The sequence below is a fragment of the Hippocampus zosterae genome, chromosome 5, assembly GCF_025434085.1.
Source record: "Hippocampus zosterae strain Florida chromosome 5, ASM2543408v3, whole genome shotgun sequence".
NCBI lineage: Eukaryota > Metazoa > Chordata > Actinopteri > Syngnathiformes > Syngnathidae > Hippocampus > Hippocampus zosterae.
Genome location: NC_067455.1, coordinates 11,332,553 through 11,799,399, shown reverse-complemented (window position 1 = coordinate 11,799,399; position 466,847 = coordinate 11,332,553). Strand labels below are relative to the sequence as shown.

At 41.9% G+C, this 466,847-nt stretch overlaps 33 protein-coding genes, 2 long non-coding RNA genes and 1 other non-coding gene across 83 annotated transcripts; 16 read left to right on the top strand and 20 right to left on the bottom strand.

Moving 5' to 3' along the window:
- Window positions 1-9,227: 9,227 nt before the first annotated feature.
- On the bottom strand, window positions 9,228-14,270 carry oprd1b (opioid receptor, delta 1b). The gene is made up of 3 exons (XM_052064902.1): window positions 13,601-14,270; window positions 11,784-12,139; window positions 9,228-10,769 (listed from the first exon to the last, which is right to left on the bottom strand). The coding sequence occupies exons 1-3, from the start codon at window positions 13,864-13,866 to the stop codon at window positions 10,240-10,242; spliced, it is 1,152 nt and encodes a 383-aa protein (XP_051920862.1). The 5' UTR covers window positions 13,867-14,270; the 3' UTR covers window positions 9,228-10,239.
- A 7,346-nt stretch (window positions 14,271-21,616) lies between these two features.
- LOC127600711 (uncharacterized) lies at window positions 21,617-32,960 on the bottom strand. The gene is made up of 3 exons (XR_007962415.1): window positions 32,283-32,960; window positions 21,844-21,914; window positions 21,617-21,757 (listed from the first exon to the last, which is right to left on the bottom strand). It is a non-coding gene; the product is annotated as an uncharacterized LOC127600711 (long non-coding RNA).
- Window positions 32,961-36,693: 3,733 nt separating this feature from the next.
- Window positions 36,694-72,867, bottom strand: tcea3 (transcription elongation factor A (SII), 3). Of its 4 annotated transcripts, none has more exons than XM_052064513.1 (19): window positions 72,739-72,867; window positions 48,144-48,206; window positions 47,591-47,696; window positions 47,431-47,521; window positions 45,039-45,437; window positions 42,216-42,329; window positions 41,956-42,048; window positions 41,795-41,863; window positions 41,618-41,719; window positions 41,478-41,540; window positions 41,195-41,254; window positions 40,506-40,574; window positions 40,373-40,435; window positions 40,202-40,276; window positions 39,382-39,542; window positions 38,952-39,289; window positions 38,156-38,302; window positions 36,909-36,980; window positions 36,694-36,820 (listed from the first exon to the last, which is right to left on the bottom strand). In XM_052064513.1, exons 2-16 carry the CDS (start codon window positions 48,195-48,197, stop codon window positions 39,201-39,203), a joined length of 1,608 nt encoding a protein of 535 aa, XP_051920473.1. In that variant the 5' UTR covers window positions 48,198-48,206; window positions 72,739-72,867; the 3' UTR covers window positions 36,694-36,820; window positions 36,909-36,980; window positions 38,156-38,302; window positions 38,952-39,200. The 4 variants fall into 4 exon arrangements, with proteins under 4 accessions (XP_051920473.1, XP_051920471.1, XP_051920472.1 ...); XM_052064511.1 differs by lacking the exon at window positions 72,739-72,867 and adding an exon at window positions 49,763-49,975; XM_052064512.1 differs by lacking the exons at window positions 41,478-41,540; window positions 72,739-72,867 and adding an exon at window positions 49,763-49,975 and having other exon boundaries at window positions 41,582-41,719.
- Window positions 72,868-76,512: 3,645 nt separating this feature from the next.
- On the bottom strand, window positions 76,513-80,217 carry tent5ba (terminal nucleotidyltransferase 5ba). Its single transcript, XM_052066851.1, has 2 exons — window positions 79,882-80,217; window positions 76,513-78,074 (listed from the first exon to the last, which is right to left on the bottom strand). The coding sequence occupies exons 1-2, from the start codon at window positions 80,035-80,037 to the stop codon at window positions 77,046-77,048; spliced, it is 1,185 nt and encodes a 394-aa protein (XP_051922811.1). The 5' UTR covers window positions 80,038-80,217; the 3' UTR covers window positions 76,513-77,045.
- Window positions 80,218-109,558: 29,341 nt separating this feature from the next.
- On the bottom strand, window positions 109,559-116,422 carry zdhhc18a (zinc finger DHHC-type palmitoyltransferase 18a). The gene is made up of 9 exons (XM_052066852.1): window positions 115,797-116,422; window positions 115,496-115,656; window positions 115,155-115,304; window positions 114,265-114,402; window positions 114,135-114,186; window positions 113,339-113,441; window positions 113,128-113,240; window positions 112,443-112,548; window positions 109,559-110,745 (listed from the first exon to the last, which is right to left on the bottom strand). The coding sequence occupies exons 1-9, from the start codon at window positions 116,027-116,029 to the stop codon at window positions 110,425-110,427; spliced, it is 1,377 nt and encodes a 458-aa protein (XP_051922812.1). The 5' UTR covers window positions 116,030-116,422; the 3' UTR covers window positions 109,559-110,424.
- Window positions 116,423-117,956: 1,534 nt separating this feature from the next.
- On the bottom strand, window positions 117,957-122,328 carry pigv (phosphatidylinositol glycan anchor biosynthesis, class V). Its single transcript, XM_052064522.1, has 3 exons — window positions 122,123-122,328; window positions 120,523-121,689; window positions 117,957-119,279 (listed from the first exon to the last, which is right to left on the bottom strand). The coding sequence occupies exons 1-3, from the start codon at window positions 122,186-122,188 to the stop codon at window positions 118,992-118,994; spliced, it is 1,521 nt and encodes a 506-aa protein (XP_051920482.1). The 5' UTR covers window positions 122,189-122,328; the 3' UTR covers window positions 117,957-118,991.
- A 1,341-nt stretch (window positions 122,329-123,669) lies between these two features.
- arid1aa (AT rich interactive domain 1Aa (SWI-like)) lies at window positions 123,670-144,614 on the bottom strand. Of its 4 annotated transcripts, none has more exons than XM_052066732.1 (20): window positions 143,355-144,614; window positions 139,928-140,143; window positions 139,289-139,855; window positions 139,097-139,201; window positions 134,707-134,947; window positions 133,833-133,922; window positions 133,581-133,751; window positions 132,817-133,117; window positions 132,596-132,741; window positions 132,416-132,501; window positions 132,123-132,332; window positions 131,831-132,035; window positions 131,565-131,700; window positions 131,290-131,459; window positions 131,015-131,195; window positions 130,272-130,397; window positions 128,273-128,369; window positions 127,236-128,076; window positions 126,842-126,972; window positions 123,670-126,766 (listed from the first exon to the last, which is right to left on the bottom strand). In XM_052066732.1, the coding sequence occupies exons 1-20, from the start codon at window positions 144,261-144,263 to the stop codon at window positions 124,922-124,924; spliced, it is 6,774 nt and encodes a 2,257-aa protein (XP_051922692.1). In that variant the 5' UTR covers window positions 144,264-144,614; the 3' UTR covers window positions 123,670-124,921. The 4 variants fall into 4 exon arrangements, with proteins under 4 accessions (XP_051922692.1, XP_051922690.1, XP_051922691.1 ...); XM_052066730.1 differs by having other exon boundaries at window positions 131,565-131,718; window positions 143,355-144,613; XM_052066731.1 differs by having other exon boundaries at window positions 131,565-131,718; window positions 139,106-139,201; window positions 143,355-144,613.
- A 1,160-nt stretch (window positions 144,615-145,774) lies between these two features.
- Window positions 145,775-150,107, bottom strand: gpn2 (GPN-loop GTPase 2). Its single transcript, XM_052066739.1, has 5 exons — window positions 149,333-150,107; window positions 148,842-148,998; window positions 147,135-147,295; window positions 146,380-146,510; window positions 145,775-146,194 (listed from the first exon to the last, which is right to left on the bottom strand). The coding sequence occupies exons 1-5, from the start codon at window positions 149,768-149,770 to the stop codon at window positions 146,122-146,124; spliced, it is 960 nt and encodes a 319-aa protein (XP_051922699.1). The 5' UTR covers window positions 149,771-150,107; the 3' UTR covers window positions 145,775-146,121.
- Window positions 150,108-150,491: 384 nt separating this feature from the next.
- gpatch3 (G patch domain containing 3) lies at window positions 150,492-155,332 on the bottom strand. The gene is made up of 7 exons (XM_052066734.1): window positions 154,889-155,332; window positions 153,871-154,325; window positions 152,785-152,959; window positions 151,431-151,490; window positions 151,195-151,316; window positions 150,988-151,115; window positions 150,492-150,912 (listed from the first exon to the last, which is right to left on the bottom strand). Exons 1-7 carry the CDS (start codon window positions 155,295-155,297, stop codon window positions 150,729-150,731), a joined length of 1,533 nt encoding a protein of 510 aa, XP_051922694.1. The 5' UTR covers window positions 155,298-155,332; the 3' UTR covers window positions 150,492-150,728.
- Window positions 155,333-156,093: 761 nt separating this feature from the next.
- On the bottom strand, window positions 156,094-171,320 carry kdf1a (keratinocyte differentiation factor 1a). Of its 4 annotated transcripts, XR_007962562.1 has the most exons (5): window positions 171,007-171,319; window positions 169,096-170,150; window positions 167,822-167,896; window positions 165,948-166,378; window positions 156,094-156,104 (listed from the first exon to the last, which is right to left on the bottom strand). XR_007962562.1 is itself a non-coding variant. In XM_052066736.1 (4 exons), the coding sequence occupies exons 2-4, from the start codon at window positions 170,126-170,128 to the stop codon at window positions 164,902-164,904; spliced, it is 1,197 nt and encodes a 398-aa protein (XP_051922696.1). In that variant the 5' UTR covers window positions 170,129-170,147; window positions 171,007-171,320; the 3' UTR covers window positions 164,052-164,901. The 4 variants fall into 4 exon arrangements, 3 of the variants coding, with proteins under 3 accessions (XP_051922696.1, XP_051922695.1, XP_051922697.1); XM_052066736.1 differs by lacking the exons at window positions 156,094-156,104; window positions 165,948-166,378 and adding an exon at window positions 164,052-164,990 and having other exon boundaries at window positions 169,096-170,147; window positions 171,007-171,320; XM_052066735.1 differs by lacking the exons at window positions 156,094-156,104; window positions 165,948-166,378 and adding an exon at window positions 164,052-164,990.
- nr0b2a (nuclear receptor subfamily 0, group B, member 2a) lies at window positions 160,054-160,901 on the top strand. Its single transcript, XM_052066740.1, has 2 exons — window positions 160,054-160,579; window positions 160,660-160,901. Exons 1-2 carry the CDS (start codon window positions 160,054-160,056, stop codon window positions 160,899-160,901), a joined length of 768 nt encoding a protein of 255 aa, XP_051922700.1.
- A 975-nt stretch (window positions 171,321-172,295) lies between the features above and the next one.
- On the bottom strand, window positions 172,296-174,221 carry LOC127601450 (trophoblast glycoprotein-like). Its single transcript, XM_052066709.1, has 2 exons — window positions 173,944-174,221; window positions 172,296-173,807 (listed from the first exon to the last, which is right to left on the bottom strand). Exons 1-2 carry the CDS (start codon window positions 174,201-174,203, stop codon window positions 172,832-172,834), a joined length of 1,236 nt encoding a protein of 411 aa, XP_051922669.1. The 5' UTR covers window positions 174,204-174,221; the 3' UTR covers window positions 172,296-172,831.
- A 32-nt stretch (window positions 174,222-174,253) lies between these two features.
- On the bottom strand, window positions 174,254-177,998 carry LOC127601451 (transmembrane protein 222-like). The gene is made up of 6 exons (XM_052066710.1): window positions 177,810-177,998; window positions 177,527-177,611; window positions 177,372-177,403; window positions 177,179-177,275; window positions 176,965-177,095; window positions 174,254-176,311 (listed from the first exon to the last, which is right to left on the bottom strand). Exons 1-6 carry the CDS (start codon window positions 177,923-177,925, stop codon window positions 176,224-176,226), a joined length of 549 nt encoding a protein of 182 aa, XP_051922670.1. The 5' UTR covers window positions 177,926-177,998; the 3' UTR covers window positions 174,254-176,223.
- A 1,034-nt stretch (window positions 177,999-179,032) lies between these two features.
- wdtc1 (WD and tetratricopeptide repeats 1) lies at window positions 179,033-190,365 on the bottom strand. 7 transcript variants are annotated; one of them, XM_052066694.1, is made up of 17 exons: window positions 190,211-190,365; window positions 189,665-189,765; window positions 189,467-189,550; window positions 187,865-187,911; window positions 187,670-187,781; window positions 186,467-186,654; window positions 186,169-186,351; window positions 185,951-186,045; window positions 185,731-185,846; window positions 185,570-185,645; window positions 184,565-184,619; window positions 184,201-184,380; window positions 183,847-184,076; window positions 183,168-183,333; window positions 182,784-182,976; window positions 181,930-182,261; window positions 179,033-179,803 (listed from the first exon to the last, which is right to left on the bottom strand). In XM_052066694.1, the coding sequence occupies exons 2-16, from the start codon at window positions 189,710-189,712 to the stop codon at window positions 182,064-182,066; spliced, it is 1,971 nt and encodes a 656-aa protein (XP_051922654.1). In that variant the 5' UTR covers window positions 189,713-189,765; window positions 190,211-190,365; the 3' UTR covers window positions 179,033-179,803; window positions 181,930-182,063. The 7 variants fall into 7 exon arrangements, with proteins under 7 accessions (XP_051922654.1, XP_051922657.1, XP_051922653.1 ...); XM_052066693.1 differs by lacking the exon at window positions 179,033-179,803 and adding an exon at window positions 180,097-180,428 and having other exon boundaries at window positions 181,872-182,261; XM_052066696.1 differs by lacking the exon at window positions 179,033-179,803 and adding an exon at window positions 180,097-180,428 and having other exon boundaries at window positions 181,872-182,261; window positions 183,168-183,330.
- LOC127601452 (uncharacterized) lies at window positions 179,697-181,641 on the top strand. Its single transcript, XR_007962560.1, has 2 exons — window positions 179,697-179,803; window positions 181,219-181,641. It is a non-coding gene; the product is annotated as an uncharacterized LOC127601452 (long non-coding RNA).
- An 863-nt stretch (window positions 190,366-191,228) lies between the features above and the next one.
- cep85 (centrosomal protein 85) lies at window positions 191,229-203,597 on the top strand. 5 transcript variants are annotated; one of them, XM_052066688.1, is made up of 14 exons: window positions 191,229-191,389; window positions 192,149-192,205; window positions 193,568-193,699; window positions 197,006-197,784; window positions 198,413-198,540; window positions 198,762-198,879; window positions 198,984-199,169; window positions 199,509-199,661; window positions 199,744-199,898; window positions 201,055-201,172; window positions 201,302-201,352; window positions 201,437-201,544; window positions 201,641-201,884; window positions 201,955-203,597. In XM_052066688.1, exons 2-14 carry the CDS (start codon window positions 192,166-192,168, stop codon window positions 202,116-202,118), a joined length of 2,376 nt encoding a protein of 791 aa, XP_051922648.1. In that variant the 5' UTR covers window positions 191,229-191,389; window positions 192,149-192,165; the 3' UTR covers window positions 202,119-203,597. The 5 variants fall into 5 exon arrangements, with proteins under 5 accessions (XP_051922648.1, XP_051922649.1, XP_051922652.1 ...); XM_052066689.1 differs by having other exon boundaries at window positions 198,413-198,546; window positions 198,768-198,879; XM_052066692.1 differs by lacking the exon at window positions 191,229-191,389 and having other exon boundaries at window positions 192,086-192,205; window positions 198,413-198,546; window positions 198,768-198,879.
- Window positions 203,598-203,706: 109 nt separating this feature from the next.
- Window positions 203,707-208,270, top strand: ubxn11 (UBX domain protein 11). Of its 4 annotated transcripts, XM_052066705.1 has the most exons (14): window positions 204,024-204,108; window positions 204,362-204,387; window positions 204,491-204,583; window positions 205,292-205,392; window positions 205,463-205,514; window positions 205,585-205,661; window positions 205,724-205,808; window positions 205,878-206,089; window positions 206,583-206,660; window positions 206,735-206,858; window positions 206,937-207,040; window positions 207,146-207,219; window positions 207,627-207,776; window positions 207,853-208,270. In XM_052066705.1, exons 1-14 carry the CDS (start codon window positions 204,038-204,040, stop codon window positions 208,001-208,003), a joined length of 1,398 nt encoding a protein of 465 aa, XP_051922665.1. In that variant the 5' UTR covers window positions 204,024-204,037; the 3' UTR covers window positions 208,004-208,270. The 4 variants fall into 4 exon arrangements, with proteins under 4 accessions (XP_051922661.1, XP_051922663.1, XP_051922664.1 ...); XM_052066703.1 differs by having other exon boundaries at window positions 203,710-204,108; window positions 204,362-204,583; XM_052066704.1 differs by having other exon boundaries at window positions 203,936-204,108; window positions 205,724-206,089.
- Window positions 208,271-209,147: 877 nt separating this feature from the next.
- Window positions 209,148-220,753, top strand: hacl1 (2-hydroxyacyl-CoA lyase 1). The gene is made up of 17 exons (XM_052066700.1): window positions 209,148-209,413; window positions 210,440-210,544; window positions 210,617-210,657; window positions 210,734-210,814; window positions 210,982-211,054; window positions 211,134-211,211; window positions 211,761-211,855; window positions 211,929-212,041; window positions 212,121-212,256; window positions 213,161-213,266; window positions 213,517-213,600; window positions 213,697-213,798; window positions 214,052-214,206; window positions 218,016-218,174; window positions 218,251-218,358; window positions 218,473-218,659; window positions 219,892-220,753. Exons 1-17 carry the CDS (start codon window positions 209,363-209,365, stop codon window positions 219,922-219,924), a joined length of 1,707 nt encoding a protein of 568 aa, XP_051922660.1. The 5' UTR covers window positions 209,148-209,362; the 3' UTR covers window positions 219,925-220,753.
- A 234-nt stretch (window positions 220,754-220,987) lies between these two features.
- On the top strand, window positions 220,988-232,314 carry colq (collagen-like tail subunit (single strand of homotrimer) of asymmetric acetylcholinesterase). Of its 2 annotated transcripts, none has more exons than XM_052066708.1 (17): window positions 220,988-221,411; window positions 222,210-222,319; window positions 222,568-222,654; window positions 225,406-225,450; window positions 225,629-225,655; window positions 226,383-226,454; window positions 227,140-227,202; window positions 227,277-227,303; window positions 227,384-227,428; window positions 227,506-227,541; window positions 227,625-227,705; window positions 228,411-228,507; window positions 228,855-228,991; window positions 229,839-229,958; window positions 230,083-230,209; window positions 230,812-230,914; window positions 231,010-232,314. In XM_052066708.1, exons 1-17 carry the CDS (start codon window positions 221,303-221,305, stop codon window positions 231,077-231,079), a joined length of 1,356 nt encoding a protein of 451 aa, XP_051922668.1. In that variant the 5' UTR covers window positions 220,988-221,302; the 3' UTR covers window positions 231,080-232,314. The 2 variants fall into 2 exon arrangements, with proteins under 2 accessions (XP_051922668.1, XP_051922666.1); XM_052066706.1 differs by having other exon boundaries at window positions 220,991-221,411; window positions 230,068-230,209.
- Window positions 232,315-237,466: 5,152 nt separating this feature from the next.
- plekha8 (pleckstrin homology domain containing, family A (phosphoinositide binding specific) member 8) lies at window positions 237,467-243,722 on the bottom strand. Its single transcript, XM_052064519.1, has 13 exons — window positions 243,513-243,722; window positions 243,026-243,142; window positions 242,660-242,815; window positions 242,450-242,574; window positions 241,114-241,272; window positions 241,004-241,044; window positions 240,821-240,933; window positions 240,183-240,468; window positions 239,641-239,726; window positions 238,369-238,427; window positions 238,057-238,258; window positions 237,930-237,991; window positions 237,467-237,850 (listed from the first exon to the last, which is right to left on the bottom strand). The coding sequence occupies exons 1-13, from the start codon at window positions 243,571-243,573 to the stop codon at window positions 237,653-237,655; spliced, it is 1,665 nt and encodes a 554-aa protein (XP_051920479.1). The 5' UTR covers window positions 243,574-243,722; the 3' UTR covers window positions 237,467-237,652.
- Window positions 243,723-243,872: 150 nt separating this feature from the next.
- On the top strand, window positions 243,873-245,244 carry fkbp14 (FKBP prolyl isomerase 14). The gene is made up of 4 exons (XM_052064520.1): window positions 243,873-244,223; window positions 244,416-244,567; window positions 244,630-244,757; window positions 244,880-245,244. Exons 1-4 carry the CDS (start codon window positions 244,027-244,029, stop codon window positions 245,036-245,038), a joined length of 636 nt encoding a protein of 211 aa, XP_051920480.1. The 5' UTR covers window positions 243,873-244,026; the 3' UTR covers window positions 245,039-245,244.
- Window positions 245,245-246,101: 857 nt separating this feature from the next.
- chn2 (chimerin 2) lies at window positions 246,102-270,775 on the bottom strand. 8 transcript variants are annotated; one of them, XM_052066619.1, is made up of 13 exons: window positions 270,260-270,775; window positions 263,829-263,867; window positions 261,875-261,930; window positions 261,393-261,424; window positions 261,171-261,284; window positions 260,772-261,042; window positions 253,158-253,241; window positions 252,325-252,409; window positions 249,354-249,527; window positions 249,200-249,277; window positions 248,154-248,294; window positions 247,959-248,064; window positions 246,102-246,864 (listed from the first exon to the last, which is right to left on the bottom strand). In XM_052066619.1, exons 1-13 carry the CDS (start codon window positions 270,306-270,308, stop codon window positions 246,693-246,695), a joined length of 1,401 nt encoding a protein of 466 aa, XP_051922579.1. In that variant the 5' UTR covers window positions 270,309-270,775; the 3' UTR covers window positions 246,102-246,692. The 8 variants fall into 8 exon arrangements, with proteins under 8 accessions (XP_051922579.1, XP_051922580.1, XP_051922585.1 ...); XM_052066620.1 differs by having other exon boundaries at window positions 248,154-248,291; window positions 270,260-270,773; XM_052066625.1 differs by lacking the exon at window positions 270,260-270,775 and adding an exon at window positions 264,550-265,113 and having other exon boundaries at window positions 261,850-261,930; window positions 263,829-263,859.
- Window positions 270,776-271,917: 1,142 nt separating this feature from the next.
- cpvl (carboxypeptidase vitellogenic like) lies at window positions 271,918-277,825 on the bottom strand. Its single transcript, XM_052066618.1, has 13 exons — window positions 277,666-277,825; window positions 277,388-277,569; window positions 276,996-277,117; window positions 276,142-276,259; window positions 275,409-275,467; window positions 275,257-275,336; window positions 275,111-275,177; window positions 274,058-274,180; window positions 273,856-273,987; window positions 273,312-273,410; window positions 272,904-273,077; window positions 272,083-272,265; window positions 271,918-272,018 (listed from the first exon to the last, which is right to left on the bottom strand). Exons 1-13 carry the CDS (start codon window positions 277,668-277,670, stop codon window positions 271,920-271,922), a joined length of 1,443 nt encoding a protein of 480 aa, XP_051922578.1. The 5' UTR covers window positions 277,671-277,825; the 3' UTR covers window positions 271,918-271,919.
- A 559-nt stretch (window positions 277,826-278,384) lies between these two features.
- On the bottom strand, window positions 278,385-337,725 carry creb5b (cAMP responsive element binding protein 5b). 2 transcript variants are annotated; one of them, XM_052066616.1, is made up of 11 exons: window positions 337,631-337,725; window positions 325,675-325,745; window positions 324,067-324,160; window positions 321,801-321,922; window positions 318,318-318,469; window positions 304,875-305,001; window positions 301,447-301,557; window positions 287,306-287,635; window positions 285,003-285,230; window positions 284,716-284,824; window positions 278,385-283,024 (listed from the first exon to the last, which is right to left on the bottom strand). In XM_052066616.1, the coding sequence occupies exons 2-11, from the start codon at window positions 325,726-325,728 to the stop codon at window positions 282,870-282,872; spliced, it is 1,482 nt and encodes a 493-aa protein (XP_051922576.1). In that variant the 5' UTR covers window positions 325,729-325,745; window positions 337,631-337,725; the 3' UTR covers window positions 278,385-282,869. The 2 variants fall into 2 exon arrangements, with proteins under 2 accessions (XP_051922576.1, XP_051922575.1); XM_052066615.1 differs by lacking the exon at window positions 337,631-337,725 and adding an exon at window positions 332,954-333,121.
- trnak-uuu (transfer RNA lysine (anticodon UUU)) lies at window positions 328,094-328,166 on the top strand. Its single transcript has one exon. It is a non-coding gene; the product is annotated as a tRNA-Lys (tRNA).
- Window positions 337,726-340,184: 2,459 nt separating the features above from the next.
- jazf1b (JAZF zinc finger 1b) lies at window positions 340,185-357,124 on the top strand. 2 transcript variants are annotated; one of them, XM_052066632.1, is made up of 5 exons: window positions 340,185-340,572; window positions 353,046-353,118; window positions 354,073-354,272; window positions 354,361-354,572; window positions 355,219-357,124. In XM_052066632.1, the coding sequence occupies exons 1-5, from the start codon at window positions 340,458-340,460 to the stop codon at window positions 355,396-355,398; spliced, it is 780 nt and encodes a 259-aa protein (XP_051922592.1). In that variant the 5' UTR covers window positions 340,185-340,457; the 3' UTR covers window positions 355,399-357,124. The 2 variants fall into 2 exon arrangements, with proteins under 2 accessions (XP_051922592.1, XP_051922593.1); XM_052066633.1 differs by having other exon boundaries at window positions 340,195-340,572; window positions 354,403-354,572.
- On the bottom strand, window positions 357,110-377,265 carry tax1bp1b (Tax1 (human T-cell leukemia virus type I) binding protein 1b). Of its 8 annotated transcripts, none has more exons than XM_052066607.1 (18): window positions 377,119-377,265; window positions 374,825-375,018; window positions 368,585-368,687; window positions 368,201-368,391; window positions 367,169-367,327; window positions 366,357-366,505; window positions 366,013-366,103; window positions 364,818-365,003; window positions 364,490-364,741; window positions 363,647-363,817; window positions 363,438-363,510; window positions 363,207-363,343; window positions 362,983-363,108; window positions 361,647-361,700; window positions 360,188-360,377; window positions 359,601-359,770; window positions 358,921-359,006; window positions 357,110-357,971 (listed from the first exon to the last, which is right to left on the bottom strand). In XM_052066607.1, exons 2-18 carry the CDS (start codon window positions 374,999-375,001, stop codon window positions 357,773-357,775), a joined length of 2,514 nt encoding a protein of 837 aa, XP_051922567.1. In that variant the 5' UTR covers window positions 375,002-375,018; window positions 377,119-377,265; the 3' UTR covers window positions 357,110-357,772. The 8 variants fall into 8 exon arrangements, with proteins under 8 accessions (XP_051922567.1, XP_051922569.1, XP_051922570.1 ...); XM_052066609.1 differs by having other exon boundaries at window positions 362,983-363,105; XM_052066610.1 differs by having other exon boundaries at window positions 363,207-363,325.
- Window positions 377,266-377,670: 405 nt separating this feature from the next.
- hibadhb (3-hydroxyisobutyrate dehydrogenase b) lies at window positions 377,671-384,355 on the top strand. The gene is made up of 8 exons (XM_052066631.1): window positions 377,671-377,751; window positions 379,163-379,323; window positions 379,407-379,516; window positions 379,599-379,720; window positions 381,023-381,156; window positions 382,102-382,178; window positions 382,249-382,405; window positions 383,764-384,355. The coding sequence occupies exons 1-8, from the start codon at window positions 377,682-377,684 to the stop codon at window positions 383,920-383,922; spliced, it is 990 nt and encodes a 329-aa protein (XP_051922591.1). The 5' UTR covers window positions 377,671-377,681; the 3' UTR covers window positions 383,923-384,355.
- A 2,365-nt stretch (window positions 384,356-386,720) lies between these two features.
- hoxa13b (homeobox A13b) lies at window positions 386,721-390,121 on the top strand. 2 transcript variants are annotated; one of them, XM_052066630.1, is made up of 2 exons: window positions 386,721-387,617; window positions 389,023-390,121. In XM_052066630.1, exons 1-2 carry the CDS (start codon window positions 386,831-386,833, stop codon window positions 389,265-389,267), a joined length of 1,032 nt encoding a protein of 343 aa, XP_051922590.1. In that variant the 5' UTR covers window positions 386,721-386,830; the 3' UTR covers window positions 389,268-390,121. The 2 variants fall into 2 exon arrangements, with proteins under 2 accessions (XP_051922590.1, XP_051922589.1); XM_052066629.1 differs by having other exon boundaries at window positions 389,020-390,121.
- A 5,692-nt stretch (window positions 390,122-395,813) lies between these two features.
- Window positions 395,814-399,332, top strand: hoxa11b (homeobox A11b). The gene is made up of 2 exons (XM_052064536.1): window positions 395,814-397,016; window positions 398,460-399,332. The coding sequence occupies exons 1-2, from the start codon at window positions 396,452-396,454 to the stop codon at window positions 398,690-398,692; spliced, it is 798 nt and encodes a 265-aa protein (XP_051920496.1). The 5' UTR covers window positions 395,814-396,451; the 3' UTR covers window positions 398,693-399,332.
- Window positions 399,333-401,695: 2,363 nt separating this feature from the next.
- Window positions 401,696-405,831, top strand: hoxa10b (homeobox A10b). The gene is made up of 2 exons (XM_052064535.1): window positions 401,696-402,832; window positions 403,562-405,831. Exons 1-2 carry the CDS (start codon window positions 402,088-402,090, stop codon window positions 403,834-403,836), a joined length of 1,020 nt encoding a protein of 339 aa, XP_051920495.1. The 5' UTR covers window positions 401,696-402,087; the 3' UTR covers window positions 403,837-405,831.
- A 1,292-nt stretch (window positions 405,832-407,123) lies between these two features.
- Window positions 407,124-411,827, top strand: hoxa9b (homeobox A9b). The gene is made up of 3 exons (XM_052064537.1): window positions 407,124-407,810; window positions 409,129-409,362; window positions 411,571-411,827. Exons 1-3 carry the CDS (start codon window positions 407,303-407,305, stop codon window positions 411,585-411,587), a joined length of 759 nt encoding a protein of 252 aa, XP_051920497.1. The 5' UTR covers window positions 407,124-407,302; the 3' UTR covers window positions 411,588-411,827.
- A 4,757-nt stretch (window positions 411,828-416,584) lies between these two features.
- On the top strand, window positions 416,585-418,236 carry hoxa2b (homeobox A2b). The gene is given in 4 exon segments (XM_052066729.1): window positions 416,585-417,168; window positions 417,171-417,225; window positions 417,489-417,526; window positions 417,528-418,236. Coding segments are annotated over 4 exon segments (900 nt in total). The 5' UTR covers window positions 416,585-416,946; the 3' UTR covers window positions 418,113-418,236.
- A 3,013-nt stretch (window positions 418,237-421,249) lies between these two features.
- Window positions 421,250-452,843, top strand: skap2 (src kinase associated phosphoprotein 2). Of its 6 annotated transcripts, XR_007962561.1 has the most exons (13): window positions 421,250-421,407; window positions 421,649-421,754; window positions 421,878-421,903; window positions 423,202-423,306; window positions 424,713-424,793; window positions 425,368-425,451; window positions 425,546-425,670; window positions 425,943-426,006; window positions 426,103-426,228; window positions 427,164-427,273; window positions 431,372-431,474; window positions 440,134-440,233; window positions 452,704-452,843. XR_007962561.1 is itself a non-coding variant. In XM_052066723.1 (12 exons), exons 1-11 carry the CDS (start codon window positions 421,368-421,370, stop codon window positions 431,462-431,464), a joined length of 960 nt encoding a protein of 319 aa, XP_051922683.1. In that variant the 5' UTR covers window positions 421,250-421,367; the 3' UTR covers window positions 431,465-431,474; window positions 452,704-452,840. The 6 variants fall into 6 exon arrangements, 5 of the variants coding, with proteins under 5 accessions (XP_051922683.1, XP_051922681.1, XP_051922682.1 ...); XM_052066723.1 differs by lacking the exon at window positions 440,134-440,233 and having other exon boundaries at window positions 452,704-452,840; XM_052066721.1 differs by lacking the exons at window positions 440,134-440,233; window positions 452,704-452,843 and adding an exon at window positions 431,845-432,451.
- On the bottom strand, window positions 442,860-446,609 carry snx10b (sorting nexin 10b). Of its 3 annotated transcripts, none has more exons than XM_052066726.1 (5): window positions 446,445-446,609; window positions 445,975-446,075; window positions 445,774-445,875; window positions 445,250-445,459; window positions 442,860-444,109 (listed from the first exon to the last, which is right to left on the bottom strand). In XM_052066726.1, exons 2-5 carry the CDS (start codon window positions 446,046-446,048, stop codon window positions 443,989-443,991), a joined length of 507 nt encoding a protein of 168 aa, XP_051922686.1. In that variant the 5' UTR covers window positions 446,049-446,075; window positions 446,445-446,609; the 3' UTR covers window positions 442,860-443,988. The 3 variants fall into 3 exon arrangements, with proteins under 3 accessions (XP_051922686.1, XP_051922684.1, XP_051922687.1); XM_052066724.1 differs by lacking the exon at window positions 446,445-446,609 and adding an exon at window positions 446,147-446,433; XM_052066727.1 differs by lacking the exon at window positions 446,445-446,609 and adding an exon at window positions 446,147-446,284 and having other exon boundaries at window positions 445,975-446,071.
- cbx3b (chromobox homolog 3b) lies at window positions 447,473-454,027 on the bottom strand. Its single transcript, XM_052066728.1, has 5 exons — window positions 453,746-454,027; window positions 452,681-452,825; window positions 451,001-451,151; window positions 450,371-450,504; window positions 447,473-449,487 (listed from the first exon to the last, which is right to left on the bottom strand). Exons 2-5 carry the CDS (start codon window positions 452,818-452,820, stop codon window positions 449,367-449,369), a joined length of 546 nt encoding a protein of 181 aa, XP_051922688.1. The 5' UTR covers window positions 452,821-452,825; window positions 453,746-454,027; the 3' UTR covers window positions 447,473-449,366.
- Window positions 454,028-466,847: the final 12,820 nt, after the last annotated feature.

The following is a 466,847-nucleotide window of genomic DNA, read 5'->3' as shown; positions in this document are numbered from 1 at the left end:
TTTTTTGTCTCAAAAACGCCTTACGATACTGTCGTTTTTTTCGGGCCAAGAACGCCTTACTATACTGTCGTTTTTTTCGGCTCAAAAACGCCTTACTATATATACTATGTCGTTTTTTTTGGCTAAAAACGCCTTCCTATACATGGTCGTTTTTTATTTTTTTACTAAAAACGCCAACCTATACATGGTCGTTTTTTTCGGGTTAAAACGCCTTACTATAATACATGGTAATTTTTTGGGGCTAAAAACGCCTTGTTATATATATACTATGTCGCTTTTTTCGGGCCAAAAACGCCTTACTATACTATGTCGTTTTTTTCGGCAAAAAATTCCTTACTATACATGGTCTTTTTTTTGGGCGAAAAACGCCTTACTATACATGGTCGTTTTTTTCGGCTAAAAACGCCTTCCTATACATGGTCGTTTTTTATTTTTTTACTAAAAACGCCAACCTATACATGGTCGTTTATTTCGAGTCAAAACGCCTTCCTATACATGATCGTTTTTTTCAGGCCAAAAAGGCCTTACTATATATACTATGTCGTTTTTTTTTCAGGCCAAAAACGCTGTACTATACTATGTCGTTTTTTTCGGCAAAAAATTCCTTACTATACATGGTCTTTTTTTGGGCGAAAAACGCCTTACTATACATGGTCGTTTTTTTCGGCTAAAAACGCCTTACTATACATTGTCGTTTTTTGGGCCAAAAACGCCGTACTATACATGATCAGGTTTTTTTCGGCCAAAAACAGCTTACTATAAATGGTCGTTTTTTTCGGCAAAAAATTCCTTCCTATACATGGTCTTTTTTTGGGGCTAAAAATGCCTTACTATACATGGTCGTTTTTTGGGGGGCGAAAAACGCCTTCCTATACATGGTCGTTTCTTTGGGTTTAAACGTCTTACAATACATGGTCGGTTTTTTTGGGCGAAAAACGCCTTGCTATACATGGTCGTTTTTTTCGGCTAAAAACGGCTTCCTATACATGGTCGTTTTTTATTTTTTTACTAAAAACGCCAACCGATACATGGTCGTTCATTTCGGCTCAAAACGCCTTCCTATATATGGTCGTTTTTTTTCGGGCCAAAAACGCCTTACTATATATATACTATGTCGCTTTTTTCGGGCGAAAAATGCCTTACTATACTGTCATTTTTTTCGGCTCAAAAACGCCTTACTATATATACTATGTCGTTTTTTTCGGCTCAAAAACGCCTTACTATACATGGTCGTTTTTTTCGGCTAAAAACGCCAACCTATACATGGTCGTTTTTTTTGGGCTAAAAACGCCTTGTTATATATATATAAGGTCGTTTATTTCGAGTCAAAACGCCTTCCTATACATGATCGTTTTTTTCAGGCCAAAAACGCTTTACTATATATACTATGTCGGTTTTTTTCAGGCCAAAAACGCTGTACTATACTATGTTGGTTTTTTTCGGCTAAAAACGCCTTACTCTATACATGGTCGTTTTTTTGGGCCAAAAACGCCATACTATACATGATCGGGTTTTTTTCGGCCAAAAACGGCTTACTATACATGGTCGGTTTTTTTCGGCAAAAAATTCCTTACTATACATGGTCTTTTTTTGGGGCTAAAAATGCCTTACTATACATGGTCGTTTTCTGGGGGGCGAAAAACGCCTTCCTATACATGGTCGTTTCTTTGGGTTAAAACGTCTTACAATACATGGTCGTTTTTGATGCAAAAAATTCCTTACTATACATGGTCTTTTTTTTGGGCGAAAAACGCCTTCCTATACATGATCGTTTTTTTCAGGCCAAAAACGCCTTACTATATATACTATGTCGGTTTTTTTCAGGCCAAAAACGCTGTACTATACTATGTGGGTTTTTTTCGGCTAAAAATGCCTTACTCTATACATGGTCGTTTTTTTGGGCCAAAAACGCCGTACTATACATGATCGGGTTTTTTTCGGCCAAAAACGGCTTACTATACATGGTCGTTTTTTTTCGGCAAAAAATTCCTTACTATACATGGTCTTTTTTTGGGGGGCGAAAAATGCCTTACTATACATGGTCGTTTTTTGGGGCGAAAAACGCCTTATTATACATGGTCGTTTTTTGGGCGAAAAACTCCTTACTATACATGGTCGTTTTTTTCGGCTAAAAACGCCTTCCTATGCATAGTCGTTTTTTTATTTTTTTACTAAAAACGCCAACCTATACATGGTCGTTTTTTTCGGCTCAAAACGCCTTCCTATATATGGTCGTTTTTTTTTGGCCAAAAACGCCTTACTATACTGTGTCATTTTTTCGGGCCAAAAACGCCTTACTATATATATACTATGTTGCTTTTTTCGGGCCAAAAACGCCTTACTATATTATGTCGTTTTTTTTCGGCTCAAAAACACCTTACTATACTATGTCTTTTTTTCGGGCCAAAAACGCCTTACTATACTGTCGGTTTTTTTTGGTCTCAAAAACGCCTTACTATACTGTCGTTTTTTTCGGGCCAAAAACGCCTTAGTATACTGTGTCATTTTTTCGGGCCAAAAACGCCTTACTATATATATACTATGTCGCTTTTTTCGGGCCAAAAACGCCTTACTATATATACTATGTCGTTTTTTTCGGCTCAAAAACGCCTTACTATACATGCTTGTTTTTTTCGGCTAAAAACGCCTTCCTATACATGGTCGTTTTTCATTTTTTTACTAAAAACGCCAACCTATACATGGTCGTTTTTTTCGGGTTAAAACGCCTTGTTATATATATAAGGTCGTTTATTTCGAGTCAAAACGCCTTCCTATACATGATCGTTTTTTTTCGGCTAAAACGCCTTACTATTCATGGTCGGTTTTTTTACGGGTTAAAATGCCTTACTATCTAAACATGGTGGTTTTTTGGGGGGGTTAAAGCGAAAAAAACAAACATGTATAGGAACATGTTTGTTTTTTTCGGCAAAAAACGCATGACTATACATGGTGGGTTTTTTTCGGCTAAAAATGCTTTACTATACATGGTCATTTTTTTCGGCTAAAAACGCCTTGTTATACAAGGTCGTTTATTTCGGCTCAAAATCCCTGACTATACGTGGTCGTTTTTTTTCGGTTTAAAACGCCTACCTATACATGATAGTTTTTTTCTGCTAAAAATGCCTTACTATACATGGTCTTTTTTGGGGGGCTAAAAATGCCTTACAATACATGGTCGTTTTTGACGCAAAAAATTCCTTAATATACATGGTCCGTTTTTTCGGGTTAAAGTGCCTTTCTATACATGGTCGTTTTTCTCGACTAAAACGCCTGACTATACATGCTAGTTTTTTTCGGCTAAAAACGCCTGACTACATGGTTGTTTTTTTCAGCTAAAAACACCTGGTTCTACAAGATCGTTTTTTTTCGGCTAAAAACGCCTTACTATACATGGTCGGATTTTTTTCGGTGAAATTTGAAGCCCCGCGAAAGGGGTGTATCACGTGACTGATTGAGGAAATGATACGATAGGTTCGAGTGTTGTTCGAAATAAAAGCGGAAAAGAAATGCTATGGATTCCCCTTCATACCAACTTGCTCTCACATATCTATGCACCCCTGCTTCATTAGTACCATGTGAAAGAGTTTGTTCAAAAGCAGGTGAAATACTCTGCAAAAAAGAAACCACCTGAGTCCAAAAACTTAGGATAAAATATTGTTTTTAAATAAAAACGAATAAGCACTTTAATGTGAAGTATTTACCTGCAGATTTTAAATACTTTATGGGGCTTCATTTTGCCTTTACTACTCTACACACCGACCTGTGATTATCTATCCAACCCTCCTCATGGTGTGGCAGTTGAATATATATTTGAGAGAAAAAAAATCATATCCAAGTATTAGGTGACACACTTGGTGGTGAATGTTTTGAGTGTTTTCCTGTTGCCATGGCATGCGGAGCAGAGTGTTGTTCTATTCTCAGCCGGCATGCTCTTGTGTGAGCGTGTGCATCGGAAACTAAATAGGGCATAATTTGCAAATGAAAATTCTAGAAGTCTCCGCTTACTGAGGTGGCTCTGCAACATCGCCTGCGGACCATACTTGTAATTACTGCAGATTGCCTTGATATATTGAGATCCTCGCGCAGTGGACTGATGGGCTTGGCTTGAAGCCCCTCGTCGGCTGACCGGGTGCAGAGAGGCTCATAAGTGGGACTTGTGCCCTCATCTGATGTTAGCCATCTGTTGTGCTAAATTGCAATGTTTGTCTGAACCCTATTTAATTAGCTTTTCTTGTGGTTACGTGAGCTCTGCTTTGTGGGGAGGTTCAGTAAAAGAAGCGAGTTTGCCGGTCCGGGCAATTAGCACCCAAGTTGATGCTTTGAGCCAGCAGGGATTCCGGTCGCATTTACACCCAATGCCGAAGAAGTGATTTGCTTCTCTAGTTTAATGTAAAGTATCAGACAGATGCACAAAACAGCAGGCCTAATCCATTACTGGAAAACTGCATTATTACCGCTGTATGTAATTCGACTGACTTTGAATTGGAATTTTTCACTGCCTACTACTGCACTACACTTTTTCTAGATTTAATCCTCAGCACAAAAAAATTAATGTTTGATCAGGCTCAATCATCAGAAGCCTGTGTACTGTCGTTCACTTTGTAGATAAATGAGCTGCAAATCATTTCTTGCTGCGCATCCGTTTGTCTGATTGCGTGAGCTTTTGATCCTGACAGAGGAAAGCGGTGCGAGCAAACACAACGCTTTTGCAAATGCATCAGCAACATTCGTGTCTGTTTTTAATTAGCGCCAGTGCACAAGTGCTGTTGAGTTTCGACCATAAACTCATTTATTTGTGTGTGCGCCATTGATGTGCAGTGCGCATGAGTGTCTGCCTTTCTACTGTATCTAGTCAGAAAGAAAGCTTCCAGCCCAGAGACTTTAACCCTTTCAGGGACAGCACTTACTACAGTGGACAGCTTATCATGTTATCAGATTCCAGGGTGCGTGAAAGGGTTGAAGAAAGAAGCCATGTTGCCCGTGAGGCAAGCGGTGCTGCAAATCATCAGACACAGAAATGGCCCTGGGGGCCAAACGTGTTTATTTATGAGCATGGTCACGTTACCAATTAAACTTGCATCTCAAGGCATCACTGTACATTTGGGCGATAATGGTTTACATAAAGATATGCTTTACCTACAGATGCTATCTACTTACTGTACGCAGAAAAAAAGAGCGTTTGGATTTCTTTGATTTGGACATGTGCATCGGTTACACATGGTTAAATGATGTCATTTTTGTCTGTTTTCCGAAAGGAAAAAAATGTGTAACAGCAAAAAAATAGTTTGCAGTAAAAATATCTTTCAAACTACATACAGTACACACACCAAAACAATTGCAGCACCCTTTTTCTGTCCCCATTCACAAACATTTGCTGATTGAATGATGAATTTGGCAACATTTCTGGTCAGTTTGAATCCACCGAACAAAAGCAGGACCAATTCATTAATATTACATAAAGGCCACGATTGACTAATTGAATTGAATACAACTTTATTGTCAAATGTGCTATACAGATAAAATTTCTTCCCTCTCAACATAAAGCCCCTCTGTGGTGCGTGAAAAGGATCGCTCCTTCTCCCCAACCTCATAACAAAGTTTTGTCTTCCGCTAAGCTCAGATGAATTAACGTGACGAGCTGAGCAGCCTTTTCTTTTGCGCGAGAATCCTTCATGCAACTCATGGTGTGAAATAATCATTTGAACATCCTCAAAGAGCCTGAAAGCAATCCAGATGAGCGGTGCGTCCTAATTATTCCATCAGTAGACACGTTAACAATCTCGTAACAGATTGATGCTCTCAAATAGTGTGGGCAAGTAAAATTCAATTCAATTGGAGCATATATTTCTTTTGCACAAAGAAATATGTAATAAATACTTCCACACCCTTCCAATCCATCCAACAAAAGTCATGTGACGCTCACATGTTCGTTTATTCTCGATTACCAAGGGAACCATCATTGGTTAGAAAACAGCACCAACCCACAAATGATAAAAATCAACCTTGCCACTGCTGATAGAGCAGAACAAGAGCTACTCTGAAGGAAATCAATCAGCAAACATGCATCTTATGAGCGATTAATACAAAGTCAGGCTCTAGTTACAGGCTTTGAAAATAGAAGTCATCAGCCACTACTTCCAATTGCATCCCTGACGAATGACATTGTGTGTTTTTCAAAGGTTCCGTCACATGGACACACTTTGAATTGACAAATCCACCGGCCACTGCAATTACCAGAGGGTTCCCAAGTGGTTCTGTTCAATAAACCACACCTTCTTCCTCGTATCCAAGAATCCATACCCGATCGTACTCCCTAATTGTGGAACTCTCATGAGACAAACTGACATTTACATAGATGTGTCACCATTATCCATGATAAGTACCACTGGAACCAAAATCTACTAGTGCGGTTCAACAACATCAGTTACAAGACGACGTATGCTGCCCCGCAGAGTAAGAAAACCAAAGCCTGCTAAAGCACTTTATACAAAGGCATCGCGATGTTTTGGATGAATTGTAGCGCACACCGTTATCAACAAAGTACATTCCTTTGCAGTGGTCCCCCCAGCAACGATTTGCTCCTCAATACTTGGACGCAGGATATTTGCGGACCAGCCCCCCACCCCACTACCGTGAGGCGCGGGGGTCCATTGCCTTCCAACAGAAGAAAACAAAACGCGATGCTGATTAAGGCATTACGATTCACATCGGAAAAACAGACCTGAAAACATTGAAGCGCTCCTTTTACACGGAATGAAAATCGAGAGTGACATCACACTGTTTTTGACATGTGAAGGAGTATTAGGACCATACTGAAAAGACAAAGAAATCTTATTAGGAGAAAATACATTTTGTCATTTTACAAACAAAAAACAAAAAGCCAAGAGTCTTGTCACCTTTTTTCATTGTACATTTGTGTTCCTAAACCCCCGCCCAGTTTGGCCCGAATCTTCATCTCATCCCGATGGTACAGCATATGATTGAAAAGGCATTATAATATCGTAAATAGGCTGACTATAGCGTAACAGTACAACAGCTTGGCAACCAAATAAATTCCAGCATCACTTAATCGCTCTAACTAACACAACGACATGTTAAATGTATTTACATTTGAACCATCGATGCCACTCTTGGCAACAGTTGCGCCTTTGAACATAAAACGTGCTTTAAAAACAAACCAAACAAACAAAAATCTCCTCACTTTCAATGTCCATTCATCCCCTTAATGGCAAATTACCCCATCAGATGTAATGTGAATCGGAAGCCTCTCCTTGATTTGCTAATGACTTTCCTCCAAGCCCTTCTGAGGTCATTGAGTGAGCTTGCTGCGCCGCCTTCCTCTTCAGCTTTCGGGTAGGCTGAATGTAGAGGGAGAAAAAAAACATGCAGCCCAACCACTAGACCACAGGTGTCAAGGTCAAGGCCCGAGGGCCAGATCGGCCCGCCATGTCATTTTATGAGGTGCGCGAAAGCAAATCATCTTTGTCAACTTTCATGATACTTACTTAAATCTGTACCAAAATCTCAAATTGTCATACGTAATAAATAACGGGAACATTTTGCAAAAATCTGTTACCCTATTTACACACACTTGAGCAATAATGGAAAGAAATAAATACTTGACGGATTTCAAAACTAGTGAGCCATCATTTTTTTGTATAAAAGTAATCATACGACGTGATGATTAAACCTTTATTCGGTTTCACGGTCGTTAACGGCTCTTCTGAGGAAAGATGAAACTCCAAAGTGGCTCGCGACAAAAATGAGTTTGACACCCTTGCACTAGACGGTTGGTTGGGCTCCACTGTGTCAATGGTTGATATGCTGGAGCAGGCGTTTTTTTTTCTGCAGGTTATACATGGCGAGGCACAGAACTGAAGGCGTTTTGTTTGACAGTGACCATGAGTGTGGCCCTCATCTGTGATTACGTCCCCCTTTTACGATTACGAGAATAGATTTACAGCAAATTGAATGCAATTCCCTGAAAGACATTAACGCGTTTATGTTACCGGATTCGACTCGATTGTCATTATGGTGTCTCTCCCTCTATATGCAGCATATGGATTCAAGTTCCATCCATCCATTTTCTATAGCGCTTCTCCGAATTGGTCACTGGTGAGCTGGAGCCTCTCTCATCTGTCTTTGGGTGGGAAGAAAGATTGACACACTGGACTGGTTGGGTATAGACAAATAACCATTCACACTCACAGTCACACAGTCTTCAATGGACTGACGACATGTTTTTGGAACACCGGTGGACTCTGCACATCAGAAATCTGTGTAGCTAGCCCCAGGTCAGCCCCTCCAGCATTTCTCCTGCACCTTTTTGTATCCATCAAGACCCACTTTCGCCACAGTACAGAAGAAATCCTGGTGGAGCTGTGTCTGCGGCCACTTGACTAACAACTGTAAAGCACCACGTGCAAAATCTTTCCGACATGCTGTTGTTGCAGTGCGTTGTTTTGTCACTCGTATGGATGTGACTCAGGCCCCCTTTCGGCTCGGCGACAATTGTCTGCTCTGTTGCAGCGTCTCTGGTGGAGAAGGGATCTGTCATCTCAGATACTTAAACATTCGTATGGGCTGAGCACAAGGGGGTTTTAAACGCAGTGTCATAAAACCTCTAAATTATCCGGCGATGATTTGTCAAGGCCGCGCCGTCGTTTTCACCTCTGGTCTCCATCGTTGAAACATTTAACAAGTTGTCGGTGACTAAATTGGACAAGCAGAGAGCTCTGCGCCGTTGGGATCAGTGTTCTGTATTGCTCATCGCCGCAGAGTGTTTACACTGAGCTGCGCTTCCCTCCCAATATGGCACCGACGTCTCCAAGCACTCTTAAAGCTGACACTCAATAACGGTAGCACTCAATACTGTGCCGAAGCGGAGACAAATCTGAAAAAGTATCAAAAACCCTTTGCTGTCCAAGCACTGGTAGTAGAATTTGGGGGGTGCATCTTGACATCAACATGTCAGTGCATCTGTCTTAACCCGGGAACACCGTACAGCTCGGTGAAAAATAAAAATAACAGGGGGACTTGGCTCACAAGCGAGAAAAAAAATGCTGTTCTAATGCTGTCGTGGTGGCCACATTTAGACCCAATTGAACACCTGCCGTGAATTTGCATTTGGGATGGGTCCAGACATTAGCAAGCAGATGGGGCTGTTATTGAAATGAAAAAAAGAAAAAGCTTGTTCCAGAGAGAAGGGGGGGAGGGTTGATTTTAAATTGTTTTTTTTTTAAATTGGTCAAAATGGCGCAAATCACTGCAATTGAACAGCTCACCCACAAGCTTAATGAGGACAAGCGCTGTAAAAAAATCAATGAATGGATGACATAAATATTGTTTCACCCAACAGATATTGCCTAGCAACCAGTAACAATCCAGACAAAAAGCTTTTTTTTTCTTTTTCAGATGCTTACTTTTATAATCACCTGCACTATTTGTCTGTAGTCTGATCTATTTTCATTGGACTTACCAAAAAGAATCAACATGTCAGAGCTCTTCAGGTCCAATGCCTCGACTATCTGTGTCGAAACTTCTGTTTTTTTAATGAAAGTAAATTTACTTGAGCGATGAGATAAAGTTGTAAGCATTGTGTATCACTTCAGCACTCACTTAGTTCCCATCTGTGAAGCAAAAAGTAAGCATTTTACTGCTGCCAGTGATGCCATTGAGGCGATGTATCATTTCGTGTGCGTGTGTGTTGTTTTTAGCTTTTACTGACTGAGAAGACACACTTGGTTTCCTCTCATGAAGATAGATTTGGACGAGAATTAAATTGTATCATCTTTTTTTTTGGTTGATATTTATTTTTTTATTTCTGTGTTCAGGTTTTTGGCCTTTTTAACTCATTCACTCCCAAAGACGTTTTTAAACGTCTTTTCAGACTTGGTTTGTAATTGGTTGGTACTGAATGAGTTTTAGATTTCTGATGAAAGTGGACCCCCCCTCCCCTGAACCCCCACCCACCCATTTTAATTTGTCACTTGTCTGTATGTACATTTGTATCCACCAGTTTGGAATCGACAGGCACACCTTGGCATTTTTTTCAGCATCCTGAAAGAAAAGCATTGAGTCTCTTCATGAGGGAACCGTCGCGCAAAGCCTTGGGCATGAGTTTGAGATAAAACTGCCAGCGGTGGGAAAAAAAAATGCCAACATTCACACTCCTGTGGTAGCGACCTGTGTGACTTCGGTCTGGAGCTCATCCTGGATCCCTCTACGGTCCATGCCTAGTCACGCGGGCTGTCTGCCTCGGGTGGCGGGGGCGCAAATGGACACGGGCTCCCTGGTGCTGTTGCGGCCTTGGGAGAAGCTGTGCTGCTCCGTACGTGGGCGATAGGGCAAGCAGAAATCTCGGAAGCACCTCTTGAAGTTCTCATCCAGGAAGGCGTAAAGGACTGGGTTGAGGCTGCTGTTGGTATAGCCCAGGGCGATGCACAGATGCCAGCTCGCCATCACCAGTAGGTTCTTGTGGTCGATTTTCACCATGGTCTTGACAATGATGAAGATGTGTATGGGAGTCCAGCAAATGATGAAGGCCGCCACCACCACCAGGACCATGCGGGTGATTCGCCTCAGGTTTCTGTCCTTCTCTTTGGATCCGGAGAGGAGACGGACACTCTTTAGCCGTAGGATCATCAGACCGTAGCAGATGGTGATGACAAGCACAGGCACCAGGAATGCGAAGATGAAGACGCAGATTTTTGTCACCGTGTCCCAGTACCATTCTGGTTCGGGAAATATGATTCTGCAATCGACGCTGCCTGGGGAGAAAAATGACGACAGTTCGTGTGGATAGGCTAATTTAAGTTTAATAACCCAGCTCAAATGCGTTCTCTTTTGCAACCTCATTACTCCCTCAATTCAACAAAAGCACCTACCCCCGAAACTACTGGAAAAAAGGAGCATTTTTGGACAACTAAGCTGACTGTACCTCAATGTGGCAAAAGCACTCAGACTAGGGATGTCCCAATCCCAATCACGCGACTCTGTTTTAAATTGCTTCTTGTACTTTTTCTCTCTCTTCTTCTTCTTTCGCATTTTCTTTAGTTTTTCTTCTTGTTCTTCATCGGAATATGCCCTACAGATGCCATCAAATTTCAGCAAAACGAATTTTGTCCTCATGAAACTCCTCAACCTTCTTCCACACCAGCTCCTTGGCACCGAGAGGCAACAGGAAAATAACAAGGCTCCACTTTGGCGGAGCGCGGCTCAGGTGGTCGAGTGCTTGTCTCCCACTCTTAAGTTGTGGATTTGATCATGAGTAACTGCTTTGTCCTTTTCTAAGTATCCTTGAGTAAGATGATAACCCTCCCCCGCTCTCCCATCCCCCCCACAAATGCCAAATAGCGACTAAGGACTTCGTAGACAGTACACATGCTAAAACCACCCTGGCTAAGTTTAGCGCGGATGGTTTTAGCATGTGTACTGTATGTTTTGGCTGTACAGGCGCACTGCTGGTGCCTTTTTAAAACATCTGTAAGCAAAATTATTTCAAAGGGAAATCTTGCAAAATGAGTGTGAAATGATATCTTTTGGGATCATCGTTTGTGATGTATTTACAGTTTAACTACTGTATTAAAAATGATTATTTTTAACCCCTCCAAATGTTTCGAGTTGCCTGCGTGTCAATTGCTAGTAGTCTTTCACTATTCACACAGGAATATCCCCCCAGGAATGGCATGTTTTCTGTAACTGGAATAACAAAGTAAAAAAACATAATAACGTCTGGCGGGAGACATTGTTTCATCGACAACAAGGCATCGGTAGCTCTGTACCTTTGTCTGTCACCCTGGTAACGGCCATGATCATTACAGGTACTGCAATAACGGATGAGAGAATCCAGATGCAGATATTGATGATCTTGGCTTTGGATGGCGTGCGAAAGTCCAGGGCCTTCACAGGATGACAGACGGCCACGTAACGGTCCACGCTCATCATGGTGAGCGTGAAGATGCTGGTGAACATGTTGTAGTAGTCGATGGCGATGACCAATTTGCACAGCAGCTGTCCAAAAGGCCACGTGCTCATGAGGTAATTGGCGCTCTGGAAGGGCAGAGTGCTGGTGGCGAGGGCGTCCGCCAGGGCCAAATTGAAAATGTAGATGTTGGTGGCCGTCTTCATCTTGGTGTACCTAGCGAGGAGCAAAGCACTTTCAGGCCACGGAGTACAAGACATGGTTTGTTATGTATGCTGCGGTCGCCTGCTGATTGCCATTAAAACGTAACGAGGTTAGAAACCAAACTACTGTATAGATCTTAGCCTCATTTCCTCTCTCAAGGCAATGATATGCAGTTTTCGCCGGGATAATAAAAGCTTTTTAGAAGCTGTGATGGGTGTTGAGACTGCACAAGAGCCTCTGTTCTGCCACGATGACTGTCACCTCCATTAAACCACACTTGTACAAAAAAACGACTCCTGCATAGGAAACTCTTCAATTCTCGTCTCCCATTTGCAGTTTGGAGCGTGATTGCTTCTTTTTCTTTCTCCCTTTGTGGTCTATTGTACATTCTTTCTTCGTGACATGTTTAATCAAACTGCTTCCTGCATATGAACTGCAGTGCCTGACTAAAAACATCAATACTGTACACAGCCATTAGTGTGATTGATCACGGTGCATTAGCCAGACAAATAAATACATTGATTTGACAAAAAACATTCCGTATCAGGAAAAAATTGCGCCGTGAGGAGGTTTTAGTGCAAGGCTCTGCTGGAAATCACACTCCCACCCCTCTGGTGATTAACTGAATGTGGTTTGAGTTAGTGTGGCACTAATTCCACATGAGCACTACAATTAGAAAGGAAAAATATAATTTGTACATCTGTTATTATCTGTTCTATCTGGAAATTGTGTTGAGTAAAACACTTTATAAATGATGTATAATCATATCAACATCATCCATCCATTTTCCAATCCGCTTTATCCTCACAAGGATCGCGGGGGGTGCTGGAACCCATCCCAGCTGTCTTCGGGCAGTAGGCCGGGGATTCTCTGAACCGTTTGCCAGCCAATCACCGGGCACATCGTGACGAACAACTATCGGTGCTCACACTCATACCTAGGGACAATTTTGAGTGTTCAATCAACCTACCATGCATGTTTTTGGAATGTGGGAGGAAACCGGAGTACCCAGAGAAAACCCATGTAGGCACGGGGAGAACATGCAAACAAACTCTGTAGATCCGGAATCAAACCCTGCACCTCTGCGCTGTGAGGTTGACGCGTTAACCACTCGCCCACCAACACCATCATAATTAATAAAATGAAACTTAAATGAAAAATAAAACTACAGTAGGTAATAGTAATAATGATGGGTTTAAATGGATTAAAACAATGAACATTGTAGTCGTAAGTAAAGTACCATCAATGACATTCCAGAAACATCCCTCCAAAAAATCTAAATTAGCATTGCTAAATGTTTTGAATACAATGAAAACACCAAATTACTGCAATAGTATATATTTTTTCAAACCAAGAATAATAATACCTGATAGATCATTCGGTATTTCTGTTGTTTATTATTCTTTTATTATTCTTCACGATAGTGCCATATAGCTTCTTCCATGTAGTGGCTCCCTGTCCAGTGTTTCTTACCTGACTACGCCGTACATGACGAGGATGTTGCCCAGCAGTCCCACCACGCAGATGAGCGAGTAGAGGGCAGTGATGCACACGGCGATGACGACCCTTGCCGTGTCGCGACCCACGGACACGCTTGTAGCGTTGTTCCCATTGGTCCCGTTGGTCCAGTTGGTCCCGACGCCTCTCGGGAGTCCGAGTAGTACCGTGTCGGCTAGGGTGGCGTTGAAGGGAGATAACGACATGTATATGTCCCCCGGAGGGGAAGTGGGTAACTCCATCACAAAAAACAAAACAAAAAAAAAATGATTGGTTTGTTTTTTTTAAGGCAAGGAGAGTTTTCTTTTGTACACGGTGCGTGAATGGTGTGCCACCAAGACTGCGAGTGAAATTATCTCACCGCGCGTCTCTCTCTCTCTCTCACTGTCTTTCTCTCTCTCGCCCCCTCCCTCATTCACTCTCTCTCTTTGCCTCTCTCACCCCTGATTCCCCTCACGATTCTTTCTAGACCAGTGGTTCTTAACCTTTTATGAGGTACCGTACCCCACCAGTTAATAGGCACGTTCACCGAACCGTTCATGAGTGAAAAATAAATGTATAACTTATTTTACAAATTCAAGATACTAAAAAAACGCATTTATTAAAAACAGAAAAAAGTAAATGAAATTTCAAGAGATAAGTATACTTTTTTAATTGTACAGTGAAACTCTACAACAAAACCCACATGGGCGAAAATACCCCCTAGTGTGAAGAAATCTTCATGCAGTAACACCATTCCCACTTTCCTGCCCCCCATACAATGAAAAAAAAAACCCTGTTGCGATGTACGAAATATTTTTCTCTGCTCTTGCCTCGCGAAAAGCTTCACTACAACAAAGTCTAATCCGAAGGCGACCTCTACTGCTTCGTTCGGAAAAGGCAACCTCATCCACCACACTGGTTTACACATGCGCAGGAGTGCACAAAGTATTTGTTATTTTAAGTTTCAGATGCAGCAAGAACGTTGCATTGCTAAAATGGCTCCAAAAAGCAGGTAAGACAAGAGCGCTGACGCTGCAAGAGATGGTAAAAGTGATCAAAATGAAAGACTGATGAAGCTAAATAAAATACAGTATCCAAGAAATTGATGTACCATATTTTCACGACTATAAGGCCCCATTAAAAGTCTTAAATTTTCTCCAAAATGGACAGGACGCCTTTTGATGCGGAGCGTCTTGTGTATGCGCTGAGTTCCAAAACCTGACTGACAGCCGACACGCTGTTTATATAGAGAAAAGGCGGAAGTGACTGTGGACAGGCATGCGGCAAAGAAGTCGGCCAATCAGTGAAGGGTGGGCGTGTATATATACATATATGGAGAGAGAGAGAGAGAGCGAGAGAGAAGGCAGACGTGAGAGAGGACAGGCATGCGGGGGAGCAGTCCGCCAATGAGTGAAGGGTGGGCGTGTAAGTGGACGCTAAAGGGACGCCCCAAGCAGGTACCAACACCTGTATAGAGTGTGGCTATGTGCATTGTTGCAAAACAACTTCGGTTTTGGTTTCTAAGAACCCTCGAAAATAAATTCTACAATGAGACGCGCCTGCGAAGCTCAGTTCAAACTTCAAGCCATCGGTTATGCTTTTGGCATGCGTGCCCATCTCACAGCAGCGGTGAAAAACCAAGTCAAGCAAATGTACTCTGAGCTTGCCGTTATTCGAGGCTTGACTAAAGAACTCCAAGCCAGTGATGGCCAAGCATGTCATAACTAATTGACATGCTGAGTCGGTGTGTCTTACCCTCCATGGCAGAGGCTCCATCGAACCCCTGAGACCGACTCACCGAACCCCTGCGGTTCGATCGAATCCATGTTAAGAACCACCGTTCTAGACTATAAAGCGACCACAGCGATCTATATCTTCGTATAAGAAAAAAAAAAATCCTCCAAGTCTTGTCCTCGTGAGCCCCATCCAGCTTGTTTTCTATGTTACCCAGTTTCAACACACCTGATTCAAAAATCGGGATCATTACCAGGCTGATGAGTTGATTATGGCGCAAAACCTATTTAGATTTTGTCTTTCGTCTTTGTGTTCTGAGGACATGACTTCTGCTTGGAGTTCGGTGGCTGTTATCGGCACCGCGATCCCCTTTTTTCTACTTGGTGTATAGCTTTCCACTGACATTGAATCAATACTCAATATGTTTTGCTCTTTTGTTAAATTTTGCTTACACTTTATTGACTGACTGAATGTCTAATGTTAATGTTATCGTTACCATATAGCCAAAGCACTGTTAGTAAAAGGTGAAAGGTTTCTTTAATATCATTTGTCAAAGCAATGTGAATTGAGCATGTTGACCCAATAATACTTTGCTTCAATGTGTGCTTGTACAGTTGCTGTCAAACATTTGTGAGTCTGGTAGTATTAGTAAAAAAATAAAATCAAAAATCCCTCAACTGTTGTTCCGGGTCCATTTTGCGCTTTTTCTACAGTGCCATTCTTCGCTGCCTTAAAAGGCCGGCGGTGCCTGTGCATAGCTTTCGTGCACACAGTGTCACTTGGCAGTCACCTCCATGAAATTATCCGACTAACCCAGAGGAGTAATGAAATTACCTGCCACTAGCCAGGCTGATGAAATATTTAACAAGGTTTTCAAAGCCCATAATAGAGCAACGATCATTTCAAGATATTCATCATGGTGGAAGCTTGTGAAAGATTTTGTTTTCCTTTTTTGTGCTCTACAATGCACACCCATGGGATTAGTTTGGCATTAAATTCATCTACGTGCCTGCACAAAGAAAACAAATGGTCTTCATGGCCCATATTAGTCAATATTTAATCAACGCCACAGCTGTTCAATAAACACTGTCTTGTGTTGTAATCGATCATTTAATTCAATGGCAATATTTGCAATCTCTCCCAATTAACTATATATTTTTTTATCTCTCGCCAATTAACTTGTTTTTTTTTAATTCGAGATGACAGTTGTTGTATTTTAAGATGAGCTGTAATACTTTGCAGCAGTTGCAGTAATTGTTTATTTGAGCGGAAGGAAAATGAATTCCCAAATGTACAGTAGGCGTCTCATTTTCCATCTGGTGAACTTCGAGATCCTATTTTATTTTGTAGGTGTATCCGACCCCCGTCCCTGCCACTCAGCTGGCCGTACTGTAGTTGCAAGAATTGGCTTCCCACCCTCACTCCTGTCCTCACACCTTTGTTGTGCCACATGATTAATTCCTTTCTCTTGCTATCCTAGTCGCCACTCCGCTCAGGTTCTGTTTCGTCATTCTTGGTTCATCCTGCCAGCTTTTAAGTGTAATTATTAGCCTGCCAGTTTTTCTTTAATGAGAATCATGGCTTCCATTTGATTCCTCTTGCGGGGGAAAAAAAAGCAAAAAAATGATCAATTGGAGTGGTAAACATTACGACTGGAGACCAAGACGCAACAGTCCCTTTGGTTTTTAATTGCATGCGGAAGGTAGCCTGTGGGAGTGGGCGGGTCAGCGGCTTTATTAAACAGACAGACACCTCCGTGTGTGTGTGTGTGTGTGTGTGTGTGTGTGTGTGTGTGTCTGTCTCTGTGAATTCAGCCTCTTCAATCTCCAGCATGCTCAGCGCTACGTTCTGGGTCCGACTGTTAAACCCGCACGCTGCCACCGGGCTGATCGCAACACTCAGTCTCAGTCACAATTGTCCAAATGGGACAGCTCACATGAAACAAGCTACGCTGCTGCTCCGAAATGAGCTCACTTTAATTTCCGATAGCAGGAGGGGTGTTCACGCTTCATGCTGGTCTTATATTTCTCTTTAAGCCTCAAATGAAACACAGGAGAGGAGAAGCAGCCCCGATAAAAGCTTTGCGATTCAAGTGAGCCACATCCGCTCTCTGTTTACCCTTTTAAACACACTTACTGCCTTTTACAATACGGAAAAATGAGAGTTGATTACAGTAGGTTATACAAACAAAATGTTCTTAGTTGTGTTATGACCACTTTCTGCGCTCAGTTTCCCCTTGGGGAAAAATCACTCTTGATTAGTCCTTACAGGAAATAAGATTACACACATCACTCCTCAGCACAAAGGAAGCATTGGGAAGCATTTGCAAAGCCTCGCTGAAAGGGAGAAAATGCACAAAACCAACCAAGGAACTTTTTTCAACATCAAAAACACATCCCAGGTGTCGTCTTAAAAGGTCGATGACGTTAGCAACGTCAGTCAAAATACATAAAGGATAAAAAATTAAAAAAACGTATTGCAAACTTACTGCGGACGCACATGCAACAACGTATACTGAAAAAGAAATGGCGGTTCGAATTTGTTTCGGTTTATCTTGTCAAGTGGTTGCACACTTTTAAAATGATGAATTGCCTTTTTAAAATGATCAAACTTTCAAAAATCAAAACATTCGGCACACTGCCCCTTTAAGACTTCACCAAAACGTGATTTCAAAGAAATGCTTAATACTCTCTTGCCGGGGAAATATTCTTGTTTATCCAAGTTAGTTTATTGTTTGGGCATTGAATCATTTGCGACTGGACTGTTGTGGTTGTCTTCGAAAATATTTGGCTTCTCGCCTGAGCAGGCTTCATCAGTTCATGCACCAAGACTAAATCAGCGGCTCGAGCCCCAGTGTTGGTATGGAAACCCAGCTACTTGTTTCCCTAAATTAGTTATGGCCCAACTTTATTATTATTAGTATTATTATTATTATTTTGGTGCCAAATAATAATAATAAAAGCTATCAGAGGCATTGGATAGGGGCCCTTGTGAAAAGTCCATTTTGTTGCTACAATAGAAGTGAAGCAGCTGAAAGGCTGCGTTTGTTATTAGTTCATTGTTGAGTCTCCTTGAACGGGATAAATGGACTTTTATGTGGACGATCGAGCGGTCTTGTAAGTCTCCTCCTCTGCTTAGAGATGGCTTCAGATCTGTAGCACAGACAGCCTCCCTCACTATTCTTTCAAAAAGATTCTCTTCTCTGACCAGATTCTGGACATTTTTGTCCTCAAGAGAGTTTTGTCCTGAAGAGGTTGCCCCATCCGTGCTGTCCTCACTGCACTTGTCCGTATACATCAGATTGTCAATGTCTGAGGTCGCTAGCATGTTTGACGTATGCGAGAGTGTTGTTTTGAAGTCGTCTCTTCAGTAAATAAACATCTTGCATGCTATTTTCGAAGAAATGGTCATTATTGTACAACATTCACCGGGACAAGGCGCGATATTTGGTATACTGCACACTACAGTCAAAATAGCGCATCTCACGGTACGTGAAGTATGAATGAATATTTCTTATTTTGAATCATCATCAGTTCAATTGTTTCTTCTGCACCCCCAGCTATTATTCTTACGGATTCTTTTTGCTGACATCGGGATGAGTACACACGCTTCTCCTCCACATCGAGAGGAGCCAGATGAGGTGGCTTGGGCATCTGATTCGGATGCCTCCTGAACGCCTCCCTGGTGAGGTGTTCCGGGCATGTCCCACCGGGAGGAGACCCCGAGGAAGACCCAGGACACGCTGGAGAGACTATGTCACCCAGCTGGCCTGGGAACGCCTCGGGATCCCCCGGGGAGAGCTGGAAGAAGTAGCTAGGGAGAGGGAAGTCTGGGCTTCCCTGCTAAAGCTGTTGCCCCCGCGACCCGGCCCCGGATAAGCGGTAGAAGATGGATGGATGGATGGGATGAGTACATACCAACGAAGCAACGAAAATGTGATGTTCTGCCGTCGACCAAAGGACGCACAACCATCACACCTTCCTGCTTTTGCTTTATTTTTTCTTCCATTTTCAAGTCGTTAACTACACTGTAATGATGTCTCACAGTTAAGAATATTAAACAGCAATATTGTGTGTACCGCGAAGGAAGTCAACCAGCAGAAAGTTTGTGTTGGACGAGACGTTCCATTTTGCAATTTGCATGCGGTCGTAATTGATCCTGAATAATGCAATAGTCTGCTCTCCCTGGGCACTAAATGCTCGTCATATTTCATTTGATGCTTTCTGCTACTACTGTTAAGGGGACGCGTTTTCTATCTGCAATCAACAGCTGGTACCCGCCGTCAGCTTTTGGTGTGTGCTTCCGAATTTGAAAAAGGTCAAAGAGAACCAACACGTAGCGTGACATTTTCTTCTCCATGTTGCCAGCGTCACGCACGGCCTGTACGTCAGAGGGAGCCTTTTCTTACATTTCACATAGATTTTGTTCATTGGCTGTCATGCGAGACAAATGGTCTGTTCAACCTTTAGGTGTGACGCGTGCGCTCATTATTCTTTCCCTCATAGATGGGCCGTTAATCACAATCGACCACGACTGACTACGGTCGCATTTCAACCCAGTGAAATATCGTGATTGGCTTGTGAGTGTGATCCTTTTAGTACGTAATTCTCCCCTGGTTGACACTAAATGTACTAAACAAGCCAGCTCACCCAGGCGGGGTCTCTTTGGGATACCCCGTCAAGTTTATCCTTGATTTGTGCAAAGCTTCCGCTTGGGTTATGCCATATGGTTGGATCGTAAGCCACTAATGGCCCCATGCAAAGCTCGAATGGGTATATTATCACTCATCTTATCGTGTTTGTTCGGGTTACATGTGATGTTTAGACAGCACAGAAGCAGCTGAAGTCCACCTCGAAATGCTGGTCGATCAAAGAGATCAATACACACGTTGTGACAGCAAAAACAATTTTTTTGACGATTCAGCTGCGCACCGATCCCCTTTGGCTCAGCGACTTGTTTCATTTATTCATGTTCCTCGTGAATGCAAGACCTGCTCTTATGATCAATGTTTTGCTGCTGGTAGACTGAATCCAAAAAAAAAAAAAAAAGCAAAACGAAAGTTGTCACAGCCGGACAAAAACAACAGGCTTTGTCTCGTTTCCTGGGAGAGATTGTGCAGCGAGAAACCCGATGCATTTTAGAAGTCCGGATGGTCTTAAACTGCTTTGCTGTGTGCTGCGGTGTGCGGGCGTGCGTGGGAGTGGACAGTGTCAACAAGGCAGAGCCATTAATTGCAATCGCGGTGTCAGAAGCTCCCCGAGATAAACACAGACGCAGGTTTTGAAATGATGTGTTGGTCATTTTGACCTTTTTTATGAAGAGGTAAAAAAAAAACAAAAAAACGCTTCTAAGCGTGTGTGTGTGGTTGGAGGTGAGGGGTATTTTTCTTGCAATACACAACATAGTATTGGGCCACAACATGACTGAAAAGTCAGAAGCTCCTACTGTGTAGTGTGGTTGTGGTGCCCAACAAAGTGTAACATGCTGTGTCCCACACACAAGACCAGCAGGCAAAGAAAGAAGGGGGGGGGAGCGGTGGGGGGCTGAAAGAACACGACTTGTGTTGGTGTTTTTCCTCATCCTGTATCACTACACATTTGCATCGTTTTTTTTTTCTTTTCAGGATGCAAATCACTTGACTGACTAGTTGTTGCGCACACACGCAATATATTGTATATACATTTTTGTTTTTGGTGTGCGGCTTTACAATTGCAGTATCATACTGAGTGGTGTCTCTAATGTTTTAATGCTTTCGTTGGGCTCAACGAGGCAACCAAAATCATATAAAAAGCTCTCAGTGAATATTTAATGAGGGTTCTAAGCCATTGATCAATAGCGATCAGGCGTGCTGAAAACGCAGCAGCACCAGGCAATCACTTAGAGGAAATTAGAACTTGTAATTTGTGTGACCACGCTGCAGCACTTTCGTTCATGTTTTTATTTGGCTATAAACAGTAGCTGAATGCGTTTGATAGATCGTCACAAGCACGCACACACATACACACACACTACATATAAATAAAGTCAAAAAACTGCATCACATTAATTAGAGCATTCTTTTGTGACATAATTCATCACCCAAACATGGCAGCACCTCCGATTGCAAAGACAAGGTAAGAATGAAAAACACAAACGCGCACACACACTTTGCAGTCCTCATCATTTTGAAACAGACGGCATCCCACAGGCATCAAAGCCGTGACTGACAGATTTTTACTTACTGTAGCGAACAAATGGCAGGCTGAGAGGCTCCGCTCTCAAGATGTTGTTTTCAACCGTGAGTCACTTTTTTTTGGGTTTCTTTCTCAGCAGTGTTCAGCATTATCGGGCACAGGTTCAGCAGCCTCAACTGGCAATTAGTCACGCAAGAGTTATTTGTCTGGGCCAGGGACTCGATTAGCTTCTGTGATTTTACGCCTGGATGGAAGAAGCAAGCAAAAATGTCACAAGAGACGCCGTTAAAAGGTAAAAAGAAAGGATGTGCCGAGATCAAAGTCACTCACTGAAAAAGATCTCCAAATGTTTTTGTTCTGCAAGGTGAGCGAGAGTTCCTCGAGGTTTTTCACTCAGCATTCTGTGATAAAAACAATTGTGTGTCGTGTTTTGATGCAACTTGTGTCACTGACAAACCCAAAGACAATGTTAATACAGACATCAATAACTTTCAGAATTTAACACAAAAAAACGCTGCGGATGACATCATAGGAACAGCTGGATGGTTTTTTAAAAAAAAATTTTATCCTCAACAAAGTGTGTTTGGGTAATGAGAATGTCATGATTTTTCTGTGTTTTTGTTTTCAGCACGAGCTGGAAGTGGAGAGCCATCAAGCCTCGCCTAGTATTTCACAGCTGTCAAGTTTCCAAGTCACTGTTGGATTATTGACCTTGTTTGCTGTTATGTTCAAGAGATATTTTCTAGACTTGACGTTCATCGTTCTCCCTTTCCCGATAGTTGCTTGTTTTGGGTTTCCAATTATGCTGGTTTGACTTAAATTTCGCGCGATTAGGTTTTCGTCATTTCGTTTTGTGTATTTTCGGCTGTCAAATTGAGCTTGCCCTTTGCAAGCGCTTTTTCTTGGCTCTTTGTCGCCAACGATTACTGTTTATACTTTGTCGGTCCATTGTTTTTCGAGAAATAAATATTTTTGTTTTGTAGTTTGGGTCTGCGTTTGTGGGGTCCACACACCATCTGGTTCGTTTCCAGACACTGCCAGAGAACGTTGCAAGAAAACAAGAATAATAAAGTTTCCCAAGTAATAGACTATTCGCATTTATTTTACTGTAAACATCCATCCATTTTCCGATCCGTTTTATCCTCACGGAAGGTGCTGGAGCCTATCCCGGCTGTCTTCGGGGAGTAGGCGGGACATCCCCTGAACTGGTTGCCGGCCAACCGCACAGCACACATCGACGAACAACCATCCACGCTCACACTCACACCCAGGGACAGTTTAGACTGTTCAATCATCCTGCCATGCCTGTTTTTGGAATGTGGGGGGAAACTGGAGTACCACACACCCAGGCACGGGGAGAACATGCAACATGCAAACTCCACGCAGGAAGGCCGGGGCCGGGATCGAACCCATGACCTCTGGACTGTGAGGTTGACGCGCTAACCAGTCGACCACCGGGCCGCCCTTTCCTGTAAACAGTCACTATTTTTTATGGTTGTATGACAGTGAAGAATGTTATGTTACTTCTTGCACAGTTTGCAGGTTTAAGGATGCTCAACATTTTACTAAGGAATGAAATACATTCAAAATAAATCAATTAGCAAATTGGATAGGACCTTCGTGTAGTTGCAGTTGATACAAAAACACAACAGATCATTTAATGCTGTGATTTCCCGGTGTGTTTTTTTCCACTATGTCTTATGTTCATTTTCCTTTCATTCAGCCAGTCATTAAGGTTGCTTGTTTTTCAAGGCCACTGCACGCCATGCACGAATTCATCGTGATGGTGCTAAATGGGGATTGCTGTCAGGACATAAGCGAAATGAGATGGAAGGAGTGTACACAGGAGTGTAAAGAGAGCTATTACCTGAACAAACTCAAAATGGTTCGCACATGAGGGGGCAAGGTGGAATAAGGCTGCACACAGGAAAATATCACATCAATTATGCACACGGAGATCATTCCCTGAAATGCAATAAAAACAAATGTAATTTTGAAAATGGCTTTGATGGGGGTGGGAGTGAGGGGGGGGTGGGGGGTGTCTCCTGGTAAAAGAGAGAATTAAAAAGAACAAGAAGCCACAATGACTCCATCTAATCCTACCCTCAACCCGAGCTTACTCCAACCCTCACCGTTAACCCAAATCTTATCCTAACACCTAACTCCAACCCGAATCTTAACCCAAGCCTAACCCAACCCCAAACCTCATCCACGAATCCCAAACCCAAAACTGCAACCCTAACCCCGACCAACAACCTCCTAAACGTAACATCCTAACCCCACCCCAAACCCAAACCGTCACCCTAACTCCAACCCCAACCACAACCCTAACCCAGTTCAAGGATTAGAAAGCCCTGTGAAGGAGTGATGAACGGATTATCTGATAACCGTAACCCCCCATCCTCCATTTACGCTCTCCTTTGGGGTTTAAATTGTACTTTCCAGCATGTGCTCAGTTAAAGTGGCTTGGTGAGGCTTACCATGTAAGACCGAAGCACTGCAGGATCAGTGCATTGAAATGATACAAGTAACACATACAGATGTATGACTATTGTATTGGTGCATCCGAAGAATTGAAATGAGGCTCAGGCTCAAGTGAAGATGAGTCGTGTATCATAAGCAATATGATATTTTAGTTTGCAGACAGAGATGGCTGACATTGGCCCAAAGCACAGCATCGACAATGTGTCGCTGTCAGAAATCATTTGCATAGTGACGCCGACTTGAAGTCGGTGTATGGGAAAAAAAATAATAATAAAAATCACAGGTCATGCAAAAAATCAAAAGAAATCATTAAAAACAAGAAAGGCGCATGTGGGGGGTGGGGGGGATACGATAGTGTTGAGTAGTATAGGTTTTATTTTCGTGGACAGCGCATCTGCGTATAAGGGCACAAAACTCACGGGGTTGGTAGACTGCTCCATAGGCTTTTTTATTTCTTAGCCAACATTTTTTTTGCGTCAATAATTATGAATAAAATGAGAGAATGAGTCATACAGTAGGCATTGTATGAGATTAGATGAAATAACACAACACATTTTGAAAGCAGAAGAATTTGTGATAACACAACATGATCTCAAACAGCTGAGTGCAACTATCAAGTCACAAAGCAGTCGTAATTTTTTTATCTTCAGATCAATCTAAAAAGACACCTGCCAGGACGCTATAAAATATATAAAAATGATTCACAGTTACGTTTCTGTCGACTTGCTCACAATATGACTGTAGGTGTATTATAATAGAAAAACCCTGGCCAAAACAGTTTTTTAAAAAATTATTCTTTTTTATGTTTTGTTTTTTTTAAAGGGGCATATTGATTTTGCACTGCAGCTATTTTTCATTGAAATAGTTTCTCTATCTGGAGCAAACAAAGTCAATTCCTGCCTGTGAAGAAAAACACCAGTCCATAAATCATGTACGGAGAAAATATAAACAACACGGAGAGCTATCGAGCATGTGCATGTTTTATTCCACGGCCAGGAAATTTGCAATGATCATGAGCAGTCTAAGCTTTGTGTGGGTGACAAAACATTTTCAGAAAGGAGTGGCTGCATGCTAAAACCTTCCTTAGATTGTCATATACACCGTTGTGCACCAGAAAGGACATGGCAATCAAGTCAAGCAGCCCAGAAATTGCAAGCAAATGAGCGAGGCCGCCTCTTCCTGCTCGCTGACGGACTCGGTTATTTCTCCACATGCCGCAAAGCTTGATTGGATCAATACGTGTGGCGACTTCAACATACTGTAGTCAGTCATGTCACTCGTAGTCAGTATTGCAATCCTGAACCCGTCGATTCAGTTAAGCGTTTTCAACAGTTGTCATTTTTGAAAGTTCAGCACCTGTACAATGCTGGCAATTAGACAGAGCTGGGCACGACTTAGAGAGCACAGATTCGCTTCAGTCTTTGTTCATTGACTAGCCTTTTATTCAGAAATAAATCAGCCTTCTAGTGCCCACATCTTTTACCGGAGATGACCAAGGCTGCTTTTGTCAAGGCTGCAAAAGGCTTTCTGAATAATTTCTTTCCAAAAAAGAAAAAGTATGGAGCATTTCCATGCCAATGGCGACAGGCCTCGTTATACGTAATAAAGAGGTTGATGAGGACTATTTAAATGCGCATGACATTATGAGTACAATTTGGGAGCACTTAGATATTCATAAGAAGTGTGTTTGTTTCAGTAACATTTGACAATAAAACAGCTGAACCTGAGAACAAAGGTTTCATAGCTCCTACGTTTAAACTAGAAATAAAATAATAAAAAACTGGCCACAACTGGGTGTAATTTGGAAAATGATAGGAGCTCTACTGCCACCCACTCGCTTAGGCCACAAGGAGCAATGTGATTAATAGACTCGTCCCAACTTTCAACTTGGAAAAACAAGATGCTATAGGCATTCAAGAGTGCCATTAGACACTGTCATGGATGGATTTTGGACTATCATGTCCCATGTCAAATTGCCATACTTTTCATATGAATCATCAGCATCTATTTTCACTGGTGTTTCAATTCGGGCTCAGTGCGCAACTGTCTCAGCTATTATCACACAAAAGGAAATTTAGAACAGATGTTCCTGCCACTTCACGATGAAATGCGGTGGCAATTACTCAGCTGTGAAATAAATTCTAGCCAGTTAGTCTTTGATCTTGATCTTACAATATATACACCACTGTGTTGCTGTCTAGTCCAAGTCATCAAACACAGGAATATTCAACCATGCATAATTTATCTGCTGCTATCCGAGTCCAGCTTCCCTGAATCTTAACAAAAAACATTTGCTTCAAACATACAAGCAGGCCAAAAAAATGCTTGATTCTGAATGGAGGAATGGAGGACCTGCCAGCAGCCTTCTTTGAAAACTGACAGTCAAGAAACTGAATGGATGAAACAATGGGACTGACTCCCCTCCTAATGCAATCTACTCCTCTGCTAACAAGATGTTTTGAGCAGAAAAGAGAGAGAAACAGAGAGCACAGAAATATCCATATCCTATCAATGCCCCTAAAATCCTGTGAGCCCTTCGAAATGTTTGTGAGGTCTTTGCTCGCTCATGAGCACCCGGTTTCAAGTTCTTCGACACCTAACGAATCCAGCCACACATTTCTGGGTATCGCTTTATGCAGCTGAAAATAAAAAGTGTTCCACAAGCACGCAATGGTCCAAAAATGTTTTGATATATTTAACTTTGAGGGAACACTAATTAGACATACACCAACACTTTATTGATTGTGCTGAGTGCCCATATGAAATCAATAGTTCCAGAACATCCATTTTCACTTTTGCCTTCACTCAAAACTTCTCCGCCGCTGTCTTTTCAATATAATTTTGCACACGATTGCAGCAGACTATCATATCATGGAGAACGCTTCGTTCACAAAGATTCTTGAGGATGAGAAATTTGGAGCGGTAATAAGATTCCGGACTGAAGACATGAAATGCTCCAGAAATTCTGATTGAAAAAGTTTCACAAGGAGAAAATACTCGTGTTTGCATATATGATATAATCCAAACAACAGTGGAAGAAACGTCTTTCATATTTGCTTCTATATCTTTCAGTTTGTTTTTGTTGTTAATTGTTGTTCTGTTGTGTTGTGTTGCTCCAAGGAGGAGAGGGGATTAAACCAAGAGGAAGTTGTATTATTTTATTACATTTTTTGATTTAAGATGGCTCCTGTATTTTCAGAACTCTCAAAAGCCCTTTGAACTGTTAACATTTTTAGTGGTCAACAAAACAATCTTTTGACAAAGTAGTAATAGGCTACGTCACGATATGAATACGAATGAAGGTGTTCCGAACTATTTGGTGACAGTTAAAGCACTTCACTGATGTGACGATGACAGTTATCTCTCTTCATGTGAGATAATAAGGTACAAATGCTGATTTACACCTGGTTCTACCAGCGCTATATTTCACGCACACGTCGGTGTAATGGGTCCAAAACCATCCGTAATAAATCAACTTGTGTGCTTGAGCTCCATTTGTGGAGAAAGGAGCAGCTGCCGCAACAACAGGAGGGCAGTGAGGTTGGAAGCAAGTAAACAATGGCGAGTGATGGAGGCTGCACTATGGCAACAAGCTTTTAGGAAGATAAACAGACACATGATCAAAGCTGGAAGGAGCACCATTGCTCTAAAAATCATGTTCAAATGTAAACATTTATGCAGAAAAGTCCTTTGGTTTATTTCATTTACAAAATTAGATTTTTGTTGGGTGTTGGTTGAATTTAATATTTGAAGGATTATTAGCATAGGTTTTTAGTTAGCACAGATCTGAGGTTTTGGCTTTGAATCTCTGGTCAGGCCTTCCTTTGTGGAGTTTCTTCCCAACCTTACGTGAATAGGTACACCGACTGCCTTTCACGTCCCAAATGAATTTAAGTTAGATGAGTTGAAGACTAAATTGTTTCCATAGGTGACATACTTTAACATAGTAGATAATAATGCATGGTAGATTTATTGATCCCTCTAAAATGTCCCTATTTGAATCAAAGTGTGAATGGTTGTCTACGCAGCCTTTAGCTGCCTGCCAACCAAGGACTTGTGTAACCTCTTGCCCAAGGTCAGCTGGAATAGGCTACAGCCCACAACCCTAATGAGGAAACGGGTCATGGAAATTGGATGAATTGATTTTAGAGGGCAAGTAAAGTTTGCTGATGTCAAGACAGCAATTACACCTATAATGCAAGACATAAATCGAAAGAAGTGGCTGTTGGGCTTGGTTGACTCATTGCCTGGCAACCAGTTCAGGGAGTATCCCGCCGACTGTCCGAAGACAGCTGGGATAGGCTCCAGCACCCCCTGCGACCCGAGTGAGGATAAATGGATCGGAAAATGGATGGATGGATTTTGCACCGAGATGAAAATAGTTTCAAGATGTGAGTTCTCGTTAAAGTGACGGGTATGTGTCTCTCAAAGTAATACACACTGCCATGCTTCACATGTGTGGATTTAAATACCGTATTAGTGTTTTTTGCATTAAAATAAGACTGAAAAAGTGGAGATCGTCTCATATTCGGGGTCTAGACATTATACCCATTCACGACGCTAGATGGCGCCAGATATCATTGAAGCGAATGCTGAACTTCACTCCCCAGGCCAAAGTGAACCCCTGCCACGAAGAAGAAAAATAAAAAAATAGTGGTAAGAAGGAAAAGAGAAGAAAATAATAGAAGAGAAAATGTAGAAACGTCGTGACAATCTGGAGAAAAGTGGGTCGAAGATCGGCCAGGTTAACCGGCAGCTGAGGAGAAGTTATGATGTAATTTACATTTCAAAAACCAGAAGCCATTCATTTACGAATGAGATTGCACTTTAGATTTGAATGAGGCAAAATAACATGCTTTTTCCCTCAAATATATTGTTATAATCTTTTGTTTCAGATGTACTGTAATTATTTTTTGTTTAAAAATGAATTTGGTGCTCAAAAAGTCTTTTCTAACTTGAGTCTTGAAAAAGAGAGGGTCGTCTTATAATCAGGGCTTTCTTATATTCGGGCCAATCCGGTATTACCTTCACAATAGGTCACATTGGAAAGCAATGCAACAGTTCTCGACAGAACATTCATGCTATTGTAACCAAATGAAACCAAAGGCCATCTGTCAAGATGGATTGTGTAAAGATGTCAAGATATCTGAGATGTTGCATTGTAAAAACTGATTAAAGGTTAGCGTCTGGGTCATTTTGCCTTTACCAGCAGACACACTGGAGCCTGCTTTTTTTTTTTTTTTTTTTGGAAAGCTAAAGGGCCATTTGAAAAGGACAGACATCTTCCAAGACTGGTGCTCAAAATATGTTGAAAAAATATTTACTGGACACCTGGCTTCTCTCAAAGAGCTGCACTGCATCATACTCAGGGGCGTCATTTAGCTAAATAAGGTAAAACAGAATGGCGGAGGAGTGGTTTGTACATTTGCCTCACACTTCTTAGGTTTGGGGTTCATGGGATTGTGTAGTTTTCTGTTGGGACTCCCGCTTGCCGTCCCAATCCAAAAACTTGCATGTTTTGTTCAATGAAGATTCTAAATCTGTAGCCCTTGAACTCTTACAACGCTTCCAAAATCTGGAGCGATTGGACGTTTTCAGAGTAGCAATACGGCTATAACCGACTTTACACTTCACATAGTGCAGTGTGCCGCTGACCAGCCCATTCAGCTTTGTGTTTAAACAGGGCCACATTTTGTTCGGTGGCCTGCTGTGAGATTTTTCTGATGTAAAATATGTGCCTTGGATCAATAAATGTTGGGAAACACAAATATACATTACTTTGGACATTTATCAAGTCTGCTCATTTAAATCACCTTGCTTAGTACTGTGCGCGTGCGTGCGCACACAATTTATTTCAATCGGATTAAATCATGAAGGCCGCAACGTGAGGCTGCTTAGATAGAGTGCCAACAATGATGAACAAAAGATCACACCACATCGTAAAAGCCGCTGCATAATATCAAATATCGACGTGGAGTTTATTAACTCGGCACAACACAGAACATATGGGTGGGTGGCATTACCTCACAGTAGCCATAACTGTACTGAATGAGATACAGTATGAATTCTTATTAAAATGGTGGAACAAAATCCCAAGTTGATACACATCCTTTGATGAGTGTGTTCTGGTGGGATTCTTGACTATTGGAGAAAGTTAAGACGATCCTTTCCTGGATATTGGATCTGTTGAACCAATATGTTCTGAAATGACTGTAAAGCAGAAAGATGTGGAAGAGTTGCGTCGACTTGACGACAGATGCTCACACAACTTTTAAGTGAACAATGAATTCTCATACATTAGCAAATTGGACAGGATATGATGCCACCACAGCTGTAAATGAACATTGCCCTTCTTGTATTTCTTTTGTTTTTATTCTGTATTATCTTTATCTCACTGTTGGTGACTAAAATACATTTACGTAAACCTTAGAAAAATATAAAGTTTGACACAAACAGATTACACAGCAGAGTGCAGCGCCAGGAGGCCACAGTAACTCACTTGTATACCCACGAATGCTCACACTTCAGGCAAAGTGGCTGCTTTGGCCACTCTAGCATGAACAGCACGCACAAGCAATCATATGGGTTGAGGTTAGAACTGTTCACAGCCTACTCCATTATTTCTATTGGCAAAGCGTGGAGATAGTCTCTGATGAAAGTCGCTCTGTGGGCATCACTGCTGTCATCACAGAGGATTGAGTTCGCAATTTGGTCGCAAACTGTGGAGATATGGAATGGTCACTTGTTGAAGAATCTCATCATGCGTTCGCTTTGCAGGGAAAAATGTAGTCTCTTTTTTCCCCATCATCACACGCCAGTCAGGCAGCTGACTGTCAGCACCTGGGGATAAGGCAAGCTCAAAAGCAAGCACAATGAGCCTTCATGATTAAATGTTGTTTTTCCCCTGCAGTGCATCCTGTAGAGCAGCAGTCCTCAATCTTTTTTGCCCCATGGACCGGTTTAATATCAGACAATATTTTCAGGGACAGGTCTTTAAGGTGGTGGCGGATAAATACAACAAAAATATAATATGATATGACCTGCATGAAAACTGGTGTATGTTCGTATTTGGCCGCAACACTCTCTGGTCGCTATGGTAACGTTTAAAGGGGCCTTCAAAATAAGAGACACTGCAAATACAAAGTGACATGAAAAATACAACTCACCATCGCCGTAATATTATGCAGCGTGGGCTTGGTGCGTGGGAATCTGTCATTGAGATAAATCAGTATTTTAAGTAGAACTCCTGATACTGTCTATTAAATACTGTCTATTACATGAACCAAGTTTATCTCACCGCGTCGAAACACCGCAGGAAGGTTTTATTACCAGAGCCACTGATACTTCAACATCTTTGACTTATACTCCCAGAGCGCGAAACAGCAAATAACATCAGCAGCTGCTGAGAGCAGAGGCGGTGGGAAAAAGTGTGGACTCGGGTGGGCACATTGCACAGGGGGCACTTCCAACAAAGAGGGCTACGAGTTGCGACTTGTCATTATGGTGCTGCTAATCAACATAGGTTCACACACGCAACATCCAGTCTAACAAAAACAGTTGTGAAAACACGTATGATAAAAGGAGCAAAGAGACACAACAAAGGTTGGAAAAAGTGTGTGTGTGTGTGTGGAGATAGTGCCCTCTTGGCTGAAAATGTGAGAAACTATGGCCGTGCAAGCACATACAGGAGCTCAGCAAGTTGCTAATTTTACATGGTGTCAGTGCATTTCAACCTTAGGCCTTCAGTGACGTCACATACATTAACACAATAGTACAGGCTCGTCAAGCAGCACTTAATTTCAGGAGCATTTAAAACCATCTAGTATGCATTCACAATTAATAGCAGGAAACTAAATTTACAGATATTGTCAAAAATAAAAAGATGATTTAAAAATACTAAATAAAATGCCACCCAAATTATACTGTGATCTTAAACAATTGGGCAGAATTGTTTAAGATCACATCACAAATCGCGCAATGTCGCAGTTTCAAATAAGACACCAACCAAACAATAACAAAACAAACTATTCTTTGAAAATAAAGTTAACAGATCATTTGCATTTGAGAATAGGCTATACAACAGCAAATAACTGAAAATGTTGAGCAGCTGTGACTGAACGAACTTTAGTTCACAAAGGTGACTACAATGCGCCATTATAAATGGCAGGTGAGCAGATTTATTTGATACACTTTTGTATCTTTGTAATTTTATTTCGTTACCATTCATTTAATACTGACGAAATAAAACGACAAGAAGAAATGTAAAATAAAATTCGCTGACTCACCAATGTAGTTTTCCACAGCGTCAGCTTATTTGAAAATAAAATCGATCCTCCTTTTTCTCAGGAACACTTCAGTGGCTCTGTTGTAGTTTTTCTGTTCGTTTCAGGTCCATCAGCAAGTCCTTTTCAATCGACATGGAAGCTAATGCTAAAAGCCGTTTTTGTCCGGTCGTGTTTCTGGCATAATTTTAATCTCCCTATTTTTTTAATTTATTTTACTTTTTCGTTGTTGAGCTCCTTCTCCCGGCGTGTCCGTTCACTGAGCTGCAGATCTACGCGAGTGTCCCCAAACGTTTTTAATTAAACGCACCGTAGCTTGTAACTGCCCAGTCGTGCTCTGATGTTTCCTTGCTGCCTTGGTAAAACAATTTAAATGGTTAAATCCAGTGTGGCTCATAACACCAAATCGGTCAGTTGCAAGCAATAGGCATTCTCAGCAGTACAATTTGCAGCGTTTCTCAGAGGCTGTGAGCCACGGGTACCGTTCATAATTGTTCGTCTGAAAATGACGGACAAACCCTTTTCCTTGCTGGGACAGGCTAGCTAGCGCAGGAGTTGGGCGACCTCTTCGCACAAGATCCAGCTCTTCGTGGAAGACCCGTCTTGAAAATTGTGTGGAAAGTAGTTCTGCAACCAGATCAACGTCTTCTCCTTCGGCCATTGTGGGTTAAAATACAGCGATAGCTCTAGCTATCTAGACTCGTGATCTGATTGGCGATTGCAACCTGACTATGCCCGTTCATTTACCGCGCGCAGGGGCCCGCTGTTTCATCTGAAGGCCCCGATCAAATTTAATTTCCCTGGCAACACAAGCTAGCTGAAATATGATTGGTTAAAAACTCTACCATAATAAATAAGTTATTTATCGAGTGGCTTTCAATGTTATTTAAAATAACATTGAAAGCCACTCGACTAAGTGGAAATAATATAACATAAACAATACAGAGAATAATTCATTCATTCATTCATCTTCCGTACCGCTTGATCCTCACTAGGGTAGCGGGGGGTGCTGGAGCCCATCCCAGCCGTCTCCGGGCAGTAGGCGGGGGACACCCTGAATCGGTTGCCAGCCAATCGCAGGGCACACAGAAACAAACAACCATTCACACTCACACTCACACTCACACCTAGGGACAATTTAGAGTGTCCAATCAGCCTGCCATGCATATTTTTGGAATGTGGGAGGAAACCGGAGCACCCGGAGAAAACCCACGCAGGCCCGGGGAGAACATGCAAACTCCGCACAGGGAGGCCGGAGCTGGAATCGAACGCGGTACCTCTGCACTGTGAAGCCGACGTGCTAACCACTGGACTACCGGGCCGCTCAGAGAATAATTGTGTTTACATATTTATGAAAATAAAATAACACAAATTAAACATGTTATTCTCAGAAAAGTAAATTTATTAACTTTACCGCCACATCAGTATGTACTGACAATGAGTACCTCTGTCAGTACATACTGATGATCAAACATCTAATCAAGACTACATTGATCCCGCTCCCCAGGGGGGGAGTTGTCTTTTTTTTTTTTTCATTGACACGGTTCCTTGACGCAGCAGGCAATCGAGGTCTTTGAAAATGTCCCATCTTCATGCACAGACCAGCAATCTTTATCGGGCCGAACAAGTCGGAGCGGCAACCAATTGGACAGGTGCAATCAGTTCATCATAGATTTCAACTGCATGTGCTCGTGCTGGTAGGGTGCTATTGAAGGGAATGAAAGGAAGGAGGAAGGTGGAAGAAATGAGTCCTGAAATCCTCTGCCTGTAGCAGATGAGGTACTCAAACAGTGTAAGGATCATAAATGTATAAATGTGAAGTCAGGTGAGTTAATCACCTTAATGGACACAAACATACAAGGGGCAGATGATACCGTTGTTCAAATGATACCAGAGAGAGCCTCAGCAACACTTATGTGATATAATACAATAGAGTATAAAAAGTAGATCCTTCTAAATATGAGCATGCAAGTGCACAGACCACATACAATTTGTACAATGACATGTTTTGCTTCGAAATATTCCATTAATTAAACGCCCGTGCTTGCGCTTTAAAGGGAAACCTGCCAGACTGAAATAGAACAAAATTCTTACAAGGTGCAAAGAGAAGTGACTCACTGCATATGTCAATCATACTTTCAGGTTCTTTAATCAGCGGACACATACTAACACGCTGTGTTTCCCCCCTCCATTTTTCTTATCATTCTCATCGTTGTCGGTTGATGCCATTTTTCAAGACCGTGGTTTTATGAGGGTGCATCTTTGCCCTGTGAGAAAGCATGACGCTGCAACCATAAATAAATTATCAAGGCAACACAGACAGGATTGCAATCTGTTCTTTTTTGTAAGAATTGCTCATGATTTCATGGTCAGAGCCCTAAATGAAAAATTCATGCTTACTATCAGCCTGCGCATATGGAGATGTTTATTGGTCATGAGGCAAGACAAGTAATGAAATGTAGCTTCCACTCACATTCAAACAGATGATAGAGACCTAGATGGCATATTAAAAAATACTGTTGCATGAATACCTCTCAAAATGTATCTGTGCTATACTTTGTCTCTCCTTGCATTGTTCAGATAGAGCGAACATGGTATCCAACTGTAAGCATGGAAATGAAAGGGAGCTTTCACTTTGCATTTTATCTCCAGCAGATTCTCTCATTCGGCTTCACCAGCTTTTTGAGCTCAGGATAAACAAGCCAGCACTATATGTAGAATATGCAGTTGCTAGCCAAAGGAGAAATCCAATGAGTCAACTGCTGGTGCTCTTGACGCTTTGTTGCCATCTGCTGTTAAGTACCGTATTTTCACGACTATTCGACGCATCGTACTAATGGCCGCAGTCTCATTAATGCGTGACATTTCTGTATTTTACACATACACAGGACGCATCGTACGAATAGCCGCAGTTTTACAGTGGTAAAACATACGCCAGCTTAAACATACGGCATGCATGCGCGCACTCTAACACGTTAGCTTGAAGCATACGGTAGCATGCCAAAACATACAAATAAGATAAAAACACGTTTTTAAAAAGGCAACGAAAGCAGAACTGAGTTCTGATGTATTTTATTTAGCCATCGTACAATGTTCTCACGTTTTTCGATCAATCATCACCTAGAAATCCATCAAAGTCCTCATCCTCTGTATCAGAAGCAGAGGACTGCACATCTCAGTTGTCATTGAATGCATCACATGCTAGTGTGAGTTGCTACGCATTGCCGAGCGGAAAGAAGGAGTAGCAACAGCAAAGTCAACATTTCTCTCGTGTGAAGCTTTCCCACATTTGAAAGTAAAGAACAGAGCGAAACATGGTGGCAGCGCGTGTGTGTAGAAAGAATTGAACAATTGTGCAAGTACCGTAATCCATCAAAAACGCCGCGTTCCCTCTCGTTGTTGCGTATTGTGGCGTAACTCGCCAAGCGCTGCCTCTCACTCTTTGTAAAGTTGTGTTTGCCACCGATCATCCATTGTTCCCATGCCGTTTGCAACTTTACTTTGAACGCCCGGTTGATGCCAATGTCCAGCGGTTGGAGTTCTTTAGTCAAGCCTCCGGGAATAACGGCAAGCTCAGAGTTCATTTGCTTGACTTTTTTTTTTCACCGCTGCTGTGAGATGGGCACGCATGCCAAAAGCATAACCGGTGGCTTTAAGTTTGAACTGAGCTTCGTAGGCTTGTCGAATTTATTTTCAGGGGTTCTTAGAAACCAAAACCGGAGTTGTTTTGCAACAAAGCACATTGCCACACTCTATACAAGTGTTGGTACTGGCTTGAGGCGTCCACTTACACGCCCACCCTTCACCATTGGCGGACTAGCTTGTCTGTCCTCTCTCTCCCTCTCCCTCTCTCTGTCTCTCCCCCTCTCCATATATGTATGTATACACGCCCACCCTTCCCTGATTGGCCGACTTCTTTAACAGTCACTTCCGCCTTTTCTCGATATAAACAGCGTGTCGGCAGTCAGTCAGATTTTGGAACTCAGCGCATATAAAGGACGCTCCGCACCATAAGGCGTACTGTCCATTTTGGAGAAAATTTAAGACTTTTAATGGCGCCTTATAGTCGTGAAAATACGGTATGTGGTTTGTTTCATTACATATACAGTACTGTGTTGCTGCTTTTGCTAATAGAGGATGATGATGGAAAAAAAAAGTTTTGGATGAACTCCTTCAATAAATGTGGTACGAACAAGAATTGTTTTGATTAGAGAGACGGTTTATTGGAATTATATACAAATTTAACGACTATAATGTGAACAATGATGAATGATTATATCTCATTTCCATTTGGGACGAATCCTGATTACAGAGCCTTATTATTGACATTGTGAACACTGAATGGCTCAGTCATCTTTACTCATGCTCAATCTTTAGTTTCCGAGAAAGCAAATCTTCATTATCCACATGCCTTAAAAAAAAAAAGTCTAAAATTCCCGTGAAAATTGTAGAAATACAAAATGCTTAAAATCACCAACCACAATTATAAACTCCCCATTACCCAGAAAAAAGTTTATTTCACCAAGAAGGCATCAGCAGAACTGAAAATTGGGAAAACAGATTAATTACTAAAAAAAAATCTTTACAACATAGTGTATGAACACAGTTGAAGAGGAAGAACAAGCTGACCTTCCAGCGGTTCCCACACTCGTTGCATAGGACAAACGTGGTCATGGGCTCGTCAGCACTGCGTGTCTGCACCTATGAAGCACGTACACACAAATGCAAAGGTGATCAAGGATGTCGAATTTATCATCGCTGTGTACAGCGTACGTAGCCTCTAATACACATTGTTTATGAAGTCGTACAATTCAGAATTTAACCATGTGCCTCTTCAAGTCAAACAAAACTTGATGGTTTGAACTGCCATCATTGGGACATCAGCTCAAAGTCTGACCATGCTTTTTTTTAAGCTTTTCATGAGATCTTAGTGCACCTAGAAAACAAACCATCAAATGTGTCACAGTGTATCAATTCTTTTTAATGTAATTTTCTAAATAATTAATTTATACCATATCCTGCGGTTTCCAATACAGTACTTCAAAATCGCAGGTCTACCAAAATATCCTGGAACTGCGAATGTTATTTATCTTGACTGCAGTGGTTTGGGGACCAGTTCAGAGTGTAAGCCATCCTCTTCCCCAAATTCAGGTGAGATAGGCTCTGGCACAGTAATGAGGACAACGGATGGATAAATCTCCTTGACGGATGAGATACCAGTCATGGTTTATCTTAACTGTACGTTATATTTGAAAACCCAGCTGACTGGGAATCTGAAATGTCACGCCATAGGACTTGTTATTGCCAATGGAAAGGCATGACTTGTAAGAAGGTATGTGGAAAATGATGCATGTGAATCTAAGGTTGTGCTTCTTGAAGGTAACAATCCAATCGTTCCTCCCTAGCAATAAGTAAGGGGAGGGAGGGATGACCAAGTGCTGATTTCATGCAACAGATGTGCACTACGCAATGTTCAGACTGGTGTATTCCTCTTTTTTAGGGAATGAGAGGGGCCACGGTGATTGGCCACGATTGAATTCAGCTGTGGCCACTCCCACCGGGGCGCAGCCCTCCCTCTGTCAGATCCACCAGCCTGTGCTCATCTGCGAACGATTTTGCAAAAGTATTCGTCCTCATTCGCACCGAGTTACGCTGTGCATCTCGCAGGAGTGAAGCCATTCACAAAATCAGAGCCCTGTAAAATCTCCATCAGTGTGAATGGGAATGTGAATTGCTGTTCGTCTGTATGTTTCCTGTACGCATGAGCAGGCTAAGTTGTATAGAAAATGCTTGAATGGATTTCTATGTGTACAGTAAATTACCTCCTTTTCTGTGCGCATGAAGTCCCAGGTGTCCCCTTCTTGTTTGTGACTTACTTGATTGTATGTACAGTTCTTCTTTTTGCACTTGCCGCACTGCAGCAGGTCGGTGGTGGTTCCCCCGGTTTTGGCCATTTGGTGCTCCCTGATGGCCTCCTGGGTGAGGACGTTCCTCAGTTGTTTCAGCTCGTCGCTTGCCATTTCCTTTGCGGTGGCGCAGAGCACAAAATGTGGCGAGGACATGAAAAGGATCATTCACGCGTAGAGACACAGTATTAATAAGTGCTACTGAGGAATCAAGCATGGGCGTGATAGTGCAATTGCTGATAGTTTGAGCTTCATTAATTTTGGGTGATCGAGCAGAATTTGCACAAGATAACATTCCTACAATAAAAAAGTGGCTGCAACCGGCACAGGGTGCCGTTCATTCCAGCATACTGGTTTGTTTCCAAATCAGGCAATGGAAGCAATGTAAACAAAAAGTAACTTGGAAGACGACGACAGACAAAGTTCAGTGTAAATGTTTAACAAAGGTTTACCGTCTTTGTATAACAGAACGGTGGGAAGTGAATGGAGTGAGGTTAGTGCGTTTGCGTTCGAGCGAATTTTTGTACCGACAGAATTCTAGACTGAGTGTCGCCGTCCTTCTTTCAACTGTTGTCCTGCTGGGCTTTGGTTTACTTTGTGGCATTTGCTTTGTGCATAGCAATGTGAAAATGGTTACCTCAGGCACTGCTACGCTGCCACCATTTACTTCATGTTTAATGATTAGGATAATGCCATTGGGATTCAGAGTGATTCGCGATATTGCATCAATCACGCCATTTTCTATTAATTGCTTCATCCACGTTACCTCAGCGCTCATAACGGCAATGCGTTTCAAATCAATGCTTCCTGCGAGAACGTTCCTGCGCAGACCGGGGTTCTTTGGGTCCTTTAGGTTACTGATGCGGCTTCTCACTCGGTTCTTATATTTCATGTCGGTGGCCTTAATCTCCTGGTAGATATGTGCAGCAATAAATCAAGGAAGAACCCAGCATGTGAAACAAGAGTGTTCATCTTAGTGCGTACGGTAATTAAATGTGGTAGGTTAGTCATGCGTTCATGCACATATTTGACCGAACTGAAGGATATGGTCTTCAATCTCTGCTGACATGCTGTCACAGTTGGTTCCAAAGTCTTTGTAGTCATCTGTGAGCAAAACAGAAGTACAAAATAAGATATCACATATAGTAGGCAGAATAATACATGCTCATGAGTGATTAGAAAAAAAACGTGCTCACTGTCGGTGCGCAAGGCAGCAGCCAGCATCTCGATGCACTTGTCACGGACAGAGTCTCCAGTAGTCAGGTGGGGTGGTAATGGACCCCCAGCGGAGGCCAAGCCAGGTGACATGGGGCTGGTGGGCGTGGTTGGAGTTTTAGGCACGTCGGTTTTGCCTTTTCTGAACAAAAGAGCAGGGGTGGTGTCAGCTGATCTTCGACAGATGCAAATTGCAATCAAGTTTTATATTCCTGGTGAACCTGCCAGGATACGTCTCATTTGTGTGTACTTGGTACATAATAATTTGTACTCATGTTCCGTTCAGAGTTATGTGCAATTCTTCTTTTTTCAGTGTATATAATACAGGGGTGTCCATCCGTCCATTTTCTACGACATAACCGATTTCATGGATAAAATGAAGTCTATCCCAGGTGACTTAGGGTGAGAGGTGTGCAGACAGGTCAATCACGGGGCACAACCATTCACAACTATCTATATTTCAGAGGTTTTTCTGGGATTCTGCCTCTGAATGACCCCCGACTAAATGCCGACTGTTCTCGTAAGTGTTCAAGTGTTTTAGTGTTCATTGACTGTCATTTAACATGAGTTTTAACGCGATGGGTACATTTTCACCACGGCCACATGGTTCTTAGAGGGTGTCCACACTTGTGCAGTTTTCTCAGGTGTATATTTTCCCTTTCGAAAAGATAGCGGTATTATTGTTAAAAAAAATTTCAATCGAGTAGTGCAGAATAAGCATCTGTCACATGAATGGTGAAAAACTTTTGAAATTGAATTGAGCTTGTCCCCCCTTTTTTTGTTGTTGCTAACTGTAAATACCTTTCATTGTGGTCAGTGGACTGCTTCCTTTGTTGAGGTCCAGGCTGAGAGGCTTTTGAGCCTTGCGACTCTCGCCTGTCACATAACGTCAACATCATCACCTCTTTGCTTTTAACACACGTAACCACAGCTAGCAGATTTTACTTGAAGTGGATCAAATGCTGCATGTACCTTTCAGACGTCAGCTTCTTTGTAGGAGGTGAAAGGCTGCTCTGCTTTGAGTCAGACTCCCGCCTGAGTAATGACACACTTGAGTGAACATGAGTTCATAATAAACAAATACAAAGCATTGCCCTGTGCAGACCTGTCAGGGTTGGTAGTAGTTTTATGGTGTTTCACTGGCTGGCTTAATTTAGAGTCAAGGGAGTTCTTCCTGAATGACAGAAAGAGACAAATGTGACGAGAAACACCCGTTGATTTGAGACTTGAGTCATGCCAGGAGCTTTGTGCGCCATTGGCGAGATTCCATCCATCCGCTTTATCCTCATGAGGGTCATGGGGGAGCTGACTTTGGGCAGTAGGCGGGGGAGACCCTGAACTGGTTGCCAGCCAATTGCAGGGCACACAGAGACGAAAAACCATCCGCGCTCACGATCACCACACCGAAAGACAATTTCGAGTGGTCCATTAAACTGCCATGCATATTTTTGGGATGTGGGAGGAACCCGGAGTGCTCGGAGGACACCCACGCAGGCATCGGGAGAACATGCAAACACACAGGAAGGCCAGAGCCAGAATCAAACCGTGGACCTCACTATAAGTCGGACGTGCTAATCAGTCGCGCGCCTTATTGGCGAGATTGCACCTCAGTATGAAAGGATAATAATTAATTTTGCAGCAACAACATCTTGACCTCCATATTTGCTCTCATTTTTACTTCCCGTAGGAGTAATGGACCAGTTGCGCAAGACTAAACGATTCTCCAACTTTAAAGTCAATCCTCGTATCTGCTCTATGGCCGAACAAGCACTTTCACACTCATGCATCTCCAACCTTTCTTTTCTAGCATCCATTGATGGTTTTTTAGCCACTTTGCTATCCAAACTGTCTTTCCTGCAAGAAAAGAACACAGAAAATCTTATGGCTTGGCCATTTCTACCCATTAAGCCAGATTTCTAAAACAAACACAAAATAAAAAACATTCTAAATGATTTTTTTTTTTTTGAGAAATCAAGACTTTTCGACTGTGAGCCCAAACGCGATCTATTTCTGTCTTGATTTGAAGTCATCCACATCCATTCCAGAAAATACAAATTGGTGACCCCACTTTCCAGACCTGTCTCTCTTCACACAGTCTGACGTCTTCTGGGAGGCAATTTTAGAGTGTGAGGAGTCCTTCCTGTGGTTAAAAACATATCAAAAAGCTTCAAAGTATTCCACCTCCGAAGCTGCGGTCCGTTGTGATCCGAATCCCACCTCTCCTTTGTCCCATCCAGCGAAGGGCGCTTTGGCGCAGGTGGGGGGTGAAGATGAAGAGGCAGTGGAGGCAGCGGAGCATTTGGATCTGGGGGCTCTTTTCTAAAAGGACAAGACAGCTTGAGCAGGTGATCAGTCGTGTCACGGTGTGAGCTGACATTGTCAGTGCACGCTGACCTTGGCGGTGGGGGCTGGAGATTAAAACAAAGTGGAGCCCGCGCAGTATTTGGGTCTTTTGGAACTTTCCTAATATGAACAAAATATGAGCTTCCCAAAAGAAAATTCATTCACTGCAAAGTCATGCATGTGAGCGCATCCGCATACATCCCCCCCCTGACCTCTTCTTAGATTCCAGTGAAGGGCGCTTAGCCATGGGGGAGGTGAGCCCTGGAGCATGAGAGCGCCCAAGCGAGGAGTCTTTACCATCCTTCCTGAACAAATTTCACCCGTCAGTAGACCGCGACGTCAACACTTCCATGTTGCAAAATGTGTCCCGAGCAAACATGCTCACGATAAAGATGCACCCGAGTAAGCCATGGCAGCATGCAGCATGCGCAGCGACAAGGCCGATGAGAACAATAAGTCCATCCCTGCTGACCTCTCTTTCTTCCCATCCACAGAGGGGCGCTTGATCGGGAGAGGAGGCCGAGCGGGGCGTGGAGGTGAGGGGAAGCGGGAGGGATAGAGAATGCTGCTGTCCAATACTCCTCTCCTGAAATGAAGAGGCTCCTTCACCATGACATCACGCATTCTTCCAGGTGGCAAAATCTGAAGGGTTCCCTGATGACCCCGCGAGTAAAACAAACCCGTCCATGTCATTTGACCAAAGCAAGAGCGATCGATGAAACGAGGTAAAAGGCTTGAATGGAAGATTTTTTTTCTTGCGGGGTGGGACGAAAAGTCTTCTACTCTACCAGTGTGGATGTGTGAAGTGTCAGTCAGAAAGAATATGCAACGTAAGGTGAACTGCTTGGAAGGAAGACCCAACGCCAGCCACAATTTATAGTCGTCCAACAGGTACGTTGATTCAAATGCAGATGTGGTGGCTCTTCATCATTAAAGGGAATGTTATCATGTTTAAAGTTCCATGTACCGTATTGGCCCGAATAGAAGACGGTGTTTTTTGCATTGAAATAAGACGTGGGGTCGTCTTATTTCTTATTTATTTTTTATTTTTCCCAAGATGGCGCCCGAGTAGGCAGCCTTCAGCAAGTGCTCTTCAAGAGCCTTGCTTTTTTGTTCTTTTTTGCTGTTTTTGTCTTTTGTTTTGTCACATGTTGTTTGTTGCTTCATTGTGTGGACCTGATATGGACTGTTTTCAGCGCTTTTTGGCCACGACATTCGTCAAAGGAGCAGTATCTGTGCTTGGTGGTTGCGCCTTCTCGGCAGCACGCCTGTACCAGCACAGATTTTGATTGGGAGGAATGTCGGCGCCATTGACTGTCGGTGCTGGACAGACCTGGGGCGCTTGTGTTTTTTGCGCCAGTAATGGGCAGCATTTTTCACAACCCCGATTTGTTCAGTGGCTATGTCAGCGCTGTTGGACAGTTGGCGTTGGTGCGGCTGGATGGATGGCCGCTGAAGTTGAGGATGAGGAGAGAGGAGCGTTGGCGAAGAGCGCAGATGCATATTTGGAACCGTGAGTCGCCGCTTGGAATTGAAATGGATTTCATTGGGACAGGAGAAGTTAACCAATCTCTTTTTTCGTCAATGGATGCTACAGCTTCTTGTTGACTTTGAAACTTAGCTTGTAGCCGACGTGTGCACATTTTGAGCATGACGTCTCTGATCCACTGGTTAAAGGACACTTTGATTCTCTCCTCTTTCATCTCAAACCGCTTCAAACAACAAAGCGTGTGACAGAAAAGTGGTTAGGACTGCACGACTGTCTGTGTTTTATGTTATGTGTTGTGTTTATTATTTTACCTTATGTTAACTGTTTTGTAAAGCGCTTTGTTACAGCTGCCGCTGTTGTGAAAGCGCTATATAAATCAGCATGTATTGTATTGTATTGTATTGTATTGTATTGTATGTCCTCCAGATAACAGATAACCAGATATTGTATTTGGGTCTAGACATTATACCCATTCGCGACGCTAGATGGCGCCAGATATCAATGAAGCGAATGCTGAACTTGACTCCCAAGGCCAAAGTGAACCCCTGCCACGAAGAATAAAAATAAAAATAAAAATAGCGGTAGCACGAAAACGAAAAATAAAAAATAGAAAATGAAAAAATAAAGAATTCTCTCTGAGAGATCCACTCCCGTCGGACTGCACCAACAATCTTCCCTGAGTCGAGTTCTTCTGTATAAACTTGTCCGGGTATAACTCCGACACTGATTGGTCTGAGCAACTGTGATGTCATTTTCAGTCATCAGCCAGCCCCTGTGGTAACTACTTAATTCGTTTTACACAAACGCAATATGACTCAGAATGCTCCATTACGACTAGTGGGGGCCGCATAGAACGTATTATGGTTGAGAAAAGTTTTGAGTTGACTTTCCCGAAAAGAGATGTGTTCATTAATTCAGGATAGCAAGGATAGCAAGACATGAAATGGCTTACCCTTGGTAATACCATAATTTGCAAATGAGCCTAGTCTACTATTGGTGACTGATGCAGCTCGACTTTTTCCCTGTTATCGAACTAAAGACCGCCGCACACTGAGCAATGCGGTCAAAGGAGACTGAAGTGTGCTGCACGAGAAAAAGGTTGTATGGCTCCACATACAACATGCAGTACTGTATTATTTGATTGAACCACAAAAACATGACGCATTTGTCAAGGAAGAAACAGATGGCCACAAAGAGGAGAGAAAGGGCGTGACTAAGGAGATGGCGTGGGTATTTTGAGAAGCTGCTGGCAATGACTGATTGCTCCATACAATGACTGCAAAACCAGAGGCCAACGGTGAGCCACTCATCAACGTAAGCGGCAAAACCTCGTAGATTCAGTCGAGTTCGGATGCATCGTTCGGTGTGTTGACGTCTTCAGTTTGATTTTTCTGTTACTCGGATTAATGGCAAGACAGGCTCTTTGGCAGTTGAATCAATAGCACGTCGTAGTCTACTCAGCTAGGCACTCAAGCAGACTAAACTACAGGTGATGATGACCTCAAGACTACAAACCAACTATACTCTTACTACTCCACCACCATGTAGTGTTGCTATCTTCTCTGGACAATTATTTACGATATCCAACACGCCTTATCCTCGTCCGCACAGTTTCTGCTGAATTAATTATGTTTTTAATTACACTGAAAAACAAAAAAATTACCCGAAGCATTTTAGGGTATATTTGGCAGCGCAAATCCAAACACAAGTATCGTTTCAATTCAGGTCAGAGATAGTCACTCGCGTTCTGCCACCGGTAAGCATCACAACAGCGATAGTATATTGTTTAAAGGGGCCTCTTCTGACCTTTCAAAGATTGGCTTTTGGACACCTGCAGGCTTCTCCTTGTAGGCATTGGCTACAGCTTGGTCTGGAAATTTGTTCATCAGCCTCTCAGGTCTGCTGTCCTCTTTGGGTTTCCAGCCGTTGACCCTTTTGGACTCCTCACGCTCTCTGATCTCTTTTAAGTGGTTCGGTTCATGCTTCTGTTTCTTCTCAAGCTGGTTGTTTTCTGCTTCTCTTGGATTCTTACTTTCTTCTTTAACCATTTCTTTTAGTCGTTTCTCATACAGATGCTTTGCAACCACATTCGCGTCTCGGTGGCCCTTTTTATTCTTGGGCTCACCGGTATCTTTTCCTTGCGTGTCTGTAATGGATTGATTTGCATCCGGTACTGAATCTTGTCTCTGTTTGATGTCCAATCCTCTGTGATCAACAACAACAACAAACCACAAATCCATTTTTCTCAAGAGACGTTCAACAGGTAATGATGTGTCTGTTTTTTGAAACTGAAGATCAGAATTGCGTGGCTCAACACGCAGTAATATCCCAACTGTGTCATAAAGCTTGTCACAGTACCGACCGTACAATGCTAGAAGTGTGTGGAAACATTGGACCAGTAACACGCCCGCACTGCAAGTAGCTCCTCAAATGCAATACAAAACACAATTTCAATCATCATGATGAAAGAAAGAAACGTTGAGTTGTTTTGAGACGGGCTACGATGTCACATCTTAGAACGCGCTATGCTATGGAACACAAGTTGAAACCTGCTCGATGAAGAGAAGATTGCGCAGGGCAAGCGCTAATTGCAACTACTGTATTTTCCGGAATATAAGTCGCACCAGCCATAAAATGCATAATAAAGAACAAAAAAACATACATAAGTCTCAGTGGAGTGTAAGTCACATTTTGGGGGAAATTTATGTGATTCAATTCAACACCAAGAACAGACATGTCATCTTTGAAGGCAAATAAAAATAAAACAGGCTGAATAAGAGTACGATATGCTAACGTTACATGACGCATAAACAATGAAATGAGAATGTGCCCGGTATGTTCACGTAACATATCCAGAGTTATTCAGATAACTGTAGCATAATGATCATGCGAACAAGTTTACCAAACCAACAGTGTCACTCCAAATAAATAATCTCTGTAGATGACGATGCTCTGACGTCAGCGAAGTAGAAGAGCCGGTGCCTCATCTTCTACTTCGCTGACGTCAGAGTCATTATAGGTCTTTTTTTTTTGTCCACGTGGAAAGCATCAACACAGGCCTAGAACCCCCTCTTGCGGTTTAATGTGAAAATAACATGTCAAATGATAGAATGTGTTAATTATTTCATACAAAAAATCGCTCCAGAGTATGAGTCGCACCCCCGCCCAAACTATGAAAAAAACTGCGCCTTATAGTCCGGAAAATACGTAATATTTACCGTAAAGGTTAGCTGTATTTTCAATATTTTGTTTTTCTTCCAGTCCATCAAAGTCCATCTATGCCAGTACATCAAAGTATGTCTTAAGTTGAAAAACGTCTGTGGTGCAAAGAAGGTTGGGGGGTCGGGGATAATGATGCCGATAGAATATCAAATTGCTTCATCATCTAATCGAATTCATCTCAATTTTCATCACTTGGAGATTGCGAAGTATACAAAATAGCACACCCTCTGGACTTGAGCTAATGCATTGCAAAGGGGAAGCTAACTGAAGCATGTTTGATTATTCTCTCACTACACTGCCTCAAATGGTCCATTGACTCAGCAATGACAAATCCATTTGACCAATGAATGATAGAAAAAGCAACTGGTCGTACCTGTTTTTGTTGACCTCATATTTTATTCTTTTGATGGCTCAGCTCTGAACAAATACAATCTTCCATCCATCCATCCAAACATACATTTTCCGATCCGCTTTATCCTCACACGGGTCGCGGGGGGTGCGGGAGCCTATCCCAGCCGTCTTCGGGCAATAGGCGGGGGACACCCTGAACCGGTTGCCAGCCAATCGCAGGGCACACAGAGACGAACAACCATCCGGACTCACAATCACACCGAGGGACAATTTAGAGTGTTCCATCAACCTGACATGCGTGTTTTCGAAATGTGGGAGATACCCGGAGTGCCCGGAAAACACCCGCACAGGCACGGGGAGATCATGCAAACTCCACACAGGGAGGCCGGAGTCGGGATCGGAACCCACAACCTCTGCACTGTGAGGTCAACACGCTAACCACTCAACCACCGGGCCATCCAAATACAATTATTAACACCACAAAAGTGCTGAAAATATGCCTTGACGTCTGAGCAATAGTTTTTTTTCCCCCCACACATACAACCATCATCCTAAGAGAAGCAGTGAGGCCAGATGTTTATACATGTTTGGTCTCAATGCAGCTGATGCGAAGCAACTGACTGACCTGGGTGAGCTCTTTGGAGACATTGCTGCTCTGCAGGAGTCCAAATCATTCTTCTCTCGTGCCGCTTTCTCCGTTTGAGGACGGCTGAAGTCTGTGTGTGTCGTCAGAGGAAATAACGTGTGTAACATGATCTGCTCTACGACGGCAACGCACGACATACCCAAAAGTCTTTTCCATTCCTTAATGAGGATTTTTGCCAAAGCGACGACCTCTTCGTCTGGGCAGTGTTTCCTGATGCTATTCACAGACATGCCGATCCTTGTCTCCTAAAACAAATATAACCATACATTTAGAACTCCAGAAAGGGTTTGGTTGGTCTTAATTCTTCATCTTAGAAAGATACATTTTGGATCATTCTATGCTTCCGACATTGTGTGAACAGTTTGGTGAAGGCGCTTGTGAGTTTGGTGGGGAAAAACTTGACCTCATGTCCCCCGAAAACTTTGGGATGAACAAGAACAGAAATTATAATCCTGGGCTTCTCTTGCTCATGTTCTTCTGGATGATGGGCAACAATTCTCACAGCCATACTCCAACATCCTTCAAATAGTCATCCCCAAAGAGTAGAACCTGTTATAGCTGCAGGGGGAATCAAGTTCTCTTTTCAACATGTCCTTTGTCTTCAACAACTTTGTCTGTTCATTTATTGAACACTCTACGGCTGGACTTTGTGTTGGGGTGGATGAGCGTGCGTGTGCATGCTCGTGCGTTACCTGAAGGAGTTTAAGTGTCATGTTGAAACTTTTGAGCTCTTTCAGCAGGTCCATGGCACCTTCCTACAGACACACACACACACACAGAATTGAACACCTTTAGTACATTGACCTCATACTCATAAATGATCTCAATTCTTAATGACGCCAATGCAAAATATGTAGCAGCCCACGGTGGAATAGCATTACACCAAATGAAATGAGGAGAAAATTATTCATTTGAAAATAAGACTAGGGTGTCAGTTTCTTTGTAAGGCATGATAAACAAAAGTTGGTTACCATTAAATAACACCTGTCAAGGTATAAATTCAGATTGTGGTGACTGCATTTTGTCTTTTTAACTTTTTTTTTAAAACCTGAAAATAAATAAATAAATAACATCCAGCTGTCAATTTAAAAATCATACGCAATTCCCTTTCCTTAGTCTGCAGTCTGACTATACTGTCTGGTTGGCTTTTGAGTCACTGCTAATGTCTCATTGAGTGGAATGCACGCTAATGTTACTCAATGTGTGCCAATCTTAATAGTGTTATTTATATTTTTGTGGCGTGGGGGTTGGGGGCAAATGCTGAATCAACACAATTCAAATTGTTTGATGAAATACATATTCTGTCAGGCAGAGAAAAGGAATGTGAGCCATGTTTTTTTAGCAATTGACATTTTTTCTGAGGCAATGAATAAACAATTTGCAAGTTTGGGGGGAAACTATAAAACTTAAACAGAGTCCTATTAGAATTGGTGCAATCTGTTCTTTTTTTTCTTTTTTGCATTATTGTCTGTGACATACAAATTAATATTGACATTTCACAACTTCACAGTTTGCTTTGGTGAAGGTAACCCAAAAGTAATGCAAAAGTAGTATAATGGCAAAAATATATTGACTGCACTTTTAAATGACAGTAATTAATAATGTATCATGTACATTTTGTAAGTAATTTGTTTGAACTTTACTAAGAAATGCAGGGAGTTAAATAAAAACAAACAGTTTTGTGCATATAGTGATGGAAATAATATTTTTGACATTTACCTTACTCTGCATGTATTTGAATGTATTTTACGTTATGCACGTATGCACGAACATAACCCTATTTTATTTTGCTCATGCAGCTTATTCACGCAGCTATTTTTAAAGCTCTAAAACCCCTCTATCCAAAATTCAAGCATTTTAAACGCCTTGGAAACACAATGTGCAATTTACAGTAGCCTAATTGTGCAAGAGTGCACTCGCATGTGCACTCGGCAAACTACGACTACTGTACTTGTTTACGTTCTCTTCAGCGTATGCGCCACACACGCGAGCGCGCGTGCGCACACGCACACACAGCAAAGCAGTGGCAGCACTTGACCCACATCAATATGCATTGTAAACTGCTCCCGGGTCAGTGTTTTGCAAACACCTGTTGATCGTACATTACAAGCTCCTTTGACATACTAGCGCGCGCACACACACACACACACACGCAACGAGGGCACACTCTATTGTAGAAGTGTTACAGTAGTTAGTGCAAGTTGATTTAAAGTTGCAGTCACGCAACAGGGCCTGCTTGCCCTCAGCGGAGGGTAGACTCAGCACACAGCACAACACAGCGCGCCACCTGCGGGTGTCCAGCTCTACTGACCGTGTTATTTCGAGACGCCATCTTTTCCAACTTCTTGGCAATCCGGGTTAAGTCTTCCTCCCGCGTCATGGCTGTATCGAAATCAACGTGCGCGATTACAAATGCTGAAATGTGTGAAAGAGAATCCAATTGAAGTTGCACTCGGCCGCAGATCGGACTTTACGCACGGCGCGCTCCATTCAGACAGAGGGCGTGTCCGCGACCGCCCTCCAGTTGACCACCTCAACACATGACCGCTAAATATAGATGTGTAGTGGACACATGGGTCAGTTTAGCCATTAGATCAAGTCACCCTTGAAAGTCTATTCAAACATGCAATACATATAATGCAAGTGTAACCAAAAAGTGGATTGAAACAATGGGACATTTTCTTTGTCACGATCCTTGTGTGAGTTTATGAGTATTATTTAACTATAAATACAAATGCACGTAAATCAACGCTTTTAACATCTTGTTGAAATTGAAAATAGCCCAACCACAAGTGAAGAGAATAAACTGATTAGGAATGAACTCATCTCGTAAAGAAGGATAGCCAATGACAAAACGGGCAATTTAATTTTTGACCAAGTGAACTCAATCATGGCCATTGTCACTTCACTTCTAACAAAATACAGTTGTGGCTTGAAAAACAAGTTTATTTTGTTTCTTGACGTTCATAACTCAAGTAATTCAGATCTCAGATCAGCTTTCCCCAATGGAATGAAAAAAAAGGAAAGTAAAAAATGTGAATTGTACTTTTAAATGAGAAATTTAACACTCTATCGTGTGTATTTTACCAAAACACATGACATGATTAAATGAAATTACGCAAGATTTAAAACGTTTTTTCCCCTTGGTCCCACGGCATCAATTGAATAATGGTTTACCTGCCTTGGCCACCTGAGGGCAGTATAGCACAACCATCCTTTACTGTACCCGGAGGTCTGTATGGTAAAGTGCCGTGTAAAGCCCCGTGGTCTCAAATGTTTGTTATACTTATTTTATTGAGGTGATTGTTGTGAGACTAACTGCATATGAACAGTGCTCTCTCTCTGTGCTGTGACACATGAAAGGCGAGTGGGCACACACAACCTGTCTTGGGGAATAAACTACAGCTTAGCCACTTGAAGAATTTGGTTATATGGTTTTGGTTGTCGTTAACTCTTGTTTTTAGGATTAGCATTTAAGTATGTCAATAAACAAAACACTATGAACGAGTTTAACAAAGCTCATTTGCTTCACATTTGCAGTTTACTGCTGCAAACTGCTATTAGAAACCGGACACTAGCTCATTTCCATACTAAAGGATGATTAGAAGTTGGGTCTCTGCTCGCTGCAGACAGCAAGTTGGGATAGCTATACATATACAGTACAGTATATAAATGTAAGGTAAGTGTTATTGTTATTAGTAGTAGTATTAATGTTGTTGTTGTTGTTATTGGACATTCTTACATTTAACGGTTTTTTTAGGGTGCAGTCAATTCATCCATCCATCCATTTCCCAAACAGCTTGATCCTCACTAGGGTGGCAGGAGGTGCTGGAGCTTATCCCAGCCGTCTTCGGGCAGTTGGCGGGGGACACCCTGAATCAGTTGCCAGCGAATCGCAGGGCACACAGACACGAACAATCATCCGCACTCACAATCAGACCGAGGGACAATTTAGAGTGTTCCATCAACCTGACATGCATGTTTTTGGAATGTGGGAGATACCCGGAGTGCCCGGATAAAACCCACGCAGGCCCGGGGAGAACATGCAAACTCCACACAGGGAGGCCGGAGCTGGAATCAAACCCTGTACCTCTGCAATGTGAAGCCGACGTGCAAACCACTGGATACCGGGCCGCCCCGCAGTCAATTAATTCAAAATCAATTAACAGTAACAGCTCTGATTTAAGAGGTGTCCTAGCAGGTCCGCCATTAAATGGAAAATTCCGAAGCTGCTCTGCAAAGATAACAATTACAGCACTCAAATGATTATTATTTGGGACATTGTGTTCTTCGCTTGTGGATGATTGTTTCATTAATAGAAACATACCAGCGTGTGTTTAAGATGTGCGTTTCCAACACAAAGGAGGTCAGTGTCTAATGATTAATCCCTCCACACTGAAGGCAGCAGGCCACAGTGCACTATCCTACCTACTATTTAAACAACAGCACTAAGTTCCTGCGTGCCAAAAACACCACCTACTGTTTACTACATTTTCATCAGTCATAACCTCCAAAAAAAATCTTTTTTCAAAAAATTAAGGGAGAGAGAAATATTTGCATACACAAACACCACATTTTGTACTGTACATTTTTTGAACAAGTTTGAGTCACTACCACTAGGTTGCACTGTTGTATGACATAATACCCAACAACCGACTACAAACTACTGCATTAGTCTTCATTTGTCTTGCACGTCTTTTTTCTTCATTCTTCATTTCTGCCAGTATGTTAAATGTTATTGTCCACTCAGATTACAGCCTCGATGCCTTTCCACGTCAATCGAATTAGACTATAGAACTGTGAGAATCATTTGTGTTGGCCGATGGAACTTCTATTAGCAATGGGACTGTTTCTTGAACCAATCAAATTTCAGTTGATGATCGCATTTTTCCATCTTCTAATTGGTTGGTCAAACCAAACTTGTCTCAGCCAATTTCAAGTACCAAAACATGTCTGTAAAAAGTTGCACACATTTTGCAATCAGCATCTCTAATGAGTACAATTCATTGACATTTTCTTTGGTCCTGTCATGTTATGTCATGTTATTATTCCTTTGATAGGCAGTATTGATTCTCCGGTGCTTCAAATGAGGTGCATTACGTGCCATGGATGTGTGCTGTTATGTTGTTTTGCACGTTTATATAGTATTGATGTTTTTCATAATTGCAATATGATGTTAGTGATATGAAAAGGTATAATAATTTGGCGAAGAAAACCCAGGCACCAAATGCACGGCCATCCAATAGATTCAAGACCTTGGCAGTCAAATGATTTTGCAGTTTGCAGAGTTTAGCGGGAAAAAAAACGTTTTTCTTAAAGCTTGCGAAGCACATTACAAAACATGCACTGATAAATGTATGAATTCAGCTTTTGAGAGCATCACTGCTTCTGTATAATGACAAAAACTCAAAATAATCGGCTCAAACCACAGCAGTGACATAGAACAATGATGGAATGAAGCAATGCTAACTGTGTTAATAGCAGCAGCAGGTGAAAGTGCAGACTAAGAGCATGTCTTGAGTAAAGAGTATTATCTCTTTACAGCGCTCTTATGCAACTGGCCGAGCGTACGAGCCGACCCAGCCCGGGCCTGAAGGACGGGGCCGCCTCTCTGTGGGCCAAGTGGAGAAGTGGGACACTTGGCTGTGACATAAGAAAGGAAGCGGGCTGAGAGGAAGCGCCAGTGACCGAGATCAATCCTGAACATCCTTTACCTCCGTGTACTAATGTCTTTGGCGCAGGAAGAGAGGGGAACAACTGACCTGACTGTGAACTTTGACCCCTTTCTGTCTGATCCCCGCAAACCTGGGAACACAACTCGGTTCGTCACAAATCCACACAACAGTGGAAATTGTATTTGAAACATGTGCCCCACCTAAAGTAAGGCAAAAATTCTCAGATGGAATTGCCAACGGGCGGATTCCACCGGAAAGAGCATCCACAGCGCCCGCCCAGTGACATAAATGTATTTGGTGCAGGTTGATCAGTGGATCGAAAACAAATGAATGAAGGGGCATCTTTCTGGTATACACGGGGCATATACTTGGTCGAATGTTCGATCTCCAACTTGAGTGGTTGCCACAAGAATACAAACGCCACCGATTGCACACGTCTGCCACCGATGGTGAAATGAAATCCGAATGAAAGTTTGCTTTTTATTCAAAAACAAATACAATGTTAATCTCCCGCCACCCGCGTAAATCCCCAAGGTGTTCTACACTTGAATGTGTCGCCAAGGGACAATTGCTGTGTCATCAGCACTGCCATTGAAAGCACAAAGAACAAAAGTGAGATCAAATCCAATATCTGCAAAGTAAACATTCATTCATTCATTTTCTGAACCGCTTCTGACCCGACACCCAGAACCGGTTGCCAGCCAATCGCAGGGCACACAGAAAGAAACAACTATCCGCGCTCATACTCACACCTAGGGACAATTTAGAGCGTCCAATCAGCCTGCCATGCATGTTTTTAGAATGTGGGAGGGAACCGGACTACCCGGAGAAAACCCACGCAGGCCCGGGGAGAACATGCAAACTCCACACAGGGAGGCTGGAGTTGCAATTGAACTGTGAAGTCGACGTGCTAACCACTGGACTACTGGGCCGTCTGCAAAGTAAACAATGGCACAAAAATGACACTATAATTTATTAAATGTATTATTAATGTTCACAAAAGTCACAATGTGAGACAACTGCTGTCTGGCTCTGTACAACAAATTTTACTCAAAGGTGGACTCAGACATGTAAACGTCAATGATATTCCTGCTGAAAGCTGCATTGTGCTTTGCAAAAAGAGAAGCAGATCCCTGTTAGGCTTGTTGTTTTTCCCTGGAGAGAATAAGTTCTCCATGCAGTTGTGGTGGTTCTTGGGCTCGGCGCGGTCGCCTAAGTACACGTGCGTGCATCCCCACACAACACAGTGAAGCACCGTGAGCCTCAGCTGTTGCCTTTGAGAGTCTGTCATTACCTTCGTGAGTGCCACCACATCAAGCTCAACCGTGTCTTCGCTTAGACCGCGGTTAAAAACTTTGTGGTGATTCCAAGAAGACGAAGAAAGAGGTCCAACACACTTCGTCGTAGACCCCCTCGCACATTTTGGAGATGCTAACAGTTTGCACTGCGCTCACCTCGCTCAGCGCCGGAGTCTCTGACAGTCACAGACCAGAGACGCCAGGCCTGCGTAATTATGGCAATTTTTGGATGACATCAGACCAGAAAATGAATGATTTCATTTAACTGTGCTTTTTTTTCCCTGGTTTTGGTGTGGGACACACAAACCTGTAATAGAGGCCGACTAAACAGAGAGGGAGAATTGTTAGGTCAGTCACATCTGCACTTGGACGGAAGGTGAATCTCGTGCGGGTGAGGTTGTTTTCTCTGCTGATAATAACCACAGTTTGCCATTGGTATTCGCAAAAAGAAAAGCTAAAAGGACCACCTAGAGACTTAACTCATTCAGTACCAGCCAATTCTGGACCAAGTCTCAAAAGACGTTTAAAAACGTCTTTGGGAGTGAATGAGTTAAAGAGCAGCCTTCAGCTATGATTCTTAAACACACACACACACACACACACATACACGCACCATGCACAGCTGTCCAAAATGTCTACATATTGGGACACGCCCCTTAATTAAAGAACTAATAACTTATTTCAGTTTATTATTGCCAAGAAATTTCGGACAAGTCGGTTCTGGCGAGAGTTTAATGGGAAAGCCTCTTGCATTGCCCCAAGGTCCATACAGGAATGCTTTCATGACTTTATGACTTTAGTGTGAAAGAACTTGGACCTCACACTCATTAAAATTAACTGAATTAAACAGACATCAGTAACGTGTCCTGCTGGATGAAGAAAATGAATTTTGGAGCAAATCTTCCTCAAAGAAGGGAAGCTGACATACTTTCCATGCATTTTTTTTTTTACTTCCTGTTGGTATCATGGCCAGGCACGTCAATAAGTTTGTCCGGCGGATGCAAGATTCCATTTGGATTTGCCACCACTTCTGTAGAGAATGCACATGAATGTTCAAGTCAAAAATAACTAAATGATAACCCAAAGTAAATCTAAATGATGCACCGAGCAATCGGAGCTTAAGCAGCCCCCCCCCACCAAACGAGCTTAGCGTTATTATATGTCACCAGAACCGTTGTGGGAATGATTGAGTCTCTAGCTGAACTGCGACTACTCCAGAGATGCCTTGAAAGGGCACAAAAGGCTGAAAAGGGATCCATAAAATATGTACTCGAACTTATCTGCAACCGTCAATTACGCACAGACACAGAAGGACAGACACTGAATTATTTGTATAGTGTCTGCAAAAAGATCCTGTGGTTCTTCCCAAAGCTGCGATTTCAACTTGAGGGAGGCTCTCTTCAATGGTGCTTACACACAAATCACAAAGCAGGAGTCCGTAGGCTGGAAGATCCTTTTCAAAATAAACCATCTGCTGCGAACGCATGAGAAATGTGCGATTTCACACTCTTACTCCACGCCAGGGTCGGACTAACTGACAAAGCGGGGTTACTCCTGTGAACAGGTGAAATTGTGTTAGCGTGCAAATCCCCGCTTACTCCCGTTTCCTTTTCAACTAATCCAATTAGTGAGTTGCAGTCCCAAACGCTGGACATCTTCGTTTACTCCCTGCATCAGTAGATCCCTTTAGCTGAGACCGAAGCCTCAAGGAGAAACAGAATCAATCAATGCGGAAAATGATCCTCCGAGGTGAAAACGTGGAAGAAAAAACATCCAGCCACACTGATGTTCTGAGCAACAACGCAGCCGGAAACAATCACGTGCGCGAGTGCAAATCGAAAGCAGACGACCAAATCCAAGACACATTTCCATTCAAATTGTGCAAAGATGCAGCGCGGCGGTCAAATCGAATGTTTTGGAGTGTTGAAGTGGACGCCAAGATTCTCTCAAGGCCTGTTGGGGCTCTCTTGCCTCATCGTTTTTCTCAGGGAGCACTTATGAACTTTGTAAAACTATAGGCACTTCCCAGTAAAAGCGTCCATCTACTTTCGTTCTTGGAATGGTTACCACTTGGCTCAGTTGACACTTAACTAAGCATACTTTGGTACAATTATTATTTACTGGCACTGGTGTATCGAAGTAATTATATCTGTTCATGAAATAGCCTATGTGAAAATATCTAGAGAGGCGATAAATAAATTGGATCCCATGGGAGCTTCGCACCCTGTCCATGAAACCGGTTGACGCCCCTGGATTGACAAACAACTGTTTTGTTCCTAAACTACCGGCAAGTCTCGTGTGCCGAGATGCTTTTTTTTGGGCAGTGAATCGAGTTACGTGCGTTCACGCCCACAACTAGCGATGAGAATCGAAAACCAGTTCTCCTTGAGAACCCGTTCCCGGAGTTTGAACTCCTTGGCCTTAATTAACCACTTCAGCAGAAGATGCCCTTATCAGTTCTAGTTGGGACAAATGACATTGCCACACAATTCACGTAGCACAGGAGGGTCAAACTCATTTTTGTCGCAGGCCACTTTGGGGTTACGGTTTCCCTCGGAGGGCCGTTATGAGAGTGAAATTAAATAAATGTTTCTATATTATTACTTGTACAAAACAAATTGATGGATTACCAGTTTTGAAATCAGTCGAAATCAACTATAATAGTTTGTTCAATTATTGTTTGAGTTAGTGTTAACAGGGTCTCAACGTTATTTATTGCACATGACAATTTTACATTTTGGTACCGATTTGAGCAAGGACCATGGAAGTTGACACACACGATTTGCTTTTGCGGGCCACATAAAATGATCGGATGGGCAAGATCTGGCCCCCGGGCCTTGAGTTTGACACCGGCAGTATAGCACAAATGCATGAGAATGTTATTTACTCGCGCGGTTAGCAAGAGAAACGGCGGCTAACGCTCAAAAGTTTGTTTACATTTTCCAAAAAAGGATCACAACAGCACAACTTGCAAATCTGTCAAAGTCGATATTTCGTCCAAGGAGGAAACACTCCCGATATGCAAAAGCATTTGCAGGCACAGCATGCGATAACTTTCAATGACGGTTGATGACTTTGAATCCAGTCCGGCAGCGGCGGCAACGTAACCATGTCCAACGTAACAACATGATTGGTGAGTCTAGTACGGTACTTGTTCTTCACAATATTCATTGTGGCGAATGCAGACTCACATGGGGTGCTTGTGTTTTTTGCTCCTGCAATGGGCAGCATTTTTCACAACCCTGTTTTGTTCAGTGGATATGTCGGCGGTGTTGGACAGTCGGCGTTGGTGCGGCTGGATGGATGGCTGCTGAAGTTGAGGATGAGGAGAGAGGACCGTTGGCGCAGAGCGCCAATGCGTATTTGGAACCGAGAGTCGCCGCTTGGAATTGAAATGGATTTCCATACGACAGGAGAAGTGAACCAATCTTTTTTTTCGTCAATGCATGCGACAGCTTCTTGTTGACTTTGAAACTTAGCTAGTAGCCGACGTGTGCACATGTTGAGCATGACGTCTCTGATCCACTGGTTAAAGGACACTTTGATTCTCTCCTCTTTCATCTCAAACTGCTTCAAACACCAAAGCGTGTGACGGAAAAGTGGTTAGGACTGCACGAGTGTCCGTGTTTTATGTTATGTGTTGTGTTTATTTTTTTTACTTTATGTGAACTGTTTTGTTAAGCGCTTTGTTACAGCTGCCGCTGTTGTGAAAGCGCTATATAAATTAGCATGTATTGTATTGTATTGTATTGTATGTCCTCCAGATAACTATGTTCGTGCCATTTCAAGCGATTGTAGAAGCAGGTGTGTGGCCAGAGACACAGTCTGACTGACTTTGGGACCCATCCCAGCGGTTTTTGAGCAGTAGGCGGGGTACACCCAGAACCGGTTCCCAGCCAATCTCGGGTCACACATTGACAAACAACCATTCACACCCACAATCACACTTGGAACAATTTAGAGTGTTCAATTCTACCTTACGTGGTTTTGGAATGTGGGAGGACACCAGAGTAGCCAGAGAAAACATGCAAACTCCACACAGGAAGGCTGGAGCCCAGATTAAAACTCGCGATTACCACATCGTGAGGTGGACGTGCTAACCAGTCGCCCACTGTGTCATCGCATCTGCGATAACAAATACCAACGTCGGGTCTTGCCCACTCCTGCTTAGATTTATGCTGCGCCTTGTGCCAGACTTGCGCTCTTGACAAAAAAAAAAGATCCCATATCTTTATAATCCAATGTGTTTTAGTATACTGAAATTCTATTGATTTTTCAGAACAGTACATTTGAAGCCAAAGGTCATTTTAAAAACTATATTAAAAATGCACATTGGAATCAGATTTTCAAAGGACATCTTGATGGCATTATCAAAGCCAATTCACGTACACTTTGGTCTCCTTCGATGTACAGCTACAATAAAATGATCCACATGTGCGCTCACAGTGTCTTCTTTCAAGGAAACCATGCAGCTTTCACAAATGGAAATGCTGCAACGGAAGACACCGGCCTTGAAGTTGGACATGCACCTTTCATCATATCATGATGAGAGAAAAGAGCATCACGTGTGATGGGGGAAAGTCAGAATGTGGGTGTGTCCAAAGACCTTTTTCGCTGTGCTGGGTTCAACATTGTGCCGGATTTATTGCTACCACATGAGACACGAGCACTCCAAAGGAAAAGGGAATCCTGTCCACTCACTCCCGTCCCTTGGAGGTCACTCCCAAGCTCAACACAAGCAGCCCTGTCAATGCGTGGGTGATGTCACGACCTTGAGGTCTCCTGTGATGATGTCAGGCATGTGTGAGAGGAACTCGAGAGGTCAACAAATGATGTGAGCATTTGTGTGCGTTTCAGTTCATTGACGACACACAGACGTACTTTGTCTCTGTGGGGTCCAGGAGGGAAATTAGGTCCCAAAGCAAAGCGGAAAGCATGTCGTCTTCTGAATTGACTTCCCACGCAATTTTTTTTACACTTGTCACAGCATAATTATGTCGTCGTGTGACACTTGGCATATTTTTTTTCCACTGGAGCAAACGTTAAAGTGACTTCAGTGAGTCAACAGGCTACGGTCCTACCGGTAATTCTGTTTACTTGCCAAATAGCAACCTCATGACACACTGATGTAGGGAAAATGCGGAAAAAGGGCAAACTTAGTATCAGTATCAGTGCAAATATACAATAACATACCTAAAGTTTGACTGCTATTGCATTTCACCGCGGATATGTGGGCTTCAGTGAAGAATATATATATGTATATACACATAGGTAAAAATATAATAAATAAGACCAGCACTTACAAATGGGTTACATCAACAACAATGAAATATTTAGGCAAAAGCTTCATGAAAACTACAGATAATTACGAACATTAATTTTTAACTCATTTTTTTTCTATAGCCTAATGTTTATGAATCAGTATGGTGAGGCTCTTCCTCCAAAAGGTCATGATGTTTTAAAAGCTAAAATAAAAATTTTATTATCTATAATTGAGGCGGCCCGGTAGTCCAGTGGTTAGCACGTCGGCTTCACAGTGCAGAGGTACCAGGTTCGATTCCAGCTCCGGCCTCCCTGTGTGGAGTTTGCATGTTCTCCCCGGGCCTGCGTGGGTTTTCTCCGGGTGCTCCGGTTTCCTTCCACATTCCAAAAACATGCGTGGCAGACTGATTGGACACTCTAAATTGTCCCTAGGTGTGAGTGTGAGTGCGAATGGTTGTTCGTTTCTGTGTGCCCTGCGATTGGCTGGCGACCGATTCAGGGTGTCCCCCGCCTACTGCCCAAAGACAGCTGGGATAGGGTGAGGATCAAGCGGCTCGGAAGATGAATTATCTATAATTGTTCACATGTAATTTTATAATAAAGCTGGAACAAAATGTTTTTTTCCTCAAGACGCCACACTAGTTTATTTGCATCCGTGAACAGGAAAAACATTTTTTAGGAGTTCCGTATTATTCTTGATTACTTTGTGACTTCTCAAAGTACCCCATTCAAATATGGTTAAAAATAGATGAGGTCAGTTTGAAATTCCTACTTCCTCTTCAAGATGGTCAAACTACAAAAGCTCACCGACATTGAAACAATCTGCATTGAAGCACTTCATGATACTGGATGGCCTCCACTCCTGCCGTATGATGAATGGTGCCTATTAAGCCATCATAAATAGCTATTACTGCCCAAATTAGAATCTAAAAATACCGTACACTTAATTTTGGGTCATATTAGGGGAAGAAATGAATAAATAGCCTTCATTTTAAAATGGGTCAAATGGTTCACACAGTTTTCTCCAGATACTTTGGCTTACGCCAACTTTACAAAACTATGCTTGTTACACTTATTGGCCCGTCGGCGTGTGAATGTGACTGTGAATAAGTACATTTGTCCAGTCAAAATGAAAGTATCGTGACTGAAGGTGTCAAAAACAACTTGGTTTAGGTTACATCTCCATTGCTATGCTGTGGCATACATAGTGAACCGTTGGACAAAAAGGGGACAATTTCCACTGGGAACCTGGTGAGCATGAAAAGTTCTTGCTACCAACCCCACAAACGCAGCGACCTATATGGAGCTGCAATTTCCTTTTTACACTTTATTTGTCTTTCGTAATGTCGAGCTAAACCAAACATTTCCCTTCTTTTATTTGGACACACGGCAAAGCAATGAAAGAAAATGAAGAGCATAAATATAAGTTGACTATGACTGACATGATGAGGCCTTGTGTGTGTGTGTGTAAAATATCAACCTTTTCCAGATGGCCTCCTTTTTTTTATTTTTTTGGGGGGTTCGATGGAAAAGTAGAGGCTTGCATCTGATGTGAGTTGACACAAGAAGGATGAGGCAGGTTGTTCCAGCTTTTTGCGTTCTGCTCCCACACTTCCCACTGGTCAGGATAATAACAGTGACTGGAAAATCCACTGGCCAAAGCATACAGTGAACTCACCAAAGCTAATACACCATACTACAGAACTAAACTGTATCATGTTTTATTAGAAAAGGTCGCTTGGGTGTTTGACGATGTTAATTTTAGTCATGAAATGGTTTTCCTTGAAAAACATCCTGCTGTCTCTGTGACACTGACGCATTTAAAAACTTTTGAAAGGCCATTCAAATGTGTGTTTTGTATATTACGTCCATATGGTAGGACACTAATTAAATCTTAAAATATTGTTTCCTTTGAGGCGACCCGGCGGTCGACCGGTTCGCATGTCTGGCTCACAGTGCAGAGGCGGAGGGTTCGATTCTGGCTCCGGCTTTACGATGTGGGGTGTGCATGGGTTTTCTCCGGGTACTCCGGTTTCCTCCCACATTTCAAAAACATGTTTGGCAGGGTCATTGAACACTCGCAATTGTGCTGAGTTGTGAGCGCGGATGGTTGTTCGTCTCCGAGTGCCCTGCCATTGGCTGGCAACCGGTTCAGGGTGTCCCCCGCCTAGCGCCCGAAAACCAGAACACATTTTGAATACAAGAACAGAGAAAACCAGGACATATTTTGAATACATTTTCTATTCAAAAACAATATTTTCAACTGGTCTGTTTTGTTAGTTAAATATCACAATAATTAAGTTGATTTTAATTTAAGAATTAAAATCATATTTAGCTAACAAAATAGACTTAAGCAGAACTGGTTGGGCTTTGAAAATAACCCAAATTTTGTGGTTTTGAGGCTCAGTTGCAGAAATTGAAAACCATCGCCACTGGTTTCTTCTTTCACGTCTCTTCTTTCACGTCTCTTCTCGATCTTCGGTTCAGATGACATTTTTTGTCACATCGGAGGAGGTGAAGTGAAATGCCTAAAGATGGTCCATGTTTCACTCACAAGCTCAATTCATGTATTTGTTTTTTTTTCTCATCAGGGAAATGATATTAGCATGTATATTCAATGTCAATTTGTTTTGGAGAAATCCGTAAATAATTAACAACCTTAAAACCGCCCACCTAGAATGAGCAATGTAAACACGCCTCGCCCTCCCCTTCCCTCCATCCATTTCTTGGTGAGACCCACAGAGGTGACCAGAGATTATTTGTACATTGAATAATCATTGTAACGACATTGCTAATAACGTCAAAATAATGTGCAACAAATGGCTCCAAAATGTATGTTAGGCCCACTTCAATCTCTGAAATAAAATCACGATTAACCTTTTCACGGATGACTTGAAATGAGGAAATGAGCACCCTACGTGCAGTTTGTGTCATGTCTTGTCTCTTTTCTTTCATACGTCACCAAGATACGAGAACATAACGCATTCCGAGAGGCATTTCGTGAACTTAATTGTTTGTACGTCGTTATATCTTAAATTTTAATCTGTAAGCGGTGGCAGACGTCAACGTACTCGACGGCGGGTGTATGCGACACTGAGCCCAATATCTAGAAATTAATAAACTGATTTCTTTCTTCTACGCTTGTCTGTTTAGCAGTCAAAAGCTAGTTGCTGCCATGAGCAGTGATATTATTAGCTGCGGAGGTAAACATCCATGGCTGGCTGCCTTCTGAGATTTAACAAAACTTCAGCGCAGCTCAATTCCCTTCCTCCCGCCCCTCTCCAAAAAAATAAATAAATAAATAAATAAAAATAACAACCTTATGACCACGCACCACCAAAATTCATGTGCACATTGCTACTCTCCTCCTGTTAAAAAATAAAAAAATCAACGCAACATTTTTGATTTTATGGAGGTGATAGTGGTTTTTGCTCAAAAGAACTGACGTTTGATATCAATAAAATCCAAAATAAAAGCGATGGTGGAGATTGGTCACCGTTTCAAACACTAAGTGACAACAGAATGTGACAAACCAACTAATAACGCTTTCCTCCCTTCAATGATGTCAACAGGCTGAGAAGAAAAAAAAAAAGCCAAGTTCCAATCTGTGGTAAAAGACATCCCCCAAGCTGAAATCACTCACTGCAGATTGTTTTACGGTGGTTAATTTTAGTTGCTGACATAATTTTTCCACATAAACCTATTATATAAGTATCAATGATCAGCTCATTCAAATGTCCCTTTCTGAAAAACAACACCAACAACAAGATCTGCGACACCACATTACATTCGTGATTCAAGAGAACGGGTTCACGTTCATGCTCTCAGTCAAAACACATTTGTAAAAATAACCAAGACTTCAATAACACGGTTTCAAAGTTTAGACCTTTAACAGAGGAATAGTCCCAGAGCACTTTAGCGAGGGCCGCTTTGATGGTTGACGTTGACGCACGCTGCAGCGGGACGAGGTTTTGGAGCTCAAGTGGCAAAACGAACGACTGATTTATGTGTTTTGATGAGGCCTCATTTTCCATCCAATGGCGGTTCCAAGCTAGGAGAAAGGCACTTTGACAGAGATGTTGGTTTTGAGTGGGAAAGTGCCATGTTTAATAGTTCTCAAATGACCCTGGAGTAGCATGAAGACATGGAGCATTTAATGGTTTCACTCACACTGACTGATATGACCCAAAACTGCTGGTTTGTTATAACCACAGCGAGCTGCTCGCCAATAACCTCGGTTCCTCGCAGCGGGAGGCAACTTGTGGCCAGACTGACGCAGAGGTGAAGAGCAGACGTGGCAAAAAAAAATAAAATAGAGTGGGACTTAGCACGGGCCACCAGAAAACATTCTTTCAGCCAAGACCCGAAGCATGTAGCCAGTCGGAGAACTTTCGTCCACCCCCTCTGTTTTCTACAGCGCATGCTCGTCATTCTTTGGGTCACAAACGCCACGCTCTGCTCATGAGCTACAATTTATTTGTCAAACACAAGGCCCGGGGGCCAAACCCGGCCCGCCAGGTCATTTTATGTGGCCCGCAAAAGCAAATGATGTGTGTCAACTTGTAAAAATCTGTACCAAAATGTCAAATTGTCATGTGTAATAACATTTGCAATAATTTTGTTACCCAGTTTACACTCACTTGAACAATAATTGAACAAACTATTATAATTAACCTGGCTGATTTCAAAACTAGTAATCTACTAATTTGTTGTGTACAAGTAATAATTTTGTGGTTTCACCGTCATAACGGCCCTCTAAGGGAAGACGTAACTCCAAATTGGCCCCTGACTAAAATGAGTTTGACACACCTGCGCTACAACACTGACTTTTGAACAACTCACGTATTTTTTTCAATTCTGTATTTCTAAGTTTATCCCAAAGCAAGTGTGAATTCAAAAATAAATGCGACACCTCCCCAAAAAAAGTTAGATGCAGCTTACTGGTAAGTGCTACTTGTTTAAGAATTGCAATTAGGGTTGAAATATTTTTCAATTTCATTACCGTACCTATTTTTTGTTTCATTTTGACTTTTTTTTTAGTTCAGTGAGTTTTAATGACTTTTTGGAGCAATTTTGTTAGTTTTTATTATTCATATTTATTTTATTAGTTTATATTTTTCGAAAATGCTTGGTTTCAGTCTTGCCCTTGTTTTTTTAGCATTGTTTTAGTTTTTTTAATAAATTCAGTATTTGTCAAGTGCACATTTAAAAAGAAAAAACTATTCACGTTGTGCGATTTAAAAAAATGACTCTTTGCCTTTATGTACGGCCAAGCATGATTACTAAAATGAATACATTTGAGGCGGGAACCTAAAAGCCTGATGGATGAAATTAATAGACAAAGAAAACATAACAACTTTATGTAAAATGTAGTTTCAGTTCATTTTCACACAGACAAACATTTTTTAAATTTTGATCATGAAAATGTTTTTTCAATTTTAGTTTGCTAAAACACACACACTAGTAACTGTGGCCTACATCATGCGGACGGGGAAGGATGCACCTGGAGCGCAAATAAGGGATGATGAAACAGGAGCAAATTAAATTTATTTGCACCAGCCTGAGAATAAGATCGACCAATCTTCTCTCCAAATGACTCTTCCTGGTTCCTGAAGTGCGGTAATGCAAAATTGGTGCAAGAGGCCTTGACGAGAGTCCCCACATTGTGTCTAAGAGGATCTGGAGGATCCGTTTCTGGAGACCATCATATTTTGGATTTTTGTAGATTGGATGGATAGATAATGTGTTGAAGTGGAGCCTGTTGACTGTGCTGTGTACTGTACATACTACGCAGCAGGAGGACAAAATGTCACTCGAGCTCCTGCCTGCTTACACAACAACACTCAGCATTTTTCTGGAGAAAACGTGCACCCACAAACCCCCGGAAAATGAGCACTTGCGAAATTGCAAAAACAAACCTTCGTGATTTCAGTCTTGGTTCTCACCAAAGTGGTTAAGAAGACCAAAGGTCCTCGGGTTTGACCCCCACTTGGCGTGATGGAGGGTGAGTCATACTGCAAGTGAAGTCTTTGAAATGCATCGACTTTTATTCCGTTTTAATTATAGTGCGCCAAATGACAATTGAAGTGATGTAAAGGGTACTTTTCATAAGGAGCAGGTTTAGTACCAGCCCTGCGCATTGCCCAAAGGCGACGTCTGCAAGAAATCAATGTGCATAGCGATAGCTCGACCAGTTAAAGTTATACCAGGTTATGTTGAGGTGCCATAATGGAATTACGAACAAGTCGCCTGCTTGTTGTGAATTAGGATGTTTTTTGGTTTTTTTTACTGCATGATCAAGGTCTTTTGTCGCTTTGCAAAGCGACAGAACGTCTGCAGAAACTTGCAAAACAAATAAGTGCGATTTGTTTAGTCATAAGAAGGCATTCGCTGATGCACGAGACGCAGGTGCGGAGGTGCCACTCCTTTCACGTCGCTCATTAGCAGACAAGTGAAAACCACTTGAGAATGAGAAGGGTGTAGTTCAATGACAACAATGCTTGCACAATAAAAGGGAATTTCTATTCCCCTTTATTGTGTTTTATATCATTTCAAGTGTATTCATCAAGCTTAACTTGGGGAGGTTTAGGTTGTTTTTCTTCTGTATCTGTGCAAATGGCAACGCAATCTTGCGGTCTAAAAAACTTCACAAGCTCCATCACTTCTTTGGAAGAGTATCTCTTTCATTCTCTGCTATGACTGACTTCGATCGGATGCTGTTTTATTGTAAAAGGTGTTTTAAGAACAGTTTATATTGAACGGGGTGGACAGATGTTACTTTGTACTTTCAAATGTTTTTGTTTTTTATTTATTTTTACCCATTTGTGCTAAAAGGAGATCTAAATTACACAGAATCTAAATATAAAAGTCAGTGGCATGTTATACAATAATGACAGGCTAAAGTAGACCGGTACACCTCAGACTTTCTAATATTTGGATGGTGGGATTAATCCCCCCCCCCCCCCAAACTCCCTTCAGTGGCTAAACTGCACACACTGCCGCCATTGAGCGGGCTTGGCACTGTGGATGAAGTTGAGCTTGTTTGTCCGCTGTCTGTAATGCCAGGAATGCTCTATGCTGCTCACTCCTGCATGAGTGAGCATCTTTCACACTGTAGTTTGCATCTTGAACGCGCGCGCCCTCATGCCCCTTGACCTCACTTGTGAAACTGTTTATTTTGGGACCGCTGTGCTACGGATTCACAGCACATGGGTTTAACATGTACAGTGTGTATGTGCTCAGTAAATGTAAATGGTGATATTGGATATGTTTCACTCAAAATGTATGTAGAAATCGACGGTTAAAGTATTGATTGTCGGTCATAAATTGGAATAGCGAGCTTTGACTTTCAGCTTAAATTCAGCCCTTTACCTAGAACTTTCAACCTCCCCAAAGTCAAAGTTTTGGCAGAGACCTCTTATTAAAAGTAATTATATTAATTAATCTCGCAGTCTTTCGCTTTTAATTACAGCCATCATTGATTGCACTCCTGAGGCTTAGTACTTTGTGCGAACCATCTGGGGAAACCTGGAGCCCTTTTCTGTTACTTTAACAATGCCAAAAAAGCTTAAAGTCATAAATATAAATGCGACACTTTTATGTTTATTGGAGAAATGCTGAGGTTGCCATCATATAAATCAATGTGGGGAACATAAGGCCAGACGGTAGCATTAAATATATGTATTATTTCATTTATTTATTTAACTTTCTCAACCGGTCCATGATGTAGTCAGCTGAGATAGGCAGCTCGCCGCAACGCGGAACACAAGAAGCAGTATAGAAAAAGGATACATAGACGGTTGCTTACATCCTTGCTATCTTATTGTTGACAATTTTCTTGTTGTTGTTAATATGCTGCTTGGGCATCAAGCGGGTTTTGTGCTCAGTAAATATAAACAGTGATATTGGATATGTTTCACTCAAGATGTATGCACAAGTCAACGTTCAAAATATTGATAGTATGTCATACAGTACATTGGAAAAGCGAACTGATACCTTCAATTTAAATTCAGCCCTTAACCATGACTTTCAACCTCCCCGGTCATGAATGAAAGTTTTGGCAGAGACTTCATATTAAAAGTAATTATATCAATTAATCGCGCAGTGTTTCGCCTTGAAATACAGCCATTGTTAATTGTAATTTCTATGCTTTGTACTTTGTGCAAACAGTTTGGGGATACCTAAGGCCCTTTTCTTTCACTTGAACGATGCCAAAAAAGGGTGCAAGCTTATAGTCATGCATGCGCTGAGCATAAATACAAATGTTACACTTTTGTATCAGCAATGTACCCATCACACGCTCAAAAATGTCAATTAGCAAATATGCAATGAGCACTTCTACATTACTGTGGATAATGCATCCGCCTCACAGGTGTGGCGTCTCAAAATGCGGAGGCAGGATGATTACAGCACAGGTGTGCCATAGGTTGCCCACAATTAAAGGCCACTCTAAATGTTCAGTTTCATTGCATAACACAGCCACAGCTTTTCCATATTTTGAGGGAGTGTGCCTTTGGCATGCTGTCTACAGGACACCAGCGCGTTTGCCATGGAACTGAATGTTCCTCCTGCCTACCATGAAACATATCCAAAGGTATTTGAAAGAATTTGGAAGTACATCCAACTGGCATTACAACCACAGAGAATATGTAACAACACATGCCCGGGACCATCCTGATACATCGAACATTTTTACCTCCAAGACCTAACAAAATAATATAACACAACACATAATATAAACCACGGACAGTTATGCAATATTAACCATTTTTCCTGCATACTCTTTATTGTTTGAACAAGTCCTAAATGAAAGAGGGGAGACTCAAAGTGTCCTTTCACCAGTGGATCAGACGTCATGCTCAGAATGTGCACATATCTGCTCCAAGCAAAGTTTGAAAGCTAACAAGAAGCGGTAGCATCCATTGTCGAAAACAACTTCTCTTGTCCCATGTAAATCCGTTTCAATTCAAAGCGGCGACTTTCAGTTCAGACGCTACTCTCTCCTCATCCTCGGCTCCACAAGCCATCAATCCAACCACACCAGCTCAGACATTTCCAACAGCGCCGGCATCTCCGCTAAACAAAACGGGGCTGTGAAAAACACAGGCGCAAAAAAGCGTGCCCCATGGGCTGTCCAGCAGTGACAGTCAAATAAGTGCCGATATTCCTCCCAATCAAAATCAGCGCCGGTAAACCCGTGCTGCCGAGAAGGCGTAACCACCAAACACAGATTCTTCTCCTTTGACGAACGCTGTGGCCAAAAACTGTCCACATCAGGTTCACAGAAAGTAACAACAAACACCATGCGACAAAACTAAAGACAAAAACGCAGTCTTGGATCTTACTTCAAACAATAAACCCAGTTGCAGAGATACCATGACAAGACCCTGAGGCGCCATTGTTGTACCAGTCTTCTACAGCCATCAGCTCATTTTGCAACATGACAAAGCATGGCCCCAAGCTGCAAAGGTCTGCACACAATTCCTGGAAGCTGAAAACCCAGTTTTTGCATAGCCAGCATACTCGCCGGAAATGTGACTCTTAGAAATGTTTTGGATGCTCTGCTTATTTGCCTTCTAAGACAGTGTTCCAGTTCTTGCCACTATCAAAGAAGCACAGGTATTGAAGAGGAGATGAGCAACACTCCACAGACCGCAGTTGAAAACCTGATCACATTTATGCAAAGGAAATAAGTTGTACTGCTTGAGGGAAATGTGGGTCACACCAGATACTGACTGGAAGAGTACATTGACACCAGGCGTGCCAAACTTATTTTTGTTGTGCGCCACATTATAATTACCGGTTCCCTTGGATGGCCGTTGTGACGGTAAAACCATGTAGGGAAGTCAAGAATAATGGTTTATTCAAGTATTTAGTTGAATGTCCTTAAGTATTTAAATTACTGTAATGAGGGTTTTGGTAACAAAAAAAACTTAAAATAACTCATATATTGCATGCGAGAATTTGAAATTTTGGTACAAATTTTTTTAAGCATTATAGAAGTCAACATGTTTGATTTGCTTGTGCGGGCCACATCAAATACAGTATGTGGCGGGCCAGATCTGGCCCCCGGGACTTGAGTTTGACATCTTAATTTACACAGATTTACGACTGCTTTAAATTGTAACAAATTGTCATTTACTATTTACTTATCCCAGGTAGAGTCACGGGGGTCGTAGCTATAATAGGGAAGCTCTGACTTCCCTCTCCCCAACCACTTTATGCAGCCCAGGATCCGAAGGCAATCTAAGGTGTTCCCAGGGCAGTCGGGAATACGTGTCTCTCCAGTGCATCCTTAATCATTAATTTGGCCCCCTCCCAGTGTGATGTGCGCGCAGCATCTCACCAGTGAGGAGCCCAGGAGTCAAGTCAAACGTTATTGTCAAATGTGCAGTATGTGCAACATACAGCACAGACGAAATGTCATCCCTCTCAAATAGACAATAAGAAAACAAGAGACATCCTGATCGGATGCCCGAGGCCCCTCATATGTCTCCTCTCAAAATGGTGGAGCAGCGGCTCTACCCTGAGCTCCTACGGGATGACCGAGCTTCTCGGCCTATCTGGAAGAGACATCCTGCGGAGGAAAACTCATATCAGCCGCTTCTACCCGGGATCTTGTTCTTTTGGTCATGACCTATAGCTTGCGACCATTGATAAGATAAGATATCCTTTATTTGTCCCACACTGGGGAAATTTACAGCCTCCAGCAGCAAGAATGTGGGTAGAAAGAAGAAAGAAGAAAAAACACTGTTCAATTAAGTGCAATATAAATACAAAATGGATAAATCGCAGTGCTATTTACAATTGTTTTTCACATTACACACATCACATCATTTAATTATTATTATTGTTGTTGTTATTTTAATTTTTATTCAGGAAATGATATATATATATATATATTATAATAATGATAAGAAAGGATGAAGGTAGCAATGGAGATTCTTCACCACAACAGATCAATACAAAGCCATCATCACTGCAGATGCTACACCGATCTGCCTCGTGACCAAGACCCCAAGATACTTGACCCCCTTTCTCCCATGGCTGCTCCTAGAAATTCTTTTCATAAATGTGATGAACAGAATGGGTGACAACGAGCAGCCTCAGCGGATTCCAACTCTTACAGGAAAAGAATCTGACTTACTGCCAGCAATATGGACCAAACTCTGACACTAGACGTACAGGGACTGAACAGGCCATATCAGGTCGTTTGGGCAGAATTCAATAATTTGGTATATGCACCTGAGTCTAGAAGAGAAGAGGAGAGAAGAGTTGTGATTGTTTTTTTTTTACTTCTTGTTTTGTTTGTTTTGCTCAGTCACAGCAATTGTCTTGTCCTCATCATTTTTAATGATAGGTTATGGGGCTGGATTTAGAAAAAAAAATCCCACTTGTTAATACATGCTAACAATGTACTAAGCAGCCAATTAGCTTAGACCCAATCACCTGTGGAAGGTGGAAGAAGTGACAGTGCCTATTGTGTTTTCTCTTTGTTGTTGCACATGTACGTAATGCTTCGTAAACAGGTTGAGTGACAACCTTATTGAGTAGTCACTGAACGTTGGATTTTAGTCTCCTTGTTCAAAGTGTAATTCAATGTCACGGTTAAACAAAATACAAACATAAAAGGTCATTTATACTGTATTTTGACATTTTTAACAATACCTCTTCGTAATATGCTCTGCTGGGAAGCAAGTAAGGTACAGAAGTCTACCTAATATGAATACAGAGTACTCCTGTACCACTCGGTTTGATGTGTTACTGTCAAACTAAAATAAAAGGCGTAGACCAACTGTACGTTAAATATTTTATTGGTGGGTTTGGTGGGGGTCCTCTTTTATATGACAGAGTTACTCTCCTATGGCATAGTTGTTTTTTGGGGGCACTCTCTAATGTCTATAGGCGTGAATCTGAGTGTGAATGGTTGATCTTCAGCTGCTGTGCCTATCAAAGTATTTAGGGTCGAATGTAATTATTATTGTTTAATCATTCCATGTAAATGGATGATTTGAGAAATTGAAGAAAAGCAGCGCAATTCTTAATGACTGAAAAAAACGGCATTAACAATAGAATACAATACATCCTGATTTATATAGCGCTTTCACAACAGCTGCAACAAAGCACTTAACAAAACAGTTAACATATAGGCTTATTATTTCCCCTCCCATAGGCTCCAACTCCCTCTGACTCTGAACAGGATGAACAATACTGTCTCGAAAACACATCCACCACAGCGACACTGTTTTGAATTGATGATTTTTACACTTCAAACACTTTTTAAGATGTTTTGATGTAATGTAAACTCAGACACACTCACACACACTTATGCACACGCACGCACACACTCACAGCAGCCTCCTGCAGCTGAAACTGCATGGTCAGCTTGGTCCAATCATGAAACATGTGTTTCCCCTTTGCACCCACAAGATGATGTCACGCTCATGTGCTCCCCAAGTATAGCTACACTTCCAAACATGCTCACATCCTGACTCAGGTCTGTGTGATCTGAACGGAGTCGTCATTATTCAGCTTGCATTAGAAGAGACTACACAAGTGTAGATGGGACCCATATGTCCACAGCAACACGCCTGTAATGTATAAATGATGATGATGATGTTTTATGTCATTATTATTATTATTATTAAACGTGTGGCTTTTCACCATTTGCCTTATAGGGGAAAATGAATTCAATTCAATTCAATTGAATGACATGACAGGTTAAAATGTTATATTTAAAAAAATATATACAAAAAATATACATGTACAAGGCTTGTACAACCACTTTTATATATCCGATACTGAATCCAATACTGCAGCCTTGAGGATGCTGGTCATTAACCTATGTGAAAAAGAGTTGTGTGAGCCTATGAAGGACCCCTGCAACACATACAAACCGCCATGTTGACAGGAGTTTGAAAAGCCAACCTTTGTATTTACGTGTGAGAGTGTCAGCTTATCTTGCACAGGTGAATAGGCGCTAGTGATATAATGTGGCTAATGCTAAATGTTGGTTGACATTTCAAAAGCTGTAAACAAGTCAATGCACTCACCGGTATCCAAACTTTTTTGGTTGCTCACGGCAGCTACCGGAAGCTGGCTGTGTCGGTCACCTCGTGCCAATCCCGCATTGTAACGTCGCAAACTCACGTGCTGTTCTGCCCACAGCAGGCTAATACGACCCATGAGTCGTCCTTCTTCTGGTATAAAAGTTTTGTATGAAAATGTAGATGTCCTTTACCCTGCGTCTTAGCATGTCGCACAAAAGTGAAGTTGAAAATAAATTATGTCGTTTAGGTTTATGTATGAGATCAGACTGGTTCTAATAAAAACAATCCGATACCGATCCAGTCTTATGGTCTTTCTGCATAGGACTCGATACCGAGGATCAAATCGGACCATCCCTAATAAATAAACGTTACGCGTGTATGTATTAATATTTCATTTACTTTCAATGGTCTGATTATTTGCTTATTGTGCAAGTTGTGAAAATAGACTAGGATGTTTTTTATTCACAAAGATGATGAATGATTGGATGATGAATGATGGACTGAAATTCAATTGTACACACCTCCAACCATTGGTTTGGTGTGGGTACAGTAATCCCTCGTTTATCGCGGTTAGTGGGGGACCAAAACCACCCGCGATAAACAAAAATCCGTGAAGTGGCGTCAAATTAACATAAACAGGTTTTAAAAAATTTAAGTCCGCAAACGGTCCGCGAGTAGATGCAAAACAACAGTGTGTCACATACGAGTACAGTACTGTACTCCATGTATGTGTTAAAAAATTAAACTTTTTTTTAAATATGTTTGAAAAAATCTGCGATGCTCTGCACCCGCGATAAACGAATCGCGAAGTTGCGAAGGATCACTGTACTTCCTTCTCAAAACACATACACGAACATGTACGCACACAAAGGGAAGATCATCAAAGCGTCAACACTCTTGCACACTGGGCCAGAATAACTGGAAGCAAAGATGAACAACACCATAATTGAGAATAATGACTGCTTGGGTTTTTTCTGACTATTTGTTGTTGATGAAAAGATAAAAGTCCAACATGACTTAATTGAACCGCATATTTTTGCACTGTCCTTAAACTGTGCTGAGTCAAAGATTGTGTAAGAACCCGTGTGTTTCCAAGCAAGTTACTGAGTAACAATGCATCAATATTTCATACTATTCTTCTTAAATGATGTTTGAACACATTAGTTGTCAAGTTATGAGTTGTTGAATGATTATAATTATTTGGTTATTATTTTTATTATATTATGATTAATATTATTATTTCAGTTTTTTTAGTACAATAGAAAATGAATAGATCATGATTATCTTTAGTATGGCATTAGCTTTATAATATTGTTCGTGTTTGTGTCTTTTAGCCTGAAATAACACATTGGCAGTTTTCATTGCTGTTTATTTATGTATGAATGGCATACAGCTTACATTGGGTGGTGGTTTTGAGGGGGTGAAGCTTGGGGTTCAAAAGTAAAGAAAAAAATGCTCTCCTCTGCAACGTGGGTGGCAAAACTGCCGTCCCAAGGGAAGAATGATGAAATGAGAGCCCCCAAGCCAATCCCATTTTGCTTTTTACCACAAATCAAAAGGCAGCAAAGAACACATTAAAAAATTTAACAGCGCAGTTCAACTGCTTGATTCTTTTTAACTGTACTTAAATGCAATAAGAGAAATGTCCAAGGACAGTCCGCAGTGAATCATCATCACATGCCGATCGGTGTTTGTAAAAAAAGAAGAAAAAAAATGAGAAGGCTACTTCCACAATGGGCCTCTGTGCAACCTTAGACGGGTCATCAACCAGGCCAAGCAGTTTGGGGCTCCAAAAGCACCTTACGAAGTAAATCTAAACTTCTTCTGTAAATGTTATTGTATGAAATTGGAGTTTATCAGGTGTGAGCATTCCGAGGCAATTAACCGAATTAGTCAACAAAGTAGCACAAAGCCATTTCCGCAGTACGGAAGCGCATGTTGTGCAGACTTGAAAGGAATGTAGAGGTGAAATGGTTGATACTTGCTCCACAGAAAGCGAACAAGTGGGCGGGGGGGAAGCGGGGGGGGGGGGGGGGGGGTGTAGACTTTTTGCACATGCAAGGGCCTCTTGGATGGTAGATCCCAGCATGTATGGAAGTAAATATAAATATAAATTCACATTGGAAAAATTAAGTCATACTGGCCCAAGAGCGGGATGTGAAATAAGATTCAAGAGCTCATTTCCGAGATAAGAGTATTTTCCTTTATGTTATGGCGCCTCAGCTTCATATCACCGATTTGAAAACGCAAACCAAACATCCAGTGCGTCATTTCCTTGAATAGATGTCATATCTCTTTAAAATAACATCTCATCATGAATATTTATTTTCCCCTTGAGAAAGTTTGGACCTTTAATTCGTAGGCTATCATGACCAATGAAGAGTTCACAGCTGAGCTCTGTTGCTAACTACATCTGCCACAATTCTGAGGTTTGAATCCTCCTGCCTTCCTGTGAGGAATTGACATTTTCTTCTTGAGAGAGCAGGATCTTTCTCTGGATATTCCATCTTCCTTCCTATTGTTTCATGAACCCTTCCAGGGACAGCGTCTAAGCATCTAAGCATCTACAATGGGCATCTTATCATGTCATCAGGTTACAGATTATCATTATTGGTGCATGAAAGGGTTAACATCTTGAAGACAACATCTTGTGGGTTTTTGCAACTTTCGTGTCTCAATGCCATTTTCAAGGTGTCGATTCGGCATTCAACAAACATCACAAAATCAGGCATGCAAAGAAAGTCAAGATCATTTCTCCATCGCGTTTAATCCGGCATCTACACATGGGCTCGCTGAGCAAATGACTAAAACTAAACATCACCCATATGTTCAGTTTAACCTTTTGTTTTCAAATCACCTTCCGGCATCGCAAAAGGCAGGCAGTCCCGAGATACTAATCTTAAAATAAAGACTGCAAAGGAGACGAGCAATAAAAAGAGAAGAAATAACACAGCAGTAAAGCCAGCCGGCCAGTTGCTATATAATGTGATACGTTTCTCCACAGTACACAAGTGTAAGGCTCCCTCATGTTCAATGGCTTACCAGAATAGATGCTTAGTCCTTTTTTACAGTCGAATAATGACGACTCTATTTGGAAATAAAGGAAAACAAAGTCAAATAGCGAATTCCCTTTGGCATTAGGAGACTTTCTGAAAATGTTTCCAGCTGCCAGTCACATGTTCAAATCAAGAATATGTCCCCTTACAAAGTGAAGATTAAAAGTGGGGTCACAACCAGTCGGGTTGCAGCTTTTCCATCTCTTCTTGCCGTCATCGTATCACAGTCAAGATTTTAGACCACGACTCAGATATGGTGTCAGTCAAGCAAACAGGGTTAGCTTTCAATCAGTGTCATGGTTGGTAGAACAGGCCGGCCTTTGTTAAAAAAAAAAGCTTTAGTATCAGAGTAGAGAGAAGCCATTGTGCTTGAGAAACGCCTCCTTATGGTTCATGTCCTCAGATCGTAACGGATCCTCAGCCCCGGTTGAACAAATGCAGCCACAACTATACATGCCTTGCACTGGAGCCGCTAACTGGAAAGTCTACTTGATGAGATCAAGTCGACGGGAAAACAAGCATTCACGATATGCTTCCATTTTAAAGAGCAGCTGTTGCTTAAAATCCGACAGTAGACCACGTGATACCATCCACTGTGACTCATGAAGGATTTTGAAATAACGCTCATTTTCTCTCATTGCATCCTGCGAAACTCATGCTTTGACCATCACAGTCTACTACAGGGGCCAGATGAAAACCAAAATAACCACAGCACCAAAAATGACTTTTCCTTTTTTTTTTTAATCTCGCAAAAATGAATGCTTCTGCTCCCTTGAAGATGGACAGAATATTCTAGAGGGGGGAAAAAAATAAACCCTGAATGCACAGTTCTCACGTTACAGACATCTCGAGAATATTTCACAGGTCATTTTAGGCACTTGGAATCATAAACCAAAGACAAAAAAAAAGAAAATTCCCTCTCTGAGCAAAAATACATCTTTGGTCCAGTATTTTACAAAAATTAAAAGCCAGAGTATGAAATAACATCAGCTTTAACGTTTGTCTCCGAAAGACTGTATTTCTATAAAAAGCTTCACAAAGACATCTCTTTTTTTCTTTTTTAAAATTTTAAATAAAACATTATCACTACATCTTTTTTTTTTTAATGACCAGCAATCTCACGGACGTTGCGTGTTGGCTCAATCGTATTTACTGCAAAGCAGGATTGTTTTGTGTGTTGGTTTCAATCGAGTCGCATTTGGCAAACTTGTTTGTTTTTCTCTGCGTGTTCAGTCCTCTTTGGGTACGTGAGCCTCAGCTACAGGGCAACCATTTCTGATAGGATGTGGCGCACGGCGACGCGAGCGGCGCCTGCACGTGTGCGATGTAGTAATTGCTGAAGTTAATGTCCTGCACGTAGGGCGCCGGCTGGTAGTAACACGTGACGTTGGTCACCGTGGGGATGGCATTCTGCTCGGCCAGCGCCTTCAGCGCCAACATGGAGATGAGGCTGAGCGTCTGACGCCGCTCGTGACCCATCAGACACACGGTGCTCTCGTTCACCACCTGGTAGAGCGTCATCAGGCACTCGTAGCGTTTGTGCTCCATGCCGGCAAAGTGGTTTTGGAGGTAAGCCTCCAGTTTCCTCTGCTGCTCGCCAATGTCGGAGAAGTCAATGAAGAAGCGCGAGCACATGTAGCGCTGCATCTGCTTCATGTCCGACTCGGAGGCCGCTCGGAAGCCCCGTACGAGCAGGTGGCAGTACTTCAATAAGCCGCCCCCTCGGATCTCTTCGGGGCTTCTCGTGGCTATGGTCCTCTGACACAAATGATCCATGGCCTCCTGGAAGTTGCCGTACACGCTCTCGCCGACCACCGTGGGGTGAAAGCTTTCTGACATCGGCGTCTCCGAGCAGCGGTCAAACAAGAGCAGAGAGTCGAGGCAAATCTGGAAGGAGTCCACGCTGAACTCAAACTGCCGCCTTAAAGAGTCCACAAATTTCAGCTCCACGTTCTTGCCCGTGTTGTTGGACAGCGAGATGAGGCTCCAGCGGTCCGCGTCGTTGCAGACTTTCACCAGTTTCTGCACGTAGGCCTCCTTGAGGGTCAGCGCTGTGATTCGCTCCCTGGACACTCCAGGGGGCAGGAAATCAAACAGGCAGTCCAACACCACATCCTTCACCAGTCGGAAGGCCTGGTCGTCCTTCAGCGACACGCCGAAGATCAGGTCCAGGTCCTTGTAGCCCAGCCCGGTGTCCTGGTGGAGCACGTGGCTGGCGGCCGAGCCGTTCAGCCGCACGTCTTTAACGCACACCCCTTGGTCCTCCAGCCGCGCCCGCACCACCTAGACGAGACATTAGACGGGGCATTAGATACGTGCATGGAAATACTGTACAATGAAATTGGCAGCCTTGTGAAGGCCAGATCAATACTCTTCTCTCAAAGTCCATTTCATCAGCATCGACGTTCGCCTAAACGAATGCAGAGGAGGCCGAACGCGGCGCAGCGACCTCAAACTGTCATCTTATCACACGCACAGACGGTGACACGTATATGTTTGTGAGCGCCCTCCGCACTGGTGGGTAGTTGATGAGGAAACCTTTGCTTTGTGGCTTGACTTCTCAGCTTGTGGGTCTTTAAGGGTCACGCGCGTTTCCTCTCCTCTCCTAGTGACCTGGTTTACGGTTCAATAAAAGTCTTTTCCACATACGAAGAGGACTTACATCTACTTGTCTATCTATCAAAAAGAGAAGCTTATGATTGATCTACCACATCATGTGGACCTATTTATAAACCGTATACTCAACTATCTATGGCAAGGAGGAGCTCATGATCTAAAAAGCAAACCACTTCATGTGTCATCTCTCTGTGGAAAGGAATGGCTCATGATCCAGTCACGATCCATCCATCTGTAAAACTACACGGGATTCATCACGGGTTTTCATTACAGACAAACACAATCCTAATTCTCCTCCGTGGCACTGACCCAACAGATTAGAGTGTGTCAACTCTCTCATGGTGATCACATTAAGACCTATTGAACTATTCCAGGTCAGCTTCCCGAAAAAAAAAAACAACACGCTTTTTTTCTAAATGCAAGGAAACCCCTCTCTCAGTTCTTCACGGCTCATGATGACTCAGCCCAGGGGGAACGTGAACTCTGCCTGCAGTTGCACCGATGTCACATCCAAGAATGCGGACGCTCAGATTTTATTTAGGCAACGCTTCTGCAGGGGGCTGCATGTGCGGCTCGCAGGCAGGCAGGCGGAGGTGAAACCCTAGCGGGGACGAGACGCATGTCTTTCCTTATATAGTAAAAGACCATTGAAAAAAGTGACGGCCACGACTTGCGTAACAAAAGTTGATTTGCTCTAACCAAACCAAACAAACACGTCTACATTATAAAACAATCTTTCGGGGACAGTAACACCTTGAGACGTTTCTCATCCTCTAACACTGCCTGGGCCATCATTATGGAATTCCCACTCTACCCATTGTTCTAGATAGTCATGACAGGACATTTACTTGGAAATATTCGAGACGTGATTGAAAAAAACGTGAATCATTTCGCCTTGGGGTCCGCACAAAAACATGCGTCTCCACTTCAGGGGGCTTCAACCTGCATTTCAGCTTCCTGTAACACTCAATGGAGCATTCAGCTTTCCATTACCACAAGCATGAGCTCAGGGCTTCATTCACTCACTGAGCTCATCGTCAACATGGGAATGAAGTGCAGCGTGACTATGAGGTTTGAGATGGACCATAAGTGGACTTTTGACTCATGAGAAGACACTTTGCAGATAGCCAACTGTCTGTACGCCCCCCCCCCCCCACAAGGGGAGGGAAAATTGCATAAGTCAGCCACTGGAAATGGGGGGGAGGTGGGGTATTTGAATTGCAGTTAAAGACAATCTCTGTGGTTCGTGCGTAAATGATATATAATCACGAAGACTGACAACTTCCAAGGAAATAAATTACACAATAGAAACAAATGGGAATAAGCCTGTGAGTCGTCATGGAAATGTTATTCAAAAGGAGAAGGACAGAAGTGATTAAAATGTTCTGAGTATAAATGTGTGATTTAATGACACGCAACGTCGAAAACTTTGATACCCAAACGCCACTTCACGGAGAATTTCCATTTCTCTTACCTGAACAATCTGTCGGGGTCTCATGGACAACGTGGGGAAGTTTCCCCGGCCGTGGATAGGTACAGCTTCCCCCAAGATGGAATCCAAACGCTGCACCTGATCCCAGGACAAAACGCAGAAACGCTGGCTCTGCTTCGAGGCATCCCCACACTCCATGCCGATCAACAGCCCCGCGTGACACACACAAAAAAATGAAGCAGAACAAATTCCGGTGGGATATTTCACGAAGTGCGTCCCGTTACTGTCGTATGGAGTTCGGGGGAGGAAGCGTTGGGTCAGCTGGTCGCCGAGAAGTCCGCCCTACGTGCTCAAACGCCGATTCATAAGGAAGGTCCCATGTGTTTCAAAACTCCTCCCTCATTAACATACGGCGCCCTGATTGGTTGCCGTTTTTAGTCATTGCGCACAGCCCTGGTAGAAACACACTGCTGACGTCACTGCTCCGCCTCCCTCCTTCCCCACTTTCTCCAGAAGGCATTGATGACACTTTCGCAACTTTCCTATGCTTAATTAAAAAGAAAAAAAGAAAACCCTGGCTACAAATATAGCTAAATACTTTTATTAAAAACTTGTTTTGGAAACGTCTTAGCAAATCGTAAAACTCATACATTTCCTCTCTCAGTGTCAAAGATTAAGCAATCAGATTTAAAACACACACGCACACACGCGCAGACTGTTCTATATTGTATATTTCATGTCGAAAGGCGATATTCCTGCATTGCCAAAAATGACGTATCAGAAATGACGTATTTTGTCTCGCAAAAGGCGCAGCGCGGCCAATAGTCTCCAGTTGGTAAAAAGCTAACTTCACCATTCTCACTTCACACTGCTATATTACCTTCGCCTGACAAAAGAAGGTAAAAAATCATAGATGTGGTTTCCCTTACCATCGAATCACAAACCTTGAATGTTGAAACCTATGTCGTTTCCCGAGCTCATCGAAATAATAATACCATACTTGAATCCAAATGTATTCATCTCTGACACTCGCTCAACGTGGAAGCTTCAGCCCTCGTCTTACAGCGTAGCTTACTGGTCACAGGGTTCCCAAGTTCACGGCGAACACGACACCAAAAAAAAAAAAACTTTCAAACACAGGCACACTATATTTAAAAATATATATATATTAAATGCGGAATGACCTGTCAAGTCATGGAGTTGAAGTGAAAGTCGTGTCTCATGATTGCCAAGTCTAAGTTACGCCTAGTTTTTCATTATTCCATAAAATAAGCGACTCGAGTCGCGTCAGATGACCCTCGTCCCCCAAGTCCGAAATGAAAGACAACGAGATTAGGCGAGCGTTCATTTTGACGGAACGCTCACTAACACTTTTATCCAGTTTCACGTCTCAGACAAGAACTCATACGCCTCTCATCATGATTTCCTCATCCACGAGCCATGTTTACCTCATCACCATCACATTGTCGGCAATGCAAAAATTGTTCATCATCGTTGAACTTGAAACGAATTCAGTCAGCCATCTTCAACATCACTTAACCACATTAGAGTTGCAAGTGAGCTGGAGATTATCCCAGCTATTGTTGGATAAATTGCACGGTACACCCTGGACTCATCGCTAGGTTGCCAGTCAATTATAGCATTGCCCCAAGTCATCTACACAATAATGCAATGACATCATCACGGAATGGCAGTGTTATTTATCAATCGATACATTGAACATCCCCTGAAAATTGCTGCCTGACCCTATGTTGTTGAAGCTATTCAACGCCTTGCATGGCTAAACAGTCTTACAAAAAAGCTTGCTCTGAAGTTGTTCCAAAACGACTTGCTACTTAAGTAAACTCCACGCTCAACGTTTATTGACTCAAGGGATATTTGCAGAGCATGCTGGATGTATTTTGTTTTTTTTAAACGTCTGCAACGCCCTGCTGCATGACCATATCTGTAGGCGTCTTTGGCACCATATGGAAGAGAAGAGTGTTAAAAGTGTTGCTCTGCATGCCAAACGTCTTCATTTCTCCACCCTTTTCAAAATCACTTCCCCCCCAACCTGTTGCACAAACAAGACCAGCATTGGATTTGTGAATGTGTGTATTTATTCTTTTTATTAAGTTACCTATTTATCTTTTAAATCATTTGCACATCATTCCGTGTACATACAACATAATAATTAAATCCATCCATTTTCTACACCGCATTTTGTGTGCTGGGGCCTATTCCAAAGGACACTTGGCGAAAGCTGTGTTTCTCATGCAGTAAAGTCAAAGGAGCGAGGGGAGCCACTTCCATTGGTCGGGAAACAAGCCGGCTGTGTTCACTCCCGTAACGGCGCAAACGCCCATTTGTACCTGTGTGCCTCTACGAAAATACCATAAGAAAGAAAACTCAAACCATGTGCACAGTTAGACTGCACTTTGCGTGACACTTGAGCCAGGCATGAAAATAGAATCTTCCTACTCACATTCACAACCAAGGACAATTTAGAGTCTTCAGTGAATCTAACATGAGTGTTTTTGGAATGTGGGAGGAAAGTGGAGTACCTGGAGGATGGGGGAACATGTAAACTCCACACAGGGAGCCTGGAGCTGAGATGCAAATGAATAAACAATTATAAGAGTAATTTTTTTATTATTCCAAATGCAAAATCTATTGCCCATAGATTTACATGAAAACAGATCAAACCAAAAACTGCTCTTGGATGCATTTCAAAATATTAGAAGTCTAGTAGTATGGATCAGCGAAAATATTTGGCCGACTCACTTTGTTCTCACTCTTATTAAGCCCTTCATGCACCCTGTAACCTGATTACATGATAAGCATGCATGTAACAACCAGATTGACATTCATTTTCTAGCCCGCTGTTCAGAGTTTCTGTATACGTCAAATGTACTATATGTGCGCTAAAAGTCGCTTTGCTTTCTTCTTTCCTAGACATGGACGAACCACATCTACATCATCAAATTGTATGACCATGTGTTCAAATCACAATTACCTTGAGTAGGATAATAATACCTAGACATTGTCTTGATAGACACTGTCAGAGAGATAAGAATTAGTTTGCATTGGTCATGCTGATAGCTTCGTACGACAGCACCAATCAAAAAGAGTGTTCCTATTTTTGAAAGGAACAAATTTGGGTTAAAGTTCCAAACATGTTCATGGAATAATCTAGATTGCTGGGTAAAAGCGATGACGTTATGATGCATAGATTCTTGTGTGCAAAGCAATTCTATGCTCATGAAGAAACTGAAATGAGTTTGTTATATTTGGTAAAGAGTGAATGGATTTAAACAGTGAACAATTTTAAAGTCGCGTTCGCACTTTGTGAGGCTTAGTTTTGTTCAAGCCAAATATGTATTATGTCTGAAGGAGTGACTCATTTCATTATGGCTGGAAAACACAATGAACCAATGAATCACCGGAAAAGCATCAACGGTAATAATCATGTTGCTTAATGACTCCAAAGTATCCATTATGAACATCAAGCGGCAATCCACCTCTACCTTTGTTGTTAGGCAAGTATTTCTTTTAATATGTTGACAATGCCAAACAGTAAATCCTATGACACTGACAGAAGCATTACACACACACACACACACACACACACACACACACACACACACACACACACACACACACACACACACATACACACGAATCATTCTTCTTATTATTGTTACATTTTAGGTAGTAGCAGATGGGCCAAGGGAGGATGCACTGCGTTTTGGTGAGGATATGGATAAAGGTGCAGGTATAGGAAATGTCATCGTTTCAAGGTTGATGGCGTCAATGTAACTGACCCCCCCACCCCCACCCCCAAATACATTAGGATCATAATGGCGCAATAGTTCGGAGAGTTCTGCGCCAATGAGTGATACTCTGGTTAGGAATAAAAACAACTCTAATGATGACTTTAGACGCCTTCACTGTACTTTACACCAAATGGCAGCAGAAAAGGCAACACCAAAAAAAAAAAAGAGATTTGATGAAAATAAAAATTGGAATAGCCCGAGAAGAAACTGACTTAATTTGTAAGGAATGGAACAAATGATTAAGACTGTTTTCCTAAAGCTAACCAAATTAGTTGCTCATTTCTTCATTCTTTTCCTTTGGCAGCTTTAAGTTCCTCTCATTAGTGTTTGGTTCATCTCATTCCAATGCACAGGAACGAGTTAAGGGTACAAGTGAATTTGGTCCTTCTCAAGGAATAATGTAGGACTCTGAAGACAAAATTAATGCACTAGAAGGAATAAATGAATATCAATGAAGGTGCACTATTCCAATTGGGATCATTTGGTGTTGTCATAAGCTGAAAAGATTTGGGAAGCAAATGTTTGAATACAGCCTCGTTGCTTGGTTAATCATCTAAAAGTCTGCACGCAGGACGATAAAATATGTGGAAGGTGATACTGTAAAATTCACTGAAATCCAGAAGCTGTCTGTGTTTACACTATGATAGGTTGCAAATAAAACTATCAAATGACGCTCGGCAGTAATCCCCATTTATTGGCCTTTACTGCATATAGCATTAAGTTGACAAAAACAATCATTCCTTCGCTCATAATTGTGTAAGGGTTTATGGTGAAAAGGCTCCACCATATTGACCTTCAAGCTTCTCTTTTTGCAGATCCCTCCCTGTGTCACATAACTCATACTTGTCCTCTTACAAGTCCCGGACTTTAAAGTGCATTGATTCTTGCTGGAGAGAAGCCAAGATGAAAGCCACGAAATGAAGGCGAAAGCCCCCCTAATGATAATTCCAACACAAAGGCAGACATTATACGCGGACTGTTTTGTTTCCCAATGAGCAATGCAGGGGGTAAGAGTGATTTCCTAACTTACCACATATTAAAAGAATAAAAATAGAAAAATAGGCACTCCTATCAGTCCCCACGGCACATAAGTGCACCAGTAAAATGTTTACGAGGGAGTGAAGTTCATTTTGGGATTGACTGGTGTTAGCTTTTAGTGACGCTGCAATAAAACAGATACACAGAAACACATGCTCTTAAGCACTTGAGCACACACACGTCATAATATTTTCCTCAAACATGTGCGCACATCCAGGAGGACGGGACTTTTTGGTCCCCATGGAAGATTTTGCTCCTAATCCTCGCAACATCGTCAAGTCACCATGGCAACAGCATCCGTCTGTGTCATTTGGACAGATGTGTTGCGTGTTGTCTGATGCTTGCGGCAGGTGCCGGCGCGAGACGACCATTACGTCATGACACTATAAATAACACACCATGTGGCAGCTGCGCATCCTGGGAAACGAAACGTACATTTCACCTGAATGTGAAACACTTAGTGAGAGTACAAAGACGGTAGATAAATATTAAGCCACTTGACATTATCAGGTTACTTCATTGTCCCATGGCGGAGTGAGTCAGGCCATGTACACACCATCATGAGCGGTTTTACATTTATCATGCTTTTTGAACATTTATCCACGTACAAACCTACGTTTTAAGTCAACAAACACCATGTTTGGCAATTAACAATAAATGGATGTCAACCCTGGCGGTTCGGGCAGTGCGGGCAACATTCTATGAGGATCTCTTATATTTTTGTTAAGAAGGGGTCAACAGCAAGGCGCACTTCATAGTGCTAATTTTTATTCATGTTTCCGGGCAACGACCAGTCCGTCATCTCGGAAAGCGGTCGGGCAACATCGTCGTAATGTATCCTTTATAGTTGCTAAAGGGCGGCCATCGAGATAAAAACACAGCAGTAAATTAACATCTCTCTCCTGTGGTTGAGAGGAAAGAAATGTCATCTGTGCTGTATGTTGCACAGGGAGCACATTTGACAATAAAGTTGACTTGAACTTGAACTTCAACATGGTTGAACCACAGGACACTTTTATGCGCCGCACCGCTGAAAAACGGCGGCCAAGAATAAGTTTTGTTATTTTTCACGAGCTAGAAGTTACAGTACCATCGTTCACTCAACAACCGGCAGTTAGAACTATCAAGAACACACACAGCAAGGTTCCAAGTTAAGACTATACCGATCAGGAAATGTTGGTTAACGTCATGAATTATAATTGCAGCCTGCCAAGACCATGCTTTAATGTCATCTTGAGTTACTAATTGCATGCTTCAAGCTAGCATTAGCAAACCTTGACACAAAACATTGCAAGTCTGCAACAGTATACTCTGATGATGTTATTTATAGACTGACTGCCTGAAATGTGGCGTCATCCTCTCCATTGTTGTGTGTCTATAGTTCAAAATGAAGACGTACATTGACACGCGCATGTTGTCTTACTGCATTTGCTTATTCATGCCACTTTTGTATTGTTTTATTTTATTACAAGTATTCATTTTTTAATTGGTATTATTTAGTGCATTCGTTTATTGTATTCCAAACACCTAATCAGGGAACTACAGGGCTGCAAATTAGCTAAGTCTTGACATCTTCACTTGAATGTTTTTTTTAAAGGCTGTATGCTACAGTATACTGTATGTTTGTTTCGTCTCTTTTAAAGAAACAATCTCATTTTAATTTCAATCTCATTCACATATCAATTAATACACACACAAACATTCCGCAGGCAGCTGTTTTTCATCACAAACCTGATGCTTTGTGGATGCACATACCTGCATAATCAATGTCTGCGTCTCTCGCTCTGGATCTCATGCCCAGCCTCTTGACTCTGAGGAGCTTTATCTGTCTCCCCTCCTCCTTCTGGGTCTTCCAAGTCCTCTGGTACGGAAGAGGGGAATTGGCAATGTGGAGCTGACTGGCAAATACGTTTTAACGTATTTTCAAATACCGGGTACATGCAAAAGTATTTCCAAATATGTTCAAACGCACTGGTACTTCTCAATATGGTCAAATGTACTTGTAGGCTAAAAATACAGCATTTTTTTCCCATAATGCCACAGGACGTTAACTTGGACATGCGCTAGTAAAAAAAGATATGATGTATATGGAGATATGACATGCCAAATGAACTTTGCTTGAGTCAAAGAATTTCACATGTGCAATATGAAAGAATATCCTACGTATAGATGACACATGTGAAACAGCTGTCGTTAAAGGCTAACACTGCATTCTTTTGGTGTTATTTTTAGAAGGACTGAACTGTTCTGTAACGGTTTCATATATGCCAGCGACACATAGATCGTCTTTCACATTGGATATTTAAAATTCTTTGACTCCAAAAAAGGTTCATTTGGCACATCAAATCACCAGAAATGTGCAGACAAAAAAAAAGACCAAAACATAATTCTATTTACTGTAGTGAGATGTACATACCGTGTGCACTGTACGTTTATGGAATTTCTCTTTTCTCTCCTCAACTGCTCAACAGCCTGCCATGACTAGATAGGAATAGAAGGAAAGATCATTACAATATATTAAGTCTTAAATTGAAAACTTACATTTAACATAAAAACATTTGGAACGACCAATTGAAATAATCAAAACACGAAAATATTGGACGATGCTACTACAGTAATGCATGGAGTGATTTTTATCTCATTAGGCTCAATCGATTCCGTGCTATTCTTAAAGTTAAGTCAGTGCATACCATAGGCCAGTCCCAAGCCTCGGATAAATATACTTAGTAACAATAACTTTTACAATAACTAACCAATTTCTACCACTACGGCATGCAGTTTGCTTTGAAGCTAAGCTAAAGAACAAAACAAAAGAATCTTCCTTGACGTGTTATGCGTTATGTGGTGTTTGGGCTACAGTATCTCTTTTGAGCCATCAATTTATTATTTCTTTTAATATGAGAGCTAGCTGTCCTGCGATTGGCTGGCAACCGGTTCAGGGTGCCCCCCGCCTACTGCCCGAAGACAGCTGGGATAGGCTCCAGCACCCTTTGTTAGGATAAGCGGATTGGAAAATGGATGGATGGATGAGAGCCAGCGGCTAGCTAGCAGGCTCGCTAGCTATCTGTTAGTTTGCTTGCTGGCTCGCAGACTGGTCGATCGGCAGCGTGGCCATCCAATTTTCCACTGCCTCGCTCCGTGTTACCCACAACACAGAGACAGTTAAGGGATAACTATTTATTACACAAGCTAGTGGCTAGCTCATAGGCTAATAGTCTCCAAAATGCTGTGGACTGGCAGCGGGGTTGTCCAAGATATTATCACCGCCGTGTCGGTGTGTGTGTGTGTGTGTGTTTGTGTCTACGTAACAGACACTTCAGGGAAAGTTAACTATTTATTAAACATAGCGGCACAAGTTATCGAGATCATAGCTCACACTGCAGATATACTGTGTGTGACGTTTTATGATTTTTCTTTTTTCATTTACATTTGGCAGGCTTTTTAAGGACACTCAAGTGTGATGTGTCAAATTTATACGATTTGTTTTTTTTCCACTTTACAGCAACTTTAACAATGTCAGGTCGAGTCATCAGGCTGAAACTTGAAATCAAGGGCGTCAGGTTTAATCTAATTAGTGGTTGTGCCCACGGGTAGGGCGTCAACTAAAAGCGGAAGCGAAATTTTGAAAGGAGCTTGATGAAGTAGTTCAAAGAATGCCAGACAGACAAAGAGTCGTGACTGGTGCAGATTTTAGGACGGATGCTGCTGGACTTTGCCAAAAGGGTGGAAATGGGTGTAGCGAACACTTTCCAGAAGGGGCGGCACCGTAGGATGACCTAGAAGAGCTTGAGTAGAAATACACAGGTAGATTACATCTTGTGCAGACGATGTAATCTGTAGGAGATTAGTGACTGTAAGGTAGTGGTAGGGGAGAGTGTAGACAGACAACATGGTGGTGCGTAAAATGACTCTGATGGTGGTAAGGAAGATGAAGAAGACAAGGGCAGATCAGAGAACCATGTGGTAGAAGCTATGAAAGGAATTGTGTTGTACAGCTTTTCGAGAAGTGGTGAGACGGGCTCTCGGGAGGCAGGAGGAGCTTCAACAAGAGCACTTCAGCCAAGGTGATCAGAGATACAAGCAAGAGAGTAATTGGCGTGTCTACTGGCAGAAAAAGGGAGAAGCTGCCAGCCAAGAGCGCGAGAGGAAGACGTAAGAGAGGGTTGATACGGTAGATGTAGTGAGAGAAGACATGAGGGCAGACGGTGTGAGAAAGGAGGATGCAGAAGACACGCTTAGATGAACACCGATGACACTCTATGGCAACCCTTAACGGGACAAACCGAAAAGAAAAAAAGTATGAGCCTAATAACAGGACTGCTTTTGGAACCTGATACTGTCTTACCCAGATTCAATGCGGCCAAACCTTTTGCTAATAATACTCGAAGATTTGGCTGGCAACCGGTTCAGGGTGTCCGTCGCCGACTGCCCGAAGACTGCCACATTTTTGGAAAGTATGTAATGTTGCATTACACGGCTTGAGCAAAGGTGACTGATCAGTATCAAGATTAATTAGTAATACGAATCAGTCGCTCAAGACGTAGTGGAAGATCGCTAACATACGTTACCATCATCACTTCAATGTCCCTGATGTATCCAATTGTTAAACCTGCTTCACGACGGTTGTACTGCCCTTGCTGCACCCGCTCACCGTCTCTCCCCCGTTTGAAAAGCATGCATCTGCGGTAGCTCCTCTTCTTGCCCGCTGTTGCTGCCTTCACCTGCATCAACCTGATGTTGCTGGAGCATGACTGTCACAGGGAGGAGTAGCAGCAGAACTCCTTCCTGTGGGGGCCCCTTTTTCCAGCATCTTAGGTGAGATTCCCTAATGTCTTGGCACGCAACTTCTCTGTACCCACCTTTTTTTTGGTTTGTTTGTTTGTTTCTCTATGGTGCCACTCCTTCGACACACACAGCTTATACAAACTATAGAATGAAAGTAGCTGGGGGAGTGACACAGGACTAAGCAGGTAAGGGGCGAGGCCACTTTTGAACTTTCGTCGAACCTCGTAACAACATACCTCGAGGGGCATAACGATTTCGTACAAAATGGCCGCCAATTATGATGTATAATACAGTATGAACATTTATAGATGTATAAACATGTCAATTACAAATATGCATATAAAGAATGAAGAAAAATGATTTTATAAGACATGAAACAAACAACTGTCACGTTCCTGCTTCATTTCTGAAAACATTTGATCAGCAACTGAAAAGTGCCTTCGCAAATTTTGGATGTGCCGCATCCCGGAGTCGTTGACAATTATCTTTCTTTCTGTTATGGATGATTTGTCGAAATCATTGACGTTGTCAATTCATAGTCTTGGTTGAGCTTTGTCTGGGAGACTCGCGTTCGAAATGGAGAGACAATTTCAGCTTTCGCTGACAGCGAAGTTTAGCGGACATGTTTTCAGACCACGTGCTCGGGACCGCGCCGTGCCTCCGCAATTACAAAACGAGGCGATCAGTGGCGTTGCTAAGCAACAGAAGGAAATCCCACACTGTACATTTTATTGCTAACAAATCTGACAGGCTGACAAAAATAAACTATCACATGAATGTACGTATACTTGCTATGGGGTGTAACCATTCAGCATGTTCAAATTCTTGAAGAATTTCCGTAAGTTCACGATTGCCTTCACTTTCACTTCGACAAAGGCCAAACGAGAGAAAAAAAACGTCTGCCAGATGCTGAGCAGAGCTCTGTTTGTTCATAGACTGGACATGTGGCTAGAGAGTGAAGTGGAAACATATCAACAAAACCTGATCGCTTGTGTTATATTAGGGAAGAAATAAAACATTTTGGGTTTAGTATTTTCAATATTTTGGTATCAGTTTAACTATAGCTTCAAGTAAGTTAGGTCTGAGAAGAACTACACCCCACCATCGCCCAAAAAAAGGAAATACATAAATCCACGTTTCTGTATTTAGTACATGGATTTGAAAAAAAATATATTTCAAATAACACGTTTTGACCAGAAGTCAAGATGCACACACACACACAAGTAATTACAATGTAATTGAAAGTTATATCATTAGAAGAATCACATTGTATAAAATAAGAAGAATGTCATCGTGACTTCGTTTTACGTGACAAAGCTGAAATACCACCACAACAAAGATGTGATATCCTTATGACCAACAGATTGTATTTACGGCATCCACTGATCAGTTTTGTGCACAAGGCGGTTTCACTAAAGCAGGGAGGCCGTGTGGTTGACCCCAAGGACCACATGAGAAGCCAGCAACACAAGCCCACGGGTGATTGGACTTTGTGATTTAGGAATGTTGTTCTAGTAGTGATCATTTGTAAAGGGAAACGGGTGCAGAGATTTAGCGGAATAAAATGTTGCATATTGATTATTATCCCCATAAGTCATTCCTGATAATTATTGTCATGAATCATGAACAGGCTGCGAGCCTTCATCATAAATGAAAATAATTATCTATCCATCCATCCATTTTCTGATCTGCTTATCATCACAAGGGGGCTGGAGTCCATCCCAGCCGTCCTCGGGTAGTAGGCGGGGGACACCCTGAACCGGTTTCCAGCCAATCGCAGGGCAGAAACAGACGAAGAACCATCTGTGCTCACACTCACACGTAGGGACAATTTCGAGTGTTCAATCCGCCTGCTATGCATGTTTTTGGAATGTGGGAGGAAACCAGAGTATCCAGAAAAAAAAAACACGCAGGCACAGGGAGAACATGCAAACTCCACACCGTAAAGCCAGAGCCGGAATCGAACCCGCCGCCTCTGCACTGTGAGCCAGACGTGCGAACCGGTCGACCACCGGGTCTCCCTTGAAAATAACATTAAAGGTAACACTGGTCAATCAATGTTTATTTATTTTTATTATAGGTGCAAGTAAATGTTTCTACAGTAGATGCTTTTTTTTTTGTTTCACTGATTAAGAATCTGCAATTTTTTTCTGTGGTACATCCGGTTTCGATACTACTTACTCCTGCTAATAAAATCCTAACCACAATGCAATATGTCACAGAGTAATATATTCCATAAACGTTATGAATTCAAGGTTGGCTTCAACAATGTGAGATTTTTCTGAAACGGCAGAGCTATCAAAGACAAAGCATTGGAAAAATCTGTAGTGCGCAGTCTTTTATATGTCAAACTTTAGGCCAGGGGTGTCAAACTCATTTTTGTCTCGGGCCACAACGTAGTTACGGTTTTCCTTGGAGGGCCGTTATGAATTTTGGGAAACCATATAAATGTTTAATCGCCTCCACATATTACATATACAGCGCACAACAAATTGATGGATAACCAGTTTTAAAATCAGAAGTCAAGAATGATGACTGTTATTGTGGATGACATACGAAAATGTGAAATTTTGGTTCAGCCTTGAGCAAGCATCATGGAACTTGACATGCTTGATTTGCTTTTGCGGGCCACATAAAATGATGTGGCCCAGATCTGGCCCCCAGGCCTTCACTTTGACACGTGTGCTTGAGACCAAAAAAAAGAGAATAGATCTCAAAAACCTGACGTGCGAGAAGAAAAAGCCAAGGCATTTTGGAATTTAATGTCAAACGTACTTTTAGGGACACTTAAAGGCATCTCTGATTAAATTTTGCTGTTGAGCAGTGATAATTTGAACATATTGTTTTGTTATTTCAGAGTCGTGCGTTCCATTTCAAATAGGTTGGTGACCCCGTGCACTAAAGTCATGACACGAGAGTGACTGGATCCTCTGTTTATCCCTGACATGACATCCTGCCTAATCCGTGACAAGTGACACTGTGGGTCTACTGGGCGCGGTGAGCTTGCTCCTATTTAAATACACCCTGGGCAAATTGGCTATTTAACCCTTCCCGCCTCAAGCGTGAGGAAATATTTGGAAATTCTCAAGCATTGAGCGCAGAGCGATGAAGGGACTCACCCCCCCCCCTCACCGGCACGTGCGCGTGCACGTGCACACACACACACACACACACACACACACACACACACACACCCAACACCATGATGAGAAACAGCCTGAAACAGAGGCAGGCACTTTTGCAGCCTGTTAACTATCGTAGCTCACACATACCGTTTTAAAGTGCTTCCCTGGGAACCTCCTAGGTTCCTCTTCTTTGCCCGTGCCCTCGGTGAATTGTACACGAAGCAAACTCTGAATGAGAATAATGTCGATAAAAGATCATAAAGATGCAATTGCAGACTGCTAAGCGCAAACAACTTCCGGTGACGTCATCACGCGCCACCGTAAATTCAAGATTTACCTGCTTTATTTTATTTTTTAAATATTTATTTTGTGAAAAGGTGACTGATAGGATGATTATGGTGCAGCGTAAATTAACACAAAAAATATATTACGAACATGTACAAAGACACACAAATGGTTGTTTGTTTTTTTTCTCCTCGACGCTCTTCGGATCTACTTGGGACCTGTCTTAGATCTACCGGTCGATCAGGACCGACGTAATGCGCACCCCTGAATTACAACCTGTAGGTAAAAAAATTTCACCAACGTCAGTCGCAGAAGTATTTCATGTCTCTCCACAAATCACGTACATGTTATACACGAAGAACGAGTCTTGGCTATAATTGGCATTGATTGGACCGGTTACTTTCGCCCTCTAATTACAGCACTTCTGTCATGACATTGTGTAACTACGACGCTCCTTCCACTGCGTACATTGTTTGGAGAGATACTGAGACGCGTTTGTTTAGTGGTCTCTTCAGCCATGGCACCTGTGTTCCAAAAGCAGGTTGAGTTGACCACTCCACGAGGACATCCGGACCTACGCTTGTTGTCTTATCGCACGCAGAGAAGGTGCGATAAGAGCTCCCATTTACTTTTTACGGGTTGCCCCCAGAAGACAAATCTATGGGAGAGCGGAGGGAGCTTGCGCAAGTAGGCCACGCTGCTGACGTCAAGAGTTTCTGCTTGACTAATTACAGGCATGCTCGGTGCTGTGTTCACAACAAAGCGTGAAACTAGTGTCTCCAAACTAAGATTAAAACCTGTCATTAAACAAACAAAACAAACAAAAAACTTCATAAAAATGACTTGTGTTTTTGCGCGCCTCATTTTCTCACACATTTCATGATACCAGTCAATCCTATTTCTTGTTAAATCTTTACTACAAAAGAAGATCCCCCCAAAAATGATGATGAAAAAGTGATTGAATTTTTTTTTAATCACATCATCATTTTGATCTAATAACATAGCCCGTGCTCACTTAAAAGATCTCAATATGTGAGCATGTTCAACTGAGATGTGTAAAAACTAGTTGAACTTTTTACCCCCCGCAGGGTGAAAACATGACATTCATAAGCATTGAAAGGAATTTTGGTGTTAGAATATGCTCATGTACAGTCAAACACTAGAATGCGGTATGCATTTCTGAGGAAATTCCATCCAAATATGCCAAAAGCAAAGCTGATTTGGACTTGGAATCAAAAATTGGAAGGCAAAAAAAGGCTTTGTGAAAATGCTTCTTCATAAAAATGCAATTGAGATTGAGTATTATAAGTATTATACGCAAATTCACACAAAGATACAAAAATGCATCATGGTGTATGGGCAAGGCAGCGTTAGTTATATGATGCATTTCATACACAAGGTAACTCAATGCACTTTATACAATTAAACTAATTACCAAAAAAAAAAGAATGTACATCGCAAGAAAAAAGGTAAGGAAGATCAAAGTAGAGTTTTTAATCTGGGTTTAATAACAGTGACATTTGGAACAGACTTGACTTCTGTTTGAAGCTTATTCTATTTGTGTGCAGCACAATGGATACTAATTGACTTGAGTCAGAGCTCAACTGGGATTATAACCATAAGCATTTATTTAATGTTCACGTCCTGAACCGAATAGTTGACTGATTTACGGAGCAGTAGCAGAACTTTAATGTCTATTCTCCAGATGACCGTGTAAAGCCTAAAGTATAGACATTGTCAAAAATACGCAATTTCTTTCTAATATCCAACCATCAATTTTCAAATCTGCTTCCTCTCACGAGGGTCGCGGGCGTGCTGGAGCCTCTCCCAGCCGTCTCTGGGCAGTAGGTGGGGTACACCCAGAACTGGGTGCCAGACAATCACAGGGCACACAGAGACAACCAACCATTCACGCTCACAATCCAACCATGGGACAATTTAGATTGTTGAACGTGCCGTGCATGTTTTTGGAATGTGTGAGGAAACCACAATTCCCATAGAAAACCCTCGCAGGCACGGGGAGAACACGCAAACTCCACACAGGAAGGCCGGAATCTAACCCTGCAGGAAGCAGTCACAGCTCTGACAAAGCTTCGAGTGTTGACAACCGATACGAGTTAGCAAGGTAAAACAACTTCTCTTATAATGCTTATGTATTTGAACATAGGGAATTCCAATCTATCAAATTACTATGATAATAATATTTACATTTTTGAGCATGGATACCAACAAAAATCTGGGGAACATATAATTAAAAAGAATTATCCGATTTATTTTTTTTAATGTTCATTTTGCATGTTAAACTAATGGCCGTTATTTTTTCTCTCCCTCGGTATTCCAACTGTGATAAATATACGATTATTTTTTTCAATTTTTCTCATCCCATAATTTTTTAAACAACACAAGCGATAAATTATTCTGTAATACAAAAAAATATGTGAGATTTGGTTTTGGTTTTGTGGGTTCGGTTTATGCAAAAATAAAGGCAAACAAACCAGGAATTAATATTGAAAATGACAGCTTACCAAACTAACCAAAATCAAGCAGAGTTTCCCTGCCCCGAAATAGCAGCCTGTGCAATTTGAAAATTGCCAAATTACCGTAGCGTCGACATTGTGATGTCAATTTGAATTTCTTTGAGCGGTTTGGCCCAAGTTTGAATATGTTGGAATTTTGATCAATAAATGTTTTATTTTATTTGCCTACAACTCTCAAATATTCATACTTCAAGCGATTTTTTAAAAATTTTATTCATTTTTAACACAACACCCTGTATTTTGTCACAGTCATAATTTCGTGCCTTGGAATGCATAGTTGAAATGCACCGAAGCACAAATATAGTGTTGGCCTATTATGTAACAACGGTTCATTTACCCCCCTTAGGATATAAGCTGTGGCGACTGGTGAGGCCTTCATAGAAAAAAGAAAAAAATATATAAAGCAAACAGCGGTCTAGCAAGACAAAATATTCCTTCAGCGGTTGTGATCAAATTCACAATAAATCAAGTCTGGAGCTTTCATTCGGGACATCAGAGAAGTGAAGAGACTCTGGCTGAGTGTCAGGCGCATATATTATTCATGTGAAAAGTCTCTTCACTTCCCCTTGAAAGCCAAAACGATCACGAAGCACACATGTGGATGCATGGGTTATAGAGGAGGCTGTGTCAAAGAGAGGAATGTATAGCCTCGACCATAAAATTCGCTGAGCTCGCTCTCCCTGGCTGGGGATCTTACTTGGACAGATTCCTTAAATGGGAGCTCAAATCATACAATACTCCTAATGACCCTTAATATAACTGTGTATGGTTTTTTTTTAACTCTCAAATCTTGCACAAAAGAAAACAAAGCCTATGTTGCATCACTTTGCACTCTGTGTGCTTCTGTCTGGGAGCCCTCCAGACAGCCATCCACAAAGCTCAGACACCAGGCCAAGAATATCATTAAAATGTAAAAATAAAATACACAGCTTATGCCATTTTTCCCCAACACGTGATCCCGGTGCGGGACGTTGAAGATGAAACACTTCCAGAAGTGGAGCACCGAGTCCTTTCAACTTCTGCAGAGTTTACCAGAAGTGAGAGGGGAACCCCTATTTAGCAGGGCGCTCTGGTTTCATTCCCAGAAATCCCGCACCCCGCTGGCCTCCTGACGCCGGGTGCCGAACTCCCGGCTTGAGGAACACATGGGAGCCACTCAAATCAGTGGGATGTTTCCAGATAAATTCCCTCAGAAACCATATCTGTTAAGATCATTCCAGCGCAGGTTGGTTTAAAATGATTTTTAAGAGCAGAAGCACATTTTTCCAACCTCGCAGTTTAAACAGCGTCCAAGTGAGCAGGCAATAAAAAAAAAATGCAGCACATTTCTCAGCTCGTTATGCACATTTCATGTAGGCCCTCCTGGAGGGCCCCCGTGAATGTGTCAGCTACATCCTAGGGAGCCGCCTGCATGCCATTATGTGCTTCAAGCAGGGTTTCCCTAACTTCAGCTCAAAACGAAAAATAACATATTGCCATAGCGTCGACATAAACTGTACACATTTAAAAACAAAGGACACAACAGACATGAATTTATTTGCAACGCACATGAATGAAGAAGCCGTTTGCCAAGTGATGGCCTTGTACTCACAACTGACTGAAAGAATTCTCATCCGACACAACCAGATAAACTCTGGCGTAAAGGATAAAGAGGAACTTACAAAGTCCAAAACCCATCTGTCACCGAGTCAAAGTGGTGAGATAGTAAAAACTAAAAGTAACCTGAAGTAACCCAATTGCCATACAAGTATAAAAACAGGGTAACTATAAATAAAAGTCAAGCAAAATAGAACGGCCCACCCTCTGATGACAAAATTGAGGAAGGAGAGCAGAGAAGACGAGTCAATTACGCGTTCTTTGTTGTCATGCGAGTGTGAATGACAACAATACAGTCACCACTTTACCTTGATGAGCGAGATGTCTAAGTCTGCCTCGGAGGTTAAGGCTCAAAAATAGAACAGGATGCATAACAAACTTTTCATACTCACGCTTTAGACTTTTTGTACTGAGCAGTCAGGGCAGAGTTGTTTACCATCTGACTATGTCGCAGTCAGATTTGTTTCTGGCTTGAGATGACCGTCACATTTTCCAAACCTTTGTGATAGCGTGACAAAAAAAAAATACATATATCAAAAGCCAACGAATACGATAAAGACAAACTGAGGGCTCTAATTTTGTAAAGAGCGCGTGCGCTCCAAAAAAACGGGCACATATTTATTTTTGTGCTAAGGCAAATCTAGTGTACCGTGTACGGAAATTTGTCAGACCACGCTACATCAGGCTGGACACTCCGGCAGATTGAGAGCGTTTTCTTCCACATGCCACCGGCACGCCTGGCAATTTGGTGACTGAAAGCAGACTAATCTCGACAATTTTTCATCTTTAAGCTAGCAGACCGTAAAAGTTACGTGGTTGTTCTGAATGCACAACATGGAATTCTTTTTTATGTTTAGTTTGACATTAAACTCCAACAGGGAATGGCATTTCAAATTTGTGCTTAAAAATCAAAGGCAAAAAAATCGGTCAAAGGGTGGCTAGTTTTGCACCCCCCCCCAACCCCCCACCCCACCCCCTTGCAGGGAACCTCTGTATTTATGATCACATGAGAAAACAACTTGTGAGTGAGAGGCAGTTTGCATTTCATTAAGAAGATTCATGTGCTGTACGGCACGTTTGAAGAACACAAGAATCAAGGAACCAAAAAAAAAAAGACACACAGAACACACATGGCCAAAAGCTGCTGAGAGTCACAAGCGGCGAGGCTTTCAATAGCAGCTGGAGCTCGGGATTTTTACTGTACCATCCCTTTTGTGGATGTTTTTTTTATTGGGCAAATGCTGTGATTTTCTGCCATAAACTTGCTTTTTCTCTGTCACAAACCATTTGGAACATGATCCCTTTCCGAGCTACCAATGTAGTGCTATATAGGTCAAACAACTGTTATGTCCGGTCATGCCCTGACAGTAACTCGACATCCATCAGCTATCTGTCGGTCACCTCGGTCCATTTCTTTTTTTTCTCCCCCCCACCCTCCTGCTCTCATTTTATTGTCATTGCTACATAAACCTGAGCCACTTCCAAGTGTCTGAAGTCCGACAGACTTTATTGGCCATTGCGTAACCACAATCCTGACCAAAACAGGTGTTTACCACTTGTGGATCCATGTACCATGGCAGCGCCAACACAACTACTATACCGTGTCATTCAACTCCCGCGGAAATGTAAAGGCGGGCACAAGGGAAATGCACCCCAGTATGAGCATTAAAAGCCACACCATAAGTGAACTAACAATATTTGGCGGGCTCTATTGAGGATACTCAGAGTTCAGAAGTGCAGATTGCGGTAAAATGATGGTACATTGGACTCTTAAGCATTTATTGTTATTAATGCATTAATTAGAGGGACAGACATTTGTCCTCATCTTTTTTTTTTTCGACACTGCTTCTGCTCGTTACCGCCGTAGGTGAGCTGGAGCCTCTTTCAGCTGACGGAGCGAAAGGGCGATAAAGAGCTGACTGGAGCGGTCGGCAGGCAATCACAGCGCACACATAGTCAAACAAGCATTCACGCTCACTTTCATGCATATGGACAGTTTAGAGCAGGGGTGTCCGAACTCATTTTTGTCGTGGGCTAGATTTTAGTTAGTTTCCCTTCGAGGGCCGTTATGACTGAAACCATATGAAGAAGTCAAGAGGAACAGTTTATTCACCTATTGTTTAAGTTATTGTAATGAGGGGTTTGGTAAAAAGAAAAATCTTACAAGATGTCTCTAATTTATTATACAGGTATATGAGAATTTGGTAGAGATTTTAGCAAGCATCATGAAAGTTGGCATCCTTGATTTGCTTTCACGGACCACATAAAATGATGTGGCGGGCCAGATCTGGCCCCTGGGCCGTGAGTTTGACACCCGTGGTGTAAAGCTTTCAAGGAACCTCACGTGCATGGTGTAAGGCAAGATTCAAACCCTGAACCTTTCAAATGCGAGGCAGACACTAATCTCTAAACTCCATGTTGCATGCCACAAATGCACTTTGCACAAAATTTAATGATACGTAATAATACGTTAAGAGCAATACATAAAAAAAGAACATAGTATCTGCAGTACAAATCAAATTTACAAAATAATTCAACTGGCAGAAAAAAATGAAATCAAAGTACTATTCTGGTAAAAAAAAAATGTGCTGAAAAAATCAAATACCGTAGGCAGGCTATACAGACCCAATCTGAGGAAATAAATCATTTCGTTTTTCTAGAATGCATTGTGTAACAAACACTTTCTGTCCGCATGTTTATGTTCATGGTTGTAGATAAAAACGTGTTTACAAGGAATAGAAAATGCATTTTTATCATGCAGCACTTTTTCTTTTTTTTCCCCATGCGTGTGAGTGTGGTGACCGAGCCCTACCCTCTCTGACCCTAAAAAACAAATACAGGGAACATTGACATTTTCATTGTTTGTACACCAATAGTTAAGTCTCTGGAGTGCCTGTCTCCATCAAGTGTCAAGTTACACAACAGAGTACGGTAAATCTTTTGTGAGCTGCCTTTTTCCCTGAAAATGGACTGTATATGTGAGGGAACCATTTGGAATTTTGCCAGATTGCCACAACACAGAGGCTCATTATTAGCATGACCCGAGACAGCCCCTATAAAACAGCCTGATTTCAGTGAGGGAGTAATAAGGGTGTAAAGATTGATGTAATTCTTGATCCTTGGGGTATTTCTGGAGGGCATGTCACACCTGCAAATTGTTTTAATGAGAAAAATTGTATAGAACTAATTGAAAAAAAACTGTGGAGTGAGCAAAGACGACACCGCCACATCAAGTCATCTTTGGAACAACTCAGGGAAGTTAACATAATTCAAGCCTATTAAATGCTACACTTCATTGGAGGTTCCTCGGTAGCTGCTGCTTTGATTAGCAACTGAGCTCAAATAGGTTCCACAGTTAAAGCCATCATGACTGTGTGTGAACAACACAGCCAATAGAATTAGTTGGGTTCCCTAACAGAGTGGAGGAAAATATTTGATGAACTAAAGTATTTTCCACTACAATATACAACAACAGCAAAAATGTTCAATATGTAATTGAAATTGTAAATTGTTATTACAAACAAATTGATTTTACATATCTTTAATGACTTCTAAAGTTATTTCAGAAATGTTCCCATCTTATTGACCACACAAGTAGAGGAATGTTATCAGCTCCCAGGAACGGAGTACAGATGCTTGCAACATCATCAAGCCACAACTCATTTGTTTGTTGTCCTTATTCCCCCCCCCCTACACACACACCCTCCCCCATGCCATCCTCCCACCACCGCCACCGACACTTTTATCCTCAAGAGTAACCCGTCACCATACCCACTTCCTGCTGTGTGTGTAATACGCTAGCATAGGATTCATTCTAGGGGGAGGTAACACTTTGTCAGTAGAATCAGATGTACCAAAAGACATTTTCATATTGTGGTGAAATGAATATTCAGCTGCAACAGTTCTGCTGAACATGCCCACATTTAGCACACAACTTCTCGCTCCTTCTAAGTGGTGGCCTTGTGTTGAACTGCATGTTTCAGAATGCCCCCTCCCACCTACACACACAATAGTATACATAAATATAATGTTTATACATACACAAATATGCAATAAAGATGTAGAAGCACAAACATATGCCATCTTTTTGGACTGTAAGTCACACTTTTTCTTTAAACTTAGTTCGGCTGGTATTGCGATTTATACTCAGGTGTGATTTGTATATTAAAACTCAAACTGGCACAATTCCCATTCCCTAATTGAGTTGACTTTCATTTGGCGGTTGGCAAATACTTTTCATGCATTAATCGCTGAAGGTGGCGGTATTGAACCAACAGTATTTGCCAATTGCCAAAAGTAGAAGAAATTGATTAATAAGAATAATAATAATGATGTGGTTATGGCAACATATGTGTTACATATGGCAAGTTTAGCATGTGGCTACCATACGCCAACACAAGGATTCACAGCACCAAGGGGTGCAATAACCAAGCAGGATTCTATTTTTGGTCACAATGTGACGTGTGATTCTAGTTCAGGTAAGTCGTTTTAAACTAAAAAGAAAAACTTCTCCATGGTTAGAAGCGGAACTCATTTGCTGCCGTCAGCGACTTTTTATCTTCTTCATGATGCATTTTTTAACTGGTATGACATGTACTTCAGAGCGACTTGTAGTCCGAAAAGTATGGTACTCAACTCAACTGCATTTATAGAACCCTTTAAAACAACCGCCGCTGTATACAAAGGGCTGTACATGGAGCAAATATCATATATACAACAATAAAAAATAAAACACTAAATTAATAACAAAGAGTAGAAAGCACAAAAGCAGTAAATTATTCTAATCCATCCATAATCCGTTTTCCTGCAAGAGTAACATTTTGACTTTTGGAAAATAGAGAAATGGAATATCCTTCAATGGCTAACTGCCCTGCACTCAAGCCAGCAGAGCATGTGTTTCGCTTTTTGAAGACAAAAATGAAAGCGACAAAATGTCACAAACAAGCAGCGAATAAAGGCCTGGCAAAGCATTTCCAGGGAACAATAGCACAATTTGGTGATGTTGTGCACTCCATACTTCAAACACTCGTTGAATCAATGTTTTTTACACTTCAAACACTTTTAAGATGTTTTGATGAAATGTAAAATCACTCACATACACACAACACTGTTTCTGTCCAAATATTTCTGAGCGTACTTAATGGAATTGACGTGTCTTATCGGTATTTGATTCAGATACTTTCAGAGATTAGCCAAGGGTGAGAAGGTGATGCGAACCTCAGTGAACCAATCCATCTTGACCTGTGACTCCAAAGGATTGAGTAGTTTCCATGTCATGTGACGCCAACTGACACTACACATACCTTATTATTGTGCAAGCAAATCAGGAAGGTGTCTCACACTTGTGCTCAGAACATTCCAAAACATGCATTGATTTGACTGCAGTCAAAACAAAATGGAGGTTAAAAAAACACTATTCTTTGGTCGCAGACATTTTGTTGTTACAGAAAGATAGCATGCATGTCATTTAGTTGTACTGCTATTCAGCATTGAGAAACACTATCCACCAGGAGAAAGTTAGCCTCTTTATTCCAGAGCTTCTCGTTTCGGCGGCAGGCTGCTAGCCGCCAATTCCTTCCACTCAGGCTCAATGACCTGCTTCGTCTCTCTTGACATTAAGCAGCAGAGTGATGAAGAGTAACGTGGGATGTGAGTCACCTTTTTTGAGACTGCACACATGACGCCAGGCTAAATGCGGCTGGCCGAAGCTGAGTGAGCGCATCGACTTTTTTTTTTTTAGTGACGTGTTGAAAAACGCTTTTAACGGTATACAGACAAATTGATGATGGAGCCTCATTTGACCATTTTTCCTCTGCAATTCAAGTCAGCCACTGTTTGTTGGATGTCTCTGTAACATGGTGATTTACCTTTGGGTACAGTAGTGTTAAAAGTGTGATTTTTCCTACCCAGCTCAGATCATAAATATTAAACACGTTCAATATTTATGATCCTTGTGTGTGTGGTCAACACAAGAGTTCAGCTGAGCCAACAGACTCAGTAGAAGTGAAGACAGAGCCAATAAGGAAGCGACCTAAAGCTCATTCTAGAGAAGCAATTGATTGTTGTTTGATTGTGTTTGTATATTTTGTCTCATAAATTGTTCATTGCACCCACACTGGTGTTAGCAAACACACAAACACTTGGCCTAGCTTCCTGTATAATCTTTCTTTTGTGTATTTCCTGCCAGTTTAGATGGCCTGTGGCACCATGATGCCTCTCACAGGTCGGTTTTGGTACTACAAAATGCATCCGGTTTGGGTGAGGAGATTCCTGGCCATATCTTTATGTGTGGTGCGCCATGTTGGTCACCTCGAGTACACCACACACTATAAATTAAGTACGCACTTGCCTATTTGTGTGGGATCTCACATTTTCAAAATCCTGTATCACCGCCTTATACAAACTGGGGTGAGGAGGCGCTTTACTTTCTTGATATGGGAGGGGGGGGGATACTCAAAAAAGTTAAACTTGACTCACATGACAATTCTTCGTATCTCATGACACTTGAACTCAGTTGAGCACCTCCAAAAGACTTACTCCATGGACCATACATGTGGGCTTTGCATCTTCATTTGCGATGAGGCCATTACAGAAGGGTACACGTGATGGCGGTGATGGGAACTGCGGCAACAATAAAGTGACAATGTTAATGAAAGAAGATAGCTTAGACAGCAAACCAAAAAGATTCTTGGCATCTTCATGGCTCCTTCTTGACATTCTTGGCATGTCCCCACAGAATGCAGCATCGGTAATTTGATCCATCATGCAAATAAGCCTTAATCTTGACAAAGGTATCTTATGATTATGACACATTTATGATCCACTTTTCTATCTCAGCTTACATCAAGTTCAGGTTTACCAGCCACTCACAAGGCATGGAAAACATGACCAGTATGATGGTGACACTTGGACCTCTGGGCATATTATTTTAGTAATAATTCATTCATATGCGGAAAGGTGTAGTCTATGAAATCTTGGAATTTGATATTGTCACTCAACAGATGTGTTCAGTTTTGTAAGATCAGCAGTAGTTTGCAGTGGTGTAGAACTGGAGCCTAGTGCAATCATCCCATCGTTGAATAAAGTTAACCAAAAATCTTGTCGTTTATACCGCTGCAAAATATAAGCACTGAGCAGCATGAATCAAAGCCAGTGATGAGTAGTCAGGGCCAGCAAGGCCTCTCGGATGGCCTATCCAGCCTGTTTTAGATTTCTCCATTCTCCAACACACCCGATTCAAGTGATCAGCTCATCAGCAAGCTTGGCAAATGCCTGAAAACGATCCTGCTCATTTGAATCGGATGAGTTGGAAGAACAAGACATCCAAAACTGGTAGGGGCTCTTGAGGATGAAACTAGGGCACTCCTGTTTTAATGAATCAGATTTCTAATTTGTCCTCACAAATGCAGCGAAGGGGTCCTCAAAGATGTCAGCATTTTTCCATTCCCTGAATGGCTGGTCATATCTGAAGTGATCTACACACATTAATAAATGTAATAACCAAGTTCACTGGTGAATATATGATTTCTTCCGATTTTTTAAGGTATTTTCAAGTTATTAGCCCGCGACCCTAGTGAGAATAAGCGATTTGGAACATGGATGGATGGAAGATAATTATTGATTCTGATCTGCTCCAGATAATGCGCAATAGCTGGCATATGATGTTGTGATTTTTTATTCGTTTTGATCATTCTTATGGTTGTGACGTGTGTTGGTATTATGAGATGTTTTAAAAGACGAAGTATTACACCCTGGCTGAAAAGGCAGAACGTGCATTGGAGTTAATTACCGGTACAGTGCGGAATTCCGAAAATTGTGTCTGCATTGACATCAAGTGTCCCTTAGAATTTTGGAACCAAAGCATTTTGAACTCAGCACTTATCCACCTACCGAGCGAAAATGTCTGCCTTGATCTGAGCTCTTCTTTTATAAAAAAGTCATGCCATTTTAACTTTCAGCGCACCGTCTTATTCCAAGAGCTGGCCACTGGTCCGGCTAACTGGGTGGCTTTTTCTGCCTCTACTGCTTCCAGTTGAGGTTCAAGTGGACGACACAGCACCGGCAAGCAAATCACCTGTGGCCACGCCAAGTTGCCGATGACAAGCACACCCATTGCAACAAAAGGCCACTTTCTGCTCATGCTGTGATGTTAGATCCAGTTATTGTCAATCCTGCTGCAAACGATTTGGATTCGTCTTGGCAATGCAGGGTCCTGCTTCAGAATACAAGGCAGCTGCTGGCTCTGTGAAGCTTTGGCAGTTTCCCTCTGCAAGGAACCAAGCCAACGTCTGTCCATCTGTTTTATGTTTGACTGTGATATACGGCTTGCCAAACGGGCAGGACTTAGCATGAAGTCTTTTGAAGTGAAATGGTCGTATAAGAGTGAGGTTTTACAAAAATCCATCAGTGCTATCAAATTGCAGGATTGTGTCCTCAAAGTCCAGCAGGAGGCTGATATAAAACGCGCTTTGAATGCTGTAACATGTAAATAGTTTTGACGTTGATTCTATGCAGTCTAATGCCCATTCATTGATTTGTGAATATTTAAATTTCATTTAAGGTACAGTGGTGCCTTTTCTTACGAACATCTCTTCATACGAAATTTTCAAGAGACGAAACGCCTCCAAATGAAACTATTGGCTCTTGTTTCGAAAGAAATTTCAAGATACTAAAGGTAAAAATACAGTATGGGCTGCCATTGGCTATTACCTAGCATCTTCCTGGCTTCCCGTTGGCTAAGAGGGACCTTGACCGAATGTGTCTGTATTGTAGATAGTTAAATAGATTGATATCTGTCAATGCAGCGTCCTCGTCATTCGCTCCTCGAGCCTTGAGGTTTACGTAAATGTGAATCACCCAGGAAAGGTGTTCACCAGTCGGGCGATCGCTCACTCTGCTGATGCTTGCCTTTGACATTTTCAAAGAATTGTTAAAAGCCCACAAAAGCAAACGTCCTCGGATTAAGTTCTTTGCAAAACGCCAGACAAAAGCCACTCCTGAGAGAACATGAACTAAAGAGCGCAAAAAACTATGAGATTGCAGTTAAAAGTTAAATGAACATAATTTTTTATTTTTTACTGTATTCTTTCCTTCTTACATTATGCACGATTCTCATTTATTTTGCAATAATCTAATTGTAACATGTGTTTGTTAGATATTTTGATGCTTTAGAAAACATTTGTCTGAATTTCGAGGGGCTTGGAACGAATTAGGGCATTTACATGGAAAATGCATCTCTACTTACAACATTTTCTAGCTAAGAAATTTCTTCCTGAACCAATTAATTTCGTAAGTAGAGGTACCACTGTATTTGGTTCAGGGAAAGCTCTTGCCTTGTCCGTTCCAGCTTAGCTGTGCCCTACCTGCTACAATGTTATCAAACTCGAACAGCATCCAAGAATAAACAACAACTACCAATATTCACATAATAAAATAGCACCAGTGGATAAACATATATTGGTTTGCGAAAGTATTCCCTATCCTGAACTTATTAAGGGACAGCGGTTACTACAGTGGACAGCTTCCTATGTTATCAGATTACAGGGTGCATGAAAGAGGTTTAACCTTTTGCAGCATTTCACGACTGAAACGTGAGGCTATGAAATTAGATTTTTTTTTGAAGAAGAAGAATCAACACCACGTTGGATAAAATTGTGAAGTGGAACGAAATTCTTACAAAACTTTTTATTAGAAATAAAATCAAAAATCATTCAGCTCAGGTTCATACTTTGTATAAAACTATTTTGCTGCAATTAGAGCTACAAGTCTTTCTAGTTATGTCTCTATCAGTTTTTCACATCTGAAGACTGAAATTTCTGCCATTCTTCCTCGCAAAACAGTTTCGCTTCAGCTCAGATTGTTTCGATGGAGAGTGTTGATGAAGAGCAGTTTTGAGATCTGTCCGCAGATTCTCAATTGAATTCAGGTCTGAACTTTGACTTGGCCATTCTGATACATGGATATGTTTAGTTTTGAACTATTCCATCGGAATTTTTGCTTTAGGTCCTCAGCTCTTTTGCAGACTCCAATAGGTTTCTTTCGAAATTGCCCTGTATTTGGCTCCATCCATCTTCCCATCAACTTTTGCTATCTTCCCGTGGGAAAGGAGTGGTCAGGGTGATGTGCCGTGTCTCTTGTACGCCAAAAATGACGTTCTGCATTCAGCCCAAGAAGTATAGTTTGGGTCTCATCTGACGAGAGCGCCGTCTTCCACATGTTTGTTGTGTCTCACGGGTGGCTTGGCAGACTTCAAATAGGGCATTTTATGGATGTCTTTAAGAAATGGGTTTCTTCCTCCCACTTTTCCATAAAAAAATTGATTTGTGCAGTGTTACGATTAATAGCTGTCCTCCTTAGCTGTGCATATCTGCAGTTAATCCTGATTGATCGTAGACATCTTTGCTATTGGGAATTTAGGCTGCATCTCTGATCAGTGCTCTCCTTGTTTGAACTCAAAGTTTAGAGGGACGGCCTAGTCTTGATAGGTTTGCAGCGGTGTGATACTCTCTCCATTTCAATATGATTGCTCAAGCAGTTTAAAGCCTTTGACATTTTTCATATCCGAATCCTGCTATAACCCTTTCAGGGAAAGCAGTTACTACAGCAGACAGGCGATCATGTTATCAGGTCACATGGTGCATGAAAGGGTTCAACTTCTCCGCAACTTTATCCTGGACTTGCCTTCCTTGTGCGTGTTCCTTGGTTTTCATGATGCTGTTTGCTCCCCAATATTCTTTTAACAGACCTCTGAGACCATCACATGCTTTTATACTGACAGTGATTACACACAGGTGGATTCTGTTTATCATCAACATCAACTCTGGATCATTTCGGAATCATCAGGGAACTTCTGGTACGAGTTAGCGGCATTGACAGTAAAGAGGGTGAATAATATTGCACGGCCCGCTTTTCAGTTTTTTTAAAAGAAAAAAAACCCCAAACAAACAAAAACTGTTGTAAATATCTGAGGAATTTCGTTCCACCTCACGATTGTGATTGTGTCCCACTTGGTACTAATCCTTCAGTAAAAATTGTATTTCTTTGTTTGAAGCCCGTAACGTGGCAAAAGGTCACAAAGTTCAAAGGGGCTGAAGACTTTCGCAAGCCACTGTATGTGACCTGATAGTTGGGTGCAGTCAAACCTTGACCTCAAGCTTCCTGACATTTGTTTTCCTGCTTCTCTAAAGTTGGGTAATTGCAGGCTGAACCGTCTCAAAAGCATAACTGGGCACAGAATAAACATTGGGACATGAGCGGTCTCATGTAAAAACAGCTGTTCCATCGAAACATAATGTTCACTTTTGTACGGCAACTCCTAAAGAAACGCATCTGTTCTTTTGCTGAGGGTGACCATGAAATGTTGTACATTGAGTACACTGTATCTCAGCAACACTCACACACGCAAACGTTCCTCACCTGTCTTCCAGTGCAGCTTTAGGGACGCATGTTGTCCACATTGTGAGATCACACTTCACACGCACTGTGAACACGTGTGCTCAACATGCGCCTCCTCATTGTTTCCATGAAGCCATCTATCGCTGATTTACTGCCACCGCAATGGGGAAAATCACTCTGGGGAAGGGAGGGGAACAAAGAGGAGCAATACAAGTCACCAAAGTCATTGTTTTATTAACAACCTTGACAGCTCCACTGTCACATCTTCAGTCAGACTTCATTTAAAATCTAAGTGCAGCTTTCATTCTCATTTACTATACATTTTTTTTAAAAACTGAACAACAAAAGTCCTTTTGGTCTACTTGCACTATTGTTATTATGACTAAAGAACTGCTGTTTAAGTAGACGGCGCCAACTTTGTGCACATCCTGGCCCCTGGTGGCGAAAACTAAAGACATTTTTCCCTATCTATCATTTAGGGTTGCAGGTGAACTTTGGGAGGTAGCCAATTGCGTGCCACATTTTGACAAAGAACCACACTCACGACTATGGACAATTTAGAGTCTTCAGTGAACCTAACATGTATGTGGGAGAACTTGGAGAGAAAAGTCACACAAGCACAAGGAGATCATGCAAATTCCACACACAAAGCAAAGTTCGAACCCTAAACCACAGAACTGTGATGCAGACATGCTAAGCACACAATTATAAACTACAAATACATAAAACTGACAGGTGATGAGACCTCATCAACATTCCAAATATAACTTAGCTTGAAAATGATTGAAACCTTTAACCACAAACACCCGGCAGTTTTCGTCAACTTGGCCAAAGGCGAAGCAGAGACTTATTTTCAAACGTTTCACTCTGAAGGCCAGCAATAAACCGGATGGTTTGTTTTGATTAAAATGTCATCCATATTCAATGCAAACAATGACCTTGTTTTTAATTGAAATGCCATAAAGGCACATATGTAGAACAGATGACAACAGCAAATGAAGGATTGTTGGGGAAAAAAAATACTTCTTGCCCTCTAATTCAAATTGTGTTGCTGTCCACTAAAAGCAGGGCTTCCCAAACATTGGGTAGCCAACTGGATACTGTCTGAGCAGACAGCAGACCTTTGGGAATCATGGAAAAAAAATTTAATCAGACCTATGTATAGTGCTGTGTTATTCTGTCCTTGGTCCAGTGCAACCCTTAAATTCATCCAATTTCTAAACCGCTTGTCCTCAGATTCGCGGTTGACCTGGAGCCTATCCCAGCTGACTTGAGGCGAAAGGCAGGGGACATGAGCAACTGGTTGCCAGTCCATCACAGGGCACATAAAAACAACCATGGACACACTCGGATTCCCACCAACAGACAATTTCAAGTCTTCAAGTAACCCGCCATGCACCGCTTTGGAATGTGGGAGGAAACCACACTCTCCCTTTTATGATTTTAATTATGAAAGTACTGCTTATATTGCAGACACTAAAGCCACAATCCAATGTATGACATTCAACTACAAAGCATGTACTGCATTACCAAAACCAACGTTTTTGCATGTGGCTCCAAAGGGTTTTTCGTTTGCACTTCCATTGGTGGTCTTCGATCTGGTTAATCGATCTGTTTGCCATGGTTGGAAAGCCTTGATCCAAAAAATAAATAAAAATAAAAATCTGAATTATAGGACTTCCCTGGAGTTATTCCTGAAACGAAACACTGCTAGGTCCAGTGATATATTTTCTTATCCTTCAGTCATCCAGAAACTCACCTTTCTTCTCAGGATTTAAGAGTGGCTTGCATAAGATGTGAACAAGAAATTATACACTGCGGCTGAGCTGGCTCTATGGCTTGAAGTTCTGTACTGTAAAAGGAGGTTTGGAGGCATATGCTAGGGTGCTTTCATAATAGGTGTTTTAAATGTCCACTTGTTGTGCTTGAAGTCGACAGAGAGTACCAAACAGGACCAGAAGCAGTTGTGAAAAAGCTCCTACGAGACCTCCAAGTTGGATACCGTCAAGGTTATGGGCTAAAACTAACGTTGGGTGCCTCGTCGAGAACCAGCATGGCTCGCCCAAGTGATGGCGAAGGAGACGCCAAACGGAACGCCGGGTTGATGGAGTGTATCGAGTCGCTCGTGCTGCTGGTGGAGAAGGGAGAGCATGGGGCCTTCGCGGTCTGGTGCCAGCACCTCTCTGGGGGTGATGTCTCCGCAGCGCGTGCTGGGGCACCGGTAACCTCCAGGCCCACAGGGGTGGTCTTCGGGGTGCCAGGAAGGCAGAGACCATAAGAGGCGGAGGAGTGGAGCATCCTCTCAAGCACGTCTTTGGTGCTTTGTGTGCACTACGTGAATAGGAAAAGAAAGCAAAAGTCAAGCGAGGACATAAAGAGCGCTGTTTTTAGTTAGAAATATTTAGGTTAGCTTGGCTGGCATCCCGTATTATGAAGGCAGTCTGTTCAGATGCACGAAAGAAGGTTAAATGCAGACAGTGCAAGCAAAAGGCAACCATACAGAACAAGGTGGAGATGGATGTGAAGCGGGAACTCTTCATGACTTCTCTGGCGGCGAGGGAAATTGAAAGCAAGTACTTGTTTGCTTACATCACCATGCACGCACGGTAAGACGTGACATAGACGGGGATGAACAAACACCATTTTAACAAGATCGAGAGAGAGGAGAGGACAGAGTTGTGTCAACACATCAAATGTGGCTACCATCCCAGCCCCAACATGGGTTGAGTGGGCACAAATGTGAAGGAGAATAAATGGCAGTGAAGCATGCACTCTCACGTAGGTGAACAAATCCCAACGTCAAGACAAACAGTCACAAAATCGGACCAAACTTGATTTGCACAAAACAAACTCTGCAACGCATCACGGAGGAAAGAAATGTGATTGACCCTCAGCTTACCATCCACCTTATATACGCTGGCCTGCTTTTCAGGCTGTGCAGGACAAAGAAAAATCCTGACAGGTCTCCTCCTGGCAAGTGGAATGGATATAGCAAACGAGCATTAAAAGTCTACATTTGACAGCTTGGGTGGCTGTGACAAAAGTATTTGAACGGGTGAGGTCAGACCTGAGTCAAGTTCTTCCACAGAAAAATCATCCAACCACACCTTCATGTACGGTACCTTGTGTTGTGCACGCCGAGTGTATAAAATTGCATAGAAGGCAAAGTCTTGTTAATATGACAAGCCAAATCCCGGCTGATTGGTTAATTCATGAAAATGTGTTGACTTTTGCCCATATCGTGTATCAGCCTCAAGAAGAATTAAGGGAGTAAAAATACTTTTAAAACAGAGACCAAATTGGCAAAATCCCAAAATTATCTTTATTAAAGAAATAAAGTTATTCTTAAAGTTATGCTGAAATGTTCCCTGTGTTTAAGTAAATAATGCACAATGGTGAATGACGAATGAGGGGAAAAAAAGTGATGATATATTCTGTACACTGCATGCAAGGCATATGAGAGGAGGTAGACTCATCAATATGTAGACTCCCCAAAAATTCAAACCACCACCACTTCAGTCAAGTATCAAAAACTGAAACACATGTTTTGTAACATGAAACAGACATTTTGAGTCAGAGAGCTCAGCTCGCGATTTCATCGCGTTCCGACACACTTCTGGCTTGTGAATGCGCTCCGGCTTTCTTTTGAAATCAAGTTCTGCTCGACGTTGCAAGATCAAGACAAGAACAACAACAAAACAATGAAAAGCATCAATTAATAAGAATAATTACTTTAAGCTGCGCGAAAAGAACTTCAGCAGCAAGCCTGCTTTGACACTCCAACGCAAACATTATTGTTTATTTGACTTCAAAATGGCACCATGTGAGTGGCTGCCTTTCCTGCAGCTCCTATATTTTGTTGTTCTACTTCTTCCTTTCATAACTTTGCTGCTGTGAATCGGGAATTTCTCCATTGCGAGACTAATAAAGGTTTTCTTATCTTATCACCCCCATATACAGTATATATATAATTTTTTTAACTTCAAAAAAAAAAAAGGACAGGAGGACCACAGTCTGTTTTCCCCTACCATGTTCGCATCATTCTTGGCTGCGAAGGAAGGCAGCTCAATCTCTGAGGCAGAAACAGTGGGGACAGACTCCTCAGGTGACAGGAAGCCTCTCCTGTCAATCAGGCTACAGAACACAAAAGATGACGTCAGTGTTGTGTAATTTGTGGTAACAAGTTCATCAAGTCTTCCACCTGGTGCAAACAGCAGAATTGCTTTTTTTTCCTTCAAAATGCAGAAAGCTTTATAAATTCTACAATTGTGTACAGACATACAATCTAAAAATAGTGCAGTGCAGGTGATATGGGGAAAGTAAAAAGGGGAGAAGAGTGTGGAAATGATAGAAACAAAAGAGTGCAGCAGTATTGGTGGGAACCTGGGAATTAGGTAAATGTGACTAAGAAATAATTTTAAAAAACGGAATAGTTGAATACATAATATGTGTCTGTTTTAAGGTAGGTAGTGCTTGATGATTATGGCAAGAACAATAAAATGACTGGTGCCAGCGTGGGTTCAATCCGCAGTCTGGAAGAGAACAACAAAGCATCAACTATGGCAAGCTAAGTTACATCTGTGTTCTGGCAAGTCCTCCTTGTAGCATTAATATTTATTCACTAGATTAACTGATTGTTAATTGCTCTCATATTAAATTAAAGAAAAGGTGTCAAATGCATATCCCTATTTGTGCAGTGGTTCTATTACACACCTTGGGGGCATCGGCCCACATAACGTCACACAGCAGTTGGCTAGTATGCTGTTGTAAGTGTACGGGTTCCCAGACTCCTCTGCACCCCTTTTACTTGACCAGGAGCCCTTAATCTGTAAAGACAACATAAAAAGAATGCTGCAGTTTTTGTACTGAGTTAAAAAAAATAATAAACAATTGAATTGTCATATATGGTGTTCAGTTTACTTACGTCCTCATTTGTCGTAAGGTTGGAAGCTACTAGGTAGGTATGGAAGCCTGAGAGACCCAGAATAGACCAGATGGAGAAGAAACAAATGACCAGCTCCACTACAGTATAAAAGCAAAGTCAAGGAATCACCTCACTGTTATCAATACATAATCACCTCTTTAAGAATGATGACATATATGTAAAAGCAACATTTAGGATACAGCTTTTACATTGCATCTCTCTGGACTATGTCATCATGCCTATTTTTGAGTGTGACAAAAAATATATATGCTGGTAACAATGTGACAAATAGGTATTACCCATTGCAGGGTATGTGTGTGTGTGTGTGTATGTGTATAGATATATATATATATCTATACACACACACACACACACACACATATATAAAAGATAAGATAAGAAAACCTTTATTAGTCTCGCAATGTACTAATACATTTTATTAAGGTGGTTCTGTACAAATACATTTTATTATGGTGGCTTTGTAGCATTAAAGCGTCATATGATGAAATAAACTTGGTGATCTACCAAAACTACTCATCTGATTCCAATAACAAGTACGCACAACATTTCAAATACTCTTTCTAAAATAACAAGCATGCAGAGTATGATGACGTCGAGGCAGCGACACGAGGCAGCGATCCTCTTGCTTGAAAGCTATCGTGCTGTGTGCCAACACTGATCCTATTAAGCGCTTGACAGCCTGTGTTATATCTTGCCACAATAAGACCGAGACGACATGCATCTCCAAAAGAGTTGGATTAGGCCAAAAAGAAAATTTGGCAAACTCAAAGGATATCTGGCAGGGCTCTCCTGGATGGCTTGGATGAGGCTTTTACCCGATTGAGATCCTGCATAAAAAAGACAGCAGAGTACTGAGCTAGGATAACATCAGTTATGTCAATGCCGCTTGAGCGTGCTGAACTTACGCAGAGTAATGTGTGCTATGACGCAACCAAATATGAAAGATGTCAGAAAAGACAGGGAGATGATAAAACTGTAGAAAAAGCGGTAATTGCGCTTGCCAACACAGTTCCCCACCCATGGGCAGTGATGATCAAACCTCTCTGAAAACAAAACACATAAAGCATACATGAAAACATTTTCACTTCACTAACATGTTGCTTGTACGTTTAGGCACGACTATGAGTCCAATGCAAACGGAAGTGGGGAGGTGGGCGGGGTGCGGATGGGTGCAAATTTGTTGTTCTCTTTACTGCACAGCAAAGTTCCCTGAAAGGTTTAACTGGAAAGATTGGGAATTATTCACAGTTGGACAAAGATCATGTGTGCCAAAAATGACTTTCCTATCAAATTGAGTTATCATATTAAAACAAATGTGACATCCACACAAACTATCACACATTTCTTCGGTGGTTGATTTCAGATTTTTTACGTCGTGATAAATACCACGTGATACATATATTAGATACAATACCGGTGACGGGTTTATGACACATTGCTGTCAACTGTGTATGGCCTTTCTTCATAATCTTCTTACTTAACATAAAATATTAAACCCCTTCACACATGCACATAATCCATTTCCCCTTAATATCTCAAGTGTTAGGACTGAGATTAAAAAAAAAAAATCTTGAGTATTTTGCGACATTCAAATTAAATGATTTTCTGTCACAGATCTGGGGTGGAGGTGCCTTGATATTATTCATACAGTCTCATTAATTCCCATATTTGTATTAACCAAGTGGACTTTAATACCAGTGTTTGGTCCAATGGCTACATGAAATCAGCTGCACTAAAATAGTGTTAAGTGAGGGGAGGGGTTACTATATATTGCAACTTGTCACCATATCCTTACCCACGCAGTTGTCACAAAGACTGCAGTGTGAGGTCCGAGGAGGGCGAAACATTTTACACGTAAAGCAGTACTTGAGCTTGACCACCTGCTGGTTGATGAGGATCTCCTTGGTCCGCGGAGGGGGGCGATACGATGAGGATCCTGAGGTATCTTTTAAAAAAAAACACACTCAAATGTTGTGTGCACAACTATAAAGTCAGGAGCAAATGTGCAGCTGCTGTGCTCTTTTCAATAGTGACGCTAGAGTAAGCTGCTTAAGTTTTGGAGTGTAGTCCCTCACAGATATCCCCATATGGCAAAGCTCTTTCACCCCATCTGTCCATACAATGGGTGCACCTTACCTATCTGCTTCTCTATGTCTGCAGCTTCATCTAAGGTGGCCCTGGGTAGGATGCCTGGGTCTGTAAAGCTTGTTCTCAGCAAGGAGATTACCACAAACACAAAAAGCACGCCACCGATCACCGGGATAAAGACGGTCAGATGCTCCACAAGGAATGGGCAACTAGAAATAGAAACGTACACATGTTTAGCCCACTCAAAACGTTTTGATAATACTGAAATTAAACATTTGGCAGGCCACATATACATGAACAATTTGTGTTCAGTGCTCGACATAAACTAAAACAAGGCTTTAGCACTTACTCGAAAGCAAAGAAAAGGCCACAGGTGACAACAATAAGCCCCAGTGTCAAAGGGAGGACCCCGCTCTGTCTGGCCACAATGACCCGTCCGTCACAGAAAAATCGGTTCTTTCCCGGGAAGACTTCCCATTTTCTCCGCAGTCGCTCCGCTTTCTTGTCGGTGAGGTTCTGAACTGAAGCCGGTGCCACCGACACCCCCAACGGGTCGATTTGTTGGTACTCGCAGTTTCTCATCCTGTAGGCAGAACCACCACCGCCGTTGTTGTTCTGAGGTAGATTTTGGCACGAGCGACGATATCTTCTCAGTTGGGCTTTCAAATGAAAACGAATTCAGTCATTGCGAAACTGGAGCTGTTGGGGTTAGCATCCCCCGATGATGTTTCTCATCCTCGGTGCTAACATTAGCTAACGGACCTGCAGAGACCTTTTCCGTCGGAACTGACTTTTAAGACAAGATAACCCGTCCATACAAAGCCTCTTAACATTTTCGAAGTTAAACATTAAATATGCGCTAACATTAATAAACACTCATTTGAATAAGATTGAGAGTCCGAAAGAAAGCGTCCAGCTTGACGCGACAGTGTAATATTTCCTTTTCTGTTTCCGTCCATGATGACGTCACGACTCAGCGACGTTACCGATGTAAACAAATGTACCGTTCGAAGCCCGTTTCCGCCATGTATTTATTTTTTTGGTTTGTTTGTTGCTACAGCCACAGGTCCTCGGGGCTTGGGTCATTACTGCATTATTTTCTAACCTATGTTTGTTTGCTTGTGTCTTAGTCCTTGCGTTCAAGTGACAGGAAGGGTTCATTTTAATTCATATCAAGTACTTTAACCCTGGAGAATCCAAGAACCCTTTTCTTCTTTGGAAAATGATGAATTATACATTAAATGACTGCTATATGTTCACTGAACACCAAAATATGTTTTTTTCCAAAATTTTAATGTTTTAATCCTAATTTACGATTAGGGCCAAAATGGACCCTTTGGGATTTAAGGGTAGCATTTGAGTAGCAGAATTTATAGGGGCCAAATTTGACCCGTGGGGTCTCCAGGGTTAAAGTGCATTTTATGTCTGAAAAGCGCTCTATAAATAAAGTTTGACTTACTGAATATCGTATTTCTGTTACATTGTCATTGTTAAAAAGATAAGATAAGATATCCTTTATTCGTCCCACACTGGGGAAATTTACAGCCTCCAGCAGCAAGAATGTATGTAGAAAGAAAGAGAAAAAAAACAGCAAACATCTAATGCGCCGGAGTTCATGTTTCTTCGTGTTGTGCATATAGTGACATCTTAAGCATCTTGTGATGTATTTGGTCAAGTCAAGTACATCTTTAGTCAAATGCGCTGTATGTGCATGTATTAATACATAGAACACAAAAACGCAACAAAGTTGGTTTTTACTTGAATAGCTGATGATATGTTCCACAAAATATGTGAAGTAATGAATAGTGAACTGCAACTATGTGGGGTCTAGCTGTATGTTGAAATAATATACAGTATGTCAATTGCAAGATCTTCGGGGAGGAGCTAAATTTAACATGGGCAAAAGTTACAGGCTGTGTCTCGTGTATGTTTTTTCGCTTATCTGTGGTTATGACTCATTTGCTGCCTGTGGCGGCTATGGACGTCAAGGGTACATTCTTTTTACTTGGGCTAGCAGTCTAAGAAAATATAAAAGTCATCTTTAAGCGATTGATCTTGTCAGATGATTTAAGAAATGTCTGTTCAAAATTCCACTCAGTTACGTTTTCTTCGGATCAGCACTGGCATTCAAATGAGTGGCATAGCGGCAGCATATAATTGGGTAGGTTATAGTTTCAGTAAATGTTTGTATGAAAAACGCTTCTAAGTCATGACTATAAAGTAATCGAATGAATATCAGTGTAGTATGTGACCAACATTCATTCACCTTTCACAAAATTGTTGTGCCGCTCATGACCTTGAACTCTTAATTTAACTCATGATGAAGTCACACATGGATGCAGTCCTATGTTGTAGTTGCTAGCACATTTGCCTCACAATCAAAAGCTCCTGGGTTTCAAATCTTGGGAACCTCCCCCAGTCTGTAATCATGTTTGTGACTTTGATGCTCAAAAAGATGGACAAAACAACAAACAAACAAACAAACGAAAAAATAGAATCCAATTGTTTCAGAGAATGTATGCAATTTAATATAGTATTTTCCATTCACATTCAAAATGAAAGCTGAATATTTAAAATACATACACACAGTCAAGTTCTAAACAAATACTAAGCACATTTAATCAGTAGCTATTTTCTAGAGTTACTGCTGGTACTACAATGGCAAGAATAAAGTAAACAAAGTTTCATGTGCACACGCTGCTCAGGTTTGCGTAAACGATAAAGCAGGGGTGTCAAACTCATTTTTGCCGTGGGCCACATTGTAGTTATGGTTTCCCTTGGAGGGCCGTTATGAATTTTGGGAAACCGTATAAATGTTTAATCCCCTCCACATATTACATACACAGCGCAAAACAAATTAATAACTAGTTTTAAAATCAGAAATCAAGAATAATGACTGTTATTGTGGATTACATATGACAATTTGAAATTTTGGTTCAGACTTTAGCAAGCATCATGGAACTGGACATGATTGATTTGCTTTCGCGGGCCACATAAAATTATGAGGGGAGCCACATGTGGCCCCCGGGCCTTGACTTTGACACCTGTGCTATAAAGGAACTACACTGAAGAGACAAAAATGACTCAGTGCTTGGGATGGGCATAATTGATCATTTAGAATCTGGTCGATTGTGTGGAATTTATAATTGATAAATAGTAATATAGTATGTATAGTTTCAGACATAAAGAAATACATTATGTCATGAGCTACTACATTATTCTCATCAAAACAACACCAGCATGGAAACAGGAACTCACAACATTCACAGATTCTCCCATTCTACTAAAAATGTTATTTAAAAATAACAATCTATAAATTGATTGTTAATTTTGTCCAGGTAATTTAGTCAATTGCCCATCCATTGTAACTTTTACAACACATCAACTGAAAGTTCTTTCTAGAACCAAAATGAGGCACAACATTTGTCATGCTGTTTGGCTTTTGTCTTTTTCATGACAGCCACTTGTATAATGTTCTCGGTTATAATACGAAACAGTGCATTATTAAAAACAGTACGGTAGTCTCGTAGACTAATATGAGAAGTCAAGTCCACGGTAAATAGTTACTATGCATTGCCAGGCCCAGCACCCAGTACGAAAGGAAGTAGCCCAGGATGCTTTTTGTGGTGGGAGAGCACATTTTGATGTGCGGAATCAATGCAATGACGGGATTTTGAGACGTGTGCTTACATCCGTTTTTGCCAGGAGTCTTCAGCTGAACGTTGGGCGTCGATGTTTTCCTTCGGTGAAGAAGTGGCTCGTTGAGGAGCAGCAGATGAGCGCTGATCCAGAAGGGCACGGGAGACGAGGTGGCCATGAATCGGGTTAGAACCTGGAAACATTGTACACGAAGCATGAGAGGAATTGCTCGCGAAACATTTTAATTGAACAGATCGTCACACCTGCTTTATTACGCACACCTGCAATAACGCACAATTTTCAGACTTATTTTTTAAGGATTTTTACAGTCAATCTGCATTCGTCAACTGGCGCTACAACTTTTTTACTTTCAAACTTGGCTTGTAGCATACGTGCGTGACATCATGCTCGCTGTGCCATGACGTCTCTGAAGCACTGGTAAAGAGACTTTGATTCGCTCCTATTTCACCTATAACCGCTTCTAACAAGGAGGATATAGGAGTAGCTACGGTTGGATTGTCGATGGTTTCTGTGTGCTGTTATTTTGTTATTTTATGTTAACTGTTCTGTAAAGCGCTTTGTTCCAACTGTGGCTATTGTGAAAGTGCCATATTAAAAAATATGTATACAGTAAAGTTTGGATTTAGAATTGACCACCTTCAGAGTAGTATTTTGTGTCACAACGTGCCGGGCCTCCATGGACAGATGCAGCAAAATTCATTGAGAAGTCAGAAGGTCCCGATCTAAAAGCACTAATATTTTTTTTTCTTCCACAAAGCAGAAAATACATCCCTGTGAGAATTGCTGTATGTGTTGCTGCTTCATGTGTGCCCATCCATTCTATGTACGCATTAACCGAGTGGACCAGTGAAATTATCGGGTTCGGTTCAACACTTTACACTTTTACAAGAAACCGCAAATGAGTGACAAGCAGCTCCAATAAACACGCTTAGCTTCTTCAGCACCAAGACATTCAGATGCAGACTTGTCTCCAGCAGGTCACGCTTTTTAAAGCACACAGACACTGCTATTTTTATAGCATTTTCTATCGCTTTTATTCATCGCTGGTGTCGGGCTGAAATATCCTATGTCCACATTTGGTCAATTTCAAATTTCACAAATTCTTACAATTGATCAGTTCCCAAGGAGCTCTGTTATTATTATTTTTTACACATTCTTGACCAGTTTTAAGTACTGGTATTCAAAATGTATTACTCTCTGTAATAATAAAATGTTAATGGCTCAACAAGCATGACGTTTTGGGGGTTTCTGGAATTGTGGTGGTTGTGGAGATGCAAGGATTCCACCCTACACCCATTTTATGCTTATAGATTTTTCTGGGTTCAAAAATATTTACAATGCGTTTTAAAAGCTTGTTGTATCACGGAACCTATCCCCTTGCGATAAACAGGGGAATTATGTAGTTATAGTCTTACCTGCACATGCATACACAATGTTCCAAACACCAGGAGAACAGTGGAGTGCACAACATATACAAAAACTCTGGGGTTTAAAAATCCCGGTATTGGTTTGTCGAGGCCCTTCTTCGAATCAGCCTCGCAAAGTCCAAGTCTGAAACACAGCTGTGGGTTTGCTTGGAAATAAGCATAAGCTGCCATTACACCCAAAGTTGCCATGGGTAAAGCTAAAAGGAAATTTGGTATTTGTCTAAGTTCAAAGTAACGGAGGAAGCCCATGTTCCAATACACCACCTGGATGTGGGAATAAATAATGGGGAGCGGTCTCATGCACCAGAGAGGTGGTGGACTATTTTCATCTGCAATACGGTAGCCCTTCTGCTCAGCCAAGGAGATAAGAGCCGGGGGGATGCGGTCTAAGGAGGCTGTCGGTGTACAAAATGTTCTATAGCCGTAATACTGAAAAGCGCAGAAGGGAAGGGCAATGACTGTTGTTCCAAGAAGAGAGGTAAGCAGGAGGCGAAGGATGACCCCGATGTAGGAGAAGATCTTCCTGTGGCCTGTTGCAATCGACCGGTATAAACGGATCTGGGAGATGGCATATACCGATGGAAGATACAATAGAAAGCCGATATTAACCAGCCCATTGGATCGCGCCGCTGAGGCTATACTGAATGCCAGGCAGGCTCTAAGGATGAACCCTTTTTCGAGGAGGAACAGACCCCCAAATGTGAGTGCGGCAAAAAGACTCTCTGCATAGCCAGCAGTCATGAAAACATTGGCAGGGGTGATGCAGTAGAGCAAGGTGGAAAGCAAGGCAAGCCGCCTGTCCTGCATAACCACCCGACTGAGCGCATGCAAGGCCACCACACTCAGCAGGAAGAGTGTACTGTTCACAAGAGCAACCGACACTAGCAAACGGCCTCGCATGCTCAACCAGCTGCCCAGGGGCCATAGCAGCGTGTCAGCCAGGCCTCGCAGGATGATGGGGAAAAGGGGGAAAAAAGCAAAGTTGTGCTCATAGAGGTATCCTCTCTCAGCGATGAGGAGGAAATGCTCGGCGTCCCAGTGGCTGAGACCACCAAATAACCACTCCACAGCAGAATCTAAGTACAGAGGCATTTCTGTCCGTGGGGGCCTGAACGCATCAGCATCGTGGTCAGGGAAGGCAGCGTTGAAGAGAGCCTGAAAAAAGAAGTTCAAGTGTTAGCAAAATGAACCCTCATACAGTGAAACGAAACATACACATTTCCAATTAAAAAAACACAAGAGTCAGTCCCTCACCCTTGTGAATACTTATTAGAAAAAAACCTATCCTAAAACAGTTCAAAATAATGTCAAAGTCATTTATAACATTCCCCTAAAAATGGCTTTTCGATGATTTGATTGGAAAAATGAAATCAACTGAGCTATCCAGCCGCTCTATATATATATATATATATATATATATATATATATATATATATATATATTTTAAATGTTTAAGTTGGCCCACTCCTGTAGTCGACTCCTTTGTGATTTGATTTAATTTAATTTAATAGATATATACAGTATGTAGCACACTGACAACTGACAACAGCCATACATAAATAGGTTGACTACAAAGGATCAACTGTACCTGCAAAAACAACGAGGCAACCCTGGTGAAAGTTGCAAATTTCAGCACAGCTCTGTACTCCATCATAGTCAGTAAAAGACAAGAAAAAAAATTGCTTTTATGAAAAGTATCATCGTCGGGAACTCGTGGGACCGGATTTTGAGCATTTCGTTAGGAAGGAGTCAGCCATTACTTCTAATGCTACCTTTGACCCTTATTCAATCCACTTCCGGTGCTATCGAAAATAATGGCATTCAAAATAAAGCGTTCAGCCGTCATGCCATACCTACGGAGACAGACTTGTTTAAGAGCGAGTTGGCAAGTTATTACGACACGTCAACGCGTCCGCCATATTGGACGTGACAGATCTGCCGAGTAAACTTCTGCAAGTCTACGGTTGAACTTCACAAAGTCACAACCTACATAATGCACAAAGTTCATGCCTCAGCATTACCTCAAGTACCACGCGCTAAAATGTGTAAATGACGCTGCCGCTGTGGTGATAACGAAGTCGGGCATATGGGTAACTCGGACATCTTCACCTATCTACACTTTCCACACCCAAAAAGGAGGCGGTGTAAATGTATATGTATTAAGTAAAAGACCTTAACATGTATGATTTTACGACGTGTTCATGTGTGTTTGTTCGGCATACATTGACCAACTCTTTTAAGACGCGCTTAAAACGTTAAGTTGTGATAACGTGAAGTGTAATTCTGCTAGCTCCCAACAAGTGGCGCTGTGTACTTCACTACTAATTCAAAACATCTCCTTGAAGATGGATAGCTCGATGCGGTACTTTAGATCAGAGATGTTCCCTTCCAAAAAGATAACACCCCTACATCACACTCCACAGCTACATGTTGTGGTATGCTTTGGATCATGACCTTTGTGGTGCTCTGTACTACAGCATGCACTGGCTTTAATTATGTCATCACATATAACAAGACACATAACGTTTTTTAGTTATGGATGGCTGGCTAGATAAATGTGGTATGCTTTGGATAATTTGTTCTTTTCCATATAGATACAGTAGCATCTCTGCAACACACTTCAGAGACATGGGAGAAATGTCATAGTCACAAAACCCTAAAATTGCATCAGAAATTTTAAAAGCTGATGCGGTGTGCTTTTGGATCATGAGGATTCCTTTCTATATTTAGTTCTTGATTAATCTTATTGGGGAAACAAAGGTATGTTTAATTTGTTAATATTTGGCAATCACTGGTTTGCAGTAAAGTAAAATCATTCCAAGATAATGTATAATCCAAACACTGACAAATGATGTTTAACTTGTCTGTTGAATAAAGAATTTGAATCATGTATTGTATGATTTTATTTAGGTACAGATTGAAACCAGTTGTATTTATTTAGGGAGGAGGGAAAACTACATCATCTTCCAGTAAGCACTATCATGAAGACTGCTGCTGCCATTTTAAACAGTGATTGCATGTTGTACTGCTTTAAGATTTTGAGGTTCACGGACTTTATGTGTTGAAATAATGTGGACATCAAGAATTGCAGTTCAAAGAGGGAATCATCGGATGACAAAACATGAAACAGCTTAGGAAGATTTAATGTACATTTATTCTGACCACGTGGAACATATAGTATAAAGATTTCATACTGAATAAATGATATTCATTGAGCCAAAAAGGGGAGAAGGGGGAATTTACATGTCTTAGCTACATAGTCTGAAATACAAATATGAAGAACCCATGATTGAAGAAAAATTGTCAAATGTGTACTTCATCTAGTTTGTGTTGTACCAGGAACAACAGGTCGGAGCCGTGTCTGTTGCACTACAGAGCTGTGGGGAGACCAGAGTGGGTCTATTCAGCAGGAAGTGGAGGTTGCCGTCAGCCTCCATCCCTCACCAATAATACGTGTGAGAATAGTGACACAGACAGACAGACACGGAAAGAAGTGTAATGTACAACATTATATATATATACACCACAGCAAAGCTGTATTTGAAGTTGAAAACCAGTCCAAAGAGGTGATTTCTTTTCATAAGGGTATTCATACAATCAAGGGATAAGAGGAGGTAAGGGTGTTCTTGATACTTTGGGGAAGAAAGCCATTTTCTGTTTTAACACCAAACTATAAGGACCTCCAAACTCAAGTCGCGCTGCATCGTCCGCTTCGATGTGAAACAGAACGCTGTCACTTAAGAGCAGTATTGTACAGAAAATGTCCTACAATCTATACTGCACACTGCACAGGCCTCCCCGGTGAAGGTGTCTATTGACAGCATTTGGCTGCCAGGTGATAGGCCAACTACAGCAACTAGAACCAGTAGGCCACTTTTGTCAGTCTGCTTCACCTCTGAACGCAACCAGTTACAGACTCATTGTGCCCTCCAGGGGAGCGCTTAGGGCACACTGCGTCTCCCAAACTCACTGTAAACGAGACAGCAACTTTGGTTACAGTTTTTGTTTTTCAGCTATTTATTTCATTTATTTATCTTTATTAAAAAGTATTCCTCCCCACCCCACCCCGTCCCAATTGCAGAACAGTTACCCAACTGTGGCGGCGCTCTGCTCTCCAGTTGGCATTTAATTCGCAAGTAGTGTCACTTGGTGTGGCTTCTCTCTGTTGTGTAATCCAGCAGAGCTCTGTGACAACAGTCTAGGAGCAAGGATTCCCTAAAGAGGGCTCAGAGAATGGAATCTGAAGGTTTTCATAAATAAGAGTCACTTTTAAACGTTCGTTGCCCTGTTACACACAAGCCAGGATACAGAGGAAGAAGGAGGGTAAGGACAACGCCCCCACCCCCCTCCCCTCCCAGAAAAGAGGAGCCACGGCTCCCTACAGCTGTCAGGACTGGCCGATCAAAAAGAGGATATCACAGATAACGTGAGAAACCAGCGAGTTCATGAGGGGAGACACCGAAAGGTCAAGCAGCCGGGACTCATGTAGTGTGAACTCTGAGTGGTTCTCATCCACCTTGGCTAACGCGTGCAGTGCCCGGGCAGCCCGCCTCATCATGTCCGGGCTGGTGGGCTCGAAGTGCATCCCCTGCAGGTGTACAAAAGAACTCTGACTCTGCTGGAACTGGGTGGCCGCCAGACTATCCTCCAGGAAGCCCAGCAAGTTGCCCACACTGCCTTTCTGAACGGCGATGGCCCGGGCTGCCATAGTATCACCCTGGGCCAGGTTGGCCAGCAGAACCACGGCCATCTCCCTGCAGACAGCCACTTTCCTCTCTCCGACCAGCCGCACGAGATTCCCGTAGAGCTTCTCCAATCGACTGAACGGCGGGGTGGCCAGGATGAGGTCCACGTTGTTGTCTTGGATGCTGAGCTTGCTCAGCGTCTCCAGGACCAGTCTCTGAGGGGACAAAGCGCTGTGCGGACCCAAGGTGGGGAAGGGGTCCTGGGCTTCAGCTGAAGGGCAGACCGCCCAGTGGAGAAGGCCATCCAACAGAGGCAGGCAGATACTCTCGGGGTAGACGGATAAGTCCAGCTGGCCCGAGATGTTTGCCAAGGTGACCAGCGTGTTTTCCCTCAGGAGCTCCAAGCAGTCCCACCACCATTCGTCCCTCTGGCCCGTACCTTCTTCCGTATCCTCATCTTTCTCGTAGGTGAGCGGGGCCTGTTTGCGTTCAGGGTGCCGGTGGTGGAGAAGTATGAGGCGCCCTAGTAGGAGCAGCAGCCCTGGATGTTTGGACATCTCGTGGTCATTTCCTGGAACAAAGGAGAGGCTGCGTATGATATTGGAGATGCAAACACAGCGCCGAGCCAAGGAATCCTGCCAGTTTGCTAGTGAGATGAGTGGCCCCTCATCTTTACTGTGAGGCTCATCCTCCAGGATGGCGGTGACCTGATGCGTTATAACACTCATAACAGACGGAATGGGTCTGTTGTTATTCTGGTGACTTTGCTCAGCCGTTTTTGACTCCGATTTGTTCTCCTCATTAGTGAGGGCGGCGCTGTTCTCTGACACAGTCGCTTTCCCTGAGGAGTATGTCTCCTTTGACCTGTCTTCATCCTCATTCTTTTTCTCCTCTTCTGCCGGCAAACTATAATCAAGGAAATCTTCACGGATTCGCCTTTTCAGCACACTTTGGGGCACAGGTATTCGTTGTCTGCATTCCAAAAAGTCTTTACGGGGTTCAAAATGTGTCTGAATGTGCTCCGTTGAGTCTCCTCCTCCGGCACTCCAGTGAAGCAATCCGCTGTCAAATTCCTGCGCCTTACCATGATTGTTTGTCTGTGCAGAAACAAATGGATTTCTCTTTCGTACCAGCTTTAGAGGAAACTTATCGAACTTGCTGCCCTGTTTAGGTTTGTCCTGGGCCGATGACGACGCCAATGAGTCAGTTTGGTCAGATGACGATCCCTCATCTTGTCTGTGCTCATCGCCGGCCTTCATGTCTCTTTTTCGTGACTCGGAACATTCCTTATGCTCGTCCTCCTGTTTTATATGAGGTGGCCTTTCCGTGCCTTGTTCCTCCTCATCCACATCATCTTCTTCCTCCAGATCAGCATCTTCTATATGCGGCTCCTCTTCTTCTATGCCACCCACGAGTTCTTTCAAGGCTTCAGGATCAAGTAGCGTTTTCTGGCCGGGGTCGCCCACCTCATATTCCCGCAGAATTCCAAAGATCTCAATGAGGCAACGTCTGAAATACTCAACAACCAACTCGAGTAGGCCAGGCAACTAACGGGAAAGAGACAAGACAAAATATTAGACACCATATGTGGCAGAAGTATGACAAAGCAGAAAACGTCTCACCGTATTGAGATCAAAGGTAGAAATACTGCCATCATCATAGAGAAGAATGTTGATTGTATCTAAAGCCCAGGTACTTTCAGCTAATAGACCGGACTTTAATGACATCATGACTCGCCAGGCTTCTGGGGTTCCTAAGGATTTGAAAACAAAAACAAACCTGATTAGCACATAACACTCTCTGAGATTCATTCGTCTTTTAGTCTTATGACATGGGGTGAAGTGTGCTGGACCTTAGGCCGAGGCAGAGATTGATGACTAGCAATCATTTACCATTTCATTTGTGAATCTCATTAACTGAAAATGCATTGAGCAGAAAAAGCCACATGAGCACAGAGAATGAATGCAAACTGCACACGGAAAATTGAACAGAAACAACCTGGCAGGGAGGTCTTACCAATATCTTTCATGGTGAGCCTGCGGCGTGGTTTTAGAACGGGATGGGAAGCTTCGACAGAGCCAATGGGGAAAGGCATGTCTCGTCTGATTAAGGGTGACTGCGCTGCGGTGGGTACTATATGTGACGCAGGCACAGGAGGGCCGGCCTTTTGCATTTTCATCACTCCATGCATGTAGGGGGATTTACTTGGCGATGTCCTACTCTCCATAGGGCGTGGCATGGAGGCTGGGCTGGATACTTGTGGAATGTGGTTCTGCACGCCCTGAGGTGGCTGGTAGTTGGACTGCACAGAACGAGTCATCGGTTGACCTGGCCCAGCGGGACCATAGGGAGGCTGCCGTGGGCCCATCTGACCACCCCACTGGCTGTCATGATTCATGCGCTGTTCTGACGAAATCATCTCTTCAGAGCGGGTCATCCCAGGGTAACCCGATCCCTGAGTCGGGCCCCCAGGGCCACCCTGCCTGCCATGGTAGTTCTGATAGTTCATGTCTCGCGGGCCTTGCCACATGCCCCCTTGAGGGCCTTCTGGGCCTGACTGCATCATCTGAGGGGCCATGGCGGCCTGAGAATTGGGCCCGGCCGCTCCCTGCATCCGTTCACGGCCAAAGGGAAATGGGAACTGATTGCCTGGGCCGGGAGGACGCCGGTCAGAGCCCGGGTAAGCTCCGCTGCCGCTATATTGATTGTATGGCTCTTGCTGTCCCGAAGAGGGTGCCGGGACACCGCCTTGCTGTTGTTGCTGTGGTGGTGGTTGTCCCCCTGGGAAAGGCCCACTGTACTCTGACTCATGACGTTTTGAAGGAGGGTAGCCTCCTTCCACAGGACGTTTGTAGCCCTACACATTGAATGAGATGACCGGTATGTGAGAAAATTCACACAATTCTTGTACAAATTGAACATTTAGAAACAAGAGCGCACAGTCACACATTCAATCTAACTTATTGAATTTTAAAAAACCCGCTAAAACGAGCATTATTAGATTTGCTTTCAGTGTATCGAGATGTCTGTTAGCACAGCGCAGATGTTGTTACCTGCTGTTGATGTGGGTACATTCCAGGCTGCTGATTAGGGTAGGAGCCAGAAGGGGGCGTTCCCTGTCCAGGATACTGATTACCATAGGAATCATGTCTGCAAATATCACATTGCAATATTAGCTTGGCCATGAAAATATCAAAGTATACCGTTATGTCAATATCAAGCTTGACTGACAGTCAGGAGTGTATGTTTATTTCATGATGTAAAGGATAAAGGTTATCTTAATACAAAAAAGTCCAAGATAAATGTAAAGACTAACATTTAAAAATAATTTAAAACCCTGGGAAAATTGCATGAATTCTACATAAATTACTGGATGCATGACTATTGTTAAGTCACAATGATTAAAAATATACTGCTCCGCAGTCAGCTGTCTGAAAGAATTATTTGTATTATATATATTTAATGCCATATGTAATGTGTGATGCTTTATCTCTATTTTACATGAAGTATTTATATTTTGGAATCCTCTCTGAGTAGTCTAGAGAATATGGCCATATTAATTTAGAAGACATGTCATGCGACGATATCTATTTATTTATGTGCTATTTCACAATATACATTTCTTTTAATGCTGAAAATAAAATACTCAAATTCAGGGCCACACAAGCCCCCCCCCCCCCCCCCCCACTCGACATTAGTACCGGTACTTGAGTGTTAAGTATTATGCGACTGAACAACGGAACAGAGCAAATAAAATACAATCAATCAATCAATCAAAAAATAGCCAACAACTCAGACTTGCTCAGTAGGCGACTTGCCCTCGCAAAACGGAAAACAGAAACCCCGGTGTTATTATTAGGAGTTCTGGGAGCCACAGAAACTGTATCACCGTTTATTGAATCACAAATAACATGGCGATCTTGTCAAGTATGAAGCGGACTGCCGGGGTCACTGTAGTTATAACATCACAGTAACAAAGAGAGAAAAAGTAAAAAAAAAAGTTTGTGGAGATTTGAAAGTCAGTTAACAATGATTGCCGCATTTAGTGACTGTTCTCATTCCTCAACAGACTCTCCTTACTAGGCTTTTCCAGCCACAGTTACAGATGAAATTACAGTATGAATATAGTTAAATATTACTCTAACCCCCCCCCCCCCCCCCCACCCAAATGTTTTTAAAAGGACCACAGTGGCCCCTAACCTGAAATTTTAGGAGTGGTAATAGAGGATTTAGGGGCAGATGATTTGGAAAGTAGTAAATGTTCATCTCATGAAATTTAATGGTGACAAAGCCACACAGGCAATGTTGACACAAACACATCAAAGTCCTCATCCTGATTAACTCAAGTTGATGTGAGTTTTTCATTTTAAACATGTACCGAAAAATAATTTGACATGGTCATCATTTAAACTGCAAGCAAACACCTTCCACTCATAAGAATGTATTCTCATGTGGGAATCTTGATATCACTGTGCACCCGCATATATTTTCTTGTTTTTCTATGCGCCCACATAGAATTGATACATTCATTACTGTCTTTATTCAACTTCTGCTTCATGCATTTTTTAATTCACTACATACAATGCAAGTGGTTGCTCTCTCGTTACATAAATTACTTTACATTTTCATGCGCGCAGACGTAAATCGTAAGTTTAAATCCAGAGATTTGTGAAAAAGAAATGTTGAAAGAGACCTGCATAAATTCGCATTAGCAGAGATGCTGGGAAATAAATATTTATCAGGGAGATGAATAATATGCGCTTTAAAAAGCAACAACAGTTTTTTAAAAATCCTACACGGATATGCCCATTGCTCGAAAAATAAAACTTCGCTCTTAGAAGATTACTACTTTTATCAAAAGCATACACTTGATTCTCCAAATACTACTGCTTTAGATAAGAAGTGTATTTTTTTTTTCAATGTCGCCATAATATTCCTTTGCACGGATCAGATTAAACTAGACCCGTTGATAAAGGATGAATTTGGGACAAACACGTTATTCAAAATTTTAAAAAATAATGCTTTAGAGATAAAGCGATTCTGTTAACCAACCGTGGTTGCTGTGGCGGGAAGCGATTCGGTGAATACATCCCAGTGTCGGCATTGGCAGGCATCATAGAGTTTGGCTGGGGAGCACCAGATCCCATGTTGCCTTCTGGACCCATTCCTGGCTCAGTTCTGGGAAAGAACAATCACCATTGAACATCTGAATTATTGAGAACATGGATATATGTATGAAAATACAACAGAGAATGAGATGGATGGAAATTCAAATCCTTTTTTTAACTACAGTCAACATTGGATTTGCATAGTGTACCCAAAAAAATCCTTTAAACTTTATTTAGATAGCACTTTTCATACATAAAAACGCAATTCCAATTTACATTAAAAAGAATTAATACAACACAATTAATAGGTTCCAACAAAACAACAACAAAAACTCTTCCTTCAAAAGTCAGTAAGTCTAACAAGTTCTAATAAAACGCATTGGCTCTTTCCTATCGGGTAACCTACATTTTTAGTCGCAAATATTACATACATACACAGTATATGTGCACACACATACACCCACACACTTGCACACGCACTTTTGTGCAGGATTTTTTTCAAAGCACTATAATGACTCAAGAGGCCATTAAAACAAATGAGGGGGAAAGAAGAAAACCCCTTTGTCAATTTAAGATGAAGTATTAATTACATATCTTTCCCTGACCCACAAAGGAAATTAGCCTTGAGTTCTCATTAACTGGGTTTAATGACCTTTAAAATTCTAAATACCAACCAGAATGTCTTACCTCCTGTCGTAGCCTGGTCCATAAGGATACTGTTGTCTGGGTCCCAGTGGCATTGTGCCCATGGCCCCGGGTGGTCCTCGGTTGAATGGTGGCTGCTGCTGTTGCTGTTGTGGCGGTTGCTGCTGCTGGTCGCCCACCCCGCTGTTGGGGCCCTGGTTAGCAGGAAGAAACTGCTCCCCGACTGAAGATGTATTCAGAATTAAAGCCCGTTTAGTGCAAATTAACTCAGCAGTTGTCATTAGGGAATCAATTTATGACCTATTCAATGTGCCAACCTTTTCTCATGTTGCTAAACGGGTCCTTGTTGGGTTCGTAGGGACCCAGGCGCCCCTGCATTTCTGGGGTGCTCATGCCAGACTGATAGGCAGAGTTGGGTGTCATGTTTTTACGTGGGTAAGCAGGGTCACTACCTTCAGAAAAGGGGTCTTGCAGGTTAACACTGCTTCTAAGAAGGGGGGAGGGGGGAGAGGGGGGTGGGGCGGGAGATTTAGAGTTATAACCCATTTAAATGTCAAGTTGCAGCTTTGTAATAGTGTTATGGGAAAGTCACCTGGAACCAGGTGGAATAGGGGCCATCTGGCTATGAGGAGTGGAGGCTGGGGTTGGAGGTTTTAAGTCTCCACCCTCAGCCATAGAACTGCTGGTCGACTGGGGAGTCTGAGGGCCCTGCAGAGAGCCTGACCCAGCTGTGGAGCAGAGGGACGCTTCAGTTTGAAAGTAGAGAAGCAGACAGATATGGCACATTAATGTAATGACATAGAAATAAAATGGAATTGCTTTGATTTTAGAAAGAAAATGTTCAATTGTAGCACTAACCTGGTGAGGGGGGCTGGACCTTTGCAGTTTGGTTCTTCTTGTTATCTGTAAATATCTCCGGAGGAGGATCTTCACCACGCTCGATTTTACACTCAAAGGCATACAAACACTGGATGTACTGTTTTTTCAAAGAACTGGCAGCACTGCTGGATGTGCCTACATTCAAGGACGTGGCCAAATCTCGCCATTTCTTGTTTTTATTCACCTGAGACACATACAACAATGAATCATAATCTGGTCGACAATCCACATGAATTATATTCAAATTGAAAAGATGCACACTCGGCATTACCTGTGCCATTCCTCCAATATCCTTTACTGATATATACAGCCGGAAGAGGTCAAGGGGTTTGCGTCCCACTGCAGGCAGGTTGGTCATGCCCATGGCTTTCTCCTCGATAAAAGCCAAATAACGATCCACCCACATCTTTCTTTCAGGTTCCGGTCCTAACTCATACAGACGCGTTATCATTTCACTGGTCGTCGTAGAGGAATTTGATTTCTGTTTTGTTGGAGAGAAGTGGAAAACCTGTTCAGCACATTTGTTATCAAAAACCCTTTTTCAACCAACAATTGTGAGTTTACCTTGGATTTGGGCTCCGGCTTGGGTGTTCCACTTCCATCTACTTTGTTATTCATTTTATTGTTCATCTCTGGACTAGGAGCCATACCTAGACACATTTCAGTTGAAAATACATTCATTGATTGACCTTTAAAGAACAAAAGGCTCAAGGTATCAAAGTGCAACCAAGCTATAAAATGTACCACTTGAGTTGTTGGCCATGTTTGGCCCCATGGGATAGGGGGATCCACCTTGGGTGTTCATCATTCCAGGCATGCTGTTCATAGAAGGACCATACGGAGGCCCAGAGCCCATCATGCCTGGGGGCATGTTAGGATAACCAGACATCCTAGATGTGGAAAAACAATCGGAATAATGGCATAACCGTTGAAAGTAAAGCAAGTCGGCTGGAGCATGAACCAACCTGTTGTGCAATGAATTAGAGCCCGGGTGCTGCATGGCCGCAGGATCCTGTGGTTTCCTGTTCATGCCTGGAGGGGGGCACATCGCTGAGCTAACCTGGGATGGCATGTTGCCCATGTTAGGGCCCATGTTGGGACCCATGCTGGGACCATATGGACGCGCTCCCATTTGATTTGGCGGCATCCTTCCTGGCGGCATGCCAGCGTATGGTTGTCCCCCACCTTGACCCGCCATTGGACCCATGCCCGTCCCAGGATAATTGGCATTGGGCATGTTACCATAGCCGGGTTGGCGAGGATAACCTAAAGCAAATTTGACACGCAAAAAAAAAAATCATTTAAACGAATTCTGTGTTTGAAAACTAAAGCTACAAATAATTATTTTTGCTTTGTGAGTCACACTTTTCTTTCTACAGTGTGTTAGCAGTGAGAGCTACGTTCCCTGAGCAACAAGCCTTCGTCACAGTCTGAGCTCTACTGACAGGAGGGTCTGCTACGTCAGCTGACTTTCTGCTTCACAGCTATTAATAGCAGCAACAGAGTTAGAGGGAGGGAGCAGTGATAGCTTGCTATGCTGTGCCTCTTTGCTGGAGGGATGTAGCCAATTGTTTTTTTCATATGAGAAATGTACACAAACTTCAAAATGGCACTTCATTATGTCAAGACAAGCCTTATGTAATGATGAAAAACAACCAACATGTTTTTTTCCAACAGGAAAATTATTGGTAAAAATGAATAAATAAAAACGGTAAAGAGAAATACACACCCTGGGGGCCATACTGTCCCCCCTGTTGTCCATATCCACCCATGGAGTTATTCTGTTGATATGGACCCATCCCAGGATGCATTTGTCCCCCCGAGGACTGGCGTGGTGACAATGCAGAGGCTGACTGTGGGGAACCATAAGGGGGCATCTGAGGGTTTCTCTGCATAAATCCTAAAGTGGTGAAAGAAGAGAAGGGCTTGTTCGGAATAAGCAATGGTAAACGGAATTATACCCCATGATACACAAGTGTACCTCGGTCTGGAGCCAGAGGAGACTGGCTCATGCCAGGGTGAAGACTACCATCTGACTGCACACTTGATGGTCTTGGAGGCATCTGATTGCCTGGAAAACAATCTTGAAGTTAGGTCAACCTGCATTTGAACAAAATTCATGTAATTACTTGGTTAACTATTAATGTGGCTGAAAGCAGCGTTTCAGCTCATATGGCACGTACATTCTGACAATTTAAGGGGCAAAGAAAACAAAACAAGGCCTCCTCCAGGTTTTTGACACGATATCTATATTTACTGCAAGGCACAAACTCATACAAAAACAATGGATAAAAAAATGTGATGATGATGAGACAATGTACAAGATTCTATCAATCCATCCATCCATTTTCCGATCCGCTTATCCTCCCAAAGGTTGGGGGGGTGGTACTGGAGCCTATCGAAGCGTTCTTCGGGCAGTAGGCGGGGGACACCCTGATCCGGTTGCCAGCCAATCGCAGGGCACACAGACACGAACAACCATCCACGCTCACATTCACACCTAGGGACAATTTAGCGTGTTCAATGAGCCTGCCATGCATGTTTTTGGAATGTGGGAGAAAACCAGAGTACCCGGAGAAACCCCGCACAGGCCCGGGGAGAACATGCAAACTCCACACAGCTAGGCCGGCGCTGGAATTGAACCCAGCACCTCTGCACTGTGAGGTCGACGCGCTAACCACTGGACCAACGGGTCGCGTTTACAAGATTCTATTTTACATCAAAACAAAGTTAGCTGGAAGTAATGAACCATAATGAAACCATTATGGTAAATACAATGTTCATCTTGAATACAGATATGGAGAGATTTATTGCAGGTTTCGTTTCTGGAATTGAAGAAAAGCGCCCACCTCCACCTGGCATGTTGGCAGGTGACAGCTGCCCAGTGCGAGGTGTACTGGCACTGGCGGGTGAGCCCGCCGGGGATGGCGATGGTCCTCGGATACCAGGCAGGTGGGGAGACGTGTGAGGTGAGAAAGGCGATTGAGCCGGGTTGCTCTGCTCGCCTTGGCTGCTCGAAACACCTGGCGTGCTCACTCCAGGACTCAGGGCACCGTCTGTACCAGTAGGCAGATCATCAATGGACCCCGACAGGTCCTAAAAACATGCGAGGGAGAGCAGAGTTATTCACATACATTCTGATTAGAAACCTGCTTCTTTTTTTTTTTCCATCAGAGATGGAGGACTCAACTCATATGACTTGACGTGCTATTTGTTAGGACTTATGACTTGACTAACGGACAGTTAGGACGGCAGAAAAAATCGTTGGCACCGCCCTACCGACTCTTGAGGACTTGCACACTGCAAGAATCAAGACAAGGGCACGGAAAATCCTCCTGGATCCCCCGCACCCTGCCCACCACGTTTTTCAGCCACTCCCCTCAGGCAGACGCTACAGATCCATGCGCACCAAATCCAGTAGACACTTAAACAGGTTCTTCCCTCTAGCCATTAACTCCTTAAACAGTCACTGACATAGTCACTCTTCTTGCACCACAAAATGGTACTACAAAACTACTGGTATACTCTAAAATGGTTCAATGATTTTGTTGTTTACGATGATACTAGTGCAGCGTGTTATACCGGAGACAAATTCCTTGTGTGTTCTACATACTTGGCCAATAAAGAGGATTCTGATTCTGATTCTGACAAAAACCTGGGAATGACATAACTCGTCTTTGGACTTTATATCTAAGTGACTTCACTTGAACTACATAAGTCATCTTATTAAGAGTTTGAAATCTGAAGTTTAACAGAATATTCCTCCCAAAAGCAAGAACGAAAGAAAATAATTGGGTTTTTATTTCATTTACACCAACCTGGCAACCCAGTCAACATCGCTTGTTGGTGAGAAGTGGCAACCTAACACCAATAGCTATTGAAGCAACTCTGAAGATCGCCAATTCAAATTAATGGATTGTTTTGGCGATGACGTTGGCAAAAATAGGATGGCAAAATGCAACGTTTGAATGAAGGCACAACAGCGACAACATCTAACTTAATTCAACATTACAAAACCCACAGACAGGTTGCTTGCCTCACAGTTTAGCTCGCAATGCGAACATTGGTTTGAGACCAGTAAGAAAAATGTGATTAAGAACATTTAAGTACAGCCAAGTACCATAACTTGGGGTGGGTTGGTTGGAAAACTGTCCGAACCGTTCGTTTCAACTGTGACTTTTCCGTATGGATAGCCATGCCCTCTACGTGCTCCAAACGCACTCTTCAGGAACGAGGTGATGGGGTGTGTACATCCAAAGTAGCTCGATGGCAAATGGCTCGATGCAAAAGCAAAGCATCGTCTTGCTTGCAGCAAGACGATGGAATTGTCGAGAGGGGGGGAAAAAAGGCATGGAAACAGTTTGGGATTTGAGGATGATCCATTTCATGACATAGGGAAAAATAAAAAAGCGACATGCAAGGTTTATCACTCGAACAGAAGAGACAACATCTACATCGGTTCCTTTCATCTGTGAACTAAGGGTGTGGAAAATAATCGATATAAATCGATACATCGATGCGCATGTGCGCGATGCGAGTGCATCGGCTCATTCACTGGGTACGACGCGATTGACGGGTGAAATCGAGATTCATCACGATGCATTGGTGGGTATCGGTAAAATCCGATATAAGCGCCGTTTTAAGATAAGATAAGATATCCTTTATTCGTCCCACACTGGGGAAATTTACAGCCTCCAGCAGCAAGAATGTATGTAGAGAGAAGAAAGGAGAAAGAGAAAAAAAAACAACAACAACAAACATCTTTCAATTAAATACAATATGAACACAATGGATAAATCGCAGTACTATTTACAATTTTCCTTCACATCATTTAAATATTATTATTATTATGATTGTTATTTTTTATTCATCAGCCTTTTTTAAAAAAAATTTTATTCATGTTAAACGTCACCTATCTGCCCTTTCCTAGGCGCAATGAATGCACCATCATTGTTTTGCGTTTTGTCTTGAATACGGACGGTAGCCGTGCGTCATGTACAGTCTAGTACACAACTAGCGAAACACTATGCAAGTTCGCGCAAGCAGCAGCGAGGAAACTACTGTATTTAATGCTTCCGCAACATTCAGATCTTATTTTTGGAAATACTACGGCTTCGAAAAGAAACACGGAAAGATTGATAAAAGCTCCGTAATTTGCAAAGAATGTCGCACTACGAAGCCATACAACGGCAGCACCACAAATATGCAGACCACTTAAAACGATGGCACTACATCACCGACAAGTTTCCCGCCCCCTCCCCGTCCAGTTCCTCGTTGGACACCGGAGAAACTCTTGGCAAACCAGGTCAGGATCAGAAAAAAAAAATAAATCGCCTCTTATTTTGGGGGTCCCCTTGCAGGTCACTGTGACCGCGCAAGGAAAAACTATATGGATGACTCTTTTGGACATTTCATTTTGACACTCAGTGAGAGTGGTCTGTGTACGCTACAATACACACAGCAGCTTTGAGGCTGTGACTGCCACATTGTTTCAATTGTATTTTTTTCTGTCCTATGGAGATGGATATTTCATATAAGACACTCAGTGATTAGTCTCTTTGTATTTACACTATAGCAACAGCTGTGAGTCTCAGGTACCAAATTGTTTACATTTTTTTTGCACAAAACCCAATTGTGAAAGGGCTTAAATAAGTTGTTTTACACGTTCTACTATTTATAAGGAATAAAGTGGTCTACTTTTTGTAATACCATACTGAATTCCATCTTTTTTTAAACTTTTTTTCTTTGCGTAATTGCATCATATTTAATTGCACAATATCACAGCAAATTGCACTGTATCGTATCGTATCGCGTTGATTTGAACTAAATGTGTATCACGTCGTATCACATCGTGAAGACTGTGAAACGTATCACATCGTGTCGCCAGAAAATTCCATGTATCGTTTAAGTATCGCATTGCATCGAGATGTGTATCGAATCTTCCTCAGTGCTGAGATTCACATCACTACTGTGAACCATGGCTAGCTAGTTTAGCTCGACGGTTTAACTCACCAATAGATGGTCAAAAAATGTGGGTTCTGCATTTAACTGAGAACCCAATAAAGCGATAGATTAAACATCATGTAGATGGTGATCTTTAAACCATATCTCTAAAACAGCAATCGTTATTCAAGCATAAACGTCTATACATAAATACACACAGTACTTTTCTGGTCATAGGCATGTCCGCCATATTTTATGTGGCATTGCCCCATTAAATTAATGTATGTCACCTTCAAAAAGAAACAATCTACAAGGCGCCGAATGTTCATGCCTTTCATTCACACATTTACAGTACACACACCAATGATATTTGGGTACCAGATTGGCAACTGAAACAACATACGTATGAATTTGATGCTTGTACATGGTTACTCACTCATTAAGCTTATTTCATTATTTGTCACCACATTAACAGTATGCCACTCATAAACGTTAATATGTAAAAATAACACGCATTCAGTTAAATAACTGAAGTGTAGACATTCATTGTACAAGTTGTTTTTCGTTTCATGGTTAGAGACGTAATTATATATTACATTCTTTTTTAGAAAGAATCTGTTTTTTGTAGTATAATCAGTAAATACAACATGTGTTGTGACTGTGCAAGATTTTATGACTAGACTTAGGACTTGTCTTAAACAAATAATAACTTGACTTGATTGAAATTTGGTGGTGACTCAGATTGCTTGATTATTTTCTTTCGCCAACAGTCACTTGGGACTTGGCTTGAGACTTGAAGATGGCGACTTGAGACTTACTTGTGATTTGCACATATGCAAATTATTCCCACCTCTGTTTCTTGTGCAGTCACAGACTAACCAGCCACCTCTTTATGTAAAACTGCACAAATGAACTCAAATACAAGAGTTGCGTCAAAAAACCTCAACTGAAAATAAAATTTACAATTGTATCCAGAGTTTAACAGTGTAGGATTAAACTGTTATAATGTGAGGTTTTTCTATTTAGTTCCGAGAAGGAAGAAGGAAAATGTTACTCTGCGTGATGCTTCTGCATCATTTAAGTGACAAATGCATATGATAGGCGCTTATAAATAAAATGTATTATGATTATTATTATGTTATCAAGGTTTGAGGAGGAAAATCTCCCTGGCATTTGACAAATAAAACATGCCATAAATAATGAACTGGGGGGAATCTATTAAAAACACACACAGAATCACATTATTTTACACAAGGACAAAAGAGAAATAAGTTGAGAAAAAATTCTAGCCTTGATGCATACATGACTGACCGGAAGGCTGGAGGGACGGCCCTGACTATCGTCTGGACCACCTTTTTGCTGTGATGATGGTGGAGCATTGGACTGAAATGAGTCTTGTGGTAGCTCCTGCATAACAAGACAACACATTCTCTGATGCAAATGTTTGTGAACTAAACAAAGATTACTACAATGATCCTCATCTGAGGGACGCACCTGTTGTTGTGCAGGAGGAAAGCGTTGATAAGGTGTCTGCTGTGCTTGCTGCTGCTGCTGAGGGTTCTGTGGGTATGCTCCAGATTGACCTTGTGAGTGCTGGGGGGTCTGCGACTGCTGTTGCTGCTGCGAGGTGGACTGCTGAGGCGGCTGCGCCGATGTCGGGTAGTTGGTCGGTCCCTGTGCTCCTGGGGGAGCCTGGGAACTTGGCTGCTGGGGAGTCTGACCACTTTGTCCCTGCTGTTGGTACGGAGAGTGGCCAGACTGAGGGGCTGACGCTTGGGAATATGCTGGCTGAGGCTGTGCGGGGCCTTGAGGTGGAACCTGGGACTGTGGGGCAATATGAGGCTGCTGATAAGGAGCTCCTCCTTGGACGTGTGGTGCCGAGGGTGGTGGCTGGTGGGGTTGCCCCGGGTAAGGTGCTTGACCTCCTGGTTGTCCAGGTTGGGGCTGAGAATAGGGTGTTTGATGCTGGCTTGGGTGGGGACCCTGAGCAGGCTGACCATAATATGGGCCCTGGCCCTGTGAAGCATATCCTCCTGGTCCCTGCTGTCCATAAGACCCCATCTAGCACACAAGAAACATTAAGAGCGCAACTTAAAACAACAACAAAATTACAGAATCAAACCAACAGTATACCTGTGGACCATAGGGCATCCCACCCATGGTTCCGGGAGTTCGTCCTTGCATGCTAAGTGGGTATCGTTGAGGACCTGGTGGGCCATATCCTTGGCCAGGATATCCAGGGCCCTGCTGCCCTGAGGGAGGTCCTTGCTGCGACTGCTGACTGTACGGGCTACTGGCACCGTACGGTTGCCCTCTCATTTTTGCCATTGGGTCCATGGAAGCAGGTGGCTAGAAGACGCAAGATTGTTAACAAATCAGCAACAAAATGAAATGCAGCAAAGTTACAGGAAGTAAGATGCCTTGTTGCTGAGTTATACATGCCAGTGTATTTCCCAGCCTTTATTAAACCAATTATGGAATCTCACAGAACACCACCAAACTTATGTGACAAAAAGTATGAATGCTGAAATGATTCATCTCATTTTACTCGCAAACTGAAATATGGGCCTGTGTAATAAACACAAAGCTGTTGTACTAGCAGGAAGCCAATTTATTCAGTTGTATGAGTGGCAAAGGGTTTATTGAACTTGTTTGCCATATAATGGAAACTCATTTAACTCTTCTGCTCATCACTATATGTCATAAGTATTAATGGTTAAAGATTAGGTGATATCAATTGTGCTTCTGGACATCACAGAAAAGGCCATAAAATAACAAAGATTTATCTTTTGAACTAATTTCTCACGTTTTCCCCCCTCACCGATTTTAAGATTTTCTCACAAGTAAACAGTGTATATATTTGCTTCCAAATAGAGATCAGTCAGCTCAACTACAGATATTTCCCAGCTGTGTTCTTGTTTTGAACCTTGTCTTAAGTTTTTTTTGTTTTGTTTTTTATCCCCGGAGAAGGCAGTTTGGCTCCTGATGAATGGCATGAAAAATTAAATAAGTATTTTCCAAACAAGGCAGGGGTGAAAAGGGAATAAACTCAGATTTACTCAAGATCTGATAGCAAACATATTTCGATGCAAATATTTTTCTTTTTTTTTTTAATGAAACGCCACCACTCCAAAAAGGCCATATTACATTATAGCAAGAGAATTCCAAAACGCACTTGAGGAAAAGCCTTATCCGTTTAACAGTTTTTTTCTGCTTTCATACCTTGCGTGACATTTTGCAAATGCCGAGTGACGAATTGAAATAAATAAAAGCAGCACATGGCTAATCTGCATAAGACAAACTCCCTTGGTGGGTGAGAGATGGTAGACTGCTTTCTGATTGGTTTATGTGGGGGGGGGGGGGTAATTCTTTGGAGTCAAACTTGTGTGGCATGCCAACCAGACAGCAGCTACATGCACACATTTCTGCAGGTGGGGCTAAAATGCAGCTTTTTGTTAAGCATATACTATTCATTTCATCAAAACGATGCAAATATTTAATATCCCCATGTTTTAGAAAATCTGTCTATAATCCTATAATCCATGAAATAGGAGGAAGAACTAAAATGCAAATTAAAGTTGCAGCAAGAAGCAAAGAAGATTGAATCAGCTGCATTGTTCGCAGTTTTTGCTTCAATGGGAACTGAACACTACAGTAGCTTTGCTAAAAGGCACAATACTTTAAAAAGACAATACTGTTCAAATTCTTGGGCTCACTTAGAAAACTCCTTGTTTTGAAAGAGTACCGGTACTGTTTTTTCCCCCCAAGATGATATCTCTGAATTAACCACAAATTGAGTGTAGACATTGTTAGTGAAACGTTTTCCTTAAAAATAAGGACATTTTAAGTGATGTAAATATGTAACAGGTGGATTCATGGAGAAAAAAATGTCTCTGTGACCCCAAACTTAACAACGGTAGTGTAAATCGACTGAATGTAGTGTAAAGCAAAGGTGCCAAAAGTATTCACACTGCACTTAAGTAGAAGTACAGATACTGTACTTCTGTTAAGAAACAAAATAGACTTTGGCAAATATAGAAGTACTGTACTGATTCAACTCCTGAAGTAAAAGTCATAGGTTGAAAGTTGCTAAGGGTGGGTGCAATGGCAAAAAGGCAGAATTCATTTCTACTGCCATCTGCATAAAATGCCTATTTTTTTATAGCTTGCTAATGCTACCTCAAGATTTTACGCAATGCAATTGCGACTGTTTTCTCTAGGTTAAAGTCCCCAAGATCTCAATCAACCACGGTCAACTTTCCTTCTCTTCTATTTACATCTTTTATATTCATATGTCATCTAAAGAGGTTGGAAAAAGTAAGAGGCATATTTTGACAAAATAAAGACCATGAAGTTCAGATACTCTTTTAAAAGTGGGGAAAATCTACTGAACCACAGTAGCAAACTACAGTATATGCAGTTTGTTACTTCCCATTAGTCTTGTAATGGTCCAGGGTCCATCAACTTTTTTGGGTCAAAATATAAGATTTTAAGGGGAATCTGTATTAAATTACCTTAATTAAAAACCATATAGAATCAATGGTCAGAGCCGACATTATGTAGTGTTTAGGGAGAAAAGCGGGAGCCAAAAATGACAGGCAGAAAATGACAGGCAGAAATACCTCGGGTGACCTGAGATGATTCAATGCTCTTCTTATCAGCAACTGTTGCCTTGCATCACATGTAATTATAAATGGCCACATGAGCCGCGGCTGAGGAGCCAATCAGATCGGAGCTAGCATGTCAACCCGAGACCAACTATCTCCTGGCTTTGACAGCACGATTTTACCTCCACAATTCAAATCCCTGTTGCACGCTGCAATCTTGCAGCCTTGCAGCAACACGCTTCATGTGGCCCGAGCCTGCTGACCCTTTACGGTCAACAACAAGCATATGAAACACCGCATCCCTGCCGCACTCAAATAGGCGGTCGCGTTGCAAACATTTACGACATTTTAGTGACATGTTATAACGCCGTTTAAAATGTTTTTCTTTGAAGCTAGAAAAGCAGGAGGCCACTTATCTAACAGCGAGCCCGATTGGGAGTGTATATAGCATTCCTTCCGTCAGAGCCACCAAATTAACATGGAAAATTAACACGTCTAGATTGTACTAACGGCTTTAAGAATCGAGTTACAGTATATTTACGTATACTGAAACGTGATCATATCTCACAAACTGTTTTTTCAAATTTGCTGGGTGTGCGTGGCAATGCTTAGGTTGGTTGAAACGAACCGTTGCCCCTCGATGTGAATTCGAGTGTTCTCAAAGTCCGGCCTTCGTGGCTCCGCGAAAGTCCTCAACGTCGTATACTTTCGACGACTTCCCTCGTCATCGCGCCACGCTCTCGTCTCGGTTTATATCGTTCGAACCGACGGGAAAACGACTGTTTTACGGGCTGCTTTTATTTGGGAAACACACACGACAGGCAGCCATTTTAGAGTCTTAGCGAACTAGTGTAGCAGACAATGGCTGGCCTACTACGTTGTGAACTAGTTAGGAGGAGGGAAGGAGACGTGGGGGGAAACGACATGGCGCTCGTGTTGTAGTATGATTTTACCTGGCTTCTAGCTAGCGGTTGCCCGGCACTACCCGGGCTCATGGGCGACGGGTGATGGGTTCTTTGTTGCCAAGCCGGATTGCTGCCTCCGTACTGACCGCTAGCGCCCATGTCTGCTGCTCCCTTGCTAGCTCCCTCCTGGCTAGTGTAGTCGCTCGACGGGTAGGTGGAATAAGCCCGGGTGGAGCTCGGGGACGTCAGGAGCTTATTGAGCGTCGGTGTGGATGTAGGCTGTGGGTTTCCAATGTTATATCTCTGGTTATTGTAAGATCCAGCCATGGCCGTGGGTCCTCCCGCTGGTGTTTGCTGCTTAGCAGGCTGCCCCCCAGCTGTCGGCGCCTGGCTACTGCGAGGCGAGTTCATAGCGTACGCCTGGCCCGGATACGGAGTCCTGTTTGGGAACGGGCTGTAACTGTTGAACTGGTGGTTGGAAAAGTCGTGCGAATTAGGTTGGTAAGGGTCCATGATGTTGCCGGGTTGGACGGCCGGACCCGCAGCAGCTGCCATGCCAGGGCTTTGTTGTCCGCCATGTTGATGAAAAGGGGCCCGACTGTAGTGCTGACTGTATCCGTACGACGGTGGAGGGAAAGCGGCGTTGTGGTGGTGCACCATACCCGGGTGATTGTTTCCCTCCGGTCCAACGGTGTCATTCTGGTTATTATTGTTAGCTCTGGGCGGGTTCCCATTGCCGTTCTTCATCTCAGGCTCCCCTCCTCCTCCTGCATTTCCAACGTCGGCGCCGTCCTGCAGATCCCCCCGGCACGGTGATTCCCCTTCCAATCCCGTCTGCTTTTTGTCGGACTGCTTCTCCCCCGGTACCGTGTCCTCCTTGGGCTCTCGATCCGGCTTTTTGAGCTCGGAAGGCGGGCTTGTGTTCAGAGTGGCGGCGCTGGCGACCTGAGCGGCCATGATATACCCCCACCTCTCTCCCTCTTTCGGCGAGTCAGTCACAATCAAAAGCTAGCATGGAACATGAATAATTGTTTAGAACCATTTATCCCGGCGCCGATTCATCCCCACCCGCGAACCGGACCGAATCCGGCTGCCACCCCTTGGTTCCGGTTCCGTGAGTGGGTTAGAGAGCTGGTTGGCGCTCCATACAATGCGTAAAAACCGAGAGAAATTGTTGTGGGAGTTATGTTACTGAGCCCGGGTAGAGGCAGGGAGCGAGCCCAACCAACACGAGGCTTCGTTAGATACAGCCATTTTACTGAGCCGAGCGGGGGGCGCAAAACCCGGACCGGACTACACCCTGCAAGCAAGGACGGACCGGATCTCCTCCGTCCTTATTGTCTTTTCTCCACTGTTCCCTAGTGCGAGTATCTTACATGACGCGGGGGGACTATTTAACGTCCATACAAGTTTTGTCCAAATTTTAATCGATCACACATAATGCACATTGTTGAAATCGTGTAAATAATATCTGGTGTCTTCTCACATGTTTGAATAAACCCTTACTTTTCCTTTAGTCGCCACAAATATATGACTGTTTTCATGTTTTTTTAAACGCAATGTTTTTTTTCTGTATTCGTGCAACCCACACAGCAGAAGGAGGAAGCCTTGCAGCAATAGAGAAGCAATGCACATTCCCTCTTTTCCCTCCCTCCTCCCCGCTCTGTCTCAGTGCTGTGCAGCGTGGGGGATGGGAACAGCAAGGCGGCAGCTCTTTGCCTCTCTCACCCCAATAACATTGAACCAACAGTCAGCCAGACCTTATCTAGCAGCATGGGTGACAGGGATTGAGGGGAGGGTGTTAGGGCAAGCGTGGACAGTTTCATAAAGTACGGAAAAAACAGACAACTCTTGCGTGTTTGCCTTCTTATTCTCCGTAAAAGCAAAGACTGTGGCATCCATGAAACGTAGATCAGTAGGGGAGGGGTGAAATGAGAAGTGTGTGCGTGTGCTAAAGACTGCTCACTGCCGATTAAACGGATGAAATGTACGAACATACAAAAGTATATTTTAAATCAAATATGCGATTATAATTCCATTTGTTACTTGATAACTCTTTCTATGTTTCACAGACACACATCTTCCTATCTGGGTCTAAATGGAGAGAGGGTAGGGGGGAGGCAGGAGGTACCAATGAGGAGGCATAGTTGATCACATGTGCAAACATCGGAACACAATTTAACATTGTGCCTGACACACCCCCACAATGCACGGATGACTGCAGGCGAGAACAACTCCACGTTCACCACGTCGCAGTGTCATTTTGCAAATTATTTAACTCCACTCTGATGACGCATGAAATGTGTATGCTGGATAGTTTTTTTAAATGTGTATGCTGCATACTTTTTTGTGAAATGTCTTAAGTCTTTGAATGGTGGACTTTTAAAATACAATTACAACAGCAATGGTGTAAAGACTAAAAGGAGAGTTTGAGGGTCTTCCATCCCAAAGAGCAGACACAGGGCCAGTTGTGCAGAAACACATTTAATGTGGCTTCCTCTCCCCGCCTGACTTAATTTTTATGCTCTGGCTGCAGGGAAAAGCTGGAGCAGCCCTTCAGAGAGCAGACTCCACCGTGTGGGAGCACGTCGCCTGCCACACGCTGGAGGAGAGCGCACATGCAATCCCATTGGACACATTTTCGCAAAGCATCCCAACGCATTGCAGTCACATTTCATTCAACATATTTAGATCAAATGTATATGGCAACCAGTGTCCTTCAAATTTCATTCGTGTGTACGTCTTTGCTTCCATGGAGGGATTCATTAAGTAAGCCAGTTAGGTTGTGTGAAGGCATCATTTCGCATTCTTCCATTTAAAGGTCCATCAATTCCTCCTCCACTGTCTTTCTGGTGGTTTCAAGGTACTGCTCTTGAACTCCAAGTGTGCTGAAGAGTCAGCTGTTAAGGCAAACGTTCACACTTTTCAGCATTTATTGAAACATTTTTGCTGAGGACCATCATGAAACTCAAGTTAGAAGCACAGTCAGCTTGCAACCAGTCCCGTAAATGGTGGGGGTTCATTAAGCAACATGAGTCAGCGGTGAGTCAAGAAAGCCGCTAGAAAAGGATACGAGCCAAATTGAAAGTCTGCCCCGATGGCAGATGACATCATGGCCTGAAGATTCCTCTCCTCCAGGTCTCCAAAGCAGCAGCCGTTGGCTTTGTCGACCGCCCGCAATACCCGCATCATACTCTCTTTGTCCTGCATTTACATAGCACAATCGTCTCAACTTTAATCAGCTGATGGGTGAGGAGACTGACATTAGTACAACGGGACAAGTGTGAAAGCGTTACCGTAGTAACCGGATCTCCAAAGTTAAAATCAGGTTCCATTTTTGTCTTTAAAGTTACACAGCTGCATAACAGTGGTTACTATGGTAACAATTACTTTCAGAAAAGCAGTGTGTGATTTCCGTCATTCACAGACATCTCGAGCAGCGTAAACAAAATATTCAACAGCAGTGTTTGTCATTTTCATACTGAAATGTTGGACATATTTTTCTTGAACATAATTTACATTCTCTTCTTTGCCATCCAAGAGAAATGAAAGTAGGCTATCACTGTTACAACAAGCATATAATTTTTTTTTTTAAACAGTGAATTAAAGTGATTTTTTTGGGGTGTATATGTGCTGAATGGGTACCTTCTGGGTACGAATGACAAGAATAAATAGCAAAAGACTAAGAACGATCCAATTTTCTACTTGTATTCATTTTTAATCATGTAAATATTATGGCACCTCTTGTACAAAATACAATATATATGAAGGGGGAGGGAGATTTTCAGCAATGTAATCACTACAAATGTCTGGGGGCGATTATAATACCTGAACATTGAGGGAAACGAACGAGACAAGGCTGTAATCTTGAATGACCTCCGCCAGCTTTTCATTTAGCTGATGAAATTTTTTGAAGAAGGGATCTGCAGCCAGGTGATCAAGAAGATACGTCAAGTCCATAACTTCAGTGTAGAAGTCCAGGTTGAATGCTGGTCATGAATAAAGACACAGAGTGAGAGAATAGCACCATGATGGATAGAGCAAAACTGCCCACTGTCTAAATAAGACAAACGCCCATAAATGACCAACATTATTCGTTTTAAACATCCCACTAAAGCAGGGGTGTCAAACTCATTTTTGTCACGGGCCACTGTGGAGTTACGTCTTCCATCAGAGGGCCGCTATGACAGTAAAACGACAAAAATGTTAAAGGGTCTCATCGCAATAATTTATTACTTGTTTACCGGTAGTTTTGGCATCAGTCAAGTGAGTGTAAACAGGGGGCAATTATTGCAAACTCTCCATATTATTTATTCCAAATGACCATTTGACATATCTGTACAGATATAAACAGGCATTATGCAAGTTGACACACATGATTTGCTTTCGTGGGCCATATAAAATGAGGTGGCTTGCCGGATCTGGCCCCGGGCCTTGAGTTTGATACCTGTGCTATAAAGTCACACCAAAATTCGGTTTTCTAGACACCTTCAGTACTGTATACCCCACAAGGCCCCAAGATTATCACCAACTAGCTTTTTTTCCTAACATTCATTCTAAACGTTTGACTCTGTTCGGTGCGCGACCTCTGGGTACTTCATGAGCCCTTCAAATTAACTACTTTGCTTTGTCATAATCGCAACACTGAAGTGGGGTTAACCTAAACAATTGGTGTAAATAATAATGGAAGAGAATACACACTCGATGTTGAGAAAAGCAGACTCGCATTCAAAACAGTAAGACTCCAATGCTACCATATAAGCTCTCATTAGTTAACAAAGTCAACTTTTTTTCACATATTAGTGCAGTAATGTTGAACAGCAAAACTCTTAATACTAATTTGTAAACTAATCTATTGATTATTTCTCACTATTTTTTCCAAAAGTCTTGTCCTCATGAAGGGCGTGCGAGAGCTAAGACAACCCCAGAATGGTTTAGTTTGATAAGAGGGCTACAACTCTTGACTTGTAGCCAAAAAAAGGAAGCCCTCTACTGGCTACAGTCAAATAGTGCCATTGATATTGCTGTAATCGCTTCGGGATGCTATTACGGTAATTAAAAACAAAATCTATATAATTGAGCTTTACAAATATAATCAATACGGTGGGTCTTGTGGTCAGCACATCTGTCTCAATGTTGTGAGGTTTGGGGTTTGAATCTCAGCTCTTGTCTTCTGTCTGGAGTTTGCATGTTCTCCGTGTGCTTATATGGTTTTACTCCGACTTCCTCCCACGCTAAAAAAAACTGCATGGGGGTTAATTTGATATGGTTAAATGTCCTTTAGGGGTGGGTGTGAATTGTAGTTTATTGATATGTACTCTGTGACTGTTTGGCAACCAGTCTTGGGTATATCCCGTCTCTCACCAAAACTCAGCTGCCCGCAGCTCACTCGTGAACCTAATGACGAAAAGCGGTATGCTAAAGAAATATTTTATGACCTCAGTTCAAGTTCCGAGGTTTAACATTTCTTACACAGTGCCCTTTAATAATTTGTTTTTTCACAAGAATACCTCCACAGTAAACTTTTTGTCCTACCTAGTTTGCCATACTGCTCAATCAGGTCCATCTTGGAGAGGATGTTGACATGAGGGAGCTCAATATGTAGCATGGTGGACAGCGAGGTGCAGAGGACAGAGATGAATTTGGCTGGGTCCGCACAGTAGTGAGAGTCCACAAGGTGCACGCATGTTAGCTGAACACAAAGGAAAAAAATAAAAGCGACCTCTACATCTGATAACTTCACATGCCATATCAACTTTCAAGATGTGTAATGCAGCGTTCCCCAACCTTTAATGAGCCATGGAACACTTACATTTGAGAACGTTTATGTAATTATCTTGTCTCACTAAGCACACAACATAAAGCTATTATTCAAATACATGAGTGGCAACGGATAAACAACCGGGTTAATTTGATCCTTTGCAATCTAGTGAAAGAGTATTTGATGTTTCTGCCTGTCTTTCTACATCACTGGCATGACTGGTATCATGAGTTGAACAAAAGTAGCACAGGCTGAATGGACTCACCCTGAAATTCCACTTTCCCAATTGCAAGAATATATTTTTCACTGAATTCTGGTGTGTGTAGAGCTCCACCTGCCCGGGGCAGTCAAACAAGAAGTAACAATCCAGGTGTTCCTTCAGCTTATTTTCCAACCAGTCCAGATTTGCCTCCACATACTCCATGCAGTAGAGGAGCCCGCCATTGGGCCCCAGCTTCAAGCCATCCATGACATCATCCAAAGTAACCAACTCGGAGATATCCACGGCACAAGAGTACGGAAGTCCATCATTGGCCGGGTCCATGTTTACCACAACTACCTTGCGTCCGAGGTGGGTAAGGAACTCCTGCATGGCCTGGCAGTACGTGGTTTTACCAGAACCAGGCGGTCCGATCACAACCTGGCCGAAACGTAGCAAATTGTTTTCTCCTTTGTGCGTAGACATGCCGTAGCCAGAACACATGTGCCGTTAAGATTTTTTTTTAGCTTTTTTTAATGCATCCAATCAGGCAAGAACCGGTGATCCGGTTCAAAGTGACATCCCAATAATTTACCGTTGCGGTATGTTTAGTAAAAAGCGGACGCAAAACGAGTCAACAAGCACTAACCAATCAAATATACACCGGAAATAATCGTTTAGATGCGTAGGGAACACTGACAAACTAGTAATAAAGGCCGGTATATAGGTTGCGAAGTTAAAAGGATGCAGGAACCCCCAGCTTCAGGCCACAGTTGCCACCTGCTGCGGTTCAGTATTTACGTACATAGCAACTAGCCGTCGTGCTAACGTTGAATACATCCGGGTCACCTAAACACGAGATTCAAAATAAAAGCTCTTGAAAAGTGCTATCAATCTTTGTCAGTAGGTACAGGTACATTTGTCTTATACTCGTCTGTAAACATAATATTTTAACTAGATGGACTATATTGTGGATTTATAATTCATAGTTAAATAAAATACATATTTTGTTCCGCACATAATTGTAATACAATTGATCCATTTTATCTAACAGAAAACAATATAATGCTGAATATATTTTTAAAAATGTAAACTTATGTGGATAAGGTCTACGAGCCTTGACAATAGAATCCTTTGTACTTGTGTGACTGTGTAATCCCTGTTTTTAAAAAAATGTAATCATGTAATATATCATTAAAAATAATAATACACAACACCACAGGAAAACAGTGAGGGTACTCAATTTTAATTATGTAAGTCTTGGAAAATAAGACTAACATGTAATAAATGCTGCCAAAATTCACACATCCATCCATCCATCCATTTTCTGAACGGCGTATTCTCACAAAGCGGGCGTGCTGCAGCCTATCCAGCTGTCTTTGGGGGGAGGCGCTGTACACCCTGAACTGGCATACATAGACAACCATTCATTCTCACATCAAACAAAAATACACAGCATTTGTCATCTGCGCGGCCCAACGCTGCCTCCAGAATGCCAGCCTCTGTATTTCATGCTGATGTTTGGTTGCCGTCTGAGCAAAGAGTCCCCCATATCAACGTCCTTGGGTTCATCATAGATTGTACTTACATGGAAGTTTCTTCTGGCCTTTTTGCCAGGATTTAGGGGTAGCTTTTCACCGTGATAGCTGTAGAATAAACACAATGAGTACAATGAGTAATAAGAAAGAAAGAGGTTCACCGCTTTCTATTCTGAAACTTACCCAAACCCGCGTTTGCAGTGTGGATGTTTGCCTTCATTCTCTAGGGCATCAGGAATCCCAGCTTGACTGCTTCCCAGTCCCTCACCGTCCTTCCAGCCTTGCTTCTCCATTACGCGGCGGCCAAAGCCCTAACCAAGCAGTAGAAATTAGTAAAACGTAAAATTCTACAGCAAACAAGTGGGCATAAAGTGTAGTTGAATCTCATACCTTAGTGAACCTCTCAAAACGCCCAATGGCATGATTGTGTGCAGATCCATCTTCAAGACCATCCCTAAGCCTTTTCTCCAGTCGCATCCGGACATAGTCCCGGGCGTCCATGTCACCACCGTCTGGAAAAAAGATGACGCCAGTTTAAGAAATTGTGTTTGTGTGTGAAGTATGCACTTTGAGAGTACTTGTGGGACAAATGTGATAAAATTTTGAGGTCAAGCAAGCCAAAATACCTTTATCATAGTAGACGCTCATGTCAACATCCCAATCATCTGCTGTTTGCTCATCAAAATCTGAAAACAGTTGGACAGAATGAGACAAAAGTGGTTAGTCTTTTTTTATATGTATCAAGAGCTTCATGTCTAGTGGTAACTTGATTTACAAGGTTAATTTGCTCCGTGATCACGTTCAGAACTCAAAACAGTTACACCTCAAATTATCTTTCCCCATTAAAATGAACAGAAATGCTACTAATCTGTTCCAGCCCACCCCCCCAAAAAAACCCCACAGACAGAATAAGCATTTTTTCATCATAAAAATAACACTCTACTGTATTGTATTTTATAAAAACAGTAGTATGATAATTATACAGAATTTAAAGAATCAAACAATTCAATGAGCGTTGTGTGTCAGATGTTTGTGTCTTGTCCACCAGAGGGCAATATAATAACATAAACAGGATTGATGATGTAACAGAACACTGTTAAAAGTTGCAATCACAAGTTGTTTTTTGCTGAGGATAAAGAAAATATGCCGGTTAGTATTGTTTAATTGTTGGTCTCAGTGATGAGAATGACAGTTGAAAAAAAAAATCTGAAAAACAAACTCGTCGACGGCGGGGACGATTTAGCGCAGATTCAGTCCACGTTCATTGTTAGCAGCAGGACGACTTAAACTTAACCAATAAATGAGCACTACACATTAAATGACTGTCTGTGTTTTATGTTATGTGTTGTGTGTTTATTATTTGACTTTATGTTAACTGTTTTGTTAAGCGCTTTGTTACAGCTGCAGCTGTTGTGAAAGCGCTATATAAATCAGGATGTATTGTATTGTATAATGCCACTAAACTCTCATGGACACACACAAAAAGGCACAGAAACCTTCTCTTCAAACACCACCACATTTGACAGGTTCTAAATCACTTAACAGTGCCCCACTTTTACATTCCTTAACGATTTGCTCATTGCGCGGGTCACCCTCACTCTCCTCTCTTGCTCGACCGCATCGTAGTGATTTATCTTTTGAAAAACACTGGGCCCATGGACCTATATGAGGCAGTTAAGTTCGATACGTGTCTAATTATCTTTGTTTTATGTTTAGTTCAACAGCAAATTTCAACAGGCAAGAACCAGCCTGAAGCTAGCAATTGGCTTATTATTTCAAGATTTACTCACTATCTTCCAAATTGCTGCTTGTTGCCAAGTTCGCTGCCACAATCTAAGCGCTCACATCTGACTTTTTTGCCCACAACAAAGCCAAATAATCAGTTTATGTAAAAAAAAAAATACTCACAGGTTGGGTTGCTCATAAGTCAAGATGCCACAGTACATACAAACAGTACAGTATCATCAATGTTGTGCTTACCTCCTTCTTCTTCCTGCCAGTACTGGGCATCAGTATAGAACACCAAACCCGAACCGCCCTTTTCCCACTTCAACTCAATTTCTTCTTCAAATAGCCTTTCTTTGCTTCGCTCTTGGCTAGTCACATCATCATGCAACGCTTCATGACGCTCCCACTCCTCACAGCAGTCATCATCCTGCAATCAAACGAGAGATTTGTGGTGAACTGGAATGCAATCTGGATCAGCTCAGCATAATATATTTCATTTTACTGTACATTACAATTTCTGGCCAACATTTAGATGGCCGTTTTCAATCAGAAGAAATTTGAGGAGATATATAAGCGTCTGCACAGGTGAAATGGAATTCAACGTAATTTGTACTGCTGTAAAATGTTTATCTGGATGAATGACAACTTCCAACCCATTAACACATTAGAAATGTTTAAATAATTTATTTGACAGGGAGATTGGTTTAAAATCACACCTCATAGGAAAGGCAAATTTGTATTCTCAATGTATCTACGCTAATACTCTGTTTTAAAATACTTGAAAGTCATTCATCTACTGTATTTTTTTTTCCTCACCTCTTTTAATCTTTAAGTAATGAATTTCTACAAGGAATGTACCGTAGATGAGATCAATTTATTTCACCAGTAACACACACAACTTGTGTGCGTGTGTGTATTTTACAGAATGGTGCTGCTGTCCTAATCTAATTAGCTGAACTAATTTGCTGAACATGGAATACTTATAGCTGAGGCATTCATCAATCAACTTTCTATTCTCCTTGTCCTCACTCGGTTGACTTTTAGTCTTCAATTGGGAGAAGGACAGAGTATCTGAGAAAGCCCGCATGGGGAGAACACCCAAAAAAGGAAGGCAGGAGCTGAGATTCAAATCTCAAAAATGAGAAATGTAAAGCAGACAAGCTAAACGTGAGTGCACTGATCCACATTGTTCCAAATTGTTACGAAATTAAACAAATTGGTAGGTGACCAGCCTCGTAAAACAGATATTGGACTTTTCGATGTACTTCTGGGAGTCGTCATGAAAAGGATGCATTTCAAATTCAGCACACACAATAAATACCGAAGTCTTGAGCTTACATCATCTTCATTTGACTGCATGCCCTCCTCTTCATCTATTTGTGGCTCATCGTTCTCAGTTGTCTTGCACCAGTCATCCAGATTTTTCTGTGCTGATGTTCGAGCTGCTAAAGTGCCTGGCCCCGATATTTCATGGCCAGCGGCTGTTAAAACAGTCTCTTCTGTGACCGGCAGCGTGCAAGTGTCCTGGTACTGAAAAGGCACGTTGCCGTAGCGACGGTTGGAGCCAGTCTTAGGGAACTTAAGGCCCAGTTTGCGGATGAGGCGAGGAGGCAGCCGACACGACTGGATGAGCTGTAGGAAAACTTTGACTGATGTGCCCACATTCCCATTCTGCATCAGAGCAGGTGGATTAAGTTCTGATAAAGTTTTGAGGTCGGACAAGGTGAAGTGTTCGGTTTGGGACATCCGGTGTCGCTGCTCAAACCTCGTCTTGTATGGGAACTGATTCTCATCTGGAAAGAGAAAGAAAAAAGCTTGTTAGTTGATTGCAATAAATGGTGATACACAAGAGACTTTTCACATAGGAAAATGCTCAGTTTTGATTTTCATATATATACTGTGTGTATATATATATATATATATATATATATATATATAGAGCGTGGTGGCAAAATGCCACATTGGTTCCCTTGAAAAGGTGCAAGGAAATCTAATTATTATTATTGCAGTTGTTATTAGTCGAATTTCCCCTTTAAAGATTATAAATGGGTATAGTAAATTAATGTAAAACATAAATTAAAATGCATTACAAACAACTCCCAGTACGACGAAGTGTAGTTCATGGATGCCTTTACTTTGTTGTTTAAATTACTCAATTGCTTCAAATTAAATTTCAACACGAACCAACAGATTGCTCAGTTGTAACTTGTTTAACGGTTTCACACGTTTATTCACATTTGTGGGCACTGATTAATGCTCTTTATGTATTGAGGTGGCTTCAATTCAAACAAATGATCTTACTGTTAATGATCTCACCTCGTCATTACACATTTGCGGGGGAAAAAAACTCACTTACCATTGTGTTGTGAAACCTTCACCCTTTTAATGACACATCTTCTGGACAGCCAGTTGCCGTTGGAGTCGATCCAATGGTTTCCTGCGTACATTCTCACCAATCTGTCGGCGTGTTTGTTGTGAACGGAGACGACACAACAGCAAGTTTTGGCGGCCTGCTTAGTCGTTTTGCTGCAGTTGTCTTTAGCCGCTGCTGATGCTAGGTCGCTACTACCAGACGACTTATCACCGTCTTCCTCGCTGTCTCCACACGTTTGAGATTCCCGGTGCACCTCTGGCCGGTGGCGGTAATGAAAACAGATGAAGCCACCACTCTCAATGAACTGACTGAAATAATTCCGGAGGTCCGCCGAGTGAAAAGCAGCAGGAATGTTGCTGACAACTAGAAAGACGCCATGTATGTCCGCCATGTTTTTTTCGTCAATATTTATTTTAAACCACGATGAAATGACGACACTTCCGTGTAAACCCAGTAACAGGATATGACGTCCTGCGGTATTCGAGAAAGGTGGAAAGTCTGACTAGAAAACGTGCACTAAAACGCTACTTTGAGCTGGGATGCGTAGTCGGAAAAAAGGACCCCGAGTTTATCGCCCGACTTCAATGGAACGTCACTCTTCAGTGGTGACCCATGGGATATACAGACCAAAATGGCAAAAATGCACAATATTATAAACATTGATTCGTTTATTTATTACATTTATTTGGTTATTCGAACTAACTTCGCGTTACACCACGTGATTTGTACTGACTTCGTGAAGATATGTCTATCTCCCTGCATGAAGTTATTTGATTAAATAAATGAAATGCTTTGAAGGGAAGATATTATGTAATTTATATAAATTGAGTACATTATGAAGAAGCGTTGCTGGGGGCCAAATGTGTTGTGATGAACCAGAACAACAAACAATTTATCGGAATCAGCCATCTTTGTTGCTTACATTCGTCTCGAACACTTTGAGGTCAGAACTGGGTCAATCCGATTTCCCACTTTCGACAAATGCAGCACAACCATGTGATTGACCACACTGTCATTATTATTTATCTATCCATCCATTTTCTATCCTCACAAGGGTCACGTGTGTGCTGCAGCCTATCCCAACTGTCCTGGGGCAGTAGGTGGGGTACATCCTGAACTGGTTGCCAGACTTTCACAGGGAACACAGAGATGAACAACCATCAGCACTCACAATCCCACATAGGGAAAATTTAGAGTGCTGCCATGCATGTTTTGGGAATTTTGGGGGAAACCTGAGACCACGGAGAAAACCCACGCAGGCACGGCAAGAACATTCAAACTCCACAGGGGAAGGCTAGAGCTGGGATCAAACCCACAACCTCTGCACTGTGAGGTCGACGCACTAACTCGACCGCCGGGCTGCCCCAATCCAATCCCTAAAATACATATTTATTTCTATGGCGCTCCCACAACAGCTGTATCTTAAGCAAAGGCCTTCATAGAACATTTAACATAAAATACAGTGGTGTGAAATTGTATTTTCCTTTGGGTAGTCTGTCCTTTTGTCGTTGAGGGGCAAAAGTTCCAGTGAAATGTTCAACATTTTGGAAATGTTAACCCGTCATTTTAAAACAATACTGTACTAGATATACTGTAACATTTTTTTGAAAGTTCGTTTATATATATATTTTTGTATTTCCTTTTTCTATCTGTCTTTCAAAAAGATGACCAAGAAATGTATTCTACCAGAGTTCATTAACCCAGCGGGTAACTCTGTACTTAGCCTTCACCTTGGCGTTTATCGGTGTGTTTTGATAGTAATAGGCAGTAAAAATGTACTCATGTGTCTGGACCCTGACATCACTACAGAGCATTTACACTGCATCATGCTTCTCTTATGCATTAGTCACAACTAACATACATTCTAGAAGTCCAAAGTTAGTTATTAAGCATGTCTAATAAACTTCAATTTCATAACTTGCACCATGACCAATTTAAATGGTGAAACTGGAACAATTGAGTAGATGCAGGTAGAAGAGGTTTTATTTATCATTTAATGACCATAGATAGCAATGTGAATTTGTTATAGCATAATGTAAGCAAAAACCCCCTTGGGGAAATTATTATGTGAATCTCCACACAGAAATAATGGAAAGTCAAGTCAAAACGACAACACCAAACGTTTTCGATGATTGGAATGCTGATTTGCATTTCAATTTGTAAATATAAATCATGTGCCTTTATTGTCATTATTAACGGAATGGAATCCCCCCCAACCGCACCTCTTGGTCCCCTTTGCCTCACTGACCTGGTGCGGGCATGGAGCCAAGCAAATGACCCTTTGTCACAACAGTACGCCAAGGTGAAGTGTCAAGTCCTAGACATTGCGTTCACATCATCGTGCACGAACAAGAGTTCATTGACCCGATTGCTCCTTTGAAAAACAAAAAACTGTACATTCATAAATACACTACATGTATTTGATAGTATTATATGTGTCTTATTTCTTGTTTGGAATAAAATATAACTAGGAAATTCAGTGCCAGCCATTGTGTAATGCATCTTCTCACATGAATACTGTATATTCACTTCCTTAATCACACCGATTTCAGCAGTTGCTCCACTTATAGAATGAAGGACATTTTTATTTAAACTTTACAGTCAGGGAGCAGATAAGCGTCTGTCCTCCGTGTCTGTCTCTGCCTGATCCCAACATCTATAAACAAGCGTCTTATCACAGACATTTACAATTGTCAGCATGCCTGATCGAACCCGATGGCTGCAGAGTGTATTGTAGGGCATTTCAAGAAACACATTAAGGACGTGTGTTTTTTTCCATTTCAAGTGACAGCCCTTTGTTTTGAACTGTAGCACTACACTTGGTGGAAACACACAGTTTCAAATGAATTGCATAAGGCTGATATGATTTGTCAAGATTCTCACATTTTCTTTGGCTGAATGATTGAAGAGGCTAATGAACTAAAACAAACATGAGGTAGATGGTATTTAGGCTTTTAATAACACTTTTTAACAGCTTCAACTGACCTTGACTCCATGAAGGTTACTACTCCAATTTCGTGTTATATTCTGATTAATTTTAAAATAATAATAATAACAATAATGTTGTCATAATCTGTGAGGTTTTAAACAGAGATTGGGTGAAAGAAAAGTAAAAGTAAAAGTGATCTAGTAAATTAAAATCAGCAAAAAGTTGTTCAAGTCAAGTCAACTTTATTGTCAATTTTTCATATTCCTGCTTGATGATGCATGTGATGGGAAGTGTTCCGGATATGTGTGAATTTCATTTCATGACACCTTCATTGTAGACTGTATGATAAAGAATGTTTCACCCCTGGCCACCGTTTGCCAAAATGTTGTAATCACACACCTGACTAGAAGAGGATGTGTAGGCTTTAGGTGTGAGGCTACCCAACAAATACTGCCAATGAGTATCACCTCCATGTCTGTCTCCAGAGTTTGGGCCCAGTGATCCCTGTCCAAAGAAGAAAAAACAGAATACAATAATTGTGATTGTCATGAGGGTTTGTGAACCATCCGTTGTCTGCTCCCACACTTGTGGGACTGGTTTCCTCGGGCAGCCAACGCCAGTTGAAGCAGCAAGGTGTAGCTCCTTGGATCAATGTGATGTACAAACCCCTTCATCATGATAAGGTGGCAGCTCAGGGAGAAGGAAACATAAAATGAGTCATTGAAATCAATCTCTTTGTTTATTTGTGACAATAATAAAGTCATCTTCTTATCAGCGTCAAGCCTCCGTGCCAGGCACAGCGGAGATAACAATATGGGTTCACGTTAAATGAATGACCACCTAGAACACAAACAGACAGCATAACGTGAAATTCCTTAGATTTCATTGATTTATTTCACCCCGCGGAACAGGTGTGCCATGGACACGAGGGGTGGTTTTAAATTTCATCCTAAGTACTACAACAGATGTATTACGTTTCTTGTAAATTTGTAGTATGCACATTTTCAAAAATCCTTTCTGCCTGTCTATGGCAGTGTCTCCCAAACTTCATTGAGCTAGGGCGTCCATTTTAAAATGGAATGATTTTGCAAGATAAACATTCATTCATTCATCTTCCGTACCGCTTGATCCTCACTAGGGTCGCGGGGGGTGCTGGACCCCATCCCAGCCATCTCCGGGCAGTAGGCGGGGGACACCCTGAATCGGTTGCCAGCCAATCGCAGGGCACATATAGACGAACAACCATCCATGATCACACTCACACCTAGGGACAATTTTTAGAGTGTTCAATCAGCCTGCCATGCATATTTTTGGAATGTGGGAGGAAACCGGAGCACCCGGAGAAAACCCACGCAGGCCCGGGGAGAATATGCAAACTCCACACAGGGAGGCCGGAGCTGGAATCGAACCCGGTACCTCTGCAATGTGAAGCCGACGTGCTAACCACTGGACTACCGGGCCGCCCGCAAGATAAACATTTCATTAAAAAGTATGCATACTGAAATATGAAATATTTCATCTTAATGTACTCATAAATTGACTTAGTGTGATATCTGAACACAAAACTGATATAATTGCAGTCACGGGATTGTGCCCATGGGACCCTAGTTGGGAATGGCTGACTTATGGGGTCCATAACGAACTATCAAAGGAACCAAGCTGAGGCCCAGAACATACTTGCTGTTGGGTAACAATAACCACTCAGACACTGAGCGGACACATATACAGTATATGATTATGATTTAAACTAAAACAAATTTGGCAAGGCAAATAGGTTTGTAGGTCTCAGAGGTTTTTCTGCAACCATTACAAAAATGTGCCAATGACATCATCCTGAGCATTTAACTTCTGGGTCAATGCCCCATTGCCCTGTGTTGGCCTCTTCAGCTCCAGCCAAGTATGAGCTGGCAACGTGTGGGGACCCATCAGAACTGGTCTTGATTACCTTTGGAGTCCTTGGTAGCTTGGTACGGCCTGGGTTAATGACACAGACCCCAAGATAAGGCCTAGCCCTCTTGATATCCAGACGTTACTCCACCAGCTCCTTTTCATTGAGAAAAGCTTATCAGTTTCCCAGGGTTATACCACCAGTCACCTGGCAGAGAGCACATGGCTGTTTTTCACTCAGTGTGTATTGACAAGTCAAGGTCCACTTGGGTGGCCTTATAAATACAGACGTGGCGGAGGCAAGAGCGCCTCACTCCAGAAAAGCCTCTCCATGATGGATAACCGATGCCGGTGCAGCAGCGACAGACTGTTGAATCCTATCCTCTTCAACATTCTCAGTCAACTAGATAACACCAGGTCGAGCCTACATGACTATAATTCAATACCTCATCGATGCAACTGTGAGCTACGCCGAACGGTGTGCTTAAAAAGACCATTGGAAATTTGCAAGGAAGCCTCATCGGTTTTGCTCAAAACCGTCCATTTCATGAAGAACCTACCTGCTTTCAAGCAGCTCCCACCCAACGACCAGTTCATACTCCTCAAAAACTGCTGGGTGCCGCTCTTCATTCTGGGCCTGGCGCAGGAGCACGTGGACTTTGAGGTGGCCGACGTACCGGCTGACAGCATGCTGAAGAAGATTCTTCTGCGGCGGGAGGGGGGAACTGAGATGGAGAGGGAACAGCCCACCATTGCTGGCGTCAGCAAACTCAAGTCTTGTCTCAGAAAGTTCTGGAGCTTAGATTTGAGTCCAAAGGAATATGCATACCTTAAAGGGACGACAATATTTAACCCAGGTATGTGCAACCTAGATACAGCGCACATTTGCTTTACGATGTCTTGAAAAGCAGACTCTTAATGTCTTTGCGTCCAATAGACATCCCAGATCTAAAGGCATCTCTGTTCATCGAGGGCTTGCAACAAGAGGCGCAGCACGCCCTGAGCGAGGTGGTCCAGCTACTCCATCCCAGGCGGCAGGACCGTTTCGCCCGCATCCTCCTCACAGCCTCTATGCTGCAAAGCATCACACCCAGTCTAATTGTTGAACTCTTATTACGGCCCGTAATTGGCCAAGCTGACCTGTTGGAGCTTCTTGTGGACATGCTCTTTGGCAGGTAGAAGACATTTTAATGACATTTTCTTAAATGGAAGCAGACAGCAGGAACTGTTTCATCTCCACAGAGATTTAGTTGTCCATGATTACAAAAAGTTGTCTTGATGTCCTGCCTTTTGTTGTTATGTTAGGTCTATTGTAAATACCTTTTTTTTTTTGACAGAAAAATTCAATTAAATCTATTTTTGTACATGAAATCTGTTTTGGTCTATTAGGAGTTTGTTTCAAAGTGCAGTGTGATTACCCAGTAAATTTGCGTTAATTTACATTGAGGATTTTTGCTCTTATATTTTCCATCCTCAAGGAGCCTGCCTGCACGACTCAATAAAGTTTGTTTTTGGGAAGAACATCTGCATGAATCAAAGTTAAAGGGCAAATAATATTTCGTTCAGGTCAGGCTCTACAAAGATTAGAAACTATTGATTTAACAATGTTTAAGTGTTAATAAATGTTGAATGTTTAAAGTTAAACAACATGACATCCACATTTAATGACGTGAATACTTGCAGGTTGATCTTAATTAATCATCTCAAAATAAATTTTCAAGTTAAACTATTTTGTTGTGTCACTACACACAGAGTAAAATATTTGATTTAATGTGAAAATTTTTTGATGATGATATACGCTGAAGAAAAGCTGAAATTCAACATTTCAAGTATACAGTACGGTACTTAGAATTACCTGAGTAACCACGTTATTTTTAGAACCGAGCGAATCTTTGTATCATACGAAATTCACTTTTTCTTCTTTGTTTGTTTGTTTGTTTGTTTATTGAACATAAAAACATATACAGTCATAAATTGACAGAAAGTAAGGTAAGTAAAATAGTAAAAGGAAAGAGAAATCAGTCATTATTCAACACAATTATTATATTCAAGGGAGTAGGAAGAAGTAAAGAACTTATCTAGTCCTACTCCGTGTTATGCGTTTATATATAAATAGATCATTTTTTGAATTAAACTACAAAAATTAATGAACCTATCTTCAATATTCTAATGTATTTAGATGCACCTGTAAGTCACCGTACAAAACAGGTACCTATACTTGGCCCAAAATTATTCATACTGATCACCAGATTTTATTGGACAATTTTGAAATGTGATACATTGTAAAAGATCCCGGTAACCTCGATCACAACCTCTAGCATTCTAACCAACTAAAGCTAATCACTTAATACATCCATCCATCCATTTTCCGAACCGCTTAATCCTCACTAGGGTTGCGGGGGGTGCTGGAGCCTATCCCAGCCATCTTCGGGCAGTAGGCGGGGGACACCCTGAACCGGTAGCCAGCCAATCGCAGGGCACACAGAGACGAACAACCATCCACGCTCACACTCACACCTAGGGACAATTTAGAGTGTTCAATCAGCCCACCATGCATGATTTTGGAACGTGGGAGGAAATCGGAGCACCCGGAGAAAACCCACACAGGCCCGGGGAGAACATGAAAACTCAACACAGGGAGGCCGAAGCTGGAATTGAATTGCCGACGTGCTAACCACTGGACTACCGGGCCGCCCACCGTAATTTTATCAATAACAATTATTATGATTTTTTTTGTCTTGAGTCATTTCTAATTTGGTCTTAACACATTTTCATACCTCTGCTTATACACACTGTCACATTTCCAAAGCTATAGAACACTCGTTTCCTAGATGATGAGTCATGTAGGTTTTACTGTACTGTATGTCTCCCTCTCGTGGATACAAGTGGAAATGACCTATCAATAATATAAACATTGAGGCGTTCTCCCTTGCTACTTTGCTTAAAAGGAATCGTGTACTCTTGCAATCGATGTGCAAATGACACGTACCTAAAAGTGTTTCACATCATATTTTGAAAGGAGCCTGGTTTTGTGGTTGGAGCCATTGTCATCTTCGTTGTGAAAGACCTTCTTTCTGACAGCTCATACAGGTAAAACAGGAATGTGCTGATGAGGGCAGAGAGAAAGCAGGGTGACACAAAAGCAAGTCATGACAACATTAGGCGGGGGTGACTACACTCCGGAAGTCCAGGGCACAGTGTTTTTCTTTTTTGTTGTTATGGCAAAAAACTCAAGATTGGTTTAATCACTTGTGTTTTGACTCAGGTAGGCAGAAGTTATTAATCGTTATTCCCAAATTGAAACCCTAAATACTATATACACTGTATTAGAAAAAAAAACATTGAATAAAATCCACCCAACCAAAAAAAGAATAACAACAAATCAGGCCGCACTCTGCACTGCAACTCCACAATAAAAAACAAACAAAAAACAGACATCCCCTAAGATTTGATTTCCTATTTTTTTAGAACCAGCCAAACAAGTTCCTGCTTTTGCTCAAAGTGGAAAAACCCTACCTTGCGCATCACTGTCACCTCAGGGAGATGACAAAAAACAATGCAAAGTGATAAAAAGAGGTGGAGTAGACTGAAGAGTGTTAAAAAATTTCATTTCATCTTTTTTTTTAAAACAAAGGGGCCATGGGTCATTCATATTCATTCATTCATTCATCTTCCGAACCGCTTGATCCTCAATAGGGTCGCGGGGGGTGCTGGAGCCTATCCCAGCTGTCTCCGGCAGTAGGCGAGGGACACCCTGAATCGGTTGCCAGCCAATCACAGGGCACACAGAGACGAACAACCATCCACGCACACACTCACACCTAGGGACAATTTAGAGTGTTCAATCAGCCTGCCACGCATGTTTTTGGAATGTGGGAGGAAACCGGAGTACCTGGAGAAAACCCACGCAGGCCCGGGGAGAACATGCAAACTCTACACAGGAAGGCCGGAGCTGGAACCGAACCCGGTACCTCTGCACTGTGAAGCCGACGTGCTAACCACTGGACTACCGGGCCGCCCGGGTCATTCATAGACGAGGTTTAAAAAAACTATGGAAAACACTTTTTCTTTTATAACATGTATGAATACATACTTTTAAATAACCAAGTTTTGGCAAAAAACTGAAATAAATACTACAGGACTCTTGATTATGCAAATGCTTAGTGGGTCAGATTTAAAAAAAACTCATGTAGGTGGTCCACATGGCATACTTTGCCCATCCCCTATACACTTTAACAGCATAAATGCGTTTTTCTTTATGGAAACAATATACAACTCATATGAGCATCTTAATTCACATGCAGATAAAAAAAAACAATTACAACCATATACAAATATACATCTTTATTGAACATGAAACAAAGGAAATGGAGATTTTTACCTTATTCAAAATAGCACTCACCACTGAATTTAAAAAAATAAAAAAATAAACAACCAAAAAAACATTCAAATGCCACAAGTGGGTTACCAACTCAAAAAGTAACGTAGAAATATTTACTAGGAAATATGGCTGAATCCTTTAGTCAAAACATGATAGTGTTTTTTGAGAAGGCCTGAGTCATTGAGCCCTGACAAAAGTTGAACAATCACATGCATAAGTTCAGGTCATTCTGTTCTACCACTCATGTGCTGTGACTGTCAAACCTGCTCGGAGTGTAGACATTCATCTTTTTCAAACATGACACTGCAAATTGACACATGTAACAGGTATAGTAATAGTAACATAATAATAATAATAAAAACCTCTCACTTGGTACATGAAATAACTGTTGACTAAGGGAGGTAAATTCATCATGGTATACTTTAGCAGCATTAAGACTTACAACTCAGGTTGCAAAAATCCATCAATTTAAAATTTCAAACCTCTCAGGGCAATTTGGGAATTTTTCTGGGATCGACTGGAAATGTTGCATTGGCGTGTGTGTGTGTCGTAACACTAAAAGTAAAAAAAATGTATTATCAGTTCTAGCAAAAAAACTAAATGAGGCAGAGCACGGAAAAGCATTCAGTTCAAATGTCCAGTTAATTCCCATGGGATGATGTAAAAAACCTCCCAACTCCCTTAGCGTAACTTCGAACGGAAGTTCCACTCCTTAACTGACAGCCACCCAGCAGTGTGTAACAGCATTCGGTAAATGAAAGCAGGAGGATAAAGCCGGCCATGTATTCGGCCATGTCACTAGAGCGCAAGAAGAGGAGCACCTGACGAGTCTGTCTCGGTGTCGTGCAGGGACGGCAAACAAACCATGGCGCCGCTGGAGGAGTATGCTGAAACAGACACACAGCTATTACTGTATCTCATCTTAGAAAACACTTGCTGTTGAAGATTGACACACCTCTGTCAAAAAATATGCGTGGGTGTGTGTGTGTGTGAGGAGGAGGGGGGGTGTCAACAGAACAACGATGATTAGTTCAACAAGCAACTTTAAAAGTACAGCTGGGATTTCTGGTTGTGTATGTCATTTAAAAATAATCTGTGGTTTTGATACTACATGTCAGAGTACTGTGGGCTAGAGTGGCAAGACAAGACTTGCTTCACATGCATTCACAGAGTTTTCCATGCATCAAATGTGTTTCTACTGTGTGTGTTCTGTGGCACTTCATAGGGGACCTGGAAGCTAACTCTAATCAACGTTTTTTTTCTAGGGATGATATTTTGGGGTTTCCCAATGGATTTTTTTTTTGTGTGTGGCTTCAACAATTAAAAGCAAAACTGTTTTTCAAAGAATTTCATTGCCATTCGCAAAGCATTAAAAAACGGATTAAAAAACTAAATCATAAGATGTTTTGGACGGTCATTCCACACAGGCCTAACAGTGCTGGACTGGCTGCAACGGTTTTCAACTGACCAAACATGCGTGTCGTTTGAATGTGGAAGGAAGTTTGGAGTACCTGGAGACAAAACATGCAAGCATAGGGAAAACATTGGGGAAAAATAGCATGGTGCCTACATCCCACATTGGAAAATGTGTTGTTTTATTGTTAACTGTCAGTTTTTCACCGCTACATTTCAGTAGGAATTATTCATTCATCCTTTCATTCATCTTCCGTACCGCTTGATCCTCATTAGGGTCGCGAGGGGTGCTGGAGCCCATCCCAGCCGTCTCCGGGCAGTAGGCGGGGGACACCCTGAATCGGTTGCCAGCCAATCGCAGGGCACACAGAGACGAACAACCATCCACGCTCACACTCACACCTAGGGACAATTTAGAGTGTTCAATCAACCTGCCACGCATGTTTTTGGAATGTGGGAGGAAACCGGAGCACCCGGAGAAAACCCACGCAGGCCCGGGGAGAACATGCAAACTCCACACAGGGAGGCCGGAGCTGGAATCGAACCCGGTACCTCTGCACTGTGAAGCCGACGTGCTAACCACTGGACTACCGGGCAGCCCTAGTACGAATTATATTACCCCAAAAAGTGATGTTGTTACATGTGGTCATATTTCACACAATTATTTTATACATTGGGGTTTGATATACACTATACACAATCTTACATCTGATACACAAATGTTGATGAGGGAAGGCGACAATACTAGGCAGCAAGACAAAGACGTGTAACGCTATACCTCAACCTTTTACCCGCCTCCTTGCAGAGCCACAACAAAAAAACCACGCTGCTGCACCGTAATCCATCTGATCCAAGTTGCCCCCTAAAATGACACAACAAACCACAGGAACATCTTCTGGCCTATATTTAATGGGACTTGATCTGCTGGTGCTGTGGGTATCATGTGACCGCTCGACTGGAGGGGTGGACACGGCTTGATCGGTGGGTGTGAGGTGACCGAGAAAATAGGGGATTGTAAAATGCACAGAATAAGACAGGAATGCAGCACGTTCACTGTTACTTGGGTGCTCTGTTACTGTGAAGCAGGAAAGAGAGCTGTGTATAAGCATGTGAGTTGAACCACTAATCGCATACTGCTTAATTTAGCTTATACTTATTGAAAGCACCTGATCCCAACCTTTCTTTGCAACACGGACCAGTTACATTCACCCCAAAAAGTACAAAGTACATCGGTTGTCAGGGGGGTGTTCAGGGTGGCAAAAAATATCGACACTGCGTTTGTAGTGTATTACAATGTCCATCCTAGCCAGAGTTTTAGTGTAACACATCTACTCGTCTCTCAGGGGAATTCTGCCGGCAATTTTTTATGGGGTTTTACAGTATATGCATTTCCTCTCATGCCCTGCCCCTCACATGTTGGAAAGGATACCTACAATAGCAAATGCACCTTTACAGCATTTTATTTAATGCAGGGAGAACAGTAAATACCTAAACACAATGACCAAACTTGCGCAGAAACTGCTGTATGCCACAGCGTCACACAGCGGGGCTGAATGATATTAGGATTGGAAGACTGAATTACAATTTTTCTGACAGATATTGCAAATTTGAATCACATTTCCTACCCCCAAAACAAGGGTCCAGGCATTATTCATTATTCACAGTAAAATGTAGAAATCTGACCAAAAAAGTCATACCATCTCTACTAAACGAGGCAGTTCTTTTTCCAAGTTGTTTTAAACTGGTTCAATAAAGCAAGAGCAACTGCTTACTGCCATACATGAAGTATGTCCACTTTTTCTTCTATGTAATGAACCCAAAAATAAGTTCTTTTATTCATTGGATATACAGTATATTTTAAAATTTCTTGTTCAAATAATCGGTTATTGGAATTTTATTCTACCAAATACTGGAAGCTCAAAATATCCGTATCGGTCAGACCATAGTATTTTTGGTGTGTGTTCAAATATGTTAAATGTGTTCAACGGGAGGCTGGACGATCATCTGGTTAGCACGCCTGACGCATAGTGCAGAGGTGCAGGGTTTGATTCCGGGCTCTGGCCTTCCTTTGTGGAGTTTACATGTTCTCCCCATTCCTGCTTAGGTTTTCTCCAGGTACTCCGGTTTCCTCCCACATTCCAAAATCATGTTTGGTGGGTACAGAGGTGTATTGTATGTAAAATAATTATTTTTAAAAGTTGTTATTGTGTACCAAATATTAACATTCCCTTTTTTGCCCATCTTTTTGGCACGCGGACCGGTGGTTGTGTAGCCTTGTCTTTGACAATTGCTTTGGGGAACTCACTTCTCCCGCTGTAATGTCTCATCTTCCTCGCCAGCTCATCCGACGGCGTCTGCTCTGACACTTTCACCTCTGGAACTATTGATAGGAACAAGAACAGACCAAATGAACAAATACAAACAAAATTCCACTGGTGTTAATGTTATTTCCTAATGTGTTATTTCAAAGACAACATAATTATAAGGAGATGGGAAGTAGGTTATGTGAAGTGATGGATATGAGATTCAAATACATTTAAATTAAATCCTTTTTACATATTATTTCTTCCCCCCCCCCCCCCCCCCACATTCAAATGATGTTAATATTCAAACTGCAATGTATTAAAGTTGCTTACAATAATATTCTTTTTTTTTTTTAAATAAAACCTCTGTTACATATAAGAAGTTGAAAAAAAATGATTGTTGTCAAGAATTTGCAAATTGGGTGAAACTGAATGTTAACTGACTCAGTAGTTATGTAATTCAGGCCAGATGGAGTGCACTGCTTCGCATTTGCTAACGCCTACATCCAAGCAGATGTCTGTTATGGCCCAATTCCCCCCAATCAATGTTTACCTGCTCAATACAAAAGTGGCACAGAAGAAATTCGAAAATTCAGTCTTGCGTCCCGCTGAAATTTAGCGTTTCTCGCACTGTATGATTTACATCCCTGCTGTATTGCTGATATTTTTTGAATGGGTTTTCACTGTGTACGATACAGGCGAGTCTAAATTTACAGTTGGATGTTTTCTGCATACAATGCTGTTTCTGCGACATGCCAGGCGGCACTGAGGTCTACTGCAAGAGATGCAGCATAATTAAGGGCACGAGGAAGAGTTAGAGAAGGTAATGTTTAGTGATACTTGTTGAGAATATACAGTATATAAGAACCGATGTATATTCTGTTCGTGTGTTTAAGAAGCACTTGCTTGAAGGGTGATTATTACCGTAACATCCATGCTAATTTCTGACCTGTCTAATGCACTTCTCATTGTATAATTATGATAGCAGTTCTTCATTAGACGACATTATGATTTGGTTGAACATGTCAGTGTCTAAATGTATAATAATTGGATTGTCTTTTGTTTCATCTCAATAGTACAGCATATTTCAAATGGGAGTGACAACTCAATGGCTTGAGGCTTGAAGCAAGCAGGCAAGTTTTCACAAAGCAAGATGTTTGGAATGTATCCCCCGCAATACACAGGGGTTCACTGTCATTAAATTAGTAGTTTAAACACTAACATTATGTCATATTGCCTATTTTAAGATGCCATGAGGAAAATATGAGTTTCTTACAGTCACTGCTCATGAAGGTGTTGGTCATGGTCTCGTTGCCGCTGTCCGGCAGAGTGCCATCGCTGCGCCCATTAGGACGCTGTCCGGCAGAATGATGCCTCTTGTTTTTCTTGCCCTTGCGGGTGCTGATGCGGATGACGCCGCGCACCAGCTTGCATTCGGCCTCTTGCTCCTCAAGGTTGTAGTCCTGAGCGATGCTGTATATGAGCTCACTGATCTCGTTGGTCTTGCGGGAGAACGATGAGTCCGAGGTGCACTTGGCCAGCTGGTCGATCTGATGCAGGGCATAAAGCTCCAGCAGCTTCTTGGTGATAAGCGAGTCAATATCCGTGCCTGTGTCGCTCATGTCATCCAAGTCATAGTCCTCACGGGATAACAAACTGGTGTTGCTGATGGGCCGCTGGCTCTCGCCCCGGCCCGAGGTTCGGGTCCTCTTGGAGGCCATAACCGGATATCTCACTGACTGACCTGCGATGCGTACATCTGGGTAGCGGAAGCTATCGCTTGTCGGCAACAATTTAACAGATTTAGTGGACTTGTTGGGCTCAAAAGATTTGCTGCCACCGGGGGAGTTGGTCACAGCCATGCCATTAGGAGGCTGGGACTCACTACTTACTTTAGGGGGATGGTCTGTGGAGCTCTCGTTAATGGGCATGCAAGGCTCTCGGCTGCCATAAAATCCACAGGTCAATACACAGCAAATAAGGGCCTTACAGCCACTCCAGCCCATAGAGGCGCAGGAGCCGCAGGATTGTCTGTTGGTGGGCGTGTTGTCTGCCGAGCCTGGAATGAAGCCAATAGTCTCTGAGCCCTGCCCGGCGCCGTTGCGCGGGTGTGCTTTGCGACCATGTTTGGTCTTTGAGTCGCGGGAGTGGCTGTTGTGATGATGTTCTCTGTAGGGATTCTTGTAGGAGTCTGGGTTGTTTGTGCTTTGCCTGAATATTGTCGGCGCCTGAGTGTCCTTGTCTGCTCTGGAACTATGATGTTTGTGGTGGCGTGATGCCTGTGGGGCCCCAGTGCTGTGGCCAGGCATGGCTCAGAACCCCACTGACCTGCTGAGGGGGGACAATACACATGTAAACACCATCTTCTTAAAATGCTCTCCAACAAGTTAAACACATTTGCATAACCTGTACTCATTCAAGAAATATAAGTTGGAGGCCTCTGCTCGCCTAGACATAATCAGAAGCAACGACCTAAACTTACAATCTATATTTAAATATTTGTTCCATTAAAATGTATTAATTTATAACAGTCGATTCCCTTCATTTGTAACGATTCTCTTGGCACTGCTTCTTGTACACGTACTTGTATTATTTTTGCCCAATCAGATTTCAGTCTCTATGTGCTGCCAAACAACCTTCCCAAGGAATTCAAAATCAGGAACGCTGGCCAATACAAGAAAATATTTTACAAAGTGTACTGTTCCATTAACCAATAACCAACCATATTATATTTGCCCTAAAAAGGCCAGTAAACTGGTCCTCACTGACATCAACCTTTTTCTTGTTACAGGTAACTTCGACGAGTGTGGTGAACGTCACACATAGTATATTTAATAATTAGCATCTCCAGTATATATAGAGTATGTTATTTACATGTATTACGTTTGTGACATCTTATTAGATTCTGAACTGCCCCAGATGATGTAGGTACACGGCACAGTTGCGTGCCATCATTTTTTTTGTATGGATGGTTTTAATAAACAAGATGTCAAAGTGGTGAATTAAGTCCCTCCTGAATGCACGCAGAAAGGTAACGTGGGGACGTTACTACAATTAAACGTAATACTGTAATGCAGGCTCATTTTCGTCCCGCCCTTATAGCCTGACCATTGGGAAAATAGTTACACACGCCAAAACCAAGCAACCGCCTCGCTCGTAAATGCCAACAAACAAATCGTGTACTTACTGCATAGGAGTCACCAGTTGAGTTTAACTTTTATGGGTGAGCCAAGGGCGGAAGTTGCAGAAAAAAAGTTTCTCTATTGGCCAGTCAAACTGAAACAACTGACCACATACAAAAAAGTCAAGTTACGTTCGCCAAATAAAAAAAATCGACCAAAATGAAGTGGCGCCTCCATAGAAAATTCTAAGAGGACTCATTCGAGTTGTCCTTTCAGTTGAATTTGTTGTCGTTCAGTGTTTAGCTACTACCTACGGCTGCGGCTAATCCCTGGCTACTGTTACCTCAGGTAAGTGATGACGTCACGCCAGGCGGGTATTAATGCGCAGAGGAGCGGAAGACAAGCAGAGACGTTAAACGTGGATGCAAAACGCTCACAAGAGGGTTCAAGGAACTCCTTTTAAAAACTTTCATCAATATATTAAGCCAGGGGACTCTCATCCGTTCTGTAAATACACACAAACACAGACAACAATGTGGCGGGCACAGAGCCGAGCCAGCAAATTAATTCCCAACAAAATCTTTCATTCTGCCCTATTTTCCCCACTATGGAGGTGCTTAATCATTTTCACCATCCAATGGAAAAACAATTGCGCTACCCCACCTCCAGTAGAATGTGAGTCACATGAAGTCTTGTTGCTGCACACGCTGGAAAATAAGTATGGCATGAAAAAGAAAAAAAACAAAGACTACAACAAACGTATTCGTTTCATGAGGAATTAACATTTAATGTCAGTATCTCAGAAACAGACTTTTATGCAATATTAATTACAGATGTAAAACTAAATAAACGTATATGCTGTACATACATTAAGGATACTGTGTATGTATATGATTAGATTTAAATATTTATAATGTTCTATAAAGTACGTCAATTCATTGAATAAATTCTATTCCAATATCATGTGCTACCATACAAGAAATGTATTGGAAATTTGGCCTTTACAAAACATGTATATATATATGACACAAAACAGTAGTTAGTTTGCCTCAAAGGTTTGAGGCTCTGGGTTTGAATCTTTGTAGGTGAGAGTTTGCATATCTGCTCCTCCTAAATATATATTAAAAAACTGCTGTAGGTTTATTTAAATGCTCTTACATTGTGGGAATGTGAATGGTTGCTTCGTGCCTAATGATTGACTTGAGACCTGGCCGGGGTGTAGCTTGACCTAAGCCAAAGTCAGCTAGGTTAGGCTCCAGCTCACCCGTGACCCAAATGAGGATAAGCTCAATGGCAAATGAGCAGATAGAAATACTTGCTAATTTAGGCCTGTATCCATCCAGCCATCCCTTCATTTTTTGTACCTCACTAAGGTTGCATCCAATGTGCTGCCCATTTTATATACAGTTATTATAAATGATTACAAACCAATGTCAGAATCATGCAACGCTATTGTCCACTGCTGCATAAGACAAAGTAGTGCCACAATAGAAAATCTAATGTCAAATTAATACATTGGCAAATGTCAATAAAAAAGTGTACATTGATATGCAAAGATTTATCTTTGCAAAGGCAAAAATTCTTGATACTGTATTAGGTCCTATTTGATTGGAAAGTGTACGTAATGTAGTGGTTGAGTCATTATGTTAACAAATGATATACCGTAATAAAAACACACCAAAACAAAACAAAGTTATATTTGCATGTTTGACAATCATACGCACTCTATTCTATTAAAATACAGGTTACTGCATGTAAAAAAAAAAGTTCCAGTCAGTGCCGTCTAAGCATGAAGGCACTTTTAAAGTTAAGTTTATCACGTTTAGCTGCAGTACATGCAGAAGCTCTGAGACGAAAAACAAACTGTAAACCTACTGGCATTAAACTAGTCTACAAGACATTTCTAGCTTCAGAAGTAGATTTTAGAGGGTTGACCTGTGCGTCTTCGGCAACAATACAAGTGTCTTCTGGTGGCTCCTGTGACAGAGATATACCTACATGCTGACGTGCCCTGCTAATGCCGTTGTGAGCTGAGATGTGCCCCAAGCGTGGATCTGAGTCAATCTCATATCGATATTGATATCCCTCCAAGACATCATGACATGCATCTCTCATTTCAATTATCCACTTCTTCATGCCTTTACGATTCAGGTAGAGTACGAAAAGGAAGACCATGAACACAAAGCCCAGCACGAGCCCAAGGAAGACATACGACGTTTGTAGGCTAAGGTCACTAATCTCTGTTTGGGTGGGAACAATGCATCCGATGGCCCTCAACCCAAGTCCTCTGAGCTGGATGTTGGTCAACTCCTTTGGTGAGATGCACCTCACAGAATCTAGATCTATTTGAGCCTGTGAATCATTCAACCAAGCCACAAAATTCTGAATCTCACAGGAGCAAGAGTAGGGATTTTTACCCAAAAGGATCCGAATGCTTCCGAGCTTCTCCAGCTCTTTCAGATCATCAGTCCCGAATGTCCTGAAGGCATTGTGTGACAAGTCAAGCACCTCCAGGTTGTTCATGCCGGAGAAGGTTCCACTGTAGACTGCCACCAGAGAGTTGTTGCTAAGGAAGAGCTGCTGCAGACTGAATAGGTCAGAGAATATCCCCGGGGGAAGCAGAGCAAGGTGATTCCCAGAGAGGTCAAGACGGAGGAGCCCCCGGAGGTCCCCCCAGCGGAGAGCCGTGGTGAGGTCTGTCAGTGCGGTGAAGTTGTAGAGTGAGCGGCTCAGGTTGAGCTCTTGCAGAGGACTCCCGGGGATGCTCAGAGCTTCCGGATGGATAGCTGACAGCTGGTTGCCACTGAGGTCCAGGAAGTGCAGGTTGATGAGAGCAGAGAAGCTGTGTGATGCCATAAGTGTCATCCTGAGGGGACAACTTCCATGGTTAACCATTTGGAAAATGTACGATTGTTAATAAACACACACAAAATGTTCTTGTTAGATTCACACAGCTTGAAAGCCATTTTGTCTCAACATGAACGAATATGGTGCATTCTCACCTATTATTGCTTAAAATGACCTTGGAAACATTCCCCAGCTCTTTAAAGGAATCAGGTCCAATTCTGTGAATAGTATTCTCCGTGATGATGACAGTCTTTGCATATCCGGGAATAATTTGTGGCACCATCAGAAGATCCGTAGACACACATTTCACTGTGCGTGTGACAGCAAAACACTCACAGCCACTGGGACACTCTGAGCACCGGGACTGGGCACAAAATAGTAATCCCAAAAGCACCCAAACTGCTGAAATACTCATTGCTAAACAGTCTCCAGTGTACAACTACAAAAAAAAAAGACAGACCGGAATAAAGAGAGTCTATATTTTAATGCAGCGCATCTCACAAAGTAATGCCAACATGAGTAAAAAGCACCCGAGCAATAGTCCCTCCTCATCTACTGCACTCTGGGAATAAAGGGTCTTGTAAATTGATGGCAGATCTTGTATTGCAGAATCTGCTGGATGAAAAAACGTGTGTAGTCCCCTTAAAGCTACAGCGGACAGTCGGAGCAGCCACTTGTTCTCACCTCCACAGTACAATGAAACAGGAGAGCAATTATTACATTGCTAACAAAATACTTATTCATGACAAAAATGCACTGTCATAATCAATATCACTATAATGTTCTTTTTCAGCCCTAAAAAAATGAACATGCGCTGAACATCATGCTACGTACTTCTATGAGATGTCTATTAGAAATGCATGCTCCTATCTCTCTTTCTCTCTCTCGCTCAATGATTTTTTGCTAAAAACAAGTTTATCAATTTGAACATTAGATATCTTGTCTTTGTCGTGTACTCAACTAAATATAGGTTGAATCATTGTATTCTGTTTTCATTTATGTTTAACACAACGTGCCAACTGCAAGTAGATGATGAATATGCAAACAACAGCAAAATATGTGAGCTCGGTGACAGGGTGGACATATTTAGCGAATGTTAGCACTTAATGAGCACATAGTGGACTTTCGCTTACCATTATGATTCAGTTAGAAAGCTGACTGTACTGTTGAACAAAAATATCTCAGATTTCTGAACATTTTTTTATCAATTGATATTTCACTATGACAACGTGCACATATGAAAATCGCAAACCATAAATGATTTTTCTGGTGTCACTAAAAACATCAGGGGTTTTCTTAGAGGCAGTTACTCCACAGTAACAGGGTGGACTCACTTTCTAAGACACATCCAAGTTCAATGATTATAAAAAATAGAACATAAATGAGCAAAATGACTTATTTTATTCAATAATTTGTTGTGGACAATATCATGTATGTGTATTTATATGATTGTCTTGGCAAGTGTCCAAATGTTTGGCCACTTGTAATAAAACCTCATACTGTCATCATTCATTCATCTTACGAGCCGCTTGATCCTCACTAGGGTCGCGGGGGGTGCTGCAGCCTATCCCAGCTGTCTTCGGGCAGTAGGCGGGGGACACCCTGAATCGGTTGCCAGCCAATCGCAGGGCACACAGAAACGAACAACCATTCGCACTCACACTCACACCTAGGGACAATTTAGAGCGTCCAATCAGCCTGCCACGCATGTTTTTGGAATGTGGGAGGAAACCGGAGCACCCGGAGAAAACCCACGCAGGCCCGGGGAGAACATGCAAACTCCACACAGGGAGGCCGGAGCTGGAATCGAACCCGGTACCTCTGCACTGTGAAGCCGACGTGCTAACCACTGGACTACCGGGCCGCCCCATACTGTCATTATTCTGATCCAAAGTTAGGATGACAGTGATTATGAGGACAGAAAGGGCACTTTATAGTGATATTGACGCAATAACATGATCCAGTTTTGCTTGTTTGATGCTAAAATTACATTCCTGAATGAAGCTATACGGTCTCCAAGCATTGAACAAAATATGCAACCAACCTGAAAAAAAATACAATAAACACATTTATCTACTCAGGGTAATTTTTCCTTCAAATGGCTCATTCATCCTTCTGTCTTTGCAGTGCTCTGTATCACCTAGTTTCTTTAATAACTGATGAATACTTCCAGCATTGAGATTGTGTCGCGATACACATTGTCATTTCTTTTCGTCATCACTGGAATGCACATGAGCCAGTCTGGAAACACGTTCATCATGAAAAATACATATTAAACTCAGCATAACATCAGAGAGCCCGAGCAGAAAATAATATAACATTTGCTTCATGGATTGGCAATACTTTACAGCATACAAATCACCACTGCCAAAATCTCAATCAAACATAAGATGTGTCAAAGAAATTGTAATAAATGTGTCTCCTGGTGTAGTGTATTACTGAAGGTTGAATGTTAGGACGACCATGCCGATTACAACGGAGAGAATGATGAAGGGTAGCCAGGTCTTGAGGAACGCGGACCAACTAAAGGATACAAAGAGGGCAAAGAACATGAGAGGGCTTGTCAACTACAACTTGTATACAGTATTGTGCAAAGCCTCCCTCCCCAACCCCCCCCCCCCCCCAACACCCCCCCTAGATCATGGAGAGACAAGGACATGGCCCAGTGTCTTTTTTCCCCATGCTTGATGTCCGACTGTCCTTCCTTCCACCTCACCCCCACCACCTAGTGCAGTGAGCCCCAGAGGAGAAGTAGCCTCCAGTGGTGGCACGTGTGTGAGTGCTTCTGTCAGTGATAAATTGCATGGCACCCCTGTGTTACACAGATTCCTGTGGCATCGAAGTGGATGTGCGTAGGCAGCACAAACTGTGACGCCAGCATTCTCTATTTGGGTCAACGTAGAATAATGAGGGGGTGACTCTCAGCCATTTGTCTTTATGGGGCAGGAAAGTGGGCTTAATAAACGTCATGTGCACATTCGTGATCTAGATGCTTCAACCACTACTGCCCGAGCACCAAAATACACATAGCAAAATAAATTAAGGTGAAACTTCCCTAAAATATGGCTCAATTGGCCAATTGTGAGCCTTTGTAGAGGTGGCTCTCGGTCCGTTTGCAAATGAACTCTGCAGTTTAATTATTGTTGGTAAAAAGTGAATGTGTTTTCACTGCTTACCTCACATATTTGCCATGAATGATGGACCCAAAGCACAAGTTGATCATGTTCCAAGAGGAGCTGTTGTCATAGCGCATTAAATTGAGGGCCATGGCGACGTGGGAATGGCAGTTATCAAAACACAGGTTGTGCTTTAACAAACACAAAAGTAGTTATTAAAATTATAATTCTGCTTCAGAATTTATGATTCAATGTCCAGATTGGTATTTCTTACCTGCCTGCTTTTGTATTCCTCAGATGCATCATATACCGCTTTGTCCCAAGTCGCAGCACCATTGCCACGCACTTTGTTCACATCAAGCTTCCAGTACCTAAGTATGGGAAGATTTAATTTATTCTTGGTCATTATTATTATTATTATTATTATTAGCATTGTTATCATTATCATTTTCTGATTTATTACTTACTTTGTTGGTCTCCCGAAACCCATATTGTCCTCCTGGAAAATTGAAACATTCAGTCCATATATGGATTCGTGTAAAATAAAAAGACTAATGACAATGTAAACAATTCCAAAGATTATTTATACTCCTTATGAGGTCGATGGATCAACGATACCAACCGAGACAAAGTAAGATCCTGCAAAATCTCTGATGATTCCGGAAGAGGTGCATATCCCCATATGGCCGATGAAAGGCAGCACCCACCTGCAGAATGAAAACAGACGTCATTTCTCATAAAGATCGACTGAAAACATGATACTTGTTCACTTTTTAGAGCAGTTCAACAGTTAGGGACAGTAAGATGCAAAGATACTTAATGCCCGTTGGTGAATGAAATAATACATCCGACGTGGCCAAACTGAACGCTGCTAACTAGCAATAGCTCGAGCGTTAGCTTCTTACGACAAAATAGGAATGGGAGTCCAGACGATGGAATAGGGGTATCGGCTGCTCTTTTTGTCGTTTAACAAATCTCCGTGATAGTTCTTCATTATGACGACGTTGTGCGCTTCCGCCATCACCGATCGACCTCTGACGGGTTAACGATGACGGGGATGTACAGCAGGCAACTATAGAGGCAGTGCGTAATCGCCTCACCGTGGACGGATCTGCAGTCAATGAACGCAGCATCGCTCTATTCAGCGGTTCAAGAAAATGGATGGACTTCGAGACTCCTTGCCATTCGAAACGATGACATATGTATTGTATTACGGCTTGTACATACATGTCCCTACAAAGGACACTTTATTACAGCACTCATATGAACCATTAGGGGTGAGCCATCTTTCATTGGGCCTCAACACAATCAGAAGCACTGACCTAAATGTACAACTTATTCTAATATTTGTTCAATGAAATTGCATTCGTGTATTCCCGACTCTATACTGTTTTTTTCATCCTTTGATTGGTTAGTCAGTGCAATTCTTGTTCCAGTATTGACAAGCCAAAGATCCATCGTGATCTGCTCACATTAATACTTCCATCCATTCATTAACCGAGCTGTTTATTTATTGTGATTTTTTTCACATATTCTCCACTGCTCCAGATGTACAGTAGGCTATGTTGCACAGTTGCAAGTTGCGAAACATTTGCATATTTGTTTTTAAAGGCTTACTTATGAAGTGATATTAAAACACGCCATTATAAGCCAGCTTTCACCACAAGAACTTTACCATAGAACTACAACATTTTCGAGGAATCTTACATGTTCATACCATATAACCTCTCCTAAAAATAATGTTCCTGGTCCATTTTTAAGGTGGAAAATACCCTGCTGGCAGATTTAGGCCCAGGGACCATAGGGGCTGAACATATCGGATTCATGAAAACTCGCTTGTTTTACTTTTCGGGTCTGTTCATCATTCACACCGCCTAGTCAGCTTCTAATTTATCACCGTAAACTCCGCTGAAGCTGGGTGACCTCATTATCGTACAATATATGGCACATGTGTTGCCCCAGTGGTGATTTGCTGTACACACAATTGTTTCATCGTCAGCAAAAGCAGATGGTGAATATGTCATTGATGTATGAGTACAATACCAGGTTGAAAGCATGGCCTCGCTTTCAGTACATCTCTCCTAACTTAATTTATTTTCAACGGTACTGCGGGAGAAAAAACACAAGCAAGATTTCTGTTATTTTATTATTTAAAGTTTGTGTCTCTGTTTCCAGCAAACAGTATCATGATTACTCAAAGAGAATCGGGTGAACTCAATCAAGAAAGTAAAACACGTTAGCCTACTTTTGCATACGTTAACATTTATTCACTTTAGAGCATCCAAGTGTAAAGTAGCCAAGGATGAGAGCTAGCGACACGAAGCAGTTGTTATCAAATACTTGGTGAATACTCATCACAGCCTCAAAGCATGTGTCCACTTTCAACAAACAAAAAAATATTTTCACGCTATCATTTGAAATCAAGGGGACTTAAATGGAAAATTAACCTAAAATTGTCTGAATGAACTGTCGCTGGCTGAATGAATTATATGAAACGTCCCATTTTTGGGATTAAACAAACACAAATCCATGGCGATTTGACTGATGGAGGAAAAACTTTGGCAGAAGACAATTCTTCCAAGCTTGTTAACCAAACAAAGCTCATCCATATCCTTGCGACATGCAACTTTCATTAGACGAAGAATGACATTTCATTGCAGGCTTCAAGAACTCCAACTGAAAAGTCAAGACTCTAGGCAACAAGCCGAGTGTGCGTCCTCTCTGAGATGTGTGCACCCTTCAACTGTGTCACGATCCTCCAACAAGGTCAGTGCCGCTGCAGGGCCACACTGACATGAAAATAGGTAATTGGGCACCTCTCCTTTGATACCCAACATAAACCTGAGGGAGAAGTGCAGAACTTGCCCATCTGTGTGACAAACTGGGGGAGATGTGTGAGGTGTCTGCCTGACAACACAAAGTTGAGAGGCTATCGTATAATAGAAACGAGGGCAAATTAGGGCTCAATCAGAAACGGGCACAGCGCTTTGCTTACTACTTCCATTCTACAGAATGGCCATCAGCTCATTTTAGCTTGGTCTACATTGCACTTGTCCATCTTAGCTGTCCTCATCATCAGAACCATCTGGGCCTACGCCACGCAATCCTGAGGTACAATAGCCCATGTTGAGCAGCATAACCTCCACTGGATCCGCGTTCATTCGCCGCTGGTTGGCCTGAGCTACACCTTCCATGTCCTCTACCACTCGGCCATTTTCGCTCTTGGTCTATCAGGAAACAAAGGAATGAATTAATGAGCGATGCAGACAAGAGGGAAAAGCTACACTTCTTGGACATTTAAAAACAACAACAACAAAGACTTTATAATTGTATGGATTGACATTTTTTCCAAGGCTCAGTCACCACTGTTGTTTTTGTTTTAAATTTTTGGTCAAGAACTGTTTTTCATACTGTTTGCTACAAAGTTTGTTCAAAGTTGCAACCAGTTTTTCTTGTCGACAGGATATTTTTTAAATGTTCAAAATAGGTAAGTGGACACCTCTCCTATGACACCCAACATAAACCTCAGAGAGAAGTCAAGTCAAGTCAACAGTAGAACTTGCCCATCTGTGTGACAAACTGAGGGAGATGTGCGAGGCGTCTGCCTGGCAACACAGAGTGAGTTGGGCGGCTACAGTGTTATAGAAAAGAGGGCAAATTGGGGATCAAACAGAAACGGGCACAGCGCTTTGCTTACTACCGGTACTTCCATTCTACAGAATGGCCATCAACTCGTTTTAGCTTGGTCTACATTGCATTTGTCCATCCGAGCTGTCCTCATCATCAGAACCATCTGGGCCTACGCCACGCAATCCTGCGGTACGATAGCCCATGTTGAGCAGCATAACCTCCAGTGGATCCGCGTTCATTCGCCGCTGATTGGCCTGAGCTGCGCCTTCCATGTCCTCTACTACACTGCCATTTTCGCGCTCGGTCTGTCAGAAAACAAAAGAATGAATGAGTGACAGAGACAAGAGGGAAAAGCTACACTTCTTGGACCAAAAAAAAAAAAAAATCAAAAACTTCGGAAGGGAGGTTCTCAGTTTATATTTATATCGATTGACATTATTTTTAAGGCTCAGTTACCACTGCACCTACTGTTGATTTTATTGTTTTATATTTATGGTCTAGAACAGTTTTTCATACTGTTTACAAGAAGGTTTGTTCAAAGTCACAACCAGTTTTTCTTGTCAGCAGGATATTTTTCAAATGTTCAAAATAGGTAAGTGGCCACCTCTCTGACACCCAACATAAACCTCAGAGAGAAGTGCAGAACTTGCCCATCTGTGTGACAATCTGGGGGAGATGTTTGAGGCGTCTGCCTGACAACACAGAGTGAGTTGAGCGGCTACAGTGTGATAGAAAAGAGGGCAAATTGGGGCTCAAACAGAAACGGGCACAGCGCTTTGCTTACTACTTCCATTCTACAGAATGGCCATCAGCTCGTTTTAGCTTGGTCTACATTGCATTTGTCCATCCGAGCTGTCCTCATCATCAGAACCATCTGGGCCTACGCCACGCAATCCTGCGGTACGATAGCCCATGTTGAGCAGCATAACCTCCAGTGGATCCGCGTTCATTCGCCGCTGATTGGCCTGAGCTGCGCCTTCCATGTCCTCTACTACACTGCCATTTTCGCGCTCGGTCTGTCAGAAAACAAAAGAATGAATGAGTGACAGAGACAAGAGGGAAAAGCTACACTTCTTGGACCAAAAAAAAAAAAAAATCAAAAACTTCGGAAGGGAGGTTCTCAGTTTATATTTATATCGATTGACATTATTTTTAAGGCTCAGTTACCACTGCACCTACTGTTGATTTTATTGTTTTATATTTATGGTCTAGAACAGTTTTTCATACTGTTTACAAGAAGGTTTGTTCAAAGTCACAACCAGTTTTTCTTGTCAGCAGGATATTTTTCAAATGTTCAAAATAGGTAAGTGGCCACCTCTCTGACACCCAACATAAACCTCAGAGAGAAGTGCAGAACTTGCCCATCTGTGTGACAATCTGGGGGAGATGTTTGAGGCGTCTGCCTGACAACACAGAGTGAGTTGAGCGGCTACAGTGTGATAGAAAAGAGGGCAAATTGGGGCTCAAACAGAAACGGGCACAGCGCTTTGCTTACTACTTCCATTCTACAGAATGGCCATCAGCTCGTTTTAGCTTGGTCTACATTGCATTTGTCCATCCGAGCTGTCCTCATCATCAGAACCATCTGGGCCTACGCCACGCAATCCTGCGGTACGATAGCCCATGTTGAGCAGCATAACCTCCAGTGGATCCGCGTTCATTCGCCGCTGATTGGCCTGAGCTGCGCCTTCCATGTCCTCTACTACTCTGCCATTTTCGCTCTCGGTCTGTCAGAAAACAAAAGAATGAATGAGTGACAGAGACAAGAGGGAAAAGCTACACTTCTTGGACAAAAAACAAACAAACCATCAAAAACTTCGGAAGGGAGGTTCTCGGTTTATATTTATATCGATTGACGGTATTTTTAAGGCTCAGTTACCACTGCACCTACTGTTGATTTTATGGTTTTATATTTATGGTCTAGAACAGTTTTCCATACTGTTTACAAGAAGGTTTGTTCAAAGTCACAACCAGTTTTTCTTGTCAGCAGGGTATTTTTTAAATGTTCAAAATAGCTAAGTGGGCACCTCTCCTTTGACACCCAGCATGATCACAATTTCCTGGCGACAAGAAATACCTTTTGCAACCGCTAAACCTGTTAGTGCATGTCCGGCGAACGTCTTTGTGACCTTGAATGAACCCAGATGAAAAATAAACATTTGACCATGCGAAAACACTTGCCAACCTACTCACTCAGTGAGACACGGGCTTAAAACTTTCATGCATTCATCCAAACACAAGTTGCTTACCTCTGGTCTAGGGTTCCATAATCGGACCACAGGGTCAATACCACTCGAGGCAAGGAAACAGGAGGTCGGGTGGGGCTGCAAACAGTTGACTATGGACTCGTCCCCCTGCATGATACGCACCAGATTTGTTGTCTCCTTTTCCCAGATAAAGAACGAGCCATCGTCTGACCCGCTGACGATGTACTGGCCTTTGCTGCGCAGGAAAGATTTGGAGTCAGACTGACCCTATGAACTTGGAATTAGACAATAGAGTGTTTGATATCGGTGTTTCATTCGGTTTCTGATGCAAAACTAAATTTAAAAAACACTTTTTTCAAAGAGGCACTGCTGACCGTTTTATTTGCAGTGCTTGCAACTGCCCTTGAGTGAGTTCTCATCACTGACCTTCCAAAGAAGTTGGCTTCTTTTATATCCGTGGTGGTGTTGCAGTGACCACAATATCTGTGCTTGTAGTCCAAGCTTTGCTCTCGAAAAACAAACTCATCCATGGGGATGGGATCCAACTGACTAATTGAATGGAATCGGAGGAAGCTGTTGGAATCATCTTCTGCTGGTTAGAGATTAAAAAAAATGTAATTCATGGAAACACAAAAAGAAGTATTTAATTTTTACTTGTATAGAAAATAAACTCAAGAACAGACTACAATTAAGACTGGCCTAGTGCCAGCAAAAAAACAGCTCATTTCTAAATCACTGAAAATTGCATTCAAATCCAAGAATTGACTGCCATTTTCACATAAACAACATTACATTTGTTGCAGCCCCAACAAAGAATGCTATGTTCAATTATTTCTTAGATTTTTACATTACCCCGAATGAAAAAAAAAATTGGGATGTCTGGCCACGGTATTATGCATACATTTCCAAAATGTATCAGTGCATAATGCAAGAATTTTCATGACATATTTTAAACATATACAGGAGATGAAAGAATTGAAACCAAATTAGGATTTTTTTGACCTTGGCAGTATTGTGCTCCACTGAATTAATTCTAGTTTTAGCAAATGACAAACGAGGAATGAGGAATCTATGCAACGGACAGCATCAAAGACTTTTAGCCCACCCGATTTTGTGTTTGAGAAGGCCTTGATATCCTTATCCAAAGCATCACAAGCAGTGCTGTGGGCTTGCTCTGGAAATTTTTCTTTGAAATCGTTGAGGCACTCCAGTGCTTTAGACACATACTTGAGCTCAAAGAGACACCGTGCAAGTCTGAAATGCGCCTTCAGATGATCCGGGTTTAGCGTCAGTGCCTTCAAACAATCCTTCAGTGCGTCATAGTGGTCTCCATCCCTACAACATTTACAAACATGGAGAACCGAGACAAATTCCTGAAAAGACGATTCTGAATAGAAGATGATGATTGGATATCATGCAGGGAATTTGACATCACGTCATATGACAGAATGACTCCTACCATTTCCGCTTCATGTAGGCTGCAGCCCGGTTTCCGTAGAGAATGGCGTTGCAGCTGGAATGATTAATTCCTATACTATACAGTTGGATGGCCTGCGTCCAATGCTGCTGTGCAAACGCATCATTTGCTTGTTGTTTGATCTTTTCCAAATGTGGAGGAAGATCAGACAAGCTGCAACAGCTAGAAGACAGTATGAACATTTACTGTGCGGAGTTTACACACCGGCACTTTCTCTTGCGGAAGGTTACGGTTCTGAAAACAATCATTTGTGCTCAGGTTTCATGAAATATTGTGCCGTTAAAAGAAAATAATTGCTACAAAAACAATAAAAATGTCGTCGTCAATCGACAGCATTCATATTTACCTAAGTTGTATCTTGCTATGGACACCGTTGGTTGTCTTCCCATTCTGCACATCTCCTAGAATCCACAACATCACAAAAAATACATTACATCCAGTTGACTTATGTAATGTACAACATTGAAATTATCCTACAGCCACAATACAAAGAAAATGTTTCCTCCCCTATTCTAGCTATGACCGCTACAGGTACGACTAGTCTATGTAGTGTGCTGGAATTTTGGGGTGTCACAAAGGTGTGAGGTCACATGTCGCCTACTATCGAAAGTATTTGCTACGCCACTTCTCTCAAGCTCTTCCTCAAACTCATCCCTGCATGCCCATATGGACTGTACTTTGGAACCAAAAGAAGCATTTCCGAAACTGTTCTCAGTTGGAAGAAAAGGACTGTCTAAAACGTCTTGGTTTCATAAAGAAATTAAAAGCTCAAGTCAAACTCCGCATGGAGTAGTTGTCGATTGGGTGTGCCGTTTATTCGGCATATACAAATTCATTAGATCGTCAGCCAGTATAAGGTTTATGCCACCGCTAAATTAACAGCAGTGGTAATAATAATTATATATATATATATATATACACATTTACATATATATACATTTTTTGCCCTATTTTTTCCCCATTTTAATGCTCTCATCAACAGCTCTAATATATATATATATATATATATATATATACAGTATATATATATATATATATATATATATATATATATATATATATATATATATATAAACTATATCAGTTAATACACCAATATAGAGATATGCAGTCAATGATACCAAGGTTAACTGTGCAAATATAAACTAAAGTGTTGTTTGACAAAAAAACTAACTGAATGTTCTGTTTCATTAATTTCTAACTTGGTTTGGAAGTGTTTATTCCTGTTCAAAAGCGAATTCAAGTTTTTATTTTAAAACAAAAAGAAAGACTTCTAAAATATTTGTTTGCTCTTTTTTTTGGGGGGGGGTGGCGGTAAATGTGCTAAGCTCTGCACATGACACAGACCCACCTGTTGATGGTTGGCACGTTTCTGGTAGCAGCAATGTGTATGGTGTTTGTTTACACGTCAGGTCAAACAGATAAACCTAAAGAATAGTAGTAACCGCAAATAAAACAAAGCCAGGTTATCAGGACTGATTTTGGAATGCGTCCCAAGTAGAGCAGCTCTACCTGTTCCCCGCCCATGTTGACAAGTAGCTCAGTTCCATCTGGACTAAATGTGACATAAGTGACCACCAAGACCCTCAAGCGGTTATTGTAGTGCATCCGTTTCTCCGGCAGGTGACCTGAAGAAGAGGGTTCGGGAGCACACAAAAGAGTGGGGATTTTATACCACAACAATCAAGTTGTATTGAACTATACACATGATTGATCAATGAGATTTCAGTACCTGCAACGTAATACTGCACAGCCTTCTCCGGGATGGGCTTCTGATTTTCAAGGAATGTGCGCACAGCAGATTGCTTCCATCGGTTTAGTGATTTTCTGTTTGTTTTTTGTTTTTTTCGGGGGAGGAGGGGTTTGGAAATGTTTTACACCTAAGTTATGATCTCACGCATGAAGCGGTGGATGCATGTTTCCACATTTGGGCAGCGAGCACCAACCCACCTACAGTTTTGAATCATCCGAATGTCATAGAGACGTACAAAGGGACCGTTGGCCCCAACGGCCAGGTAGTTGTTGTCCCTTGGATTGACAGCCAAACATTTGGCCTCCACAAAGCGCCCACAGAACTTTGTTAGGTCAATCAGCACCTCAGAGCGTTTACTGCTCTCCCGCAAATCATACTGTCTGCACATGCAAGGGAGAAGTAAGCATAGGCGTTGTGGGTGGGGAAGAAGGGGGGGGGAATCAGCATAGGATCGCCATTGAATCGACGGAACAAAATAATTCCCACGGTTCTGACCTGATGATGCCATCCTCCGCAGCGCTCCAGAAGGTGTTGGGCCACATGGGCGCGGTTGCGATGCGTTTAACCCTGTTGGTATGATCAGAAAACATATGGATGGTTTCCTCCGCTGTCAGGTCATGCACGTGGACCTTAGTGTCCGCAGCACCAGTTACCAAAATTCTGTCTCCTGAGTGCGGGAGGAACTGGGTGGAGAAACACACATTACAATTAGCTCAAGTGTGCACATAAGCATTGAGCGCAGGTGTGCATTTATTATTTTATTACGTTTTATACATTTACACTAAAATAATTTATTCATACACAGTGACTCATGTTCTGTGAAAGGTCATCAATTATGCCTCCCTGCACTGGGTTGGGTGGTGTGTGATTTGTGTTCTACAAAGTGTCCAAAAAATAGATTTCACAGAAGTTATAGGACTAAATGATACCTCGATAGCGGTGTAATTAACATTACAGAGTTATTTTTTTTAAAAGTGCTGTGAGTCCTTTGTTTGTCATTTGTCATTGCCCAGGTAGATGAGATTTGCACTTTTGCACAGGAACAAATGTCAATGAACCACTCATCCAAGTATTGCCACATGTAAGTAAAATTCACGGCTAGACTATTACAAGAACAACTTCAATATTTACCTGCCATCCTATTATTTCACAGGATTGTCATTATGTGCTATGATTAATGGAGGTCTTTCTGTAGGGTAAACTCTGGAGCAAACAAAATATGAGCCATCAGAGCTTCGATGAGCAAATGTTCACTTAATGAGTAGCCAACAGCGCCACCTTATGTACAAGAGGTTCCTTGGAGGAAGAAAAGGGTGAGCTCGCGAGATTATTGAATGATTTACTCCCAAATGTAATTTGGTCACTTAAGCATGAAATTAATATTCATACAAGTGCCACATGATTGGCTTAGAAATATTACTAAATTCTTTGGATGCTTGGGTTTCTACACATTACTGCAGCTTTTGAACAATGCAATATCAAATACAGGAGAATAAAATTTGATGATTTGTGCTGCCCTTCAGATAACCATTTTTGTCATTGCAGTAAAAAAATATCAAGGTTAAATTAAAGAAGGAAAATAATATAGAGGAGTCATATCAAGGTCAAATTAAAGGATCAGCCAGACAACCCTCCTCAACCCGAGTCACAAACTTCCCCAAGTGCCATTGACTGAACCACTCAGCACACCACTCTTACCTTAACAGAGAATATGTTTGCTGCATGGCCTGTGTGCATAGTAGTAAGCTTTTTGAGTCTGAATGGATCCCAGATGATCGCATGTTGATCATCCGAGCCTGAGGCCAGTAGACTGACAAAGGCAAAATAAGAATTTATTGATGAACCTGAACTTTGAAGTGTTTTTGGTATAGTCCAGAAAGAGTTCTCGCTTACTCTCCATGTTCATTCCATTCCAAACAGTTCACGCAGCCTGTGTGTCCCTGCACAAACATTAGAAATTCAAACGGTCAGTCTTACACTCACAACCGCTGATGCACAGGTGTCAAACTCAAGGCCCACGGGTCAGATCTGGCTCACCACACGATTTTATGGGGCCCTCTACAAGTATGCCACAGTCCTTCCCTGATTATTTTTTAATTTAGAAATAAAAAGAACATGGGTGTGTCATTTTAACTAATCCTAGACCAATCTAAAGCGTTGATGTTCTCGCTTTGATGGTGCAGTTGTGGTTCTGCCGAACACCAGTGATATACTGGATGTTAGATGCAATACGTTGATGGACAGTGGCACACCCTTCTGTACCGCGTCACTTTGAACACAGCCAGGAGACATACTATCGTTATTAAACAATTGAACAAATATTGATGTTGCAGTTTCTTAAAAAGAAAACGTATTGATCCCTGATTTTGATGTTACAGTATAATCTTTCTCCTGCCAATTGGTTGGCAACCAGTTCAGGGTGTACCCTGCCTGCAGCCCAAAGACAGCTGCAATAGGCTCCAGCATGGTCACGATCCTCGTGAGGACAAATGTTTGGAAAATGGATGTATGAATTATCTTTCCCAATTTGTTCTTCAATTTTGTTCACTTATTGTACCAAATGTGAAAACAAAGGTACTGTTTGGTTTGGTTTGGTTTGTTTGTTTATTGAACATAAAACATATACAGTAATAATTTGACAGAAAATAAGGTAGATAAAAAAGTAAAAGAAAGAAATCAGTCTTCCTTCCACACAGTTATTATGTTCAAGGGAGTAGGATGAAGTAAAAAAACTTATCTAGTCCTACCCCGTTATGTGTTTATATCTACTAAATCATTTTTATATCAATCAGAAAAGAAAAAGTAAGAAGAAGTCTCCATTAAGGCTCATACTTTACCCTTAACCGTGATATTTTCACAACTTTTGGTTTGTATCGGGATTATATACATCCTCACCCTGGCACTCTTGTGTCAATTTTCTCTTGTATTCATAATGGATATTGCAATACCTTTCTCTATTTATCAACTTAGTTCTGATTTATCATTATATTTAATGTTTAGAATTTATCATTTTAACTCTGATTGGTGTAGGTTGTTTGTACTATTTTTTTGAATTTTTTTTTTAACTCAGCAAGCGATTTACTCATTTTTAGGTCCGTTTCGAGATTATTCCACAGATTAACACCTTTGCTAGATACACTTCTTTGCTTGATGTTTGTTCTTGTTTTGAGTTTTTTGAATAAGTTGGTACCTCTTAATTCATAGTTGCTTTCTCGAATTTCAAAAAACCTCTGAATGTTTTGGCAGAGCAGGTTATTGTGTGCTTTGTACATTAATTGGGCGATTTTGAAGTCAACCAGGTCATAAAATTTCATCGTATTTAATTTGTATAAACTGTACTATGATTTTTGGGTCACCCTGACAACCTCCGGGTATTCACATTCAAATGGGTTGATTGTTAGAACTGGCCCACTTAGGGAAACCACAACTACAACATGACATGCGATATTTTACACCCCAATTTTGACGCACGCTCAAGGACTTCCTGGGACTGACCTGAAGCTCAGCCTCCAGGCCAAGTCTCTTGATGAAGGGGTCGGTCACATGATAGAACCTCTGAAAGCCTGACACTGCCTTTTCCTGCAGTTACAGCAACAAAATAACCACATTAAGATAAACAGTATTTCTCTGAAAAAACAGGATCACTTAGGTTTTCAGCGTTTTATATTTCTTAGTAAATGATCGATTACTGACCCGAATCTGCCTGTGCAGGATATCTCGGGTGATGTTGACGTTATTCATGACTTCAACACAAAATAAACATTTGACATTGGGCAGGAGGATCCAGGTATCACCTAGATGACAGGTAGTCTATAGTTCTTAAATGTATACTGAACAAACTGTAAACATTCGGACAAGGTAGACATACATCATTGTCTATACAGTACATCAATTATATCATACAGCGTTAGCTGATCGACAAGAGTTTGCTTTGGAGAGGAGTGGCAAACACCGCGGAACTTGCTCGCGTCAACAAGACGAGTTTACTTGCCCAATAGCCTTAGCGGTTAAGCTAATACAACACTTGACAGTCCTAAGAGCCACTCCGCAAATCATCTGCAACATTCGAAATATTGAGAATATGTTCGTCTTCCAGAATATGGTATCATTTCAGCTGTAAGAGTTTGATCATGGGTGTCGTTTAACAAACAATGTTAGCTTATGTTGTTAGCCATTATTAGCTAAACAAAACGTCACCGGCAGGTTAATTTACAACCTTTGCTTTTGATGACAACTTACTACTGCGTTTGCAAGCTGGCCGTCCCCTCTCTACAAGAAAGTCCACTGACGAGAAATGTCAACATCAAAAAAACATCATAAATCAAATCTTTACACCATCATCCCTACACGCAACATACTCCCACTGTGTACTATGTCCCTGAACACAACTTAGTAAGTTCCGCTACTTGAGAACCAGACTTCCGGTCCACGTTATTATTGTCTAAAATGACAAAAAAGTTTTAATTGAAATAAGAGATTAAGGATTTTATTATATCGAATCAGGCATGTATATACAATTAAACAATTCGTAACTTGTGAAAAATACAAGCACAATTTTGATATTGTGCTGATGTTCTTGTACACCACAGTTTATGTTCACACATTTGTCCAAAAACGCTTTAAATACACACATTCAGGAACATTGTTCAGTGAGAATTATTTCATTAATTTGAGACATGACACAGAACTACTGTTCCGCCTTGCCCCAGGAACCCCTGCCTGTTACTACAAGCAAGCCTATTCTATAATGATAGTGAATTTCAATTTTACCTAATAATACTGTACATCTCTCAAAGGCATCACAACATGCTTGTTGATTTTGGAATTGCTAATAAAGATGTGTGATCAAAATCAGCCGCACAAATGCCTTTATGTATGCCTATCAAGCATCCATCCAGCCGCAGACTGTCCATCAGCTCCGACCTTTTCGCTGAACAAAGCGGGACTGTGAAAATGCTGCCTATTTCAGGCGCGAGACACAAGCACATTATATTATTATTATTTGAATGTTTACAATTTGGGGTTTTTATTCCCAAAGTAGTAGGGTTGGTTCGATTACATTTTGTAGCCGTGTTTGTTGAACAGCTCACGCCAGCACATTTCTTCGAGGAACGGTGGAATGTTAGTAGCAACTTCAAAATACTTATGTCGGTGGTTTTAAATTGAATTTGAACAAATACATCCGTGAGACGACCAATTCGTTTGTCGTTGTGGGACAGTAACCCGAACAGGTTATGTTGAGGGGCGACGCCGTCACAACGAACAAGCGCGCTTAGTTGCCTCGTTTGCCTTGTGTGCCTTCAGCGCGCCGCAGTTGGGCTCAGTGTTGGAACAACTGCCATCGCAGCGGTTGTTTGAGATTCAGTTGTCTAACTCACACTGAGATTTGTAACTATTTACATCGATGAGGAGCGAAAGGTGAGGAGGCCATCTCCATACGAGCCAACTTGTCTACGATAATAGCAAACATTCTCACGGCGATGTTAACAAACGGGAGAAGCAGCTGGGCGAGCGTTGGTTGCGCTGTTAGCTGTAGCATGTTAGCTATAGCATATTGGACGGAAACAGATTTGTCGCGGATTAACAAGATTAAATGGGTCGCGTCGCAGGGCATTGCAGTTACTTGTGAGTTATTGGGATATAATTGCTACGTTCAAGCAACACGCATTTGGTACTCTTGTGTAAATTTCACTCGACCTCGTTGTAAGAATGATTTAAATGGTTAGTAAGGTATAAATGTGGTTGTGGTTAGCCTGCCTGTAGTTTGCTTTTGTTTTAGGTAGGCGCGCGTTTGGATTATGAATTAACTAGCCAGACTCGAGTAAAGACGATTAGAGTAATGGAATGAGATTGCCGACATCGTCTGTTCGTTAGGCACGGGAGACATTATTACGTGCGTCCCTTGAAGTCTCTGGGGGCGTCCGTGTTTTGGAAACCGATTGTGTAACGGTACATCGTGTTCGTGTTGTCATTTTCGTTGCTGTCCCTCGGAGTGGAGTAATCGGGTCAAGTTGAGAGCCGAAGCAAATGTGGAGTTCATTTGACAATGACAGTGTTGGATACTGCTGAGCATGGATTTTGTCTCGATGTCCTTGGATAATACATGAAGATCATTTATTGAGGCTCTAGTCGGTGTATTGTTTCTTCATTCCGTTAACCAAAACACAATTCTTTCAGGTGACGCCGTGTATGGAATGACAACCTCACAGAGATACCCTTCATCTAAACCGGCTGGTAGGTTTGTAACTTTTATAATTACATCGTCTTTCTCTCTCCTGTGAATAATTAAGCATCAAGCTCTAATGCAGGCGTGACAAACTCCTTTTCGGCACGGGCCACGTTTTATTTACCGTTTCACTCGGAGGACCTTTATGACGGGAACCATATAAAGAAGTCAGGAATAACTGTTGATTCAATCATTGTTTAAGTTACTATCATGAGGGATTTGGTAACAAAAATGTTTGGAATATATCTCTTATTTATTACATATGACAATTAAACATTTTGGAAGACATTTTAGAAAGGATCATGGAAGTTGACATATTTGAGCTACTTTCACAGGCCACATAAAATTATGTGGTAGGCCAGATCTGGCCATCAGGTTATGAGTTTGACATATGTGCTTTAATGCAATGGTTGTCCCAACTTTACTATCACCTAAGAAAAATACTTGGCTCTCCATGCACCAACATAATGATCATCATTAAAATATTGTGGTTTAAAAGGCCAAATTGTTCCTCAAAAAAGAGGCAGAGAATATATTCGATATTGTTGAAAACCACGATAAGTCACAATGAACGCGCTACTTGCAAAAGGATTCAACATTTTTATTTGTATACCACTTTCACAACAGCTGTAGCTGTAAGAAAGGGCTTTCTAGAACGTTGAATGTAAAATAACAAAATATGGCCAATAATAGAATCGTAACAAGGGTTCCTAGATATGCCTTGTTAGAAGCGGTAATATATGAAAGAGGAGAGAATTAAAGTCCCCTTTCACGAGTGATTCAGAGATGATGATCTCAGCATGCACGTCTGCTTCAAGCTACGTTTGAAAGTAAACAAGAAGCTGTAATGTCCATTGACAAATACAGAGATTGATTCAATTCTCCACCTCGAGCCGCTGCAATTTCAAGCACCGACGCACAGTTCCAAATACACATCCGCGCTTCGCGCCGATATTCCTTTCTCCTCATCCTCAGCTCCACCAACCATCCATCCAGACAACGCAGACTGTCCAACAGTGCCGACATCTCCTCTGAACAAAATGGGGCTGTGAATAATGCTGCCCACCACAGGCACAAATACACTGGTGTCCCATCGCTGTCAGGCAGAGACAGAAAAGTATCACCGACATTCCTCCCATCAAAATCAGTGCAGCTACACACATGGTGCCGAGAAGGTGCTACCATCAAGGACAGACCCCTCTCCCTCGACAATGTCAAGGCCAAAACGCTGAAAACAATTGACAACGGGTCCACATGGAACATATGACAAAAACAACAAAAAACAGCATCTTCAGAACTACTGGTTAACAAGTTGGGACAATGGATCAATGTTGTAATGGTTTTGTCCTGTTTCCTAAATATGCATACAGCGAGGTTTGCTGACATGGCGTGGCAAACGCCAACCTTGTCCGAGAAATTCCAGAATCGCCTGGGCCCCCGGCCTGAAACATCAGCCAGTGGGGATACTGGTCTTGGCACATCAGCGTCTGACAGCACAGAAGGTAACATTTGCTTCTTGTTTCCTGTGCGGATGTATGTTTTGCAATTGTACCCATTTCACCAAGAGGTCACACCACTTCCTGGATTTACCTTCCCTTCTGCGACCTGCAGTCACAACTATGTACCGGTATGTGTAAATTAATTCATAACTAAAGGTAAAATGGGAGTAATGATGTGTGTGATTCGGCTTTGTAGGCTACCAGGACGAGCATATGATTAATTCCTATTTATGACTGGATTTCTAATCCAATGGTTCAAGTGATGCAATTCCAATGTTACCCTTTTTTCTGATCCCACATGGCACACTTCAGATATGGGTCATAGCAGCTCAAGAGGGAAAAAAATAACATGGAATTATCTGATCCCAGTCAGACCTATTCCAAATGTGGATACAAATAGGCAGATCACATATACCCTTTTAATGGGAGCCTGACGGCAATGAAATATTGCCTTGAGTGTGCATGCATGTCTACCCGCACACACATTTAAATCAAAGCTATTTAAATTAAATAGGACTACAGTTGAGCCCCACATATTCACCGTTCAGCACCCACACATTTGTTTATATCCACAGTTTTTTTTCCAAAATAAAAAGAAATATATTGTACAATATTTTAAAATATTTTTTTCGATAGAGGGCGTTCAGATTTTCCCCCTTTATTTTCCCTTCTGTGGAAAATGCGTATTGAATGTTCATCAGCATTTTGGCAGGATCCGTTTTAGAGTTGATTAATCTATTAATTATTTTGAATCAAATAATCAGAAAATTTTGAACAAACAAAACAAAATGTTCCTGGTTATTGTTTATTAACCAATTATTGTTGTTTATTTGGTATTGTGTAGCGATTAAAATAACATTAAACAACAATTACGCAATATCACACTAGGGATTTATATTGAAACGGATTGAGTTACTGGTTTGGTCAAGTAAAAGCAGTTGTTTTTTTAAGTGTGTGCTTATTTTTTTTTTTTTTAATAACTCTTCTGGCATCTCTGTCTGTGTTGCAACCTGCTGATGAGACTCTGGTACTCGAAGCTCAGTGGCCACTTCCCCCTGTGAACATCCTGTTTGAAGCCTTGCAATTGTATGGTCTCATGATTTCAGAATGTAAACAGCATGGCGATGAGGACTGTTTAAATATCAGTTCTAATTTTACCAGGCAATGTATTAGTTGCTTCATGGCTCAATCACCTGTTTTGAATTTTGCTCTGCGTTAGAGAACAACGTTCCCAACATTGAAGAGTTGGAAATTTCATTCTGAAGTTTAGAGAAGGTCGAATTAAGTGAAGTTCACCAGTGTTTCACTAGTTCATTTTAGTTTCATCCTGGAAAACCCTTTTGTGGTGTGTTAAAGACAGTTTTAATCAACAATTATGAATGATTTAAAGCTTGTTCTTCTAAAGTCAGCCTCTTTAACTCCAGCTTCATAAAACATAAGCATTCCCAGTCAGAGTGAAGCATGTTTGAAGCAACGGTTGATACAGCGCATCATTAAACTCTTCCAAGTAATTGAAACATGTCAGCACAGGTTTGCCCGAGCTTCAAGTGTGTCTCTGAACATGTTGTTATTCAGAGCTGTCAGTTGTCAGGACCAGTTGTGGGTATGTTTCTTTCAAAAAGTTATTAGTTTGTTACAAATTACTTCTTCCAAAATGTAATTGGGTTGCTTACTCAGTTACTGCCTTGTAAAAGTAATTGGTTACTCATCGAAGCAATTCAGATTTTTTTCTAATGTTATATTTATAGTGTAAAATATGTCGATAATAGCTCTATGAATAACAAAAACTAATTTTGAACATCTGGCATTTGTTTGAACTCAACAAGTTGCAACTTGCCACATGCATAGAAATAAAAATGTGTAAAATTCGGTGGTCGGGCCAAATGGCCATTTACGTTCCCATGTATCAAGGTCTGCTATCGTGATCAACACAGACTTTTTGGGGGGTAGCATGAGGTTGGAAACATGCGTGTGCACGAGGTGTTATGCTGATTAAACACTTGTGGGTGTACAGCAGCACATGAATGTGTTGAGCAAGATTCTGAACACATGTATGCCTTCCACTTTATGACTGAGTCGCGCAGTAACAAACAATGAGCTCCCTAGCCATGTTGCTAACCTGTTATTATGATGAGGATGGCAATGAGATTGTAAAACATTGACTGTAAAATTCATCTAAGTTGTGAGTTACAAGTTTAGCCAAAGAATCTGTTTTACAGTGACGGGTAACTGTAATTATACAGTATTATATAATTTGCAAAAGATGGAATGTGTGCTGAGCAAACACCTCACAGAGTAGTTTAGACTTGTTCTTGTCAGTCACTCACAAATCAGGAAACCAAGAGGAGACCCGTTTTGCACTCACTGGAAGTTAAATTTCTGCAGCTTGTTTCCTTTTATTTTCCACTCATTTGTTGTGATTGTTAATATTCTCTAGTTTACGGAAGATGTGATTTAAACAAGACGTATGAGGCTTCAACTGTGAATGTGCCCATGTGATGTGTTGGTGTGGGAGGGAGGAGTAAAGGTGCTTAAATAAGCGTCACCCACAGATCACTCTGTAACTTGAGAGGTGGGCTATAAATACCCCTAACCTTTCCTGTGTTTGCCTAGTTCGATGTGTTTGCTCAGTGTTGGGCACAGGCTGCTTGAAGACAATACTCCTTTGGGCACAGGGCCTCCCCTTCAGCGTCGCTGTCAGTTTGGCTTCTTTGGGTGATTGGCTGTTGCTGAGAAATGCAAGGCTCAGACATCTTTTTGGATTTAAAGGGTCCTGCTGCTCTGCTCTGCTCGGCTCAGCGATACAATGCAACTAATGCGCTTGTTGCCTTGGAATGACCGTCTGTTTTCGAGACGCGAACAGGTCTCTGAGGTTTGTTGAGCTGTTGTCGAGCTTTATTTTCTTTGCATAATATGAAGATGTTTTTGGGGAATGGTTCAGGATGTCAGTTGGGTGTGTACATGAGTAATCGAAGGACGCATTTGATTCTTGCAAAACTGGGATTGTGTCACATGTAAAGACGATTGGCGCTGAATACAAGCTTATTCAACATTAATTAAACATGGTTATTATTTTGAGGAGAATCCTTCGGTGAAGATTGGTGGTTTCCCCATGCTGTATTTTAGTTAGAGAAGGTTGACTATTCAACGACAAAGTAGGCCACCCACAGACACTGCCTGCTGTATCTAAAATAGTGCAAATAGCCTGCAGTGCTCTCAGCATTCTGCACTGATCCTTTTCTGTACATCTGTATATGGAACAGTGAGATAATGTGTTGCTAATTTTACCTATTTTTAATTGGGTTGCAGATTTCTGCAGCTCCAGGAGCAGCCCTGCCTTCCAGCCCATTCGCAGTCAGATCCCGATACCAACGGCACATGTCATGCCATCCACGGCCGGAGCCCTGGCCTCTAAGCCCCAGGCAAGCGTCCAGGAAGAGTCCAGATCTTCCTCTACCTCCAGAACATCAAGTGGCTCCACTTCCAAATCGTCCTGCCTCTCCAAATCAGCATCTTCACCCAACCTGGATGCTCAGCCCGCTATGGGAAGCGAGAGTGTTGGGCCAAAGCCCGACTGCCTGAGTCGCTATCGAAGCCTGGTCAATGGGCTGGACCATTCGCTTTTCCCCACGGATCAAACACGAATGGATGAGGGCCAGAGGTTTGACACGCCTGCTGTGGAACCTACCCTGAACCAGTCAACCTTGTTGGGGGGCTTATGTCCTGATGTCAGACTCCGATTACAGACTGCAGGGATTAGAGACAACTCCGACTTTGCATCTGAGGTTTACAGAGGAGGCGCGGATCAAAACTACAAAGTTCTCCCGGAGGCCAGGTCTGGAGTTTCCCTTCCCGGAGTTTCCATCGCCAACGACCCCTCCAATCCCAGGTCCAGCCAGCCTGCTAGTGTTTATGCAAGCCCACTTAGCTTGCAAACGCAGGCTCTGTTGAGGGAACATGTGGGCACCAAAGCGTACGATCCAGTACGCCAGGACCGTTGTGGCGAAATACTTGGCTGGCCGCAGCAGCAACAACAACAACATAAGCAACAGATGGATAGCCTACGCATGCAAGTGGAACAAATGCAGGTATGTTTTTGAATCAAGATTAGAAGGTCCGCTTACAAATACATGGCTTCATACATGTCCAAACAAAGGTTATTGTGGTTTCCACGAAATGACTGAAAAATAAAGGGTCATCACAGTTGTCCAATGGAACACCCTTGTTTTTGGAACAGGAAATGGGGACAGACACAGAGATCGTTATTGGAAAAATCATGTTGAGCTGGACTACACAAAGACTGGGGGCATTTAGACACATTGGCCTATTTAAAAGCAGGATATCAGACAAACTGAACACGCTAGAATTAGTGCGCTGATTGAAGAAATATCTTTTTAGAGTGGCTCTTTAAGAATGTTGAGTGCATATGCTGTAATTATGTTATTTTTTTTGTCAGGGGAAAAGCATGGCACACTTTGCACATGGATTTGGGGAATTCATTGTTTCCGTCGCCTTTCATAGGGTTTTATTCTTAAAATGTGTTGTTTTTTTTTAAGTTATCAAACGTGCATTTACACTCATTTTCATACAATTATCAAAATTTTGTGTTGAAAACAAAAATGTATTGGCTTGATCTTCTTGTTGCAGACAATATTAAGCAAGTGTCATATAGTGTATGGTGTCAATCTGATTGTCCCGTCCGTGTCTCTGTCCCAGTTGAGCGCCGGGATGGGCCAGTACCCGTCCTTGTACCCAACTGCCGTGCACCCGGAGTCTGGCAAGTGGGACGCTCTGGTGAAAGCCAGTGAAGGTCTGCTGAAGGAGAAGGAGCTTATAATAGAGCGGCAAGTGTTTCCACTCATTTTATTCCTCGTGTTTGTTTAACCTTACCATCACATTGCCGCTTTTTCACTAAAAGGGTCCTGCAACATAGCTATTTACTCCTCTTTATTTCTTCAGATCAATCAAAACATGAATGTGTAAAAGTGGGACAGTTGTTCAAGTTCAAATTTATGTCCCCCAGATTATAGCAAATGCATTTTGTAATGCGATGATCTTTGTATAGACAAAGGCAGCATATGACTCAGTTGGAGCAGCGTCTGAGGGAAAGTGAGCTGCATGTCCACGGAGCCTTCTTGGGCAGAGGCGCTCCATTCGGCGATGTGTGTTTGCTTCGGTTGCAGGTGACTAACTCTTGCAAAACCTCACTGCAAGCCCTGCGTAGCCATTCTTGTTTTCACATGCTTCGCTTCCGGACCTCAAGGTGACTCACATGACAATATTGCAGGAAGCTCAGAGAGAGAACGCGTTCCTGAGGGCACAATTTGCTGAGCGCACAGACTGCGCTGCCATGGAGAAGGCGGAGGCTGAGCGCAGGCTGGGTGCAGTGGAGGCTGAGACACGCCGACTGACTGACAGCCTGAAGGAGACGTGCGAGAAGCATACAGAGGAGATGAAGAAACAGGAAGACAGAGTGGGTGTTAACCGCCTTTGCCTCCTTAATGTGTGTTTTGCAAGATAGTAAACCACTGAAGTTTATGAGAAACAAAAGGAACACGCATCTGTTCATACGACTCAAGTAGAGCACCAAAAATAATAATTCAATTCAAAACGGCAACTACACTCCGGATATTTGTTTTAAATGTGGAAAAAAACTGTTGTATTTTGCCACTAAACCAGAGTGCCATTGAGGAAGTTTAATGAAAGGTGATGGAGATTTTACACACGAGAGCATTTATAGCAACAGTGGCCTTCATGTTGTCTTCACCCTGCTTCTTACTCTTAAACTTATTATTGTGGCCTGTTTTTGCAGATTAAGTGTCGAGACAAGCATATCAGCAACCTGAAAAAGAAGTGTCAGAAGGAGTCTGAGCTGAAACGAGAGAATCAGCAGCGCATCGAGACTCTGGAACGCTATCTGGCCGACCTGCCAACCATAGAGGACTACCAGAGCCAGAACAAAGTGGTGAGCACAGTTGAGGTTTGAGCTGAAAGGAACACGCATTTGTCCTGATCTTTCTTGGCTACGAAATATGTTTGTGTCTTAGCTTCAGGAGGCCGAGCAGCAGGCAACTCGGCTTCAAGAGAAAGTAAAAGAACTAGAGGCCTCCTTGGAGACAACACGCTCACAACTTGAAGAAAAGGACACACAGCTGGAGGAGCAGAAACGAAGGGAGAGGGATCTGCTGACCACCATTACTGAGTATGCGCACACACAGACGAAGCAAAGTAGATACAGTATCTATCTGGGTTAGTATAGTTTAGGATTTTTCATTACACTGCATTTTTACAACCATACGACGGACTGTATTAAAAGGCGTGTCAGTTACGGGTGCTATTTCTGTATTTAACACATACACAAGGTGCATTGTATTATTGGACGCTGGCACGGTAAAACATACGCCAGCTTTAAAATATGCTAGCATTCATGCAGTCCAGCATAATTAAAAAAAAGGCACCGGGAGCAAAACTGAGTTTGGTTATAGTTTTTTTTTTTTTAATCAATCCTCATCCACAAATCATCAAAGTCTCCATCTTGCCTCAGCTGGGTTCGCCATCAAACACGCCCGGTTCCGTCGCGTCATTGTTAGAGTCAGTCTCGTCTCCGTGCGGCTCCTCAGAAATTATGCCGACTTTTGCAAAAGCTCAGCTCAAACAACAGTGCAGGCAGACACAATCCATTCACAAATTGTGGCGTAACTCGCCCGGTGCTACCTCCCAGTCTGAGTAAAGCAACCGCCTTTCCACAATATAAGCAGTGTGTCGGCACAACATTAGTCAGTCAAGCGAACCCCTCAACAAAGTCACACGACACCATTCACAGATTTTGGAACTCAGTGCATACACAAAGTGACCCGCATTATTAGGCGCCCCATCCACCTTGGAGAAAATGTAAGACTCAAGTGTGCCTTTTGGTCATGAAAATACGGTAGTTTTTATTTCGTTTTTACTTTTCTTTTTTATTTGTTTTATTTAGTTTTGAGAGTGGATTTGTTTGTTTTTATGTTTTTGAAAAGACTTTAGTTTTTATTAGGTTTAAGTATTGGTTCTTTATTTTTTTAATGGCGTATTTGTCAAGTGGAGGATAAATGATGGTTTGACCTTGCCTCTGTAGTGTTGTACAGTGGTATTGAACTAAATACATTCAAAGTAAACCCCAAAAGCTCATACATGAAATTAATTCCCATTTCGTCATATTTAGTTGGTCTTATAAACTAAAATTTAGTTTATCATTTCTTTAAAGTTCTTTTCAATTTGATTAGTTTCCACAGTTAAACTTGGTGTGTATTTACTGCTATTTGCTGTAAATATAAAAAGAGTAAAGTAAAAGTAACAGTGGTTCTATGCGTCTTCCTTAGTATGCAGCAGCGAGTGCAACAGGGCCTTGAAGATGGAGCCCGGCTACCTTCTCTGGACATCGACAAGCTCAGAGGAGAGAATAATAGTTTAAGAGAGGAGCAGCAAAAACACAAGAAGGTCTGCTGTGTTTTTATGTATTGACCAGAAATTAAATTGTATTTCAAAGAACTGTTTTATTAACCAAACAAACATATTTACTCTGTAAGACATGTAACAGTATCATTGTCTCCTTTTTTTTCTTGGCAGGTTATTGAGAAACAACATAGGCTGATGGAGCAACTTAGTTCCCAGATTCATGTAATTGACCACTTGTGTTCCTTGAAAATGACTTTCTTATGTGACTGTTGTCTCTTAACTTCTTATTCTTGTTTTCCTCTGCAGGCTTTGGAGGTGCAGATATCCCAGGAAGAGAACGCTTCCCAAGCTCTGAGAGAGGATGTGTTGGCCAAAGAGCAAACCATGGATGAGCTCCACATGGCCATGAAAGAGGTACTAGATAGTTGCATTCTGAATAATCTATTGGTTGATTCAATTGCAGAAAATGCCTTCGTTAGGCCAAAGCTGATTTCAACCGCTTTCTTCCAGCTCTCTACCCAAAACCAGGAACTGATGGAGCAGAACCTGACCCTGCAGGAGCAGATTAGTGAGTCAGAGCAGAAGAGCACCAACGAGGCCTCCTCAAGTCTGCAGGCGACTGGGGCCCGCCTGACACAGAGGCTCCACAAGGAGCTTGCCTCTTGCCTCTGTGACTTGCGCTCCCTGTGCAGCATTTTGACCCAAAGGGCTCAGGGTCAAGACCCCAACCTCTCACTGCTGCTCGGACTCATGTGTAAGCTTGAATAAAGCCTTTCTTGCTCATTTCTGTGACAAGCATTTTCATTTTCCATTTGTCTTTGTAGCACCCGTAGCAATGGCGGAGCATGATGAGGATTGGCTAAGTCCAGAGGTGCTACACAAGAAGCTGTTGGAAGCGCAACAGCTTCGTCGTGATGTGGAGGAGTTGCGTAACCTAATCATGGATCGCTACGCACAAGACATGGGCGAAAACTGCATCACCCAATAGCTTTGCCCCTTTCATCTCAGGAGCATCACTATCAGGCTGGACTTTCAAGCCTAGTTACTGAATGTCGTCAGCACGCGGAGCAGGTTAAATTTCTTGGAATGCGGACAAAAGCAAGCCGAAATGATTTGGCTTTGTTTGACTGACTGTACTGTACTTCTACAGCCTGCCTGTAGAACAGTCTTCCTATCCTACTGTTGTTCAGCAATTTCAGTCCAAGGGCTAACAGAAAATAACTTGCCTCTAATACTTGATTCTATTGAAAATTACTTTTTATTTCAATGTGACATACGATCATTTACCAAATAGTCTTAAACTTTTTTCACTTAAGTGGATAGAGACGTGTCTGTAAAAGTCCCAGAAATATAATTTATTGAACTCTAGATTTCCCTCTTTTGGGGAAAAGATCCAAGAAGCGGTTGACAATCAACTGGAACTATGTTTTGTCATGGAGATGTTGCCACTATACCGTTATTTAAAATGGTGACAAGTGAAACATCGTCTGTGTTGTGAGCTAGAAGACATATACCTAACCAGCATTTTAAACCATCGGGCCTTTGTCTGTTCAAACTACCAAAGAAAGCTGGTCGAGACAGTGGTGCAAAGTTGGAATCTTTTCAGCCCCCCGCCAATCCCTTTACAACCCCTCCGTCCACTGCTGCTATAGACTAGGTTCTCACTGAACACCATTGGGTGCCTTTCTTTCGCGTTTGAGGTTATGCATTTTAGAGCAAGCTCACAACTCACTCTTCTAGTATGACATTTCTCCCCGAGCATCAGTCACTAGGATGATAGTCCATACATTCCCTGACTCTGAATGTAGCAGATGATGTAGGATGTTTGCTCTCTGTTAGACGTGTGCTGTTTTATATTAGTCCATGTATATTTGTTTCCATGTACATTTTAAGGTTGATGATGGCTTTCTTACTCGTTAGGTAAATATACAAGTGAGAAACAATATTGACCTACAATATTAATTTATTATCTGGACAGTGTGTGAACAAGTCGTCGGCCTCCTAATATGTTGCTGTAATGATTCGCTTGACATTAATGTGCAAAGGTTCCATGAAGTGTGTTAGTTGTGTTTTCGTATTATGACTAGACATGTTCCGAATTTGAGTGGATGTTGGTTAAGACATATTAAAAGGGACATGTTTTCATTCAGTGTGACGAGCATAGGGCTGGCTGGATCACCCCGAAGTGTACTCATGGCATTTTTAAAATGGATTTTTACTAGTTTTGGAATGAAACGAGCCAAATTTAAAGACTAAAGGGGCTGAAAAGCTTCTCATACACATTTATGCAATAACTATCCAGGACACAAGCCATTTCATGGGACCTATTAACCTTAAGATGCACAAAATTGAGAGTCGGGCTCTGCATGCCTTAACATCTCAAGTTTTTCAAAAGGGATAATCGTTTATATGGTCATACCTTTTGTCCTTTGTATTGCCCTATTTTAGAAATAAAGATGTTCAATTTGGGTCATTGATTTTATTTATATAAATTGTTTGTGTATGATCATGATTTGTAATAATTTGGAGAGAAGGGAATAGCACTAGTTAAGCTTTTCTCCTTCCTACTCGCTTTGAACATATACACTACACGGTGTTTACAATGAAGACAACGCAGCCTAACGCTCTCGTCGAACGCACGGCAATGTGGGATAAATTTTAAATGTGGACAAGTAATTCAGACTAAACCCTAATAAAATGACGTCATCACACATTTGCGTAGTTGTCTTTAAAACTATTAAGTCATGCATATGATTTGATATGTGACGCAATTTATTAAATGCGTAAAAATAACCCGAAAATCTGGTGCGTGCATACACTGTTTCCGTTGGTTCCTGTGTTGCTAATAGCAACAGACTACAAACATTAAATACAATCTCCAAGAAAGCCTCACACTCCAGTACAGTCATGAGTTCACCATTGACGATGCTAAAGAAAACAAGGCGTATCCCGCTTCAATATGCGGAAAATGCAAGACGGTAAGAAGTCATAAGACGACACTACCTGGCTAAAATATTTATACTGCTTTACATTCAGGAGACTTCCGGGATATTTGTCATGTGACCATATAGCTCTTTCTGCGCTTTGAACAAGAATAATCAAAATTATTATTCACAACTTTATATATTTTTTTGTATTTAATAAATGTGTTCACAATATCTCTGTGTCAAATCCTACGCTAAAAATGCTATATTCATTTATACAAATTTAAAGTCTTTCTCTGTCCAACAGGGGGGAAATGGAGAATCTGTTCACAGGTTAGCTGCAGCTCACGTCCATCAACACTACTGCAAAATGTATCAGATTTTTATCCAACCCATTCTCCTACTCTCCAAACACAACCCCTCACCTTTAAATTAGAACATCAGATCCTGGCTGACCCAAGTGTTCCCGTGGCCAGTCCTACTCAACGCGGTGACGGGAACTTCCTGAGGTTTAAGACATCTCATACAGGTCACGGCACATGGACACTTTTATGAACTTCGCCAAAAAGTCTCTTTGCTAATATTACAATGCTTATTTTGATGAAGTATCCAAAATTTAGAAACACCACTCAAGATGAAGTAGTAAAGGTGTCAAACTTAAGGTTGACCAGTGAAAGCAAATTATGTTCATGGACTTCAAGTCTCTTGCTTCAACATCAAAATTGCTCACTGTATTCACTTTTAAAAACATTGCACAATTGCAAGCAATTTTCTCATCACCCCCTTTTCAAAATAAATGTAGAGTAATAACATTACTGGCTAGAATGTTATAACCTAGTTATTCATCATTTTGTTTTGTATCTGTAAAATGAGGTGAGGTTTCTAATGAGTTGACAGTCATAACGGCCTCAAGATGACAACTTTAACTACAATATGACCTGTGAGAGAATGGCCAGTTCTACACCATTGCAAACTGCAATCTCAATAAGAAATATTTCCCAAGCTTATGTTTCTCTGAAACTGTCAATAAAAATGGACTATGAGCCGTGTGGAGTTTGAATGTTCCCCTTATCACTTTGCGTGGGCTTTGTCAGTGATCTTAATGAGAATAATATGCTATTGACAAATCGATGGTTGGGCGTTTATTTGATCGTTATAAGGTATTTTTACACCAATAGAAAGGCCTTCAGAGAACTTCCTGAAAAAGTTTCCCTACCCCTATCTTGTAAAACCTCAGGGACTGCACAAAGCGACTTTGAGCCGATGTCTTCCATGATGCAGAGACTGACAGTACTTGAGAGGAAGGTCACCAGCCAAAAAGAGGAAATGGCGCGCAAGGTGAGCGCCCTCGCTTGTTATGATGAATAGAAACCCTCACTCACAACACTATCTCTTTATTCTTTGGAAGGACAATGTTATTTTGGGTTTGAGGGAGAAACTGAGAATTCAGGAAGACTCAGGTAATCATTCAAAATTTTATGAAATGATTCTCGTGCGCTGGCTGAATTTGTGGATGATATGTCATTGTAGAGCGTGGCCATGTTGAGAGTTGCAGTCATCTTGAAAGAAAGTGTGAACAGCTACAGCACCAAGTGGATGACATGGAGGTGCGTTTGATCAAATCCTTTCCTTGTGATACATTCAGTAATGTATCGTTTCCTATTTTCAGAGCTTCCTGAATGACTATGGTTTGATCTGGGTGGGAGACAGGAAGTTCACTAATGCAGTACAGCAGGCAAACATCTCAGTCACAGGTATAAACCATATATTTACTTTTGAACTAAAGGGGCTACTAACAAGTGGGGAATGCTACCTTCTTGCAGACACCACTGTGGTCCAGAATTTCCATATGGACTTTGATCTTGTGATACAGACGATTAAGGAACTGAACATTCTCGCAGGGGAATCATTCGTACGATTCACACCGACAGGGGCGCAGTTGGCACGAAATGATCCCGTGCAACTGAAGCTCTACAGCAATGGCATTGTCATGTTCAACGGACCCTTCCGCTCCTACCGGGAGAACAGCACCCAGGTTAGCTTGTTAAAACAAGATAGTGCTATAATAGTTGACATTGGTCCCTGTCTAGAGCAGTGTTTCCCAGCCTTTATTGGGGCAAGGGGGTATTTTCGGAGGGTATGTCACAAAAGGTATATAACCATCTTGTCACAATTTACTCACAAATGTACAGTACTTTCTATTTGTGAAATCTGGGCCTGATTGATTGAACAAAAAGGAAGCCATGACTTCATCTGTTGTATGAATGTCAGGTAAATAAACCATTTAATTGTATTTTCTGCCTCCGGCATCTCCGCTACCCTCATGAGGATAAGCGGATCAGATCATGGATGGATGGATAGATGTATCTTTTGCTTTCTAGTGGAAGAGCATTTCATTGTTGTGCCTGTCACTTTAGGTCCTCGACATAGATCGAGTATTGATTGCGGCCCCATCAGAACCAGCTCACTTTCCATCTCTGAAAACAATAAAACACTTTTGGATTTAGGATGTTTGGTTCTCCTTGCAGCAATGCATGCAGGATCTGATGGAGGGCTATTTCCCATCTGAGCTTCAAGACAGGTTCCCAGATGGTGTGCCTTTTGAGGTGTGTTGCCATCACTCCGGGTCTCTCCACATTAACACATAAATTCACCCCTCCTCTATGTTTTGTCTCACAAGGTCCATGACAGACGAGATGAGGAATTCGTTCTCAGAGAACCATGCATTAAGTTTCCTGGCAGAGGACTGATTATGCGGGAGAGAAAAGAGGACTTATCAGTCAGAGTCAGCTCCCAGTTTCGCGGTTGGTTCCTGCACTCATTTCATGTCACTTTTTTCAAAGTCCTTTAATAAATCAATCATGTGTTTGCTTGGTTTGCAGCTAAGACATTAAGCACAAAACAATTCCTGAACAGGCTGCCAAAAATGGTGGTGAAGGCGGGTCGAGTGATTGACATCAGGGACTCTGCGCGGACAGCCTTACAGGTTTGAACAACTTCATTCCAAGAAATTGGCTTTTGCACAAGGGATCACTCCTGTGATTGTGCTGATCATGCAGAAGTTCCATATTTCGGCTCATCCTTTCCCTAGGCCTCGCCTGACGCACACAACAGCTGCTCAGCGATCATTGTCGAGACACCTGCACTCCAAGCAATGAAGGACAGGTACTCACAAGGTTATCATTTATGGCGACCACTTTAGACAAACCTGCAATTTAATCAATTTAATGCAGTCTCGTACAAAAGTCATGTTTAAAAAAAAACAAAAAACTATGTGTCCTAGAACGGCATAGTCCTTTACCTTGGTAGAAAATTAAATGTCTATAATATAATGTCAAATGGAGCCTTGAGACACACGTTGACCTAATCGTGGAGTTTTTGGAGACTCAAGTTTGGCTGATTTATTTTTCCTAGACTTGCTTGCATTTTTTTTAAATAGGAGTGCTGTATGGTGGCAGTGAATTCCTTTTAAATGCATTATGTGCATTTTCAACAGAAGGAACCAGTTATTACTAATCACAGTTGTACAAAGTGTGCAATTATCATACGTCACATCTTGTCACTTTTTCAAGCTTGCACACAATCACCTCTGACCTGCCTTCGTCCGCACGCAACGTCATCACACTTAAGGTCAAATCAGAGGATGGCGATCACACTTACGTGCTGAAAATGTGCATCTCCGAGACCGTGGGTCACCTGAGGCAGCACTTAGACACACATAGGTGAGCTTACATCTTTATGTACTTATGTTGGGATCATCATACCAGCTCATGTTTGCCGCTATTGATTCTTTTACAGGGGGCATAACCTCGCTGGCTATGACATTATCAGTGCATACCCTCAGTGTCACTACCAGGATGACTGCCAGACGCTTGGGTCATGTGGACTTACGACCAATGTGACTCTTCTTCTGCGAGGAAGGAAAAACACAAATAAATCCTCCATCTAAATAAGACCAATAGTATAAACATGACAGTTGTGGGTTCAATTCCCACGCAGTGCCTGTGTGAATGTGAGTTCGAATGGTTGTCGATGATGGGATAGATTCAAGCTTCCTGGTACCATGAATGGGATAAGTGCCCAGAAAGATCTTTACAGGATGCCAAGGAATGGTTCTGGGACAAAACTTGCAGTGATAGCTTGAGTTGAAAATACTCAATTTTTTTCTTCCCAAATGTATTTGTTTCCCAAAAATTAAAAGGTATATTCTGAATGAGCAGAGGGAATATTGTCATGTTTGTATTCTAATTTCCACATGGTCGGTCACATAGCATAATTGCCTAAGTCAATTTTCAATATTTTTAAGAAACACCCCCCCCCCCAAAAAAATAAAAATAAGATTGCACATTGGTAATTTTGTATTGATGTAACAAAGACATCAACCAGATGGTTGAACAAGCAAGAGGAAGAAAAAAGACCCAATTAAAAATAGTGTTTTCTAAAAATGTATTATCTCAAGAGACCTGAAATAACTCAATTAAAATTAAAATTTGTTCATATCAAGGAGTTGATTTCATAAATTTGCACTTCTGGATGCAAAACTTTTCCAAAGAAATAACAAATAAACAATAGTTCACATTTGAATCTTTTGATTCAAAGAGTGCTGCGATTGGCTGGTAACCGGTTCAGGGTGTCCCCCGCCTACTGACCGAAGACGGCTGCGATAGGCTTCAGCACCACCCGGAACCCTAGTGGGGATTAAGCAGTTCGGAAAATGGATGGATGGATTCAAAGACTGATGATTTTTTTCAGCATCAAACGTAAACTTGTATTTTCTTTTTCACAATAGGTCGTTCTCAATTACTTTTCAAAATGGGGCACTAAGGGGCAGTCAAAAAATAAACGAGTCACATTTTCAGGATCAATTTTACAAAACGAGCCTTATACACATTATCAAGAAATCATTCAACGTGTTAGTTGCGTATATCTTGTGTCGGTCGTACTTTTACATGTAATATGATTTTTTTTTTGTAATCAAGACTTTTTAAAAGCAACAAGCCACGCCTTCAATCAGTATTATTTCTTTATAAATTGAAGGTTCCACAAAAAAATTCCAACGTGGATTTATTTTCGTGTGTTGTCCAATGTGCTCATCCATACTGCCACTGACGTACACAGGGTCCCGTCTCATTGGCTCAAACACCCGGAAGTTCTTAAAACGACCAGACCCCATTCTAATTCAGGTTTGATTGTAACCGGTTTTGACCAACTAGCCAGTAGCCACAGAGGAGTTGGTCCGTCTGCCACTAGTTGGGAAATAAAGATTACACTTTGAACATTTGGAAGGGACATTGTTTTCTCGAGAACCATGGACGAGGTGACAGGAGCTCAGCTCCTTGCTGAGTCTCTTATAAATCAGGTCAGTTGAAAGCAAAAACAATTTGGGTACCTACCGTCACACAGATAGTTTATCAACTGTGAGCTGCCCTCTCACACTTTGAAAAATTAAAGAGGAAGTTTGTTAATTTGTAACTCGATCAATGTTTGTTTAAAGCACTTTTTTCTATGCGTTTCAAAGTTCACTAAACGATCAGGCTGTGAGGTCGTGGAGACGTTGACAAGTATTTAGTCCAAGCATTCTATATAAAAACGCATGTAAAGTGAATTTAGTCGTTCCAGGCTCATTATATTAACATGCATTCACTCTCCTTTAATTTTAAAAAACTAACATTTAGACGTTATCAGCTTCCTTACGAATGTCAATACACACTGTTAAGCCTTGCACAATAAAATGAACAAACTAAAATAAAGCAAAAACAGCTCTCTTGTTGAAGACACCTGGCAGATACAATGGAAAGGGAACAGGGAGGTGTTTGCAGAGGGAAGTTTATGGGTGTTGTTAGAAATCCTGTTTTAATGTATGTATTTATGCTAAACATTAATGTGTCTGTATATAACTGAACTCAAAGTCAACTGGAATAGGCTGCAATACACCTGTGGCCTAAATGGGGATAAGCAGTTTCGAAGATGGAATGATGCTCATATTTTACTGAAGTCTTTTCCATTGTTGTAAGTCACTTTTGGTTCAATGGTGAAATTACTCTTCGTTTTTGCCAACCATATCCTTCTGTGGTGGCATTACATGGAAAACACACACGCACATGCACACACACAAACACACACACACACAAGGCCAACGAAAAAGATTTTGGAGTGGATTGTTTCCCCATTTACAAAATAAAGACGATAAACACATTTTGTTGAACTCCAAAATGTGCTTTTGAAATTGACACAATTCATTAAAGTAGATGTCCCAAGAGAAGAAAACAATACATTCTGTGCTTGTCTATGGACCGCTGTTAAAATGTACTAGTTATGACCATGCAAGAAAGCTTCAGATTTCTGAAAACAGTTTTTCATAAGATGGGTATAAATGTCCTTACAGAAAGTGGAATACATGTTTGGGATTGTCGGTGTTCCTGTTATTGAAGTAGCCATGGCTGCTCAGGCTGCAGGAATCAAATATATTGGCATGCGCAATGAACAAGCGGTAAGCAACACTCTCGATATTCTTCACAGTTTCTATTGGTTCTTGTGTTTGATCGAATATTCTAATCAATAGGCCTGTTATGCTGCATCCGCTGTTGGATACCTCACTGGAAGGTAAGACATTGCGATCCGAATTTTAAAAAAAGCATCTGGTGTGTCAGCTTGATTCTGGATGCTTCTCATCATCCAGGCCTGGTGCCTGCTTAGTGGTGTCAGGACCTGGACTCATTCATGCTCTGGGCGGAATGGCCAACTCCAACATGAACTGCTGGTATGAATTAAAAGAAAATTGTCTATCAGTAATCCACCACGAATAGTGAATAGGAGCCAAAGTCTGCCGTGAATTGGATTTGCGTGTCGGTAATCTCAAATAGGCGGCGGAACCGTGCACACTGTGAAGTAGTGTTCTGAAATGCGTTTTTCCCATCCCACACGCAGGCCGGTGGTTGTTATCGGAGGATCTTCAGATAGAAGCCAAGAGACAGCAGGGGCCTTTCAAGAATTTCCGCAGGTAATGAAAAATGTTCATGATCATTTACATAGTATATAATGGTGATGGCCTCTCCTTGAATTCTTTCCTTTTTGTTGAGGTGGAAGCATGTCGCCTGTATAGCAAGTTTTCTGCAAGGCCAAGCAGTCTTGAAGCCATCCCTTCTGTGATTGAGAAGGTAACACATCAACACTGTGATGGAGGTCTCCCACCCTTTATCTGAGCCTCTTAAGTTGATATTAAACAGAGGTGCGTGGACTTTTCATTAGTTTACTAAGAGTACTATTCGTGGGGACAGAAACAGCCCAGGTACAGTATAAAATCTGCAAGTAATTGATGCCGCTCTAAAAAGGTTTACAATTGCTTACAGAGTCGGCAACATGTGGTCAAGCACTACTTTTTTCGAACCAAAGCTCCTCAGCTCACTTCACCATAGTTTTGGGCACCAAGATGCCACGAACTGGCACGCAAAATGGCACTTGAAATCAAAAAGAGCAATTAGCTGCGTTTTACAACAAATAACACAAAATTGGTCCCTCCCCAAAAAGTCGGTGATACGAATGCAGCGTGTTATACCGGAGACAAATTCCTTGTGTGTTCTACATACTTGGCCTATAAAGATGATTCTGATTCTGATTCTGAATACGCTCGTCCTGAATTGCGGATGTGTTGGGGAAGACTGTAATACCGATACATTACTATTTTCTTGGCTTTACATATATGCTAGGCTGTTCGCACTAGCATATATGGGCGTCCAGGCGCTTGTTATGTGGACATTGCCGGGGATATGGTGAATGCCAAAGTGGACCGAAGCAAAGTCAGGTTTGTCATATTGCTCTTGTCTGTTAGCTGATGCAAGCATTTCGGCATTCAACTTCATGGTTTCCTCCTGCAGATTTGTCCACTGCTGTCCGCCTCCTCCCATATGTCTGGCTGACCACGGTGCAGTGTCGGAGGCCATCACTGTGTTGAAATCAGCTAAAAGGCCTTTGGTAATCATTGGCAAAGGTAGCATAAACTACCGTTAACATAAACTACCTGCTTGATGTCTTTAAGATGTCCTCCATTTCCTGGTTGTGGTCCACAGGAGCAGCCTATGGCCGAGCAGAATCCGTCCTTAGGGACTTTGTGGAATTCAGCCAACTACCGTTCCTTCCGACCCCCATGGGGAAGGGAGTGCTGCCTGATGATCACCCCAAATGTGTGGCAGCTGCGCGCTCACGGTAGACCACAATAATTCCTTTCAGATCAGTCCATTAGTCATTCGAGTTCCTAAAGTAAAATAAGTAACATGTACAAATTGTTTCTGTTCTAGTGTCTGTAAGTTCCCTTCAACCATAATCATTTCTCAAGCTCAATCAACATCCCAAAAGAGGGCAACGGCCGAAATGGCGGGAGCTAATAGAATAGAAAGATAACCACTCTTCATGTTAAAGAGTCTCTCGGAATAGAGACGTCAAAGTATGTTGGGACCAGTAACTGTAAATAGAACTTTCTCACAGTTCACACAAGATCGCCATCAGTGGACATGTTATTTCATGGTCTACGAACTGTTTATTACTTTTGCAACATTTGGTAGGGTCACAATTCGAACATGAATGGGTGGTTCATCCCGCCTGGTATCAACAGTTCAGGATGGTGTTGTCTTGTGTTGTTCGGGATACCCAGTATAATTGGCAGAGTTTGGGTCCCTTGCTAGCAATTGAGCATGCGTTAAACACTGCTGCCGACCTGAATATACTCCTGACCCTTTCAGTCTCTTTACGACTACAATGTACCATCTTTTATTGGCCAGGATAAGTCATCCACTGTGTGATGCTATTGTGTTAATATGGACCAATATACATGGCACATGTATGAGCAATGTTTCCAACATCTTAGTTGAAACATATCTGTGATTAATGTATTCCTATTGTTCCTATAAAGGACATTTCTAATAAGGGATATAGATAATAAGATGTACAGATACTTGTATGTTCTTAAGTTACCATACATGTTATGAATTTGTTGAACACACTTACACATTCAAATTATTTACTAAATGTGAATAAACTATAGGTTTTTGTTTGTTTGTTTGTTTGTTATCATCTTCCTCTCTCAACTCAAATCAAATTGATTGCAATGCAGAGCTCTTCTCCAGACAGACGTCGTGCTTCTTCTTGGAGCCCGACTCAATTGGATCCTCCATTTTGGTCTGCCGCCCAGATTTGACCCAAATGTCAAGATTATTCAGGTTGGCAATTACTAAAATAATGCTACATGCGTTTTGTCTGTTTTTTGTGTTTTTATTGTACATTACTTTGCTGCTTTTTGAAAATGTGGTGCTGGGTTCTTAGATAATCGAAATTTAATTTCAAAGTGTACAAATTTTGTATGTGATCACACCCACAAATGGCAGGGGGGAAATTTAGGAATCTTTGCCTGCCCTGTAGTGCGATTAATGTCTCCACCGTTAGTGTTGCTCCACTGTGTTCTATGTACAGGTTGACCTTTGCCCTGAGGAGATGGGAAACAATGTGAGGCCGGCTGTTGCTCTTCTGGGGGACATCAATGCGGTCGTCCATCAGGTGTGTAATGCTCACTTAAGTGATTCACTGATATCAGATGCCAAAAAGAGCAGCTTGTATGTTTTTTGTCAAATATTATGAACCTGTCTCCTTCAGCTGTCGGAGTGTCTTATGAAAGATGGCTGGAAGTATCCTTCTGACACAGAATGGTGGCGCACCCTAAGGGAGAAAATGGCCAGTAATGCTAAAATATCAAATGTGAGTATTGTCGATTAAAAAAAAGTACAAACAGGCTTGCTTTTCACCTCATAAACAAGCAGAATAAAATCATATTTTAATCATATAATAATCAGAATCAAATTTTGACAAAAACGTCCTCATATTAACAGTTTTTTTAAAGGGGCTGAGCTTTGAACCCAAAACCTTTGCCTGGCAGTTGCAAATGTTCAAATATTTATTTGGAGCATGTTTTACTTCACAAGGTTTATGTCTTTCCTCTGATTCTCCACAGGCACTCGCTCTCCAGTCAGTGATACCCATGAACTATTATACAGTGTTCCACCACATCTCACAGCTGCTGCCGCATGACTGCGTCATTGTCAGCGAGGGTGCGAACACGATGGACATTGGACGCACTATGTTGAATAACTACTTACCTCGTCAGAGGCAAGCCATACTTCATCCAAGGATAGCTTTGTTGTGAAGTGCGGTGAAATGACCTATGGACATTAGCTGAATCAGAATTGTTTGGCCAGATATGTTAAATCACACAAATTAAGTCACATTAGTACTATAACACCCTTCCGTGAGCCGTCACCTTACCGTGGTGGAGGGGTTTGCGTGTCCCAATGATCCTAGGAGCTAAGTTGTCTGGGGCTTTATGCCCCTGGCAGGGTCACCCATGGCAAACAGGTTCTAGGTGAGGGGCCAGACAAAGCATGGCTCATAGACCCTTATGATGACTACAATATATGGACCAAGGTTTCCCTTGCCCGGACGCGGGTCACCGGGGCCCCACTCTGGAGCCAGGCCTGGAGGTGGGGCTCGTTGGCAAGCGCCTGGTGGCCGGGCCTACACCCATGGGGCCCGGCCGGGCACAGCCCGAAGAGGCAACGTGGGTCCCCCTTCCCATGGGCTCACCACCCATGAGAGGGGCCAAAGGGGTCGGGTGCTATGTGAGCTGGGCGGCAGCCAAAGACGGGGACCCTGGCGGTCCGATCCTCGGCTGCAGAAGCTAGCTCTTGGGACATGGAATGTCACCTCTCTGGCAGGGAAGGAACCCGAGCTGGTGTGTGAGGCAAAGAATTTCCGACTGGATATAGTCGGACTTGCCTCCACACACAGCTTGGGTTCTGGTACCAGTTCTCTCGAGAGGGTTTGGACTCTCTTCCACTCTGGAGTTGCTCACGGTGAGAGGCGCAGAGCAGGTGTGGGTATACTCATTGCCCCCCGGCTCAGTGCCTGTACATTGGGGTTCACACCGGTAGACAAGAGGGTTGCCTCCCTCCGCCTTCGGGTGGGTGGACGGGTACTGACTGTTGTTTGTGCATATGCACCAAACAGCAGCTCAGCATACCCACCCATTTTGGAGTCCTTGGAGGGTGTGCTGGAGAGTACTCCTGCTGGGGACTCCATTGTTCTGCTGGGGGACTTCAATGCTCACGTGGGCAATGACAGTGAGACTTGGAGGGGCGTGATTGGGAGGAACGGCCCCCCCGATCAGAACTCGAGTGGTGTTTTGTTATTGGACTTCTGTGCTCGCCACGGATTGTCCATAACGAACACCTTGTTCAAACATAAGGGTGTCCATATGTGCACTTGGCACCAGGACACCCTAGGCCGCAGTTCGAGGATCGACTTTGTAGTTGTATCATCGGATTTGCGGCCGCATGTTCTGGACACTCGGGTGAAGAGAGGGGCGCAGCTGTCAACTGATCACCACCTGGTGGTGAGTAGGCTCCGATGGTGGGGGAAGATGCCAGTCCGTCAAGGCAGACCCAAACGTATCGTGAGGGTTTGTTAGGAGCGTCTGGCGGAATCCCCTGTCAGAAGGAGTTTCAACTCCCACCTTCGACAGAGCTTTTCCCATGTTCCAGGGGAGGCGGGTGACATTGAGCCCGAGTGGACCATGTTCCGTGCCTCTATTGTTGAGGCGGCCAATCTGAGTTGTGGCCGTAAGGTGGTTGGTGCCTGTCGTGGCGGCAATCCCCGTTCTCGCTGGTGGACACCAGCAGTAAGGGATGCCGTCAAGCTGAAGAAGGAGTTCTATCGAGCCTTTATGGCCTGTGGGACCCCAGAGGCAGCTGACAGGTATTGACTGGCCAAGCGGACCGCGGCTTCGGTGGTCGCCGAGGCAAAAACCCGAGCGTGGGAAGAGTTCGGTGAGGCCATGGAAGCCGACTTCCGGACGGCTTCGAGGAAATTCTGGTCCACCATCCGACGTCTCAGGAGGGGGAAGCAGTGCGCCACTAACACTGTGTACAGTGGGGATGGGGCGCTGCTGACTCGGGACGTTGTGAACCGGTGGGCAGAGTACTTCGAAGACCTCCTCAACTCCACCAACACGCCTTCCTTGGAGGAAGCAGAGCCCGAGGACTCTGAGGTGGGCTCTCCTATCTCTGTGGTTGAAGTCACCGATGTGGTTAAAAAGCTCCTCGGTGGCAAGGCCCCAGGGGTGGATGAGATCCGCCCGGAGTTCCTCAAGGCTCTGGATGTTGTGGGGCTGTCCTGGTTGACACGCCTCTGCAACATCGCGTGGTCAACAGGGAGAGTGCCTCTGGATTGGCAGACCGGGGTGGTAGTCCCTCTTTTTAAAAAGGGGGACCGGAGGGTGTGTTCCAACTACAGAGGGATCACACTCCTCAGCCTACCTGGTAAGGTCTATTCAGGGGTGCTGAAGAGGAGGGTCCGTCAGGAAGTCGAGCCTCAGATTGAGGAGGAGCAGTGTGGTTTTCGTCCCGGCCGTGGAACAGTGGACCAGCTCTACACCCTTAGCAGGGTCCTTGAGGGTATGTGGGAATTCGCCCAACCAGTCTACATGTGTTTTGTGGACTTGGAGAAGGCGTTTGACCGTGTGCCTCGGGGAGTTCTGTGGGGGGTGCTTCGTGGGTATGGGGTACCGAACCCCCTGATACGGGCTGTTCGGTCACTATACCACCGATGTCAGAGTTTGGTTCGCATTGCCGGCAGTAAGTCGGAATCGTTCCCAGTGGGGGTAGGACTCCGCCAAGGCTGCCCTTTGTCGCCGATTCTATTCATAACCTTTATGGACAGAATTTCTAGGCGCAGCCGAAGCGTCGAGGGAGTCCGTTTTGGGGGCCTCAGTATTACATCCCTGCTTTTTGCAGATGATGTGGTGCTGTTGGCTCCTTCAAACGGGGCTCTACAACTCTCACTGGAGCGTTTCTCAGCCGAGTGTGAAGCGGTTGGGATGAAAATCAGCACCTCCAAATCTGAAACCATGGTCCTCAGTCGGAAAAGGGTGGAGTGCCCCCTCCGGGTCGGGGGGGAGATCTTGCCCCAAGTGGAGGAGTTTAAGTATCTTGGGGTCTTGTTCACGAGTGAGGGCAGGAGGGAGCGAGAGATCGACAGGCGGATCGGTGCAGCGTCTGCTGTGATGCGGACGTTGTATCGGTCTGTCGTGGTGAAGAAGGAGCTGAGCCAAAGGGCGAAGCTCTCAATTTACCGGTCGATCTACGTCCCAACCCTCATCTATGGCCACGAGCTATGGGTCGTGACCGAAAGAACGAGATCCCGGATACAAGCGGCCGAAATGAGTTTTCTCCGCAGGGTGTCCGGGCTCTCCCTTAGAGATAAGGTGAGGAGCTCGGTCATCCGGGAGGGGCTCAGAGTCGAGCCGCTTCTCCTCCACATCGAGAGGAGTCAGATGAGGTGGCTTGGGCATCTGATTCGGATGCCTCCAGAGCGCCTCCCTGGTGAGGTGTTCCGGGCATGTCCCACCGGGAGGAGACCCCGAGGAAGACCCAGGACACGCTGGAGAGACTACGTCACCCAGCTGGCCTGGGAACGCCTCGGGATCCCCCGGGGAGAGCTGGAAGAAGTAGCTAGGGAGAGGGAAGTCTGGGCTTCCCTGCTAAAGCTGTTGCCCCCCGCGACCCGGCCCCGGATAAGCGGTAGATGATGGATGGATGGATGGATAGTACTATAACAAAATATCCATTAAGGATATGCGGAATATGTACAAAGTACAGAGAATAATTGTGCTTTGCTTCATGACTGTATAAAGCATACAAAAATAATTTTTGAAGTTGGAAATTGATGTCATTCATATCAAGTTTTATCATCCTTAAACAAAAAAAAAAGTGGTCATTTGAATTTGCGAGGCCATAAATGCAGCCACTAGAAAACTGTGATTTGTCTTCTCTTTTCATTCTACAGTAACGTAGTTAACAGTGCGGATCAAGTGTGAGTCCAAACTTATTTTGTCTGTTGTGGTTATTCCATATGGCCTTCAGGTTGGATGCGGGTACATTTGGAACAATGGGAGTGGGCCCTGGTTTCGCGATAGCTGCGGCTGCTGTGGAGAGGAGTGAGAATAAGGGCCGAAGGATTGTCTGTGTGGAAGGTGACAGTGCCTTTGGCTTTTCCGGCATGGAAGTTGAAACCATGTGCAGGTAAGCAACTTAACTCTCTTTCTAATGCTATAGATTTTCTGTAGCAATCATATGCAAATCTCTTTTTTTTTAACAGGTATTCCCTACCTATAATTGTGATTGTTGTGAACAACAACGGTATATACAGTGGAGTGGACTCTGAGACGTGGAGAGAAATGGCTAAAATGGGGGATCTGACGCAAATGTGAGACAAAAATGATTGTCTAAATTATGTTAAATCAAATTCTGTCTGTGATGATGCATGTTTTTTTGTTTTTAATATAAATACTGTTCCTTGCCTGTGCACTTAAATGATCAGAGCGCCCCCTGTGACCCTCCTACCTGAGGCGCGCTACGATCAGGTGATGACAGCATTTGGTGGCCGTGGTTTCCTGGTGAGGACGGTGGAGGAGCTGTGCAACGCTTTGCAGCTCAGTCTGAGTGATTGGGAGAGGCCAAGTCTTCTCAACGTGCTCATCGACCCTTCCTCAGACAGAAAGCAACAGGTACACATGCTCTGACAATAGGTGAACAGATATGATCTAAATATTTTTAATCATAGGCAGGGCAGAGTGAAGGGTAGTCTAGATTGCCATTCCACATATGTCCTCTAGGAGGAAGCATTGCACTTTCTTTGGCCCATTCCGTACACAAACACCGAGCATTGCTCGTTGTTTTCGGCTTATGTTGACATTTTTGACACTTCAAGTCCTTCTAGCTTGACAATTAATTTAATGTAACCACAGAATGAATGAAGTTGCTTTGGTGTGCCATGTATTAAGAACAGCATTAATTTAAACTAGTAATTCTCAGTCAACCAAAGGAATCCAATTTCCCAGAATTTTCTAATAACTATTATTTATTTAGGTCAAATAATCTTTCATTGTTCGTCTATCTATGCCAATAATGTATAGTGAGAGCCAGAGCACTGAAAGGCTCATTAAAGAGATGGTAGAAGTGAACCTGTGTATCCACTGGTTGCCATTCATACAACAAAATCGTGGATTTGTGTTCCATTAAACAGGCCCGGTTTCCACACGGAAAGTCATTTGTGAGTAAATTGTGCAGAGAAAGTGCAATGGCTCATTGGTTGGGAAACTCTGGTTCATAAAAATGAACAATACAAAACAAACACTAACCACTTACAACAAAATCGTGACCTCTTGAGTGAAGTTGATAATTTTAGGAGTCGGACACAACAGCACGCAAGGATCTGATTGGCTGCGGCCTGAAGATAAGAACAGGTTGAACAAATGGCGAAGGACCAGAAAATAACATAAACAAGAGCTGCAACTCTGAAGCTGGTTGGAATTAAAATCGGCGTCATTCCATTTGGTGATTATTAAAGGCCAATAAGCAGCTCAGTGTTTATTTGACTGCAATGTGTCCCTGAGTGCTAATCCACCCACTCCACAGGTGCACTGTGGGGCTGCTCCTTTCCACTCACAATCCCTCAACCTCACTTCAACTTGACCCCTCTATTTCTGGTCCCTTATAATTAGAAAGCGAGGCCCTCTGTGTTTATGTTGAATGTATCCACGCAACCCGCTGTGCATGGTAGCATGGATACATTCAGGTGATGGAGGGTTCCATTGAGGAACGAAGCAACCTGATTGATTGACGCTGGACGTCTGTCTGCCTGTTAGTCAAAATCCCAGCCAGTAGCAAATACTTACAAATGTTATCTATGATTTAGTGGGAAAAAAAAACTCGTTGTTTTTTTTTTCTATATTTCCAGGAGTTCCCTTGGCTGACCCGTTCCAACTTGTAGAAGGAAAGTGAATCTTTTTGTAATTACAACCAGTGGAAACTTCAACACATGATTGTTTCTTATATGACTGATTTTTTTTCTATTAATTATATTTTTTTGCAAGGGTTGGGGAGCAGGGAGGATTTTCAAGAACTGTCAGGCAACATCTGCTAACTTTTGTGTTTCAGTGTCAGTTAGCTAATACATGCTCAATATATAATTTCTGCAAATATGGTTTATTTTGAATTACTAGGCTAACAGCACCACACCATCCACAAAAAGCAGAGACGTAATACCGTGGCTACCAAACTGGAACCCCTCAACACCTTGCCTGCGCTGAGAAATTCTGTCCAAAGAGGTTATGAACAGAATCAATGACAAAGGGCTGCTTTGGCTGAGTCCAACCCTCACTTCAATCAAATCCGTGAAGTCACAATTAAATCAAGCACAACTTTCAACCTACAGTTTTTCAATTTTTAAATAATTCTCAAATTCTTTTAAGATTTTCCCTAGTTACTGGTTCATACAGCATTTAATTTTTTTTTAATTGTTGGGAATCACAACTGTGCTTAATTTAGGATAGCTGTGTCACAAACCGTACATTAGATAGGGAGCATTTGTTAAGCCTTGTATGTAATAATGTGCCCATATTTTGACAATTCTAATGCATTCCCTTGTCTAAAGCTCTGCCCTTCAGTTGTACTGATAAAGGTGATGCCTTATGCTCAGAGAAAAAAAAAGGTTATTTAAAGATGCACATTGATTCTAATGCAAAACCGTGTGTGTGGGCGTGTTGTTTACTACATTATTGTGATGTAAAATGAGTTATTACAAATCTAAATTTTCTTCACTTTGTTGAAATATCATTTGTGTTTTGTGATTATTTCTTTTCACACATACTCTCTAGTAAACTACAGCAACCGCAGAATAGTTTTAAGAGAGAATGCATTATCAGATTTATTTAGGGCTCAGACATTCCCCTAAAAAGCACCAGTGGAAAAGCAGACAAGAAAAAAAACAACATAGCAATCAAAACCCATAAAGTGTGAAAGTACGTGCTAATGCACGTAAGATCTTGTCCGAATACAAACTGTGGGCGAGTCAGTGTTCGCCCCCCCCCCCCCACTTTGCGAGGGGAGTGGAAACAACAAAGGCACCCCCTGCAGTAGTAGAGATCTAATACTGGCACCCATAAGCAGCTGGCAGGCTGCCTTCTGTAATTTTAGCGCACACGGATGCGGAGGAAAGGTTTAATGGGCATTGGTGGACATGCCCCCCTCGTGAGGGCGTAAAGACATCAGAGCGAAGAGAAGAGGGAGAATGGGGAGGTGAGACGCAGACAGGAAGGCTGAGAGGAAAGAGAGGGCTGCTTTTGCTTCACCAATCAAGTCGGGCAACTATGAGCAGGAGCATGAGTCCTCGAGCACATGGACTCTATCTGACTCTGTGCTTTTGCTATGGCCTGGTGCATTCGTCTTTCCTGGACAGCTTTAATTCTTTCCCAGCAAGTAAGCCACTTGTCATTATATGCACGTTTCTTTTTATGTGCAAACATGCATGAACAGATGTTGAAAGTGCCCGGGGAGCATCAGCATGAAGAAAAAGGTGCGATCTAAGGAAGTCCAATGCAACTTAGTATATAATATTATTATTATTATTATTTCTGATTGACAATCAGAGATATTAGTGTAAACTTTTTTTCTTTTTTTGAGGCCTGGGGGGTACTTTGCAGTGATTTAAATTTGCTTTGTATTTTTACTTATGAGTGTCATTTTATATGGGAAGGACAATACTGTATTAGAAACAGCTCTCAGGAAGATGCGGATCTGAAAACAAGATGTATGTTAAATTCGGTCATCAGTGTCAATCGAAACTGAGCATTATTATCATCGTGAAGGTCGACTTGTTTGTATGCATGTTTTTTGGATCTTATTTAATGTGCGTGTTTCCGTGGACCGAGTGAAGTGGTCTTGTAAACTACTTTTGTTATTATGTCGTTGTTACCCACGAGGTGGACTGGAAATGCCTCTATAAATAGCCAATGCAGCGGTACCTCATGTCTGCACGAGGAACTGTTGGACGGGTGTCACCATTTGATAGTTTGCACCTGTTTCCTGCATGCTAAGTGTTTGTGCTTAGCCTTCTTTTTGGGATTGCATCTCTGCCTCCAAATGGGGAAACATTTGCATGCATGTTCATCAATGAATCTACTCACACATGCGTACACTCAAAAGAAGAGCATTAGTTGTACTGTTGTGGCCTCTCCTCACTATCTTCCTCCTTGCTTGTCGTTCCACCTTGCACAGTGCTCACTCCCCAGGAGCAGCAGAGGAGGTTGAACCCATGCTGTTTAGTGAGTCCGCCTCCACCTCCACTTTTCCCTCCACCCCCTTCACTTTGGCGCCGCCACATTCATGTGAGTCCAAGTCATGTGACCGGCGTCCTTTTGAGGCATATCCGACGTCTGTCAATGTTGTCGTGTCCTTGGATTAGGTCCAACTGGTGCCACACACCTGCTCTCTTTTAACCTCCAAGTAACAGAGATGCATAGATACTGTACATGCATACTTAAAATAGATGAAATGTTTTGGTATGCTTTGGATTATTATTCTGTGAGCATCAGTCAAAGATTATTTGAGATACTTTGTTATTTTCTTCCATTAGGAGAGCGATTCAGGCTCCTCATCTGAAAGTAAAGGTTCCTACTGTGCCCGTGGGCCCCCCGGACCTACTGGCCCCCCTGGACCTCAGGTAAGAGCTTGCAAAATGCAATTGTCTTTGTCAGTTTACATGTTTAGTCAGGACCTGACAAATACGATGCAAGTGTTTTAACTGACACTTAAAATTTAAAGATAATTGCTTTTTTTGTATTCTAAGAACTTTTAGTCACCCTACCACACGTGTGTTCAAGTCAAGGCCCCAGGGCCAGATGTGGCCCGCCACATCATTTTGAGTGGCCCGCAAATCAAAGATGGCAACTTCCACGATACTTGCTAAAATGTGTACCAACATTTCAAGTTTTAATATGTAATACATCAGTGACATATCGTGAGCATTTTAGTGTTACCAAACCCCTCATTACAGTTACTTCAACAATAGTTGAATAAAACATTATTCTTGACTTCTTTATATAGCTTCAATCATCACGGCCCTCCGAGGGAAATGGTAATTATAATGTGGCCCGTGACAAAAATAAGTTTGACACCCCTGCCCTACCGAATCTCATGAAGTTTATCTGGCACAGTTTGGGCACTGGTTGACACAGGGTTTGGGCCAAGTGTTTTCCAACCTTTATTGAGCCAAGGCACATAGCTCATAGTTCACATCAGAAAATATCTCTTGCCACATTACCACACAAATGTGTCACAAAAAGTGGATATCCGGTGATTTGTGTGCCTTCTGACGTTATGTTGTTCTGCCTGTCACTATATGTCTTTGATAAAGATTCCAAAACCGGGGTAGGAGACTTCAGTTGCTCGAGAGCCATATCCTGCCTGTTTTAGATCCCTCCCTATTCCAACACACCTGATTCAAACAATCGGCTCATCAGCAAGCTCTGTCGAAGCCTGAAACGATCATGCTCAATTGAATCAGGTGTGTTGGAGTTGGGAGAGCTCTCAAACAGCCAGGATATGGCTCTCGAAGAACCGCAGTTCCCTAGCCCTGTTCTAAAACGATAATACAGTATTTGCATTGAATACATCATTTTTGGACCAATTAATTGCAGCTGGAGAATTTCACGCGCACACCTGAGTGAAGCACTGGTTAAGACCTTGGGTGTAAAAATAGGCACATTCTGATTTTCATGCAGTTGCAAGCTCCTTTAGGAAGAGCTGGGCTTTATGATGATGATGCTGAAGATTATAATTATCATCATTTTGAATATTTTTTTAAAAATCATCCCACAAACTGTTCCACAGTTTTCAAGTGCCTACTTCATACTGGTAGTGTGCGCATCTCGTGTATGGACTCCAGCGAGTCAATTCTGTTTCCGCCATGTAGACCATGCACGTGCCTCTCATGCGCTTAATTTAAAGGGAATGAGAGGTACCGCTCCCATTGGCCAGGAAGCAAATCTCCAAAAAGGTCAAAGCAAAAAAAAACTTCCCCTACGCGCACAGAGGGTTGACGGATGTTCTTTTTCAACTCGTTTATGATCTGGGGATTTGTTGTTGTTGTTTTTTTTTTTTTTACATTCACTGGAGGTTTTTCCCAATCATGCCCAATAGATTTAAAAATAAGATTCAGAACTGAACATGTGACATGTTACTGGGGTCTCCAATTTGAGAAAATCCTGGACAGGAGACAGGAGGGGGACTCTCTCATGCATGGAACACAGCAGCCCATTAACGCTCTGCATTTAGCCACAGACGTAAATAGCCTTTTTCCACTGGCGGACCGCAGCGCACCTCATGTCTTTTTTTTTTTTTTGACACTTGATGAAGAGTTGTCTGCCTGGAAAGGCACACTGGCTTGCGTACATTCCGGGGATTACCAACCTAAGGGCGTGGTCATGTGACTACATGGCTGATGGAAGTTTATTAAGACATTCAGGCAGATTTTTCTCCCCTATTCTCCTGACATGAATCATTTATTATTAAGACCACACTGGGTTGCCTCAGCAGCATCAGGGCCCCAGCAGCCACATTTTCAATAAATAGTTGCCACTCAACCGTTAATTTAAACTGTAGCTCACATTTCTAGGGGCAGTGTGGACGGGCATATTTAGAAATAATGTCTTAATAACGCACACCTCGCACCTACCTTGGGATTCATTTGAGGACGTGATGGAATTGAGCAAACTAAAGGGAAAAAAATGAACAGTTTAATTAAAAATAAATAAATAAAAAATATATATATACACACGCACACACATCATTGTAACATGCCCGCTTCCCTTTAAATGTTCAATAAAGTTGTAAGTAGCCTACATTTGAAGTTTGAACGTTGGGTTGATGGTAAACTATGGTAAGTGTGTAGGAAAAACTTTGCATCCAAATAACAGCAACAACCATAGCGGTTGCTTTTCCACATTTTGAAAAGCTTTATAAGTTGGCGATTCCCTGCATAATCGCTGATCACTCCTCACAAATTCTCCTGTTCATTTTTTTGTCTGTGGAACTACAACATTTTCTGTGAGACGCACTGATGTGCGGTTTCTGAAATGTGGTGATAGACCACACAATGCTGTCAAAGCCTTTTCTAAACAGGAAAGTTGTACAGAAGTGATAGTAAATGACATTTTATGCTGGGGAGGAGCCAAGTTTAACCTGGGTTGTTAGCGGATGCTATGGAGAGTCTTCGCTCCATGTGCACGAACACTTCCGGCACGATTTCTTGAATAGGTTTGGTTATATTTACAGGTTCAACTATTTATATGGGCAGTTGTAACATTAACATTTTGGCTCAATGGTTTTTCGCTGTTTGCAGCAGGGCTTGGTGCTAATGCCACTCAAGTAGAGGGGTATTACTCATTAACCTTTTGTAATTCATGTTTTACAGGGTCCACCAGGATTACCAGGTATTGGAGGATCCAAGGGAGAAAAGGTAAGGAGATTTTCCTCAATGACATTCGTGCCACTCAAGATACATACATGATCATACGTGCTCATTATTTTTGTGAGCTCAATTTGTCTTGGTCTGCAGCCCGAGATGCTGACAGATGCTAGTTTGGAAATGCATTAACGGCGTCTGTCCTTGTCCCTCCTTCACATCCTGTTGTCAGGGAGAAATCGGGAGACCTGGACAAAAGGTGAGCGTCTCCATTAATCACCAGTTATTCTACGCTAAATGGATTTGCACAAAAATGAAATTCAATGTCAGTGGCTCTTCTGTGAGCAAGAGCAACCTTGACGGGATAACAGAGCACATGCGACAGCCAATTGCAAAAGATGCTCAGCCCACATCGGGAGGGTCTTGTGCATGGAAGACCACCACCCAAAGGCATTTGAGACTGCGTGCGTCGCTGTAATGTGACACAAACCGCAGGGCACGGGTGTGTGAAAGATGAGGTGTTTAGCGCGACTCCCATTGGAAGAGTAAAATTCCCAATGATGACTTTGTGTGTGGACAGTGGGAGAGATTCACTGGTGGGTGATCTGAGCGAGCAACGTTTGCAGCATTGCAGTGCAATTTAGCTTAGTGCTCAGAGCCAGGTCATAAATCATTTTATTTCCCACAAGCACCGGCTCCTGTTCTATACACAGGCAATCATTTAATTAAATGGGGCAAAGTGACAGCGCTCGTTAAAGTCAGTCCTCTCCTGCGTGTACTCCTGCACATGTCAGATAAATACTGTTGCAAGCAGACTGACGGCCTTTGCAGCAAATACTTACTAGCAGTGACATTTTATTTTGCTTGTATTTCATCGTACAGTTTGAATTATGAACTTTTACTCCCCATAAATGTCCCGATTTATAAGCAGAACAGGCTTGATCAAGTATTTGGTTCTTAAATATCTTGTCCCCCGGCCCCACCAGGGTCGGACTGGTCCCCCTGGACTCCCCGGAAAGCAGGGACCAGTTGGATGGCCGGGACCAAGTGGGCCCAAAGTGAGTAAGTCAGATTTCTTTTTGTGGAGACTCTTAGCGTATGTTGACGTTGATGCACAGGAGTACGCTCAATCGATATATTTCGCAAACAGTGTTCTGCAATTCTTTAATAGTAATTTCTATGATCAGTTATGGGGAAATGAATGATAGTGGTGACCAGCTCTGCCTCATAGTTCTGAGTTTCAGAGTTCAAATCTTGATACACCATCTTCGTCCCACTTTCCAAAAACATGCTTGTTAGGTTCACTGATGACTCTAAATTGTCCGTCAGTGTGCATAATAACAATTGTAAATGTGAATTGATGTTTGACTGCGCGTGCATTGTGATCGGCTGGTGACCCGTCCAAGGTGTACCCTAATGACATGTGCTGAAAAAATGGATCGATGACATTTTTGTGTGACGGGCAACTCCCTGAATGTTCCGAACTGCGGTTTCCATGCCAATTCTGTACTGACTAAAATAATGCTGCCCAGAGGAGTAGAATGATCAGAGTTTAAAATCCAATTATTGACGTCTTGTTTACACCAGAAAATGGCTAAAACTCCATTCCATTTTGTCTCAGTTGCTCAAAATTAGGATTTTTATCCACAATTAATTACATTCTTCGCAAACAACCAATTCATTATTATACCCTATTTATTTAAATCAAGCTCTTTTTTTTAATTATTATTTTTCTATGGTTAGGGGGAGAAAGGTGATACCGGCCTAATGGGTTTACCCGGCGGGAGAGGAGCAATTGGACCCAGGGTAGGCAATCCATAAATTAACGATTACATCTCAACCACTGTTTTTGCATATAATAATGCCTTTCTGTATTTTAGGGTTTACCTGGGTATAAGGGTGAAAAGGTGTGTAAACCCCGTCATTGTGATTATTTACAGTTGAAGGCTTTGAAAATAACTCATCTATGTTATGCTTGCTTCATCAGGGTTCACGAGGCGAACATGGCAAGGGTGGCTCCAAAGGTGACAAAGTGGGTACATAGTCAGGATTTTTGATGTAAATCTTGATGTATTTGGACATATTTGATCTACTTGCTTATATTTTCAGGGGGCAATGGGATTCCCCGGAATGCTGGGGCAGAAAGTGAGCTGCAAGTTTTTCAGACAACCCTTTTTTTTTAAACCTATTGTTAATTTTGGTGTAATGTTTTTTTTTTTTTTGGACAGGGTGAAATGGGTCCAAAAGGAGAACCTGGTGTTTCAGGAAACAGAGGACCCACTGGTCGACCAGGCAAGCGAGGCAAACAGGTGAAGTGCCAGAAAAAAAATAAAATAAGAATCTCATATATAGGGGCGTCCCGGTAGTCCAGTGGTTAGCACGTCGGCTTCACAGTGCAGAGGTACCGGGTTCGATTCCAGCTCCGGCCTCCCTGTGTGGAGTTTGCATGTTCCCCCCGGGGTGCCCGGAGACGGCTGGGATGTGCTCCAGCACCCCCCGCGACCCTAGTGAGGATCAAGCGGTACGGAAGATGAATGAATGAATGGATGAATTAATCTCATATATATATATATATACACACACACACGTAACGAAAAGAAAAAAATAATCATTTTAAGATTTTTTTTTCCTAACCTCAGACCTCCTGTAATATAATCGCAACAATGCAAGTATCAAACTTTTTCCAAAACATGAAATACGTTGCATTCTGACTGCCACACAGTTGTCAGAGCAGCAATAATATACTGTCGGTGGGATTATCACACAGTCACGTTTAGCATCAATGCTAGTGCAACATGAGATGTGTCCTGGCTGGTCCATCAGTGGTATGGACCATTAAAACATGAGATTTATGTGGCCATGACTAGCACGATTCTGTTTTTCACTCTACTTCAAAAGATTGCATAGCTACCGTTGCGTTCATTATTTGTTACGGCTTCTATGAATAGTTTATGCAAGCATGCATGAAAGTTAGCGGTGTGAAGCACGTTGTGTATTTTTGGCTTGTGTTGCAGGGAGCGAAAGGAGAGTCAGGCAGTGGCGGACCCAGGGGACCTGCAGGTCCACAGGGATCTCCCGGACTTCCTGGTCCTCCCGGTCCTCCTGTCACAGGTGACGACTTTGACCTCAGCTGCTTTTTGCATATCAGTGCAAAGTGACACAATGCTCAGTCAGAGGCGGCCCCGCAACTGACGCTGGCATGCTTTCCGCTGTGGCAGCGGGTGCAGCCAAGCGCCCAGTCAGCACAAAGCAGCAAAGACTGGCGTAAGCGTTCGTCTTAATTAGTGAGGAGATATCTACTCCCCTGAGGTGAGGCAAAATGCTTGCCTCGTGACGTCATGGGGCTGGAATGGGCAGGGAGGCTTCTGCTACATTTCTTGGTCACACGCTCTGCAATAGTTAACCAATGTCCAAAGTCACTCACAAATAATCCCTTTCTCTATTGTCTCAATGTTCAGGACTTCACATGGTTGGAAACAAAGGTGCCCGCGGGCCCCCCGGGCAGCCTGGACAGTGTAGCTGCAGCTCTCTCAGTGGTTCTCTATTAGAAAATGATCACTCCAAAGGAAAGCCTCAAAATCTCAAAATACCTGCGGTGAGTTGAAAATACGCCTTTTGCATTGAAGAAATGGGATGTTTTAATTTCTCGAGTGGGAATGGATATGCTAATTGACTTGTCTATCAATTGATTGATAAGAGTTCTGTCAGGGGGCTCTAGGCTTGTGGTCTTAATCTGCGCAGAGGCGGGTTAAACCAGAGGCGTGCAAGCCAGTGTATTTAAAAAAGGCAGGTTTGCGCCGTTATGGGTGTGACCACAGCCGGCGCCATTGCGAGGCATTTCTGTGTGGGAAAAGTATGTAGTGAGCCATGCATGACCAGCGCATTGTCACTGTGGCTGTGGCACCTGACGATGTAAGTGGGGTGTCCTCATAAAATACTGAACGAGCTGATGAGAAAACCTATGGCGACTTAAAAGTGTCTACGAACCACATACATGTATCCCCACCACAGATTGGTTGTGTCTTGCAAAAGAGATTGTAAACCTCAATGACTTTTTTTAACCTGGTTAAATAAAGGTCAAAGGGAAATTCCCCAAATATTAAATGCCCATCTTTATTTCAAATCTATTGCAGAAAACTTGACTGTAATCTGCTACCTTTCTCAGAATATCAATTTGTAGATATCTCATTCCAATTACAACGATGATCTTCTATTCTCATAAATTCACATACTACTAACTTTGCATGTAAATGTTTTTAACAAGACAGTCATAAAAACAAGATTTCCATGAGATTGTTTTGACAGCCGAGTTATCACAGTTTCATGCGTGTTTGCGGTCTCGAGGTTTACTATTTAGGAAATGAGACGAGACATACGTGAAATGTTTGGTTACTGTACATGCACAATGTTTCATATGCTCTCCCCACATCTTTTCCATTCAGATCTTTGTAGTGAGCAACGAGGAGGAGCTGCAGCGTCTCCACACAGAGAACGCTTTTGCATTCCGTAAAGATCAGAGGTCTCTCTATTTCAAAGACACTGTTGGCTGGTTTCCAGTTCAGGTATCGCGCCGGTCGACAACATCCTCCATGATCAATCGTTTCTTGGTCAAAAAATGATCGCCGAGCGTCTTTTCCATTCGTTGCTCAAATCTCTTAAACTCTGTAAAAGACTTTACCATTCCAGATGACGGCGTTCCAGTCGATGGAGAACCCGCCTGATGACGACGGTTACTGCGGCGACGGCATCGTGCAGCGCGAAGGCGGCGAGGAATGTGACGACCGGAACAAAGTTGTCACTGACGCCTGCGTCAGTAAGTTGTCTTTAATACAATGACGTAGGTGGGCACTTAGAGGTCGTCTAAATATAAGAAAATTCGAGCTTGCACGTTGTACTTGTTTATTTGAAGTGTTTTGTGTTTGTAAGGTATGACTTTTATTTTGCTTGGTTGTTTTTTTCATCATATGCGACGCGTTCCGATAAATCTCTGCAAGTTTGAACACTTTTAACAATCGTTCCTCGAAAATTCTTAGAAAATCACAATGCTTCATCACCGGAGAACCATTTGTTGAGCACATCCACGGGCTATCACGGGGGTCCTTCATATGGGCGACCTGACCCCTGTTACACACGCAGCGACTTGTCATGATTATTCTTTTTTATTAAACTCGAAACTGAAGAAACAAGGGTGGTGTAATATTTTTTTTCCATGACTGGAATTAGATGAACAGTGATACGTAATATGCAGTAACATTTTCAGTCCATTTAAGTGACGTTAAGAAGATAACTTCCTGCAGCACACCTGTTGCTAGGTCACGATGCACTCGCTGCAGCGCAAAGGCTCCGTACAACGAACTCCAGTGAAGTTGATCTGCAACTCAATGTTCTTTTTTTTCTTTTGTCATCTTACCACAGAGTGTAAACATGCCTTCTGCGGCGATGGATATCGCCACGAGGGCGCGGAGGAATGCGACGGCAAAGACTTTGGCTACCAGACGTGCCATTCATATCTGCCGGGGTAAGCGCGGCTGACTGCATAACGCAAAAACCATAACCTCCGAAACTCTTACTTGACCGCATGGACTTAAGCAAGTGTCCTCTTTTTATTTGCAGGTCATACGGCCGCCTGAAGTGCACGTCGTATTGTGTTATCGATTCCACAAACTGCAAGTACTTCACCTGAGTGGAAAGCTGGACATTGTGTCCAGATCCTTTTATGCGGGGGAACACAAACTGGGAATATACTTTTCACGCCAAATAAAAGAACACAGACAGGGAAGACGCGAAGCATATACTGTAGATAACTCCCGTGTACTTGCTGCCGCATTGAATCCCTCGGAGCGTTGCTATTGTAGGTGGGAAGGGAAACTTTTCACCCACACGTCGGAAACAGCAAGACAGCTTCGCACCGCCTTAACCAGCCAGATTTAAGTCCGGCTTCCTCATCACGCCTACGTGGGCACAAATCCGCGTGTGAGGGCAACGGATGCGTGCCAGCCGTGCTGAGAGACTTTGCCACGTGCATCATAATCTTTACCCAGATACTATCTGAAGAGAAAAAAAACCCCACATGCACACACACACCAAAAAAACGGAGAGCTGGGCCCACGCCTCTGGTATTGTGCCAGCGCAGCAGCATTTGCATGAGGCTGGCATACAAGCATGTATCACTTGACCTCTTACCGGTTTCCACTTTGTACTCTTAACCTCACATTAACACTAGCAGAAATGTAAGTCAGTAAATAATGTTCTAGCGCTATTCCAAACGAGACTGTTACATACCGCACCGGCGACACAGGTGCTGCTTCTGGACTCGACACACACATTTGGTCACATAGCCACAAACAACTCTCAGGAACAATCAGGTCGCGTCAACTCTCACAAGGGATGCACCTTGGTTTGGAGAGGCACACAGGAAACTCAAGGAGTCCAGTGTTCAGTGATCCCCCGTTTATTGCGGATGTTACATTTCCAGAGCCACCAGCGATAAGTGAAAATCCGTTGATCTCCAGAGACCATAAAAGTATCCATACAAACTACACTTTTTAAACACACTGGAAGCATATGCGAGCATCCACGAAACAATTTACAAGCATGAGATATATCGAAAACGAGCCGAGGCACATATTACACCGTGGGAAAATCTCATGTCACACCACCAAAACAAAAATATGGCAAAAAAGTTCTGAAATAATGACGAGCTCGTCTCAAGTGACTCCCCCCAAATTGACTTGCTAAGTCTAGTTAAACACAAAGCTCTTTCTCTGTTGAATGAACGGCGCACAAGTGAAATGTACCTTCTGCCACTAGATGTATAAATGAAGACACACTATATGAATAAATAAGAATTTTCGTGAAACATTTCCCACAGCACACCTGCTGATCTCTCATGGTACAGTGGTTGGGAATCAACTGAAATTTTTTTTTTGTTAATTCGTGAATTTAGTTTGCTATTTAAAAAAAAATCACTCTATCGTGTCTGGTCACACTTTCAGTATGACCTGACAATAATACATGTTTAGAATTTTATGAACAAAAATCCTCCATATCCTTCCTACATGCTGAAATCACACTGAAACGTATCTAAACACACTTTTGAATACATTATAATGCTATTTCAAAAAGAAAAAAAAATGTTAATAGGAAAAAAACCCTGCAATATCATCGGGGATTACGGTAATATACTCCTAGATGTGAAGGCTTGAAACTGTTATGTCCTTAAACTCAGCGAGGCTGAAATAGGCCATAGCTGCTAAATAGACAATGAAGCTGTTCTATGGTCCTTACTGTATTTACTCTTATTACCTCGTTCTCCAGTCTTTGTGTCTTACCGTCACGCCAGCGTGTCAATGTGTAGGGCGGCGTAAAAGAAAGGAATTAGTCGACATAAGCTTCCCCTGTCCATAAGCTACCGTTGCCAAAGGAGACGTCTCCTCACTCCTTGCAAAACGTACAAACAAGACTGTTATGATGTTGTGGCCGCAATGTGATCACAACTGCCTTTATTTTTGTGTGTAACTCTCATCGGTGTAGCGTGTGTCTTAAGAAACGTGTTGCGGAGTACAGTTGTCATGTGATGCAATGTAATAGGTTCAAACACACCGTGCTGAATGTTCCCGCTTGTGAGCTTTGTCCCATACTATAACGCGCACAACACAACACGCATGTGGTAACTCTGTAAGGCTTTGTATGAAATGTACTCTGCGCTCTGACTGGAATAGTGAACAATGGTTATGTGTTGTTACTCTGATATGATTTATACAGATGTTCAAAAAAAACCAATAAAAATGAAACTTCAAAATTACGTCAAGCTGCTTTCTGTCTTGCACTTTCAAAAGAAAACACATTATTGATTGAGTCCATTTTTTATACCGCTCATCCTGTTCACATTGACTTGACCAAGACGGAGTACACCCTTGATTGGTGGTAGCTTGTCAATCACAGCTCACATTTTGGGACACACAACCGGTGAACACTCACATTTAGTACACAACGATCGACAATTCTTCAATGAATTTAACATGTATGCTTTTGACATGTGGGAGGAGAAAAGTAAACCCATGCCACATGCGAAGGTCAGAGCTTACAAAGTAGATTTGAACCCCAAAACTTAGAGCTGTTAGCATAACAAAAAAACATGTATGACAAAAATGTCACTTTAAATTTGGACAGAATATGTGCATATGTGCAATATACGTGTTCTTAATATATTTTTGAAAATACTCTTTTCAATGCTTGTATAAAAGATTCACTTTTTCTAACGCAACAAACCAATGCGTTTTGGGCAAGCAACAAAATAACCACAAACAGTGCAAAGTGTGTAAAAATTAACATACAAGGATGGGACAAGAAACCAACATTAAGTGCAAGGACTCATTTTGTTCACAAAAATAAAGGGATTCCAAATCGTTTTGAGGTACTGTTTGTTCTGTATATAATTAATTCACTAAAATTTATTAGGCCTGCTGCTGTTGGCAGCATAAGACATGTAACTAAGACATGTCTGTCATCTAGTGGTGATTGGCGATATTACAATTTAAAATTTTAGTCGACCCCTGCATATTTGGAGCTTGTCACCCGTGGATTAGCATATTTGAAAAAAATTGTTTTTAGATTTATTTATTTTTTTACCATTTTTCTGCAACTCACCCTTATCCACTCCTTTTTCATGGAGTAAGAGAGACTGGAGCCAACAATGAAAGCTCCCTGATGGGATGCACCTTGAGGGCAAAGCTGTCATTTGAAGCACGTCCATCAACTTCAGTTTTGACACCGTCAGCAACCTCTTGGCAAACTGCTGCGTTGAACTCGACAAGAAACAGACCTCGCTTCTCCCCACCAAGGCATTATAGTTGCGTCTTAAAGCGACCATCACTTGAGTGTCAGTCACGAGATGCTGATTCAGGTCTGCGATGGGCTGCTGGCCAGTGTCGCAATGAATGCGACCGTGTAACTGCATTACTACAGTGCGACACTGTCAACCTTGTCTCAATCAGACGTGAAGATTCACTTTCAGGACAGGAGATGCAGCAGACGAGATACATGCAGTCTGGAAGAACTTTTTAATGCTATTTCAAACTCTTTAATGAACTTAGGGGCAACATTGTGTTGATGTTGACAAAAGCGTTGAACAAAGATTGGACAAAAGGACAACTCAAATATGTTTATTAAGTACTTATCAAATATCTCCATAGACAGAAAAAAATTATATATCTATACAGTATATATATATATGTTCTGCATAACGAAACAGTTACGTGATTAACATGAGCACATATCCGCAACCATATTTCAATGGACTTCTTGTGCCAAATTTATTGTATGCTTATAAAAAACAATTGTAACAAGGTCTAAAAAACTGTTTGACTGACTCGTAAGTAGTAAGTTCGCACAGAAATTGAACCATGATGACATCGTACATGGATGGATGAGCTCATCGCAGTTTTCCACTGCATAAAAGAACATGATTGAGTCAGTACATTGAAGGCAGTTTCCATGGATCTATCCGTCCCTCTTTAGATACAAATGAGATGAAACTAATAACACGTTAATAACTTAAGACAAAATAAATAAACAGAGAAATCCATTGGCTTGTTGAGAAGATGTCATCAGTGTTGTGTCCAAGGAGCAGCAACCCGAGGCCAAGGCCAAGGACAAGGACTTGACTCCGAGGCCAAGGCCAAGGACTTGGAAAATTTTCAGAGGCAAGGCCAAAACCAAGGACTTGAGAAATTTTCCGAGGCCAAGGACCAAGGACTTGCCTCCAAGGCCAGGGACCAAGGACTGATTTTGAAGCTGAGGCCTAGCCGAGGACATGCATAAAACAATGCTATCATACCACTTGGCAGGTCTTCATGATTTGCAACACCCCTCCGCTCGAAACACCTTACTATTCATGGCAATTTTTTTCGTTGAAAAACGCCTTATTACACATGGTCGTTTTTTTCGTCTAAAATCGCCTTACTATACATGGTCGTTTTATTTTTATTTTTGGTAAAACGCCTTACTATTCATGGTCATTTTTTGCGGTGAAAAACGCCTTACTACACATGGTCGGGTTTTTTTCCGTCTAAAAAACGCCTTACTATGCATGGTCGTTTTTTGGGGGGGCTAAAAACACCTTACTCTCCATGGTCGTTTTTTCGTCTAAAAACGACTCATCGTTCACTTCAAAGAGCCGAAATCCTCAGGCCTGCTCCGAATTATTTAAATTTTTGCAACATTTGTTTTTAATTGTATGTACAGTATATGTTGTTGTTTGTAAGATATCCTTTATTCGTCCCACAATGGGGAAATTTACAGAAATTTGTGTTATCATATGCAATTGAATAAGTAGACCATTACAGAATTCGACATTTGGGACTCTCTCAATGCATAATGGGACTCATACTTTTCTGATCAGCGAGTCCCTGGGACTCGCTGCTGGTAAACTAAAATTATCACTGAAGAGATTACCTGCTTTTTCTGCACTCAGTGATTGACTTGTATGCAAAGTCATTTCTCAACTTGTCTTCCATGCCATGTCATGCCTGTTGATCAGATTAAGAAACTACTGCACTAAAACATTCATTCATAAATGTATATCATATGCTTTTTTGTTTTTCTCAGTATAAATAACACGTACCCTGACTGTTCTACTCTTTGAATAAAAACACTTCATTCAAGCGTTAGGGAGTGCAAGGTGTTATGATGGAGGGGTGTTGCAAATCATGAAGACCTGCAAAGTGGTCTGATAGCATTGTTTTATGCATGTCCTCGGCTAGGCCTCAGCTTCAAAATCAGTCCTTGGTCCCTGGCCTTGGAGACAAGTCCTTGGTCCTTGACCTCGGAAAATTTCTCAAGTCCTTGGCCTTGCCTCTGAAAATTTTCCAAGTCCTTGGCCTTGGCCTTGGCCTCGGGTTGCCGGTCCTTGGACACAACACTGGCACATTGTTTGGAACTGTGCGTCCTGTGGGAAAATTATGCGTCTCGGACGCGGGACGCGGAGGTAACGAGATGGCTGATCTCTAAACATTCTCTGAGTACTACTATTATTACCACTCCCACTAATACTACATTAATTAATTTCAGACCTTCAAATTCACAATCAGCATAAAAATTAATTAAATCAACCATGATTTTAAACTATGTATTATCAATATTCATTCTTCCAAACATGAGAAAGCATTCAGCAAACATTCCTGGAATCGAGCAAAAGGACTCCAAATCCCAACGGCCAAACCCAGAAGTGACCTTCCGACATTATTGACTCCAGCTGTAACGCAAATTACCTGGTTCAAACTAACATTCTCGTGCGACCGCACAAACGTGACGACTGTGCAAAAATAACTCAATAAAAGACACCACTGTTACAGAAAGGCTTTACACGCTATTTAAACTGCCGATCGCGAACGCAACAAACCGTGATTGAAACCAGCTGTGATGCCGCTCTTTATTCGTTGCGTTGTTACCTGTAAGAGGCAGACCCGCCCCTCTTAAAGCGCCAGAGTTAAACCATTAATATGGGTTTCCTTGGATGGAATTTATTGGAGTCGTTCGTGGATTTTGCGGTCCTTATACAAGTGTTTCGTGGCTCTAATCCCTCATTGTGTCCGAGGACCGACTATCCGAGGCCAAGGACCAAGAACTTAACTCTGAGGCCAAGGACCAAGAACTTGACTCTGAGGTCAAGGCCGAGGCCAAGGACCGGTCAAGGCCAAGGACCAAGAACTTGACTCTGAGGTCAAGGCCGAGGCCAAGGACTGGCTCGAGGAACACATCTCGGATGTTCGTAGCCATGTTCTACATGAATATTTATTTAGTTCTCCAGTGTTGTCGTGCGAAAGCCAGCCTCATTGGTCCCTCTTAGTCAAGAAAGAAAATAAATTCATTTCAAATCAGGTTTGTAAGCCTTTCGTCACTAAACAGACGTAGTGCAACGTTAGCAAGTTAGAATAATAAAAATGTCCAATTGGCAAATCACCTAGTAAGCTCGTATTAAAAACACTGACATTGATTTTGTGTCCATGTACTATACATTCGGACATTTGATTTCAAACTCGGAAATCAAACTTGCAGTCTTCAGATGTACTTTTAAATGTACATACATTTGACGCTAAAAACTACACTTCATTCTGCGGAAAGCTCTTCAGTGCAGACTTGGTTCTGTCTTGTAACTTTGAGGTCTTGAAACGCCTCACGCTCCGTTTAGTGCTTGGAAAAAGCGTGGCTCTTCTCTGTGACGCCGCCCACTTCCTTCAGGGGACATGCCGGGGTTTTAGACCACCTCGTCAGATTCCAGGTTGTACTCCTCATAGAGGGCGTCCAGGATGGTCAACAGCCTATCCATGGCGGGCAGGTAGACGCCGAGGTCTCTGTGCATGCCGCTGGCGAAGCCGCTCTTCAGCTCGTCGCCTTCGGTCGTCACCAAGGCAGCCGTGAAGCTCTGATAGGACGGAGCGGCGCGCAACGCCAACTAGAAGGGACGGGAGGGGTGTGTGTGTGTGTGAGGAACGTCACGCCAAAGCACTTCACAGTCTTCATTTGGGTCCTACCGCAAAGACTCCCCGGACGACCCATCCGTGATACTGACGAAGAGTCTTGCCGTAAGCGTGATCTGAAGAAGAGGACAATTACGACCAACTCATTGCTAGCAACTTGACTCGTTGAGTTTCCACTGACTGAGTGCTCCGTGTATGTCTTGCTCCCCCGCGTTGACCTGCGACAGGAACTCTTTGAGGAACTTGAGGCCCCGCCTGAGCCACAGCAGAGCCTCGGTGGCCGAGTTGCGCACTTGAGCAACCTGCGCATGCACCTCGTGCAGCACAATGGACTGCAGCGTGGGGAAGCTGGCCGGGTCCGACATCAGTTTCTGATTGATCTTCTACAAGCGGGAAATGAAAACTTGGAATCACTTTGACGTATTTCTTGATGGTTAAAATAAATAAATAAATAAATAAATAATAAAGTGCTGCAGTTCACACATCCACTCACCTTGATGTTGCCCACAAAGTCCATTTTCACTGGCGCAAAGACGGTGGGGCCAAGTTTGTCTGAGAGGACACAAACAAAATCTTTGTTCTTTGCTTATCAATGTAAAACTGGTCAAAAATATATTTTTTAATCACAAGAAAACATCTTTGAAATGGTACAAACAAGTTTTGTTCTTTTTTTTAAGATATTGAAAAATAGTGAAAAGGTTTTAATAATGTAAGGGCTGTAAATTTAAAAGACTATTTCAACAATGGATGGGTTTTTTTCTACAAGAATTATACCATTGAGGGAATTCAATTGTAATTTAAATAGAATGAAGACAAAATAAAATGAAGTCGTCATAATACTGTCCTAAACGTGTGCAAATAAACCGAAATTCTTCCAAAATGTGAACCTTTGACAGGTAATGGTGGAACTATTGTTCTTTGTTTCAGTATGGTCTTTATACCAGAAAGCGTCTATGATTCTTTACTTGAAATGAAAGATATTTTGGGTCAATCTTAAGTGTCGAAGGCTTGCACAAGCATGAAGATTGTTGGTGTCAACGATGACGAGACGCAGGGGTCATGATGATGATGATGATGATGATAAAATTCCCAACATGGGTGTGAATGAAGATGAAATGAGAACAAACTTTGTTTTTGTGAGTTAGACTGACCGAAATTGAAAAATCAAGAGCTAATGTTTTTTTTCCCCTTGCAATGGCCAGTTATTACATCCAGGCCGATAAATTACAATATAATAGTATTCGATGTTCATTTATATCAGTAGATCAATTCAAAAGGTGAAACTCATAATATGGACTCATGAACCTTTCCAGAATCTCGATATTAAGGATCCAAATTTCTTGCTTTCTTGGATGTGAGTTACAGCATGATAACAATGATCTTTATTAAAAAAAATAGAGAGAATTGTGAAATCTATCACTCCATATGTATTGGACTGAAATAACATACCAAATGAATGACCAAAGTTTTCCCAAATATTTCAATTCATCGAGAAGAATTTACTTGTACAAATGACGGAATGCATGTGTGAGAAGGAAAAAAAATGCAACCAATGTGAGCAAAATCAGCCCATTCTAATGAGAACCGATGTAATAAAATGTAGTTTAAAAAAAGGCACCAAGGAGACCACAGATGTGAAGGCCAGGCAGAAAGCATTTAGAGCATGTGAAGGACAGAATGAGCAGCAATGGCATGAAAGGAAAAGAAACCACTTGTCAGTGGCCTTCTTTCAAGAGAGGACATGAGGAGGACACGACTGGCCTACCTAATACAGGCACTATTGCATAGCATGAGTCCAAAAACTCTTGCGTGGGGATGCCATTGTCGTCATCCAGCTTTATATCACTAAATCTAAAAAAAAAAAAAAAGGGGAGGGAAGCAGATCCAGACAGGAACAATATTAAACACCCCGTCGACTTTATTTTGAGACAAAGGAGACACTAAAAACAATACAGAGAAGGAAACAAAAGCAGTCGAGAAACACTTGATCAGCGGCGTGCGCGCGAGCGAGCTGAGAGATGACAGTACAGCTTTTGTCGGACGACATCCAAACGCAGGCGGCTCACACGACTTTTGCTCCGTGTCATTTCTATTAGCTTTTTCCATCGCATACAGTATACACGCTTTGTTTGTTCACTCACAGTCAGGAAAAGACGAAGATAGATTTATAGTAAGAGAATAAACATGACATCGCACTAATTTAAAACACTTGAAATGTAACGTGACGAAATCCCTCATTATTTATCTGTGCTGTTTATCGTGCCATTGAAAAAAGAAGAAATCCCTCACATTGACATCGGATCGTACCTGTGACTCATTGTGCTGAAAAAAGTCTCCACTGGCTCTTCGGGCTCAGTGGAATCCTTGAAAATCTCATCTTCGCAGTCAGCTTGGCTTCCGTCAGGAAGTGCTTCCTGCCGAGGCTGCGTGCCACCGCGCTCTGCGCTTCGGTCCCTTCTGCGAGTCTCATTTTTCTCCTCGACTTCAACGCCTGCTGCGGAGCCTTTCCCTTCGGAGGTATTCTGAGATGTGGGAGGAAGAGGATCGGCGTGCTCCCCCTGGATCGCGTTGTCGCCGTTGGCTGCGCGCGGGTCTGCGCGGCGTAAGGGAAACATGTTAGGCTTGGGAATAAAGCGGCGATACAGACGGACACATAAATACCTCGGCTTTACACAATCAGGATTTTGGAGATCGATGATCCGAGTTTAAAAATGAATAAATAAATAACAAAATACATAAATTGGGGGTTGGGAACAAAAAAAAGGCATACTGGAGGTCATAATTGTTGTCATAAGGAAATGAGTCCACATCTCCTCAAAAAGGCAAAACATCTGCGATCATCACTTTGTTTGTTGCATAAACAACAAACCAAACTTCTGATCTGTGAGGTCACCGCTCGACATATTATGCCAACACAAAGTGAATTCTGGAAGAATTGGACTTACTTGACGGGCAAGGTTGACGTTCTGGTCCGACGGGTTCATCTGGTGCTTCTGTGCCAGAATCAAGGCTACGGGTATCATGTGACAACACCTCTGTTTCTGACAAATCTCTCCACCTGGGATTTATTTAGAGTAAACATTGTATTCTTTTCATACTGACACTACGTGACACTTAACCGTACTTACTTTTCTCCGAAGCGCTGATTCAAGTGATTGACAGGTTTAATCTGGAAGAGGTAGAAAGGCGTCACACGTTTGCTCTGCTTTGATCGTGTCAGGCGGCAAAACAAACGCACCTTCTGTGGTTTGATGGCGGCGATGGGAGGCGACGCCGGCGGGCTCTGCTTGGACGCATCGGGCGCAAAAGTACGATTGGCTATCTGCATGCACTCCTCCAGGGTCTTCAGGAAAGTGGTGCAGGTCGACTTCACCATCTCACCCGTTTCTATGCCGGTCTGAAAAGAGAACACGAGACCATACATGATGTCAGGGGTGGGGGAGACTTGGGACTTGCTTGGCTAAAACATATAAAAGACTCAATCTTGACTTTGACTTGAACTACAGTGAATACAAAAAGTCTACACACCCCTGTGCAAATGCCATTTTTTGGCTGACAAAAAAATAGACAAATATTTTCAAAACAGTTTTCCACCATTATGTTACCTATAACTTGTACAATTCAATTCAAAAAAGAAAACTTTGTGAAAAGGGAAAAAGAAAATAAACAATTGACATAACATGGTTACGAAAGTGAGCACACCTTCTCGTTATTGGGAATGTGAGAATCAGAGCCCCAAGCAATGGTTTGCAGAGAACTTTCAAGGCCCAAGAGGGATTTGTTTACTCAAAGGTAACAGCAAAGAGAAGGCTATGAAAGAATTTCCAAGACATTAAAAATACCATGAAACCACTGAAGATGGACGCTACAGCTTCATGTTTGCTTTCAAAACTTTGCTTGTAGCAGACGTGTGCACATTTTTTCAGCATGATGTCTCTGATCCACTGGTGAAAGGACACTTTGATCCTCTCCTCTTTCATCTATAACTGCTTCAGACAACAAAGTGTATGCAGAAAAGTGGTGAAGATTGCACGACTGTCTCTGTCCTATGTGTTGTCTTGTGTTATTTTTTGTTATTTTGACTTCAAAATGGCGCCGCGAGAGTGGCTGCCTTTCCAGCAGTTCCTATTTTTTTGTTGTTCTACTTCTTCCTTTCATAACTTTGCTGCTGTGAATCTGGAATTTCTCCATTGCGAGACTAATAAAGGTTTTCTTAATCTTAAGATACTCATGACGCAAAAAAATATGGCACAAAAGTGACGATTCCGAGAACTGAACATGCTTCCAAAATTGATGAAAACACAAACAGGACACTGGTCGGGGAGGTTGATAACAACATAAAAGAAGCTGCAGTATTTTCTAAAAAAGTTTTGGCTCTTCTTTATACGTTATGTTCTTGACGATAAAGTGGGATGCCAAGATTGACGCCATATATTAGATAAAGATCAGGAAGTGCCACACTGGTTCAAACATTAACTAACTTTACCTCTGTTATGTGTTATATTGGGAAGACAATATGGAGACTGGTTGGGGGCTGATACGGCTAGGTTATATTTCAAAAATGTATCCCTTACTTCTGCTGCGTCACCAAGCTCGTTGTCATCATCCTTGATTTTGTTCACTTGTTGAAGGAGGAGGTCACAGTATAACCTGAGCTCTGACATCTTGGTCTTGAGTGCTTCTGTGTTCTCTTGGAGTTCTGGAAAGAGTCATTAAACACAATCATGCTTTGTTGCATCATTTGCCCCTCAAGTTAACTGCGCATTTTACGATGATACATTTACCTTTCTCTCTTTTGGTTCGGTTGTCTGTTAGGCAAGCTTTTGCTGTTCCCAGAGCAACCAGCCATTTTTGCCTCTCTGCTGCATTGATGGCTCTCAGGTAGAAGTACTGCTCCCCGGGTATGGTCAAGTCAAGCCGTGTGGAGTCAGATGAATGAACTATAACAACCAAGATATAGTAATCATCAAGATGCCAGCACAATGAAAGGGAGTCATTCCCTCTCACTTTGTGATGTGAAAGATGATCGGATGCGTGTGAGTAATTCATTGTCATTTTATTACAGTATCTTTTTGACACATTTTGGTTTGAATGGTGTGGTTATGTGACATTTAAAAAAATGTAAACTTTGTTTCTTGTGATGTACAAACCTTGAATTTCACAAACTGAGATTTTAATGCTCCCCTTGCAGCCTTTCCAAGCATCCTCTTGAGAGTCATAATAGGACAAAGTTCCTCCGTCAAGCACAAACCATCGAGGTTGCCACCCTGGAACGAGGTTTAAAAATAAGTACACATTAAGAGCGACTTCATTTTTTTCGTCGGCAAAGGAAATGCAACTATAGTACATCTTGTAGCACAAGTATTTTAAAGTTCGAGGAAAATGACACCTACTCTAATACGCGTTTAAATCTATACAAATGACTAACAATTGGTCTTATCATAATTCTGACACGATAAATTCATGTCAATTTATACAAATCGCTGTTCGTAGAGCACAAGTAAGCGCCTGATGCTGTTAGCATGCGTTAGCTTGCCCGCTACCTCTTTATGATACTACAAACTCAACGCTGACGTTGTCATGCTAGCTAGCTTCCATCACGTCTACAGCTACAACATCAGAGCGAGGATATCCTACCGCTTATGTAATTGGTCCACTTGTATAGCATTCCCTCCATCGTTGATGTGTTTTGTGTCATTCATTACTTGTTTGTCATGACAGGATTAAGCGCACAGCTGACTGACTGCAACCACTGCATCTGCCCCCAAGTGAGATTTGCGGAGTTCACTAAACAAACACATACACTACATTGCGTCTACGTTGATCAAAGTACGTAAACTTTTTCTAGAATACGTTTGTAAACGGCCACTCTTGCCTATCGTCACAAGATTTGCGTAGGGTGGATGAGGATTTAAATAAGTGACATGAACCAGAACCAATGAAACGATGAAGTTTAGATGCAGGGTGGGACTTAAGCAAATGATCCAATAAGAATTGGAGGAGGGAGAATCGTTGAACAGTGACTCTGTTCATGAAGTTTGGTGCCACGTAGTTAACCTAAAAACACTGTTATAGTGTAAAGTTTATGAATATGATTAAAGGAAATGATTTGAAAACTTCGTGAGGACGCGTTGTAAGTTAATTAAATACAATGATCTTCTTTTCCATTTGCTCGTTATTGTCGTTTGTAATTATGCTCGCCCATGGAGGCAAGCTACCCGACCCCGAAGTCAAAATTGAAGTTGTCCATAAACCTCTCCTGTGTCACCGAAAGACAAAATATGGCGACATGGTCCTTGTCCATTACGAGGGATACTTGCACAGCAACGGCACCATGTTTCACTCAAGGTAATGTCTCGAATTGATGTCAAATGTCACATCAATTATTCCTGAACTAACACAGTGATGCTGGTTTAAGTTATGTACTGTACCACTATCAGTCTGATCCAAACATCATCCAACATGAGCTTTTAAAACAATGGAACTCTAATGTGCATTTGTGTGCATGTATTCCAAAATAACACTGATGGATACTTGCAGCCGCCTTGAAGGTGATAAAAATCCGGTGTGGTTCACCCTGGGGACCCGAGAGGTGATCCTGGGCTGGGACAAAGGTCTGCAGAACATGTGCATTGGAGAGCGCCGGAAACTGATTGTCCCTCCACCTCTGGCATATGGAAAAGAAGGGAAAGGTACGTTCAAAATAGTCTCCAGAAATGAGAGGAGTACACTGTCAAATATTGTTTGTTTGCAGGAAAGATCCCTCCAAGCAGCACTCTGCTTTTTGACATTGAGGTCATTGATATCCGCAATGGGCCGAGGTCGCACGATACCTTCCAGGAGATGGATCTCAATGATGACTGGAAGCTTTCCAAGCAGGAGGTGGTGACTTATTCAACATTATTTTCTGCTGTCGTCAATAGTCAAGTCCCAGTAATGCAAAGTGATTGTACATTTTTGAGTGCGCACTTGTGGTGTATTTAGTGTCAATGTGGGCATCACAGGTGAAGGTTTACCTGGAGAAGGAGTTTGCAAAACACGGCTACTCGCCAAACGACACGCATAACGAAGCCATGGTGGAGGATATCTTCAAAAACGAGGACGAGGATAAAGACGGTTTCATCTCGGCCAGAGAATTCACTTACCAACACGATGAACTGTGAAGGACACATTTCATCAACACTTACAGGCTGAATATGTACTTTTGCTTTTAACGTGTGTTCTGACCTCCGAACTTGGGTTGTTTACTTGATTTTTTGAATATTCATGTGCTCAGTGAACATGCACTGAAAATGTCACCACAAAAGTATTTAAATGGGTAAGTTATTTTTTTCCCGTGAAATAAACGAAATATTTACCTCTGAAACAATTTGTGGGGTTATTTGGAATTTGAATTTGCAGTCAACCTTGATGATGGATAATCTCTGTTTGGTCACTAGAGGGCACACTTGTACCTGATGAGCTGCTGTCTTGCATTTTATCCCGTTATTTCCCCAAACGTTTAAAAGCCCGATATAAAATCACGTCCGGATTGATTCCACAAAGTGTGAACTGTTATTAATTTGTAGTAAAAGTTTAAAGGCATTCACCAACGTAAATTACACTTGACAGTGGACTCCTAAAACGAGCACAGTAAAATAACCTGGAAAATGAAGGTACCCGAATATAGGAAATGTTAAGAGTTCATTAATTGTGAAGTCGCGCCCAACAATTTATGACAGTTATTCAGAGGAATGTTAAAATTCCCAATCGTAATCACCTACAATGTTTGCATAGAGTAGCTCCAGTCCGAACGAGGTAACAAGTACAGACAGCAAGACAAATCGAATTCACATAGTGGTGAAACATGTTCCCACAGAAAAAAAAACAAACAAAAAAAACCCCTCGTGCTATCAGTGCTGTGGGCCACACCTTGAGGAACATTACAGGGCAAAACTTGAGATTGAATCAGAGATAGCGGCCTCTGGATAAAATACATTACATGAAAAGAATATTGCTTGAACAAGGCAGTTAGCCACTTCAAACCTTGGCTTCCGGCTCTCAATAACCAATTAAATACATTGAGCTCCCAGTATGAGGTTGCATCTTGAAACCACACAAATTCTTCAACCATTTGATGATCATCGTAATCACCAGCTGAATCTTGTACGGAACACGAAACAGCAAATGATGTCGATGTAGACAGGAACATTTATAATGGACTGATAGAGAAGAACAAATGTAATGTAAATGTAATACGGCTTTTATTTTTCTCAACTCCTTTGTATCCAGACACCAACTAAAACATGCATCATTCCCAACTGTATCTCTCTCTATATATTACTGTGACAAAACAACATGATTCAGAGTAAAAAGACAAAAATAAACATCTTTAGAAAACAAATCTGTACACACGTTGCAAAAAAGTGCTTCATGAATTGACCAATTGTCTCATCTTTTTAAAATATTGATCACCGCAAGATCTTCTCTTGACCCAACATGAAAGGATGCCTTTTTTTCACTAAAAGATGGATGACTTTCCCACAAATGATCCAGGAATTGCACGCGTGGGAAAGTTGATTCGTTAAGTCACACAGACTAGACACGACGCATTTGTCAAATAAAATTGAGCAGCTTGTAAACATCTTGGATCCTGTGCGAAATCAAACACGACGGTCTTGACACTACGTAACAGACAGAAACAAGACAATGCCAACAACAAAACTGTCATGCATGTAAGGAAGCTCCTCAAGAGCATCATGATCAGAAAGGACTCTCCTCAACGTGGCTTGGATTAACTGGTAAAACATAATAAATATGCGTCCGTTTTGGTGGCAGCTAGAACAAGACATCTTCATGCTCTATCATGAGTTGCACCACAAGTTTCTGGTGCCTCATGTCGTTCAATGTGGTCAGGGCGTTCTGCTCGGGGGGCTGCATCAGCGTCGGGCCGAAGACGATGCCCAAGTTCTCCGAATTCATTAAGTTGTCCTTCTCGAATGTTGTTACCCTGGAATGTGATGAAAGGAAAGCTTTGACAAGGATCTAGTGCAGTATTTCTCAAAGCGTGGTATCACTTGTGGCATGCACAGAAAAAAAATCCCTGCATAGCCCAGACTCCAACCCCATTTAACCCTTAAAAACAAGGCATTTGTATTTAAGCGTTTTTCAACAGTTACTGTATTTAGGTATAATTTTTAAATTATGTGCGATACATTTGAACCAAATCATTATATCGGTACAGTTGTTTTATTTTCCTATTCTAAAACGCAGTTTAAAATGTGGTTATATTTTTTAGGAAGAAAACCGTTATTGATGAACACTTAGGCCTACTATGCTACTGTATATGAATGTTGTTCATGATAGTGTCAGTTGGTGAGTATTTTTGGAGGTGGTACTTGGTGTAAAAGTTGGAGAAGCACTGAAATTAACTCACATTGCATGACACAAACAGACCTCTTTTCATTTTGGGATTGCAATGACGCTAAATGGCAAAAAGAAAGCAAGCTACAGTTGAGTCTACAAAGTCAAACTATCTGAAATCCTACAGCTGGGGTGTCAAATTCATTTTTGTCGCGGGCCAGATTTTAGTTACAGTTTTCCTTGGAGGGCCGTTATGACTGAAACCATATAAAGAAGTCAAGAATAACGGTTTATTCACCTATTGTTTAAGTTACTGTAATGAGGGGTTTGGTAACAAGAATATGCTTACAGTATAATTCTCATTTATTCCAAATGATCATTTGAAATTTTGCTTGAGATTTTAGCAGGCATCATGAATATAGACATCTTAGATTTGCTTTCACGGGCCACATAAAATGATGTGGCGGGCCAGATCTGGCCCCCGGGCCTTGGATTTGACAAATAAAAAAAATTAGAAATGCGTAATGTGGAAAGATAACCTAAGCGTATGCGTATCATGTTTTCAAAGATTGTTGATATAACCAGTACCTTTGTAAAAAAAATCAAATACCTTTAATTATTTTCTACGGTGCCATTTGTGTATTTGACTTTGGAGGTTGCACTGCAGTACAATTATTTCATTTAAGTTTTAGTCTTAGTTGTTCTGCATTATGTTTAGAGACAGCGTCTTTCGTGTCCCACCTCTTGAGGTGAGCCATCAGGTAGCGTAAGGTCTCATAGTGAGCGGGGGGAAGCTGCAGCAAACCCTCGTGGACGGCCTCCAGTCTGCATTCAGCATTTGGAATTTCTGTGGAAATATAATCGATATGATTCTCTTGTTTAAAAGAATCGAAGCAACGTGAAGAAGCAGTGGCGGGAGAAGCGGGTTATGCTTACTTGCGGCCTGAATGAATTTGGGGTACAGGTCAAAGGTTATGACGGGAATGGGGAGGTCCCTCAGGTAAAGCTTCAGAGCACCAGCAATGATATTGATGTCTGCATAGGCACTGGCACTAATGTCAGCCTTTTCACCATCTGCTGACAAGAATGCAAACAATGTTTTGGAGGCCATTGAAGCCCACACAATAATCAGCATCCCGTGTCAAATTTTATGATCAGATTTCAAATCATTAAGCTTTTAGCTTTGCGAGCTGTCAAATAATATACAGTATTAGTGTTCATCAACTTTCTTGAGGCAATTTTCTCACAAAAAATATCATGACTAAAAGAATGATCTCATCTCATTTTCCTCACGAATGTGAAATGCGGGTCTATTGAATTGAACAAAAAGCTGAGCCGTGACTTATTATATTGAATGAGTGGCAACAGGTGGACAAACTGGTTTGTTGTACTTCCAGTGTGAAATGATGTATTTGAAAAACTTTGATGATTGGAGTGTACAGCTTAATGAACCCTTTCAGGGACAGCGGTTACTACAGTGGACAGTTTATCATGTTATCAAGTTACAGGGTGCAGGAAAAGGTTCAAACACAAAGTCATTTTAATATTATATTAGGAACAATCACAATCATTTGTGGGTAGAAATTACCGGTAAGTCGGTACTGGCCCCTTAATCACCACCTCAGAAGTGTTTCATGAATTTGGATGCATTTCATTTTTTGAACTCAACTCCTAAATATACATAAATACTGTATGTATATAAACACAATAACAATAACACAGTACAGTCATTGTATGTAAAATGTTGTACTTAATTTGATTTCCCCTTATTTGTCTTTTTTCCCACTACCTATGTTTATCTTCTTTGTCATATTTCCAAGCAAACTACCAAAACCTGCGAAAGTAAGTTTTTCAACTTGCTTAAAATGCAATGTACAAATTTGAGACATTGAAAGAATTTCAAGAATTTCATCCACGGGAACGTTGTACATGTTATTCAGTCAGCTTTAAACTTCCTTGTTCAAGACGGCGTGAAAACAAACCTCGGTCAAAGGCGAGTCTCACATCCTCGATGTGCTCCGAGAAGCCAGACACTCTGTAAAGACCTTCAGATTTCAGACCTGCAACAACCATTGGGAGGGTGTGACACATCTGGAGATGCGGCACACGTTTATAATATGCTCTCCGCTATCTTACCTCGGAGTTCGATCTCTCGAATGCAGAGATCCACCACCATGGGCCTCGGGGTGTTGTGGGCCTTGACCAGCGTGGTGAGGTCACAGCTGAACACTTTCTTTATCCGCCGCAAGTCCGGTTGGCAGTCTCTGGGAACCAGTTTAGAGCACTGTTTGTGTACATTCAGCCCGCAATCTAGAGGAAGGAGATAAAGAAAGAGCCATCAGCCTCGTACAGATGATAACACAAACACAGCGGCGGCATGAAGACCAAGTGAAAGTGATGTGCACCGTCACACCGCGCGGCCGCAGCTCCTGCTCTCTCTCGCTTCGCCGTGTGATAAAAACAAACACGACAGCGGGAAGTCAGTGTCGCTACAAGTAGAGTGTCTCTGAGCTGTCTTGAGTACAGGTTTGACGGGTAAAAAAGATGCCTCGTCCCTTCGCAGGGATGCATCAGAGGACAAATGGACGGGTTTCCAAAAGCACATGAGGTCTGATGATACAGGATTGTGCCCCAGGCTTATCAGCATGGAAAATGTGTCAACAACAAACACTGTGTTTTGGGAGAAAGCCGTTAGGTCTTGACTTCTGTCTGAGCTCCCAACAGGAAACCTTGTGATCTGTTATTTTTAGTTCCGTTTGACCTGTCAACAACCTTTGGGGTTTACATAAGTCACATCGCATCAAAATGAACATTTACGGATTTCAGTCTGTGGAATTCTATTTTATCAGACCACAACAGATCAGTAACATATTTCAGTGAGTAAAGTGGTTGCCAGTCAATCGCGGGGCGCTAATCGGAAAAATAATCATTTATACTTGGAAGTATTTAATTGAAGGGGGAGTTTGCAATTTAAAAAGAAAAATTACTTCCTCGTTTTTTGTTAAAACTGTCAGAATGAGCTGACAGAAGCAGATTGGAAAAATAATCTGTGGGTAAAAAAAACGTACCTCTTATTTGATTTTTAAGAAACCACCACCCCTGAAGAAAAACAACCAATCACAGGCAGAATGCGTGACTGACGAGAAGAAATTTGTTTTTGTACACTTGTGAGCACAGCAGCCTCATACATTATTATACTGTTTCTTATTACATTGGCCTTGAGGAGCTTCGCTGAAACCTTGGTGCAATATCCAACCCTGGTTTGCAACAAAAGTTAAACAGAAAGAAATGTACACTGAGTCTTTCTGAAGTGAGGAAGCCACAGGCAACTGAGAGGATTCTGAACAGACATTTTTGCACGACAGACAAATTTGCCACTTTGTTTTGAATTTTGACCTAACTATAATTCTCAAGAAAATAAAACTTCAAACCGACAACATTGAGTGTTTTAACAACATTGTGAATAAGTCATGCTACCAGCATATCAGCTGTGGCTGATGGTTTGCTTACAGTGCCGTCTCATGCAGGTCAGTAAGGGGCGTGACTTTGGACAGAGACTCAAGGGGGGAAGGGATTAGTGAAGTGAGGCCACGTTAAAATCTTGCAAGCAGTTTTAAAACTGCAAAATCCCCCTTTGACCAAAGAAACATGATTTTTGGTATGTGGGAGGAATGGTCAGTAACATATTTTATTTCTGATTATAATTATTGATGTGAGTTCCCCAGAATCTATATTCTAAAGATCTTAACATGAGTTTGGAGCTTTTAAAATGGGTGGATAATTAAGGTGAGATGTACACACATATTTCTACGAATGTGCTACCAAATTTTGCTGTCATGACAACGAATCAATGTGCTGATCTCGAAAGCTCAGAAAACATGGCCACTGTTGGATGAAAGCGCAATTAGAATGCAGTTTCAATAAAAATAAAAAACAATAAATTACTACAAGAGAGACGTGAAGAACAGGGCCCAGTATGTATGTTTTTTTTTTTTAAATCAAAGGACATCCGGGTTGTTATCAGCGCAGTTGAAAAATCATCAACTGTGATGGTATGGAAGTGTGTTGTGGCCTATGGCATTATGATACCATTAACACTGAAAAGTATATAGAGGTTGTGGGGCAACATACATGGTCATCAGAGCAACGTCTTTTTCAAGGATGTCCCTGCTCATTACAGCAAGGGAATGTCCAGCATTATTCTGGATGTGTTACCAAAGTGTGGCTTCGTAGTAAATGAGTGTGAGTACTGTACTGGCCTGCGAGAATCCCAGACCCTTCTCTTATTGAAAATTTGTGGCGCGTTATTAATCCCAAAATACGACAACTGAGACTGCGGACTGCTGAGCAACTGAAATTGTAAATGAAGTGTCCAAGTGTCCACTTCACACTTGCCAATTTTACATCATCCGTAAGTGGAGAGCTTCTTGCAGCTCCTTGTAAACATGCTTTGAGCTCGTCATTCTACTGCGTGGACTCCAGCGAGTCAGCTCCGTCATGTAGACCGTGCGCCTCTCCCGCACTGATTTAAAGGGAATGAGTGGTTTCCATTGGCCGGGAAACTTGTCGGCTGTGTTCACTCCCACAACGGCGCAAATGCCCATTTCTATCTGCGTGTGTTTACGGAAATACCAAACAAAAGAAAAATCTATCGACGCGCATGCACATTTCTTTGCTCTAGACCTGCGCTGGGCATAACATTTTTTTCTCGACTTGTGAAAATAGGTCCCTTACAATTTTCAGATACCCAACGCACTTTGAGTGAAGTTGAAAAGGAACGATTATGTAACACAATGGCAAAATGGCATGCGCCCGTTAGAGGTTTTTGGGACCGTGTTCAAGGCATCAAATTTAAAGTGAGTCAATATTTAAAAAAAACAACAACAACAAAACACTCAGGTTTATCTGTCTTGAAATAACTTGTCTTGGTTGTGTTTTCATTTCATTATAGGCTGAAAAGAATGTGCAATTGAGTGTATTCTGTTTTTATTCATCTTTTACATAATGTCCTAACATCATTGGTGTCTGGGTTTATTTTTGTCTTGTGAAACCCAAGAACAGCAAGACATTCTTTGTTTAGTGAGTGAGTGCTCCACTATGGATTTACCTGAGCAGCGGACACCTTGGGCAATCAGGCCCCACATGAAGTTGGCACAGTACTCGCACCAGTGTGGCCCTCGAAAGGTGTGTACCTGTGGGTGGAGACCCCATGATTATAGGCATGTAAACACACATTAAGGCATTGCATCTCCATGCCCAAGCTGGAGTTCAAGAACTCTTTTGATGGGCTGCACAGAGCTTACTTTGGGAGGGGACCCCTCGTGTTTGAAAGGAGAGCATGTGTACATAAGAGGAAGATTAAAGGATTTACGATTATGTGTCTGGCATCTGCTGCAAGGTAATCAGATACATGGATGTAAATCTGCAAGCCCAAGTAACATATGTGCATCCCAAAACATTGCAAGGATGACACCTGTGCACCTTCAATATGCGGGAAGAATATAGTGGACATATGGCAGGTACTCCGAGATTTGGTTTTGTTCTTTTTTCCAAGCCAAAAGCTGGAGGCCATTAGAACGATGAAACTTGATATACATTCTCAAAAGTGAACTTAAAACTCGTCCGTCTATACACAAGGATGAGTGCTAGCAACTATAGTACAGGACGTAAAATGGACAATTATTTTATTTGGAGTCAATAGACTAAAACAAAGAGCTTGAAATCAATGATGTTCAATGCGCTCCGCTGTTAATGGGTTGCGCTCGGCTCTGTCCATTAGTTACACATATTGGGCAGGAGGTCAGCTGTGTGCGCTCCCATTAAAACAACACATGACACAAACAACACTTCAGAGGGTCATGAAAAATGTTGGAATATCTGTATTTACAGCAAAAATGGACATTGTTCAGAAACAAATAAAATAAACACAAATCGGCTCACCTTGAAGTTGTGCATCTTCTCATAGGAGCACTGCTTCTCCGGGGTGTCTTTCAAGGCGCTGTGCCGCACCAGAGAGGACGAGATCTGTGGACAGGAGGCCAACAGTTTGAGAGGCTTCCACAAAAGTGTCCCTTTGCTCCCTAGTTTGACTCCCAGCGCAAAAGCCAACAGTTCCTGTCGCTTCCGCTCTTGTCTTTTCGCCTTGTGGTTGATCAGCTCCCCTGCTAAACCTCCATGGTTATTTTCGGCCTCCATTTCGGACTGTTCCCACAGACCCTCCATCTCCTCCGGAGGAAGATGCGGAAGGGAGCTCGTGTCGGCCCGGCGAACAAGTCCAATCCGCTCACTCCCCTCTCAGTTTAGAGGGCGACTGATGACTGATGGCCAGGGGACGGCTCCAATTCTGGCCTTAGAGAGTGTCAGCAGGGAGGGAGACGAGCAGGGGCAACAAGACGGGTGGTGGGTGGCCTGAGGGCTGGAGTGTGCCTCGCACAATGGCCCTCTTTCACACGCCCAGAAAGGAGCGAGAGAGAGAGAACAGGCTCTATGGTGGGGAGGGGCTGTGGAGGGGGTGTTGCTGTCAGGACTGTTTCACACAGCTCAACAGCTCTGTAAAGCAGGATCAATAGTGCAGACACCCTCTTTATATCACAGAGCACTCACACATTAGCTCGCTGCCTTCCGGACACACTCCACTCCACTTAGCTGTAGATTCAAATGCCAGCAGCACGCGGAGAGCCAAGCGAGGCCTCCTAAATGTGTCACTTACTGCCTCTAAAACGGACCCCAAGATTATTGGGCCGGACAAATGAAGAGTTTCAGCGGAAGAGATCATGACCTCCATTCTTTTGTCAGCTAGCGGGTGGAATTCCCCAAGCCTGATACCCAAATGCCGCCTTCCAGAAACAGCGGCAAACGACTTCCTCAACTCACAAACAAAACTCATAGAGCCAGACTCATAACTGGGGGTGGTGGGTGGATTACTGACGTAATCCTGACAGAGGGAATAATCCCGGAGTGCTCAAATCCATGTAAAAGAGCAAAGGAAGCTCATTTGTCGCTCTGCAGCCATACTGTGGTTTACCAGTGGGGGGCTGTTGCTATGTCAAATTGAATTTGTGCACGGCAGCAAGTACTTACCGGGGCAAGATGCCTGTCAACTGCCCTTATTGTCATTCCATTACAGTACAGGATTTTTAAAATTTGTATTATTATTGTGTGGCCCGATCAATACAGGAGAACAAAACTAATTTACACTCCACAAAGTAATAAAAAAAAACTGTGCTACAAAAACACACCAATTAACAGAATAGAAACTCTCAAGTCAAACATAATTGACTGCAAATAGCATTAGTTGACTGTCAAGGGTCGAATTTCAAATTTAATGTTCACTCAGGAAATGCATCATTAATTTCTTTCGGGCTTAAACTGCTGCCCAGAAGTTCAGAAAATCTTTTTAAAAATATGAAAGAAATTACAACCGCTCCCCAGCTGAAGACAGCTGACACATAAGGGAAAGGAACAGGAATAACTGCTTGTTGGAAAGCTTTTCTGGTCATTTTTGAGCATTCGTTGGCCATTCTGCTTTTCATCAACATCACCATCAACATCTGGTTCGTAACATATTTGAGTATACAAATATATTCCACGAATTGATCATATATTGTACATGTTGGCCATTTTCAAGTGTCGTGACGTGTTCTGGTGACAGGTTTCATATTTGCATTCCCGAGACCATTCTGAGGCGGCATCACAAACAAAACAGACTGACAAAAGCAAAACACTTGGGGTAGTTAATCCTTTGGATGCACATTGAAGTGATGTCTCGCAGGATTTGTTGACGTATCACATGACACCGTACCTGATGACGGTCTGAACTCTTCGACTTTTGACAATTTTTTTTCGAAGGGATTCTGGTTGAGTTGTAAATTGACTTTGGAGTTTCCACTCTGTTTTTTTTTCTTTTTTCATTTGTCCGGATTCCTTGAGTAAAGTTAAAGCACGACTGCAAAGACTGACGTGACAGGTGAGGATATTTGCCATTGTGGGTGACATTCTTTTGGGAAGACCTACACATACCAGAGGATAAAATTTAGCATACAAGTCAGAAGGGACAGATGAGAAATATACCACTCGGAGATATTTTAGCCTCAAGAGGGGAGGGGTGGGGGGAGGGATGCAGACAAGGGCTGAGCTTTTCTGCAGGCAGATGGCCTCTTGTCTGGCCAAAGAAAAAGCAGGGAAGAAAAGGACAAAAGGTGGTCACAAACAACAAGCTCCTGTGAGTTAGAGCTTGCCATTGTGGCGTGACAACAAAGTCAAGTCAAGTCAACAGTATTTATAGAGCACTTTCAAACAGCCATCGCTGCATACAAAGTGCTGTACATGGAGCAATTTAACATGCACAATAAACAGTAAGACAAATCGGTAATAAAGGCGGTAGAAAGCACCAAACAGTAAAACCAAGAACAAATCTAAGTCATGCTGAGTCGAATGCCAAAGAATACAAGTGAGTTTTGAGGAGGGCTTTGAAGATGGGCAGCGAGGAGGCTTGCCGAATGTTCAGTGGGAGGTCATTCCAGAGAGAGGGACCAGCAACAGAAAAGGCTCAGTTTAGTTCTTGGTAGTTCTTGGTACTTCTAATAATGTCTGGTCCACAGACCTGAGGCGCCGGGCAGGTTTGTAGGGGCGGATGAGCTCAGAGAGGTAAGGTGGCGCGAGATTATTCAGAGGTTTGAAAACAAAGAGGAGGATCTTGAAAATAACTCTAAAATGAATGGGGAGCCAGTGAAGGGATGCCAGAGTAGGAGTTATGTGCTCCCTCTCACGAGTACCAGTCAAGAGGTGAGTAGCGGCATTCTGGACCAGCTGAAGGCGCTTAATGGAGGACTGGCTGACTCCAAAGTACAGGGCATTGCAGTAATCGAGCCGGGATGTGACAAAGGCATGAATTACTGTCTCAAAGTGTTCATGTGAGAGGAGAGGTTTTATTTTGGCCAGCTGTCTAAGGTGAAAGAAGCTGGATTTAACAACGGCACCATTTTTGCCGATCGAGTTTGAAATCACTGTCCAGTTTAAGGCCCTAGTTTGAGACTGTTGACTTAAGATAAGGAGACAGGGGGCCCAAGCCTACAGGATAGAATGTACAAGGGCCACTGGGACCAAACAATATCACCTCTGTCTTCTTTTCGTTGAATTTCAAGAAATTTTGTGCCATCCAGGTTTTGATTTCTTCCAGACAGGATAGGAGTGGCCTTAATGAGAAGGCGTCTTTCTTGCTCAGTGGGACATAGTCTGGCAGTCATCTGCATAGCAGTGGAAGGGAATACCATGTTTCCTTAAGATGGAACCCAATGGGAGCAGATACAGCAGAGGCCCCAGAATTGAGCCCTGTGGAACACCACATTACAGGGGAGCAGTGCGTGACTCAGAGCAGCCAAGGGTGACACAAAAGGTTCTGTCAGCTAGATAGGACCTAAACCACTCAAGAGCACTGCCGCCAATGACAACCAAGTGCTGCAAACGAGTCAGCAGAATATTGTGATCCACTGTATCAAATGCTGCAGTTAAGTCCAATAAAACTAGACACACGTGGTCTCCAGAGTAATTTACCAGGAGGGTGTCATTAGAAACGCGTAACAGGGCTGACTCCGTGCTATGCATCATCTTGAAATCTGACTGGAAGACCTCCAAGATGTTATGTTCATCCAAGAAAAGTTTCAACTGCATGTGCACCACTTTTTTCAGAATTTTGGAAATGAAAGGCAGTTTGGAAATGGGCCTGAAATTTGACAACACATCTGGATCAAGACCAGGTTTCTTGATCAAGGGTTGGACCACAGCATGTTTAAACTGTTGGGGAACTACACCAGAAGAAAGGCTGCTGTTGATGATATCCAAGACCGATGCGCCAACACTCGGAGGAACCTCCTGAAAGAAGTGCGGGGGAAGAGAGTCGCAAGGGGAGCCAGATGGCTTCTACATCCTACATCCTCCAAAAGCGCCAAGGACACAGTTTCCCATCGCCGCGCTTGGGCCGCCATGATCAGGGATGTCGTGCGCGCCAAGGAAGAAGCCGGTTCAACCCGCCCAGGGTGAAGGCCGTTGCAAACAACAAACAAGGACACAGTTTCAAAAGAATTTAGTACAGCTGAACATGGAACATGGACAGAGTGGTCAGATGCGGCATTTGAGACCGGAGTCCTAGCTGTAGAGACGTTATCAATGAAAAACTGAAGGAATCTGTTGCACATCTCGGGTGAAGAATCCGAGCAAGTAGGCAGAGGGGGTTTGAGTACAGAATCTTGTTTTAAATAGTGCGCATGGGTTGTGACGGTTAGCTAGAATAAGGTCCGACAGATATTCTCTTTTGGCCTCTTTTACTGTGTGAGCTGGTAGTTACGCCAACAAAGTGGTCACTGATAGAGCCAGACAACGGGATGCACCCCCCCACCCTATCCTTACACATCCGAGACAAAAACAGCACCAACAAATCACAAATAGACACTGCAAAGAAACTCAAAGCGAGACAAAGTTGTCACACTCTTGGAAAAAATGAAAGAAACAGCCACTCTTGTTCACCTATAGGAGGACGGACATTAAACTCCAATTTTGGCGGCGTTAGTGGCTCGAACTAAGAGGTTGACTCGCTAAAAACGTCCTCACAAGTTTGGAGAAATGGAGCTTACTTTGGAGATTTTCGCGTGATAACATTCGGGCTATTTACCCGACAGAGCGCGTCATTATCTGAACAAACAACAGAGCTTTGACTGTGAAAACCATTACAGGGCAAGTAACCAGACCAGCCTGACCGGCACCTCGTTGCTATTCAGCCAGTCAGAGTGGTGAGGATCGGGAGGAATGTGGTAGAGGTTTAACCACATTCAGCATGCAAAAGGAATCTAACTGAGGAGATAAACCTAGAGGCCGAGTTCCCCTTTCGGCCTCTGGGAAGCGTTTTGCCGCAGCAATGTGGAGGTGCATTAAAAGGGTGAATACGTGCACATATTGGCCATACAGTGAAGCCACTGTGCAACTGAAGCCTCGCGGCGTGGCTGTGAGAACGGTAAACATGAAGGTCAAAAAGACTTTTCCACACTCAAGCCATCAGAGGGGAGCTGTGCTTTTTGGAGAAATCCAATCAGGCAAAAAAACAAAAACAAAAACAAAAAAAACATTTGGTGCAAACATCACCTAACAGTTCAGATCCTTGTGTGCAGTATGGAAAAAAAGATCCAAAGGAGCTGCCGACATGCTTGAAATGTACACAGGAGGACTTTCAGGACATTAAACGTGGATTGCTGTGACTCAAATGGCCATTGACGATTGTTGGCTGGTGTCCTTAAAAGAAACACACCAAGGCATTGTACATCAATTGATGACATGTTGATCGATGGCCATTTGCTGTATTAATGTCTTGCGTGTCAGGTTACAGCGAGCAAAGCGATGACTGACGCTGACGCCACAGCTGATGCTCGTGCTCACAGAGTTGTGTGTCTGTCAATGACATAATCCCACAAAGGGATTAAGGCTCACCACGCAGCGATGATTGACTCATTAAACGTCATTCATTTCTTTGGAGAAATAAAGTGGTGTGAATCAAAGAAACACCAACCGCCAATATAGGACACATACATTATGATTGCCCTCTAGTGGAAGCTCTTCCAAAGGATAGCAACCTTCCTTGCTTCTCAGTGGAAAGACATTCACAGACCATGACGGAACTACTTTGCAACGGTGGTGAAAACAATGTGCTTTTTTGCCTCGGCGTGGATCAGTATGTCTGATATGCATGTCAGGGAGAGCAAAGGCCTCCCGTCCTCGCGGTCATCATTACCTTTCAGAGGAGGCAATGAAGCATGGTAACAGTGAACACACCCGCAGGCAGCTTAGCTGATAATGTGCACTCAACTCCCAGGACAATGCGTCCTCTAAAACGGCACTGTAAAAATATTCAGTAGGGCGAAAGCCGATCAAAATCACACTATCACTCTGGGTCTGTTAAAAGGCCCACCTCATAGATATCCATCCATCCATCCATCCATCCATTCGTTTTCCGATCCGCTTGTCAGCACAAGGGTCATGGGGCGTGCGGAAGCATCCCCGCTGTCATTGGGCAGTAGGCGGGGGATACCCAGAATTGGTTGCCAGCCAATCATAGGGCACACACAGACAAAGAAACCATCCGCGCTCACACTCACACCTCGGGACAATTTAGAGTGTTCCAATAACCTGCCAACCTCCACATAGGAAAGCCGGCTCTAGAATCGGAACTTGGACCTCTGAACTGTGAGGCCGACGCGCCAACCAGTCAACCACCGGGCTGCCCACAGATACACAGGTAGCACTGCATTCCCAAAAAGAACAGTCTGGGACTAAGTAATGCAATCAGTGAGGTCTGGCATTCGGGAGTTAACGTCCCTTTGATGACAGTATGTGGTTAGTTCAATTACTTTCATGACATATAATCACCCAGAAAATTGTCTCCAACACCACAGATATACCATTCAAAATAAATATGATTCTACAAGATATATCCAAAAAGTTTTAAAAGTGGGCCAGGCAAGGTGATATTGAGAGAAAATCAAAGTGAAGTGGATTACTTGCATACAATATGTGCATACACTTCCTAATTACCGGTAGATGTATGGCACAAATGCTGATTTAAATAGGGACAAAATACCTATGTATGTGCAGAATATGTGCTCTTGATACATTTCATTTTTGATAAAACATTTCTCAATGCATGTATAACAAATCCACTATCTTTACCCAACAGCAAACAACAAAAGACCAAATCATGTAATATTTTTTTTCAGTGCAAAGGGCTCTCTTGCATAAAAAAAGACCATGCAAGGATGGCAAAAAACCGCTGAAGAAACCAACATTAAGTGCAAAAACTCATTTTTCCCCCCCACAAAAATTAACTCAATCCAAATGTTAATATTATTGAGGCATTGTGTTTATCCTGCATATCATTTCAAATCTGTAAAAAGTTAGGCCTGCTCACATTGTACTATAGGGCAGTATAATATGTATTGCATTGTATTGTGTAAGACCCAGCGTAAGCACATGTAAGAAATGTCTACCATCTAGTGGTGATTGGTGATATGACAACTTGAAACTCCACTAGACCCATGCATATTTGCTGTTTGGCAACTGGGGATTTGCATATTTGTTGTTTTCAATTTTTTTTCTTCATATTTTTTTTTGTTCTAATATAAAATGGAGGCGGCCTGGTAGTCCAGTGGTTAGCACGTCGGCTTCACAGTGCAGAGGTACCGGGTTCGATTCCAGCTCCGGCCGCCCTGTGTGGAGTTTGCATGTTCTCCATGTTCGTTTCTGTGTGCCCTGCGATTGGCTGGCAACCGATTCAGGGTGTCCCTTGCCTACTGCCCGAAGACAGCTGGGATAGGCTCCAGCACCCCCCGCGACCCTAGTGAGGATCAAGCAGCTCGGAAGATGAATGAATGAAAATGAATGAATATAAAATGGGTGAATGAAAAAGGTAGCTCCTACAATCTCCAAGTACTTTCTTGTAACACTTACATTCAGCAAATACCATTTCACTTCATTTGGGTTGAACTCTAGGACATGTACATACTGTAAACTGACCTGGTCGTCCCTGACAAAGGTGCCCCTGGGGGATTCTGTGCATCTGCGGCTCAGCCTGTGCACCATCTTGCCCTTTAGCAGCGAGGTGTAGCCAAGGTGCTCATAGATGGGGTTTGCAGTCATTTTGGCAATATACTCCGCCGCCTTGGTCTCGATGTAGAGAGTGATGAGGGCGTCCGTGACGAGGTCGTGCACGGACTCAAACCTCTTCTCGGCGACAAAGTGCTTCCCATCGTAGAACAGCCTGTAGTTGAGCGTCTGCGGCCCGAATCTACATGGAGACGTATGCTTTGAGCAGTTTGTGTCCAACAGAGACAAGCAAGGCTGGCTGAATGAGTTTATTGACTAAATAAACACGTGGTGGAATTCCTCCCGGATGCATCGTGACATTGCTGGTACCTTAAGGCCAACGTGTGTGTTCCGGGCTGTCTTTGGCTTTCCCTGATCAAGTAGGAACCATCAGCTGCCCTGAGAAGTTCATCTGCATATTCTCGAGAGATCATGCCGTGAAATCTGGGACAAATTATTACATATTGGATTAAGGGGGGGGGAAAAAGTGACTTTCCCTCGCACCCCCAAAAAATACATTTTTAGAATTACAGTAATTCAGTTGACACTCACTCTCTGCCATAATATTTGGGCCTGGTCTCCATCTGTGAAACAGAAAGGACATTGTTGCTTGAACAAGTTCAAGTTTAAGGGCCGAGACATCTGGAGATTGCTGGAACAGATTTAAGGAAGTGCGAGAAAACAGCCATTGATATTGTACTGTCGAGGTCAAGTTTTAGAGAATTCAAACGTCTCTTGCACCCATTGAGTGCACAAAGCGCATGTTCAGTGGACCAACTTTAATGGCTGCCAGAATAGGTAACTGCTATCTTTCTTCAATGATAACCAACCAATAAATACGCAGCCATGACAGTTCACCGCTTTAACAATGTAACTGTTGGACATAAAAAGGTCCACCAAGTCCAAAATTTAAGTGAGGGCTACAAATAAGCAATACGGGAGTAGACAGTTTTAATGAGTTTTGGGTCAACTAAAAATATGAGAAAACAAAATGCTGCCTCGAGCGTACCTTTCATTTCAGGGGCTATACTCACCTCTTTGGGACATACGATCCTTTTCGGTCTTGGGGCCTCCTGCTGTAATTGGTACACTGTTAGAGAGACATATGTGTATTTTAATTAAAGCCTGTGAGTGTGCAGTTCAGTGCAAGTTGTAATTACTTAAAAATAGTAGATTGGGGCCCCCAAAAAAGTCATCTATGTACATTTAAAGAGGAGGCATACTAAATTATAAGCTGTTAGACAGCAGCAAGTACGGCCCACACGTTATAAAAGAGTGTAAGCTAGAAAAGAGAAAAATAACGAGGCCAAAGTACACCTAAGGGTCGATGATGGTAAAGTGGTCCAGTCGCCTGACTTGTGTGCAGGCAGAGTGGGAGCGGTTCCCACTAAGTGATGGTGTGGATGTGGGTGTGAATGCTTGTTTGTCTCTATATGTGCCCTGTGACTGACTGGTGACCAGTTCAGGGTGTAGTCTGCCTTCCGCCCAAAGTCAGCTGCGTTAGGCTCCAGCAACTCCCGTGTTGAAAATGGATGGACGGATGGAAGTACACCTAAATCCTCCTTTAAGCAGCGTATTTTCCACACTAAAATGCGCAGTGGATTATGAGGCGCGCCTATTTTGTATTTTTTGTTCATTCATTGGGCGCACCGCGTTATAAGACGCAATCTACAATGCATCCACTAGATGGAGCTACCGCTCAAGGAAATGCTAACAGAACGATCAGATGTCAGTAAAACGTATTTAATTAAGCAGCAAGACAGTTCACTTAAACAACAGCAAGTTATAACTTTGACTCTTTACTGTTGAACTCTCTTACCGCTGCTCTATTTCCGTGTTCAACTGCGTAACTGATCGCCTTAAGTTTGAACTCTGCGTTGTCAGCATGTCTCGAGCAAGGAGCCATGTTGGGGTCGAATTGTTACCGCAATGACCATACACAAGGCACATTGGATTTTAAGGCGCGCTGTGAGCTTTTCAGAAAATGGAAGGCTTTTAGGTGTGCCTTTTAGTGCGGAAAATACAGTACCATTAACTAAGCTGTTTTGACACAGCGGTTGTACTTTGCAGGTATTTATTTGGCGACGAAATTAGGTTGAGCTCAATATGATATATGACAATTGGGCTGCACGAAATTGTAAAAGAACGCCCGATATGCGTTATGAGTGTTGATTATTCGATATCGCGATGTTTAACATGTACCTAAAGACTCTGTCCAGCGGCAAATAAGTCTCTCTGTGAGGCTGAGGCCCCCCCCCCCCTGTTTTATTACAGCAGATTCAGCTGGAAGGTGAAGAAGCGTCCTCACAGTGTGCATTTTCATGTTTATTTTTTTGCTTTTTCATGTCAAACTGGATTCAGATGTGGATATCATTCCATCCCTTTGACACAGTAAATGCCGATGGGACCACAGCGGGATTAGATAGAATCATTAGAAAACTATGCAGTCATTTAATATATGGAAAACAAATGCAAAAAGAAATTGCGACGATGTGTCACAGTTTCCATTTGCACTCATGTTGCTCCCCCAATTGAAATGATTGGAGTCACATCAAATATGGGAAGAGTGGATCCATTTCCTGCCACAAGGCGAAAACGCTGGATGCTGAAGTGGGCGTTATGAGAATGTTCAGAGCCTCTTCACAGAGAGAAAATCGTATTTTCTCCAGCGAGGGTAACCTGTTTTACTCACGCTAAGCTTTGGCATGTGCTGTGTGGGTGATGTGCCGTACTTGCGTTTATGTTGGTCAGCGCTAAGAAAGCCTCATTTGAAATGCATATTTTTCATTCATTCTGAAAATGAGAAGATTTGGCTGCGTTCCACATGGCTGTGTTTTAGTAAACACGTATAACCCTTACTACTAAAAATGTATGAGATTTACATCACGGTTTAGTTACACCCATATTGGAAGAGCATGCGGATGGTTTACAAATGACAAATACACTTTCCGCACGCAGGGCAAATTCATTATTAATCGTTAAACTCACAGTAGGACTTCCATATTGGTGGTTGGTAATCCTCAGGGTCTGTCAAAAAACAAACAAACACAAAATGCGAAGCAGGTCACTGTGCCGCTCTCAATGGTGTGAATACAATTCTCATTAGCATTTTCTGCATCAAGGACAATCGATACACATCCGCTGGCTTTGTTGAACACCATTTCAATGGCACCGGCCCGCAGGGTACAGAACTTATGATGCTCATATGAGAGCATTCAATGTTATCGGAACAAAGTCCTGCGAACATCTGAGATAAATGATCACTTCTTTTGTTTTATACCAAGTACCACCTTAAGAGTTACTTAGCTATCCTATGTCGCCATCTTTCTTGACCAACATTAAAATACAGTAACGTAGTCATCCAAAGTGTTCATCAAAAAACAAAGGAAGTTTCATTCCTGAAAAGCATGTTTAATATTATTGCGAGCCACTGTAATATTCTAAACGGTTTGAACTTTCACACTGCACTCAAATATCGTAATAAACAAACAAATAAATAAATAAATTTAATGATTTAATTCCAAACGTGAAACAAAATTATACCAAAATATATTAAACAACAACTTGACAAAACTTAAAACCCAAAATATTTTTTAAAGACTAAATACAAATACATAGAACTAAAAAGTTAAATACGGCGAACTATTCTTGGGCAGTGATTCCTCCACGCACCAGGAATGATACAAGTGAAAAAAACCCCAACAGCTACCTACATCATTGCATGCAGCAGCTACGGGAAAAGCAACAACTGCACTTAATTGTCAGCAACTTATTGCATGAAGCAACTCTTTAATTTTGAACACACCCTTGTTGACAAAACCACACAGAGCATTTGAAAGTAATATCATTGAGCCGCTGGAGGATTGGCTACGCGCATATAGATAATGACTCATATCAATCCAGAATGTGCGCATTCTTTTACCCTCCACACCCTTCGGGCCTGAGGCGGTGAAATGAAACACACCTGAGCGCTCGAGGGGATTAATATAATGTCAACCAGTAAGCACTTGTCGGATGTGGCTACTGTGGAACAGGCTGTAAAATATTATCATCGACCTCGAACCGCGTCGCCAACTCCCTCTGTGTCTTATTTAACGCGGTGTACATTCTTTTTCCCCATTACTCTTTACTTTCTCGTGCTGTTTGCTCTTCCACTGCTTGACGACAACATTAGGGCCCGTGACTAAAAACTCAGCTTGAAAGAATGCTGGTCCTTCTTTTCAAGAGTTACTATTTTGAACAGGGGCCAGTTCAGTTTTTAGAAAGGCCAAAATAAATGCATGTAAAAAAACAAACAAACAAAAAACATGAATCGACGTTTATGATGACAATTTGTGAGTTATTCCTTCATTCATTCATTTTCCGATCTGCTTTATCTTCACAAGGGTCATAAGGGGTGCTGGAGCCCATCCCAGCCGTCTTCAGGCAGTAGGCGGGGGACACCCTGAACCGGTTGCCAACCAATCGTAGGGCACACAGAGACGAACAACCATCCACACTCACACTCACACTCACACCTAGGGACAATTTGGAGTGTTCAATCAGCCAGCAATGCATGTTTTTGGAATGTGGGAGGAAATCGGAGCACCCGGAGAAAACCGACACAGGCCCAGGAAGAATATGCAAACTCCACACAGGGAGGCCGGAGCTGGGATTGAACCCACTGGGCCGCTTGTGAGTAATTTTCTTGTTTATTTTTGTAAACTGCAAGGCGGGCCTTGGTAGTTGGCTCACCACCGATCTGAAAGATAAATAAATAACGATAACAACGAACACAAATGAATCACCATTACATTGTGTTTGCAGATATGTTGCAGAGGACATCGCTCTATCATTGATCCTGCGTCGCTGGGCATAGCACTTGCAGCCCGAAAGATTTATTTCACTGCAGCTTGTTCAAAAAATTTTTTACGGAATCTAGTTGCATTCCAAACACTCTCTTCTAATGGAATTCTTCAAACCCACCAACCCGGTTTCTTCTCATTCTGCAGCGTGGCATCACACCAACATTCCGCTACACACACACGAATTGACACACATGGAGATGCACACTCAAGTAAATACGCGTAAACATGCACAGATGATGCAAATATCCGCAAAACATCAAACAGAGTTTCAGACTAACTGCCTGATGATGTGGGAGAAAGCAGGACGACACAGCTGGAGGCCTTCCCCCACCCCACCCCCCCTCAAAGAGAAAGTAATTAGACGCATCCCCTAGAGTTCTTCACCGGTCAAAGGCACTCATTAAAACAATAATTAGGTTCACTCGTGTGTCAAAGAGCATATTTGATGAATGAAGACCAACTGCCTCATACAGCATGCGTTGTTGTGACCTGTGGCTATACACACATTTTAAGGGCAGCTATGGTATGTGATACACAAGTCCGCCCCCCCAAAAAAATGAATAAATAACTAAATAAAATTGTGGAAACTATATTTGAGTGGGTCGATTTAAAAAAAAGTACAATGTTTACATTAAGGAGTGAAATATTTAAGCAGCACGGTGGTCAACTGGTTTGCATGTCCACCTCACAGTGCAGAGGTGCAGGCTCCGATTCCGGGCTCTGGTCTCCTAGTGTGGAGTTTGAATGTTCTCCCCATACCTACGTGGGTTTTCACCGGGTACTCCGGTTTCCTCTCAGATTCCAAAAACATGCACGGCAGGTTGATGGAACACTCTAAATTGTTCCGAGGTGTGATTGTTGGCACGAATGGTTGTTCAGGGTGTCTCCTAAGACTTACAATGCGATTTAATGCAAATGTACTGGGCCATTGTGGGGGAAAAAAAAATACTGTCTGAGGCACACACCCGCACACCAAGCAATTGATTACAGCACATTTACCGATGCGGTCCAGTAGAAAAACAGCAATGCCCTATCAGGTTTTGAGGCTCCACATACAATTGACTGTACTGTATTATACTTTTCATTGAACCATAAAACCAAGTGGCAATTGTCACGGAGGAAAAGGATTGCCACAAAGAAATTGGTGAGAAAAGTGGAGAGAGTAAAGATATTTTAGAGGCTGTTGGCCGTTTGGAAAGACTCAAGCTCCTAGAACATGTGAAATTCTGAACGTATTGTAATTGAGTCGTTGATGAAGTCAGCATGATGTCAGTGGTATGTGACAAAACGTTGCACAGTTGCATTTTTACTGTATTTCAGAAAGTAAATCAACCATCACCATTGGTTAGGCATTGAATCAATGCCTTTTGGCCTCTCAATCAGTTAGCAGTGTCACGGCCAAGTCACAAACAAACCATAGTAGAGGCCATGGCATTGGCCAAGAAATAAAAAAAAGAACTATTTGCATTGCATAGCTGATAAAACATTGCCTTTTTCATATTGGCCTTGGAGGAAGGTTGTGTCCTTCGTGCTTGTGTTTTAATGAAACTGAAGATTTCGAATGCTAACCTTCATCTTAATCATCGTGATGGGAAGTGGCCGAAGCGAGGGGCAATATTAATTATTTCCTATTCTAACCCCAAAAAAAACATTATCTAGGAACGATTGTTGCGCAACAACTGATCATATAAATAAGTCATTTAACATTTCCGTATACTTGGTCTGATGCTGGACATCACTTCAAACATATCCAGGGTATTTACTCCAGGAGGTCAACAAATCATTTATTGCTGAATTGCCTAGCCTTTAAAGCTGGGCATACAAAAAATTAATAAAATATTTTCTCACATGTCAGTGTTCAAAATGGGGCTACGAGGTCATATAATGTTTGTTATTAGCCATGCAATGAAAGGAATGTGTCCAGTCATACTGCAAGGTACGGTGTTATCGTTTCCCTCATGGACGCTGTGTTCTTGCACAGCTCACATCACACTGTAAGCTCGTAAATTCATGTGACTGTTACCAAGCTGGAGAAGAGGTTTACAGAACCACCCAAGAGGAAAGAGAAGAACTAGGGTATTGTTGCTATCCCTCCGAGTGTGTGTGTGTGTGTGTGTGTCAGCAGTAGGCAGACCATCTGTGTCTCATGACCCCAGTCCAAAAAAAAAAAAAAAAATGATGCAACGTGCCTTGGTGTAGATTAGAGCCAGCAGGTACAATGTGCCTCAGTGGAGCAGCCACATTTCGATAGCCTCTGTGATGCTGTAAAACACCATCGCCAAATCACTGTACTTGTCATCTACAAATTTTGTTTCACACGATCCTCGCTGGAAAGGAGGACAAATGTAAGTAGTGGAAAGACTTTTGAGGTGAACGGTAGTCGTTAGCAGAAACATGTGCTGGGTGGTGTGGAGCAGAGACACGTAGCTTTCATTCCATCTACTTAAACTATGCTGTCATTCACATCCTGAAGCTTAAGGTATACTTGTGTTTTGTTTTGCTGTCTTATACTGTAATTTCTCTCTTGAAATCCATATGGGAAATGGAGCATTGTTCCTGGTGTAAATGCTCTTGCTTGTACCAACAATGGTACAACAATGCCAGCAATGTGTTCTTGACATTTGGAATTTTTCACCTTTAATAAAAAGGTAACGACAGCTCAGCTAAGGCTGTATGTATTGCGTTCATATTGCCTCGCACTGTATTGTTCTCCTATAGACAAGGTATAGCATTTTATTTATCCGTACTCACAACGTGCTGGCGAAGCTAGAGTGAGCGGAAAAAACACTTCCTTTGAAGCCAGAAAACAGACGGCCTGATTTGGGTCAGCAAACAGCAACAGCCAGGATTCAGTTTGCCGCGTGGTGGAGATTATTCAAATGTTGAGGCTGCCTGCCAAAAAGCTCTACTTGAAAATAATCATACCCTTGTGACAACCACTCCATCCCTGGCGGCGGTGCAGCTAGTAACCTCTGATAATTACGCCGAGTAGTAATGACAGCCCTCCCAATGCCATCGAAAAGAAAAGTGTTTCCTCTTCAAGCAAGCAAGGCAACAGTCAAGGCGTACCGTGTATAGAAGCGGCTGCTTTCTGAGGCCCACACATAAAATAAAATAATGCTGTGCGAAACATGTGGTTATACCTCAGGCTTTGTCAACACGCTATGACTGATTGTCCCTCTCACTGGGCAGCACTTCAGGAAAAAGTGACTCTGCCTGGGCCAAAACTGTTGTTTCAATATACAGTGGAGCTTCGCTGTTTGCAGGGGATAGGAAACGGGCCAGCCGACGAATAGTGAAAATCCCTGCATAGTTGGTGCTCATTGAAATGCATTGGGGGAAACCCCAACCCCACTAAAAATCATTCCAAAAAAACAATCATACACATTTCGCACTGAAAATGTGGGGGAAATGGCAAAAAAAAATAATTATATATATATATGGCGGCCCGGTAGTCCAGTGGTTAGCACGTCGGCTCTTCACAGTGCAGAGGTACCGGGTTCGATTCCAGCTCCGGCCTTCCTGTGTGGAGTTTGCATGTTCTCCCCGGGCCTGCGTGGGTTTTCTCCGGGTGCTCCGGTTTCCTCCCACATTCCAAAAATATGCATGGCAGGCTTATTGAACACTCTAAATTGTCCCTAGGTGTGAGTGTGAGCGTGGATGGTTGTTCGTCTCTGTGTGCCCTGCGATTGGTTGGCAACCGATTCAGGGTGTCCCCCGCCTACTGCCCGGAGACAGCTGGGATAGGCTCCAGCACCCCCCGCAACCCTAGTGAGGATCAAGCGGTTAGGAAGATGAATGAATGAATAATATATATATATATATATATATATATATAGAGAGAGAGAGAGAGAGAGAGAGAGAGAGAGAGAGAGAGAGACAGAGAGAGAGAGAGAGAGAGAAGAAAAATTGGGAAAAAATCTGAGATGAACCACAAGGGTGCAGGGATCCCCTACTGAGGAACCTTGGTCAAAGTGAATGCGCACACACATTCAGAGTAAAACTGTACAGTACATTATGACATTCAGGTAACTGCAATAGGAAAGACTGACGACGACTTTTGCAGTTAGCATGCCAAATAAAAAGAAAGAAATGAATTAAAATAAGATATTGTACCGTAAGAGAAGAGTTGGGGCTAAATCCCATTATCAATACCTTTCTTGAATTCTTATAGATAGAAAAAGTGAAAAACATTTTGCTGCCAAACTAAGCCTCGATGAATTCAAATACTACATTATATAAGAAGCCCTGTGTCACTGCATTGTGACATATTTTGGGTTTTGACAACCCCACAGAACTTCCAAACTTGGCGCCGCATGCGTGGAAAGTGGACTACACGTGCCAAACATGATCCTTCCTTGCAGCCCACCACCAAGTGGAACGGCAAGTAGGAAACTGTGGATGTGATTGATGATGGCGTACTGAAATCCCAATTCATACGCAAAAATAAGACAGTGGGTGCTTTTCGTTTGCAAGAATAAAAACAACGGACTACTGTAACATTTCATATGCGACCAGCCAAGTTTATCCACGCATTAATTATAATGTGAGACGGTGGATTTCAACTCTTACCAGATGACACGGATGAACCGGAGAGGCTGGAATTACTGGAGGCTGCCATCCCGTCCCTCCTCTTCTTTACTGCCGCTCATCCAAGGTGCGCTCCTGGCAGCAGCAGATCCAACCCGGAGGTGCCTCCATGACACTCACGGTCCGCGGTCGGTCCCGAGTCTTTCTATTTTTCTATGAATAAGCAGATCCAATCCTCTCAATGCGCCAGGTCACCGAGGACCGTCAAACTGGAGCAAGAAACGAAAATGCATGTGATTTTTTTAAACGAGGCTCGAGACACCACACGGGAAGGTCCACCGAATGAAGCAAACATGTCCACAGGTTGTGGATGCCAACGTACGGTAGCCTGCCTCCATGTGCCTCCAGGAGGCTCGCGGTATTTAACACACTCCGCCGTAGAAGCCCAGACGCGCCTTCTTAAAGTGAAAGTTGGACTCGGTGCACATGGAACCAAAACGTAGCAACCAGGTTTGACTCGATTTGAAAAAAGGAAAACCACAAACCGATTCTAAGCACGGGCGTAATTTTTTTTAATTAAGGCACATTGTAAGTACATTGCTTTCAAACGTGATGTCATATTGAGTTCGAATTCGTCTTTGGAGCAAGAGCGCCATCTGGTGTGTCTACTTTCGCATCTCGTCGAGGCATAATGACGTCACTGGCGTCAATTCAGTACTGTACCGACTTTGAACTTATTGGCCCAAAGGAAAAAAAATATACATAAAATAACTATATATACTGTATATATATATAAAATAACTAAATGTATGGTATTTTGTTGTCCGTCGGGCCGAACAACTATACACGATAGATAAAATGCTGAGTATCGCAAGCAGGTGTCACCAACATTTTTGAGGGTGAGAGCAACTTCATGTGTACCGATTGTGTGAAGGGCTACCAAATTGATACACGTCTGAAATAACATATTTGTCCAAAATACCTTCAATAATATGAGGATGTGTTATTTTTAATACTTGATGATTTAAATTGTCAGACTTTGATCGTGTTTCGAAATGTCTCACAGTACTGCCAATGTTTGCATTTTTAAATCATAATTTCTACTAGCAAATCACAATGTCCAGGCACTGGCGGGCTACTCAAGTGGTCTTCACGGGCTACCTGGTGCCCGCGGGCACCATGTTGGTGACCACTGATCGCAAGTGTATATTTACTTTAACAGCTTGTCAGATTATATGCAAAACCTTGCCGAGATATTACATCATACTTATGAGAGACTTGGTTTTTTTAAAGTGTCTTTTATTTCATGGCAATTCAAGTTAAAAACATTCCGTTTTTGGAGGTAATGAAAAAAACATTACATTTACTACTGTTATACTGCATATATATATATATATATATATATATATATATATATATATATATATATATATACATATACCTTATACCTCTTTAAAATCACCAACGGACTATCAATGATTAAAAAAAAGTCAAAAGGCATTTTGAACAACTTCATTTAAAATAATCAATAAGATTTCATAAAAACATTGAGAGTGTCCAATTCCATTGAAGACGGCAAGATTGGCCAATGAGAGCGTAAAAACAGAATGCCGTGTTCAAATGCAATGTTGTGATGTGCAGCAATTTGAATAAGAACCTGATTTGCATACGCACAACTATGCAGTTCGATCGGGTGAATGCTTCATATCCAGCCTCGTGTCGACAGAAACCGGTCAATCATATCAAAAGACCTTGCTGGCTGGTCATAAGGCAAAATATGTCCACCTCCTCTGATAATGACCTGCATGATAAGAAGTCACATTTGACACTAGTAGTACACTAGTGGGAGTGGGTCAAGAGCTCACCTGGTAGAACTCTCCCACTTGTCTGACGTAACCGGCCACCTCCGTGTCGTCGGGCTGAAGCTTCCAGGGAAAGCGCGGCGCCGTCTTGTAGTCGGCCACTCCGGTCCAGTTGACGGTGGGCAAGAACCGCTCGGTCAAAGGAGCCGCCACGATCACGTCCAACTGACCGCTGTAGATCAACACCTGCGTGTGAGGAGGACAGGGTGAGTCTCTTAGGCCAAATAGGCCATGCTAGGTTCTTAAATTACTCATTCATGAGTGACTCGGCCCATTTGTCCATTTCCAAAAAACAAATGTGGCTCTTGAGCAGGGTTAATTGCTTTAGTATGTTCAATTTAATTTTGTTTTGACTTTTACTTTTTAAATTTTGGAATTTCAGCCACAAGCACTGCTGTCGCCCTGGACCAGAATCATCTGATGGAGCTTTTTTTCATTGGCTGACACTTCTACACAACAAACATTAAAAGGACCAAATGGGTTTTCAAACGGCTAATGATTGTGCGGGAATACCGAAATAAATAACGTTTTAAATCACATTTAAAAATCAACCTCCAAGACTCATGTATTACCTGCATACGTTGAAAACAAAGCACATTTTTGCTCTAATTATAGTTCATTTTATTTTGTTTTGTCAACTTAAAATATAATTTCTTTTTATTGTTTTAAAAGCATCTTTGTTTCTATTTAATTTCATGAGCGAAAATATCTGTCAAATGTTGTTTATTTATTTTTTTTGTAACTATGACATGCTTGCTCCTAAGCACACATTTCTAGCTACACCATTCTATGTCCGAAATGATTATTCCGTTTCAAATCCTCACTTTGTAGTGGTCCATGAGCACACCCAGCCAGGGCTTGATGCTCTTCATCACGTCCTGCATCAGGTGCTTCTCCACCTGCGAGCCATCGTGGAATTCCAAGTTGCCCACGTGGATGGCGCGCCGCACCTCTGGGAGCGTCACAAACATGGAAAAGTATTCCTGGTCTTCGGGTTCCTGATGTAAAACATGTAGATGGAAATACGGGGGATGCTTCATTAGGAACGACTGAGGTGTATCTAAAAATAAAAATCTACCTTTATAAAGTTAACTTTTGTTACTCTTTCGACAATTGGAAATGACTACATCTCTTGTTTTGCGTCGAGTGTAAACGTGGATACCTCACACAATTGCATTCAGCCCTAAATGTGACAAGCGTAAACGGAGTTTTAAGGTAGTATTTCTGAGTACCCGACATAACATGTAGTTGTAGTAGTTGGTGCAGCCTGTTGCATTCTGGAAGAAGGAAGGGTACTCTGTCAAGTCGCCATTCAGCAAGCTGTCGAAAACCTGACAGGACAGAAAGAGGAATACAGATAGAGCACAATTCATTAGCATATTGTGGAAAACTTCATTTCAATAGTTCCATTCAAAAGTTGGTGCTCATACAAATTCTGGAATATGTTCCAGAATGACATATCCTACCTGAAATATATTCTCAAAAGTAACTGTATTTTGTAATACAGGCATCACATTTTTTTGAAATTTTTTTTTTTTCAAGTAGTAAACAAAATAATGAAAAAAAATGTCATCATGAAATATTTCAATGTGTACTGAATCCATGTATAATTCACTTTTGAAATTGAACTTCTGCAAAAACATGATATTTGGATCATCCATATTCTACATGCAAACCTCAAAATATTATTTAGACTTTCATTGCATGTGCCGGTTTAACTAATGAAATATGTCTACATCGCTCAGTGATAATGTTGAAAATGAAATTGTAGTGTACCTTAAACGCCTCCACCCACTTCCGCTGCTGGATGAGCGCCACGCCCAGGTCGGTCTGCTTGTTGACAAACTGTTTCTGAACTTCATCGATCATGCCTGTTTGGTACAAAAACTCACCGTAGCCACCCAGCATCTGGGAGATGTGAGAATGTTTCATTATTTCCCGCGAATGACGTGTGACACTCGTGTCGGCGGATACCGACCATTTCGGGGTCACACAGGCCGTCGCCGATGGCCATGCCCTTGAAGTTGATTTTGACCTTGGCAGTGGGGTTGTTTTTATGGATGTAATAAGAGATGGCAGGAACGTACTTCCCTGCATAAGACTGCGGAGTCACACGGAGAACACGTGATGGCTTTTATTGTTTATTGACAGACATTGCGGAGGTGCATGTTAATCCAACAATAAAACTAGTCCATTTAGTCACAATGGCTTGAGGCCTTTTCTCTCTAAAGTGTAGCGGGGTGGGGTAGAAATCTACTGGGAGCTTTACGCTCATCTACCTCTCCTAGATATCATTTAACTTAATGTTAGGAGTTAATTTGAACTCTAACTGGATGAGAGAACTATTTATTTTGGGGAACGTCTTTTTTTGGCCAATAGATCAGTTTCATGTGACATATGCATACATTAAGTCTGGCTGCGCGTGCATCTTGGAGGCAGAAAACACACGCTTGTGAGTCGTAAAACACTGAAACTTCTCTACAATGAAACCTACATGTTTGAAAATACCCCCTAGTGTGAAAAAAATCTTCATGCATTAAGACGTTCCCTCTCGTCTACTTCCCCCCCACAATGAAAATCACCCCTGTTGCGTAATGCGAAATCTTTTTCTCCACCCTTGCCTCGCAATGACGTTCATTGCAACGAAAACAAGCCTTCCGCAAGAGTCGAAGCCAACCTCAGCATGCCAGAGCGATCTCTGGTGCTTTGTTCGAAAATGGCAACAGCAACCACCACACTGGCTTACACATGCACTGAGAAACGAGGAGGCAATTAAGAACGCTCGTCTTTGTACACGCCAGTGACGTCATTAAGATGCGCACGCATCTTGGGGCAATGTTTGCCAACGTTGAAACTCATCTATACAATTTCAAAATGTTATCATGTATTTTTTTTAATCATTTTATGATTATTATTATAGGAAGGAGATCTAACTCTCACAACTCCACTATACATGCTAGTGTGCCCAAACAATCGCATCTAAGACCTCCAGCCATATGTTTTGTTTCCGAAGGAAATGGCAAAGACTTGCCTCTCCAGTGGCAAAGAAGTCATTGGACTGGTATTCGGGAAAGAGCTGGAAGAACTGGACCAAAGCACTTGGAAACCAAGAGAATAAGAAACGTTTCAGTTGCAAGCGTACTAAAGTGACGCAAGAAATGGAAGGAAGTGTTGCACCTGTACAGATCTCTGCCAACATCATCCTGATTCTGAGCATAACCGCGGTCGTCGTCAGTAAAGCTGAAACCTGTTCCGACCTGGCACACAAAACAAACAAGAGGCTATTAGGAATATTCTTTAAAGCGCAATGATGTAAACACAATACTTACTGGATTGTCAATGTATAACACAGAATATTTCAAGGTCCAGGCGTAATCCCTCAGGTCCACTGCAAAGACACAAACATTGTTAATTTAATTTAAAATACACTTGCGTGCGTGCACTGCGGTTGGTCCAAAAAAGAAGCAAACGTTTTTTTTCCACTTTCCATTTTCAATCGGATTCTATTCAAGTTGATGTTCTGCTTTCAAATTGATTGGATTTTCATTCTAATGAATTCTAAAATCGATTTCTTATCTAGTTATCAGCACGTGCCTGTCCGAGATTTAACTCGGGCAATTCCACATAGTGAAATCCTGATGCTGAAAATCATGTGCTGCTCACTGTCAGACCACTGAACAAGCTTGTCAAGTGCGCTTGTAATATTCGACAATGTAACACTGATGGCAGCTTGTGTATTGATACTGCAGCTATGACATTACAAACTGTTTACATTTGGAGTTGTGCTGACTTTAGTTTCACTGCTTTAGATTAGCGCAAGATGATATTGAATTTTGAAGCAAATAGTACACAAGCTATTTGTGTTACTTTACAATACGAGTATCTGGCAAAGCCTGGTCTTGGCCACGCTACTATATGACAATAGTGTATTTATAGTGTGTAAAAAAGCAATATTTAAATGTTACTCGCACTTGAAAACAAATATTTAAATATGATTTGTCTGAGTTTGGAGGTTTTCAATCAAACATGTCAACGTCATCAGCACGGGAGTCTTTTTCTTACCCGTCATGTTCTTATAAACCACATAGGGTCCGTGTTCCACAAAGAGGCCGAACATGGATGTCCCTCCGGGGCCCCCTTGCAGCCACAACAGGACAGGGGCATTTCCAGCAGGGGACGGCTGTAAGAGTCACACAAAATAATGACGTGGGATTTCAGCAGCATCTTGTTTTTTTTGTTTTTGTTTTTTATTTTGTTTAACAGGATTTCACCCCCCACTTTGTGCACACTTTCGTGCCATTTTCACAATGGCACGTGTGGTTCATCTTTTGTGGATTCGCCCAATCTTTATTTATGTATTTATTTATTGCATAAAAACAAAAATGAAGAAAAAAAAACAGAGGCCGGCATACTAAATGTAAACCTTTTTTTCTTCCACAGATTCTATAAGTGGGTCAATAGGCCCACAACATAACAAAAGGGTTAAAACAGGTTTGTTTTGGAAATGACAACAACAATCAGAATAACAATATTGTGCACTTATTTTTTATTGCATAGGTTTGAACTTTGAGTGTTTAAGCAAGAGAGAAATGTGAGAAAATGTTAATGGCGAGGTTTTACAGACTTAAAGGAATGTAGTATCAGAATGGTAAACTAAAAAAAAAAAACACTTATCGCAGTTTATTTTTTGAACGCAACCTCTGCGATAAACAATGGAAAACTATATTGTTAACACAAGTCTGTAATAGAATTCTTGACCATTGCATGCCGCAGACATGTTATTACACACCTAAATTTGAGGGGTAAATGCATCATATGTCTCCTTTAGTTTCTCAATGAGTAATGCACAAGTATGAGAAAGCTAAGCAGCTAATTCCAGCATAAACATGGTGCTGTTTGGACTAATTTGAGATTACCCTGAGCGCTGGGAAGAACCAGAAGAAGAGGTTACTGTTGTATTCCTTGTTGACAGTGAGATAGCCAGCATAACTCTTCACGTTTTGACCAGGGAGCTCTCCAACTACACTCAATTTCCTTGCTGGAACAAACAAAACGTCAAGATTATTTATTACAACTTCAAAATGTTAAAACCAATCAGCAGATCTTGGGAACAGTTTTCCACATTTCAGTCACGTCCACATTCGTAAAATTCCACACATTTTAAGGTAAAATTCTCAAATTTGAGAGAAATTTCACAAGTTTGAGTGACAGGACTAGATATTTATTTTCCTAAATGATACAGGTTTGATAGGAAGGATATATCGCGTTGTCGAGTTGTGTCATGATACAAATACAAATACAAATCTACCTTCGTCAATGGCGCCCTTCTCCAGGTAAGGAGTGAGAAAGAGAGGAACTCCGGGGTCCACACCGTTGAGGCTGCTGACATTAAGTGACTTTCGACAGAAAAAGGACGAGCATCGGCGTGTTTGGACTGGAACCTGAGCGCCACACAGTAGTAACAGGACACCCACTGTTTCCATCCACGTTCTGCGAATGTTTCGTCGGCACAAACGTTAAATCCGCCGACATCAAATGTCAGCATGCAAAAAATTATGTATTTATTTTTTAATGTAGTAAACTCACCCCATGTTTGTTCAACAAATCAGTCCTTCGGGCATGCAAAAGTAATTCCCGTGTCAGGTGATCAGCTGAAAGGAAATATCACGTGATCGTTTTCACGTGATCGTTACCACGTGATGCAGGACTCTTGCCCCACCAATTTTTGCTTACAGGAGGATCATAAAACAGACAGAAAACTATTTTACGTTGGTTCTTTTCAGATTGGTTGGGTGTTTTTATGAGGCCCACATGACACTGTTTCGTCGAGGATTAGCTGGTTATTGGATTCAAGTGTTGTCTTGACAAATACTTTTGTAAAACTACATTTTAGTTACCATAGTAGCCACTAGTAGCCACCAGGTGGCATTGTCCACAAATAATTTTTCATCATTTCACAACTAAGATGATCCAGTCCTCCTCTATATTATGAATCATCACGGTTTGAAATTGGCATTTGACAAAATTGCTTTGAACATTGGCTGAAAATGTGTTATTTGAAATATATTTTATGTAAAAACGCAAGAAAAGTAGTCAAACATAATTGCTATTTATGCCCGTTCTTTGTTTTTAATTTTGCACAATTACTGTAACATCAGAAAAACGAATCAAGTTAATGAAAGGAGACCACAATTAAAAAAAAAAAAGATTGAATTGTTTCGACTATTAATGAGCACTTATGTCGCCAAACTTTGTCTTGCACTTTTCCGCTTTCCACATCCAGTTATGAAATCAACCCAAGCAAGTCGTTTGGCTGCATGTTGCAGAGCAAGTGCTTTATTTTCAGAATGTAACTGCAGCAATAATGTTGAACATCTGTACAAATGGCCCAAACAAGCCGACATTGGGGACACAGAAAATGTACAAAGTTATGCAGGCGAGGGTCAGGGTCAGTTCATGACATATAAACAACGTATTTAAGCGCTGAAATGAGCCTCGACGTATGACAAAAGGCAACAAGTGCTGTATGCAAACATTATTTACACACATGTGCCACACATGTATTCCCTTCAAAAAGAAAGGTAGTTGCATTACATGTACATGATTATAGAAATCCATAGTCTTATGTACAATATTTATAGTTTCACACTTAAAATTATACAAGTATTAAGAATCATTCTTGTACACAAGAGAAGGACTCAACTTTTTTTTTTTGCATATAAAGCAACACATAGCTTCTTTTTTTCTCCCAAATGTTATCAGAGTGCAGGGGTGGCCACATTTGGCCCGTGACAGGATTTGATACCATGCAACTCCAAATAAAATTGAACTTAATTGTTTATTTTTAAAAAAAGGTCCACAAATGCTTGCAATATATAAAAAACGAACACTTGTATCGCATGTTTTTTGTATTGCCCTGAGGACTAAAATTCAAGAGGTTCCCCACCCATCATGACATCTTCCTTCCTGAAACATCAACATACAGGGGATTGATTTGGAATGGTCTCATCCAGGGATTCTCAAACTTTTTCTGTCCAGGGACCCCTAACAGGAAATAAATGTTCCAAGGTGGCTCTCATATAGTCTTTGCAGGAACAAAGACATATTGACGGGAAGAATATAGTTTTTATGCGATCAATTCCTAATGCGATGACATTAAAGTCAAAAGTTCAACAAAGACAAAGTAAGATTTTTAACAATTGAATTTCACAACGACAAATTTATTCCTGTAATGTTGCACCTTGTCAGGGGGTCACGTTGTGGGTGCGGTTTCCTTCAGAGGGTCATTATGACTGTGGACCCAAATCACATGTACTGTTGCCTCATATTACGTCTACACAACAAATTGTTCAATAATTAATTCTCAAGTCAGAGGCCGGTAAGAACTGTTTGTTCAAATATTATGACACTTATTTTAACCCTTTCAGGAACAGCGGATACTACAGTGGACAGCTTACCATGTTAACAGGTTACAGGGTGCATGAGAGGGTTAAAAGGGGGATTGGTAATAAAAACAATGCTTGCAATAACTCTACATTTGTAAACGTAAAAGACAATTTGCAATTTTTCACTCATTATTTTCCGGACCCCCAAACTGCAACTCCTGGGCCACGGCCAGTTTGAGAACCACTGGTGGAATGATCATCAAGAATTGGGAATTCAAAGGTGAAATAAAGCCCTTCTCTCAGGAAAAAAAAACTTCCCTACTGCATATGTAGAAAAAAAACTGTACTGCAAAATGTTAAGACGTGAGGTGAGATAGTAACAGAGGAATTTTGCTTTGCAAATAAATGTCCTTCAATTAAGACCCAATGGATTAGAAAGCCAAAGATGTTTCTCGCTGGTGTATTAAAAAAAAGGGAAAGGGGTCACTGAGCATGACTTGGTTTCATATGGCTATTCTACCCTCTGGCGCTGCAGAGGACAAAGTGCATAGACAGCTCTGCTTGACCGGACTGTACAACACAGTGCTTTAAGAGAGCTCACGTCGACATTCCTGGTCACAAAGTGGAAGAAAAGTTCCCGTTTCCTCTGAAGGGGGGCACGTACAGTATGTCGCCATTGAGTTAAAGGCAAGAAAAAGGCCTGAGAAAGATGAAGGAAGATATTGTCATGAATCACAAAGAAGAAATTCATGACAAAACGCCAATAAGAGGCAAAAACTATCAATAGCGTCATGAGGCTGAAATAGATATGAGTGAAGATGAAGAAAATAAGCGAGGTACATTGGGACATTTGGGAAATCATTGGCATAAACTGCTCCTTTTTCAGAAATACAAAATCAAACCAGTTATGCACGACAGAGGTGCTCCCTTACACGGGCATGCCCTTTATTTTCCATATGCGGATTTCATCCGGCCTTCCATGCCAAGTGTAAGAGAATGAATACAACCTCAGAGGAGTAGGAGCATATTTCAACAACAAAAAAAAATTGAAAAAGTGCTCATTATTTGTAATAATAAAGATTAGTTTGATCGTTGCATCATATTTTGTCCCTCAAGAGGACTTTGTAAAAAGTGTTCGGAAAACCTTTCCCCACCCTTGAGTTAAAGCTTCGGGTGGTCCCGGAGAAGATTGTTGTGACTCTCAAGCTGCCTCGCTGCGATCACAGTGTTTAAAAAACAGTTTGCGGACATTGTTTTTTTGTTTTTTTGTTGACATGATCCACAGAGTGCTGTATTGCTTATCCCTTGAGCACAATGCTATTACCATCACAATGTTTATATGATTCTTTAAGACTGGCAGGAATGAGGTTAACCGTCTTAAAGGGAAGGAAATGATGATAAGCTACAGCCCATAAAGATGATTTATTTAGTACCGTTGCATGATCCAGATTTAGATTTTGATCCAGAAGTACAACTGCACAATGACAGATATGTTTGCCTATTGATAGCAGTGGATTTGAAACAATAGATTTCACCCAAAATATGGCATTCACCTTTCAGGGATAACAGCTATTCTACATATAGTAGAATGCATCCTGCTATCTTTGCTTTTGTCTTGTAGTGTCATCGCGATGTATTTTGCGTTGGGGTTTATTGAGAATTCTGTCCCGATATAGACATACTCTACATAAAATGGCTGGACCGCCTCAACGTTAAATAGCATGCAGTGGTGCCTTGACTTACAAGTTAACGGAAATGCCATAAATCTACTCAAACGCTAGCCACCGGGGGCAGTATAAGAGTGAGGAACAGACACAAAGACAGTGACTGAGAAAGCTGCATTATTAGCTTTTGCTCTCGGAGGATAAAGAATATACGCCCATGAGAATTGTTACATCGTCTACATGTGTTGCTGCACTGTTAGTGTAAGTGTTAATTTCTGTTGCTTGAAGGATTAGGACGGTGACAGTGTTGCTAGTGGTGAGCCTGTCTATGGCATTTTGCATGCTGTGTTTGCATTAAGATAGCAGACTTTCTTATGTGGTTGGTTTAAATACACCAGATATAATTTTATTATATAATTTATATATTTATTTAAGGTCAGTTTGACGGTAAACCTCGACTGCGAGTGGCAAGAAACAGCTTGACGCCTCATTTTTTGGAAAAATTGTTGACTGTTTGTTGATTGTTGAAGTGTTGTCCCACCCCCTCCAGCCCGCCCTGACAGCACTTGGTAGCTCCTTCAGCCAGAAACTGTTACACCCGCGCTGCAAGAAGGAGAGATACCGACGCTCGTTCCTACCGACTGCTGTCAGGCTGATGAATAAAAAATAACAATCATAATAATAATAATAATTAAATGATGTGAAGGAAAATTGTAAATAGTACTGCGATTTATCCATTTGTGTTCATATTGTATTTAATTGAAAGATGTTTGTTGTTTTTTTTCTGTCTCCTTTCTTCTTTCTACATACATTCTTGCTGCTGGAGGCTGTAAATTTCCCCAGTGTGGGACGAATAAAGGATATCTTATCTTATCTGACTATCCGCCATCCTACTGCATGCTGTGAAGTGAGTGGAGTTCGCCGTGGCCGTCTCACACTCGTGTCTCAAATTTTTGCTTACAAATAAAAGCAAAAAATAAAAAATAAATAAAAAATCAGCTAAGCGACAGCTCCTATCCGGGAAAAAATCGGCAGTTGCGTCACTTCTAAACCAAGGCACCACGAGGCAAATCGATCATCCGATCACATATTTACGGTTTTCATATCCACTGTGGTGGTGTCTACAGGCAAATCAAAGAATGTCATTTCCGAAATGCTTCTGGACCGAAAGGTACTTAACAAACCATCCGAAGCTTTGCCCAGGAGGATTTCGTAGCCTTTTGTAGAAAAAAAAAGACTGTAAAATTCCAATTCAAATAAACCAGAGGTCAATTCTGGAACGAATTGTCTTCTATGTTATAGGTTCCACTATAAAATGAGTTTCATTCTAGTTTCCTACTAAATACTTGTGAGAACATGTTAGGTACCCACATAGAAAACGATTAACTCATGACCCAGTCCATTGGTCAAAAAGAGAAACTTTAAGAGATGAAAGCCTCCAGTCTCTTCCCTCTTTTTCCAGGAACGCTTTGGTCCATTTTGTACCGATACAATTGGGGAGGGGATTACCAATGCTACCAGCATAACTCAAAAGCAAATGTAATTAAAAAAAAGGCAACATACCATCAAACGTACACATTACAGGGTCTATAAAAATACATATCATGGCTACTGTAAAAAGAACAGCCTTGGAGGCCTTTGAGGTTTTTCTTGATTTTTTTTTTAGGTGGGGGTCGGGGGGGGGGGGGGGGGGGTGGTAGGCTTGGTTTTACCACCAGGGCTGTACAGTCTTTCTGCTTCCCTAGTGGATGGAGTTGATGTCTGTTCGGCTGTTGGCTTGTCCGTGCACACTGCTGCCTCCTACGGTCGTGGTGGACGTGGTGATGGTGTTGTGCTGAATGACCTGCTGCTGCGTGCAAGTTGGAGATGGACTTCCTGCCGGACTGCTATCTGGACCTGAGAATACATCGCTGGGGATGGTAAATGACCTTCAGATTACGGGCCGACCGATTAACAACTCTTTTAAAATCGTCAAAAATCTGCTTGCTTTAAAAAAAATAAAATCATCTACCGCTCAAAAATAGGCAGATCTCTGTTGCAAAGTTAACGAAATACTGCACAAAATAATATAAAATAGTCAAATGTAACTCCGATGTTTATTATAAAATGTGCTGGGTTTTTATTTGTTTGTTTTGTTTTGTTTTCTGCTCCCTTTCCACTGCACGCTGCCAATAAGCCACACAAACCTCATTAGCTAGTCTGCTCACCTGAGTGCACAGGGGCTTTGAAGCAGCAATTCGCCACTATTCACTACTCAAGCTCACATTTTCTCAGCTTGTTCTTCTACTCTCATGCAAGACTCGCGAGGACTTTTTTGAGCCCTCTTTGGATTTTCGTTTTTGACTAGAATATTTTCTTCTCGGGCGGCACGACTGATTTGCACATCGGCCTCACGGTGCAGGGGTACAGGGGTCGATTTCGGGCGCCATCCTTCCTGTGTGGAGTTTGCATGTTCCCCCCGGGCCTGCGTGGGTTTTCTCCGGGTACTCCGGTTTCCTCCCACATTCCAAAAACATGCATGGCAGGCTGATTGAACACTCAAAATTGTCCCGAGGTGTGATTGTGAGCGCGGATGGTCGTTTGTTTATGTGCGCCCTCCGATTGGCTGGCAACTGGTTCAGGGTGTTACCCGCCGACTGTCCGAAGACAGCTGGGATGGGCTCCAGCACACCCCCGCGACCCTTGTGAGGATAAGCGGATTAGAAAATTGAGGGCCCGAGCTGGAATTTAACCCTGCACATCTGCACTGTGAGGCAGACACGCTAACCAGTCAAAAACCGGGGACCCCACGGAAATACCACTTTTGCATAATTTATGAGAGAATGGGCAATTCCAAAAATCAATAAAACTTCTTTTTTAAAAACGGTTTTAAAGACAGTGCAGTGTTTTGTCTCCCTGATGCGTCCCCAATGGATTTTGTAACTTTTATTGTCCAGGCACCGGAACTTTCTCGCTATTCTATTTTTATTTTATTTTTCCCACCACTCGAAAAGCAATGACGGAAGAAATGCTTTTTTTGCAAGTGTAAATGCCATCGCGAGCTGGACCAAATGCTCTTATGGGACATATTTTACATGTCACCATAGAACGTAGGTTGCACATACACACCTCTATCCAAAGAAAGACAGATTTTAAACAACATTAAATCACCACAAATGCCTCCCCAGTCTAAAATAATCCATGAGTAGATAACACACGCCAGCTGAATTATGATCACATTTAAGTGGCCATGTGTGGACAACGTAAGACTCATTGATGAACGTCTCGCCCAGTCTGGGAGGAGGTTCTTTACAAAAGAAACATTCAGTCAGGACGGATATGAGCCTGGTTTTCCTCGCTGGAACCACACAGGGGAGGCTCGCTCTCCTAATTATGTCTCGTATCGCTATCGAAGGCAGCGGTTCTGATGTCACACTGGGAAACAAAGTGCTGCTCATGACGTATTTGTCACGTCGGGTTTCAGAGGTGGGATTTTTTTTCTTTTTGTTTCTGACAAAATAAAGCATCTCCACAGCAGTCAATCAACACCGTCGGGCCAAGTGTGCGTTTGCTGTGAGTTTTTGTGTGCTCGTGTTTGAGTGACTCACTGAGGTAACCTTGGGACTCTTTTTGCATAGTGGTGATGGGGCAGTCCTTATGTGTTAGGAGGAGCTGCTTGAGCTGAGTCACTTCATTCTTTAGCATTGTCACTTCATTCTGTAATAAAAAAAATAAATACACGGAATCATTATTTCACATGAATTGAGTCTGCAGAAGAGTCAATGGACAGACCGTGCATAATGAGGATACTCAAGGTTTTTAATGTTCCATGTCAAATTCCAAGAATAAGTTTGAAAGTGCAATAACACATGTTGCTTTCGGTTCATATTTATACCTGAAGCTGCATGTTGGTCTGCGTGAGTTCTTCTGCTTTCTTCTCTAACGACATCACCCACACTTTCCTCTTTTGTCTGCATCGCGTCGCCGCCGCTCGATTTCGTTCCAGAAACTTCCGCCGGCGTTCGTCCGGATCTTCGTCCACAACTCGCCTGCGCCGACCGCCGCTCGGGGGCGGGGAATGAAGTGTCTGCGTTGGCTGCATATGCTGGGTGGCAGGAGACATCTGAAACACGGAGGGGAGGGGAAGTGGGGTGTATTAATCATAACCCAGCTCTCTAATGAGACAGTTTACGGCTGCCAACTTGCAACCACAGACGCGATCTTTGTGACACACATGGAAAACATCCAGACACCTGACTGCAGCAGCCACCCTGCTGCTCTCCAAACACAAACAAGCGTCCATACACACCCCCAAAGCTATTTCAAGTGTGCCAACTGCCCTCAAAACAACATCTGGTTCAACGAGCGTGTGACTGGGCTGATTCACCGAGCTGCCTACCGAGAGGTGTCAGGCACTTTTCCACCACCCACTTCCACTCAGACTAACACCGGCAGACGCAAGTGCGTGGACGGACAGAGCATGACATATACTTGGCATGGTCAACTGTTTGCAGCTTCGACCATTACCATTTCTTGATGAGAAACATGGAAAGCGCAAGTGGCTTTAATGCATGCCAAGCATACATCAAAAGGTTGTTTTAATGCATAAATGGAGCATTTGGAGCATCAGTGACTCGTACCAATTGATGTTGTGACCGTCTATCATCCAACATTGCAAGGACGCAGTGACCTAATTCAAGATATGATGAATGTCTGACCTAACTTAAACTTAGCTTGTAGCAGACATGTGCACATTTTCACCTCTGATCCACTGGTGAAAGGACACTTTGATCCTCTCCTCTTTCATCTATAACTGCTTCAGACAACAAAGTGTATGCAGAAAATTGGTGAAGATTGCACGACTGCCTGTGTCCTATGTGTTGTGTTGTGTTTTTTTTTGTTATTTTGACTTCAAAATGGCGCCGCGAGAGTGGCTGCCTTTCCAGCAGCTCCCATATTTTGTTGTTCTACTTCTTCCTTTCATAACTTTGCTGCTGTGAATTGGTAATTTCTCCATTGCGAGACTAATAAAGGTTTTCTTATCTTATGTCGTGAGCCATACATGCATACTACAAGCACGTGTATTTGTGGTCAGAAGTTTGCCGCGGTTCGCTCTTTGCAAATGGGTGTGGAGCAAAGTTTCCATAGAACAAAACCACAATCATTAACATTTATTGACTGACCTCTTCCCTGCAACTGGCTATGCTAAAAGGATAAGAATAAGACAAGCAGTTCGATGACAGTAAGGTTGCAACAATTACACATTAAAAAAAAAAGGTTTACAGAAGTGAAAAATATATACAGTAGATCCCACTTGTCTATGTGTGGAATTTGGTTGTTCATGTGAGGTAATGTATGCAGTAAACACGACATAGCAGAGTGAAAACGGAATTTGCCTTCAAGGATAAAAGTGCTTTCAGAATATATGTACAGTATTAATTACATGACAAATTCATATTCTATTCTGTTCTAGTAAAACAAAACCATTTAAAATGTTGTTCTTGGAGATGTAATGTGATGAGAATATAAGCATTGGCACATCTTAATATATGACATATTTTGGGCTCACAATATTACTATTAGGGCTGGGTGGAACGAAGTGTATCGCTATATAAATATATCATCAGTATTCAGTACGCAAAATGACCAACCATCCGCGCTCCCAATCACACCCAGGGACAATTTTGAGTGTTCAATCAGCCTGCCATGCATTTTTTTGGAATATGGGAGGAAACCGGAGTAACCGGAGAAACCCCACAGAACATGCCGGGGTCAAACCCACGACCTCTGCACTGTGAGCTCGACGTGCTAACCACTGGACCACTGGGCTGGAATTGTAGTTTACTTAAATTTATTACACAACACTTATTGTGACCTTTTTTATCTTGCACTCAACAAATATTCTCTATATAAAATAACTAACACTAATACTAAAACTAAGAAAAACTAAACGAAAATGAAGAAGTTTCAAAAATGATAAAAACAACAAAATATTTCAAACAAATTAAAACTAACTGGATTAAAAAAGTCAAAAATGAAATCAAAACTAACTTTAACGGAAAATGTAAAATTATTATAACCCTGGCACAAGAGAAAATGTGGCACTTTAAGCGCTCGATACAATACTACTCCAATGCGGTAGGTGGTAGTGCACATTAAAAGATGGCTGTACCAAACTGAAGTATGAGAATGTCTTACCTGTGAAGCAGAGTGCATCTGAGGGTGTGGCGAGGTCTGGTGTGGGTGCCCGGGATGCAGGTGGGCATTGTGGGAGTTGTGATGTGGATTGTGTCCCTGCGGGTGATGGTGGCCGCCCTGGCCATGGCCCTGGCTGTGGTGGTGATGGCCGTGGTGCTGGTACGTGTGGGGAGGGGCTTGGAGATGCTGGTGCGGGTGTGAGTGAGAGTGCATGTGATGGTGGTTGCCTTGCTCTTGCCGTGACGACATCATCTCCATCATGTGACCCATGGAGTTCATGTTTCCGTTGGCGAGGGTGCCAGGGTGGTGTGAAAGTGCAGCTTTCAGCCTCTGAGTGCAAAGAAGGACCACAAAGTTGATGTAACAGATTTTCAGTAGAAATCCTCAGAAAAAGCAATTTGTCCATAAATTGGTCACTGTGGAATTGATTGCAAATTAATCGCGTCTTGAAACCATTCATGCAAAATGGAGTGTAGTACTTGGCTGAAAGCAAAGGGGGCACTGTTGAGTTAACCCATACAACTTTATCGTCAGAGGAAGAAGAACATGATGTCAGATACAGGTTTTCAAAACATTTGGAGAATCATTGCACCGCCCAATGGCATGGGAATAACTTATTTTTGAACATTTCATTTTCCTAACCTGTTTGAACCCGTTGTAACCTGTAGAAAGCAAAACTTAACTTAAATCTATGTACATGTAAGATTTACCCATCATTGCTGTTGTATTCTACATTTATCATCAAGTAAAAAGTGTGAATTAAAGAAAACGGTCCTATTTTGTCATCAGGAGTATTACCTCGCAAGTAAATCATCTCAATGCTTTTAATGTAATTGAAAAGAACATTAATTAACATTTAATATTGTTTACCATATCTTAAAGTTATATTTGTCATGTCAGTCCCAACTCGTTCTCTACTGCTCCTTCCTTGCTGTTTTCGGTTCCATACATTGGACATCACAATGAAAAAGACTGAAACCTTTGGTAGTTTTGATAAAACGCTGTTTGTTTTCCTCTCTCCTTCTCTTGGCCATCCCATTGGGATAAGTGACATAGTATCAACAAGTTCGTTTCGCCACCCTGCTCCTGAATCAAGTCTGCAGTTGCACAGCAAGAAGGTGGAATAGTCCATTGCATAAGAAAGCCGCATTTAAAACAGTCATGATGTTTTTAAGTTTGTGTATTACAAGTAAGACTAAAAGAAAACGTTCTTCATGTGTTTTTATTTTTTTTTAGCGGGGACGGGGGGATGTTTGAGGGCATCTGGAAATCATGGGGCTTCAGGTGATTGCCTGTGTTTGCCTAAAGGTAAGTACGCCTGAAGTAAAGTAAATAGCGTTAGCATACAGGCTAGTCAAGTAATGCAAGCATTTCAGGATCTGCATGATTTTTATCGTCTTTGTTTGCTGAGCTAAGTGGTATTAACATAAGCGTGTTACTTTAATACTTTCTTTTTCTCAGCAAGAAGCAGCCCACTTTAGCTACTCCTTTTTTAGTTTCACAGAGCGTTCCGTGTCAAGAAGTTCAGCTGGGCCTGGACTCAACGATGACATTTTAAAATATTGAAAAAAAATCTTTAAGAATCCATACACACCAACTTGTGCAGCCTAAAAAAATAAATGGATATCCAAGTGATTTGTTGATAATTTTCCTCATTGTCATTAAGGAGTTTGTCTTTTGTCCATCCCCACGTTCCCCAAAAGTAAATCATAGAAGTCTTATACGAACTGATATGTTTTATCTTGCTGAATACTAACAGTTATGATGGCTTCATGCACTGAGTAGATAAACTGATGAATAGCTCCATAAATCCATATGTCTGGGGAACAAATCAAAGCACTTAGTCTGTCCTCTATCTCCCCTTCAGTCCTGTCATTCCCCCTTTTTACGTTCCCTGATTGGCCATTCTGCATCTTACCTCTTCATATTCTTAATAACCTCCTACTCTTTGTGTGTGTGTGTGTGTGTGTGTGTTTATGAGATGAGCTCTCTGGCAAGGTGCGAGTCTCAGACTGTTGACCCAGCAGGAGGCTTGTTGCCTTAAGCGTGTGGACTACTTAGCCGTGACAGACGTTGCGGTTCTTCTCTCTTCACTCTTTAGGTGTTCTTATGTTGTTTGTGTTTACCCGCTTAACCTTTCCCTCGAGAGGTTGTTTTTTTTTTTCTTCTGGGCATGGCATGAAGACAAGATAATCCACAAACATTATAACCCTTATGGCCAGTTTGCCACAAGGGTTCAAATGTAGACATCATCCCCCTCAAAAAATAAAATAAAATGTCCGCCTCTCATTCATGACATTCACGTCAGCGGTGTTCACAAGTAACAGGTCAGAGCTGTTTAGTCTAATGTGTTGCATAAATGCATTTACATTTGGTTTGATTTATGGTTTTGGAAATAAAAGTGAGCGAAGGAAAGACTTCGACACAAGGCTACTGCCATGGATCCCACACTTTTCATTTCGGAATTCCCTTCCCCCTTCCTCCCAGCTGCTGTCAGTAAGTCCATGGAGCGTCCAGGGCTCCATATCTTTTAACAACCTCTACATTCACGATTCCCACAGGGAACGTCATCCAGCTGGTCTGGATCACAATACTTAGACATGACCGGAGCACTCCATCAGCTCGCCCTCTCCTCTCTCACACCATCCATGAATGGTAAGCTTTTTACCAGACGACTAAAAGAAGTCCACGAGTACCGTCCATTCTTTTCTGACCTTGATTTAGAGCTGCATACCCACAATCCCCAAATAAATGTTAGTATCTATTCTAGAGAAACCGGAATTATGAAATGATGACCTTGTCATGTCTGTTTTAGGTGAGTATGGTCTCAGTTTGCCATACGAGACATGCCTGAAATAGTCACACAGACCTCACATTGTTTTGTTTTGTTTCTCTTTTGCTATTCCACTTCCATCTATATCTGATCCAAAAATTCAGCCGTTGGTAGCCGCTTTGACCGCAGCCTGAACAGGTCAACGCTCACAGGAGGAGGAACAACTCCTCCGTGTTGTGACCACCGGGGTTAAAATACCACAGAGGCCACGCTAACACACAGCATGCAGCCTCAGGCCTGCAGCTGTCCTGCCATACGCACATGCAACGAGAAAAGTTTGTTGTAACACATGGAGAGGAATAGTGGGATAACAAGTTCAGGACTCAAAACAACGTCAAATCAATTGATCTTGCGGCCAAGACAGAAAATGGATTATAGCAGGCTTACAGACATCCATCATGTTCCTCGGAGTCGACGGAGACATCGCCCGCCTATCACGGGATGAATTCTGAGGGCGACAGCCCTCACACAACACATTCACTTCACCCTTCAACTTGTCACTCAGCACCCGGGAGGTGAGCCCCGCCTCTCTTGTTTTAGAGGAAAACCAATCAGACCCAACTGCAAGTCTCAGAGTCAGGTCAAGTTATCACAAGGAAAAACATAAAATGGCTATCATGCGCATGGGGGCGAGGCGGGGGCTGGGGGGGGGCTGCTTGCAACTTGATGCCATGATAGCAGGCCGTAGAGGGTATGAGAAGGTGAAGGCAGGCTGTGCGCTCGCAAAAAACCCTTTTTAGAATGTGGTGGAAGAGCGTGGGGGGGGGGGGGGGTCGTCTGAGATTAGACGCCTCTTCCAAACAGGCCATCAGCCCACAACAGCGTGAGCCCGTCTCTCGTTGCGTTTGATACAAGTCCAGCTGGCAGTGCCGTGCTAGCCGTTTCATAATTGAATTAGTCAACAAACAAAATCCAGATGCAGGTCAAATTTATGTAGTTGCATGGATGACGAGTGGTGATGGTGAAGAACTGAATGATAACTGAAACTAAAAGGATCATGCGTTTTTTACGAATTTAAAACAGCCAACCAACAACAAGGTGATGAGCAGCGTAACCTAGAAAGTGTGTGACCAATGACCGAAGAGTAGTGGCAAGTTGAAAGGTACAAATTTCCCAATGTACTTCGGTTAATTTGTTATTTTAGATATGTTACTTGGGTTACTACCCTACGTGTTGTGTAGTAAAGTGAAATAAACTACAATTCTCAAATGGCTGTTTTGACCTTTCTTCTTCCCTACAGACATATATAGCACTACCAAAAAAATAATTCTCGAAAGCTCATGTGTCATATTTCATTGGCAAAGACGTGAGTTTTATTTAGTTTTATCACACGAAAAAAATTTCAATTTGGGTTTTTAATTTTGTTAGTTTTTGTTATACCTTTACTTGGCATGCAAGTTATTCAAGGTTTTTATCTTGAGTTGCAAGCAGAAATTGTGGTTTTGAACACTAAATGGAGACTAAATGTTTTCATAAGTCATTATTGTCTTATGTTGGAAAACAATCTGCCAAATTCTGTCCATTCTGAAACTGTTAATATCTGCCACGTTTCGTCGTAACCTTTTAAGCGCGTGCTAGTTGAACAGAAACGGTGCAGCAAAACATGTACAGAGACAATATAACTATACTCACAGGCATATATTTTGGATGCTCTGCAAAACAAACAAACAAAAAATATATATTTATGACTAGAGCTTACTGCATCACTTGTGTGAGAGTCAAGTCTATGCAGAAAAGTGGTGACGATTGCACGACTGTCTGTGTCCTATGTGTTGTGTTGTGTTATTTTTGTTATTTTGACTTCAAAATGGCGCCGCGAGAGTGGCTGCCTTTCCAGCAGCTCCTGTATTTTGTTGTTCTACTTCTTCCTTTCATAACTTTGCTGCTGTGAATTGGGAATTTCTCCATTGCGAGACTAATAAAGGTTTTCTTATCTTATCGTATCGTATCTTATCTTTTTAATTTACGGTACAGTATAATTCATGATTGTATTACACTGCCCCCAGATGGCAACGGCATGCACACTTAAGGAGCACGATGTCAAGGAGCATTGAAGCACGAAATCGTGAGGCACAAACTGTTCAATTCATTACATTCTATTCAACTGTTTTATTACTATATGTTTTTATAAAGTACAACACTGTGCACTGACATTTTTCATATTAAAATTACATTACAAGCATTTTTGAAGTTGTTATTTCGAGCTTGAAGTTTTGAGTTTGATGTAAAAAAGAAAGTCATTAAAATTAGTCATTCTGGCACTTTTTTTACTTTTACTTAAGGAGTTTCATTAGTAAGGAATAAATCACCTCTACTTAAGTATAGAGCTTGAATACTTTTGCTATGTCTGTATGTGACTCGAATTATGTGCAAACTACAATTTTCAATCAAAGAGTTAAAAATGAGAAACTTGATGTACCTTGATCCAGGTACAGCAATTGGGCAGCTGCTACAGCTCAGCCAAAAGTGGAAACAAACCTAAACCTGAAATATTTGTTCCCACCACCAGAGTGACACATCAACAGGATGCTAGCAAAGTGATGACAAGCCATTCTAAAACACCTTCATCAGCTTTCTTGATGCCTTCTAACACATGGTTGCATTTTGCCACAACTGAGCCGCCACGACATTTCACTCTAATAACACACATACAGTACTGTATATTTGTACATGGCAGACACCAAAAACAGTCATTAAATAAGGACAGGTGTTAGCCTGTCGGGTGCAAGGCACAGAATTTGTCCTATTTTGTTTGGGACCGGGGGATTGGAGGGGGTGTCAAATCACAGCAAACTAAACTAAACTAAAAATCTCGTTTTGTGATGGTGTTCATGAGGCCGTTTTCAACAGTTTTTGCAAATAAGTGAGGGACAATAATGCAGTAAATAGAATATGTGCCGTTAAAACTTTTTTGAGTATACCTACTCTCACACCTTTGCCCCGCCCCCTGCTCTTGCTACCTTCTCTTTTTTCGACCTTTCTATTTTATGTGGTTTCAGGCAGAGCAGGTGATGGGCCATTAACGATATTTATTAATGGCCACTTCCTCTTTGACACAAGGGTGCTTTGAGTGATGTCCTGAGAGTGTTCTGGGCAGCTTCGAAGATCACGCCCGGGCTTCCACTCGACAAATGACTTCATATCTATTAACCTGAGATGGAGGAAGTGCAGGAGAAGGGACTGTGGGAAGAGACTATGCTGGGAGGGCTAAATCAAGCACAGTGAGGTCAAGGTGAGCACTTTTATTCGCCATAACAAGGGAATAGGGTATTATTTAGCTACCAGTGGGTCTCTGGAGCCGCACAACAGCTCCTCAAAATTTAGCCATGGGTCAAGTAACTGCATCATCGAGAAGAAGTTAGCCATAAAAGCACAGCCGAACCTTCACAGTGAAAATGCCCAAAAGTGGTGAAATTCAACATCCAAGCTAATTGTTCCAGAAAAGTATTGCACAAAAGTCAAAATCAATTTGCCGTTTAAAGTGTCAGCATGTGTCATCTCAAGAGATGTCAGGAAATCATGTGAGACTTTAGTACTGTGAGCCTCTAACGAAGTTTTGTTTTTTCTGTTTTCATGGTGTGTTTTTTAATACCACCTGAGAAGGGGACTGTTAAGGGCAAAAAGGTCAAATATGACAGAACTTCAAATGAAACGAAAGCCCCTCTACAATGCTAGAGTAAAGCCCAGATCCCAATTAGGGGCGAACAATTGTTTCAGGTTTCATTTCAATGTTTGCAAAATGTTTGCCAAACATTCGCCAAATACTTTTCTTGCAACAAGAAAAGACACGATAACTTATGGCGAACGTTGGTAGTAGTCCTTTTTGTGAAGATGATAAAGAATATGTGCCCTTGAGTATCATCGGTCAAGATGTGTTGTTGCTAAGTTTGTGTTCAAATATCCATTGACCAAAAGGTTACAACTAGTGCAACATTAATACCAGTTCTGTTTGTTTGCCTATGACTGAAACATTCAGTGGGTGAACCTTTTTAAGTGATGTGGTTTGTTTTAATACACAATTCTCTTTGTTTCAGGTTTACTTCAACTGGGAGTGGCAATAAACAGCTTGAAGCAAGCGCTAGGCCTCTTTTTGGAAGAATGATTCACTATTTGCAGGTTGAAATGAGCCACTTTTCATTTGCAGGTCAAGATAAAACAAATAAGCCTGGTGACGGTTTGCATTTCAGAGCACTCCAAAGTCACGTCACCCATAAGCAGGGTTGAAATAGTTGTGACTTTTTTCATTGCAGTTCATTTTGCTTCGGTTCATTTAAATTAATTTAATTATTATTTTTTATGGTAGTAGTTTGGATTGATTTTTTAAATGCATTCTTTCACTTTAATTTATATTAGTTGAAGTATTATATTCATATGGAGTATTTGTTGAGTGCAATTTGGGAGTCAACCAGCATCACAGAACAGACGCAGGTCCATTCAGCCAGCACAATTTCCAGGGGTCACATTTGATTCCAGGAGTATCATTTGTTTCAGCATTCCTCATTGGCATAACGTTTCGGACAATATTTAGTGCGGGATTTGGTCCCCAAACTCTCAAACCAGCACAGTTCACCATCTGCAATTTAAAAGCAGCGGCTTGCCTGTGTAGTTTTGCCAAGCGCTAAGAGGATCTAATTCCATTCTAATGCCTGCCTGCAAGAACCCACTCTCTGTCCCCTTAAACTCCACACCCCCCATTAGTTCACTTTTATTAGATTTCCCTCTCGCCCAGAGAGGCAGTAACCCTCCACCCCCCTCTCTCTCATACACCCTTTTCTCCCTGTGCTTGCCAAGAGCTGGGGACTGTTAAACTGATTTCCTCAGGGAACAACGAGGCAGACAGTCTGATGGGAGAACTCGGCTGAAAGGTCGCCCCCTGTCTCCTCTCTCAGGTCCCGGGCCAAGTACATAAGAGCTGGGCCCACCTCTGACTGCGGCACGGTACAAACTGGCTGTTCTGCCAAGGCCAGACGCTCGGACGAATGGGACGGGGACAGCGAGACGCACACCCAATGAGGAGCGTGATCCAAAGCATGCGCTCATACTCTTAGCTGCTTCTCCACCCTGTCAACTTAATGAATGGGGTTCTGACTGCACTCTGTTCCCGCTCATTTAAAGCAGAGCTCTCAACAAGAATTTTATGCTCACTGTTACAACCGCTCAACTCAACAGAAGGCCTAATAATAAATGTGCCTGGGAGAGACCAAAACATAGCCTACAATCATAACCATCATCATCATCAATATCATCATAATCACAATCATAATCATACAGACTGACTACAGAATGCCTTAGTGGATCAACAGATCATTTTCATTTACTGCAGATGGAGCTCTTTGCCAGTTAGAGACAGACACACCCTATTGTCCTTTATAACAAAAGGAACAAAAAAGGGAGGCTTTTATTGAATTTCATCTGGGTTCTGTGGAGAGAATTTGGAGAAAAGAAAAATAAAGTGGTAGCAAATGAGATCTCCTGGTGTCCAAGGAGATCAAAATATTGACCAAACTCGTCAATATTGACTAGAACGTACCCGAGTGAAATCTTTGACCCGACAATCTTAATCCAATCACATCTCTAGTGTATTAGATATGATCGTGTAGTCTAGGGAACAATTCAATCAACGGTTTGTTGTCTGGGGTCTTTTGGGTGATTGGGTTCATTGACAGTGTACTAGTCCATGGATGTGATGGCAGCTGGTTTACCCAGGCTTGGCTGTGTCAGATCCCGCCCTATTCACAGGCCCTGGACCATGACCAAATTGCCTTCGCATCAGCACAGCAAAAACAACATGGATTTATCCGAAGAAGAACAGATGCAAGACAGTCACCCCCATCCACACACCAACCCCTACACATACAAAGATCCTCAAATATTATCTATTAAACCACATTCCAAATGCAACATGTTGCCCCCACTCCCAAATAATGCTAAATATGGCCAAATAATGGCCAAAATATTCCGTAAAAATATGCATAGACATAAACATTCTACAACAGTGAAAACCTTCAAATATGCCTGACCAAAAGTAAACAGATCAACTCTTTCACGTAAAATGAAACTCTCAGAGCGTTTCCAGCGCCCAACCAGAAAAGTTCTGTTGCTTGGCGTATCGATAAAAGTGTGATTTAATAGAAGAATAATCCAAGTCATTTTAATTTACTGTCATAATAATAAAAACACAAATGGGTGGGGGGTTTCCATCGCTTTTTTCTTTCATAAAAAAACCAACAAAAATTTATTGAGTGAAGTTCAAGGTTATTGTAGGAAATGAAAAAAAATGAAATTGAAAAAATATTTTCATGAACAAAAATATAGTAAAACAAATTGTTTGAAGAAGAAAAGGAACTGATCTGCATCTCACTTTTATGAAAAACTAACCAAAATTAGCTATGATTGTAGCGGAACCTGTCCTTCGTTTTCATCTTTGTCAATGAATATCATTTGAGGAATCTTTTTAAATGAATTAATTTTAGTACTGCTGTACGTTTGAATAGAAAGAAGAAGGTCAAACAGTCGTTTCAGAATTGCAGTTTACGTTATTACACTAAATTTAGTGACCTTTTTAAAAAAATATTTTGCACTTCACAATTACGCCATAAATAAAAAGCTAAAACTAATACTAAAATTAATAAAACCTAAAGTAAAACAAAGCATTTAAAAAAATGATAAAACGTATAAAAACTAAAATCCCTGCATTGAAGACAGATTAAAACTAACTCAATTTAACCCTTTTGGGGACAACAGTTACTATGGTGGACAGCTTATCTTGTTATCAGGTTACAGGATGCATGAAAGGGTTAAAAAACTAAATCTAAATGAAATAAATATGAACTATAATGAAAAAATCCCAAACTATTATAACCCTGGTTAAGTTTAATTGAGGGACATCCCCAATTAAAACTTTGCCACTGCAGTTTTATGTTCTGATGCAGATTCTGGAAAGGATGATTTCCATTCTTTTCTATAGAGAAAATTCTCAAGGATCGGATTCTGAATGACTTCAGCGGTTCTGATGTGCTCCGAAGAAACGATGGTGATTGTGTGAATAAGCAAGATCTATTCAACGAGTGGCACCCCATCGTAAAAGTTCCAAGAGACAGTATGTCTCCGGCTTAGAAAAAATACAAAACAGTGGGATTCAGTGTGAGAAGCCCCCCCCCCCCCCGACCCCTTCACCTCCTGGCCCCTCCTTGGTCTGAGTCCAACACTGATAAACTCACAGCTAATCACTCTGACTCCACTCACCTCAATGGTGAAAGAAACAATTGCATATTCATCACCCGTAACGGTATGCCAGTACATGTTAGCGTGTGTCTTCTGTCATGGCTCCACGTTGGCCTGAGGTTAACTGCACAAAACTGCTTAGATAAGAGAGCTCTGCATCGACTATAATGCAAATGCTTTGTTGTAGTCCAGCTAATCCACAAATGTGTTTTGACTTCCAAGGACAATAACTACCAGGGCCAGAGGAATGAGGGTGAGTCATTTTTCTGCACGTGGTACACACACACGGACACAAATGTATACCGTACAGCACGGCATACACGTTCACTGAGGTTCTGCCTGCAGATTCAGCTGTGCTCTTAGTTCACCGTCCCTCTCCGATGACATCACGCCCTGACAATGTTGCCATTCATACAGATGTTGCTTACAAAACCTGGAAATACACTTCTATTGTGCGTGTGCGTGCGCGCGTGCTGTGCCTTACATCAGGAAGCTTAGCATGAGGTGTTGCGCAGTGGTGCTAACAAATGCAGCCAAGCATTGCAATTATTCAACTGAAAGCAAATGATTCCCCACTAAAACAATTACAAGTGTATAAAATGTATTAATGATGACGTATAAACACATGCTGTATTTTGGCATTTTATGAACATTTCTCAAATGTCCTCGTACTGAAAATGAGTGTAAAACTGTACCTTTATGCCTATTAATCTAAGGACCTAACACTAAGGGCTGTGTAAACGAAATGTAAAAAGCTACTTTGGTCTGGTGAAAACCCTTTGATAATATGTTCTCCTGTGTAAGATGAAATATCTCTTTAAGAGAAGAAGGTTTTTTTCCCCTCCCTCCGCAGAGTAAAAAGGAGCACATTTAGAACATGCCAGGAATTATGTCATCGAACCCGTCGTGTGCCAGCCCCATAGCCAAGAGCGCTGCAGTGGAGCAACATATAGTATTGTTTACCTCATTGAAAACTCAGCGCCTAGCCTGATGCTTGGTGACACACTTATTGTCCTTAGTAACAATGTCAACAATATTTAATTGGAAGCTAACAAATAACACATTTTTCAAACATGAAAAAGATTTGGCTGTCTGAAATTGGCAGGCAAGCGGGATGGAGAAAAGCACAGAGCTCGTTTGAAAAAGAACACAAAAAAGCCAAGATGCACGACTTTGGGAATGGATGCACTGACATGAGCTGAGTCATGTGTAATTCATGTGGCACTCGCTTACGTTGTTTGGAACAAACCCGATAAGGCCGTCGAAGGAGAAACAAAAGAGGACATACTGTAAGTGTGGATTTTCCCACAGCGCACACTTACCTGCCTGCCCAGGTGCATGCACGTTTGTTATTGTGCGGAGATGATGAAACAGAGCCGGATCAGACCATGTGTGCATGTGCGAGTGTGTGCTCACGAGGCCCCGTGGAGAACCGTCTCTGAACGGTGATGTAATGCATTGGCCGGCATGCTGTGGAACTTGGCCTCATCCCTATTTCCTTCACACTACGAAGGTCAACTATCCCACAACCTCTCGCCCACAACACGCACCGTTCTGTTCCCTAGGCCACAACAGAACAGAACACAACCACACCCGGCACCGCGAGCACCCGGCGCTCCACACAAAAATCACTTGTAGCAAAACTCATAAAACACTTCAATCTCAGCAAGGCCTCCCAGACGAATTAAAAGCAAACACGGAAAACATTACAAGTCAATTTTGCACTTCAACACAGGTCACTTTCTGAGGGGGTTCGGGGGGGGGGGCAGATAGAGAGCAAATATGGACACTGACAGAGATACAGCTTCTGGCTCGTAGAGCACAACAGAGCTTAGTGCGCGATACGAGTCCCCAAGGGGCCACAGCAGTCCTTTGGCTCATTAACAATTTACACCAGAGACAGGCCTCCCTGCTGCTCTGGCCCACCACAAAATCAATTAGCCTTCATTAGCCCCCCAAGCTCTGGACCCGCAGCATGCTCTCTCTGACAGGGGAGGGTTAAGTCTGTAACTGGGGCCTCCGGTTACCACAAAATATCAAACAAGCACACAAATTGAGTCCTTTCAAACGAGAATTATACCAATTTCCCTGTGTTTGGTGTCTCGGAATATCAATGTCTCTCACTTTTCAACTCGCTGTCTATCTATTTCCCTCATGTCTGTCAAAGTCCCACTCAATCCCCTTCCCTGCTCTAATAGTGTAAACTTTGGTGGGAGAGAGCGCACCCGGGTCCATACCTCATGGGTGTGGGGTTACAGTGTGGAGATTTCCCATTGGCGGAACGTCAACATGGTCGGGGTAATGCGATTAGAGCTGGATCGAGAACGTCGCAGGGGACACATGGGCCTGATCATGGCCCAGTTATCCGATAGCGAAGCCATATTTATCGACCTGGCCCAGGAGGGGATATTATGGAATTTAGCCTGCTTCTTTGCTTATGAAACACATACTAAAGATTGTGCCCTCGATAACACAATTGCACCCAATTCTTACATGCTGTAATCACAAAAATCTATCAGTTACGTTCCGACACCAGGGATGAAAATCTGGAGTAATATGCATTTTCTTTTTTTTCTTTTTTGTGCCTTGCGTCTGGATGGCAGACTGAAGTGGTGGCCTGTAGCCACTTAGTGACCGCATATGTTTATGGAGGGCCCAATGGAGCATTTACAATTCAATTACAAAGATAGGAGGAGAACAAAAACGAGTAAGATGTGTCTGGATGACAGCCAGAGGAGAGATAAGCCCAATCCACTAATATTGTGTTACCCCGGTATGTTACCATAGGAACCGTTGAGGAGATTCAAAAGACCACAAAGACGATCAATCTTGAGAGAGCAGGAGGAAGAGGGAGAATTAAATGCCCTGGGAATGCTCCTGCGCTTCGCTATCTGAGCAATAACTCTTCCGATGACCTCCACTACTCCTCTCTCTTGCTCATTCTCTCTCTCTCGCTTCTCTCCATCCACTCCACGTCTCCAGCAAAGTCAGCTATCAGCGGCCATTTCCAAGCATGCTCTCCGTTACTCATGTTATTTTCAAGTTGGGATATTTGTGCTTTCTTTGGAGGAGTTCCCATTGTTACTTGGCTGGCGATCCTGCTAGCTCAAGATGAATCCAGTTTTTATATCGTGGTCAGGGGGTGTTTATTTACTGAACTAGAGATTGGGGAGGTGTCAATTTAGGAGAGGCCTATTAGATGTTTGAAATCATATTCAACAATGCCACAGTTATATAACGATATAGGGAACCCATGTTTTTCTCTCTGGGGCTAAGTTCCGGAACCACAAACAAAATGTGAAAAACACAATAGATTAATCCTAATGATCCGATTAATAATAATCATTTTTGATCATCTTTGGAAGTGCTGATGTTGTGGTGTTCAAATGTCAGTTAAGAACAATTTCTTGACCTAAATTCTTATTACTAGGTGATCATAATCATTTCCTTAGGATGCCGGCCACCTGTGCTCTGAAAAAAGATGACTCAAGCCATAATATTAGAAATGTTGATAGGATGTATGAACTGAGATAACTTACAATGAACTGAGATAACTTACAAGCATTTTTTTTTCTGACAGGAAATTGTAGGTGTCCGTTGGAGGGAGGTGTTAATTTGAATATAGATAATGTGGGTTTTGATTAATTGGGGGCATGCCAGCCACAAATTTAGGAAATACCATTTGCATTCAGATCAATTACAATATTTAGAATTTTGCAACTGGCAACTCCGTCCCGTTCCGAACTGCCCCCTGAGCGAAATATGACATCATGCGAGTTTGCCTGTCTGTGTGAAAGAAGCGCGAACAAGTTGCAGGAGCCACAGAACATGTTCTGTACATTAAGATATACATCAGGCAGGAGAATGGGCAGCTGTGCCACAATTGCATAAAGAGCCTTTTATTCCCGCACCGAGCGCTGCGCTGGCAGGTTGAGACGCAGCTTTGATTACACACCAAATGATGAAATCCACACAGGCCTAAGAGAGTGGGGCCGTGCTTGGCAGAGCCCAGTGGAAAAGAAAGCTGCCACACGTTTAAGTGTATGCGCTCATAAATGTGTATGCATGCATATACAGTACTCACCAGTTTGGCCTCTGAGTGCATGGAGGGAATGTGCGCGGAGGAGCAGGGGCTGCTGTGGGCGGGACCTTGCATAGCCATCATGTTGGCACCCATAGACATTTGTCTCTCCATCTGACAACACAACGGCAAAAGTGAGTCAATAAATCCGGAATGTTTCGCCAAAACGAGACCGGAAAAAGAAAAAAACAAAAAGGTGAGAGATAAGGATGAGACAACGAAAGTGGGATTTCACATGACAGGCTATCCTCAGCACAGCTTTTGTGTGACGATAACAGGAGCTGACCCAAAACAGGAAGCATGTATGGAGAGACTTAACACAGGAAACTGGTAAAACAAGGGGCGCGTTTACTGATAGTTGTGTGGCGAGTGTCTGTCGCAGTCACGCACCAAACCTTGGGCGGTTCTTGTTGCAGGATGTGTTGAGAAATTGCATTGATGTGAGTTAGCCGTACCTCTACTTAAGAACGTCTCTTCAGATGAAATTTTCAAGTACCGAAACATCTCAACAGGAAAATATCATCTCTTGTTACGAAAGAAATTTCAAGATATGAAAGGTAAAAATACATTGTGGGATGTTATTCGCAGCTCAGAGTTTTCTGAACGCAACATACTTCTAGCTGCTCTGTCATTGGCAATTACCGAGCATCATCCTGACATCCCATTGGCTAAGAGGGACTTCTACCGAATGTATCTTTGTGTGTAGGACGATAGATATGTGACTATGCAACGTACTCGTCAGTCGCCCCTCGGGTGTTCCGATAGTTTTACGTAGACGTGAATCACCCAGAAAAAGTGTTCACCAGTTGGGCGATCGCTCACGATGCTGAAGTTTGCCTTGGACATTTTCAAAGGATGCTGACAAAAGCAAACGTCCTTTGCCCAGTTCTTAACAAAACGGCAGGCAAAAACCACTTCTGAGAGAGAACATGAACTGAAGAAGGCAAAAAAACGATGAGGGAAACATTTATGTCTGAATTTTGGGCGGCTTGGAACGAATCAGGGCTTCCAAAATTTTCTAGTGAAGAATTTTTTTCCAGAACCAATTAATTTCATAAATAGAGATACCACTGAACGCATACATGAGAATCACCTGCCACTGAGTGGTGCCGGTCAGCCGGGTCGTGCATGGGAATCAGCTGAGCGAGAAACAGGGCTGAGACCAGTGAGTGTGCATACAGGAAAGAAGGTGCCTTTGTGTGAGTGCGTGCATGCATAAATGTGCAAACGCGAGCTGTTGCAACTTCACAGCTGCTAACTTTGGCCTCCGAGGGGAAAAGCAACCCCCCACCATACAGGATACCCCCCCCCAACCCCCCACCCCTTCAGCTACAGAGAATGGTGGGCTCGAACCTGACCCACAGCCTTAATTGCACTAAGTGTGTTTTGTGTAAAAATATCACCCAAACTGCACCCCTGAACCGTCAATCTTCCCAAAAATGGCTTAACTCTTAATTTAATAAACATGAGAGCTTCTTTTTTTCTCTCTCGTACCATAAACATGAGCTGTCTTATGTTACAATGTGAACATGCAACAAATGGATAAAAGTATTGGGACACTAGGCCATACAGGAAGTGACAACGAAAGAAAATATGGAGTTGGTCTCCCCTTCACAGCTGTCACAACTTCCCCTCTCCATCCAAGTGTTGCGGCCGTGCTGCAGACTACCTCAGCTGTCTTCGGGCAGTAACAATTGTAAACATTTTTACTAAATTAGCTCCTGCTTGTATTACGAGTGTGTTGGGCAATGTTGGTATATGTTTGCATTTGTTTTCATGAAACCCTGACTGCAGATGGTATGATAAGCGATGACAACCGGGCCATGTTCGACATGAGCTGTGGAAGTAGTAATCATGATTATGGAATCATGAGCCACCGTGTAACTCCAACCAAATGCTGTTCCCGCAGTTTAGTAGATCAGTATAGCAGATCATATTTTATATCGCTGCGTGTGTAAGTGTGTGAACACGTGTGTCTTTTTAAAATGAGGCTACGGAGGTGTATCAATGTCAGCAAAGAGGAAATATGTGATTATGACCACAGAACTGGAAATGGTACTCGTGGAATAGAGGTCTCTGTTTTGGCTGTTCAGTACAATTTTTGTAGAGTACAACAATTCAAACTGAAGACGTAGTGAGGGTGTTCAGAAAAAGTGATTCGTGCTAATGCGAAAAGTCACACTGGGTAATCCTTTCTCGGTGTTGTCACACTTTAGGGTCAGTACACTTTTTACTCTCTTTTAAGAGTTACATGATAAGCATTGAAGGTTTTTGTTTTGGGGGGGGGGGTACGCTTGTATGGCAATCAAGAAGATAATGTGTAACTTTATTTTCGTTACGTTCCATTTTGTCTAACGTAGCAACGTTAGCGATTTAGTTAGGGACTATTTCTGGGACTCTTACTGTTCTTGATACGGATGTTGTTGTTCCCATTGTTCTCTTTTCTCTCCTGCGGCTGCTCAACTATCTTGTTTTCTCTCCCTATCTAACTCTCCATTGATAGAGAGAGAGAGAGATAGATAGAGAGATAGAGAGATAGAGAGATAGAGAGATAGAGAGATAGAGAGATAGAGAGATAGAGAGATAGAGAGATAGAGAGATAGAGAGATAGAGAGAGAGATAGATAGAGAGATAGAGAGAGAGATAGATAGATAGATAGATAGATAGATAGATAGATAGATAGATAGATAGATAGATAGATAGATAGATAGATAGATAGATAGATAGATAGATAGATAGATAGATAGATAGATAGATAGATAGATAGATAGATAGATAGATAGATAGATAGATAGATAGATAGATAGATAGATAGATAGATAGATAGATAGATAGATAGATAGATAGATAGATAGATAGATAGATAGATAGATAGATAGATAGATAGATAGATAGATAGATAGATAGATAGATAGATAGATAGATAGATAGATAGATAGATAGATAGATAGATAGATAGATAGATAGATAGATAGATAGATAGATAGATAGATAGATAGATAGATAGATAGATAGATAGATAGATAGATAGATAGATAGATAGATAGATAGATAGATAGATAGATAGATAGATAGATAGATAGATAGATAGATAGATAGATAGATAGATAGATAGATAGATAGATAGATAGATAGATAGATAGATAGATAGATAGATAGATAGATAGATTCTTTTTGGTACCATTTCAATCAAATCTATATACCCACTCAGGTATAGATTTCCTCTGTTCTACACGAACCGAATTTCTCGATAACTTAGGCTAGTTCAATTTAATGGTGTGAGAGCGCGGACATAGCCATGACTCTGCACAACACAGTGTGTAAACCTACCATATGTGAGTGAACTAGTGTGGTCCGTTTGTGTGTGTGTGTGTGTGTGTGTGTATACGATTGACTGAGTGTGTGCGCTCTGTGCTCCATTGTGTACTCACGGGCATCAACACAGCAGAGGAGCCAGGCATGGTGGGGTCTGGCAGCGTTCCAGCCATGGAGGCTGGCAGAGGCTGTCTCTGTCTGTTTCGTAGGTGCAACAGTGAGGACAGAGAGCCAGGGACGGGCCTGAGAGGACACACATAGTACTGTAAGTGTCAGGGCAGTAAACGAAAGCCTACCAGGTCAGATCAATAAATCAAACATTCAAAGTGAAAGTTTAATATGCCATTGCTTAAGAACTGTAATTATTCTTGGGAAACTTATTTGAAAAGGGATTCTTTTTTTGTTGTTGTTAAGGTTATGAAAATAATATGCCGTAACCCGCGGACCAAGCTTTTATGATTTCATGACAATCGGTTTTGTTTTCCACATAGAGAGCTGAAGCATGGCTGGCCTTCCTTTTTTTTAAAAATATTTTTTTTGGGGTGTGAGAGTGCTGAGAGGGTTTGACCATATGCATGAAACTCACTCAGCACAGTGACACTCAGAAATGTCGTCCATAAAGGATAGTATATAGGAAAAAACAATAACAATGTTTAGGAGTGGTTTCAAAGTGAAAAAAAACAAACTCTACAATGATAGGTTATGATTAAATGCCTGGGATATGGGGTAATCATTTTAGTCAAAGTGCTTGCTTTGTGACCTTTTTAACTACTGCACGCTCCAAAGTGAGTCTGCCAAAGACTTATTGATTGTCACATTCCTCAAGAATAAGGGTCGATGCAGCCTGCTAGTTTTAAAAAGTGGTGACGGTCGCACTCCGGACAAATGGCTTTTTCAAAACTTAAAGAAAGCACACAAGCCCACTTCCTCTCACACAATTCAAAACCCTGAAAAGAAGAAATAATTCATAACCGTGCACAAAGGAATTTTCCAAAACATTTGTCACATTATTATGGAACGCTTCTGAAACCTCTGCATAAAGCTGTTAAAAAGTGCGGTTATAACCCACAGAGTATCATACTTCCCTCTTTGAGTAATTGCTCTTATCATTAATCATTTTTCAAAGCAAGCTTTTCTCCAGCGAGTCCCTGTTTTGGACGTGCTATGTCACGATAGGAAAGTCAGGCTGCAAAAAGTTGAGGTATCAGGGGATGGATTACGGATGTGCTTTAAATATCCACACTTCATGTTCAATGACAGATGATAAAGTCAAAGCATTTATCACAGTGAAGGCAAGAGATTATGCTGATGCGATTCCCATTCACAAACAGAAGGCTTGTGGGAACATTCTCACCGACAACACAGTGGACCTTTTTGAATAGAGGAGCTCTCTGGATGGACAGGTTTCCGATCAAGGTAGCTCGGGTTTGGAGCCATCCAAACATTCGTACAGTGAAACTCCTCTCCAACGAAACCTACATGGGCTAAAATACTCTCTAGTGTGAAAAAATCTTCATGCATTAATACCATTCCCACTTTCCTGCCCCCCCCCATACAACGAAAAAAATCCCTGTTGTGTTATACAAAATCTTTTTCTCTGCTCTTGCCTCGCGACGAGATTCACTACAATGAAGTCTGATCCAACAGTGACCGCTACTGCTTTGTTCGGAAACGGCAACAGCAACCCCCACACTGATTTTCCGTCACACACTTTGTTTGAAGCAGTTTGAGATGAAAGAGGAGAGAATCAAAGTGTCCGTTAACCAGTGGATCAGAGACGTCATGCTCAAAATGTGCACACGTCGGCTACAAGCTAAGTTTCAAAGTCAACAGAACAAATCTGAATAAAATATCCAATCAATTGCACCCCCAATACACCCTTGAAATGGCAAAGAGACCCCATGGACACCCTGTACAATCATAATCGTTTCAATTAATATTTGAAAATATTAAATTACCTTTTGCTACTTAATGTCATCTTGCACCAACAGTTTATTTAGCTAGCTAGCTAGCTAGATAGCTAGATTTTCACATGCACATTGTTAGTTTGAGACGGAGCAAGAACGTTGCATTGCTAAAATGGCTACAAAAGAGACCTTTGGATGTCAAGCAGCTAAGACAAGAAGAGTTCTGACGCTGGAAGAGAGGGTAAAAGTGATCAAAATGAAAGACTGAGGAAGCAAAATAAAATACATTGTCCAAGAAATTGATGTTAGAGAAAGTGAATGCTGATCCTAAATTTCACAATTTCCCTTTTTTTCTTGCTACACTGAATATATGAAGCGTCAAATAAGTGTATGCTCATACTTATGCATTATTGGAATACAAATAAAAAGTACACATATGTTTGTGTGTGCGTGTGCGTTTACATTTGAGATCAAATTTGCTACAGTGATAAACCCCCTTTTGTGAAAAAAATTCTTGCTGCAAACATGATTTCGTTGTAGAGGAGTTTCACTGTACTAGAAATCGAAACGCAGCGGCATCCTTTATAGAGTCACAATGCATTGCTTGTGAGAGCAGTTTTCATGACTGTAATTCTTGAAATGATACCTATATTTAAGTAATCAATAACTCTAGTCATCAGTGTCATTGGGATGAATTATACCTCTCGCTCATCAATAAAGCTCAGCTCAATATCCAGAGGCATTTGCGAATGAGTGCAAACAAGCAGCATTTCAGTTAACTGTATTCAGCAGGTTAATGTAATCAATTGACCACATCATAGGGTGGATTATTATATTGGCACAGTCGTGTGCCAGATCGTCATGTGTGTGTGTGTGTGGGGGGTGGGGGGGTTGCAATGGCAGAGCAAATGGTCCCACACCTGAATAAATACCTATATTTTTCCAAACCTAAATATGTGCATTTAGCCTGCAGACATTTGGGATTGCTCCGTACACACGCCACTATTACCATCCCGACTGCGTGTCATTTAGGTCTAACATAACAATTTATCACAATCACACTCATTTAACGGCACATATGACACCTGAGCAGCGCTCGCGTAGCCAAACATTTCCACATGGGAAAAGTCATGAAAATACAATGAGGTACGTAGTGTGGCGGCGCACTGCTTGAAGGCAGTTTCCCTCCGCCAGCTGTCAAGAGCATGGAAAAACAAGGCGGTGGCAGAAATAAACTGTTGATTTTGCAATTGTTTGGTTGGACTTTCAAACATTTCTAACGGTTTCTTGTCATGCGTGCCTTTAAAACAACAACGTCTCAAATAAAATATGGTCAGTATTAAAAGGAAAAGTGCAGTGTTTATTCATGTGAAAGAAAGTCTTTTGTTTCCACTGAGTCAAATTTTAATTCAACTCTGATATGAAATGAAACTGAAAGAATGTACAATTGCACTATAATCAATCAATTGGGTTATTTTCCTTTAAAAAAACTGCCGCAGGGTTTAATGTTTGTTTTTCGATCAAATCAAATAAAATAAAGGAAATCAAATTCAATGAAATGAAGTCGGTAATTGGCTGTAAGCAAGTAAGTAAAGTAAAGTACCGGTAAACATTTAAGTATGTTGACCACCTTTTTCATTTTTTCTTTTATCATTTTATTATACTATATTTCATTCATCTTTCAAGGTTCCACTTTAAGAGAGAATCTCAGTAAAATGTTAGTGATTACATACTGTGTACATATACAGTGAAAATTAAATGTCTACACACCCCTGGTCAAATGCTTGTTTTTGCAGTTGGGCAACCACTATTATTTCAGTTGTTTATGTTTATTTACCCTTTCAGAAACAAACAAAAAAAACATTAAGTTGTACATGTTTTAGGTCAAATTAAAGGGGGGAGTTAGCATTTTTCCCCCTAAAATAATGTCAGGTATGGTAAAAGTATCTATCTGACCTCACAGTAGAATATTACTAAAATGTTATTTGTGTGTGCGTGTGTGCATGTGTGTGTGTGTGTGTTGATAATAGCCTGGGCTGTGGGCCCCTGGGGAGAGCAGGTAGACACTCCACAGTCCTGACCTCGCACTCTCACATTACTGAGTGCTGGGCTCTCACAGCAGCTCTTTTCCGTCCCAATCCCCACCCCAGAACCACACAGCCTCCACCCACCATCTACCTTTAGTCCGCCATGACATCACTGCTAGACCTTCTTGTGTGTATTCTTATCTTAATCCCGTTGTCTTTATTAATATAGACAATGCATCTTTTCAGCTACAAAAAGTATATTGTCTCTTGTCTTGTGGACCATCTCAGCTCAAGACCGTCCAGATGAGCCCGTTAGTGGACACTGTGTGCACAATCCCAGTTCCGACTGGAGTACTATAGACTTCAACACAAGGGCCTTGGATGCACTCCAAAAGAGAGAGAGAGGGGGAGAGAAAGACAGGGCAAGGCACAGGTCCACTGACTCATATCCTTCCCTCGCTTAGTCGACTCCAGCAATGATGTCATGCCTTTGCCTTTTCGCCCTCCCCCCACCCTGTGCCTGCCTACCCCAAGATTTGGTCCCTCCCTCCTCAATTCCCCCCCCCCCCACCCCTCTCCATTCGCTCTTTTCCTCCAACATCCAGCATTGATGCACTCGCCCCGTGCCGGGGTGAAGTCACTGAGCCCTGGGTAGACACAGCAGCTAAAAACTTTCAAACGTAACCAAAACATCCCAGGGCCAAGTTCCAGCCGCTTGGGAGACGGTGGTGCAGTTACCATGGGAACCGAAGTAAACAGAGGGAGAAACAAGGGCCTCAAACAGCTTGCAGCTGCCTGGCTCTCCGAGTAAACACTACACAGGACCTGCCCCTGATTTACTGCCTTTAATCACTGGTGGGAGGAGAGTGCCATGGGGTTTGGGCTGAGGAAATAAAACGAATCTGATCAAATAAATCAGCGCTAATGGGTTAAGACACAGGCTGACTTTTATTAGCTGGCTAGCGGAGGCATGGATGCCGGGATGGCGCTACACTGCGAGAGAAGAGGGGATGGATGTGGGATGGCGCTGTCCACATTTTAGGGAGACTCATGAAGAGGCAAAGGCGAAGCGAGGAGAACTGGTGGCTGATAGTCTGTTACGAATTAGCAGACTGTTGCTCAATCATTTTACTAGATGTGATGTGGCACCATGAGGACACCAAGGATTTGTCTCTCCTTTTAAATGAAATTTTAAAACTTCTCTATAAATCCATCCTGCCACTAAATGAGAGGAAAGTACTGGCAACAATTAAACTTTTTTTTTTCCACACAATTCAAGACAACCTGATGGCTCCTGGCCTTGCTTCAAGAGCCTCTTTTTAAAGTGCCTGTTCAAGTCCGGGTTCCTCTGTTTTTTTTTGTTTGATGCTGTTCTATATAAAACTGTGCAGACATGCAATGAGGTGACAAAGTCAACCTGGCCCAAGGAGGTATTATAAAAGCTGCAACGTAGAGATGGGACGGGGACTGTGTGCGGAAAAAAAAAACACCAGAAAAGCAAGACTGAAGTGTCAAGTTGTGTGCTGGAAGCAACTGTTACTAATTTGCAGCATCTCTCTGTGAAAATCAAGCTGGTAATGATTATGTCCACCCGAGCAGTCGGGTTCAATTGGGTTTGGTACAGTGTGATACATTTGCTTCATTTGTGGAACATTGCCATTTACCGGTACCTTTTTAGCACTAGATCGAGTCAATACAATGGCGAAATGAGCTCCCATTGTTTTCCTAAAGACCCTGTTTTGCGAGCGCAGTATACATACAGAATGCAGAGGAAGGGGTTTATTGTTCTTCAGCATACAAAGGTAAGTCGCAGACATTTTGGCAAGGATCCAATGAATTGTACTGCTAAGGGTAGACAGGTGTTATTCACAAACCCTGTACAGTGAAACTCCTCTAAAACAAAACCTAAATGGGTGAAAATACCCCCTAGTGTGAAAAGATCTTCATGCATTAACACCATTCCCACACTCATGCCCCCATACAACGAAAAAAAAACCCTATTGCGTTATACAAAATATTTATCTCTGCTCTTGCCTCGCGTCGAGATTCACTACAATGAAGTCTAATCCAACAGCGACCTCTACTGCTTCGCTCGGAAACGGCAACAGCAACCACCACACTGGTTTACACATGCACAGTCGTCCAGGGAGTATTTGTTATTGTTAGTTTCAGACGCAGCAAGAACTTTGCATTGCCACAAAATGCCACCTTTGGATGTCAAGCAGCTAAGACAAGAAGAGCTCTGATGCTGAAAGAGAGGGTAAAAGTGATCAAAATGAAAGATGGAGGAAGCAAAATAAAAGACATTATCCAAGAAATTGATGTAAGTGAAAGTGAAAGCTGATCGTAAATTTTGCAACTTCTTTCCCTTTTTTTCTTTCTACACTGACTATATGAAGTGTCAAACAAGTGTATGCTCATACTTATGCACGATTGGAATAAAAATAAAGAGTACACATACGTACAATATGCATGTGAGTGTACACATTCGTTTGTGCGTGCGTGTGTGTGTGTGTGTGTTTGTTTACATCTGAGATCAAATTTGCTCCAGTGAAAAACCCCCTGTTGTGAAAAATATCTTGCTGCAAACACGATTTTGTTGTAGAGGAGTTTCACTGTCCCACCATTGAATGAACACAAATATTCTTTGAAAGGATACTACCCCCAGAGCCCGGAATGCAGATATGAAGCATAAGAAACCTCATTTACACCGTAAATGTAAGTATTCTTATTCGCTGGACTGTCACACTCTCAACCGCACGCCCCAGCGACATTGCCGGTAGCGTAGTTATTCCATTCATTTTCCATTTGTTTGATGGAACCTAAGAGAATCCCTCACATTACATTTCCTAATTTTTCTGACAGTTAAAGCACTCTTGAGTTTTTTAATGTCGGCTCATTTTCCTGCTGCTGTGAATGGAGCCAAAAGCTAAACGTAAACTAATTTGGCAATCACTGGCGAGATCAGAAGTACGTCACAGGCCTGCTGCGAGTTGTGCACAGAAACGGACAAAACCAAAAAGCTTAGTTTAAACAACTAGGGGAGACCAGCTCAATTCAACTCAACTTTATTTATAAAGTACTATACTAAAAACAATCACAGCTTAGAACAAAGTGCTGTCCACAGATAAAAATCAAACCGACCATAAAACTACTTCAACATAAAACAATTAAAAGAGTAAAAATAACACACTAAAACAGGGGCAGAGTCTCATGCTAGTCTAGAGTCTATGAATAAAGACAGTTGTTGAAAATGAACAGTGAGTGGGCTTCTCTAATGTGCAGAGGGAGGCTCTTTTTTCAGTGTGGTCCAGCAGCAGAAAAAAAAACCCTGTCTCGACCTCGGTACCTCCAGAAGCAGCTGGAGTCCGAACCGGTCAACCAGGCAGGTGCGTAGAAATTGAGTAGCTCGGAAAGGGACGGTGTGGCGAGACCATTTAGGGCTTTGAAACATCCATCCATCCATCCATTTTCGGAGCCGCTTAATCCTCACTAGGGTCGCGGGGGGTGCTGGAGCCTATCCCAGCCGTCTTCGGGCAGTAGGCGGGGGACACCCTGGATCAGTTGCCAGCCAATCGCAGGGCACACAGAGACGAACAACCATTCGCACTCACACCCACACCTAGGGACAATTTAGAGTGTTCAATCAGCCTGCCACGCATGTTTTTTTTGGAATGTGGGAGGAAACCGGAGCACCCGGAGAAAACCCACGCAGGCCCGGGGAGAACATGCAAACTCCACACAGGGAGGCCGGAGCTGGAATCGAACCCGGTACCTCTGCACTGTGAAGCCGACGTGCTAACCACTGGGCTACCGGGCCGGCTTTGAAACAAAAGAAATAAATTCTAAAATGCATCGCCAACCAGTGTCGGGAGGCTATCATCGGCGTTATATGCTCCCTCTTAGTTGCTCCAGTTAAGAGGCGAGAAGCATCATTGTGAGCCAACATGGAGACGTTTAAGGAAGGATCGGCCGATTCCCAAAGACTGTTATTTTTAAAACACTCTTCACTGCCCTGACACAATCATCGCCAGTTGGCCTTGAGCGTAAGTGTAAACCCGATGAGGGCTTACTGATGCAAAACATCCGGCGGACAACTAAACAGAACCGCACCGCTTGATGTCTCTTATCTCTCCGTAGGTCATTTACACTCCCACCTTTGACTCCCGAATCCGATTGTCCCCGTTTTGCAACATCACTTTCTTTTGATCATCTGACTACATTGTCCCCAATCTTGAATTCCTCGAACCGCATTTGTCTTCTGTACAATTGAACATGATCCGTCTCTTTCCTTTTCTTGTGCAAACAAATCTCGGCTCCTCTCCCAAAGTCTGGCGAAAGCCATCCGATGCCGCTCCTCTCCGAAACCTTCATTTCCTCTCCTCCATCTACCTCCCGCCCCCTCTTCCTCTTCTCCATCCACCTCTGATCCTTTTCTTCCTCCCCTCTGTCTACCTCTGATCCCCCTTTTCCACACTTCCCCGCGCATGTGATCCCTGTGAGGCTTCGTCGCTGAGTGTGAGCTGCTTGTGCAGGAGGCTGCATGTGTGGTGGCCCCGGGGCAGGGATGACAGAGCCCCGCTGGAATGAGAGGGAACAGAGACTGGGCGTTCCTCTGCAAACGCACTATTAAACGCGCTGCAGTACACAATGAGCTCATCTTAATTCAGGTCAGATGTACATCGGATGTTCTGCCGCTTTCCTTTTCTCTCTTTTCATTTTTCTAATCAACTGCACACCATCATCACGCTGGACCTTTTCATGTCTGCTTGTTCCGAAGCCAGGCATCAACGGTATTTAAATGCAGCGCACGGTTGAGTTTTTGCTCATGTGGAGAAGTGTACTCGTCAAGTCGGGACATGAGGGCACCTCAGGCATTTTGTCGAGGTCCTGCTCTCCTGCACTCAGGAAAAGACCTCTCCTCTTATCTCGCTAAACAAATCATAAACACTCATAAAATACGTTTTGTTTGAATTGTTAACTCCGCGAGGTTAAAGTTTATCTACAGAACACCAAAAAAAGTGCTGAGCGGGGTTTTCAACTCTGTCACTGAACATAGCAGGTTTAGGAATTATAAGCTAAGTGAAATATTAAAATGGCAAACGGAGTTGAGCTGTATTTAAGAAACTCTTAACAAGGCCAGATGCCTTTCTGTGGGCACGCTTGTTTTATGGGAGGCATGGGGAAAATGTATATTTAATGTGCGTTGCATTCAGGACTCCCAATTAGAGCGATACTACCGCGGTACAGTTGTAAAAATTGCACACACTGACCTCAATTGTTTGGAAAATGGAAGGAAATGTCGAAATGTAAAAGTGAGCATTTGAAAGAAGAAGATCAGCACAGCAGGACCCTAGATTAAATCCCAAACACGGCGGTATTTAACCTAATACCGTAACCAACAACGCCACCGCAAATGTTATGACTTGCACATGTTTTGCATTAAGACGGAGTTCAATTTCCTTTAAAGGGAAAGGTAAGGGCCGCATATTGTGAATTTCATGCAAGATGGAGACAAAATGATTACCTGTGACGCAATATGAAATGGTGGTATAAAGGGGACGGTTTGTCAAAAGGAATTGGGACAATTAATACTTTTGAAATATTATTTTTGATTGGAATTTCAAAATAGCTTATTATTTTTCAATGCAGTGTTGTACCGAGCAGAATAATGCGTCCAGAAGAATTGTGCTCTGTATAGTTTTAGCTAAACTTTCTACCAATCAACATCTTCTTCTACTTCTTCTTCTTGCTTAACTGAGACTGAGCTAAAAGTGCCTTTGCTGCTGGCAGCCAAATCGTGCACGCCATTGAGTCTTCTTGACTTCCCTTTAAACTCCACCAAGATATGATGAATTCAAATGAATCCCATAAAAATTCTGAATGATCAAATTTATCAAATCGTAATGATACATTTTGCTACAATTGTTATTTTTATGATTATAATTAGAGGGGTTCTCTTCTAAAAACCAAACGAAGGACAAACGCTGCTCTTCAACCACTGACCGTTGCCTGAAGCAACACGTTTGGATGACATTAAGCATTCGGAAAAAGGACATCTACTTACAAACACAGCAAATAAAACGCCACTCAATTCACTCAGTTGCATTAAAGCTAATTGTTGTACGCAATGGAAACAACCGGAGTGAACCCATCTCAGGAGCCGAGGACGAATAATGTCATTTTAAATGTTGTGTGCCCACACCCATCTCCGAGCCCATCCCATGTTATGAGTGAACAAAAAGTTGAGGTCTGCACCGAATGTTGTATCTCATGGCTGACTAGTAACGTCCAACGCATTTAACTCTGACATAACTCAGTCCCAGATGTTTACAATCGAAAAGCATTTAAATCAGTTGGAGACCCCTTTTCCTTTTTATGATAATGATAATCAGAGCTGCTGTTTCTTATTCTTGTTTTTTTTTAAACACTGGTTTGTATCAGCGGTGCTCCCCAAAGACCGTTTTTAGGGACACGGGGAAAGAGAAAGGCGAGGGGAAAAGGAGGGAGAGCGAGAGAAGTCCTCGGGTTTCACAGCTGCGGGCCGTGCTCAACTCGAAAGTAAATGGACTTGAGGAAAGCCAATCCTAATTGATTCCAAGCCTCAAAGCTCTTTAGTAAACATTGTGGAGCAATGAAAATGACTTGTTATCTTAATTCATTGGATGCTCGCGCTTATGTGTTCAACAAAGCCGAAGAACAATTCGAGGGAGCAAAATGATGTAGTTTGGTCATATTTTTTTTTCTCTTTTAGCAGTATAACATCCGCAGAGCTCACATACTGAGAATAAAAGTTTATAGGCCTATCAATCCGAAATGAAGAGACATGATTGTATGAAAAGGTATTTTAAGCACAGTTATGCAACTTTGCTCGATAAATGCGCCGCAGAGGATGGAATACTAAATGATCATAGATGGGGAAAATCCGATCTACGCTTACGGTAGTTACCCATGCATGTGGCCATCTTGGTCAAAATAAGAATTTGAGCCCAATATTTATAATAAGCCTGGGAAGTGTCCCGTGGAGAAACACTGTAGTTGAGCACTCAGAGTTTCTTGTTGAAACAACACTTTCACAACATTAGTTCACAATCTTGTTTCAATTATGTGAATTTATTTTTACTCGAATAGTTCAAAATTTAAAATTAATCAATACCAGACATGGTTACACAATACAGAATGCACAATACCAGATATAGTGGTTATGTGGCAAGTCCATAAACAAATAAATTACACTAATTACAGGGGGTAGGGCTTAGCCCAGCCTGTGAAAAGAAAAAAATGGCATATGATTAACATCCGTTATAATTACGTTGAAAAAATGTTTGTGGGGGGGGGGAGATTTTTTTTTTTAATTGTTGAATACACCCCAGATAAACCACCAATACGCGTTTACCATGAAAAATGTGGGTAGGCTCCAACAAATTTAAAAAATGTCAATAAAAATAATGAGAACAAAACTGAAAATTATTGAGAAAAATATTGCACAAATAAGTGAATCTACAAATAAGTATTTTAGTCCACTATACATCGAAAATTCCACGAGTTGATCAAGAACTTCCTGCCCCCTCGCCATTATATGTCAGTCAGATGGCACGAAAGGGTGAGTGGCACAACTTCATTTAAATTTCATTAGACTACATTCCATCCATTATGTTACCTTAACCAATGTTAATTCAAACATATTTACCGACCGTTATGACGGGTTGATGTTGACAAGAGATGGAGGCCACGGTAAAAAAAAAATTACAAGCCACCCAGCGTCACTTAGATTCTAAGGTTCTACCAAACACAAAAAGAATGTGCGCAAAGAGTATACAAAAATTGGAGCCGATGAAATGAATAAGCGGGGATAAATCACCAATATGCAAGCAGAAAACATCTCACCAGAGATCAGATGAGCATGTGTGATCATAAACACGTGAAGAGGTGAACATTCTTCAGTAAGGTGAGGAGTTTTTAATGACAGGTAAAGTCAGGTGAAGCAGGTCTCGCAAAGTCTAGGTTACTGGCTGTGATTGCCGCTGCACCTCCAAAGCGGATGAAATTCCATCCTTGTCCTTGACAAAGAGGCTGATGGGATGTCATTCAGGCTTACCGATGGGCCTCCCATCCAATATTCACGAGCTTTTCAAGCTGTAAATCTAGTCAGGATAACCTCAGTGCAGTACGAGTCCAACACGGAGACGTCTTAATGTTGAGCTTTCCACAGGCCTTGTTTAAAGTAACACAGAGCTGGCACTAGTCGCAAGATGTCTGGGCTCGAGGGACTGGCATTTCAGGCGCTCATGTTAGTGTAAACGTAAGATAAAGAATAGCACAGCCTCCACAAAGACCACTTTCAAAGAGCTCTTAAGTTCATACACATCGAAAAAGTCTTCACATACATTGCTTTATCCTTTAATCGGGCAAGGTACCATATTTGGTAACTTACTGTAAGTGAATGTTTAAGATGAAGCCTGCACACTTCACTATGAGGCCAAATTGCCTCACTAAGTAAGCAAGCAAAACTAAAATATATGATAATTTTTTTTTTATGTGACTCTAATTTAGGCAAACTTCAGAGCTCATGGACCACCTTTGTGTGGCGGGCTGGTCTATTTGCAAATGAGATATTATGTATCATAAACTTAATTGTAATTTACACATATGATCATATATTATTTTTGAGTATAAACTAAATGTAGATGCATACATTATTGATTGAGATAAAGGAACAAAATATTATGACAAAATAAGTTGTAGGAAAAACAGCTGAATAAGTTCAACACGTGCAGTATGACAAGACACTTCATAAATGAAATTCTGTGAGGGCTCGATTAAACAACAGACTAGGCTGTCTGTGACCCCTGGGCCGTATTTTGCCCACACCGTGGTCGAGGATGTTTCGGTGCGTGTTCCATAAAGGGGTGAGTGTTAGAGAGGTCATACAAAGTAATTCCAAATTCAAACAAACTAGTCATGTAAAATATCCCTCTAAAGTCAGATATTTTCTCACAAGTCCTCAGTTCAACAAGCCTCAAAGGAATACTTGAATACGCTTGTATGACAATATGAAATGAGATAATTGGAAGTAGACCAACATCCAGGCACTGGAATGCATTTTGAGCCTTTGAGGCTCCACTATATTTCATCCCACACAGCAGATATCGGGTGTCGTTGCACACCTGCGGCATGATGGCGCAAAACACAGAGAAACACATGCCTGCCATTCCTCAGCAGCGAAAAGAGCCATTTTAGAACATGAAATGCTAAACCACTGTTAAGGCGGACACTACTGAGGACTTCAAAAGTGACCTCATCTGTGGCACGTTATGCTTCGGGACAATTCTGAATGAAGAGCAAAACATCTTCAGCAACCCCCTTCGTACAATGCTCAATAAAAGTAACCAAACTCTTTGACATTACCTCAGAGACCAGTGAGAATGTCAATTGGCACCAACACAAAGAAGACATGCCGAGCTTGTTCACTGCTTGATGTGAACATCTACTTATTGGGCATATATTTCAACTGGTAGTCAACGCTTTTAATCATTCTATACAAACAGATTCTGTTCGGCTGCATTTTCTAGTTCCTAATCCAATGTCAGGTTGATTACATTGCGGGTTGCGGCGGCCGACTCACCCAATCTGTCTGTTGGTGGATGGAGCCTGAGTGATGACGGAGCTGGACTGAGGAGAGGGTAGAGCCTGCTGGATCACGATGCTGGTGTCGTGGTTGCCCATTCTCGCGTGGGCCTGCTGGTGTTGGCCCCCCTGGCCGTGCAGAGAGATATTCTGAAAAGCCAATTGGGAAAGACAACAAGTTTAGTATTCAGGGAAAATGATCACAAAATATCTAAAACAGGGATAGCAAGCCGAAATGATTTTGCTATTTTAAATGCTATTTTAAATATGGACAAAATACATGCATGTCTGTTTTTTCTTGAACCAATGTACATCTCACTATCCTAACACTTGATAATCGATGCACATATAAAAGACCCAGCATTCAACAACAAAGGAATTATAATAATAATATAATAATGCATTTTATTTATAAGCGCCTTTCAAGACACTCAAGGACACTTTACAATAACAAAAAAAACACAAAACGATACGGGTTGAGCAGCGGCAGCCAAAACGCGCCAGCGTTCACTCAACCTGGAGGTCGAGAACGATCAAAAGGATTTTTTTTTTCATATGATGTAAAAGTGACCATTCAAGGATGGCACAATACTGTTGAGCAGCAAACCAACATTAAATGCAAAAATCAACTCATTCAAAAATGTATATTATTCAGGTATTATGTTTGTCCTGTTGTCCTTGAGACAGATAAAATTCTGGTGCCGACGGCCCAGTTGTGCGTCGCCATGACGAGGACGCACAGGCAAAATGAGAGGGCATGGGGAAAATGGATCTTTTCCGCTTGCGTTACCGTTTTTAAAATCCCAGAAAGCAAAATGATCATGACACATTACTGATGCAATTTCGGAGCTTCTGAATGATCTAAATTTGTAAGAACTGATTTGTTGCCAGTCACTAATGACAAACCTCCTTTCCCCTCAGCATTACTTTGAATCAGCGTCATTTCAGTGCATTGTGACAATTATCCGGTCTCTCCCACAGCTGTTTTTCAGGCGTGCTCTCCCAATTTTCAACTTGGGAAAAGTGAAATCAAACATAAAATGCTACTGGTTTTGTCTAACCGATCGGAGTGATACATTTCTTTTCTATGATTCGGTAATATGTTTATTTGCTTTCCACAAACACCATTTCAAACTTCATTTTTGTGCTTGCGGCGCTCTCACACAGTTCCACAGTCAATGCCATCAGCGCTACCTAATGGGCCCCTTTTAAAATATGGCGGTTTTTGCTACTTTTACACCAGTCGCCAACAGCACATGCAATCTGTTAAGACTGTCAGCCCTTGATGCAATCATTGAAATATTTACAAACTCCTGAATTCAAACCATAGACCAATCATATTTGAATTGGATTTTAATATACGGTGTCATCCATACGTATTGCATTAGAATCCGACTGTCATTTAGGTAAAGGTTACATAAATCTGCAATTTTCTTTTCGCTTGGTGGGACTTGCCCGCCCCCCCCCCCCCCCCCCCCCCGACTTGGCACAGACCCCCGTCATAAAACACGCAGACTGGGGAGGCTAGACGTGGTTCACCCGGACACAGACAAACTCCAGAGTCAAAACACTTGGACAATATCCTCGGGTACAACTCGCACCACACAGTTTTCCAGACAGGCAGATTAGATAAGAAGTCTTGTCTTGTGATGATGTGACAAGTAGCAATGCATCGTCTTCATCTGCTAAATCTACAAAGCATTCTGTACGACGATATGTTTATTTTAAATGTACAAAAGACTCCCCTCAACATTGCTGCATATCTGCTTGGGTATTGTCAGCACTGAGAAAGATGGACTCCCTCACAAGACTCAAGTTTTATTTGAAGTTACAGGTGGAGAACTCAATCTCTCATCTCCTCACCTGTGCTAGATGACAAATCTCCACCTGCTAGGCCCGTCTGTCAATGTCAACACGGCCAATGAGGGGTGATAGACTGGGGCGGTAAGGTGAACAACACAACACGCAATCACAACTTTTTATCTAAAAAGGTGACATTTAGATTTTACACACACCAAATTCCAATAAGTAGTGAGCAGTAAAGCACCGTTTATCACTGGGAATTTGTTCCAGACCCACTCGCGGCATGGTGAACACCCGTGACCCGAAATACTTACAACCGAAATACAGTAGATATTGCAGTCTCTGTTTACATGCATGTGGCGGACCTGGAAAAGTTGCGTGTGACGTCGGCGAGTGTTTTACTGGTCACCTAGGGCAGGGGTCCCCAACCGACCGGTACCGGTCCGCAGGGCCGCACAGACAGAACTTGCCTTAGTTCCGTTTTATTTATTTCGGAATACGAAAAAGTATTTTGAAAAATTAGCGGGTTCTCCGTTACATCCATCTGTGTCACGCTTGACACACGTCAACCCACGCTTCTCCGTCACGTGACCGATTACGCTAAAAACAAAAAGGGTGGGGACCCCTGACCTAGGGTGTGATAAACGGTTGGAAGGTGCATCGGGTGACTGTGCCTTCCCATTCCCACATTTCAGGGCCTTGCAGTTAGTAAAAATACACCCCAAAAAACATATTGTTAAAACACACACACACACACACAAACACACACACACACACAATATGATGGTTACCCATTATTTTGTTTGTGCTGTCAAACCTTGTCAAGAGCAACAAAATAACTAATCCAACTAAGCCATTTTTTTCGATAGGGTACAGTGGGGTCGTGGTAGAGTTGAGCGAGACAGATTGCAGTCAAGTGTTTGAGACAATGACAACGGATGGGAAAGAAGACAAAAGGACAACCAGCAGAATCAAGTGATTAAGTCCCGATGACCCCATTGAGACCTTTAGATGCTGGAAGTCACTCAATAGGACTTTAGAAATTAGCGAAGATTTGTCTGTGCCCTCCTCCAGATTTGCAATCCCATTTGAATGTCTCCCGACATAGTAATTGCTTTGACTTGATGATGGGGTTGTGCTCGAACATGCAGTGTCAATTGTAGGACCTTATATAGACAGATGTGTACCTTTCCAAATCATCTCCAATCAAATGCATTTGCCACACAGGGACTCCAATTCAGCTGGAGAAACATTTCAGTGATGATCAGTGGAAACAGGAAGCACCTGAGCTCAATTTTGAGACTCTTGGCCAAGGCTATGAATGTAGATGTGATTTTTCTTAAGTTTTTTTTTTTTAACATTCACAAAAAGGTCGTTCTTAGCATCGTCATGGTAGAGTGTTTTGTGTACAATTCTGGGAAAAAAAGTTACTATAAAGAAGCTAGTGACACAAAATTTAGAAAGACTGAAGCATTGCGAAAACCTTCTGGGGGCACTGTTTTTTTCTAACAAACCCACTGCTGCAAAGCGAACTGAACTCTAACGCTTGCGGTGGAAAAGTGATAGAATTGATGACTGCAGCAGATAGGAAGTCATCAGTACCTGACTTGACCCCTGTCGGAGAGCATGTGGCTTCAGGTTCACCTGTTTTAACTGAAGGCTTCTATTCCCGCAGTACCTGTTTGGAGTCCTCTTCTTCCTGGGCCTTGCAAAACTCCTGCTCAATGGAGCAGTCGAGCTCGCTAAACAGTCCCACCTCCTCGCAGTTCTTCAGGAAGCGCGTCGGCGTTGGCGTCTGGTCTGCAGATCAAGCAAAAAGCGCTAGCGTTATTATCACTTATTTTTTCATTTGTTTATTCTTTGCGACTGCATTTTTTAAATTTAATTTTAGTTCTGTGATCTTTTATTGTATGAATGCCTTTTGTTTAACGTTTAACTTGATAAAACGCTACACCGTTTACTTCAGGGGTGACGTTACTTACATTTGCAGCATTCGTGTGACTCCTTGAAAAGCAAAAGGGTGGCTTAACTATAACGCGGTTGCTCTTATTTTTAGGAAAACATGACAACTTTGCAAGTTGATGGGGCAGGAGAGTCGCTTCTCTCGACAGCACCGGCGCAGCTGATAAAGTACAGAGCTCACCCACCATGCGGGGGTCTCATTTGTTGAGGGCACTCAAAAGCTGTGGTATTCAACTTGGCTTTGTGTGTGTGTGTGTGTGGGGGGGGGGGGGGGCACGAAGATCAGGTTTCAGACAGTTGAGGCCGATTTTAGGATCAGGGTTGTTTCAAAGGCTAAAAGCATAGCTCAGAGTCTGTTTATCTACTTTCAGAAGACCAAGACTTGTTTGACTCTGACTAGCATACTGGCTGACCTATGAACCCCAAATAGTTTTGGGTTTTTTTGCCCGGCACATTTGTTTTGTTTTGTTTTTTTCCTGGAGGCTAATCGTGCTTGAAAGAAAAATGAGAGTACTGGTGTTGAGTTGTTGATACGACCTCTGACTAAATGATTTGCAAGCAATAAATTAATAAATTACTTTTTCACACAGTTCATGCTCGTGATTTTGGAGAGACCCAAAGGAAGAGGCGCTTTCATTTCAAGCACTTCTTGTGAAAACTAAGGCAAGCCTTGGAGGTGTAACCTGAGCAAGGAAAGCTAAATCTGATCTCGCAGTCGAGGAGGAAGGCTATATAGATTTTGGGCTAAGGGATGACACATGTGGCGGACAGACTGTAATCCAAATTACGTTTTGCATCGTAGATTGACAGATGAAGTTAAGGCGAGGAAAATGAGACAATCAAGTTCATGTGCAACCAATTCTTGGTCCTCCATATGATAATAGTCATCATCGTTGTAATTAGAATAAATGTGAGCATGCATGGTTGTTTGCATTATACGTGCCCTGTGGTTGTAACATCTTAAGGCAAATTCGATTTGAGACTTTTAAGGCTCTTTAATTCCATTTGAAATGAAATATAAGATCAATTTCACAATGTCGCCAGTGTCTCATGTTGTCCAAAGTACATCAGTGACAGGCATCTGCTTTCAAGAGTCGCATTATAGAATGTCTTTTAGTATTTTTTTTTAAGAATGATTTTTATTTTGAAATTTGAGGCTATTTGCGATCACACAATCCTCCATTTTATGCGTCTACATTTTTAAGACTTTTGAAAGATTGAGTGAAGTACTTCTAACATCAGTGAAAGCCTTTTCTTTTTTACAAAGTAGATTCCTGGGTTCAATACCTTTAAAGCCTTTTTTTTAAGATCCCTGCGAACCCCGAGAATTTGGATACGCCATAATAATGATGTAATAATAATCTACTTTAAGTTTGACAACATAATTTTCCAAAACTCAGCCTTTGAGAGGCAATTTTAAAAGATGGAGTAGAAATGAAAAGTAAAATGATGCCCCCCCCCCCCCCACACCCACACAAAATTGGAGAACTTTCTTCTTGCCTTTTCATTTTTATTCAAATGAATCTTTATATGCTTGTAGCAAACCCACAGAAGCACAAAAAGAACACGCAAATCCCCACATCACAAAAGCCAGAAGAACCTCTCCACTGTGAAGCATGCATTATTGTTACGATCACAGTCTTCTTATTTTATCACTTTCGTTATTATTTGGGACCTTTCATTGTTGTTGTCTTGCGCATATCCTTATGCTAGTAGGGAAATCAAAGACAGGGCACATTCAGTCACAAATCACTTTCACAACTGCAATCCCAAAAATTAGCATGTCATCTTTTGCTTCAAAACCTGACCAGAAAAATCAACCTTAATGATGACCGAATGCAAATCAACCCAGCGCGAAGACATTCACTGAACAGAATTGTCTCAGACATGTCAGCATGTCTTCAGCCAGCCGCGTGAGTGTCACCTGGCTGTAAACAAGGCACAGCGTGAAGATTACAGGCAGCCGGCAAGCCGTAACTCACCTGATAACAAGTTGTCATTCTTTATAGAAGGAAACTTGAGGGTCATCTCATGTTTGTGTCGATGTATCATCAGATGGTCTTCAGTGGGGAATCGCTGTACAGAAAGATGTTCAAATACAAAGATGACTCAAACTTTTTTTGGGGGGGAATACAACTTGTACCTCTCCTTTCGAACGTCTTTTCATACGAAATGTTCAAGTTACGAAACGCCTCGACAGGAAAATATTGCCTCTTGTTACGAAAGAAATGTCAAGATACGAAAGGTAAAATATAGTATGGGCTGTTCCTCGCAGCCTCGAGTTTCCTGAATGCAACATAATAACTGCTCTGCCATTGGCTATTACCCAGCCTCATCTTGGCATCCCATTGGCTAAGAGGGACTCCTACCGCAGTGTGTCGATGTGTGTCGATAGATAGATAGATAGATAGATAGATAGATAGATAGATAGATAGATAGATAGATAGATAGATAGATAGATAGATAGATAGATAGATAGATAGATAGATAGATAGATAGATAGATAGATAGATAGATAGATAGATAGATAGATAGATAGATAGATAGATAGATAGATAGATAGATAGATAGATAGATAGATAGATAGATAGATAGATAGATAGATAGATAGATAGATAGATAGATAGATAGATAGATAGATAGATAGATAGATAGATAGATAGATAGATAGATAGATAGATAGATAGATAGATAGATAGATAGATAGATAGATAGATAGATAGATAGATAGATAGATAGATAGATAGATAGATAGATAGATAGATAGATAGATAGATAGATAGATAGATAGATAGATAGATAGATAGATAGATAGATAGATAGATAGATAGATAGATAGATAGATAGATAGATAGATAGATAGATAGATAGATAGATAGATAGATAGATAGATAGATAGATCCCTCGGGCCGTGAGGTGTTCCAATAGGTTTACTAATATGTGCATCGCCCAGAAAAAGTGTTCACCAGGCTGGCGATCGCTCACTATGCTGATGCTGCTGTTTGCCTTGGAAATTTTCGACGGATTGTTAAAAGCCGATAAAAGAAAACGTCCTTGGATCAGTTCTTGACAAAGCGCCAGGCAAAAACCACTTCTGAGAGAGAACATGAACTAAAGAGGGGGAAAAAAACGATGAGGACGTAGTTAAATTAAATGACCATTTTTATTCTTTACTCTTTTGTTTGTTTTTTAATTTATGCACAACTCCCATTTATTGTGCAATAATCAAATTGTAACATGTATTTGTTACATATTTTGATGCCTTTTTATGCTTTAGAAAACATTTATGTGTGAATTTGGGGGCGGGGGGCTTGGATTAGGGCATTTACATGGAAAATGCGTTTCTACTTCCAAAATGTTCTGGTTAAAAAATGTCTTCCAAAACCAATTTATTTCATAAGTAGAAGTACCACTGTACAGCTAAAAACAAAAGTGCCAGAAGTCTTTTTACAGCCGTTCTTGTGTTCCTACATGGTATGCAAGACGGTAACCCCCACCTCAGTCGACCTCTGTGTCCTCCTCTTCACATTACACCCATGAACACACAGTTGTACATGCTGTGCAGTGTTGTTTTGTCGCGACACACTTACCTGAGAACAGCCAGGAGCGTTGCAAACATACGGCCTTTCCGGGTCTGAGTTCATCACAACTTCTCATAAAACTAAAAAAAAAAAAGGACAAAAGAGGAAAATAAGTAAGTAACGCAGGTTTTCACTGCAGCATCCTACAGGGAAAAATACAGTCATTGTGTAGCGGAAAATTATATTGCACCTGTAGCAGCTGCAAGGTAATTTCAGTCATAAACGACGTCTGCTCACGTTTCTCTTTATATTAATGTAATGGGCTGTGGTTTCTGAAAACGATGGATTTAACAAAATCTCCTCTTGGGACACCTGACAAACAACGCTTGTACAGAATTTGGAGGCAGACCACATCTGCTGGCCAAAAGTTTGGAGGGAAATTATTTTCACCTCAATTGTTTCTGTAATTTTGTAATTAGGGAAAAACGTGACAAATTGGTTCAGACACTCAAATGTTACACTTGAATCTCATTTTAGGTTTTGGGGATTATAACCTCAAGTTTCATCACTAAGCAGTCTTTTGTGGTCTTATGGCGGTAAGAACAAAAAAGCCGAGATGTGGCAGAGAAGCACAGCATGAAAAAGCATAAAATGCACTTCTCTTGCAGGAAATTTAGGCAGCGGGCTTAATGCTCAATTTAGCTGCTCACGTTAGTCAACAACTGGCAAGTTGCCTTTCCGCGACGTCACTTGTTATCATAATTGGAGAATTGTATTGATGTGGGATTTAAGGTTAACATTTTCAAACATGAGTGCTTTAAGAGTGTTTTATTGATTATTTTTTTGGCAGAAGAGCAATGTGGTGAAAAACAAACGAGTAAAAAGTCCGCCTTGGCATACAGCGAATGAGCCAGAGCTTCGGGCTGGCCTGGTCGCTCGAGAGCGCCTCATTGTCAGCTGTGAGTGTACACATGTCGGTGAGAGAATGCGAAAGACTGAACGGATGGAAAAAAAAGTCAGATGTGACAGCCAGTGTGTGGACAGGATTTTCGTACTGGCGTGGCCACTTTAGAGTGCCCCGTTGTCACGGTATGGAAAATACCCACTGTGACCTATGGGGGATATATCAGCTACTGGAGGCCTTAAGCAGATACAGTATATCTTTGTCATTTAAACGTGGCTATGGGTAGGGAGAAGAAAGATGCTAGAGAAAATGGGATCCGATTTCAAATGTTGTGGAGAGGGTGTTTGATTGACAGCTGACAACTGAGCGGGGATTGGTTTCAACATATTCAACAAACATGCCCATAGCATTTGATAATGGAAAGAAGCGCTTGATTTCCCACAATTTAAAAACTTCGCGTTTTATAACTTGCCATTTTTTAAAAATCATTCTAATTATTCAAATCTAGAATATATTTTCCCTTTACAGAATCTTTAAAAATTACAGCGGTTATCTTCTTTTTACACTTTTATGACAGACGGTAAAATTTGACTGAAGCATTGGATGTACAGTTAATGGATTATATTATACAGTGGCGTCTGGAACTAATTATTTCTGTTGCCATTTTTTCCTGAGGGGAAAGTTGTTTTGAAATCCAAACAAACTGGAGGTTGAGCAGCTTTCCGGGATGGAGTGTCGTCAACCTTGAAGCTTCAGCTATATTGAAGCCGTGTAGTTATTGAACAGCACATACACACAATTCAGAGACACACTGTGAAGCACCTGGGGAGGAATTGGTAAAGGTTAATGCCTCGCTCAAGGGAACATTACTCACTCTGAGGCTTCCACATCCTTTGGCTGTTGGGAATTTAGGATGATAAAAAAATAAAGACAGTAAAAATGTGATTTTTTATTTTATTTATTTTGCCAGGTTCTGCCAAATGTAAAATGTGCTATACTGACATCATGGCCATTCCAAGTACCACGCCACGCTTCAGTATTCATTTTATATTGTACTACGATTGAAAAAGTACCGTAATATATTGGTCTACAAAACAAAGAGAGAGATTTTGGAAAAGAAGCATGTGTCATGTGTGCAATTTCAAAACTTTTATCTTAAAAACCCCACAAAGTTTTATAGTTCTACAAATTCTGTGAATCTCTCTTCACTTACAGTAATTGGAATGTCGACATGGCCCCGACACAAAGTAGACATTCGGAATTCATCTAAAAAAAGCATTTATGTTTCAGCATCAGAGAGAGAAAAAAAACTCATCAAAACATTTTAACGACTTCTCAAGATCGATCCAAGGCCGAATATGTGACGGTTTAAAGGCTCCGAGCCCCGAGTGCATTTAGGAAAATACAACCTTGACTCTGTGTTGCAAAAATCCAAGCAGGGTGTTGACGACCTGTCTCAGTCCAACATTTGATTAACCCGTCGAACACTCAACCTCGTTGACGAGATGAGCGCTCCGTGTAAGTCAAGGGCGTTTGGAAGATGAAGTGCAGTAGAGAGATTAGATTCTGAGACAGCTCAGAAGAGCCTGGATAGCTCAGTCGGTAGAGCATCAGACTTTTAATCTGATGGTCCAGGGTTCAAGTCCCTGTTCAGGCGTAGCCTTTTCTAGCCAGGAGTAGTTCAGGTATTTGTCATCCATATTTGGGTATTGCGCTTCAAAGCCAAATTGTGAGCAGGGAACAGTACACATGAAATGACATCCTTTCCAAATAATTAGCATCTCACTGTTTTCACAAAACATGAGTCGGCAGCAACTCGCGTATCTTTTTCGGTCCTGCGTGGACTGTCACTGTTGGGTTTTCAATCGGAGGTCCGTTTACATGTCAATCAGAATATCACCGCATCATTGGTTGCATTGCCACTCAGTGTGTGTCAATCGCTACATGAAGCGGCAAGTATTATTCGCAATGCAAATATTTTCTTATAATCGCTGAATTGGTCGCTATGGTTACTTAAATCAGGCCATTTTGGAATACGTACTTTCAGCATGCTGGAAAAACTGTCCAATTTTTCAATGTAGCCTATTTATGAATTACAACACTGATTGTTTTGTAATAATGTACAACATCCAGGTTAGACTAGATTTTGTAGCTCAAAAACCAAATCGGAAACATGGGTCCTTCCCATGATGGAAACTCTTTTTTTTTTTTTAATTAAACGATATGTACAGTGTTGCCTTCTTGACATGTCTAGGACACAAGAAATGTGACTGAAAAAGTCATTGACGAAGTAATCGTCAATTATTGATCATGAACCATTTTAAATATTTTACCCTGAGAATCTGTGACCCTGTTTTGGATCGAGCGCTAAGTTTAAGAAAGGTTGCGTTACCCTGCCACAAAAATGATTCTTTATCATCATTCATAATGCCTTTGCACACCAGGACTAGAGTGTCAGGCTGACTTTTCCTGCCTTATTATTGACATGTATTATTTTTTTGTTTGGCTTTTTTTTTTTGTCATGATACTAAAGTTCTGACTTTAATCCAACACATGTATAATGTAAAAGCAGCGGAATCATAGATGGCAACTTCTGAAATGTCAAATTCTTTGGATTGGTATTCCTCCAAAATAATATTAGGCGGTACGGGCTATTAAATACATTTTTTCCTATTAATAAAACAAAATACAATTTCAGAAGATAAATACACTCAGGGTTGCTTCATTTGTGCATTTTGAAAGTTGACAATTTCCGTCATGTCTACGCGACTTGAGCCCCTCTATGCCATTTCGCATGAAGCTAGCAGACTTCCGTTGTTTAATTCCTGGCTTTTCCTGGTGTGATAAAAGTGACCCAAAAATATAAAACAATCAACTTAAACCAATCGTGGTTTTACCTCTTATTTGGAAAGTTCTTTGCAATCTGTTGAACTGCACAAAGCCATTCTTATTCCACTTCTAACAAGACACACATCAAAGCATCGCTGTACTTCTGAAGTACTGATGCAGCCTGCATCCCTAGACCAGATGCAGGCGGTTATGTTTAATCTAATAATAATACAATACCTTTTTTTATTTATATAGTGCTTTCGCAACAGCCGAGGTGCATGTGATGATCTGATCGGGGGATGCCGTGTAAAACGCTGCGGCTTCTGTGACAGGTCTGATGTGGCAATTTTGCTGCATCTCGTCATACAAGAAGCCATTGAAACACATGGCGTGCTATAAAAGCGGATGACTTTCCCTGATTAATTCCTCCTTGATGCATTTCATATTTTGTCATTTATTCCGCGCATTTTATGTTTATGATTATTTTACCTTTGGGCAAGTTCAACTGGGCAGGAGATGTAAACTACTTAAATGTGTCTTTTTCATGGCGACAGACTTATTTCCTCAAGCACAGTCAAAACACTCAAATATTGTGTTATGCTAAGCAGTACTGTTTTCCCAACAAGCTGTGCTTCATAAGCAAGTCAGCAGAACAAGGTCTGGACAGGGTCTCTCTGTCAGGGACCAACGAGGCCCTGCTCTGGCTTGCTGTCACCAGGTCGCTGTGGGCCCCTGAAAATTCAGCCGGTCCACTTTGACACAACAAACAAAATATAAAGCCAGACTGGATGAAAAATGGCAAGTTTCACGCGCCTTTCAATTTGTCACTCGTTCTGTTTCTGCATCCTTCTTCAACAGGTTACATGTCGCTCCGGTTGCTGACGAAATAATCAACAAGAAAAATATATAACCACCCAGACGAAAAATACGTCTTTCTGCATTTCAAATACGCCCTTCAGCGCATTTGTCAAGAAATTCAAACCATATGAGTTTAAAAAAAAAAAAAAAAGGCGGACATCATTAATTCTGTAAATGGCCCAATCACTTTCACACTTCTCATAATCAGTACGAAATGTCCTTTCCTCAGAAAGGCCACTTGGCTCCAATTTGATAGAGATGTTTGAGTTCGGCAAAAGGAAATTTGGTTACGCTTTACATTAACTACAACCTGATGTGAGCACAGGGGAAGAATTAAGGGCACGGAGTTCAATTTCAAGACATAGTAAGGGAATGAATTCTCCAGTCGGTGTGCATATTTGAATTTTCAACAGCACATCAAGGGAATGAGTGGCTGGGGTGCAAAGGCGCACGGGGTTAAAGCAAGTGAAAACATGCACAGCAATTCAAACCTGCAGCTCCCCGCAGCCCGGGTCTTTGACAGCACAGGTTCAAGGTGGGATCATGACAATCCCCGAGGCGGGAAACATGGCCACATACACACGATATTTGTGCGCAACCTCAAGCTCCTCGACTGAACATGAAACAAAAACACTAAGTAAGCGTACACCTCAATAGTTGTCACTTTGCTGCTGTCTTCCTCTGCATGTAAAGTAACACAAGCTGCTATTACAACAGCCTTTTCTGACACTAATAATGTTCAGGCTTATTACATAAATGATGTCTCAATGTTCGTCTATCCATGCCAGCAACGTATAGCGACAGGCAGACCAATTAAATGCTCTTCCACAAGACGTCTTAAGGGACTTTATTAACCTGCGTATGCACTTGTGGAAGCATTTTTGTTTGATTGCGTGCCAGTGGAATTTTTTTTCCAATGCAAAAATATGCGCTGTGGCAAAAGAAAAGTTGGCAAGCACCGCTTTAAAGGATATTTGTTTATGACTGACGGAGCAAAACTGTCAATTGAACCGTGACTGATTTCATAGATTTGGGCCACAATTAGGAGAGGAGGGTTTCACCTTGAACACATGTAACAACCATCACGAAAAAAAATGGAAGGGAAATGCAGATCACATTCCATGTGCAGCTGGATAATCAACAAGCTGCTTCGAAATATGGTAAAAATTAGCTCCGCATTCAGCACATAGGCATACTGTAGTTATCGGCATAAGGAGCATTTTCAATTCTTGAGACAGTCGTAATGAAGTGGTTTAGAAGGATGGAAGAAAAGAGTCTCTGCTTTGATCCCCCCCCCACCACCCCCCCAAGTTACCCTTCAACAAGATATTCACGTGCACCCGCGTTTAAAGCCAATTCTATTTAAAGTACTGAAGAACATAATGCTGTTGTTGCTGCAATGTGTTATTTTGGCATCGTCTTGTGTCTCGTGATTTTGGGTGAGTTTGAAAGTCCCTCCAAAGTAAAGCAGAAGTCGTGCAAGACAATAATAAAAATCTAATAATATTACTTGCACGTGACATAATACGTAATGTATGACATTAGCCTATGGAACACAGTTGTTTGACACAATGAAAAAAATGAGACACCATCAAGTTTAGAATCCTGCAAGTGTCACTCCTTCAATTCCCTCCACAATGAAAGACAAAAATAAAAAAATATCAAGTTATCCCTGTTACCACCAATTGCGTGTTTGCAGTGATGGATTTGAAACGGAGAACACATTTCAGGTAGAGTTTAGCCATGACAGTCAAAGAAACATGATAGTCTTATGAAAAGTGTTGCTGTTATGTCCCCTCATACAAAGTAAATGCCAATTAAGGCGAACAGTCACTCAAAGTTTCTCTTTAACTGTGACCTGATTTTATAGGAGTATGCATATATGCAATGTCATCCGTAGCCCAAATGTAAGGAGTGCTGAATAAATAACAGCATCATCAAGCTTAAAGCTTTTATATGAGGCGTTTGATTGCTATAAATAATTCAAGGGGACACACTGGATAATGGTGAAAGCCTACATAATCATTTATCAACACTCACAGCGGCATGCGATGGACACAAGTGGTTATTGATAGCGTGTCACATAAACATAATGACAGTGGGGAGTAATCAAATGATTGGAGCGTGTAGTTGTGCGTGTGTGTTTTTAAACGCCGTCAGCACAAGCTCGCGCAAAGTCAGACTAGACAATATCGAATGTCGACTTTGTTGCAAAATGACGTCATGATGTGGGCGAATGTAAGGCAAGGACGAGCGCGACCGCTTTGCTTGAAGTCGTTGTGAGAATAAAAGGCGAACAACCAATCGAGGAGATTGATGTGGCTTGATGTGGTGGGCTGCCTGCGGAGCGCGCAGCGTACACCAGCTCCTGCTGCCTATCCCGAGATGGGACAAGCGTGACAATGAAAGCCCCGGCATGACGAGAAAACCATCCGACGGAATACAGCCGGTGTTATCCGATGTAATGATCAACACGGCGTGCAATTATCTGGACTTAGATATTCAATCGAGCGTGCGATAAATTCTGTGGACTTCAAACTTAACGGTCAACACCCAAGTGACATGTCACTGCGGCCAGTACAGGAAGAGCATCGTGACACTTACTCGCCAGTGAAAGGAAATAACAAACAAAGCGTGTCACTCGAACGACAAGGCACGCTGTTGCATTCAACAGTAGCTAGGATGGCGTAAAATAGGCGTCCGGCAAAGCTACAAGGGGACACATGCGGCGTCCCCCTGCGAGGCTTTTCAACTTACCAAACAAGTGTCGAAAACGCGAAGCAGCCTCTCAGAAGAAACCACGTTGGACTGAGAAAAGATTACAATACGATCTATTTAGAGAAGCATAACGTCACCCCGGGGTGACGTCACGTGGGATTCCTGAAGTTCTAAATCATTGCGGTCCGCTTGGAGGCGGCGCGAGCTGGGCGGAGTTTGCAAGTGCACACACCAAGAGGATGGACCGACCGGGCGGTGGACTTACACGGGGCCGGGGTGGGTGTGGCGCAAAGATGGAGCCCCGGCCCGGACGGCCAATTAAGTAGACTGCAAATTGTGGCACTGGAATTGGACTTAAAATGCATTACGTTCTATAAAACGATTAAAAATGACATTTCGCGATTTCAGGTGCTGTCACCGCACCTTAAATATATGAACTCTTAAGCTGCTGGGTCAAAAGTAACTCCAATTGGGTGATATAGCTAACCCAGCATTGGGTAAGATTACGAGCATTCATTTTCCATCCTTCCATCCATTTTCCGATCCGCTTATCCTCACATGGGTCGCGGGGGGGTGGGGGGGGGGGGTGCTGGAGACACCCTGAACCGGTTGCCAGCCAATCGCAGGGCACACAGAGACGAACAACCATCCGCGCTCACACTCACACCTAGGAAAAATTTAGAGCGTTCAATCAGCCTGCCATGCATGGAGTACCCGGAGTACCCGGAGAAAACCCACCCAGACCCGGGGAGAACATGCAAACTCCACACAGGGAGGCCGGAGCTGGAATTGAACCCGGTACCTCTGCACTGTGAGGTCGAAACACTGTGAGGTCGAACCCTAATCACTGGGCCGCCCGCATTCATTTTCTAAATCGTTTATTCTCACGAGGGTCACAGACATGCTGGAACATATCCCAGCTGTCTCAGGCTGTAGGCGGTGCACCCTGAACCAATCGCAGGGCGCACAGAGACCCCAACAGCCATTCGCGCTCACGATCACGCGCAGGGACACTTTAGAGTGTTCCATTAATCTGCCATGCATGTTTTGGAATGTGGGAGGAAACCGGAGTACCCGGACAAAACCCACGCAGGCTCGGAGGAGAACATGCAAACTCCACACAGGAAGGAAATTGTCGGTAGGTTTTCGTCTGTACGTGCTATCCGATTGACTGGCGACCTGTCCAGGGTGCACGTCACCACTTGCTCAGTCATCTGAGATAGACCACAGCTCACCTGTGACTCTATTGAGGACTACAATGCTACAGAAAATGGATAGATGAATGGGGATCATCTAAGGAAAATAAAGTATGAATGAATCAATTAATTGTAACAGTGGAAGGGCTCTTAAAGTGTTCTCAACTCCTGTTTTAATGCGAGTGCTTTATTAAGCAGAACACTGCTGCCTGCAGGAGCCGTGGCATAGTGGAAGTCTCATTGCATGCGCTGTTGCTCCACTTCCATATTTTGGTCTGCAGCAGCCTCAGACCTGCAACCCCCTGCTGTCCTCAAGTGTTCCGAATAGTCTTTATGGATTAAACAACGACCCATCCAAAAGTTTTTACGGCCTATGATAGGAGTGCATTTAAATTACAATCTACACTAATGCACCCAATTGGGCTAATTATTGAGCTCCAACTGTTTGTACCACTGCCAAAAAGCTCCACGTTTGCTCCCAATCTGTCCAAGCCAAGTTTCAAGGGTACAAAAAGCAAAAGCGGTAGACCTGAACGGTCTAAAGTCTGAACCGCTATTGTGTATGACATAAGCAGAGATCTTATCAAATCTTGCAAGATCGCAGAGCGCTTTAAAGGATTCAGTCTGGGTGTGTTTTGCTTTTTCATTGGCTTCATGTGGCTTTTGTGCAATACTTTATTCTGAACCTATGTCTGGCAAGACTTGAGCAGATCTCACAAGACTTCAGCTCTGATCCAAAATATGGAAATTGGTATGACTGCTGGCAAAATGCCAGGCCACGTTCAATCATTGTCGAGATGCTCTTGATTAGGCACCGATTCCCAAATCACAGAGTTTCTTGATTCCTCCGCCTTGTGGCTCAGATTGTTCATGTGTAGGTTCCATGTGTTGATGGAAAAAATATGGGGTTAATTAAGTTTTTCCCCCGAGGTGAAAAATGAAGACGAGATACACACAAACCAATTTTGACATCTTAACAGATTTGTTCTAAATGAAGGGAAAATAGTGTGCTAACTGCTCTCGTGTTGTGCGGTGTACTCGAGCACACCGCACACATATAAAGTAAAAAATAAAAGGAGAGGAGGAGTAGTGGGAGAAGAAATAGACGAAGCTAAACTAACTGTTAGCTTGTCTGGTAACTATATTACAATAGAGACATCCACAAAGAAGGCCTTTGCTGATTGTGCGGGTGTGTAATTAAAATAAGACATTTGCAAACATCGGCTTTTTCGTTGGAATATAATGATCAACATTTGCCCCTATTATTTTTCTTCTTGTTGACCAAACCTGTAACTGAAGCACAATCAATGTATGCTTTGGCATTTTCATTTAATATATATATATATATGTATAAAATCTGACTCCTCGATTAATCGACCAAATAATCGACAGATTAATTGTGAAGAACAATCATTAGGAGCAGTTCAAGTATTGTCTTGGGGAGGAGTCCTCCGCGTCAAATGGATACAGCTGAACTTCACGGTGTCATCATTCGATCGAAAAGTAGTTGTAACTACCGTAAATCAACGGTGCTTCACTTTCCAATCAGCAACAATCAATTCCACACCACCCATTTAATTCCTCATCCATTCTTACTCCCCACTCATGCGACACTTATTTTGGAGACGATGATTGATCGAGCAGTCGCATACATTTGTGACAAAACATGATGACAAATACTCTCGCAGATATTTGATCTTTTCCCTCCCTGCTTTCCCTTCACATCAACCACAGTTGTCCCACCGCATTAATGTGCACCTTTTTCAGCGCATAAGAAGAGATTTAAAGGACTTCTGAGAACAAGCCATTTATTTGGTCGCTCCGTTTGACCTACTGGTGCCAACTGGCCGTGATTTCTGGGGGCTACAGACACTGCTAGTGAAGCCACAGCCCGGCTCTTGGGATTAATGACTCCTCACACGTTAAGAGATGTTTACCACTTGCCTGCGACCACTCCGCTAAGAGCACTGTCACTGAAACAATAACGCAGTCTGAAAAGCACTCATAACTCAGAGCTCCTTCGCCTGTGTCTTTTAACCAGAGCCTTAATCAACGTTTATGACATCCTTTTGTCTCTTTATTGCCAATATATTACCCAACCAGTCCAAGCATTATGTTCTCAGAGAAGCAGACTATTAAGGCTGGAAAGCACAGATGCAGTTTGGGTCAGTGACCCACACTAAAGCCGATTTGATCTATATTATACTAAACCTTTTATGATTATGCCTTTGTGCAACACTTATGAGGAAGTTCACCTTGGAAGCTATTGAAAGTCTTGCAAGGATGGCAAAAGGTGTGGGAGGCTATATAGGCATGAAAATCTAAAGTAGCTCTTCCTAGATAATTGGATATTTTTTGCTCTGCTTCGATCAGCGCAGCGGATGGAAAAATGTCAACGTTGCATGCCTGCTACGATGCAAAATGCCATTCTCTGTATCATGCCACAGCAAGACACAAGCGGTATGAAGGCAAGCGTATTACCCAATGTGTCATGCCCTTTATTTTCCTTCTTTTATTTACATTTATACTTTCTTTTGTTTCTTGATTCAGTAAATATGGTATTCAACCTCAATACACGGAATGCCTCACGTGCTGTAATGACTCGCCTTCGGGTATCATTTATTTACAGTACAGTATTGATGGTTTGTATGGTTGTGACGTGATCGTGGTGATTAAGTCGGCAAAGTGCCCACTGAAAGCCCAGGTACCAAATGTACACAACCAACAATGCTGCAGTATACCCACAAAACAACCACAAATCGCCATGACATGTCTGTCAAGCATTTTCAAAGGTGAGTAATTTTACTTTGCATTAGTCTTCTTTTAGAATTGTTAACTTCTCTTAATAACATAATGCCTGTTAAGAATGTTATTCTTTAAAACATTGCCTGTACGGTTAAGATAGGCGCATGCCGCTGCCTTTCATGTGGACTGTGTGGGTTGGATTCCCAGCCAAGCGATTCCCATCAGGCTGATAAACTGTGCCAAACAAATCATCCGACTGAGTTGCTGTGGTTCTAAAAGTCCCAACAACAACATTACTATTTCGCAAGGGGGAAATGGTGTCAAAATTAGAACATACTGGAAATCCGCCATTGTTATGGATTGGATTGTGTTCAGTTTAGAAGTTTCCACTCTACGTGCAGCACGAATATTCCCCTCCAGTAAGACTAATATGAGATGAAATTATGTATATTGGTGAAACACAGTAGTGCGGCCTGTGACTACGTATCCCTCGAGAGTTGCTCGAAACAAAGACTTTTGTATAATTTTTTGCTTCCCTAAGGGAGGAAAAAGCTTGTAAAATGGCAACAAGCAGATTAACAGTTGAGTCTATACACACATGAATGCTGACCCTAATTCAACAAAATGGGCTGGGAAGCTCCCATAGATAACCTAAGTGACATTCCAGCTCCCAAACAGTCAAGCCCGTAACATTTACATTAGGTGGCTGGAGAATAGGGTTGCCTGTCTGATGCTTCTGTGGATTTAAGGCGTAGAATAATGTCTGTGTGCTTACCATCGATCCAAGGCTGAGGACTCTGTTGACATCTGAATCGAGGCTGCTGTTTGTGTTCTGTCAAATGAAGGAGTGTGGGACCACACCGAAAGGAAAAAACAAGTGAAGTAACGAGGAGGAAAAAAGTTGTGAGGTTATTTGTAACATTATGGCAAACTAGCGGTCATATTATGAGTCGGAAGTTGCAACGTTATGGGAAATTGGTTGTAATAGAACAAGTATATAAGCCTTTTTTTGTGGTCTATATTTACAAGCTCCCTAATGGCCCTCCTGGTGAAATATTGATATTCCTTTCTTGTGATTAACACGTTTATATGATGATGTTGCTTGAATGTGACTCTAATAAATTAGAAATTCGATTAATGACATTAACATCATTCGATAAGCCAGTATTTTCCTTCTTTGTGTTCAAACAAATATTGTGATATACTGTCTGGGATTTATCACTAGCTGCAATAATTTAATTGTGACAAAATGGCAGTTAGGCACATTATTGTTATCTTCGGCCCTGTGAGAATATATTACATTGAGTGATTCCCTGATCACTACCCATCATTGAAACGCGACAAAATATAACAGAGCAAATTATTTCTCGATGGCAACGACCATGAAGTAAAATGTGGCTCCTGCCTGTTTAAATAAACACCTCGGTAAATTTTGATTGCTAACAAAGACACATAAATCCATTATATCATCCACGTTAACGATCAAAGCTAAAACACAATGATTAGCTGTATTTTTCATTAGTAGCCTCGATAAATAAAGGATAACAAAAGCGCAAAAAGCCGTCACTGGATGTACCCATCCACCCATATTCTATTGTGCTTGTCCTCATCAGGGACGCGGGTCAGCTGCATCCCAGGTGTTTTGGGAATGTGTGTGTACGTGTGTGTGTGCGCTCGCGCGTGTATGTGGGTGTGTGTTTGTGATGAGTGACTTGGGGGACTTCAGAACTGTGAGGCAGATGTGCTAACCAGTAGTGATGCCTGGTATGTACACAATGTATTAAAAATGGAGACGGCACTTTTGTCATCGCTCAGTAGTGGTCCAGAAAGATGACAAAACACACCACCTCTTCTGCATGCCGTCTTTGTCAAAACCGAAATTGCAGCAAAATGTTTTACCATCACATAAGTTCCACACCAGGATGAATTAAATTTAACAAACACTGCCCCACTGTGGCAGTTACATTGTCTTACACCACTTAGTCACAGAACTCAGAGAGCTACGTTTGATTTTTAAAATTAAAATATAAACCAGATCTGATTTTTTTTAAGTTTAGTAATATTAAATGTATGTAGTTATTTTAATATCGAAACAGACGACCATTTACATCATAGGTGTCAAACTCAGGTCCTGGAGGGCCGCTGTCCTGCATGTTTTCCAAGTCTCCCTGTTGCACCACACCTGATTCAAATGATCAGATCATCAGCAAACTCTGCGGAAGCCTGACATTGAAACTTGGTCATTTGAATCAGGTGTGTTGCAACAGGGAGACTTGGAAAACATGCAGGACAGCGGCCCTCCAGGACCTGAGTTTGACACCTATGATTTACATGCACACTGAGTAGAAACTGAACCCTCTGCTTGCACCAAAGTCTGGCAAGTGAACTACAGTACCATCAACGGCTTAATTTCGCTTTCGTTCAATTGTCCGAACCGCGTAGACTCCATTTGTAAAGTTTAATTAATGAATCGATGATTGAATTAAAATGTGCACCTTTTAGTTATGTTTCCATTTTATTATTTATGATGAAATATTCATTCATTCATTCATTCATCTTCCGAGCCGCTTGATCCTCACTAGGGTCGCGGGGGGTGCTGGAGCCTATCCCAGCTGTCTTCGGGCAATAGGCTGGGGACACCCTGAATCGGTTGCCAGCCAATCGATAAATACAAATGTGAATATACATTTTGATTAGCCAGTTTGAGAGGAATCAACGTCGTTAATGTAACAAATATTAAAGCACTCTTATTGATTTAAATGCTTGGTGAACATCGGCCGCAGCCCCTCCCGGAGTAAATGATTTTACTAACAAATCACGACAAAAATTTGATTCGACATAACGCAAATTTGGATCTGACACTGAATAAAATGTTACTTGTATATTGAGGAACAAAAAAATAATAATAATTTCGTCACTGAACATCGTATGTATAACGAAATGTATAAGTACCGATATATCAATCCATCCTTCCTCCAGCCATTTTCTAATTCTGCTTGTTCTCACGAGGGTCGCGGCGTCCTGGAGCCTATCCCAGCTGTTTTTGGGCAGTAGAATGAACGAATGAACAAATGAATGAATGAACACAAAACATTAAGACACCACTAGCTGTATTTGAAAAGAAAGGCAAAAGTAAAGACAATCACACACACTGATAGATAGATAGATAGATAGATAGATAGATAGATAGATAGATAGATAGATAGATAGATAGATAGATAGATAGATAGATAGATAGATAGATAGATAGATAGATAGATAGATAGATAGATAGATAGATAGATAGATAGATAGATAGATAGATAGATAGATAGATAGATAGATAGATAGATAGATACTACAGTACTGCAATTGCATTTTATCATGCCATTCTATAGTCAATTCCAAATTTTACATTATTTCCGGGCTTAGCTTTTGTTATGAAGGGCAAGACAGTTTACTTCCGATAACATTACTAGTCTGCTTCGAGTTTGACGCATCTTAGAAAAATTCCCGGCCGGCGCGCAGCACAGCGCCCTTGCAAGCTCCAGCTGTTCGCACCGCTGTGCTCCGGCCGTCAGCCCGCTGCAGAGGTACCCTGCGTTTCCAATGCAGCAGCGACCATGACAGGCATCGCCGCTGCTTCTTTCTTCTCCAACGCTTGCAGGTTCGGCAGCTGCGGACTCCACTTTGACTCCCTGGCCGAGCTCATCGTGCACATCGAGGATAACCACATCGGTAAGAGAGCCCGACGGCCGAGGTTCACGGTTAGCATTAGCGGCTAGGCTAATGCTAACGAATTAGACGGTGGCTTCCTGCTCCCTGACAACCCTGTTGCTAGGTGTGGTGGGAGTCGCTCTTCTGTACTTCCTGTCCATCGCATCGCGACGTAAATACAGCGATCGCCCGCTGCCATACATGTGGCTACATGTCAACGACTTTTAGACTGCATCAGGAAGAAGAGTTGTTGACATTCTGTATTCTCGCTCGTGCAACATTTATTGCAACGCGAGGGCCCGCGCACCAAACTACCGGAAGTTCGGTTGCCTTGCAGACTGCAGCCAACCTCAAGTTACTTTAAAACTTTTGAATTGCATTTAAAATTGACCTTTAACGAGGCACGAAAATGTTTAGCTTTATTTCTGTTGTAAAGGGCGACACATTCTAAGAAGTATTTATTTATTTTAAACGTTTGTATACTGACAGAATGCCTCCCCACTCATCAAGTATAAAGTTAATTAACGATAGTATGTTGCATTATATTGTATAGTGGTTAACCACACAGTTTTGAGGTTCTGGCACAGGTTCGAATCACAGCTCTGGACTTCCTGATAGGAGTTCACATGCTCTGCCGATGCTTGCATAAAATTTCTCCAGGTACTCCGACCCTTTCCCTCTTTGCCAAAACGTGCATATTAAATCAATTGATGACACCAAAATGTCCAGAGGTCGAAATGTGAATGCTATGTAAAGAAGTCACTATGGAGTATAAGTGGCACCGGTCAAAGAATGAAACATGAAGAAGAAGAAAAAATCATATAAGTTGCATTTTGGGGTGAATTTATTTTTACAAAAACCAAGACGAACAAGAGTTAAAGCTTGGACTTGCACCCCAAATCCTTGTTCCCTCGTCGTGAGTACATCCATAAATATTGCTCAGAGCGTGCACTGTTTCACTCCGACCATTCAGAAACTCCGTTCAAATGTGACACGTGGTAGGGTTATTCCGAGTACACCAAAAAAAGAGTGCCCAGTCTGTCAGGCAGTACAGATGGAAGCAGTTCAAACACAAGCTGCTGATCTGTTTATAAAACTCTATTATCACTGCATTGGGTATGAAAGCGCTGCACGGCAGCACAAAATGACCAGTTGCCAGCTGGCCCATATTTGGAAGTATTGATGTAGCAGCATATCAGAAGTAAAAACTGAGATTTTGCCAATGGTTAAATCTCACCTTGACAAAATGTATCTGCCATTGCTGCAAAAGAAAGCCCTCATTTTGCTTATTGTAAGGAGGAGGAGAAAAGCAGCTGAGAAAAACAAACATGGATAGTTGAATTATGACGTTCCCTGGAAGTACATCTCCCAAAGCAATGCTGAATCACTGCGCCACCTCCTGTCCTACTGGAGTTGCTCTTCACACATCACTATAACAATGCACTCGAATGGGACATGTTCCTATTCAAGGCATCTCGCCGTCGTGGCGGAAGTTCTCTTGCTATGCTGCTCCCTGCTGCTCAGCAACGCTTCATTCTGTATTGTCATGCCGCTCATCACATACACTATAATTCGTTTGACGATGGTGCGCTGCGCCCCTGCTAAATGCAGTATGAAAATGGCTGAACATGGGCAGTTGATTCTGGGCATCGCAAATATGGTTTTTAAAATTATTAATAATACTAGCTGGTTCGCCGCCCTCCGGGCGGGTCATCAGCTAGTTCCTGCGGAAGGCTGGTAAGGTGGGCCTTCGGCCCACAAAAGTGTTGTTGCTTGGTTCAACTTTTTGTTCATCTTCATTGCTTATCGCGAAAATAAAGAGATGTTTAGCTCTACTAAATAACTAACAATTTCATTGCAATGCTTGTGGGTAGACGACATTTTTTCGCTATGTTTTTAGGACTTCTGTCTAACCTAAGTATGACTGTTCTGGTTTGTTCAGTTGTTACAGTGGCATCTGCTGTGGACCGCATTCTGTATCTAGTTTTTAAAACGTTAATATCAGGCAAATGTCAAACCTGGCAAACTTGTTGCTGCATATGCAACAGCTCCGATCATGAAATTCTCACATCCTTGTCCGCCCTGTCTCAACTAGGACCTTGTCATTCAATATCAGGTAATGTTGTCATTATTGACTCATTCAATAGATGGCAAACTGTTCGTTTTTGTTGTTCAGTGTTTCAGTTCCTCCTGGCCTTCACGTTTGACATATAAACTAGCTATGTAATAGAACTGAAGTAATCCCAAGACTAAATTCCCTTGCTGGCTCTTTAGCATGGTTAGTTTTTGCATCTGTTCCGTCCGTCTAACATTTCAGTCTCATTATTGAAGCTGGCAGGACCCAGCTGCCTCTGTTGTTCTTGTTTGTTGCTTGAATGGCTTTAATATCCTCTCCCCGCTCATTGTGTGCGATGCGTGTGTCTAAGGTGTTAGTCGCAGAGGGGCAAAAAAATCTCAGAAAATGACTTATTGGGAAGTAATGAGGCAATTAGTGCCCTTGGTGTGGAAAAATTTTGTGCCCCCCCCCCCCACACACACACACACCCTCAATCCCTCAGCCCATCCCCATCATGTGCCCACTCAAAGAAGTGCGAAATCTTGCGTACTGTGCCAAATGCCTGTGAAGCATAATTACAGACAGAGTGCCTGATTTGGCCACTCTTTCTCCTCATCTGGCAGCCTGCTGCATGAAGCACATTCTCCTTTATAATTAGGCGCCTGGAGAACAAGCAACAACATTCTCCATCCAAAGCAACAGGCTGTCTGGTGAGGCTGGCAGACAATAGATGGCGCTACCCAGCTGCGGTTGGTGCAAAAGGGACCACATTCATATCTGACATGTTCAGTCCCCGTCATTGGCATGGCCAGCAATTCCAAGACTTAGTAGTGTGCCGTGAGTCAGCGTGGGAGTCTACCTAAGAGTATTGTGGCCTGACTGAAAAGGAAAATTATGATACCACCATGACATTCAATTCAGTTCAACTTTTTTTATATAGCGTCAAATAACAACATAAGTCGTCTCGGCGCACGTGACACGTGAAGCAGATCAAAGACCACAGTTCTGACTCCTCACTTATTTAAACAAAATTAAACAAAAAAGAACTGAGCCCCAATTGAACAACAACTGAATCCCGTTGTGTTAAATTTTAGACAAAAGTGACAATTTTACAAGAAAGTAGTACTTTTGTGATAGTTATTATATTATGCACAAAACATTTTTTGAATACATTTGTCAATTTCAAGAAAAAAAATTAGTATTACGTTAAAAAAAATTTGTAATACTGTTTCAAGTTTACAATAATCAAGTTGTATTTGTTCATTGTTGTGCATCATCAAGTCGTATTACAAGAAAAACGTTCAAATGTGAACACAACAATAAAGCTGATAAGTCTAAATTTTACAAAAATAACGTCTAAATATTTGAAGATTTTAATTTGTAAATTTACAAGAACAAAGTGATCATTTTATGACAGTACATATCCTTGCTTAGATGGCACAATTAGTCATTTTTCAGTATTTGTGGAAAACATTTTTTTTTTTTCAGTTTTGATTGGGTCTTTTTCCATTTCGCTTACTTGTTCACCCATCTGGTTGAGGTTTTTGGTACAATATCAATTTAAAAACATACCAATGTGTGTTCTAAAATGGTGTTTCTTCTTGTTTCCAAAAATATTGAAAAATGACTTCTATGTGGCCCACGAGAGGTATTATTGTGAAAGAAATGTTCAACAATAATAAACATTTTTCTTGTGATATGAAAACATTTATCCCTCATTAGATTTTTTCCCTTTGCAGTTTAAAAAAAATACACAATGTTACACAGTACTTCACATAAATGAATCACTACCACAGTTACAATATAACAAGAGTGAACATCGCTACATCTTCAAAAAGGGCCAAGCATACATCACTCATGCCTTCCATTTTTTTGAACATGTTCACCCACTGTGAAAGTTTAGATACTAACAAGGACCAGAAGAAAAGCAGCTTGCGAGCAAAATTTTCAGCATGAAGCCTAAATCACGTTATTAAAGTTGAAAAATGTCCTTAGTGGTCTGGTGGTTATGTGTTAAGTCAAGTCAAGTCAAGTCAACAGTATTTATAGAGCACTTTCAAACAGCCATCGCTGCATACAAAGTGCTGTACATATACATATAACATATACAATAAACAGTAAGACGAATCAGTAATAAGTAATAAGTAATAAGGCGGTAGAAAGCACCAAGCAGTAAAACCAATAGCAAATCTAAGTCATGCTGAGTCAAACGCCAAAGAATACAAGTGAGTTTTGAGGAGGGATTTAAAGATGGGCAGCGAGGAGGCTTGCCGAATGTTCAGTGGGAGGTCATTCCAGAGAGATGGACCAGCAACAGAAAAGGCTCGATCCCCTCTGAGCCTCAGTTTAGTTCTTGGTACGTCTAGCAAAGACTGGTCCACAGACCTGAGGCGCCGGGCAGGGGTGTAGGGGCATATGAGCTCAGAGAGGTAAGGTGGCGCGAGATTATTCAGAGATTTGAAAACAAAGAGGAGGATCTTAAAAATAATTCTAAAATGAATGGGGAGCCAGTGAAGGGATGCCAAAGTAGGAGTTATATGCTCCCTCTTACGAGTACCAGTCAAGAGGCGAGCAGCGGCATTCTGTACCAGTTGAAGGCGCTTGATGGAGGACTGGCTGACTCCAAAGTACAGGGCGTTGCAGTAATCGAGCCGGGATGTGACAAAGGCATGAATTACTGTCTCAAAGTGTTCATGTGAGAGGAAAGGTTTTATTTTGGCCAGCTGTCTAAGGTGAAAGAAGCTGGATTTAACAACGGCACCAATTTGCCGATCGAGTTTGAAATCACTGTCCAGTTTAAGTCCCAAGTTTGAGACCGTTGATTTCAGATAAGGAGATAGGGGGCCCAAGTCTACAGGATGGAATGTACAAGGTCCACTGGGGCCAAACAATATCACCTCTGTCTTCTTTTCGTTGAACTTCAAGAAATTTTGTGCCATCCAGGTTTTGATTTCTTCCAGACAGGATAGGAGTGGCCTTAATGAGAAGGTGTCTTTCTTGCTCAGTGGGACATAGATCTGGCAGTCATCTGCATAGCAGTGGAAAGGAATACCATGTTTCCTTAAGATGGAACCCAATGGGAGCAGATACAGCGAGAACAGCAGAGGCCCCAGAATTGAGCCCTGTGGAACACCACATGACAGGGGAGCAGTGCGTGATTCAGAGCAGCCAAGGCTGACACAAAAGGTCCTGTCAGCTAGATAGGACCTAAACCAATCAAGAGCACTCCCGCCAATGCCCACCAAGTGCTGCAAACGAGTCAGCAGAATACTGTGATCCACTGTATCAAATGCTGCAGTTAAGTCCAATAAAACCAGACACACGTGGTCTCCAGAGTCATTTGCCAGGAGGATGTCATTAGAAACGCGTAACAGGGCTGACTCCGTGCTATGCATCGTCTTGAAACCTGACTGGAAGACCTCCAAGATGTTATGTTCATCCAAGAAAAGTTTCAACTGCATGTGCACCACTTTTTCCAGAATTTTGGAAATGAAAGGCAGTTTGGAAATGGGTCTGTAACTTGACAGCTCATCTGGATCAAGACCAGGTTTCTTGATCAAGGGTTGGACCACAGCATGTTTAAACTGTTGGGGAACTACACCAGAAGAAAGGCTGCTGTTGATGATATCCAAGACCGATGCACCAACACTCGGGAGAACCTCCTGAAAGAAGCGTGGGGGAAGAGAGTCGCAAGGGGAGCCAGATGGCTTCGTCTGGCGAACTACATCCTCCAAAAGCGCCAAGGACACAGTATCAAAAGAATTTAGGACAGCTGAACATGGAACATGGACAGAGGGGTCAGATGCGGTATTTGGGACCGGAATCCTAGCTGTAGAGACCTTATCAATAAAGAACTGAAGGAATCTGTTGCACATCTCGGCTGAAGAATCCGAGCAAGTAGGCAGAGGGGGTTTGAGTACAGAATCTATCGTTTTAAATAGTGCACGAGGGTTGTGACGGTTGGCGAGAATAAGGTCCGACAGATATTTTCTTTTGGCCTCTTTTACTGTGAGCTGGTAGATACGCCAGCTGTCTTTCCAAATTTGAGAAGAGACATGCAATTTGTCTCTTTTCCACTTGCGTTCAGCTTTGCGACACTCCTGCCTAGCTGCGCGGGTAATGTCGTTAAACCATGGCTCGGGTTTAGGCTTTGGCAGCACAATTTTTGAAGGAGCCACCAAATCCAGGATGGCCCGGCACGACGAGTCGAACCAAGAGGTGAGTTCCTCTGTGTTAGACGAGGGTACGCAAAGGTTATTAAAGGCATCAGAGAAACGACTAGCAGTGCGAGGGTTAAAAATTCGGCGTTTACAACTAGGAGCGCCAGATTTCACAGCAGCATGCGATAAGACTACGTCAAATAAAACTGCCATGTGATCAGAAATTCCATTTTCAAGGACTTCCAGATTTGACACCGTTATACCATGAGCAAGGACAAGGTCTAAAATATGTCCTTGTTCGTGTGTCGGGCTGGTCACATACTGCACAAAATTAAAAGAGTCGATAAGTCTTAAGAAGTCTTTTGCTAGCGTTTTTTCCGGACAACATACATGGATATTAAAATCCCCCATTAGGAGAATACGATCATATCTCAGCCTGATTTCCGCAAGAAAGCTTGAAAAGTCGCTTAAAAAGTCTTTGTTGTATTTAGGAGGACGGTAAATGACAGCACAAATTGCAGGAAACGTGTTGCAGGAAAAAACTCACTAAAATGTTTGCTTTGTTGCTAAGAAACCAGGCCTACAGAGTTTTTTTCCCGACGTGTGTGTGTGTGTGTATTGGTTGTGTGTGTGTGTGTGTGTGTGTGTCTGTTTATACATGTAGCGTGCGCTGCTGGGGCCTGGCGTCACGGTGGCCTGCAGTGCCCAAAGCTAGCTAACAATCAGTCTGCTTGTTGCCAAACCTCACTGGAGGCTCATTTATAAAGATTTTACTCGACACCCCCTCCCTCCACACCCCCAGAAAAACTGTGCGGAAGTAATAAATTTGGAAAAGCACTAACTAGTTCCCTGATCTGTGCACCTGGTTGGCCTAATTAGATTTCCTCGTCCCAGACACCGCTGCTCCTGTTCCTGTGCGATGACTGTCAAGACGGCAGGCTGCCGTGCCCGTCAAAACGTAGCTCATATTGATAACGTTCATGTATCAACAACTGTGTCTAGTGCAGCAGGGAAGTACAAACTGTGTTTGCTAGTTTCGTTGAATTTGTTTTTAAAAAAAATTGTAGATGTCCTCAGTACATATGTGCTATTGTTCACACCCGAACGTTAAATAGTGAACTCCTGAGCCGATTTGAACGCTGTTGCTAGCTTAGCAGCATGTAAACAAACCATCCGGTGGTTGATTTTGCATCTGTTGTAAGTCTATTGTACATTCGTTTGAACTCTGTTTTCTTTGATGATTTAATACAGTAGCAATGTTAATTAATAGTCTGGAAAAAAATTCCAAAATGTCTGCACAAATCAAAGCCTACCTCTGATAGAGACTTCCATATTAACAGATGTCTAACCCTCCTACAAAGCTTCCACCTACTTACAGTAAATGGCCCAGCCAGGGCATCTCTTATTTTGTTAGCACTAGCTTTTGTGCTAATATGATAATGGATGGTTACAAAGCTCAGATAAACTATTACACAAAAAAAAGTACATTCATTTGCTTGACATATTTCCATTCAGTCCAAGGATTCATTCATCAATTAAAGATAATAGTTCCGACAGTCGTACTGGGGAGTAGCAAATTTGCTGAAAAGTTACTGGACATTGCTGTTACATGCTGCGTGTAGCTGGAAAAAGTGGCTAAAAACGCCAGACGTCTGTCTGCGTGCATGCTCATATTGCAAATATCGTTTGAACCTCTTTCTGTGTTTTGAGTAAGCCGCGAGACAGCTTACACATGGAGCTCAACTACTCTGTTTCATTTCCTTCTTGAGGCCACATCATAATGAATCGCCTATGCCACCGTTCCTGCTAGTGTCCCCTGCTGATCACAGCTGCCGTAAACATGTCATCGTACGGCTCGCCACTCGGCCCACCCCGCCTCCGGTGAATCTGGCCTTGAAGGTGGATGGGGAGAGCCAGGCGACGGTGGAAATGAGAGGCGTGAGTGTGAGACGGTGAGGGTAGGGCGAAAGGGTCGAAGAGGGCGTTGTTAACCTGAAGCAGGCGTCACTTCCTCCGTTGCCTTAGGAACGTTTGTTGATCACGACTTGGTTTCTTGTTGTACGCCGTCATGGAGGCGCCAATGAGAGCATGTTATGACTACAAACTAAGGTTGGGCATTTGAAAGAATTTCCTTGATCAATATGAATGTTGCAATTGGAATATTTCTCGTCCTCCTTATTTTTTTTTATCTCGCTGTCTGATTGAAAAGATTCATGCTACCCGAAGGAGTTGTGTCACTCTATATTGCTCAACTTCGATTGAGGCTTTGTTATTCCTCTTGAGACCACACACGAGAGTCCTGCATTGCAATTTAGTAAGTGGGCAGGTAGATTCTTTTTTTTTTTTTTTTTTTTTTTGATCAACTCCGGTGAGCACTTGAAGACCCACCAAACATTTCACCTTGTATGTTAACAGTCACCTGAGTCTTTAGAAGGGCCTCTGTAACTAGTTACGGTAACGAAAACACTCCTTTCTTCGCCTGCTAATTTTTGCCCACCAGAGTAGACCACCAATGTAGTTTGCTTAAAGGGGTTTCAACTTGAGGCGCCTTCCTCCTGGTCCTGACCAGACTGCTGGTGGGGCCCCAAAAGAAGAGGAGAGGCTGTAAGGAATTGCCCCCCGGAGACCATCCATCTCCGTAGTCCCCACGTGAGGTGTGTGTGATTTACAGCGTGTGGGAACAGATTGATGCGCTGCCGTTTGAGCGGGCTGCCATTCCGCTCACGGAGGCTCATTAGTGAACTTCAGCTGGGCTTCCGCATACCAATGGACAACGTTCACATCAACATCGACTGCGGGAGCCGCCTCTGGCATTTTTGGCCTTTGTCAGCATCTTGACGACGCTGTTTCCGTGACTTTGGATGAAGGGCGGAGAGTGGTGGTGCTGTCCCGCTCACCACAGCCGCTGCTAATGAAACACTTGCTTACGTTATGGCGTGGCCTTGAGTGTCAAGATGTTGAACTGTTCTCAGAACCCTTCCTACCACTATCATAAAACGGTTCTATGTTGTTAGTCAAGCAGGCAGACTTTGGGCAATTACTGCAGAATGTTCTGTGTCTTTGGAAACCTTAATTATATGGAAAACAACACTTGCGCGTACACTGGACCCTTCATTGAGTACGTCTGCAGAGCATAAAGAGATCTAAGGAAAGAACTGTATCACAAATTATGCATTCGCAAAGATAATAATACTCAGTGGAGTGTTGTGCACAATGGACATCATTCTATACAACAATATAGATAATTTTATGTCGATAACAATATATACTTAAATTTTTTCCCCCCCGTAAAATTACATTAAATTTATTTTCACTTAGGTTTTCTCCTTTTGTTGATTTCTATCGAAAACCCAAAATAAATGGCAAAAACAAATAAAAATAGAGAAATTGCGAGTACCAATACCAGGAATCGTATCAGGTCGATATCGGCCTTTTTACAAAGTATCGACGCCTCACGAAGGCTGCCGATACCAGTCACCGGCGCCCTCTTATGGCTAACTATTCAAATATTAGGAAGTAAATGGTGTGCATGACTGACATAATGTTTTGTAAGTGAGCTGCATCCATGTGAAACCGGGAATCCGTGACACTTGCTCGATTGTGTTCAACTCGGCTCACAAAGTGACCCGGGTCACATTTAGCAGTAACATTCTGCCGCCCGTTCTCCAGTCATGACTAATCGACACTCAATCATTATGTGTTGGATGTTCGGTCAAAATTACACAAACAATATATATGAGGGCGAGATATATTGTAAAGTAGGTTATTTTTTATTTTTTATTTTTTTTAATCGCATTACAATATATAGGCACAGTCCCCTCCAAAAGTATCGAAATTGCGTCGTCAGTTGCTTTCTTTTTGGTGTATTCTAAAGATTTAACATGAACAATAACATTTGGGGTTCAGATCAAAAGATGAATCTCTGAATTTCTTTTGTTTGAAGCCCCCCATTTTTCAAGTAAGCAAAAGTATTAGAACAGACATTATTAAATTCTCTTCAAGTGACCACCATTGCATAAATGGTGGCCTTACCCTTCCTGACAATAACTGCATCAATCTTGAGACCCCTTGACTTCGCTCCACTTATGGTATTGTTCATTTCAAATGCTTTTACAGACCTTTACTCCAGCCTCCTTCAGTTCTTGTTTATTTCTGGGGGTCTCTCCCCTCACTCTCCAGGACGTAAAATGCAAGCTCTCCTAAGTTAAGGTCCAGTGATGAACTTGGCCAGTTTAAGACCTTCCACTTTTTTCTCACTGCTGAAGTTCTTTGTTGTGTTCCCACATACTGTATTTGATCTTGGAGTAATCTGAAAGTCACATGTATTCAAGTTACATGACTATTATGGTATACTTGGATTCCATTCCGGGCAGCCCGGTAGTCCAGTGGTTAGCACGTCGGCTTCACAGTGCAGATGTACCGGGTTCGATTCCAGCTCCGGTCTCCCTGTGTGGAGTTTACATGGTCTCCCCGGGCCTGCGTGGGTTTTCTCCGGGTGCTCCGGTTTCCTCCCACATTCCAAAAACATGCATGGCAGGCTGATTGGACGCTCTAAATTGTCCCAAGGTGTGAGTGTGAGCACGGATGGTTGTTCATTTATGCGTGCCTTGCGACTGGCTGGCAACCAATTCGGGGTGTCCCCAGCCTACTGCCCGGAGACGGCTGGGATGGGCTCCAGCACCCCCCGCGACCCTAGTGAGGATCAAGCGGTTCGGAAAATGGATGGATGGATTCCATTCCAAAGAGATAACTGTATCACAATACAGTTTTTCAAGTCACCCTCCCAACCCTGATTGTTACTGTATATCCTCCAGCTCTACTCAGTGGGCAGCAAAGTGACTGGCGACCATTCCCGTGTTTACTCTCTCGGCCAAAGTCTGTCCAAAAAAGTTTTCTCAAATCAGGTGATGTGAGTCATTTGCTGACAGTTGCATTAGGCCTTATTATGTTTGAGACCGCGAACAAAGTTGTGCCACAAACAGCCCCGGGGAGTAAGCTGCCGTGAGTAAACGAGCTGGTGGATGGAAACAAGCCACATGGGGGTAGCAGTCGTTCACAGCTCAAGTCAAAGGTAGGCAGACAGGAAGGCGGAGCTCCAGAGCCCAGCTAAGTTTTATGAGCCATCTCTCTTCTCCCACATGGACGCTGCTGTGAGGAACCTTTGAAGTCGGGCCTGCTTCACCTCAGGGTGTGCAGTTTGGCCATTGTTGTACATTTAGCCCTGCTCAACAAGATGGATGCCTGGCTTCCAGCTCAGTGTGTGTTCAGTGTATTCATGAATGAGCAATTCGCTGGTTTACAGTATGTGTGGGTGTGCTAAGCAGCCTTTCAAAAAGTACAGTGTTGAGGATGGGGAAAAAAAGCTCATAGCAGTTACAACGATAGCCGATAAGAGGCGAAGCGTGCTTGCGTCGGTCGAGCTGCTCGTCACTCCCACTTGTAGTTGACCGTTGAACTGACACAAGAAAAGAGAATTGAATTTTGTGTATTTGAACAGCAAAATGTTCTAACCACCCATGTCATTTCATCGAACGAAAGGCTAATGCCAAGATATATTGAAAAATAGGCTCATCGATATGAGGGTAATTCTAACGCTTCAGTCAATTGCTACTTTAAAGGGCGAATCAGCAACCCATACAAAGAGAGCGTGCTACAGTGCTCACAGGCATGTACGATATTCTCCCTGGGGAGTGACGACGATTACTGGAGCTCAGAGCAAGAAGTCTCAGACGCTCTTAATTAGGCTTCGAGTCGGCCTTTCATCTTGCAAGGCACGCAACTCTATATTCAGACTTTCCTGCTCTGGACTGTAAAAGACATCAAACAAAACAATCGGTTAAAAATCTGCGATACAGCAGGGGCATAAATCAACCGCGATAAAGCGGAGGAAGAATTGTTAAGTCTCAAAATAATGGCAACATGCCATTTAAAAAAGAATCATCATAAAAATAATAATCTGCTCTTTGTTTATCAAAACGAAGTTGGGACTAGAGATGGGAGCAATAAGTGCTTCATTGATTTTTATTTTTTTGCCAAAGTTATGTTAGTTGTGTGGGGTTTATTCATCTATTTATTGGGTGTAGCCCAAAAAAACTAAATGAAGTTCACTACTTGGCTGCAACCAGCAGAGGCGCTGTTGTTGCTGTCTGGAGAAATGATGTCAGCCAAGAAAATTAGTATTCATCCACGTATTATCGCGCTCAACACAACCTCGCCCAGGTTCCAACATTGTGCCATTGAATGAAGAAGGTTCAAGCAAAGCTTTTTGTCCCCCTCAGACACGGACCCCCGCCTTCTGGAGAAGCAGGAGCAGCAGCAGCCCACCTATGTTGCCCTCAGTTACATTAACAGGTAAACAAATGCTCCGAGCGACAGGATGAGTCCATTCACTTCACCGTGTTTCAACGAATGCTGGGATGTGCGCCACCGAGGTTTAGCGATGAGCCGTATGAAAGTTCCTTTGGAGACCCGACTGCCGTTTCAGACGTCATCTGGGGGATCGTTTCGAGAAGTTGAATCACGATTCGGTAGCTGGTTTTGTTTTTACAACAGCGAGTCAACTTTGATTTGGTGACTGAGTCGCGCATGACGGAGAAACTTCTCCTGATGCGTTCCCAGCCTACGTAAAAGCACGTTTATGTGGTTATCACTTAATTGAATTCCTTTTTCTTTTTTTTCTCGAACATGTTCATTTTTATGACGTGTATTTAAACCAAGTGTCCATAAATCCCATGAGTTTGACTTTTTATAGGACTAGAGCTAGCAGCATTTTTTTTCTTCTTACCCAAGCCTGCAAACTTTGGACTCAAAGCATTTGAGTCCCAATTTTTTGGAGCTGAAGAGCAGAATTCACAGCAGTTGTGACGGTCCATTAGTAAAACAATAAATGTTGTGGTTTAATTAAAACTGGCAATTAAGCAGTCCCGTTCATGATGTTGCTGTCTGGTCCCATTTTGACATCATGACTCCAGTAATTTGCCATTGTGATGCACAGAAATGGCAACTGAGCTTAGTCTCTCACGGCAGGCTGCGACAAAGTTACAAAAAGAGACTGGAAGAGTTACAGAGAGGCACTGATCAAGCACCTATTCTGAATTTTGACATTCGACTCCTTGTTTACGAACAGAAAGTTGTGCATAAGGTACTAAACCATTGAACATGAGCAACCAGATGGTAAAAGTGAGAACAAAAACGTCTGCTAAATTGGCACCCCAAAGAAAAGAGTCTTGCCAAATTTGAGTGATTAAAAAAAAAAATCCAAATAAGCTCTCTTCTGTGGATTAATGCCTCATTGATTTCCTGCAGGTTCATGACCGAAGCAGCCAGGCGAGAGCACGAGGCGCTGAAGAAGAAGATGCAGCCCAAGTTGTCTCTGTGTTTAACGGGAAGTCTGTGTCGCGGCGGCGTGTCGGCGGCGCCGCCTCGCCACGCCAGCGGCAGCCTCACCCCTCCGGTCACCCCGCCCATCACCCCCTCCTCGTCTTTTCGCAGCATCACTCCCACAGGTAACCTTTAGCGCCACACGCTCCCAACCCGTTCATTGTATCCTGCCTTTAAACTGGCTCGCCATCGCCATGACGACAATCTGATAAGGAAACACCTCGATGACGCGACTCTTCAAACGCGCACACGCAGGCAGCGAGTGCGACGAAGAGGAGGTGGACTTCGAGGAGTCCGACAGCGACGAGTCGTGGACCACCGAGAGCGCCATCAGCTCCCAATCCATCCTCAGCTCCATGTGCATGAACGGCGGCGACGAAAAACCCTTTGCCTGCCCCATCCCGGGCTGCAAAAAGAGATACAAGGTTGCTGCAACACTACGTTCACCATCAGATGCCTGGGTGGAGGAATCCTCTGAGGATAAAGTCATGCAAGAATATAAGAATAGGTTGGAAATATTAGGGGGGAAGGGGGGGGGGGGGGTAAATAAGATGAAAGTCCTAAACCGACAAGAATGTATTTGTTGGAATATTACAAGAGTAATGTTGTAAATCTACAACAATATGGTGTGTCTATTATGAATCATAATATTAAAAGAAAAATTATATGAAAATCATAAAAGAATAAAAGTGTCAATTGCAAGAATGAAGTGGTAATATTACAAGAAGAAATATAATTTTAAAAATCGGGCTTAATATTACAAGACAAAGTTGTATTCAGAGAGAGAATTAAATGAGAATAACATTGAAATACTGAGAGATAAAAGTTTGAAAGTATTAGGAGATTTTTTTTATACTGGGCATATGAAAGTCCTCATTTCACAACAGTTCAAGAGAGTCATGTTTTATGAGCATTAAATATTACCCGAGAAAAGTCCACATTTGACCAGACTGAAGTCAACATTTGACAAAGAGTTAATTCATACCACAAACTATAATCACTTGGAAAAAATCAATTCTGCTCCCACGTGTTGCAAATACACACCAAGTACAACTTGTTTCCTCCTTGCAGAACGTCAACGGGATCAAGTATCACGCCAAGAACGGCCACCGGACGCAGATTCGAGTGCGCAAGCCCTTCAAGTGCCGCTGCGGCAAGAGCTACAAGACATCTCAGGGTCTCCGGCACCACACCATCAACTTCCACCCGCCCGTCTCTGTCGACCTCATTCATCGCAAGATGCAGCAGTAGCGCCCCGGGTAGACCACATCCGCCGTCACCAGCAGACTTTTCTTCTTCTTCATCTTCTCTTCTACTCACCGTGTGCTATGACACTAGATTTTAAATGTGTTTTTTTGCATGCTTTAAAATGAGATTTTATACTGAATGTTCAATCTTATGAGTAGGTCACCATTTGGTAATTTGCACATTGAAGCTGCCATTTTTTTACTTTTTTTTTTTTACTTTGGACTTTTACTGTGCATGTTGGTGATCATGTAAATAAGACTGAAATGGGATTTTGTTTTTAACCTTGCAAAATGCCTTTGTCATTCAACAACGTGCCAAACGGGGGACCCACATATGCACACTGGCCACAATATTAGGTATACCTGCATAGTCTACGTCATGACAAGGGCTGCTGTTCTCAATATGATACTGCTGGTGGAGCTGGGATGCGCTCCAGCATACTGAAATGAGGCGAAGCGATATAGAAAATCGATGGATGGAAATAACTGATGTTGTAGCCATTTTAGAGAAAACAAGTGTAATTAGGGGGAAGAGGGGAATGTGCTAATACTTTTTCCTGGGTCACAGGTGTGCTGAAGCCGATCCCATCTGACTGGGCAAAATGTGGTGTGCACCCTGGAATAGTTGTCAGCCCGGGTATTTTTATTCATAGAATTAAACTTTTCTGCTTTTATTCTCTTAACACCTTTTTTCTTGAAGTATTTCCACTTTATTTTTGCAACGTTACATTGTGGCTCTATTTCTCCTTTATAACTGAAATACATTTTTTGTTGTTGTGGCCAGTGTGTATATGTTAGCCAGCATTTCACTTCATTTCAATCAATTTGGTTTCCTTTTTCCCCCCTCCAAATCACCAACACCCGAGTGCCTGAGGGTGAACTCAGGTAACATTTGCAAAGCATTTCAGCAACCCTCCCCAACATGTGTTCAGCCAGTGTTTAAGCTCTCCTCGCTATCATTTAGCTTCATTTTACCTATGCAGTTTTGGAAGCACTTTTTGTTTTCTGGAACAAGTTGCCAACGAATGAGCATTTTTGTCAACCTCACGTTCCTAGTGTTTGTAAATATATACAGTAAATGTGGAAGCCATTTGCAAAAATGAGCACCAAAGTTTGAGTATTTTGCATTTTGTGACGTTCGTCCTTGCCTTGAATTGTGAACTATTCCATAATGACAGTGGAGGGACCCAAGAGCTTCCCTGTCCTGTGAAGCCATGTTAGACGGCAGGGGTGGGAAACCTTTTTCTGATAGGTTTGTATGAAATCTTTCGTAGGCCAAAAAACTACATGAGTATTTATGGGTTAAATGTTAAGGGTAAGAGGGGGATTTTTCCAACAGTTCCAAAGAGGTTGTATTTGTCCCTCTATACATAGGTCCCCCACCCCTGCTATAAAGTGGGGCCTTGACTTGTCTTTGTACTAGTTTTCATATTGCTCCAGCATAATTATAACGTGCCGTTGAACCTAACTAAAAGTTACCATGTTTAAAAATTGTCTTGGCATGGAACTGCAGTCTAATGGCAAGTTGCATCAGTATTGTACTGCCAAAAATCGTGATTTTTAGCATCCAGTGAATGTATTAAGCAGTAAAGTGCATCAAATTATATTTTCGTATGTTCCTAGGGCACAATTGTGTAATGAGTAAATGCAAATAGAATATTGTTGATGTACTGTATTTCCCCCAAAACGCTGCTTCATTTTTCAAATAAAAGGTGTTCTGAGGTTTAAAAGGATCTTTATTATTTTCATGAACAGAGAAAACAAATACATGAAGAAAAAGAATAACGGTAAAACTGGAACTCAACAACATGCAATGACTCACCAACTAAATACTCAAAGCCGATAGAAGAGAAACCCAGTGGTACACAGTTATCAATGCTGTCACAATATCATTGGTGTACTTATTCTAAAATATATATGACAATTCTGTGTAATGTCTGCATATAATCATGGAGTGTGGGCGGGTGTACACACCCACTCACACAACATACACGCACGCACACACACACACACACACAGGCTTTTTGTAAAGCAGGAGTGGAGAACCTGCTTTGGTTGTGATGATATTACGTTATGAGTATGTGTGGCTGGCTTGTTACAAGAGGTCGCGTATGACCCCCCCCATCCCGGCCATAAGGTTCCCACCTCTTAGATATTTTCAACAGTGTAAGGTTAAACATTTGGTTTTCAGGATTATCTGGAAATTGGAAATGCTAATTAACAGCATTTATACACACACACAAAAAAAAAAACCCAGAAGGAAATTAAAAAGAATTCAGATTTACTGACAAGCGCCTGTCTATGAAAGAAAGCGGTACAGGATGGATGTTAACACCACCGTCATGCACCAAACAAGAGCATCAATGTGTCAGCAGCGGCTAATCAAATTCGAGCAGGTGACCGTCGAAGTGGGTGAGCACGTGGTTCTCAAAGGCCTTCTGGTCGCAGTCCAGCGGGAACTGCTCACTGCACATGGGGCAGATCTTCCAGTGGCTCTCCACATGCTCCTCGAACTTGGATTGGTCGTAGTTGGGCGGGAAGATGACCTCACACAGCGGGCATCGCTTCATGTCCATGCTGCACGCGCGCGCACACACGCATGCACACAAGGAAGCAAAGCATTATTTAAATTCTAAGATGTTTGTCAGCAGCAGAAGTACTCAAGTACAGATTGAAATTTAGTCATGTACAGTAATTCCTTTCATTTTTTTGTGTGACCTCTAAAAGCTTGCACAATCTCAATTTTACCTTGTGATGTAATGTGTTGCTATGTTTCAGAAAAAAAGCAACATGTTGCTGAACCTTAACCTTATTTCCTCAATATATTACATTTGTATTATATATTATACTGTATATAAATATAATATACATAATTATTGTAATTATATTTAATATATGTCTATAATATATATATATTATGTACGGTATATAACAATACATTGCATTGTTATTATGAAAACCTGATGAAGTAGAAAAAATGCGGGCAGATTCAGAATCAGCGTAAAAACTTCATTTGGAAAAGTTTACTTGCATCTCGGATTTAAAAAAAAGTATTCTTATATCTATTATATGAAGTCAGGAAGAAACAGCTGTTAAAAATATTTTTATTTTTACTCTTCAAGTATATTTCAGAGCCTCTACTTTTTTTTACCGTTGAGTAATTCTTTGAATGAGAAGTTATTTTTCACCCAAGTAATTGCACTTCTATCCAAGTACTTCCTACCCCCCCCCCACCCCCATCTCTGATGAGCAAGCAGCCAAGTGATGACGTGGGCAAAGCAGACGCACAAGGTAGTAAAGCACGTCTCATGCGACGTGGGTGGGCCGCCTCCCCCGCACGCTAAAGGCTGGGTAGCGCGCGCGTGTGTGTGTGTGTGTGTGTGTGTGTGTGTGTGTGTGTGGTGGTGGTGGTGGTGGTGGGCGGGGTGTATGGCAGAACAAACACGTTACACATGTTACCATGCACGGCGTTGGTAAAGCGCTGTCTATGGCAAACTGGCTCGTCGTTGATGAGAAGGTGTGTTACCTTGGCTCAAAGCAAAAGGGAGTTTGTCCATCGTTCACAAACGGGTTGGGGGGTTCGGTTGCGGTGGGCTTCACGTTGATGTTAACCTGAGAGGTGATACAATAATTAATCATTGACAACAATCTGGTCGAATTCTAAATTGTTTCAATGTCAAGTGCCATCATAAAAAAGTAACACATTAAACAACACTACGTAGTGGAATGCATTTTTCAAATCGGAAAGGCTGCAATTTTGGGCGGGGGAGGGGGCTGCTGCTTATGCACAGCAACTAACGATTTGCAAACATTACATATAACAAGGTGATTTCTGTCACACTGAGCAATGCTAGACGGCATCAATATAGATTACCGCGATTGGATAGGAGGTTCCAAATCTCTCCCTTCGGGGAAATTCATACCTTGTATCAAATATACCATCTGTAACGTGCACGCAAGCTGGAACTAAAAAGTGTTGAGTGTAAATCAGAGGTGAGAAAGGATAGCCCTCTTCATTGTTTGAGATTACAAAGAATCCAGTAATATTTGGTGCACACACACACACGCTTTTCCTCTTTGCAAACACTGGTACTCTTCTGTGGTGATGTGACACACACACACACACACACACACACACACACACACACACACACACAAAAACAATCACTCCAGTCTCCAAAATTTTGCAAAAAACAAGGCTGTTACGTTGTTGTTGTTGGTGTTTCTTGGCGCATCCTCGGATTCCTCGACGCCGTCGGGCTGGACCTGGTGGCGGGTGGGTTGGATGCACACCACGTTGCTGTCCCAGGAAGGCGGGCCCACAGGAGGGAAGCAAAGCAGCTGCTCATCCGACAGCTCGTCATCGTTGTCGTCACCTGCGCAGAGCGCGGTGGGAGAAAGAGCGACTGGGAATGAGGGGGGATTTTTACCGGTCGTGTGCAGCGTTGATTGCAAATGACTTTGAATGTTTTTGTTTTTAGCAAATCATCAACTTTGAATTTTATGGCTGCAACAAAAGGAGGGACAGGGTCATGGGTACCACTGGGTTGCATCACTTTTTCTTTTAACAACATTCAATAAATGTGTGGAGAGACTCAGCACATTTAATTGTTGAAGCTTTGTCAATGGATTTCCTTCCCATTCTATTTTACGCTTCATAATCCAGTGCACATTTTCAACGAGAGACAGCTCTGACTTTCTTTGATGAACACTGAACATTTGGTTCAATTCCAAACTGTATGACTTTAAAGGTTCCAATCTAAGTCTCCATTCTGAAGATGGCGTGAACCAACCTTTTGAGTCAGTGTATGGGTTCCCAAAGTACAGCTTGGAGGGACTCTGAGACACCAACAGAGGGGTGGGGGCATCCTGGGCGTAGGGTACGGGGTACTGCAGGAATAAAGGCACACTGGACTGAACATTCTCCGCACCGGCTCTCCCACTGGCCCCCTGCTCTGCCTTCTTGCTGCTCTTCTGAAGCTCCTAGAGAGGCAAAGGCAGGGTTGGAATAACTATGACACATGCAGTATTAATATGCAATGTGTCCCAATTATTTTTGTAGTCTAATAACATAGCTTGTTTCCACGAGCCTAAGCTTAGGGAAGACATGGTGTGGTGCATTTCTGTCTCGATTTCAAAACGTTCCCACATGTCTTAACGTTGGTGACATGCTTTCGACCAAATACCACACCACACTTTCCAGCCTGTATTTGAACCCTCCCTGAAATTAGCCTCTATTTAAGGGGGTCCTTGTCTCATTAAAAAGGGCCAACGATGCAACGCACCCCGTCTCCTGGGGTCCAATACCGGCTGTGGATTTCATTAAACGAGACAACAAGGGCCAGAGCGAATGAGGTACTACTTGCTGAGTGCCAAATCTAAAATAGTGAGTGTGTATTAATAAAATTTTGTGAAATCGATATCAATTCTAGATCCGTTGGAATAAGTTGTCAAGATGTTGTTTTGACAAAAAAAAAAAAATTCAACTTCAAACGTATTTAATCTGGTTTACATTTGGGCAGAAGTCTGCAAACTTTTGATCTGCATTTGATTTTCAATACACTTGGCCAGGTCCTTCATAGGTGTAAAAATACAGAAATGTTGATATAATAGCTCATCTTCATGCTAAAATAAGCATCTTTTTAATAATAATTGCTGCAATAATTAATTATGGTAGAATACAAAATATATTATTTCTATTTTTTTCATACTACTACTTACAATACATTAAATCAATCAATTCGCTTTGTTGCCCCCCCCCCCCAAAAAAAACCCAGCATCTTGCCATTCGTGGCCGCCATTACTCTGATATTTTTATTTCAAACTATGTCAAACCTTTTGCGACACCCCGTATTGTCATTGTGTTCTCAGCTCCCCAGGTGTGTGTTCACACAAACACTTTTAAGTTGCACCAAGATTTACAAAAATATATATATGTATAAATCCTCTTCTCTCAAAGGCACCGGGACCACTTTGTTTTATTGATGTTAGTTGCAGATGCCTTTTGAATTTATTATCTAACCCTCTAATTGGGTCATTCAGACCCTCCAAAGCGGCTCCAAACATTAGTTTAGGGCATTTTAGGTCTCTCTGTGGTCCAAACTAATGGAAGGGAAAATAAGAACACATTTACTTTGCTTTTACAATTCAGGGACATTTAACTCTCAAGACCAGATTGGAAAAAATGGCTGCTGTTTTTCGGGAGGGTGGACGGAGTCTATAAAAGAGAAAAGGAAAGCGGTTACAAAGCACCTCCAGTTTCTCCTTGAGTTCTTTCAGCTCCCGCCCCTTCTCGGCTACCTGGCTCTGGAGTAAACAAAGGATAAACAAGGAGCATGAGCACACTCGTTTTTGCTTGTCCTTCGTCTGTCATGCACTCCTCAAAGAAGAGTTAAAAAAAAAAGATTCCTCTATGCTGCTGAGCGCTGATTTATGTGCGGGGCCAGTCGGAGCCAAACAACTTGTTTGAGTTCCTCACAGACACCAGGGCAAATATCAGCCTGGCCCGAGCCAAGCGGAGCATTAGGACGGCAACTGGAGAGGACGCTTCCGAGCCAAGCTTCCCTTGCCTCCGCTGGCGGACATAAACAGCCATAAAGTGTTGTCTCGCAGATGGGGCCTGCTCATAAACAACAATGTCACAAGGATTGTGCTCAAGGGAAGACGTGGAATCAAATGCCGATCCCATCTGAGCTTACGTTAGCCATACATAAGAGAACACAACACTGGAATGGCTGAGGCCATTTCCACCACTACACAGTCTGGCCACATGAAAATGTCTTTTTTGGGTTACAAATTATAATATGGTAAGTAACTATATGTGCTGTCACCACTGGGTAAAATTCCAGTACACATCAGCAATAATCGTTAGGAAGCTACTTATATTCTTAACTTACTATCGTCTTTTTGTTTCCATCGAAGTGTTGCATGAGTCTTTTCTTCTAAATTGCACTGTCGTGAATTTCCGAGGACATTACTTTGTTTCTGATTTACAGCAAGGACCACCTGATGCTTTAACATACATTTTCTTTTTGATATTTACATTTTATATTTGGAAAAGCTTTCCATTTAATGTACCCAAAATTACTAAACAGCAGTTTTATAACACACTCCGAAGCAAAACAAAATAAGAATCATTATCAGAGGATTTGATTAATCAATGGAATCATTGATTCTAAAAGTACCGTGGTCAATAGTGACACATTTGCAACGTTCTGCATTTCTGCTATGTTAGACCAGGTACTATAACAATTTCTATCAACAGTCTTTTGGATTTTTTTTTTAAAGAAATAAAACAACCAGTATGAGTTAACAGTAGTGTATGAGAAAAGTGTGTCTCTAAACTAAGACAAACTGGGAAAACGAAGGGAAAACATCAAGTTGTGGACTATAACCTCGCACAATAGTGACTTTCCAAAATAAAAGCCTATTCTACAAGTCTATAGGCAAACTTTGCAACAAGTCTTTTCAGAAATTGCCCTCATTTCTGTGTTTTCCCAGACAGTTAATACACTGAAAATGATTTTATAGGTGGACAAACTGGCAAAAAGACATTTACAAGACAAAACAGCCTGGAGGATGCACCCACCATACAGCGGTCTTCCTCTGACGCAAGCTGAAGCTTGAGATTCTCACTGATCTTCTGGTGCTCTTTCACTTTCACCGCCATCTTAGCAAGCTCATCATGCATCATGCCACTACGCTCCTTTTCCTCCTCAAAAATCAGCCAAGGATGGAAAAGAAGACAGTTTCTACAATCAACAGCTACTAACAAAGAACTACTAACAAAGAGGGAGAGGTGAAGCTTCTTACCATCAACAATTGCTTGTATTTCCTGTATTTCGAATACTTGTCAGATACCTCTCTGCTGATGCCTTTGAGTTTCTCCTGCATGATGGCCTCTAGCATGGGATCTGCAGAACCTGGACTTCCTGTGAGGACCATGAAGGCTAATCAGACAGTTGAGCAAGAGTGAAGGGTTGGAAAAGCCAGCAACAATTGACAAAACAATGAAATAGTTGTGTTTCAAAGTGACGGACTGACCTGGAACAGACGTGTCGGGACTCACTGATGCAGGTACTGTTGTTAGCTCTTGTGCCGAGTTTCTCTTCGGCTCCTACACACAAGACAATACCGTAATCTCATTTCTATTATTGAAAATTAACTCTAAAAACAAAAGAAACACATGAAGAAAGCGCGAGGGTGTGATAGGCCGAGACTGTGTCCTGCCAGTAAACAGAGTGCCGACTCACCCCTGGTTGCTCGGATAGTTTGAGCACTTGTTTTTGAAGGCGAGTGCATTCCTTATATTTCTCTTTGTAGTGCTCGGCGGCCATGTGCAGACGCAGCTTCAGGTCCTCCACCTCTCTCTGCAGCTCTGCTACGAGAGCCGGGTCTGTACAGACTTCTTCCGCTTTGGCCTGCTGAACATGACATATTTGTAGTGATCACAGTCAACGAGCATTTCAAGTTGGAAGGGGCAGGGGCTACAGATTAGACAGTTATGATGGAGAAGTCAAGAGGGCTGGTATATTCTGGATTATTTGTGCGTGTTTTTATTCAATTTGAACATTTAGAGCAGTGGTGGCCAATCCGCAGCTCCCGGGCTCTCACACGACAAGCGTCGAAAACGCCTCGGCAGTGGCGATGACATTCAAACAAGGCGCTAACTTCACAGAACGTACTCTGTCAGCCTAACATCGTTACTTGATTGACATAGAGGGCAACCAATCAGATGACTGCATCACCGCTCATGCGCAAATAACGACGCTAAGCTAGTCAGCGAATTATCTCTGATTTTGAGGCAAATAAGCAATAAGTCTCTCAACTGTAAACAAATACCATCTCTCATCCAAGTTAAAGTAGTGTGTATTGCTTTAATGTTTTTCCATGTACTAGTGGGTAACTTTGTTTGTATAAGACTGTATAAGACCTGAAACAGATGACCTCTATTTCTTTTATTTCTTATGGGTTCCACGGTAAACTCAGCAACATCCAAAGACAGGATGAGTCATGAGGTGTACAATTCCCTTCAACTTATTATCATTTACATCTAGAAGTGCCTACTGTCATGGCAAGTAAATGCAGTGACTTACCGCCTCCTGCTTGGCATCTTCCTTCATCTTCTCCACCAGTACTTCCAAGCGGTCACAGTGATCCTGTGCCTCGGCTTTGGCCTGTCGCAGTGCATCGGCCTCTAGCTTCATGTGGTACAGTTCGGACATGGTGCGGTCACGGCTGCTGGATGCATCCCTCAACTCGGCCGCCAGCATTGTCGACTGCTGTTGGTTGGCCTGGAGCTGCTCCTCTTTCTGGCGCAGCTGCTCCTTCAGGGCCTTTAAGTCTCCCTGTCACAAAATTGTCCAAAATGGAGCATGTGAATATCTTGACATTGAATATGACCTACAGGTTAACAACGCGTACCAAGGGGGAAACTTTAGCCATGATCTCTTTGTACTGGTTCTCCTTCTCAGTAAGGCACATCTGCAGTCGTCCCACCTCCTCTTTAAACTGAGCAATGGTGTTGTCTTTGTTAACGTCCACTGATTTCATCATCTGGAGCTCCGCACTCAGCTTTGTGTTCTCGAGCTCGCGGTTTTTCAGGTGAATCTGATGCAAACACAAAATAAATAGCGCATTAACACCATTTACACAACAGATTATCTTTTTTCATTAGAATCATTATAATAAGCGCACAGTCAAAATAAGTTTATCATGACAAACATTTTTTTTTTAATGAATTTGGGTGGAGCTCAGCCGCCATACAGTTATCATTGAAGTTAAATAAGATGTGGGATTTTTTGGGGGGGGGAAATTTCCGTCATTACTGTGTAGTTTGTGGCAATCCCATTTCCTTTGCAGTGCCCACCACAACAAAAACCCACAAGCAGCAGACACAGCAGAGGACAGATCAATATGGCAAGCCCGCTTCGGAAGATGTTTTGGGGGGAAAAATGTGCAAAATAAACACAGTAGTTAAAAAAAAAAAGTTCAAAACAAACTTCCCCTTTTGAGGCAATCTCGTAAATTGTACATGACATAAAGCTGTCACTTAACATAGTTGTCAAGTAAACTGTTGCCAACCAAATTGAGAAAATGATTATGTGACAGGAGAGCCATTTGTTGCCACATCCTGGGACCTTGCCATTCCAATACTGCTTTTTCATCTTGGGAAACCTAACTCTTGCACAGTAGACGCCAGAAAACAATAGAACGGTGTCAGTCTCATATTGGGTCGAAACCCAAGAATAAAGATGTGTCTTTGAACGAGTTTTAAAAATAGACAGGGAGGGGGACCGCCTCATATTAAACCAAAGGTCATTCCAGAGGGAAGGACCGGCAACAGAAAAGGCTTGATCTCCTTTGAGGCTACGCTTAGTCCTCAACACCTCCAGTAGCTTCTGGTCAGCAGACCTGAGGCAAGTAGGTACGTAGGGGTGGAGGAGCTCAGAAGTAAGCTGGGGGGAGGCCATTGAAAGATTTGAAAACAAAGGGAAGCATCCTTAAAACGAACTGGGACCCAGTGAAGAAAAGCCGGAATTGGGGAAGTGGTCTCCCTATTACGATGACGATAATAATAATAATAATGATAATCCATAAAAATACAAGCACACACTACCTTGTAGAGTTCCTTCTCATCTTTCTCATTGTTGAGTTGAGACTCAAGTGTTTCCTTCTCTATTGTAAGTTTCTTCATTCTGTCCTTCAGACTACAAAACACAAGATAAAAAAAATATATCACACATAAGTCATATTTTTTACACACTGTGACATATGAAGAATATTTTGATTTCAGGTTAATTTAATTATGAGTAAAAAGCTAGATCTTATTTGGAATGATGTGGAAATCAAAGTCAACAGGATAAACTGCAGCTGAAGGCTTTTTTGACCAAGTGAGTGTGTTTTAAGTAAGTCTGTCAAGAAAATGAACTGCCATGTATGCAAATATTGCAGTTTATTTACAAGTCCAGCTCAGTTTCCTTTTGTAGGCCTCTCTGGGTGACTCCGATAAGGTCTTCCTCCAGCTGTAACACCCTGGATGTGGCTTCTTCCAGCCTCCTCTTCATTTCCTCCTTCTCTTCTTGCAAGACCTTGGAAGAAATCTGTAGTTCCTAGACAGCAGAAAGGAATAATTCTTCAAATAATGTGCCATCTAACTGTAAAGAAGGTAACCACTTTTTTAAAAAAAGGCAGTTAAGTTTGTCCAAAAAAGGTTAATGTTGATCAATTGCACGTCCAAGTAATGCTAACCATTCAATTCAACTTAAAAATGTCACCAAATAAATAACCAAACAGAAAACGATTTGTTTTACTACGTAAGAGCATAATTTTGGCCGTATTATTTTCTCCCCCACCAAAAAAAAAAAAAAAAAAAGTATGACCATAAAATTAACAACCATAAGTCACCTCACTCTTCTACAAGCTATTTTCAAACGAGCAGATTTATGGCAGAAGAGAGTGGAATGAATTTAAACTGGCATTGCTTTTAAGACTTAATGGTTGAGTTGTAAAAATTTTGAGATGCAAGTTGATAATACAGACATACATATCTGTCAAATCTTGATTTATGCCATCAGAGGCATAAATAGGTCTGGATGTCTCTCACTAGGGGGTGCTACTAGACTGTTTGGTGCGACTGGAACAGGCTCTCGTCAAACGGCAGCAACATGAGCTTACAGTGATGCATGAGTGCACTTTTCATAACTGTGTAGTCAGTGAGTGTCAACTTTGATGAAGTGAATCGTGACTTCATCCTGCCTTAAACTCCACTTTACCTGATTTTGTCTTTTCAGCAGATCGCATTTCTCCTCCTCCCGCTCACACGCCTTCCGCAGGCTCTCCTTGGCCAATTCCAGCTGCTCCATCTCCTGCTGCAGCAGAGCCACCTTTTTCACCAGCTCATCTTTCACACGCTGGGCTTCCTCCACCTTTTGCTGCAAAGAGAAAATTAACTTGTTCAACTTGTTGCGCTGCGTCTCACAGCCATAAATGATGCAGCATGGCCAGGTCGCAGTGTACGCAGGTATTTTGAAGACATTTTGTTTCATGTTTTTATGTTAAAAATGCACTGTATTGTAAAATATAAGCACACAATAAAACCTAATAACAGAATGTTATTGGGTTTAGTGTAGGCTAATAACAATAAAGTGGTTTCATCAAGTGTATTTCAGCTGACAGTCTCACACACACACACACTGTAGTATTTGTGCATTGATGAGCGCCTTTAAGGGGTGTGGATAGAGGGTGATTTCAGGAGCTTTGACTCCAGCTCGGCTTGGCCATTTCTCACACACTAAGGTCAATGACAATCCTACCCCATGCCCCTTGAGAGTGATTTCATTCTGTATTTGCATGTGTGGCTGTGTGTCCTGCATAATAAACAGCTGATAGTTTCAGTAATAGGGGCTCTTGTTTTGGTGGGGTTTCTTCCTCTTCATTTGAACGTCGGCATAGCTGAAGCTCACTTGTACTTCAGATTTGGACATGGAACATAAAGCAAAAAAAAAAGACACAATCTTCTCATGCAAAAAAAATATATAAAAACCCTGGTAACTCAAGATGCCACTCTACGTATCTATGCACTCAGAATGGTATCTGCAATTACTCTACACATGAAAATATGGAATCTCAAGCACTATTTTAGAAGAAGAAGAAAAATATTGTTTCATAGTCTGAGGAAAAGGCACTTGCAAATAAATGCCCAGTCTTCTGTTATTGTTTGAATAGGAATAGAAGGCCAAAACAAAAGACCGGTTGTTCAAGTGTGCCCATAAGTCAACATTCACACTCAATGATGCTGACTTTACCTCGAGAAATCCCGCCTTGGTGGTGACCACTAGAATGTCAGAGTTGCATTCGTCCTCCACAGTCAGTAGCTCTTCCTCAGAGGGGCTATTGGCGCGAAACAGGAACGGTGTGCTGGCTCCACGAATCTCCCCTTTGTGGGTCACATAACAGAACTGGTAGAATTCGCCGTCGTCATTGGGCACATAATATCCTGGAATAGATGACAGAAAACACAAAAACGGTTTAAGAAAAGCCCCCAAATCTTGTATTAAAACACAAAAGCCTTAACTCAACCACGGCCAACAATAATACACAGAGCCTTTCTCATTCAACCATTTTGAATAGGCTTTATCTATTTGGTTTATCAAAAGGTACCTTAGTATATACGAGCACTATGATCTTACCCTGAAAGACCACTGTTCTGTTGACTGCGGTGCCGTCCACATGGTTCTCAGGGAGGGGGGACCACAAGAATGTGTAATAGTCCCTCGCTGTGCTCCAGCCGACCTGCAAGACATTTCGGGGAATCTGTTCAAACAGATGCTTTCACCACATCAGTGTAATATAATAACAATGGAGACAGCAAAACCGGTGACTCCTTAAAGGCCGCACACAGCCACTTTTGTGTGTCGTTAATATCATGGGAACTTTGAAATCACTGCTTAGATGAGGGTACATACATGGTTTGGAAAAAAAAAAACCTCATGGTCGCCATCTGCATGTTGCTGCTGTTGCTTATAACAAGAGAGAAATAGAGATGGCATATTTATACAAAAGTGACTTGGACATGAATGACAACTCCAATAAAACTACAAATTGTGTTTTATGGGTTGTTAACCGGTGGCTGATGATAGGTGGGGCTGGGAGTGTAAAAGTACAGAAAATACATATTTAACATCCATCTTCTGCCATAAAACCGTCAAATAAAAGCAGAGTCAATGGAAGAGGCTGTCTTTTAGCGTCCACCATCTAACACAGGGACCCAAAAAACTACTTACTTCCATACTGTATTAAAAAAAAAACAACAACAAAAAAACAGCAAACTTCTGTATTATTTGTAACGTGCCATGTATCTGTCTCAATGTATTCATGCGTGAAGACAAATTGTGTTATGCTGTGCACTGAAAGCCTGGAGCTACAACAGTGCGAGTGTTCATCAGAGCCAGAGATAGAAGGCCCCCCGTTTGCTGCAAAACCCCCAGTTGTTAACCGGTGCACTTCCAGCCTCCAGCAGTAAAGAACAGGAAGCAATTAAAACATGCGCATAGTGAGTTTATGTCATTACTGGAGGCGAGCCCCCACCGGTGAACTCATTAGTGGCACTGGCTGAAAACTCTTGAGAGCAACTCTTTCACTTGCCTCAGACTGCCTACAATGTGTATGTAAACAGACACTCACAGTCCACAACATTAGGTATACCAATATGTTGGGATTTGATTGACACCTTAGAAATATGTTTTTTTTAAATATTTGGGTTATTTAGTTATAACGAAGGACACATTTCGGGAACTGTTCTTTGTATAATGGAGTACAGTTTTCAAAGTAGCTTTTCTCAGGGAATACGTTTTACTACTACAACACTGAGAACCTTTTTTTTTAACTTTTCAGTATAGCCTTATCTATGACATATGCTTTAAACCAGGGGTGTCAAACTCTATTTTTGTCACAGGCCACATTGTAGTTATGTTTTCCCTCGGAGGGCCGTTAATGACTGTCAATTTTGTGACACCAAATGTTTTTTTGACTGTTTGGTTCAGACTTTAGCAACACGGTTAACATGCTTGATTTGCTTACGCGGGCCATATAAAATGATCTGGCAGGCCAGATCTGGAACCCGGCCCTTGACGTCGACACTGTGCTTTAATTAAACATTAAGTAACACGATGAAAAACACTTAAACTTTTAAAACCACACATTTTAATAGTATTTATTAGCGCTTGTCCTCACTCGCTCGTGATTGAGATCTAGGATATTATTGTATAAAGTCACTTTTAGGAAGAAAAAAAAACGTTCACTCGTACAGTTTCCTAAATAAAAGCCGTTTATTTTGCAATTCCTTTTGAAGTTTTACACACACGCCTGAATTATCTTCACCGCTTTCTCCTCACGCGGGTCGTAGGCGTGCTGGAGCATACTTTGGGCAGTAGGCCGGGGACACCCTGAACTGGTTGTCAGCCAGGGCACACACAGACACACAACAACCATACACACTCACAATCACACTTAAGGATAATTTAGAGCAGGGGTGGGCAATTATTTTTTGCATAGGGCCACATGAGAAGCAGAAAATATTATGGAGGGCCGGATCAAAAAGGTGAACTAAATTCGACATAATATTAATTGGATTTCTTTATTTAAAAAGCAAGATTTTGCATTTTCTGGCACGTTTTTCAGACTTTAAGAGTACATTATTCCATCGTATCGAATGGGATTTGCTTGACATGGCGCAACTGCGGGCTTCCGTATCGTCTCCCCCTTCCTCCCTATGCTCTGCAACTTCAAGTAACTATTCCACCTGGTGTTGAAATGCCTGTCATTACAAGTCCAAATGAAATGAATGCAGTCGTTGATATCGAAACTTAATTTTGTACCAACCTTCGGCGGGCCGGACTAAAAAGACCAACGGGCCGGATTTGGCCCGCGCGCCGTAATTTGCCCACTTCTGATTTAGAGTGATCAATTAACCTATTGTGCATGTTTTTGGAATGTGGGAGGAAACAGGAGTACCTGGAGAAAACCGACATGCAGATCCTACATATTTAACAGGGGGTGTCAAACTCATTTTTGCCATGGAACATATTGTAGTTAGTTTCATAGGGCCATTATGACTGTGAAACCATATACATGTTTAATCACCCCCTTTTTAATACAGTGCACTCCGCTTAATAGAACATCGGTTAATAGAGTAATCCGCTTAATAGAGCAAAAGGGACTGGAACGGATTTGCCTAATGCAATTTTCTATAAAGATACTCCGCTTAGTAGAACAGATCTCCGCTTAATAGAACAGGCCGTAAGCAATGAACATTGTAAACTAGTGGTTTTCGAAGTGTAGCTATCGCGATACTGTCACACTATCGCGAGAAAACGCGGTAGTTCTACCCGTATACAGTAACAGGTAGCACGCGTCACTCCACACATAGACACACGCACGTCACAATGGCTTCAACTTCATTCAAGAGACGAGGGCTATCACCTGCGGATAAGAAGGACATACTCAGACGATACAATGCATTGCCGGATTCTCAGAAGGTACGCCCGCGGTTTCCAGGACTTCCCTCTTATCCAGCGCATTGAGAGGGAAGTCAACCGCAAAATTACGGACTCCTGTTTCCAGACAAAAGTAACGACATTTTTCTCGTGATTTGAGATGTTTGACTGAAGTTGATTAAAGTTGTTGTTTTGTTGTTTGATTAAAGATATGGACGTCCACAGTCGAAATATCTCTTCTAACTCGTCAGCAGGGGTTTTTCTGCGTGCATAACTTGGTCTTCGACGTGTCTGAAGGTGTACCTAATAAAGTGTCTCCGGTTAATAGAAACCCCGCTTAGTAGAACAGAAGCGCTTCGGCCCAATGGTGTTCTATTAAGCGGAGTGCACTGTATTACATATACAGTAGAGAATTATTGGATAACAACTTTTAAAATCCAACTTTAAGGACAGTAGTTGGTTCAACTGTTGTTCAAACTTCTGTTACAAGACAAGAAAATGCCTGCAATATCTCAACATTATTGTTTATTACATCTGAGAAATGAAATTTTGGTACAGATTTTTTTTTCCATTTGCTTACATGGGCCACATAAAATGATGTGCTGACTCAGACCTGGCTCTCGGGCCTTGAGTTTGACACCTGTGTTACACCACAGTCCCAGAATATTGGGTAATTTAAAACTGTTGTATTTTGCAATTGGAACATTGTGCTTTCACTTCTTTCCTAAATGGGATATGATCCCAAACTCTGGATATTCTTTCACTTTTTACGCCCTTTCCTCCTGGCTCGTGTTTCTTGCTATGCTCATGTTTCTTCCAAAGTCACAGTCAGTGAGGAAAAATAATCATTGCAAAATCTCGCAATATAGCGATTAATCTGCAATGTAAATACGACAAAAACAAAACCACAATGCACTGACCATGAAAAAAAGTTATCCGCGATATAGCGAGGGAAAGTGTACCGTACAAAAATAAAATGTAATTGAATTGAATTTGGTTGCAAATGATTAACTGTTATGAAGCAGGGACTGCCTATACACTCACCAAGTTTTGTTTTTTTTTTTTTAAAGAGAACTTTCTGTTGAAACAAGAAGCTCTACAGATGTACAGTAAAAACCAGCAGGTTGCTGCGGGATGCTCATCTGCTGTCGCAGTGGCAGTCAGAGTGAAAAACAGACAGGAAGTGTTCATGAATCACGTGGTGAGTGAGACATGTTAACTACAAAGCAGTGTTTTGCTTTTTCCTCTGCCTCCTGACAAGTCGGCCCAACCCCACACCTCCGTGCGCCCCAAGAAAACTCCAGTCACGCTGTACAGGAACTGTTCCAAGAGCCAAAGGCTGCTATTGCAGATGTGACAAAAAAAATGTCTAGCACCTGTACATCTTGAAGTTTGACATTTGGTGCCCCACGGGGATATTATTATTATTTTTTTTTTTATTTATTTATAGTTGTAGATGACCTTGCAGAGGAAAGTCTCCACTACAAATGTGTTAACTGCAGGGATGTAAATATTGTTTTAATTAATGCCTTTCTCTCAAATCAAGCACGTAACCTGCAGCTGCATATGCAAGTAAAGTGTGATAAATATTACAATGTTTTAACTAGTCTTGTGAGGTCATACACAACAAACACTTTAAAACTCTACTTCAGTCAAATTTTCACATCTCTGTTATTTGGCTCTTTATAATTCTTAATTCAAACAACACTTTTTGAAGAATCATTCCACCTTACAACACACAAGACAATGCACCTCAAGCGAGGTCAGCTAAGTATTTAAATATAGTTAAATATAATTCATTAACATATTGCCATGATGTGAACAAACCCGCATTCAAAGCAGTAAGCACTTCGCAACAGTACAGTGGTGTACTGATTGCACTTAACAGTGGTAAACATCATATTCATTACCATTAAGCCAGTTAAATGTGACTCAAAAGATGCCTGTTCTGTTAATAAATGTTTTATGATGGTGAGTTCGACTCTGGAAATACATTACTTTATTGCTACGGTTTCATTTGGGAAATGTTGATTCAAAACTCAAACACATCTGAAGTTGAGTACAGTTATCTTGATGGAGCTCACTCTTTGACCTTACATTTGCTATAAAGTGTGTGACACTGGTGCTGACAAATTCCATTTAAACAGACAACCAAGTCCAAACTTCATTATGTAGATAAGCACGTTTTAAACCTGTACTATATGGACAAACGCAGACAGAATAGCAGTGCAGACGAATTATTAATTAAAAAAAAAAAAACAACAGTAGGAAAACAAGTGTTCTTTGCCGTGAGCAGTGCTCAACTAACACTACATTAAGTAGTTACTCATCTGTCAACACTGCCAGAGAGTCCGTCTGCAGTTTAATTTATTCTAACTTGCTGACCTCCAGACCGTAACTAGTCAACAAATCCACATTCAGTGCCACAAATATATTGTATATGCAGCTGCAAACAGAAATTCACATACATTTTATAAAAAGACACAAAACACCCACCGCTCCTCACTGTCTGAAATGAAATTAAAGTACACTTTTCTTGGTTATCTTTGTAAACCAGTTTGGCAGTATGCTTCAGGTCATTGTCCATTTGGAAGACCCATTTACACCTAAACACCTAGCTTATATCTTGAGATGTTACTTCAGTATTTCCACAATGTTTCTTCCACATGATGCCATTTATTTTGTCAAGTGCACCGGTGCCTCCTTCAGCAAAACAGCCCAAAAACATGCTGCAGAACCACCTCCGTTTTTCTCAGTTGGGATGCTATCCTCAGGCTTGCAAGTTTCCTCTGCTTGTACCTCCAAACATAACAATGCTCAATATGGCCAAACGGTTCCATCTTAGTTTCGTCTGACCTCAATATATTATGGTGACCCCAAAAAATTAAGGTGACATCATCATCTGGGTTTGCCGAAATTGTTTAAAGTAACGGTGAGTTTACTGTGAGTAAACTTCTCACTTTGAAGAAAGTCATGACAAACTTTGAAGAAAAAAAAGGAAATTTTCAGTCATTATTCTGGCATTTAAGCAAGTAGAAATAAATGGGAGTAATCCCAATTGACCCGAAAAAGAAACACTTTAGTCTGATGTCATTTTAGACACAGAAAAATAAGTGTATGTCTCTTTATATAGTGTATATAAAATTCTGGTTTTTACTGTACATAATTCAAAAACCATAGACATTTCCAAGAAAAAAATGTGGTCCTTTGCCATAACTAGTGGAGAGGCAAGACACTGAAATAACAGAGACACCTCAGCACCGTTGCATTATTTAAGTAAATAAATAATTCCACCCCTCAAAACTCATTGTCACCTTGGGTAGTTATGCTCAAATAGCAGGATTACATTATTCATTATTTTAATCAAAGAATTAATGATAGGGTTGGGTTTTGTTTTGGACAAGGTCATTTTTAAATAAAATAATGATTAGTCACCTTGAAAATGCCAACCCAGTCCTTTGGGTGTGGCTTGATGAACTGCGTGAGGGTATAGTGACACTCCAGTGCAGCATGGGGCAGGTAGCTCTTGCCAACATTCTGGAAGATGACATGGGCAAAGTTTGATGTGTCCATGTTGTTGTCTAACAAAGGCCCGTCCACGATCAGCGCCATCAATCAGTCAACAATGGCTGTAAGAGATTAAACATCAAATAAAATGAGCAACAAAGACCAATGATTACTACTTAATGAATTACAGTACCTAATGAAGCAGTATACTGTAATTGTTACAGCGGTGGCAAAAATATTATTTACACTTTTCCTATTTTTAAAGCATTAAAGCCCTCAGGATTTTCCTCTGTATGTATCCTATCACAGTAGTGAAGGTAGCAAACAAACTGGAGCAGGGAGCTACTTTTGCAACCAGGGAGCAGTTCACGGCATCAGTGTGTTGCTCAAGGGCAACACAGCCAGGGATCTTGGGTGTAGATGGTCCATTTGCCGCATGCTCTCTAGTTATACACACATACTTTATTAAGCTGATAAGCATGCTTTTGCTTAATTTAATCTGCTGTTTGATGACTTGAACCGGAATCCTCATGGGGGCAGGCTGCTTTGGCCAAAGGGAGGTTGCACTGCACAAGTGTTTAGGATAATAGTCGAACCATTCTGCCAAATAAAAACCTTCCTCCACGAATGTTCCCACTGAACATTCGGCAAGCCTCCTCGCTGCCCATCTTTAAATCCCTCCTCAAAACTCACTTGTATTCTTTGGCGTTTGACTCAGCATGACTTAGATTGCTATTGGTTTTACTGCTTGGTGCTTTCTACCGCCTTATTACTTATTACTTATTACTGATTCGTCTTACTGTTTATTGTATATGTTAAATCGCTCCATGTACAGCACTTTGTATGCAGTGATGGCTGTTTGAAAGTGCTCTATAAATACTGTTGACTTGACTTGACTTGACTCCACAGGGTAACAGTGACACCTTCTTTGTTCCCTTGGCAACAACTCTCCATGAGCGTACAGCATGGATCAAGTGCTCCTGGAAGTGTCCCATGACAAGTGTCAACAGTCTTTCTTCAGGACAAACCCTCAAACAATATCCACAAGAAGTTACCACTGTGGCTAACCCTGATATTTTGAAAGGCACGTCTTAAAATTTAAGTCTAATGTACAGATATTAGGTAATAAAGCGGTGCCTTTACTTGCGGGTGAATTACAAGTAGTCGCTTTGATGAGTTTTTGCTTTGTATTCACCGCCACTTGAATGACATGAAAAACAATTTGAATTAAGATATTGTAATGCCCTCGACTGTGGGTAAGGAGAGCCACAGTTGTCGATGTACTTTCAGTCAACTACACAAATATAAAATGGGAGCACTTGCCACTAGCTGCTGTAGGGCACAACCCAAGTCCAGACGCTCAGCTACTAGCGTCACTCACTTGCCCCGGCCCATTAAAGGCACGCATATGACACACAAACACACAAATAATGTCTTTAAAAGGTCTATTATTCTTGTAGAGATACGGTGCTTTTTTTAAATTAGAGTGGTATTCCTTGAACAAATAAATCTCATTTCAGGCAAAGTGCAGTGCAACAAGGGAATCCGACACAGCTGAAGATGATTGAATAAACGACAGCAACGTACAGGCGAAAACCATCAAAATGCACAGTAGTGTATTTTTAGAAATGTATGTACGTTCCTTAAATAAAGACTAAAGACAACTATTCATGTTAAAAACAAACACGAGTTAAAAGGAAGCGATAGACTGAAACCTACTGACGTTCGATCATTAAATACAGTTGAATGGAACGAATCAATTTTATTTAGAAAATCTGCTTTTGACTCCTGGTAAAATTGGACCTCCAATAACTCGTGGACCTTGGTGTGTGCAAGATAATATCAAAATGTCGAAACTTAACATTTCAGAGAGTGCATGGCGAATACTGACAGGCGAGGCCTAGAGCGATTAAAGAGACAACTCGGCGATTAGCTGGCTCATGTTAACCACACATTTACAAAGAGTGGATTGTGCCTCGATTGTCCAAGGACGTAAAAGAAACGTCTCTCGGCTACAACATCAAGCCACTTAACATTGTCCGTAAATTCTAACTCAAATTTCCTCTTGACAGTGACTTAATTGTCGACTGGAGGAGACAGTTAGCTAATGTTAAATTAGCAAACGCCGACTTTCGGGCTTTCAAAAGCGCACATCAAACACGAACATTTTGAACATAAACCGCACTATCGGCGAACCATTATCCAATAAACGTTCTACATACCCAGTTGCCATACCGAATAACGACTAAAATCGTAATGTATCATCAAAAGTGACTGTTGACGCAGTTCAGTTCTTCCCCGTATGCTCTTCCTGGAACAACATCAACACAACGTCATTTCCGCGCAGTAGTTCAGTGGGGACTTTTTTTAAACCCGAGTAAGGATATCATCAACGAACTAAAAATGTATTTGTCTGCATTGATTTTGCCACATGATTATCGTTTTTGAACCTTGGGAAACCTATAATTAAAACATTTAGACAATTTTGAATGTAATCAATATATATATTCAAATAATCGAAATAATAAAACTCGTAATATATATAGTTTTACTGTCAAACAATACACACATCTTAAAAAATAACTTAAAATAATAATAATAACACACATGAATAGATGTGTGCGTTAGTTTTCACGCGCACACCCACGAATACGTGCGTCAGGGCAGGGCGTCCCTGACCCACCCCCGTATTCCATTGGCTAAAACCTGGGTACGCGCGTTATTTGATTGGCTGAGGATTCCGTCACTTGCACGTGACTTTGTGTCCTCGGAAAAGGAGACAAGCATGGCGGCCGTGCTGCGAGAGAGTCGGTATCTTATCCGAAGGAGGTGCAAGAATGTTCCCTTTGCGATTGGTAAGGATTTCGAGTTAAGATCGTCGCTACTTTTACCTGTTGGCGTTATAACACTCTTTGCTTCTGTAGCGCCTCAAAGTTTTGCGAGAAACTCTTAAAGACAAGGTTGAGTACATCTTCAACATACTGTTGTTAAGCTAGTTCAGGGGGCTCGTGTTCTAATTTCCATACTTCTGGGGTTTTTTTTTCTTCCAGTCTCTATTTCAAAGTGTTTGCCAACTAATGGGACTTTCTCAAAGTTACAAAAATATATATATCAACCGTGGTGGCCTTTTAACCACTGGAAGAAAAGAGCTAATATGTGCAATTTGTTGACTTGAAGGGATATTATGTAATCACTCCACTTACTGTCGGATCTGCGTTTATCCCGACGATTTAAGTTGGAAAACGTATTTTCAAAAGATTTTAAACAGGTTAATGTTGATTCTGTACACTTACTATTTCTGTATGCTTATTTAACGTAGTTGTTAGCTTTGTGTCGAGATAAAATCTACCCAACCCGGTCTAAAAGGGATATACATCTTCTTTATAACTTACCATCTTTATTTTATGTATTTCTTTATTGATTGATTGATTGATTGATTGATTGTTGGAGCCACGGTGGAAGACAGGTTCGCACACTGGCCTCACAATGTAAAGGTGCAGGGTTCAATTCCGGCTCTTGGCTCCCTGTGTGGAGTTTGTATGTTCTCCTCGTGCCTCCGTGGGTTTTCTCCGGGTACTCCTGTTTCCCCCATGCAGGTTGATGGAGCACTCTAAATTGTCCCCAGGTGTGAGTGTGAGCGTGAATGTTTGATCGTCTATGTGTGCCCTGCGATTGGATGGCAACCAGTGCAGGGTGTACTGTGCCGACTGCCCGAAGACAGCTGGGATAGGCTCCAGCATGCCTGCAACCCTCATGAGGATAAGTGGATTAGAAAATGTATGGATGAATGGAAACATCAGATTGTGCATGTTGTTTGAATGGAAACATCAGATTGAGGATGTTATTTTTAATTCTTTGTTTGCTTTGTTGCCAGTGGTGTAAGGCACAATGTGGCATGACTGCCAAATAGGTTAAACGCAGATTGAAAGTGAGTGCTCTACCTTAAAATCCACCCATCCATTTTATCTTCACGAGGATAGTGGGCTCAGCTGTCTTCGGGCAGTAGGCGGGGAACACCCTGAACTGATTGCCACCCAACCACAAGGCACACATTGACAAAAAACCATTTGCGTTCACAGTCACACAGAGGGACAATTTAGAATGTAACATGAGACTGCCGTCCATGTTTTTGGAATGTGGAAGTAAACCGGAGTACACAGACAAACCCGCGCAGGCATGGCGAGAACATGCAAATTTCACACACTAGGGTATTATAAAGTGTACAAACACAGGAAAATAAAATAAAATTTGACCATTCTGTTGTAGCCTCCACGCGCTGCATGGCCTCCAAGACACAGGTGGGCTTTATTGGCCTTGGAAATATGGGAAACCCGATGGCCAAGAATTTGCTGAAGAACGGATACCCAGTCGTTGCCACAGATATCTTCCCAGAGTCCTGCAAGGAAATTCAAGAGCTGGGTGCCCAGGTGGGATAGTGAACATATTGAAATTTTTTTTTCTTCTCATTTTAAACTGCTTGAACCGGTATGACTTTTGTCTGTTTCCTCAGATTGTTGATAATCCTGCCGAAGTAGCGGACAAGGCTGACCGCATTATCACCATGCTTCCCTCAAATCCGAATGTTATTGATGCGTATACTGGCGCCAATGGGATTCTCAAGTATGGCTTTCCTTTTCTCCTTCGCCCCTCGAATAACTTGGGAAGAGTGTCCAGTTTAACAAGCCTTCTATGTTCCTAACAGGAAAGTGAAGAAGGGCTCTTTGCTTATTGACTCCAGTACAATTGATCCTGCCGTTTCCAAAGACATGGCAGCGGCGGCGGAGAAGATGGGAGCAGTTTTTATGGACGCACCTGTGTCAGGAGGTGAATTTTGTACACAGTATTTATGGGAATATCGGTGGCATGCACGATTCTGTGTGTGCGCACACCCTTAATTGCCTGTGGGTCATAATTGAATGTTCCAACTGTGCTCGAGGATGTTTCTTCTACCTTATAGACGTTTTTGAGGATGTGGTTGACCTTTGAATTATTTTCCTATTTCATTTGTTTACTGATGGTGATCGCGCATCATAGTGAGCTAAAGGTTAGATAGGTTCCATACAGTTTTTTTCAAGTCCACCTTCTCAAAGTAAAAGGTCACTTCTATAATGTGTGGTGGTGACTTGTGGCTGCAATTGTATGCTTGTCTGATTTCAATCACCTTGATAAGATCATGAGAGGCAAAATTTGGAGTCCTGGAATCGGATGAACTACAGTGGTGTGGTAATTACTGTTTAATCCTGTATTGTTAAATCATACATATTTAAAAGCACACACAGAGGTGGGGACCTAATTGAGTCATGCATGCGTCTTTCTTGCTGATTCTTCATGTGAAACAATGTCAGGAACAGATGAGAAAACTGCCATCTGATTTCTCTTCAGAATGGAAAGGATTATTCCAAAAATTTCACACATGGAAAGAGATGATATTTTTGTGTTTGTGTGTGACAGACACAATTGAAGAACTTGGAATAGATGAACAGCTGCAGTTCAGACTTTGAGCAAAGGTTCATCGCATCAAACCAACACCACGACTTTTCCATTGGGAATCCATTTTCAAAGTGAATGCTTAATTGGCTTACGTCACCTACAACCAAATTCTCCAGTGCCAAATTGCTCATAGGAATGAGGAGACCTCACGGAAATGTTGGCTTCTTTCCATTCGCTTTCTGTAAACTCTGACTTATTCCAACATTTCCTGGTACTGTTGTGGCTTTCTATTTTAACCCCATATGAGCCAGCAACAATCTAACTACTGTATTACATTTAGTTCAGGGTTTGACTTTCCTTGATCAAATATCAGTATATTTTGTTCCACTATCTAGTATCAGTAGCTATTTGAAAATCTTTAGGCAAAATAAATGCGGTTTTGTGTTTTGCTGAATGTCTGTGACATTCAAATTAGTCCATCATTCTGCTGTAGCAGATAGGCCATTTCTGTTCTGCTGCTCTCCCGAGACAAAATCTGTCAGTGAGTGAGTGAGTGAGTGAGACAAATATGAGGCCACATGGCGATTTTATGAGCACATTGGTCTGATTTGCCTCTGCCACTTTTCATCCGTTAACCTTTCAGAACAATTTGAAACTAGCAACGAAGCGTGACAGTCGCATGATTTCCATTGTTAGGTGTGGGTGCCGCCAATTTAGGAAAGCTGACTTTTATGGTGGGAGGAGCGGAGGAAGAATTTACCGCCGCCAAAGAGCTACTCAGCTGCATGGGAGCCAACGTGGTGTACTGTGGTCAGGTTGGAACCGGACAGGTAGGGGCAGTCAACACTGTGATTTCTTTGCCACAACTACATTGCTTCAAACAAGCGATGTTTATTTAGACTTGTAAGGTTACAGTCACACTTCAGGAGGTAAAGCCCAATTCAGATATGTTATAATTTATCTATTTTTTGCGAAATTAGTTCTTTTTATGTTCTCATTCATATTACAAAAACAAATGCGACTTCTAATGTAAACGCAAATGCGTCGGTGATGTGACACCCTTACCCACGAAGCACGACGTTGAGTGATAAGCGACGTCATATGGCACAGTATTAATGGAAATGAATGTGGTTTTGTATGTACTAGTGAGGCTCTTTTTGCATCCATTGATTTTCCGAACCGCTTTATTCTCACAAGGGTCGCGGAGGGTGCTGGAGCATATCCCAGCTGTCTACGGGCAGTAGGCGGGGGACATCTCGAACCGGTTGACAGCCAATCGAATCATCTCATATCACCACAGTAGTGAGGCGGGAGGAGATATGAGGCAAACTATCCTATAACTATCCATTTCATGGAGTCATCTACTGAAGATGATGTCACATTATTGCCACGCTTAATAAATTACCTGTGTGGCTGAATTATTACTAACGCCACAAATATCAACTTCATGTTTCAAGTGGGATTAAAGACAACACTGTTACTCAAAACAACTTTGCAGACTGTCAGTTGTCCATCTCTCGCCTGCCCGTGGCAGATATATTGGGCTTTTGATGTCGGATCTCTACGATAAGCAGTTCATCCTGCAGACATTGCATACATTTAGATCCACGTACGAAAGAACCGAGGTTGAATTGAAAAAATCTGAATTGTATTGTTGGCATTGAATGGAAAAATCGCATATGGGCAAAAAAAGCAGTATAGAGCAGCAGTGTGAACGCAGCCGAAGTGACTTTGTTCAAGTCATTAAACATCATTTTCTCTTTCACTGCATACAGGCTGCTAAAATCTGCAACAACATGCTCCTTGCTATTGGAATGATCGGAACAGCCGAAACAATGAATTTAGGAATCAGGTAACATCATCTGACAGTTGTTATGACGGCAATCTGTTTGGGAAATTATATGAATTCAAATCCTTTGCAGACTTGGTCTTGACCCAAAACTCTTGGCCAAGATCCTAAACATGAGTTCAGGCCGTTGCTGGTCCAGCGACACCTACAATCCTGTGCCCGGCGTGATGGAGGGAGTCCCTTCTGCGAACAACTACCAGGGAGGCTTTGGCACCCAGCTCATGGCAAAGGTCCGTTCACTTGCTTCCACAATGTCACGTTAACACGGGCGTGTATACTTCTCGTCCATGAAACAAAAGTTGCTAACACTGCTGCGACCGTTAGATTAAGTTTGACCAAAGAATTTTAAAATCCTTTGCTCAACTGAGATTTTCCGAGGTATGCTGAAGTGTTACACGATTACGATGACCTGTGATATGATGGATGATAATTTGGAAACCTTGTATACACGGGGAAAAAAAGTGTCGGATTTACATGACAAAAAGTAAGGACTTTGGTTATCCGCATTTAAATCGCGTTTCACCAACATGATTATGTTTATCGTGTGCAATTTTCATATTGGTGAAACATGATTTTCATATGTGCTACCAATGTCCATACTTTGTGTTTTTTTTTGTAATAAGAAAAGCCAACAGACTCTTTTCTTCACTGTGTATACCCCAAAAAACAGGAGTCAAATTCTGAAGTCGACTGACTAGGTTCCACTGTATTTGTGACCCTCCGGCACGAAAGCGGTCAATCGGAAGTCGCACGGCCGTGTTTTGAGCCAGAGCCCAAAAAGTACCGATTACTTGAAAATTATCGATTTTTTTCAGATTTATCATTCAGACACCAGAAAAAGAAGTTATGATCACTTTCCAATTGGAATTTCATACTTAAATTACTTTTTTTTTTAAATAATGTTTTCTTGAGAGGATGCTGCGGCTTCTCAATGAAAAACGTTCAACAAAACTGAAAAGTAAGAAAAACCACATTACGTATATGGTATCAACAGAAATCTTAAGCTTTTCCGCAGCCCTGTTTTGAATTTTAAAACTACATCATGACGCACATCCCAAAAAAGACCGTAATACAGTCCCTCATGGTAGAAACAAAATATCCTTGTTGCTACGCTAACACTGAAAAGCCACGTCTGCATTGCTTCGTAAAGTTCGCATGCGCAGTTTGAAATTCATGTGACACGACCAGGTACAAAATGTATTCCTAAATGATGGTGATTTATGGTAAGAATAATTTCAAAAAATAATAACAATGTTCAAAAATGAAATTAAAAACATATATTCATACACGTTTCTGTTAGGCTGTATGAAAATTTGGGCTTATAAAGATTATTTGAAGGGAAATGGGTGGTGGTAATGTCATTTATTTCTGGTAAGCGCTAGCATGTGTTGCTAAGAGGACATTTCACCAAATTAGTACATTCTGTACATCAGTGCGAAGCATTTTGAATGCCCTTTGAGGAAATGTAGAACATTTTGAGCTGGACGGTCATGAAGTTCAGGATTCTGCAGTAGCTGAGTAACAAAACAAGATGACTGATGACTTGCTCTTTGTAGAACGGCAAACAAAGTTTCCTCGTCTTTTTCAGGATCTCGGTCTGGCCCAGAACACGGCCACCAGCACAAAGACCCCCATTCCACTGGGCTCTTTAGCTCATCAGATCTACCGGATGATGAGCGCCCGCGGTTATGCCAGCAAAGATTTCTCCTCCGTGTTCCAGTTCTTGCGCGAGGAGGAGGGACAGTAATATGTGCCTCTTCCTCTCCATCCCATGCGAGCCTTACCTTAGTGGGCCTGTTGGCACACAGGTCTGTTGCCATATTGTAGTCGAGAAGCGACTTTGGGAGCCCAAAGTTGGCAAAGACGGAGCAAACATGAGTTCCCAAAAACAACCTTTTACTCGACAATGAGACACTCCCTTTCTCTGTTGGAGGCATACTGTCCCACATGCGGAGGTTTCAAAAGGTTGAAGGCTGTTCTAATATCTGCACTTATAACACGATACGTGTTACTTGGGGGGTTTTAGTTACAAGAATGAGACGGTGTATTTCTTGTTTGTCCTCATTTTCTGTTACTCGTCTCTCTCAATTCATCGGCGATTGGCAACGCGATTTTAGCACAAGAGTGTTATGTATCTTGCAAAGAAATAAAGACGTCTTCTCCTTGAGATTCCTGAAAAATGCCTCCGTAAACACTCTAACACCAGATCTCTCTCTCTCTCTCTCTCTCTCTCTACAGACACACACATGTTTTATCAACAACTTAGTTGTTTCAAATGGCAAAGTGAATGCACATTTTAGCTCTTCATTTTTACAATGGTTTGAAATCCAAAGATAATGTTCATGTGCCACATGAGTTTCCTGCCAATTATAAATCTCGTAGTTACTAGTTTGACTCACCCAGTAGTAGCATAAGCCGTAACATACTTAAGGAGCTTCACAAGTGGACCCATCTTATTTTTACATGAGCAAAATAAACCAAGAAACTCTTAACCCAAATAATTCCAATTGATTTAAATACATACTGTAGATTTGTATTGATTTCTGTCCAACCGTTTTTCAAAACTTTGGATGTGAACCATGAGTCATTTCATCCTGACTCGAGAGCGGCATGTTTCTGATCTGCTCCTCCAGAGAGCCACTGAGGGGCCAAGGTGCCACAGGTCATGCGATCACAAGACAAGCCCATAAAAAGTCCATTAAGCACTGTAGGCTCTGAGCTGTGTTGTCATCTGCTTGATAGGTACTGCAAACACCGCAGTACTTTGCTCTCGGGCCTGTGTGTGTGCTGCCGTGCAGATTCGCACCCGTTTATGCTCAACGTGGTTTCGTCTTTGCATTCCGCAGGCACCAGATAGCCCCAAAGGACCATATGAGGATCACACCAGACTGATTTAAGTGGTGGGGCATTGTGATTTTGGAGAAATAGTTTTTAAAAAGTGATTAATTGAAAAAGTAATCACTGACTGATTTATAGAAATAAGTGGTGTACATTGATACTTATGTCCTTTCTTTTGAGAAATCATACAATCGGTGTGTTTTTGCATAAATGAATATTAATTATTAGTAACATTTCATGAAAGGGTTTCTGAGCAATTTCAGAAGTGAATCAAATTGGCATCTTCCACACTAATCAGGAAGCCAAGAGGTAAAAGGTTTTAAAAAGTTTGATGACTTCTGGTTTGCAGGATGTTGTGAATTACATTTCGATGAGGATGCGAATAAGATTTCAGCAATAGAAATGTTCTTTCCTTTTTATGAGTCACGAGGACAAGAGTAGTAGTATATTGGCACCAAGACGATGACCCAGGAAGTAGCCTGATCGCCCAAAAAAAAAATATGAAGTGAAATTAAATACAACGCTTAATGAATTAATTGAACTTCAATTTTAGTTCAGCCTTGATGGAGGTCGTTGTTAAAAAAAAACATTTTTAAATTATCTGGTGGTCTAAATTCTTGCCCAGTAACAATATTTTTATAGAGAGCCACACATTTAATATGAAATTCTAATCATCAAATCTATTATGTAAATGTACATTAAGATATGCCATATAGATTGCAGTAGCATTAAGTGTGTGTGTGTGTGTGTGCGTGTGTGTGTGCGCGTGTGTGTGCGCGTGTGAATACAAAATGTTTAGTGTATTACTTGCATTTTCAGGCCACATCCTCCTATCAAAGGTCCCACCTGGGAACCATTTGTGGCCCTTAGATTATTTTAATTGGATTATATATATATATATATACACTGTAATACATATTCATAAAACGTGTTTTATCTCATAAGTGTTCACACATTTTCAGTCAACCCTTTAAGGATGATTATCTAGGTTATCCCCTCTGAAAAGTCCATTTGCCTGTACACGCTATGAACTCGGCCTATAAAAATTTACAGTCTCCAAAAGGTGAGAAAATTCTATTAAAAACTGTATGAAAGGGCCTCAGATGAAGTTTAACTTGAATTACTTCCTAAAACACGAATGCATGCTTTTTAATATTGTTTAGCTTTACTGAGCTAATTCGGTGCTCTTGCTGGCGCTTCGACCATTTCGTTCGCATTTAATGTTTTTTTTCCTGTCTTTCTTTTTGGGAGTTGAGACAAATGTTGATTGATGGGCGTTTTTGTGTCCCTGGGTGTGTAAAGCTTTTGCTTCGCTATTCTATTGTGTTTGCGGCTGTTTTGTCTTTCAACTTGACCTTGGACTCCAGCCGCGTACTGCCCGCCCGCCTTCCGACTGCTGCAGCCAGCCAATGCCGCTATGTCAACGCCTTAAAAAAAGTATTATTATTGTTGTTTTGTATTTAGTGGGCCTTGAAATATCTTATTCGCAGCAGAAGAAGGTGATTAATAATTACTAATTAGTTGGACATCTGTGGAAAATATCCTTGGGGATTCTTAAAAAGGACAAAAAGCTGCATCTTGGACTCATTACGTGCTCAAAGAATGCTTTGAAGGCTGAGGAAGGAGCATGTGCACCCGTGCATCAATAATTCAGAAATGATTGTGATATTGATTAGCATGCACAGCACACCTATAACAAGAAAAAAACTGTAACCAGTGTGTTTGTGTGGGTTGATGTGTCTTATTATTATCTCCTGTGCAGACCTTGATCATCTCCTTTGCATATCACGTGTCTGTCCGGGGCCAATAACCTCGCGATGGTGCCGTGCGGGTATGGTTCCCCTGCCAACGAGTCCCTGTCTGGGTGCATTCGGTCGAGGGGGGTTCGAGGAAAAAGAGGCGCACGCGTGCACGTGTCGGGACATGCTATGACCGCGTCATTGCTGCTGCACTCGCACTGGGCCGAACCGCTCATGTTCGTCTACGACAGCAGCGCGGACGAGCGCGCCAAGAACATGCAGGACGCGCCGTTCCCCGGGGGGAACTTTGCGCCCAACCAGTGCAGGAATCTGCTGGCGCATCCCGCCTCGCTGGCTCCGAGCAGCACCGCCTACGCCACCGGCGACGTGCCCGCGTCCGGCGTCGGGGAAGCGGCCAAGCAGTGCAGCCCGTGTGCGGCCACGCAGAGCTCACCTAACGCCTCCCTCCCGTACGGATACTTTGGTGGTGGCGGCGGCGGCGGCGGCAGGGGCGGGGGCTACTACCCGTGCAGGCCGGTGTCGCACGGCTGCCCCAAGGCCTGCGCGCAGGCCGCCTCTTACGGGGACAAGTACGCGGACACGTCGCTGCCCGCCGAGGAGTTCTCCAGCCGGGCTAAGGAGTTCGCCTTCTACCAGGGCTACTCCCCGGCTCCCTACCAACCGAGCTACTTGGACGTGCCCGTGGTTCCCGCGCTGAGTGCGCCCCCCGAGCCCAGACACGAACCCCTCCTGCCCATGGAGCCCTACCAGCCGTGGTCCATCACCACCAACGGCTGGAGTGGCCAAGTATATTGCGCCAAGGAGCAGACCCAGGCAAATCCATTGTGGAAGTCCTCCTTGCAAGGTGAATTCATGATTAGCAAGTTTTTATTTTATTTTTTTAATTAACGCTTCAAAGCCACGTGTTTAATGAAAATCTTGTCTTGTATATTCTTATTGAATGTTATGATAAGAAATATGTTTTTGGCATGCCTCTTTGCATTAAATGCCCCTTTGCATTAAATGCAAGAGGCATGCATTGTTTATTTCTTCAGTGTTTCATGTTGTATTTTGTGCTTGTACATTGATTTTTAAAAATTGGGTTGGATTTTTTTTCCCTTTTCAGCAAGCGCACCCCTCCACACGAGGCCAACTGATGACGTAAATTAAGGCGCAGAAATTAAGGGGGGTGAATGAGAAAGTTTTAAATTGTTTTTTTCAGTTCCATGTCATTAGAAAATGCTTAATATTATTTTCATACTCTGTCTAAATTAAATGCAAATTTCAAACGTAAAACAATGGACAACGCATGAAAGGAAATAATACAATGTTAGCTTTCCTCCTCTTTCATTTAAGAGGAAAACGCCCACGTCCACGAAAAATAAAATTTTCGAAACAATTATAGTTTTACTTCTACAATCTTTACATTTTTTGTTATGCAACAATATAAAATAGAGCAGCTATTATTTAATGACATATTTGTTCGTGTTATTTAAAATGATGAAATGTCATAACAACCACTCCTCCAGAGTGGCATCTGTCGTGTCAACATATATTTTTTAAACTTTGAAATGTTTTTGAAATATTTCATTTTTTCGTTATTGTAAAATAAAATTAATAATCATAATAACAGTCAAAACACATATCTGTACAATCATAATCGTTTCAATTAATATTCGAAAATATTAAATTACCTTTTGCTACCCCATTCAACCCTTAATGTCATCTTGCACCAACAGTTTATTTAGCTAGCTAGCTAGCTAGATAGATAGACAGAGATAGTAGTAGTGAAGAACAATTGAAAAATGCCATCTTGAATAAGGTTACTATTTGAAAATATTTTCCATGTTCAGCCAAGTTAGATAGATAGATGACCCAGTGTGTGTAGGCTACTGCGTGTATGTATAGTAAAAATACATCGATTATCCATTTTTTCTCCTCCCCCAATAAAATGCCATATTCCATTGGGAGCACTAAATAATCCAAATGTTTCTACTATTTTTCCCAACTCGTCGTTTACTATTTTTGTCATTATTTTTGATGCTCTTTTGCTCTTTTCATTCTACAGGATATTTTATTTTTGCAGTACAATAGCAATGCTTTCCCGTTTTTCTTTTCACTTTTAAACACGATCAACCTAATTCATAACGTTCTTAATATTAATGCAAGTACTATATATATGACATATGGTAGATGTTTTTATTCCGTTGTCTTACATTGAGTGTGCGTTCAGTTGAAAGTAACACGTTGCCCCCCAAATCGTGCAGCAGACGACACTTGCGGCGGTGGCGCAGACAGCCAAGTGCGTCGTGGCAGGAAGAAGCGCGTCCCCTACACCAAGGTTCAACTCAAAGAACTGGAAAGGGAGTACGCCACCAATAAGTTCATCACCAAGGACAAGCGCAGGAGAATATCTGCGCACACCAACCTGACAGAGAGACAAGTGACCATCTGGTTTCAGAACCGACGCGTCAAAGAGAAGAAAATCGTCAATAAATTCAAGAGCTCCTGTTAGCTTCTCGTCTATTTCGCTTTTGGGGGGAAAAATGGACACAGACGTGCCTTGATCGCAAATAAACTGTGCTATAATTTATTACCTTCACCTTTGCCGCCAGAGTGCCTCCTTTCACGTTTTTTTCCCCTCCATCCTCGCCTTTTAATTGGAAACAGTCCACGCGGCGCGTTGACAGAAAGTCGGAAATGTTCGCATCAAGCGTTTGATAAACTTCCACGTTTGCCCCACCTCGTTAGAGCCACTGCTTCCCACGCATCTTCGTCTTAATTAGACGTCATTTTTAATATTCTCAAAAAATCAAAACCCGAAGTAGTTTTGAATTTGAACGAACAAGCCAGTGGAATTTTGCGAAAACGTTTCATTAACAGTGTTAATGTATAAAACGACAACATGTCTCCATGTGTCCATCACAACAAAATGCACCATATAAATGTTTTCATTTCAACGTTTTCAGATGAACAAATATGATGCAACAATCGAACAAATCTATTCCAGTTCCCCTCTGTGGTTTGATGCTTTTTCAAATTGCGTTACGGGATAATTCAAGTGTTCCATATGGGACCGAGACACCTCATTTCAATATCTCATCCATGTCTGCCCTTTTATGTTTTGTTTGTTTGTTTCCAATTCCGGCCATTAGATGGAAAGTTAATCTTTGCAATTGCTTGTAAGAAACGTAATGTGTCTGATTATTGAAGTGGTCGTGACTGTGTAGTTTTCTTGCTTGTCAGTATTCTGATTTCACAAGGACGAAAAAAAAGAAAGAAAAACTAATGTAGAGTGGACGTATTTAAATTTGTAAATATTTTGTGGACATAGCCAAACGAAAATGTTAATAAAGCTGCTTTAAGAGCACGTTTGTGTTTTCGGTCCACTTTTTAAATGATTATTGATGGGATAGATTGCCCGCTGACATTAAAGTCGTTTCTTACTTGTGTAAGCTTGTAGAGCAATCCATTTAAAACCTGCGAACCCCTCAACTTACACTTGTCACAAACTGACACTTTTTATGTTTTTGTCTGAGCTTCCATGTTGAGGCAAATTGGAGTTTGTAGCCATCTAGTGTCCAAAGTCTGAAACTACAGCAAATGCTCTTGTCGGCGGACTTTGCTTATGCATTTGTTGTTCACCTGGCTGGCAACCAGTTCAGGGTGTCCCCTGTCGACTGCCCGAAGACAGCTGGGATAGGCTCCAGCACTTCTTGTGAGGATAAGCAGATCGGAAAATGGATGGATTTGTTGTTAACTTCACTTTGGAAACGTCATTTATCATCACAAGTCAGACGAAAACTTTCTCTAATAGTAAAATAAGTACCTGTACAGTATTACATTCAGGTGATTGTTGATTAACAAGTCTTGGAATTATGGTCATTGTTGGTCTTAATTAAACATTGCCCATTAACATGTTGAATATATTCTGAATATTTTGTTATCGTTTACACTTATTGATGTATTTTTCCTTTTAGGTCCAGCACCAGACGGTTTTTAGATATATATTTCTTCATAAAAACACACACACACGCACATTTTAGACCAAGATGGATCTTGACATTGCTATTCAATTATTGGCAGATGAAACACACCATTTCAAAAATTCTTGTCTGCAGCGTTCATTCTGTCTAATTTGGTGTCATTGCGTCCCCTGGCGGTAAAGCGACAAATTGTCTGCATTAAAAAAGGTGAGCGGTATTATCGGTTACAACAATGTTTTCTTCATTGATTAATTTAAAGGCCCGACTTTCACAATTCTGAGTATTGACTTTAACCCACCAAAAGACCCGTTCATCATGTGCTCAAATACAAATGCATCCATCTACGACATCCGAATCGTTGTTATACAACAGCAGAGAGTGTAAGCACTAACAAGAAATGGCCACACTTTAAAATGATCGTAACTGATAGCATTTGAATCGAAATGTAGTCACAAATTTGGAAGGATCTAAAAATATGTTTGATGTCATTTTCCACCTGAGTATCTGTAATTCGGGAAACCGAATAAATATATATAAATCTAGTCAAAAGTCGATAAAATCGACTTTGGTTTCCCGAATTACATATATATATATATATACTTTTAGCTGTTTTAATGCACATCTTATTTTCATGCCCTAGCTCCATTGACTTGAAATACAACAAAATTATCCTTACAAAATCAACAACTCCCAAATAATCAATGTGTTTCCTTGTCACGGCCTTTACATAGCCGAATTGAATACATAACATAAGTGTAGTGTCAGCACAGTAAGTGTAATTGTTTGCTTCTTGCTTTTGGTCATCATATTTAACTGCAGGCTTGGAGGGAAGTGCGGCTTTTACTTCACAGCAGACGTGTTTTTATTATGACTTCCATCCCAGTGAAAGTGCCTCTCCGGGATTAATGCAATAACACACATTATGAGTGTCTGGTTAACCCAAAGTATTTATTTGAAAACCTCTTTCGGTGGGCTAAACACGCCACCAGCTTTTGGAAGCTTCACAGATGAATGAGAATCATCGGGGAATGACCAAAATGTGTTTTCGTTTTGAATGAGCGGAAGAAAGAAAGAAAGAAAAAAAACCTCAACTTGGTGTGTAGGCAGTAAATCACTCAAATACAGAACATTTAAAAAATGCATCAAGAGGACGCTCTGTGATATATGTGACGCATGAGGCCACTTGTGGATATAAATCACACTTACAGACAAATGCTATCAAAGCGAAACATTTATATGCAAACTTATTGGAAGAAATGAGCAAGGCAGTTGTATCATAAAATCATTCAAATCGTTGATGACAATCTTAAAAATGTCAAACCATTGCATTGAAACATTAGAAATGACAATACTGTCATCTTCATAATGTTCAACTTGGCAAATCCAATAAAAAAATGGATTCAAGCATACTTTGATAGCGTTTTCATCATCAGCAATCAGAGCAAATGGCTCCTCAAGTAAGTGTATGATCTATGAATATAATTTATTTTTTAATCACTTAAAATGGTGCAGGGCATATTTAAAATTCAAATGGTTATTAATAAATACAACACTCTAAAAAAATTTGGGTCAACTCCAAATTTCAAGGCAACAAACTTCGTTGGGCATTTCAACAAAATATTTAAAGTTTTACTTTCATAAAAATTTGCTTTGTCGCATTTCAGAACACAGACGTGAAGTGTTTGCACAGCTAATGGTCAATTGCATTGTCCCTAACTTAAAGAGGTAAGTAGAAACAACTCTAGCAAATAGTTTTGCTTGCTTTTTTGTTGTGCTAACATTGTTGACATAAATGTTCATCATTTAAAGTTGATCCAATTTAAATGACTATTTTCGCCCCAAGGAAATACAAGTTGTGCTTTTATTTACAGTAGGTGATTATCTTTTAGCGCCGTGAAAGTCAATAACCAACCAGCATGCTTTGCATCACGATTAACTATCTCTCCCTGATCCAAAGCATACCACATCAGTTTTTTGGGGGGAAATGCGTGACACAAAGTATACACAGCTTTGAAATGTTTAAAACTGTAGCGTACTAACTTTAGATTTAAGAGTTTGGAAGCATAACGAGAAATGTATACTCCTGTTTTTCCCCGTTGCCACAGTAACCTCATCTTTCGGGCTTCACTTCTTTCATGTGTCACTGAAGCCAGAGGCAGAAAATGCATCATGTGCGGGTAGGGTTGGACTGTTGATGTGGAAAAACACCACATGGCCATTTAAGTTTTCACTGTTCTTTAGGCCAGGTCAGTATCGGGAGTTTGGCAATGGAGGAAGGGGAAAAAAATGATGTGCAATGTGTACTTCTTATAAAGTGTGATCACTAAGGTGTGTACATCCTCTGGAGGCCTCCGACATTTTTCCTGCAAAGACTTTTCTGAAAAAAATCATTGACTTTTTTCGTTATATGAAGGCCAGTTAAGTGCACACAAAATATAGTGGATATAAGAAGTCTACACACCCCTGTTTGAGACCAAGATACATAATGTAAACCATTTCCCACCAATAATTTCACCTATAACATATGCCACTTAATTGGAAACAAATATATATTTTTGAAAGGGAAAGTCCAATAAACAACAAGGGTTGTTGCATTAGTATGCACACCCAGTTAGAACTGGGGCTGTGGCTGTGTTCAGAATAAACCAATCACGTTTAAACACATGGTAAATGGGAGTCAGCACACACATGACATGATTTGAAGTACCTCTCATTAGCAGTAAGTAAGTAAGTAAGTAAAGTTCAAATGTGCTAGTTGGCTTCTTTTCAGAGATCCTCAATGCTTTCTAGCAGAAAGCAGAAGGTTCCGTGCTAACGCTAATTGATATTTGTATGTGTTTTTTAATGTAATGGTTACTGTATTTATGACTTTTCTACTGCATCAAAATGAGAGAAACTGACTGGCGTGTTCCGACTCAGGTAAAAATGTGGGTTATAGCAATGCTGTGACATAAACTTGATAACTTGAGTTTTGATGATTGTTAAATCATAAATACTATAACTTTGCTTGGACTTTAAAAAAATGTCCAACATACTCCCAAAACGATTTTAATCTGTAGAACAACATCTATTTCGTTTTGAACTTTAAAAAAAAACATGATTCATCTTATTAGTTTTAAGAGAATAAGGAACCTTCGAAATTGTTTGCGTGGGTACGACACATCTTTCTTTTCAACTTTCTCACTGATACATTTCAAAAGAACAAAAACAACAACAGAAAAATGTTTTTTTTAATTGCAGCATGATTTGATTTCACAATTTGGGTGGTAAAACATCTTAAAAAACTATTACTTGTACAATACTTGTGAAGTTGATAACATACTTTTAACTATGCTATTTATTTTAACTGACAACTGATTTCAAAACAAGTAATCCATCGATCTGTTGCTAAAACATTTAAAAACAATCATCCACTGGGAATTACGGATTTCAAAGTGCACCCAATGGTTTCAATTATAAATGCCTCTGAGGGCAGCCAAAACTGCACTGTAGTCCGCAATGAAAAAGGTTTCGACACTCATGGATCTGTTCGATTCAAAGCATATGCCACCACATCATATATTTGGATGCCATTGGAGCTTTGGAAATTCTTAAAAAAGTGGAGTCTTCACACTTGAAAGCGCTACCAGACACTTTTTCAGTTGAAAACATCCCAATGACACCTGCAAACAATTGATGTTGCGAAACAAAGACAAAGATCATTCACAAGTGTGTTATTAAATTCAGTTGCTTGATCTTCTCCAGTTAGAGACAGAGGAGATACTGCAGTTGATTTTTTAAAATTGTTTATTTTTATTATTTTTTATTTTTTACTAACTTTGATACTATTTTGCTGTTATTGTTTTTTTACATTTTATATTTGAATATCCTTCTTGACAGCTGTTTTAAAGGAATGTGGCAATATCGTAGAGGCGTAATGTGTCATACGGTAGATGGCTTTCTTGTAATGTGTATTTTTTTTTTTTTGCACAGTCACTGTACAATTATTCTTGGGCAACTTCACTTTATGATTCCACAACACAATTTGACAACACTGTTTTGTGATGCTTCCTGTCCCGAATGAATGACTTCATTTCCATTTCCATCGTCATCGTGGCCCTTTTTGACCATTTCTGTCTTGATTTATTTTTGGCGTATCGGGTCTCGCATTACAGCAGGGACCCGCTTTAGTTTTTTTTAGTTTTTTTTTCCAAGGGGGTAGGGCGCGATGCACCTGTTTTCAATTGTCCTTTTGACAAATTTGAGAGGCTCATTTGTACATATACCACGTAAAAAATGTATGTGATGTTTGTTTTTAAAAGCAAATCAAATTTTAAAATGACAGGATATGCACTGTGCAGATCTCCACTCCTTAAACAGCTTAACCAGCAGTGGTATGATTTGCGGTGCAGTGTCGTGAGAGAATGATCTTGATGATGAATGATCTTTCAGTGTTGGTTTCAAGTCTAATTAGCCTTTTTAAAACGACGCAAATATCGGAGAACTTTGAGAACCGCATTCCAAAAAGCCTATGCGAGGCTCTAGTTTGTTTACAACCGATACTATATGGAGTTTCTAAGCCATTAATTATCGGTCATAAATTGTGGTGTAAGATCACTATGTGGCAGTTAAGGGTGGACTGCTACGTTTTTGTTATCTGTCCTGGGCTCACTATTTGGCAAACAGCACATCACTGTAACTGTTAATGGCGTGTTAACAAACGAATAATCAGCCATTTCCATGCCGTTTATTCACTGTTAATGTAAAAGTACATATTTTGCATATTGGGGCCCAGTTTGCTCTTCTAAATTCCCACAAATATATGTCTTGGGAATTATTTGTCCGCCAGTATTTCGTTGATAATTCTAAATTTGATTCACCAACCAGGGTTTGAAAAGTGCACATATTAGTTCTAGTTTCAACGTTTGCAAGTTATAAAATTCGAATACAGTCACTAGGACCTTTTTATTAATTAAAATCTGTATAACGTTCGTCTAATAGAATGAAGATTTTTTGGTAACGTTTTGGTGGGAACAATTACATTAAAAAATAAGCTAACGCGACCAATTGAACAAATAAAAAGATCCAGTTGCCTGTATTGAACCTTTATATATTAGCATAGGACATAAAGAGAAAGAAACATAACTTTTAGCACACACACTGGTCATTTTTATTGATATTGTGACAGTAAGTTCAAATTGACTTTGGCAATTCAGGCTAACGATAAGCAACGGACCTACTTCTAAAATCTGCTGGTTAGAATTCTAGTCGCGTTGAAAAATAAAAAGGATGTGATTATGAAAAATCTGAATTAAAAAATGATAAAAGTCGTGAAAATTGATGAGGCAGATTCCCATCTTGTTTACGTATGACCTCATCCCTCCAATGAGCGCGTTGGAGTTGTAGAAAAGCGAAAGCAGTGTTCAAAGATAGGCAAGTACTGTGAAAATAGCTCGCGTTGAAGAGATGCAATATTCCCCTCCTCCCCGTGAATTTTTCCTCTGGCCGTGCAGCCAAAGGTTGACTTTATAGCGGCGAGCCATATTGACTCACAAGCTGCTGCGGGCCCATTGAGGCGTGTGTCATGTAGTGCCAGTGGTCACATGGCTCGGGATCGACATGGACCTCACTCACGCACGTCAGCTCACGACGTGCAGGGCTCAGTGCGCCTCACTAAAGTCACTGCAGCTCACTCAGTCAGCAGGATGACCCCGTGCTGAAAGAGGACAAGAGTATGGATTTGGATGCTTCCAATATGTATCTACCCAGCTGCACTTACTACGTCCCTGGAGCGGATTTCACGGCTCTTCCGCACTATTTGGCCCAGGGTCAGCCTTCCTGCCCGGTGGCTTACTCGTACCAGTCGTCGGCCCTTCCTCAGGTTCCATCCGTGAGAGACGTGGCATTCAGAGACTTTGCTGTGGACAGCGCGGCGAAATGGCACCACGGCAGGGGGAATCTAGCGCACTGCTACGCGGACGACGGCTGGACCGGCCCGACCCCCCGCGGGGGTGACGCGCAGGCGAAAGGCGTCTGCTCTTCGGGCTCCGCCAACGCGCCGGGAGGCTTCCACGGTGGCGCGGCCAGGAACGGCGTCCTCCCGCAGGCTTTCGACCAGTTCTTCGACTCGGCCTTCGTAGGCCAAGAGCACGGAGCTGCCGCGCCGGGCCAGGACAGGCTTTGCGCGGTCAAGTCCAGCCCCGCGCCAGCTCCTCAAGCTCCGGGCTCGGACACGGCGGAGAGCTGCAGCCCCAAATCGTCCCCCGGCCTCGGCGACGACAGGAGCGCAAAAGGCGGCGGTGAGCACGCCCGTCACTTTCTGTATACTCTTAAAAGACGTTTTATATGCTCTTTTTAAGGTTTATGGTTCTTAAGGTTTATTGGGGTTGGGGGGGGGGGGCACGAGATTTAGCACGACAAAAAAAGTATGTTACAAACGACAAGATCACGGGCTTGGGCTTGAAATTGGCCGTGAGGAGTTTAAAGTCAAGATACATATTCCCATTTTGAATCATATTCGACTTTGAACGCATTTGATATCCGACTCTTTGCAGAAAGTTGACTTTAAATGAACACATTTACACTTTCCCACCAACCCAGCGTCTAAATATTAATAAACAACAAACACTGAGTCACTTTGTCAATAATCCTCACCTTCGTCCCCCCCTTTTTTTTGTGGTGTGAGTGTCAACTATTTCAAAAGCACTTGGTCACACTAGGTATCTACAGCACACGAAACAATAACCGAAACGTCGTTAACTTTAACCGCCAATAGAGTTTCACTGCTTTGATAATCAATAATTCGAAAAAAACCCACAAGTAAATTCTACTTTATGACTAGAGTTACAATTTACTGTATTTAAATAAGCGTTTTCCGTTTGTACATTTGGGGTAGTTTTCAAAATCATTGAACAATTGAAATTTGAAGTAACTGTAAATAGACCAGTTTTTAAAATACAATGCCCACTCTAAAAACGGAAGAACACTTTCTCATTCTGCGTTTCTAAATCTTAATTAACAGCCCAATATTCGATTTCACTGTTCAATAGATGCAAATAAATGCGTTTTTTCCTCCATGCCCACCTTTTTGATCACGTTATCACGTGTATGAAAACTAGCGTCCATCGTGTTTTATGTAGTTTTCAGTCGTGTTTTTTTTATACAAATGAACATTTTAACCATCAATTTTACGCACAAATAAACCCAGATCTTTAAGTTCCCTTCCCGATATGCTCACTTTTCTTTAAAATCATTCCTTTGTAGCTGCTAATTAGCCACTTAAACAAAGATCTCACTTTCAAACTTGAACCCTCCCCCTCCCCCGCTTTCCAATATCAACAATTTGAAAAGCAAGGAGTTTAATCCATCTTTCAAGCCTCCGCCTTTAAGAGCTGCTTATAACTTAATGAGCAATGTGTGTACAAATTTACTGGATTTCGAGGGATTTAATATGCAGCTGGCCTCACTAACATGAGCCTATATACAACACTTTACGCGCAGCCCAGTGAAACCTAAAGCGGACTATAAAAACGCCACTTGATGCTATACTGCCTCAGCTTCGCGTCTAAAAGTACTTTTGACTCAACATGATTGTTTAAAAATGATTTTTATTCCATCATAGCGTTTATGCGCAAAGGCCCTGAGAGGAGGGCGACACTCGCACCCTGAGCTCATTGTGCGTATTCCCCCCATCCTGCCCTCTGTAAATATAGCATTGAAGTCATCTTTATGATTGCCATTAGGTGACCAGAAGACGCGCAAGAAGAGATGTCCATACTCCAAATATCAAATCAGGGAGCTGGAGAGAGAGTTCTTCTTCAGCGTGTACATCAACAAGGAAAAGCGACTGCAGCTTTCCAGGATGCTCAACTTGACTGACCGGCAGGTGAAAATCTGGTTTCAGAACAGGAGGATGAAGGAGAAGAAACTCAACAGGGACCGTTTACAGTACTACACCAGCAACCCTCTGCTATAAAAAAACGTGGACTTTATACACGTCAAACACCTGGACGCCGTTGGGAACTCAGACAAACGATGTGTTATTAAACGTCCCTTTCTCTATTATTATTATTATTATTATTATTATTATTATTATTATTATTATTATTGTGACAAAAAATGCTCTTATGTTCTACCCCCAATTTATATGCTCGTATTTACATGTTTACATGTTCGCACGCATGCACAGACGGTGCTATATATATATATATATATATATATAGTATATTGATGGCTGGAGGTGAATTTTGTGTGCTGTTTATGTTTTAACCTGCAGCTGCGACACATACAGCCATATTTAGCATCTACTTGACGGAATTGTAAACCAGTAATATAAAAAAATCCCTGCAGTTTAACTAAACCCTTTATTTTTGTTTTATATTGCGGCACGTATAGTTCGTATGCAAAATGCCTCTTCTGCCGAGCCTCAGTAACAGGATCTGCTGCAGCTTTTAATTTGATATCCATTACAAAGAGCTCAGTCGTTTCCTGTAGGCTGATTTCTGACCTGACATGCCTGTTAGTGGAAAGAAAAAAATCCCCCACGTTCTTGTGATGAATGGAAAGTCTGTTTGTGTGATTTTGGAAATTTCCATCTAAATATTAATTTGGTCTTATGGTCTAATTTCTGTTTATTCATCAAAACACGATGTGTTGGCATTTAAGGATTTCTTTCACTCACGGCGTCTTGTAGAACGATTGAATGGAGGTAAAAATCTACATTTGATTTGACAAAGTTCGTCTTTGCCGAAGAACCGGACTGAACCAGGCTTCTAAAAGGAGCTTGAATGACCTGCCATAAGATAATATGGCTTCCCTATACCGTACATCCTGTGAGAGTCCCTGGAATTCCGCTTTGATTGCTGCACATCCTCCCAGTTGCTCCAGTAACTTGGCCATAAAAAGCCGGACTCGTCTGGAGCATTTGGAGTGGAGTGCAATAAAGCGTCTGAGAACCAAGGTTATTAACTGCGACTGGAAGGAGGCTTGCAAAACAAGAGGTGCCGCACCGTTGAAGGCTGCGGGTCTTCTTGGTGCAGCATCGGCACGCCAGACTGTTGCAGGAGTATTCTGGATTGTTTCTTTTTTTTCCTACCGCCCACTCCACCCCCCAGGCTTGTTGTTGGTGTTGTGGTGCAGTGGAAGGCCTTGCTACTTTCTCCCACCGGAGGGCGCTCCGTCGATCAATGTCAATGCCGTTAGTTGATTATTTCAGATTAAAGACACCGGCTCAGGGGTTCACTCCTTCAGGTAAGCACATATGATAATGATGTAGGGGTTTTTTTTGGCATATTTTTTGTTCTCTTAATTTTTCTTGAAAAACACAATGGAGGCACTCAATTCCGTGGAGAATGTTATCATGCAATAAAAGTATTCTTGGGATAATTGCAACATGCCGTTTGTGGCTCAAGATTGTGCAAAAAGTCATGACCTGCCTAACGGCATCCACTTTTCACGTGAAAACCACCCGCAAAAAAACAAATAGCGGCACATTGGGTTTGTAGTGATGATTTTCCGTGATGCTGGTAAGTTATCATACGATGTTATCATTATGATGTGTGTCTGTTGACATTTATTTGCGTGGCAACTCAAGTCAAATTTATTAACAGAGGTGTAATGACTCAAAAGAACAAAATGAGAGATTACATCAAAAGATAAGCATACATCACAAATGACGCTTTGACAACTCCCGATAAAAATGATTTGATGTATGCTAGCGACAGTGCACACATTTGGTTTAAATATGCTCAGAATTTTGCATGTTTTGGCAGAATTTTTACTAAAACGTGTACTAAAAACAAAAATGTATTTGATTAGTTTTTTTAAATAGGTTTAAATTAAACAACGAGGCATTTCAGAATAACACAATATTTCAATTTTCCGAACCGCTTTTCCACAAGCGGGTCGAAGGCGTCCCGCTACATCTGTTCGGAGTGCAAAATACAACATAAAAGAAAAAGATATCATGAGATAGTTCTCTCTTCTGTCCTAAGTTAAATTATCACAAGAAGCTTCGGATATATTTCGCTCATTTGTAAAGTTTTAACGACGTTTCTTCCCTTGTTTAAATGTTCAACTTTGGTGTCCCCTAAAACGATGTAAACGATTAAGTATTATAATGTTATGTAATGAAATAAAACGTATTCAATCAAAATCAACATCTTTGTTTTACCGCTGTTTTATTTAATAAAAATAAGTCCAACGGAAGTCACATTTCGTTTAGGTTTTTGGGGGAATTTTCTTCAGTCGTATGCACGCAAATCGAATTCAACTGAAGTTCGTACAGTATTTTGAATCCACGCTTTACTACGACCGCCGTCTTTTCACAAATAAACTATTAATTACAATGATGTAATACAAAATATTCATGACGAGTAAAGTTAACTGGATGGTTAAATAAAAACAAACAACAACAAAATCCAAACTGAAGTGGTACAATATTTTTCTGAAGTATGTTTCATAATAATTCACTGTGTATATTAAATTAAGAATGTTCGAAAGAATAATTTGTAGGCTATTTGTACGGCCATTATTTAATGGAATGCGTGTAGACCATTTCATATATAGTTGAAGTAAAGATATGTATATAGTGAATGCCATATTTCGTTTTACCGTTAAAGAAAACAAACAAGTATGCATATATGCACGTATTTATGTATTATATTCAATGCTGCTTTAAGGATTTTTGATTTCCATACATGCAACTAATGACATGTTGTTCTGGACTTTTCCATCATACATACGCAACTGTGTTGTTTTATACAAATGTTTGTGGGTTGTTTACCAATTGCAATCAAGCCTTACAGGCATTGAGCAAATCATTTTCATCCATTAAAAATAAACACGTTGAAAGCTTGGTTTGGCCAAATGTAGCAGTGGAAGCGTCAGAAATGATGAGCGCGGCAAATAGGGGTCAAGGGTCCCGCTGGAAGACAGTGAGCTAGGACCTTTTGGAACTATAATGCACCATGATGCACCTTTACTGCCTCTTTTTTTTTTTTTTTTTTTACAATGCAGTAAAAGCGACCATAAAGCAATGCAATGTACAAGACTGCCTGCAGCTTTCAGCTGCCTCACTTGTTCAACTCTGCTTTGACTTGCATGCATGGACGATTTGCTCACGATTCAAACTCCCCCTCTTTCAAATGATATTTTACCCACAATCCCCTGTGCACGTGCAATACACCCCCCCCCTTTCTTTCTTTTTCTTTTTTGCAATTTCTTGACTTAACCTAAACCGAAATATACGACACGGTGGAGCAGTCTGGTCGGACTGGGAGGAGTCTGGAGCCGCCTGCTCTTTTAATTGGCTGCAGGCTACAGTGAGAAGCGTGGGTATCGCTAATTATTCAGAAATGTTTTGCTCAAGAAATGTTGGACAGAATGGGCGATCTTCACCCTAGCACAGCCATGACATGCCCCAACAACCAGGCTGCCAATCCGTTTTTTGTGGATTCGCTAATCAACGTCAGGGGCGATGCCGGCTCGTATTACCACAGCAACGGCGTGTATTTACCCCCGGAATACTCCTATGGACTCCCCGCTGGCTCCTCTTGCTTCCCGGGAATCGCGAAGCGAACCGAGGTGAGCGCACCGACTGGCATCCCGCCTTCCACGCCCTATGCTCCGGGCATGGAGACATGGCTGGAGGCGTCTCGCTCCTGCAGGGTGGAGCAGCCCCAGCAGTGCTCCTTCTCCGCCGCCATAAAGGAGGAGAACGCTTATTGCCTCTACGAATCTGATAAATGCCCTAAAGGAGCCACGGTGGAGGAGATCTCCTTTTCCGGAGCGTCGTGTCCGCCCACAGGCGGCAGCACTGTGCCGGTTCCCGGCTACTTCCGCTTGTCGCAGACCTACGCCTCCTCCAGGCTTTACCACCAAGCCCAGCCGAGCGTGAATGACTTCCCTCCGCAGCGAGCTCCTCGTGCGCCCGCGCAGCTGACTCCACCCGCTCCGGCCGCTTCCTCCAGGCAGCGGGAGAGCCACGAGGATGCGCCCGTCTCCGAGCCCTGTGTCCCGGCCAGAGAGGAGGACAGCCGGCTGTCCTCCGATGAGTCGTCGTCCCCGGAGCCTGCGGATGCATGCGACGTGGACTGTGAAGAAAAGCCATTAAAAGGTGCATTGCGCTGACAAACGACGTGTGCATTGTCTGGATCATTTATGAAAGGAATATGTATTTCCGTGAAAGAACGGAAGCCGTACAAGCGTGTGGTCTTGCCCGCAGAACAGTAAGTAAATACAGAATACCACAATGGGACAATTATCAGACTGTGCACACGTTGTGCGTCAAGCTTAATGCTGCGATGGTATCGGAACTAGTCACATGTTTTGCAACACTCACAAGACAGCTAAACAGACACAAAAAAATCCTGTTTTATCACATTCGTCCTGTGACTCGGCTTGGTCTCTTTCATGGATGCAGAACACGCGGAAGGGGCCTCTTTTGTTGTATGTGTTAATGAAAGAAATGTTTGCATGCATGGGCATAGTCTGGAGAAAGTATCCGCGGAAGAGACATTTGCACCTGCAAGTGCAAGGGTGGATTAACGTATATGATGTGGTATGCTTTGGATCCGTGGTTCCTTTCCATGCAGCCAGATTCAAAATGATACAGTAATCATAAGTGTGCGCGCAAAGCATGATAAATTGTAATACATGCATATATTTAGTTCGAGTAGGATTTTTGTGCATTTATACCTCATTCATCCAATGTTTATATGCCGGAGCGTATGAGTACAATAATGACATCAGGAAAATACATCACAAATGCACGGATGTGTGCGCCTTTTCAATGCGGTCGTCCACACCTGTTGCCTCACGTCGCTCCGTCCATTTTATTTCCCAGATGCTGGCAAAACGGAGAGCCCGGCGAACTGGCTGACCGCCAAGAGTGGCAGAAAAAAGCGCTGTCCCTACACTAAGCACCAAACTCTGGAGCTGGAGAAGGAGTTTCTGTTCAACATGTACCTGACCAGGGAGCGGCGCTTGGAGATCAGCCGAAGTGTGCACCTCACCGACAGGCAAGTGAAAATTTGGTTCCAGAACAGGAGGATGAAACTGAAAAAAATGAGCCGGGAGAACAGGATCCGGGAGCTGTCCGGGAACTTCGCTTTCTCCTGAGACTTAGCGGACTCATCCCCATCGCGGCCGACGGTGAGAAGAACCGGACCTTCTATGCTAGGCTAACTTATTGAATGTTATTCTTTCCGCTTTTTATCGTCGTGGATGTGTATTTATAGAAATGACATTTGTAACCGGTGTGTTTGAAATGTTCAGAATGTGAACGCAATGTATGGACATAATGTAAAGTGAAAGCATTGCTACGCGCATGTGTACCTCCTCAGTGTTACAGTAAGAAATGAATGTGTATTTGCACACTTTTGCTGGTCAACGTAATAATAATAATAAAAACAATCCTCGTAAATGTTAACTCTTTATTTTACGCGCTGTATCAATGACAGATTTGGGCTCATGCATATTTGGGGAAATTTGTGTTTGTCAATAACACAACGTTGAACCACATCACATTCGCAATGACAAACTCTTCACATCCATCTTTCATAACTCCTAATGGCGCAATGTTAAAATGAATTCTAATTGCTTATGACAAAATGCCGTCATGTTAGTATTATTATTATCATTATTGTTATTGTTATTTTTTGCACTACATCTGTTTTTGTGACTCCCGGTGACACTGTGTTTAAAAGCATTATACTTCCCATTGACACAGTGTTAACATGCATGTTATGGTAACTCCCCAGTGAAGGTTAAAATTCAGCTGTGCTCATTCGTTTTCATATCCTGGCAGAAATTGTGAATTCATCGTATTCTTTTTTTTTTCTTAAGCGAAAGATGACTAAAGACTGAACGGGGACTATCTCATTATGTTCTTTATAGCTACGTTTTGTTTTATGATTGTGTTTGTCTGCGATGTTTTACAGTTAAAGTTGATTTAACTTGAAAATAAAATGTGTTTTTTTTCTCATATATGTTTTCGGTCAAGAACGGTGCAGATCTTTAACATTTTGGCACGAGAGTCTGTAAACGTATATGCACACGACTGTAATTCCGGATGGCACATTGTTAAAACGCATTTGCTGTAATAACTTCCAATAACAGTAATAACAGAATGTTAAAATGGTTTTTAATTCCACGCTGTTCAAGCGCGTATATTGTAGTTACTAGCTCTACTGACGCAATGTTAAAATCTATCTTGGCACAATGTTAAAATGCATTTCAATTTCCGAATGATTCCATGTTAAAATGCATGTTAAGGAAACTATCACAGGTCATCTTTTATGGCGCCACGATGCAAATGCTAGTGTTAAAGTAATTCCCAATGACACAGTAGAAAAATGCATTTTAATTTCTCACGACTCCTGCATGTTAAGATGTATGTTATGATAAGCGAAGTGACAAAATGTTGCAATCGTTCTGTGGTCTGTCTTGATTGCAATCCTAAAGTCACAGTGTGAAAATGCATTTTAACTCTCATTGACTAGCCACTCAAAGCCATTTTCCGCAGTACCTCCCAAAAAAATAATTAAATTGCACCTATGATAACGTTCCATGACAGAAAGTTCCCTTATTTTGTAATTCCCAATAGCACAATGGTAAAATGCATCAGATATAGTTCCACTGACACAAAATGAAATGCATAAATGACACAATTATATGGTTATCGTAACTCTTATTGTCACAGTGTTGACATGCTTCTAAATTCTCTTGACACTATTTTAATCTGCATCTGTTATGATTACTCCCGGTGACTCAATGTTAAAAGTCATTCTGATTCCCATTGTTAACATTTTGAAAAACAACACAATGCTCAAATGCATGTCATTTCCACTGACTCAACGTGAAGGACACTACAGTGTATGTTGAAGTGCATCTTTTCAAGTCGTGTCGCTGCAGAAGAGGAAAGCGGGGCTCTGGAGTGGTTTAGGTAGTCTCATGTTGTTGGGCTATATGTGACTTTCGTCCCACAACAGGAAACTGCCTTGATTACCTCAGTAAAAACTCGTCGAAGGTTGTGAAAAGTGACTTTCTATTCATTAGCCATTGTACTTATCAATAATTTGGCAGCAAGCAAATAAAACGCACTATACTCCCACAGGCGACACATTATGTTTTATTATTGTGCGTAAAAGCAATGCTCGGTATTAATTAGATCTCTCTGGGGGGGGGGGGGGGAGTTCGGGCAGAGCGACGTAACGTCCATTTAGCCACGCAGCATTTTTTCCCCCCACGTCTGCAATTTAAGACAAGCCAAATGAATGGGCATTGTTTGCAATGAAGAAGCTTTCAGGTTGAGGAAGAGAGCACAGACAAGGCCTCGGTTATGATCATTGCAGTCTGCCAGTTGCCTCGCCGTAGGAAACGCCGGATGCGTCTGCTTTGCGCCTCAGAAAGGATACAAAGGCCCGGCTTTATTGGGGGATATTTAGCTTAGACAGCCAGGTTGTAACCTTAAGAAAAACAACCCCGATTGCCCGTGATAAAAGGGGCCGTTATGGCACCCAAATAACCTCACCCCACTTTCTTGTGTGCGCTTCTTTTGGATGGGCCCAAGGAGAGCAACAACCCTGCATTGGGCATCGTGGAAAGTGGCCCCGTCGCCTGCAAGACGTGTTTTGCGATTATCCAAATCCAAAAGCGCCTTTTTCAAACGCGAACGAGCTGGCTTTAATAGAATTATAACATTGATCATTTAAAAAAAGCTCATTTTAAAGCACAGTACTCATCATTTTCATTTTCTGATACGGTTAAAATGTATTGTTAACACTCAGCATTTTTGTAAAATATATATTTTGTTTTCTGAAGAATTTGTAAAAAAGGCACACATTTAAAACAGCAATAACAAAAAAACCAACACCTTAAAATACAATACATTTAATCGCCAGGTCTTATTGTATTTACAAATAACTTTTAATTCAGAATGTATTATTTCGTTTTCATTTTGTATATAATTGTCTTCATAAAATATTTTTTGTCTTACTTCCGTTTTTTCAGAGAGGTTTCCAGTGGCAAACCAACTTGCACATAACCTTTAAATGCCTGTGAGTGTTTCACCGAGGCCAATTAATAACCCTATTAGATCTTAATGAACTCCTATTTATTTGCAGGGACGTCTCGCTAGGAGGCTTAAACGTTACAAGCGCACCAACGAGCGTGTGCCATTAATAAATAAAGATCTCTTGACAAAAATCATAACGTTTATTGCTTATAAAAGCCAAATACTACTAGCGCGAGCAGCCCTAATAAAGGCGAGGGAATTTGCTATTAAAATATGGTGGTGAAAAGGCTGGCTATTGACTTGAGCAGCAGCACAGCACAGCACAGCAGCAGCAGGCTGATTTATTATTTATTGTTCTGTCCCACGGTCACGTGTTTGGGGCGCCCTATCCTTGCGTGGACAATGTTCACCGCGTCCAACTTGCATTGAGCGTCCAGCCGGGTGCACGACGAGGAGCAATATCACGCAATGACACGCCGCTTGCGCCACTTTGCGGGATTATAAAAGGATTTGCGTGGTTCTTCTTTTTGGGAGGGGAGGTTTTTTTTTCTTTTTCCTATCGCCGTTGCCATGTCGACGCTGAGCTACTACGCGGACGTCCCCGAGCTGCAGGAGGATGTGCCGGCGAGGTTCCCATCAACCGCAGGGGTGGAGCAGGCGATGCTCGCCGAATATGGCGGACAGGAAGCGTGCCCTTTGCAGAAATCGTCTATTTTCGGCGCGTCTTGGGCTCCCATCGCGGCGCACCCGCCCAACACCGCCGCCCCGACTTACATCCATCACCACTACACCGGCAGCGGAGACGGCGATGGCATGTTCGCGCGCTCCTGGGCCCTGGAGCCCGTGTCCGCACCCTTGTGCCTGACCGGACTACCGACGACGGCCGCCATGCATTACGAGATCAAACCCGAGCCCCTCATTGGAAGCGGAGAGTGCACAACTTTGGAGACGCACACACCTCTTTTGTCTGACGCGGAGGGCGCCGCGGCCCTGGCGGAGGTCCCCTGCGAGAGCACGTCCACGTCCAAGCCGACCGTGGAAAGCCCCTCGGCCGCGGACAGGAGGGAGATGGACGCCGGTAAGGGATACCTTCTTTTTGTCTTCTTTTTATTTAGTGAAGAGAGGCTTGGCGGAGGCCTTGGCTCAAATTTGCTGCAGTTTTAGCGAACGTGCTAACTGGCGTTTTCCCTTCAGACACAATATTATAATCAAATTTTATGCCTTTCTATCAGATGATTTGTTCATTGTGCATCACCGTAATCTGCGTTGGTTGTTAAAGGCTGCGCATTTCCCAACAGATTCATCATCAGACACAGCGTTAAACTGCACCGCATTACCAATTTACAAAGTGTGAAAAAATAATCTTTTGTAGTGATTCCCAAGATTAAAATGGATTAACATGGCTCACAAATGTTAAAATGCATTTTTATTCACATCCAACGATATTGAATGCGATCTCAGACACAATGCAGCGTTTGCACAAATCAAACCACTTGCACTGCATTGCACATTTTTATTGCACAGCGGTCACCAAACTTCGGCCGTGGGCCAGAATGGGTCCAACTCAATTTTGTGTTGGGTCCAGTAACATTGTGTTTCGTGATTATCAAATGGATCACAACATTCTCTGTTTCACTTTTTAAATTCCATGTTTATATACACTCTATAATTTAGAGAGCTCCAAAATAGTACCTAAATATGTTTCTTTGACCACTGTTTTGAAATCCAGTTTTACCCAGTGCTCTATAGCACCAAATGAGATATAAATTGTTTAGAATATCAAGAAGTCCATTATATATAGTATCATTATATAAAATGATCACCTTTATCCCCACTGGTGTGGAACGGTGCTTCATGAAACCTGGGTTGCAATAGTACCTCTACCACCTTCATGTATTTTGAGCGTATTAATATTTTGCAAAATACAAAATGCAAAATACAAAATTATTTTTCGAAGGAACAAATTGTCAAGTCAAGTCAAGTCAAGTCAACAGTATTTATAGAGCACTTTCAAACAGCCATCGCTGCATACAAAGTGCTGTACATGGAGCGATTTAACATATACAATAAACAGTAAAATTGTCTCGGCAAGGTAGGTTTACTCATATGGTACTTTTCACATGCTCACAAAATGTTTCAAAATAAGAGTCGGGTGGGAAACACACTTCATGTCTTCCAATTAAGATAAGAAAATCTATGTATACAAAAAAATGTGGAAAATGTTCTAAAATGGCTTCCTACATTTTTTTGATTTAAAATAAGATATAGATATATACGCAATAATTTCCTTCATACGAACCATTCATAGAAAAAGTAAATCCACAAATGCAGCGCGTTTCAGAGGGAAAGAAGATAAAAAGCAATATTAACATCAACTCGATCTCCTGCGCACGCAGACAACCCGTCGTCCAACTGGCTCCACGCGAAGCCCACCAGAAAGAAGCGCTGCCCCTACACAAAGCACCAAATCCTGGAACTGGAGAAGGAATTTCTGTACAACATGTACCTTCCTCGGGACCGCAGATACGAAGTGGCCAGACTGCTTAATTTGACCGAGAGACAAGTGAAAATCTGGTTCCAGAACCGCAGGATGAAGATGAAGAAAGACAACAAAGACCGGCGGAGAGACAGTTAAGTGCCATAATAATACTGATTCGAGCTGTGAGAGGGGTTGGTGGGGGTCCTACGGGTGTCTGTCCCTATTATTCTCAACTGTTACATACGTTGTCGTCCAAAGTTTGTGTTGTTATCTAATGTAGGTTGTTTATTTCGTTTCTCTCATGTGTGTTTTGTAAAGTGAACTAGGCGATTTGTTGTGTTTTTTTAATGCATGAAAAAAAATCATCGACTACCTGAATGTTTATCAGCTACCTATTCGCAATGTTTACATTAATTATTATTTTTAGATGGTTTTTAGATGTTCTCTGATTGTAAAAGCAAAATGCACATTCAAAATAATTCGTCGTTGGTCATTTTTGACAGTATGTAAGCAATGTAATGTGTATTGTACAATAGTCAACCAAAATTGACCGCTCTTATAGTGTATTGTTCTGTTCGCCCAAAGACGTATTTTAATTATTTCTATAAATAATTACGTGACTGAACTGAAAAAAAGAGAATGTATTAAAACATATCAAAAAACAAAAACGTTGATTTTTTTATTTGCCACTGGATTTAATGGGACAATAATCAGATAATATCTATTTTATAATAGTAAAAATAATAATAAGAAGACTATGAACGATAATAAGGAAAAATGCAGCCCTGTTTAAAGTGAAAAAAAATGAACACGTCGTATTCAATTCCGATGGAGTATTTTACAGGGACACAACTGGAACCGATACAAAATGTAGGACATGTGAAACTAATTTATTACAAATGTAATTATCTGTAAAATGTCATTTGTTTTGATCCTAGCGTGTTATTTGTTGTCTGGGCCTTTAAACGCCCCGCGGCGGTGATGTCTCTTACGCCGTAAAGCGCAATGGCGGCAATCACATTGTGGACTGTTTATAAGCTGTGAAAAGAGCAAAGCATGTCGAGACTGTGTGACAGCAGTAAAGCACACATTTCCAATGAGCCTCGGCCGAATATGGAAGATTGCTGCAAGATAGGCCGCCGACACACACACACACACACACACACACACACACACACACACACACACACACACACACTGGAGGGGGGAATCAGAAGACCCGACTAATTACTTTACAGCCATCTTCGAACAATTAGACATTGGGAGTGCAGTAACGTCCTGACATTCTTCCTCCCCATCCCGTTTTATTTTTGTTTTGTTGCTGCAGAGAGCACACACACCTAAACACATACGCTCGCAAGCGCGCATACACGTACACACGCACACACACACACACGCACGCGCGCACACACACACACACACACACACACACACACACACACACACACACGCACACACACACACGCACACACACACACACACACACGCACACGCACACGCACACGCACGCACACACTCACACACACAAACACACACACACACACACACACACACACACACACACACACACACACACACACATACACTTAGCAAATTCAGTGTACGCCATTTAAATGTTTGACCAAAATGAATGTAAACTACATGACGTTTTTCAACGGAATTAAAAGCACAAGTCAACATTTTTGCACGAATAGTTTGGGGTTGTGATCAGTCCCGCTGCGTTAAAACGGCCAGCAGGTGGCGGCAGCGGCTCATTGCGTTTGGTTAAGGTTTTGATTTTTTTTTTTTTGCTGAATGATGCTTTCGAGGACATCATGGAGTCTAAAACTCAGAGCGTTTTCAGCCACTTATGTTGGCCACTTATCTATCCACAATGTATGAAAAAGTCCACGCACCCCTGTTGAAGTGTTTTTTATGATATGATAAATGGAATTAACCCATGATAAATACAATATAATACTGTACATCATTATTTATATAGTGATTTCACAACATCAACTTTACAGAACATTTAACATAAACTAACAATAATACAACTGAACACATAAAGAAAGAAGTATGCCAATTTAAATCATCACAAAACATTTCACACCATTACTGTGACCTATAAACTGTACAATTCAATTGAATAATTAAAAAGACACATTTTCAGAGGGGAAGTAAAAATAAAATAACGGTGATATTGTGCTTGCATAAGTACCCACACTCTCTTATAACCAGGATGCGGCTGTGTTCAGAATTAACTGATCACATTCAAACTCATTTGAAAGTGCCTTTGATCAACTCCAAATAAATGTGCTTTTGTGCTAACACTAACTGGTATTTGGAACTGTTTATAATTCACTCAACTTTCACTAAGGCCCCGGTTCCAGATGAAGAAAAACAACAGCAAAGCATGATGCTGCCCCTTGAATACGTCAGTGAAGGTATGATTTTTTTTTTTTTTTTGGTAGTGAGCAGTGTACTTTTTGAAATTATGTCCAAGAAGTTCAAACTTGTTGTCATCAGACAACAAAAAATGGGTCAATGTGTTATGATTTGATCTCTGGCCAACATGAAAGCCAATTAGAAGTATTGTGTTATTTTCATGAGTTTCGTAAAACACACTTAATTTTTTTAACAGTATCATTCATATTAATTTATTTGTTCAAGATTTATTTCTAAGTAAAATCAGATTACGGTAATATGGTCCATGGTAATTGTGCGACCGCAATGATGTCATTACATCATAGTCCATGAGAATCCCAAATAGGGTGTAGGGAATGACTGTTTGTTTCTGAACACAGCCTTGGACAAAACACCAAACACAAAAATGTCCAGCCGTCAAACAAAGAGTGTGTTATGATGATTTGGTCTGAATTTACGCATAGTTGTTTTTAGTCAATGTGAAATCTGCTTTGTTTGAACAAATACAAAGCTTTCATTTTGTTGTATGAAACAACAGATGGATGCACAACTTCATTGTGCCTTTTGCCATCTGGTGGAAGAGAATTGTTCTGCCTGTCACTGTACATCTTGGCATAGATAGATAAACAAAGACAGATTATTTGTAGTAAACAATCATTTTTGAAGCAACTAAGTGACATTGAAGATTGCTTTCTTGGTTCACTGGTGGTTGCGAATCACTATGACTCATGTGATGTAATGACATGTATTTGTGTCATTAAATTATGGTTCACTCAGCCTCCTGGACAAGGGATTGTTAAAAAATCTGTGAATGTTATGACTAAGACAAGAAATCCAGATTGTATAATTCTGAGGTATAAGACAAACATATTTGATATTTTAAATGGGAATAATAAAGCACATTGATACTCGTATGCAATGAACGTGGAATCATAATTTGCCGACCCCATTATCACTCACTCCCAATACTCCCTCTACTGTACTTACAGCATGACTTGAGGTGATGGTAACATTCAATTTTCATCATTTAGACATTTAGTAAGTTTTTCTGTCACAGCCCTTGATGATAGTAGCTATGCAGGAAAAAAAACAACACAAAATTTATCAAGATGTTGCTGGCGATGACCTTCTCTGCCCTTGGCCATTTCATCAAAGCTCTTTGACAGCAGCCCTGAAAGATCCTGGAAGTGGGAGTCAAGTCTTGAGCAGGTGGGAGTCCATTTATCTACTGTACAATCCTTGTCATCCTTTCTGATCAAAGCCAAAGTAGACATTGAACTTACTTGTTGGACTTATATGGCATTCTTGTCCAGAGTTTATTTGGCTTTGTTTCTGATGAAGCTATGTATTTGCTTCAAAAACAGCATTCACAAAACCTTTATTTAAATCAGCAGAGATCAGTACTGCATGACATGAAATAACATCACTGCAGGTGAATAAGCCCCATGAGAGTCTGTACAACACACGGGTTGAGCATACAATGTGTTGTCCATCACCTTTTAAGACCTCCATTGTGATTGTGTCGTTAAATTTGCTACATGAGCCAATGAAGAGCTCACTAACTTCTGGGAAGGTTCCAATTTCCCTCCCACCAACTGACTCAGTCCGACACTTCAAAGTGAATATAACATTGGTACAGTAATACTCAAAGTGTGGAAACAGTACCACCAGTAGTACTCTTACCCCCAGTGGTACTCTTACAATGTCGTGCCAAATTCATATTGTAAAATAAATAAACAAACAAATAAATAAAAAAACGGATAAATAAATAATAAAAAGACACCATGTGGAGCTTGTGGCACAACGCATCTGATTACGGATCAGAAGACGATAGGTTCAACTCCTGGCAAGTTCGGGCGGCCCGGTGGTCCACTGGTTAGTGCGTTGACCTCACAATGCAGAGGTACCGGGTTCAATTCCAGCTCCTGCCTCCCTGTGTTGAGTTTGCATGTTCTCCCCGGGCCTGCGTGGGTTTTGTCCGGGTACTCCGGTTTCCTCCCACATTCCAAAAACATGCATGGCAGGCTGATTGAAAACTCAAAAATTGCCCCTAGCCGTGTGTGTGAGCCGGATGGTTGTTCATCTCTGTGTGCCCTGCGATTGGCTGGCAACCGGTTCAGGGTGTCCCCCACCTACAGCCCGAAGACAGCATGACCATTTTCAAACAGATCTCAATTGAAAATGCAGTTCTCTGAATCCAGTTGTGGGAGTCGATTCTTGTGTGGTGTGAAGTGGTGCAATTTGAAGTTCAATTCAAGTTTTCTGGAAAAATATGCCTCCCAAAGTTGGACAAAAGGTGGAAGCATCATCATGTGTGACAACACACTGCAGTTGATGTCCGGAAGTCTTGCATCACTTTGGATGAGTGAGCATCTAAAATAATACTTTTGCTTTTTATTGGCCCTCGTAAGTGTCATGATAACCCCAAAACAGAAGCGCGTAGGAGTGACACCAAAGGGGGAATGTGTGATTGTAATCATGGAATGAGGAATGAAACTTACGAAAGGAAAATGGCACCCTCTGTCTTGGCTGCTCAGTACAATGTAACTACAGAGACTGACACCAATTATGATGAAGAATGACGCCGAATGTAAGTCGTGTTTGTGACGGGACTCACCTCCCAGGCATACAGAGCAATCCTGCTCCGGCACTGCCAAGTGTCATCAAATTTAATGGTGAGTACCAGTATACATAATTTGTTGTTTTTTAAGTTGATAAAAAACAGCACCTGACCCAATGCATACCACATCAATGAGTATCTTGTTTTTTTTACCAGAGTGGTGTAACCTTTTTTTATACTTGATTGTTAAAATAATGTTTACAAATGTTTGATGTGAAACCTCACATCAAACTTCATTTACTGTGTTGTCACTCCTGCATCATACATCATCCAAGGGTCACTGATTTTCTTTTCTTTTCGTTTTATTTGGGGTTAGCTTGATCGCAGCCGTTTCATTTGTGACTTCTTTCAATTCCCATGGGGGAATAAAAACTTTTAGAAATGTAAACAACTTGAAGTGTAAGCAACATCCCAATTCCCTAACTTTTCAGAGTTAACTGGTCATTGTTTACGTTTTACTGTGTGTTTTACTGGGATCAGTTCCAATTTTGTTGGAAGTAACACATAACTATACAGTTTCCTCAACATTAGAACTATATTACAGTTCAAATGTTTTGATTTGTTCATCAATGATATGAATTGAAGAGTAAGTGAATGTGAAAACTGCATCCGCCAGGTACGTTTGAGTTTGCAGTCATCATAAAGAGCTCCAAAGTTAATAAGCATGTGTTTAAAAAAAACAGCAACAACAATGATCGAGATAAAAACCAAGTCTAAACCCCTTGAGCTGCTGGAAATTGACTGACACGCACACACACACACACACACACACACACACACAAAAATCACCTTTTTAATCCTTATTCGCAGCTCGAGTGGAGACCGGTCGTTCTCGTCTTTGTTTCTGCGGGTCACAACCTGATGTTAGGAAGTGTTAGATGCTTTAAATGTGTTCTTGGGGCAGAGCGTTGTCACGGCGTTGAGCGAGTAAGATTGATCACCTGCAGGCTTCTTTGTTTAGAGCCGTGCAATAAACAGCCCTTACATCCTTCCTGCACCTTTTTCCCTGCTTCCTCTGCCTCACATTTAGCTCGAGTAGGTTACACTACTGAGCACCACAATGCTATAAAAGCAGGGACGGATTCTGGAAGTGTGGAGGTGAAATATTACAGGGCGCACACTTGGAAATGATGGACACATTTCTTAGAAGGGCAAGTGAAATTCGATTGCATTAAAAAAAAATTTGTGTAGAAATACACCCCAAATCCAAATAATGTCATTCCACCTTCTGCGCGCACATGTAGACTGTGTGTGTTGGGGGAAGGGTATAGTCACGTGACGATGAAACCCTGCAAGAACGTCTCAAATACATGACATAGTGTGCAGAACAAAGCGGGGGTGTGGTGGAGGTGGGGGAAGGGAGCACATTTAGGGTAACTTGGAAAAGACTCCAGGGTGAATGAAGTCATATTTTGCTAGAGTTAAATTGTAATATAAACATCATGATTTTTTTCACCCTGTATTTAGATAAAACGTTGAAGATGGCAGGTTAGGACTTTTTCCTAGTAAAATATTGCAGCCTGTTTTTTTTTTCTTTTTTGGAAGCAGTTTGCGATAAGCACATGTTTTCCATATAACATTACGTCTTTTTCTTAAAATATCAACTTTCTTTTTATAGCATTTGTCCTTGTAAAATTCCGACTTATTTCTTTACACTTTGCCATTAAGTTATTCCATGTAACATTACAACTTGTTAAGTTATGACTTATTTTGCTTTGTTTTTGTTTTAATTGTGACTTTATGAACGTTGTTTTGTGAATATCTTCATTCTTGCTATGTTGATTCCCCCCCTCATAAATGTACTACTTTCTTTTGTAATATTTTGACTTCATTCTGGTCTTGCTATTCCTCCAATTTTGTTCCCCCCCACGGACTCTTTGCCGCCTAAAACCCCTAAAATTATGGAAAATAATTCTAATTAAAATATTTCATTTTTGTCGAAGTGTGTTAAAACACAATGTAGATCATTTCAAACTCGATTTATAGCAAATATATCCTCATGAACATGCATGATCCCCCTCGTCCCTATCTCTCTCTCTCTACCTAAGTGTATGTTGGGGGAGGGGAGTGCACATAATTGGACCTGCATGGTCTATCTATCTATCTATCTATCTATCTATCTATCTATCTATCTATCTATCTATCTATCTATCTATCTATCTATCTATCTATCTATCTATCTATCTATCTATCTATCTATCTATCTATCTATCTATCTATCTATCTATCTATCTATCTATCTATCTATCTATCTATCTATCTATCTATCTATCTATCTATCTATCTATCTATCTATCTATCTATCTATCTGCACGTATACACGTTGGAAATGCAGTGGCGATCTGCGTCGACGTTCTATTTTCCTAAAATCCTTTTTATAAGGGAGGTGTGTGTAAATAGAGCAGACGCGCGCAATGAGGCGTTCCCCCCTCCTCTCTCTCCCAATCAATCACAAGGAGGGACAGTGGCCTCTTTTGATTTAAAAAAATTGCCATTGGGTGGATGCAATCATGTGACGCATCGGATGCTCTGATTCCGAGTCATGTCCTCTGGAAAGCAACAGTTCTTGGATGATAGAAATCCCCGAACGACTCTGTCCACTTTAGAAAATTTACAAATTTTGTATAATTAATTTCACGAGTTTTAAATGACTCATCTCCCAAAAGCGGCTCGTCCGAAACCGAGAAGAAGAAGAAGGAGGAGGAGGAGATGAATTACGCATTTGGCCTCGAAAGTGCTTTTATCAACAGCCAGCCGTCGCTCGCCGAGTGCCTGACATGCCTCCACGTCCGCGATGCCTTCCAGATCGCATCCATCAACAACTCGACGCCGATTCCTTCTCGCTCTTCGCGGAACCAGCTGGTGAGGGGCTCTCGAAGCCCGCAGCATGCCACGGCACCATCCGTCGCCGCGCAGTACGCGTGGACGAAAGGGGGGAAAAAAGCACCAAGAAACAACCGACTCCTGCAGGCTCTCCTCCACTGCAAGGCGAGACAACATGATTGATAACTCCCATGTTAATAACTTCCATGTTATCTGCACGCCTGTAGGACCGACTTTACGTGGGAGTTTTTTTTAACCCACGTGCCTGAAATGTACTTTAAATCATGTCTTCAAAAAGTGATGGATTGTTCATCTGGCATTAATCTACACAAGTCATTCTGTCATAAATCTTCTGTTGCATCACCGCGACTTTCACCTCGTGCACATTTTCCAGGTCACAATTGTACTTATTTATCCTTTTGTTTCAACTTCACCAGAGTTAATAAATGAGGGCGGTTGTCCCGCGGACGTCCTGCAGGAGGTTGAGGACGGCGTACACCAACACGCAACTTTTGGAGCTGGAGAAAGAGTTCAACAAGTACCTGCGTAGACCCAGGCGATCGGAGATTGCCTCCTCGTTGGATTTAAGCGAGAAGCAGGTGAAAGTGTGGTTCCGGAACCGCAGGATGAAGCACAAAAGGCAAACTCGCTGTAAGGAGAATCGGGCGAGCGAAAGCAAATGCGCGGAGGACTTTTTGGAAGAGGAGGCACAGGCGCTTCCTCCCAAGGGGGTGAGGTATTTCCAGCAAAATACTTTCGATTCACAACACTTTCCTCATAGCCACAATGGCCACAATGATTCGACTTTGTGCACAAGTGAGAAAAACGTGAAAGCTCCTCCGAACTGCACTCCGACGGCTCCCAGCTGTCCTTTAACAAGAGGTCCGGATAATGATCACTCCGCAGGCACGGACGACTCTTTGTCGGAACTTTCCTTATGTCCCTCCTCGTTCTCCCCAAACTGGTCCAATTCGACCCAAAGTCCACGGGCTTTATCACCTGAAACTTTGGAGCTTTTCTCAGAAACACAACCGTGGACTTGGAGAATTTGAGTTCTTGAAGGGGTTTTACTTGAATTAATTTACTGAATGTAATGAATTTATTTGCTCTACATGAATTTTATATCAAGTGTTTATTGTCATTGAGAGTTATGTCATAAATGACATAAATAAGGTGGTACCCCCCCCCCCCCCGAAAACAAACGACACCTGACACGGACTTCGGGTATTCGATTTTTAAACATACAGGTTATTTGTCAAGAAGAATATTTTTTTCAGGAAATAAATCATATCAATCGAAATCAACTCTCGTTTTCCTAATTAACGTGTGAATGTTTGTTTGAAACATTTTTTTATGTTTGAATATTTAAAACATCTTTTCAAAGGTCTCGCAGAAAAAAACTGAATGTTTCCTGATAGTTGGTGCAGTTTAAGCTTCTGGATGTTCAAAGAAAGAAAAAAGACGATTTACGGTGAGATTCGCCTGCATGCTTGGAGTCAAGAAGGGCAAAAGCTACAACTTTTCTGCCTTCTCTAATTAAAATTCATTGCCTATAAAACTCACAGCAGTAATGGTGCTTGTTTATTGGCTTTTTCGCCGTGTAATGCCTTCTTTGAATTAAGTATGCCTGCAGCACTGTGGTTCGCCAAAACTTCTTTAATGGTCAAAAATACTTGAGAATTAATTAAAAGATGATGTCTCTTCTAAAATTGTAAACAAGGGAAGTGAAAATATTAGGTTTTTATATTATTAGCTTAATTTTCAAATTCAAATGCATTATTTTAGAAATCCTACTTACATACTAAAATGAGAGAATCTGAAGGCAAAGGATGTAGTGCTTCTTTATTTTCAAATTTAAAATGTTGAAACTATTGAGCTGGCGCTGGTTCAAATGACACACAGCCGTTTTGCATTATTATTGTGCTACATTGTAACTGTCTGCTAGCTTGATGCTAACACATACTGCCAAATGCCATAGACAGGCTAATGAAACTCATAAGTGTTGCTGTAATTGTTAACGATGAAACGAGTTACATTTGAACACAAGTGGTAGCAACACAAGCAGAGAAAGCTTACAACAATACTCACAGGAATATATTTATCCAAAAACAATGACTTTATTATATGGCCATCTTTGTGCTTCGTTGTCAAAACTACATGTAGTACCTTTTTACTTATTATACTGGTCTCTGGTGGCCTAGGCATACACCAAGAAGAGCAACACAATGCCCATTGAATTATCATGATGAACAAACATGTTTAATTCTTTCGATTCAATTTAATTATATTAACATTGTATGTTTTTATGAAGTAAAATATTGTTGAGTTCTATTTTTTTTTAATTAAAACATGTTACAAAAATTACCCCCGGTGTTTTTTTAAAAGTACTGGAATGGATTATGGTATTTCCATTCAATACATAGGGAAAGATGATTTGAACATCAAGGTGCTTTGAATAACTAGCATAATCACAAAAACAATCAATTTCTGCATCAAGGCGCCACTGTGTATGTTGGATTATGTAAAAATAAGCACAAAGTTTGACTATTTGTTGCTAACCAACTATTCAAAAGAAGGCTCTGTCTTTTGAGGAAGCAAAAAGTATGCCAATGGATTTTCCTGCACACACACACACACACACACACACACACAGGTGAAAGGTCAAGATGGCTCTCCTTTCCTCGCCACCCTCGGAGGAAGTACTACCGGGTCAGGAGGGGGTCATCGTTTTTTAATGCACACAGAGGATTTGAGGATAAATCTAAACTGTATCTGACAATGGAAGATTTTTGTACAGTATGAATCATTCATATTGCATTAAATGAACAACAAGCTAACTAACAAAGTCCAAGGGTTTGAGCACAACTTAATCCATCACATGCATACATAGGTGGAATGGCATTTAGGTCACAGGGACATTAGTTCAAAGACCCTGACTCTTCACTTGGACTGTGCGATGAATGGGGAGTGTCATAAATTGATTCATGAATGACTGACACTCCTACAAAGCAATTCAATACAACAGTGAACTGTGTTTCTTGTGTGCAGCAGGACAAACACATTCATTTTTCAATGTGAGGCGCTCAGTAAAATTCAATACAAAACCTGGAAAGAATCTCAGCCTGGATGTAAAAGAAAGTCTGAGAATTTTCTCTTTTTCTCTCATGTAATGTCATAATGGATAAAATACTAATATAAACACTACTTAGATTGAGTCAGCACTCTTCTTCCTCTATAAACTACGACTAAAGTACAATTATAAATACTTGTCTCATTGGGGTAATGGATGATCTTGAACCTATCCCAGCTGACCTTCAGAGAGGTGGGGCGTTGACTGGTCACCAGTCACCTGCAGGACAAATACAGACAAATCAGCATTCTATGGGCAATTTGGACTCTCCATGGAATTCGACATGCATCTTTTTGGAATGTGGGAGGAAGCAGCACTACCAGAAAATCAGCCCAAGCATGCAAACTGCTTGATGATATTCAAACCTGGGACCTCTCAAATGTAAGGGAGATGTGCTAAACACTATTCCAACCTGCTGCCCTGTGATCTCAAAAAGGAACATTATATTTAATACATACGGTATCTCTGTGAGGCACTGAGCTCTGTTGAGGATGTCGTGAATGTAGACAAAAACGATACAAATTCTGTAAAATCAATGCATTTTGCTGTGGCATCATATCAAAAACTTGATTTGGCTTTCACTTGTATAGAGGAAGGGGGTAACCAAGAGATTTAAAAAAAACCCCTGTCTTTCAGATTTACAGTGGTGTAAACTATGTACAGCAGTTTGTTGGTACTGTGAGGGGGCTGTAACTGCTCTCAAAAGAGGAGACACCTTTCTTCTATCAATAATCCCTGTTTGGATTTACAATGTTGACAAATACATCATAAACTAAACATTCCCCTCCCCCTCCATAGTTTGTGACATGTGCCAGGAGCCTGGTGTGATATTATGAAGAATCGATGTAAAATATGACAACACTGTTGCGCTCTGACTTTAATAGTGCGTCAAGCCCCATTAAAGCATCAAGTAGGCAGTAGCTGTCTCGTATATCGTCTGCATACACAGAAAGGCCGCTGCGCCCATAAACGTCACTGCGCGTGCTTGTGTGTGCACGTACGCACGTGCGTGTGTGTGTGCGCCCGTGTGTGCGTGTGTGCGAGCCCGCGTGCGAGCCCGCTAATAAATAATGCCCAGGTCATTTCCGCGTTATGCACGCGAGCCACTCGCCATTACTTCCGCATCACGTGACCTATATGTCCGGCTGGACTCTTGCTCAAAATCAACACTGCAACTATGCGAGCCGCTCCCGAGGAACTAACCACGCTCATTTCAGGTAAAATACACGTTAAAAACAACTCGCTTGACAATCCTTTTTTTCTTCTTTAAAATGTTGTTATTTTGTAACTTGAGGCTAAAACGAATTATCCACTGTCTGCTTCTAAAAAGAGGAAGCAAAGGCTTTAACATGGATGATGACTTGCTGTTACTTTTCCCTGTCTCTTCGAACGCACACCTGTGTTAAATTTTACATTTTTAAACCTAATATTTGAATTATTATTTTTCTTAATGTTTAGACCTTGAGACCTTCCTCAGAGATGGCTTGAAAGGGGAAAATCTGAGCAAAAAGGCAAAAGATAAGAGGGAAGCATTCATTAAACGGATAAAAGAGGTCAAATTGGGGTAGGCTGCCTCCTCTTGTGTGTCTGGCCGCCCGCCCGCCGACCCCTGGCTGTATACTATACAGTGTACTGTACTGTATTCGTTTTTTATACTGTACTAATATTATGTCTTTCTTCACCACAGCTTTCCACATGATTTCAAGGAAAAAAGTAAGTTATTTTTGTTGTTAAAATATTCTGCATTGTTATGAGTACAAATGTTATGTCATCACACACCCATGTACCTCTGTTTGATAATATGCATTTTGTTGTTGTGAAGTTGCATAAAAATATTTTTAGGCTAATGAAGACACTTTCCTTTTCACTTTCCTTTTCTATAACACTGCTGTCAAACTACAGGCCCGTTTTCTAACCCTCTTCATCATTTGAGTTGGTCTGGGACAGCTTGCAGTAGCTTTTCCTTGAGTTCTGTTCAAAGCGATAGACAGATGCCATGAGTTAGGCATACTTCCAGGTGGCAGAAGATTTAGCACTCTCCAATGGCACCCAGAGTAAACAAACATGTCATTTAAGTATCAAATAACGGATATCTTAATCTTAATCAAGTCAGAACAATTGACTACCACTATAATTTGAATGTGTGAGCTGTCATTCAAAAAAAAGATTTTATGTGAGGTAAATTGCTCGGAAGGGAGATCAGTTCAAATGATCAGATCAGTTGTAATTTACATTACAAGACACAAGTGGATTCAAAATAAACATGGTGTAAATTCTGATGTGCTTAACACGATTATTAACGTACTGGCTAATTAATTGACTTTTTTGTTGCTTAGATCAGTGATTCTCAACCTTTATGAGCTAATACACACATTTTAAGTTTGAAAACTTGTACAGCACACCACCAAACAAAATTGTCACAGAAAAGGATACATATGTCAATTTCATACTTTTTGCCATCCAATAGAAGATCATGATTTTTTTTTCTTTCTGTCACTATAAATTGCCGGGATAGGTAGATGAACAAATATACATTAGTTGTTACTAATTAATAATTTTCTAACCGATTAATATAACCAGAATAGCCATCATGAAAAGGTCTATATGGGCAGGGGCAGTTCTGATATACGATATGGTGATTATTCGTGTTCCCAGAAAGCTTATTAGACGAGGGACAAGAAGTGTAACTGTTTTGCGTTCTAGCCACACACCTTGTTGGTAAACAAACAAACAAACAAATGACAACTTGGCATCCAGGATGTGGTGAATTATGGTGACCCATGAACCTTTAACAAGGTGCTGTTATTTTTGGTTTACCGTTACAACCCCTAGCGATTATACAGTACATTTATGTGGTTTCCCCATTATCACTGGGCCCCTGAGGGCAACCATAACTACCACGTGGAACGCAATAAAAACAAGTTTGACACCTCTGCTTTATTACAAGAACAATGACGTGGGCAGCTTTCTCCTCTGTTGTGCCACCATATTGACCTTTGGTCCTCCTTCAGGTGGAGAGGAGTCGAGTGACGATGAGGAGGAGGTGGACAGCAGCAACAATGACGGTGGCTCACTGCAGTCTGAGCGCACTGACAGGGAGGAAGAGCCCTATGAGGGTAAAAGCGCTCTGAACGAGCCATTTACTAAAGTGTCACTTGTGAGCAAGTCTTTCCCTGAAACAATACGAGTTGGAGTGTCACAGTGAAAGAGACATTCCAACTGTAACTTGGCAACGCACTTTGGGAAGACATTTGAGAGCGTAACTGCTTTTCCTGCCACCTGTTTTACTGCACAAGGGTGTTTTATTGCTCAGAGACGCACTGAAGTACCAAGTCTGAGAAAACATTACCAAATGCAGATTTAACCCTCTGTGCCCTTCAACAACATGCTGCCCGTTTTATAATACACTTGAATGCTAAGTAAAATGTAATCGGATAATTGGATTAATAGACGAATTGATAGAGTAATTTCTTCTAAGAATATTCAACAGTGGCAGACCGAGATTATTGCCCATGCAATCTGTTTCTTTTGGTTCATTGTAGAGACTTCTGCCTCGAGTGCTGTGTCATGTGACCGTTTCACTAATCGAACTGAACAACTTGAATTTGAAAATCAAACGGTACCAGTCACATGACTGCGCATGACGTTTCCAATTGATTCATTTGAGTGAAGCATGGTAGACACAACGGCATACGACTAGCAGTCAATAGTGACACACCGCAGGCAGCTTCTACCATACATTGTCGTGTATCTGCCTCAAAAACATGTACATTGCAGCCAGAACCCAAGAGTTTCCATTTCAAAGTTGAGAAAACGCATCAGAGTACAGCAGCGTGATTATCGAAAAAATAACTAACTAGTTATTAAATCAGCTAACAAGGTATACTTTATCGTAGATGTATAGTCCAGTTCTGCCTTGCAGTAGTCACATTGCTCTTTACGGTGTCTTTTTAAATTGTGAAATCCTCCCAAATATTATTTTTCTCCTGGCTCACTAGAGTACCGGTAATAGTCAATGTGGAAAAATTATCAACGCAAAATCCTGTGATTTAGCAAAAAGTCCATGATTTGAAATTTATTATTCTACAGTAAAATTACACCTACTTGAATATGATTTTTGGCTACTCTGCCCAACTCTTGCGACATACTGTCTACAATCGAGACATTACATCTCATTAGTTTATGCAGGTGTACCTAATGTTTTGGCCAATGATGGACATCTGTTTGCGTTTCAAAATAAAGTGTCAGGGAAGTCCAAGTAAAGTGGTGATTCAGGAGACTGGGGGTTTGTCCGATAAAGCAGCTGGCACTTTTATGGCATCGCTTTCCCACAAAGCAACTTTGACACAGCAGTTGAACATTGGCATGGAAGTTGCACAGTGCAGGCGAAAAGTTTCCCAGTGGATGCACCACAACTTTTGTGACAACCATCACCTGATTGTGGATATCAGCTTGAAGTTGAATCCCATCTGTTGCTATTTTAGTCGGGGAAAAGTTTTGAATGCTCATATCTCTTTTTCAGGTTACCACCAGTCTCCACCAATGGCAGCGCAAGACCTGCAGTCTATTCTCATGTCAGGATACCTGGAGAAACGCAGGAAGGGTTTGTGGTCTGCTAATGGAAAACACACACAACCATGTATTTAAAATAACTTTTAAACGACAATGTAGGTTCTACATAAATTTGGATTCCAAAAACATGAAAGAGGACTACATAAGGCTTTAAATGGTCAAGAAGTGTGAATGGTTATTTGTCTGTTTGGTCTCTGTGTTTGATTGTCGACCAGTCCAGAGTGTAACTCACCTCTTGTTTCCCATAGCACTTCTCAAGTGCTATGGGAAATGAATGGTTTGTAGTTGTGTAGAGCTGCATGCTCTGTGGAGAGCTGTTTGGAATATTTTTACCAATCCAGAACTAAAGCAGCCAAAACATCACATTCCAGCTCTTACTTTGGAATTTCATTGAATTATTCATGTTCCCGAAGGCAGTTTGCCATGGACCTTATCACACAATTTCATTTATTAATTATTGCATTGGACAAAAATGCTTCATCAGTTATTTCAAGTCAAGTCAACAGTATTTATAGAGCACTTTCAAACAGCCATCGCTGCATACAAAGTGCTGTACATGGAGCGATTTAACATACACAATAGACGTATTGTTGATCTTGTTACAGACCACAGCTTTTTCGGTCAGGAGTGGCAGAAGAGATGGTGCGCTCTTAGCTATCGGACCTTCTACTATTATGGCCACGAGAAAGGTAATGGTGTCATTCTATGTTCTTGTCGAATTAAGAGTGACCTATAGACTGGATGTGGTTCTGGGATGTTGACAGTGATGTTGCCATGTGACAGACAAACAGCAGAAAGGTGAGTTCGGCATCGATGGCTACAATGTCAAAATGAACACCAACTTACGGAAAGATGCAAAGAAGGACTTTTGTTTTGAAGTCTCGGCTCCTGACAAGCGAGACTATCAGGTACTGTACACTTCCTGTCTCCTTTTTTCTCACTATGTGTGTGCGCATGTGCATGTATTACATTTTTCTTCTGGGATCATATTCATTGACTTGACAGTGCTGCTTTCTCAATGTCTCAGCCTTGCATACATATTTATTAACATGTGTATGTTTGAACATGAAAACATGCTGTTTGTGGAGCCTTTTTGTGAATTATGAATGCACTGTTTATGTTCCGTGTTACGTGAATAATTTGTCTCAGACTGCCATATTTTTGCCTGTCCTTTCATTAGTTTTGTGCGTCATCGGCGAAAGAGGCGAAGGAGTGGGTGAAATGGATAGACCTTGTTTTGAAAGGTTTGTCGTAGTCCTATGTATTACTAATACTAATTAGGTTGTCAGCAGCAGCCACAACGGATTCTTTGAAGTTATATTCTCCAAACATGTCTGTAGATCAGTCTGGCATCATCCAAGAAGAAGAAGAGGAGGAAGAGGTGGAGAAGGAAAAGGAGGAGGAACAGCTAATGTACGATGATGTGGGACTTGCACCAGATACAGACATCTATGAAGTGCTCCCAGGTAAAAATATCCAATGCCACACAAAAAGGCACAATATCCCGACAGTATCAATTTTTAAAAATTCACTTCAGCTGGGTATTATTCAATATTATCGGTCAGGTAATGAACGAGAAACACAACGTGTATGTGGACAAGTGGTGTAAGACAGCACTTCATATTTGATGTGGATGTTATGGTAGCAACTTTCACAAAAACTGATCACAGTGGCAGGTTTATAAGAGAAAAACAATGTTGGGCTTCGTCGAGTACTCTCGTCTGATGTGATTTTCCACAATTCCATATTTGTCTTCCCACGGCAGTTCAAAATTGCTGAGACGACACAAATCATTAGTGATTCATGATAAAACTTTACAACTGAAATAAACTTTTTGGCTATCTAGCAGACGCCGCATCGTAGATCAAGAGAGTGACTTGGATGCTTTTTCGTGATCCAGCCGCACATTTTCCCTGTCACTTGGTGGAGAATTGGTGGGGCACGCTCAAGTGGCCCAAAGCCCAATTAAAAAATTGGCCCATGCCTGCCACGCACGTCGGGCTGTTTGAATGACAAACTAGGGCCTGACAAAACAGCACTATGAGGATTACAAGCATAGTTTATTTATACACATTCATTTTGGAATTGAATCATCACTCTGTGTTAGGTAGAAAAGGCCAAAGTGAATGGAAGAAAACACCATCAGTTGGCCCTTGACATTCATCAATAAGTGTCACACTTTTGTTGGTTCAACACAAAGTACAAGAAAGAAGAAGTGACATTTGTAGGGGAAGTTCTAAAAGTGTGAAATCCTAGAAATAGACCTAAAGCGTCTTGACCAACTTCCTTTTTACAATAAGGCCTGTTTTTGTTTGCGCCATATGTAAAAGACTCAACTTGAAATGCTTCATGTTCTTAATTTCCATTTCTTATTTTGCACCCTATATTATGATCCGTCCAGACACAAACACCGACTATCAAAACTACTACCAGGGCTTGTGGGACTGTGTAGGGGACCACCCGGATGAACTCTCTTTCAAGCGTGGAGACACCATTTATATACTGAGCAAGGTAATGAAAACCTGCCTTGTCTAAAACCTTGAATGTAGATATTTGTCTTAATGTATGAACTCAACAGCAATATTGAGCGAGGTGCTGCTGAGCCAGAACCACCTGAACAAAGTTATTCTTAGGCCTTGGGAGAAACTGGTTCTTGATATCTTTTACTGGCAGCACCTGGCCCCGTGCCTGGAGCTGGAGGCCGACTGGGCCACAGTCAGCCTCTGCCTCTCTGATGAGGATTAGATGTGTCACGACGGAAACTGTTTTAGGGCTGTTGGCTCGCCTCACCGTTCCATCACGTCCATCTGGGCCTGGGCCGCCTCGGCGCGCTTCCAATGCTGCCTTCAGCCCACACACCTATCAGACATCTCGCTTGCCTCGCCAAATAGGAATGTGTGTTCTCAGGAAGCCAAGGCCCAGTCCCACACGCTATTCAGAGCAGGCGAGGACGTGTACTGGACGTCCAATTTCCGAGGCTTGTCAGCTAGCTAGAGGGTGTGGAGGACTGAAAGGACTTTTTTCATTAGGTGGCAAAACAAGAGCATTTTTGTTCCTTCGTGTGACTTGATTGGACCTTATGCCACATCTACCACACTTATGCTTGCAAACGAGGGGGCAAATAAGGAAAGTGGTTTGTGCCCTATTTGTGAAATGTTATCCTTGGGAGCTGGGTGAATTCTTAATACAGGTTGCGGAGACCCTCTGACATCTTGCCAGGTTATTTTTGTAGTCTAGTCTGCCATCTAGTGGCCTTTGCATGCAATCATCAAAAAGAGCCAAGGGTAAACGAATCATACAACATGAAAATTGATATTATTTAAGAAAATAAATCATATTTTGCGGCTACTTATCATGCGGGTACAGTGATTGCCCACAGCATTAGGTAAATGTGCTCAGTCTCATGAGCTCCAGTCCAAGGGCTGTATCAACATGGTGGCGTGCACCGCATCAAAGGTGTTTTTTAATATGGTGCCCTTATGTCACTGAACTGAATAGAATTTGTTGAATACAATTGAGTACAGTGCTAGACCACTGCAATTTGTAACCATAATAAATGTACACATGGTAATGATACCAAATTACTTAACATGACTAAAAATCAAGGTTTATTCTTGACCATGCCCAAATGTGATTGCTCAATAAGAAAAGTCATTGAATCATTGAACTACATTATTTTTTTACAATCAAAGATTATTGATTTTGTTTAATGAAGCTGAAATTCTTAATTGTTACTTTTGATGCTTAATGACAGTGTCAATCATTTGTTTTGATCCACAAAATGAATAATGTCCCTTTCACTGGCGTGAGGAACCAAATGAAACAAAGCAGACAGACGTTCCAGTGCTCAATGGCCAAATGCTTGTTTATGACTCCTCTCTTTGTGTGCGGAAAAGGGCCAAGAATCAAGTTGCCCTTTCTCTTGGACTGCGAGCGCCATTAGCTGGAACCTTGGTATTGGGGGTTGTGGCCCACTGCGAGGGCAGCAACCATAAAACCTGTCTGGGCTTCAGCAGGAGGGACGGCCGACTCCTTGCTCCACTCAGCCTCCCTCCCCATTCTCCTTTTCCATCCCTCCCCCATTCCTCAGCTCAGAAATAAGCTGTAGTGGTACAGCTGCAGGACCCCCCAGTTGGGCCTGCGTGTTGATTATAGTGCCCGACTGTGGCTGAGGAGGGGGGTGCTTTGTCCAGATATGCTTGCACCAAACACCCACTCCCTCCTCCTCCTCACCAGTTCAAGTCACAGCACATAAAACTAATGGAGAAAAGTAACGTCTCACTTCGCTTAAGTGGCTGGAATGGTTGATAAAATGTAAACACTGTCCTAACACAATGCTGCTGCTGTGTGATGTTACTGTAACCTATATGAACCCGCCCCTTAACACATACTGCCCAATACTGCATGTGCTTTTAAACGGATGCATTCATTGTTTCTTTCGCCGTAAAGTATTAAAGTGACAGGGCAGCGTTACTTGCTGACCAAGGCTTCTGTGTGTTGAAACGTGTGTTTGTGTGCGAGTGTAGCCAGTGAAGGGTGCCATTAGTCGTTTGTCTCTCTCTCATGTTGTGTCCCGCACCCGCTCAAAAGCACGACTTATTTGTCAACCAGAACTGCACAATGAGGTGTTGCCACTTTCAAAGGCTAGTGACAGGAAGTTGTTATGTATACACACACACACACATTCGCACCCACCCACACACACGCACCCACTCATGGGTCACTCTGCAATGTTATGACCAAGAGGCTTGGGGTGAAATGTCACTTTTATCATGTGACAAGCAAATTAAATGGATGTGACATTGAGTGTTGTTTATTTTGCAACTAATGGCATTTGTTATTTTTGCAATATAAAGTTGTCTTACTCCTGGGTTGGCCTTTTTTTTTTCTTTTGCACAGCTTTAGGTCACCTTTTTATTTGGACCACAGTCAAATTTGGTGTAATGTAGATCTGAATATGGGATAAATATTGCACCTCTTAAAAAGAGGTTCATGTGATCAATTACAGTTGATTTTGTTGTTTGGTCTGTTGTGAAGAACACCTTCTTCATAGTCAAATGCATTGACATTACAACTAGTTAAATGATTCTTTGTGATCGCGTCCCAAGAACTAGGTTACTCCCTTGCAAATTGTGGATGGAGGCTGCACTGTAATAGCAATCTCTGGATATCATGTAAATATAGTACCCCCAGGAGCTGTGAGCTACACAGGGATGACGCCAGAGTAATCGGATTGCTTTCTGTGAGCACTGTGACACGCTTTTAATCTTGTAGACAAAATTCAATATTTTCAATCAATACTGTGCATGTTTGGACTAAGAAAAATGGTTGCTCAGCATTCCCAAATGAGCCGCACATTTTCTTTGAATCCACTGAGCAATGGCACTGCTATTAGGTGCGACAGAAACAAGCGGAGAAAGAAATGTGATTTTCTTTTTTTTTTTTTTTGGTTTCTTGGACACACAAGAGCATTCACCCAATAAGTGAATACAGATGTGGTCAGTTCTGGCTTTCAGACATTGTGCAGGTTCTTGTTCCCCCCTCCATCCCCCCTTTGTGGAGTTCTCAGTGTTGATTCATGTCCTGGCCAAGACTTTGATGTGAGGTCAGGCTCTTGGTCAAAGAGAGAGGCAAGACACGTCTCCACTGTGTCCTCTATGCTGACACCCATTCAGAGGAACTTTTATTTTTGCCTTGCTGTGACAGATTTATATATGATGGCTTTTACGTACATTGAGGCTGATGTGTGTATAATCAGGCACTCGGCGGGAAATGCGGTGATGATAAATGACAGTGAGCGGAAAACAATGCAAAGTAATGTTGAAACAGCGGAACCTCGAAGGTCACACACAATTTGTTCATACCGTCAACGGGAACGTCAAGTCAGAATTTTTACAATCTATGCTCTGACACGAAACATGGTCTAAGCAAGGTATTCTGATTAATATTGCAATGGTTGCATATTAATTCAGTTGAAAAAAATCCACACGTTTTGATTAATCACAGCAGGTGGCCATATTTTCGTACTGCCATTTGCTGGTGACTGAAAAGGACATCACAGTGCCCAGCTTGCGAATGTCACATGACCAAACCCAGACAACAGGTGAGTCGTGACCTTAGCCCTGAGCAACAGTGATGTCATTTTCCGGCGACTGCAAGTCACAAAATGGCCGCCCCTGCTTAGAGGGATTAAAAACAGGTGGATTTTGCTGCGTAATGCATATTCCACAAACACAATATTCATCAGAAGGCCGTGTTTAGACCAGGGAGGGCATATAGAACATATTGCAAAGAACATTTGCTATTCCTCAAAGATACTGAAACACTTGTGTAATTTTAGGGACAAATGAGCGAATCCAATTACGGTACTTTTTAACATTACTTTAAATGTGAGTGATCTTACAGTAGATCACTCAACCTCTGCTGTACAGTATATTCGTTCTTCTATTTCTAAGTTTGTTTCTTCACATCTGCTGTTCAGGCTACTCATTTCTGAGTAAGGCCCAAACTAACACACACACCTTTCGCTCTGGATCAAAATGTCAATTTGTGTGCGTTTCTTTTTGGCTTCATCCATGATAAATGATTTTTGCATCTGTCTTCCTTCAGGAGTACCAGAGCTATGGTTGGTGGGTTGGAGAGAAAAATGGAAATATCGGAATTGTGCCCAGAGACTACTTACTGGAGCTCTATGCTTTATAAGCACATCCCTGTGAGTGGATTATACTGGTAAAACTTTTGCTTTGTTCAAAAGACTCTCATTAAAATACACTGGCATGCAACCTTATAGCCATTCTGATCCATTCCATTTACAACACACTGTACTGTTTTTTCCTCATCTAATGTACTTTACTACGCCACTTATAATCTCAACTGGTAGGTGGGCACCAAAACTGGGGTTGCAAACCCACTTTGGGTGGGTTGTGTATAGCTGGTAAAAAAAACAATGACTGGGGGTCCTCAATTCACATAGATTCTGTGATCAATGCACAAGTCACGAGTTTCCACATCAGCGTAAGAATAATACGTCGTCATGCCCATGGTTACCGCTGTACTGACCTCTGTTTTCTTTTGTTTTCCAGGCCCTAAAAGTGTTTCTCAAACACACCTTCCATACTTTTCACATGTGTTTTCACCTGAACAAATGTCTCTGCCCTTTTTAGATATAATAACTAATAACATTTCACCATTCTGCAGCCTTCATTTCCTAAAAAGGCAAACCATTGATGTACTTTTCCTAAAAGGAAGAGGTGACAAGAGTGACATTTTGTGCATTTGTGCTATTCAATTTTACTTTGTTCATTTTTTATATATGCAATTGTCACGTTCATGCTCAGTTTCTCAACAAAGTGCTCTCTGATGTTTAAGCATGTGTAGTTCTGTTTAAAAGTGCGGTACACATACAATGTGTTCAAAGGCTAGTTTGGAACATTGTTTTTATTATTCTTACTTTTCATAATGGTGGATTTCCACTTTGTGACAACAGGAAATTCCAAGTCCCAGGGTGATTCAAGTTTGGGGAAAATGTTTTAACATGATAACTATACCACAAGGTGGCAATAGAGACCCTATGAAGGGCATAGATGGAACTGAGCCGTAACCTTTGCCCTTTTTAGTGTTGCGATTGGACGTGCACTGTCAATGTGAGATTCTTTCAGTCCGTTTTCAGAATAAATACATATGTATCTATTTGTAGTAAAATGATTCATTCATTCGGTCAGCACTTTTGTTGCATGCTTCAAAGAGGTCTCTGTGTACTTTATGGGGCCTGAGAGAGTTTGCCGGGCAGCAGATCACAGCGTGCCAGATGGCCGGCTGGGCTGTGTGCCTGAGGTGCACTAATAAGGCAGACAGGCACTCTGATAGCACAGACGCTTATCGCCCTCCGAGGGGCTGTTTGACAGCAGGCGAGGCAGCGTTTGCTTGGCGCGTTCTTGGCGAGGTTAGGCACACACTGTACATATCATTTTACAGCCTTCCTGAGTCAAATAGCGAAGTTCGAGCACGGTTGTTTTGGCTTACAAAGAGGCCCGCTCAAGGTTGTGACAAAGTTAGAAAGGAAGTGTGTCAGTATTCCCTTCATCTTTTCTCCAGCGTCTGGGGTTTGTTCTTCCTGAGTGATGAGCGAGTCTCCCGTCCTTTGGGTGACATTCAAAAGCAACATAAATCCTGCTCTTTACTGTAGCAGCCGTGAAGCTTCTCTGCTGCCTGGAGGTCTAACGAATTTCCATAATTAGTTATTGAATATGCGGCGTTGCCGGTGTGTTAGAGGTAGAGAGGAAACATTTTGTTTAGGGCGGAAAATGGGCGCAGTGGAAGGCTGGGAATTTTCAGGCAGCACCGATCATCAATTGACATATGTGTGACAACAGTATTACACTTTTATGTTTTGATACTTGAATGAGGACTTCAACATTGCTGCCTGGCTTCCTTGCTGCCTGGCTTGCTATTTACCCTCCGGGTCTGTCTTTTACTGTCTGAATATGGTTGCCAGTGGCAAGTAAGGCTAAGTATTGCCTTTCATTTTTATGTGACAATAATGGATATCCTTAATGGATGTCAACTATACCCCCATCCCCCGTTTAGATGTAGAGTGCCATATTCTGGAAATATACAGGTTATTTTATTGCAATTTAACATCAAGATAAATGCCAACACATCATTAATCTATAACGCACTAAATTACACTAATGATACCACAACATCACCAATTAATACCTGGAACCATAAAGATGACTCCTTATCATAGACGGACATATGATATATGGACTGGATAGATAGAGTAGAGGAGAAAGATACTCCCAAGTATAGACTGTAGAATCTAAAGTAAATATTTTTTTGGGACAAAAAATAGATTCCAAGATACGCTGAGAAAGATGACGGAAGAATATGTAACTTTAAACTAAAATGACTCTTTCTAGTGATCTGCAAAAGAACAAATGATGCCACTAATACCATATTGTCTCTTCCATTGTCAGACCTTGGAGGTTATTAATATTCAAATATACAATGCAATACAATACATGCTGATTTATATAGCGCTATCACAACAGCGGCAGCTGTAACAAAGCGCTTTACAAAACGGTTAAGATAAAGTAAAATAATAAACACATCATGTTTATGATATGTTGAAATATGTTTTTTTTTGCTACTTGAACCAGATTTCTTTACAAAAGAAACGAGAGTGAACCATTATTATTCTGCAATATGTCTTCTATGTTTGCCCCGAGTAGGTCTCTGCAGGAGTTTGGGGCGGTAGTCGATCGTATTACTAGAAACCGGTGCACTAGAAGAGAAGATGTCTAGCTGTGATACTTGCTCACCACAGTCGAGGAATGTCATGCTCATGCGTGCATCCTCTTGACCTCCCATAACCCTCGAGGCTTCTGCAAAGAGCTCAAGGCATTTAAGGTTTCATCTTGATCAAGCTGTCAGCTGTTCACATTATGTACTTTCACCAGGTCGATGTGACATACAGTCGATCAGCATGCGGCTTCACTTAGAGTTTCTGTCAGGAACAGCACCAAAAGCCTTATTTATGTCCCATCGTCTGAGATTTCACAGCAAATGAATTGCCTCTCCAACTGGCTTTTTGTCAGAATTCCATTAAAGCCCTTCTGCTGGTCCACATCCCTACAAGTCCACATAGACCGTTTTCTAGAGCTAGCCCATTTTTAATTGAGGTCAAGTTCTGTTAACATAACTCACAGCACTTGACACATCAAGGTATCAGTTGGCTGATGAGTGAATGCGGCGACCGCTTGGTTTAAAAGAATATTTTTATCATTAAAACCACAGTATGTCATCATACATTTTACATGATCTTGCAATCTGTCAAACAGAATGTCTGGTATGGCAATCCTCAGCCAAATATAATTTGGAATTGTGGCCCCAAAGTTCCACATTGGTCTCGTCCAATCATAACGCCTTCTTACATGTGTATGGGAAATTTTAGTGTTCAATGAAGCTAAGGTGAACTTTGTTTTCAATTTAATTATTAACAGTTTGTAACGGCAGTCCTTGTAAGCACACATTCTCCAGCCTTGTGATAAGAATAAAAAAAAGTGGCACGGAAAACTTACTCGAACATCCGAATTTTAATTGGGATTAATCAAACTCACCTTAAATGGTGGTAGGTGTGTTTTTAGATGTAATTTCTCCTGAGTTTCATTGTGATTGAACACTGTTACAGACACCAGTTAGAGTATACTAGGGTGTGCACACCGCATTATTTCAGTTATTTAACTTAGGCTCTCAAAAAAGGGGTGAATAATACATGTTATCGGCCACAATGATTGTGTAAAAGTTTTTTTTGAAATCATTGATTTGGGTCTTTTTTTTCTCCTTTTTTTTTTAAAATACGTACCTGTATATGTCACGAAAACCAGGTATTTGAACAGGAGTGTGTCGGCTTTTATTTTATAGTATTTTTTTTAAAGTACTTCACAGTACTTCATTGATTTTGATCCATGATTCTCAACTTTGGTCACCCTGGGATGGGCATTTCCTTATTATTGCTGAGCCACGACTCACTTTTATCAATTGTGATTATGAAACATCATAATTCCACCCCAAAAATTCAGGTACAGACAAGTACGACCATAACATTTTCAAGACCTGCATGATGCTGGTATAACCTCAAAATGTATGTCGGTACGGTCATAAACGGAGGATCCTCTGCAAAATATATATTTTGACAGACTGTCCACCAACCACATACCTTTTGACCCCAACCTGCAAATTGAGAATCCCTAGTGTATTATTTGTATGGATTAGCCAGGTCAATTCAAGTTGTTACAGGACTAGCATAGATTCTAACGCATTTAGTGTTTGCACTCATGCGTTGTCTTGCTTTACGTGGCTAACCATGCTATAGAAGAATGCTAATAGCTTTGGCATGTCCTGACAGACCGTGTCAGGAGTTCCATATAAGACGTGCAAATTGATCGCCATCCACCTTGCTCCCAAATGGGCATTTAACTCAATGATTTATGGATAACTTTAATAAAATGCAAACGTTCCTCTACTGCACCCACCTGCCTTCATGTTTCCAGGGTCTCCCGCTCTTATTTATCTTCTCATAAGAGCAGATTTCTTTTTAACAATGGGGAAGGCTTTTAAATTGAGTAAAGAGGCCTGTGGGTGCTTTTAAAGGCAGTTTGTATCACAATGCTGGCCAAAGACTGCCCAAGTTGAAGGCTGCTTCAACCTTTTGAAGGACATAGTATTCTTTGTGACTATGTTCCGCGACAATGTTCAAGATTGTGAAAAATGCTAATGTTAAATGTGACTGTACAAAGCGGAGAGAAAGCATGGATCTCACTCTTAAACCTAGACATTGGCTTTTTACTTATTTGAACACGCAGCTAAAATGTGGTCAAGTATGTTAAACTTCTTAGGATGTTTAAAGCTTGAAGTGAGCTCTGTAATGATAGCATACCTCTTTGCAATGTGACGTAAGTGAAAGGGAAGCAAAATGTGATGGAATCCAGAAAACTCCCCAATGGGTGGCCCATCCCATTTATCGAGGATTATGTCAGTGCCTCCATAGACTGTTTAGGCCAGTCCTCAAAGGGTTTCTGATTCTAAAATGTTCAAGTTATGGAGTAATTTCCTGTCATTCATGTCCACATACCCGATGCATCGATTATTCAATTAATCTTAACACCCTGAGTTGAATTCAGAGTTCCGATTAATTTTGAGAGCTTCCACTGGACTTTCATATTCCACATTTCATACGGTGTGGGCTGTCACGTTTGCGAGAGCTACTGTATGTGTTGACGTATCACTCAGGATAAATCCGTCTTATGGGCGTGACAGGTGTTTGTCCATCTACCATAAACCTCTCCCACGCCTGGCCCCGTGCTCAATCTCCTCCCTGGTAATTTACTCGGCTCCAGCCGCCATACTCTAACTCTGTTTACTCGTTGCCTGGGGCTCTAATATGAGGTCAGAGCTCTGATTTACTCTACTAGTTAGTGAGCTGAGTAACGATCCTGGGCCGGATAGTTTACAGTGTGATGCGACCGATGCTCTAAGTGTAACCTCACATTCTAGGTGAGCTCCAATCTCAATGTCAGGCACAGTACACCGGAAGTAAGCAGGCCGAAGGATTGAATTGCAGGGCTTTACCAGCCCCTAAAAAAAGCAGATTGCTTGTAATTACCCTCATTAAGTGTCTGTGCGTTATTTATTCAAACACTGGGCTGCCAAGCTAGCCTGAGCTAATTTAGTGCGCTGCTTACATAGAACGACCACGTATGTGTGATGCAGGACATTAACACAGAGCTTCCTCTCCGGCATATCAGAAACACGGGTCTGCTATTTTTAGATGAATGGGAATTGCCAGTGCCGTGTCAACGGCTATATTTGATTTAGTGCATTGTAAGTGTATTGTAACTGTTATTAATGCGCCTTGAATCCAGTTCAGTGTTTTTCAAGGGTTTCCTTTCACAGTGATATATTGTAATCGAGTCGCAGCATTTTGGAACAACTGGATACGCTTGAGGGAGGACAGGTTGACTCCAAAATAAATTTCATAGTTTCGTCGTGGGAAGTGGAAGAAACACCCCAGACCAAGTCAAATTTGAGTCAAGCAGGGCTAAAACATGTACATGGAGCTTTGCATCCTCTTCTTGTGCTCCAATTTTCAACAATACTCTCTGCTGAGTGCAGTGAAAACTCATCCAAGCACTGAGTCCTTATTTCCAAAACACACTTTACGTTACTTGGGACTGGCCATCACAATACAGTACAAGTATCAAGAAATGGGCCACAGCCCTATTAAGTCACTATTACCGATAATTCTGTGAATTTAGGATTCTCATTAGGTCATACGTGTGGTAGATGAAGAGCAGGTGGGTAATTGGAGTAATTTGTGGCTATGCAGACAGTAGCATGATGAATGGGCTCTGGAAAAGACAAGCTGAGCTGGCCGTTGGATCTACTGCAGAGTAAGGAGAATTTAGGCTCGCCATAAAAGATTTCTCCTTGCCTCTTATTTCACGCGGACATTTTTATGTTTTTTTTATTTTCTACCTCATTGCAGCCGTGAGCTGCCTGCTGATTTACACACGCTGGCAGCCAAGCGCCGAGGCCTCCGGAGACGGTGCCCTCTAACACCTTCATTCTCCCCCATCGCCTTTCTGCAGACGCTCTCGTCCTCTCGCTGTCTCAACATTTACTGAAGTGGCTCGGACCAAAAGAGCTCCACCTCTACTCGTTCCTCATCTCTAACAAGACATTAGTCGGGAGGGGGTGTTATTCACAGCAGAGGGGATGTTCCCCTGTGTCAAGACACAAATAAGGATGAGTAGAAGCCGTCACAGGCACTGATGCTATTTTACAATGCTCGTGTTTCATAGCGCGGCTTCAAGTGCTGTTTGGGTTCTGTGCAGCCTTTTATTGCATGAATGCCAAGAGACGGACGGGCCTTCGCGTCATGCTCTTGTGCACTTCTTAATCTTCTGTTCATTTTTTTCTCTCGGAGAACAATGTGTGGTTTAATCATCGCCACCAAGAAATGCTGGGTTGTTTTTGTAGCCCACTTGCTGGGTAGCTGTTAATTTTGAGCGCCGTGGGTTACCTTTACCCAAGGTTGGTTGAATCATTTCTACTCGGCAGATTTGGTTGAAGGCTGGATTTGGGGTCGCCATCGTGGACCCAGTTTTGTTGTGTATCGAGGCTAAAGTCTATATAATGCAACATTCTTCAAAAGTGTCTACCAATATGTGGATCTGTGTCTGCTGAACCATGAGTATTCAGTTGTTGACTGTACATTGATCAAGTCCAATAGCCAATGAGAACAGCAATAACAATATTAAGCTTCATGGTATACAAAGTAATTGAAGACATTGAGAGAATCATAACTGGACAACAGTCAAAACGGTTATACAGTGGTACCTTGGGTACTAGGTGGCCCGTCTTTACAAGATTTTTGAGATACAAGCTGGCATTGGGCTAATTTTTTGCTTTGTCTTGCAAGCAAAAATTTGACAGATGCTCTGTGCGATGGCACTGAACTCAATTCAACTCTGTTTACAACAAGTAGCAGTTTGGCAAATAGTAAATAAATCTGGAAGAAATAGAGGCTTCAAGCTGTTTAATGACACTCCATGCTAAAATTAGCTAATATAAATCAAGGAAAGGAAATTTGACCACAAATGGTGCAGCTACACATGTAGACAGTCAGTGTAAGAATATTTGCAAGCATATTTTTTCCTTTATTGTCTAAGTAACAAAAGGTTAATATTACGACACATGACTGAGGCACTTGCAGTAGTTCAGCGAAACGTCCTTGTTTATAAAACATGGGTATAAACCTAGAACATACAATAATCATTTTTGTACTTTATAACGTGGGTCAGTGTATTTGATAGAAGCGTACCGAATATCCAGTCACGCTGCCAGATGCTTGAGGGTTGCTGTAAGCTGCTGTGATGCAGAAATAAGCACTGTCTTCAATTTATTTCTTTGGGGTCTGCGTTCAGTGACGGCATCTGTCAGCATTAACACACTACGCAATGTCACAATGAACAGTTTGGAAAGTATAAATAAATACGAACTGTGAGTAGGGAGACGTCGTCTGAATGCAAGGTTCTTCTCATCCATCAAGTCCCTCTCCAAAGACGATGGGTCGTTTTTTTTATCTAGCAACTGACTTCGGGCAATGGTGAAACTATTGTGTGATCTCCGTTTACCCTCAGGCCAGTGTGCTCAAGGCATCGCTGATCAGCTGTGATTACAGGAGACGAGAAGCAACTTGATGCAGTTGCTGCATGCATGCACTGGCGCCAGTCAAACAGCACATGGAGAAGAAATAGCAGACTAGTGCAGAGGATTACAATGATAAGAAGGTTACTGAATCGCAAATAAATGAGTGGAAGAGAATAGAGAGCTCGATTAGAAATATGGATGTGCCGGAAGGAAAAAAAACAGCGTGTCGGAAATTATTTTTGCCTTTTATCTATTTTATTCCACTAAAAATATAAAGTGGGGCTACAGGGTGTTTTCTCACATATTGTCCAGTTTTGCTCTTAGTTTTGTAGCCTTAGTATAGCATAAATTCATAATGGATCTCTTTTAGCGCCATCTGAGAAGCTGATGGGTAGAATCGATGGATGAATGCGTGGATTGTGATATCAATTCCACATAGAAGCAAAAAAGAAAAACAACCCTCATTTTATATATAAAATACATGTATATTATTTTAAACTTCCTTTTTGACAATGAGTTATGAACACTGTCAAATATTTTGCAGTAAAAAGTTACAAGGTGAATAACATCATAAAAATGACCACTTTCCTCCCTCTTTTTCATGCATTTTGTTTCACTTTTAGTGCTTATTTTTAATTTCTTGAATTCTTTTGCAGTCACACGCAAAGCCGTCTGCAGTAGCTTGAGTTGCAAGGACTGATAACTCATCTCAGCTGCCCCGTCATGCTGATTTTTGCAGCACGCTGCAAGTCAAAGGTCAGTTTTGGCATGAAAAGCGAGATAGCGTGGAAAAAATACCGCGAGCCGAGTGGAGTATAATTAACAATTTAATTAATCCAGGACTTCCACACCATTTAGCTTGCTCCCACTTGAATGAGATTTTGTGGCTGTATAACAAAGCGACACATCAGTCTCGCCAGCCCGGGCCATTATCATTTGGACTGCAGGCGTCTCATCCTTGCGTCATTCCTTTGCTCTCATCTCCTATCTATTGGCACATATCGACTGTTTCCACATTGTCTCAGTCACGGAGATTTAATATCGCAAGTCATGCTGAACTTCTATGGCTACTAATGGATTGTGTATAATGTGGCACTTAAAATGCATGAGCAGCCACTGATTTATCTGTAATTTGCCTGCACTGGAGCGTATCTCCCTCAATACTTGGGAGCGCAGCAAAGAATGTTACATTGAAGTTGGAACACACAAGTGCTTCTCCCGCACATAAAATGGATTTTTGACCTGGCCGATGACAGTGATAAGAGTGAGACAAGCGTGAAATCGCAGACTTGAGGTTTGAGCCGCAAGCCTGCGAGACGGGCCGCGTCTCTCAGACTGATGGACGCCCTCACCAAAGGTTTCATTCGCCTTTGTTTTTTCAACACCGTCTAACCATGAGCATGTTCATCACAGGTTGCATTGCTCACGCATTTGCTATAGTGATAAAAGTGGAATTTTTAATATCCTGCTTGAACAGTTGTGCTGCGGTCTTAGCCAGAGGCAGTGACATTCCACGCCCCTCCTCTCCACTTTTTTTTTTAAAATTAATTCCCTTTGACCTCTTGGAGGTCACGCAACATGAAGCAAGGAGCTGTTAGCAGATCGATGTGTTGGGTTTAAAGGTGTCTCTGTTGTCATGGCAGTGGGCTAGGCCACCTCGGCTCAAGGTTAACAGCCGAGGGGCCGCAGTCATACGCCATTAAAGGAAGTGGTCGATGCCGCTGGACAGGTCAGACTGACACTGGCAACGTTTTAATTGCTCAGACTTTAAGTAAAGAAACAAGCTCTTAGTGCTGCGTAGATTTATTGGCCATTGCTGAGCCGTGTGGTGGACTGTAAAGTAATATTTGTGTGATTTACTTAACCTAACCTAACATTATATGTTTAATTGCTGGCCACAAAGTGCTATATGATGAAAAGAAATGGGGAACCCTCCTGCATTAGCAGCCACATCTTTTAAGAATCTATAGTCATGAGTTTCCTATCAGGATCATTGCAATAACACATCCATCCATCCAGACATCCATTTTCTATGGTGCTATCCCTGCTCAGGGTCACGCGGAGCCACAGCCTATCCCAACTGACTTCAGGCGATAGACAGACTACATTTTGGACTGGTTGCCAGCCAATCCCAAGGCAGCAATGTTCTATGATTGCTATTTTTTTTCTTACCTCAGGTCATGGTTTCTGTAGTCTCTTCTTTCTAATGTTTTACGTAGGCTGGCAGAAAAATAAATCAGTGATATTTGTAAGGTACTCGGGAGTAAAATAAATACAGAATGTACTACTTTGTAAACCAGATTCAAAATTCACCGGTGTAGCACATTACAATTATACTTATCTTTCAATTGTATTTGGTTTGATGTTATACTGTGTCCTTGGGTTATGTCTGCACAGTATGAATTTTCGAATAGGAAAGTTACGAATGGTGCAGTGGTACATTCGCCTGACTCTTGCAGGAAGAGTGGCTTCAGTTAACACAGTGACGGTGTGAATGTGAGACTGATCGCATGTCTGTCTTTGTGCCTTGTGACTGACCGGCGACAGGCTACAGCTCACCTGTTGATCTGGAACAGCAGAAATGGTGTAGAAATTATACGGTTGGATGGGATATTGTAAAAGCATGTACAATTGCCAATTGTGCAGTTTATATCCAAAACAAGATAAATTATTTGTTAATGTTTGGGGGGGAATGCTAAATGCAACAGAAACGAGAAGTGGACACACATGGCTTATACTCTGCAATCCAACATTATGTGGAGTTGTTTATAACAACATATTATGTCAAATAAATTATGTTCCAGGTACAACCCCACCCCCCAAAAAAGATACTAAAAGTACCACTACAATGGGCGAGTTACTATGCAGTAGCGTAGTAAGTTTCAGTATTCATGAAAACAATATGACTTGAACATTATACGCAGTTTGAACTTTCGCACTTCACCTAAATATGGGATTTTTTTTACAGAAAGCTGAACTGTCTTACACTATACCCGGGAAATGATTCTTTCAAGTATCACTTGAGTGAACCCGAGTATCACAGGTGGTACTAGAACCACCCTTTGAGAATTTTATTTGATTATTTACAACTACTGCACCTTTGATGCTAGTTCCCGTGCCCATTATGCGTGAGATAATCCAGTGACTTCAAAGTGTTTTATATCCTGCAGGAAGAACTCTGGCGACATGGCGACTGGTTCACGAATGAACATCTCCGTAGTTATGCAAATGGGTACTACTATAACAGTCACAAGGCTCATTTTCATAGTCCCCCTGTCATGCCCCTGCTAGAATGGGCAGGCTGTGTCCTAATGGGAGGGGAAAAAGATCAATGACAAATCATTGACAATCACTGATCTATATCAAGCTAACTCACAAAGCATTTTCATTGTAGAGTGACTCAAATGATCATTTTATTTGATGAAATAGATCAATCCTATGTACATATTAAATGACAACAACACGGTTTGGATAAATAATCCTCACCTACATTTGCAATAAAAATAGGGTAATTCACTCCAAGGCATGGGGACAAAAAAATACAACAAAAAGAAGTCTGTTCATTCATTACCTGCAAATGTGTGCGCAGAATATATATTTCAAATCTCCATTGTAATACTTTCCCCTCGCACAGGAAACATTATCATAAGCGGATGCGCATGAGCAGACTTTCCTGCCACATATCTTCACACATCCTTGGGCCAATTTAAGTTTGAGGGCTCCTCTCCTGTCCGCCATGTTCTAAGGTGATGACAATCCCCTATCCCCCTCCTTTCAATTTCTTACCACGTTCTTTGTGTCTGCTCGGAATCTATAATGAGCACAGAGCTGATCTAATTAGCTGTGCAGATACTGCATGTCACGCCAGCCTGAACCTGTTTAGTGTTCATTACCTCTGCATGAGCACACCGCTGCTCTCTGTGGGAGCGCCTGCATACAGTCGCTCCAAATGTAGGAGCAGCATACGCAGAGAGTGTCGGCATGGGCCGCGGGGGCTTATGCAAATGCAAATAAAAACAGTGAAGCTGGCAAGTTATCCTACAGGGAGGAGGGCGCACCTGCCTTCCCAAAGGACCTCGAAGGCAGGGGCCAGACCACACCTGTCTTAAAACTCCGCTCCGGTCACTTGAGAAGCATGTCACAGCTTATTAATAAAAGCAGTCACTGTGAGATGCGTGTTGACATATCAGGAAGTCAGTCCACTGAAATTACCGTGATATGTGATACATTTGTTTGTGAAGTAAACATAGACAACGTGCTGCACATTCACAGGATGTGTATGTGCGTTCTACAGATGGGTGTTACCACACTGCCACCTTCTGGCACTTTTTTTCTGCCAGCATAATTTTACATGAGCACAGTAACAGTTGAGAATGATTACCTTTTATACTTGACATGCTCTGACCATGAATATCGGCATCATCAAAAGAAACGGTTTTAAGAAATTGCATATGATAACGGTTCACTTTGTTCTTTGACTCCCAGTGTTACTATGAGTGACGATGATGATGTCACGCAGAATCTAGGGACGAGCAGACCCTTTGTTCCTGCTCGGTTCCCAAATGATCAGGAGAGGTTTGCTTCAACGCCAAATCTTCTTTAAACTGGCTCTCTGAACCTCTGCACTCGGAGCTAAAAACACAAACAAGGGAGACTACATTTCATATTGTGTTGTTGATGATGGACCTATTCTTTTAATTGCTGTTTATTGGTTTGTTTGTGGCCAAAAACTGATTTTGAAACAGATTTAGATATTAAATGTGGATATATCAAACATCTAAAACGTGCACGATAGTGGCCCTCGAGGACCGGCGTTGCCCGCTCCTGCTGTACACAAACACAGTGATATTCCGGCCAGCAGATGTCAGGGCTAATTATATGCTGTTTGGTAGAAAGTCAAACTTGTCAATTTGAATATTGAGGCAGCGTGGGGAAAAAATGATGGTTGGGGTGGGGGAAGCAATACCGTAACGTGTCTTAAAAAGAAGATGTAAGCTTTTCATGTTTCATCATCAGAATATGTTCCTGTTTGCACAATAGATGAGCAGTTTATCTTCCCTTAAGGAACCAAACTAGAAATCTAAAACCAAGGAACTGTGATTTTTTTTTTCTGCTGTTATTTTTTTTTAGGGTTACCGTTACACTCTCTAAGACATTCATCCTTCATGTGGTTTCACCCTTGGAACAGGGCCCCAAAGGGTAACCATAATGACAATCCGGCCCATGAAAAGTTCAGCTCCTCTCTCTCTCTATGTATGTATATATATAATATTCTAGCATGAAGTGATTATGTAAAAAAAATTACTGTATTGTATTATAACTACACAAAATCAGCGAAATGATCAACACCTGACAGTATGTCCTCCATTATCAAAGGGTGGAACAAAAACATTTGTATGTGTTCCCCTACTTCAACTATTCATGTGGCACTGCCTCATTTAAGTTGAACTCACGCCTTTGACTCTCCCCTTTTTCTCTTGATGGCCATGGGAAAGGGGCGCGCTGCATCACTATAATTAAGGCTTTGTGATTGAGACGATTAAACGCAGCCAAAACGAGACATGCTGCTGTGCGTCGTTAACATTCTTAAACACAACGCCGTCGGACACCACACAATTGATCATTTTTACAGTCATAATGGCCCTTTTAGACCTTAATACTTAGAGGCTCCATTTTCTCTTTAGTGCAAGTCTGAACACCCGAAATCCGAGTTAAAGTTGAGCCACAAAGTTGACATTGAACTTCAGGAGGGTGCACAATGTAATGTGATACCTGTCTGAATCAGAGTCACCGGAAATGTTTGAGTCCTTCTGCAAGGCCTCTTGGGATAGAAACCTCCTGATGCCGCAGCACTGCACCGCCTGGGCCACCGAGTAGCGGGTCCGTCCTTCGGCGCAGGCCTCCATCTTGGCCATGCTGAGCTCCGACTGCAGGAAAAGGTGCAGGCAGCTGTCGGACAGCAGCTGAGGGCTTTGAAGGATCCTAGATGATGGAATCCAGTTTGAGGAGCAAGTCGGTCATGAGAAAGAAAGGAAGGAAAAAGAACAAGAAGTGAAGAGAGGAAAAAGGAATCAAGAAATTAGAAGTGGAACTTGTCGAAATAGTCTGTGGTAAATATAGAACATTTTATTTTTATTTTGCGTTAATGAACATGTTTAACGGGCAATACTTTTGTTTAGGTCAAATAAAAAGTTTGACTTACTAAAAACAAGATTTGAGAAACACTAATAAATTTAACAAATAAGGGTATTTATGTTTTTTTAAAAACATTTATTCCAAAGTCGGGTGATTCTTACTGTTCCAAGAACCTCTGGAGGCCTGCCATGCGTTCAGAGATCTGCTGTGCATTGTTCAGGCTAAAGAAGGGGTTCTTCGGGGGCAGCTGCGGTACTTGCGCCCTGCCAAGGACAATTTATTATTATTTTTTTAAATGACCCCTTGACTGAGAGCAGATAACATAGGAAGCTGTCGGACAGCGTCGAATCATTTCCGCTCACATCAGCATGGAGTTTGCTTGCAGCCTTTGTCGGAGCCACACAAACTCGCTGAACCTCCTTCGCACTCGCGACATCTTCTTGGTGAAGAACACGCTATCTGTCTAAAAGGCGTGAAGAAGTCAACTGACAGAAAATACAAAGCGATTAAAAATTTGATATATTCTTTACTTACATGTAAGCAAATTTCATAGTCCATGTAAGCGTGCCAAAAATCATTCTTTTGGATGCGCGGGTCTCGAACCCACACGCTGATGACCTGCTGCATGGAGGACTGAAGCAGGAATACTGGCCATGCAGGAAAAGGGAAGCTTTTTTTTTTTGAATGAATCAGCACTTTGAGGAAGTTGCATGACACGTTAGGAAAATCCAGAGAAATTGGGGCTTTTTTTTTGTTTTTGTTTTGCTCAGGTCCAAAAAGGCCAATGTCTTGTAGACATAGTTAAAGGTCAAGATTTAATTGTCAGACCTACCTGATGAGTTCATCGGCAAAGTCGCTTCTTTCTCATGCAGGTCAACATGTTGCAATGTGTTTGTGTTTCAGAAGAATGTGTGATTGTGTTGCACATAGCAGTGAGCTGGAGGGTTTTATTTTCCGTGGCTCTGCTATTGGAAAAAAAAAAGGGCAAAGGTTTCAAAATACTGTTTTGTCATCAGACTTACACTGGCACCTCCCATTTAACCCCTTCCCCTCCTCCCTGTGCCACTGTAGCAAAACAAGGCTCAAACAATCATATGCATTGTCAAATACAATATACAACTATTACTGTGTACTATTATGTACTAGTACTTGTATTAGAATAGAACGGCCTCAGATATACGATTTTGTGATTTACGGTAAATGATTGAGATAAAATTAGTGTGCTCTAGAACCGGTACAGCTCAATTAAAAAATATATATTTTTGAGAGTCTTAAGTCAAAATAAATTGAGGTAAGAGATAAAAATTGTGCACACTCTGTTAAAACTGGGATGTGGCTGTGTTCAGAATTAACCAAACCCATTCAAACGTGAGTCAGCACACACCTTCCACCCTTTAGAGGACCTCTGATTAACCACCACCAAAGCTCAGATGTTTTAGTCGGCTCTTCCTGACATTTTTTCGTTGTTGTTGTTGTTAGCGTCAGCGTGAATGCTATGTACTAATACTGATTAGCACAATTTCAGAGCGCTCATAATTCCCCTCACCTTCACTTGATGTTGTTTTGGTAAACATACCTTTTGGAATTATGGCCAAGGTTGAAACAATGAAACCAAGCTTTTGACCATGAAATGAAAACAAACCCCAAGTTTTCTGTTTCCAAATGAGCCACTTGTCTGTAAACCAGGCGAGTTAATGTTTAAAGTAGTAGTCTAGTCTTAGTTCCAATAAGAACCCTGAACAACCTTGGTTCCAATACCATATACCGCCGAAAGAACATGTTTGCTCACATTTGGCCTGAATGACTTAAAAAATGTTGTGGTTGTGAGCGCGTGAGGAAAAAGAATACACAAGGCCCAAGTAAAGGTCACACAATGATTCTTTTATTTGCAGCCAGGTGACAGACCTACAGTGTCTACAGTACACTCACACACAGTAAAAACCGCTCAGTAGTAAAGTAGGTGTGTTTTATGAGGAAGTGTAAGGTTAAGTCGAGCGTGCCATAACAGGATACGTCCCTTGCACGTGAGGAAAAACTGACCGATGACTTCCCACTGCTCATCTAAAGTGCTACATTGAACTTTTTTTTTTTTGAGACTGTGTGCAAAAATTGTGCACAACACTTTAAGGGCAGAATGGCGACCATTTTCTTTTTTGCTTATCTCTGTGGTGAATAGCACCTGTTTGGATTAACAAAAGTCAATGTCTTTACAAAAAAAAGGGGGGGGGGGGGAATATTTGGCATGAAGCAGCTAATTGGAAATATGCTGGGCAACAGTTTCAGCCACAAAATACATTTTACAAGGACACAGCAAGACAGGGAAATTAGAAAAACAATCAAGTACATTTAATCAAGAACTTTGCACCAACCGCCCCCCCCTCACTGCACAAAGAGTAGTTTCATTCACTAAAGCCTCGACCTCGCTACATTTATTTAAAAGCTTTAGTTACTTAGCAAATGAGCATCACAATGGACAAAATATCTCTTCACACAAAACAAAACACACACTGCAATAAAATAAACAAAAATATGACCAAAAAAAGTGTCGAGTCAAGGGCGAAATTGTCAATTTTTTGTTGTTCTGTTTAACATTTTTGGGGAGTGATGAGGTGGGGGGTGCACATGTATGACAGATGACATTTAAATAGGAAAACCTGGAATCTGACTATATTCTGTGCAGACAATTAAGATACTGATTATTTGTTTTTTGTTGTATGAAGTACATGGCTGCAACTTGGAGACGACCACACCTTCCTACAGCTGATGTCACATCATTGTTTTGAGGTGTTATCAATGGTGCCTCTGCTAGTCAAGAATCAAGTATTCGCAAACTGGAGGAAGAGTACCTTAAGTGGCAGACAGCCTCCCATGAGTGTTACATGATAGAATCACTGAATTAACTGTTCAAAGTGTGAATGTTTCAGTGGCTTCAACTTTTTTATTTTAATCCAGTACGGTATATTTGTTAAGTACAGTTCGGTTGTATTTAATTTTTACGCACAAAATACTGGAATTGAATCTTTTACACCTGTTTGTTTTCAAGCATTTAGCTGCAATTTTTATTGAACCTTTGCGTGGAATACATTTTTATTGATTCATTATTCCAGTAGTATTTTCTCTCCTTTATTTAAGCACCATGTTCATTTAGAAACTGGCCATAATGTTGCAGTGGGTTACAATAATTTTGTTTTTGAGGAACACTCGGGCCTACTATGCTACTGTATTTTAATGTTGGCCGATATAGTGGTACTTAAAGAGCTTCGTATTTTTGAGGTGGTATCTGGTGTTAAAAATATCTACTCAACTACCGTTTGCTTTAAACACTCAAAACTACATGATATGTATTTCATGTCACATATGACAGGGCTTAGGTTTACACTGCCTCTAGCTCTTGAGCAATACATAATTCCTTCTGGCACACTTAACTGAAGATTTTGTGCAAGGGTGTCAGTTCACTGCCTCATGCTAAAATGTGCTACAACACACACTGGAAAACAAAAATAAAGAGCAGAAATATGAAATCACTCCTTAAAAAAAGATACAGTCCACAGTGATGGGGTGTGCTACATGATAACACAAGAAGAGGCTACAGTTTAATTGGCTGCAGAAAAAAGGCAGCGTTTAGTGTCTACCACATGGCGTGCACGCTCGCCGTTATGTGCTTGAGGTCAGCTGAGCGACGCCGCTCGGGAGAGGTAAAACGAAACTTCAAAGCTTCACAGCGTAGGTTCACCTCGACCTGTTTTGGCGCGCGTCACTGCTCGTCATCGCCGCAGTGCCACGTTAGCTTCTGCTCGTAGAAGTCGATGACTGCCTGAGGGCACCTGGTGCTTGCCTCGTGAGCCGGCAGCAGGGCCACGTCGCCAGAGTTCTTCCTGCGGGAAAAAAAACACTTTGAAGTGACTGGATTATCTCACGCATAATGGACACGGGCTCATGGGACTAGCATCAAAGGTGCAGTAGTTGTAACCCTTCAAGTCATAGTTTCTCAATTGAGGGTCCGTGAACACTCCGAGGTCATTGGTGTACCGTAATTGCAAGAGGTCAGTGAAAATACAATAAAAGCTGCTTTGTCATTTTAAGAAATAGGATTATTTTTACTCAAATGTGCACGAGACTGATGAGGATGAAGAAATTGCTCTTTTTATCAATTACAATACTCTAGAATGCTATTTTTACCTTTAAAAACATGGCAGACATTTTTGTTGGTTTTGTTTGTGGGGCTGGAACAAAGTGACGCCATTTGCTTTTATTTTAATGCGTAAATTTCAGTAAATAAAACTTATTTCTGTGGAAGTTGATATATGTGAATGCTTAGGCAAACACTTTTGAAAATCTTGTTTGGTATCAGGAGAATTAACGCAAAATCCCAGAAGAGCTGAACTTGTTCTGAATAAAGTCATTGTTGTGTACTTTTTTTACTCCAAATTGTCCCTAGGTGTGAGTGTGAGTGCGAATGGTTGTTCGTTTCTGTGTGCCCTGCGATTGGCTGGCAACCGATTCAGGGTGTCCCCCGCCTACTGCCCGAAGACAGCTGGGATAGGCTCCAGCACCCCCCGCGACCCTAGTGAGGATCAAGCGGCTCGGAAGATGAATGAATGAATGAATGAATATTAGCAAATGAGGAAAATCATACCACAACTAAATGCACCACTTCCCTGATTTCACTGTCATGGTCACACATTGACAGTAATTGCACCAGTTTACCATTCGCTCATTGTGAATCTGCACAATTAAAAAAGGAAGAAGTGAAGTTACCATTTGACTAAAAACATGAGCTCGCCCCGTCTGTCTGCGGAGCCGATGATGCATTCTAGCTCGGGGTAAGCGGCCAAGTCTGCGGGCGAATCTGGATCATCGCCGCAGGGCTGAGTGTGTATCTGTGGTGGGGACTACACAAGGTAAAAAGGGTTGAATGCGGTTTGACATTCTCATAAAAGAGGAATTAATTCCAAACATGTAGGGTGGTGGGCGGGGGGATGAACAAAGTGGCTAACTTCATTTTTAACAAAGGCGATGTATGCCTCTGAGTCATGTCTGCTGACTACTTTGCAGTAACAGCGGACCACATTCTTCCCAAGATAGCGGTCAAATGAAAAACACTGCATTTTTCTTTCAATTGCATTGAATGGCTCCACTCACATTTAGTAAATCTTTAAATATTCCATTGTAATATTTGTCAGTTGCACTTCGTCCACTTCAATGACTTTGTTAAATCAAGTAGTGTTGTGACCACATAACAAGAATCATACAAACACAATCGCAGTACAATTCCTCCAAATTCTTAGCCAGAATGCGTCTGCTATCATTCTACCTGGGTCACATTTAGGTGGGGTTTTTTGTTTTGTTTTTCATCCAACAGAAACATTCCCACTCCCAGACACTCACTATTTCTGTCCCCTCCGTCATTTCTTCTTTCGGAACGAACTCCTGCTTCACTTCCTCATTCTCATTCTCGTTCAAGGGGTTATTTCTCAGATACTCCTCAATTAGCTCCGGGCAGTCCAGGTTGTCCTCGGGCTCCCACGTGTTGTCTGCACTGGAACCGGGAAGAACAAAAAAAGAGAGGGATGAGTGTGCTTACTGCAGAGATGCTAGTGAGTTAGGAGACTTGCAAATTAGAGTTGTGCATCTACCCCGAAAAAACAATTGGATATGTATCTGGATACATTGGGAGCGATACGATTCAAGGTTCTATTTTGACGACGAAAAATTTGGTTTGATTCACTGCAATTATGATTCGATATGGTACGGCTCAGTTTGAGAGGGTGTGATGCAATTAGTTTCTTGTTGTCATTTACATACATTTGAATGAACTTCTCAGTACTGTAAATGTGGCATTTCCTCTGAAATAAAAGATGATTTGATATGCATCTCCATACATTTTAAAGTAGAAAGATTCAGTTCGACTGGATACTCTCTCACCTTTTAATTCTAATTGTTTTTTTTTTATTACACCCCTCATGGATAAGAAACATCCATTTTCTGTCCCACTTAACCTCACATTTCTCAAACGATTGCATGTGAGTGCCGCATTGAAATCTTCATTCAAGTGTCATTACACAGATGCCATTTTTATGCTTGAGTGACCAAGTATATAGCCACGCATGCCCACGTTTTAGGACCTATCAAAAGCATTTAGCATTAAAAAATGTATTAAAAAAATCTCTAGGATGTCATAACCTCAGTCACAATGTATTCTTCTACTCCATTTCTGGGAAATGGCCTGGGTGCTTTTTCTCACTGGTTTGGCGGACGTCAAGTTGGCCGCAACTCCGCAAGATGAAGTTGTCACGGTCAAAATGGAAAGTCCGGGCTTTACTTATAAAAAGGATGAAATGTGTGGCTGTACGATATTCTATTTGAAACTAACTTCTGTATCGATAAATGCTGAAACCACTGATACCTGCATCGGTCCATCAACCATGTACATTTAAAGCAGTGGAGCATTTGATCCATCGCTGTGCCTACTTTCACATGTCACAATCCCGTATTTGTCTTGCTTGTCTAACAATTATGACGTACTGGGTTTGAATCTGGGCCCCAACCTTCTGGTGTGGTGTTATAATGTTCTATCATGTTTTCCAGGTACTCAGGCTTTCTCCCACATGACAAAAACATGGATGTTAGGTTCACTGAAGACTCTAAATTGCCAAAATAGGCAAGCAGTGCGCATGTAAATTTGTCTGTATATGCTCTGCGACAGACTGGCAATCAGTCACCCAAAGTCAGTTATTATAGGCTCCATCTCATCTAGGGCCATCATTTTCCTTTTTTTCATAGAGGATCAAACATTTAGCAGACTGAATTAATATTTTGATAAAAGTCAAACTGAAAATGTTTTAGTTTCAAAAATTAGCTCAAAACTTCCCGTGACAATTTTGCATGTCTTCTCTTGCTCGAGTTGTTTAATAGTGTGAATCAATATTTAGATAAAAGTCATATCTTGGACTGCACATTAGTGGGACTGACAGAATTTTGTTGTTGTGTAAAAGTCATCTGAATGAAAAGTAAGCCCACAGTAATATGATTAAAATCATTTGTTTGGTGGGGAAAAAATGTACTCACTCAGTGAAGCCTTTCCACTTTAGGAAGTACTCTACTCTTCCATTGAAGATCCTACGACGAGTGATCTTCTCAACCACAAACTCCTGCACGTTACAAGAATCCTCTGTCTTCCTCTGCTTGGCCGTCTGTTTCTTCCTCATCCTTCCTGCAACAAGACACACACCGGTAACAGAAAGTGAGTTCAAACTTCATTTTTCCTTTGAAAACTAATGTGATATGACACGGCATTATTGACCGTTACGTCTGCGACATTGCAACCCTGCTCACCTGCAATTGAAATTTGAATTGCAGCTATGTTAGTTAGTCGCAGACACAATGCACAGTAGTTCAGTCTGGATTTTAAAAGCAATTATCCTCAAAATGTGTTAGTCTAGCTCGTTGATATTTAACAGTTCAGGTGTTGACCATCATAAATTTATTCTGGGACCGATTTTGTAAGTGTGACACAGCACACGTAAAGTTGGTCATTTGCATTGAAGGCGGCACGCTGCACTGTCGTGGGTGACTGTGCCAGCATATCCCTAGAAGCAAAATGACTTCTCTCTGGGAGTGAACAGCAAAAGTCGCACTCAAACTAAAAACAGAACAAAAATGAAAAAAGTAAATATGAAATCAACAATATTTGCCAAACATATTAGCCTGTGAAATTATGTCAAATCTTTGGGGACACCCTGTATATGGTAAAATAGCTTTTCCATTGTACTGTTTTGTTTTGAGATGAGATTGTTTGCATTATTTACATTAGTGTACTGTATATACTTAGGACATTTCCAATAAGTGGAGTGCCATGAGATTTCTTTTAAGTATAATATGCGTCTAGGCTCACTAAATGTTAAACACTCCTGTGATTGTGTGTGCGTGTGTAACTTGCTGTATGCTTCACAAAAGAAACCGTGACGTATGTTTACATAACTCCACCTGCTGGATTCTACCCGGAAGACAAAACGCTACCATACGAATTCGTTACTCGTACGCGCATTTTAGTTTAGAGATCATTCCACCGGGCTAGAAGTGTGCGTGGGACCGGTTCGGCTTATTCACACCGCGTGGGAAAACATCACGTACGTTATTGTGCTATAAAGGCGACAGCCCCGCTTCGGTCCTTCGGTTCGGGAGGTGGGGCTGAGGGTCGTGTCCGGACAGTAGTAACCCGCACGCCTCGTCCTCGGTGCCGCCAAACGAGCCGCTCCGCCGTGTTTACACGTGAGAAAAGAACTTTTCGGTGGGCCAGTTGTGATTAAAGATGGCCGTTGGATGCTCTGAGGAAGGAAGTGGTTGCCAAGGGAAAAGGTCATGCCAAGAAAACCAGGGAGGAGACCGACGGGAGCGCGCAGGCCGTCAACCAATCACACGCCAGTCCGTCTGGTTCGCGTCCTCGTGGGCCACTGGTACGGAAGCAGCTCCGCCACCCATGGGTGTCACCTGGGTATGACACGCTGAGTGACATCCTAGCTGAGTGGTCCGAATTCTTCTTCTCCTAATTCCTGTACAGTGTGTATATATAGATATATCTATATCTATATATAGATATAGATAAATAGATCTCTCTCTAGAGAGAGAGAGAGAGATGTGTGTGTGTATTGTTTACACTGTCAGACCGCCGATTACGACGGAGGGATAACACTCACCAACCTCGAAATCAACAATGAGGAGACCAGCCAGAAAAAGCCTCTGAGGCATTTGATTGACAGCCCCTTCCTAGCCAATAAGAAAGAACGGGGCTTTTGATAGGCCACGCATTCCCTGAATGTTTTGAATATTTTTACAAGCAGCCACTAGAGGGCAATGTCTCACTGTATATGTATTATCAAGTTCAAACACCGAACTGGTCATACATTGACAAACAACCATTCACACTCACGATCAACTCGGGTCAATTTAGATTAACCTACCGTGCATGTTTTTTTTTTATGTGGGAGTAACCGGAGAAAACCCACGCAGGCACGGGAAGAATATGCAATTTGTTTATTGTTTGAGGCATGACCCTGGAACCCTTGCTATCAGCTTTTCTGACGTTTGAGCCCTAGTTGCCATAGTAACTCAGCAACGACAGGCCTGCGCCGGCACCTTGGGCTCAGAATGACATCAATGCATACAGCAGATTTGAATTTATACCGTCTTTGCTTGTGTGGCTCCATTTGGATTCTCTTGGCCAAACTGCAGGGCAAGCAGGATATTACAGTTTGATAACTTGGAGAATAACATGAACAGGTTTTATTTATTCACCAAGTGTGGACATAAAAAAAAGGTTTTCACTCAAAACCTGTACAATATATTCATGTTTAGATCATTGAAGACTCTCAATAGACCACAGGTGTGATTGTGGTTGTTTGTTTGTCTACATGTTTGATTAGCTGGGTTTTAGTTGGGCTTTAGCACACCCATGACTCACGTAATAATAAGCACAATAGAAATGGAAGTTTGCAGCTTTGTACAACAGTATTGGTCTCCTACTTTGAGCTGTTCCTAATATTTAGTCCGAAACACACACACATGTTGTCATAATGTCGTGGCTGCTTGTTGTATATTCCATTTCATTGGTGGCCTTCCTCATTCAATCATGATGTGCATGGAACCACTTTTTTGTCAAAAGCTAAATGGAATGAACACAGCACTGCCCAGAGCAATAAAAACACAATATGTGTGTTAATGAAATGACACACTCCAGTTCACACCGTGAAAAGAAATATCATGTTCCCCCTAAATCTGCCCTCTTCCCACTGAAGCCAGGCACATTGCTGGAGCCCTTTGTGAACATAACCCTCGCGTCGATGGGCCCCGACAGCCACTGTCAGGGTAGAAATGAGCTAAGATGGATCCCGCCGTGAGGGATCCAAGTCTGACTGGGTACTTTTCCCAATTCTCTCTCCCCCTGCCCGCCCCACCCCGTCTTCCTCCAGTCCCACCCCTAAACCTCTCGCATTATAACCAATGTGTGAACAGAGTTCATCCAGTTGAATCATGTACACCATTCACATTTCTCTTGCTGTAAGTATTGAAGAAAAAGCAACGTCCGCTCATGAACTCAGAGTCATTGATCGAGGATGTATTCAGAAGCTAATGCTTGATGAGCACATGTACTGAACGTCACGGTTGGAGGTGAATCAATCCCGGACTGTCGGAACGTGGCTTTTGTCACTTTGCAGTTGTGACGGGAATCATGTACTTTTTATTTGACTTCAGTAGCCTGTAATAAAATACAAGTAGACTGCAACACATTACCGTATTATTACCGGTATTCTGATGTTTTCATACAAACAAAACCTATACAGGTGTAAGGAACATGACAAGTGATTGTGTATTAAATCAGCGTGGATAAATAGAGTTACTTGAATTCCATACTGCCGACTGCAATAATTTTCAAGGTTGTAGGCATGAAGATGAACATTTCCATTTAAAGCAACTATACAATACTATAATTACTATACTTAAGATTTCTTGAACAGTTCACACTAACAGCGTGATTGGCAGGCGAATAGCGCCAGCACCCCTGAATCGACCAGCACAGACCAGTACGCCACAACACAGATAAGAATGTAAGTAACAAAGCTAGCCCCAGAACCTTGAAAGAGAAAACAAACTCCAACCATTGCTATGTTGATCACTTTTCTTTATTCTCAAATGCGCTTTTTTGTTCCTATTACAGTATTCCCTTTTCCTCCATTAAAATTGTGGATTTTAAAGCAGTTATGTGGTTGTTTTAAACACATAATTTGCAATTTTGTGGTTTGATTTGACAACTAACTGGGATTGGCGATTACCATCTTGAAGCTTCTTTTTTGAAGAATTGTCCAAGGCACCCCTGTATGAGTTAGGACTGTTCCTAATCTTGTATTGTCATTTCACCACTTGGAATTGACTCATCTCAAATTTGTAGGTGTCACGTTGTGCCTGAAGCGATAAAATGATCGCTTCGTGCACAACAAGATAAGGAGGTGGATCCCCGAAATAGCAGACAAAGAAAAGATGGTCCGAGAACATTCATTCATTCATTCATCTTCCGTACCGCTTGATCCTCACTAGGGTCGCGGGGGGTGCTGGAGCCCATCCCAGCCGTCTCCGGGCAGTAGGCGGGGGACACCCTGAATCGGTTGCCAGCCAATCGCAGGGCACACATAGACGAACAACCATCCACGCTCACACTCACACCTAGGGACAATTTAGAGTGTTCAATCAGCCTGCCATGCATATTTTTGGAATGTGGGAGGAAACCGGAGCACCCGGAGAAAACCCACGCAAGCCCGGGGAGAACATGCAAACTCCACGAGAACAAATGAGTTTTAATACAAAACACAAAGTACCCGTCCGGGAGCAACAAACAGAAAACGCTGGTCAAAATCAGGACCAGGAATAAAAGGAAGTAACAGAAAACGCTTGCGAGAAAATGGCAAGGAATATAGTTGGCAACAATAGGAATTCATAAGAGTAGATTTAACGACGCGCAATCACAGCCACAAGGCTACATGGCAACGAATAGATTAGGACAGTAAGCGAGAGAATTGGCACGGCGTGGAATACTCCGGCAGTAAGTCAACTGCCCGAGCACAAAGATAAAGCCTGTGTAATCAGTCCCTAATGTGTGTCGGCGGTAGGCAGGAAAAGCCTGCCCCCTGCTGGCAAACACGGGACGTGACAGTAGGTACCCCGTACATTCCGCAGTATAAGGCACACCTGAAAGCACTCGATTTTCTCAAAAGCCGACAGTGTGCCTTATAATCTGATGCACCATATATATGGATCAATATTCTGATTTCTTGGATGTTGTATTTTCAATGTTCTGTAAAGCGCTTTGTTACAGCTGCAGTGATTGTGAAAGCTCTGTATAAATAAAGCTGTATTGTATTGTACTCCCTTTAGCGTAACTCCATCTAGTGGATACATAACCCAACCGCAGCCACTATTGTAGCTTCTATCCTATGCGCCTCATAATGCGGTGCGCCCTATATATGAAAACAGTTTTAAAATAGGCCATTCATTGAAGGTGCGCCTTTTACTCTGAAGCACCTTATAGTGCAGAAAATACGGTAGTCTTCAAGCATTCCTTTGTGAAGAAGTCACCACCGTTAAGATCTTCATGGAACAAACATACCATAAATGCAGATGTTCCTGTATCTCCTCAAAATCTGAAGCCTTGCATGATGCCTTGCTAGCTCTTCTTGCGGCAGCTGTCAGCTCTGATCGAACACAGCGCTAAATCCGCAATTTACCTTTGACTCCTTCCTTCTCTCTCACAGTTGTGCTCTTTGAACTGTTTTTGCTTCTCATTCTCTTTCCTTTTTTTTTTTTTTTTTTTAAATTTCACCTTTGGGGTGCGGCCGAGGGGGTTGAAGTTGCCAGCTCTCCTCCTCAAGACAGAGCCACACTGAAGGGTTTCTGCTCATTTACATTTACAGTATTCTCTTTGTTAGTCAAACTTGACGCCTCAGCGAGGCCCTGAATGCCACCTGAAGGACACGTTTTTAGCGTAGGCGGAACACGATAGTCAGCTTTCATTTCCATCAAAAGAGAAAAAAATTCTAAGCAAAACCTTGCAGGGAATTGACCTTAAAGTAAACACTGGCACAATGCACTGCATGAGTGTGAAATGTTTTATTTTCTGTGGAGCATTTTTCTTTTCAGCGTGTAATTGATTTTCAGCATACATCACATGCAAACATATCAATGGCCTTGCGAGCTAGAGATACAGCAGAGCATTCTGATTTGCATTCAAATTGTGTTTTATTAGATGCAATAGAATGCCCCCCCCACACACTATTTACTAGCGATTTGGTCCAAGCCATGCTGCGAGTAATTGACCCCCTCCCCCCACCCCCTATAAAAGTTTATAATTGCCTATAGATGCTTGACTGAATGGAGAGCTTCAACGTAGTTCCTTGGCGCCAGGATGCCGCAAGATGGCACCGAAGCAATGAGCACAATAACAGCTAATACCGGGTGTTGAAGCTTTCAGCAATTACAAGAGGATAGGTCAAAAAAAAGTGAATTGGTGAATCTGCAACATTGTGATTTCCTAGAAATACTCCCAAAGATTGTAAAAATCAAAATAATTGCAGAAAAATAGCAACATGATATATGATGAAATGTCATTTAAGCGGATTTGTTATTTCAGAAGTGTCTCTCAAACTGCTGGTAGTCCTTTGCATTTACCACTGTCCAAGAAGTAGCTCTCAGTCTCAAAATAATTGGTGACTTTAGCTCGACTAGCTAAATATGGGCTGTATTTTGACGCATGAATGCCTTATTGTGAATGTTTTTCCCTCAGCATTCACAACAAGCTTCAGTGTTCATAGGACGGTCTTCATCATGTCTTTTTCCCTATTCAGGCACCAAGAAACCACACTTGCTTTGTGCCCGAGTGAACATGAAGGTGATTTGCATCATCGCCACATGCAACTGAAATCCACTCCATGCCTGTTCTGGAGGCTGTTACTGTTACTGTTACTTGAGTGAGGATAAATATTTGCGGTTGAGCGAGGGATGGGAACTTAAGTGGTCCCTTTGGTTGATGTTACTGCACAGGAAACGGGCTCTTCCAAGTCAGGATATGAAGTGCCGAGCCCAGGTCAGCTTACATTGTCCTCGCTAGTGCAGAGACAGCGGGGCTCCAGCTTCACCAATGTTAGTAAACAAGAGGAAAGGAGATATAAGCGCTTGTGATGGTTGATGCTATGTGCACAGGATGCAATGGTCTTGAGATTCCTCACACTCCCCAACCCAGGGCCCCATTCCATCAAACCAATAGACTGTTGAGGAGCTGAATCCAACAGATGGATTAAAAAAAGATACTTCAGATTGTTCAGATATGAAGTTGGAATTTATGCAAAGGAAAGTACAAAATGGATAGGTAATGTTTGTAGGATTGTCTGTAGATGTGAATGTGAGTGCAAATGGTTGACTTCTATGCAGGCATGGTGGATTTAGTTGTGTAAGGAATTCGTTGATGAGGGGACTGCACTGCAGGCACGTGTGGGACCAATATCCACATTGGAATTCCTTCACACGAGTTTTTATAATGTTCATGTAGGTGATGTTGTATCCAAATGAAATTATACTACACTGAAGTCGCCTTTGAGGATATTTTGATACAACAAATGGGTAAAGTATGGTCGAGTCTAGAAAATACAGCGCTGGGTCGTATGTCTGTCTGCCATGTGAGATATGGTTGCGCAGTAAATCACTGGCCAGGAAGTGGTGTCAATTCTATGTGGTCTAATAAATATGATTTATTCATTCATCTTCCGAGCCGCTTGATCCTCACAAGGGTCGCGGGGGGTGCTGGAGCCTATCCCAGCTGTAGGCGGGGGGACACCCCGAATCGGTTGCCAGCCAATCGCAGGGCACACAGAAATGAACAACCATTCACACTCACACCTAGGGACAATTTAGAGTGTTCAATCAGCCTGCCACGCATGTTTTTGGAAGGTGGGAGGAAACCGGAGAACCCGGAGAAAACCCACGCAGGCCCGGGGAGAACATGCAAACTCCACACAGGGAGGCCGGAGGTGGAACCGAACCCGGTACCTCTGCACTGTGAAGCCGACGTGCTAACCACTGGACTACCGGGCCGCCTGATTTATTCATTGTTATTCAAAATCATTATTGATGATCAAAGCAGCCAATGTGTGTGATGAGTGTGTGTGTGTGTGTGTGTGTGTGTGTGTGTGTGTGTGTGTGTGTGTGTGTGTGTGCGTGTGTGTGTGTGTGTGTGTGCATGTGTTTCCGAGTGTGCAGTGAAAGCTGCAGTGTAAGAATAAAGCTTGGAGTTCCCACCAAGGTTATCAAAGTTCACAAAACTAACAAAAACAACTAAAACTGAAAAAAAAACTATTTCATGAACGAAATGCAATCAGAATGAGAGTTCTTGAAAAAATAGATAAATCAAACCACATTTGATGTTTAGAAAACTAACTATGATTATTGGGAAAGTTTCCTTCATTTTTGTCTTTTTCAATTCATATCACACGTGAGCTACAGAAGAAAAACAGTCGAACAGTCACTTGGTAATTGTAGTTTACTTTATTATACAATACTAAGTCACATTTTTTATCTTGCACTCCACAAACACCATTTACATATACTGGATGTAAAAAACAAAAACTAATTCTAAAACTAATCTAAAATGAGCATTAAAAAAATCACCAGCCCACTTTAAATTGAATTAAAAGCATCTAATTTAAAAAGAAAAAACTAATGGAAACTACCTATCACAAAAAATTTAAAACTATTGTAACTCAGGTTCCCGCTCAGGTTGTTTGTCAATATATGTCCTGTGACTAACAGGCGACTGGTCCAGGGTGTAGTTTGTCCCTTGCCCAAAGTCAGTTGGATAATGCTCCAGGTTCCCATGACCCCAATGATGATAAACTCTCTGGGAATTCATAGGATGGATGCTTTTTGTTGATGTTTATCTTGATGTTTATTCACTGATTTTCTATTCTGATTTAAAACACCCGATGCGCTGAAATTGCTTTGTTTCCTCTCAGCAATATATTATTTCATCATTTCCAAGCACCTAAGGTTAGTCACGACTGATAATGAGGATCAGGTAAATTCAGTTCATTCGAAAAATCACACCGAAGCCAGTAAGCCACCAGATAACGTCCTTTTTGCCCTGAATCCAACTGAATTATTACAACACAACTAAATGACAAAGAGAACGGCAAATATTTATTCTCACGACCATTTCAACTTTATTCACAATACCATTTGAACTGCCATCCAGACTAAATTCCTTCTTGTTTTCTGATTGAAAAACCTTGTCAGTAGAATTCCGATTTTCAAGGCTCAGTGCCTTTGAGAAAACATTTTGGTCTTTTTAGCCAAATCAGTCTGAGGTTTTCTTTTTTACTCAGCAGAGAATCGTGGATGACTGATGCAAGGAATGATAGATTCCACTTCCAAACAAACTGTGTGTTCTACCTTTTAGCAATACACGGCTGAGTGATGATTCACGCTGCAGGCGCAGAACATTTACATTTTCCGCATTCTGACAGGTGGCACTCACAGAGTTGCTTGAAAACACAATTTGGTCGAGACGTACATCACATTAGTTTTTTGACCTTGTTGAATAACAACCTGAATGCATGCGCTTTTAAATATGACGCAAAGAACATGAGTGCTAGTGTATCAACAAGGTGCCTGTTGGTTTGTTGGCTTCGATCTTGTTGCGAAATGGTCCGACTGTTCTACTCGGACACATCCAGTCGGATTTCCGCAACATTCGCTTTCTGTAGGTGCATTTTATGTATGTTTTTTTTTTTTATTTTATGTCCCAGTAGTTTTGTCCAAATTAGGTTTTGGCTTGTAAATTGCTTCCTTTTTTTGTGCACAGACATTAGTAATTTAGTCATATGAACAGATTAATTTAAAAAAGGCACTTGTAGGCTATGTTGGTAGTAACATAGTTATAGGTCTATATAATTAGTGAATAATTTCTAATATTAAAGTATGCCAATCATGGTGGTCGAGTCTTCAGTTATTATTTAATATGTATTCCACCAATGAGGACTATAAAAAAAAAAGTTGCCTTTGAGTTTCTAATCTTGGCTCACTTCAGTTATGCGAAACACGAGCACAAAATATAGTTGCCTTCAGGGGCTCAAAAGTTGACAGTTACATTATTTTTAACATTTACAGTTTATGAACCATTGAATGAGATGCCCAATTTAAGATTGAAAGTGACCAGTGTGGCTATATTGAACGTCCCACTTTTAGGCTACTGCTTAAAAGTTACAACAAATAAATAAATAAATCACCTTTAAACTGCACCTTTGAGGGGCCTCATTCTGTTCTGTAACGTATGTACTGCACCACCACGAGTGGCACAAATGCAGACTTGTGACGCATAAGCATACACATCATGACATGACACATATCAACAAGCTGCTGCAACAGTTAAGTTCTGACACCAACGCTTCACACACTCCGGCGCAGTGGGACGCTCGAGTGAGTATGCGTGAATCAATTATTCATCTTCATGTCAGAACACTGAAGAGACTTTGATTGTGATAGATGTGCAGGCATGGCAGCAAAGCGCAAAACACGCAGCGATCTACACTGACTCATCTCTTCCTGACACCAGTGGAGGGTTTAGGAAAACACCCCGCGGCACTTTTGGAGGCAGGACAAGACAATCTAAGTAAATCCGCGATCCACTACATTCTTTGTGGACTACTCGAGTGTCCGACGGTTTATGGTGTCCAGGCCTTGAGGAGACAAGGTGATGGACGACAGGGGGGCTCAAAGGTTAAGCTTCGATCTTCAATCTGGATTTTCATGTCAGGGTAAATGGGTCACGAGCAGCTGTGGTGGACGTTCAAACAGTTTATCTCATGACCAGATCTTACAGAAACAAAGCACACCTTGATGTTTCAAAGGCTTATTTGAACACAATCGCTGTTTACGGCCTCGCCCAATCGTGAAAATCAACACAGTGAAATCTCCTCCTCTTTAGTGAGGCTTTCTGCACCAACGTTATTATAATTGATGAAAAGTAACAAAATAACTCAATCTAAACAATAAAAATGAAAATGCTTGAGAAAAAAATTAAACTAAATGAAACGACATCCTTCGTTTATGAAACTAAAACTAAAACTAAGTATAATTATCAGAAAGACGGGCTTCTTTATTTCTCTCTCACACACACACACAAAAACGCCGCGTTGGATTTATTCTATTTTAGTTTGAGTGTTTGCACAACCCCCCCCCCCCCCAAAGAAATTGGATCCAGGTACATTTTTAAGTATATGTATTGTCTACCACTTGACAAAATAAGTAGTAAATTCAACAAATAACCCTTTTCAGTGTACATCATCTTTCAGGGTTCATCTTAAACATATTTTTGGCTGTACATCCATTCCTACAAGAAGGAAGGTCAAACAATTAATTGAGAATTGTAGTTGACTTTACTCGATTATGGAATACTTAGTAACCTTGTGTGTGTGTGTGTGTGTGTATATATAAATATACAGTATTTAAATATATATATGTAAATAATTCTCTTGAACTTGACTAATACTCCATCTATTAAAAACTAAAACTGATTCTAAAACTAATAACAACTAACGGAAAACGATATATTCTCAAAAAATTAAAAACAAACAAACTTGCTCTAAAAACTAACTGAATTAAAAAACAAAAACAAAGGCAAATTCTAACCAAAGTAAAAATCATCCAGATCAATATTTTAAGGAGATGTATACTCAATTTAGAAAATATATTGGGATCCAGATGATTTTATTTTGTGCAACCACTTGACGAAAGAAAATGGAGTAAATTCAACACAACATTGTTTTTCGATCTTCTTTGACATTCTCAATCATACCTGAGTGTTGTTTTAAGTGAGTGTATATATAACACATTCATTACAAGGCTCATTATTAATTAATGTAATCATTAAATGAGCCAAGGAAAGCTACTTCTGCCTTAACTATTGAGAGAATGTAATAATTTTAAAAGCCTACATCCCACAATTACTATTGTATGGCCTGATTGTTTAATAATAGATACTTGATGGCACATGTCCTCATAGGCGTTGTGATTTCATTCCAGCTCGATTTGCATGCACAACCTATGCTGATTTTTCACTCTTACACTGAGTAATCTTAGGGTTATTTAGCCCTGCAAATTTATTTGGGCGCTGGTTTCTGACCATGTCATGAGATGCAATGATGGTGATTTAGCCTATATTGAAAGAAGCCTGTTTGTTTGAGGGAGAAAAAAAAGCAGAAGAAATGGAAATCTACAGCCCCGCAACTCAAAAATGAGGTTGGAAGTCTCTCTCTCTCTCCCTGGTGATGATCGACCTCGTGTAGAAGACAGTCAATCCGTGTTAAATTATAGATTAAGGCTCAGATCAGGCTGGCTGGGCGCAGGCAACTGCATGCGCTTTAAAGTGCACCGACTGTTGCAACGCTAGCCTCACCTCCATGACTTATTAAGTCCGAACATCAAACATTGCCCACAGATGAAGAAAGAGACTTGATGAATATTTGAGCATTCTTACTGTAATGAGGCTGTTTCCTTGTGTAACCATGGATTTACACACTGTACGCCATGACATCACATCCCAGGTCATCAGTTTTGTTTTGTTTTGTCCCATTCACTTTGAATGTACTTCAGACAAAAGAGGCAATTAATCAGTTCTGAACACATTTGAATTTACTACACAAGCCCTTGTAAAGTAAATTCAAAGATTTGTTTCTAAATACATTATTCATGGTTAATGAAAACATGCGCAAGGACTGACAATTATGTAGTACGTACTCAGTTGTGGTGATATAACATTAAATTGGTTCGAAGCATTGTCAGTTTTCCTGATTTCAGTCGCTCTTCCCTTACTAGAAAAGAACTTCAGCGCCTGCATTTGCTTTGGCAATGACCAATTCGCCACAAAAACGCATCTTTCCTTTGGAGCGTCCACTCCAAAGCTTTTGAGCGCCTCGTTGTCTCCTGTGAGTGTGTCCATGTCAAGGGAAAATTTTGATTACTTTGCCTTTAAAATAATGCATCTGAGGAGATATTTTAAACGAGGAGTCAAGTCAAAAATTGTCTGTACAATAAGATGTTGATTGCGCCTCTACTTGTCTAAACGGGGCATCCTGATTCATGTTGCGCTGGGGGAATATAAATTAAGTACCCGGTAGCAAAAAACACTCATCTTTATCCATCTCCGGGGGCACCCATTTTGCCGCCTGCTGTCAACTGAAAATGACATCACGGTTGCTCAGGGCTCAGGTAATGACCAAGCACAGTTTAACTTGCGAATGTCACATAACCTCAATCTGAAAACAGGTGAGCCGTGATTGGTTGTTCATAATCCAAAGCATACCACATCATGGTGGTTGAATAGCTGATCTATAATTTGCAAGATCACTTAATCCTGGTAATCTGCGTGCATGTAATTGTTTCCCCAATAAATACCACCAAAATCAGCTTGTTGCATTATTAAAATCCTTAGATTAGCATAAACATACACTCTCATCACTTCTGTTGTCACAGGCCCTTTTATTTGAAAAAGTGTCAATCCTTTTTCAACACAGTTGACGTTATTACAGGTGCAGTTATAAATAGCAGGAGAGTCATGTAATTGCGTGACAACTCATTAATTATGGTTAAAAAATGTAAGTCTTCTTTCTGTCAAGCAGCATCAATTTCTGTGTCCTAAAGAGGAATGGCATGCAAGAGTTTCTCTCATCAGGCAGTCAAAGGCATTGAGCTCACGTCCAGTATCAAAGAGGATACATGTACATGCAAATGCAACGCTTTCTTACAGTGATCAGCATCCTGACAAAATATGGGTGTGATCAACAAGCATTTTCTTTTGTCTTGTTACAAAATATTGCAATCCCCACCATGGCTCAGTTTTCAGGAAAGAAGAGAAACCACCTTGAGAGCCATATAAAAAATATATCTGAGTTTCTTTCTCTTTTGGCAACTGATTGCACACAGTTGCCTCAGTTACAGTACTGATATGAAACAAGCTGTTTACAGTAGGAATACTTGAATGGCCTAAGGCTCAGTTATACTACAAATATTTTCAATGCGGCCATGCAACAAAAAGAGAAAAGAGGTTCTCAAACAGACAAGCAGAAAACTCATTTGTTTTGCAACATTTTCAACATGACGTCAAGGCAGAAGTACTCAGATGTTTGGCTATATTCCTGCTAAGATGACAGAAAGGCTTTTTGCATGCAACACTCAAAAAAGCTTTACTTTCTTTAAACTACTTTCTGCTAAATTCTTATCAATTCCCATCCCTATTCAGGAACATGTACATTGAGGAGGCGAGAAAACGGTGAGTTTTGTCTTTACTTTGCGGCGGCATCCATTAGGAAACTATGTTCACATAACGTGTCACTCTTTTCGATTTCAGCATTAAATTCCCGTAAAATTATGAAATGATTGAAAATCTTGAGCAATGGGAAATTTCACGACATGACAGAGCTGCTTCCTTGCCCTGAGTTTGAATGTGAGACTTGCAAGGCGAAGCTCAGCAGATAAAACACACCTTTCATGTACAAGGCATCCTCAAAAAGGCACCTCCGCTCTGACAGATGCCGTACCTGCAAGTTGCATCACTTGAACAAATGAACGCCTGTACCGTTTCTCTTCCTTTTTTAGACAAAGCAACCCATGAGAACTAGGTTGGAAAAGAAACTAAATTGAA

Bases quoted from the DNA above. Each gene is read 5' to 3' on its own strand.
- oprd1b (XM_052064902.1), bottom strand. From the start codon at position 13,866: ATGGAGTTACCCACTTCCCCTCCGGGGGACATATACATGTCGTTATCT. The intron at 12,140-13,600 runs GTAAGAAACACT...GCTCCTCGCTAG, and splicing joins GTCATGTACGGCGTAGTCAG to GTACACCAAGATGAAGACGG. The intron at 10,770-11,783 runs GTACAGAGCTAC...TTTTCTCCCCAG, and splicing joins TACCAGGGTGACAGACAAAG to GCAGCGTCGATTGCAGAATC.
- tcea3 (XM_052064511.1), bottom strand. From the start codon at position 49,831: ATGACGCGGGAGGAAGACTTAACCCGGATTGCCAAGAAGTTGGAAAAG. The intron at 47,522-47,590 runs GTATGTCGTGCG...CGACACACACAG, and splicing joins GGAATGGAAAAGACTTTTGG to ACTTCAGCCGTCCTCAAACG. The intron at 41,720-41,794 runs GTCAGCGTGCAC...TTGTCCTTTTAG, and splicing joins CTCCAGCCCCCACCGCCAAG to AAAAGAGCCCCCAGATCCAA.
- tent5ba (XM_052066851.1), bottom strand. From the start codon at position 80,037: ATGGAGTGTGGGGATGCCTCGAAGCAGAGCCAGCGTTTCTGCGTTTTG. The intron at 78,075-79,881 runs GTAAGAGAAATG...TGTCTCGTCTAG, and splicing joins GACCCCGACAGATTGTTCAG to GTGGTGCGGGCGCGGCTGGA.
- zdhhc18a (XM_052066852.1), bottom strand. From the start codon at position 116,029: ATGAGAAACTGCGAGTACCAACAAATCGACCCGTTGGGGGTGTCGGTG. The intron at 115,657-115,796 runs GTAAGTGCTAAA...TTCTATTTCTAG, and splicing joins GGCCTTTTCTTTGCTTTCGA to TTGCCCATTCCTTGTGGAGC. The intron at 112,549-113,127 runs GTGTGTAATAGA...TGTGTTCTGTAG, and splicing joins TGTGGGCCGATGCCCCCAAG to CCTGATTGACAGGAGAGGCT.
- pigv (XM_052064522.1), bottom strand. From the start codon at position 122,188: ATGATGGAGTACAGAGCTGTGCTGAAATTTGCAACTTTCACCAGGGTT. The intron at 121,690-122,122 runs GTACAGTTGATC...TTCTTTTTTCAG, and splicing joins TTGCCTCGTTGTTTTTGCAG to GCTCTCTTCAACGCTGCCTT. The intron at 119,280-120,522 runs GTAAGACTATAA...CAATGTTTCCAG, and splicing joins CATTGTGTATGCATGTGCAG to GTTCTAACCCGATTCATGGC.
- arid1aa (XM_052066730.1), bottom strand. From the start codon at position 144,263: ATGGCCGCTCAGGTCGCCAGCGCCGCCACTCTGAACACAAGCCCGCCT. The intron at 128,370-130,271 runs GTTGGTTAACAG...TGATATTTGCAG, and splicing joins TTCCCGCCACAGCAACCACG to ACATGATTCCTATGGTAATC. The intron at 126,973-127,235 runs GTAAGACCTCCC...TCAAATCCTTAG, and splicing joins GCTCACCATGAAAGATATTG to GAACCCCAGAAGCCTGGCGA.
- gpn2 (XM_052066739.1), bottom strand. From the start codon at position 149,770: ATGTGTTCTGGCTACGGCATGTCTACGCACAAAGGAGAAAACAATTTG. The intron at 148,999-149,332 runs GTGAGTCCATTC...CTTTGTGTTCAG, and splicing joins TGGGAAAGTGGAATTTCAGG to CTAACATGCGTGCACCTTGT. The intron at 146,511-147,134 runs GTATTATAATCG...ATGTAAATGCAG, and splicing joins TCGTTTCCCTCAATGTTCAG to GACAAAGAGAGTATGATGCG.
- gpatch3 (XM_052066734.1), bottom strand. From the start codon at position 155,297: ATGGCGGACATACATGGCGTCTTTCTAGTTGTCAGCAACATTCCTGCT. The intron at 152,960-153,870 runs GTAAGCTCAAGA...GTTTGATTGCAG, and splicing joins TGCAGTCAAATGAAGATGAT to GATGATGACTGCTGTGAGGA. The intron at 151,116-151,194 runs GTATGAGATTCA...CTGCTTGGTTAG, and splicing joins GTTTTGAGAGGTTCACTAAG to GGCTTTGGCCGCCGCGTAAT.
- nr0b2a (XM_052066740.1), top strand. From the start codon at position 160,054: ATGATGGATAACCGATGCCGGTGCAGCAGCGACAGACTGTTGAATCCT. The intron at 160,580-160,659 runs GTATGTGCAACC...TGCGTCCAATAG, and splicing joins GACGACAATATTTAACCCAG to ACATCCCAGATCTAAAGGCA.
- kdf1a (XM_052066736.1), bottom strand. From the start codon at position 170,128: ATGCCTGGCCACAGCACTGGGGCCCCACAGGCATCACGCCACCACAAA. The intron at 167,897-169,095 runs GTAAGAAACTCA...TCCTATCAATAG, and splicing joins CACCTTCATGAGCAGTGACT to TTCCAGAGGTGAAAGTGTCA. The intron at 164,991-167,821 runs GTGAGTTCCCCA...TGTCTGTTTCAG, and splicing joins GAGACATTACAGCGGGAGAA to CATACTCCTCCAGCGGCGCC.
- LOC127601450 (XM_052066709.1), bottom strand. From the start codon at position 174,203: ATGAGTATTTCAGCAGTTTGGGTGCTTTTGGGATTACTATTTTGTGCC. The intron at 173,808-173,943 runs GTGAGAATGCAC...TTGTCCCCTCAG, and splicing joins GTCATTTTAAGCAATAATAG to GATGACACTTATGGCATCAC.
- LOC127601451 (XM_052066710.1), bottom strand. From the start codon at position 177,925: ATGGCGGAAGCGCACAACGTCGTCATAATGAAGAACTATCACGGAGAT. The intron at 177,612-177,809 runs GTAAGAAGCTAA...TTCATTCTGCAG, and splicing joins ACTCCCATTCCTATTTTGTC to GTGGGTGCTGCCTTTCATCG. The intron at 177,404-177,526 runs GTTGGTATCGTT...TCAATTTTCCAG, and splicing joins CAGGATCTTACTTTGTCTCG to GAGGACAATATGGGTTTCGG.
- wdtc1 (XM_052066694.1), bottom strand. From the start codon at position 189,712: ATGAATAACGTCAACATCACCCGAGATATCCTGCACAGGCAGATTCGG. The intron at 186,352-186,466 runs GTCAGAACCGTG...TTGCATGTGCAG, and splicing joins GCGGAGGATGGCATCATCAG to ACAGTATGATTTGCGGGAGA. The intron at 183,334-183,846 runs GTGGGCTAAAAG...ATCTCTAACCAG, and splicing joins CTTCTCAAACACAAAATCGG to CAGAAGATGATTCCAACAGC.
- cep85 (XM_052066688.1), top strand. From the start codon at position 192,166: ATGACAACCTCACAGAGATACCCTTCATCTAAACCGGCTG. The intron at 199,662-199,743 runs GTGAGCACAGTT...TTTGTGTCTTAG, and splicing joins ACCAGAGCCAGAACAAAGTG to CTTCAGGAGGCCGAGCAGCA. The intron at 199,899-201,054 runs GTATGCGCACAC...CGTCTTCCTTAG, and splicing joins CTGCTGACCACCATTACTGA to TATGCAGCAGCGAGTGCAAC.
- ubxn11 (XM_052066701.1), top strand. The intron at 205,662-205,723 runs GTGCGTTTGATC...TCCTATTTTCAG, and splicing joins ACCAAGTGGATGACATGGAG to AGCTTCCTGAATGACTATGG. The intron at 206,090-206,582 runs GTTAGCTTGTTA...TTCTCCTTGCAG, and splicing joins ACCGGGAGAACAGCACCCAG to CAATGCATGCAGGATCTGAT.
- hacl1 (XM_052066700.1), top strand. From the start codon at position 209,363: ATGGACGAGGTGACAGGAGCTCAGCTCCTTGCTGAGTCTCTTATAAAT. The intron at 211,856-211,928 runs GTTTGTCATATT...TTCCTCCTGCAG, and splicing joins GTGGACCGAAGCAAAGTCAG to ATTTGTCCACTGCTGTCCGC. The intron at 218,175-218,250 runs GTAAGCAACTTA...TTTTTTTAACAG, and splicing joins GAAGTTGAAACCATGTGCAG to GTATTCCCTACCTATAATTG.
- colq (XM_052066706.1), top strand. From the start codon at position 221,303: ATGAGCAGGAGCATGAGTCCTCGAGCACATGGACTCTATCTGACTCTG. The intron at 227,304-227,383 runs GTGTGTAAACCC...TTGCTTCATCAG, and splicing joins CTGGGTATAAGGGTGAAAAG to GGTTCACGAGGCGAACATGG. The intron at 227,706-228,410 runs GTGAAGTGCCAG...CTTGTGTTGCAG, and splicing joins CAGGCAAGCGAGGCAAACAG to GGAGCGAAAGGAGAGTCAGG.
- plekha8 (XM_052064519.1), bottom strand. From the start codon at position 243,573: ATGACACAAAACACATCAACGATGGAGGGAATGCTATACAAGTGGACC. The intron at 243,143-243,512 runs GTAGGATATCCT...ACCTCGTTCCAG, and splicing joins GTGGACCAATTACATAAGCG to GGTGGCAACCTCGATGGTTT. The intron at 241,273-242,449 runs GTAAGGGATACA...TTCTCTTTTCAG, and splicing joins AGCTTGGTGACGCAGCAGAA to ACCGGCATAGAAACGGGTGA.
- fkbp14 (XM_052064520.1), top strand. From the start codon at position 244,027: ATGATCTTCTTTTCCATTTGCTCGTTATTGTCGTTTGTAATTATGCTC. The intron at 244,224-244,415 runs GTAATGTCTCGA...GGATACTTGCAG, and splicing joins GGCACCATGTTTCACTCAAG to CCGCCTTGAAGGTGATAAAA. The intron at 244,758-244,879 runs GTGGTGACTTAT...TGGGCATCACAG, and splicing joins GGAAGCTTTCCAAGCAGGAG to GTGAAGGTTTACCTGGAGAA.
- chn2 (XM_052066619.1), bottom strand. From the start codon at position 270,308: ATGGCAGCCTCCAGTAATTCCAGCCTCTCCGGTTCATCCGTGTCATCT. The intron at 263,868-270,259 runs GTAAGAGTTGAA...GTTTTTTGACAG, and splicing joins CGGTTCATCCGTGTCATCTG to ACCCTGAGGATTACCAACCA. The intron at 261,285-261,392 runs GTGAGTGTCAAC...AATTTGTCCCAG, and splicing joins CCCAAATATTATGGCAGAGA to ATTTCACGGCATGATCTCTC.
- cpvl (XM_052066618.1), bottom strand. The intron at 277,118-277,387 runs GTAGATTTGTAT...TGTTTGTTCCAG, and splicing joins GAAGGGCGCCATTGACGAAG to CAAGGAAATTGAGTGTAGTT. The intron at 275,337-275,408 runs GTAAGTATTGTG...TTTGTGTGCCAG, and splicing joins TGTTATACATTGACAATCCA to GTCGGAACAGGTTTCAGCTT.
- creb5b (XM_052066616.1), bottom strand. From the start codon at position 325,728: ATGAACTCAGACCCGGAAAGGCCGTATGTTTGCAACGCTCCTGGCTGT. The intron at 301,558-304,874 runs GTGAGTACACAA...TTGTGTTGTCAG, and splicing joins CCTCTGCTGTGTTGATGCCC to ATGGAGAGACAAATGTCTAT. The intron at 284,825-285,002 runs GTATAAATATGA...TTTTTATTACAG, and splicing joins AGACCAACATGCAGCTTCAG to AATGAAGTGACAATGCTAAA.
- jazf1b (XM_052066632.1), top strand. From the start codon at position 340,458: ATGACAGGCATCGCCGCTGCTTCTTTCTTCTCCAACGCTTGCAGGTTC. The intron at 353,119-354,072 runs GTAAACAAATGC...GATTTCCTGCAG, and splicing joins GCCCTCAGTTACATTAACAG to GTTCATGACCGAAGCAGCCA. The intron at 354,273-354,360 runs GTAACCTTTAGC...CAATCTGATAAG, and splicing joins TCGCAGCATCACTCCCACAG to GAAACACCTCGATGACGCGA.
- tax1bp1b (XM_052066607.1), bottom strand. From the start codon at position 375,001: ATGGCGCTGATCGTGGACGGGCCTTTGTTAGACAACAACATGGACACA. The intron at 363,511-363,646 runs GTGAGTCGGCAC...TCTTGTGTGTAG, and splicing joins AACTATCCGAGCAACCAGGG to GAGCCGAAGAGAAACTCGGC. The intron at 359,007-359,600 runs GTAACAGCCTTG...ATCACCTCTCAG, and splicing joins GAAACACCAACAACAACAAC to GTTAACATCAACGTGAAGCC.
- hibadhb (XM_052066631.1), top strand. From the start codon at position 377,682: ATGGCGGCCGTGCTGCGAGAGAGTCGGTATCTTATCCGAAGGAGGTGC. The intron at 379,517-379,598 runs GTATGGCTTTCC...TGTTCCTAACAG, and splicing joins GGCGCCAATGGGATTCTCAA to GAAAGTGAAGAAGGGCTCTT. The intron at 379,721-381,022 runs GTGAATTTTGTA...TTCCATTGTTAG, and splicing joins GGACGCACCTGTGTCAGGAG to GTGTGGGTGCCGCCAATTTA.
- hoxa13b (XM_052066629.1), top strand. From the start codon at position 386,831: ATGGTGCCGTGCGGGTATGGTTCCCCTGCCAACGAGTCCCTGTCTGGG. The intron at 387,618-389,019 runs GTGAATTCATGA...CAAATCGTGCAG, and splicing joins GTGGAAGTCCTCCTTGCAAG to CAGACGACACTTGCGGCGGT.
- hoxa11b (XM_052064536.1), top strand. From the start codon at position 396,452: ATGGATTTGGATGCTTCCAATATGTATCTACCCAGCTGCACTTACTAC. The intron at 397,017-398,459 runs GTGAGCACGCCC...GATTGCCATTAG, and splicing joins CAGGAGCGCAAAAGGCGGCG to GTGACCAGAAGACGCGCAAG.
- hoxa10b (XM_052064535.1), top strand. From the start codon at position 402,088: ATGTTGGACAGAATGGGCGATCTTCACCCTAGCACAGCCATGACATGC. The intron at 402,833-403,561 runs GTGCATTGCGCT...TTTATTTCCCAG, and splicing joins TGAAGAAAAGCCATTAAAAG to ATGCTGGCAAAACGGAGAGC.
- hoxa9b (XM_052064537.1), top strand. From the start codon at position 407,303: ATGTCGACGCTGAGCTACTACGCGGACGTCCCCGAGCTGCAGGAGGAT. The intron at 407,811-409,128 runs GTAAGGGATACC...CTGCGCACGCAG, and splicing joins CAGGAGGGAGATGGACGCCG to ACAACCCGTCGTCCAACTGG.
- skap2 (XM_052066719.1), top strand. From the start codon at position 421,368: ATGCGAGCCGCTCCCGAGGAACTAACCACGCTCATTTCAG. The intron at 426,229-427,163 runs GTAAAAATATCC...TGATCCGTCCAG, and splicing joins CATCTATGAAGTGCTCCCAG to ACACAAACACCGACTATCAA. The intron at 427,274-428,658 runs GTAATGAAAACC...TGTGCGGAAAAG, and splicing joins CCATTTATATACTGAGCAAG to GGCCAAGAATCAAGTTGCCC.
- snx10b (XM_052066724.1), bottom strand. From the start codon at position 446,239: ATGCAGCAGGTCATCAGCGTGTGGGTTCGAGACCCGCGCATCCAAAAG. The intron at 445,460-445,773 runs GTAAGAATCACC...TCCATCATCTAG, and splicing joins CTCCAGAGGTTCTTGGAACA to GATCCTTCAAAGCCCTCAGC. The intron at 444,110-445,249 runs GTATCACATTAC...TTGTGTTTTTAG, and splicing joins GGTGACTCTGATTCAGACAG to CTCCGAGTGCAGAGGTTCAG.
- cbx3b (XM_052066728.1), bottom strand. From the start codon at position 452,820: ATGAGGAAGAAACAGACGGCCAAGCAGAGGAAGACAGAGGATTCTTGT. The intron at 451,152-452,680 runs GTGAGTACATTT...TCCCGGTTCCAG, and splicing joins AAGTGGAAAGGCTTCACTGA to TGCAGACAACACGTGGGAGC. The intron at 449,488-450,370 runs GTAACTTCACTT...TTTTTCCCGCAG, and splicing joins CTCATGTTTTTAGTCAAATG to GAAGAACTCTGGCGACGTGG.